This window comes from Ammospiza nelsoni, chromosome 7 (genome assembly GCF_027579445.1).
Source record: "Ammospiza nelsoni isolate bAmmNel1 chromosome 7, bAmmNel1.pri, whole genome shotgun sequence".
Taxonomy (NCBI): Eukaryota; Metazoa; Chordata; class Aves; order Passeriformes; family Passerellidae; genus Ammospiza; species Ammospiza nelsoni.
The window spans coordinates 4,979,653-5,439,271 of NC_080639.1; the positions used below are offsets into that span (position 1 = coordinate 4,979,653).

A 459,619-nucleotide genomic window follows, 5' to 3' on the forward strand; every position below is an offset into this window, starting at 1 on the left:
GCAGAGAAACTCAGAAAATTGCCATGAACTTTTTGGGTTTTTCCAAACCATGCTCTGAACCTCAGCCTTGTTCCCTTGAATACAGGTGTGTTAGCAAGCAGTGCTTCTCTCCAGTCACATTAAGAATCACCCCATGTCACACTGAGGAGAGCCCCTTACCCCAGATTAACTCTGGCCCATCTGCTTCAGGTCTCTGCAGGAATTCAGAGTGATCAGCTCATGTACAGGTAGCCCTGAGGAGCCTCACAGGAGACTTTGATGCCAGAGCTACAGCAGGTGCCAAACACTACTGAATGAAGCACTGCAAGTACACAACCTTTAAGGTCAGTGACACAGTAATTACACAGCAATTTGCTCTTTCTCATTGTTGGAAACAAACGTATAGCACTTGATAGAAGAGCCCTGTGGTAAGCATAGATCAAATCCCTTCATCCATTGGATGGAGATTGGCTCCTGAAAGCAAAGCTCTAAACTCCTGAAGTGAGGTAAGGAGTGTGTAGGGATCATTTCTCACTGTATCTTCTCGTCTAAAACCCAGGGTGCACTAAAGGAAGGCAAGCTGAAAATGGAAAAGGGATTTTAGGAAGTGTGAGAGACTTGTGGTCCTGATGGCCATGGGGGCTTGGCTTAGAAGCAGTGAGTAATATCAAAGAAAATCTATATTAGAGGTTAATGAAGAACTTAAGCTGTAGCATCAATTTATATTAGTTAATGTTCTCCTGCTAACCTGCATATATTTAATGTGCACTCATGATTGGGGCATTTCACAGGAACAGAGAATGGGTTGGAAGGGACCTTAAAGATCATCTAGTGATCATTACCTCATGTGAAGAGGTAGAAGTTCAAGGCTTGCATTCAGGATTGTAGATATTTTTATTGATCTTGATCAAAACCACTGCATCACAGGATGGTTTGGGCTGGAAGGGACCCCAGAGCTGATCTCATCCCACCCCCTGCCATGGGCAGGGACTTCCACTGTCCCAGGCTGCTCCAAGCTGGCCTTGGACACTTCCAGGGATCCAGGGGCAGCCACAGCCTCTCTGGGCACCCTGTACCAGGGCATCACCACCCTCACAGGCAAGTTCTTCCTCAGTTAATGATTTTTAAGCATCTTTTCTTGAAAATTATCTGTTTCTCTAAATTAATTAGTTGATCTGGGACACCTGATAACACCTTCAATAGCAGTGTCTGGGGTTCAGTGACAACATCAGTTTAACACCCCTAATAGTTAACAGAAGATAACATTTTAAGTAAATGCTGTGAAATCTTTTTGAGAGGTGTTTCAATATTTCTGCAAATGGTTCAGGGAAACAACAGGCAACCAAGCAGAACCAAACAGCAGTAGCTGCTTTTGCTCTCAAATCAGAAATGGCTTTACCTGGGAGGTTCTGTGACTGTTTCTCACAGCCCTCCTGTAATGATAACAAGCATGGGAGTGTCCAAAGATCTCTGGTAAAAAAGATGTCAGCAAGTGCTTCACCCAGCTGGCACCTGCACAGCCTTTAGGGGGATAAAGCCCCTTTCTTCTGCTCTGTGCTAAGCTGTGAGCTGAGGCTGAACCTGACCCAGCATGGCTATCCCTGATCAGCCTGGGCAAGGCTCACTGGAGGGAATTAATTCAAGGAAGGGAGTAATTCTAGGTAGGGGATTGAAGCTGGTTCTGTTTCCTCCATAGTTCCAGTGTCTCAAGACCAGACTAACTCTGGAGCAGTTATTTTGTGTGGCAGTGTTCCAGGAGAACTGCATCTTGGCTGATGCAATCTCTGCATTCTGCTCAGGACACGGAAGCTGTGGCCTGGTGTAAAGCTGCACGTTGGTGTGGGTTATTTAGGGGAAGTGAATAAACACAGGGATGCTCTGGTGCCCCTGTCTGTGCTTGCTGTGCTGCCTGCAGCTCCTGAAGGCTGCCTTGGCTGCCAGGGTGGCACAGGGCAGGCAAGCAGCAGCTCCTCAGTGCCAGCCCTGCAGTGCTGACAGAGCTGCTGGGCAGGAGCACTTCTGGCCTGGCCTGGCCTGTCCTTTGGCTGAGCTGCCAGCAAAGTCTGGGTAGCAGCATCTTGGCGTCTTGTTGAGGACAAGTCTGTGAAACACAGCAGAACAAAGCTTTCCCCTTTTCCTCTTTAGGCTATTCTGTCCTTCAGTGCTGGAAGATCACCAGCAAATGGGGCAGATGTGATGTCACATTAATTGGTATTTATCAGTTTGGCCCCATGTTCTATTTCTGCCTTTACTTTGATAGAAAGGTTTGAATCTTTGATGTCTAAGGGGACTGCTTTGTGTTTAAAGAGCCAACAAAGCAGGCTTTAATACCAGCTTAAAAACAACAGCAAGGGGTCTTTGGACAGCTGGATAGTACTGGCTTGGGAATGGGCAGCAGTGTCTCAGTGGAACATGAAGATTCAGTTGTTTTTAATAGCAGTGCAGCATGTTCTATCTTTTCAGACTTGTTTGATTTAAATTAATGGTAGTTTAGCTAGTGTTAAATTGCCCTTAAAAGCAGAAGAACATTTTGTGTGCAATCAGATGGAAGAAGGGGAGGAAGCCTCCCCACCTTTATTTGTTTTTTTTCCTACGGAGAAGATGCACTTTGTGTGCTTCAATTGAATTGCCAGCAGGAGGGCTGGGCTGATGAAGGAGCAGAGAGCCGTCAGCTCCCGCTGCCTGTGTGCGACCCCGCTGCCATTCCCTGCTCCGAGATGCCGAGGGCCACGGGGAGGCGGCGTCCCAGGGCTCGTGGTGCGGCAGGGGTCGGGATTTCTGCCTCCAGCGGGGTGGGGACAGCTCTGCTGAACGCCTGGGAGGAGCTACGGGGCATCTCCGCCCTCGGCTGCCTTCCAGAGCCTGCCCTGCGTGTCCCGGGGTGTTCCCGAGGCAGGGATGCTCCTTCCCAGAGAGGTGTGGGCTGCCCTCGCGGCTGTGCCTGCCCGGGGACACTCACTGCAGCAGGGCAGGGCTCCCTTCTCGAGCCCTGCAGCAGAGCAGGTGCACAGTGACAGCAGGGTTAAATAGGGATTAAAAAACAGAATGTGAAGCAGCAGCTAAGCTGGCTGTCTTGCTCAGCTCGCTGGACTGATAAAAATGTACTTATTTCTACAGCTAGTGTGGGGCTGGGTTAATTTCCTGATAGTTTAGGGAACTGCCTCTTCTGGGGGCTCAGTTGCCATAGGAAGGCCTCTGAGCTGAGGTTTTTACATTGCCATCCACAGCTGTGTGCTTCCCAATCCCCTGAGGGGGTCCCAGTCTCTCTGCAGGGTTTGTGCTGGGTGCTGCTGGCAGCCTGGCCAGGGAAATGGTTCTTCCTGCTCAGCTGGAAGTGTCAGCTTTGAACAGCTGGTGCCAGGAGAAACCCAGAGCAGCTATAGTTTGGGTCTAGCTGGAATTCGTGGTCTAGCAAAATTTAATTCTGCAGCACAAAGGATCTCAAGGAACATTTAAAAAAATGGTGAGCCTTTTAATTGAATTAAATATTAATATGGATAATGCAATCAATGCTTTATTGATTGCAATAGCCACAATAATGTTTAATTCAATAAGTCTGCAGTGCTGGATCTTTTTCTTCCCTTGTGCAGCAAGGGAATGCCATATGCTTTGCCTGGCTGTGTCCCCCAGGCTTGTTCAGGAGAGCAGGAGGTGATGGGATTGGGAGAGGGCAAAGGAGCCAGGCTGTGCTGGGGGTTGAACTCCTTCATGTGCCCTCAGGTTGGCTGTGTAATGCCAGGGTCACTGGCATGGCTGGATTCAAACCAGCTGCTCTTAGCAGCATGCATCTTTCCTAAAGCCCTCTTACAAACAATATTGTTATTAATGCCATATTGCCCCTGACCCTGTGTGCTCCTGGAGCCCCTGCCCAGTGCAGTGCCTCATTCCTGCCCTCAGCAGCTGAGCTCCAGCAGCTGTGTCTGTCAGAATGGGAAGATTTTCCACCCTCAGCTCACTAACGTGCTTCTGAAGAGGTGCCAGGTTCTGGTTTTAAACCCAGCCAAGCTTGAACAATTTTATCTGTGGTTGTAGGCAGAAGGCTTTTATTAAATTAAAGTCACAGTTTTGTTTCACTGCAAAATCAGAGGCAGATGTTCTCCTCAGCTCAGTCACTCACACTACAATATTTCTGGCCTCTGCTTCTTTGCTTGCTGTGTACTTGTTGCACAAGGTGTGGTAAAAACATCTGGGAAGAGCCTGGAATAAACATTTGGGGTTTTTTCCAGTGATGTCTTTTAGAGAGTTTGATGAAAGCACCCTTGACTCAGTAAGGAGAGATGTAGGAACTGCCCATAGAGAATTGGCAGCTGCTGCAGTGCCTGGGGCTCAGAGTAGCCTGTCCCTGCCCAGGCTTGGATCCTGGAAGCTGCAGATGTGGTGTCCCTGCCATCAGCAGCACACCAGGCTTGCCCAGGGAGCTGGCTGGGTGTCTGTGCCTACCCTGCACCCTGGGCCAGCCTGGGACACTCAGGCTTTCACCAATCTCTGGGGCCCCTGAGGAGATTCTCACCAACAGGCAGAGGTCAGGATTTGATTTGGTCTTGTTGCATTCCATCTACACTTGTCAAATCCTAGGAAAAGCCCCTAACCTTGCTTTGATTTCCTCCTTACAGGGCCCATGTGTTTCACCACAAAGCCTTATTGGTGTGCAGGGAATCTGGGTGCACAAAGGATGGGCTCAGCTGCAGTCCATCCACCAGGACCAGGTTTGGACACAGGTTCATGTTTTCTCTTGGTTTTGGGAGCATGCAGTCAGGTACTTTGGGCAGGATTTGGACTGAAGGACAGGCTGTGAATGCAAAATGCAGTAGAAGCTCCCAAATTCACACATCAATGAGTGAGTGATCAGGTGCAGCAGCTCCTGCTGTGGTTGTTGCACACTGTGATCCACAAGCTGGAAGGAGCCACAGTTCTGAAGGCCAGGCAAGGCTCTGGATCAGTCTCTGGATGGCACCACAGGGAGCTGTTAAATTGGGGGTGGCACTTGCACTGCAGGCATGAGCAGTAATGTTTGACCATGGCAGGTAACCACACCTGAGTGCAGCAGGGAGAGAGGCTCCAAGCTGGCCTGGGGATGTGCTGCATAGTCCCACACTTAATTAGGGCACATTATTGTAAGTATTGCAGCTTTCTTTGTGTATTATATATTCACTTCTGGTCTCATTCTTTCCCCTTTCTCTTCACATCACTGAAAGAAAAGCACTTTAGTCTTACAATTTCAAAGCAGATCACACAGCAAGTGAAAAACCCCTCAAATAAAGGCATTAGAGGCTGGTCTGTCTCTTCATTGCCACGGTCACTTTCACCTCTTCTGTTCCTTCTTCACTCTGTGTCCAGGCTGCTCCTGGTATTTCTTTCATCTTCAAAGAGATGATATTAAGGATAATTTTGTACCTGCTGGAGGAGGGAAATCATTGTTTTGGTGCTGCCCAGCCCAGCACAAGAACTTGGGAAGGAGCTCATGTTGCACTGCCCATCAGCATTTGTGTGGCAATGGAAGGGGTTTTATGGAAGGCTCTGCTCTTGGCATGAGCAACAAAATTCACCTGCTAAAGGGGCACTGCAAAGCTCACTTTGTGAATCCTCACCTCCCCAGAGCCTGTTCTGCAGGGTTTCTCTGCCCAAAGCAGATGGGAGAGCTCTCTTTGATCATCTTGCACCTGTAACCACCTTTGCGTGGGTTCCTGCTGTGCCCACTCCAGAATTTTGGCCTCATTCCCTGCATCAGAGCAGTTCCACACTCTGCTTCCCAGGTGTTTCCCTCTAATGCATTCTGCATTAGCAGCTAGTATCAGGAAATCTGGTACCAAAAGGTTAATGTTCATCCATTAGTCCTCTTCCCCCCTTCTTCTTTGTGTGCAAGTAGAAGACAACCAGTTTCATTAAATACATTAAGTCTGGAAGCACTTGAAATTCTATATGTGCAGAGCTCTGGGGCTGTTAATATTGTCCTAAGCATGCAGGTAAAATGGGATTTGTGGATGTTGAATGATTCCTTTCAGGTGTTTCCAGCCTCCACAACCTTTTCTTCCTCTTAAAAGGAGTTGGGGGTTTTGGAGACCTGCTCAGGATTACTTGCTTGGCATCTCCTCCTTCTGTGTGGTCTCTCAGCTATGGCAGGGTAAAGGAGGAGGGATTTTAGGGAAGTTGGGATGGTTGTGTGGGCAGCTGAGCTGGCTTTGACAGGCAGACTGTTCCTCCAGCTGCAGCAAGTGGTTTTCTCCTTCCTCTCCCTGAAGCCAACATGACAATTTCTGTCCCACTAATTAGAGAGAAGCTGAACTCTGTGAGTATCTCACTGCATTCTCTGACCTGCATTTTAGACAAGGAACTCTGTGAGTATCTCACTGCATTCTCTGACCTGCATTTTAGACAAGGTCAAGCTGTTTCAGTGAAAAAAAAATCTATTACTCTAACAATCCCAAGTGGCAAGTGGGAGGACTGGAGGGGGCTGGATGTTTGTTTTGCCTCCTGATGTGTTTATGATTTGAGGAATGTGCCACATGCTCTAACTGAACCCTTGTGTTTGGAAAGGCAGTAATGTGGGTGGTGGTGCTGTAAGGCCTCCTGTCTCTGTGTGTGTTGGGATTGCACAGCAAGGTTTGGGCAGCAGCTGGAAGCTCCCACAGGAAGGAGTGGCAGAGACAGCCTGTGATGCTCTGATGCAGCCCCCACTCCCTGTCTCCCTTTGCCTCTGGGGGAGAGGAGGTAGACCAAAAAACATCTGTATTTTTAGGTGAAATGGGGACAGGCAAAGCAGGGTGCATGAGCAGCAAGTTCAAATGCAGCAGAATCGTGGCCAAAAGAAAAGAAGAAAGTTCCCACGGGCTTTAATTTCACTTAATGAGGAACCATTCACAGTGTTCCATTTCTGATCCATATCTTTCCATTCCTATTCTAATGGTAATTACTGTAGCAGTTTATTAACAAAGAAATCATTTGATAGCTTTCACATGATCCCATACTTCAAGTATCTAACAACCTATTGATTCGATAGCTTGGCAGCCTTCCTGATTGAGGGGCTGGAGTTTGATTTTTTAAATCACTTTGATCGTCTCACATGCAAAGGATAATTATTTTTCTGGTTGAAACATGGGCTGGATTGCAGAATGATGGAATTTAAGCATGTCCTTGTGTGGGATCCCTGTTGCACCCACAGTCAGAGTGAGCGGTGTCTGTGCTCTTACAGAGGGCTGAGTTACTGCAGTCAGGTGTGCAACACACCTGCACAGAGGGGATTGCAATATTTGTCACTACTGAGTGTAATTATGCTGCCCAGAGAGCTGTGGATTCCCCTTCCATGGAAGTGTCCAAGGCCAGGTTGCATGAGGCTTGGAGCAACCTGAGACAGGGGAAGGCGTCCCCAAGACAGTCTGTAAGGTCCCTTTCAACCCAAACAATTCTGTGGTGATTCTTTGATCTCTTTATGGAGGGTTTTGTGTTTGCACCTGTGTGCCCTGCTCTGCTGAGCCCCAGGTGTGCAGGGAGCAGGTTTTGCAGTGGCATTTTGGCAGCCCTCCCTTGTGCTGCAGACTCATGGCACTGCTGGGTGATTCTCCTGCCCTGCTCTCTGTTGCTCAAGGTGTTTGGGGAAGTTTCCCTGGACAGCAGCTCCCACTGGGACAGAAGACCAGGAGCTCCTGGAGGGCTGTGAAATTTGTCAGGGGGGACTCTGCCAGAGCACACGAGCCCAGAATTGTGGTCCAGCCCCTCAGAGACAAGCAGCAGCCAGTCTGCAGTGTCCAGGGATGGCTGGTTTGTGTTTCACTGGGAGCAGTGTGTGGCATAGGCTACTTGTGCACGATGCTTTCATACTTTTTGAGAACTTCTAGGAGATTGTTCCCAATTTTATTGGAGGCCAGTGTGGGAATTGTGTTTCTACTGTTCAGTTGGGAAGCTTGGCTAGAATTGAGCAGTTAGACTTGGACCAAACAGCTTTTGTCACATCATGAGCCCTTCTGAAAGGAATGAGGGGAACAAAATGGATGGAAGCAATTTGCTGGAAGTTTTCTCATGCAGGTTTGGAAAGAACAGAAACATCTGGACCTCCATGAGGAGAACCTGCCACCTGTGCTCTCTCAGGGCATTCTGTGCACATGCCCCAGATGGGTCCCTGAACTGGTTGGTTAATAATTTATACACTTCTGGAACAGCCTGGATTGATCATGCAATGCCCAGGTGACCCTACACCCTGTTGGGAATAAGGTGCTGGGAGAACTTGAATTACAGGTTGGTCATTTTCTCATCTCATATATCACAGACTGAAAGCTTTATGACTTCAGAGCTTACTGTATTAATTTTATGCATGAGTGCTTTATTTTTTGCCATATGAGATATATCACTGGCTTACTAGAGCAAAATATCATTAGACCTGGAGAAGGATTTGGTCACTTAAACTTTGTCACCAAGGATCATTGCACACAGATTATGGAGGGCTGTACTGTGCCATTTCTCATGTGTTTATTAAGTGATTATAAATATCGAGCTGTGTGCCTTCAGGGGACACTTGAGATCTGAGGCTGCAGCAACATTTCTTTGAAAAGGTGGCACACACACACACACACACACACACACACACACACACAGTGATTTGTGCCTCAGCAGGGTTTGCCTGGTGGGAAGGCAGAGGTCTGTTCCACCTGAAGGAGCTCTCCACAGGTTTTAGGCATCAGTCACAGGTTGGACTCGATGCTCTCAGAGGTCCTTTCCAACCAGAATGGTTCTGTGGTTCTGTTATTGTGCATTTTCTGACATCCTGCTGGCTGCCATTGAGGTCAGGATCCTGTGGCACCCAGGCTCCAGCCCATGCCTGAGCCCTCAAGTGAATCAAAGCACCCTTCAGCTGCTTTGGTTTCCTCCATCTCAGCTCAGGATGTCAGTCTTGGAAACACCACAAACCTTTCAGAAGTGCTGAGCCTACGGTGTTTATTGTTTCAATAATAACAAATGGAATTTTTATATGAACCCATAAAATGCAGCTGTTCACCCTGAACATTCCAACTCCTCCTGCACAAGCCATTTCCTAGCATCAGGTGATAGGACAAGGGGTGATGGCTTCAGACTGGCAAAGGGCAGGTTTAGATTAGAGTCAGGAAGAAATTCTTCTCTGGTGAGGCCCTGGCACCTCCAGGGTGCCCAGAGAAGCTGTGGCTGCCCCTGGATCCCTGGGGGTTTCCTGGCCAGATTGGACAGGCTTGGAGCAGCCTGGGATAGTGGGAGGTGTCCCTGCCCAGGTGGAATGAGATGGGCTTTAAGTTCCAAGCCAGGCCATTCCATTGCCCAGTCTGAAGCAGTGCAGGACCATGGCTGACCACACCAGAGCTCTTCCACTCCTCAGTCACCAAGACCAAAGAGCAGCCCCCATCTCCAGATTTTCCTTTCCATTTGCTGCCAAGATCCTGCTGCCCAACCTGATCCCTTCAGTCAGGTTTTCCAAAGCACTGTGTTCCTCTTCAGTCACTGCAGTAGGTTTTATTTTCCACAGAAAATTAGCTTGTAAAGCATCTGCAGGAGAGCTGGTAAAGGCTGAGCCTATTCTGGAAATGGATGCTTCTTTAGGTCCCTTCTTTTCAAGTAAAATTTTATATTAAAATCTTTCCTGCTGGATAAAGCACAAGCTGGAATTGTAGCTGTTCTCCATTTCTGGATTTCCACCTATAGCTGAACAACTCAGGCCCACCTTTGACTCAGTGATCCACAGAAGAAAACACAAACCTGCTGTCTGCCTCTTAAAAGTTAATTAATGCTTCTGTGATTCACTAATGAAAAAGACCAAGATGAGAAATAGGTGAGCAGTAAAGAGCTGCATAAATTCACCAACAAAGCTGACAGAAGCCTGCAATTGTGTTCTGAGCCTGAGAATACGAAGAAATGGGGTTAAAATGATTTGTGCCCAGGAGAAGGAAGAATTTCCTTCTGTTACATGACTGCATGTAACTTTTATTAGTTTGATGATGTACACAGGGACTATTTCTCTTGGAAATGGCTTTTTGGTTAACATTTCATTTTCCTCCCCAAAGTTAGCTCTCTTGCAGTGATAGGAAACACAGCTCCCTGCAATTTCCTAGCCCCCAACTTTATTAATGGCACTTGTTGTCATTGCAAATGATCTATTTCAGGCCAGGCCACAAAGCTCTTGTTTTGCAGGTGAGTGAGCCCTCTGCCCTTTATTGCATAGCATCTCCACAGCAGGGCAAGGATGAAAAATTGCTTAATAAAAAATAGCAAGAATAAAGCTCATGATAGGTTGCATTGATAGTTTTATATCAGCTGCTGCTCTTTAGGAATTGGAGTCTGTGCACTAATTTGATGTCATTAAATTATCCTGGGTTTTGGTGTGACCTCTCTCAATATTGCATTTCCAGCCTTTGGTATTGCCCAGTGCATCCAAACAACACCTGCAAAAGTACCAAGGTCACTCCTGCCTGCAAAAGGCACCAGTTTCCAGGGCTTGAGAGGTGATGCAGATGACCTGGCAGTGGATTAGGATACATTTATCACCAAATAGACATGAGAAAATCAGATGGAGTGGCCTCTTGCCATGGGAATAGTTTCCTGTGGGGAATGGAGCTTTTAAGACCATGTCTTGGGAATGGGGAGAGATTCCTGCTCCTGTTGGTGCTGGATCTTCTCATGAGGCCAGTTTTTACCCCTGCATCTTCTCCAGGAGCAGGTTCTGGTCTAAATTTCTGTTTGCTTGAAGGGAATGTGACTCAGTTGTTTTCATGTTTCTTTTTTTTCCCATTTTCTAACCTGCTTGGTTTCTCTTTTCTCTTCATAGGTAACAGAAAGGCTTTAGCTTCAAGGCTTCCCTCCAGCACTGGTGGCCCCTGCACATGGAGGTAGCAGAATCTTTGCTATGTGTTGTGCTCTACAGGTGTTTCTATTCTCAAAAGAGTGGTTTTAGTCTCAAATTTAAGGTCAAATGCCATGGTTGGGTAACAGTACTTGAAGAGTGTGCCTGACAAAATGACAGAACAAGTCTGTGGTGGATGTGGGTGGATTTCTCAAAGCCACTCTGTGCCCTGCTCATGGTTAGAGGTGCAACAGGCCGAGCCTGGGTGGTGACACTTCCCCTGCTGGGGTAATTCCTCCAGAGGATGCTTTAGTGGTCAGGAATTCAGGTGTGTGTCCACCTAAACTTCTATTTCTACACTGACCTAACCTGCAGCATCTTGTCTCCTATCTGGGAATTTCTTATTTCTGCCCTTAACATGATTTCACAGAAGCAAATTCCTGTATTTCTGCCAGAAGGCATCACACTCGTGGGTAGCATACAAACACTGGGGGAATTTTGGCCTAGGAAATGATGGCTTTGGTTTGGGATCCACTTTCTCAAATCCAGAAGTGTAGGGGGATAGAATATAAGAAAATAAAGATGGTGTAGAGAGTAATCTTACCCCTAAGGAGTTGTAGCTGGGCCAATTATCAAAGATTAGGAGCAGGCCTGACTTTAACAGGCCACAGATGAGAAGAAAATGCTATAAAAGAGTGGGGTGGCTGGGTGAGAAGGGAACTGGGGTCAGTTGGCTGCTTTGGGAAGAAGAAACAGTCAGTGCTCTGAGGAGCTGTCCATGAGAAACACCAAGGTATGAAACCTTTGTGATAAGGAAACAACAATATGGAACCCTGCAATAGGATGACAACACAGAAGGATGCAGAGAGGTGGGACTGCAAATGATGATTTGGTCCCCAGGCTCCAGCTGGATGGAAATCAGCCTTGGATCTTCTCAGAAGCACCCAAGAGGAGCAGGCAGGGAACCCCCATGGTCTCATGGCAATGTGGTATGATTTTAGGGCTTGTCTTTCCCATCCCCCTGCTGTCTTGCCTGAGGCACCTGCACGTCCTTCTATTTATTGTTTTTCATGCTGCTGACAAAAGCCAGTGGGATTTAGGATGCCTTTTAGGAGGGCTTAAATATCCCAGGAGCTTCCCAGCAGGATAACAACCACACTTTATTATCCAGGCACGTCTCCCTTTGCTTTCCCTTCAGCTGGGGGGCAGGGAGGGGCAGTGCTGTTTGTTTGGGAATGCAATTAGCCCAAGTGCTCGGGCCCATGGCCAGCCAGGAGGATAACCTTGAATCCAGGGAAGTTAGGGGAAATGTAAAGCCATCTGCAGCTGCAATGGGTCCCCACACACCCCTTTGGCTCTCAGCTTCTATTCCTGACAATAAAGTGCCAGAAGATTCACACTGCAATGGGAAATTGCTTCTTTGGATATCACAGTATCTTGACTTAGCAGTGCTTTAACCTTGGCCTCATGCTTCCTGTGGGGCCTGTTTGCTGGGCTGCACAAGTGCCCACAGCAGCCAGCAATGTATAGGATTTTCCATCTGAGGAAAATTAAACCCCAGAACCTTTACCATCCTCTCGTTGCCAGACATGCTCTACCTGCATTAACTTGAGCTTAATGGACTGCAAAATGAGCCTTTCAGCCTGTATGGGAGTGGGTTATTTGCAGCAGAGCAAGTGCCTCACATTTTTATCTCTTCCCTTTCCCAAAGCTTTTGTCCTTTGGAAAAAAAAAAAAAAAAAAAAAAAAAAAAAAAAAAAAAAAAAAAAAAAAAGAGAGAAAAGGCAAACACAGCCAAGTTGTAGGAAGAGAGTTGGGCCCTAGGAAGTCCAGAGAACTGTGTGGGCAAGGCAGAGGGTGCAGCCACAAGTCAGGTAAGTAATGAAAAGAGCAGTGACCATTGCTCCCTGTCTCTTAAAACCAAACTGATGTTTATTAGCCAAGATCTTGGTGGCAGTGTTGGGGATGGTACAAACACTCCAGGCCAGACTTTTCAGCACACCAGCTGAACTCCTCACCCTGGGCCTTATTTCAGCCATCCCCAAAGTCCTCCAGGTAGGACCTGAGGCTGCAAAAGACAGAGCCTGGTGCTGGTGGGCTGCTCCTGTCTGCAGGGTGCACTCATCAGCTCCCCTGTTGCACAAGGGGTGATGGTTTTACACTTTAGACTGGCTGTAAGGAAGATGGTTTCTGCAGTGAGGGTGTTAGGCCCTGGCACAGGCTGCCCAGAGGTGGTGGCTGCTCCATCCCTGGAAACATTCAAGGCCACGTTGGATGGAGCTGTGAGCAGCTTGGGCTGATGGGAGGTGTCCCTGCTCATTGCAGGGGGTTGGATTAGATGGACTTTAAAGGTCCCTTCCAACCCAAACTATTCTGTGAGTCTGTGATCATCACACATTATTTGGAAAGGCAATTTAAAGCCTGGTGAGCCCCCTTTTTCACCTGCTTCCTTGGAGTTTTGCCTTCCAGATTTCCAAATCACAAGATTTTTTCCCAAACTCCCTAGGCTTGGATTTGGCTGTTTCTCCAGACACAGAGCCAAGGCACCACTGAATCCCTGCAGAGACAATCCATATGTGTAACAGGATAATCCCTGTGCAGCCTGGGAGGGACAATGGGCTGCTGGTTGCTCTTCAAGCTCTCATGGGTTATCATTGTCAAGACAAGCAGCATGGAACATTGTGTGTGTTTAATGACCAAAAGTACCTTCAGTGTGTCCTTCCAGTGCCAGATGCCTTACAGTCTAAATGAGGATCTTTAATAGAGGCATTAATTATTACTGAGACCCTGCTTTGTCCCACTGAAACAAGTCTGATAGCTCACACTTGCTCTGCCTCTCTCCTCCTTTCCCCAGATCCCCATCTCCTGTGTCTGATGCCAACACCAGAAAGGCTCCTGTCACCTGGCTGCTTGGGCCACCAGCATGGGGTGCTGTGCAGAAAAGGTCAGGCACAGCTCCAGGGCTGCTCCATGAGCTGAGGATTGGGAAGATAGCCCTGAAACTGTCAGAGGGCATCACTTGGGGCTGCCATACCCACACCATCGCCTTCTTTTGTGGGAAGCCCAGTGCCAAGAAAATATCAGCTCCCAGCTCACAGGGATGCAGGTAACTAATTGAAATAATTAATTAAATGCAGATATCTCTTCTCTGTGAGGGTGGTGAGGCCCTGGCACAGGGTGTCCATGGAAGCTGTGGCTGCCCCTGGGTCCCTGGAAGTGCCCAAGGCCAGGTTGGTCAGGTCTTGGAGCAGCTTGGGATAGTGGAAGGTGTCCCTGCCCATGGCAGGGGGTGGAATGGGATGATTTCTGAGGTCCCTTCCAACCCACACCATTCCTGATTCTGTGAAATAGTGGCTCCAGGGGAGCCAACACAGTCAGAGGATGTGAACTGCTGAGAAAGGAGAGGCTTTGTGTGGAGCAGCCACGGATAAGACCCAGCTGTCTGTCTGTCCAAAAGATGAGGCCATCTCTGCAGATGGGTGCAACCATCACCTGCCCTCAGGGACAGGACCAGTCAGTGCTGGCAGGGGTGGGGGGAAAGGATGTAAGAGAACAGTGCAGAAGGTAATCCCCCCCTGAGGAGCTGCAGCTGTACTGATCACCAGAGATCAGGAACAGGCCACAGCTGTGCCCAATAATGATGAGTGCTATAGAAGGGTGGGTGAGCTGGGTGAGGAGGGCATGGAGTTTGTTGGCTGAGCTGTGGAGAAGGAATCAGTGCTGTGAGGAACTGTCCATGAGAAATCACCAAGAAGGTATGGGAGTTTTGCAATAAGATGACAACAGGCAGGGGCACCATCTTGTTCTGTGCCATCCCAAAGGAGCCTGACTTAGCTTTTGTGTTGGGTTCTGTCTTTCCTTCCAATTTCCTAGTGTGTAATTATCCCTTCGTCTGTGTGGGGCTGAGCAAGCTGGCATCTTCTGAGAGCAGAGCTTTTTTAGGTACTGGACTTAGTCATGTAAAAAGATAATTTCTCTTAAAAAAATAAAAAAGGTAATCTATCTGCAAGTACAAATGGTATGTTATTGTATATAATTTACCATATGGTCTATATACCATTTAATAGTCCATGTGGTATGTTAGATGGCTCTTGAAAGGTTCCAACCCAACTCATTCTATGATCCTAAATATATAAATACAGGCAATTCCTTTCCATGCCTTCCATCTCCTGTGTTTTAAAAGCTGAGCTTCCACACCACAAGGAAGCTGGATTCTTGATAAATTTTTCATTTTCTCTATTGACCTGCTGTTGCAAACCCATGTCCTTTTGCTGTGTAAAGGGCATTCATTTGCCCTGTATCCACATGGGCCCTCTTTCCCCTTTACCAAGCACCAAAGAGAAACACTTTATTGCTCTTGCTGTGCTGGAATGTGGGATTTGCTCTTTGCTTTTACCTCCAGCAGAGCTGTGGCTGCACAGGGGTTGCTGCAGTGGGTCTGTTCTCCAGGGATGGTCACCAGGGCACTCAGCTCAGTGTGTGCCACTGGAGCCATGGTGTGCTGCTGCCTCAGGAGCCCTGGTAGGGTGGAGAGTACCCAAAGGTGGGGATTTTCCCAGGCTCAGCCTGGTTTGGAGTGTGCTTTGCAGCTTCCTGGGGGAGAAGGACATTGCCCTGCTCTGCTCCAGAGCTGAGTCACTCCCCCTGGGGTGTGCAGGAAATAATTCTGTAATTATAAAACAATCTTGACTAATGGCATATTAATGAGGACAGGGAAAGGTGATGCTCCTGGGATGGGCTTCCCCACTGCTAGGAGAAGGAGGAGGGAACTGTACACAGCTGCTGCATTTGGGGGGCAAAAATGGCATCACATCAGCAAGATGTGTGAGAACCCTAAGGTAGGACTTTTCCTGACTCTGGGTCTGTTTCTTCTGCAAAATTCTTCTGCAAAATTCACTGTTGTTAAAATTCACACAGCTCCTGCTGCAGGTGTTGCCTCTGAGCTGTCCACTCTCTGACCTGCTCTCTTGCTCCAGTTTGAGTCCTTTTGGCTCCCTGTTCCAGCCACATCTGCTAGGCTGTACCATTGCTATCTCCCCTCATTTTTCCAACCCATCACCTCTACCTTCCCCTACTTTCTGCCCTACCAAGCCCTCCTGCTCTTCACCCCTCAGTATCTTCCCTCACCTTTATCCACCTTCTCTCCTCCATCTCCCACAAACACCTGATGTATTTTCAGGAGTGTCAGCCTGGGGGCATGGGCAGGATGGTGCCCACAGAGGGGGTTGTGCTCTCCCATCTGATAACACATGTACCAGGCACCTTTCCCTTCAGCTGGCGGCCTCTGGAAGCCCAAGATGAACCTTTCAACAAGATTAAAGAGATGGTATTAATTGCTATCGATCACGGGTCAACAAATTAAATTGCATCTGCAACTGCATCTCTGAAAGGTTTAAATGAGAAGAGTAGTTAATGGCTCTGGCTGGCCCAGAGCTGTGATTAATTAAAGAAAGAAATTAACTACAACACTAAAAAAAAAAAAAAAAAAAAAAAAAAAAAAAAAAAAAAGGAGGAGATTGGGATGAGAATGACATTCTGTGGTGTATCTGGAGAGTGCCTGATGGGCATTCAGTTCTGGTTCCACCCTGGCAATGGTTTTTGGGGCTACTGGCACCCCAGTGCTGTGGGGACACTGCCCACCTGTGACTGGCAACTCTTCCACATAAACAGTGGAAGGTTTCCTAGAAAATGATCAGTGCTTTTCCCTTCTCCCTGTGGGATCCCTCAGTGGGACTGTCTGACACTGCTGGATTTGGAAAATCAGTTTCCCTTCTACAGCCTGAGCCACAGAGCCCTTGCAGACACTCTCATGATGGATCTGCAGGGCTTTCCCTCCTGTGACCCAGAGCATGCTCCTGCTCCCTGTGAGGGGTCCTTGGGGCAAGGGGTCCCCCTCCATCTGCTGCCTCTTCCCATGTTTTTCCACAGAGTGAAGGGCAAAATCCTGAGCATTCCCCTGTTCCTTAGCAATGCCCCTGCTCTTCCCATGCCAACCCAGCAGTGCAGCATCCCCCTGGCAGCTGGGACCAAAGTACTCCTGGGTGGGAACAAGGGTGCTACTGTGACTCCTTGGGAAATAATGAAGTAGCACAGCATGGAATGGAGATGGTGCTTAATTAATAATGAAGAAAATAATAATATGTGGCACGTATAGTGCTGTACTTGTTCCAAGCACTGTACAAACATTAACTACAGTAATTAAGCTGTAATTAATTAGAGTAACTACTAATCAGTGTAAATAATGATGCATCTGGAGGTACCAAAAGGAGTTTGTGAACTGAAAGCAAATTTCCATGTTCAGGAAATGGTATCAAATATAAAATGGCACCAGTAAAAGTAATAAAAAAGCAGATGGAGGTTGAAGTGAGAAGCCTGGGAGCCGTGTTGGTCCATGGCAGCTCCACAAATGGGAATCCTGGTTTGGCAAAGCAAAACTTTTAGTGAGTTACTGCTGAGACACCCCCTGAGCAACCCATCCCATCCATGGCATTCTCATGGCTACTTCCAGGCTTCTCATGTGCTCTTCCCACCCCAGCTGCACTCACCAACACTGTGAAGAGGCAGGGACTGGAGCAAGGGGTGAGATGGGGAATTGGGAGCTTGAGGAGCTGATGATCAGCTGAGTAAAATACACCACAAATATGTAATTTTGGGGTTGTTTTGCTGGTTCACACACTTTATATTTAACAAAATAATTTTTTAATAATATAGTATTTTACACATCAAATATTGTTTCTAGGACCCCTCCCTCCCATTTGTACAGATTTTTTTTTTTCTCACTAGTTTCAGGCACACTATTGTTTGTAAGTTTTGAAACTGGATAGTCATTGACAGGCAACAGCTTACAGAGAGATGTGGTGATGATGTCTGGAATGGTACCAGCTGGGCCTGCAGGGAGCCAGTGCTCAGCCACAGGACAGCACTGCTGTGCTGAGAGCTCCTCTCACCCCTGCCCTCCAGGGAAACACCAAAATGGGGGAGAAATGGAAGTATAAAGGCATTAATTAGTGTGTATGAAGTGAGCCTGATGTGCTGATCTGCTTGGGTGAGGATGCTGTGGGGAGGATTTGCTGCCATCACTGGGAGCAGTTGCTGTACTGGAGCCTGAACTGAACAAAATGAGCACCACCCCCATGGATGGCACTGACCAAAAAGCAGGGAACCGAGCGTGGACAGAGATGGGAAAGGCCCCTGTGCTCGCCTGGCCAGGCAGGCAGGGAGGTGACATTGGTGGCCTTTCTTTCACAGTATTGCCTGGGAGCTGCAGCCTGAGAAAGGAGGAGGTACCAGTGCTGGAATCCCTTGGCTGCTGGGGAGCTGTGCTCCTGGCAGGCAGGCACAGAAAGCAGCTGCTTTGGAGGGACAGCCCTCCCAGGAGCCCAGGCCTGCCCTGCTGCTCCATGGCTGGCTCTGTCCCCAGCTGTGTGGGTGCTCCCAGGGAGTGCCAGGGCAGCTCCCTCCCTCTGCAGCAAAGGGTCTCACCTGCCAGTGAGCCAGTTTAGTGCTGCCACAGCCATGGGACATTCCTGGGCACCTCCAGAGTGGGGTGATCCCATATTTTAATTGTCACCTGCTCTCACTGAAGGCAATGGAACTCTGCCCTTGGCTCCAGTGAGAGCAGCCTGGGGATGGGACAAGGCAGGTGAGCACGTGCTCAGCTCAGGAACCAGGGACAGACTGGGCCCTCTTCCCTCTGCTCCACCACTGATGCCCGAGCCAAGAATCACACATACAAGCCACGTAAGATTTTGCTTTCATGGAGCACTTGGATGGCTGCCCCAGCCTGCCCATGCAGCTGCTGTGGGCCCTGCTCCCATCAAGGTCACATTGACTGTGTAGGTGTCTTCAACTTTATTGTCCCCACTCAGTGGAGAAAGTGTTACACAGATACAGCTTTGTGTCATGGCTGTCCAGTCTATACCTGTGCATCTACCTCAGTCCTGCTGCAGGTTACATTCCAGTTGGGATTTTTTTAAACCCCCCATCCTTTGTAATTTCTACCTCCCTGCTGTCCTTAGTGCCCCCTGCACTTACAGACACAATCCAAATGCTCCACCTCTTGCTCCACTCGTAGCTGTATTGTCCCGATGATCCCAGCTTAGGAAGAGACTTAAAAAAAAAATCACAATAGCAAAAAAACCTTCAAATAAATAACTGTGAAAAACCCCAGGATCCACACTGCAGGAAGTGAGAGCAGTGACTCCATCGGTGCCTTGCCAGGCCAGGAACATGTGTGGGCTGTTTTCCTGCTGTCCTCCCCTGCCAGCTCCAGTGACTCCCACAGCAGAGCAGACACCTGGGAACAGAGTGTGTACAGAAGGACAGGAGCTGCAGGGGACACGGGGACACTCTGCCCCACAGGGACCCAGCTCTGTTCATGTGGCACCCGCACAGGGCTTGCAGCTGGCAGGAGGTCGGACACGTGGGCAGCATCGAGGCCATTCCTTCATCATCACCATCATCACCATCACTGTGAGCAGGCTGTTGGCCAGGGGCTGCTACAGAACCTGCTTGCCCTGGCACTCGCGCTTGGAGCACTGTGCTGGCTTCCACCAGTCCCCGTTGTGGCAGTGGCAGATGTTGCAGTCGTCCACCTTCACCTCGATGCCCGCGGGAATGATGGTGGTGCCCGCAAAGCAGTTGGGACCTGTGGAAACAAACGGGGGACAGGATAAATACTCTGTGTTTGCATGGGAGCAGGACTGCCCTAAGCCTGGGACAGGCAGGGATCCACAGGGGAACAGGATAAATACTCTGTGTTTGCATGGGAGCAGGACTGCCCTAAGCCTGGCACAGGCAGGGATCCACAGGGGAACAGGATAAATACTCTGTGTTTGCATGGGGCAGTGCTCTGCCCTGAGCCTGGCACAGGCAGGGACCCAGTGCCAGCCCCTTGCTGTGCTCTGGCCATGCCACCAGCACTGCTGATGTCTGCAGCAATGCTCTCACCTTGCTCAGTGCCCAGCCCTGGACCCACAGCAATTCCTTCTCATTTTTTGGTTGCACTCAGGCACTAAAGGGGAAAATGAAGGCCTCAAAACTTTCCTCTCTGTTTCTAGAGCAAATGGCATTGGCAATCAGCTTTTTCTACTTGGCTGACCACTAATTTAGTACCTCTTTCTCAAATTTTGTCTGCAGGATGGACAAGACCATGAGGACACAGCCCAGCCTTCCCTGCTCCAGTCTGGTAAAGCTGCAAGGAGCTGCAGGGACCAGAGCCAATCCATCCCCTAAGGCCATTGGCAGCCATGCTCCAACACCAGGTAACCCCAAGGACCTCCACCAGCTTGGAGCTATTAACCAAAAATTATGTCTTACATCACCTCTCCAATTAGCTTTCTGATAAAATCTTGGTTATTCTCCTCAAGAGTAATTCCTTTAATCTGCTTATTATTGCTTTGGGATTTTTTAATTTATTTTTTATTCTTTATAACACAATATCAAAGCTGAGCAGCAAGTCAGCAAGGATCTTATTTCCCAGTCATAGAATGGTTGGGTAGGAAGGAATCTTAAAGCCCTTTCCAGGAGGGCTTTCATAAAAGCCCACAAATATCCTTTCATAAAAGCCCCACAAATATCCCCTGCCCATTGTCCCCCTGCAAGCTCTCTCCTCTTCACTGCTTAGTGCCAGGAATTAATGTCAGAGCCACACAGAAAATTCAAGGCAGTCACACTGGTGGCATGGAGGAAGCATAAAGACATTTGAAAAGTGTTTTGTGGCTCGAGTGCTGCTCTGAAATGTCACCCTTTGACTGGCCACCAGTTTTAATCCATGTCTCCAGTGCATGAGGTGCATTCCAAAGGTGAGAGCATGTACAGACATGGAGTTATGGGCAAGTTGTTCCTTAAGGCTTAGGCTTAAGGCTGGGAAAGGGCACTGGGGTCCCTTACAAGGCTGGAAACAGGCTGAGCTGCAGCCAGCCCAGTGCCAGGGTGCCAGAGAGCTGTTCATGAGTGCCCTGGGTCAGTGAGGTGCTCCTCAGGGCCCTTTGTTGAACAGGCCACGAGTCTGGCAGGGCTGGGCTTAGCCAGACAGTTCAGGGTGCCTGAGTGTCTTTCAACACCCTCCTGCCTTCATTAAAGGCCCCTTCAAACATGGCCTGCTCTCACTTTCACAGCAAAAAACCCCTCCTTTTCATTGTAATATAAACAAAAAAGCTCCTGGAGATTCAGGTGGCAAGGAAAGGGGAAGATCATCTTCCCTCTTGTTGCCCTGTCTGCTAAGCAACTCATTTGAGAGGCCAGTGCTGCCTCCATACCCACACATGCCTCCAGACACAGCTTTGTCTGGGTTTACAGCCCTGCCAGCCCATTCTGGGGAAGCTGGCACTGAGGGAGCCAGCAGGGTTTGCTCACTCAGGTGAGCCAGCTTTGCCTCCCAGACAGGCTTTGGGGACCCAACACCTCCCTCAAGGGACTTTGGCACCTCAGTGGTGCAGGGACCATGGTCAGCCAAGGGTGATGGGGTTGGGACTGGCTGATGGGTGCTGCCAACTGGGAAAAGGTTATTTTTCCTTCATCCTGCTTATCTGTCCATTCCTTGGCTGCCCTTTCTCCTCCCAGCAGCCCCAGGTCTCTTCTCCCTGCTGAGCTTCCCCAGCAGGTCATATGGAAATAAAATAATTAATAAATACCATTCATTAATGCCCCAGGACAGGGAGGAGCAGAAAGCAGACACTGAAGCAAAGAGGAGATGGATGAGGGGGATGTGCTAAAACATCACCTGCACCTCTGAGGTCCCCACTGGAGAGGGGATCCCTTACTCTGGGGACATGGGGCAACTCTGCAAATCTGTAATTGAACACTAATGATCTGCTCCTCAGTAATTAAACACTAATGATCTGCCCCTCTGTAATTGAACACTAATGATCTGCCCCTCTGATCCCTGTTGTGCCTGGAAGGACCTGCCAAACATCTCTCTGTCTCACAGAAGATCCTTGGGATACTGCCCCCATCCCAAAGGGGGAGAATGACAGCTGTGGTGGGTAAATCCCAGGCACTGCCAAACCAGCCCCACTGCAGCAGCACTGAGCACCCCTGGGCTGCCCAGGGAGCTGCAGCCAGAGGCTGAACTGAGGGGAAAATCACAGCAATTGGGTTTGTTTTCTTCTTGGCTTTTGGCAAAATGGAGGAAAACATGACCCAGGGCTCTGCTGACATCTGTCCTCCTGTGGGAAGTTCTGCCTCTCCCCAGACAGACTTTAGTACTTTTAATTTGGGCCAGCACTGCCACTGCTCTGGGCCTTTTCTTTCCCAGCACTCCCAAAATAGCCCCTTCTGCATTGCCTGAGTGAAATGGTTTCTTTTGCTCACCCAGTGAGCTGGACAGAGCTTTATTGCATCCTCCCTCTGCCACTGCTATCCCCCATCCCTACAGAAACATGGATTTCTAACAGAAGGCAAAATTTCCACACTGCATGTGTGATAACTGAACTTCAATTCCCACTGCCTGAAATCCAGTTTTCCAGCACAATCACTACCAACCAGCCTCTCCCCCTCTGCTTGTTTTTTCTCCCCCATTTAACTTCTCCCACCTTCCCATGGAAAACTGGGTCCTGTTTGTCCAAACTGGGATGCAGTGAGCATTGCACCTGCAGTGAAGGTGTGAGGAAGAGGCACTCAGAGAGGGAGCACTGCTGGAATTCAGGTGCAAATGTGCCATGGCACAGCAAATGCTGCTTGGCAGGAGCATAAGTCACCAGGGAGTTTTCCAGAAACGTTGGGATTTATAGAGCTGGCAGCTACTGGTGGAGATAACCTCCAGCACCTGGGGATCTGCATGGCTGTGCCATAGTTGTTTTTTTTTTTTTTTTTTTCTTTTTTGTGCAGTAGAGCTCAACAGACTGTTTTAAATTCTCTAATATTCTTTTTCCCTCCCAACATTTCCAAAGCTCAGGGCCCCAACCCAGCACTGCTGAGGACTGGCCTGAGCTTTTCCCACCGTGGCTGCTTGGAGGAGCTGGATGAGAGCAGCGTCCGCCAAACCCCCAAGGAATGACACAGAACAGCAGCATGGGTTTTTTAATTATCATTCAGAGGAGGACACTGCTCAGAAATATTTGATGACATGTCAAGAACATCAGGTTACTTAGGATAATAGCAGCAGGAACAAGAAGCTGCTTGGGGCAAGGGCTCTTGTCCTGCTCTCAGCAAAAGCATCTTAAACCACGACTGTGATGATAACAGGACACTAATCACCCTTTTCCTTGCTCAGGGAGACTGATGGGAGAGGTTTGCTGCTCCCACAGACAGTGTAATAGTGAGATTTGCTTTGCTTAACATGGTTAATACTCATAAAAGCCAGCAGCACTCCAGGCTGTTTGCTAGAACAGCTGTGAAGATTTTTATGGAGATGTATTAGGGACATTCAGATGCTGGTTTGATGGGAGAGATGTAAAAAAAATCGTATTTGGTTTGTGGTTTGGGGAGAATGATGGAAAATTCTGCAACCATCTGCTGAAGACCAGTACTTGGGTGATGACCCTGCTCCACTGCAGCCCTGTTCCAGAGGGAATTCAGGGGCCAGGCTCTCTCCAACACCACGAGCTGGTGCCTTGGAGCCACTCTGTGAGATCAGCAGGGTCCCCCCAGCTCCCTGGGACTCCTCAGATGGGTTTTACTGAACTCAGCAGCTCTGCCTGTGGCTCTCAGCAGCTCTGATTTAGCTCTGTGTGTGCAGAGAAGCAATAAAAGGAAATCAAATGTTAATCAAACAGCAAGCACGGATCACTTCAGGCCAACTGTGATATTCAGATGTGCCCTGAATAGCATCTTGCCCCAGACACAGCTCACAGTCTCCACCAGAACATCTCATTGTGCAGCCTCTGATTCCAGCAAGAGCAGAGGCTTCCCCTCAATAAAACATGTCTCCTGCCACTCTGAGAGCCTCCCCATGCCTTTAGGAAATATTAAAGCTGACTCCAGGAGAATTTAGCTCATTCAGTCAATGGATTCCATCAAGGAGGGAGAGAGGTGCTGATGGCTATGCTTATCTGCCCAGTTAAGACAGCTGCTAAACAGCAGCTCAATTCAGCAGCCATCCCTCAGGCTCCCAAGTGGTGTGCCCCACTATTGAAGCTGCAAGGGATAAGTGCAAAGCTGTGCTGTTTCCTGACAGTGTTCAGGAATGGAGACATCCTGGAACATCCCCCTGGACGCTCACTCAGCTGAATGAGGCTCAGTGATTTTGCTTTTGGAGCTCCACCATGAACACAACTGGGAATGGGGCTTTGCTGCTGGCAGTGAGTTCTGCCTGGGGAGATGTTTCTGCTGAGCATAGCCAAGTGTCTTCCCAGTGGGAAGGCAGATTTTCCTCTGCATGTTTCCATAAAAACAGGCCTCTCCCAGGCTTCACCATGACCACCCCACACCACAAACCATGCAGTCTCCAGCACTGGTGTCTGGGACTGAAACAGGGACCAAATGAGGATGCCACTTGGAATCCACACAAGGATGCTCGTGGATCCCCAACAGAAAAAGAGGAAAAACACAACAGAATCCCCAGGCTCTGTCACAGAGACAAGAAATTGCCTGTGCCTGCATCCTGGGACTTTTCCATGTCTGGGCTGAACTCTGTGCTCAGAAGGAAAAGAAAACCATCATCTTGTTTTTAATGATGGCTGCCATTTCTGGAGGATAACACCACTCCTCTCTGCTGATCCTGCAGGATCTTTTCAAATGTTCATGTAGCTCTGGCAATGCTATTTATGCGATCACTTCAGATTGCAAGAAAAGAGCTCAATTTGTGGCTTTAATTAAGGAGCTGGGGAGGGAAGAAGTCCTGTTTTCACTCTGCTATGCAGAGTGCCAGGCCCATCTCCCTGGGGAAAGGAGGCAGCAGGAGAAGCAGGAGGTGAGACATAAAGAAATCAGCTGGTGATGCTGAGCTCTGCCCTGCTGAAAATTAAATTTGGTGACACTCTGCAGGGGCAGCTGAGAGCCCCACCCATAGAAAACAACCCTTGAGCTTTCTTGTGTTAGAAGGAGGCCAGAGCTGGAGATCTGGCTGGGAGCATGGCTGAAGCCTGAGGCTGCCATGATCCCAGGATGTGGGGCAGTGAGTTCCCACCCCAGGAACCCCTGGCTCTGACCCACATCTGCCACTCCTCAGTGGTGGCAGGAGGGACAGCACCGTGCTGTGGCAGGTGTGTCCATGTTCCCCAGTCTGCAAAGGACACAGCTCCTCCCAGTACAAACACCAGGAGAAAAGAACCCCCTGGACTCAAAGTCCATCATCACCCAACCACCCAACCACCACAGAGACTCCTGCAGGGCTGCCAACGGGACTGCTTCAGGTGAGTGTCCCCATCAAGTCTGGAAGCTGCTTCTCAGGCAGCAGTGAGCTCTCCTGTGGTGCACAGACTGCATCACTGCATCAGCTGCCCCCTCAATAAAATCTGTATGCTGCTCCATTTGCAGGAGGCACTAAGAACTGAATCTGCCAATCCATGCCAGCCTGAGTGCCACAAATTAAACCTCCTTCCCTCCAGTGGCCAGTGGTGGCTCCAGCACCCTTCCAAAAGCTCAGGAATTGCTCTGTTCCCCTTTTTTTGGCTTGCTGTTGATATTTTCAAGTACCAAAACAAAGCCTTGGCCTCTGTCAGTTTAACCCCATTCCCCCTTGTCCTGTGTGGCTCCCATCTGTAGTAACAAGTGTCTCTTCCTTGAGGTGACCCCAGCATGGGAGGTTCACTCTTCCCCTGCCACCCTGCCCAGCCACCCAGGGAGAGCTGGCTCTGGCTGACAGCTCCTGGAGTCATCTGCTGGTGCCTTCTAGATGTCCAGGAGCTTTCAGTCATGTGCACCACTGCCCCAAAGAATTCCACTCCTCTGAAGCTCATCTGCAGCTCTTCTCCATCCTGCCTGCATTTTTCACTGCTCAGAAGTCAACGTTAACAGCCCTTCTCAAGTACTGCATATTTACAGGAGAGATTTTTCCAGCCATAATTCACATTACTGGATGCCTGAAGATGCCTAAAAGTTATTTAATCTCTGCATTAATATATATATATATATCTCTGCAGCATCCTTGTCCAAATGAAATCCAAGTTGCTCAGTCCAAGCAACCCTCCATCTTTAGAAGGAATGCATTAAGAAGGCGAGGGGGAGGTGAAAAGCTCAGTTCAGGTCAATGGGAGCTGTTCCACTGACTTTTGCCAGCCATGCAGCCACACAATAAGGAAAATACAACACAGCAGCAGCTCCCAGCCAGCCCAGTGGGACAGGGACCTCATTCCCTCCTGGCTCTCTGCACACTGAGAGGGTCACATCATCCAGGCTGTGCTCAGACAATCCCAGGTCTCTGCTGCCTTGCAGTCTAATGGATGCAGGGCCTTACTCGAGTTCCCTAAATTGTGAGCTGGCACCAGTGACAGAGACTGATTTAGGCCTTTGCACTGCAGTTAGAGAAATACTGATGGCTCCTTATCCGTCTTAATCAGCAGCAGCAAACATGAGGGACAGGGACACATCCAGAAGGGAACACACGGCATTACTCCTCCTTATTGATAGCACAGTTACTTAATTTGATGTGGAGACATAACTTCAGGCATCACTAAGTAGTGCAGCAGGGCTGGTTTGGTGCAGGGAAGATCTATGGGTGCAATTTAAAATCCCTCTGTCTGGCAGCGGTGACGTCCATGGGCGCCCACACGGATGCCAGCTCTGCGGACAGCTGGACACCATCCCTCACCAAGACAGATGGGACAGTGTCCCTTCCACAGACAAACACAGCAGCTGAAAATGGTGGAGCCTCACCCCACTCTTCACTTTCTGTGCTTGTGGGGTGGGCTGGACAACAGGGGACCAAGCCAAGACTGAGCACAGAATCCCAGAATGGTTTGGGTAGAAAAGGACCTTAAAGCTCGTCCACCTCCACCCTCTGCCCTGGGCAGGGAGACCTTCTGCTGGACCAGGCTGCTCCAAGCCCCATCCAACCTGTCCTTGACACTTCCAGGGATGGAGCAGCCACACTTCCAGTGTCTGATGGCTTCTGGTCATGTCCAACCCTCCCTTCCCTGGGCAGCAGAGCTCTGGGTCAGACCTTTGGAACAGCTCACTCGGGGAAGGCAGCATGGAGATGGTGGAGCAAAGCTCATATCTGGGCACACCAAAGAAAATAATGCATGCTGTACATTTCCCACGGCTTTAGGTAATGGTATCTGCCTCCCCATATGGACATTTCCCCCAGCCCTGTGCACCCAGCCCCTCTGTTTCTGATCCCAAGGGCACCAAAATCAGAGCTGGGAGCATATATCCAAGTGCACTTTGAGCTCCCTGCAGCCCCAGGCTGCCCATTTGCCTGGGTTTCTAACCCAGCTGTGGGTTAGGGACTGCTGGCCAGCAGGGTTAGGCATTGCTGCAGTGGGAATTAACAGGTATCAAACTCATAACCCTTTATTCACTCTGCTCACTCATACAACCTTGAAGTGACCTGGCTGGAGGAGCCAGCACGTGGATCAGCTCCCAGACAGCACAAGAGCAACTCCCAGTGTTTCAGACCCATCTGTAAATCCAGGGCTTTCCCCCCTCCTTTTAGTGTAAAAATGCAGGTTGGTATTTTCAAAGCCACCTATGGGATTTACATACCAAATTCCTCTTCATTTTAAAAGGATCTGTGTGTGCAAATACCTTGATCAGCACTGAAAAATTGTAAAAAAACTGCAAAGGCAAAGGGCCCAGCATTGCATAGGGACAAACTGTGCATCCAAAGCAGATTTTCTGCACCAGGTTTTACTGTGCCCACTCTGGGCTGGAGGAGGAAAACTGTAACACCTCAAAGGCAGCAGTAACCACCTATTAAAGGAGAAATCTGTGTTCAGCATTTACCTGAGCAAACAAACAGCATTAGCTCTTAAAAATCTTTTTGCAGACAGCATAAAGTTTTGGGAAAATAGCATAGATTTCTTTTTAAAATACAGGTAGATTGCAGCTGTAAAAGCTACTCTGAGGTAATTTTAACCTTTCAGGTAAGTAGCAGGCTTTCAAAAATTTGTCTAAATGAGTACTTCCCAAAATGAATTCCAGCAGCACTGAAGGTACATTCATTCTTTTAATGCTTCAAATGTTAAAAGGTGAGGTGAGTTTTTTGAGCTGGTATCAAATAGATTAATTGAAAAGAAATTAATTAATAGAACTACCATTAAACTATTGCATCAGGTGAAGAAAAAAATATATAAAAGCATGCATAATGTGCTGTAGTGTTTGTGCTTCCTTCACCTCCCTGGCTCAGGTGCCAGGAGCAGCCACAGAACAATGTGTGCCATGGAACAGGCTCAGGCCCAGGACTGTGCCCTTGCAGCCAGTATTGCCCAAGGAAGGAACTGGGATGCAGAGAAGCAAACTCATCCAAGGATGCATGCTCACCCTGCAGTGCTCTGGGACACTGGGACACTGTCAGCTCCCACAGGCAGCTGCAGCTCTTGGTCCCTGCAGGCATGGGAGGACATCCTGGTGTAGGGAAATAAGGGCCCAGATAGCCCCTGGATGGCAAAGCACCAGGCCTGTGGAACCCTGCCCAGACATGTCCACTCAAAGGCAAAGGTTAACAACAAAAGAATAACAAGCAGGACTTTTTCCCTGGGTCTTGTGAGATTTTAGCCAACTTATTCGCCTCTTGGTTGCGCTTTGTGTGAAAATATAATGATTTTTATGGGCCACTTTAACATTTTTATGTCTTTTTTTCTTCAGAAAAAAAATATCCCACATTTGGTGTAAGAATTAAAACAGTATTTCATGCTTAACTGCAATCACAGATGATGTATGGAAGAGAGCTGGCTTCATGTCAACTCAATATAAAGCCAGAATTGAATCTAACTTGGTCACTACAGCTGTGCGATGTTTTATGGGGTGAGGGGATTTTTTCAGATTAGTCATAAATGAAATGGAAACTTTGACTGTGCTCATTTTGTATCAAATGGGAGCAAAAAAAATGTAGGGCAGAACCAAGACTGCTACACATTCACCTGAGTTGTTCCTTTAGAGGTGGAGCGTGCTGCAAAGCCAGCCCAGCACCAGGCCCTGCTGCAGTGGCCATCGGTGCCTGTGGGCACAAGGGCCCTGCCAGGGCAATGGGGCTTTCCTGAGCTCTGGGGAACCACATGTAGGGATCAGCCTCCAGCTCCTGTCTGGAAACAGCAGCACTGCAGCCCAGATCCCTGTGGGATGGGCTCAACTGATGGAAGAATGCCCTCAGGCCTTTCTGCCACCATGGCATGGGTGTGATGCCTTGAGGGCACCAGCACGGTCCCACCTGCATTCCCTACCTGGTTTTTTGGATGGTTTTAAATGTGGGGTTGTGTTAGAAATGGGAGTTCAGAGCAAAGATAAAACTTTCCATGTAAGGGAGGAGCTCCTGTGGAAACCATTTCTTCCTGCTCTTGGCTCATGTTTGAGTTGTTGAGTTTTCTGCTGCTGACTTTGAGCAGAACCCATCTCCTGCTGCCTTCACCACCACGCCCATCTCCCTGGCCTCCACTATTCCCAGCCTCCTGGCCTCTGTGATGATGGACACAGAAATGATGGCCACAGCCAGGTAAGACCCACATGAAAGGGGAATTTAACGGTAAAAGTTAAAGTCAGTCAGCAAAGGTTCCCCTTCCAGTCAAAGGATGGATCTCCTGGGGGGTGTTTAACAGCATCAGCCTTTGGATCTGCCTGTTTTCATCCCTATAAATTTAGGATGGGCTGCAGTGGCAAAGCTCCATTTCTATGCAAATCCATACAAATGATTGATTACTTGTAGAAACAGAATAACCACAATGGCAGAAACAGTATTTCTTCGTTTATGTGGGGAAGTTAATTACTTGCCTGTGGCACAGGAAAAGAAAATCAGGAGAACATCTTCCCTGACCCCACCCCAGCCATTAAGGCTGGTGGTAGAGAGACAGGAATTGGCACTGCTGTGCCAAAATCTGCATCTCCTGAGGAAACAGGAGGAGCAGGGAATGGAAGGGGCAGGGCAGGATTGGTGGATGGATCTTGAGGACTCACATGGGGAGACCAAAGCACTGCAAGGACGGGCACACCTTGGTCTGATGGACAGAAGACACAAACAGAGGTTGGTGCTTCTGGAATAAACAGGCCCCTAAACACTTCTGCTGGCACCTGCCCTGCTTTCTCCAGCAGCTGCAGAAGAGCTGTAATCCATGTTTTGTCCCAGGTTTTGCCCTTCCCATGCTGTTCCATGCCCTGAATTGAATGGTGTCCATGGCATTTCCAGGGTGCTTTCTGGTGGTTCAGAAAGAGTCTGGCTGGTGACAGAAATTAAATGAGCAGTGCTGGTTTTGCATGGGAACAGCTGCATTTAATGACATCACCCAGTGAAAGAAGGAAGGTCCTTTGCTCATAACCCTGGGTATCCCCACAGAACACCACAGTGCACGAGGGCCTTTGTACCCTGCAGGGTGAGGCTGTGCTGATGTGCTGGGACAGGACAGTTCTGTGAGGTACCAGCTGGCAATGATGAAAGGCTGTGGGAAAATGATGCTGCCTACACGTGGTTCTGCATCCCTCCTGCCCAAACCTCCCAAATGCTTTGTTGCCCTTCTCTGTAGTCTGTTTTTATTCATTCCCAGAAGAAATTCTTGCTCACCCTCTGGTCTCAGTGGCACCACAGGATCTGAATGGCTCACAACCTCTCTCCTCCCACCTTCCCCTGGCACAGGGAAGTGCACTGGGCAAACTGAGGCACAGAGGCAGTGGGGGCTCATGAGGGGATGCAGGTTATTCAAACTACATCCAGCAGGAAAATGGATTTGACTTGCAGCAACAGGAAGGCTTGAGGCTGCAAACTGCCTTCTCAAGTGTGAAGGGAACTGGTTCACCTTATTGGCAGAGGGAAGGAACTGTGGGACAGGCTGGCAAAGTGAGGGACAATGACACCCAAAAATTCCCCAAATGGGGAGTATTCCCACACTCTTCAGCTAGTATTCCCTGCCTTGTTTTTCCTGCGTTCATTCTGTGCCTTAGAAATTTTTTTTAAAGCCAGAAGAGGGATTTAGACATTAGAACAGCTCCTGACCTGATATGAGTTAATGATTTTATAAAACCCCTGAAAAATGCTTTACTTTAAAAGATTGATGTTTCCTATTGTATTTTTTCAATGCCAATTAATTACTTAATTCATTAGCAATGTAACACAGGAATAGTCTTTGAAAATCTGCTGCTTTGTGTAGATGCCTTTAATTATGGATAATTAAATACTGTGGAAGGACCTGATTATACCTCTGAGCATTTTCTAATCTGGAAAATGAAACACACTCCTGTACTCCTGAACACATAAAACAAAAGCTGAGCTCAACAGCCACAAGAAGTAAAAAAAGATGGGAAAACAAACACCCCAAAAGCCAGAACCACTCCAAACCCTGCAACTACAAGAGGGTGGGAGTTCCTGGGGAGGCTGGAAGGCTTTGTGATGCCCTGACACAGGGTAGGACCCAGATCCTGCCTTCTTGGGGTACAAGGGGGAGCCCAAGTGTGCTCAAGGTGGAGCTGCTGCAGGCAGCTAACAAACATGGGCCCAGTGAACACAACTGGAATCATACAAACTGGTCCCTGTTAGCACTTGCTAAAGCTGGGAGCAGATTTCCAGATGTTCCCTGTACATATGGCAGCAGTAGCCAAAACTGCCCCAAAGAGCAAAGCAAAGCACTCTGCAAACATAGCCATTGGAAGAGAAGAACCTGCCAATGGCAGAAGTTATGCTGTGGTTTCTTTCTGTCTCAGTTTTAGCCCCAGAAGAAAGCCAGGAAAATGCTTGTCTTGAAGACAGCATTGCCCCAGGGCCACTGAGACAGATCCCCTCCCTGACTCTTCCTTTGCATCCTTCCTCCCTGGGCCATGAAGTGCCAAACTCAGAGAACAAACTCTCTTGTCTTTATTTATTTTTCAGCTGGCAAATTTTTGGAGAAAACTTAGGACAGGTCTTGTGAAACATTAGGGGCAGGATGACATGAGGGGCACAAATACATGTCTGGCACAGATGGAGACACTAAAAGAAGGAAAATGTCATCCCTAACACAGGGACTGCCTGCCTGCTGTAATTCAAAGCAGCAGTGTGGATGGAACTGGATGATCTTCAAGGCCCTTTCTTACCCAAACTCTTCTGTGATGATTTCTGGGTGCTGATGTCCAAGTGTGCGATGTTCCTCTGCCCCAGAGATCCCCTCCTGGGTGCGCTGCCAAACTCCTCAATGCAGCAGCTGATTTCAGCTGAGAGATGCAGAAACTCAGCCACCATGGGGTGAACTGCACAAGGAGACACTGCAGCACATGGGACACACTGCTGGGGGGCAGTGCCCATGGCATTTGTCAGGATTCCTACTGTGTGCTGCCAGGTGCCAGGCCTGCCAGCAGTGCCAGCCCCACTGCTGCTCCCACCTCACCCCCTGGTGAAGTTTGAGACATGATGCGCTTATGTGGGGGATTGTATTTAATTATTTTTGCCCAACAGATTAGTGGAAAAGAGAAAGTCAATGCTGTCTTGCTGACCCCCACAGCTGTGCCCTATGAATGCACACAGTGATGAGAACCTTTGGGTTGGCCCCACCTTGGAGCCAACATTGAATGAGCCCATGACTTCCCTGTGCCAACACTTCCTGTGCCAGGGCACATTGTGTCTAGAAAGCCCAGACCTCAGTCAGGCACACATCTTCGTGATGCACCTTGAGCCTCACCATCACATCTGGCAAGCCCTGTTCCAGCAAGGAGAAGCTTTCACACCACCTCCCTCTTCAACTGAGCCTTAGCAACAGGATAATTTAATGTGCACATTTGGCCTGTGGCATGCACAAGGTAAAACCTTTCATGTTGACCAGGCTCATGTTTGCTTTGGAAGGCTGGTGCATCCATGGGTGGAAGAGCACGGCTTGTTGGGCACAGCTTGTCCTGGCAGTCATGGTGCCTGTCAGCATCCCACAGGAACCTGTCAAGCACTGCTCTTAATTAGCTGATGCTCTCCTCTCATCTTCTCTCATCTGTGGCTACTTTAACCCTTGGTTACAAGAGGAGCTTGGGCACATGAAGAGGGAGAGAACAGGCAGCACTCCCCTGAGAGGGAGAAAACAAGCACAGGAGAAGGGGCAGTGCAAGCTACAAAACCACTGTGCACACAATAGGGGAGCAAGGAAAGTCCTGGGTGTTCCTTGCTGGGGGCTTGTAATGCCTTCTGTGGAGGCCACTCCTGTCTCAGCAGCTCCCCTCTAGCCTTTGGATCCATAGATAGGAGTTAGGCTAAATCTGTAAAGAAAAGCAGGCACCTTTATTTCAGGGGTTGACCCAACTAGGAAACCCAGATAACCATTTGGGCAGGGGTGTCTCTCAAGTGTGGGTGAAGCTGTCCAAGGAGGGGCCTATGCAGACCCAGGAACTGGCCCTGATTATTTTTCTGCATGTGAAACCTTCACTATCCAGCTGCTAGTATGAATGAGAGTGGGGGCAGATCCCCAGCACACAAAACCTGGATGTTTCCCTTGGAGCAAGGCAGCCAGGCTGGTTTACAGCAGCCTCAGGGACTGGATCACAGCATATTTACTCTCTGGGGGGGCTTGATGTGGCCAAGACAAAAAGTGGCTTCTGTACAAAACCAGCAAATGTATCTGATCGTTACAGTTGTGGGCAGGTTTTCATTCTTTAACACAGTTCCCCATTTAATTTCCAATTTAATAATTACAGTTTGAGGTTGCCTGTAATAAAACATTTCTTTTTTGTTTGGCACAGCTTGAAAAGTAACCAGAAATTCCCTCTTGCTGCTTTCCTTGTAGCACAGGCAGTTGTTAAGGGGGAGCAGTGACTGCCTGGGTGTTGTAGCCCTTTCTGTACCTGGTGAGAGCTTCCAGGAATGCAGGGGCAGCCACAGCTTCTCTGGGCACTCTGTGCCAGGGCCTCACCACCCTCAGGGAAGAATTCCTCCCAGTTGTCTAAACTCTGTCAGTGGGAAGCCATTCCCCCTTGTCCTGTCACTCCAGCCCTTTGTAAATTGTCCCTTTCCATTTTCCTTGTCAGTTCCCATCGATCCTGGACCTGGTTACTTACCCAGATGAGAGGGAGAGCCAAGCAGGAAGGACATTTCCCATCAGACAGAGTTTTTCTCCTATTCCTCTCCCACTCACCTGGGGAGGGAAAGTCAAAGGTGCAAACACTTTCTGCTTTCAGTAAAAACCAGAGCAGGCTGTCTGAAATAATAGGACAAAACGTCCCTTTGTCTTTTCCATTGAAATATTCCAAAGTATAAAACAAAGATCTACATCTGAAACCATATCACCCCTTTTATCCTCCCAGGTTTGAGGGAGTTTGTTCTGAAAGCATTAAATGAGGCATCTCATCACTTCCAGTTTTTTTCCCAAACCTTTCTGAGGTACAAACAGCGAGTTTGCTGTAATTGGCCCTTTTCCCAGGGAGGTTTCAGTGAGTCAGCATTTTCTGACCAACATATTCCCATCTTCTTCAAATACTCTCAGGCAGCTGCAGTGAAAATGTCAGAACTTTGACAGCCTGGGGAGAACTCTGTGTGCTCTTCTTCATGCAAATCCACTGCTCCCAACAGATCCTTGGGCAGGACACCAGCACTCCTCTCTTTGGAGCATCAGCTCCTGCTCCATTTATTCTAACAAACTGCTTCCCTACCAGCACTACCTGGCACAAAACATTTGTAACTGGGACAGATTGTGCTTAGTTGGTGTAAAATGAGTTACACCAGTCTGCATCAATGGTGGTACTGGTCTGTAATGACTCCTTTGAACTCCTCAGTGAGTTCCTTGAGGGGATTCTGATTCCAGAAGTGGGCACAAGTGGAATATGGACATCCTGGAGTTCACCTCCCATTACAAATGCTCATAGGGTCCCATGGGTGACTCCTCCGTCCTTGAGCTGCATCAACACGGCCAGAGCTGCAAAGAACTGACCCAGGCCAACCCCACCAGCCACAGCAAAGAAAGCAACATCCTCTCCTCATTCCCACCAGGATTTTATTTGCTCATGACCAAGCCTAAGCTCTTCAGTCTTGGGCAGCAATTCAGACCAACACTGCAGAAAACACGAACAAGGAGAGCAAGAAAGGAAGCCCTGCGCCAGCCAAGCTCTTTTGCAGCCATTGCTGCAGTTGCAGTGCCCTGGTGCTGGGCTTGCATTGACACTGAAGGCACCTGTGCAAAGGCAAGCAAGGCAGCTGGGAGCGAGGGCGGGGCCAAGGGGGGGAAGTGATGGATGCTGATGTTTGTGGGCAGCAGAGCACCCTGTGCAACAGGAGTTATGTGATGGCTGGCACTGTCCCAGCCCCTCCCTGTCCTACAGGAACCTCCCTCAGGCAGCACAGCGCCACCCCTGTCACACAGCAGCGCCACTGCCACCCACACACGGTGTCCTTGCACCCTCACCTGGCTGTGCTGCAAATTGAGGGTCCCTCTGGCAAAATGCTCTCCTTTTTGTTCTGTTCAGGTGAGGCACTTCACCAGCAAATCAGGGAGAGAGATGAAGAGAAACACACCTTCAACCCCCTTTTAGTCTCTCCAGCCAAAGGGATGGGTGAGTTGGCAAGTGACAGGCTGGGGTCGTGTATGACCACACAGTAACAGCCAGGTTGAAATTACTGCCCTGCTGTCCTTCACCCAGCTGTGCCCTGTGGGAGGGACAGAAGGCTGCCCTGGAATGCAGCACCCTGCCAAAGGAGAGGGGATGGAGATGTAGGAAAGGTGGAGGGAAGAAAAGGAAGCAGGAGGAGAAAACTTGTAAGCGCCTTTCTTAATTCCAAGTGTTCTCAGACTTGCTTAGCTCTAATCTTTAATTTATATTTTCATTTCAGTCTCTTTGCTCTGTAAAGTCTGCATTTCATCTAAAAGGAGCAGCTCAGACATAAATTATTTGAAATAAGTCAACCCCTTCTTAAAGACCTCTACTCTACATATGTGTAGGCTCCAATAAAGAAGCATTAAACATTCATCAAATGAGAAATACATGAAGACAGTGTCTGCCACTCTTCTCACACAGACATGCCTCACAACCCCAACCTTCTGGAGCAGCCAAAGCAAAGCCTCTCTAATCCTTTCACAACCCTGACCATGCTAAACACCCCAGCCTCCTGCAGTGTGCCTCTGAGCCACCCAGAGGTACCAGCAGGTCAGATCCTCAGCTGGAGTAAATCAGAGTAAAAAATGCTGTTTTACACCAAGTGACACCGACACAGGATTTGGCTTTCAGCTTCTCTTGCAGCAAAGTTGTTTACAGCAGTGTCATTGGATCATAAAGTCACTTCTGGTATTTTAAAGTCACACCAAGAACCAGGTGAGGAACAGCAATACAGTGCCTGCTTGAATTTCAGCACTGCCCAGGCTCCTTGTGTTCTGCAAAGGAACCTGGCTTCCCAGCTGGAATGTAGGAACTCCTCCCTCCCCTCCAACACCCCCTAACCCAGCCCTTCTCTACAAGACACAATCATGATGATAGTGAACCTTGAACTAGCACTCTCACAGGCCAGTGCACACAAACTTCAGCACATCTCCCCAAGGGAGAACAACCATGATGAGCAAAAGCTTCTTCATAAATATTTCTGAGTTTGAGGAGTAATGCAGAGCAGGTAACGTGTTTCCCACATCTCTGAGAGCTGAAAGAGGGCTTTGGAGCTGCTCCTGTCCCACAAATGGCTCCTCATGATCCTCCCTGACCCTTCCATGATCCTCCCTTCAGGGTGCCTGTTACATTCATCTGCACTCTGCTGTGGTGGAAGCACAGGAGCATGGTTAGGACCTGGGGTACCAATTCAGGCCAGCAGGTACCAATTTCAGCTCCTGCCTGGCCTGCAGCAGTCAGGCAGAGCCTTTTCCTCCTGTTTAACTGGTGAATGATCCCTTTCTTGCTTGCAGGGCAGAGAGGACAGAGGCTTGGGAAGCAGCAGGTGACCCGTGCGGGTGAACACACCAGGTTCAGGGGCCGCTGTCCTGCTGGCTCCAGGCTGCAGCTCCCTGGGAATGGAGCTCTGCAGCAGCATCCCTGCCACTGCACAGCCCAGCAGCCTGGCTTTGTGCGAGCACTGAGCTGTGGGAGGGGTTTCATCACATTAAGTGCAGCTCAGTTCAGGGCTTTTTTGTTCTCTAAAGGCTTTTCCTCTCCCTCGTCGCTCTCAGTCTCACTTCCTCTGAAACTTCACAAGGTGGCAGATCAGCTCAGCCCTCCCTGATGCTGTCTAACATCAGCATGGCTAATTTTGGAGGTTTCAACTTTTCCAAAGCTTTTCACTGTTATTGAGGCCTCTTCCAAAAGCTGTGACCCATCTTGAGTCAGCAGGGCATTTGAGCAGCTGGAGAATCCAAGTGCTGGAGATTTCCAAAGCAGTGGAGGATCTAGGTCTTGACAGATGCTTTTGTGTCAAGTTCAGCACCTACATGCTTTTAACCCCTTGGCCTGAAGTGATCAGATGGACGAGCTCCACTGGAAATCAGTTTCAGGGAAATGACTTCTTAAGGAACAGTAAAGCAAGCACTGGAGTATTTTGTCAGGTTGGTGTCTGCCTGGCTCAAATACACCTCTTCATTTTCAGTCTTGATCTTCTACCAGCTTTCAAATCAATCCTTTTCTTCTGTTGGTAAGGAAATCACTGCTTCAGTTGAGCTCAGAGGGCTACACAGTTCACACTCCTGGTGGCCATCCCAGAGAGCATCATCCAGTCCTTCCTGTGGCCCCTCAGGATGACACCTGAAGGGGGTGGTGGCCGTGGGGGTGACCAAGTGCCCCAAAGGTTGGCTGCCATCAGTAATTCCCAACCATGCAGGGTGATGGGGCTATGCTATGCTACTGCCTTCAGCTGCCAGGACCTGGGGAGAGGATGGTGGAGTCCAGCAAAATCCGGTGTGGGGAGCACTTCTTCTCCTTGGCTGGGCACATTCCCTGGCATCTGCACAACCAACCAGCACATTGCATAGACTGGGACTGAAGGGGGTTTAAGTGCAATCTTAAAATCTGGCCATTTCAGGAATTTCTGAAATAAATTAGAAGAGGAATTTTATTTAGTTGTTGTTGTTTTTATTTTTCTTTAAAGGGATCTCCCCATGGCTCCAAATCACTGTTTTCCACAAAGCAAATGAACATGAAGTCTTCTCTCATCCTCTTGCCACAATTTCTGTGTCGCCTTTATCCTCCAACAGTTGTATTTAATCAAATGGCAGACAAAACATCCTGTCCCCAAATCCTTCCCTCTTTTTTCCTCAAATTTTAGTAATTTTTTTCCATGCTTCCTTGATTGTTTTTTTTTGTCACTGATCAAGTTGGAAGCAGAAGCTTTCCAAAACAATGACCTGGAGCTTCAGCGATCCACATCTTGCAGATAAGTAACAAGCTACATTTATGCACTGGATTATTCCATATTAAAACCCTGGCACTTTTCAAGCAGTGATAATTTGGAACAACAGAGACCATGTGGGGAAGGGTTTTTGTCAGTACTGCTTACCAATATGCACTGTTAATCCATCACCTACAAGAATTGAGATGGGGCCTTTTGTCCTGCCAAATCCCAAAGGGTTTTGCAAAGAGGACAGCTCCCATTGCCCTGCCAGGGCAATCCCTGAGCAGGGGTTTGGCTGTCCTGGTTGGGAAGGAAGAGCCCTGCTCCCTGCCTGCACTGCCAGTGCCTCTTCCTGTGGCATTCCTGCCCTGCTTACTTTGGGAATGGAAATGAAGCTCATGAACCACCTCTGAACTGGCCGGGCAGGACAGGAACAGCCTGGCCCATGCCCATTCACCAAGTGCCCCAGTGCCCACAGCCCAGCTTTTCCAAAGGGACACCCCCTGGGCACTCCCAAACATCTCCCACTCAGAAAAAATGCATTTCTGCATAGCTCTTGCTAAGAAAAGGCGGCATCAAAGGTCTGCCCCCAGGTGTTATTGCACACAGAGACATGCCAAGCTCACTCAGGGACACATGGAACACGGATTTGTTTGCCAAAGGAGAGGCTTCAACAGGCTGGGAAAATCCCTGGGGGGTTCCTGAGCAAGACACACTGTGTTACAGCAGGATCAGGCTGGGGTGCAGAATGCTTATTTCAAATTAACTCCAACAGAGAAATAATGAGCACTGAGTTTATATTTCAATAAATTAAGACAGAAGCTTAGGTGAAATGTGGGTTTATATGCACAGAAATAAATTATTATTTACTCACATTTGTGCTCATGCCCTCAAATATGAAGATATTTGTAGGGATTAATTAATATTTATACCACATTATAATAAATACCCACAAGAGCTTTGCATGAAGACATGCTATTTTACCAATGTAAAATCTGTTGAAGGTCAAAGGGATCTTTTACTTGTGTGTGGATGGCAGGATCAGCCTCTTTACTTGGAAATCTGTATCAAGTGTGATAATTTAAAACTTTAATTAAAGACTCAGTGACACATTATCTACAAAATGTCTTCCTGCTGCCCAGTATTCCATCACAAATGTCTTCAGAAGCCCAGGCTGAGTAAGCACACTTGCCAGGAAATATTCCACTGTGGACATGTTAGCTTTTATCTGGCTCCTTGGGCAACAAATTCTTTTGTTGAGGATTGGTGACAATAAACTTAAATTGGAGGCAAAACCAGACCCAACCCAAAAATGTATAATATTTGTTTTGTTCATCCCTCAAGAAAATGAAGCACAGGGAATTTCTCCCTTTGTGCAGCGCAGCAGGTGAGAGTTGCTTGAAGCTGGCAAAGCAGAGGAACCCATTTAATCTGGAGCACAGATTAAACCAAATGAAAGGATGTGAGGGATGATACAGTGGGGATGCCCCCATCCCCTGCTCCCAGACCTCATCCAAAGGGTTGAAGGAAATGGGAAGAGCAACCTCCAAGTGATGCACAGAAAGGGAGCTAAAACACACACAGCCCAATAGCAGGGCTCACCCCACAGCAGTGGATGGGTTTATGTGGAGGGACAAGCAGAGCTCTGGGAATGAAGGGCACAGGGTGAGCAGAGAAGGGCCCAGAACACCTCACAGGCACCTCTGCAGCCCTGGCCATGCAGACCTGGCTGGGAATTTTGGCTCTGGCAGAGTGGGGGGATGTTCTCACAGAACTGCAGCAGGACCTGGGGCAGGAGGGACAGAGGTGGGGGCACCACGAGCTGCACTCTCACAGTGCCAGGCACTTGGAGGCTCCACACAGCAGAGAGTTAACAGCGGTGACACACTTTTGTCTGGAGGAGTCACAGGGACTGGAAAGAACAACTCGAGGCCATAATTCTGCGGTCTGTCACTACCAGGAAACGTGAAATCCAGTGACCTTTCATCTCTGTGACAGAAATGCTGCACAGCACCTGGAGCCATCGCCCTCAAAATCCACTCTGACAAATTGGATGATAGGACATGAAGGAGAAAACGTCCTCTGCCTCCTTCACCCCCAGATTGGAGCCTCCCAGTGAAGTCTGCATGCTCAGTGTGGAATGTGGGATCCCTTGCCAGGAACAGCCAGCCTTGAAGGAGCTGCTGTGGTTAGTGAGGCACGAGATAACAATTTCATTTCTTTGGCCAAGAAGGAGCAAATCTCCCAAGCCGTTTGTTCAGACTGCTCTTAAATGATGGGAGAGAAATCAGTATTGGCTTTCTATGAAAGGCCAGGAATGTTAGAATCAACAGATTTTTGCATTATCACAGAATCACAGAATTCCAGACTGGTTTGGGTCAGAAGGGATTTCAAAGATCATCCCTTCCATCCCCTGCCATGGGCAGGACACCTTCACTATCCCTGGCTGCTCCAAGCCCTGTCCAAGCTGGCCTTGGACACTGCCTGGGATGGGGCAGTCACAGCTTCTGTGGGCAGCCTGTGCCAGTGCTCACTGAATCACAGCACTTCTGCCCTTGGCAGAACATAATTAATAAGGTTATGAAAATCTACCTGACTGCACGGAAAGAGAATTATTCTCTCATTAATAGCAGCAACAGCTAAACAAGCAGGCAAGTCATGCTCCTAGCATAGTGCAGCAAATGATGCAGGGCTGTGCTTAACCTAAAATAAGGATTTTCCCTACCAAAACTTTAAGGGGTAGCTTTTGAATTGAGGATTTGCACCACAGAGAATACTCCCCGCCCCAACAACTGTATCCCTTGTGCTCTTCTGTTTGTCAGCCTGACATTACAACCACAGGGACTAAAATCTTTTCATCACACCAGAACATGGCACTGTGTCTTCACCACCTTGGTAGAAGACAAAAGCTACCCAATGGAAGGAAAAAAATAAATTTAAAAAGGGTGTTTCAGTCATTAAGTGGGTCTGTCAGTTTGTGTTATCTTCATGCATTTGTGAAACTGAGCTTTAATTGGGTGGCTGAAGCAGAGAGCTGCAAGACAAGATGTTGGTCTCAAGATGAGCACAGAGCTGAAGACACTGTGCTCCTCATTCATTAGGATGTGTCAGAGGGATTCAGATGGGAAGGGACACAGGAATGGCTGCTACACTTCCATTTTAATCTCTCAGACTGTAAGAGAAAGGTGAACACTGTGTGCCACACTCAGCCACATCCAGGAGCAGTGACAAACTCTGGTATCAGATTTCCCACGACATAGGAACTGCCTTGGTGCCTACCAATTTCTGTCATGTGGGAATCACTGCATTACATTGTGAAGGACACAGCCAAAACTGCCAGCTTGGGCCAGCTATAAGCCAGCCAGCCCCAGCAGCAGCAGCAGGAGCAGACAGCCCTTCCAGCTGAGGGGTGTCCCTCCCTACAGCCAGGCTGGAACACCAGCAGGGGTGCAGCTCCCCCACAGCACCCCATGCAGACATGCTCCTCCATCCCAAGGAACGGCCAGGACCTCCACTGGCTGAGCTGTGCTGCAGCCCCAGAGACCAGCATTCCCAAGGCATCCAGGATGCTCTGAAGGGGGTGGTGGGAAATACATCCCTGCCTAAAACAGGTCTCAGATGTAGAGCTTTATGTGTATCCCCAAGAGATGAGCAAAGAGAGCAGTGGAGAGATTGGCTAAAACCATGGATGAAGCCTCCTGGTTTCCCTGTGAGGGTTCCAATCACTTCACCGTGTCCCACAGTCCCTTCAGCACGCAGCCAATCTTCCTCCTGCCCTCCTGTCCTTGTGCCACCAGCAGGAGCTGCTCTTTCCCTTTCCCCCTGGCTGTTGTGGGAAGAAAGATGCTTCTCAGCCCTGGTCACCAGCACAGAAAGCCACCAACCCCCAAAGGGGTCCTGGGGGGAATGGCCATGGTGGGAAACGCAGCAGGGGGCTGTGAGAGCCCCTGTGAGCCTGCACTCCTGGGAAGCCCAGGGATGCTCACAGGTGGCATTGATGTGACACAGGCTGGGTGGGATGTGCTGCCACTGGAAATGAGGGGATTTGGGATGGTGCCCTACCTGAGACAGGAACAGAGGCCACACAAGCTGCAGAGGTGTTTGTTGGGGTGTCAGTGGGTCTGAGCTCAGTGACAGGCCTGGGGACAGCCTGAGTCACCAACCCAGGACACCAATCTTGGTGAGTGTGATGAGAAACCTCACAGCCAAACACAGCTGTACACAAAGGTGGTGCACAGAGCCGGGTAACAAACCTCTCCTCTGCACTTCAGCAATAAAAGCAAACCAATGAGATTTCCTACAAACATTTTCTGCTTTCCAACAGAAACACAAAACTCAATGAAAATCTGACAAAATATTCTGGAACAAAAATACAGATACAAACCTCAGGATTTCAAGTAATATTTATGGTGTAATTTTCCAAACATTTTAAATTTTTCAAGTTCCTTCAGTAAAAGTATTTTATGTTTCAACTCTTTGCCTTTACTCTGTCTGACAGAGCAGAAAATGTGTTGAAAATGTTATTTCTTCACCAACATTTTCATTTAGGTACAAAAGCAGCCATTACTCTTATCCAGCAGCAGTGATGTATGTAAGAGCAAATATATACGGATAGTGAATTCTAAACACAAGGAGATGAATCCAAGGAGCCATTTCTTACATGTTTAGAAAGCTGTGAAAAAGTTTATGTGCAGCTGCCTTACCTTTTCATCTGTCTTCACATCTACATTAGGAGAAAGGTGCTGTTTCAGAGATGTATGTGAGTACAGGCTGTGGTACAAGACCCGGGAGACCTTTTTGGAAACAGGTTTATTTTCCAAAGAGGTACTTCCAGTCATTCCAGAACATTTCTTGAAAGTATTGATGAATCTAATTCATGGAATCACTTCAGCAGGACAAGGGGGGGCCAGTGCTACACAGAGACTCCAGCACACAGCCAACAATGGGTTCTTCTGGGGTTGGGGGGTGTCTTACTGGCCACAGGAAAAGTTCTGCCACTGATTTTGGTGAGTTTTCCCTTGGCCTTAAGCAATAACCAGTGGTTTGTTAATGCAGGGACAAAGGCCCTCTCTTTTCTCATGTACTTGATTCTCCATTAGACTAATTTTGAGAAAATAACAAAGAAATGAAACAACAATCACTGACATCAGGACTCAATCCCATAAAACCTTTGTCAAGCCAGCCATTCCATCTGCTCCAAGGAGAAGCCACAGGCCAGGAAGGGCAGCTTAAATGTTCACCCCATAAGCAAAACATTAGGAGAAGGACCAGCCCGTGCCAATGGAAGCAAACCCAGTAACAGCACTTCAATCAAAAGTTCCCTTTGTGTCTCTGTTAAAGCCAACACGGTTCTTTCTTACCATTTTTGCAGACAGGACAGCACTGCTCTGGCTCATAGACCGGGTTGACACACTCGGGGACTGCGCAGTCTGCTACAACACAGTGAACTTCATTGCTGGGCTCGCAGCGACACCATTCGCATGGCGAGGGCTAGGAACAAATGTCAGATTAGCCCGTGGCCTCCCGCAGCTCACAAGTTTGCAACATTCCCATCTTGCCACAAGATAAACACATCAGCGCTCAATGCCCCTTGACTGAGTCATTCATCATGGCTGATACAAGTTAACCTCTGGCACAACAGAGCAACAGCTGAAAGAGGAAACCACAACATCAGAAAAACCAGCGGGCCCTGTTTTCCCATGCAGAGTGCCGGGTCTTTTAGGATTTTAGGTCCCTTTGCCAAAAAACCTGAGCTGCAGCCTCTAGGTTGTACCTTGCTGTACCCATCTGTTATCCTACATGTGTGGCCAGAAGAAGAGCAGGATTTGTGGAAGGTTCATTCCAGGAAGGGAGGACAGGTTGATTTTCCAGGCCATACCCATCTCTCACACAGACCACCATTGCCAGCCCCCCCAAGCTGTTGGAAGGGTGCTGCTGGCATGGCCTGTCCATCCCCCAGCCTCCTGGGCTGTTTTCATTCCCACTTTTCAGAGCAGAGGCAAACAGTGTTGCTCTTGGAGGGACAAACCCATTTTATTCTGTGTTTGTGCAGCACCTGCCTCAGGGGTCTGTGAGCACTCCTGTAGCACAACCATGAGATCTCAGCCTGGCCCCTCTCCTGCTTGCTTCAACAAGGGTTGTGAGCAACAGTCCCACATAAAATACATAAATAATTAAGAGACTGAGTAATTCTGCTGAGTCAGGGAATTCAGGATTAAAGCACCCAGCGAAATGGTTTTGTTTCAGCACCACCAATTTGGCCTGGAAGCTCTACCCACCTCCAAATTGTTACTGTCTCGACCTTTAAAAAGCTGTGAAAATCTGCTGCAAACATAGAAAGGTCAGTGTTTTAAGGTTTCCAGTGCCTTATGTGTGTGCTGGTGTCATGAAAGCATGGCAGCAGAGCTAAGGAAGGAGAATAAAAGGAGAATTGAAAGGAAAATAACTTCCTTTCAGTTCCAGTAGGTTTGATATGTAACTCCCAGTTTCTCAGCATCCATCACTAACATTTCAGTGAGTAAATGTGGGTATTGGGAAAAATTCTGCTTTATGTCCATTTGCAGCTGTGGGAATTCCTCAGTATTAAAAAATATTACTCAATATTAGAAAATAAAGTGGGATGCAAAGAAAGAAGGATTCATCCTGATGTATTTCAGACCTCAGTGCTGGGTCACTAATTTCTACAAGATAGATATAACCTGTGAGCCCTGTTTGTGGCTTGTAAGAAGCTCTTCAGTTCACCTCTAAGAAGCTTCATGTGTCTTGAGTCGAATAATTTATTCCCAGAAAATTTATTTCTACCTTCAAATGCACTAATTAAAGCTTCCCTTGCTTTGTCTCAGCATCTGCAGTCTATAATTCCCATCACCTCTCATTTGCTCATGGCTTTGGCAATTTAGATAAAATCAGCACTCCTTGAGCAAGGGAAGAAGTGTGTGGAGGTGGAATTCCTCTCTCTAATTATCGCTCCTCTTTCAATCCTGCTTTGATTTCTGTCTGAAGCACCAGGAATCTAAATTCATTTGACTGACATTTCTTATTCAAGGCTATTTAATAGGAAGAAACAATACAGAAGCAAACAGACAGAGCTATTTGCTGAGGGATCAATAAGAAAATTGCTGCTTTGTTTTTACTCATTTTAATCACTAATTATATGGAGCAGTAGAACTAGATCTTGTGATTTGTGGAAGCTTTCACCGACATCTCCTCCAGGGCTTGTACCCATCCTCACAACTCCAGTGGCTGCAATGCTGAGGAATAAGTGATGCTTTTCCAGGGCTGCAGCCCAATGCAGGGCTCAAAGGGGATCAGCACAAGCAGAAGCTGCCCCTGGACGACTCTGCAGCTGAGCAGATGAGACATGACACACACATCTTCTGCTCAGCCTTGGTGGTGCAGCCTGAAAATGACACTGTGACAAAGCAGGATGTTGCCTGATGCTCAGAGCAGCTTTCCAAGCAGGAAGAGCTGCACACAATTAGAGAAGGAAAGCACACCCTGGCAGAACACAGTGAACTGATGCTTTGAGAAGGCTGACCTAGAACAGAGTTACAGAGTAAAGCAGGGATTTATTAAAAGGCCTCAATGGTTACACCTTGGGCAGCACAAGAGCCCAGCCAGGGTTGCACCCAAGATGAACCAAAAGGGTCACAAAATGGATGACCAGTCACAAGGTCTCACACTTTTATAAGTTCTGCTCCATTTGCATATTGGAGTTAATGGTCCAATTACAGCTTTAGGCTATGAAGTCCCATCCTCCTTGTTTTTCTCTCTTCAGTCCACTGTTTATACTTTTTGGGCCTGGAGTTGTAACAGTTGTCCTTGGACAAGCTGGAAAAGGACTGTTGTTCACCTACCCTGTGAAGAGAGCTTGCTAACACTTAGTATGAAGCTCAGAGTTACACAATAAAGCAGCACAGAATCTGAGAAATATAAAAGCCAAAACTTAAGGCATCATTCTCCCCTTTAGAGGCTCGACCTAAGCCACCAGATGAAAAGGCAGCTTTGGCATGAACCAGACCCTTCCCTGCCACCTCCTCCTCCTCACTGTGTTAAGGTCAAGCCACTTGGTCTTGTCACCAGGATCTTCCTCTATCTGAGCACTTAGGTCACTTGTCAGTGCCACTCACCACGGGGGACTCCTGCCCTCCTGTCCTCTTGGTTTATGAGAGCCTGGGCACTTTCTTCCATGGGACGTGCTTTGGGATGTGATCTGCAAATCCCTGCCCGTTCAGAAAGGACTTTGCCCCAGGCACACTGGCTGAGCATTTGAAACTGTTGTCTGCAGGCTCTGTATCCAAGCTATTACTTTCCCTGGTGCTACCCTTCTTGTGGAACAATTCTGGGACACTGGCCAAAAAGTCCTCTGTCTGTTGGTACAGGCAGCAGGAAGCCCAAGCAGCAAAAGGACAAACTGGGAACCAGTGAAGAACAGGGAACCAGCAGAAGATGTCCTTAATTTTGGTTTCCTATTTCCCAATTTAAAGATTTATCCCTCATGACAGAGGGGTGGTTTACACTTTTGCAGCCACCAAAGTTCAAAGAACAGTTCCAGAAAAGGAGCTCTCATCCCTGCTGAAGGATACTGAAAAAACACAGGGGGTTTTCTGGAGTATGAGGGAGAGAGGACACTGTCCCACATGAACAGTGCAAATGCGTTATCTGTGTCCCTTTAACTGGTCTTCTGGAAAGAGTGTTAAGATTAAAGGATCACAAAAGGTGGTAATTTACTCACTCCTGTGTCCAAGGCAGGATAATCTCTTAGAGACCTCTCTAGGGAAGGATTTATTAGGCAGGATTTCAAGAGCTGTTGGTGAAGAAACATTCTGACCACTGCCCAAAAGGAAAGGGTGCTCCTGATGCCCAGCCACAACATGGACACATATCCACACCATTCCATGGTCCTGCCCTGCTCAATATGATTCCAGAAATGGCTCTATCAGGAGCAAGCTGAGCCCTTCTGTAGAAGGTATCAGTCAGTAGAGCAGCCTGACTTGGCCAAACCAGTGCAGCACTGAAATTCTTTTTACCCCCTCTCCACTCCTCATGGGGGTGAGAGCAGTGACCCTCAGAGCCAGTGGGGTAACAATTCTTGGATGCTGTTGTCAGGGCAGGGGCCAAGTCAAGCCAAGCTGGTGGGAAGCAGACGTGGCCAACATCTATCCACCATCCATGGGCTTTTAACAGCAGCTGAAATGGGGCACAGAGCACAAGGGGCCTTCTCAGCCTCTGCACTGACCCTAATCTCTCCTTCAGCCAGTCGCTTCAAAAAGACTGGAGCTGCACAACCCATTCATAACCACCCCTGAGATCACAGCCCCATTTCTATTTCTCTTCTGTTCTACTGATCTCAAAGAGGACTGTGAGCCCAGGTTTGGCTGGGAGGGCAGGTTCAGTCCCTGGGCAATCCTCTGTGGGACAGCCCCATCACACCTCAGGATGGCCGGAGGAAGGAGCCAGCACTCCCTCTATTGTGTGCCTGGAAAACCTGAGTCTCAGGTGCTGTCAAATGGGAAACATCTGCAATCAGCAGAGTTTGTTAACAATGCAAGAAGGAAGGGAAATTAGAACAGAGAATAGAAAATACACACGGCTAATAAAGATTTTATGTGCATGGGCACATAATGATAAACTTGATAGACGACATAAACAAACACATGGAAAAGGCAGCAAAGGCAACAGAATGAAAAACAAGATACACCCTGAGCAGGGGAAATGGGGAAACCAACCAGGATATGGGTGCTCCACCTCCTGATCTTCACTCCTGCACCCACACACACCAGCTCCCCACTGATTTCACCCTCTTTTTGGAAGCAAATGCCAGCAGATGGAGGAATTATGACTGCTAACATCATCCAGCTACTCCTCTCTTACAATGCTGGGCACCACCTGGGTCCTTCTTTAGTCTGCTACAAGGTTTCAAAAATTTTTTTACCTCTGAGGTGTCTATTTTGTGAGCAGGCCCTCTAAAAGTCCTCTAAAAGGTGGGCACCCATAGAGATCACACAATCAAACAATTCTTTAAGCAATACTCTACAAAACTGATTATTTCCAAATATAAGGGAGAGGTAGAGAGAAGAACATGGAAATCTGGATTCAGAACTCAGAATGGTTAAATCTACTCCTTTATGTTTTTCTACAGCTGAAGAGATCTGAATTAAACTGGTACAATCACACCAATAACTGACACACAAAACTTCAAGATTTTAGGCAAGACCTTGCAAGAAGCACCTCAGTCATCTCATTTAGTCATAGGAATTCTCCTGTTGCAAGTACTTACTGAACCTCATCTCTGTATTTCTCCCTTAGCTCATGTCTTGGCCATAGCTACAGCACCTGAGCCACCCCTCTGCTGTCCCAAACATGGGAAAGGCTTTTCTATGTCCTCACCACGTAGGGAATATTCTCCTTGAGTGAAAGGAGGAAGCACATCTGTATCTGTGAAATATCATTTTGCAGCCCTCTTCTTGCCTGCCTGCAATCAGGATTTCTCTGTCTTTCTGTCTGCTTGTCCATCACTCTTAGCTGCTTCTACAACAGCTCTGGAGAGGTGGAGAGGGAGTGATTTACCTAAGACAAACTAAAACCCCTGCAGATGACATCTGACTGATACTTTTTGTTCACCTGCTTGTTCTGTCAGTCAATGAGAAACCATTTCCCTCACTTTCTGCTCTGCTGCCACATTCACCAGGCTAACTGGTTTCCAAGCCAGGAGATGTCTCAGACCAAGTTTGCAGTTCTCTGTGATCAGTTGGGATTCTTCCAGCTGGCTTTGCTCAGACTTGGGGTTTGAGGCTCACACCCCTCCAGGAGCTGGGAAAATGCTGCTTATTTTCCAAGCAGCCTTCCAAGACTAAAGTGCTGTTTGGTACCTGAGGATTTCAAGAGCCAGTAGATCTTGTATCATTAAAACTCTTACTCCTGGAGACCTTCCACTCCATGAATTTAGACACCAGCTCCTCCAGGCATGTTTAGCTCAGCCATTTCCCAACACTTAGGACCTCTCCTCACTTTTCCAAGAAAAGGCCTTGAATTGTGTGGCATTTTCTTTGTACTTGGGTTTTCTGCCTCATGGAAGAAGATTTACATCTTTGCTGAAGTCAGGCTGCTCAAAGCCTGAGATACAGTAATCAGGATTCGTTGTGCTGCTCTCTTCCCCTTCCTCCTACAGCTCAGCCTGAAGAGTTTTTGTACAAGGATGTGCCCAAATCCCATCCTGGAAGCTTCACCTCATTGCCAAGGTCCCATGAAGTGGTGCAGAAGGACCAGGTTCTTGTGCTGCCTGACACACAACAGCCCTTCACCAAGCAGACACAGCTCCTACCAGACTGTGCAGAGCAATACAGACTTCACAGCTATTGTATCAGGAATACTTCACTTTTCTTTTGGGGAACAAAATAAGTGCTCACAACCACCTAATCATGTTACAATGCACCCACTGATCATCATGCAGAGGCTGTATTGGAAGACAATCCAAGTATTTTCACTGGATACTGTTATTGAGGGCTGTGGTGTTCTTCAGTCAAAAAGGTGAATTTATAACATGGCCTGAATGACTGGAGCAATCTGCTTGGTTGACTGGAACACAAAGAGGGGTATAAGCACAAAACTAAGCCAGTGGGCTTGACTCTGAGCTCTGGGGAAACCCAAGGAGTCATCACCTCAGAGCAAAGGCAGGGGAGATACCAGGACTCTCAGTACCACTGCAAACCAAAATCAGGCATTTCAGCTCCCAGCTCCTTCAAACACCAAAAAGGACGTGGTGTCTAAGGATGTTCCTCTTCTGGGTGATACTGCAAAGGGAAAAAATGCTTTTCTTGGCAGTTTTACTGATTATGGAGTTGAAATACTTTCTCCCCCTTCAAGAACACTTTAGAAGAAGAAGTGCCAACCCCTTAAAAAGGAAGTGCCATCCTCTGCATTTCTGCTGATGCCAAGGTGGTTTGGGATGCAATGGATGTCAGCTGGCAGCTCTGCACACTTAAGGCATCACTGCCATAGATTCAGATCCATGAACTGTATCCACACTCACCTCCTGCCCACACTCTGGATGTGTCCCACCCCTTGCAAGTGCTGGGCTCCAAGAAAAGGAAGACTGAAAGCCATGGCTGCTGTCAATCCCTCTCTCTTTTAGTTTTCAAGAGACTCCCAGAGAGAATCCCTCAGACAGGCTGGACTGAAGGCATCCTGCTCGATGCAGACAAAACAGCAGGAACAGCAGAGTGATGCAGAGTGACGTCTGTCAAATTGGGCACTTCATCTTAAGAGGAGCTGTAACTTTTAATGACACTATGGACAATGGCAATTCTGATGGAAATTATCCCTGTAGCTATAGTTTCAGGTGGGGAATTTATTGGCAGGAAGCAAGAAAGGGAAGAAAGTTTGAAAGGACCAGATGAGTAAATTTGGAGGCAAAAATGGCTTCCATATTATGGCTGAGGTGGGAAGTCATAAACCAGGGGAGAGGAATAAAAGAGGAACTGGGATAGCACTCATCAGAGATACTCCTGGAGGAGAAATTAGAATCATTTTCATTGTTATTGAAATTGCCTGTGATCTCAGACAGATTAGGAGAAGATTGCAGGAAAATTCAGAGAGCTTTCAGCTGAGAAATTTTGCAGGTGCCAAACTTGTGGACAAGGAGCTGGTGAACAAGTTCCACCTGAAGGTGGGACTGAAACCTGCCTACTTCTCTTCTGAGCTGCTCACTTGGCTTCACTATAAGCAGTGTATAAATAACAATCTAATTTGTGTTAAATATTTAGTAAATGGCTCTTTTGTATGTGCCAATACAAAACCCCTCAAAGTGCAAAAATTTCTCTCATTTTTGCCACTTAATTAATAAAATAAAAAGCATCCAGCCAGCTAGTGGATACAATATAAATTATACTAAAAAACCTGTAACCACCTGGATTTTCCATAGGTGGAAAGTTGCTCAAATCAACAATATGTTGAGTAATTATAGACAAGCACACTCACTGAAAACACCATCAGGTTGCAAATGACTTTGCAACAGGAAAAAACTATTAAGTCATTAGATAATTTATCTGCAGTGAAAAAATTGGAGCTCTATCCTACTTATGTGGAGCCCTAGCAATACAAATCAACTTTGCCATCCAAAAACTGAAAAATGCTTGCACCACACTGCAGATTGGCTAAACCAAGCACCTGGCATCCAAGAAGCAGCAGAAGCAGATGCTGAGATCCTGTTTTTAAGGGAGCCCTCAACACACACACAGACATTGCTAACACAAGAGTCTTTCCAGGGTGCTGGTGACCAGGCTTGGACTCTGGAGCTGGAAAAGCACAAGGATGCTCTAATCCCTCCAGCTGTGTATTCCTCTCATTCCTCATTGCCATGCCTGTCCATGATCACAAACATTTTCCTTGCCATTCTTTGTACACATTCCTGGGGAGCCCTATAGATCAGCAAAGGCAGATGAGGGGCACAGAAGATGCACCTCATCCTGGCTATCCTGGGCCCACATCTGATGAGTCAGGGCTCTGATGGCTTTAGGAGCTTTGCACTCAGAGATTAGCTCTGTGCCACACAATCTGATGAGTTTAAAAGGCTCCTGGAACCCTGTCTGGATCTGAAGAGTGACTCCTCCATTAGCTGATGAGAGAGACAGCCTTGAGCTCAGTCCTGGCCCCTTTTCCACCAGAGCTGTGTGTCTGCAGTCTCGTGGTCGCTTTTCCCTCCCGAGAGCAGCAGCAAAGCTTTCTGTAAAAACATGACTTTGCATTTCCTCCGTGAGAACACTCTCTTTGCTTTGATCTATGTCTCATTTTATTCCTTACAATAGTTGCACCTCACCTACCCTGGGGCTCTGGCACTTTGCTGATAATTTTTATGACTCGATGACAATGGTGTTTTAGTTCAGACATGGCCAGTGCCCAGGAAGGGGACTCCTGAAAGGTTACAGACATGACAGATGGCTCCAACGTGTGATGTGCAGCCCTGTTCGGACACACACAAAATGTCTGCGTGTGCTTCACCTTTGTTAAGCTGCTTTTAATGTCAGCAAGGGAAGTGAGCCCAGCTGGCAGCTTTCTGCTCTCCATTCCCTCCTGGCTGGCTTTTGCAATGAAGGAGCCAGATGCAGGAGAAAGCCTCCTGGAGCAGGGAGAAAGGAATGGAGGCCCTGGTCAGAAAGGTGATCCCTTTTACACATGTTTTCCTTATACCTGTGCCTGCTGTTTCCTCCTTTGTGCACACTGAGATGGGAGAAGGTGGCGAGATCAGCTCCATGTACTGATAAAACACTGAGTTTCCATTATAAAGGAAGGTATAATACAACCAGACATCACTGGGGAGGAGATGTGGACCTTGGTCCTGTTCCTTCTGCAGCTGCCAGGGAGGTTCCTGTCCCTCAGGGGATGTCATCCTTTGGTTATGAGCACAGGCTGGGAAGGATGTGAGCTGAAATCAGGTTTCAATGGGTTACCTGTGATGAGAGAACACACTGGGCTCTGCTTACACAGGAGCACACTGGGCTAACCCTCAGTCACAAAGTTTTGCTGACTGGGATGACCACAGCTAACAGACTGAGAGATTCCCTGCTTTCAGGAGCTGTTTCAAACCCTACTGCTTCTCCAAGCATACTGATTTCACTGCAATTCCCAAAGAATTACCTCTGATATTACCACAGAACAGAGTAAGGAAGCCTCACACATCCTTATTTTGCAACTAGACTGAGCATTGTCACTACACAACTTATCTAATTACAGCTTTTAAAACAGTAACTAGAATAATTGGCTGATTGAGCACTTTTTTAATGAATGCAATTCTGCATAGAGCACATTCCAGTGGCAACAAACACATACCTGCACTTCCCCTCCCTCTGGCAGGAAATAGTTTCCTAAAAAACCTTCTCACCAATGAGCTCTGGATGTTTGTAAGGATGACATCCTTCTTCCTAAGCTGATGACCTGAGGACCTCCTCCTGCTCAGCAGCCCCACAGAAACACCCTGGGTGACAGAGACAAACAGCTTGGGAGAGCCAAGGATGAGCAGGTCTCTCCTTGGCACAACAATAAAGCCTCAGACTTGATTTTACCACTCTTGGTAACACCTGCAGGTACTACATATTCCATTTTCTTAACAGCAAGGCTCCAGCAGCCATGGAGGGAGGGCAGGAAGGTGCCAGAGCTTCTCCACTGGCTGTGCAGAGATATCCCCTCTCCTTCAGCAGCTCCCTGGACAGCCCCTTTCTGGAAGCCAGCAGAGCTGATGGGCTTTTTCCTGCAGTGAATCACTGAAAGCCCAGCCCCAGCTCTGGCAGTACCAATGCTGGGCACACATTAATTCCTGTGTCATATTTACTGGGGAAATACCAATCCCTTGGGATTGCATGTGCAGGCTGAGCTCTGCACTGTGACTAAAACCAGGGGCCTGTGCTCAATTCCTGCTGATTCTGAATAGTGGGGATTCAGGTTTTGGGTCTCATCCATTTCAGTGGAGAGCTCTGAGACAGTTTGTGTGTGGCACAGCCAGCATCACTGAGCTCTGAGCTTTTTAGGCCTCCCATGTATTACTGTGCTCTATTTTCTTTCATGGATTTTTTTAGCCAAATTCTGAATAAAGCCCACCTTCTTCCACCTATTGGAACAATATATTTGTGCATAATGTGATATATATGTTACAGAATCAGTAGCTAAATTCATAGCATAATTTTAAAAATAGGTTTCACTATAGATCAATATGACAGGCCTATCTATTTTAGTATGTTTTCTTGGTACAAATTATGACAGAAATACAGTAAGTCAGTAATTTTAGATTCCTTTGCATAGACATTGTCACTGTAATTTTGCCAGGAGGGAGATAATAAATCATACTTTTCCATCTGACTGATGTTCTGTTTCCCCTGTCTGATTTCAATGGCTGTGTGCTATCTTCAGAGCTGGCATTGTTCATGGCTCCTTTTATTAAAGCACAGGCACGTTATTGAAATTTCTTTTGTATTATGATTTTCTAGCCATATGTGAAACTGCAGAACACACAAGAAGGGAAAAAAAAAAGCCCCACTTGTTTGAGTCATAGTAGAAAAAAAAAGCCTGCTGCACACATCTTGGAGAGAAAAATGCCAATATTACAATGGGGGACCCATGCTGGCCCTCTCCACCCAGGGCTGGCACACTCTGGTTTCTCAGAGAAATGTTCTCTAAGAGCACCACCCCAAGTGCTCCATTCATATTTGATGAGCTTGCACTCCAAGGCTGGGTACCTGGTGGTCAGAGCCAGGCTGTTGTTTACACCACTTAAATTCTATTTCTGTTCAGAAATTTCTATTTCTGGCACACTTCTGGGGGGTGGGGAATCCCTTTTTGGTTTCACTGCCTCCTTTTCTCCAGCATCAGGATGGACACACTGTGTTTCAGGGGCTGAGAGCTGCATACCTGCCTGCACGTGCCTTTTGATGAGAGGCCTTGCTTTGCTCAGTTAAATTCAGGTAATTGCATTAATAAAACATTTTAAAGAGAATTACCAAAGGAGAAGGAGGTGCCACTATTCTGAAGTAAAGGTTTCCATAATGATCTGAGAAGCAGTGGATGATAATGCTATGCTTACACAGTCCCTCATGTATTTTGGGTTCTGATTACACCCTGAAGAACCCTGCTAGAGCTGTGTCCCTGCTGTGCAAAGCACTGTTCAAGAAGACATAAAATCAGCAAGATACAAAAACCTTCACTGAAGGGTTACAGGTGATTTGTGGACAAAACAAAGCAATGAACTTAAGATATAGTGGCAGGGAACAGGGGAGAGAAAAATAAAGTAGAATTTTTGCAATGAAATCCTGCCTCTTTTCAAGTCAGCAAAAACTTTGCCCTGGAAGGAAAAATGTCACCTTTGCTGCTTTTTTTAATTTTTTTTTTTTTTAACAGTGTGGAGGAAAAAGGCATGAGCAGGGTTTGTTTTCTCACCTCTCCCCACTTGTGCTGATGCAAGGGACTAACACTTGGGCATTACATTTTTCAGTGAGGATAGGTCTGGGAGGAGGCAAGGTGGAAGGGGAGAGGACAAGGAAGTGGAGAACTCATTGGGAAGGGCAGGCAAATAAAGGCAGCAGCAGAGGATAAGCACTGGCAGAGCCAATGGCTAGAAGAAATTCCAGCTCTGTGCTTGGCAGAAAGGAGGACAGCCACTGAAGAGCATCCAAAAAATGTCCAGAGTGTTTTCCAAACTCAAGTTCACAACTGCAGGTTGAAGCTGCCCTTCTCACTTGAACATCATCAGGAAGGCCAAAACCTCTGGTGTTGCCACCCAAAGGGTAACTCACCCAAGGTTCTGCCAGGCTAACACAGATATTTCAATGTCTGTGCTTAGGAAATTCCTGCCACTGCCCTGGAGGAGGATGGCACCGTGCCCACCCTCCTGCAGGGACAGGGAGCAGTCCCTGCCTGTCACTCTAAAACGGAGAGAATATTTCAAGATGTCAGCTTGACAATCTCTTGTGAACTGACCATTTATCTCCCAGCACTGGCATTTTGCTACACATCCAGAGGTCTGCAAGAGGTTATTGTGGATGTGCCTCTGCTGGGTGATGAGAGAGCCAGGAAGTTCAGAGCTGATAGTGGACTTTCCAACCTGACAACCCAACCCTCTTCCAGTGGCTCCTCACTGTGGCTACAAATACACTGCATCCATGCCATAACTGCATTTCTCAGAGGTGTTTGCTTTCCTGCCAGTAAGTCATGCAAGAGAGCAAACACTAATCAGCACTTGGGGACACTGCTGCCTCAGTGACATTTGCAGAGCTCTCCATCAGCTGCCAATGAACATCCATCACACTGCAGAACACTGTCTGCTCAGCTTCCCATCAGTGCTGGCTGGGGACATTCATCCCAAACACAGCCATGGGGACCTGCAATAACCAACACCAATCCCCATTTGCTTCTTTCCTGGCTCTGAAAGATGTCTGCTCCTACAGGTGAGCACAGAGCACCTGGGCTCAGAGCTTAACCTCCAGGACTGAAATCAAGGCAAGGATGATGTGGGAGAGAAAATGCAGCTGCAAAGTCACCCTGAGAGCCCCTGCCAGATCCCTCTGGAGAAAAGAGCCTGGGACTTCCAGCATCCTTCACCCCTTCCCTGTAGCCACCACAGCTGCCTTCAGCCCTGCTCTGAGAGGGGGCATTGGGGACCTGAGATACCACATTGCAGTCCAGCAAAGAGAAAAGCAGAGAACAAGATGGGAAATAGAGAGAGGGATCCCAGAACAACCCACCAGACCTGCCCTCTCTCCTGCCTCACAGGTATCAGAATCATGACCTCCAGGCATCAATCTGCATTTTAATCTGCACATTTGAATCAGATCATGGCTAACACTACAGAGATTGTGCTGGCCTTTTCTGCAGGTGGAACCCTAGCCTCAGCCAAAGCTGGGAGTAAATCCCACTGAAACTAGGGAATGAGGCAGGCCCCAAACCCACCAACATCTCCCAGGACCCATAAGAGATAAAGATGCTACAAAGATGCTGCCTGGGGTTACTAAGCCATCTGTCAAAGACACAACATTTTACAAAAGGATACAAGAAAAATTCTCAATGGGTTTGGATTTATAATTGAACTTCAGCATTTCAGTTGTACATGTTAATGATTGAGGGGCACAAGCATAAATATTTGGACAGCTGTCTAAGCTACATGGCTTGTTGGCATGTTTGTATTTTGTGCTTATGGGTGTTGTGACTCAAAAAATCAGATGTACAAGATCTGTTCACTAGAAGAAAGCTAAATATTCAAGAAATGGGTCTTTGCAACTACTCCTTTACCCTGACAGCATTGCAGTTACTGCCAGTGGTAAGAAAAAAAGATTGAATCACATTTGGATTTCTCACCCCAAAGCTGAGAAAAAAAAAATAAATCTAGAAACAATTCACCCAACTGGAAACCTCTCATAGATATTGATATCCTAGGAAAAAAAAATCCAAGAGAAAAAAATTAATCCCAATTTGTGAAAGATCAGGCAGCTGAAATTTCTACAAGATGAGTCAGTCCTGGCACACATACACAGACACACACTTGCAAAAGATTTTTAAATAGAGGCTAATTTCAGCTGAAACTCAGCAGTGACAAGCACTTCTATAGATGACTATTTGAAATCTACATACCAGCAAGAGTAAATCAAGTGGGTGAAAGGGTTCTGAGACCACATAAAACAGTGCCTCTGTGTCCACTGAAAGCAGCCTGGGCCTGAGTCAGAACAGCCTCTCGTCTTTGACTTCAGTGTGTGTGCAATGGATGGGAGAAAGTTTGCAGACATTATAAATTCAACAGGATGAGGGAAGAGCAGAGCTCAGAGCCTGTAAAACCTATGAACTGCTCCAGATTTCATCTGCAGAGATAGCAGGTATAATCTTTCTTCTGCTGAAATAAACAACAAAATGCTTGGATGCCTCATAAAGTCAAGACTTCAGAGCAGCAGCTTCCTGAATCTCAAAGTTCTGCCTTTCCTATAGAATTTATAAAGTCATAGTTCACAGGTGCTTCTTTATTCCCCACAAAACAGTGATCTTCCATTGTCTGACTCTCCTACAGAACTTTGAGGGGAAAAAAGCAACCCACTGTTTATTCTAGGTAAACACAGAGGTTTCCAAAACATTGGTTTCTGCCCTATCCCACAACATATTGGGCTTTCAGCAAAACACAGGTCCAGGTCAAAAGTTTGACTGCCAGCTAAATAAAGTGTGAAGGATCTGCCATTAGCTCTGGACAGAAGGTTACTGTGTGTCACAGTGGTGTGACACTGTCTACTTGGTGCTTCCCAGAGGGTGCTGCAACTTTGCTTTCCACACAGCACCCCAAGTGCTTGAATACAGGGAACCAGATGGCTCCTAACTCTCTCCAACAGCTTTTCTCTCCTCTATTCTGTTTTCCTAGAGTTTAAGCTGTTATCAGGATGAAATTATTTCTTTCAGGAAAAGAGATCACTACTTTTCCACTTAATTCACACACAAGAGATATTTTTATGACAAGATCTATCTCTCCCACTGAAATCTCCTCAGAGTCCTTACAAATTTCTGCTTCCTAAAAATGAGACCTTATAGCTCTCACATGTAAACCTGATCACCTAGGTGGGATATCTCACCACTTGACAACAGAGCTGTCAAAATAGGACCACTGAAGTGTGATCATGGGATGAACTTGGGCCTTCCCAGGGCAAGAAGGATCTGAGCAGTTATATCAAGATCAGCATCTTCACATCCCTCAGCAAAGCAAAGCAGGTTGATCAGGGTGGCCCTCAAGGAGATGCCCCTCATACATCTGCTTTATCCTGTGTTTGTGACATTAAACTGTCTTGGGCAGACTCAGTGACTGCAGTTCCAGATGGACAGAGAAAGATAAACACAGCACACATGATAGAAAAAAGGAACTACTGACTGCTACCTTCCCTGAAAATGCCCATTTCTGTGAAAAACAGAACTGCCATCTATGTTACTGAGAATTGTGAAGTACTCAGACCTGTATGAAATTATTTTCCTTGCAGGAAAGACAACAAACTGGCCAAGTGTATAATAAAATCTGGCACTCAGCCAGGAGGAGTTACAGGCTGTTGTTAATTATGGAGGTTCAACTCTCAAAGCCACATGACCTGAACAACAAACTTGTGTACCTGCAGCTTTTACAGCCCCTGTTCTTCACTGGGAAATGCTGTTTTCAGAATTGAATAGCACAATTGAAAGCTCGTGATCAAACTCATTAGAATGAGAACTGCAGGTTGTGTAGTGGTTTTGGAAAACACTGACTTGTTTTTAAGATCTATTTCAGGATTTCTTTATGACATTCCTTACAATAACTCAACCATTACAATGAATCCCCATGCTTCTCATTGCTTGAGATGCTCATCTACCCAGGATTTCATCTTCTCCATTCTAGACAGCTTCATCACAGTTGAAGTGAAAAAAATAAATAGAGTTTACCATCTACTTATTTGCATGCTCATACAGTTATGAGTAACAGCTCTCAGTACCATGCCATCAATTTTTTGCTATCCAAATTGCAAAAGGGGTTCTTAAAAAGCACTCAGTAGTGGGTTACACAGCCTTGGCAGTCCAGCATGAGCCATGCTATGAGCAAAGCAGGCTGATGCAGAGGGCTGGCAATTCCCTCAGAGGCTTTGACTGACCACTGGCCCTCAGGGATGCACATAAAGGGGAGGTGACAGCTTTTACTTGAGCCAGATCTGCATCACAGCTAAAAATGACTTCAACTTCAGCATTCATCAGTGGCAGTAAGCAAATACTGAGTGCCTTTGAGAGCTCCCACCAAACATACAATTCCTAAAGCATACTAGTAGGAAATACTGAAGAAAGTGTTCCATACCTTAAATTCCTCCAAGATTTTGTAATTTTTCCCATGATATTCACAAAAGTTTTTCACTTCTTTGCATTCTGGACAGCATCCATTGTGTTCCACTTTTGTGCACTTTGGGTGGATTTTAGGGCATTCTGGTTGATCACAAACAGGTCCATCCTCAGTACAGATACAGGGACAGTTGGAATGTCCTGGGAAAAAACGTTCTCCCAGTTTGTACACAAAGCCACTGTCATCCACACAGCCCTTCCCCCGGTAATCATCAAAGATCAGATTGTCATTACTGGAGGTCTGGTCCCCTTCATCAGCGGGGTAATCTTCATGGTTGATGGCAGCTGGAGTGACCAAACCAGGGAGCACAAACAGAAGTATCCAGGCTTCATGGATGTGAAGAGCCATCCCCCTCCTCAGCTTCTCCATGGGACCTCAAAGCCAGATACAAACAGCTGCTTCCATAGGGAGACCAGTGTTGTGGTCTGAAAACAAACAGTTTCAAGTGAGAAAAAACTCAAAATTCAAGGAATACTGACTTACAGAAGTCATTGTTTCAACCAGTACCAAAGAATAAATCAAAGTTTTTAACTATCACTGTTTCATTTGAATTAAACCTCTTCTTAACTATTGGCAAAGAGAACAAAGCATGTGAAATACCTAAAATTAGACACACATGCCTGGAAGCATATGACCATAAAATATCTCTGAAGGAATGGTGGTTCACAGAATCATCTAATTTTTACTTTCCTCATTTTTGCAGTTGAGTTTTTGGATGCACCAGAAATTAAACCAGCTGCCTGAAATCTCATGGTGATGGGCAGCTCGGAGGGTTTTGAAGCCAAGTTTAAGGATGGTCTAAACCTCCTGTGAGGGCCACTGTCCCTTGGTGCTACGGATGGAGCACAGCCCACTTCATTAAACCGAGGTGGGAAACCCGAGCTGAAAAAGGAGTTAAACATAATCTGCTGTCAGATCTGTGCCTGATCTGAAAGATGGTGCTGGGTTAACTTGGGCTGTGAGAGATGGAATAGTACAGAATCTTATTTACAGCATTTCTGAAGAGGGACTTTTGAGCTACCAACACAGCCCAGCCTGCAGCAGGTACGTTTAACCCTGCCAGAGGCAAAGATGCAATTCACCATCCCCATTATTCAGCATTTCAGTGATTCCCAGCAAAACCGCCGAGTGCAGGACGTTAAATGCCTGCATAATGCATGGAGCCGCTGAAACGTGTCGGCCTGATTAAGCTGGAGCCTTTCTAAAACTTCGGGAGCGACCTGCGGTGAGCTGTGCTGGAGCGGAGGAGTGAGCACGGAGCCCGGCAGGGAGAGAGAGGGGCTCTCAGTGACCCCCGGAAAGGCTCCGTGCCGGTGCCTCGGGAACACCTCTGGCTGCCCACAGTGCCACATCACCGCCACCAACCTGCCCACACACCGGTGCAACCCCGGCAGCAAACTGGTTTCTGACCCCTCTTAAAAAAGTATTACAGGAAACTTTTAAATGAGATGAAATATCAGCATTACACGGACTGCAGAACTACGGAGGCAGATGCTGGCACAAACCAAAACAAGAAGGGTTGTTGGGGCGTGTGTGTGTCATCATCCCTTCTCTTCCTCCATTCCCAGAGCATGCACACCCAGGCTCACGGAGTCTACACAAACATGCATTATCCCCCACACACGTACTGCCCCCACCCCTCAGGGTGACATTTTTATATACTGGCTTTTTTGGTGGACTGCAGATGTTCAGCAGTTAATTCTCCCCTAATTGAAGCAAAAAAAGGAGCAGCAGGAGGAGAAAGCTTTAATCCCAGAGAAGCAGCTAAAGGATCCTGTTGACCAAGCAGTTTTTCCGAAGCCACAACAGAGGGAGACACCGGATATTACACAAGATTTATCAAATTCGAAAAGATATCTTCTTAATTGAAGTACTAGCTGTGTTTCCATCACAAGGACTGTGCACCCTCTTGTTATTCCTATCAGCAATATCTCGTGTAACATGCTGTTTGGAAATCCAGCGATTCATGCAGATACGGCTGCTTTACATATCTACAGAGGAGAGCATCTCCCCACCTAACGCTACAGGTAGGTTGCAACACTGCAGATTTGTGGGCATTTAGGGGAAAAAAAAGAGCAGCAAACAGAGTCATTAATATCTGAGGAAATGTGAAACACTTGTGAGAATTTGCTGGAGTTTCATGAGGAAGCTCTCAAAACAAATGCGTGTGTATACATATATGTATATAAAAGTTCTCCCCAGATATTTTGCTACAGCAGCTGAGATGTCCCACAGCAACTCACAGGCACTCGGCTCGATCCTGGAAACCAGACAGACTGCAGACGTCTTGCACGGACACATTTCAACAAGTAAACAAATGCTGCTTGGCTCAGAATTAGTTTACAGCTTGAACTTTCTCACCATTTCTCATCCTGAGAGGGGCCAGGATCATAGGTAAGTCTCTGAAACGTTTTCATCCGCCTTCCCTCACCCCAAGTAAATAATTCACACCTACCTGATCGGGCTGGATGTGAAAGCTGAGAGGGGTCACAGGCCAACATGGACTGAAAGGTTAGAAACAGATTAGTGAAAGCAGTTCTTCCTAATCACGTTTTCGGTGTTGACTCATGGACAATCCCTTTTCCTCCACCTCCCATCGCAAAACGGGAGCGCGGCAGCCCAGCAACCACAACATGAGAACTGAGCTTTAACCCGGCGCCGACGATTCAGAGGGAGCAGGATTCAGGCGGTCCGGAGGCTGCGATGCCGCGGAGAAGCCCCGGTGCCAGCAGCAGAGTCATCGCGGCGAACTTGGGCTGCATCTCCTCAGGTCTCGGGGCGGGCGGGGGAGAGAAAACAACCCATCCCTGTCCCCTCCCTGTGCCCGGCGGATCTCCTGCGGCTCCAGCTTCGCCTCGGCGGGGGAAGGGGGGGAGCGATCGCGGGTTAGGCGGGAGGCAGGCGGGGGAGGGCGGGCGCAGGAGCCCCGCGCCCGGCGGGCGGGCGGCCCCCGCGCCCCTCCGGGGACTCCCCGGCCCGGGCGCCGGCCATGCCCGCGCCGCGCAGCTCCGCGCTCCCTGCCTGCCCCTATCACGATTAATTTTGCTTTTAGCGGGGTGGTGGTTAAAAAAAAAAAAAAAAAAGAAAAAGAAGAGAGAAGAGCCGGGGGGGTAAAACCCAAAAAATAATGCAGGGGCGGGGCGCCTCCGCCCCGGCCGCTGCTCCGCCTGCCGCCGGCTGGGGCGACAGCTCTGCCCAGACCTGCCGGTCCCCCTCAGATCCACCGGCTGGAGCTCCTGTCAGCCCGGCTCTCTTCAGCCCAGTTCCCCTCAGATGCACCGGCTGGAGCTCCCCTCAGCCCGGCTCCCCTCAGATGCACCGGCTGGAGCTCCCCTCAGCCCGGCTCCCCTCAGATGCACCGGCTGGAGCTCCCCTCAGCCCGGCTCCCCTCAGATGCACCGGCTGGAGCTCCCCTCAGCCCGGCTCCCCTCAGATGCACCGGCTGGAGCTCCCCTCAGCCCGGTTCCCCTCAGATGCACCGGCTAGAGCTCCCCTCAGCCCGCTTCCCCTCAGCCCAGCTCCTCTCGGCCCCGCAGCCCCCTCAGATCCACCGGCTGGGGCTCCCCTCAGCCCGGCTGCCCTCGGATCCGTGGGCTGGGGGTTCTCTCAGCCCCTCCGCTCTCTCCAGCTCCGGCTCATCGCCGCTGCCCCGGCGCTGTCCGGGAAAACATCCCCCATGGCCGCATTGTGGAAACTTCGCCTCATCTTCCCACAGGCGGCTGCGCCGGGGAAGGGGCGCCCCGGCTCCTGTGGCTCGCGCTGCGCTACATTAAAAATCAATCTCCTTGCAATTCGGCTGCGCCGGCATTAGGCGTCATTGTAAAGCTGTTTCTCCAGAAACCGCCAAAAGAGAGATTCTTGGCGTTGGGGAAAACGCGGTGACAGCAGGAAGAGGGAGAACTAGAGGGGTTTATTTGGATAAAACGCTAAATAATGCTCCGTTTGGGCGAACATTCCCCGAATAGCGCAAAGACGAGCTAAGCTATAAGCGCGCAGTGCTGCTGTCAGACCGCTCTCGTGGAAGGCGATGTCACTGTGTGTCACTGTGCCCAGCTCCAGAGGCAAACCCTGCCATCGGCACCCGCGGACAGCAGCGAATCCTGGCTGTGGAAGCGCACGCAGCGCACCTCGACCCCGGGGCCGCGCAGGATGGAGAGCTGGCCCACGGCCAGGGACAGCACCTTCACGGAGCCCTCGCTGCTGGCCAGAGCCACCAGGTCACCTGAAACACACGGCAAAGGCATCATCGAGGTTGGCAAAGGCTGCACAAGAGAGCGGCACGGGAAGTTTTGAGATGTTGGCTTTAAAGAGACTCGCGTGTACTCCTGTTTTCTGAGATAAATTAACAGAAAGTTGGACGGATCAATAACAATGAGATTGGATTTTGGAGTAATTAGGCCAGTCTGGAGACCTCATGTTCTCCTCACAAGGAGCCTGGCTACTTAGACAGAATGACAGAATCTGCTCAGTTGGAAGGGTCCCACACGGATCATGGAGTCCAACTCCTGGCCCGGCACAGGACACCACGAGGGTCACACCATGTGCCCAAGAGCGTTGTCCAAACCTTTTTTGAACTGTCAGGTTTGGAGCCGTGACCATCCCTGGGGAGCCTGTGCCAGTGCCCAACCACCCTGTGGAAGAAGAACCTTTCCCTAATATCCAACTAAACCTCTCCTGACACAGCTTCAGGCCATTCCATGGGGTCCTGTCACTGGTCCCCACAGAGCACAGATTAGTGTCTGCCCCTCCACTCCCCCTCACAAAGGATTGGCAAACCCTGGAGAGTCTCCCCTCAGTCTCCTCCAGCTGAACAGACCAAGTGCCCTCCGTCATTCCTCACACAGCTTCCCCTCAAGGCCCTTCACCATCTTTGCTGCCCTTTGGATGCTGTCTAATAGCTTAATCATTTTTTTATGTTACAGTGATGAGAAGTGCACACAATACTCAAGGTGGAGCAGACCAGAGCAGGACAATCACTTATATTTAAATACAGTTGTTCAGGGACAGATTCTGAAACACAGACGGAGCACCAGAGGAGTAGATGCTCTCCTAATACCTGTAGGTATCAATATCAGACCATGCTTTTGACACTCCTTTTCTTGTACCACTCTAAGACATGAGGATATGAGTTTTCAGCTGAATTTCCAGAAAGTCAGGCATCTAACTGTACTGAGTGCTTGCTCCCTTATATCCTTATGGAAAAAATGATAATTAAATCCTTAGTATAGAACAGGGATTAACAGCAGAAAAAATAAAAGAAAATATAAAAAAGGTTCTAAGGAGTTCTCAGTTTCCATGTGCTTTTTTGCAAATCAAATGGACTCACTTTTGAACACTTTTAAGGAAGCAGAATGTGTTTATTATCTCCCTGCTTAAATAAAAGCAGAGGTAATAGTTGGTAAGTGATATGTTTGAAGTGCCTCTTATCCAGCCTCCAGATAAAGATTCTCCTTTAGAAATTAACTATAATGATCATGAGTTTCACGTACAAAAAATAAAGATCAATACATTCATTTCAAATCTGATGTGGCCCTAACAACAATGGGATCACTGTAGTGTCAGTCATGATCTTGGTCAAACGCTTTTTGCTATTTAGAGCAAGTTCAATACACCCTGTGAGTGATTACAGCTCTTCTTATGTATTGAGATTTTCTCTCTGAAAGCAAAGACATCACCAGCAGAAGAATAATTGAAATTAACACAGACCAAGTCCACTTGGCACCAAGGTCATAACTTTTGGGAAGATTATGAAAAACAGGAGATTTTTCTATTTTTAGTAACTCAGGTTATTTACCAAATAGCCAATGGGAACATACTATCCAACAGACATGAGCATGGAGGAATTTATCCCAGTTTTAACACTTCAGGGCCCTGGGTGTGCCTATATGATGTACAGTTTATGCAGGGAATATAGTGTCCCTCTGTTCAAACTAGTCATAACAATGATGCTGTCTGTTCTGCTCATGAAGATCTGATGGCTTCATTTCACCATTTATCAAAAGAGACATGTAGCCTCAAACAGCTTACAAATGCACTGAGAATATCTAACCACAACTTATGCTCAGTGTGGTCATGGATATTTGTGCAAGAAAGGGAACTAGCAAGTAGAGCTAACCATGATAAATATGCCCTATTTGCAAACCTTTACAACTACCCGGCTTCTTCATCTAGAACAAAGCCTGACACAGCAAAGATCTGTAGGATGGATTAGAGTGTCCAAAGCAGCAGATGTGAATATTTATTATAAACTCTCCTCCAGCAAGTCTTTGCTGACAGAAGCATTGCATATGGATTGCACTTGCAGCGAGACTCTCCAGGCAATCGCTGGATGACTTCTCCAGGAGCCAAACAAATGCCATTCTGCCTGCAGCCCTGACACCACAACAGCTGGGCAGGGGGTTAATGTCACTTCCAGCTTCTCAAAACCACTAATGAACCCAGTTGTTACAGACAGGGACAGGCAGGAGAAAAGATCTGGACAGCTGCTGTCCACTCCAGAAAGCAAGGGCAGCACAGAATGACAACTGAGACAAAGCTTCAGCTCATTCACTCCTTGGGCTGAGCAGGGCAGGGGCAGGCCCCAACCCTGCATTTTTCTGCATGCTTTGCTAGGTAAGCCACATGCCTGAAGCAAAACCATAGCACTCATCCTGTCAGTCCATGCCAGAATTCTGACCGTCCTGGGAAACGACAAAGCCAAGAGGAAAACAGAGAGGGTCAGTAAGAAGCAGCCAGCTCGGAGGTGCAGCAGTACCTGCACTGCCTCCATCACTGGCACTCACTGGGGGAAGGATGGAGCTCACCTGGCAGCCCTGGTGAAGGATGATCCATTCCACAGGAGTTTTCCCTGAGTTAGGGTGTGTTAGTATCACTGCCCACGACACAGCCACCTGCTGGCTCAGCAGCAGCAGGATGCACAGGCAGATGTGTGCGAGGGGGAATGCACAAAATGACAACATCTCATTTCCCTCACCCTTTATATCAACACTGATCTACAGGCTCATAACCATTTACTCATTATAATGTAATTTACTCCCTCCTTCCTTCCGAAAGGAGATGTTTCAATTTGGGAAGAGGGAACAAATTGTGTTTTATTGCTCTTTCAAAATTTTTTCCAATTAGGAAAGCAAACAAAAACTACTACATAATTGTGATGCAAAGCTGTATTTTAATGAAGGATACTTACTCGTCACTAACAAAGGCACTTTGATAGAACACCGGAGGAAGATAAAAGCCTGAAGAGAGGTAGTTCTTCTTACCTCTGACCCAACTGTCAGGTGGGGCTGGTCTATGCAAACTCACTGAGCTGAGCAGTTAGGCTGATTTGCATTGAAATGAATAGAGTCTGCTTAGAAGATGCAAAGTCTTCAAGACTCTGACCTCTAGATCTCACAGCCTCTAGATCTCCAGCTCACAAGGCTTCCAGAACCTGCTCTGGATCTCTTGGTGCACTTGGCAACATGGGGAGATAAAGTGAAGCTTTGCTCTGGCTGGCCCCATGCCAATCCTGAGCTCAGCCTTCTTCCTCAACCTGGCACACAAGGAGTGATGACAAAGCACATTGCCACCACAAAGAGACCCACAAAGAGCAGCAGCCTTTGTGCTAGTCACAGCTGATTTGTTCTTGCCCAGTGCTAAACACAAGTACTAGTTTTTCTGATGTACCCCTATTATGTCCTTAGAATAACATAAGCTCTGACCATCTGGACACTTGCTTCAAGAGGGATGCAGTGAGTTGGAAAAGGTAAAGAAAGGTAGCAAAGCCAATTAAAGGTACAAACAACTTCTGTGCAAGGGATCCTTGAGGGGATGACAGCTTAGCCAAGAAAATGGCTAAGCTGTGCATTAAAATGTACTTGGCTGATGGTGCTTCCTCCATATGTAAACCTCAGGCTTTATTCCTTCCTTGGGGATCCACAGAGAAATGTGGAGCCAAGCCAGACCCAGATCAGCCCCCAGGGAAGGTGAAACACAGGGTTTCCATGAAAAATGTCTGTATCTCACCTCACCTAGGAGCTGCAGGGCAGCCAGAATCTGGAATCTCTGGACAGTCACCTTTCTGCTTGGACCAGACTGAGTTTTCTCTGGGGAATCACTGCAATTTCAGCTCTCTTTTTTGCCCAGTACTGCTGTAGGTTTCCGGTCCCAGTGTCCTACAGAGAACTGCTCTGTTCTTGTCTCTGGACTGGCAATGCTCTTCGGTTTAGGCATTGATTAATTACAATGCAGTGCTGTTGTTTGGGCTGGAAATACATTTGTACTTAAAACAATAAAAATCATCCATGCCCTTCTAGAAGAACTATTCCTGCTACTAAAACTGTATATCTACATTGTTTTGAGACAAGAGCTGAACCCTAAAATCATTTAGTACCTCAGAGAAAGTAGTATTTTAGTAATTTTTTTTTTTTTTTTACTTATAGGATACATACCCCACTCTGAAAAAGGGGGTAGTTAAGATTAATTATGTTGTATGCAAATCTGTTCTTGTACATTTTCCAAATGTACAGAAAGTTATGGGTTTGATAAAGACCATAGCCATAAAGTGCCAAAAGCAGGAATCTGGCAAAACTCCCACCAAATTTACTGGAGTGTCCATACTGACCTAAACATGTAAACTTAAAAGCAAAGTTACTGCATTCAGCGAGGCTCAGTTGTGTTAGATATAAGTAAGCAACCTGCTTTTCCTCATCTGCAAGGAACTGTGCATACCTAAGGAAAGGAATCCTAAGGAACCAAAGCCCCTCCTGTGAAATCAGTATGAAATCCATCTCCTAATTTGAACTGGTGGATAAATTTAAAATAGGGCAGGCGTGTTGAAGCAACCTAATTTGTTACTGCATTTCTTCAGAAGACAGAACTAGACAAGATTAATTTGCTAGGTTGATGGTTCCAAATTACTTGGTTTGGTAAAAGGAACAAAACCTGTATTTGTCAAAAGACAGTTTGACAATTTATATTTCAGGAGAGCCTAACAGAAATCACAGCCACGATAACTGTGTTCTTTGTACAGTGAATTTTGAGTGAAACCTCGCCAGGACCACACTACACACTGCTTTACATGTCCAAAAAGCTGCAAACTGTGACAGGTTTGGAGCAAACCATCACCACTGCTCACTGGTGAGCCTTTTTATATGCCCATTAAACATTTAACTTTTCTTTGGGCAAATTAATTTACTCATTCTGTAACATCCCATTATCAAATAGTCTGAAAGGTTCTGTTTTAGCCCACCAAGTACTTCATGTTTCTGGAGCAGTCTCACAGCTTCAATGCTAATAAAATAGTGTTGCAACGAAAGTCACAAAGTCTACAGGTCCCCAGGCACATTCCTCGTGATGACTGGCGCTATTTGCTCGCTCCCAGTCTATTTTCCATAGACTCAGCAGCTCAGGTGAAGTCCTCTGCTCAAAAATGGGACACAGCAAGGACAGTGACAGATCAAACCCTCTCCTCCTCTCAGAGACAACAGAGCATTCGAGGAGCAGGAATTGGGCAGTTGTTTCTAGTAAAAGTACAGCAGTTACTTTAGATTTCCTAGCAAATAATTCTGATGCGATAACTTCCCCAATTTAAAAATTACTTGCACTGCCTAACTATAAGCAAAACATCCACCTTCAAAGACAAACCCAGCTATTTCTGGGTTTAAATTAAAAATAAAAAATCTTGCATGGATTGAAGAAATCCTGTTTATCATAACTGCATACAGAAGCCTGAGACCATTCCTGATGGCAGAGATGAAATAACATATCAAAGAAAGAAAGCAAGAAAAGCTTTGATCAATAGGGAAATGGTTTTTATACACATCAGAACCAATTTAAAGAATTCTCTAGGATCAATTTAGATAGACAGAAATGCTTCTCAGCATTTATTACCTGTGGAGGGAATATTGATCCCATCCATTGATTTCTCCTGTGCATGTAGAGCAGCATCTGGTTTTGTTGTGTGGGTTTTTTCCCAAAGAAAGATGACCCAAAGTGGAAGGTATCAAGAAACTACTTATATTTTAAGGATTTACATTAATGGTTCAACCAATGTCATCACTCAGAACTTTTAAACTCTGTTCAAGAATAGTCAGAATGGAATTTTGCTTAGTTTTGGCACGTGATTGTTAGTCAATGGAATATATTTTAAGATAAGTGGAGTTTTTTGAACCTTACTTACCAAAGGCTACCACTTCCTTACATTACACATTGCATCAAACATATTTTCTTTCCTGTTCCCTTTTTAAAAGGAATGTCTCTTCACAATAATGGTACAAATTGCACAGCCCTAATGGATTATATTCCCTCTGAATTTAGGTCTTTTATCATTATTGGAGCTGCAAGTATTCGCATCTTCAGCAGGATCCCTCAGCCTGGAGTCTCCTAGGAATTGGGCACCTCTCAAGTGAGGTGTGAAAGGTAAAAATACCCAGTCCCTCCCTTTAGCAATCTGCCTAACAGTTAATGTGCTTGCCTACATAAAAGTAAATGGAATATTTACAAGGGCTGCAAACTATGATTGCAGTGGCTGTAGATAAAATTCTTCATTACTGTCACACTAAGCAGAATGTTATTTACCAGGCAACTGATTTCAACATATGATAGATGGTGGACAATTTTTTTTGTTCTATAAACAGCTTTCAACAAATATAACAACTATTTCTTGTATGCTATGTTTTGCTTAGGAATGCACTTTTTAGACATTATTATAAGTCCTCCATTCTCAAATGTGAGTAAAACCTCATAAATATTCTTGTGGAAATAATCATGACTTCCTTCCTCCCTTTGTATTTACACTCTATTTAGATCTTTCAAGGGTCAGGGCATAGAAGAATAATCTTGAGCAGTTTGTAATTCACTTGCAGCAATTAACTAAATATTCTCAGTAATGAAGACCAAAAGGCAAGCTGGGAAAGAGAGAAGACATCCAAGAATCTGCTGATACAGGTGTTTAATACACTGGTACCAAAATAAAATCCTTTTGTCATTCTCTCCAGAGACCTTTTTTCCCCCTTTCTCAGAAGTATTTAAATAGCCATAGATTTGGCAAAGCATATTAGGGAAAATTAGCTCATCTCAGAGTGCACTTAGGCTTGTGACTCACAGTGTGCATGTGAAGTCACTCACATCAGTGCAATCACGTTCCCAAACGAGGCAGGATCAGCACACCACAAACACAGCCAGTACTGCAACAAGGACTCACAGCACTCTAAGGTCTCAGAGTGAGCAAACTCATTGCTTGTCTGGCTTTCAGCAGGACAGCAACAGTCAGGCCTCCCAAACAGAAAGGCAGCTTTTTATGCTGAGTAAGGCCATATGGTGCAGGTGTCCTAGACCAAGGATCATAGAAAGGTAATAACAGGAAAGTCAGCACAGAGAAGTTTCTCAGACAAATTATTCAGTAGAAATTTACAAAGGTAGAAAGGGATTCCCCTGGAACACAGAAAGACTTCAAATTACCCAAGCAGTGTGTTAGCAGAAATTCAATTCACATCTTTAAAAATCTGCATGTGGAGATTTGGCCTGGCTGATAAATGACTGTGGAGTGGGATGATGTGGCCTGATGCATTTCCCTCCAAAGAGCAAAGGCCTGGAGTGATGTTTGGCTGATGGAAAAAGGGGACTTCTCTTAACTTCTTACTCTGTGGAACTGTGACCTAGATGAAGGGGCATTATTCCTGGAGCTTAAACAGATCTCAGAACTTGACAAATCTTTTTCAAGCAAGAAATCACTAGAAAGTTACTCAGAGCAAAGAAAGCATTTATCTGATAGAAGAAAATCCTTTACATAAAAGAACTTAAAGCCTTTTTATAAGGATTTCTAGACCCAGGCCGTTACTGTAAAGCTCCCTTTCAGCTGGACTTGAGCTTGTTTATATTACATTTTAGTTGGCCTTTTTGATAGCATTTTGTATTTTTAAAGTAGCTTCAAAACACAGCAAAAAGTATTAAAGCAGAAACTTTTGAAGCAGAGTCTTCAAGATGTCAAAACCTTTTTGGATGTGTTAACGAGGCATGTTGAATATATTAAAAAGAAAATCTTGGGAATAAAAGGAAAATACCTTCTTGTCTAGGATTGGGTATTTTTAAATGAAAATGTCTGTCAGAACAGAATATTTTTATGCATATAATAGAAAGGCACTTGTCTAGCTTTCAGCGTTACCTAGAATACCTGTATGTGGGCACATGTGTAGGTCTGTGTTTCCAGGGGAATCTACCTTGAGGGAAAAAACCAATGAGGGAGGACCAAGCCATCCTGGCAAAAATCCTTGGATTGCTACCAAGTGCGGGACCTCAGGCCCACCAAGCTGCTCTGAAATCAAAAATCCCCAAAGGCAGCATCTGGTTTTTTAGTCACCACTAAAGGGGAGGTGTTGAGTGATACTGCATCCATGGGGAGCTGCAGTAACAGGCTGGCTGAGAAACTCCTGAGAAGGTGACATCAGTCCTGGTGCTGCTGCAGTTGTGCTTGTGCTGCTCAGGGCAACAACATGACAAAAATGTCACATTTTAAGAAAGCAACAGAGGAAAAGAGGATAGATCAGTATCATCTGATGCTCTTCAAAAAGGAATAAATCACCATAAAATTATCTGCAGGAGTTGCCAAGCTGAACCTCTGCTTGCAAAGAAACTTTTTATGTGATAGCAAATGCTCCAGAGCATGGTTACAGTTCACATTCAGATCTTGTTCTGAAGAATAAGCTTTTCTCTTCTGTTAAACTTATGTATTGGAAGCAGCATGCCAAGTACTGTACTGCAAGTAACACTATCTCCAGAACACATTAGCTGTTTTCTTGGTGTTTCAAGAGTTGCACTTATATTAACTAAAAACTTTCATTAAGAAAAATAATACTTACTGATGAGCTAACTGAGAAAAATTAAGTCACAGCAAAATTTCTGTTACCACAAATTGAAAATTATTCTAGTTTCTGCTACAAGTGAGGTCCCTGAATATAGATTTGGATGCACAAAACCAAACTTCTTACTTGGCTGCAGCTGTATGTGTTTTAGGCACTGGTCTGTCTCACTTTTAAGAATTCAGTGAAGTTGAGTGGTGTATAAAGAGATGAAAAATTCCAGGTGTGTAGGAACATAGCTCTGCCTAATGGAAACACTGCTTTACAAGCACTCAGAGAATAGAAGATAACCTTTGTATTAATCCTCTGCTCCTTCTCCTTCCCCTGCTTTGAGATGCCTGCAGTCATTCAGGGAAAGCCTCCCTGATCCTCCTTCCCTTCTCAAGTGATAAGATGGATATGCTTGTGTTACAGGAGATGAGACTGGGATATGAACACTGATTTATTTTTCCCTTGGACAGCATATGCATCATCCTTTCCATTAACTGCAAGGGAATGATCAGATGTGTAATCTCTTTCTGGATTCATCTCATCTAACCTTGCCATCCCACAGTGGGCTCAGTTCACCCAGGCTCCCTCTGCAGCTACCAGAGAGGAAAATTCCCTTTTCCCAGGAGCTCCCTGTCTCTCTGGGACAGCAGGTGGCTGCCTCTGTGTGCTGACTACAGAAGGACCTCCACAGCTCCTCCTCAGATGCCTCAGGCAGGGTGACACTAAATCCCATGCAGGAGTTCCAAACAGGCAACTCAAAGGAATTTTAAAAGAATTCCCTAACTTGCACTGCTGGCAGATGTGTAACCCAGAGCAAATGTACCTAGACACATGTATCTATCCAGGGGTTTAAATACCATTGAAAGCCAGATTTCCATAGGCAATGACCTCAATTAAACACAAGTCTTAATCATTTGGTGCAACTCTCATGCTGTGGCAACAATCCATAATTTCAGTAGCATTTGATAGCAAAGCAGATCATGTGCATTGTAACATTTTGTAACCCTATTAACTCTGAGATAATGGACTTGTCTCTGCTATATTTCTAAGCTTATTGGATGGACTGTAATTAGCACTTCCTTTTTTTTATACAAATCTCTTGACCCCCAGAGCCAGTTCCTACACCACAGCTAATAACCACTGCAGGTGAGCAAAGCCTGAGATGGAGGTGGGACACAGACCTAGAAGTCAAACTTCAGTTTACTTCCAGAGTTTAAGCAAGTCATGAAAACTACTACTTCAGAGAAAAAGTGCTCTTAAGGGATGGTAATATTTATTTTGATTTGCCTCCAAATTATCTGCTTAAGTGTTTTACCTCTGAATATGCTCCTTAAAGAGAGGTTCAGTGTCTTTATGAGCCCAGACCTGAGCAGCTCTGGATAAACATTGTGGATTCCTAAAGCTTTTTGCACTCATCAGTATTTCCTAGCAAATAAACAGGAAACACTTCTGTTTTGTCCTTAAACTAGTTATCATTATTATTTCAAGCTTAGAGGATGATCTAATGTATGTGGATTCTGATTTCTGTCAAGCCAAGTCCTTTGTTACACGATGCTCCTGGAACATGGAGGCTCATGTGGGGAAGGTTAAAGCCCTGCTGAGGTGGCTGGGAAAGCCAGGCTTGGTTTGTGCCTCCAGCTTAGCCTGAGGTTCCCCTCCTGACTGTGCAGTGTCCCATCTGTTGGAGCTCTCTGGGCATCTTCTCTGGTGACTGGAGAGAGATGAGTGGCATAAAATGTGCTCTGCACACCTGCACTCTCCATTCACCCATGGCTAGCTCGAGCAAATGATCTCATTTTCAGGTGGTCAGATAGATGGGGCTCAATGCCACTCTTCATCTCAAACTTCAGCTCTCCCAAATCAAGTTGGGTTTTTTGTTCATTTGTAAAACTTGCCAGAGGAAAAAAAATTGGAGATTTTAAATCTTAATCAGTGCAGCCTTCAGATGTTGCCTACGCTATGACAATGATACAGGTGAAGCAGCGCTGCAGAGTGGCTTTTATCTTTCTTCCACAGTACAACCAAATAGTATTTCACTATGGTAGTAAAACCAGACAGACAAACACACAGGAAGACTGAAAACAAAACAAAAACCCCGAAGTAGAAAACTGGGCTTAATAATAACTTCTCCAATACAAGCTCCAAGAGTCTCCCTTTAACTTAAATGTTATTGTCAACAGTGGCATCTTTGCTCAGCTGTTCCCTTAAAAACATTCCTATTACTGTCATTCCTCAGGTTGTCATATTCACTGCCTTGACAGCACAAACACTGTGCTGTAAAATCTGTCAGAGAGGCCACTTGATTTCCTACGTCTTCTGACACTTGCAGGTCTTTAATATCAGGCTGTCAGAACACCTGTGAGAGAGGTGGGTGCTCCCCTGTTCAGGCTGTTCCTGTGATTACCTTCACACACACTTTCATCATTAGCCTCACACTACTGGGAGATCCTGAGCTTTTATGGCCTCAGAGTTCCATGCCAGAAAATGCTGCTGGCATAAATCTATGGCAGAGGTTAGCTGCCTCACTAACCATGGAGTTCTACACCAAGTAAAACGAAGCCTTTATGTCTTTATATTTTACAAAGCTTATATAGTGTTTTCTTAAACTTTCTTCTGTGACTTTTTTTCTTTTTTTTTTTTTCTTTTTCCCAGAGGGGAGCTGTAGTAGGTGTAACAATTACTCAGTGACAGGCGTAGGTGAAAGTCATCCGCTTAAAATAAACCCCTCTGTGCCAGGACCCTTTTGTCTTTGGGTATACTCATGGAGCAGATGAGCTTGGTGGGCAGTGAGTTTTCTGTAATGCAAAACTCCTTAGATTCAATATTAAAATGAAACTGAGAGAAGCAGAATAAGAGTAAATCAGACCAGAACAGTCCCTGGTCTTTAACTGTTTATGGCACTCCCTTTACAGAGATGAGAGCATCTGTAATCCTGCTCCTGCTTGGCTGTTGTCCCATAAGTGACAGTGAAGTGTTCCTGGGGCAAATAATTACCCTGGGATACTTGGATACAGAGAAAAATAAATGAAGAGCTGTTAAAAAAGGTTTTATAGCCCCCAGATCTGGGTGCTGCTACTACCAACAGCCCAACAGTTGATCTCATGGTGTGACACAGTGCCACATGGGTGATGGATTTAGGAAATCCCATTCCAAAAACAAAGTGTGATAAGCAAAGTATGTACTTCCGTGAGTCAGATAAGGCACCAGGAATGATGGATGAATGTTGTGTAGCTTTAAGTGACTGTATTGATGCTCCAAGAGTTTCTGCTCACAGAGAGGAGAACAAAAATTTAGGTCTTTAGTGCTTTAATTGCTAAAGAACATGTGCTGCAGGAACCTAATAACTTTTTTTTGTGTGAATCCACGAACACCCCACAAGGACATTACTGGAGAATCAACAGAGCTGTGGCTGAGGCAGAGGTAGGACAAGTTTGGAGATCAGTTCCAATAAGAGCCTTGCAGCCCAACAGCACAGTTTGTTTAATTTCCCTAGGCCTCAGCTCTCCATGTGCATCAGAAACCTGAATCACCACTTTGTTCAGCCATCTCTTTAGGCTGACTGGAGTGGGAACTCCTACAGCTTGTCCAGTGGAGCCTCTGGGCATTCTTGAAAAACATCATAAATAATCACAGAATGGGTTGGAAGGGACTTTAGAAGTGGTGTAAGGCAGCAGCAGATCCCCTGGCTCTGTGTGCACACAAGGGATTGAATGAACCTTGGGGGATAACACACAGTGTCCCCCCTTGGGCTGCCAAACGCCCCTGACCTGTCCTCAGGGCACGGCCAAGGCTGGGCAGGGAGCGTGGGCTGGCTGCTCCTGCCTGCAATGGTGCTGCTGTGGGGGTAACAAATGCTGTCACCACGGCATTTATGGCACTGATGCTGAACTGCTGGACAGCATCCACAAAAACCTGTGCTGAGGAAATGGGACACAGCTAGAGAGTGCTGAAAAGGAATCCTCAGCTAACACAGCTCTGATGGTTTTGAGTGTACACAGAATATCTTGTAATACTACAGCTAAGTGATAGTTAAATAAACAACAAAGGTACTTGCAGGGTACTTCAGTCCCTTTGCAGATTTATGGTGCTTTGAAGGCAGCTCCTTGCCAAGGTTTTCAGCAGGGTTAACGCTTTTGACTCCTATGTTTTAGTGTCTGAAAGATATGAATTGTGTTTCACTCGCTGGCCTAGACTGACTGGAACATTTCTACTTTTATTCACAGCCAAAAAATATTTCTAATTCTTTATGGATTATTCATCCCTTGCCTGAGAAGGCAGCATAGGTCAAGTATGAATGAGTTTGTCTCAGACCCTGCAGACCAGCTGCTCTTTCAAGCCTAAGTCCATGACGTGCACTAGTTTCCAAAATTAAAATGTCCTGCTAGACCCAAGTAGTTTCTGATATATTAGATTAAGATATAAAACCTAACTGTGAACCCCTTGAACTGTATTCCTTTTCCTTGAACTTGCCATTTGCAATCCTACTGATTGCTTGGAGATGTTAGTTGCTCTTTCCTGTGCTCACAGAGCCAGTTGCACACAAAAATTGTGGTGCTAGGGATTTTTAACTCCAATCCATCCCCTTCCTAGGACTGCATAGGCATGAGTAGTTTAAATTATTTTCTTTGAAATCCAGGTTACCAAAGCAATCCTGTCAGATAGAGGCATTCACCCTTCTCATCTGCTGGATGACTCTGGCTAATACTTAGGCTGTCATGGTCTCCAAAAGAAGGAAGACTGCAATTCTGCTCCACCACCATATTATTTTTTCTCATTGCTTTTATATTTTGGCAAACCTGCAATGATAGGAGGTAATTCTAGCTTGTAAGGTCTGAGAAGAATTGAATGCAAATCCCAATGCATAGCTTTCATATCTAAATATGCAATTTTCTGCAACCTCCCTGTCTCCTCCTGATTTACCCAAAAAGCTGGTGAATGCTTTGCTATTTTCCCTTTCTTTTGAAACACAGGCTTTGTTCTAATAGCTCTTTTCCCTTTCCAGCAATAATTTTCCTTCCTCTTGTACTGAAGCTCAGCACCTACCTGCAGATGTTCTCAGTCTAGCCTGGTTCTTCTATGTTCTCTTCTACACCCATCCAGCTCTTTACTCCACACTCCTTATTCTTCCACACTTGTGCCTCAGGTGGTCCCATGGCCATCCATCCATCCATCCATCCATCCATCCATCCATCCATCCATCCATCCATCCATCCATCCATCCATCCATCCATCCATCCCATCCTTTCCCCACTAAACCTGCTCTTCTCCTGACACATTTCCAACTTGAAGCACTGGTTTGAACTTTTTTTTTTTGTGATTTACATGTTCTTTTGACCATTTCCAAATAAAATCTTTGTAATTTAGCTTTCTAACCAGCATACCAACACAGCCAGGCTCCTGGAACTCCTGGATTACTAAATCATCTACATGACTATCCTGATGAGTCAAAAAATGATGTTATGGAAAATCACTTAGAAATTCCATCCTCCACAAAATTTTAAATGCCTTCTGTATTATTCTTAATTAGTAAGTTGCTTAATAATACTGTCCTGACATAGTCCTGTGAGGAATTATAGGAATTAACCTGAGCTGTTACTAGGCACAATTTTCCTTGTCAGAACATGAGTCTTACTCTCACAGTGCCACGTGTTTTGGGCCAGCACAGACCCAGGCCCTGGCCAAGAAAAGCTTTGGCCCCATGGTAGGACAGAGTAGTTGTCTCACCAAAGAAACATCAGCTTTGTCTTTCTTCTTCATTTATACACAAAGAATTCAAACAATGATGTTAGGGCAGAATCCCAGATCTTATTTTGTGTACAGGGAAAGCTGGAGTTAGGTTGTGTTGCTCTACATTGGGAGAGCTTTTTCTCGAAGTATTACCTTGTACTCCTGTGATTCTATCCCTATGGATACAGATCTCTTTCATCTGTACACTCCTAACATTGTTAGGTGTGTTCCCTAACATTGTTAATGTTTTTAACTTCTAATAACCCCCACAATTAAATTAATTTGAAATTTCCATTAGACAATTGTGTCTGTTCTTTCTTTCCACTGTGAGTGAGTCAGATATTTGAGTTAAAGCTGCAAATGGATGCAGCTTCAATAAATGGTATTTGTTTTAAAATGGGGCTCCTGTCTGGTCCTAGAGTTTCTCAAAAGCTGGAAATGCTGCACTGAATTTCTGATTGCAGCAACTACAGAAGGGAAAAGCCAGGCTCCACTTTCATTTCCAGCCTCTCTCTGAGTCTCATTATCCATCTATCTGTCTGTCTGTCCATGTAAATGGATCTCCACAAGTTGATTCAGACTCAGTCCCTGATTTCTTTATGTAATACATTTGCCAGGGAGTTGGTCTGGTTTCACAACAGCTTTAGCCACATAACGAAAAACCATGCCAGGCTGCATAAATGGAGTTTCAGCAAGTACTTCTGAACAGAACCTCTTCACCAAATTGTTTTTCTGTAATTGAAAAATGTCTTTCAAATGGAACCCCTTAGCATAGCTCTGAACTCCATCCAGGATGGTCATAAACTGCTGCTCACTGGCTAAAGCCCAAGGTTTTAACATCAGATACAAATGCAGTAGCAGATGCCCATTCTGCCAACACCGAAATCTGGCCTGATGAGCTCCATTTTAAAGGGTTTGTTTCTTTGTTCTCATTTCTGCTTGTAAAATCAAGGAATGCATGAAAGCAGAGCTCAAATGAAATATTCTCTGGGAAAACCAGCATGAAAACTCTCTCCAAGCCAGGCTTCTGGTCTGCCTCAGTCTTATCCCAAATAACCCAAATAGCTTGTGATGGAGCCTTCTCCAGAACTCCATATTCATATATGAGCAATAAAAGAAATATATACTGAGGTCAAGATACTGAGGTGAAAAACCTCAGTATCAGCTTCAATTATTTTCTTATCAAAGCATCCCAGATAAACATAATTTCAGCACTTCTTCCCTGTTGTCTGTAGTGAATCACTTTTAGCTTCTCACTGCACCCCTTTCAAAGGTCTCCGTTCTCCAGTCACACCAATTCAAAATTCTTTCTCCCAATACATCTTATTCCTTTAGGTATTTCATCCTCTCCATTCCACCTGTTTGGCTTTCAACGTCTCATTTCCTGATTCACCCAGCAGCTTTTACACCCAAAAGCTCAACAACCCAAATATTGATGCTTTCTGCAGAACACAAAGACTTGAATGGGATCAATTGAAACCACTGATGTCAAATATAATGTTAAATGTTCTTCATGCTCTTGGTAATGGCTGTTGAGAGAACAGCCTTTCATGGGACTTGCTGCAAATTCAGACATTTGAACAGCACAGACACTGCAGTGAAGTCACAGGTAGAGATGTGTCAGCAATGAGTCAGAAGGCAAGAGAGAGGGGGAAAACGCCTCTTGTATCAAACTGATTGTTCTTGTTTTAGCCCAACACCTCTGTAGGCAGCTGCTGTGCCACCACCTTTACCTTCACTCCAAGCTCATTCCTGGAGTACAACTCAGGCTTTCAGAATTACTTGGGGAACCAAGGTTCTGCTGAAAGCTCTTTGCATTTGGCATCCAGCCCTCAATTATATTTCTAGTTAATACCCATAGGGAACTAAAATTGCCCCAGTCCCATCCCATGAGCAATGCTGCCTTGGAAAGATGAACCACTGGCCTGTCCTAGACCACAAACAAACAAACAAAGGACTTTGCTGCCTTGAAGCTGGAAATCAAGTAGGAAAGAAACAGAAGTTCCAAGAAGGGATCCAGCCTAAGGAAAATCCTAGTTCCTGTATTTACTGCAGCTATTCCTGAGCTAGTATGTCTGGGATAACAAGGATGAGAATTCCAACAGACAGATGATAATGACTAGAAATAATTTGATATTATCTGTTTCTCTATCCCTACTGTTGGAGTAGTTTGTTTCTTACAATTTTGGTTTTGCATCACAATAGATCATGGGAAAATAATGATTAAATCTGAGGTCTTACAGATGAACTATTTGTAATAGCTAGTATGAGAAAATAATTTAACTCTTAGAATCTACTGATTAACATATAATTCATGTGATTCCTTTTACTGTTAGAAATACAGTTTAATTTAAAGATAATCTTCTAATCCACTGTATTAAAAAGCAATTATGGCAAGAGTGCATTAACTAACAATCAGTTGCCAGAGACAAAACAGCTCCAGGACTTTATTAAAACACACTCATGTGGAGGTGACTGAACAACTGGGGAGGGCATCCCTTAATTCACTTAATTATTTAATGCAACAGGATTTAATTTGCTAATGAAATTAATGAAATTGTCGGATACTGAACACAGGCTGGTTTAAGCACGCCCACCATGGCATCACAGATACTCCTCCCTCTGTTTGCAGGCACTGGGGCTGAGGGGGCTGTGAGCAGCATCAATACTGGGAAAAGCTTCCCAGAAACCTTTGAAATGGAATTTAGAAACTGAGATACAGGAGGAAGAAGCATTTGTAATCAAGCCATCCTGTGCACAACACCACAGAACTTCTGCACATGCCTCTGGCCTGTATGGGATGCACTGATACATTTAAGGGAAGATGGAATCCTTAAGTGTAAAGTTTTAGACAGAAGGGTAGAATCTCTCCTCAATTAAGGAAACCAGGGGGAAAAAAACCAAAAGAGAAGCCCACACAGACTGAACTCCATTGTTTAGGATGCTAAAGAGAGATTCTACTTAAAAATTAAAATCACATTTTCCCTTAGTACCAAATATCAATAATTCAAATACTTAAGTCAGCAAAAACGATAGAGTATTGGATCTGCATGAACAGAAGAAGTCAATGGCACATTCAGGATTAGAACTTGAATCTGTTTCTCAGAACATCTCCTTTTGAAATTCTCTTTGTGCTACATGGATCAGTTCCCATCACTCCAGCTGCCTCAACAGGATGTGTAGAGTAAGACTTTAATTCCCCTGAAAGACCCAGGCATATTACAAATTATTAGCATCCTCCACTGCCTGTATATGAAACTCATATACCTATTTGTCTTCTGCACAATTGGATTTCAATCTTGATTTCATTGGTAACTTGCTCTGTGTTTGGATTAATTATTTAGTGAAAATGAACATCACTATGTGTGGCAAAGATGAAAAGCTTACCAATGGAGAAGTAGAATTCCCTTTTAGAGGTAATTGTACTCACTGCCTCTCTGAGTGTATCATGAATGCACACATGATTAACTGAAGTTTTTCACTTCTCTCTGAAGGAAACCAATGTCCCCTTTTTGCTGTCCTCAAGTTGCAAGCTTTAGGTGCTCTGAAAACAGATTATGGCCCCTGCAGCTTTATATTATTTATTGATATTAGCTGCATCTTGCTAATCTGCCCCACACAAAGAGAGAAGATTCCTTGTTTCAAAGTCAGATTTATCTGAGAACTGATTCCAGACTGTTTAAAAGTCTTGCTAAGTTTGAAATTTGAATATTTCTATAATTAACAGAAATGCAGCCTGAGTAGAGATTTGTTCATCTACAGCAATGATTGTTTCTTAAACTTCAGCTCACTGTGGTTTTATAGCAAAGGCAAGCATACAAACCTGAAACCATCTCATATGAATCTGGGTGTAATTGGGCTTGCTCTCTCACTAGTGAAAAAAACCAAAATACAGGCAATATTAAAAAAATAAACCATGATTAAGTGAGTTGAGGCTACCTGGGGCTGAGCAGGACACAGCAAGAAGAGAGGCAGGACTGCAAAGGGAGAAATCCCTTACTGGATGGAACCAGCTATTTTTTTCTTGGTGGATGCCCCACAACATTGTGGCTGTGAACACCTAACACCTAAGGATGTAAAAAAATTTTAAGCAATTAAACAGAAAAAAAGAGAAAGAGTAGTTGATAAGTGTTTGTAGGAGGAAGAACTGACTGGTTCAAAACAACCAGGTGGAAAGTGGAGGGGGAACAGGGCAAGCTCTGTGGAGGTGGACCCAAAATGGACCCCAAATTCTTGGTGTAATTTCTTTTGCTGCCTGTGGGACTCACTGGGTAGGGAGCAGTGAAAATAGGAATGTCATTGCTCACTGCTTTTGTATTTTGAATGGTGTAGCTGCTGTCCATGGTGTGATCACCTACCCCATCTCTTCCCTCTTTTCTCCCTCTATCTGCTGTGTGAAAATCACCAGCATGGAAGAAGATTTGGAGTGAGCAGCAGCAGCAGAGGAATTATGGAATCTGTGAGCTATGGGTGGTATCAGACTGAGATGTTACAGGTTCAGGGCTCACACCATCAGCCACTTGCAGAAGCAGAGAGTGCTCTGCTGACCCTGTGCCTGGGAACAGCCCAGGGAATGTGCCACAGGGAAAGGGAGAAGAAAGAGCCAAATGACAGTCCCTGGAATCACCCATGGATGACAGAGCACTGGGAATCCTCCAGAGACAATGGGTAATTCCCACTGCCTTGCATTTCTGGGGTGGAATGAGAAACTGCATTTCTGCTGACAGGTACTAAGCATTAGAAAAGCAGCTAAGCAGAATTTCCAGAACTGGGAAAAGCAGCTTTCTAAGTAAGCACAATGATACCCTGAGATGAACTGTGCATGGATTTGCCATATGCTCTTGCCATCACTTCACGTGCCAGCATTCCATTTCCCTCCCATCTCTTCTGTGACTTCAAGACAAAACAAAGCCAAGGCAATGCTGCGAACACATCCAACTAGTTTAAAGAATAGTGAATAGTGACTTTCTCATCCTGTCTGTGTGTGACTGAATTTGAGCTGCATTTCTGTTGCCTGGTTTGCAGAGTCTGCAGCCTGGGAAGTCAGCAATACTTCCAAGGAGGAGTTACTCATTTAGCAGAACAGAGCACCGCCAAGCTAACTGCTCAGGCAAATTCCCTGCACTAGGCAAGCTTTTGCTTCTTATATGCTTATGCAGCTTATCTGTTACTCTCTGAAATCCACACATGAATCTTTCCCTGCATTCTCACCTAGGGCTGCATTCCAAAATTTTGACATCAGAGGCAAATACCAAAATCAAGTCCTCCAAGTCAGCTCTCTCTGTTCCCACTACTGTTGAGCTCCAGATTTCTGATCTTAGAACCTGAAGGAGAATAAATATAGGGCTCCTATTTGATTTATTTCTATGTTATTAAATCTTGCTTGAGCTTCACCCAGGTACAAGCAACAGTGTGAACTTATTTCATGCCACAATGGATCATGTCATCAAAAGTCATCATTCCCACTGGAAATACTGCAGTTGCTTGCAGCCTTGGGAGCATATGATACTCCTGACTCCAGATTCTGTGATGGGAATGAAATTCATTGTAAGCTGGTAATTACATCTGGTCCTATCTGTGAAGATACAGGTGCTTAGAGACAAGCATGCCAATACTCTGTGTTTATATTTCTGCAAGATAGGAGAAATTCAATTTTATTCAGCTGCTTCCCAGTTTCTGCAACTATGTATCAGCAGAACTTTTTCCACTTTTTATTTTAAAGATAAATTGCTTGGTGTACTATCAAGGATACTTATAATTTAAGAATAGAACCTATTAGGCTGTCACTCTTCCAGAGACACAGACCTTCAAGAGTCTGAAGGAGCAGTCTTCATGTGACAGTATAATAAGGATGTCAGGCCCCCTCCCTCCTCCCCCAGTCTTCCTGAATGACACTTTCCCCAGCAGGGAAAATTAATACACTTCAAAAGTTACAACAGGCCAGGAAACACACATCAGCCATCAGCATGATTTTCTAAAATGAAGCAGTGGAGAAACCACATTCTTAATCAACTTTCATAAACCAGCTCTCTTCCTTCTGCTAAAAAAAAGTAAAATAAAAAAAAAAATTTGCTTCATAATGCTTTCAGTGTGTAGCATTAGATTTGCTAGTAAAGTGTGGAATATTTTTCTTCTTATGTTATTAAATTTCAAAGCCACACTCCTCAGGGCTTGTCTTAAGTCTGTCATCTGTGCTGCAAGTTAAGACTCTTAACAGCTGGACAGCCCCATCCTCCCCTTGGATCCCAGCAGCAAATCCATCCAAATGGCAGCTCCTGTCCTGCATGCAGGCTTTCAGCAGCCTGCCAGGACTGCTCCCATTCCATCTCACTCAGCTGGCCCCTGTCACCCCTGGGAGGTGTCACTGTCACACAAGGGTCCCTCCGTGGGGCTGGGTCACAGCCAGGAGTGGCTGGTGCCTCACAAAGGGAGGAAAACAGAAGAAAAGCCAGGGAATTGAACTATGGCAAAATAATCAGAGGAAGGGAAAGAGAACAAATACAGAGAAAAGGGAGATGAATATAAATAAGAGGAAGATGACAAAGGATTAAGGAATATGAATCAAGAAAATATTAGTCAACTGGAAAAGCAAACATGCTATAAAAATAAATTCAGATAAGAGGAAACAATATGAAACAAACCCAGCAGATTCAACTACAAAATAAGAAGTGAGGTATCATCATTGACGTTCTCCTCCCTGCCAGAACCTTTTGTACCTTTTGCCTAAGGCTGTGCAGAGAGTTTTACAGGCAGTGCTGCCTATCAGGGGGGAACAAGACAAACATGAGTTCAGGGACAAAAGAGTATCACTGTGAAGGTGGGCAGCTTCCCTTGCTGGTACTTCCTACAACCTCAATAGTTCAAGGTACAGGGCAAGCTGAAAACATTGGCAAGTCCTTGCCAATGATTCATGGAAACAAAAAGGGAACATATGCAAAGCCCCTTGATGGTCTCACTGACCTGCCTGTGATCAGGGAAATATTAAAGCTTTACCTGGCAAACCATTTCCCCCATTAGCATCAGGCATGTGACAGAGAATAAAAAATGAGTCAGGAAATCCATGAACAATCCAAGAGTCCAGAACTATATCCAGGACATGCCATGTGTTCCAGGTTGCAAGGCAAGATGTTTTCCATTCCCATCTGTATGGCAGTTGTCTTTTGTCAAGTGGGCAGTTTGCCTTATCTCTCTCTTTGAGTGACCACATTCACACCTGGGAGGGGACATTGCTGATAACAGACTATTGAATGTCACTGCATGGCTGATAAGAACTAGAACATCCCACTGGGAGATGTGAGCCCAGAGGGAGGAGCCAAGCATTGCTACCCGGATATAGTCTGGAGATTCTGGAATAACTGCATGGCTTCTGCACTGGATTCCCCAGAGGAACACCTGCTTCTTCTTCTTCCCCTGGATCTTCAAAGGAACACTTCACCTTTCTACAGGATCCCTGCTCCAGCAGAACCACCCCTGACACTGCAGGAGGGCTGCAGCCACAATTCCAGTGAGATTGCTCCCAACACCCTGACCCACAGGGTGTCAGGCTGGGTTCTGACTCTGTCAGTGTTGCTCTAGTGTATTGCACTGTTTATTTTATCCTTTTATTTTTCTTCCCTATTAAAGAACTGTTATTTCCTACTCCCATATTTTTTGCCTGAGAGCCCCTTAATTTAAAATTTATAGCAATTGGGAGGGGTGGGGAGGGTTCACATTCTCCATTTCAGGGAAGGCTCCTGCCTTCCTTAGCAGACTCCTGTCTTTTGAAACCAAGACACCACGCAAGAGCTGAAGCCACACTGTGAGTCTGGCAAGTGAAATGGGAAGGTCTATGTCACATTCATATTTTCTGAAAAATCCCTTTGCCAGGATTTCTCTCCTGGGAAGCTGAGAAGCCTCAGAGAGAAATGAAAACAATATTATCTCATTTGCTTCTCCTGTGTTTTGCTGCTTTGGAATGTGGTTGGAGATTGTTTATCCAACATGTGAATTGTTTTTACTCAATGACCAATCACAGCCAGCTGTGTCAGGACTCTGGAAGAGGTCATGAATTTTTCATTAGTATCTTGTTAAGCCTTCTGTATCTTTTCTCTATTCTTTAGTATAGTTTTAGTATAGTATTCTTTAATATAATATCATAAAATAATAAATTAACCTTTTAAGAACATGGAGTCAGATTCATCATTTCCTTCCTGCCACGGGAGACCCCAAAAATACCACAGGTCTAGAATGGTGTTCAAATAAATAAACCTGAGTTACAACATCCCAGAGCCATCCCTGTGGAACAGGACAACTGCAGCATCCTCTAAGGGCTTGAAAATCCCTCTGACTGAAGCAGGGCTGTCACTTGCAGGCGTTTCAGAGGAACTGATCAGTCACAGGGAAAACAAATACTGGCTCTGCACCGTGTTTGCCTCTGAGGAGGCAACTGGTGGTCAGTGGCAGTTTACAGCACTGCCAATTTCCTGATTAGCTCCCTTAGAAACAAAACAAGCAGAGATGACAGATGATGATGTCCCTATCACTGAGCAATAGTTTTTGCTACACAAATCATGTTATTTTCTGTTTAGAGGAGGCAGTGTGGTTATATCATTAAAGGAATTGCTGACAGCTTCTGCTATTAATGGTCCCAAATGTGCCTCCTGCCATCTGTGATGGGCAAACCACAGAAGCAGGCAATGATTGGCTTCCTGAACTACACTTAATGAAAAAGCAGATTTTTTTGGAAGCACAGATCTGTTTCTTAGTGGCCCTTAAGAAAGCTCTTAATCTGAGTCATCTGCTTTGTAAAATGAGGTAATTTCACAGGGAAGTGCCACAAATTTGAGGAGTACCTAAGTTTGCACTTATGAATGGATTTTCATTATAAACAAGGTGGGAATTACCTTTGCTGTCAAGACAGTAAACCAGAACCAGGGGGGTTTGGCAACCTGACTCTGAGGCAAGACTCTGTCAATTTGTGATGGGGTACAGGCTCTGTTCATTTTGCTTTAACTGCAGCTATGGGTGTTAAACACTGCTGGGGTTAAATATTTTCCTGCACTGCTGGGGTTAAACATTTTGATTAATTTTCTTTTCTTTTGCAATTTCAGTGTGCTATTCTTTTTTCCTAGAAGGGTATGTTAGTCAACCAAGTTGGGGCCACAATGGCAGTCCCATATTTCTCACATCAGATGTTCAAAAACTTCAAAGAATCATCTTGAAAAACAGAGCAAACTGAAAAATGGCTTGGTTGGTTTGTGCCTTTTTTAAATAAATCAACAGAAACCAACTGACTTAGTGCTTGATGATTGCTCTGAGTGTTTCTGCAAGCACAATGGAAGGGAAAAAGCCATACAGGACTGAATTTCACCAACTGGTCAAGTGCCAGCAAAGGTGGCTTTGCTGGCAGGCAAGTTAGATCTCCAATTTATCCATCATAATGAACACATATTCCCTTTTATTTTAAACTGAAATTATAATCATTTCTGAATAGAAATGTTTCTCAGCCCTCTAATATACAGTCCACTAAATGCACACACCTTATAAAGCTGTAAAAAGGCTGTAATGAGGTTCTAGTCATGCTAAAAATTGTGTCTTTATTGAAATTTTCAGGTGCAGCAATGCAGGATGGATTTGCATCTGCTTTGACTGTCCTCAGAGCAAGCATTAAAGAAACTTGCTCTAGAATAGAAACAGATGAATGCCAAACTTTTCTTAAAGAAGAAGAAAGGGAGTCTTTGAAAGCAAAAATGAAGAAAGTTGTCCATTTTTCCCCCTCTCAAGCAAACAATGGAAATAGAAATATTTTTCTCTGCTTATGATGGAAAGATAAAAACATCCCTTTAGGGTCAAGTACAGGACACAAAAGTGCAGTGCTGATGTTGCAGGAAGTCCTGCCATCAGTTGGAGCAGCCAGCACACAAAAGACAGACCTTTTCTTGAATTACATTATGCTATTCATTTTTCAAAGAAAAGTTATGGGGGCAAGATTTGCTATGAAAAAAACCCATAAACTGTAAACAGTTTTGTACTGATACACTCTGACCCAGGAAAGAGCAGCAAACAAGGTGGGTGAGGGGCAGGAAAGGCAGCAAAGCTGTAAATGTTGTCTGAAAGAAGCTCAAGCTACACTTCTACCACAGCACTTGCATACCATGTTATTTTCATCGTGAGTAATTAGTGAGAAACAAAAGCTACTCATGGCAGGATAAGAACTGTCATAAAGAAATCAGTAAAACCATCAGGTGATGTCTATTAAGACCAGATTTAAGAGGGTCATTATTTTAATTTTAATATTGCCAGCATAAAACATAATTTAATGCAACAGAACCCAGCTTTTATTTAGGCAGTTACCCCACTGGATTAATATCATAGTAAAAAGAAAAAAAAAAGGTCAATATCTGTATTAAACATTTCTAGTGCTGTATTAATTTAAGAGCACTCATGCTCAGCCCATCCTGGACGGGGAGAGGAATCTTTGGGGTGGATCTTTGATTTGAGGATTGAGTCATAGGGTCCGAGAAGGGGTTGGAAAAGACTTTAAAGAACATTTCATCCTGCCTGCTGCCATTGCCAAGGACACTTCACCCTGTACCAGGCTGCTCCAAACCCTGTCCAAGCTGGCAGCAGATAAAATGTCCTGCGCTGTCCCAGAAGGATCCCTGGGCTTGGAACTTCATCCCAGGGACTCAGTGATGAGCAGATGTGATCCCACCCCATGTCCATGTGCAGGGACTCAGTTATCCATCAGCACACTGGTCTTCAGCAGGGTCACACAGGGGAATGAAGAGGAGAATCCATCCCTGATCCCTCTCTCATGGGTCTCAGCTCTCATCTGGAGCCTCACAGACATGGATGAGAAAGCCAAGGCTTTCCTGCCAAGGGAAAAGGCCAAGTGCTGCTGCACAGCCAGTGCTTTGCCATGAGACCCTCCTTACAAGCACCACAAGTGGCAGAGCACCACTATATGCTGGATTTTGGCTGCTTTTTAAACTTCTGTTAAGATTAGGATTGAAGGTACTTGAGATGGTATTTCACATTTAGGTTTAGATGTTTATTTTTTCTTAGCTATGTTACAGTCTTACAGTAGTGAGTTCTGCAGTATTTCACTAATAAGATACAAAATGGTTAACTATCTTTTTTACAAGGTTTTTAAGGTTAAACTATCTAATTAAGAAATGGCACTTAAATTATTTTTATTTTTAACTCAATAACTAATCACTCAAAGTCCACAATGTGGACTTGTCTGCCTAATTACAAAATACCACCCAAACCCATGAAGAAGGAGGAAGAAGGTGAAGAAGAAGGACGAAGGTGAAGAAGAAGGACTAGCTTCTGTCTTAAAACTTCCATCTTGTTTTATATATATTACTATATTTTAAAACTTTAAGTTTTCTATCTTGTGATATACATTTCTAATCAACTAGTAATCTTAGTTCTATCAATCAATTTTGGAAGCCTATTCTATGGCTTCAGGTCAAATGTGGTGTTTTTTTGGGGTCAGAGTCTGTCAGCACAGAAAGTCTAGAATTTTTAGCACCTAGAACTCTAACTGCAGAGGAGATAAGGGAGAGATCAAGTTTGTGCATATTCTCCTTCATTTTCATAAAGTAACTTTGTATCTGAGGAGAAAGCTGGCTGCAGAATACTTGGGGGAAAAAAAACCACTGAAAGGCAGATTTGCTCACGGTTGTCATCTTGGTGTCCTTTTGCAAACAAAATTCCCACTAATTTGTGTATTTGAAACAGGATACTGCACAAATTTGCCCAGCATCCTTAATTATATTTATTTAGATACCAGAATAAAAAGCAGTGAGTCACTGCATACTGCTCTGTGAAGACACCTCAAAAACAGAACCCAAATTGTCTTTTGATATTTGAAATTTTGTGTCCACACTGGGAGAGTGGGAGGTTTCACAGGGAATTGTAAACTATTACTACTTCCAGGTAGATAGGGGGTGGGTCTATGTGAAAAATGTGTATTTTATGATTGGCTTTTCGCAAATATTGAAATGAATATTATATACGTGTTGTGTTAGAAAGTGATGCTGTATTAATTCTCTAAAGTACTGTGTTAAATATAGTTTTAGATTATAAAAATGTTAAAATAGAAACTATGCTATGTTAGGATACTTTTTTTAAAGAAAGGACTCGCATCGAGGTAGCAGCCACAGGACACCTGAATCTTTCAGAGAAAGAGAATTTATTGCCTTCTTATCAGAAGAAACAAACTTCTTCCCACCTCAAAGGTGCTGTTAGGATTCAGAGGAAGAAGTTGACACTGACCAGACAGAATGCTGTGTTTGAATGGAATTTATGCATCATGTATGAGGTGTATGAATATGCAACAGGCTGTGGCTGTTAAGGGTTAATCCTCTGTTAACGTGGGTCCTTTTTCGGGCTCTTGCTGCCCAGAAAAAGGTACCTGGCACTGTCCATAACTCCTTGTATTTGTTGTCTCATATTGTCCTAATTCAAATTGTCCAAATTATTATTACTCTAATTTTATTACTATTTTTATAACCATTTTATTACTATTAAATTTTAAACATTTTAAAAACAAGTGATTGGTGTTTTTCACAGTCTAGATGATGGTTAAGGTCCCTTCCAACTCAAACCATTCTGTGATCCAGCTATCTACTCAAATATTACAGGGAAGAGCTGGGTCTGGGATAGCTGCAGATCACAGAGGCTGTGCAAGAGCTGTCATTTCCAAGGGATTTATGTCCTGTAGTGTCCTGGCAGCAGCTGCTGTGGTTGCTGACAGGAGCTACTGCGGAGGGATGTGAGTGCCTTTCCCTTCTGGGCACTGCAGAGCCTTGTCAGGTGCTCCAAAGCCTCTGCAGGAAGCTGCCAGACAGGAGATTCTTATTCAAATGGGCATGAACCCCACGTGGAGACAGAGAGAAAAACAAAGCCAGGGAAGACATGTACGGGGTAAATAACAAAGAAAGCACAATGCTGAGAAAATGAGGGATCAGAGAAAGCAGCAGAAATCTGTGTGCTCATTGGAATGAGAAGTGTGACATTTAAATGACCCAGCAAGTTTGTAGGAGCAGTCAATCAGGCGTGCTGTTACAGCATTTAAGGGATTTCAGGCCATAAGGCAGTGGCACCTGCCTGAGGTTGGCCAGAACCACGCTCCCCCCCTGCCACATTATTGCTGAATTGTCCATTATAGGGGTTTTAAACCATTTTCTGAAGCATCTGCTCTTGGCTCCTGTCAGAGGCAAGGCACCTTTGCAGCTCCAGATGAACCATTGCTCTGATGTGTTATGACAATTCCTCTGTTCCTACAAATGTCTAGATTAAACTCCATTTTCATTTCAGCTAAATGGTCCACTTTACAAAAATAGCTCCTGGAAATACTTGCTGGGGAAAAAAGAGAGGACAGTAACCTGAATATCTTGCCACTACAATAATTAAAATATCATATCAGGGGCTTTCCCTAGAAATTATTTTAATTGGAATTGTATTATCCTGCACAGTGTAATGGCAGGCCACAGGTATTCCCAGTCAATTGACAACCCACACACCAGATGCAGGAGATTAGTTTGATGCCTGTTTAGTTACTCTGGTGGCTGCTGTGACAAACCCTCTGAAAGGTGAACCCGGATTGCAGCAGTCCTTGAAAGTAAAGAAAACATTAACTCAGAAGCTGGGACAAATTTAGCAAGGCTGACAGTGCCAAAAGAGCTCCTTGCAAGAACAATGAAAAATTATCCCAGGGGTTTAAGCTAAAGAATGGCACTGAATGATTTCAGAAAAAGTGGAAACTCTTTTGATTTTAAATCCTTGTAAAGCAAAGTCAAGTTGAAGCTGTCACTGTAATCTGAATGGAAGTTTCATTTCAAATCCCTCACAGCCTATAATGTTCTGATTTTAAAGGTTAAACAAGCAGCAGAAACACAAGTTTATTAACCCTTATCTTCTCCTCTCCCAAACCCCAAACCATCTAAACATAAACCAGCTAAATTAGCTGGAGGCCAAATTTAACTTTGTAGCTGACAGCTGGTTGAAACAGTGATGGAGGAGAAGGAAGAGCAAGAAAACAGGAGCTCTACCAAAGTGAAAAATGATGTCTTAGAAGATTTTGTTAATCTTAAACTCCTGGCTTCATAAAGGAGAGAGAAGGAGAAGGAAAAGTTCTCCTTGGAGCACTTTAACAGACACAAACATAAGGAAAATGTCTTGCTCCTCTTTGCCAGTCTGATCTGTCAGAATGAACAATTCCCAGTTCAAATCAATCCCCTCCTCCTACTTTATCAAAATTCTTTGTTTTGCAACATGCTGCCCAAGATCATTTACAGCTCTCCTGAGTCCTTTTTTCCCCCCTGCAAAACCTGGGAGATACATCTCTCTTCCCCCCCAGAAGAGGGAGGACTTATGCTAATTAAATTGATTTCCCTTTAGGAAGGGGGAATGTTCTTCTCTACTGGTGTTTCCATTACAGTATTACAAGCTCTCCTCTTCTACAGAAAGCAAGAAACACAAATGACCTTTTCCACCAACGAGAGAATTGCCAGGCAGCAGGAATAAAGATCCACAGGGCTGGAAAGACACACACAACATACAGAGAGGGAGGAGGAAATATTTCACTATAAATAAGAGTATAAAAATTCTCAGAGCATGGATGTTTTTATGGACTCCCCGTGAAGGAATGGCTTCCAAGAAGCTATCCATAAGTGAAAAATCAAGCATCACCACGTTGAGATAGATCTGTTATCGCTGTGGGTTTATTATTTACTTCCCTGACAGCTGCCACTCTCTCTTTTGTCAAGGCAGCCACTCACTGGCATGCAGCCTGTGTCTTGATTTGCATCTCTAAATCTGTCACAAGAAGCTGAATGACTGCATGGCAAAGTCCTGGAGATCTGATGGCTTCACATCTCTTATCAACCTGACCCATTTCCCTCTTCTGCAGAGGAACACCACAAACCCACTGCTCTTCAGCCCTGAGAAAGGAAAGAAGCTTTTCTCAGAGAGCTGAGGGTCAACAGGCCATCCATCTCAAATCTCCTGCTCAGGGAGACTCATGGGTTTGCCATCAATAAAGAAAGACAAATTGACTTGCTCTGGTCACAATCTTTCCCCCAGGTGCTCTCCCTCAGGAATGCACCAGGAATCACTGCATAAAGAGGAATGGCCTCTGCAAGGTACCTCAGTTTTGGGTAAGAAAATGCTGGGTGGTTCTGCATGACCCAGTTTGCTCAAGTTCTTATCTAAAGCTCTGAGCACCTTCAGCATCCCAGTCTAAATAACCAGAAACCACAGCCACAACAGAAGGGCCAACAGCACAGAAATACTTCCCAGAAGACTTCAACACCCTTCATTCCAGCTGAGAACTCTGAGAAATATGCTGGTTTAAGCTGGCTAACATCAGCAAATCAAATCCTAAGGAATAAAATGTTGATATATGATGTCTCAGGAAGGTTTCAGGTTCAAAACTAAACTTTTGAGTGGATTTGTGCCGGGACAGGAAACAGGGTGATCCATGGGAGTGTCTGCACTCTTGTTAAGATGTGTAGCAAGAGGCAGAAGACAGAATTATCAACACCACCTTGCAAAGGGGATCCCCAGTGCTTTAAGCTCCACTAAGAATATGTTGAAATCTGATCTCAGCAAGCCTTTAAGAGCCTCTAATATACCCATAGTTAAACTCCATGTTTGCCACTGGGAAAGCACAGCTCCAGCACTGAGGGTTCCTGTGTCTGTAACCATTTGTAATTAGGCAGTTTTTGTACAGAACAGAGGTTTTCTGGATTTTGTAACCAAGCTGACCAGAACAGCAGTGAGGGTAAGAGAAGGGAGTACAACTTTCATGAAGTGATGAAAAGTGAAGCCAACAGTCATAACTTGACCTAAAGGAGCAATCACAGGGCTCTGGAAGCAAGAGAGAAGCCTCAGGATGTGTCAGGGGGCTGGAGCCAACTGCTCTGGGAGCAGGTGCCCTGGCATCTCTCCAATGCACTCCCCTCCTGTGAATCTGCCCCAAAATGTCCTCCAGATGCAGTAACTTATCTGTCACTGAGGATACCCCTTCACTCTCACTGCTGAAAAAAACACTTCTATTAGAAATGCAAAGCCAACAATCCAATGTCAGAAAAGGATTATTTACATCACAAGAAGCAATTCCATATAATTTGAAATTTTTTGTCTGCCTTTTGTCTTATGTCCTGGAATTGGAGCTGTTAAATTAGGTCAGAATCCTGTCCATTGACTGCAGAACTACTCATAATTTAATCTCCCTAATAACATTAAGAGTGCAGTAGCATCATTCCAAACTAAGGGTAGGATGATCTATTAGCATTTCAAGTGTATTTTCATGCAGGATGACTGATACTAATATAAACAAATTCTGTAAAATATGAGTAGTTTCAATACATTATTTACTGAAACCTGAAAATAGAACCCCTGCTTCACCAAAGGTACAGTTTAGGCTTTTTAGGAGACTCCTACACGATTTATTAGAGATTAAATTAAAAATATTATATGAGGAAATAGAAACTCTTGGGAACACACTCTTCTGAAATAGAAGGATACAATTCTTCCAAAGGATGTCTGAAGTGCCTTTTTTGGTGCACTGTTTGTAAGGCTCTTGCATAAGTAATAAAAACAGAAGAACTTTTTCTGCCTTTTAAGATGTTTCTATGCCAGACTAACCCCACAGGTGAAGCCATGTGCCTTTAAAATGCAGCTGTGTGTTGGAATCAATGTGCACTAGTAAATATTAAAGAACAGTGAAAATGAGTCAGGAGTTAACATGAGATATAGGTAGAAGGTTTTAAATTAGTTGGTTCCAGGAGATGGCCCATCAAGAAAAAAATAAGGAGAATAATTAGATTAGTAAGAAATAATTAGATTTAGGATGAGGACTAAAGCACAGGTTTTACTTTACATGTGGTTTCAAACAGTGATATCTAAAGTACAAGAAAAAAAATCTGCCCAGAACACAAAATCCACAGCTCTGCTTCACAATGGAAATTACCTATGTGAAAATGTATTTTTCCATAAATGAGTCCTGAAATGTTTTCAACTATAAATCATCTCCTTTTTTCAGCCATTTCCACCTCCTTTTAATGCCTTAGCTGGTTATCTCAGCAATAGCTGGGTTTCTCTAGCCCAGGCTAGGAGAGAGGCCAGGATTGATGAATTTCTGAAGTGTTTGTGGCTCTGCTGGCAGCCCTCAGCCCCACTCAGGGCAGAAGGGGATGAGCAGGCAGTCAGGAGTGATAGCCCTTCTCCTATGACCTCCAGTTCTCCTGACAGGCAAAACACCTCACAGAGCTGTAAGATGAAGGTCTGGGATGATTTTTGAGGCCACAAAGACTCTGAAAGTCATTTTTATATTCTTTATAATGGTATAAAAAAGGGACAGTAGCAATACTAGTGCTATAAAATGACTTTGTGAAGAATCTCCCCTGATCTTCACACTCCAGACTCTCTGTCACAAGCCCAAGTCTAATGTTTTCATTCATCATCTCAGCCTAGATAAAAATGATCCATTTTTTGAGGAGCTTATTGTCTTTGGATTACTTCTTCTAAACACAGAGCCTTATCTATTCAAGGTGGATGCCTGGTTCAACCATGACCTTGTCAATCTCATTAAGTCTTGAATGAATTTTCTCAAATTTTCTTATCAATCAAGGTAATTGCTTCTTGCAGGAAATCCAATCTTCTGTTAACCACATCATTACCTGGTGATCGAAGTCCTCAAACTCGGGGTAAACTGGAATTACTCAAATTACCCAAGAGAACAGAGGAGCCTAAATTCATAAAAATCCCCACAGGTCATTTCTATTTCAGCAACTATTCCAAAGTTTGTCAAGTACCTTGAAATATTTCTCAAAATTAAAAATACTTCCACATCACAGTTTTACATGAGGCTTTGCAGTCATAAAAGATGACAGCATCCTTGCAAAGGCTGTGTAAGATGAGAAAGGAAAAGAAGGAATTACAAAAACCTCTAGAAGAAAGGGGATTTTTAGCAGGGATCTGAAGACTACAGTAGATAAGAGCTTAAGAATATAAGAGAAGTCACAGAGATGGGGCAAAAGGTCCTTTCAAGCTAAAGCCTCCCCAGCTGGGAGTGTGAAACAGGAGTGCAGTCATCCCTGCTCAGGGCAGCTCCCTGACCAGCAGCAGCTTTCCTGGGCCAGGGCAGCCCTGCTGTATTTCACAGCCCACACTGGATTTCCCTGCTGTGATCCCACCCAGCTGATCTGAACCTACAGAAGCTTTTAGCGCATGCATTATCTCCCTATTTTGGCCACGAGTGGCGTGGATGCCATGCTAATTCAGGCCACAGATAACTTAACTTTGAAATTATTTAATTAATTACAAGAATGTAATTAAGAAGGGTTTGGGGAGGGCTGGAAACAAGTAAGGAAACTTGCTCTTCTGTTGATACAGACCAAGACAGATTTACCAAGAGGTGCCCTACTTTCAGAGAGACTGCATGAGTTTTTCTCCCACCAATACAACAGCAAGTGCTGGGGAGAATGGTGCTATGTGCTAATAGTTCTAAGCTATTATAAATCAAAAATATTTATTTCACAGGCAAAAATGAATTAGTCCTTCAGTACTAATTATTTTTTTTCATTTACAGCTCTGATCTTTATATTAATATATTTTCTTTTCAAATACTGAAAATAGACATTTGTCTTGTCCTCTCTCCTCAGGCTCTAGGCAGGCATCCTTGACCTGTTAAGTTGCTGGGAATGCCATCATTGCCTTCAGCCAATGTAGGCAAGGTATCTGCTCATGGTGTGTGAATCTGTTTCAGGTCCCTGAACAAAATCAGTAAATTCCTCCTCATTTACCAATCTCATGTGATTAAGCACACAAACAAACATATGCTATAAGTAAATTCCATAACTGAGGAGCTTTATGTATATACAGACTTTCTACAAGCTTTAATGGAAGAAAGTATGGAATCCAGACAGGCTTCTGAATGCCTCCCAGTTCACCCAGTAAACACTGACACAAATGCTGGGGGCACTGATGTTCTCTGTGATGCCTTGTGCAGGCTGACTTAGAACAGAGGCCAGACAGTTAAATAATAAAGTAGGGGTTTATTAGAAGGCCTCAATGGATCCACCTTGGGCAGCACAAGAGCTCAGCCAGGGCTGCACCCAAGATGAACCAAGATGGTCACAAAATGGACACTGGTCACGGGGTCTCTCACTTTTATGTGTTCTGGTCCATTTGCATCTTGGAGTTAATTGTCCAGTTGTGGAGAGAGTCCCTGTAAGATCTATGTGTTAGATAAGTGGGTCCCAGCTATTCTAAATGAGCTACAGCTGCAAAGTCCTTAGTTGGGCAGCAGCTGTAGCTTGTGAAGGCAACTGGGATAAAAGGGGTGGGCTGAGAGCCCAGGATGAGCTCCTGTGGAAGCCATGAGGAACTGTGCTGCAGAGAGGAGCTGCATAATAGGACCAGCAAGAAGGTATGGACTTTAAGATGGGACTCCAGAAATATGAAATACAATAAGATGACAACAATCATTGGTGACCCCGACGTGATGGAGGTATGCAGCCTGAAGAGCTGTGGAGAATAGGACAGCCTGAGAGCTGTAGCAGCCTGAAGAGCTGTGGAAGATAGGTGTAGCAGCCTGAAGAGCTGTGGACTGTGAGAAGGGCAGCCTAGAACTGCAGAAAGAACATAGCTATTGGATCAAGGAGCTGTGGCAGCCAGGAGCTGTGAGAAATATGGCCTTTGAGTCAAGAAGCTGTGTGTTGTACATGACCTTTGAGTCATGGGGGAATGTGTGTATTGTATTTGTGTGGTGTGTGAGGCCATTGAGTCTCGGGATAAAACATGTATTGTAAGGAAATGCATATATTGTACTTGAATATCTATACTGTATTTGACTATATTTGTTAGTAATAGAAAAAGGGGGAAATGTGGAGAGAGTCCCTGTAAGATCTATGTGTTAGATAAGTGGGTCCCAACTATTCTAAATGAGCTACAGCTGCAAAGTCCTTAGTTGGGCAGCAGCTGTAGCTTGTGAAGGCAACTGGGATAAAAGGGGTGGGCCGAGAGCCCAGGATGAGCCCCTGTGGAAGCCATGAGGAACTGTGCTGCAGAGAGGAGCTGCATAATAGGACCAGCAAGAAGGTATGGACTTTAAGATGGGACTCCAGAAATATGAAATACAATAAGATGACAACAATATCCAGTTACAGCTTTAGATTATGAAGTCTTGTCCTTCTTGGTTTTCTCTCCTCATTCCACCATTGTTTATGCTCTTGGGCCTGAGATTTGGATAATTTGTCTTTGGTCCCCATCTAGAAAAGGAATCGTTTTGTCTCCCTACTCTGTGAAGAGAGCTCACCATCCCCTAATATGAAACCCAGACCCACACACTAAAGCAGCACAGAATCTGAGATATATAAAAGCTGAAACCTGAGGCATCAGTGTGGAGGAGCAATTCACACTCATCCATAAAACTGGCTGGGCAGTACTGAGTTACAACCCAGAGCTGCCACACTACCAGAGGACATGTGTGAATCCACTCCTGGAGCCATCTGGGCGTCCAGGAGGACCAGGCATTCATATGCTGAGCAGAAGTGCCCACAGCCTGGACACAATGTGGGATTTCCCTGCTTTGGGACAATTACAGCTTTAAGCTTCTGGAAAAAGGCTCAGAACAGACCTGAGGCAGACCTGGGAGCTGGAGCAGACCCTGCTTGGCGTGAAGGGGGAAGGTATTTTCCCCTTGCGTTGCCCATCTGGACCTGCACTTGTCCAGGGCCACTCCACACCACCTGGGGGATCCTGGCACATCCAAATGCAGAGCCCAGCTCCACTCTGGCAAGCTGTGCACTGGGATTACAGTCTGAGTTGTGGTATTTCCTCCCCCTACCCCCAGCAGTAACCCCAGGCTGTGGCTGAAACAGAATGATGACTTTGAGGGAGGCTTGTGCAGACAGAACACTGAGGAGAGCAGGAGCTCTGCTTCACCAGAGAATTGCAGCTCTGTGTTTGAGGAGGCAGCAACAAGAAAATGACTGTGATTGTACCTTACAGTTCACCTCAGATAAACACCAGGAACACAAGGGACCCAAGGACACAGCAGGAGACACAGGAGTGAGTGACACAAAGTCACCAGCCACTTTATTTTCCCTTTCACCTGACCTAAATCCTTCCCTTTTATATCTCTTGCTCTGGTCTCATAAGGAAAATAAATGCTGGATTTCCAGATTGCCTGCACTTGCACAATGACTATATTTAAGCCTGAAAAACATTTTGGTCTGACTGAAAAATTTCAAGACATGTTTTGCATTAAAAATAAGACAAAGGCAACCACAAGATTTTCAGCTTTTCAGAGGCAGAATTCAGTGCCTGTCTCAGGAAGGGAAGCCTTTCCACTTGCAAACTCCAGGGCAGCTCTGCAGAACCTGAGGAGTCCTTACAGGATTCATTTCAAGACAATTAACTATGAGGAACCAATCACTGGCAATAAACTAAACGTGAGATAAACAGCAGATGGAAAAATCCCAATAAAGATCCCAAAATGCAACAAAGCAGCAGCTTCTCTTGTAAGTGAAAGGAAAAGATGCTGTGGGTGCATGAGTGCCCTGAAGAAGGCTGCAGAAATAAGCATGGCCAGACTTCAAGCTGTGTGTTCAGAGAAAGATTCCCAAATTACAGTTACAAAGAAGATACTCACAGAAGGAGCTTCATCCTTCCCTGTCCCCTCGGGCTGGGCCTCTCCTGAGCACACAGCTCTGAGCTTGAGGCTTGGGATGGCATCCAGCAAAATCCATCTCCCTCCACCAGCCTGAGAGGGACTGAAGAGAGCCTGGCCTCCCAAACCCAGCCTAGCTCATGGAGTGGAAGCCTATAAAAGCTCCTTCTGGGGATGCCTAATCCAGTCTGACAGGCATCTCACACGCCTGCAATAATGACAGGATCTCAAGAAATTACATTATTATACAGTGAGAGCTTTATTTTATCAGGTTTTATTAGCCCAGACTAATGGCTGGTATCCTCCCCAGGGACCTCAATCAATGATCAGGTTTTGTTCAGCACCAAAGTGTATTTTTACATAGCTGAGAGTAGGATCCTGATAACCTGTCACACCATTTCTATGTGCTAAGAATATACTGCTGACATTTAAGATTGGTTTAGTAATATCTTAATTTTTAAAATTCCTATAGCAATGTGTTTGCAGGTGCAGAAGTCAACCTTTGCTTTAATTATTTATGAACACAGTTGCTACTTTTGTGTCCCATATTTTTGGATGATAGACAGAAGTCAAGCATTAAAAACATTCACTTGAAATTTCATTTTTCTAATAATTAATGTTCTTTGTTGGTAGGTATGGAATTACCTGTAAAGCTAATTCCAAAGTAAAACTAATTATAAAATTATTGCTAAATAAATGATTGCTTCTTTGTTGCTCGTGCGTCATATAATTAATACCATGATGTGATCTAACATATCAAGGAAATAAGAATTTGCCATCAGCAGGCTGAAAGAAATTTGTTTATTAGTTTACTGTGATTCAATTTATGAGAATGTGCTTCAGTGATCTTTGCAAAAGAACTTTAATTGGAAATGAATATCACAATCTATTTACCACACCACTAAACCCAGTCTGCTACAGTTCATTTAAACTACACCTGCTACTTAATTTTCCAGTAAGAGAAAAACTTTGAATTAATACAATAAGGAGCAGTTAGAAAGCAGGCCCAGCACACTGCTGCTGCAATCAGGCTGTTCCTTGCATGTCCTTATGGAATTCTGTGAGGAGCTGTGTGCAGAATTTATCTCAGCCTGCACTCAGCACTTTGCTGCTTTCAACACACACAGTCTTGGCCTGCAAGATCTAAAATCCACACCCAGCATGCACATTCAGGGAAAACGTTTCCATACTTGGGACCAGAGATGCTCCTAAAGCAAGGGCAAAAAACCCAAACCAGACTTTTCCATCTCTGTGCTCTCTGGAGAGTTAAACTGGGGAGAAGCCCCATGTGCTCCTGGAGAGGAGAATCAATGAAGGAGACAGAGTGTAACACCCTCATGGCCTAATCCCTGCTTTTGAGCAAGAGTCACAACAGTCCTGAAGGTCTTGGAGCCACTGGAAACTGTTAGTTGGAATCTTTTCCCAAGGACAGAAAGCATATGTGCCACCTTTGGTGGGCAAGGGGTCCCTTATAGGAGTCTGCCAGGGATGAAGAATGACCTGGGTCTGTGTATTGTGATAACACTGCCAGGGAACTCAGGACAGCAGCTCCTCCTGCCAACAGATGGGGGGGAAATACCCTGCCAGGTTCACCTGAATTTACAGAATCACAAAATGACCAGGTTGGAAGTGACCTTAGAGATCATCCAGTCCAACCCAGCCCCAACACCTCAAACAAACCCTGGCACTCAGCGTCACATCCAGAGATGGTGACTCCACCACCTCCCCAGGCAGCCATTCCAGAATTTTATCACCCTTTCTGTAAAAAACCTTTTCCTAATATCCAGCCTCTATTTCCCTTGGTGCAGCTTGAGACTGTGTCCTCTGGCTCAAGGCAGGTGTGAGCCAAAGCACAAACCCCCCACCTGGGCTAGGACTGGGAGATTTTCCCCCCAAATAATCATCACCAAGCAGCCCCCCAACTCCATTTCCCCACCTGTCAGTTATTTCTGTGCAGCACTCTTATTTACTCTTCATTTAGTGAAGTTCCTCAACAGTGAGCATGCAAAAAATACATCTATATCCTGATGTAATATGTTTATCTTAATTAAAGAATAGGACTGCAGTGCAACACTCATCTCCTTCATAAAGCCTTTTCCAGTTTAACACAACAACTAATTAATAGGGTTCTTTTAACATGATTACTCTTTGTGTAATACTTTAAGAGATTCTGAAAAATTAATTCTTTCACAGGTTACACTCATATAATTATAATTTTTTATTAAAGATGTTTTGTAGGGTCAGCTTCTGACCCTGCATTTTGGAAAAATGGAAAGCATTAACTACTGCAGAGTTATTACAGATTTATCACATCTAAAAAAGCTGGTATTGCACAGCCTCAGTGGGAGCTTTGCCCTCTGGCTAGTCACACTGCCTCTGACACAATTATTTTTTCCCCTCTAGAAACACTGATTTGTCAAAATTGAAACTGCTCTCCCAAAGGAAGAGATTTCAGGTGATTTTCCAGACCCAGAAAAATAGTAGAAAAAAATTAGGAATGACGAGAACATTCCCTCTGATTTCTTTGGGATGAGAAATCTTAAAGGGAGGGCTGCATAAAACCACTTTCCATTTTAAAATTTAATTCAGGTCTCTTTCCCAAAAGGTGAACTATAAAATGAAAAAGAGTACATATTGTAAGGAGATGTTACAGTTGAGATTTGCCACAATGCACAGAGCATCACCACACAATTTCAGAAGGCTTTAAGCATTTGCCCACACACAGTAACACCTCACCTCTTCAGAAGGCTGCAAGCATCTGCCCTCCTTGTCCTTCAGCCCAGCCTTTTATCCCCTGCTGTTGATGCCCTGCACCTGTGTGCCCTCTGTTCCCTTTGGGGGTTGGTCAGTGCCCCTGGGCACTCCATGGCTCGTTCCCTTCAACAGCATTCACCTGTCCTGCACAGCTGTGCCCACTGGGGATGAGGCTGGGCCAGTCCCAATCACCACAAACTCTGTGCCTACAAGGAGATATTCTGAAAATATCAAAAAGGAAATACTTACACTGGCCACGTGATTTTTTCTCCTACTCTCTGAGAATGTATGAAGACTGTCACTTTTTATCTCAAGTGGGGATGCCCTGGAAGGGTCCAAGGCCAGGCTGGATCTGACTTGGAGCAGCCTGGGATAGTGGAAGGTGTCCCTGCCCACAGCAGGGGTGGCACTGGATGGGCTTTAAGGTCCCCCCCAACCCCAGCCATCCTGTGACTGTGCTATTATCACAGGAAGGGGTGGATGGTTTGTTCTGAGTCTCACCTCTACCCTGGGGCTTTTCAGAGAGTGCAGGAAAGGCAGGAGTGCTGCCAGCAGAGCCAGGCCCTCGGGAGGGCTGGGATGTGCTCCGTGATGAGTGGTGCTGATGCTCCCCTGCATCAGAGATGAAGGAGAGCCCTTTGCCAAGGCCCATTTCTCCCTGACTTTCTGCATGGGCCTAGGAGTTGGACCGTTACATTACTTTTCCTGCTCCCAAATTGTTCCCTGCTGCCTTGTGAAAGTATGATTAATATTCTTCAGGACTTTGTTATTAATTCTTCATTACAGCGTAGTCGCACAAAAGGCAAGGGGAATATTATGTCTGGCTTGTTGCACCTCACCAACCATTTCAATAAATATCTTAAAGAACAGAGGGTGTGCAGAGAATGAAGAGTACCAGGGACTGCTTACATTTTGCACTGCAGAATAGATCACTAATCTGTCTGATTTAATAAAAAAATTGTACAGAGCAGAGTTAAATCATAGAGCTGCATGTTGGAAGTAGAGTACTGTGAATGTGCCTTAATATATTCAGCACTGAGATGGATATGTATTATATATGTTATTTATTTTAGCTGCACAAAGGCAAAAAGGTGGCTTTTACATGCTATACTGTTCTAATAAATATGGTGGTTCCAAAACTAAATTATGAACGGCATTAAAAATGAAGTGCTTCCCAAACATGCAACCTGTACATAAAGAATATCCTATGGGGAGAAAAAGAGCTAAAAGAAATCACCAGTGAATAAATACAGCACAGCATAATTACAGGCTCCTGTGTTTTTCAGCCAGGGTACAATCATACAGTTTACTCAAAAGTCTTCTAATAGCCTCTGGGTACGTACTGCATTTAGGAGAAAGCTTTCTATAGTGAGCTCTCTCCCCTCCCTGCCTGGCCCTCCACACTCTTTAAATGTACTTTTGGGAAAAAGTCTGCACTTGAAAGGGGATGGAGCAGATTCTGGCAGAAATAATTGGCTTTTCTGAAGTTCTAATTCTGACCATTCTCCCTTTCTCAGATCCTTCCCAAGTCCAAATTCTGCTGATGCTCATAGCTACTTTTCACTTGACTCTGGCTGACCTTGGACCGCATATGTTTTTGCTAGGTCCAAAATTTATTTATTCATTATCCTTCCCTGGCTATTAAAAAGAGGAATATATTAATAATTAATTTATTCTAAGCTGTCACCCTCCCATGTTTAGTTAAGGCAATTTAGCAAATCAGTCACTTTATAGAGATTGCACTACCATGGTAATCCAGCATGTGTGATCACACATATTTAGTGCCACGTGTGCCCCCTTTCCCCCATTTTCCATCTCCTGGCAACATGGGAAGAGCAAGAATATAAAGGACCAATTCTGCAAAGTTCTAATTGTTGTTCCAAACTTTTAGGGAGGAGTAATTCTGAAGTAATGTGACATTATGAGTGCAGCTCCATCTGTTAGTGCCAATTAATTAGGGTTTCAGCTATTCCACCACCAAGCCCAATGAGAGCTGGTTCTGCTAATATTTCCCCTGCAGGTCACAGATACTCACAAAAACACTGTCAGTTTTGGGAGATTTATAAACATTTATATACAGTACTTTGACTCTTTATTTTGAGACTTCCACACCACAGGAAAAATCTTATTGGAAATCCAGTCAGAAAGATCTTTTATAGAGATTACTGACTTTAAAAGGACCCAAATAGAGTATCTTAAATCCATTTGTCATTGATACAAATGGATTTACCTTTTTCTTGCTTTGATCAATGGGAATTTGGTAGTTTGTGAGGGAGTTAAGCTTTCCAAAGCTCTCCAAAGGAAAAAAAAATAAAATGCTGCTACAGGTTGTGTTTGTGGAAGCACCAACTGGCAAGAATGATAAAATGTGACTGATTTCCTAAAGCATGAAATCAAAGCTTGCTTTGTTCAGAGCATTAGTACATTTTCTTTTGACTGTGTATTTATTATAGAAGGTGCACTTTAAAAAAGGAGAGCTAGAATAAAGCTATTGGGATTGATATCATGGGGATATTGAATCAAACCCAGGTTCACCCAGTTAACCACTAACAGAGGTTTGTATTAAAATACATTTTAGAGCAGTCCCGGGATCCAAAAATAAACTGCCTAGATAAGAATCTGAATGGCCTCAAGAATCCTGTTCTTTTTTATGAATGCAGGCAGAGAGGCTAATTCCAAGTGCAGGACAGGTCATGGATAAAGGCAGTTTGCTCCCCCAACACAAGTGGCTTACAGAGGACACACATTCTAATGAGAAGTGCTGCAGATGAACACTCCTGAGGTGACAATGAGACAAGAGCTTCCTCTCCAAACCCCACTCTTCCTACCAACCCCTCTCCCTCCCTGTGCCTTGGCACTCCTAAGAGCTCTCAATCACTCCTTTCTGTGAAGTACTTGCTGTCTCATTTCCCTCCTGCTCATCCTTCCCCTGCCTCAGCTCCTCTTTGTTCCTCTAGCAGCAGATTAGACATTATTCCCTCTCCCTCAACAACCAACCTCATCTCCAGACATGAGCAGCCTCTGCCATCCCTGCTTTATCTCCAGACATGAGCAGCCTCTGCCATCCCTGCTTCATCTCCCTGCAGCCTTTGCCATCCCTGCCTCATCTCCAAACATCCCTGCAGCCTCTGCAATCCCTGCTTCATCTCCCTGCAGCCTCTGCCATCCCTGCCTCATCTCCAAACATCCCTGCAGCCTCTGCCATCCCTGCAGCCTTTGCCATCCCTGCCTCATCTCCAAACATCCCTGCAGCCTCTGCAATCCCTGCTTCATCTCCCTGCAGCCTCTGCCATCCCTGTCTCATCTCCAAACACCATGAGCAGCCTCTGCCATCCCTGTCTCATCTCCAAACACCATGAGCAGCCTCTGCCATCCCTGCCTCATCTCCAGACATCCCTGCAGCCTCTGCCATCCCTGCTGTGGCATCCTGGCAGCTCTGAGTGCTGCCTCTGGAGGAGGAGCATTACTGCCATGTTTATGGATGCACAATTCCCAGTGCCCAGGGAAGCAGCATGGCCAGGCTGAACCAGGACAAGGTGAAAGAGTCCTTCCAGAAGGAACCTCCTGACTTCTCCTTCCAGGCTCTTGCCATCATATCCATTTGCCATGGAAGGTAACAGTTCAGGATTTAACTCTGCAAACATGAACAATGACCATGGACCTCTCCAGAACAGACAAATATCTGCATATTTCATCTTAAATAAACCTTTAATCTTTATGAGAACATGTGATAACTCCAGTCCCACATCTCAAAGGTGAGGTACATCTCACCCCACATGACCTACAGGGTATACTTGTTTTTTATTTAAAACAATTTTGGGATGAGATGAATCATTATTCAGAAAATACCTCTTGATCTCTCCAGAGACCACATGGGGAGGAACTTCCAGATGATTAGAGTCAGCTGAGATGGAATCTTTCACAGAGAGATGAACAAAGTGTACAAAGCAGAAAGATTTAATGGAATATTTTGCCTGATTCTCAACTGAAATGTTAATTGGCTACTATTTGCAAACCACAGAATTGTTTAAATGTAGTTAAACAATAGAATGTAGTTAGAGAAGCAACTTCTATTTTACTTTGTAGCACTGATGCTCATTTGATAAATTTTGGAAAAGTCAGACATAAGTTGGAATTGCCTCTTAACATAAAGATACATCTTTAATACTATTCTTTCTTGCAAGATGCATGATTCACAGGAAAAATTTCTTTTGTAAGCAATAACCAGTTCAGTCTTAAATGACTGATCTTCATACCACAAAATAATCTCTTCATATTCAATGTAACAGCCAAACTTGGCAGAGAAAAATACTGAGGAAATGTACTTACAGCTGACATGAAAATATAAAAGAGATCCAACAATATAAAATAAGCAATAGAGCTTTGATAAAGGAGTGTGGGGAATGCAATTCAGAAATATTCATTCATCAGATAGGTCTGAAGAAGTCTGCAGTGACAATCTGAATTTGGATTAACTGCACAGGTTTTGATCTGTCTCATGCTACTTCACCCAGGATATGTAGCAGAGAAGGTTTTCATAGAACCCAAATGAGCATACAGGATAGAGAAAGAGTAAGGAAATGCTGTTCCAAAAAATCAAATGTGAGCAGATACACAGACTATGAAGGTTTGGATTCATATTGCATATCCTGAAAAGATGTAACTTAGAGAATCAAAGCAACTCCACTTACAGCTCATCTGCAGGAATGTGCTAAACCTGCTACTTCTACTGAGTTAGCAATCTCAGAAAGGTTCCTCTTAAATCAATGAGTCTGCTCTTGAGGTGACAGCATCACACCCAGGGCTCCTCCTGAGGGACACTAACACAGCACAGATGGCTGGGACAGATAATCCCAAACATCTGCAGTGCACAGTGGGGAGCACTGGTCATCCTAATGTTGACTCTTGGTTAGATGACAGATGCATGACAGTGACAGATTCATGACAATGACAGATTCCCAGAACATGCCAAAGTGGAATTAGCATTCTCATGAAATCAAAGTAGCTAAAAGAGAAAACATTTTTTGCTTGGATTAAACCTTAATATGCCTTGACATCTTAAAGATTTACTGCACATTTTTTGCAATCAAACTCCCCATACAAACAGAGGTAAGGTCTGGATGAGGGAACAACCTCTCCTCCAGCAGGCCAGCCAGAAACACTTCACCTTCAGGAGTATGAGAACACTACTGCAGAGTGTTTCCTGAACTCTGAACTCATTCATTCTGAATTGACCATTAGAATTCCCCACTCACGAACATGTTGGAAAGATCAGCTCTTGTCCCCGTTTTGTGAGGGAAAACCTTAAACACTGAAGAAATTCTCTGTAGAATGGCTCATCAGGGATTTCAGAGCAACCCACTGCACTGATCACAGACAGGCTGCCCTGATCATGATCTTCCTCTCCTGCTTCCAACATGTCAGGCTGTAGTAGGAGTCCTTGTAAAATCTATGTATTGTGTAAGGGGCTGTGCCCCAATCCTAGTTGTTCTAAATGAGCTACAGCTGTGAAGTCCTTAATTGGGCAGCAGCTGTGGCTCGTGAAGGCAACTGGGATAAAAGGGGGTGGGCTTTCTGGTCAGGAAGGGCCTTGATGAAGCAGCATGAACAACACTGCTGAGAAGAACTGCTCATGAGAAAACCAGCCAGAAGGTATGGGACTCTAGAAATAGTATAACAGCAATATGAATACAATAAGTGGTGACCCCGATGTGATGGTTGGCAGAGATAAAACAGCCAAGAGCTGTGGATGGCCTTTGAGTCAGGAACTGTGGATAAGGCAGCCAAGAGCTGTAGAAGAACATGGCCTTTGAGTCAAGGTACTGTGTGTGTTGTATGAGGCCTTTGAGTCTTGGGGTAAAACATGTCTTGTGGGGAAATGTACATATTGTATTTAAATATCTATATTGTGTTTGAATATCTGTCAGTAAAAGAAAAGGGGGAAATGTAGTAGGAGTCCTTGTAAAACCTATGTATTGTATAAGTGGCTGTGCCCTGATCCTAGTTGTTCTAAATGGGCTACAGCTTAATTGGACAGCAGCTGTGGCTAATGAGGATAACTAGGATAAAAGAGGGAGGGTTGGCCAGAGAGCCTTGGAGGAGCCCTGATGAAGCAGCAGGAACAACACTGCTGAGAGCTGCTCATAAGGTACGGGACTAGAAATAATATAACAGCAATATGAATGCAATATATAATAGCAATATGAATAAAACATTAGGCCTGAGAGAAATTCCTTTGATCACAAAACAGTTTGGGTAGGAAGGGACTCTAAAGCCCACCTTGTTCCACCCCTTGCCATGATTCCCACTATCCTGGGTTGCTCCAAGCCCTGCCCAACCTAGCTTTGAACACTTCCAGGGATGGACAATCCACAGCTTTTTTGGGCAGGCTGTGCCAGGGCCTCACCAACCTCTACTTCACACCCACAAGTGAAGAAGTATCAGTGCTCCTTTCAAAGTTCCTTTGCAACTTCATCTGGAATACTGTAAACTCTAGTTTAACAGCTCAGTCTAAGTGGAAAAGCAGGCAAATCCAAGAGGAAGACCTAGGAAATGAGGAGCCTGGAAGATGTAATGTAGCAGATCAAAACTAGTGTCTGAGTGAGGATGAGTCTGATATTACAATAAAAGCTGCATGAAAAAGTTGATGTTTTAAGAGAAAGAATTTAAGTGAAAGTATGAATTGACTAATTATGAATAAATGTAACCTAGAAATGAAAAGCATTAGACTCATGAAGGCTTCAAACAGCCTTCCAGTAGAAATAGTGGGAAGCAAAAAGAAGAAAAAAAAAAAGCAGCTATCTTTTTTTAAACGGAGCTTGAAACTTTACTCTTGAGGAATAAAATCCTCTGTGATTGCTACCTTGAGAATGACACTACAATATCTGGTTTAGGACATCAATTGATTTTCAGTGGGAGTCAAGGTAAAACCACTGCACTAAACAAACCTCTGAAGAGCAGAGAATGATGGAGCACAGGAAAGGTCAGTCTGTTCCAAGAGGGTGGGAAGCTTTCCAGCCTCTGTCACAGCCCATCTGAACCCAGTGGTTTTGCAGTCCTTTCAGTGGAATATGAAACTCTCAATATGGCATTCAGCTTTTCACTCACACACATGTGTTCAGGCAGCTTTCAGTGCCTGAGAATTGCCAGGCACACCAACAGTCACTTGCCACCCAACCTTTCTAAAGGTCACTAAGTTAATGGATCTAACATTTAGAGACGTGTTTTACCCTTTGTACATTCCTGTTAACTTCCACAGGGTAGCAAGGGGCAAGATTGCTGCAAACTTCTCTCCTTTGGTTAATTTATCTGTAGAAAGACTTAGAAAAACTTGCAATACAAAAAGCATTTCATTTGAGAGGGAGAGCAATGGACACAGACATTATATGCAGAGAAGATGGAAAGGCAAATAGGAAGGGAAAGACATGAAAGAGAAATGTTTTGGTAATAAATGCCAGCCTACCTGAATTTGAAGGCAATGAAAAGAAAAAGCAGATTAAAAAAAGATGCAAATAACAATATTTTGAATTGCTAAAGATATTGTTTTCTCTTTGGAATAACTGTTTTATCATACACGTTAAAATGTGTGATTTGCTTCATTAATCACACTCATTTCCCACCCAGAGGTAGGCATATGATCACAACCTGTTTCACAGGACTGAGATAAAAAGGTTGAGCTTTTATTTTCTTTCATTTGAATGTTCAGTCTGATTACTGTGAAAAACATTTCCACCCCAAAAAGTTGAAATGCTTTGTATCTGAATGCACAGGCTGCAATAGCCAGCAGCATCTTTTGCCTGTCTGTAGTTGCAATTCCAAATTCCCTTTCTGACTTGGGAAAGAGATCAGTGATTTATTACTCTACAGGTTACCAAGAATAAAGGCTTTGATTCTAGATTTTTCAGCTTGGGGACAGCAAACCCAGCTGCAGCATGAGTTCAAAGGGGAAGAAGAAGAGCTAAACCCAAGCCACAGAAATGCTTTGACTTAAAACAACATTTAATAATGGAGGGAATAATGAGGACTTAAAAAACCCCATTCTGGACAAACTGAATGGAGCCCAATATTAAGGGTAGAAATCACAGGGAAATTACTTACTGAATGATCAAAAGAAAGGAATGGCAGGTCATTCTAACAAAGCAACTGAGAAAGGTAAAGTTCAGCAATTCTACAGCCTAAATGCTTCTCCCTAAGATGCATTAAGTGAAATTCATTCAATATGAAGAAAGCTTCTGAATTTACAGGCAGAATTTGTCTTTGTGCAGGTCCCAAGGAGAACAGGCAGGTGAGATTGCATTGAATAACAATCACGAGGAGAAGGGGAACATTTTCAAAGACAAAAGAAGCCAGTGCAGGACTGCCTGGAAAAGGGCATTATTCTCTCTGCAAAAAAGAACTCTGGATGAACAACAGGCAGAGCTTCAAAATATTTTTTAGTCAATATGTTGGTCAATCCAGCCAGAGCTGCTTTTACAAAGGCAAATGAGTTCCCTGGTATTTATCACCAAAAGTAATGCATGGGTATGAAATTACAGAGGATTCATTAAAACTGTGCTCTTGGGCAGGTGGTTTTCCTGGAACTAAAAGCAGAAAAGATCAATCTTTAATAAAAAAAAAAAAAAAAAAGAAGAAAAAGAAATTATACTAAAGTAGGAAACAGAAGTCAGATTGGAAACTGGTATAACCTGGAAGGGATTCTTTGCCTTCCCATTGAGGACACACTTGTGTGAAGCAGCTGCCCAATGAAAGCAGTGTCCTTCTTTTTCTCACCTATTCATCATTTTTTACTTTCCTCCAGTCCTTGTTTCATTCCACTGCAGCAGTTAGCAGAAGAGAAAGGGAGAAAAAGGTACTTGTTTCTCTTGAATTTTCCCACTGCTCCCTGCCCATCATCTGCAAAGCAAATGCTACTGGATTTTTCTTGGGTTTTACTTTTTTTCCACAGATGATATCCCAGTAGCAAATCCCTGCTTTCCACATGAAGAATGGTTGTGACAAGCCCCTGGCAGAGCTGCAGCTGGGCCATGGCTCCTGGCTCAGCACCTTTCCACAGCAGCCATGGGTCATGGCTCAGCTCTGCACTGAGCAGGACCTGCCTGCTGAGGCAAGGGCTCTGTCTTGGTGTGCTCAAAAAATCCTGGCCTGCATCTCCAGCCCTTGTACAACAGTGGATGTGCTGTGGAGTTACACAAATGTCAACTCTCCAGGGAGGAAAATGGCACAGAAAAACAGGACACAGCTTTTCAGCATGAGAAAACTGAAATTCACATCTCCAAGTTACGTGACCTCAGCTGATGTTCTTGTTTATTGCTTTAAATGTTTTTCTTGGAAAGGTCAAGCCTGCATCTACCTGATTTCTTCAGTGTCTTTGGTACTGCAAAGCAGAGGTGACACCTTCTTTGCCACTTGTTTCCAGAAGTTAGATGAGCTCCAAGCTCAGAGGGTGAGCTCTAGAGCTCCTAAACCAAGAGGAAATGTTATCAACACTGGGTCTAATGAACCTGCATTTCAGTAAATTCCAGCTAAGCCTAATTGTCATTTTACCTTACTAAATTTGTTCTCTTCTCTCTGATAATTTGTGTGTGTGCCTGCTTCCCTAAAAGCTCCAGGTATAACAATTTTATTTATATTAAATTGTTGCTTAAAGGAACAGGATAGGATTGGCATGTTCACAAATGGGAACAGATTTCTCAAATCTTCTCAATCTCCAACCCTTGTGTGCCAGAAGGGATTGTGTGCACTTAGAGCATTTTCCTCATTAAACACCAAGTGTTGGGGCAATATAAAATTGCTGACATTTTTCTAATGTACCATTGCTTTGGAATACAGCTCTTTATTCCATTGGAGTTCAAGTGGCTGGGTTGCATGTGAATAATTAAAAAATGTACCAGCAAAACAAATTTACCTATGGTTGCTGGGCGAATAAAGAATCCTGCAATTTAGTTGGCCAAGAGTGAAGAGAAACATGGCCACCCCAACTCAAGGAAACTCCAAGGCAGTAACTGGATCACAACAACAACAACAGATCATATTTGATTACATATGACCTGGTTTGGGAGAGCTCCATCTGCATTTATAAACATGTAATGGTACTGATCTTCACCAGCATCCCTTCATTCCCTTTGCTGAGTTTTCATCCCTTCTGCACACATGGGAGCCCCTCAGTTCCAAGGAGTGTCATGGACATATCTTATGAAAAATCTTTTAATTGGATTTTTCCCCAGAGAAGTTGAGAGGCCTCAGAAATGAAATGTAACCAATGATTATCTGCTGCTGTGGAATGCAACAGGTGGATCTGTGATTGGTCTCATGTGGTTGTTTTTACTTGATGCCCAATGACAGCCACCTGTGTTGAGGCTGAGCAGTCACAAGATTTTATCATTCCTTTCTATTCCTTGCTGGCCTTCTGATGAAATCCTTTCTTCTGTTCTTTTAGTATAGTTTTAATGTAATATATATCATAAAATAATAAATCAGCCTTCTGAAACATGGAGTCAAGATTCTCATCTCTTCCCTCATCCTGGGACCCCTTTGAACACCACCACATTTGGTGACCTCGAGTGAGGAACAGCCACAAAGGAGAGCTGCTCCCTTTTCCACAGAGAGTGTTTCTCTGCCCAGTAGCTGTTACATGATATATCAAGATGAAAGACAGAAAACCTGCCTCGGTCCTTCACCTCCCTCTCAAAAGCTGCCATGTTCTCTCTACCTTTCTCTGGAACTAAATTTAAGTTCTTAAAATAGCTCAGGAATGTCTCCTGTGTAACAACAGAAAACTTTTAAGTCCCTATGTAACACGAACAATACCCAGTAATCCAGGGGTAGAGCAAATAATCCAAGACTTTTAATGTAATAATCTGAAGAGCTTTCCAGAATTCATTTTGGTGAAAAAAATGCTGTTTGTTATCGAGGAATGGCCTTATTTTTCTAGTTCTAATGATCAGCAGATATGAAAAGCAGTGCAAAGTGCACAGGATCCAGCCATTCAGGGGCATTCCTGCCAGAAACAGCTGCTTGTGTTGATCCAGCTGTATTCCCTGAGCACTGGGATCAGTCACACTCCGTTCAAACCCACCCCTTCCCAGGTTTCTCTTTCCTGAGGCACACATGTGACAGGGGAGCAATGAAGCTCTGAGCCCAGAAGGAGAGTGTGGAAGATAATAGATATTCTCAGAGCAGCAGCCTCACTAAATGCAGATGATATGCACTATATGATCCCATTTATGGGCTGTGCCTGCTCGGTGGCACGCTGCATTTGCTCCTCTCGATGGTTGGACACGGATTATCCTCATTGCCGCTTCTTTTAGGGCCCACAAATGGTGAGCTAAGCCCTTCAGAGGAGTGCAAAGATACAGGCCCCTTATCCCAGGAGCTGTGTTAATTCATGCAATAAAACCTGGGGCTTAGGAACTCGCCTTACTCTCCTGCACACTGACCGAGTTCAGCTCTTGCTGTTTCGAAACTGGAGAACTGAAGGGGAATATGAGAGAATAATTCAGATTGTTACAGCGTGAAGGCCTAAGGCAATTAATGCTTCAATCGACAAAGTACTGCGTGCATTTCCCTAACAACCAGAGATATGCTAATTCAGGGAAGGGAAAAAAAACCCCACAAACACAATGACTTCTAAAATTTGAACCTGAGAAGTTCAGACACAAAAAATATTAAAACTTTTAAATGGCACATTTATATGCAGGCATGCCGAGGTGTTTGTCTCCTTCATTTGCATGCACACGTCTGGCAGAGACAGGCACAGCCTCCCCACTGAGCCTGGCTCGAGGACACAGCTCACCCTCCCGGAATCTGGTTCCTCCCCACAGAAACAGAGGTGCACAATAATTTCCTACTGCCCCTCAGAGGCCAAATCCTCACTCTGACAAGAGTGGCTCTTGATTCCAACAGGAATAGTAGAATGTAGTGTGTTTATCCCTTTCCACAAAGGATTTAACATCATGATCAGCAGATCTTCCTGGAGAATTGCAGAAGGCATCTGGGATAACTTATGTTCACCTGCCCCTGTTACTGGCTTTAAGTACCAACCTACCCATCTCCTAGTATGTCTGAGTAAACATAGTTTGGTTTTTTGCCCAGAAATAAATTTAGTTATCGTGTGTCTAGTTATTCAGGAAGGACTTCCCACACCTGCAACTGCTTGGCAGCCCAAGTGTAGCTACACATTTAAAATTCCCTCTAGGAAAGAATACATGGGGAGAGCACTAAGTTAACTGGTGTCTGTAGTTACCTGGGATCTCTCAATCCCAGTTCCTGCTCCCAGCAGCTCTGAAGCTGCACACAGCAGCAGGCTCCTGTGCACAGTGGCCCCAAGCACAGGCTGTCAGTGCTGGCAGAACAACAGCCAGTGCAGATATTCATATTTCCAGATTGATTGTGCATCACACACATACCTGCAAGGCTGCAACATGGGAGCAGTACTCAGACAGCACAAGGCTGACAGTATTACCTTGACAGAAAGTCCTTTTTCATTTGTTCAGCAGACACAGCCTTTGTACTGCCAAGGGGGAGCATCTGAGGGACTTTACAATGCTACCCCACAAATGTGCTCCAAACCCTGTCCCTTCACTGGTCAGTGTCACCGATGGGGCAACTGTCCAGGGAAACAGCAATGAGCAGAGCACCACACGGATATTCAGCGCACGTCAGGGAATGCAGACAAAGTGACAGGGCTGAGGGGGGTTTGCTGCTGCAGACAGCTTGTACTATTACATTATTATTCTCTTTAGCTGTCACAGAGCAGACAGAGGGCTGCCTTGACTGGCCTGAATTTCCCAGTGTCCTCTGTAACATCATGGGAGCTCATCAGCTCCCCACACAAACATCTTTGATCCTCCTCCCTTGCAGTCTGCACACGTGGCACAGCCATCCTCAATTACTTTGTGAAACACTACATTGGCTTTTTTCATCCTTCTCCTAGACCTACCTCTTCCAAAATTACTGCAAGAAAATTATTAATAATAACATTTGCAATATCAGACAAAAAACTTGATATATTTGCATGATTTTTTTTATATAGACAGACATTTAACAGCTGCTTTTCTGAAGAAACAGCAGGAACACAACAGGATTTAATTCACTTGCAGTGTAAAGCTGCCTGCAATAATCACAAAATAAAGACCTGCCAATGGAGAAATCATTTAAGGCATCTTGAAGAAACATAAAATATAAGACACTAACAACAATATCCTGCACATATGGTTTTCTTGAGTTTTATTCCTGTGCACAGGTTATAGATGGCTTTTCAAAATTAAAAGCAATAACAGAGCTTCTCAATAAATCACAATCCCGAAGTTACTGGTGAACACATTATGGCAAAATCTGCCTTGATTCCAGCAAATAACTTCTCCTAGGAGTTCTTGCACTGAGCCTCTCTCTTCTAGATATATAAAAATATACTTTCTATACTATATCCCAGTGGTATATATTAGATTGTACTTCTTCCACTCCCATACTCACAATCTCCTGTTTATGCTTATATAAATCCTGGGGCTTACATAAGTTCTTGTGAAGAAAGAAGAGGCCTGTGTGGATCTCAGCAGCACAATGCCAGTTCCAACTGCAGCCTGTGACACAGACACCACCTGGCTGCTCCTGGGGCAGGGATGCAGCTGCTCTTCAGAAGATGCTTCCAGCTCTTACACTGGACTTTGTTTTGCATTAACCTGCAGGATATTAAAATTTCAGCTCTTTCTTGTCAGATCCCCTTTGAGTCAATACAAATTCAAGGTTCGACTTTCTCAAACTGTGTCATTCTTCCTGAAAAACTGCTTGACAGTGACCCTAGGAAGAAAAATGTATTTTCCACCATGAAGTGCCACATTTCTCTTTTTACTAATCACTTCTTGATCTTAATAATACAAGAAGTAGCGTCAGAATAGCTGACAACTTCCACAGCTTTGGCACTGATGCTACTCAGATGATGAAAGGCCTGTCCACTGGCAACACCTGAGAGATTCAATATATTGTATTTCCACAAATCCTGCAGACTTTCTGAAAAACCCACTGTCCACAGTGTAACCAGAACTCCTGCTAGCCCTCACAGATTCTTCTGATTCCTCTCTTTCAGGAACTGTAATTTTCAGAAGTTGTCATATGTGTTTCAAAGTTTGACAGAGAATATACTGGCCCGAATGCTTGTTTTGCTATTTTAATTAAAGCCAAGCTTCAAATGCTTACATTTAAAAGTGCATAAAACTATGAACTAAAGATATGCATTATTACTCATCAAATTGTTTATTCCTGTACTGATTTTATATATATACACACAGGTTAAATATTCATGTGTTCCTTCTCCCTTTCAGACTATCATAACTCTCAGTTCCCTATTCTCCTGCACTGGTGTTTCAATGTGCACTGTAGAAGTTGAAGATGATTTAGGTAAAAGCATCCTTAGGGACCTCTCTCTAAAAATTCCAAATTAAGTGGGTTTTTTTCCTATATTAGTAGTGGAGAGCTGTCCATATGCTTATTTTAAGCCTGACAGATCTTTGATTACCCCTTAGCTTGTAGTTATGCAGCTCTAATGCAGTTTAGATACATTCCATAGTTGTTAATGGCTCAACATACTGAGACCTTGAAGAATAACAAGCAAGGTTATTTAGTAATGTAACACAGTAAAATAAAATAGACTTCACCATGTGTGCAAAAGTAGTAAATGCTTTGCTGATTTTAAGGCATATGTTTCTTTAAAGTTCTCAGAACATAAATGATTTAACTGCTACAAACACAAAATCACAAGCCAAATTCACTGCAAACCTCACAAGCTGCAACAAATAGGTGAAGGCATAAATTGCTGGCAATTAGGAGTTTGCTGAGGAGGGCATTTAGGGGAATTGCGCTGATTCAGAGAGATGAAATGCAAATCTCAGGCGCTGCATGCCCAGGGCACTGCACCTGAGCCTGAGCTGAAGCACAGCATCAGCAAGTCCTGCCCAGCACAGGGACCCGAGGGTGCTGGAGCACAGCAGGGAGCCTGGAAGTGAGCAGGAGCTGGGCCCCTGTGCCACCTCTGAGGTCCTCCTACACTGCAGTCAGAAAGCAAAACTGCGCAAGCCAGCACCGATTGCACCAGTCCTGCTTCACGTGCAGACCTGAGGCACTGGCAAACTGTAGTGAGAGTCCTATGTATTGGATAAGTGGGTCTTAGCTATTCTAAATGAGCTACAACTGCGAAGTCCTTAGCTGGGCAGCAGCTGTGGCTCGTAAAGATAGCTGGAATAAAAAGGGGTGGGTCAAGAGGATAGGAGGAGCATCTGTGGAAGTCATGAGGAACTGCGCTGCAGAGAGGAACTGCATGGTAGAAAACTAGCCAAGAAGGTGTGGACTTTAAGAATATAATAACAACAGTATGGGACTTGAGAAATATGAAATACAACAAGATATCATTAATTGGTGACCCCGATGTGATGGAGGTATGCAGCCTGAGAGCGTTAGCAGCCTGAAGAGCTGTGGAAGATAGGTGTAGCAGCCTGAGAGCTGTAGGACTCTGGGAAAGGCAGCCTAGAGCTGCAGAAGAACATAAAAAGGGGGAAATATAGTGAGAGCCCCTGTAAAATCTATGTATTGGATAAGTGGGTCCTAGCTATTCCAAATGAGCTACAGCTGTGAAGTCCTTAGTTGGGCAGCAGCTGTAGCTCGTAAAGATAACTGGGATAAAAGGGGTGGGCTGAGAGCCCTGGCGGAGCCCCTGTGAAGTCATGAGGAACTGTATGGCAGAAAGCCAGCTAGAAGGTATGGACTTTAAGAATATAATAACAACAGTATAGGACTCTAGAAATATGGAATACAACAAGATAACAACAGCAAACTGGGGATGGCAGCTTCACCCAAAGAGTGTCCCACTGCCCCCATGTGTCCTGTGTCTTTGTGGCACTGCAGGATGGCAGTGGTTACCCTAAGGAAAGCCCAGACCACAGCTGAATGAGCACTGGCAGGAGCATCATTTCACCTCCTGGAGATGAACATGGCCCAGTGAGGATGTTCAGGGATGGGCATGGACCAAAAGGTCCTGTGAGTTAGGAAACCTCCATCTGCTGAGTTCCTTCTCTGCCAATGTATTCAGGCTGTAGCAAATCCTTGTGGAGTAGTCTAAGCTGTGGGCTGGGGGCTTTGGTGAGGTACCTCTGCCAGGACACAGTGCCACTTCTGTAGGGGCAGGCTGGAACTGGAGGGTGATGAATTACAAGCCAAAGGGAATCCCAGAATTCAAGAATTGTTAGAGTTGGAAGGGACCCCTGGAAATCATCTAGTCCTATCCAAAGTACAATATAAGAGGGAAGGAGCACAGTTGAAGGTCTACAATGCACCACACACAGGAATCCTACACAGACTCAGTGGAGCCAAGACACAAATGGTACACAATAGCTGTCCCAGCCTTGGCAGGCAGGAATGCCAACTCCTTACCCTGCCAGCCCTGTTAGCAATCCTGGTCTCAGGACAGGCACACGTCAAATCCCAAACTGCTGTGCAAGTGGCAGAAACTTCCTTACAGAGTCACACAACCTCCTGGGTTGGGAGGGACACACAAGGATGAGTGTGTCCTGGCCCTGCTCAGACACTCCAGGAGTCTGTGCCTGACACCATTGTCCAAATGCTCCTGGAGCTCTGACACCCTTGGGGCTCTGACCATTCCCTATTCAGTGCCCAACCACCCTGGGGGGGAAGAACCTTTCCCTAGTATCCAACCTAAACATTCCCTGACACAGCTTCAGGACATTCCCACAGGTCCTGTCACTGGTCCCCACAGTGAAGAGATCAGGTCTGTCCTCCTCTATACCTCATTAGGAAGCCGTAACTGTGATGAGTTTCCCCTCAGTCTCCTCCAGCTGAACAGACCAGGTGCCCTCAGCTATTCCTCTCATGGCTTCCCCTCAAAGCCCTTCCCCATCCTCATGGCCTCCTTTGGATGCTCTCTGATAACTTAATAATCTTTCTTATGTAGCAGTGACCAGAACTGCACACAATACTCAAGGTGAGCCAGCCCAGGGCAGAGCAGGACATTGCCCTCCCTCACCTGGCCATGCTGATACATCCTAGAAGTTGCCTTTAGCAAGACCTAATCCATGAGAAGTCTGTCTTTCCACTGCAGAATAAGCCAGGACTGCACTTAGCATTCAGTTGTTGGTGTTCATGACTGCTTGAGCCTCTGTGCTGTGCGTGCAACGTCCCCTGCCCTCAGATCAAGAGGGGTTCACTGGCAGGAGGAATAATTTTGTTGAGATTCAGTCTACAGCTAAAATAAGCTGTAACACAAGCCAGGCTCAAGGGAAATCCATTCAATGAGCAGCTTGAACAAATCTGTGTTCAATTAATGTAGCTTTTCAAACAGTGTGACAGTGTTTGTGCTCTGAGAAGATGGTTAAGACATTGCTGCCACCAATCATTACGGCTGCTCTCCTTCCTCTCGGGAAGCAGTGTCAGTCCAGGAAGGGAGCACAATTAGCACAAGAGAGTATGTGGGGGAGTGCAGGATGAAAGGCAAAACTGAAATTGCTGTTGAGGCATTCCTTTGGAGAAAAGGAACTTATGAAGAGAGGATGAGGACACAGAGGTGAAAGATGGAAAAAGGGGGAAAAGATAAAACCTTCTGAAAGGAGAGAAGGTAGAGAAGGGAAACATATGGAGGGAATTCAAACAGAACCTGGAGCTTGAAGAAGGAAAAACATTATTCTGCAATGCATTGTATTCAGGTTGCCTCATTTTAGGTAAATTGTGTCTCCTGTTGCCTTGCCCTGCCCTCCTTGCCACAACTTCCCACTTGTCCCATTCAGTTGGCAAAGATGAGAAATAGCACCAAGGCACAGAATGGATATTAGTGAACAGCTTTTTTCTGCCAGATATAATGTCCAGGGCTGAACTCTGCCCCATTTTCCTCAATTCACTACTCACGCTCTCTGTCCTGTCCCCAAACACTTGTTTTCACAAAACCTTAGGGAGTTTGCCCTCTCAAACTGTGCTGCCCCTCCCTCTGCTTTAGCTGCAATTAGCAAACAGGTTCCAGGTTATTAAAGAAGGATTGACAAACACACAGAGGGCCTGACAGATGGACTAATTATATAAACCTTATTTCCTCAGGCATCCAGGCTGAAAAGAGGACGAGCCATGAGCAACACGAATCATGCTGGGAGTAAAGAGAAAGTGTGTGGGTAGGTGGCTGAAGGGATGTGGGAGCAAGGGAATACAAGAGGAAAGAAATTGCTGTAAGGGAGTTGAAAGGGACAGGAATGAGCAATAGAAAGTGGTGATGTTACTGGAAGGGGTCTGGAGTTACGTGTCAGGAAAGGCAGCTGGTTTTGAAAGGAGAGTGTGTTACCTGGAACTGTAAAGATGCTCTGTAACAGGAGAGCCCTGGGAGAAAGAGTTTGCTGGGAACGTGATCCAGGAAGTAATAAAGGGAGCACAAGAAGTTGGAGGATGAGGTTAAGGACAGAGAAGCTGTAAATAACTGCTGAAGTCTTCAAGGGATGAAGAAAAAATGAAGAATAGAATAGATTTCTCCGTAGTGCAAAGTGAGATTCACCAAATTTGATGTTGCTATGGTGATTTAGACCACCTGAGGACCCAGGTTCAACTGTTTAAGGCAATGCATACAATTATTCTTTTTATTTTCACAAATAGTTATTTCAGCCTCTTGCTTATATATAATGTGTTTTATTATTCAGAACTCTGCCACAGTTCAACAGCTGGCTGAGGTATTTGCAATAGCAAAAGCAGTAGCAGCCTTGACTGGAAAGGTGCAAATAACAAATGTGTTATGAAACAAAGGCCCTTTACAACTTAAATGGCATCTGAAAAAAATGTGGTAATTTAACAGGTAAGTATAAAAGAGGAGAGAAGTAAAATCCAGTCTTTAGAAGATTGGTTTCATTTGAAAATTAAAGAAAGGACAATAACAAAGGATAGATAGTTTTGTTATCCAGCATAGACAGCAGGGATCCAAGAATCCAGCATTACTAGAAACTTCTACAACTTCTGATAAGTTATTTAAACCCCTGTGCTTCTGTTTCACAACTTGCATAATTGCTGGAACTAAACTTACCCGAAGGATGCATTTTGAGACTTCAGTAATAATTTCTAAGTGCTTTCAAAAGCACTACATCATGTAAGTGAAGAATGTCATTATTAAAATTGCGCTTCAGAAATCATCACTAACAAGGGTTTGTTCTACAGCTAGAACTGCACCAAAGACATTATTAGCTTGCAAATCACAAAGCTCCCATTGACTCAGGAGAGCAGCAGTGACAGAGCAGTGCTGCAAGGGGAGGGCAGGGACACCCAGCATGAGAGCAGAGGAGCCATTGCTGGGCTGGGCAGGGGCAGTGTGGCCATGCTGAGGTGCCATGAGCTTGTTGCCACAACTGAGACCCCACAGTCACAGTTATTCTGTTCTCAGGTGGTATTTTTAGAAGAGGAATTTGTATGAGTTTAGAGTTCTGGGACGCCTTCCTATGCATGGATGTTGGTTTGGTACAGTCAGTGGCTTCACGTGATTGAAAAAATATGATGTGATGTTCACATGATTGAGAAAACCTGTCAAGATGCATTTCAGAAGACAGCCAGAGACAATATAGAGAGGGAGCTTTATTTAGGAGCAACGAGGAGTGTATGTAAAATTTAGCAGAAACATTATGTGAAAAGCAAGCCTGCCTCCATCCCACTTTGCAGAGAAAGGAATTAAGCTAAGGCTATTAGAAAAGGACTATTCTCTAAGAGAACACAGTTTTCCTGTAAACTCTAATACTCTGAAATCCTAGGAAAGCTGCTTGTGAGTTGGAACAGCTCTACACAAGTTGTTACCTCCCTCTAACATGCTTGTCCCACATGCAGGACAAATGTTCCTGTAACCTGCTGCCAGCTTTATGTAAACACTGAGGTGAGTGATTGTGTAATTCGAGGTCACTGGATGCCACAAGTGCCTCCTAATGTGAAAAGCTTGTTAGCTGTCTAGTTGTCTGGCATTGTTTAACCAGCTTTGTCTATCAACTCAGACAGAAAAATCATCACCTTCCTAAAGACAATCTGAGAAGAGGCATTGTCTTCTGCAATAGATATGTAATGTTTGTCTTCCAAGATTTTATTAAAAATCCCAGTATTGCAAAGCATCCAAAGTATGTTATGCAAAGATTAAGCTTTGTACTTAGTTCAGTCTTTTCTAAACTTCTCTCATAGCCAAGTAGGGCAAAAAGAGTATTTTGGAAAATAATATTGAAAAGATTTAAAATCCTTCCTCTGGTCTGCAAGTTTCATCAACAAAGACATAAGCAACTAAGCCTGAGTTGTATTTGTAGGGCACATATTACATATGCATGAACTGAAAATCTCACCAAGACACATAACAGTGCTGAGCCAGCTGAAGGGTAAAAGTTGATTTTGAATCTAGACACAGTTAAAAATCTAAGTATTCCCACCTTCTATGTTAGGTGTTAGGAGCATTCTTCAACTCAAAAGCTGAAGTTGTTGGTTCAGCACTCTGTCTGCAGTGCAGGTACGTGCCAAACCTTCACAGCCAGCATGGCTCCTGAGAGAGATGCATCACTCTGCCTAAGAACCACATATTCCTGCAGACAGCATGGTTATATCCTTGATTTACCTCTTCCAGGACAGCTTTCTGGAGCAAATGACAAATGCTTGCCCTGTGCTCATAAATCTTATCTAATTTTACTCCAGTTGGTCACAATGGAAGTACATAAACTGCTTCCTTTAACCCTGATGCATTGAACACAGCCAGGATCCAAAGCCAGTTTGGTGTTCTTTTACAAACTATTTATTTACTTGTGGTAGAGATAAAAATAGGACACTACAGGGACTCACTGCTGCTGTTGGGGCCCTTCATCCCCTTCAAGAAAAAGCCTACTTGTGAAGGTGAAACAAACTACAGAGGAGATACCAAAGGGACTGTAAACAGAATGACTGCAATTAGGCTGAAGTTTTACTTTCATACAATCATAGAGCATCTTGAGTTGCAAGAAACCTACAAGGATCATGGACTCCAACCCCTGGTCCTGCACAGGCAACCCAACAATCCCACCCTATGCCTAAGGGCATTGTCCAAACACTCCTGGAGCTCTGACAGCTTTGAGGCCATGACCATTTGCTGTAAATCAAGACCTGGAATGCTTCCTGTCTCAAACAAGCCAGCATCCACTCCTCATCACTGCTTCTTTTTGGCAGTCATGTCCCTTACAAAACCATAAAGATTCATAGAGAATCCTCTATTTGTCCATGCAGAGAAAAGTCTTGAGGGTTAGTCAGAAGAAACAAAAGCTGTTTTCAGGGTGTATTTCAGATAAAATATATCACTGTTTAACTTAGAACAGCTCCTCTTGCCTCAGCCTGGGCCACAGAGTCACTGATGAGGCTGCGCCCTGGTCTAATGGGCTCTGTGCCTCCCTTTAGACCTCCTCCCACCTCCCTGTCCCTTCCCTCTTGCCCCAGCTGCTGCCCCTCAGCCCTGCCAGGCACTGCACAGCACACCAGGGCATCAGAGCATTGCTGCTCTAATATTTAATAATGCCAGAACACTTCTAAGGAAGGTGCATAAATACTGGGTGGGTTTGGCCAAAGGCTCTCCCCCAGTGCCCCTTCACAGAATCTTTCAGGGTTTGGTGAGACACCTTTAAAGCTAGAAAGTTAAGCTTGAAATAAAAAGTGTTCATTGTGTTCTGGAGAAAACAAGGCATAGGAAAGTCACTGCAATCAATCCAAACTTCTTCCTGTTAAAATCTAACCCTGTCTTACAGCTTTGTTTTGTTATTTTTCTCAGATCTCCAGATTCATCTTGCAATAATGTGCTCTCTCCCCAGAGAGCGAGCCAGTGCCTTTCATCAGCAACAGCCCTCCAGAAGTTCCACTTAGCTCACAAAGCAAACACAATGTTTGGCATAATATTTCAGAAAGGTCATACTGTGCTTCCTAACTTAATGGCCATTTATATTGCTTTAAAACATTCAGATTCACACTCTGCTATCAAGTGGAGCCATGCCATCTAAAAATAAATGCTTAAAAGCTAAATAAAAAAAAAAAAAGCCCTAGATACCTGGGTTTGGAAATGTTTTCTGCTTATCTGAATGCAAGTTTTGACGCCCTTCTGGAGTCCTTTAACTCCAGGGCAGGTCCACTGAAAACAGCAGGGCTGATGCTGGGGCTGTTACTCACAGATAGTGCCACAGGTTCCAAAATACCCATAGTCACCCTCACATGATCCCCAGCAGAGCATCTATGTACACATCTTGAATTGAGTTTTTACTTTCCCAGCTCCCCATTGGAAGTTGCAAGGGTATCAATGGCACAGGACAGTGAGGCACAGAGAAATCCATAGCACACCTGTGTCATATCCCAGACAGGAACTTGTGCCAATCCATGGATCTGGAGACCACACCACTTCCATACAGGCTCTAAAGCTAGCACAGGTACCTGGGCACAAACAGCTAAAACTCTGACATATCCCACCTGAGTGTTACCTTACCTGTAGTATTTGCAGTGACTCCCTGTCCTTAGGGAGGGAATCTCTCCAAATGCCACTGATCCAATGCTGGCTTCCTAATTTGCATTGCTTTTACATATTTCACTTTATGCCTTTCAACCACTGCCAAATCTTTGAAAATTGCAGTGTGCCAAAACTGTAGGCAATCCACACTGACAATTTCATAGGTCTGGGAATCCTCCCTTCCTCATTTGTTCCACTTATTCAAACTACAGGTTTTCACTCACTTGCATATGAAGAGAAAGCAAACCAATTATTTTCAAATATGCACATTCACCATTAGGCTTTCCAGGGGATGTTAAAAACCCCCTCTGCTTTATGAAGAAGTATGATATAAAGCTGGGAATTGGCACATCAATACCACAGTAGATCAGAAAAGGGTACCCAAAATGAAAAAGCATAATTTTTCTCTTTTTACATTACTTTTACATAGCTATGCTATGTAATTATCTGTTATTTTAAAAATCTCCATTTCCTACCAAAAGATGATAAAGGTTAGATTAAATGCAAAAGTGCTATTGTAAGTCCATATTTTAATTAGCAAGGCCCAAATTTACTCTGCCATGCAGTTACTTCTGTATTTCTTATCCTATGAAACCTGAATTTTGGTTTTGCTGATATCACAGTGGATTCTGTATGAAATGTCTTAAATTTTACACTAATTTCAAGTCTCCATTTTTCCCTTACCATAATTATGGAATGGTGATTAAGGAATGCACAAAAAAGCTATGAGAACATTTATCCCAAATCCAGAAGCAGCAAGGGCCATGTGGAATTTTTCTGCTGGAGTTGCACTCATGATCATGAGACACATCTTGGGCAGCTCCACTCAGCATTTTTCCCTCTGCACCGCTGTTCAGACTTCGAAATTTCTGACTCTTTGATCTTGCCTAAAATAGTGACAGCCAAATATGCCAAGGGCTTTTTCAGGTGGTGGCTCCTTCCAAGGGCTTTTTCACTGACTTCCAAGGGCTTTTCCAGGTGGTGGCTCCTTCCTCACACTACATCAAGAGCCATTCCATTAACTTGGTCTGCACAGCACTGGGGGTGGAAGATAAAACTGGAACTGTTTCTCCTCTTTGCACTAGACAGCACAAATTTCTCCAAGGGTTGTCCTTCCAGAGAGAAAAGTGACAGCAGCTGCCCCACCACTGGCTGTGCAGTGACTGGGTGATGCTCTACTTAAAGCAGAGTCTGCCCTGACACAGAATAAATAAATATTTTCAAATAAAAGAACCTTTTCTCTGCTATGAATAAGAGACAAACACTGCAACATTCCCAAGTTAGCTGCACAAATCAGGGAAGTAACAGTTGTGTTAAATTATTTCATCCCATAAATTCTCTTCCTTTGGGCACAAACTACTTTCAGTATTTACTGTTTAAATAACTACATCATATTCTTCCATGAACAGTGAGAATAAACCAGAAATCAGATGCATGGCCATTCCCTGTCACATTTTTGTGGATCCATAATGAAACATTTGAGAAACTGTATTTGCTGCCTCTGATCACAGTTGTTATGTTCATTAGTAGACACATTCCCAAGTAAACTTTCAGCCACACTGCCAGTTAAATCGACTTATTTGTGTTTGGGAGCTAATTAATAGTAAATTAACATTCTGAATTCCATGCATATTTCTTATCCATACATTAAATTTATCTCATGGCTGGCATTTCAGAGGAATTTTTTGTGAAATTATTTTCATCTAACAAAAGAAGCTACTAAAATGGCCTTTGTGCTTTGTTTTGTGGTGGCACTGAAAGGCATCTTTCAGGATAATTTACCAAATATTTTCAAAGAACACTTTTCCCCTCCTCTTGTTTGTAGTAGCTGTCAACACTGCATTAACATCAATAGAAGTGTTGTAAAAAACTGGAAAAATAACCCCTTCAAGCTCCTAACTAATTTCACCCTTGCCTGTTGCCACTCCTGGGCTGGTATTTATTCTTTCTACCTCCCAGGCCATCAGATGTGATAAAAGGAAGCCAAATGAAATCATACATCTATCAGAGAAATAGCTGCACCTAAGACAGATTTTTCCTTTGCCCTATTAAAACATTTACATGGTAAAAATGAATTAAAACACTTACTCCTGACATGCAAGAGTAAAAAAGAAGTTGAAGAACAGCTCCAAAAAACCAGAAAAGAGTCATGATTGTGTCAGGCATTCATGCTAATTCATGGATAGACCTCTGTTCCCTAAGCTTTCTGCTGGCCAGTATTTTTCCATATTTTTCACAGATTTAGCCAGTTCCTTCATCAGCTTGGTTCTATATTTGCTGAGGACCATTTCCAGGTCCAGACTGAGTCCAGGTCCCAGGTGGCTGCGGGTCCCTGAGACATCTCATGAAGGAGCACGTGGCGAATCACTTTTGTGAGAAGAAATTCTGCAGTGGGGCCAAGTTAAATGTGCTGCTTTCTTTGCTCAAGAAAAGCAAGGAACCAGCAGGAATCAGCTGGAAACAGGGAGAATCCAAATTTGGGGCCTGATAAAAATACAGTGGTGAAAGGTACTTTCTTGACTTGTGCTGAATTGCACATGGGTGCAGTGATTGGGCTACAGACTGTCCTAGGCTGGAAAGATGTGCCTGGGGCTGTGTATTCTATTCTGTATCTGTCAGAGGTGGGGCAGTTCTCTTCTGTTCTTTGGGCAGTTTTCTTTATCTCTTCCACACCCATCCTCCCTCCAGGAGATCTCTGCTGTCCATGGCCAGTGAGTGTCCCTGCATGGCTGATAAAATTCCATCATCCCATGGGGAGATGCTCTGCCCAGGGGAGGAGCCAAGCATTCCTACCTGGATAAAATCTGAGATTTGGAACAGCACAGCAGCCTTTGCCCACTGCATTCCCAGAGGAGCAGCTTTCTGCTCCACTGCATTCCCAGAGGAGCAGCTTTCTTCTGCCCTGCATTCCCAGAGGAGCAGCTTTCTGCTCCCCTGCATTCCCAGAGGGAGCCCAGGCCCATCTCCAGCAGCCCTGGAGCTTCAGAGGAAAACTCCCCCCTTGTGCAGGATCCCTGCTCCAGCAGAACCACAGCTGGCACTGCAGGAGGGCTGAGCCACCATGGAATGGGACTGTGCCACCACCCTGACACACAGGGGGGCAGCTCCTGCTCTGACTCTGGCAGTGTTGGGTTTTTTTGTTTCTATTTATTGCATTAATATTTTTAATTTTCCTAGTAAAGAACTGTTATTACTACTCCCCTATCTTTGCCAGAGAGCCTCTTAATTTCAAAACCATAATAATTCATGAGAAATAATTAATTTTCCTTTTAAGGGGAAGCTCCTGCCTTCCTTAACAGACACCTGTCTTTGCAAACCAAGACACAGACCCAAACCATAACGATGGCAGAGCAGCCTAATTAGGTTGATTAGTGCTGGGACTTCCTCAGGGACAGAGCCAAAGTTCACACAGTTATTTCTGTGGCAGCAGCACACAAGGAAGGAGGACTGCCATCCTCCAGATCAAACCAGTGCCCCTGCAGGGCTCTGGGTGCATTTCCCTCCTTGTACATCTTGAGCAGATCAGGAGTCAACAGCCCAGAGCTGCCTCACTGAACCTCCAGGGCCATGGACTTCAGATCAGCTGGAGGAGATATGAGACCTCCAGTGACCACAATATCAGATTCAAGATTGCAAATTGCTTGTTCAGGAGCCCATCATGATTTCAGAAGTCAGCCACTAGAAATGGAACATAATCAATTCTTTTTGATAACAGCTATTTTAAAGAATGGTTGAGGTCAGCTGTAAAATATAACTGCAATTGTACAGCTGAGCCTGTAAAATTACCCTTTGCTAATACAGCTATGGCAACTTACACTGAGCAGTCTGTGCCACAGAGCTTATGGAAACATTAGATTTGCTTAAAATTCCACTCTGTTTCCAGAGGATGACACTCAGAAGGATGTCTGGAGGGAGTGTCTATATGTACTGCATGGTTCTGAGTCACCAGGCAGCTCTGTGATATAATTGTCCATGGAACTCTAATGGTGACCTGCTGAATAGAGGCTAAAATCAGACAGGAACCACTGAATTACTAGCAGTTCTGAAATAAAGCCTGTTTGAAGTGGGTTTGTGGTGACCAGATCCTTTAGGAATGCTCCCCTGCATGTAAGCACGTCAGAAGACACGACAAATAAAGAGATCACAAATCTGTGAAAAAAAATCTCTGTAGTTTCCTCCACTATCACTTTAAAATAATGCTTCATCTGATCTTCCAACTATATTTAAATTAATTAAAACCCATTTATCACCACAAGTTCTCTGAAGTACTTGTGGATTGGAAGTCAGTTTTTCTTGCTCTATCAAATATCCTAGTTTTCTAAGTGGGTAGGATGTGACCTATAAATTACCATGATTAATAACTTCATGAACAAGAACGTGGGTCACTTTTTCATTAAAATTAAAAGGTCCTCATTCTCTGTTGTCAGATTCTCAAGTGCTGCAGCAAAGGGAAACAAAGAGCTGTCAAACAGAGTGATTATATTTTACACACAGTTTGCCCTGCTGTAAGGAACACGTCATGTTACAGGACACTGCGTAGGCACAACCATTACACTCTGATTTCAAGGACAGCAAGTAAATTCTGATTTATTCATAGAGAAGAAATTTCTTGCTGGTTGAAACTTGCTTCCACGAACACACAGGGTCAATGTACCACTTAATTCCTATATAAATCTTCTGAAGATGAACAAATTTCAAGCAGTACAATATTGTATCATTTCTGCCAGTCTGAAGGAAAACCAGCATTACTGGAAAATCCTTCTCCTCATCCAAGGGTTTTGAAAGTCAGAGGAATGTGAGCAGGTTGTCAAGTTATGGAGACTGCAGGTGAAAGACAGATTTTAGGGTATTCTTTAAAATGCAGCAATGAAGCCTCCTGGCATTACTGTGCATTTTACACAGACAAAAACTACCAAGAGTAAAAGATGCAGCTGAGAGTCATTAAAAAAATTTGAAGGTACCCTGAAAAGAAGCCCAAAAGCAGCTTGAATACTCTCAGCTCACAAGTTCACAACTTCAAATTGTTACTTTTCAGCATGGGGACAGCTGTTCCCAAAAGAAGTACTGGTGGATGCCATGTAAGAAGAGAGAAAGTGCTTACAAAGCAAAAATCAAGTGCCCCAAGGAACTTGCATGGGAACAGAAATACATTTCTCTAAAATATGGACATGGGCATTTGTAAGAACCATGAAGGAGTGAAGCTCAACTGGAGATGTGCTATTTTCCCATTTGTAGTGACACCTCTCTGGTTTGCACATGCCCTGACTCCTGGAGAGCAGGACGCACTGGAGGGAACTCTGTCCTGCCAAGGGGCTGCTTTAACACTCAGAGACTGAAAGGTGCTGCCAGGGACAGCAGGGCTCTTCTCTTCTGTCCTTGTCACAGACAGGAGGCACCTCTGCATCTCCAGCCAAGCTGCCTCTTCTCCAAAGCAGTCAGCTCCTGAAGGAATGAGGGAATGGATCTGACAGGGCTGACATTTTCCATCCAAGCCAGTTTTCTGATGAGAAAGGAAGGGGGGGATCAACAGAGGAACAGCAAACTCTTGTCCTAGAAAGAGAGATGTCACACAGTGGCTCCCAAACTCTGTGAGGCCAGGAGGGAACCACAGGTGAGGCTCTGCAGTTGGCTCTGTCAGCAGATACTTTTTGAATTTGGTGGTTTATTTACTGATTTGTAGCAGTGCTCTTCACAGAGATTTGCAGGATTGTATAAAGCAGAACAAAGAAATGCTCCAAGTGTCTCATGTCGAATAGATAGAAGGAATATTTAATGTTTGACCTTAAACATATTGAAAGCATAATATGGTTTCATCTGTTTTCTTAAATGCGCAAAACATCTATACCAAGAAACTGCAGAGAACATAAACAGAACATGAAGTGAATTACCTGACGTGAAAAATAAGGCTTTGGGCAAAGAAGTGAACATTAATCAGCATACAAAGATAAGGAATGAGCCAACAAATGAGGGGTTTTCACTAGAAATAATGACAATTTGCCTTCTAATCCTGCTTTTGTGTTAAAAGGGAGCTAAGGAAGTTTCTTGAATAAAGATGTGAGAAAGGTGGATGGCAGAGAATTATAATAGATATGTTACTGAACTCTGAACAGGTCAATATAGGTAATGAACAACACAAACATAATACAGACAAACTGTAAATAATAAAGAAATTCACACCTACAATAATATAGAATGATTAATGAGAAGTTAATATAGAACTACAAAAAGCACACTGGGACAAAAATCATAATCAGATATGTGAAGACAAAAAAAGTGAACCAGTTTATTGCGAGTTGAACTCACACAGCTTTGAAGAGTAAATCACTTAGAAGCACCTTATAATGATTTTATGTTCTCCCTGAAAGCACAGGTTAGTTCAGCCCCACACCAGCCAGAAGAGTGAAGCAGAATATTCAGTATCAGAACCCAGGAAATTCCTCTGGATGTCCTGGATTGCCTGAGCCCCTGCCAGGGGGCTCAGAGACCCTGGCACAGAGCCCAAGACCCCTGTGCCTTTGATTATGACCCATGGAAAAAATTACCAACCTTATATGAGGATCTGCAAACCACGAAAGTTTAAGTAGAAGGATAGTGAATTTATCACAGGGTGAAAATGCAGAATTTCGGGGTTTCTAGAATGGGGGTTCAGGAGGCAAGATGGAGGAATCTGAGTGTGCCCAGTCTTTCTCCTTCTTCTTCCTGGCCTCCATTTTTTGCTGTGATGGTGGCACTTTTGGGTTGGTTTAAGGTGGAAGCTCACTGTCTAACATAGGTGATGGTAAATAATGTTCACGTAGTTTTTAGTATAAAAGGTTAACACTGCCTCTGAGGGTGTTAGAGTGCCTCCATCCGACCTTCTGAACGGACCTTGGCAGGAATTTTATAGATAGGAAACAATAAACAACCTTGAGAAGGAGAACTGCAGAGTTCTGACTCCTTCTCTGACAGCTGGGCTGGAAAAAGTGACTTTCTAACGCATCTTGGGGTCACTCTGAGCAGAAGTCCTGAGAGTTCAGAACAGCTTTGACACCCTACAGGATTTACACATTTACACAAGTGTATTCCCTGTGCAAAGGTGAGATCCAATTGCCCCAGCCATACCCACTTGTCTCTGCAAACCCACACAAGGTCCATGGTACAGCATCCCTGTCCCCCTTGGGAGAGGAACTCGAGTGTACCTGGTGGGAGCTTTGGAGAGGCTGTAGAGAAGGGGAGCTGAACACAGACTCTGATTTAGTCAAGATGGCTGAGGTGTTCCTGCAGATGGGGGTTGAAGGTGTTTCCCCAGGGCAGCCCAGGACCCATCCTGATCTGTCGGAAGTCAGAGCTGGGCAGTGCCAGGAGGTTGGCAAACAAACACAAGTGAACAAGGTGCTGTCTCTTTTATCCTTTAAAGAAAAAAGGGAACAGCCTCCCTCCTCAAGGGCAAGCACCATCCCCCCAAGCACATGAATTTCAGCTCTGTGGATTTCAGTCACCTGAAATACAAGTTCTCAGAGACACAATGTGACTCTTTTGAACCTACATGCTCCATCTTACTACAAAGATATGTTTTTAAAGAGAAGATTTTATAGTGAGCAGCAAAGCATAATAATGATTAATCCCCTGATTGCCAGCAAGTGCCCTGAACAACTCTTACTCCGCAGACAGTGACATTCTCTTGCTCAAGTGAAAACACAGTGGCATTTCAAGTTAAAAAAAAAAAAAATGTTCATTGAAATAGAAAAAGCATTAGCTGGCACTGAGAGTAACAAATGAGAAGGTCAGCTGAACAGACACAAACAGCACAGAACATAGATGCAACATACCCTGTGCAGGATTCCTTCCAGCAGCATTGATAAAGCTTACATTAGTTCAACAAAAAGAAAAATGTATTACACTGCATTTGTTACCCTTTTTGATTAAATGCAAATAACTCCTAATCAGCACCTTCTAGCAGGGTTGCTAATGGAAATGCATTAATTAATGCTGGACACCTATTATTTTATTCTGGTTTGAAGAGTAACTGTTATTTGCAGCTCTGTTATCCAGAAGAACACCTGTAATTTTCAGAAAACCCAATCAAAGCTTCACAATAGAGTTTTAAACTGTGATTCAGCAAAGGCTCATATGCTTAAAGTCCTATCAGAATAATATCCTAAGTAAGCACCTATCAAATCTTTTTGTGAGGATGAAACAAAGTACTCCTCCTTTTCCTTTACCTGATGGATCCACCTGAAATCAAGGAGAGCCAGTGCTCCCTCTGTGCACTTCCAGAGGCTTTATGGCACTCCTGACAGGTAGGTCAAGTTCAGGCTGGATTTAAGGCAGCTCTCAAGCTTTGCTCAGCCTGCATGTATTGCTTTGTGCCAGGAGGTTTGGAGATAAGGCAATACTGGCCCTAAAGGCCAAATTCAGGTCAAAATGGATAACCAACATCTGGAGCAAAAAGGCTGTGGAGGAGCAAAAACTACACCCATGCAAAATCTGTGTACACAGAGTGTGCTGGAGTCTAAAGTGATCAAAACGAGAGAAAGAATCCACAAATTAAAGATTTTCTGTAGTCTGAGTTAGCAACCCACAGCTACAATTGTTTTCTGATAATAAACAGATACCAGTTCAATTTGTATCAAAACAGTAGCTACCTGAAGGGAACTGGAATGTATCTGGATTAAAGAGGTGAAATAAGCTGGTTAAACACCTTTGAAATTGTATTTGGAACAGAAAGTTTGTTATAAGGTCAGTATTATCACACAATGAGGGGCTCTGCCATTCTGCTGCAGGAACCACAACAAACAAAATATTTTCCATTAGGGATTTGTGTTTTGTTTTTAAAAGCACAGACCTTATAAATAACATTTTCACTCATACACTTGACATTACCTGAAATAAAAATGGAACAGGAGTGAATCAGCCCCTATCACACACTGATGAGTTAAAAAAAGCACTGAAAACCTGGGGTGCAGGGAAAACTGAACACAACAAGAGAGACTTTTTAAAATTTTTTTGGACCAAAAAAAATCTTTGACTGAAGATAAACTTTATTTGTATTCCTGTAGGACACCAAATTAACTGCTACAGGGGAAATTATTAAGCTCAAAAGTATTGGAATTAGCACCAAAACATACTTAAAAAAAAAAAAACAACCAAACAAAAACCCAAACAAACTGGCTGATGGGGATGAAATAAGATGTGGTAAAAGAGAAATGATCATATGGGGAGAAGCTTATTAATGCAAAACCTCCAGTACTGGTCCCAAGACTCATTTTATTTAGCATTTTCATCAGTTATCTTGGCACAAAATACAAGAACCAAACTAATTAAACATTAATGGCACAAAGTTAGAAGGCAGTGACCATCCTAATGAGGATCCCAATCAAATACAAGAGGAGCTGGATGGCATTAAAGACTGGGGAAACAAAAATTACATAAATCACAACAGTAAGAAGTGCAAGGTCTTGTCCTGGAGATTAATACAAATTACTCTATAATCTGAGGACAGGAGAGGTGTGCTGGACATGGCAGTGTGATGGAAGCCAAGGAGATATTGCAGGAAAATGGGTTCTTTAGCATGGGGAGCATCAGAGAACTGGAGAGAAGATCTTATGAGTGGGATTTCAACACCGTCATTATCCATGCCCACAGAGCAAAGCTGGCACAGGGTACCACTGCTCAGTGAAATTCTGCTGAACATTCAACACCAATGAGGAGAGAAAGGCCATACACACAGGAGAAGAAGAGGTGCTTCAGGGTTGGAACTCAGAATAAAGTTTTCAGCTTCTCAGAGAATAAAGTTCCAAACCAGTCTTTTAAAAGTTAACAATTTTTAGGGCCAGTTTTATAAAAAAAGGATTAGCTGCCACATTTGCCTGCAGTTAGAGAGCAGTAAACATGGTCACCCAGGAGAGCTGCCTTTTGCTTCTACATTCCCTGTTCCTAATGGCCAAAAGCAGCTCAGTGACACAGATGGAGCTTCAGTTCTCCTGCCAAGCCTTGGTCTGAACTTCCAGATCTCAGTCAGGGACAAAGGCAATGCAGCCCAGACCCTGCCCCACTGTGCCCTGTTTGGTCTCCAGTAGCACTGTGGGTTGGAACTCCCTCAGGAGATCCCTGTGACCCCTCAAACTGGTTAAAATAAGGCAAGCATTTCCTAGTTTCCTATTTTCTGAGTATTTTGGCAGTTGCTTTCATGTGATTTCCCACAATATTTGAGTGAAGGTTTTTTGAAGCCTTCATAAAATCCAAGCATGCATTACAAGAAATGACTTAAGTTTACGACCTGACATTATGTCATGTAATTACATATTAATGTCATTTTTAAAAAGACAATTTTTCTTCTGATTGCAGCAGAAATGCTGCCACACATATAAATCCAGCAAAGCTGTGTCCTGCCCTGGAATATATTACTGTTCAAAAGTGGATTTTTTTGGTGTGACTTTGAGAAGTGAGCCCTTGCTGTTCTCACAGAGGCTGCTCTGCATTCTGGGCAGGGGAGAGGGTTAGCCATGTCACCAGAAAATGTTCCACAGCAGCCTCTGAGACATTCCCAGCTCCACAGGTTCACTGATGCTTTAGTGACTGGAATCCAACTGCACTTTTGTTGTATGACATGGAAACAAACTCACCCGTGTGTGGAGCTTTTCAAAAAAGATTTCAGATGCAGAGTTTCAAATAAACATTTTGGTGGTGTAACCATGAGTCTTAAGTGGTCTAGTTTTAGCTTCTCTCTACTAAAACTCTTAAGGACAACTTAGCTTTCATCATTCATTCTTGTCAATTGCTGGTGCTCATAATCAAAATGAAAGACATTAATAGTGTTTCATAATAATTAAACATTGTCAATTTAGCTTCTCCATTGATTTATCAAGGATTTTTGCCTTATTTGCCACTAAGCACCAAATGTTCACTGATCTGTTACAGAGACAGAGTTATTAAAATTATTAAAAAAATATTAAAACCTTATTTTCCTAGTTCTGAATGGAAATTCCTTAAAATAACACTAAAATACTCCAAACTTGGCTTTCATCTATCAGAAGCCTTAGAGAGCAAGGAAAATCTTCAAAATGCTGAGTAATGCCTTTACTCCACCAGTCTTTTACTCTGTCAAAATATTAACTTTTTACTGCACCCCATTTCCATGCCATGCACAGTAATTATGAGGTGACAGAGAGGGAGCCTGGCAGGTTGGGATCCTGCGCAGGCTCCAGATTTTAATGGGGCTGATGAACCTCAAGGACTCTTTTGCTGCAATGGGGGTGTTGTTCTGCAAGTATTTCCATATATTGCTTAACAAAAGGAAAGCAGCAGCAAGGGGAAAAGGCAGAAAGCTGTAGAGAGGTTAAAAGCAAGGTATAAATCTCACTGGATATTCGCCAGTGTTTCTTTATTTGAACTGGCACATGCAGAATTGTCTAGTCCTTTCTTATCTATGCAAGGAAACAAAATCTGAACTCTCTGGCCACTGCAGGTACAGAAGGGGCTGGCAGTGGTACAGGCCCAGCATGGTCAGTGACACTTTGAGCCCTGTCTCACTGCAGGATGCCCCAGTTCACCTCTCACTGGAGTTCCTGCCATGACTCTGTTATCTGACCAAGGAAAATGGACTGCAAAAGGCTCAGACAAAAGCACTGTTACAGCTACTCATTGATAGGGATGTGGCAGGCAAACCTCTGCTTCTGTTAGCTCCTCATTTGGAATCTTTCCATTCCCCTTCTTCTCCTCAAGTGCTGCAGCTCCCAGAGAGACCTGGGAGTATCCAGTGGTGACTGGTGGTACAGCTCAGAGAGCAGCAGCTCTGAACACATCTGCAGCACCTCCTTCAGTGCTCAGCTTTCAGAAAGTGCTGGCCTGGGAGTGCTGTGCTCCCAATCCTCTCCTGAGTAAATAGCATCACCCTGCAGTGCAGTCACGACTCACCCTGAGCATTTTGCTTTTCTGTACTTTCAGGGAAGACGATGTGACCACAAACCCCTCATCTCACTGGGCTCCTTTGTCATCTCTTTTTGCAGACAGAGAACTAACACAGCATGTTCCATCTGCTGCCATGAATCATGAGCTTCCACTGGCTGCAGATCCATCTGGGGCCAGGCAGAATTAACACAAGGCAGCAGCCCTCCAGCCACAGCTCTGGGAGCTGAAGTGATCTGGCCACTCAAGATGTCTTTTCAGCAGCTCCTGGAAAGCTAGCAGGCATGGCAGATCCCCAGAATGGTGGAGGAATGATTGAGAGGTCATGTCTCTTTCTGCCATCTCAAGGCAAGATCAACTTTACTGCAACTCTTCATGACAGATCTTTGTTCTTGGAGCTGTAAAAGGCTGGAGCTCCATCCCACAGCTCTCCTCAGCATTGTTTTTCAGCAATAGTTAAGAAATTCTCAGAAATTCACCAACATGAAGAACCTTGCACCTCTGAAGACTGAAGAAGTAGGAAAAGACACAAATGCTTAATTCACAACACAAATGCTGCAGACAAAGCTGATGAGGGGAAGTTGAGCTTGAGATACTATCCTAACCCTCACAGCTCTAATTCTACTCTTTCTGATGGTAAAAAGCCCCAAGTGAATTTTTCTTTCATGGCCTCCCTTCTTAAACTGTTAAAAAGAGAGATCTTTTATCACAGACATTTTATGAAAAATCCTTTTGTTAAGATCTTTTCTCCTGAGAAGCTTCAGCTTCTCCATGTTTGCTGCTTTGGAATGTGATTTGAAGACTTGTTTACCCAGCATGTGAAATTGGTTTTACTTGATGACCAATGACAGCCACCTGTGTTGAGGCTGTGAGCAGTCACAAGATTTTATCATTCTTTCCTTTCATTGCTAACCTTTTGACTAAATACTTTTTTCTATCTTCTGTAGTTCTAAAATATAATTTTCTTTCAATATAATATATATCATAAAATAATAAATCAGCCTTCTGAAACATGGAGTCAAGCTTCTCATCTCTTTGCTCATCCTGGGACCCCAGTGAACACCACCACAATCTTTCTCTGATAAAGTCAAATCAATACCTAACAGAAGAATGGCTGGAAACATATTGTTTTTGGCAAGGAGGGTTAGAATGCAGACTGGAATAATTTCCATGACAATTACCTGCCCTGTTGCTGTAGAGAAGAGCTGCAGAAAGCACTCTTAGAAAATAGAGAAAGCACTCAATAGAAAAGAGTGCAGGGAAACATCAGTCCCGTGGCTGAGTGGGAGCAATCAGTAAGGAGTTATCCAGGAATGGCCAGGAGTGCCCAGCTGCTGCAGCTTTGGAATGGGGGAAGCAGCAACACAGCAACCAAAATTCACACCCACATTTGTCCTTTTTCTGTCTTACCCAAAAAGGTAACCTGCACAAACAAACAAGAAGGTGTGATCTCATGCCCTCGGGCCCTGCCAACCTGGGAGGGACACCCAGCTGGTGTTGCTGCATAGCCTTGGCCAAGTCACCTCTATCTGTTTCTCTGACCACTGTTCCTTTGTATTCCTTACTTAGATGGTACAGTTTAGGTTCCTAAAGGCACTTGGGCACCTCATGCCTCTGTAGACACATTGTGAAGCCCACCAAGTCAGGTACTGTCTCTCACACCCTGCACAGCCCAGCCTTGATCTTACCTGCCACACCTCACTACTGATCCCAAAATTATCATCACAGCTCAGCTCTGAGCTCTGCTGTTCTACACATGAATATCAACCACAGGGACTGCAGGAGGCAACAAGGGAATTCACTTTTATACAGTCACAAACATCAGGATGAGGATTCACACAGAAGGAAGAGCAGATTCAGGATCCATGTCACGAAACCACTATATGAAATCCTCTTCACAACAATGACAGCTTGTCTTTAACTGTAAATTTCATACAGAAGAAAATGTAGGGAAGCATCACTTTATTCTGAGACCAGAAACCTCCCCCAGTGTTTGCTGCTCAGCAGAGTGGGCTCAGGACACCTTAACTTTCCTGAGCTTTAGCAGCCTCATGTGGCCACTTCCAGAGCAAGGGGACCACAGAAAATTCTGGACAGTGGAAAGGATGCTCCAACTTGGACCAGGAGCTGGGCAGCTGCAAACACACTCAGAGTCACAAATTGTAATTCTTCCTTAAAAAAACAAAGGCTGAAATGTGACCTTAGTGCCCATGTGAGCTTACAGCAGCCAAGGGAGCTGCTCAGCCTTATTAGATAAAGGTATCATCAACCCCATGCTCTGGTAGCTGGAGAAACTCAGTTCTGTAAAAGCTGCACTCTCATGGTGGTGTGTCCTTAAATGCTGCTGGTGCACCACCTGAATTTTTTAGATGTTTTGCAGAACTACTGGGAAGAACCCTTGAATCTGTAATACACAGATCTGGTCACAGGCTGGCTACAGGATCATCTATGATCTATCTCCTGATACCTCAAGACCTCTTAAAAATGTTAATACTTTTTGTTATTTCTATGTTTCTACAGGGGCTCTTCTGGCCTCAGAAGATGGAATCTGCCCTAGCTAAGCGCTGCTGCTGTGTCCTTATCCCATCCCTGAATAGAGGCCAATAAATAGCATGCCCCATTTGGCAGGTGCTTTCTCAAGTGTAAACAAGTGCGTTTTTAAAATGCCCCTCCCTACTCCTTCTTACAAAAATAAACCAAACTCACCATATTAACAGTTAAACTGTGTACTAAAGTACTGACAAAACCCAGCAATAAATAATAAAAGCACAGCTCTGCATTTCAAAAGAAGCCTTGGAACAGAAGGAGAGGTTATCTCCTTAGCTCCCAGGAAGGACAAGGATAAAACAGCAGTAACATTGTGCACTATGGTTTAAAACCTTGCTGAGATCAGGAGAGGCACTGTAAGATTTCAAATTATTACATTGCATAGTATAAATTCTATAGGGATTGAAATGCTCATGTCTTTTTAAGCACTTATATCCTTCAGGTAATTTTTCTATTACATGTAGTAAAGAAAAAGCTACCCAGACACATTTTCATTGCTCACCTGAAGGAATTTCAGGAAAAAATTCAAAACCTGCGTACTTGGTTTTTTTTATACATGTTTTACATTTAGGAAAAGAGACCAAATAAAATGAACGGTAAATGCAGCAATTAAAAGCAGATATTTGAAATAAAATATATTGATAATCTGCAGTGAGTTCAGTGGAAGGTCACCATGTTGGTCCAGGGGTTTGGGTTGCTCTGGGAGGTGCTGGATGATGGATGGGAGACAGAAGAACAACAGACATAAATTGAAGCTAAAGAGCTTTACACTGGATAACAGGAAATTTTTGCACAATGAGGAGAGCTGAGCAGTGGAAGTGGCTGTCCAGAGAGGCTGGAGGTTTCCAGGAGCGAGCTGGATAAAGCCCCCAGTGGTCTGATGTCACATCTGGCCTGCTTTGGGCAGGAGGGTGACTAGAGACATCCTGCAGTTCCTCCCAGCCTGATTTGCTTTACTTTCCCCACAATGCTCAAGACAAGGGAATTCTGAGGAAAATGGGAAAGCAACCAGATATATGAGATAATAGAGAAGAAAGTGATGAGAATTCTTTCCCTGTCATTCTTCAAGATGACTCTTACACAGTTATATATGTAAGATTCTGGACACTGTCTACTATGAAAGCAGAACAATTTACAGTGTAATCAGGGGCAAAAAGGATGTGTTAAAAATGTTTTCCCAAAGCAAACACCTCATTCACATAGAACCAGGTGCTATAGTTGAAAGGGACATAGCAAGAGGTGGATATGAAACTTTAGATCTCTAAGCATCAGGTAAAACAGCAAACATTCTCTGGTGTTGGTCTTGGAGTGTTGAGTTCTTTAAACAAGAAGTTCCAAAACCTCAGGCACTGCATCCCAAGAGCTGTTCCAGTGGGTCTCTAATCCCTTCCTGAACAGAATTAAATGAAAAAACAAAACTTCAAGCATTTTAAAGTGTGTTTATAGTCAATCACTGCTCAGTCAGATGTGTGCCTTTCCAATGGTGAAGGTACAGTTCCAAAAACTTATTTGAGACTATCCTCAAGGAGCTCAATTTTAGGAGGAGTTAATTCATGTTTAATTCAGAGAACTAAGAGGCACAGAGAAACTTGGCCAATACATAGAGGTTTTTAAAAAATTCTCTGTATTCCTTGATGTAGAGACAATTTATGATTCTGTTAGGGCTGTCTTGAGAGCAGGAAAAACATTGCATTGAAATAAGACTTCAGATTCAGGGAAAAAAACCAAACCAAACATTTGGAGAGATCATTTTAAATGAAGGCATCTCCAGTGTTAAAGCAGCTTCACATCTTGTACAAACCCACACCAATAACACAAACCATCAGAGACCCTGACATCAAACAGGCCCAGCAACATATTCAATTGATGGAACTACTCCTGCAGCCTTGAAATGATGCTGTGGCTGGATGCTCTAATCACTGCAAGCTGATTGTTGCAATCCTCATAGCAAAACTTCAGTTTCTCTCTCACTTCAGAAGTTTCCAGAATCCACAGGAGCTTATGCAGTGTCCTACTATAGAAAGGGCCTTCACTAGGAGGCAATCTCAGTTTCACAGGCACAGAGATTTCAAAGTAAATGGAAGTTTAAAGGAACTGTGTGCCCATCCCTGCAGGCCCACAGGCTGTTTGGAGAAATAGTTTTTTGGGGGATACATCAAGCTGCAGGAAGGCTACTTCATTCTGGGAAGATAGAGAGCAAAGGCCTGTGATTAAGTCAGGTTTTCAGAGAAGAAAAAAGAGTTTAAAACAGTGGAAAGACAGAAACTTCAGTGTCACAACTGGAGAGTTTCCATCCCTGATGTGTCCCATAATCTGTGTCTGCACAATGTCTCTAAGAAAACCTAACCTAGAAAAGTGCTAGCATAGAGGAAAAACCTCTTAACATATAAACCCCTCTGTCCTCTGCACTCAGTGCAGAGATATTTAATACTAGTGAGTGTGGAAAGGGGAAGTCAGCTGGCAGAACAAAATCTATCTGTATTAATAAATACCTGAATAGAATTCTGCCTTCAGGCTTGTTATACAGATTTGAGGATGAAAAGGCTTATTCACAGTTCTTGAGATAATTTACCACTTTTCTTTCTATTAAGGTACACATTTACTGTGTATAAAATTATGGTTATGAAAGAATATTAGGGGAACTCAAAATAAATTCTAGTTTAAATATGGAAAAATTGTTAATGGAGCATTTAAGAACAAGGCTTGCATCGTATTGCACAGATTAGGATTCACCAATATCTCCTGACAAATTACAGAAAGAACCATCATTTCTGCCAGAAAGAAGTTCCAGAAACTATTTGCCTTTGGAGACTGATTCTGGTGCTTTTCTTATCTTAAAGTCAGGTTCCTATTAAGTCCTTGGATTTACTGTGAATATATTTTAAATCTTGGAAAATGCCAATATTTCCTCCCTTTCTTTCCCATTTATTGCAGCATACTTCTGCTTTCTGTCAACCTCCATAATTGGCAGAAAATAAGAGAAAAGCCTGGCACAGTGCTGAATCAATCTAACAGCAAGTTACAACTACTGGAGGATCCAAACTCAGCAAGGAATGGGCTGGATTTTCCCAAAAGGGAGGAACCTCTTATTTTGCCTTCAGGGGCTTGGGAGGAACCTGTGGGCCAAGGGAAGGGGTGACACCAAGCACAGCTCAGCGCAGGACACCAGGTGTCTGTAGCATACAAAGTAGGCAGGTGGTTTTGAGGGATTTCCACCACTTCTTCCTTTTCTTTATACACCAGACCTTTTAATTCCATGCTTTTAGCCAGCTAACTTCCATCTTTCCTGACTAAGGAATTAGAGGGAGGTAACCTGCCCAGGATAAGCTTCTACTGTGTACTATTAATAGAGCAGAGGAACCACTTAGAGCTGCAAGTTCAGAGCCCAAATCCACTCTGACCCCACAACTGCTTAGAGAATATGTAAAATTTGCAGGGCACAGCCATGCATTAACACCAGGGCTAACAAAAAAGAAGCCACCTGAAAGGTCTCCATTTGAAGTTACTGTTCACTTATCAGTAAGTGCAAGTTCCTTTCTTGGGGCTCTTTTTCACACTTTTTAAATAGCATTTCTCTGGTTTGCTACCTTTTGTCATCCATTCCTATTGCAGAAAAAAAACTAAGCAAATCAGAGTGAAGCAAAAAAAACCCCAACAAACTATAAAAGCTTGGGATTTCTAGCAAGGAAGGACGTAATTCCATCTAGTAAGATGCACTTAAAATTTAAAAGCAAGCCAAACAAATGTATAGCTGTACAGATACACATCATCTAAATAAAAAATAGCGGTTCAGTTATTCTTGCTGAAATTCAATCACACTAAGACTCCACTCATTTTAAAAATAGCATGAAACAATGCTTATTAAGCCATCTAAAACGTATCTTTGGATGACTATTTAAACTTCTGAAGCAATTTATATAAAATTCAGATTTTGGCTCCTTTAGGAAAACACATTAATGAATTTTATGCTCATTTAAGACAGAGATTCTTCCTGATAGATTCAAGTGCTAAACAGAAAACTGTTTAAATTATTTCAAGCATTATTGCTCTCTAATATTTATGCAGCAGCAAATGAATAAAAGGAAGTAAATTCTTCCTAGGAATTTACTTATAGAGCAATATTCTGAAGTTATCCTGAATTCTACTTAAAAAGCAAGGTGGAGTTTTAAATTTCTTTTAGAAGAAAAGCAAAAGCTACTTACCAAATCAATCAGGAAGCTCTGCCTGCGTCTCTATTTATTTTATGAGCTGTTGCATGAACATAAGGAATCACAGAATCCTTTAGGTTGTAAAAGCCCTCTCGAGATCATTGAATCCAGCTCTTAAACCTAACACTGCCCAGCCCACCACTAAGCCACTTCCTTAAGCACCTGCCTTGGGTTGAAAGATGTGCCTGGGGCTGTATATTCTATTCTGTATCTGTCAGAGGTGGGGAAGTTATCTTCTGTTCATTGGGCAGTTTTCTTTATCTCTTCCACACCAATCCTCCCTCCAGATCTCTTCTGTTCATGGCCAGTGTGTTCTTCTTCTGTTCTGAGTGTCCCTGCATGGCTGATAAAATTCCATCATCCCATTGGGAGATGCTCTGCCCAGGGGAGGAGCCAAGCATTCCTACCTGGATACAATCTGAGGTTTGGAACAGCACAGCAGCCTTTGCCCACTGCATTCCCAGAGGAGCAGCTTTCTGCTCCCCTGCATTCCCAGAGGGATCCCAGGCCCATGTACACATTTTTCCTGGGCAGCCTGTCCAGCTGTTTGACCACCCTTTCAGTGAAGGAATTTTTCCTGATATCCAATCTGTATCACAGCAGAGTTGCTCCTCATGCTGACAGGCCAGCCTTTGTTTGGATTCCACACCATCTCAGTGTTTGTCAAAGCAAAGGGAGGATGGAGCCCCAGTCCACCAGGGAACGCACAGAATGCCCTGCCACAGAAGCTAGGGAGCAAGCAGCTCCCCATGAACCCTATTCATTGAGCGTCCAGTGATCCAACTTGGCCACTCCTGCCTAAATAACACCAGGCTTTCCTTTTTCTAAGCATAACTGTCTATTTTGCTCTAGTCACTTCTACTCCCCAGACTTGGGCAACCCAAGGAAAGTGTATTCCATCTGAAGCCCCTTTGTCAGCTCATCTATAATTCTCCCTTTCAGCAGAGAACTATGAATATAAACAGCCATTAATGCAAAAGTCTCCCATTCGACCCAACACACAAACCCATACAAGCTCATTACTTTTAGCATAAAATAAATCTATTCCCTCCACCTGGAATTGGAGAGCCTCCCGCGCACGCTTTGAGAACAAAATATGACAGGGAGGGAAGTAAAGAGCTGATGTATTGCACTTTGCTCAGTCCAAACTGAAAGCCTACACGCCCTAGTGGCATTTTGGTTTCCCAATGAGTTCATGGAATAATATTCCCTTCCCCTCTTTCTGTTAGAATATCCAGAAATTAATAATTTAGTCTAGTTATACTGTAGGCCACATGAGTGGTAACTTCTGAATAAAACAATAACCATTCATACCCACACTTAAATTGCTGGAAGGCTTTTGAGACTCAGTGCCAAATAACTCACCCATCTTGAGCATTTGGAGTATCTGGGACTTAGGAAAAGCAGCTGAAGCCCAGTCAGCATTAAGTTCAGTTTAGGAGTTTGGGTTTAATTTGTTATGTTGACTTGTGGGAGACTGTATATGCACAAGAAAAGGGATGTCCAGAGAAAGAACAGAGCCATGGCTTGTAGAGCTTAGTGGAGCTGCCCTGGGACTTTTCCTACTGCTAGGTCACACAAAGTCTCTGGGCTCTGCCCCTCTGTCAGCCTGTTAGGAAGATCTATGATCATCATGCTCCTGTCAGCAACACAGTATCCAGGCAGGATCACCATGTCTGGGACTTCTGCATTGAAGAGATTCATCCAAGTCTGTACCAGGACCCAACATTTACAGGGGTCACCACTATGTCTTGTAAGTGCAATCAGAATATACAGTAGATGAAAGAAAAAAAAAAAAGAAAGACAAAATGTTTCTGTAGGGCACATCAGTGTAGAAAACACAAGCTCTATATTGGTGATCCATATATTGCCAGGTCAATTTCCTACGAATTGCAGCTCAAAGGTTGCAGACTGCTGTGTTTTATTACACAGGGGCACAAGGACAATTGTGGAGGCTCAACCTGTGCACCTCAGAGGTTTAACCCTCTGTGGTGAAGGTTTCACACCTCAGTGGTGAAGGTTTCACACCTCAGGAGCCAGGGAAATCTGCTTAGCCCTGACGGCCTCACCCCTGCCAGCAGCTTCCCTCTGCTGTCGCCTCTGGCTTGATGTTAATTAAATTCTCCACTTTAGCACGCTGGTTGGAATAGAGGCAGGGTTTAGTGACTGTAATTCCAGACTCCAGCTGTGACATTAGCACTGAGACATGCACAGAGCACATCCAGAATTAATAAAAGCAGGTTCCCCCTCGTTTACATGATGAGATGAGAAGGATTCAGCCGCCTCAGACATGAGTGTACCAGAAGCAGCGGCTTTTGGCACTGAGGAGGAGGAGGATGTTACATGCCTGTTTTCTGCTTCCAGCTTCTCAAAAGCATTACTTCAGTTTGCCACTTATTCCATTATTCTCTTCCTACTTATTCCCAAAGCCAATTAAAATGCAAACAGGAGATTTTAAAGGCTTCAGTTTGATAACAGGCAGCAAGACAAGCGAGGCATGGGACAGCACTGAAATATGGCTTTTTAATGCAAGCATATTAATAGAAATAATTGGATACCTAAAGGCTCACAATTGAAAGCCTTACCTCTTGTTGTCCATTAAACCAATTGACATCCTGCATTTGTTATTGCAAAAGTGTGATTCTGATTTCATGAAGAGTGCTAAACACTCAGTTTGCTCTACTGAAAGCTGTGGAGTTTTCTTCTGAAATACATCTGAGCCTCATAGCATGCAAGAGATCCAAAGGATTCCCCAAAGCCAGCATGGTAAATGCCACCCTTGGAGAAATTAAACTCTCAGTTTCGCCTTTAGGATGCCCAGAGTTTCATGCCAAAAACATAATGTGCTATTAAGCTTTTAGCAGTTATAATAAAGGAGTTAACTTAATTTCAACTTTTCAAAAGAGCCTATGGGAAGAAGATGCCAGAGCTCATCAGAAGCTTCACTGATGAGAAATTAGAATTACACACCAGTCATGTATGGTTATAGATCCAATTCCAAATTTTAAAACATAAATTAATATTAAAAAATAGAAACCAAATAAGTATAAAAATGTGTATTAATAATATAATAATGTATATTTTATAATTGTTATACTTACTAAGTTTCTATTTCTTACTCCAACATGAATATTTCCATATCTATAGCCTGATAAATATTCATCTTTTTAATTCTTCCTACAAGCAAGACATCAGTTTTCTATTCAGCTGCTTCAGATAGTGCCTTCTAGTGCCATGTTTTTACTACCACTAAATGCAGAATAAGTAATTCTTCCAGTTGACATAATGATAACTATATCACAAACAGAAGTAAGAGCAAACATGTTTATGTTACTTATGGTTAAAAAAGGAAAAAAAATACCACTTTTCTTGCATTTCCTGGAAGGAAGAGTTAAAGAGCACTTAACATACACCTCATAGTCTTGAGCACTAATAACTTCAAAAAAGGGCTGATAGTGAAATAGCTTTTTGTGCTTTTACTCTAAGGTGAAAAGCAATGTAGGGGATTGAGGATTTACCCAACAGAAAACTAAGTATCTCAATTGAAAATTAGAATTACTTTTTGAAGGAGAAAATGAAAGGAGAAAATAGCGACAGAGTTCAATTCTAGTTCTATCCTTAGTTCTGGAGCTCTTAATTCATATACTTAAATCTATTGCATTGAGTATTTTGGGCTCAAACATGGACAAAGTAATGAAATGTAAAGGTTAAGAGATGGAAATCAGCATTATAAATGATCAGCACTCAAATGGTGAGCAAAGAAAACTTGCAGAGACCCAATTCAGCATTGTAATCCCTCTGCTCTGGACCATTCCTGTCAAGTCCTGAATGCAGCCTGAGCACCTCACTTCCTTCACTGAAGTAGCATCACATAGAGGAAAAAAATACTCTTTAAAAATTCCACTAATTCGAGGCTACAAACAGGAAAATGTCTTAATTGTTATTTTACAGCAGAATTTTATGCCAGTACATATTTTTTTAGATGCCTTAAACTGCTAATTTCCACAACTTAACATGCCTGGGTCTCTTTTAATAGTAAACATAACTTTGCATTTCCTGCTTGCAATGCCAGGCTTTAGCATAATTATAGCATGTTCCTTGTTTTCAGCCCCATAAGGATCCCTCTCACTGCTCTCTCCCCAGCCACACTCTGCTCACCAGAGTTTTGTATCAGTAGAGGCACAAAATGAACCTGCAAGATTTACTCAGATTTGCTGCATGCAGAACACTTACATGTGTATATGCAAACTCACATTTGCATACTCTAAATGCCTGCTGTTGCCTGCAAATGAGAGTTATTTTGGCATGCAAAATTCCCTTCTTCCAGCACCAATTACCTACTCCCCCACAACCAATACACCCCCTTTCAGACCCTATGTCACTTTGCTTTCCTATAAGTCAATAAATACTGCCATGTCCCCCTACAGAAATGTCTTTGCCCAATTGTTTTTATGGATTTTGTTGATTCTCTGCTGGTACCTGTTTTCTTTCCTAAATCTCCAGCTCCCTCTCCCTTTGCCCAGACCCTGCTTTTGCTCTCACCATGAAGAGAAAGAGCAGCAGCTCTGCTTGTTCTGCTCCCTCTGACACAGAGGCACCTACTGCTCCCTTTGCTAAAGAAACAGCATCCCCAAAAGGTTTCAAAATGATTCAGTAGGATCCAGGTAAGGGACTGTGACTAGGGCTTGACAGGCTAAATTTACTTTTAATTTTCCCCACTGTATAAAGCCTATTTGCTTAATTTAATGTTTTACAGCTATCTTTAATGTGCAAATACTTTCCATAGTGAATATGCAATACATAAAAACAATCAGAAACTCTCACTCTGAAGTTGGGCTATTTATTTCCTTCCCAAAAACTCAGCTGAGTGAAGTCAGGTTAATTGCCTTTAAGTCACTATGAATAATGCTGCAGAGCCTTGCACTGACAGTCACACCATTCTTCTGCTGCTTGTGTATCCCAGAGCTATTTCAATGGATAACTGTAATTCATTTTGGCTGCTAGATCTGCATGTAAAGATAAAAGCTGAGAGCAAAATTCTTGAGTCTACCTCAACTTTCTACCCAATAGGGGTAATTCCGGACATCTTACATGCTCCAGAACAAAGGAAGTCTTTGCTGCCCTTACAGTATTCCCTGCATGTGTCCATCACTTATGGCAGCAGCAGCTGTCCCATAGCTCATCAGGTTGAGCTGATCTTGCTACCTGATATTCTTTTCACCAATCAATCTGTTGGTTACAGCCTGTTTAAATTGTAGCCATAAACATGATTCTGAGATTTTTCAAAAGACAATGGAATCTGAATTAATTAGCATGCAGCAGAGGAAAACCAAAATCCTCCTACAAATAGAACTGAGAAACCTCAGAGCCCACAAGGACACTGTTTATGGAGCAGTGGATGAGTTCTCACACACTTGTAGAGCAGGAGAGCGTGGCATCCTCAGCTCCCAGACACCTCTCAGGCTATGGAGCAGCTAATTCCCACACAGGAATTTATTAATTACACCTTGAAACTTCACCAAGTTAGCTTGCATTGACGCCAGCACTCCGACTGTGCTCATGCATAACTCATCTTTACAACCTGTAAGCATGAAGATTTGAAGCTTCTGTCAGAAGTAATTCCAGGTTACACTTCCTAGGCTATCACACATACCTCACAGAGCCAAAAGCTCTCCCAGCCTGACATGTACATGGATAACTGTCACAGCACATGTCACAGCTGAGGCAGCCACACTGCACAGAGCATCACCACACAATTTCAGAAGGCTTTAAGCATTTGCCCACACACAGTAACACCTCACCTCTTCAGAGGGCCTCAGGCACTGCCCACACACAGTAACACCAGGGCACCTCAGCAGGCTGCAAGCATCTGCCCTTCTTGTCCTTCAGCCCAGCCTTTTATCCCCTGCTGTTGCTGCCCTGCACCTGTGTGCCCTCTGTTCCCTTTGGGGGTTGGTCAGTGCCCCTGGGCACTCCATGGCTCGTTCCCTTCAACAGCATTCACCTGTCCTGCACAGCTGTGCCCACTGGGGATGAGGCTGGGCCAGCCCCACTCCCAACCACCACAAACTCTGTGCCTACAGAAAATCAGGGGAGGAAAAAAATACCTGTTTTTTTCAAACTCTCTTTACAATATGTTCCATAGTTGACAACATAGCAGGAGAGGAGGTGTAGATTGGATGTTGGGAAGGAATCCTTCCCTGTGGTGGCACAGGCTACCCAGAGAAGCTGTGGCTGCCCCATCCCTGGAAGTGTCCATGCCAGGTTGGACAGGGCGTGGAGCAATCTTGGATAGTGGAAGGTGGCCCTGCCCATGGCAGAGTGTGGAGCTGGGTGATCTTCAAGGTCACTTCCAATCCCAACCATCCTGTGATACTATGATTAACCAGTTCTCACAAAGGACATTTGCTTTTCAAAGGACATTAATATACATTGCCTTTGAAAAAGAGTTAAAAACCTAAAAGACATTATTTACGTGGCTGGCATTTATAGAAATAACAATAATAATTCTCACTTTTATGGACAACAGTAACATTTGCAATCCAAGAAACCATAAATGTCCTGTAACAGATGATGATCACCTTGCTGACATGATAAATAAGAGGCATTTAGTTTTTAATGGCTTTCGTAATTTCTTTTTTCCTTGTGAGAGCACCACTCGGTGTAAATGTAAGGCTAAAATGTATTTTAGTCTTCAGTAGTTGGAAGCAAATTCACACATTATTATTCTACATTTGCTTCATTTGTCAATTTGATGACTAAAGACCTACTGGCCAGATGCAAATGCTGCTTCCTAATCTGGATCCATCACACACAGCAGCCGTGGGATGCCATTCCCCACAGAGGAGGATGAATCAGGAGAGCTGTTCCATAAGGGAAGGTGCAGAGATAAACCAGATGCATTCATTACCTGGAGGAAGTTCTGGTTTCCTCCTGAGAACATTTAGTTCCAGTGAAAAACCCCAATCAAAGTGGCCCAGGTGTAAGATAAGCCCTGTGAGAAGTGCAGGTTTCCCAGTCAGGAGGTGCTGGCACTGGCCTTGGCTCTGTGTGCTGAGGAGCTCTTTGCCCTTCACCAGCCACATGTGAATAGTCTGGAGAAGTCAACATGAATTTTGATGTTTTACTGGATCCAGGCCAGGAAATCTAATATACCTTATTTCTCATTTCCATCATGTGTGCATAAGGTGATATCCTCGAATTCAGGCACACATAAAATAATTAACTTATTTTTCTTCAAGTAAGCATCAGGAAAAAATAGTAAGATGTGTTAAGGGTTTGCTAATTGATGATATATTGCCCTAAATTAATTTTCTACTATTAATGTTACTTAATGGAATTTCATATTTCTTATTTGAAAAATGAGGGTCAAAGGAAGCAATGATGAGAGACAATTACAATTACCACTTAGGACCATTAATATGTAAATATATGTGTAAGTTAAGATTATTAATTAAAGTTGCATAATTGCTGGGTATTTTTGAAGTTAGAGCCTAATGGGTTCTGCTGTTATTCGTGCCTGCTTTATGCATACAATGTCAATGATTCTTACTCTTAACATACCATGAATAACAGCATGGCATTTATTTTATTAACTGATACGGCCATTAATGTCTCATTATGCCATTAAAACATTTTATTCCTTTCTAAAAATACAACTGGTTAAAAAATTATATCCCTTATACACCTGCATGCATCAGCTCATTAGTCAACCCCAAAAATATCCAGTGGGAAGATCTCTCCATAACCACCCAGTGAGCTTTTTCCTACCTTCCCTTGCAGCACTGATCTTACCAACTTTAAAGCACAGATATTTTGAAAAGGTCAAGGTAGAGAATGGACTTGATCCAAGGATACCCAACTACAGCAACCCAAAAGTCAAGAGAACTCTACCAAATGTCAAGAGAAGCTGGAAAAGACTTTGAGAAATCATTTCTGCAATACTTCTCATTTCTGCCATGTGTGCACAAGAGAAATACTTTAATCAGTTCTAATTCAATAATATTTCACAAATTTCATCTTATTTCAAACAAGTAAAGTATAAAGAATGAGAATTTCCTCAGTTGTGGTATTATTTTTTCATGAATTTTACACTGTACCGAAAACTTTTAAAGAAAAACTGTCCTTCAAAAAATATAATGCTAAGTTACAGCCTGTATTACACAGACCATGAAAATAAAACAGAAATAATACACTGCAGGACAGTTATAATCCCAGTGCATTATTCACTTTAATTTAAAATAAAATATGTGTTCTCAGAAGAATGCTATGCATCCTTCTCACAGAAGTGTGAAAAAAAATGATGGCTGTAGGAATTTTTGTTATATATGAGTTCAAGAAAACTTTGAAAATATGGAGGTTTTTTTCCTTAAGGTATATATCTAGTGCAAATATTCAGTGTCTCACAGTAAAATAAAAGTTTTCAATTTCCAAAAGTACAAGGAATTTTCTAAGCATATTTGCTAAGATATAACCAAGCTAAAATCATTACGATCTTCCTTCTCCTTGCCTTGCATGATTTAAATTAATGCTTGGTTTAAATTAATGCTTGATAGTTCTAGGAAGGCATCAAATAAAATCAAACACTATTATCAGATGAAACAATTTTCTTTGGCATGTCCAAAGACATTTATGTAAACTCTCTTCAAGCACACCAAAGCATAAATAACTGTGTTGATAAGTTGTTGCAACAACTTAAAGAGAATCTCTTTTTATTTCTGAATCTCTGTTCTGCTGCAAATGAAAGAAATGTTTTGGACCCATGAAGAAGCAACTCCCTCTCCAATATGCCCTTTAGTCTGTAATAAGTATGATGTGGCCTTTCTGTAGACAATTCACTCATGTCACCGCAGAAGATATAAAAAATAAATCAAGCCTAATATCTAAGCCATCTGTAATAAAGTTTTAACTACTGATCCCAGAGATATTTTCCCTATAAATTGACTCACTGTACAATTGGGATTGCTCCAAGCCTTTAAGGCTTTATCTACTAACTGTTTGGAAATAGAGATGATAACTCCCCACAGCTGATAGAGCCAAGCAGTTAAAAAGTGTTTTAGACAGTATCTTCAAAGGTCTTGACAGAGAATCCCATAATACTCTGAATTTCTTTAGCTGTGATCTATTCTTAAATATAAACCTCTCCTTTAATCCATGCTTTGGACTGCTGGAATCACTGGATGGGGTGGGAAAGGTATTTTGTTACAACTGAACAGCTGAAGACTACTATGCCTACAGAGATATGGAGAAATCTGTGTAAAATCCCAGAATCCAAGAATCATTAAGATTGGAAAAGGCCTCCAAGGTCATTGAGTCCAACCTGTGACTGATCCCCACCTTGTCACCCAGCCCAGAGCACTGAGTGCTACATCCAGGAGATCCTTGAGCACCACCAGGGATGGGGACTCCAACACTTCTTTGGCAGCCCCTTCCAATGCCTGGCAACCCAGTCTGGGAAGAAATTCTTACCTAAAACACAACCAGTCACTGTTTGCAACAAAGAGAGTAAAAATTAGGTAAAACATTCATCCTTTGGAGTGACAGAAAAATTCTAATTTTACCTTGGCAATGAAGGCTGGAACTTCATGGAAAGTCTCCACTAGGAAATGCTGTGGTGGGAAGCTCGAAGAGTAAGGAAGGTTTTGGTGGTCAGAATGGAATTACCTGCCTGGGAAGAGAGCAGCAGTCTTCCAAACACCTGAACCACTAAAGCTGGGTGGGAGGTCACTGCTGAAAGTGAGATGAAGTCACAAATTTTGGTTCCAAAGAAACTGACAAGGAGAAAACCCATCCTCATTCTAAATCTGTAATTCAAAACTTGCAATCAAGTCCATATTTCTTTGAAGGGGCTAATTTAATTTGCGCCTTTTTTGACTTGGCCTCATTTTATTTTTTATTTGCCATGTCACTATAGTTTATGTAAAGAATTTACACTTTGATAATTAAATCAGAAGTTAGAACTCTTTAGAGGTTTTTATTTGTTCTAAGAATTCTAAAGCAATTTTACCAAAGTTCAATAGAGTAGGAAGAAGATTAGGCCACCAAATGAAAGAAATGCAAATGATCTTCAAAGGCTGGCATCCTTCCATCTTATCTTTGAGAGTGGATAAATCCACTTTGATACCAGGATTTAATAAAAAGATCAAACAAGTCCACATCCTTGTATCTGATATTATTCAGGCAATATTGTTGTTGAAGTAGTTCTAAGGATGGAACCTCAGGCAGGGAATGTACAGCATTAGCTCTGCATTTGTAGAAGTCCTGGGACTGGGGCACACAGGGAAACACAAAGTTTGGAGCTCCCCAATTCCTCTTTCTCTTTTAAAAAGAAGTTTTACAATAAAAGAAGTTGACACCCCACAAGAAGACTTTCCACATGACCAATTAGATACAAAATAATCTATACCTTAGGTTTGACAAGAGATGGTCTGAAGGCCTCCAGTTGAAAATAAAAAAGTGGAAGGGGAAAGAAAAACAGGAGACCAGACTTTGAGCCACTGTAGGTATGTGCACATGGTTTGCAACTGTTTGTATTCATTATGAAACCAGAAGAGAATAAACTCTTTTAATTTTAATGCTAAGTCCATAATTTGTCTTGCAAATGTTCTATGAGACCACACTAAAACCATTAATTGTATAGTTTCTTATGAAGAGAGAGAGAGAACAAACAGGAAGAGCATTCTTGTATGATGAAATGTCTGAGGGATCTGGTGGGAATTCTTCACATAAGATGTATTCTTCTTTAGGGAACAGCTGTAGATCTAAACAGATGGGCTTATATAAGTAGAATTGGCAGCTCCACAGATAGCTGCTTTCTCTTCTATATGATTTTTCAGACTTGCCAGGGTATTCAGGACCACTCTGCTTAATTATTCTTAACATTTTGCCCATTTCATATGTTCACAATATAATGGGCAAATATAAAAATAATTTAAGCAAACTGCAGTTTAAATCTCAATAAAAACAATCCATTTTATTCCAACAAAACCCTTAAAGAGGGAACTGCCTATTTTATTAATGTTAGTCCATCTGTTTGCAATAGCTCCTTTGGAAGTATTTGTTTTGCTTAGAAATACCCAAACTGATTATGTATGTGGCAGTAGATGGGCTGAGCTATGTTCAGTGATTTTAAATCACTGAGCATATGAAGGTGCTTTTACTTTAGTTGGGCCAGGACTACAGAAGACACTAAATGATTGAATCCCAGACTAGAGCATGTCCTCTGTGAAATCAGGCTGAGAAATTTGGGATTATTCAGAAGAGAAGGTTGTGTGGAGACCTCAGAGCCCCTTTCAGTATCTAAAGGGGCACAGGGAAGCTGGAGAAAGACTCTGTCAGGAAATCACAGTACAAGGAGGGAAGGGTTCAAACTGACAGAGGGTAGGTTTAGATGTGATATTAGCAAGAAATTCTTCCCTGTGAGGGTGGTGAGGCCCTGGCACAGGGTGCCCAGAGAAGCTGTGGCTGCCCCATCCTTGGAAGTGTCCAAGGCCAGGCTGGATGGGCTTGGAGCAACCTGGGATGGTGGAAGGTCCCATGGCAGGCAATGGAATGAGATGACCCTTAAGGTCCTTACCCAAACCAGTCTGTGACTTGGTGATTCTGTGCTCCTCTTCTGGGGAGGCTGCACCCACCAGCATGTTTCCATGGTGATGGCCACGCTGTACTGGGGTTCAGCTCTCTCCTCCACCAATGGCAGGAGAAGAACATATCAGATCACACAAGAGAGGAGTCCAGTGCAGGACACTGAATTCATGCCCACATGGTACAACAGTGCCCCACAGCACAGCTGACAGAATCACACAGCTAATTCAATTGGGAGCATGGGATCTACCATTTCCTAATGACCACTCTGCCAAATCTTTACCAAGACAAGCCCCACACACCTATGAACTAATTTCTGGAAGTAAAATTTCTGGAAATAAAACCTCCTCATCCAGCCTTTAGTACATCATTCCAAAGAGCCCAAACAGACTGTGAAGATGGATGTTAAGAGCAAAACTGTGCAGAGCCATAGGACCATAATCCACATGTACTTGTACACAAGGTGGATGTCAGCTCTGTGTTATGGGTGTGATTGTGCTCCCAGCTATGGAGCAACCCAGTCTGTGTCATTTTGGATCTGCTGAATTATTAATTCACCTCAGTACTACTCAAACTTATAATCGCAGAGAACATCAGGACAAATCACAGAAGTGAACATCAAATGTAAGAACAGAAGAGCTTTTGTAGCAGCAAAAGAGAAGTAACAACAGAAAACAAATGAGCAAGGAATTAAAAGGAATTATCATAAAACATGTACCAGAGACCTGGTTAGTGTAAGAGTTTGAAACAGGCAGCCCCAGGAGCCCTCAGGCCAGCAGCAGGCACATGCAGAGATTTAAATTCCCATGGCTCTCACTGAAGCTGTGTTTGGAAAACTTCTCAGAGCTGGGATGAGTGAGCTAACCAACCACTAGAGACAGGCAGAGGAGCCTGCTGCAGGTTCAGCCTGCACCATCCCAGCTGGGTGCCCTGCAGTGTGGGGGATGCCCTACACACAGCATGGTGGCACTGGCAGGGGCTGGCTTGGCTGATTACAGAACAGCCACCCAGAGCATGCTGCAGTTTCACAGAAGCCAAGAAGGGGAGGTCACAGGCTCAGACTTCTCTTCCCTTTAAAGAAGCAACACTGAGACTCAAGGCAGCCTCCACCTTGGCCCAAGAAGCCCAAGGCTGCCACAGAGAACCTGCTGCACAAGGTACACAACGCCATGAGGATGCTCAGCACTTCCCAGCAAACATCATTGGCCTCTCCAAACACTGTGTGTATCTACCAGATTAGGCTCTGGGTAATATTTCAGGAGAGCACCTTTTTTCATTAGCTGAGGGGTTCTGAAGGAGGTGATCCTTAATAATTTCTATGGGCTTGGTTCTTCTTATTGATTTCCTTTCCCGTTTCCTTTCCCTATGTCTTGCTCTGATGCCAGAGAAGTGGTGTTCATTATACTCAATAACCTTGTGTTTACTATGCCTGCAATATCCCATCAAGCATCAGAACTGCCTACTAATTTACTTAAATAAATGTGTTAATTAATGAAAAAAAATCAGCAGCACATTACATCACTCACAATACCTGCACCATAAGGCTCAGCAGTCCCAGATTCAAGCACTCCACATCAGATGCAGGAGCTGGAACAGGAGGGCTGTGAGTTTCTCAAGCCAGGTTGTTCACTCATTCCTGGCACTTGGAGGAAGGTGGAGGAGCCCCCTCAGCCCCAGTGCTGAGCAAGGCCAGCACTGGCACAGATCTGCCCTGCTTGGGGTCTGACTCAGAGGCTTCATCTGCTTAAATGAAGCCCATTATTTTGCTGGTCCATCAGCCAATGACTCCTAATCGTGCCAGTGCCTAAAGTCAGCTTGCAAGCACAGCTAAAATACTAATCATTAATTTCAGTCACTTATAAATGCCTGTTATGCTATCAGGTACATTCCAAGTGCCACTCAGGATGACTGGCTGGGGCATGGAAATTGAAGGAAAAAGAATACACAATAGAAAATAAACCCCCTCAATACTGGGCACAAAATGGAGATGTTAATAATGCCACTGATGCAAGGAAAGACCTGTTTGGCCAAATGCACATAACTGTGTACCAGAGTTTTAAGGAGACAGCTGGGACTGCAGTCTGGAACACAAAAAGGGATGATCCTCAATAAAAGGTTGTTATCAACTACTACTACAGCTCTACCAGGCAGTAGAAGGCAATGGATTTAACAGACTGTGTTTTAAGTTACTCTTTTTTTTTCATGGACTGCAGAGTAAAATGCTCAAATTCAGTGAACCTTGCACTCCCAGGACAGTGTTAACAATTTAACTCCTAATTTTAACACCCAACTTCAGATGCACATCAGCTGAGCAACCAAAACACTTTCTATTATATAGATAGATGTCTTTGTTTGAAGGAATTGCTGACTCATTCCTTTAGTGGGAATAGTCATCCATTCCTTTGAAGATGAGGTCATGCAAAGGAAGCCAGGTGACCCACATAGCAATAGCTTAAATCCCTCTCCTCTGTGAGGGATTCCAAAGGCACCTGTGCATTATTCCAGCCATCCTCAAGCAGCTGCAATCCCACCAGGCAGAGCCGTGCAGAGAGCTGACTGCTTTTGTAACTCCTCAGACAGACTGGTTTGGCTACTTAACAGGAAACACAAGTCCAAAATCTTAGAATGAGGTGATTAAATACTTGCCAGAAGCAGAAAGTATTCAAACAGGAACATTAAATGTGAAATTAACTGAAATTGCTCCTGAAGCAACTGCTTAGCCTGGCCCAAGGAGCAGAGGAATGGAAGGTGGTAAATGTGACAGCAACTTCTGAAAAGAGCCTGAGAAAGTGCCAGCTGGTACCTGGGATTTATTTACAGGTCCAATGAACTCAGTTGAATAATAAGGAGCAGATTGAGCTGATGCATGAGGAAATACAATACCACAATGAGGAGTTATCATATCTTTTACAGCACAAAAATTGGTCAGAAATTGGCCGAGAAGCACAGGAATAAGGGTGAACAGGCTGACATTAGATACTTAATTTCCCAACAGTTTTGATGACCAAAATTGGGAGGGAAAAAATGGACTCTTTCCAATAGGACAGACAAGTGAGAAAAATACAGATTACCAGAAGAATGTGACATTTATTTTGGGACCTGTGCTAGTCAGCACATCAAAAATTTCTTCTTCTTAAAGGATGTGAAGATTAACACTGAAAAAATAAAATTATTCATATTTTTCAAGACAACAGCACATTTCACAGAGTGATTGAAGAATCCCAAGATGCTGGATTAAAGAATAGAAAGGCAGATGGAATCGAAATAAAAGATGGAACTGAATTCTGAGAAACATTAAATGATTCAAATAAACAAAAGTATTCTTAATTATACAAATCCAGTGACAGACAGTAAACTGTCCTTTGTCATTCAGGACAGAGATCTCCCAGCCACCATGGATACTTCTTTGAAAACATCACCTTGTTATAATGTCAAGAATTAAGACTGGGGGGAAAAACCCAAAAGCTAGAGAAGAAACTAAAAAACCCTTATTAGGCCTCTATTTAAAACCCTGATTTAAGCACATCTTGAAAACATCATATCAGACTCACCCCTCTTCTCCCTTTTTATAGGAAGTACCCAAAATAAGATTTACAGAAGGGCAACAAATGAACAAAGAGGAGGAATAGCTTATGTATTTAGGAGATTAAATAGACACAGAGTCTTCAGCTCCACAAAGAGAGCAGGGAAGATGTGCCAGCAGGAAGAGGTTGAACAAGGAACAATTATCCAATAATTCCCACAGTATGAGAATCAGAATGTATCATTAAGAGATTTAGAGCACAGGCAGGGAGGTACTTCCACATGGCTAAGGGCTCTGCTGGAAATACAAAGTGCCAAACCAAAAGTTTCACAGACCCAGGAACACTGAAGTGCATGAGGAGCCAGTTCTGGGAGCCCTGACCCACAGGAGAGATCCATGAACATGGAAGTGCATGAGGAGCCAGTTCTGGGAGCCCTGACCCACAGGAGAGGGCCAGGGAAACCACAGCATTTCCTGAGTTTATCTGTTGCCCTCAGCATTTCCTCCTGCCCAGCTGGACACTGCCACCACAGACCAGAAACGCTCTGCTTTTCTTTCTTTTCTGTGTTTTCAGGCAGGTCACTGAGGTATTGCACACATATTCACTTGCAATATAAAATGTCAAAGGAGGAAATGATGTTTGACATAAACCCAACATTAAAGAATTCACTGTCATCACGACCTCTTTGTTGTTCTAGAAGGGGGGAAAAAGGATTAAGATATTTCCTTTTTACACTCAATTTAGTTTAGGAAGACTGAAAGGAAGTAGATTTTACCCTACTCCCCAAGAGCATGTGATACTCAGAGAGATAACAGCTCTTCATAAATGAGTTGAAAAACAGGAAGTCATTCCAGAGGAAAAAACCCCAAACAAACAGCTCAAATATTCAAGTCAGGAGTTGGAGGCTGTTTATAGAGCTTCTTTCCTTGCTTATTTTCCCATTCATCATTATGTATAATATTTTGCCACAGCAAAAGAAAGGGAAATAAAATACTTTATTTAGTTGCCCAACAGTTTCAATGCAAAACCTCTTTTCTGCCCAGGAAATGACCATGGGCTTGCTGGTGGGAGCCTTTACAAAAGGACAGGCAATATTTATGAGCAGTTTGAAGGTTTCCTAGTGAATATCCATCTGGACAAAGTGGATATGCAAGCTTTGCACTCTCTCTCCCTCTCTTTCTCATTCCTAGGTCAGTTACCTAATCCTAAAATTACATCCAATTTTCTCTGAGGAATAGCTCTGCATAAGTCTAAGTTAAATGCCTCAAAGGCATCTAAATCAGGATTTTCTTAGTAGTGGAACAGCCTTAAAAACAAATTAAAATCATGCTTTCATGACAAAGAGGATTTTGTCTCAGGCTTTGAATTCCTTTCATGGAAATGGGTTTACTTTGTACCCATGCAAGCTTGACAAAAGGAGGCTGCACATTCTGTGGTGGGAGCAACTGGTGGCATTTTTCCCCTTTCACCAAAGATGCTGCCAGGCAACTGCAGAGATGCCCTGAACTTTGTCTCACTCACCTTTCTGTAGCTGCCCCTTGAAATGCAAGCAGGACTCCCAGATTAGCCCATAAAAAATAACAAGCACTCCTAGGACATCTGTATGGAGATTACATTGTTAATCAATAGATTTTGCATAGCCCCATGGATCACTTGTTATTGATGATTACACACTTTAGCTCCTGTGACAATTTGTCAATAAAATAAAAATAAAAAAAGGCTAAAGACAGCATACTTTTAATTCAAAGATGATCTCTTTCTTGAAAAGAAGTGCCACTTTCCAAGCTCTGAAAAGACCTAGTTCATTAATATATTCCATTTACCAAGTGGAGGAGCTGTTCAAGGATTCAAAACTTTCTTGGTAATCACAATACAGGTATTTCTTTTGGACTTTGGTTACTTTAAAAATGAATATTGAAAAAAGAGGACATTTGAGTTTTGAGTTACTGAACGTGTGTTATTCAAACTCAGCATAGACTGGCATAGTTTTTACCCCCACAAAGGAGAAAGAAAAATGCTGGTTATGGACAGTTTATCTTTTTTTTTTATGGAACTGACATTTCATCTCTAAGTTTTAATCTACAATATTAAATACTTTGCTTTCTAAGAGGGAAAAGAATAGTGGGTGAACAGACCAAATTCCCTAAATTATCCTTATGTTTGAAACAGCATACTTGAGTTACTTAGGCAGTCACAAGGATTACTTTTCTATCCACAGCATCCCAGCCCCTCTGGACTCTTTCTCCTCTCTCAGGGTTTGCTTCCCTTAAACAAAACTACCAGGTTCTCTGTTTTCCTAAATGTGTTTTCTCCACTCCCAGCACAAGCCTGGGTCAGCCCACAAAGCTCCCAGCTAACTAATGACTCTCGATTACTGATGACTTTATGTTTAATTTTGGCAGTGACAAAGATGCAAACGGCTGTCCCCTTGCAGATTGCCTGACCTATCCAGTCCTTGGCAGAGATTGCCATGGTCATTCCACCTTCCATATTTAACACACAGAAAGGACCCACAAATACTAACCCAATATTTCAGAAATCCCTTTCCTTTATTACAGGATATGAATGATGAATGCACTATTGATCCTCTCTTTACATACAGATGCTGTACTCAAAACACAGGACCTGGGGAGCTGTCGATATTTAAGAGGAGCTTTCATGGAAGAAAGGCTGTGCTGACTTTCAGAGGTCCTTCATCCCTGACTGTCTGCAGGAGTAAGTTAATCAGGAGATGAAGCTCTTGTATCTAAGCCAGGCTTGGGATAGAGCTGTGCAGTCTGAGTGAAAGTAAGGAGTTCTCTTTTATCACTGTAAATACATTCAAAGTGGGAATGGGCTAATTGCAGCACTCTGTGAGCTGGAATTAATATAAACAATACATATAAAATGGAATCCATGAACCTGGTAAAGTTACAAAAGCAGTAAATGTTAGAGATGAGAGGTTGAATACATTATTATTTTAAGACTTGTGCCTAGTTAAAATAAGATTAGAAAAAAACCCAACTTCTTGCAAGCCATTTTAATTCAGTTTGTGGATAGCTGCTGGAGAATCAAAATTTTGATCAGTTATGCCCCACTTGGGATGAATAAAGCTCCAATTTTCAGCTTCTGTTAGTTTAATACAAGGATGGCAAAATTCATGTGGACATTCCCTTCATTTACTCTTGGAACAAACAATTTGCTCATCCCCATGTTTTGGCTGTCTGCCTGAACTGCTGGAACTGTTGCTTCTCCTTGAAGAATAACATTTAACCAGACAGATGATAACCCAGTCACCCTGAGGTCCTCCAAACCCCCCCTATCAGGTCAATATATTGCTCTAATGAGGAACAACCCTGGCTTCCAGAACATTGTTTTTCTGTGGGAAATCTGCAGGTAGGGGAGATGGGGATATTCAGGAGTACAGCCTGTACTTGAAAAAGGCTGGCTCTATTAAATAGCTGTCCATCTCCTGGCACTCCAGGGAAGGAAGCATGCCCCTCTAACAAAGATGAAGGGAATATCAATGGGGCTAATCTCTTCAAAGTGCTCAGTGCTCAAAGCAATCGCCTGCAGTAGCACAGTCCCCACCCTCATTAGCTCAGCAAACACAGCCAGACACAAAACACTATCTGCAATCAGGGCAAAAAATGTAAAATACAGGAGTTCCAAGCCACCTCCCTCTCCTTTCCAAAGGACAAATATTTCATACATTTTAAATTATGTCTGCACTGAAAATAAAGCCGTATATTTTAAGAATCCCTTTTCTTTCCCTTGCACCATATTTAAATATTGTGGCGTTTGCTTGTATTGAAAAATGGCCATGACACAACAGAAATACTGCACAGCACAACTCTCCCCCTGATCAACAAAGGGGGAAAATTCATTGCCAGCCTTTTCCCTTTGGCAAACTGCAACAGTCAGAAATAAGGAGAGTGATAGTTTCCTACCCCATGAAACAAGGAGACAAAATGATCTGTCAATCAGCTCTTATTTGTGTAAGTCCAATCTACCCATTGCCTCCCAATTAAAGCATTTTTACGGTCAGGAAAACAGATGTTGTGAATGAGAAAAGATGGCATAGAGCAGCAGAGAGGGAAGGAGTGAGAATTATGAGACAAGGGATTATTGTTGAATAATTCAGTCTTGCATACATCCTTTTATTCCCATGCTGACCATAGGAGTAATTAAGGATGGCCAACAGATGCTGTAAGCACTCCTCAGGGAAAGGGGCTGACAGGGACATCTTGTTGATCTCACTTCCCAGGCAAAGCAGCATGATCAGGGCTGGAAAATAGGCCATGGCTTGTATAAACCCACTCCCACCACGCTGGAATCTCCCCAGGGAGCCCACTAATGGATTCACCAGTGCAAACACGTGGGCTGGGAGGGCTACCTAGGGACAAAACATCAATACTGGGGCAGTGACAAACAGCACACAGCTGGGGCAATGGCATCTGCTCTGCCAAAGCAGGGATTTCACCTGGAGGCACAAAGGACTAAACATTTTTCCCAGTGTGGCTGAGGTGAACCACCCCACCAGTACTCCTTCTATCCAAGGAATCACTTTTGAAAATCTTTGGCTTGTATACAAACAGCTTGGTCAATGAATGGACCTGAAAGTTTATCTCCCACCCATCAGTTTAAAGTAGGGCTCCATATTCAAACACGGACCAAACACATATCACATGCTTTAAAGGGGAGTTTTATAAAGGTATATTCAAGTTTAGACTGAAGAATCAGAGAGGGACGGACAAGACAAAGGAGAAATGGAGAGCCATCACTGCTTGAAACTTGCCAGCATAAAGCAAAAGGCCTGACTTTGGTGTTCAGCCCTATCCCCTCCTGGAAGGAAAGAAAAGGAGTTTTCCCTGACTACTGCTTGGCCAGAGGAGGCAGACACAGATCAGACACACAGCCCTGACACAGCACTTGCACATGAGCTGAAGCCAAGAGGAAAGTGAAGATGACCTAAAAGTGCTGATTATCAAATAATAAATGGCAAACTAAGATATGCAGGTGGCTGCATTTGTGCTCATTAAGCAAGATCTGTGAGAATGTGGATCAATTATATACAAAAGAAACAGACCATGTGAATGCTTAGTTAGTACAGAAATGGGTGTACAGGGATGCAGGGAAAACCCACAGATCTTGTAATGCTGACCACAGAAAAACAAATGGTTCTGAAGGGACAGACATGAAGCAATTCCTGATGGGAACAAGGAGAGGAAAAAATGATGTAAAATAACAAATGGACTTGGAAAAGGCCTGAATGAAAATCAAAGCAGGCAGCAAAATAAGACTCAATTCTCTATGTAAAGAGCAAATCTTTCAAAGATTTAAAAGATGTGCTCCAAAACCACAGCTTGGTCCCTTTGCTGTCCTGTCAGGAGGAGTTACAGCACTGGGGCAAGTCTGAACTGAGTAGTAACCAGAACTGGGAGTTGTCTGAGTGAAAGGGCAAGTGCCAGCACAAATCCAAAGAATTACACTCCTCCTGCATCCCCTGTTGCTGCACCAAAGGAATTGGGATGATGGAGCACAGCCCACAGCAAAAACAAGGCAAGAAGAAAGCAGGAAGAGGGAAGGAGAGATGTTTGGCTCATGGTGAGACTGGGGAAGGGGGAGAAAAAACACTTAACTTTAACAATTGTTTAATCCTTCATGGTTTGTTTTTTCTCAATACCCAGAATCAGTGATCAGAAGGTCGTGTTAATTGTCAAGAACTTCAATCAAGTAAAGATTACCCAAGCTGAGGCTGTATTGCCTGTGACAGCTTATACATAGTCAGAATTGAGGCAGGAATTCAGGCATTGAACCACAAGGGGAAAAGCACCCTAAGGAATCAATTGATGTTATCAAGTAATCTGCCTTGGAGATTAAAGAACACAGAGCAATAAAGTGTTGCAATGAAAAAAGCTTTTGAGTCAGAAATGGGAGGCATAGGAAAAAACACACATTAATGTCAGCACATAATTGCTCTATGTGGACAAAATCAGATGCCTCTAAAGAGATTACTGCTAAATTCTGTGCTAGAGGATTCTTCTCCCATCAAGTGTGACTTTTACTGTAATCAAAAGGAGACAAATACAGAAAGTAAGTTCCAGAAACTGCAAAACAAGCAAAGGGTGAAGATCTTGTCCTGCTCCAGTTCTGTTTATATGTGCACACAGTGAGTCACCTCCTGAGATCTGCAAGTTGCAGGTGCATCCACTGCTGATTCAGCCTCTGACTCCAAAATCCACTGTTGGCTTCCCAGCAAAGGAGAGCTTCTTCCAGCCTAGAAAACTCTCCACTCTCCACCCTACCAAGATGAAGCTTTATCTCCTCACTGCCACTTAAAGAGTATCAATTTATTAAAAATGTGAAGGAAAGGAGGAAAGAAGGAGCAAAGACAGACACCTGGCTCTGTCACCTTAACACCAACTTGTCTTTGCAGTCAATACACCAACCAAAATTGAGGAAATCAAAGAGAAAATTGAGAGGGCACCTCACTGCAAGATTGATTTGCAAGGACTACATCTTGCAAATCTGAGCACACAGATTGTTACCAGATTAGGGATACAGTGAAAACTGTAATTTTGGAACTTTACCTGATGTCTCAGTATCAGTGGAAACCATCTGAGCTCTAACCTCCATGCCCCCCTCCATGAGGGGATTGCTTGTGGCTTTAGCATTATCAGTAATAGCCCAAATAATATCAAATGCAAATATTGAAAATGCTCCAGCAATAACATCCCAGAAATCTTGTCAATAATTCTGTGTTGTGTAAAAGGGTGGGTAAAACAGAGATGAAAATTTGTCTCTGCGATTTGACACCAAGAACAACTGCAGAGGAACAGCAAACAATTGCCAGCCATTGGAGCAATGTTTGCCTTGTGGTTATGGTGCTGGGTGATGTCATGTGATGTGTAATTAAATAAATGAAGCTTGCTTTCAGAGAGCAACTCTGAGCAGTTACCCTGACCCCACCATGGCTGACAGTGGTACCATCTGTTCACTGTCAATGTGTCTCCTGCATCCCTAGAAATGTTGTCTCCTAAAATAAAAGGTTTGTATCACAAGAGAATCTTGATCCTGCCATTTCTCAACTTTCACATTCATTTACAGCTTTTACATTCTTTTAATCTACTTTTCCTCAGGATAAGACATGCACCTATGGCCCTTGGGAATAGTGAGAAGCATGGAGAGGTTATTTGCTCATGCTGAGAGCAGCACAGCCCAGCCTGGATGGAGGCAGGTTAAATGTTAACACCTCACTGTATCTCCAGAGCTCAAAATAAAGCAGTGCATTTTTCCAAATATTATTTGCTTGCCCTCAGCCTTACTGTAACTGCTCTTGATTTTGGATTGTTGCTGTGAAGTGGGGCTTGTTTGGTTTGCTTGTTTTAATGTGCTGTGATAATTAATAAATACCTCATAGCACACAACCTTCTGCACCTTCTCTTACATATGCAATGCTGAGCTGTGATTAATCTCATTTACATTTTCTAAACAGCAAATGGAAAAAATAAAGGTGGTGACAAGAGGGTGCTCCAGGAATGCATGAATGCTACACAAGAATATGTGCATGTGGAGATGCTGCTGACTTGCACATAAAAAAGTAAAAGTGAATTTAGTTTAAAAATCAGTTATGCTGGGGGTCCATCTTGCACAGTAACTCTGGTCAGCCATTCACAGCATGCAGAATTCAAAGGATATGTTAATTGTGTATGACATCAGAAAAATTTCTGATACTAGACACAGTATTGAAGAGCAATACCACCAGCAGGCTGAGTTCCAGGCAGCTCCATCACCACTTCTCACTGAAAGACCATGAGTTTGTTGCAGAAAGTGCAGGACAAAGCAGAAAATCCCCATGAAGTGCAGTGGTAATGAATAATATAATTATTTTCTGTTAATTCACAAGTATGGAAAAGTCCACTTTAAGCTGGGCTAAAGAAAAGCTGAGGCAGAGTGCAGCTGAAGCAGAAAGATTTATACACAGCTGTTGTCATTAATTTATCTAAGATCTGAGTGTGGCTCTGGTCAAGCAGGAAGTGGCTTTAGGCTGCTGTTTAACTAACAGTGCTGCTCAGGCATTTAGGCCTGGACCAGCATTGGATCACTGGAGCCAGCAAGGCTCATCCCCAAAAATGCCATTGGGAGAACCCCAGTAACTCACAAACTCCTCCCACCTGGAGCATGTCATACCCACAAAGGTAACACCACTTAAAAACAAAAGGCAAGATGTGCTTGTCTACACTGCATTTGCAAAGATAATTACTTGAAAACAATACAAAGGAAAGCAGAACAAATTCTTCCATTAGCTGGGGCCTTCCTATCTCCACCCTCAATCTTGTTTGCTGATACTGCCAAACTTTTCATAAACCTCTTCTATCATTAACTTTCATTTAAATAATTATTGGGCAGAAGAAAAAAAACCTGCTCAACCATGGCTCTCTAATCTGGTAATTAAATCCACCTGTAAGAGCTGAACAATGTGTGCCTCTGACTATTAATGCAGTCAGGCATTTTACACTGGGTGGTGTAACATCAGCTGGAGAGACTGAGGGACACAGCTGGAAACTGAGCCATGTTTTGATAAGGAAAATCAACACAAGCTGCTCCACAGGCAGAGGTCCTGACTGAGGCAGATGTCCCATTCCCAACAGGCTGTTAAACACAGGATATATTTTATCTACTCTGCCCCTCTTGCAGCAGGTACAGCGTGTCTCAGCCAGGTATTTGCCTATCTTCAGCCAGCTGGAATTCCATCCTTTTGCATTCTGCCTCTCTGTGATCATCCACCCCAATTTGATATCTCTGTTGTGTGGTTACCTCTGCAGAGATAATTTTGGATTTTGTCCAAATGATGGAAAAACATGCCCATTTAGATTACCTGAAGCTGATGACATTTCTAAAAGAAAAGTTCCCATCTGGCAGAACTATTACAACTGCATTTTTCAGGGGTGTGGTTCTGCTGCAAATGACCCAATATTATATACCATAAACAAAGATGCAAAACTTCTTCAAATCCTCCTGAACAAAAAATGATGTCTTATTCCAAATCACACACATAAATACCATAGTGGTTAAACGTGTCTTTGGGAAGCTGCCCAAAACTGGACACTGCCAATGAATTTTTTATCCCCTGGAAAATGCAAGCACCTTATTCAATGATACAGCAGAGAGATCCATGAAATTACTACACATATAATATGGAATTTGATGTCAAAGTTTCCTGCCAAGGGACTCAATATATTGATAATATGCATTCCATAGTATGTGGGTCATTATGACAAAACATCATCCTATTATTTTTCTTTAATGATTCCTTATCATGCCTCAAATTCTATCAAAGCTTTATGTTTTATGAACACATAATACAAATGTGTACTTATTTTTCATGTGCCTATATATATTATGTTATATATTGTTGTATTATATCATGTTGCACTAGCTTTGAGTAAAACCATTTCCTAAGCCAGGATCTAATTCTGTGTTGCAACAGGAATGCTTGTCTGTGCTTTGGAACTGAAGATTGTTTTAAAACAAAAATGTTTTAGAATGGCTCCTCTTCAAATGAAAATGCAATGTGCACTCACAGTACTGCTGACATGGTAATACATGGTTGATGATGAAAAAATAACTGCTTAATTCAATTCCTGTGCCTAGTAAGCAGCCCTGTCAGCACGATGAAGTTCTGAGGCACTTCTAAGAGGACTTTGTAAGAGCGTTATGAAATGCAACTCCAGAATTAGCAAATAAAAGAACAAACAGTAATGGGGAATAAACACCACTGGAACATAGGTAATCTCACAATGATTTTTACCTCCATTGATCAATTCTGTATTTTATATAATACTGTTGCAATTAATTGTACTCTTTGTTATCGTGCATTTTTCATTTTATATAAATGGAGCAGCAATCCAATTTGGCAGTTCAGCCCATAGAAAACAAACATATTGATCATTGCCACAATCAGGCATTTCTTCTTCAAAATTACCACATCTGTGCTGCCTCACACATGTTATCTGCCTCCAGAACTAGAGAGAGATTAGAGAGACTGGAAAACAAACCATGTTTTAGGGAGGAAAGCTGTTTTAGAAGCCTACCAGAGCGATGAAAGGCCACCTGGTTGGCAGGGTGGGGACCTGCGTCGATGGAGAGAACGGGGAGCAGCATCCGCATGTCCCAGAGCTTCAGCACGCCCGAGGAGTCACAGGAAGCAATGCTGTCCCCCTGCCAGGGATGGAAACAGAGTCAAGGCATTGCTGCTGTCCCCTGCCAGCAGCAAGGCCTCTGGCACAGGGCTGCCACACACAGCAACTGTAGCTAAACAAAAGAAATAAATAAACTATTTTAGATGTGAGGTTATCACAGCCTCTTATCAGCTCTGTTGGCTTGAATAGCAATGGAGACAATGAGACTAGTTCTAAAGAGACCAGTTCAGGAGAAACTGGAAGTACAAAGGAGAAAAAGTTCATCCTGTATTCTGACACCAGTGTCCACTAAGAACAGGTCTTGTGGTTCTTTTCTTCCCACACAGACACAGGGTTGGCCTTTTAGCCCTGATTTTCACGTTTTCCATGTGAAGAGTAAGATGAGAGCAGAACAGACACTCCGTCCCTGCTGTGTGTTCCACACTAAGGGACAACTCCCCATCCACTTCAGGGCTGCACTGGATGATCCTTCTGGGTCCCTTGCAGCTCAGAATATTCTGTGATTCTGTGAGAAACTCCCTTCTTTCAATGAGCCAGAAGCATGCAGGGACTATGCAAGGAAAGAGAGCAGGACCATGTGTCCCATGCCTCTGTTCAATATTAACTAAAACCAAACCAACCAAACAAACAAACAAGACCCCCACAAACAAATAAAAAACTCAAACAAAAAACACCCAAACAAACAAAACCACCCTATCCTGCCCTCAAAAAAACCAAAACAACCCACCCTCCCCACAAGAAACAAAAAAACCCAAACCTCTACCCTACAAAGAGTTTTTTGACTATGTAGCATATAAATAAATGCAAAAATCTAAGAAGGCAGAGTAAAGGATGCCAAACTATAACTTTGTTTAGCTAATTGCTCCCTCTAGAAGAGAAAGAGCTGCCCAGCTATCCATGCAGAAACATTTACTTTTCATTTGAACCTTCTAAATATGGATTCAAATCCCTAAGGCAGCTCAGCTGGTGTGCACTCACACTTATCAATGTCTCTTATAATTCATGTAAATATAAGAATATATTAAAGAATATTGTTTAGAAGGGGAATCATTATGGTATGGAGGTAAAAATCAGCTGAAACAGGGGTCAGATACTGCAGCCATGATTTTAAAAAACAAAATATTTTTTACATCTTCCACATAAATAGTACCTGCAATAAGATTTGTGGTGTTTTCTAGCAAATAGAGGATTTAAGATCTTAAAATATCCATCAGCCACTCAACTAGAAACTAATGGCTTGCAAAACACTACCCTGGTGTAAGTAAAATGAAATCTTTAGGTTCATTTGGAGGAGATCTAAATGTCAAAACTCCATTCTGGCTTGTTACAGGGACTAATGCAGACTTAACACCAAGCAACAAAGTAATCATCGCTTGGAGAATTCAGCAGCCAGGCTCTCAGCACCTGCTGTTTTGCAAAAAATATATCAGTAACCACAACTATACCCCACCCAACACAGTGCCATGGGCATCATGGCTCTTTGAACTGTCTCACCATCTGTGCCCACTGAATTCTCCTTCATTTCATCTGGATCCTTCCAGCAAATTCAGCCTGTACAAAGGATGAGGGCAAGCAGGCTGGCTGGGAAACAAAAAACAAAAATCTCCAAAATGCAACAACTACACTCCAAACTGTTGTATGGCTTGAACTGGAACTCAGGAAAGCAAATTCTTAATGTGGGGGAGAAAAACCCCATCATTGTGGATATGAGACTTGAAGAGTCATCAAACTCAGTCCCTTCCTCTTACAAGCAGTGTTTTCATACATTTGCTGTGTTAGAAGTGTTAAATTCCACATCAGCTGTAATTCCCCATCCACCTCATGCTGCTGATCCAAAGCAGCCCATGAGTATAACAGGAGTGTAAAAGTGCTTGTTCACATGCAAACTGTGTCTTTTAGGTTAAATAAAAGTGGGGTTTTGCAGCAAAACTCCCTTCTTGCTCCCTGATGCATTTCAGTTACTGTGTTATCCACATCCTACTTGGACACTATTTTCTTAGACTATAAATAATTAGCCCTTCCTTCTCTCCTTCCCACCCTTCCCAATAGCATTGAGCCTGGATTAATTATGCATACACCCACTGCTGATGTTTATAAAGCAACTCCTGCCAAACTGATCACCAATTTTGAAATGCTCTCACATTCAGAGGGGCTAGAGATGCACATCTCAGCTGATCAGAGGTGTTACACAGGAATAACTACAGAGTGGGATGTCTCCTTCCCTTAGGTCATCACCCATCAGTCCAGTAAAGGGAAGAGGAAATGATTATGTGTGTACAAAGATCCCTCCATTTCCCAGCATAAATTCTTGACCTCTGGACCAGCTCTTCACACTTCACCAGCCCCTCATTTCCACCTTCTTCTGCAAAGATTATATCCATCTCTATCAATGGCCCACTTTGGAAATCACCAGTATCCTTTACACCTGCTATTTCATATCCTTTAATACGACTGTGACATAAATTGCATTTTACTCTGTTTTTTTTTTAACCAGAGAGACATTTTAACAAAAAATTACTTTGGGAGTGTGTGTGTGAGTAGCAGTTTTGGTTTGGTTTAGAAATGCGTGCCTTCCCACTTGTTTTGCATGTGTGCAATAAATGAGTTCAATAAATGCTGCTTAATTACAGCTTTGGTAGCTCAGCAGCTCTGACCCAGATCAATGGGCAGCCCACCTGGGCGAGACTGCACATAATCCACTCGGGGTAGTTACAGGAGACACTCCAGTGGCTGCTCTGTGACTCCTCCTCGTGTCAGCCACAGTTGCACCCATGGATTTTCAATATGACATTTCTCCTGTAGGTAACAGCACTGCCCAGCTGATGGATCATAGCAGCACTGACAATGTGGCCCTGGAACAGATATTATGCAAACATTGATCAGAGACAGTCCCTGCTGCAAAGTGACTGAGAATGGAGAGCTGACTTTGACCTTCTCACTGGTCCTGATGTCAGCATCGTTACTAGTGGCATAATTATGAGGAAAACACTCTAATTTACTTGTATTGCATGTTTTCCCTTTTAGTCATTAATTTTGCTACAGTAGCTGGCTTATCACAAGAGAAGAGCCATTCCCCCCTTTCTCACAATGCTGCCATCCCATTCTCTGCCATGTTTACTTTGCTCCATTGCTACTACAGACCCCTTGGGGAAACAAAGCTCCTCTCTGGCAGGGATTTACACAGTCCAGCTGTCTGTAGGTGCCAGATGCACTGCACTGCCCTCACTCATTCTGGACTCACTTGCTCAGGGCCTGCTGTTAATAGGACTCAGTCCCTGCAGAGGCTACTCACTGAAAAGCTGGACTTGATGATCCTTGGGGGTCCCTTCCAACTCATATTATTCTGTGATTCTGGGATGTGTGGCCACACCAGAAAGGATGAACCCCCTGATCCCTGAATAGCAGCAGTGCTGGAGAAACCTACCCTGGGATCATCCCACTGTGCTGTGCGCTGGGTGACCTAGACAAGATGGTCCTGCTCCAAAGGGTTCACACACTGCCTCAGTGGCAAAGATAACTAGCTCTTGCTGTCACAAGGCTGCAGACATTTTAGCAATTTCCTCCCAGAGGCCTGCTATAAACAAAGTGTGTGTAAAATGTAACAGCCAGCAGTGTATTTGGCCTGATTTCTGTGATTAGACAGCACACCTCATCAGGAAACAGAAGCAAGAAAACAGACTTCTGGTGGCAACATATCAATGTACACAAACAGGTGTTTGATCAGCCTTGACACACTCTGCCCACAGACTTATTACTAAATGCATTAATTATCCCTGATCCCGAGGCAGCTGTTCACTGAGAACATCACATAATGATTTTGTTAGTGAGCTGGCTATTACACTTCAGCACTCCTTCTCTCTATTCCACACCTTATCCAAATCAACTGAGCTGGAGATGGGGGATAACAACTTTTCAATAGGAAGAAATAAACCAGGACTGTAACCAAGCTGAAAAATTATTTGGAGTTATACACCATTCAAAGAAAAAGAAAAGGATAAGTCATATGTTAAATGAACTCATTTCCATCTGGCCATGGGCCATTTTCAGAAGCTTTTAAGGCAGAATCACTTTAAATTCTCCTGCGAGCTTCTGGCTTTTTCATCCCTGCTACAGTTATTATTTTAGTCATTCATGGAAGAACCCCCTGCCTTGCTCATGGTTTTCTTCTTGTTGTTTCTTGCCACACTGAAGTCTTTTTTATGACGTATTTTGGATGCTGTATTTTACTGAACAGCATGGTAGACTATCAGGGCTTGACTGATTTTCTACATGTAAAAGGAGAAGACAATGAGTTCCAAGGAGAAGAGGTGCAAGAGCAGATTCCCCTTGTTCTGATTTCCATTCACACTACATTTGCTGCTGCTCAGCCCAGCTGCATCAGCTCCTTTAATCAGAGAGCATGTAGAATGATTCTATAAAACTGGTCAGACTTGCTGCCTAGTCTATAGAATCAAGCTGGTACTGTTTCGTGTGTGCACGCTGGAGTAATTAAAGAATTTATACAAGGATTCAATTAGTTTGCATTCACACACTGGCTCTGTTCCAGGCTCCACTTAAAGGACTTTGCAAGTCCTTTAATTGCCTTCACAGTTACATGCTCCACTCTTTACCTTCCTGCCAACTCAATGAACATCTTTATATTCCAGAATACCTCCCATTAAAATGGACATGCTCAACTCCATATACATCACAATCCCAATCTCAACTGACACTTGCAACAAACCAAATAATTGTTACATAGGGAATGAAAAGATTTATTTAGTTTCCATGAAGTTTTTAAAAAAGCAACTTCCTTCTTCCCTTTTCTTAAAAAATGCATTTTTCCCTTCTGAATATTAATGGTTAGCAATGGGAATAATCACCAGGTACACTTTAGGTAAATATTCCCTGAAAACTGCTGTTTCACACCCCTGAGAAGAATAAAAATCTGCATAATTATGTCTCTTGCTTATAAACACACCTCTGGATTTATTGCTGAAAGATCAATAATACATGAAGCACATCAGGCTGCTTTATCTCATTTAGACTGCCGTGGCATCCTCCCAGGAGCATCCTCTTTAAATTGAAGGCAGGTCAGTAGTTGTTCCATCACCTTTTGCCCATATTTTTAAAAAGGCAAAACAGCGGCTGAACAGCAACTCATTTCACTATGACAAGTCCACTGCTTTGCAGCCCTTTGTTTCCAGGACAGATGCAGCTGGATGAGCTGTGTTTTAAGGGACTCCTGCAATGACTTTGACATTTTCATCAACCCCAGTGGCAACAGATCTATGGTAGGCCCCTTCCCTGCCAGAGAGAAGCTTGATAATTACTGCCCCTTTCCATTACTCCTGGGAATCTCTTGAGCTCGGCCATGACAAAGGGCTGTTGAGTTTCTTACTGCTCCTGCCAGCCTTGTTCTCAGTCTCTGAACCCAGCAAAAGGAGTTTTGCTCTGTGTGCACAGTCTGGTGGGAGCTCTTGGCCATGAAGCACCAGTAGGCAAGGTGGCCACATGAGGAACAGCTGTCTCTAAAGGAGAGGCTCCAATAATCTGCATTTCTAAGGCTCCCTGTGGGACACATCCTAAATCACTTAACTGTACCCCCATTTCATACACCTTCAAGGGAATGTTTTTAAGAGAAGGAGTCATTACCTCCTACATTTACAGCATGAGCACATCAGAACCTGAGGAGAGTTATTACCTTGTGGCAATGCATAAACTAAATACTCTCCATAAAAATAATGAGAAACACAGGCAGTGCATCCAAAGCCCTGTCCCTGTGCCACCCCATCCCACTGTGGAGCAAGGGCACAGTGATCCCAAGAGAATCCAGGCAGAGGTGGGTGAATCTGCTGTAGTGGTTACAAGGAAAAAGATTTTCATGTCCAATTAATCCAAATGAATTATGTAAAATATGATAAAGATGGAGGAAAAAATGTAGATGCAGTCCATTATTAGACTAATGAGTAATCAATCACCACCCATTTTTGAAATATCATGCTTAAAACATCACAGTTTCAAATGAAAATAGCATCTTTTTAGAAAGCCATGGAATTACCTAGCCTGGCAAAAGTACAGAGCCACACTGATTACACTTTCAAAGTGTGGTGGTGCATTTTTAACAATTATGAGCATCCAGAGTGGGGGAAAACAGTGATCAAGGGTTTTTAACAGGCACTTTTAACAGGCCAGGATTTTCCCATCTGCTTTTTTCCTATCTTTGTCCTTTCATAGTTTTGAGTTCTGCATTGTGATCAAAGTTGCAGAGCATCAATTATACTTCAAATCAACTGAAAACCCAGAGCTCATGAAACTGGGGTTTTCACTCCCAGTGGATTTTTTTTACAGCTTTGAATAGCCAGGAACTGGTGAGACACCAGCTCTTGTGGGGGTGAGGAGAATCCAAGATATTGATGCAAAACCAATAATCTCAAAGCTTCACTGTTGGTTCCTACAGAAGATTCCTCCAACTTGGCAGCTGTCAATGAACAACTCCTGATTTTGCACTAAGTAGAACCAGGAGAAGCTGACCCAAGAAAGTAGCCATTGTTGCTTCCAGAGCATATGTGATGCCTCAGGTTTTAGCTTTGATATTTTTCAGATTCTGTGCTGCTTTAGTGTGTACTTCTGAGTTTCATATTAGGGGATGGTGAGCTCTCTTCACAGAGTAGGGAGACAAAACAATTCCTTCTCTAGCTGGGGACCAAGGACAAATGATTCAAATTTCAGAGCATAAACAATGGTGCAGTGAAGAGAGAAAAACAAGCAGGATGGGACTTCACCATCTAAAGCTGTAATTGCACAATTAACTCCAAGATGCAAATGGACCAGAACTTATAAAAGTGAGAGACCCTGTGACCAGTTGTCCATTTTGTGACCATTTTGGTTCATCTTGGGTGCAGCCCTGGCTGGGCTCTTGTGCTGCCCAAGGTGGATCCACTGAGGCCTTTTAATGAAGGGATTATTAAATGGATCCCTGCTTTATTCTTTAACTCTGGCCTCTGTTCTAGGTCATCCTTGACAAGGCATCATATGGAGACTCAGAACACTCCTTGTGTCCTCCAAAGGAGGAGCTCCACTAAAAGTAATCCATGGCAATGGCAGAACTTTGCTGCAGCAGAATTTCCAATTCTACTGACTTTCAAAAATAACCATGGATCACGGGTCTCTAGTTTGTGTACATGCACTCTGCAGGCTTTTCCCTTGCTGTGTGAAACCTGGGGAGTCTCTCCTCCCTTTGTCACATCAAGTAGCAGGAAGTGCCTGGTGGTGTGTTTGAGGAGCACAACACATGCTAGGATTGCAGAAACCCTTTGCATAAATTTACATAAGAAACCACTGCACTCCCTGCAGAGTTGCTGCTCACAGTAGTTGACATTGCACTTGAAACAGTGCTGCAAAGGGAGCAACAGCTTTTGCAGGGAGGTTTAAAATAATCAGTTTTGTTTTTCCTTTTCTAACCATCAAAGAAGGGTCTGAATGCTGGGAGCTGTGCAGTGAGAGGAGATGAATGATAATTGCCATTACTGGCTTTTCTCTGCATTTTTGAGGGATACCATGACTAAAGTAAAGTTAGGTGCCATCATTACCTGATTAGCCACTGCTGAGAGCAACAAGCATAAAAATTCCTGAGCTACACCATGTTTGTGCGCAAGGATTTTTTTGGCATTCAGTTCCAAATGTGAAAAACTGGGTACTATTCACTGTAGCAATGTTAAAACACAGATATAATACATATTTTATAAAGTTCATAAATTAGAGGCAAGAGATCTATTGCTGAAATGCAAAATTGTTCATTTTAAAACGCAGAAGATCTAAGTCACTGAAAAAAATGAATGTCAGTAAAGTACATGTGATTTTTTTAAAAAGAAACCACCAAAGAACACATAAAATCATGGAATCCTTTAGGTTGAAATAAACCTCTAAGATCATTGAGTCCAACATAATATTTGGCTCCTTAATGTGTCGTTGGGTATTTAGTAAGGGGAACTAAAAGCATAAAGAAAATTAGAAATGTATTCACACAAGCTTACCCAATTCTGAACTCAAATAAATGTATGAATCTCTCTCACAGTTTAAATGTATTTCAGGTGAAAGAATGATCAGTTCAACAAATCTCATCCCATTATTTTGAGAACAACTTAACAAAAAAACCAGCTAAATATCTATGGTGGGATGACACTGCTGTGTCCCAGCTGTCCCTCAAACCTACTCTATGATTCCCTGCCTCAGCTAGACAGGACGGAGAGAAACAGAACAAAAGTTTTGTGGGTTGGATTAAAGACAGGGTGATATCACTCACCAAGCACTATTATGGACAAAACAGACTTGACTGGGGAAAGGAATAATTTAATTTGTGTAGGAGACTGGAGGAATGGTTAACAGGCTCAAAACAACCAGGTAGGAAGTGGGGTGGAAACAGGATGACCTCTGTCTCTTTTTTTTCCTTCTTAAGATATACTGTAAACCTGACTGAAAAATTCCAGTCAATGCCTTCTTACCTGCCTTGTTGTGTCTGGTAAATTGAAGTTCCTGAAGTGCCTTATTCAGTCTGGATGTTGTTTTACATTTTGCCAAGTACCTTATTTTAACTTAATATTCTAAAGTTTGCAAGTCAAAGTTTGTTATTCAACTACCTGAGAATTTAGTTGTTTCTCCCATTCACTGCCCAGATTAAACCAAACCACCCTCTCCTGAGCCCACTGAGTGGGACAGGACATTCCATCCTCATGGACCTCACTGTCCCCATGGCCCTCAAAGCCCTCATGGTCGCCATTTCTCTAACAGCTCCCAAGCCCCCAAAGCCCTCATGGTCCTCATTGCTCTAACAGATCCCCCACAGCCCCCAAAGCCCTCATGGTCCCCATTGCTCTAACAGCTCCCACAGCCCCCAAAGCCCTCATGGTCCCCATTGCTCTAACAGCTCCCACAGCCCCCAAAGCCCTCATGGTCCCCATTGCTCTAACAGCCCCCCACAGCCTTCACTGCCCCCACAGACCCCACAGCCTCCAAAGCCCTCACGGTCACCATTGCTCTAACAGCTCCCACAGCCCCCAAAGCCCTCACGGCCCTCACAGCCCTCACGGTCCTCATTGCTCTAACAGCCCCCCACAGCCTTCACTGCCCCCACAGACCCCACAGCCCCCAAAGCCCTCACGGTCGCCATTGCTCTAACAGCTCCCACAGCCCCCAAAGCCCTCACAGCCCTCACGGTCCTCATTGCTCTAACAGCCCCCCACAGCCTTCACTGCCCGCCCAGCCCTCACAGCCCCCATAGCCCTCATGGTCCCCATTGCTCTAACAGCACCCACAGCTCTCACTGCCCCACAGCCCCCATGGCCTTCAGAGTCCCCATTGCTCTCACTGCCTTCACTGCCCCCACAGCCCCCAAAGCACCATTGCTCTCACTGCCCCCACAGACCCCACAGCGCCCAAAGCCCCCACAGTCTCCATTGCTCTCACTGCCCCCAGTGACCCCACAGCCCCCACATGCCTTCACTCCCGCCCTACCTGGTCCCCATTGCTCTAACAGCCCCGACAGCCTCCATTGCCCCCACAGACCCCACAGCCTCCACAGCCCTCAAAGCCCTCACAGTCCTCAAAACCCTAACAGCCCCCTCAGCTTTCATGGCCCCCAAAGACCCCACATGTCTCACAGCCCTCACAGCTCCCACACCCACGACAACCCTCAGAGCCCTCACAGAGCCCACAGCCCTCACAGCCCCCATGGCCCTCACTAACCTGAGAGTTCCACACACCCCACAGACCTCTGCAGGAGACCAGAGAAATGGCTGACTGGCTCAAAACCACCAGGATGGCCACTGCTCCTTCCCCCTGTCTTCTTGAGTCTTAGTCAACCTCTGGGTCACACTGAAATAGTGGTGGCTAACCTATGGCCTGTCCCAAATGGCAGCGACTGAGCCATGGCCTGCCCCGAAATGGCGGCAGGTGATCCAGAGCCTGCTGAGGGCTCTGACACAGCCATGACTGAGCCATGGCCTGCCCTGAAATGGCGGCCGCTGATTCAGAACCTGCTGAGGGCCCTGACATGGCCATGACTGAGCCATGGCCTGCCCTGAAATGGCGGCAGCTGGTCCAGAACCTGCTGAGGGCTCTGACACAGCCATGACTGAGCCATGGCCTGCCCTGAAATGGCGGCAGCTGGTCCAGAACCTGCTGAGGGCTCTGACACAGCCATGACTGAGCCATGGCCTGCCCTGAAATGGTGCTGTCTGCATGGCAAACCTTGCCCTGCAAACCCAACATAGCACCAAAACAATATGTATTCCTAGCCCTGATGGACTTCAACTGTGCCTTCTCAATTATTTTCAGATTAAATCAATCTGATATTCAAGTACTTTCTAACAACGATATTTATTCAACCACAGATTAATTGCATTATCATAACAGAGAAGCTTTTCCAAAGTAGGTCCTACTTTCATGCTTGCATAAATTCCTTTTAAATCCATCTTGATATTCTGCAAAGCCACATCCTTTGCACCACAGATCCAGCACTGTTCTAGGCACTCTGCTTCCCTTCAGGCATGATTTGAGAAGTGCAAAATGTATTCTTACCAAATACAAACCTCTGGTTTAAACTAATCCCATTTTTCTACCTTACCTTTAGCTTAAGCCCTTTTGAAGACAGCTTTGCACAAACATTGCTGGAAGAGCTGTTCCTTGTCCATAACCAAAGAAAATCCAATAGCACCTATATCAAGAGGTGGCTCTGCCTCACAACTCCCAGTCCAGGCAGTGACAGCAACAGCAGAGCAGGTAGAACTTCCACAATTTGCCAAAAATGTGACTGTCACATGAAAGAGAAACAGGGTAGAAGGTGGGGATGCTGTGCTGCCTTCTCATGTGTTTTAGAACATAATCTCCCATGAAATGCCACAAGGAGAGGCAGGTTGGACCATACTGCATATGGGAAGTTGAATTTTGAAGAATCCAGGTGGATCTTTGCATTCTGGTTTTGTTTGTTTTGCAAAAGGAGGGGTTTAAGAAACAGCTGGTAAAAAATGAATTATGCAGGGGTCTGGACCCATGGTGTACATCTGCCACAGGAAAGGCTGGCGTGCTGGGCCAGGAGATGCAATTTAGAAAAAATCCTTATTCCTTAGGATACACAAATTAATTCTTCTCCTCTAAGAAAGAAGGGCAAAGTTTTACACAGTGCTTGTGGTTCTGCATGCTAAACAGTACTTGCTTCATGTACTGTATACACAGAGGGTCACATTCACTGCAGAACACAGAAACAAGCAAACAAAATCACATTAAAGGAGATAATCTCTGTTTCATTTAGTTAGCAGCAAACAGACATAACAGTATGTTTATATTTGTAAATATAAAGTCCGAAAACATAAAAGAAAATACTCTATAGTCAATTATTATCAGTTTCTGCTGAGGGTCTTTCAAGGGCCAATCTGACCTAGAATATACAATTCTTTGAAGTTTTTTTTAAAGTCTTTAAAGTTACTCAAACCCAAGTTATGTCAAAGCCATCTAAACATGATGCCACATTTTTTCTTCCCTGTACAGGGCTGTACAGAGCTGTCTGAACCCAAATGTCAGTGCATTACTCCAAATTTTTATCATGAAGTGTTGAGGCAAAACTTAATCATGTGCAAATATTTACACGAGAGCAAAATCTGATTAAAAGCTTCAATTAGAAAAGCTCAATATTTAAGTATTTCATTTACTGCTGGTTCAAAACAAATTAATGAGACAGCGTAATGGCAGACACCTGCCTTGCTTCCTATCCCACATTCCTCATCTACACCATCATCATGTGGATTTCTTCCCAATATCCAGTCTAACCCTACTCTCTGTCAGTTTGAAGCCCTTCCCCCTTGTCCTGTCACTCCAAGCCTTTGTCTCCATCTTTCCTGTAGGCTCCCTTCAGGCACTGAATTTCTTGATGGGTACTGAATTAATTCCTTGATTGGTTTGAAGTACTCTCCTAGAGCCAGCCATGAAGAAGAGCAAAAGAAGGTCTTCTAAAATCTAACCTTCCCCAGTTTGTTTGGGTGAATTTTACAAGATAGTTTGGGCTTTACTGTGAGTCCCTGCATGGTGACATCAAAGAGCACCAGAAGGGGTTGTAAAAACAGAACTAAAAAACCAACTCTGTGCTAAATCATAGAATCACAGAATATCCTGGCTTGGAAGGGACCCACAAGGCAAATCAAAGTCCAACCCCTGGCCTGCACAGGACAGCCCCAAATCCCACCCTGTGCCTGAGAGGATTGTCCAAACAAAAGGGGGATGCAAACCCTGAGCATGGAGGAGAGAGGTCCTGAGGCAGAATGAGCTCATCTCACATCTCATAATGCAAAAGCTTGAAACAAAAGAAGGCAGATTTCCTTGAGCTGTGGTTATTTTTAGAGTTAGTAAACTTGACAGGACTGAGTTTAGAATCTTCAAACAGGTATATGTTTATTTATATATAATGTATTTATATATGTTAGAGAGAATAGAGAAAACAGGTAGTGCCATGTTTTCAAAGGCAACTTGTGCCTTGATGAAGCAAGCTGCAAGGCTAAGAGATTTTTAATGACTTTTTCCCCAGAAAAAATTATAACTGGGATTTTGATCCAAAAACAACCCAGTGAGACAAAACAAGCAGAGTGGAGGAACTGCATTTTGTGTGATTTTGGAGTGCAGAAACAAACTCCAGCAGCAGCCAGTGAATTTACTGACACTGAAGGTTTGTTTCTCAGTGCCCATCAGCTGCTGCATGTGGCTTTTCTCTGCCCTTGGCATATCGAGGTGTGTGACACCTATTACTGAGTTTTTCTTTGCAAATCATCTCTGATGAGAAACCTGAAATGGTGATGGGAAACTGAATGACACAAACAAGATGTGACATTTCAAAATCAATCCTGGATTTGTGGGCTTTTTAATCCCACTGAAGGGCCTTGGCTTTGAGACTGTCTCTTTTCTCAAGGACACAGGGATAGAGCAACTCAGGAGAGCCACTCCCTTCCAACCAATGCATCATGAATTTCCTTGGTCTTTAACACTTAAATAAATCTCTACAGTTTTCTCACAGTAAGATCCAGAAGAATATGTTTACTTCTAGGCTATCTGCTAGACATATTTATCAATACTTCTACATCGAGTATCAGAGCTGGAGAGCAAAAATATTCAAACTGATCAAAAGAAAGATGAACCTTTTCTATTCTATTCTATTCTATTCTATTCTATTCTATTCTATTCTATTCTATTCTATTCCATTCCATTCCATTCCATTCCATTCCATTCCATTCCAAATTTTTCTACCCCGTTCTACTCAAGTGGCCTCAGAACATGTTATCAGGTCTGCACATAATGTGTAAAGCAGGCCCAGTGCTAACTGCAGGCTCTGTGGGTAAAACAGAGAGGATGGCCAAGGGAAAGGAGCACTCCAGCAAACTTACTTCCAAAATTAGGGAATAACATGAATATGTCAGATAATGGATGTAGAAGTGAATTCCAGAACAATTTTCAGAGTGATACCCTAATATCAGAAAGAGCTGCTTGCCACCAAATGAAATGGGGGTGTTTTGACACAGATTTTGTTCCTTGCCATGACAGAGAAATGGAATAGATTTGTTTTCACTTCTAGGAGTGTTTGATAGCCTGAAAATGGTTAACTAATGATAATAAAAATCTGTACTTAAAATGTAATTCAGTTCTGTAATTATATTTCTTATGCATGGAGACAGAAATAAACTAGAGGAAGAACCTATTAGCCCTTTTGCATGTATAATTGAACATGTTTGATATTACTGGGTAACCTTTGTAAGCAACTGGCTTTGAGTTTATGCAAAGAGGTGAACACTTTGAATACATAAATAACAATAGGACCAGAGAGGTTTTTGGTTTTGTATTCTGTTCTTTGCTTGTTTGTGTCTGTTAGATGCAGTCAGACATCCCTGGCTTTATCTGGCTATCCATAGAAACATCTGAGAGATCTGACTTTTGCATCATTTGGGTGCAGTAATGAATAAGAACTGACATCAAATATCAATATTATTGGCCCAGCTAAATGGTAGCTGACATCTAACTGGACTGCTGAGGAGGTAAACAAAATTGAAATTTTTTTTTGTTTAAAAACTGTCTGACATTATTTGCCCTACAGTAAATCAATGGAGGAATGACCTAGATGCTGTTTGCATTTTGGCTTGGGGAGGTAAAATTGGACAGTTGTTCTCAAGCATATTTTTTATAGTTTTTTAGGTTTTCCTAATATTACCTGTAATTCTAAAAATACTCTTTTTTTTTTTTTTTTTTTTTTAGGGAAACTTGGTAACCACTGTAATGATTCCTAAACCTGCAGATACAACACAAACACAGCATGGCATACTTCTATTTGGACACAAACACATATATACACACACATGAGGGAGCAAACCTTGTTCTACTTTAAATTCATGACTCAACCAAGCATCTATAGTCTTTATACTTCATTAGCAGAGGTGATTTACCATTGTAAAGAAGGAACAGAGCTTACCCGAAATGCTGCTTGGGTCATATCCTAGTGCAAAATAAATATCTGAAACATTTTTCTCTACAAAGTTACTGTGTTCTGGAAACATGGTACTAAAAGGGATAGTAACAGTAACTTTTAGGAGGAAAGGTGCATTTTTCTATGTCCTCAATTCAAAAGCAGCTGTGTGAAGTTTGCTCAAAAGTTCCACAGACAGAGAATCAACTTGGACAAGTGCAGGATTTAAATGCTGCTGGAAGTGTTAAGTGCTGACATAACCACAAGAGCAGAGGTTTGTGCAGGGCATGGTGACTCCTGTGTCCCAGCAAGGCAGGACCCAACAAATGGGCACATTCCAGGTGCCAAGCTGGCAGTTCTGTTCCATAGAGAACAGGCCAATTAGGGAATCTCACCACTAATAAGAGTACTGGCTGCAAACCTTGCCCACTTAACCAAAAAACTATTAACTGCAGTTTCAGAAGCATGGTGTAGTAAATAACTCTGATTTAATCAGTTTCACAAAGCTTAATGAGGATTTATTTAATTTGTATAAATGCATTATTCTCTTTTATCCTCTTCTTCACACAATACTCTTCCCTTTAATATTTGGACATACTGCCTGAATGCCATCCTGATCTAACTAGAAAATTATTCCTTGTTCTTGTGCAATTAGAATTTCATAATTTTTTAAACTTCTTTTGGCATCAAGCAGCCTGAGACAGGATTACCACAAGCCCACTGGAGTGATGTAGGAGCCCACTCAAGCTGACCTATGTCCAAGCACAAAAAGGAGTGAATCCCTTGGGATCTCTCGCCATTACAGCTCTGCACCCACAGAGTGTGACCATGCAGGCAACACTTCTGGCAAAGCATGGGATGTGCAGACCCATGACATTGGGGTACAAGAAAATATAACAACAACAACAACAACAATCTAAGCAGGGTTTTTTCAGCAATCAGCCTTCAGTTTTGTCATTTTAGACTTCCTGGGCCAGGTACGAACATTAGGTTGGACATTCTGAAAGTAATGTTGCACTTTGTCCAAATAGTCAATGATCAATGTCCAAAATCTTTTCTATGAAAGTATTGTTGAAAATATGACTATTTCTACAAAAACATTTTTCCTCATAAAATATGCATTTTAAAACAAAAATATTGACACCCAAAACACCTTAATCAGCTTGCTTAGGATGGGGTATTTTAATTTTTTGATGAGCAAGCACTAGAGGGTAAGAAAATAGTTGTCAAGTGCTGTATTTGGCTGAAATATAGCACTTGCTTTGCTAGCCAGCTGTGAGACAACTCTTATTTGTTCAACTCAGGGCCACTACCTAATTTTTCAGTGGCAGAATTTATGCTTACAATTGCAATCACAGCTTCTGGAATTATATTCCTCACTCTGACCAGTGCTGCACCAAGTATTTCCATTTTTACTAATTCAATCACTGAGAATGTCAACCATTGATTTCAGTCTAGAGGTAATGCCAACTGTAATATTCCTTACCATAACTCCATGCTTATCTGAAAGGTTATCAACATGTGGTCTTTCAGCTTCCTGTTAATCATTGTAGGTCTCATGAGGCCCTTTGTGAATTAACACCCACATTAAGGACAGTGCTGTGGTATCTCTACAGGATTTCCCTCATCATGCTTGCTCCTGTGTTGTAAGATGTGTCTATTCTATTTGCCATCTGTTAGAGGTGGGGCAGTTCTCTTAATTGGGCAGTTTTCTTTATCTCTTTCTTTATCTCTCAGCCAACCCTCCCTCCAGGAGATCTCTGCTGTTCATGGCCAGTGAGTGTCCCTGCATGGCTGATAAAATTCCATCATCCCATGGGGAGATGCTCTGCCCAGGGGAGGAGCCAAGCATTCCTACCTTGATAAAATCTGAGATTTGGGATATCAGAGCAGCCTTTGCCCACTGCATTCCCAGAGGGAGCCCAGGCCCATCTCCAGCACCCCTGGACCCTCAGAGGAAAACTCCCCCCTTGTGCAGGATCCCTGCTCCAGCAGAACCACAGCTGGCACTGCAGGAGGGCTGAGCCACCATGGGATGGGACTGTGCCACCACCCTGACACACAGGGGGGCAGCTCCTGATCTGACTCTGGCAGTGCTGTTTTGTGTTATTGCATTGTTTATTTTATTTTTATTTTCTTCCCTAATAAAGAACTGTTATTCCTACTCCCTTATCTTTGCCTGAGAGCCTCTTAATTTCAAAACCATAATAATTTGGAGGGAAGGGGTTTACATTCTCTAATTCAGGGGAGGCTCCTGCCTTCCTTAGCAGACACCTGGCTTTTCAAACTGAGACATCCTGTTAAACACTCTCTGTTCCCCACCTCTCAGTGTCTCAGGGCACTGAGAGGCAGGTTGTGCCTGTCAAATACAGATAGATGCACACAGCCAAGAAAGAATTAAGATGCCTTGGGAATTCCTATTCCCCTCCCTGAAATTATTTTGTCCCACACCTTCTGCTGTGCCAGCCCCTGGGGTTTGCCCTACAAACACACAGGGCTGGCAGAGCAGTTGGCAAAGCAGCAGCTGATACTGAGCAAGAGGAGAATATTCAGGATCTCCAGCAGGAAAAATTAGTACCTTGCCCTGCCTGTAATGAAGGTGCCAGTGGGAGCACAGGAAGCAGGAACACCACAAAGTTATTTTTCAGGAAAGACGGTCTCTGAGAAAAAGGCTGCAGATACCAACACATGCCTCAGCACTTCCACACCAGCTTTAAAGAGCAGCGTGGCCAGGAGAGCTGCAGGAATCATACATCACAAATGTTTGGGTCAGAGTATTTCATACAGCCTCTTAGAGCCATTCAGAAGAAATTCCTCCCCTTCCAAAGTTATCAGTCTTTCAAACAGCAGTCTGTCACCAATCCCAGTCAAAAAGGTTCTTCTCAGACAACAACTATAAATTAACCAGCCAGGGGAAAAAGCCCAACAAAAAATTCATTTAAATAAAGTAATCAATGATCCCAAGAGAGGGGAATGGCTTAGACATCATGCACTGATCTAAGGAGGAAGGAGGGAGCAGCAAGGAGTGGGCAGCTCTATTCTAACAGGCACTGGGGGTCTGCTCTGGCTGGCAGCTGGGGCCACTCTGAGCCACCACTGATTCTGAATCCAGCCCCAGAGGTCTCTGTGTCACCAAGGAGCAGGACAGTGTGGGCCAAAACAAGGAACATGATGGTTAAAGGGGAAAAAATAAAAGGAAATTTGCATGCAGAACTTACCTTCCTGTTGAATGTAGCGTGATTACAGGAATGCACGTGACCCTGGAATGTGTAAACACGGAGACCCTAGGAAAGAAACAAACATTTAAATCAGTTACTGCAATGTAAGTTATTCTACAGCCCTGATGTAAACAGAAAGACCTTGTTTTTATGGCTGTGTGAACATCAGGACACACTGTGTGATACAGAGCCAGCTCCTGGTTGCTGGAACAGGAACACGTTTTGCACCATTGCTAAGGATGTATCTCCTCACTTCCCATGGCAGCCAGCAGCAAAGGTGCATTCAAATATCCCCAGGTAAAGCCATGCCCTGGCTGCAGGGCTGCAGTTAGAAGGTGGAATTGCTCCTGTCAAAACACTCAGGCACTGAGTCACTACATGCTTCTTGGTATTCCACACACACCAACTAAGGCTTCCTTAAGGAATCACAGGCATGAAATCAAAATTAATTATCTTTTGTCATCTCCCACATTAGGCCATAGGTGACCTACATAGTGCAGTAACATATGTCAGATGTCATCTTTGATATTGTTCTCCCAGTACAGGAGCCATCCAACCACAGTATCTCCTGCTAAAAACCCTGAAATCTTCACAATGGCAAGACACAGGCATTGAAAAGAGATATCCTTCTCTGTTTTCATAGAAACCACTGGCTTCATGGGTTAAAAAATACTTCCTGTTAAAAGTGAAGCCCAGGTCGGAGCAATGCAATCATATGCTGAAGAACAGATTTTCCTCTAAGAAAAGCATTTTATTAACCTGCAATTGAAAGACAGTTTGCTGCATTTTTCTGGAGAGTTCAAAAAACCCAAACACAAGATCTGAAACTCCACTACTCATCCTGGTCTTGAATAAATCTCACAGGAGCAGGGGTAACATAGGTTAATCATATGTCTGTCATGCTTTTGGAGTTTATATCATCAGCTTAATCCCATTTTATTTCCCTGATTAAAAAAAATAAATCAATCCTACTCTGACATAAGAAATTTGAATTCTCTTTTTCACTGATAAAACCTCCTACATTTTATCACCAGCATGTCTAGCAGCATATTCTCACTGTTTGCAACAAGCCCTTTCAGAAAGCAGTTAATGAGCTTTGACCACAAAGTAATTCTAGAGGGACACTCCCCAATAATGCTCTGTGGTTCATATTATATCTCTGAACCACTTAGGAGAACTCAGCCCAACCAAGCAGCAGTTGAAGAGGATTACATTGTTGTTGTAAATATCTCAGGGGTTAAGAGCAAAGAGGGGAAGGAGCTATTGAGGCTGAAGAGCACTGTTGATGCAGGAACATATGGGGATTCATTATCTGCAGAAAAATTCCAGTGGAAAATTAGAAGACAGTTCTTGAACAGAGAGATACAAAAACTTACTCCACTCCAAGTAGTGGGGATAAAAAAAAATCTCATTACTATAAGAAGCTGCTTGAAAAGCCTGGAAATAAATGACCTTCTCCTGTATGTGATCTTTTGCCTGGACTTGGAGACCAAGGAGGCTCTTTCCAGTCTCGCTCATATGGCATTAGAATACAAATCTCTGATAAAGCCCAGCATTTAATGCTGCACAGATCTCCTTTTGTTTAAAAAAATGTCACCCAAAGGAGGGAGCATGCTACTTTGGCAAGTGCCATTTTGTATCTCATTGTATTTTTCATTTACCTCTCTGTGTTCAAGTAGTTTCTGTCCAAGGCCACATGGCTATTGTGATCATACTAGGAAATTGGTATTCCCATAAAAGGATTGCAAGGCAACAAGAGAAAAAGGCTCTGAACTATTAAAATCTCTGTATTTAAAGAGCACACCATCCACCTTGAGCATAAAAAGGTTATCTGAGAACAGTTCTTGAGTCCTCCATGGTTTTCAACAGAGTTACAAGAGGAAATAGTGCTAAAAAACTCATTCCAAAACCCCTGCATATTTATAAGTTAGATATTAGATATAGGCTGGATATCAGGAAGAGATTCTTCCCCCAGAGGGTGTGTGGCACTGAACAGACTCCCCTGAGAATATGGGCACAGCCCCACGGTTGCCAGACAGGGTGGGATTGTTGGGGTGTCTGTGCACGACCAGGAGCTGGATTGATGATCCCACTGGATCCCTTCCAGCCCAGCAGATTCTGTGATTCTGTGATTTCTAAGTAATAAAACATGAACCAATAAATGCTGGTACAAGGAAAATTTTAATAATTACAAATTCACTGCTGGAATAGAAATGCGATTATACAAAATTCCCTAAGACTGACAGGCAACTTAATTTGATAAAGTTAAAAGGATAGGAGACAAAGATAACCAAACATAAGCAGTCTAGTGAGAAAAAATGTCAAGGACATGAGCTGTACCTTGTGGCCCAGCAGCAATATCGATTGCACCCAGCCCATGGTAACAAACCAAGTGTTGGTGCATGTTTTGCATGTAAAAAGTAGCCCTTGTAAAGTAACTGCTGCTGCTCAGCAGGCTGTAGTATTTACCCTCAGACACTCTCAAATACCAATACACACACAGCAACCTTTCCACAAACACAGAAAAAGCATGCTGTCACAAACCAGTGGGAAAAAAGAAAACCACACAGATGCTGCACAAAATGGATGTGAACTTTCAGCTTTCCCTCCTTAAGTCAATTCAGTACAAGCCCTCTGAAAAGGATTTTAATAAAAGTAATAATAATGATAATAAAAGTGAGACAAAGGCAATGGTTCTGCAAAGTGTTTCTCAATACTATCAAAACTTAATTTCCAAATTGCCACTTTGTTTTATTCAGTGCACAGCTCAGGTTTTCTTTACCCGCACTGGGAAATCTGAGTTTTGCAAACATAAAAACAAATCTGGAAAGCTACTACTTGGCTGTAATACCAAATAGTAATAGATATTCTGTGGACCAGAATTCAAGTTAGCACTGAGCTTTCAGCAGCAAGAGCTCAGCAGCAGGTTAATGAAATCCCTTTTGCACATGCATTCTGCTTTTTAGGCTTTAATTATAAAATAAGCCACTATAGCATCACCAGTGCTTCATGCAGTGTGGAACTGAACAGGGTTCAGTTGCAACCCGGGTGCATCTGCCATTTCAATGAGTTTCTTTAAGGCTCAAGTTGAGCAAGAACAAACATTTGGGACTTCACAAGGAAAAGAGCAGGGAAAAAGAAGGAGATTGACATTAGGACAGTTCTTAGTTAGGGGAAAATTATGGTCCTTTGCTGTAGCCTGAAGGTCTCACTGACCATCACCCCCTACAGAAGGAACAATCACAAACAGAGCAGGAGCGGCAACAAAACAGCAGAGCAGAACTCTGAAACTGGAAAAAGGCCCATTTCCCCCACCTTGGTCTGGACCAAGGGTCTATCCAGTTCATTGAATTGGACATGCCAGCAGTATAAACCATGGAAAATACATTATTATTGTCAACTGAGTCTTGACTGAAACATTAATGGAGGAAGTGTGAGTTCTATTCCCTCCTTGAGCTATTGTCAATTACATTAATAACCATCCAGTCTTCCTCTGCAGAAAATACATTGACAACAGCATCATTCAAAGAAAACAAAATATGAAGTGCTCTCCATTGTTGAGATTTTGGAGGTTTTTACTTATTATTCCCACATGCACACACACATATAATTTTCGAGTCTGAAATCCAGAAATTAACATTAGAATCAGTGGTTAGAAACACTCTGGCATTATGCTGTGGAGCCTATCAACCCTTCAGCTTCCACTGAACACAGGCATTAATTGCCTGCCTTGGACTGGAGCTACCTAAAAGACTCCTGAGAGAGAAAACATTCCTTTGTTAGAATGAAATCTGGTATTGTGGAAAAGCAACCTGATCTTTGGAGCCAGGCATCTGTGAGTAGTAATCCTGCTGAAAAGTAGTTAAACAAGGTTTCGAAATTCAAATTATTTTTTTGTTCCTACTTTCAAAGGATAAAAGCCCAAGATTTGGGAATCAATAGTAAAAGTCTGCTGTAAATCCTCCCTATTGTGTATCCACACAGATATAAGAATACCAGGGTAAGACAAGACAGGCTAGAGACAATCATAATTAATTTGCTTCTTTGCATTGCAATAATTAAGTTCCACCTTTAACTATGTAACACAGCAGCTGAATCTTCCTGTACTTGTTTTAATTACCATTTCAACAGCAACAAACTAAAATTCCCAAACTTAACAAGCCATACTGCATGCACCTCTGGAGTAAACAGCTAAAACTAGTAGGGTGTCATTTGAAAGCTATTAATGTTTCTCAAAGTCTGCTCTTTTGGTTTTCTTTCTGGATTTTGAATGATTTGCTGTACATGAACATCTGACACAAACAAACTCACTTTGCAGGTCCAGAATCAAGATAACAAATGCATTAGATCAAGCTGGGTGTAATATTGTAGTCACAATAGGTAATTATCTTTATGAGTTTGATATGAGCTTTTAGATAACATTTGAGATTTATCTAAACAGTGTTCAGATAGGAGATTTATTTGTAATTTCTTGGTTCATTTAGAAATTAACTCAAAGAAATAATGTTCATTCAGAAGGACTAAACTGAGAAAAGTGTTCAAACCATGAAGCACTCAGCTGTGGAAATGTTCACCACATTCTCTTTATTAAAAACAAACAAAACCTCCCATAAGTTCTTCATGAAAAGGTTTAATTGTGTTTGGGGGAAAATGAAAGTTCTGAGCTTACACAGGTAAAATTTTTCCAGTAAATCAAATATTGTAATGCTTTGGAAGCTCCCTCGGCTGGACCTGAACTTTTCCTAAAGCAGGAATATTCAGTGTCCTGTGATTTCTGGCTAACGACTCATTTGGAAGTTCTAACTCTCCTCCTTCCTTGTTGGATTATATATCATTACATATCATAGCAAAATGCAAAATTAAAACGGTGCATCCTCCTCATTCCCATGCCTTACTCACAACATGGCCTGGCTGCCTCAGGCAGCACTGGGGAGCTCCGCAGGGAATGGGGCAGATCCAGCAGAACTGTGGTTCCACCATCCCCCTTGCCATGAAGTGGGAGACATCAAAAGGGACTTGGATCTCTTCACGAGGGCAAAAGATCATTTTTAGGAGAGAGAAAATTCATTTCCATGGGAATAATGGGTAAGCACAAAAACTGGAAGAAAGAGCCCAAGTCCTTTCGAGCTCTGCAAGACAGCTCCTTTCTTTCCCAGCCCATCCCAACCATATGGGGTTCAACAAGGGAAAGTGCATTTGGGATGAGGCAACCCTGGGTGTATGGACACACTGGGACATGAGATGCTGGAAAGAGGCACCGCAGAAAGGGACCTGGAGATCCTGGCCAGTTGGATCTGAGCCAGCAGTGCCTGGAACCAGGAGGGACATCCCTGTCCTGGGGGATCACCCCAGCAGTGCCAGCCAGGCCAGGGAGGGCATTGTCCTGTCTGCCCTGGGCTGGGTTCCTCAATGTAAGAAAGATATTATGATACCAGAAAGCCTCCAAAGGGCAACAAAGATGGTGATGAAGGGCCTTGAGGGGAAGCTGAATGAGGAATAGCTGAGGGCACTTGGTCTGTTCAGCTCAAGGAGACTGAGGGGAGACTCACTGGGGCCTGAAACTTCCTTCTGAGGAGAAGAGCAGGGGCAGACACTGATCTCTGCTCTGTGGGGAACAGTGACAGGACCCAATGGAATGGCCTGAAGTTGTGTCAGGGGAGATTAGGGTTGGATATTTGGGGAAGGTGCTTTCCCCACAGGGTGCTGGGCACTGCCCAGGCTCCCCAGGGAATGGGCACGGCCCTGAGGCTGCCAGAGCTCCAGGAGTGTCTGGACAATGCTCCCAAGAATGCACAGGGTGGGAGTTTTAGGGTGTCTGTGCAGGGTCAGGGGCTGGATTGATGATCCTTGTGAGTCCCTTCCAGCTCAGGCTATTGTGTGTCAGTAACTCATTCCAGCAGCCCCCTGCACACTCCAGCCTCTGTGTGTGTCCCCCCAGGCCAGTCCTGCTGGCAGCCAGACCACTGTCCATCTGTCCCATCCTGTCCCACTCCCAGCAGGCAGAACTCCATCCATCTCCCAGTTACACCAGAGGCCTCACAGGCACATCAGTGTAGTGCCTGAGCAATGAGCACTGAGCAAATCTGGAGAACAGTTCTGCCATCTGTCACCACAGAATTTACTGCATGAACAGGAGCACAGAACCTTCAGTGCAAAGTTTGCTTCTGTTCTCATCACTTGGAATAGACCCTGGGTGAAAAAGAATCACACAAGAAGGTTTCTGGATGTTAGAGCAGGGGTAAGGCCAGGGCATTACTCTGATGTTTTGTAATCCCTTCTTTGGGAGTAAAATTAACTTGCCACTATTTGTGTGCTCTGTTACATGAGGATTCACAGAGAATCAAAACCAAAAACGTTTTGTGAACCAAAAATGAAGTGCATCAGCTGATGGAGGCTTTTTTTTTTAAAAAAAAAAAAGTTATTCACTTCATCTTCCTAAAGAAATGGAAAACAATTCTGAATCTCTTTAAAATGTATGAACTTCTATAACAACTTTCCTACAGTGAAACATTAAAAACTTGAGAAGCAGCATTTTTCTAAATCTGGTAGGTAATAGAAACTAGAAAGAGAGCTCTGCCTGCCAGCTAAGCCCAACATCATGCTCTTCATCACAGAGCAGCCTTCCTTTCACTTCACAGTTAGTAACACCTGCTATTAAATAAATCAAAAAACTTAATTAACCTTGCTCTGGAATACCCCTGAATTACCTCATTTGTGTAGGTCTGAACTTTCACCTGAATGTAGTATTAATATACCTTTTACACTGATGATGCAGACATATTAATCTTTCATAATTGGGATGAGAAGTATGTTTCTAGGCCAAGACCTTGTATGCTAAATCTGTTCAAAGTGAACCTCTAAGGCTCTCCTAAAAAACCTTAAAACCAGAAGTTTATAGTAGAAATGCTGACAGATTATATTCTTGCCAGCATAATACAACCTGACTCAAAGATAAATGTTTCATGAATTAAAAAAGTTGAAAAAAGCTCCTCTGTTTAGCTTTGTTCTCAAGATGAAAGTGAATTATCTTTTTGTCTTCTACTGACACTTGGATTTTTGTACTGCAGTCTGCAGAAAACTGTAACCACAGGCAATATTTAAACAGACATGACCGTGTGGGATTCTCTGCACACTCAACTCCTGTAAGAGATATCAAACTTCCAGCTGCATAAGGAGGAACAAAGGTTTGATGGGAAGCAGATCCTTTCTTGTCCCTGCTTCTGTGAAGAGAGAGAAATGTCACCTCCAGCTGAAGAGATCACACAGGAGCACAGTCCCACCTGCAGGGCCCCGACAGGACAGGCAGGGAGGGCACACAGAAATGCCTTTGCTGGACCCATCATTCCTCTGCAGAAAATAAACAGCATAAAGGAATCCCTCCAAGTATTGGAATCCTTTCAGTGAGAGCAGAGCTGTATTACTGCCCTGGCTGGGGCTGGGTTCATTAGCAGAAGCTGCTGCATCTTCCTAAGGATCCATAAAGCAGCTGAACAGAAATCACCCTGCCAGCAGCAGGAAAGCCAAATTCCAGAAATGCATTCCTCCTGCCCAGCGTGACTTGGAGTTTCACAGTTCCAGGGAGGGAAGGATCAGCAGTGCAGGGGTAAGGATGCCAGGGAAATTCTGCTGTGGTAACATGAGTTGCAGATTAACCCAGAAACTTTGCAGCACTTTCAATTAACTTGGCATTCCATTGCTTTGCAAAACAGTGCAGCCATTTCCAGGAGGGCAATGCCTGAATGACAGGAACCCGCTAGGGCTGCCTGAAATTAAACACCATGAGCTCTATTACTTTAATGTAAAAAAATCAAAAAGATGAATTATAAATGAGCAGAAGCTTCTGGTGGAATAGAACTGGAAAAGTTACAAGTGCAGTGCAAGCATAGAAAAAATACAAAATCATTTCTGTTGGCCTTGAAAATTAAATTATATGAAGGCAGAATAAAACAATGAATATATAATTTAATTATATGTAAGAAAAAGTGAGAGCACTACATGTGGGAAATAATTTTCTCCTTACATGACTATGAGAAGTTGCATATGAGTCTGAAGGGCTTTAGTGCTTTTAAAAACTGAAGCTAAATTTTGGCCAAAATGCCAAATTGTTGCCTTCTGTGAATTCCTATCAGAACAATGATTTTTTTGTAGCAGGAGAAAGGAAAAGCTAAGTGGCTTTAACCACAAAAGTCAGTACAGAGATAAAAGCAGGTAGATGCACAACCATGTTTATTAAGTAAGACAAGGGAGGTGGCCCAAACATTTAAAAAAAAAGAAAGGGAAAAAAAAAGCTAAAGAATTTCTTCCCTTCAAAGAGTCTGCATAAATCAAGAGTAAGCCAGTAAGATCAAAGTTCTTATTTGTCTGACAGCCACGGGGAGAGGGTTTACTTCTATTGGAATAAAGAAATTTGTAAGCCTGCTGCATTCACAGTGTGAATTTTGTTCTGGCAGTCACCATGCATCGAATGCATCTCAGTCAGGTTTCAAATGGCAGATGCACAGCAAAAAATACCAATAAAAGCACAACAACAAAGGGCAAACCTCACAGAATATGGCTGCAGTTCTCCTCCACCAACCAGCACAGCTGAACAGTTTTGCAAAGGTAAACTCTTCTTTGATCCCTATTTCTCCATTAACCAAGAGGAAGGGAAGTGACTTCCCAAAGAGGGCTTGGCAAAGAATCCAGGACCTGAATGGAAGGGGAAAGCACACCTCTTGCTCACCATGATCTGCTTTCCCAACTACTGCTGCTGCTTTGGGAATAACAGCATTGCTGACCTGAGTGACCAGGATCAGAGAATAATCCAGATTATTTTGCTACAAACACTGAAGAAGTTATTAATTGAAAAAGAAGTCCCTGCAAGAAAAAATCAAAATAAGAAAAAAAGTGACTGTGTAGTTAAAAAAAAGTCTTTAGATATCAAAATTAAAATGAAAAAAACAGCTCTAGAAGAGGAGAAAACATTGCAGTTTGCTCTTACAAACACACTGTCCACAGATTGTCTATAGCAGATCCTGCTTACATCATCCACAGATTCTAAGTGAAAGGAAAAAAAATGTTTGTAAAAGCCCATCAAAACTATTCCTAACCTCAAATTTCAAATTCTGAATTCTATAAGCATTTGAAATCAAATTCACACCAACATTTTCAGCAGTCAAATTTTCTAGAGAAAAAAGAAAGTATTACAAGAAGGTCTGGGTAGTGATGGGAGTAGCTCTGTTTTTCTAAGCCTGCTGGATATTTAAGCTTTATTTTTTGTCATAGCACTGCTACTGCAAATAAAAATCTGATACAAATGGAATTAGGCAAAACACCAATTTTGAAATTCCTACCTGCTTTTAAGAGTTTATTGATCACTCCACAGCATAATTATTTTAATAATTAAAATTATACTCTAGTGGCTTAGCTTTGTTAAGTTTATTAATGTTCCCCAATAAACTTAATGATGAAAAGACATAGGAAGAAATATAGTTTTCAATCCATCAGAACTGGTGACTGAACTTTTGGGATCAGAGCATGCTGCTATTTATGTCACCTTCAAAGAAGCAAGAGTAGAGAGGTAAACTAAAAAATCTTTACCCCACAACAAACCAGATGTCATTAAAAAGTCATACATATGTACATAAATACATAAATCCTTCCTGTGCAAGAAGCTGTCAAATAATAAAAAAGCACTGAACAACATAATTCCAAAGCAGCATGGGATTTTCCTAGAATGTTTTTGTCAGGGGTGATAACAACATTTAGCAGCTGGGAGCAACAGCTCTTCACCTGTTTTAGCACCATTTTTCCAAGACATTCACATCCTGGCAAAATATTGCAGCGACACTGAAGAGAAACAAAACTCCTAGCAGCCTTTTCAGAGGCCTCTAGTAAAATTACAGCATGATTGCATTACCTCTTAAATTAAAAAAAGTTTCTCACACAGTTCAGCCTGTCAGAGTTGCCAGGATTAGATCTGGGACCAAATGTATTATGACTGAGCTCAGTGCTGTATAAATATTAGATCCATTATTCAAACAGCTCACAGGGCACCACCAGCTTGATTTTACAGTCACAAAATCTCCTTGTGAAATCTCTGCCCTGGGATTTTTCCCCAGGAAAGGAAGCGCTGTGGCATGGGCCCTTGTCTGAGCAGCAAGGAGTTGTAAACAGCAGGGTCCCACTAAAGGAGCCTCAGACAAAAGAATTGCAGCCTTGGGCTTGGTGAGTTATTAGCAGCAGCCGGCTCTGTAATTGTCAGTGAAATAATCTCATTGACACATACAAGTTAGGAAATGGAGGGCTCATTAACAAAGCCTCCAGCCTTTATTAGATCATATAAATAACCAAGAGCGCCTGCAAAAGATCGATTACGGCCTTTAAACGTTTACTGAATCAGTGTTTAATTAAGACAATTTTAATATGCAAATCAAGCCTAATTATCATCATTTGTTAATGTTAGTCTGCCTGAGCTCTAAACAACTACAGCTGCAAATAGGGTAACAGCATCATATTTCTCCTGCTTTTCCCTCCCTACAAAGACCTGCAGAGCACAGATCGAGGTGCACTCTCCATGTGTATGAATGCTTTCAACACCACATTTCCATCCACTGTTTGAAGGTCAAAAAAGTGCTCAGTCTAGCATAAAATGGAGTGGAAATGTTATGCATTTTTTCACCCACTATTTTGCAGAGTGCTTTAATTAATGTATTTCCTACTCCAACCCCTCTGGGAGCTTCTTTTCATGAATATCTGCCCTTGTTCCTTGCAGTGATTAAACAGGTGGGTTTCTAACACAGACTTTTGTCATTCAGAAGCTGATATTTGGACTTTTTTCTCTTCCTATTTCCTCTGGCCTGGGAATGGTAACCTTCCCATGCTGAGAAACCACAGCACTATGGCAAAGCCCCTGGAAATGAAAGTGTGAAGCAACCAAGAGAACAATGCAGCCTTCAGCATTGTGATGGGAGGAGCAGCTGGGGAAAAAACAAATGTCTGTGTTCTGATTCTAGAAGTAAAATTAAAGCCTCAAACCTCCAGGAATTTGTTTTGGGAAAGAGGGTGGGGCAGCTGCAATACAATCCTGGTAGAAATCATTCCCTTTTCCTGGCACTGCTGCTCTCCTGATGCCACGATGAGCTGCACAGATTAAAATGAAGGAAGGGAAGCACTGCCTGCTGATCACTACTGATTTGTTGTTGATGCTTACACTGACAGTGAGGGAAATATGAAATGTTCCTGTTGGCAACGTTTCACAATATATAAAGTCACTTCTTTGTTTTTCTTCGCCATTAAGTTTTCTTTTCTCACATTCCCACCAATTTGGAGCCTGTAGCTGCCAAGCCCTCAGCTGGCTGAGGGCAAAACAAGAGCTTTCTACTTTTACTTTCTATAATACATTTGGTATTTCTAAGGAAAACAAATCCTCATGGAAGGAATAAAAGGACATGCAGTTACAAAAGGCCAGGAGTCTCTTAAGACAGAATGAATAAAAAATGTAACAATCAGAGGAGAAAAGAAACACAAGAGACAACTTGAAAAGCCCCCAGTTCAAATGGGAGCAGAGTGGCTTTCACTGGCATCTGGACAGGCTGGTGGATGAAAGGGCTCCCTACAGGAACCACATTTGGATTCATCTGGGTAGAGATCTGTCAGGATCTCCCAACTTCTTTTTGAAAGGTCTTCTCTGCAGACAGCCTTGGAGAACAGGGCAAATCCAATAAAACCTGGCCATGTAATTGCCCACACAGCAAGTTCACACTGAAGCTGGGCCAGGCTAGAGCACAGATTTGGGCTGGGGGACAAACCCTTGGGTAGGAGGAGCCCCTGGCCCGTGTGAACTGCAGGCAGTGAAGAGCCAAGGCTGGAGATGGGGCTCAGCACAGGCAGGTACCAATTTCCTGCAGTCCCCATATGTTCTTGGGGACCTGTGAAGGGGCACAGGGCTCCCACAGGGACTGATAACAGCTTTGGGAGCTGTGGGTGCTTCTGGTGAATACCTGAACCTGAGGAAAGTACAGGAGTTTGAACTGAATCATGTGAGGGAGAGCCTGCAAAGTTCAGTCTTCTAAAGTTCTCCAGTAGCTGTGATGAAAGATGTTGACACTCTCTTACTTATCCTTCATTAGAGAAAATGGCCAGGATTTTCAGAGCTGGAATTGCAGTGGAACTGTGTATAATGAGTGAAACAAGTACACTTTCAGGAAATACCTGTGTCACTGTGATATTTTATGAAAAATCTCTTTGCCAGGATTTCTTTTCCTGGGAAGCTTCAGCTTCTCTCTGTGTTGCTCTTCTGGAATGTGATTTGGAGAACTGTTTACCCAGCATGTGAATTGTTTTTAATTCATGACCAATCACAGCCAGCTGTGGTGGACTCTCTGAGTCTGTCACAGGTTTTTATTATCATTCTTGTCTAACCTTCTGATGTCTTTTTTCTCTTTTTTTAGTATAGTTTTAGTATATAATTTTCTTTTAATATAATAGAATATAATATAGTAAAATAATAAATCAGCCTTCTGAGAACTTAGAGAGTCAATTCTCATCTCTCACCTCATCCTGGGGACCCTCACAGCAAAGCAACATACCTGCAAATCCAAAAGGCAGGGAAGAGAGACTGGAAATCAAATGCAAGTAGACTTAGTGGAGAAGTTCCATGCTCAGACATGGGAAAAAAACACTTGAACCTTGGAACTATTCCACCAGGACTAGGGCAGGGAAAACCAGAGGAGCACTTCCCAAGTACAGTTCATCCAGACCTTCCTTCAGCACTGCCTTGGCTGGTTTTGCCCAGGGGAAGTTTCCCTAAGAGTCAGCTTGTGACTTCAAACACACAGGAACTGATGGGAGAATTCATGGCTGGGAATTCTCATTTTCCTGGTCACCTTCAGGCTACTCAAATAACACTGGAAAAGAGACCTTCTTTTCTGTTCCAGTTGCAACTTCCCACCATGCAAAGGGCTGTTTCAGTTACATACAAAACCTGCACTGAACAGTGACTCTGCTGTCCCCACCATTATTTCATGTTCTCCAGTTTAAACTTGTTATTCATATCACAAATACACAAAATGCATTTTGACATCTTCTATGGTCCCATTATATGAGTCAGATGCCCATTCACTTTGTATCCTGCTAAAGGTGATGGAAAGTTACCAACATTCCCAAACCCCCTCCTGTCTCAGCAAGATTCCTGAGTCAGACATGGATCTGACAACTCCCTAAGATACACAGACATATCTCGAAGCAGATATTACTGTCAAAACCCACAGGGTTTTAAAAATTAATTCAGAAGAAAAATGATCTGCATAAGACATGCATATCAACAACTCTGCTCCATAGCAATGTTCAGGCATCCTCCAAATTCAGAGGTACTTCTCATGCAGAGATCTTCTCTGGGCTCAGCCATCTGAACACCAACGTTCAAGAACATTGTTAAAAGAATTTTGCACATGAACATTTTCAACACATGATTTTGATTAGCAAAGAATGAAGTACAAGCTAAGCTTTGTCTTTTCAGAAGGCAAAGGCAAAAAATTATATATAATTTTAAAATGAGAGGTGCCTTCTTTGATAAAATGCTTTCATTTGGGTTTGATTAGTACCCCCCAACATACTATTTTCCTTTTTGCTCATTCTCCTTTCCTGTCTCCCTCATCACTAGGGTCAGCATACTCAGACATCTCTTGATCTAAGAAGTAAAGCTCTTTCATTAGTTTTATTGGTTTTGTACTTTTCAATTTAAGCCAGAGCTTTACTGATTACTCAAAGACAGACAAGCATTTTTTCTTAAATTAGAAAAAATTTAACATAACAAAAGTATTTCAACAACAACAAAAAAAAAGCTCAAAAGGAAATCACACAAAGCCCTTTCAAATGCACATGCATTTTAACTTGCATTCCAGTTCTGCAAACTTTCAAATAAAATTCTAAAATCTCACGAACAAGACAAGATGGCACAAGAAGCTTTCCACTACAAGACACCACATTCTGTTCATTTTCTCTCCAGTGAACTGAACTGCAGATAAATGACCCAGAAACCAGCAGGAAATGAGGACATATCACCAACAGGGTTTTATGAATATTATTTGTTAGCAGACGTAGCTCTCTTAACAATACCTGACCCGTGACTAATTTCAGGGGGTCAGGGTGATCTTTGCCCTCCCCTGTGTAGGGCATTATTCTTCTCTAGAGAAGTTCAGAGGTTAATGAATAAAGTGCCAGCAAAGAAGAAATGAGACTGAGCAAGAAAATGCTCCTTCTTGGTCTCTGCTATAAATAATGCTCTCATTAAAATTCTGCCTTGGAAGAAAGGCAAGTCCATTAGTCTAGGAGCTAATTTTTACTGGCTCCTTAGATGTATGCATATTAAAAATTCAGCGTTTATAATTGCCAGCCATCAACCACCTAGTCAGTGCTGTTCTTGGAGTTTTTAATTATTTACTTCATTTGCATAGACACTCCAATTTATGATCAACCATTTGGTTATCAAGGGACAGTTTTAGCAATTCCTCTTTTGTGTTTTTATTTATTCCTTCTATATCCCCAGCAGGAGGGCTGAGAGGACCTTTGCCAAGGTAAGCAGCAGTGGGATGGGTTCATCCCCAGCCTCCCACTCTACCTCATGGCCAGGTTCCATGGACACCTGCTGAACACCACCTTGGAGCATCACAATGGGGTACAAAACCAGCCCGCCTACCCAATGCTCTTGCTGAAGGCCCTAGCCTGGTTCCATGGCCCCAGAAGAGGAGGGAGGAGCTCACACCTGGCAATGTGCTCCCTCTTTTGCTGAAGGTTGTTCCAAAGCTGTTCTCCTTTGGGATTTCAGTCTGGGGCTGTGCTCTCCCCCTCCCACAACCTCACTCTGCTCCCTGAGGATACAAATGCTGCGAAACCGCCTCCAGTCCCGTCCTCCCTGGAGAACAGCAGCCTCTGCTCTTCCTGCTCCTAGGCAGACACTCCATTTTCTCCTCACAATGCTGTCTGCCCAGTGCTTGGGCACATGAGAAAGAGAGAAAACTTTGGGAGCTCTGCAGTGGCACAGGAGCCTGCCCCAAGATGTGCCCTAGGCAGCCTGAGTGCATCTCCTGCTACCAACACACCCTCCAGCTGGACATCATCCCCCAGGGAGCACCAGCCCAGGGGGACACTGACTCCTGAAAAGCCACTCAATCTTTGGCTCATCCTGAAAAACAACCAAATTACCAAAGTCAAGGCATGCTGTCTGTCCTCAGTGCTCCTGGTGAGCTCAGCAGCCATGGCAGTGATTGATTTGCCATCCTGGTACCCTTGTGTCCTCCCTGGACACATAGCCAGTGACTTTTTGCAGCAAAGGGGATGGGAGGGAGCAGCCCTGGCTGGCAGGAAGGGAGTTGATTACCAATCCCTCTTTTTGCCAGGAACCATTTCTTTGCTGCAATTCATACTTTTCAACAGCCAGCCTCCAGAAGGCTTTGGGGTAAATGAGGGCAATGACACCAGAGATTACAAATCAATCACTACTAGAGAGCCTTTTTATCTGGTAGAAGCTTCTGAGCAGAAAACAGATACCAAAAATATATAATATATCCTGATTTTCTGTTAGCTGTTTCCTTTCCTTAAGCTCTTTTATATCCTGTTTTTCTCTTGACACCACTGCTTACTCTGCTTTCACATCGATCTCTCTTACTACTTATTTTTCATTTATCCTTGATTTTATCTTTCTGTCATCTTTCTCTCTCTTAACCTACACCATGCACAGTTATCTGGGAGGGAAGTATAACATGGTCTATCTACTCTACACTGTCATCTTCCCCTTATTCCATCCTCAAAAATGAGACAGTAACACTGACAGAGGATGGAGCAAGGTCTACCTGATTTATATTGTCCTGAAGTCATCACTTAGATCATTCTGCCTGCTTTTGGTCATGGCATTTTGTGGGGTTTGGCACAGTAGGATCCATGCAATAAGGAAAAATTTCAGGCATGGAATGGGACATTCCTCATTTATGGGACACGTCTCATAAGGGCAGGATTGTTGAAGGGCCACCATGGGTGCAGCCAGAAGAAATCAGAGCTGGGAACAGTGCTGAGCAGCCAGCCCTGATGGTACTCACATTTATGCTTTCTCTCATCATCTAATTTGCATCCTGTTATTAACAGAAATGCAGTCAGCAGGAATTGACAAAGTGGGAAATAGCCCTCTTCTAACAATAGACCTGGTCAAGGAACCGGTCAGTTTAAATAACACAGCTGACATGAATTTGGTAAAATAATATCAGCAGTGCTGAAAAACACCTTTTATAAAGTTTAGGCTAACTGAATCAAAGCAACTTCCTGTTCTAAAATATTACTAAGTTCAGGTTTAAGTATATTGTTAGAAACTGAAAAATAGATCAAAAATGTCAAAGGGGAATATCCAAAATTATGTACACACTACAGTCTGGTTCTGCAGAACAGAGGTTTCCTCCATGAATTGATACACAGAAAGTTTTCAACCTCTTGACTTTTCCTGCTAATCCCAATGATCCCATTCTGCAGACAGCAGGACACAGCTCACGGGGAGTACGGGAGCTGTGACCCATTCCACACATCCTGATACAAGATATGGGATCCAAGTGCTATTTCTCCATCTATTCCAGGATGAAACTGTTGACAGAAGCAGCTCCATCAGACATCCCTGGGCTGCCCAGGCCCTTGGCAGCAGAGCAGCTCCTTTGCCAGGCACTGCACACCCCGAGCTCTGAGCTCTGCCCACCTCAGGAATCTGCACTGAGCTCTCCCTGCTCCCCCTGGGGATGGAGAAAATTCCCACTGGGATGTTACCCAGCACGTGAGAGAAGCCTGCAAAATAAAGATGTTTCCACAGAAATAATTGGATCAATCAGTTCTTATGATTAAATTCTCTTTCATCAGATAATATTCTAACCAGGCTAAGAGTGATTTTGTGTTTAGGTCTCTAACATATCCTTAGCCTCTGTAATTATCTGGAAAACTATACTGTGTTTACTGTATTGATTCAACTATTGGAAATCTTGAGATTGCCACGAAATATTTCTTTTTATTATGCCATTTCTGAAGTTGAATATTGCTGAAAATAAATAGCAGGCAATTATTTTAATACCCTCTTACTGCACATTACTTATGAAGATTGTTCTAAATTGCTAAAGACAGAACCAATTTATCTAAACAGAGTTATTTAACACCAGTATGGATTAACTTTATTTAGTCAGGTAGGCAGAAACTATGGAACTCTTTCCTAGTCTTAAATTAAGGAAAAGAGTGCTGCTCCAGAACAAGTCCAAGCATTGACTTTTATACCAGAAAGATAAGATGTCCTCTATCAAAATCTCTGCTACTTTGGTAATGCTTATAGAGCAATTTGGTGTTACTGAGGAAGTTTGTATTTTATATATATATATTTGTGCATATATATATATATGTACATATATATATATATGTGCATATATATATATATGTATATATATATAGATATAGACAGATATAGATAGATAGATAGATAGCTAGATAGATAGATAGATAGATAGATAAAAGCCCCATTTGCAATCCATGTTACCTGTACCTAATGAATTGATAAATTCCTCTAAGCTCATATACACAAGGCACAAGGGAAGAAGATTTACAGAAATGGAAAACAATTTTTGGTGGCTTTTTTTTGGCTGTGAATGCTGGCAGAAAGCCACTGCTTTTCTGAATCTGTAATTTTATGCCCCGGTGTTCAGCAGATGTTTATCTAAATCATTTAAATCTGTCTTTTCTGTTTCAGACACATTTAGTATTAAGGAATGATCCTCGAGTAACAGCATACATTAAAAGTTGATTAAGAGGAAGTTAAAGAAGAAAGAATTACTTTTTTCATACCCCCAGCAGACATTTATTTCATTTTGGCAGGTTAAAAAATGAGAAAATTTGGAGTAAGGTGTGAGAACTGGCAATGCATATTTTTTGGCAAAAGCTTTATTATCCATTTCCTTACATGCTAATTAGGGAATGCAATCCACTTGCTAATGCTGAGTGAGTAAGAAATGTAAATTGCTCCATTAATTTGTTTAATAACCAAACTCTCAAAAGTGGTAAGTCAGACAGCAGATGGGGGCTGTCACCACAAACCCAGCCCAATTTTGAACATTACACCAGTACACACAATTTACTGCCTTCTCAGTTGTCATCGGTGCCAAGTAATGTCTTCATTGTTTTAGATTTAATACAAAAATTTGCTCTTGACTACTCATAAGTGTTTCTGGGGTAGAAAAATGGATCCAGAAAAGGTGTGCAGCCCCATCCTCATAAACACACACTTTTACAGGTGTGTGGCAGCTGTCTAACTCTCCTTTACAGCAAGTCATACTCCACTGGAAACACCAGGGTCTAAATTAAAAGCAATATGTGCATTGTCCTCCAAACTTTTTGGATTTAAATAAAGAAAAAAAAAAGAATATTCTGCAAGTTCATAGCAGTTCTTGCAAACTCAATTTTCTACATTAGGAAAAGAAAGGTTATAGAGGGACCCAATTTCACCAAAAAATTAGCCCCTAAACCAAAATTATTCAAATATGTTACACATTTTCTCCCAGAATAAAACTGCTTAACTTTTTCCCCCTCGCAGCATCTCGCATTGCCAATCCCATTTCCTATGAACCTTTTTATAAACTCCAATTACACCATAAAAATACAACTGACACTTATTTGCACTTTAACTGGGTCAAATAAATTCTACCTGCATTTCCTAATGCAGTGAGTTTCAAACTCAGCTTTCCATCTCAACAAAACCAGTTGCATGGCACCACTGGATGGAGCTGGGGAGTGGGACAGCCTTGGCACAGGTCCTGACCATTCCACTTCCATAACTTTTTGCTCAAGCAACTCTTTGTTGCTTTTGCATGAATGTCATACAAACCAGGTAAGATTTAAATCAAAAGTAGGCCTTGGCACAGTTGTATCAATTTCCAGCACTGAGTAAGCTCCTTTCCTGTGTTTGTTCACAGTGCAGAATTGGCCCATTGATGCTGGACTATTGTCACCAGCACAGGGAGATCACAGACAAAGGTTTGAATTGCTGAATTCTGCTTCTTGCCTACCAGCTTTGTCCCAGTGCCTCCAATCTGAGTGTGATGTCTCATTTCTGAAAGATTATTGCTTCTCTATAAAACATTTTCTGAGGGGAAAGAAACAATCAGCTGAGTAAGGGACTGGCATGTAAAATACTATCATTTGCAAAACACTGGCCTGAAACCCCCTTGGAGGCACAGAAGCTGGGCTTGAGCCACAGAAGAGGGAAAACAGGAAAGCCATAATCACATATTTATTTTTAGAGAAAATGAGAAGCTAAATAAACTGTAAACCCAGTCTTTACTGGTAAATCCATTCTGTCCTGACAACCACACTGAGCAGAGTGGGAACTGCCAGTTCCCAGGGGATCAATTGGTGGTACCTTTTTGGCAGTGCCTCATTCCTCCTGTGTTGGTGCCAGGACACTTTGAGTCCTGAAACAATTAATTTCAGCGGTGCCACAGAGAACCACTGCCAGAAATCTGAACTTGAGAGACAATGGTGCTGCTGCTGAAGATGGTTTTTCTGCTCCAGGTCTGAAATCACCTCGCAATCAAGAGGGGCTTTGGGACTGCTCTCCTGGAAAGAAGCTCCCAGACCTCAGCCTGCCAGGAAAGCAGGACACAAAACATCCAAACATAACATTTATGAGGGGATTAATGCACTCACAGTTGGATTTGTCATGGGATGGTGTGGGACACTGGGATTTATGGCAGGGATGAGCAATTGCATGCTGACTGCCTTGATAAATGTGTGCCTTTGAGGTATGTCTAATTATTCCAAGAAAATAAAGGAGATGCCAGTATACAGAGGAGGAGAAAACAGGCAGAGGAAATTCTGTGAGCAATCCCAGGGCACTCAGAGGACAAGCCTGTCATCAGCTGAAGAGCCTGGCAAATGTCACAGTGCAAGAAAACCTGGCTGTCAACTGCAATGACACAGCAAGTCACACCTCTGACTGGAACACTGTCTCCTTGATGGGAAATTCCAGATGGGCCCAGTGATGGAGACAGATGTCTTTCCACTGCCTCACATTAATTTCACATGCAATTAGCAGTGGATTCTCTGCTGCTGAATGAGGGACACTCAGGGTGCTCAGGTTACCAGAAAGGACAATTCTCCACAGAGTCACTTGTGGTTCTGACAATCTCACAATTCCAGTGCCATGACACCACCTCATCTGCAAGGCACCAAATGGACACGTGCTCCCATTTCTATGGCAGATGTGAAATCCCACCAAGATTATCTCCTGGAGCACTTTTAAATACAACTGTACACACAAATGCTCCTTGTTGGGTCTTCTCCCCCAGCAGCCCATGCCAATGTCTCCCAACCCACACTGACACTGTTCAACACCTGAAGCTCCTTCTCAGGAGCTTCTGTCATAGTCTTCATCCCACCTCCACCATTTTAGCAATCAGCTCTGTCTCTCATCTGCATCAAATCAATCCTTTCTACAGAACAACCTAAAAACACAAGTGGAGAAAAAGATCCCTGCAAGAGAGAACTGAATATGTTGTATTTTAGAATATCAGTTGAAACACCTCGATGCTTCTTGGAGGTCCCTTCCAGCTCAGCATATTCTGGGATCTGTAGGTCGTTAGTACAGGGTAGTGGGATAGAATATAAGATAGTGTAGAAAATAATCTTACCCCTAAGGAGTTGCAGCTGGGCCAATTATCAAAGATTAGGAGCAGGCCTGACTTTACCAGGCCACAGCTGCAACCAGTGAGAAGAAGATGCTATAAAAGAGTGGGGTGGCTGGGTGAGAAGGGAACTGGAGTCGGTTACTTTGTGAAGAAGAAAGAGTCAGTGGTCTGAGAACTGCCCATAAGAAACACCAAGAAGATGTGAAACTTTTGACATAAGGAAACAAGAGTATGGAACCCCTACAATAGGATGACAACAGTACAGCACACTGACAGGGCAAGACTCTCACTTTTTGATGTGCTTTTCTCATGCCTTATTGTAAACTGCAGGGCAACCCTGATGTCTGGGAGGAATGATGCATCTGACTCCATGATATCAGAAGGCTAATTAATATCTTTATTTATATTACACAACATCTAAACTGAAACTGCACAAGCACTCAACCCAACTCAGCTGCCCAGAATCTCGTGGCTGTCAGCTGGCAGTCCCGACACACACACATGGATTCAATTGGCCAGTGAATCAAAACACTCACACCAGAATCCAATCCCCAATTGCATTCAGGTAAACAGCCTTCCACAATGCATTCCACTTGCTCCAAAACACAGGCACAGCAAATGAGATAAGAATTGTTTTTTCTTTCTCTGAGGTTCAGAGAATGCAAACCCCAGAAAATCCTTGGGAAGTTGTGCCTTGCTTTTCTATGTGAAATGTGGCCACAGTGCCCAACCCTGCAGCCCAAGGGTGCAAGGGGAGATGGAAGAGAGGTGAAGGGATATGGTGAAGTGATGTGCCTACCACTCACATGCAAATCGCTGGGGCTGTGAAGAAGCCAAGAACCACCTCCTAAGTTCCACATCTATTGCAACAGACCAACCCCACTGCCTCTTAGCACAAAACATCCTCACTGCTAATCATGCTTCTAAATGTGGCAGAGGAATTCAGCTGTAGGCAGAGGGCTGCATTTTGGCCTTGGACTACAGCATGTGAACAGCACCTCCCTGTCTGCTGCCTTCAGGGTGTCAGAGCACAGAACTGTTTCACACCCCCGAGTGCCTGGCAGCTCCCATACATTAAATGCGCACCACCACAATTCCATCCTTTGGGCAACATTTGAAGTGTGAATTCCCAATGCACACCTTCACCATCCATCAGTGCTCCATGGAGTGCTCTACCCAAAACCAAGTTGACAGCCTACAGCTTTTCCTGCAAAACCAGGGCCCTCAGCTATTCTGCACAGGATCAAACTGACCACTTAAGCTTTCTTGAAGCAACAAGAAAATATTTTTATGCAAATACCTTACAAGGTCTGAAATTCCATTTGTCTGAACACAACATAGCTGAAGTCACTGCTTCTCAGTTTAAGCCATTTCCCAGGCAATATCTGGTTGCTCCTATGAAAAGGACTTGAAGTCCAAAGCAGCCATTCCCTGAGGCTGTGGGGAGCCAGAATGGGAATAAATGTATCCACTAGCACTTAAAAGGGAGTAATCTACATAAACACATCAAGTCATCACCAATATTTTGATCCAGTTTTTTACCAAGCTGAAAACCTAATAATTGAAAATGTATTACTTCATGTTATTGTTAGAAGAAAAGAAAATGATTTGTGAGGTTTGGAGTTTGTTTGGGTTTTAATAGATCTTTTTGAGAATGTGTAGCCACAGTCACCATAGCATTCACCTTCACTGACTAACAGATTTATCTAGTTCTCTCACCACCTGAGCTGCACAGGAATTCCCTCCCTCTCCCCCTCCACCACTGCCTCATCCAGAAGAAGATTTGGTTTGGAGCAAGTCCATTGAAGCAGAATCCATCTGCAGCAAGCACAGCAATCACTATCCAACAGTGTTAAGTGGTCTTCTGGAATTTTTTCTGGAAACATCTTTATGCTCCCCTCCCTGCCACCTTTCCCACCTGTAAAAATCCATGGACCAATCTGACTGGCATCTATAAACCCTTACTTCTCACACCTATAAAAAAATAATAATTAAAAAAATAAATGCTCCGTGTAGTACAAAGCATTGTTTATGACATTAAACAATAACATAATAGTTCCAGCGAAATTCTGTGCTCTTTGGCTGAAGTTTCTGGCTTCTGCCTGGGGCTCTCAGCTGTCCAGAGCAGAAACATGCTACAGTTCCCTATCTCCTACTGCACTTCACACACCAGAGGCCTGGTCTGGAAGAGATGTGTTAATATAACATCAACTAAGTAAATTTAGCCATTATTTTAAATTAATTTAGGTATTGTGTGGTCAGTGGTCATCTGGTAGACACATTATTACACACATGCACACACCAAATTGCTTTTTTGCTAATGACTCATTTGTTTTATTCCTGCCTGTTTCAAAAAAGCAATTAAGTTGAAAATGACCTTTTGAAGATTGTACTTGTGGACCAATCTTTTCATTTTTAATTACTTACTTTGGTTTAATTGTTACATTAGGAACTATTAAGAAAGCAGCCAGCTTCATAATCAATAATTTAATTAGAGTTTTAGGACCAAGAAGTCAATGCAAATGTTATTCTGCAGCCAGGCCTTTCCCAAAGCCTTTGAAAGAACTTTACTCCCATTTTGTTTCAAAGTGACATTGGCCACATGGAAATCAAACTCATTCTTACCGTAATATATCCTGCCCACACATTATGGATGGACACAGGCAGCTGGTAAGAAGTTCACATTCAGGTCAATCTTCTCTCTGCCCAGGCAGGAGCACAACCTGCTTCCCTCACTCCATTTCCCTCATTCTCATTTCACCCACCCCATGCTCCCCAGACCCCTTGCCAGGAGCCACACACTGCTTACTGGAACCCATGGCCAGACTTCCAATATGTTACATTTATCTATTTATAGCTCTCTAATTACTACTAATATTCAAAGATAAGCAGCAACAGATGAAATCTGCCTCAATGGGTGGTGAATTAACGCCCCCTTTCCCTCCAGCGCCTCTCTCTGCCTGCCCTTGCATGTTTGTAACCCAGCAGTGCAGGGAGCTGCCAGTGCAGTGGGAATTGCAGGGCCTGAGGTGTCCCTTTGTGATGGCAGAGCTGTGGATCACAGGGCTCCATCATTGCACACTGCCTTGCCCAGCAGCAGCTCCCACCAGCCATCAACCACCACCCATCACCCATTGTCACAGACATATATTATGAAAAATCCTTTTGCTGGGATTTTTCTCCTGAGAAGCTGAGAGGCCTCAGGAACAAAATGTAAACAATGATTATCTGCTGCTGTGGAATGCAACAGGTGGATCTGTGATTGGTCTCATGTGGTTGTTTTTAATTAATGGCCAATCACAATCAGCTGGCTCAGACTGTCTGGTCAGTCACAAGCCTTTGCTATCATTCTTTTCTATTCTTAGCCAGCCTTCTGATGAAATCCTTTCTTCTTTTCTTTTAGTATAGCTTTAATATAATATATATCATAAAATAATAAATCAGCCTTCTGAAACATGCCGTCAAGATTCTCGTCTCTTCTCTCGTCCTGAGACCCCTGTGAACACCACTACAACCCATCACCCACCATCCACCATCACCCACCACCCATCCTGGGCAGAGGAAAGCAGCACAGGAACGAGAGGGAGCCTTGAGCCACAGCAGAAGCTTTGCTAGAATGCCCTGAGCCCTGCAGGCTGCAGCAATGGAGGCAATCCATGTGCTGGGAGCTTTGGGATTGGGGCAGCAAACAGGGATTGCAGGACAGGCACTGCTATACCTTGCTAGGGATGGATCACAGGGCTGCTCACATCCTGGGAAAGGCAGGCATGTGAGAAGGAGCTCCAAGACCGCAAGTCTTTGACACTAAGTCAGAGCCAGGCTGGGCTGCACTGCAAGAAGCTCTGGAGGGTGCAGACTTTGGAGGAAACTCCTGCAGAGCTCCTGGGGAAACCATGACTGCACAGGAAGGAAAGCATCTGGCTGCAGAGGATCCTGGGGCTCTTGGAACTGGCTCACCACAGAATGGTCACAGCCTCAGGGCTGCCAGAGCTCAAGGAGCATTTGGATAATGCTTCAGGGACAGGGGGGATTGCTGGGGATGGTGCTGTGCAGGGCCAGGAGCTGGACTGGATGCTCCTTGTGGGTCCCTTCCAGCTCAGCAGATCCTGTGATTCTCCAGCAGCAGCTTAAATGACTGTGAATGTCATGATGGAAAGTGTTACTTTAATCTAACCTCACTGCCATTTATACATTTCACATGAATTGCAAGCCAACCTGGAGATTTAAGCTTTAACACACAGAACTGTCTTGTCCCCTCAAAGACTTCCCTTTGAAATTAAATATGCAGCTTTTCTGTGTTTTGGCAAAAAGGCAGAGGAAGGCAACTCATTAATGGCCTGAATTCCCACTGGCAACAGGACTCAGACATCCACTGGACAGAACTGGGCATATCAGTGAAAAGGAAAAGCTTAATAAAACAATTATAACCTTTTAAGGGCCACTAATTCACCTGGAGCTTTAGAATCATGGAATCACTTTGCTTGGAAAAGACCTTTAAGATCATCAAGTCCAGCTGTTGAGCTCTGCAGAAAAACCTGATTGATTCTAAAAGGTTTAGCCTGGTTTAAACATAGTCTAACAGGGAAAAAGCCTATGGGATGAGCTGATTATACAGTTTGTTAAACTGTTGATTAAATGGTATGATGTGGAAGAAAAGGTAAGGAAGGAAGGAAGAGGTAAGAAAGACATAGTTCCAGTGTGAGGGTGATCCTGGGGACAGCAGCCACACACAGTTTGAAGTGGTTTTCCTGCCTCCCAAAAAGAAAAAAAAACCTCACAGCAAATCCAGAATATTGGATATTTTCTTGCTTACATCTGGGTCAACTGATCAGAATTGCACTTATATGTTCATTATTGGAAATATTTTATTGCAATCTGCCTTTTTCAATGAAGCTGTTTTGAGATAAAGTCAAAATGAAGCATTTTAAAAACTACATTGACCAAATCAAACTTTTTTTCCCCAATTGTTTTTCATTATTGGAAAGAAATTTTGATTTTTTTTCCTCAGCCATACTTCTGGTTTTTAAAAAACTGGCACTAAGTCTCTAGGAAAGCATCCCAAACAGATTTAACATAAACCTTTTCAAGTTTTACTTTTGTCTTTTGTGATACTACTTCTGGGAGCAAACATAATCCGTATTCATAACTATTTGTTCTTGATTTCATATTTCACTGTGACTCAAATTCCTTTTCATGTGAAGACAGGGAGTTTTAAAATATGAACCCATTATTTACAAATGCACAGAATGAAGAACACAGAATTTTTTACACTTCATGCCGGGAACTGGACTTATCCTTGCACATCCCTTATTTACAGCAGCATAATTCAATTGCACTGGGAGATTTGGAGTTTGCATGGAAGAGCTCTTTGTCTCCAACACTGACAACTTCAATCTTTGACCTACTTTTGAAGAGGATTGATTTGGACCTTAAACTGCCTGTCAAAGGTTTTTTAAATGACCCATCCTGTCTATCCACTCAGCTCATGAATTCATTCCTCGGGAGTTCAAAAGGGTTCAAATAAAACTGACAAATCCAATACTCTGAGGAGATTCTGACTGATAATTTTGTGTCTAAGGTGTTTACTTGGGGATAAATCAACTGAAATAGGCTAAAAATTATAAAGACAACCAGATTGCTTTTCAAAATCACTCCCTTTTGCCTGCTTAATGCTTCTCTTGTACACTTGATCCTTAAATTCATTTTTCCTGAGGTTGCCTTGTGAATGACCATTTCAAAGGGACACAGCCAAAGAACCCCCCACCACAGATGGGCACAATCCCTGAAAAGATCTGGGTGTTCCTATATGTTTTAAGTCTACTGACAAAAATGTTCTGACAAAATCCATATGGAAAAGCAAAACATCTACAAACTAATTTATATTGCACTGGAAGAGAAAAAACTAAAATAGGATATGTAGGGGAATTACTAATTTGGAAATTGCTAAATAGTGATAAATAAACACTGGAAAGTAAGTGGTCTAAAAGATCATTTAATTAGAATAAAATAAATTTAAAAGGTTATCTAAGGAAATTAGAAGTTTGGAACAATTTCCCAGTTTAACCAAAAGTTAACCAGCTTTGAGCTGCCACAGGAACCCCAGCAAGGATGTCCCAGGCCAAAGACATCCCAGGATGGGAGAGGATGGGCAGTATTGGGAAGGAGAAGATTGCAAGGCTGCAGCTTAGATCAGCATCCTGTAATTATTCTACATCCACATGAAACACACAGGCAGCCAAGTGCTCACCATTAAAATGCTGCAGCACAGCTGGAAACCTCAGCCAACAGCTCAGAAACTGCCCTGTGCATGGATTTATTTATTCTCTGGTAGGACACAGAGTGAAAAGCCCTTAGAAATGGCCACTGTCCTCAAATGACCCACGTGCCTTCACCCAGAGCCCTTTTACCAAGGAAAAAATGCAAATGACCACTCCCAGATTCTTGGGGTTCATTCTACACAGATTTTGAGATCTCTGTGGGGCAAAATGCAAAGCCAGGGATGAACAGAACAGGACCTGGACTGTGACACTCCTCAGAACGTGCTGCTGGGGTTGCTGAGTGCTGCTGCTTGCCCTCCCAGGTGGGACATTCATTTGGGTTTCCCTGCTTTTTCCCACAGAGCTAATTATGTGGGAACTCAATCAAACTCAGCCAATGCTCAAGAGCCATTAGCACACCATGATAAGCAGACACTGGAGCACAGAAGCTGCAATTTATTAACTACTGCTCTAAAAAGGGCTGTGCCTAAGAAGTTCTTTTATTTTAGAGTATTACCCTAGAGAAGCCCCCAGCAGCCTCTTGCTCTTTGCCCTGACTATTCCTTCCCAATGAACTCCTGTGGGTGTGGTGCAGCCCCAGAGCCCCAGCCTGCCCTGCTGGATGAAGTGTGGTGCACCAACTCAGGAACTATTCCCAGGGGCTCAGAGATCCAATTTCTCCACAGCCATGCACAGATATCCCTGCAGGAGCCCAAAGGAGGTTCTGCCTGCATTCCCAGGAGGGGAAACTGCAGGAGCCTCTGAGGAGGAGAATAGCCTGAGCTGCGTTTTTATTGGGAAATTCTTGCTGCTGTTCAGGCATGATTTTTGGGCAATTTCATTCTGTTTTTGTTTTTTTTTCTTTTTCCTATGAGATTGGTGCCTGCATTATTCATCAAGGACCACACTACCTTGCAACTTCTAACTTTTGGTTCTGCTGTTCAGCCCACAAATTACTGACAAGGACACAATTTGATGTGCAGAGCCAGAACTGGCATCTGGTCACTGTGCTGCCTTAGTCATCTTTGACACAAATAGAAAAAAGTTGACATCCTTGATGTCTTCCTCCCTGAGTATCAGAGGTATTAGCTTGATAGTGGGGTAGGAATGGGATCCTTTTATTTGTGTTATGCAGCAATTTTCTGCAAACAGAATGCAGATAAACCACTGAGCTGCACCGCATAAAGGAATATATCCTGGGTAACTAAAATATTAAACTTGAGTACCAGTGAGCAGTAGAGACCAAAATGGACACGAATTATCAAACAATATCTCAAATGCTTGTTATTTCATAAAATGGAATAGAAATAGAGCATTGTATGAGTGTGACTTTTTACAGAGCTCTGTGTGTGCTGAACTTTGTTCCCAAGAACAGTGTCACTGATGTAAATGGGCCTCTGTCCTGCTAAGGACACACAGAATTCTTCCCAAATCCTCATTGGACACATTCCTCAGGGCATTACTACTGAAAGCTGCCTTTTAAATGACAGTCTCTCCACAATGTTTTCAAAATTGAAATATCCAGTTATAAAACCTGACATTTCAAAAATCAGAAAGCACATGAGATAGTTACTAAATCAATAAGTTTCAAACATGTAGAATGAAAAATGAGTATGTTTTTTCTTCCCTTCTATTTAATTATTTAAGTGTATAAATATTTGGTATCTCATCTGTCTGAGAAAAGGCTCAAATGGTGTTGGGACAAATGTGAGTGGTCCCACGAAATGGCTCCTGAGGCTGTGGGAGATGCAGAGGAGTGGCAGGAATTAACCCAGGCAGGGGACCTTGGACTCAGGGGAGGTCAGGGGCTCTTCTGCACCTCTCCCATTCATCACTGGACACACTTAGCAATTCATGAGTGGAGATGCCTTCCCTGATGTGTCAGCGAGGAATTGTTCTGGTGAAAAGCCAGACCACGCTTGTCTTTCTATGAAACTGGCACCAAGAGGAATAAATTCTGCAGCTTATCTTGGCATCAGAGCCATCAGCTTCTCTGGCAAGAAATTCCCACCAGAGAGCTGCAGCCTGGGTCTCCACATCTGATCTACTGCCTGTCTGGCACAGCACAAGCGTGGTTGCTGCCCAAATCCAACACCAAAGCTGTAATTCTCCCTCAGTGTCTGGAAAGAGCCACAAGTGCAATTCATCTTCCTCTGTTCTCACTTTCCTATAGGCAACATAGCCCTTAGGTTTAAAATTAGAGTCAATGTGATGAAGATTTTTTTAAACCACTGGATGGATCTTACTTTGTTATCCAGAAAAAGAAAAAAAAAGAGGAAAAGTAACACCCTGCATTTCCAAAGTCTGCAGGCTTTAGTATCTTAGTAATTACAAAGATTTATGTTCCACCCTGCCCCAAATCCAGAGCTCATTGTCCATTCAACTTACACTGCTCTGACTTACAGCTCTCTGTATCCATTATCTTTAATAATAAAGAGCTGACTGCACTTAATGATGGGAGAGCAAGATGTGATTAGCAATAGGAATCTGATTTATGAGCAAACAAACCCGAGCGTGGTTTTCATGTTTCATTAAAAGTATCTTAAATGTACTCCTTACTGCTAATTGAGCTCACAGAGATGAGAAAATACTCTATTCCCAATTAATGGGACAAAATAATTCATCTTCTTTCTGGAGGGAACATTTAATGTCATTCAGCATTTAGAGGGAGGTGGCATCTTGACAGGGATTTTACCACCTCAAGTGAGGTTTCACTGTGAGCGTTTATCCTAAACTTGCAAGATTTCCCACTGGACATGAAAAAAATTAAACAGCATAAATACACCACAAAATGCCATATACAGCATTTTCTTTTCACAAAAGTCTTTCCTATCTTAGCTAAATTACCCGAAGCTGAAAAACAATATTGGTGAGCAAATAGAGAGCCTTTTTCCTTATGTTTGTCAAAGGAAAACTCCTTGATGACTCTGTTAATTTGCTACAAGCAGGAGATTACTGAGATATTTGCAAGATAAAGTTCCTTGCAGGATTTATTGAAAACAAAACAAAGCAGAAATCTATTTTTCCATTAAGCATTTCACTTTTGTTTGTATTGCAGTAATTTTTTCCTCTTTTTGAATTATTCATATTTGGATATCAAATATTCCTACAAACCAATGCATTTAGGAATAATGAGTCCTGACTAGTTTCATTTTAACTCATTGTGCTTTCTGACCAGGATTATTATTATTATTATTATTATTAAATGACCTTCTATTCAGTCTGTTTCTATAATCCATAAATAGAAATTGCCTAATGAGCATCTCAAGTATTCCAGTGTCATTTCCACGGTAGTTTTTCCTACCCTGTGTTTGTATAGCTCTGATGACAACACCATTTAATCCACAGCAACAGCTCTGCCTGCTTCCTCTCAAATCCCTTCCATGAATATAACCTTCTGCATTTGAGGCTGGAATCTTGTACCTTTACACTGAGTGGCTGTAACATCGACTGAAGAATTAATTTGAGAACTTCAAAAGTTACTCCATACCACAGAAACAGCAATAATTATTAGATTTTTCTGATGAAAGAGGAAAAAAATTTCTTTTGCCTTGTTCTCATGCTCTACTTGAACAGGATTTGCATATTTGGTTTGCAAAGCAGCAGGGACAAATACACTCTCTAGTGTATTCAACCCATTTTTACCACCCTTTCCAAAGAAAGAAGATAGAGAAGAACAAAGGAGGACATGCAGAGTTTCTCTCACCACCTGCAGTGATATAATATGGAGAAAACAGTGTATGTTCCATAAGGAATCAGCAGAGTTCTGGAGGAGGAGAGGCAGATTCCTTCTAGAGGAAGTGTTACATGGGGACATTTTTGGTCAGAAGATAACAAGTGTATTAGTGAATATTTTACTGGCACATTGCCCTCACTTTCTATTTTGATTTCACACTGGGTATTATTTTTCTCATGTCACACACATCATGACATCCTGAATTCAGGGAAGACCAAGGCAAAGCCTGCCTACCTTTCTGACATCCCAGAGAGACAAGGTCTTGTCAGCAGAGCTGGTGACAACGGTGCTGGAGAAGGGCAGGAACTCGATGCTGTTGACTGAGTCCTTGTGGCCACGCAGGGTGTACCTGCACCTCTCACTGCAAGAGAAGAAAACAGGAATGCAGCACCCTCCCCTCATGGTAATATCATCAACAGACAGCTTTAGGTGAATGAAGAATACATTTTGTGCATCTCTGGAAAAATGAGCACGGACAATGATTCCTCACCCAAACACTGCACCACAGAGACAGCTACAAACCCCAACCCACTGGTGTTTGTTTCCCAGTAAGGAAGGCTGGAGCAGGAAGGCATAAAGAAATGAGAAGTGGGTTTGAAAAGATTGAATCCTAAGGAGGAACAATGAAAGCATGACTTTGTGTTCCCTGGGTGGATCCTCAAAAAACCTTGTTGATGCAGAATTGAAAGGGAATGTGGATGAAAAGGCAGGGTGGAGACAGCAGAGTTTCCTTTATACAGACATGAAATTCCTTGTTTTCAAAAGGTCTGAGAGATCTATTGGACTGTGCCCACATGCCCTCTGAAGAAAGCCAGTGAGTACTGGCAACCTGGTTTTCCTCTCAAGGTCTGCACAAAGGCTTAGAAAAAGCAAGTGGTGCCTGGGAGCTCTTTACTGAGGGTAAAGTCTTGTCCCTGTGGACACCCCAAACCCCTTTTCCCTGAAGGAGAAGTCTCTGGCTATGGATGAACCACTCCAGTGGCCACTGTAAGCTCCAAGTTCTTAAGGCAAAGGTGAGGGAACAGATGTGCACCCCAAGAATTGAGGTGTCCATCATGAACTGACAGCTCAGATGGAATTAGCTGTGAAGTGGTTCTGAAAGTTCTTTCAAGGCTGAAGACACCCAGTCACTGCACCTTCTCCCAGCTGAGCAGTAACACCCTAGAGCTTTTGGGCTGCCTTTCTTACCTCCTTGCTTGGTTTTCTTTGAATGAATTGATTTCTGGGACAACACTGCTGGTCCTTCTCAACTGAGGGGATGGACCTGATACAGATGGAACCCCAGACAGGAAGCTTTTCCCATTGTAGGAAACATTGTGGACACAACCACAATGACACTGCTGTGGAGAATCAGTTCTCTCACCAAACAGCCTGACCTTGGGTGCACAGCTGTAATCCCATGAAAGCTTTTTGGGTTTTGCTTTGCCTTCTGTATGTACACCAGAGCAGAACATTCCTTAAACTGGAGGTGTGGAGAGCCTGGTTCAAACATGGCTTAAGGAAAGAGGCCATGAAGGTATACAGCTGATGGAAAAGTAAAAGGCAGCTGTAAAGCAGCAGTTCCCAGGCCTGATTTTGTAAATAACTAGGTTCTCAGGCACCTTTTCTATAAACAGCAGGATTCTCAGACAGTCTTCTCATAACAGTCCTTGGCTGCTCGGGGAGCAGATATGAAGGTTTTGAGAACTTTTCATATCACAGTGAGAACACTAATTTTGGTTTCAATAAACAACCACGGGTATTGTAAACAAAAGGAGGGGTTAGAGTTTTCTCTGTAACCTATCGTGAGCTCGGATTTTGCAATATGCATGAAGTTAATTAACACTATTATAAAGGGTGACTGATTTGATCAATAAATCAGAGTCGATGCTGATCAACAACAAGATGGGTCGTCTCCCTTCGCTTTCAACATGGAGGTGAAGACAAGAGAAGGAAGAGCCCAAGGGTGCCCCATCCAGACAACACAGAAGGTGACAGACAAATCTGGGATTACTTAAACTCAGCAGACTGGCAAAGGTTTAACTCCTTCAGGAGAGTGTCAAGAGGGGGGATGATTGAAATAATCCAGGATCCATCACTCATTATTAAACAAGGGCATCACTCTGTGATTTCTTCAGATATATGTAAAACTTAAATGTGCAGTATTTGTATTGTTATATCCTGTGAAAACACACAGGTAGGGGAGCATAGTGTAGAAAAAACTAATCAATGTAAACTCAGTAGCAGCTCTATCCTCTTTGTTCAGCTGAGTAAAAAATAGTATGAAAAAATAAAAGCCAACAACTCATCATAAATTACTGCAGCTTTCAGCAAGAGCTCAGAATTTTATTCCCTGCTCATGTGATTCTGACAGTAGAAACACACCTCCCTGGAACTGGCTGCTGAATATATCACTGAGGCTTGCAAATTAGATTTCTGGGTGGCTCCTAACAGAGAAATTTCTTACAATATTTATTAAGGAAGCTGTCAGCAGGGGGGAATTAAAGATGTGATTTTTCTGCCTTTATTTTTCCCTGCCTGTGTGTCCCCAGAAGGCTTTCAGAGCTCTTGCCAGTTCTGTACCACCAGCACAGGAGATCAGTGTCTGCAGTGAGAGCCAGGAGAGTTGCAAGGTTGGGACGGACACTGCCCTGAGCACTGATCTAACCCAGGGACTCCTCTGATCTGTTTAGTGCTTTTCCATGTGCCACTCTGGAATGATATCCTGTGCTGAACACCAAGCCTGTCCCCACAAAGGCAGAGCAGAAGGGAAATAAGTAGCTTCTGAGGAGAAATATTATCCAGGAAATAGATTTCAAAGAAATATTAGATTCCACTGGTATCATTTTACAGAATCTATGTTTTTCTATTATTGATAATACATTATATCACCCAGTGTTATCTGTTATATAGACTACATGTATTATTTTGTCACAAGGACTCATTTTAAACTAGACATAAAGTGCTTGGCTGTTAGAACTCAGTGCACAAGGTATCTGATATTCATGATCACTTGATATACGACAGTAAAATAACTTCAGTAAAATAATTCTTTTGTTTCACAGTCTCGTGGCAATGTTTTACACCACAGATATGCCTTTTCCTTCTCAGATCTTACACTTTATTTGTGCCTAAGAATGCCATTTTTTAAAGGTGTCCAATCATTTCCAACTAGCACGTTCCAATGTAAAGGCTCTGAGCTGCTGAACAGTTTCTGACAAGGAAAATCCTGCTGCATTTTTTTTGTGGGCACTTTGCATTTTTGAAAACACAGACAGCTTTCCATACCACAGTGTGAGAGTGGTTCCATTAGAAGAAAGGGAACTACTTCCAATTTTCCTGTAATAACAAGGTGTGTCTATGCTCTCCTCAAAGGCTGGAGAAGAATAACTCCAACCTGCTTGACTGGGCTTGGGATGAAAGAATACAGGAAAGGGAGGCATTTAAAGGAAAAATAAGATATTTTTTCAGGCACTGATGTAAGATCTGGACTGTCCCAGGCAGACAGGCTGCAAGAACAGGCTTGTGAGCGATTAATTAGGTGCCAAAGCAGGAAGGCCCATTCAGAATCCCTTAGCAAGGTGAAAATGGACTGGTGATGTGATGGACCATGACAGCAGCAGAAGGGAAGGAAATGATTTGCACTTTTCCATCAGGAACACAAACACCCAGCCCTGATGCAGCCTCTCACCTTCCCACTTCCCTATCACTGCACTCTGATGAGCTCTGGCTCTTGAGATCTCATTTACCACTCTGATAACTGACTTACTGAATATTTTTGAGAACCTTTCCCCAATGCTATATAAAATAAATTCATCTTTCATATGTCCAGCTGAGACATAATTTCAGCAAGATTGTCTTGTACCAGCTATCTTCTGGTCAGAAAGGGCAACAATTTATCTAGATGTTCTTTTTCCACAAAAAAAAAGAGAAGTTGATATGAAGGTTAGAGCACCACCCCATTTTTTCCTGGAAGCTCATGTTTCTATTCAATGGAACAAGTTTATCTACATTACAATAAATCTGCAGTGTTTTTTCATGGAAGCTCATGTTTCTATCCAAAGGAACAAGTTTATCCACATTAGAATAAACCTGTAGTGTTTTTTTCATGGAAGCTCATGTTTCTATCCAAAGGAACAAATTTATCCACATTAGAATAAACCTGTAGTGTTTCTTTCATGGAAGCTCATGTTTCTATCCAATGGAATATTAGAATAAACCTGTAGTGTTTTTTCATGGAAGCTCATGTTTCTATCCAATAGTTTATCCACATTAGAATAAATCTGTAGTGTTTTTTCATGGAAGCTCATGTTTCTATCCAATAGTTTATCCACATTAGAATAAATCTGTAGTGTTTTTTCATGGAAGCTCATGTTTCTATCCAATGGCACAAATTTATCTACTTTAAAATAAACCTGTAGCTACTTGCACTGGGTATTTTTCTCATTGTGAACACAGAGCCTCATGGATATAAGCCTCACAACCTCTGAACATCCTTGTTCAGAAGGCAGAGGGGATCATGTATGAACAGAAGGTTAAACACTTGCACAAATCTTGATGCCTCAAGAGGTTCCCAATAAATGATGTCACAAGATAAATGCTGCTCAGTAGTTTAGTATTTTGCAGATTGCATGCTAAAACATCACTCAGACACCACTCCAACCTTCATCCTTCCCCTGCGTTAGTACAGGACTAATTATGTTCAATGTTTTCTTTTTATCTGCAGCCAATTCCTCTCCCTTAAATCCAGGTGAGATAATAATGTCCATCAATAAATCAGCCCTCATTCTACCTCACCAGGTTTGGATATTTTTTAAGAGTTTCAAAAAAACATGGACAGATACTAATCCAGAAGCACATCTATGCCAGGAATGTTGGCTTCAATTAACCATACCAATATTGATATAATTAACTCAACACATTGGAAAGATTTCATTTCTAGAGACTTCTCTTCTGAAAATCACATTCCAGAATGGTTCATTCAAATTCCAAAGGGCTTTCAGTACAAACTGCATTGAAAACAGAAGATATGAAAGATTTTCACTTACATAAGACTTCAGTGAATATTCCCAGGCTCTGCACAAATGTAAAACAGCCAAAAAATGCACCAGTCAGATATTCCAGAGACTGTGCAGTAATTGAAAGGGAAGACAGGCAGTGGGTAGATTCCTCTTGCCCTGCATAGTTTCCCAGTAAAATTCAGGAAGAACAAAGCAGTGCCCAGCCTGCCCTGACTGCCAGCCATGCAGCAAACCCCAGCCATGAGGCACACAATGTGTGGCCAACTCTTCTGCTACTTTAGTGTTTAAAAAACACCCCATGCATGCTGTCATTCCTACAGAATTAGGATTTTTTCCCTGTTTCTTGGCTTTTTTTCTTTTTTTTTTAAGGTTTCTATGCTCAGCTCTATTTGGAAAAATTGGGGGAGTGGAAGGTGATACCATTTCAGTGAGTACTTAGGAAGTCATCATTACTTATTTTATTTCTGTGCCATATTGAGCCTCAGTTCAAGCATGGTAATTAAAACTACCTATACAGCCAATGAAAATTAATGAGATTTTGAGCTTGTTCTTTGGAGTCAGTGCCTCTCCCACACACCTTTTTCCATGCCTTCAGAAGAATTCATTAAATAACGAATTCCCAAACGGGAACTCCCAAACTGTACTATCTTTCCCTAAAACTGCTGTCCCAAATGGAGCAAACACTAACCTAAACTCTCTCTCATGTCTATTGAGAAACATTTTTCTGTGTGAGCTGCAATCACAATTTTCAGGGCAAGTTACACCAGAAAGTCTCCTGCTGTGAAGGTGGACACAGCATTTCTGTGGTGGGTAAAAACACACCACAACCAGCCTCCAGTGCTCCTACTGGGCTGTAATTGGAACAGTCAAAAGGAGAATCTTTCTAACAAAACCTAACCCTATCACTTTCTCATAGTATGGCTCTATCTCCAAAATTTGTTTACATTTGGCATAGAACTTTCCCAGCCAAGATCAATGGCCAAGGATAGCAAATGGGCTGGCTTAAGACATTAAAATGCCAGTTTGGTTTATGCTGTTATAAATGCATCCTATCATGTCTTTACATTTTATGACCTCTATTTTATTTCTAGGTAGCTTCACATATGACACATCCAATTATTCATGTCAAGAATGTAAAACTACCAGTATTTCAGTAAAAAGTGCCTGCCATCATTTATGACAGTGATTTTTTTTTTTTTTTACCCATTATTTCACTAAATGTAACACATTTTCTGAGACATTGACATGTGAGGACACTTACTCTAGAAAGTACATTTGTCTCTGAAAAAATACATAAAAGTAGGATGCTGTCAATATGAAACACTTTGTTTGATTATTACTTCTATTGAAGAAAATGGAACTCTCTTCCAATTGTGAACATTCATTTGTGCTCTCTCTCAAACCAGCGTTTGACACTTGGAAAATGCAGTGCTAAAGGAGACATTACTGCAGCTTCTGTGACAATGCAAACATTTCTCCTCCAGTATTTAGAAACATTTAGAAAGAAAATACAAATTTAAATCTTCTCTGTGTAATTTATTTTAATATTTAGCACCTGTGGAACGTTTTAATCTCTGAGTGCTTTGCAAAACAAGGAGCAATCCCCTGATTTAAACAAAGCTCCGAGTCAGGCTTTCCCTGGTAAGGATCAGTTTGAAGCGCTACTCCTGAGTTTCTCAATCTGGTGAAATCTGGTGTCAGATAATTTTAATTTTTGCACTTTTTAGGTTCACATTGAGCAGAAGCAGGATTCAGCATTAAACCCATCAGGGGCTGAACCACACAGGCACTGTGAGCTGTCCCAGTCCCGCTGGAAGCAGCACAAGCTCTGCCACTGATGGCAGGAGGAGCAGGATGAGATCCAGCTCTGTCACCACAGGAGCCTGACAGCTCACACTTTGCTCTGGTGCACAGGAAATTGAGCATGTAAAAGGAAACTGATCTCTGAAGGGGGATGGACTTCACTGGTTAGTGCAAGGGTGTGATTCTCCCCCTTCCTCTGTCCTTATCTTCCTCCTTCTACCAAAAGCAAAGAAAAGTTCCCCAGCTGGGAAGGCTTAGCCAAGGAAGAAAGAACCCCAGACATGACACATATGTTTCATTAGTGTCTTCTAGGCATATAAACAAACATTCCTCATCTGACTCAGCACCTTTCTAAGTCCGCTGTAAAATCCTGTAACATCCTTTTCTCAGACCTCCTTGTGAACAGTTGTACTGTTAAAACACAGAGCCTCTGAACTGGATCAAATTGTGTCCTTCCACTGACAGGACATAAGTCAATGTCAACAGTTACATTTTTCACTTGTTTGGTAAGTTTTGAAAACCTGCAGCAGTTTATTTTTGAGAGTGCAGATTTCCTCTCTGAGATCAAGCAAGACTCTTTTCCCCTCCCTTTTCAGGAGCTGAACCGAGCACGGCAGCTTTCCTTAAACACCAGTTAGCAAAGACTCAACTCTGACCAGCTCTGCTGCAGCTCCTGCTGAAAACTGCAATAAAAGCACCAGGATTTAGTAGCTGAAGAGATTCCACCTGCTGCAAGAGGGAACTGCAGTCCCAACCTTCCTCTGGCCCTGCTGGGGGAAGGAACACGCTGGGCTTTGTGCTCACACAGGATGCACCTACACCTCCAGGTACCCTCCAGTCTGCTTCAAAATTGTCTCACACTTATTGGGAGCCCCCACTTTTAGCAAAACTCCAAGAGAAGGCTGAAGGGAAGTGCCTGAACATGATGGTCCTTAAATGTGGGTATCATTGAGCACACCTTGTGCTCCCAGCCCAGCCCCACGCACTTTGGGGCTCACTCTTGTGAGCACCTCCAGAGGGTTAAAGCCTTCCCACAGCAGGGAGGTGACCAAAATCTTGTCTAATCCCTCCCTTCCCACTCCACACCCTCCCATTCCTTGGTGCTCCCTCATTTGTGTGCTGTTAACAAGATACTCTGTCAACAGCAACACCCAAACAGGACAGGAAAGCTATTTTATTGTGTTGGAAATTCATTTCGTCTCCAGGGACCTTGCCTCCTTACATATTTTGCTGTTCTAAAAATGACTTTGTCCCATTTCTATAACTTGAAAGAGCCTCTTTGGCAAATAATACACAGAAAGGGAAAATTGAATGTACCTGAGAACAAAAAAATAACAAAAAGCCACATGCAGAACAGAAAAAGAGGGCAATGCATTACGTTAAATGAAGTCTGATAGCTTGAACTTCAGATTCAGTGAGGTCTAATAGGGAGGGACATTTGGCAAAATTCCCCTAATAAATTTATAATTAACCAGCAGAAAGCAAGGCTCCAGTCAGATTTCTATTCTGCAGTGAAATTAGATAACAGCCAAATAATCACAGTCCTTGAAAGAGAGTGCTGTGAATGCAGGAGAAAAAGGCTGCAAAACTTCATGCCTTACCTTTGGGATTGAAGTGCTTATTTGCCTCAATTCCTGGTAATTTATGTAACACACTATGTATTACTGGAAAAGTAGCCAATTATAACACTGTATTTATTTTTCTGGCAGAGCTCTACTGTGTGTATTTAAGTAGAAGCTGTGTGTTTATTGAGCGTGTGGAAACTTCCTTTACCAGGCAGACACCAAGATGCAGCACTGAGTTTAAAAACACTCTCAGACAAAAAAAGCACAAAGTTTTGAGGCCACCACTGCTTGCTGTGGTGTTGGACATGGGCCTGGCTGCATGATGCCAGCCTGGGAAATATTAAAAACCTTATTTTTTACCATGTTTCTGTATGAAGTGCACATAGATGGTGGTAGGGTGAGCTTTACAGAATGAAGACTCTCCCTGTGCCATGGTGGGTTAGAACTCTCTGGCACAAATAGGCAAAAAAGAAATATAATCAATTACGTTTTGGTGCTTGATTGAGTCCAATACTACCCAAACTCAGGATCTCTTTTGATAAAAATTGAGAATACTAAATATGATTGACAAGAGCTTTATATGTTTTTGTGAGTGGAAAGCCCAAGTTATTGAATTAATAATATTCTGCTTAGGCTTTCATTAGAAGGTGTGAAAACTTTGCCAATAATCTATCTCCTTTTTTATTGGCTTGAAACATGAATAATGAATCTGTTCATTATTACACTGAAGATTTAGTCTCTTAATGTCTTGCATTTCTTTGAACAAATGAAGTGTTCCATGAGAAGTATTATTATTTGTATTTTCTGATTCTAGATGAAGGGGTTTTGCTGTGAAGGTCTTTTTTTTTTAAAGGAAAGAAAATAATAAGACTGAAGGACTTAAAATCTCTACTTAAATGGTCTATGGTCTTTCTGTAAGATTGTAATATATTCTTCAGACCCTTTTTCTATCTAGGCTTGGCTGTAGCTCATAAAGGTATCTTTAAAATCTCACTGCTCAACACTTGATTGTTGGCAGCACAGGGCACGTTTCAGCTCATGGCAACAGCTGTTGCACAAGCTCACTTTACTGAAATTGGGCTCCAAATAAATTTTGGTAACTTATTTCTGCAATTTTAGTTTGAACAGAAGCCTGTTACTTACAATCCAAATTTTTCAGAAGTGAGATGAATTTTTATAAGTTTCAAATTTGGATTATGTTTCCTTTGAGAAGGACTGTACTTCCCCAAGGTTAGAGTTAGGTCAACAAAAATGACTTTGGAAGTCATGGGACAGAAGATGATTTAGGCTTTTATATCCAAAATGTAGATTTTAAGTGCCCTTTTCATCAGCTTGGTCAAAACAGACCAAGTCAATTACAAGGTCTTGCTTGAAAATGTGCCTAACAGAGTGATACCAGGGAATGATCTAAAGTAATCCTGGTTGAATTAGCAATTCTCACCCCAGCTGCCAGTCAGAAATGACACATTTGTTAATACTACTCTAATGGGAATGTTCTGTGCATTCCCAGAACATCTGTAACACAGCAGTGGGATCTGGTCCCACATTGGTACCCACTCTGAGCACCATGCAGGAGCACACACTTCTATATTTCAAAATCCAGGTTTAGCTCTTTCCTCTGCCTCTGGAAAATCAACACCCACGTACCAAACCATCCATTTGTGGCTATGGCTTCTAACTTTTCCATCAAGTCTGTCTGCATGCAGAAAATAAATTCCATCAGCCAAAGGGAAAGCTTTGTGCAGCTCGGTGCTCCCAGCACCGACACGATCTGCAGCGGTTCCCCTGCAGGGTCAGCTCTTGTATTTCACAGTGATGGAATAAAATGCTGTTTCAATCCTTCAGTCAGGAACCAGAACACAAACTCCTCCTTGGAAATGCCTGTGCCTCCCTTGCAACATACAAAAAAACAAGCCACCAGAATCCCAAACCTCAGTCCAGGAGCAAGGGACACTCAGGTTCAAAAAGGTACATGGTAATTCTTAGATTATTTTTTGACTCTGACCCTTGCTCAGCACTTTCTGCAAATCAAGTTTCCTCAGGGGATTATTTTGTTGGACAGGTGAAGACAGGAGCATCAGAAATCACTTATTGAAACGCAGAGCCTTGTTTCATGAAACAATTATCTCCTCCCCCCTCCAGGCTCAGGGGTCTGAGCTAATCAGATCAGCCCAGGCTCAGTAATAATGAAATAGCTGTAACCCATTTAAGCAGGGCAGGACAAGCAGCGTGTTTGCTGCTCAGCAATTCTGCCACTGAACAAGCAAAGCCTCTCCCCTGTGACAGTGGGCTCTCCTTAATTACCACATCAGCTGACATCAGTGCTGAGCTCATGGCCTGCTCCACACTCCATATGAAGCTGTCATCATCTTATTATTTGTGTCTTCTTTTTCCTTTTACTACAACGACTTTACCTCTAAAACTACTGTCTTTTCAGCTAACCCTGAACAAGTAAATGCAGATGTCTGAACAAGTAAATGCAGATGTCTCAATCCCTCCTTGCTTTTCAAAGACAACAGCACACGTTTCGATGGATCACTGTCAAGTGATTTCATTTTTTGTGTCCTTACATTAAGGCTTATGTGAGAGCTATTTGAACAGGTTATTTTGCAGTTTTAGGTTTTTGCTGTTCAAATAAAATATTGTGGAGAAGATGAGCCATCTGCACTCCACATTAAGATCCCCTTTATGGTGCATTCCAACCATCCTGAACAATTTGTTATTTTTTTCCTTCTCTTCCTTGTCATCATTTATTTTATTCTTCTACACGATCATGTTAATAAATAAAGAATATGGCATTATATGCACAACTTTTGACTGGTGAGACATAACACAGAAAATAACAAATATGACAAGGAAAAACATAATTTGAAATATATTTTCACCAGAAGACCAGATAAACTTACTACATTATGCTGGAACACACATTTTCTTTGTGAGGCTAATCTGATCTATTGCTTCTGAAAACTCCCAGGCAATGTAGGAAAGAATTGTTTTCAACAAGAGTTTAAGTCTGTAACAGTGGATAACTGCACACTTTTAAAAAATGTCACTCCTGTAGCACTAAAGCCTAAAATACCTCACCAAAGCCTACTATGTTCATCCCATTAAGCTCTACCATGTCATGTTCCCTATAAATTTACATATTTAGGATGAGATTTCCAAGTTGCCTAGACAGTGCAGAGTCTGAGATGCTTGCAGCTGTTGGGTGCCCAAATAATGGGATTTTCTCACAAGACAATGTGGCTGCACCAACATATTTTCAATTAACCCCTTGGGCTCTTTGAAAACTCCAACTCTGGGTGAATTAAATGAAGGGTTGGGGTGAGGCAGCTGCTGAGGGAGAACTTGTTTAGAACTTGTTCTGTGCTGTCACCAGAATCAGGGAGCAGCTGATGAGGAGAACAAGTGGCTCTCTTCTGTTTGCTGCATTAAATTGCACGATGGGTGACCCAGGTCTGCACTAGCACAAAATTCTTGCCTTTCTTCAAAAAAGCCACCACTTTTGGAAAACTACCAACAAAAGGGAAAAACTGAAACAGGAACTGTACAGGAGGCCAGCAGAATAAATCTAGAGAACTCAACTAGGTCCACACAGTTGCCATAAAACTGACTCAAACCAGCTTTTAGCTCTCAAAAAAACAACCAAACCCAAGTCCAGCCATAATTTCATTTCACTACTTTTTAATATTTTTTTTGTGTATTTAGTATTTTTAATTTATTTTTAATATATTTCTTTTATGTCTTTAATACCAACCCATGTACATAAAAAGCACTGTGACTCTTGTCGGATGTTAGTTTATTTTCCTCCACATTTTAAATTTACTGAAACTTCCTTAGACGTATTAAACAAGCAAATTCTTTTTGAAAACAGTACAACAAGGCTGAGATGCAATAAATATAAGCACTTCAATACTTAAGTGAGGAAAATGAATTTCAGTGTGCTTTCAAATTGGTTTTTTTCAGTGTAGAGTTTCTTTATTTGTCCAAATAAAATGGATTTGAGTGGGTGGCAGCTTTAAGGAGTTATGCAGCACTATTCAATAGATTTGTGAACTTGGGAAGGGATTATGAATAATGGATTTGCTGTGCTCTTAGACATGGAGCCACAACAAAACCAGTGCCATTGGAAGCTCTCTAATGGGCATCTGCTGGAGTAAAGAATAAAGAGCCTGGTCCACCCACTGAAGCTACAGGTGCAGGAATGTTTGTTTAGATCAGTGCCTGAACACAGAATGGGAAGAGCTGAATTCCCAGGGATACCTCCTACCACTCCCCAAAAAGGGAAAGAAGGGCTGGATTTCCCTTTGCCAACAGCTGGAGGAAGGAAAAGATTGACTTGGAACACAAGCACAAAATACAAGAGTGATTTCATCTCCTCCTCACCTAGATGTGAACAGTTTGGTTTACTTTCCTTTTTGTTCCAACTTTCCCTGTTAACAGCATGATTTTCCATCAATATATTTATATTATAACATATATATTACACCTGTCTGATCCCAGTGTGCACACAAAATAAGTGCCACTGGATGAGAAGAGTCTCCACTGTTCTCCAGGGAAAGAGAGGCCTTTCCAAGTCCCTACTGAAATCTTCAGCTGCACACAGCAAAGCTCAGTTTACAACTGAATATGTAATCAAAGTACTGTCAAACCATGAGTGATAACCAGATATGGATCACTTAGAAGGCTGACACACTTAGAATTAGGTTTTCATCAGCCCACAGTGCCAGCTGCTAACTTCACACCTTGTATCTCAGTGTTCCCAAGCCCTCATTTCAATCTTAACCTTCCAAAGTCAGCGAAGATCTGTATAACTATGAAACAAACCCTGATATTAAAAAAAAAAATCTACAAGGGGCTTTTAAAGGAGCAGAAGATCACACACAGTATTTTTACCTTTTCCTTTGAATTTCAGAGCAGGGATATGAGTGTGACTACAGCTGTGTTCCCAGTGTGCAGCAAACTCCTGTGCCCTTTATGCCACAGAAACACTCTGTGACCGTCTGCTCTGCATTAAATAATTCACAAATTTTGTTGACATTTTACTGCAGTCTCCATATTAAGATTCCATTATCTAGATTGTTTGCGTTGGTGACAGAAATATGCTTGAAAAAGACACTAAAATATAAAGAAATTCATTGGGTTTGCATCAAGTGGATAATTCCAATACATATTTAATAGGTTTCCCACAGACACATGCCTTTGCAGGCTCTGAGTTCAGTAAATAGATGCATAAAAATTGTCTTGCAGATGGTGAATTGATTCCTAGCTGGGAATGATATTGGTCAACCTAAAACAAGATTCTTCTGTGATGATGTGTCTCAATTCACATCAGAAAACCTACAAATATTGAAGTGCAGAAGGGAAATTGCCAACATTTTAATTTGCTTCATCCTGATCTTCACCTCCACCAAGGCAAAATCCCTCTTATTTTCCTGGGAAGTGTCAGAGGGGTCATGTCTGCTGAATTCACAGGCTTAACCACTTGGATCATGTGGGAACAGACCTTACAGCTCTCAGCCTGCTTGAGGATTTGGAGATATGTCTCAAAGAATAACCCACACCAGAGAAGCTGTGTTACTTGTATGAGGTCCAACAACTTAGGCAAGTGTAAGGAGTGAGGACAGAAATGAGCCCCAAGCTTTTGAAAACTGCCCCAGAGAAATGAAATCACTATTGGGCTGGGAACAGTATTTATTCATATTTTAAGGAAGTACAAACACAATTCAGTGTCTTCCAACATCAATTAAAAACCCAGGACACTTTTTTTGTATGCAAGAATTAATTGTTAAAGGACTAAGATGCGACTTGTGTTCATTTTCCAGCTGAGGCTAATCAAAGATGAATAGAGTTTGCTCTAACAGGATGCACAACCAGAGTTCCACCACTTTGGAGAGAAAATAATCTTGTGTAATATCTGAACACTTAAAAGGAAACAATAAAAAGGAAGAAAAATAAAACCCAAAAGCATCACACACAGATATGTCTGAAGACTGCCTGGAGCCAGAGGACAAGAACTCAGAAAATTACAAGAGGAATTTACATGCATTAAGGCACCCACTACAGCAGACTTTTACTTTGAAATCAAATGACCAACGCATCTGATTTCAAACCAGGAGACATGAGCAGCTCAAAATAGCTCACATTCAGGTGGATATGTGGATATTTCTGTCAGAGTATTGTTGCTTATGAATAGTAAGATGTATTCCTGCTCTTTTTTAGTTCACTGGGAGACAAGAAGAGAAATAACCTACAATTACCTGTGCTGCAGACACGGAGATTTTGGGTGACAGTGCTCCACTTGATTGTGGAGCACAGACTGTGTGTGTATTATTTGCACTAACTGGTACTGACAGGACGTGGGAGTGATGATGGAGACACATAATTTTAATGAGCTGTTGTCTTCCCTGAGTTCTGTAATAATATCTGACACTTTTCACTGCTCTGTGAATGACTCTGTTGGTACAATTAATTTCTGGTTTGGTGGAGATACTGTAAGTCAGTATTTCTAGGAAAACAGCTTAGGTAAAGAAAAGCCTGCCAGTAATGAGTGACTGTAACGTGAGGGAGAAAGAAAACATCTGGATAATGAGCCTGGATGTGGAGTGGAAAACTATAATCTGACTTCAGTTGTGCTGAGTGCCTGCAGTGCTGATCCTCTGCATTTCAGTTCTGAATCTAGGACAGTGGAAACACCCTGTCAAGATCTGACTAACATTATGCAGGCTATAATATCTGCACACTTGCAAATAGGACAAAGAGAGAAAAAAGCAGTGCCTGAGCTTCCTCCAGTGCACACAGTCCCAGCAGACTCAGCTTTTTGGACCTGCCAGCTGCTCTGGTTAGGATTTGGTGGAAGGAAGCCTCAGTTTCACCTCCCTCATTCCTCCTGCTCCTGAAGTAGCTTGCAGGGAATTGAGGAGGTGTTTGGACAAATGAGGGACACCAAGCAAAAGGTGTTCAACTTCCAGAGAAGCACATTTCCTCACCAGCTCAAATAAAGCTCCTGCTGTCCAACAGGAGCCTCTCAGCCAACTACACATAATTTAGGAAATCTGGCCTGAAGGAGGACAACTAGAACATAAAAAAAACCCTAACAGCTGCACCTAGTATGTTTTTACCAAGCCATACTGAATGCTGAAACAACAGAAGCAAGGAAACTTCTGAGATCAGAAAATTACACATCCTTTAATGTAAATCAAGAGCAACTTTCTCATCTATCTCTTCATAAAAGAAATACTATGTAGCTAACTATGGTAGAGTTCAGGTAGGCCTACTCAGAAATCTCTGCAGCACTCAGACATTTTAGAACCAGCTCTATTTTCAGCTTAAGAAAAAAAAAAAAAGTAGTAACTTGATTTTTTCCCCCCTCCATTAATCAAAAACTCCCCTGTGCATCTCAAGACCAGTAGCAGAAATCAGAAAGCAAAGCACTTACATTTCTGTGTATTTAATGCTTTATGAAAAAAAGTCAAGATATTCTTAACTAAAAGAAAAATTATCACTTTAACTACTAAGATCTTCAAATATGCTTCTTGTGCACAGGCTAAATTGCCACAGATGGTTCCAGTAAAAGCCAGAGAGAAAATGGATTTATCTAGACCAGTAGCCAGCAGTCACCACTACAAATATTTCAGAAGTTACACTCCTGTCATTTTTTACAGAGTAATTAATAATCACATAAACATCTATCTCTCATGGATCTATATTATTACTGAAAATCCAATACTGATTTTCTTTCTTCCCACCCAGTAGGAAGATTTGAAGACAACTAATCTTGACATATTTTCATCATCCCCAAGGAATGGAAAGGCAGGGTTTTAATGATGACTTCAGTTGTTGACCTTGAGTAAAGCCCTTCACCTCTTTGTTTATTCACCAGATGTAAATAATGGTGTGGCTTGCCCAGCTCAGGCATTCCATGGGCATCAGCTAAGATTTTTCTGGCCTTTGGGACCTGCAAATATGTGACCATAATAAACATTTCTCATTGTTGATGCATGTTGCCTTATACTAAATTCCCTATGTGATTTAAGTTTACAACATTGAGTTCAAGCTACACTTCCTGTAAAGTTTTGTACTTCAAGCTTCATCTTATCCAGTATTATGAAGATTTAGCAATATCTTCCCCTTAACTGAATAGCTCTGCTTTGAATATAATCTTTTCCTTGATAATTCGCATTTGCAAATTGATTTTTTACAATTGGCTCTCTGGGAATTATATCAATGAAATTTTAGACATTCCTGATCCTGAAAAATGTGTTATGGAATTGTAGCATAATTATAAATTTGGAGGCTTGGGCATAGGCTTGGATTTGATTTGAAGGATTAATAGCAGCTTGTCTCTCCAGTGCTCCTTGGGGGATTCCAAAGGGAATTCTCCTTTATCAAAATGGCAAGCACTTCCTGCTCTGCTGTCAGGAGAGACATTACAAACTACCCAAAAATGGTCCTTCCACATTTCCTCTGAGTTCTTCTACCTGCCTTCTAATTTCCTGGAGGACATTTGTCTTCCTTGAAAATAGATTAGCTCCACTCTTACTGGAATCAATTAAATGTGGGATCTGGCCAGAGGAGCCTGTGGCTTGTGTCCCACTGAGCAGCCATTCAGATACCTCAAATGGGGTATCTGGACAAGGACTGGCTACACACACTCACCCTGATTCAAAAAGTGAAAATACAGCTCCATTTTGAAACTGGGAAATCTTTGGTTTCCTTCTGAGGTGATTTTTCGGGATCCTGATACGGATGCATTTGGTGTGGTGAAAAAACCCTACAAATCTGTGAATAAATAATGCAATTCAAAGCTGTCCATTGCCTAAGGGAAAAGGAAGAAAAAGAAACAGAATATGAATGTCAAGGATGGCAGGAGAAGCCAGGCCAAACCCTGGGCTCTGATAGCACAAAGCAAAGAGTGTGACCAGTCCACTTGGCTACTCCAGCTACATTAAATCATTACTTTAGTGAAACTAGAGAAAAAACCCACCCCAAAGTGTAGCAGCAGTTTAAAAGTGTAGTTTAAAATCAACTTAACCATGTCTTGCACAGCACACTCAAGATGTGTATTAATAAAACACAGGCAGTGCCATCATTGCATGATATCATATAATGGTATCATTCCAAGAAAACTGTAGCTGACAAGGGGCTTCTAATTAAACAAATTCCATCCCTGCTTCATTTCTTTAAATACTAACCCTAAATTTTCCAAAATTAAATGCTTCTCATGAAAAGAAACAAAACTATAAACAGCAGTTACCAAGGGGAGAGAAATCACAACAGGAGATAATTTTAATAGGGGCATTGGAGCAAAAGAAGGAATTATTTATATAAACTAGTAATTAATGTCAGATACATCTGACACTTGGGCAAAGAAGTGAGAATGTCCAGTCTTGTTGCAGAGAAGCAAAAAGTGTCAACAACGTTTTTTTGTATATCTGGAAATAAGTAAAAGAAATATTAACACCTCAGTAACAGGATGCTATCCTGGAGGTTTTACAGGAGAATCAACAATAATCACTATTAGTCACTTCTAACATTTGCACCTGAACAAATGCACCAAAGGATAGAAATGACTGAAGACTCAGGTAAACACGCATTTTAAAATTATAAAATGAAATTTGATTATGGGAGAAATTTCCATGAGTAGACAAAAATTGCCAGGTTAATGGAAAAGGAAAACAAATGAGTGATGGATTAAGGAAGCAGAAGTAGCTCCAATTCACAAACACTTCCTCACCCTGGGCTCTGCTGCAGGACAGCACAATTGCATTTCTTCCTGGCCTAATTCCACATAGTTTGAAAGGAAGTAGAGAAAAATGGAGAACTGGTCTAATGAGTGCAGAATGGATCAACTGGAGAAAACCAATTCTGGCTGTTCTGACTGCTGCAAACCATTTCTCAAGCTCAAAGCATAAATAACAATGTTCACATTTAACATTCGGTGTGGAGCATATGTCTGCAAAGCGAAACAACCGCCTGTGTTTACATGAGATATATGATGCTCAGCTTGATTTGCATATCACAGATCAGGCTGTAAATCTCTGATGTTATTTACCACTGGATAATTGAAATTAATCCTGCCAAAATGACTTTGACAGTGTTGAATTTATGGTCTGAGAAAACACCCCTGGAGCTGGCTGCTGTGCTAGAACATAACTGGCTGCATATTTTCAACCTGAGCTATGCTGCTGCATAAAATCCTGGCCACAAATGAGAAACCTCTCCCTTTCTTCTCCAACTTCCTATTTCCATAATCATTAAGAAGTGGGGATAATTTTGAAGGTAGCAGATATGTCCCTGTTTTGCTGTTTTGTTTTGGTTGCATTTTTTTCTAGCCATGGCAGGCACACAAGTTACCTTTCTTCCCTGCACTCCCCATCCCAATGTTACAACATTTTCTTTTTAATTCTCTTTAAAAGCAACCAATTATCCCAGCAGAAAGCATCAGGAAGTTCCAGCAGCAGAACTCAGACTCCCTTGAGTCCTTCAGTAACTCAGATCATGGCTGTGTCTCAGCCTGTGTCTGTATTTCCAGAGAAAAAGGAAGGGGCTTGGATTTTTGTTTCTTTGCTTTCTGTTTTATTTCTTAAACTCAGCTTGTATCTTTACATAGAAGGCACATAAGTTGTCTAGAACACAGTTTTATACAAAGCTACCTCACATTATCCTCCTGGTAGGAATGTCATTTGTGGCTTGATATATGATTGAAACTTTCATTATACAGACAAGAAAAACATTTGTGAATAATAAAAACCCCCAAAAAACCAAAAACCCCAGCAGTAATTTTACATTCTAAGAAAATAAAATTCAAATATTTAGTAGGCAGAGCTTTCTCATCATTGGCAAAGAATTATAATTTATTAAATTGTAATTTATTAAAACTACTGGCAACCTTTTCCTATTCAAGAGATGTTGCAACTTGAATTCTTTAAACTCCAATAAGGGCTTTGATGATTGTGCAAGTTGCACCTTGGATTTCAGTGCTAAAAGATAGCAAATAGCCTCCCCAGTTTCTTACACCAAGTGTGCAACTACAGAGAATGCTGTATATTTTCCAAAAGCAACACTTACAGAAAAGTATGTACCTAATGTATAAAAGTGGCTTTTTTGAAACTCAGGAAATGAAAAACAACTGTCACCCACTACAGAAATGGATGTATTTTTATTTGTAGCATTTTTTAAAAATATACCTCTTTCAGAGAGGCGCCAGTGATAACTCTGACATCCTTCTTGCTTTTCTTCCCCTACAATCTGCTGCTTTCCAGGCCCATTCAATTTGAAAGCAGGCATCCATCCAAATATGTAATATTAAGGAAGAAAGACAGCTCTCATTTATAACATCTTAATTCCTTGTTAGTGGAAAGAATAAAACCACCAGATTAACTGTGATCACTGATTATTATCCTCCCACAAGAATGTTATCTTGGGCTCTGTCCCCTGCTCAGAGCTTGTGGCACCTGTGATGCCTTGTCAAGGCTGGCACAGAACAGAGGCTAGATGGAGTTAAAGAAGGGATTTATTAAAAAATTATGAAGTAGGGATTTATTAAAAGGCCTCAATGGATGCACCCTGGGCAGCACAAGAGCCCAGCCAGGGCTGCACCCAAGATGGACCAAAATGGTCACAAAATGGTCAACTGGTCACGGGGTCTGTCACTTTTATAAGTTCTGATCCATTTGCATATTGGAGTTAATTGTCCAGTTACAGCTTTAGATTATGAAGTCTTGTCCTTCTTGGTTTTCTCTCTTCCTTCCACCATTGTTTATGCTCTTAGGCTGAGACTTGGATCATTTGTCCTTGGTCCCCAGCTAGAGAAGGAATTGTTTTGTCTCCCTGCTCTGTGAAGAGAGCTCACCATCCCTTAATATAAAGGTCAGAATTACACACTAAAGCAGTACAGAATGTGAAAAATATAAAAGCTAAACCTGAGGCATCACTTGGACAGAGAGAATGCTGATGATGGCACCGGGATGAGCACCTGTTGTGTGGGGATGGGGAGACAAGTAACATTCCAAGCATCATAAACCATGGAAGGCCTGCTCCTTGTCCCTCCCAAGGCTGCCAGGGAGGCTGAAGGAGGGCACACATTGCTGTGGTGGCCAGCCCAGCTGGCTGTGCTCACACCAGAGAGCTCCAGGCTCGTGGCACATTCCAGAGGACACCCTGGGACAGCTGGGATTAGTGCTGCACACTTGGCCAGATAGCTCAGCAAGCAGCACTGCCAAGCCCAAACTCACTGCAGGCTCTTCTGTAGAGCAGCTCCAAATCCAACAGCAGCAATTTAACAAGCCAATGGAAACCATCAGCTCATTAATCTGTCCATAGCCTTCCCTAATTTCCAAATCTTGCTATACATCCTGCACAGGCTGATTTGTCACTTGAATGAGCCAACATGGGCATAAGGCCCAGCTGCAGCTGAGTGTTCTGCAGAACCAGGATGGCTTAAGCCTGAAACAGCCACATTGTCATCAAACCCCTTGTAGAGAAGCTCTTCCAAAGTGTGTCATTTCTGCACAGCCCTCATTTCATATTAAGTGCCTACACCACCTACAGCTCTACAAACTCACTTGAACCGACCAGCAGAACTCACCTGTTTTGCACTGAGGCAATGCAACAGCACCCAGCACATGGCTTTTACTGGGAACACACCAAAACCCCAAAACCCCAGCAGTGAGGACTCCCACAGCATAGGGGCTTTGTTTTTTTTCATACTCTGAATACACCTTATTTTAATCAGACTATGTCACATCTTTATACCACTTCCTGCTGCCTGTAGCCACTGAGATTTTGCATCATTTTTGGTGTTTCAGTGACTCTGCACGGATAGTGAGCCTTTCACATCATGGCTGGGATGTTACTCTCTTATTTTCACAAGCAAAGCACAGCTCAGATAGACTGGAGGCAGAAATGGGAGGTGGTGATGAGTGTGAGTGGGAGGCACCATGGGCTGGTGGTGAAGGTTTGCTTTGATTCCTCTGACTACAAAAGCTTCCTCAGTAGAGAAAGCATTTTCAACTGTCTAAACAAAACCTTTGTCTATGCAAATTCAAACCCATTCTGACATAAAATTAAAGCTATTGTTAGTATTATTTTTAAAGGTCATGAATATGCCATAAAGGATGATCAAACCATTAGAAATATACAACAGGTTAAGAAAAGAGGTTACAATACATTAGATTTTTGCTCTTTCCATTTCTAAGGAAAACACTGACCATTAATGCTTATTACAGATAGCAGTGGTGGAACATCATCTGTTCTCAGGACTTGCTGACCATTCATGTTATAAAAGCCACCTCTCAGCTGGCTTGAACTTTGCCAAACCTTAACTAGTTGGGGTTTTTTTTCCAAAATAATTTGGAATAATTCATGAAAGGATGGGTAGTTATCCCATTTTGAAAACAATATTTTTAATATCATTTAATGCTTCTTCAATTCATGGTTTGAAAGCAAGACTGGAAATCTGATACTGACAGAGTTTTAATTAACTCTCAATGGAATCTGGATGAATTGCAACAGTTTGAAAAATCTCCAATAGGAGCTCACTGCAGCTGCAGAAGACTGGGAGGGATTTAGGAAAAAGGAACAGAAAAAGAAATTCTCTCTTGCTTTTTCCGTGAAGCTTCTTCCCCTGCATTGGCCAACAATCATGAAGGGGTATTTTACCTCATTCAAATGCAAAGGAAGTAAAAGACCAATAGGAAATGGAAAAATCCATTAGGACAGGATAACAAAGAACCAGGGAAAAGGCCTATAGGATTGGAAACTTCTCTGTGGACTGATGGCATTCAGCTGTTAATGATCAGACGTAGCACAGTACAGTACAGGAGTCTAGTTTATAGAGAGAGAGTTTGGAAAGAGATAAATCCATCCCATGTCTTTAAGGGGTAAGTAAATCAAAACTGAAGACAACTGGGGAGAGTTAAGGAACTAATAATTAATTGGTAAGCACAAATACACTGATATTTTAAAAGCACCTTCATAAAAATGCATTTGCCTGGATAACAAAGAAGGTATATGTTGATTTATTAATCAAGAGTCACCTTGCTGAAACATAGATAATGACTAAAATAAATTTCCACTTGACTAACCTTAGAGTGTGTTGTGTACTTATGAGGTTGAAACAGCATATACAAAACTTACTGAGAGTTTTATGCAGTTACTTATTCAAATTACACATTGAAGTTCCACTAAGCTCTTCCCTTAAAAAACCCGCAGCAGTGAAGAATAATGGATACCAAGTGAAAGCCTGTAAAAGCAAACACTTTCTTTTTGACACTATTTTAATTTAAGTCCTTCCCAGCTCCCTTTATCTAGTAAATCCCACCAGAGGCTGATTTTTCCAGCGCTGCCTTTGATTCCCTCTGCTCTCCGAGTGAACTCCACCCATCGATGGGGAGCTAAACCCCACCCCTGGTTAATGAAGGTATCAATTAGCGAGCACAGAGCCCCGTACCTGTTCACATCCCAGATCTTGCTGGTGCAGTCGGCGGAGGCAGAGGCCACGAAGTCCCCGCAGGAGTGCCAGGTGCAGCCGCGCACGGCGCGGGAATGGCCCCGCAGGGTCAGGATGCAGCCGCTCCGCGACAGGTCCCAGAGCCGCACCGTGGTGTCACCGCTCGATGTCACCAGCTGGGTGCCACTGCCAGAGGAAAAAAACACGTCTGAGCCAGGAGACAGATGAGAAATGGTCAAGCAAAATAATTTAGCTCTGTTTGGAAAGACAGGTTAAGTTACAATTGTTGATTTTACCTTAAATATAAACATAAACGAACAATATGAACATATGAACAAAAATGATCTTTGGAAATGTTCGTATTTTACTGTGCACAGTTTTCTGACATGCTATGGATGAAGTGGCCACATGTGGGAACCCAGGACAGCCAGGACCCCTACCAGGGGGCTCAGAAGCCCTGGCACAGAGCCCAAAACACCTGTGGGTTTGATTATGACCCGTGGAGCAAATTACCAACCTGATATGGAGATCAGCAAGCCACGACAGTTTAGGTAGAATAATAGTGAAGTTATCATGAAGTGAAAAAGTAGATTTTGGGGTTTTTGGTATGGGGGTTCAGGAGGCAAGATGGAGGGATCTGGGCGTGTCCAGCCTTTCTTCTTCTTCTTCTTCTTCTCTACCTCCATCTTCTGCTGTTGGCACTTTTAGATTGGTTTAGAGTAGAAGCTCACTGTCTAACATAGGTGATAGGTATTGGAAAGTGATTGTAAACATGTTATACATAGTTTGTAGTATAAAGAGATAACAGCGCCCCGGGGGCAGGCAGAGTGTCTCTGGCTGTACTGCTGAGTGGACCTTGGCTGGACAGGAGAAAAATTTTTATAGATAAGATACAATAAACAACTCTGAGACTGAAAACTGAAGAGCTCCGACTCATTCTTTGGACGTGCGGGCCGAAACAGAGACTTTTCACGTATCTCGGGGCTGCAATTAACAATTAAACTCTGAGAATACAGAGCCCAAAACACCTGTGGGTTTGATGATGACCTGTGGAGCAAATTACCAACCTTAGATGGAGATCAGCAAGCCACAACAGTTTAAGTGCAATACTACTGAAGTTATCACAGGGTAGAAAAGTAGATTTTGGGGTTTTTGGTATGGGGGTTCAGGAGGCAAGACGGAGGGAAGTGGGCATGTCCAGCCTTCCTCCTTCTTCTTCTTGGCCTCCATCTGCTGCTGTGATGGTGGCACTTACAGATTGGTTTAGAGTAGAAGCTCACTGTCTAACAAAGGTGATAGGCATTGGGAAGTAACTGTAAACATTGTACAGGTAGTTTTTTGTATAAAGACATAACACCACCCCAGGGACAGTCACTGTGCCTTGGACTGTCTTGCTGAGCGGACCTCAGTAGGGCAGGAGAAAATTTTTTACATATAAAATACAATAAACAACCTTGAGACTGAGAAATGAAGAGCTCCGACTCATTCTTCAAGTGCTCGGGCTGAGAAAAGAGACTTTGAACATTCTTGGGGTCACAGCAACCCAGAAAGACCCCGAGAGCCACATATTAATAAATACACTATCAAAAGAAAGGGAGATAGGAAGTGGCTATCCCTACAGGAAAGTAAGTATGGCTTTCAAATAAATTCCTACTTTTTGCAGTTCATTTATGAGTTAACCAGACCTTTCAAAATACAATAAGATAGATTCAAGGAAGAATATTTTGTTATTTTCCAAATTCATACAATTTTCAAGATCTATTTATTTGTTAAAAGCATTTTAATTTTGTTTTTTCTAAGTTTGTATAAACACTTCAACACATTCACCATCTCTTGGGGTCATAGATATGTTACATAAATGAAAAATACAGGGTTCATCTCAGATTTTTTTTTTGGCCAAATCTCAGATATAAACTAGTATAATTCTATTTCCTTAAAGCACGGACATATGGCTTCAAACTAAGAGTCCATCTGTAACATTTTATATAACTAGTAGGAGATTCTTAATAAAATAATTAGAAAAAGTATGTAGAGTGTTTCTCTTATTAAACCCTCCCAGACCTACCCTGTGGCTCAGGATTTCTTTGTGCTTAAGAAGAATCCATGGATTTTTTTTTTCCCCTATGAGTAATTGATTTTTGAACATATGCAAACCTTTGGCAACTGCAATCTCTTATGTCAATGAATTCCAAAATTTAATTATGCCTTGTGTGAAAAGCTCTTCTGGGGTCTTAAACACCTTACTTCATTTTGTTTCATGCTTCTAATTCTACTGCTGTGATGAAAAGCAAACACTGAGTGCACCTTCACCATGTCTGAGTGTGCCACCAGCTGTGGTGGGACAGGGCCTGTCCTGTTCCCCTCCAGGATGGAGACTCTGACTCATTCCTTGCGCCCTTGGAGCACATTTCTCATCCCTCTCAGCACCCTGCCAGCTGAAAGGGAAGGAACAGGTACCCAAGGAAGGTACACAAGGGCACTGTTTCCTGCTTTATTCTGTCTTCTTTCCATTTAGTTACTATTTTTGGCACTACTGAAGAGAAATTTTCAGCAAACTGACCACAGTGGCTCTGAGATCTCCGTCCTGAGTGCTGATAATTAGACACACGCTTACCTATTATCTATTCTTATCTTAGGACTGTTTCTTCCTGTGTGTATTCCTTTGTCATCACCTGCACTGATTTTCAGCTGCTGCTTCACCATCAAATCAACTGTAGAGACAGGAATTTTTCCTGTAATTCTTCACATGCTCCTTTTCATTTCCCTGGCTAATAAGCAAGCTCATCCTCATTCCCTTCCCGAGTTTCCAAGATCATCTTAACAACTTAGGTCCCAGCACACATCCCTGTGGGACTCAGAAATTAATTTCTCTGTTCTGAAAGTGACATTTGATTCCTATCCTTTCACCAGTTTTTAAACTTGTGAAATAAATTTCCTTTTTATTCAGGACAGTTCTGCTTCCATGAGAGTTTCTGTCAAATGACCTCAAGAAGAATTTGCTGAAAATCCAAGTACAGGAAATTCATGAACCTCCCTTGATCAAGTGCTCAATAAACCCTTCAGAGAATTCCCAACTGATTTCTGAGGCTTAATTTCCAAAGCCATGCTCACAGCTCCCAGGGCTTCACTGTCATAAATGTATCCATGGATCCTGTAATTTGCCTCTTTAATATAATTCCTATCAAGATATGAAAATTAGATCAATCCATCTAGAATGCCTTCATCTCAAAATCTTTTAAAATATTGAAAAAAGTTAACACAGCCCTCCCAGGAATAACAGAGGTTTTTACTTTCTAAGCAAAAATCTATTTCTATTGTTTTCATACTACACAAAAACAAGAAACAGGAAAAATGTTTGGGGATAATACACAAAAGTACAGGTCAGAAATAGTTAAGCTGTAGGTTTTCAGACCAATTTCTGCCGTTATCTGAACAACATCAATAAGATGACCTTGCCCTTAGGATCCAATAAACTCTTTTATTTGAATAATGGCAAAGGTCCTATCTCAGGCAGTAGAAATCCTTCTTCCACATCTCTGAATATAAAATTGTGGGAACTGAAAACAGCTCAAGGGTTGATCCTAAGCACTATTGTAAAACTCTGAGTAAGAATACACTCAGAGATATGTAATTCAGTGCTGCAGTTAATTTAAAAATAAAGGTCTGGGACCTGTGGTGTCAACCCTTTTATGTTATATTCTCCCTCTCCTCCTTTTCCAATAGATGTCCACTGAATCACTTGGTAAAAGTAGCCAAGTGACAGCTTGAAATATGTGCATCATTTACCTGATAGATCTTAGGGGAGAACTTGCCACTATGAAAGATCACCCAGCCAAGATTTTGCCTATTTTTAACACTTGCAGTTTAGGTTGCTATTTTTTGTGAAAATATCATTATAATATTCATTAATGCAGTTACACCCCCATGCCTCAGACAAAGCCTGGAGAGATTAATCTCTCAACATTTTTTTATAACGTTGCACAAGAATAGTCCTGAAGCTTTTGTCACATATATCAGAGCATAAAGGCTTGAAGTCTGAGTAGGGGTTCTGAGGAGACCCTAATTTTGTCAAGCTGTCAGGAATAAATGTGCTTTTGTTAACGAAACACTTTCAGTTTTAATAAGCCAGATCTCAGTTCTGGAGATAGATAAAATTAGAGAAATGACAAATTATCATAGCCCTTAGACATTTATAAAATAGGAGCTTAAAACAAATTCAGAGTCAGGTATAAAGTGGGACTGATGAAATCTGCAATTGATTCAGAGGGAAACATGCACTGCCACTGTTGTGAATCACAAAAAGAGATATATGGTTTATGCATTTTTTAATACATAATCCCCAAAATGCTACACAAAGAACAGGTTCCTTGGGCTGAATTTCAAAAATACACCATCCAGGCAGTGATGAAAATCTTTCAGAAAACAGATGTGAGCAGGAAGGTAGTTCAAATGGATTCAATTTGGCAATCTGCAGCAGGGGAAGGAGTTACAAGTGAGGTTTAGCACTCCTTACAGATCAAAGGAGAAAAAATAGTGGAGATTGGAAACAAAAGTGCAGCAGGAAGCAGTTTTGAGGGACAGACTGACAGTGGAAGTAAGGGCAAAAATACTCAGGAATACAGGAACCCAGTGCCCCAGCCCCTTGCAAGATAAGTTCCCAAATATTCCCTGTGCACAAAAAAAGCATCAGGTCATTAAAGGATGGGGACCTGTGATTATCCATGTAGGAACTTAACACCAGCATTTTTGGGAAGCACAAAGGGAATGGTGGCTGTCAGGGCTGCTTCACACAAGGGCTGCACCCCCTGCTCAGGAAACCCTCCTGGTCAGGATTCACACCAGACACACACATAATGAACAGCAAAGTGCTGTGTCAAGCCAAGTCAGACACCTAAATCAAGATGCTGCTATTAGGAAAAAGCCCTATCTACTTAAAAGCTGATCAATAATGACACACTTTCTCTGATTTGCAGCATTTTTCAGTCCTGGGAGATAAAAAGAAATGCTCCAAAATCTGAGGGAATGTTTTGTTACCCATGGCTGCAAGGTTTTTTGTACAGTGCTATTTTTCCTTATAAGAGCATGTGGGGGGAAGAAACAAATGTATCAGGGAAAGCAGCTGTTTTTAATGTTTAGCCTGTCAGTTTTACCCAGGTATGGTAGTCACACAGTCCTTTATCATATGACTGATTTTAAAAAAAATAAAGCTTATTTTGATATTAAAACATATGAAAATATGACCTCAGCCTTAATTCTCAGCAGCAATACATAAACTCCATTTGAATTTCAGACTGCTCACTAACAGGGAAAGCTCCAAAAAATCCTGTGCACTGTGCATATATCTAACTCAGAGGAGAATAAAACACTTTGTTTTTTAACAAATACATCAAAGAACTAGGCAAGATATTAGGAGACAAGAAAAAGGTAAATCCTATCTTGTTCTGTCACTTCAAACACATTCACATTTATGCAAATTACTTTGCCAGCTGTCAGAAATGTGGTGTTTTTGTAAAGAAGCAGCACCTTTGTGCATGGTGCTCTGTGGATCCCAAACAGTTGGGTTTGTAGGGTCTTGTGTGGCTTGGTTTTGGGGGTTTTCTGTTTGTACTTTCTAGCAGACCAAAGGACTATATGGATGAAACATGCTTGTATTGAATAAAATATTTGTCTAGAAGAATCTTTCCAAAACTCTAGGCAATGGAGAGCCCATGGCACCCATAACCCCTGTCTTGCCTCCATAGATAGACCATTTTTAAAACCACGAAATGCACATAAAGTTCTACCTTTCTGGTATTTCTGGTATTCCTAACTGATACTGTAAACCTGCTCTTCCAGAAACAATTAGAGTGGAAACAACTTTGGAAACATTAATTCCACCTTCCACAAAAAGGGGTGGAACATTAACTTCTCAAGCCTTAAATTTTTCCTCCCCATATATTCTAAACACACATTTCTTTTCATTACACATTCCTGCTCCTTCCAGCTTCACTGTTCTCACTACAAAGACACCTCTCCATTAACACTTCCCAAGTTGTAGACACATTAATAATTAAAACTCATATTCAGCAACAACATGAGCCTTTGGCACAGAGTCACTTTACAGCATTTCAGGAGGGTGAGTGCCTCTGTGGAGTGCCAGTCAGATGAAGGCAACAGCTACACCAACAGTGCTCCCCTGTAAATGTGTCACTCCTAACACCAACAGCCAAAGTGCAAATATTGCTCCTGCTTCAAATATTTCTGGACAAGGGACTGAGGTCTGGATCTCAGGCTGCTCCAGGGATAGTTCATGTTCCCTCTGAAGACCCTGTGGCCAACAACAGTTCTCAAAGCAAAACTAAGTCAAACACAACCTGGGTTCAAGATTTTTGTCCTAAAAAAGCTGCAGCGAGAGGCAGCATCTGACTGGAGCTTAAACAATGCAAGTGATGCCTCAGGTTTAGCTTTTATATTTTTCACATTCTGTGCTGCTTTAGTATGTGGGTCTCAGCTTCATATAAGGAGATGGTGAGCTCTCTTCCCAGAGCAGGGAGACAAAACAATTCCTTCTCTAGCTGGGGACCAAGGACAAATGATCCAAATCTCAGGCCCAAGAGCATAAACAACGTGGGATGAAGAGAGAAAAGCAAGAAGGATGGAACTTCATAACCTAAAGCTGTAATTAGACAATTAAACTCCAGTATGCAAATGGACCAGAAATTATAAAAGTGTGAGACTCTGTGACCAGTTGTCCATTTTGTGACCATTTTGGGTTCAGCCCAGCTCAGCCCTGGCTGGGCTGTTGTGCTGCCCAAGGTGGATCCATTGAGGCCTTTTAATAAATCCCTGCTTTATTCTTTAGCTCTGTCCAGCCTGTGTTCTAGGCCAGCCTTCACAAGGCATCAGAAGCCTCAGCAACACAACAGCAAATCTTAAACATACAGTCCAAAACATCACAGGGGTAAGGGTCTTTCACCATGACATTGAAAAACACTTCAAAATCAATATTCCAATCAGTTAATTGGAAAAATGATGTCTCTTATTTACCTCTGTTCATGCAATTATTCTAAAGCAAAATTCTAAAAGCCTCTATGTTATTTGCAATATCAGCACAGGTTGACAGTAGGCACGGTAAAGTACAAGGGAAGAACTGCAAATGCTGCTAAAGTTTACTTGAATTTTGGTGACATTTTCTGCCAGGTCGGAGAGGGAAGATAAAGAAAGAAAATGCCTAGGAAAAAAAGTTATTCCATGAAGCACAGAACTAATCAACACTGAGTGCCTATGGAAGCATCTTTTGCCTACTTCCTTCATCATCTTAGCTATTGATGAAATAAATATATCAAGAATTGATTGATTCTTTAGAGTTCTGTCATTGAATTTTGGCCAGAATTACCCTGTGAGTTAAAAGTTACCAGAGAGAGTGCAAGAGACCATAAGGAACATGTGCAAGGGGGTTGGGGGAAATACATCCTTGTAAACCTAATTTACTTGGAAACAGGGTAAAATCAGGAATCCAGACAAGTACACGTAGGAAAGCAGACATCTACTAATGGAGTCCCACCTTGGGATACAACAGCTGTATTTAAAAATTCCATTTTCCAGTTGGTGCTGAAAACAATGTAAGGGATGGAAATGCCAAACATCAGTTTAGCTCTGCAGCTGTTGCAACTCTTCTTTATTCTCCTGCTTTGTCACTGCCCTGCATTTTCCTCTCACCAGAGAAGGTGGAAATTGGGCTGAATTTAAAAAATGTTGGAGTCAATTTACAACTTAAGAAGTTCCCATTAAAATGATTGGAAAGACAATGGGTGATTTTGTGCCTCACCAGACAGGATGCTTGCACACTTCCTCTATAAAGGGTGATGTGGATTCAACTCTCTGTGGGTCCAAAGAAAGATGGGACAAAGACATGGAAGAGGAATTCACCAGGGATTACATGGAAACAGCATCTGGCTCAAAGTACTTTGAAACAAGAAGGAGAGTCCAGGGGAGTACTAAGACCAAACCTCACCAATGCCTTTCCTATTCTTAGCTATTCTGAGGCATGCCCTGATACTTACTGCTGGGAACTGGATGATGGTCCAGAAAATTCTGGCATGGAGAGCCATCCTTATGGTCTTCGTCTGTGTTTGAACAAAACACTCAGCAGCAAAGATTTTGTTTCTAAGATTTTCTGACCTTGAAACAGACTTCAGATATAGTTCACTTTTCTGTTGCTGGAGTTCTAAGACTCATTAATTATTTACAGTGACACTTCTTATTAAGAACCCCTAGGTTTTTTTTGGATCCGTGGTTCGTTTTGGGTGTTGCTTTAATTATCCTGGTGGTCTATGTGTCTAAGACACATTTTATGTAGTAATTGTAATATGTTTCATCCTTCAGAATATTCTTAAGCCAAATTTTCCTCACTTTATTAATAGATATGAAATGTCATTTTTACAGAAGGTGAATGCTAGAATACTCAGCAGCAGAAATACAAAAATACCTTTTCTTTTCTCATTTATCATCGAAGGTGAGGAGGAAAAAAATTAAATTTCAAAAACACAAAATCAATTATAAACTGCCATTCTACAAGCCAAGGAAAGCCTTCCAAAGGCAGGAAGCAGAGCAGTACCCAGCAGATGGTGGATGGCACATGGACACATGGCTTTTTGTAAGGGAAGGAAAACACAACCATCCTGCAAAATCTTTTGCCATGAGGCTATTGGCTGGAAATCCCCAGAATCCTGTCAAAGTGTACCGTGCCAAGTGCAAAACTTGAGGCAATTTTTCACTCCACTTTACCTAATTGGGAGATCTTTCTGTGCCATTTCCTGCTCATACGCTGACCTGTGCCAGGAGAAGCGTTTCCCCTCGTGCTGCCTGGCTGGCAGCTGGCTGTGACAGCAAGGGCAAACAGCAAAGCAAGGTATTGGCACCAAACTGCTTCTGGACAGACTGACACCGGGACTAGGCATCACACGAGCAGCAAACTTCTGTTTGAATGAAGTTCATCTTCTCCATGTAAACTTCCTCAAGGCTACTTCCACTTGAAGAGTGACAGGTTCACCTCTGCAAACTTTTAAATACAATGTGCTCCTAACTACCAGGAAGAGTCCTGGTATGGGATGGGTGAACTCCAAGGTAACAAATTCATGCCATTTATCAACAAATTTCAATTTAGCAAGTCCTCCATACTTAAAACCATCTTTCCTTTCTGACCTGAGTACTGGTACCAAAGCTGCTGTGTGAGCAATCCTGTTTCACCTGAGGCCTTTCCCACTGCTCTTACCTGCACATCTTCCTGTGCCCAAGTATCCCTTTTTCCCCAAGTGCTAGCCCACTCTAAACACAGCCTATAGTTCTACATTCATAGGATCATTATAGATTTTTAATAATTTTTTTTAACATGACTTTTTGTTACAATAATTTGGTGTAAGTTAAAGTCTTTCTGTACACTGTTAAATTTTTAAAATAATGTATTTAGCCCACATAAAATCATGCATAGTACCAATCAATATCCATGACATACATTAAACAGTGAGCCATTACAGTGTGATACTTCATCTCAACACCCATCCCATCCAGTCTGGTCATTTTTCCTCCACTGGAATGACTCCAAATCCTCAAATTGTAATGAAGGGCTGATGAAGTAGGGAAAAATGTAGTTTGGAAGGAGTTCAGATCCATGAATTCCATGTACAGAACAGATTTATGACCTATATTAACAGTGATAATCCTGTGTCTCGGTTCCTCTGAAATGCAAAGTTGTGACTCAGTCGTTTTAAATCCATTATCATCCCCCTGTGGTGGTCCAGGGATGTCTAATCACAATCAATAGCCACTAATGAACCACAGTCATTAATCCCATTTGCATGTTTGTATAAAGCATCATTTTTAAGCTGCATATTCATATGCAGAGAGAGTTCAGTGAGTGCACAGAGATTTTGCAGCCAGTGGAAAGTTCTGCACTGGGATTTGAACATTCCCAGCCCCCTGGAAGGATATTTAACTCACTCTGTGTAACGATCCTGGCAGTGAAGGCCAAGAAAACACACAGGACAGTGCATGAGCCCAGTGTTTGTACTTGGGGCAGGTGATGAGCTCACTGAGTCATGCCCTGGGGATACAGGGACACAGCTTGAGGATGGGGAGTGAGTTAATGGAGACAGTGATCAATAAAAATCTAACTGCAAGAGTGGAGGAGGAATGGAAATGCTGAACATGAGCAGAATCCTGGGCTGATACAAGAGAAAGCAGAATAGCAAAGTGAATATAAATTTCTACCCTTTCTCTGAAAGGCTTTGTATGAAAACTGAGCTTTCATCCACGAGGCCTTGCAGCCTAAACACTGACTGCTCAAGAGAGGGGACACCAGAAATCCCTTCAAACACAACAACTCGCACAGGTAATCTAAACCACAGACACAAACACCGTGGCCTTCTCCCTCTGATCCCCACTTGTTTTATATACACTACCCAGACACAAAGACAGTAATTACCACAAAATAAGAACTTGGTTCCACATCCACATTTCTCAACAGTCAAACAAGTCCTGATGCTCATTCCCAGCTGGGCAACTCCTCCTGCTTCCTGTGCTACTGCAACTGTTTTTGAATCTGGAATTTCCCAAATTACTGCAGCCACACAGCTTGAGGGGAAGCACAGAAACACAATAAATGACTGTGCAATTCATACCTGGAGTTTGTGCTCCAGACAAAATCTTGTAAACACTCTAAATATTTGGGGGTTATTTCCAATTCAAATATCTTAGATATTGCCTCAATTGAATTGCCATTCTCTAGTCAACTCTAACACTAATGTTTGTTATTTTAACAGCTGCACTTTAGGAAAGGCTCATTTTAACAATATAACAAACACAGATATCTCCTTCGCCACTCCACTAGAACCCTTGCAGCAGACCTGAGGGAAAATACAATTGCCTTTATTGCACAGAAGAAAGCAATAATGAACCGAGGATGTTAAAGGCATCAAGATTCTAATTGCACTCAGAGAAACATAACACAAGAGATTCTATTAAGAGAGATGTTTTGATGTGTATAACAACCCTGAACAGAGTCAGAGCAACATGGCCAGGGTCAGAGCAGTGAACTGAGACTCCCCAGCCCCAGAGAGATGGCAGCTCCCTCTGCATCTCCAGCTCTCCAGCACAAAATGCTGATGAGGCCAGAAGAAAAGCTAAACTACTCAAAATCTGAACCACCAAATTGAACAAGAGGTTTCTTTCTCACAGCCTTAATAAATGATCAGCAAAACTCAACTGCTTCTGGTGACTCACAGGCAGCAAGAGCTGCAGGAACTGAAAATCAGACAGATGTACAGAAAAAGAAACCAAGAGCTCCTTGAAGAGCAGGCAAATTTCTGCAAAACTTTCAGAGAACACACTCGTGGCTTCAGTGAAGCTGAACTAATAGGTTTAGAAATATCCCATTTTACTGATACTCTATAAAGAGATTTCAACTGCCTATTCCTCCACTCTTTCTCTATCAAAGTGGTTATCATATAGAAATTACTTTTTTTCTTTCAAGTAAACACCAAATCTAATTACCTCACAGTTGATCAGAAAGTTTCCTTGCAATTTCTAAGTCAAAACAATTACATCCAAATGGTGATTCTTAATAACTAAATGATGTTTTTTCAGAAAGAGAAATTTTAAAGAGAATGATTAAACTTCACACCTCTTTTGTGAAATTGATAATCACAGTATCTTTTCAACCTAATATCAGATTGCTTTAAAGCCCTCCAAATTAAATATGTCTGTTTTCAGGTGTAAAATTCAGATAATGGCAGAATGTAGCACATGAGGTCATCACTTAAGCAAAATAATACCATTTCTGTGTAAGGTAAGCATTCAGAACAATTGAAAACTATTACCTTATGGGCAAGCATAGATGATGAAGATAAGGTAATTAAATAAGAAATTAAATAATACTACACAAAGACCAGCTAACTTTCTATCCCCATTAGGATTTCTAATGCACCCAAGGTCACACATTGTGGGTATGAAGATTGAGGTTTTGTAAAGAGCCTTTACAGAGATATTCTGCATCTGTGATGGAGGGGCTGCAAATTCATCAGTAGAAATGGCTTTAGTTTATCAAGAGGATGCAATCACTGGTGTTGAAGTTCAGTGTGTTTAAAGCCACCTGTGAAAGCAACTGCAGAGTTCTTTCAGCAAAGGGCAGCATTTATGACAAAGGGTTTTCTTCCTGTAGTTATTTCAAATATACATCTGAATTGCTCAGTGGGAGGACTGCTGCTTCTGCCAAACCTTTCCTCCTTCTCCTGTCTCCAGCTGTCCTCAGCACTTCTCTCTCCTGCCACTCACTGAATTATTGTAATGGAGATATTATTAGTGAATCACTACCTTGGAGTGGTCACTGTTTTCATTCCTTGTATAAGAAACACAAGCCAAAGGTAGTTTTTCATGGATGAAAAGTGAATCCTATTCAGTAACCACACTATGGAATTGCACACTGTTTGCTTTCTAAAATCAATATAATGAAAGACTCTCCAGGTTCCATGCAATAGGAACATTCTTTGGTCCTTTTATTGATGGGGAAAACTACTTCTGTAGAGCAGAGGTAAGAGGTAACAGCCTTGGAGAACATGAATGGCCTAATTATGAATGTATCTGGAGGCAAACCTTCCAGATGGCATGTGGGCTGCCACTACAACCACCTCAGAGACAGAAGATGAGAAGCACTGGGGTAAAGCAGGCAACTGAGGATTTGGCAACAAAGAAAATCTCCAGAAGTTTGGACATCTGCTGGGAGCCCTAGCCTGTGTGAGGAAATTCTCCTCAGAAAAAAGCCAAATACTGAACAACAAATCAGGATCTAAATCTGTAGCAAAGTTCCAATTGTCATCAGCCCATGTTTTCATGCTTTTCAGCACTGCAGAACTGAGCTCTCCAAAGAAACTAAAAATGAGATACAAATGAGATTCAGTTTTTTCTTGAAATAGATACTCACCAATAGTTAACAGAGCTCTTTGAAATGAAAACATACTTTATGTATATATTTACATCTCAAAACTCCACAGAGAATAACCAACAGTGCCACATGCCAGAAGAGATTAGAATGGGTAGAAACATTTGGCTTTTGGGAGTGGGTGGAAGGGGAAAAATTTTAATCAAATCCATTACCTGGTTATTGATTTCTCTTTGCCAGACTGATCCTGTAGAATACTTATAAAGCCTTTGACATTGAGACGTTTGGCCAAAAATATTGGATTAGACTAAGCAAAAGCTGAGCTTCTCATGTAATCTCTCATATTTCATTTATATGTGATTTATTCCTTTGTCCAGCAGAGGCTTTTTATTGATAAAAATAATGAGATTGAGAATCCCAAAGGAAATCTAATGCCCACCCACACATGTTTGTGAGGTAAAAATAGCAGGCTTTGTAAGCTTGAGAGAGAATGATGTTATGTTGAAATTGTTTCCTTGTATAAAACGTATGAAGCTTATAAAAGATTTTGAAATAAATAAAGCTACTTTTGAAATTAAAATTTTGCTATACTTGAAAACACCAAGCACACAGTGAATACTGTACTCTGGGGAACTGAATGAAAGATTTCTGAAATAGTTTTTTTTCCTTGCAGAATAAATGAATACAACTTTTTTTTTTCTTTTGGCTCCTGTATTAGCTCAGTTTGATAAAACACTTTAACAGATGTCTTGACTGCTAAATATGATGTGTTACATAAAGCCAGTTAGATGACTGAAAATTAATCGTACCACTCAAAAGAAGTTTCTTACCACTGGCAAATTTAGTATGTAATCTGGTAACTAAAGGCTTTATTGAACTATACAGGAATTCAACGTCCTCTAAAAAATTAAATCATTATGCCTTTTCATGAAATAAGTGTTCAAAAGTCCTAAGTAGAACATACAGACTATCTCACGTTTCTTTCATAGCTATCAATAGTAGTAAAAGGATAAATAAAACCCATCTGTTTCTGCAGTGAGACCTGAATGAGGTTTTAAAGACTATTTCAAAGCACAAATCAAAATAATTCTATTCCACAGATAGCCAACAGAGACCTTTGTGATTAACCTGAGCCTTACAACTCTTTTTTAACTTAATGCTTAGAGGGGAGTTGGTGGCTTTCAAGTCTCAGCCTTGTTTAATGTATAGTGTGAAACTCAGCATTCACAACCCCAAAGCCAGCAGAGGAAGTGTTCTGTAGCTCACTGTCCATGGACCTTTTATTATCAGTAATCTCCAAATCTCTTCCCTGGGAGGACTGTTGCTCTGGCTGGCTCAGTGGCCAGGCAGGAGGGTGAAGCTGACATTCCCTTCCTCCTCCTCCTCCTCCTCGTCCTCCCTGGCTCCCAGGTGTGCACAGCAGCTCCTGAGCAGCCTCTCCCACCAGGGCCAGTCCTGCCTTGCTTCAGTTCCTCACTCTCCAGCTAAAAGGTGCAATTAATGGAACCCTGTAATGTAAACTCTGCTCATGAAACCACTTCCAAGATTTCTGTGCTGTCCATCATGAATCCAGCAGCTCCCTGAGAGTGCAGACAGAACCTATCCCTGGGATGTGCTGCACATCTCCTGCCCACTCGGGCAGCTCATGCTCAGAACTCAACCCCTCCAAAGGGCATTGCAGAGCCACACAGTGCCTGCCCAGGGAATTACCTGTGAGGTCCAGGGGTTGTGGAAATGGTGTGGGATTGGGCAGTAATCCCATAAAGGTGCACAAACTCTTAACACCACTGGAAAAGCAATGTGGAGCACAACAAACAGGATGGTCCCTGAGCACATCACTGCAGAAACTATTTCATAACAGGGTTTGAAATGGTCCCTGAATTTCCAGCCTGCTCATCTCCAGGAGCTTCTTTTGGTTCTGCTGGCTTACATGTACAGTGTCACCTTGGTGTGACTGCTGACCCAGCCTGGGCAGTGCCTCTGAAGGAAGGGTGATAAAAACCAACACTTGAAAATCACTGGCTCCAAACCTCTCTTAATTTCTTCCTGGGGACAGATTTTTTGCAGACCCCAAAAGAATATGTGAAGGTCTCTTCTAAGAGAGAGCCTGCAGTAGCATAGTCAAATCCCACTGCTTAATGCTAAATTACAGTTTCCATGCAGACAAATGCTGCTGCATTTCACTAAAACAAACAAACATTAGATTGTAGCAACATCCTGTAGATCCTGGAATCATAACTTCAGCAGTGACTGTTTGTTCTCTAAGTCCCCCTAGTTCCACCAAACAACTACAGCATCAAATCTTGGAAGCCAAAACATTAAACAAAATGGCATCATAGATAATTCCTGCTTCTTTTCATAGAAATAAAAATGAATCGAAGAATGGCATTAGGAATTTTTCAAGTACAAGGAGAAATACATTTGATGTTAGTGGAATGTTTTAAATTATCTTGCTACTGTGACTAAAGAACCTACTCTTCTCTGTATGTCATTAAGTGCTTTTCATTTGCTGAGGCTTTGTGGGTCCTGTACCATCTTAGCTATTTAAATGATATTATTTGTAATTTGTAACTAAGAAAGCAGTAATTTATCTTTAGTACCAGATTTTGTGTGATTCTCTTCATACCCTGCAGATGTTTCTCACCACACACTGCTAGCAGAGGACATTATGACTGTCAAGAAGATTGGTGTGGATTGATGCTTCAGCAGCTCCCAGGACTGGGACACTCCTGAGCAGCACAGTCTGTGGGGAGCCAAGAGCAGCAGGGGTGGGGGATGAATAAAGCAGCACACCTTGTAATTCACCTTGATAATCAAAGCACTTGGGGCTCCCAAACTACAAAGGCACGTCCACTGAGAAATTCACAAGTGGTGCCTGGACCTGCCAAGCTGTCAAGCCTGATTTTTGCTCCTCAGTGTTTCCCTCCAAGCACAGAGTCCTGTGAGATGCAGTGAGCAAGGAGCAGTGTCAGCCTGTGCCTGCTGCCTCAGAACATCTGAGCCTGCCTGGATCAAACCCAGCTGCCTCTCCTTTCTGGGACTGCCCTCCCTCCCATCACTCCTCAGAGGTTTCTCCATTCCTGTTCTGCTGGGCTTTTCAGTGCCTTCCTCCATTCCTGTTCTGCTGGGCTTTTCAATCTCTCCTTTTTCCACACAAAGTCATCTCTGGAGAGCTTCTTCACAAATGATACAATCAAAAAAGAAATTAAAATAATGTAAAAAAAATTAAAATTAGGGGCTTACCCGAGTAAGAATTAATTTCACTTTCAAAGTTTATTCTGACTTCAATTCTGCTCAGGAATTTACTTTTTAAGAGGATTTTATAAAAAAAAAAATTCTGAGAATTTTTGTATGATGAGAAAATAACTTCCACTATGATAGAGTCTTACATATACAATTTTGTATTTATCAGACACTGCTCTTGAAAACTTTGAGCAAATATCATTATTCTGGTTCTTTTTCCCCACTCTGGATTGTCAGCAACATTTTGGACTTGGTCTTGAGCACTTGAACAGAGCTCAGTTACCCAGAGCCTGCTACAGAAATGCCCTAAAATCTTGAGTGAATTCAAGCCCACCTGGAGCTGCATTCCCTCCACAGCTCATTCAATCTCTCTCCAATTCCTCACATCCTTCTTCCACAGATTCTGCTAATTCTCTCTCTACAGGGTTGTCTTTCTCCTATATCCATGTACAGGTTTCATCTGAGTAACATAAGCTCCTCCAGCTTTGAGAAATACCACCCAGACATATATAAATACTTATGCTCTGGAGAACATGGATTTTTATTTCATCTTTCCCTTGCTTCCCCTCATTGGCAACTTCTTCAAGGGTATCAAACATTACATGCCTTTATCTGCATGTTTGGTGCATGAACATACTTATTCTACCTTTCCTTTTGTTTTTTCTACTAATTACTAACTGCCTACATGTTTCCCAACAGCAACAGGACTTACTTTTACCTGTGTGGATTCTCTCTAAGTGCTGTGGCAATTTTTATATAATAATAATAAATCGATAACAGTTTTGATTTCTTTCCTCAGGAACTTAGGAACACCAGAAACTCTTCTTCTTTTTTAGGAGAACAGGACATTACAAAGGAGTTGACAATCTGACAACTTTCAATGCAAGTTTTAAATAGCTTCAAGAACCTACAGTTTGTACTTCAATTCAGAAATTCATTTTATTCCACAGAACCAGACAATATTTGCATTAAAAGGGCTACAAACATTTTAGAAGAGTTGACTTGATTAATATTTATGAATATATTAAGGACATTACATATTATACTAGCCCACATGCAGGGCAAGAATATAATATTTTACTGTTCACTGGGATTTATCAGACATTAACACACACTTCTGCTATGCTGCAGAGCTTAATTCTTTAGCCACCCAGGAAGGTTAGCAACAAAGATAAATAAATCTAGTACCTGCCATGAAATACCTTTGTGTAATTAGAGTATGGTCCTTAGAGGTACAGCATTAACATCCTCAACTTATCCTGGAAATTGGCAGAAGATGGAGATTTTTGTTTGCTATTTCAAATATCTGAGTCACCTGGCACACACAGGTGCATGACACAGCTCTTCCCCAGCTCTCCAGATTCCAACCACAAAACCTCTGCGTGTCTGTGACAGCAGTCATTCTCATTCCCTCATTCCTTCACATCTAGGAAAGCCACACTGAAAAACAATAAATTTTTCAACAGTGACAGGAGCTTGAAACAGCTAATTCATCTGCAAAGCAGTGTTCAGCCAGACCAGAGTAAAAACACTGGTTTTTTTTGAAGTTTGACCAGGTGTCACCTGAGTTTCAAAGAAGGAAGCACTGTTCTCCTCCCTCCTCCCAGCTGCAGATGACAGGAGCTGTTTGAAGTTTTACTTTTATTTTAAAAGCTCAAGGCAATGCTTTACTGTCAGATCAGCAGGGAGCTGCTCTGCTCTCCTCACATGCACAAAGCCAGGCTGCTGCCCTTCATCCCCTGTCCTGGGAGCCACTGCAGGGAGAACACACGGGGCACCCAAAGCCTTTGTGCTGCCCCAGGAGCGACACAGCAGCAGCCTTGGAGCCTCAGCACAGTGTCACCTCACCCTGCTTTGATCACAAAGGTGAAAAAGAGGTAGTTTTCAGCATAAAATCACTGTGGAATGAAGCACACTGTCAGTGGGGGCATGAGGGGAGAGACTCCTCCACCCAACAACTCTTTGCCCCTAAGGCTCTGTGATGATGCTTAAGCACACAGTCCTGGCAAAGCTCCTAAGGACAATCCTCATTTCTCTAATCCAGAGCCTAAACCACACCTTTACCTTGGTATTGCTACTTCCTGGAGACACTGAGGATATATAAACCCAACTTTGAAGCACTTTAGCTTCAAGTCTCTAGATCTTGCCAGCCACCTGGCAGCTTTACCCCTGTTTACACAGTGGTGGCACAGAGACAACCATGAGAAAGCCCCTTGCTCAAGTAATACTCTGTGAGCACATAAACCCCCAGATTTCTGGGATTTTAAGTCATTTGTATGTTCAGAAGCATCAGTGAAATGCCCATCACAGCTCCCCTCAAATCATTAGATTTTGGGTTATTATTGCAGGATGCTGTAGCAGGTGATCTGAGAGCAGACTCGTGTGCCTGCACACAGAACACTTCCCACACCAGAGGTGGAGGTTGTTCTAAACCTGATTTTACAGAGAGAGAAGAAACTCAGAGAAGTGATCTCACAGAGAACAAACAGGAAAGACTATACAACTATGGAAGTTCTACACAGGTCACCATTTAATAGCCCAGTGGCACAAAAATATTTTTCTTTTTCACTTCTGGGGTGAACATCACTGCAAATCTTTAAACAAGATTTGCAATGGAACAAAACTAGAAGTTATCTACATTTGATTCCAGAAAAAGAAAAAAAAAATCTATTAGAACTGTTCATTTTTACTTAATTGGTTTTCCTTCCGAGAAAAACAGATATATAAAAGTTTCTTATCTAAAAAAAAATTTAAAAAATTAAAGTATGATTAAATGTATTCTGCCACATTATGTATTTTATGCAGTAACAGAAGACAATATTTTAACAGCACTGCTTTTGAATCACTCCAGAGCATTCAGCAGGAGTCAATTTATACTGCAAGAGAATAATGATGTACCTCAACTCATTTTAATTTCAATAATTGAATGAGAAATAGGAAAGCCTATTGAAAGGACTGTATTCTGGTCAAAGACTAAAGAGAAAATAGTTCTGAGTCTCTGAGTCAGCGGGTGTCATGGTAACAATGCATTATCGAAATCTGATTAGTATGGCCAGCAGCTTTATAAATGATAACATGCTCTTCTAATTGTATTTCCCTTTCTTCCCCTGTGCTAAGTTTTACATTCACAACAGGTAAGAGGAAAAGGCAGCATTTTGTTTATCTGCAAGTTTAAACCATGTCCAGCACTAACAAACTCTGAAATCTGTCATGCAGCAATAGATAAATTTTCCTACCACCTTAAAACAAGCTTCCATTTCTCTCCTCCTGTATTATATGTAATTATTTAAGTTAAATATTGTCCTCTTCTTTTAAATGTAATCATTTCTAAGGATATACAAATGAAAAAGAGAACACAGTGAAAATACAAGCATCTTAAGAAAAAGTCTATTTTTCTTAGGAGAAAGTGATGCAAGAGAAGAGTAAATGCATGTTTAATTCATCCCAGAAAGCGTGACTCCTGCTCCTTGAGGTTTTGAAAAGAAGGAGGGGATTTTCTTGTGTTTAGAGGACTATGTCTGCCTTTGGTAGCTCATTACAAACTCAGAAATCAGGAGGAACCATGAAATTAAATAGGATACATTTCCTCCTCGTGAAGAAGAGAGCTAATATTGCTCAATAAAATAAACACAATGAAAATACAAGGTTGAAGGCTTAATAATGCTCCTTTTATAACCAAGCCTCAGGTGAATAGCCTGGCAGACCTTTATTATACTAACAGTAAAGAACTCTATTTAAAATGCTGCCTCACAAATCTGATGCAAAGTAATTTCAACATATAGAAGCTCAGCCTTATCAAATGCATTTTAGTTTTGAGAGTAAAATGGTGTCCTATTTTTCAACAGAAAGGTGAAAAAATCTACTTTGTGTTTGCCCTATTTCCATGACCCTTGTAACTTAAATATTTAATTTGTATTTTCCATGTTCACCTTCATTTATTAATTCAGCTTCAAATCCATAAGATGAAAGGGCAGGAAAGCTCATATTCTCTAGGTAAACCCAAATATTCTTAATCATATGACAAATAATGCATAATACAAGAAATCAACTTTTCAGTATTATTAATAATGGGGCTGTGTTTGCCATAGTGCATAAACAGGGAAAAAAATGAATACAGCAAGGCCTGAAAAGCTTATTACTCCTTGTTACATGCACTGCTATAGGGACAGAGTTTAAGATGTACAAAATACTAAAAGCCATCAGTCTTAAGTCAACATTGTGAGAGGCAGAGGAACATTTTATCTACATGTTTGGGAATTCAGCAGAGTGCAGGGGGAGAACACAGAGGCAGCAAAGCAGGGCAGTGGATGGAGGAGCTCCAGGAGGGAGCAGGGCCTGTAAAAGGACTTGTGGGAACCCAGAACATCCCTCTGGCTGTCCAGAACAGCCAAGACCCCTGCCAGGGGGCACAGAAGCCCTGGCACAGAGCCCAAAATGCCCCTGTGGTTTTGATTATGACCTGTGGAGCAAATTACCAACCTTAGATGAAGATGAGCAAGCCACAACAGTTTAAGCCGAATACTACTGAAGTTATCACAGGGTGAAAAAGTAGATTTTGGGGTTTTTGGTATGGGGGTTCAGGAGGCAAGATGGAGGAATCTGGGCATGTCCAGCCTTTCTCCTTCTCCTTCTTGGCCTCCATCTTCTGCTGTGATATTGGCACTTTTAGACTGGTTTAGAGTAGAAGCTCACTGTCTAACATAGGTGATATGTATTGGAAAGTAATTGTAAACATTGTACACATAGTTTTTAGTATAAAGACATAACACAGCCCTGGGGGCAGGCAGAGTGCCTGGAACTGTCTTGCTGAGCTGACCTTGGCAGGGCAGGAGAAAATTTTTTACATATAAGATACAATAAACAACCTTGAGACCTAGAAATGAAGAGCTCTGACTCATTCTTCAGGCACTCGGGCTGGGAAAAGAGACTTTGAACATTTCTGGGGTTCACTCTGAGCAGCAAAAGATGCTGAGAGGCACTGACCTGGGCCTGAAGCAGCAGCCTGAGAGCCAGTCCGTGTGTCCCTCCCCTGTCAGGAGGATGTTCCCATCGGGGAAGCCCCACGTCTTCCAGAGGTGGTCATCGCCGCCCGTCAGCACGATGTTCTTCCGGGGGTGTAAAGCCAAGCTGCAGGAGAAGAGAAAGGCAGGTCATGTTCTGTACCAGCTCCATTTCATAGGAAACACATGAGATCCATTTAACTCAGGGCAATAGCCCCAGGAGTCTGATTCTGGATGGACTGAGCAAATGGCAATGCTTTCTAAGCTCATGAGAATTCAAAATACACGGTGTGGAGATGAGCTGCTGCTGCTGGTGCTAAAGACAAAAGAACAGAACTGATTTCTATGAAACCAAAATTGTTTTCACACTCTCTTCAAGTTCCACTTAACACTCAAACAATGCTTTGAAATACTTTGGTTATGTTCTGACAAACATGCAGAGGGTAACAAGCTGCACCAACATCATTAACATTCCCACTTATCCAAAATAATTCCAAAAAGCACCGATGTCAGCCCATCCCCACTCGTGCCCACAGGTGTAAAGTCTGCTACCACTGTGAAACAACTGAAATGATAATTACAGTCCAGGAGCTACAGGCATTGCCAGCACTTTAGAGCCCATTCACTGGGACTAGGTCAGAAAATTCATTTCAATTCTGTACTCAAAATGTGTTCCATGTTTTCATTTTTAATATATGGCACGCTGCGATGTAATGGAAATCATACACTTAACACGCCCGTAGACTGAAAACTCAGTTTATTTTTGATTTAGCAACTGCAGTGCAGCTCAGAATGGATCCAGGGAAAAAAATCAATCTGTTGGAAAGATAACAAGAAGAGTATTTCATATGGATTTGGTTATTTGATTTAAATCATTGTAATGCCTTACTATTTTGTTGAACATCAAAAAGTTCTAGTAGTTGATTTTAGTCCCAGGAGTGGCTTATTTAGGCAGATTAAATCTGGAGTTCAGACTCAAACTGCAGTAATGGGGAGAAGAATCACAACCTGTGTGTGCACCTATTTCAGCTGTGCATTGGGGCTGACAGGTCGGAGAGAAAAAAGCTTATTAAAGCAGAATGAGAGGAGAGAGACAGACAATGCTAAGCACCCAGATGGGGAGAAAAGGGAGGACTTAGAAGGCACAATGTCATAAAAACTTCTTTTTTATTAGCACCTTTCTCCTGCACTCAATTTTGTTTCATAAAATTCCTAAACCAGAACCACAGCATCTACTATAGTGGGAAAAATAATTCCCTCTATCAAACCCATGCTAAAAATACATTTATGTCAACTAGAATTTCATCAGAAAACATCTTTTCTTGCAGTTTAATGCCCAGCCTAGGAAGATTCCTACAGACTCATCAGTTGAATCCATCTGCTCGAGCGAGGAGCCTGGGATTTACTCATTCTCCAGTTTCTTAGAAAAAAATGCTTTCTATCTTCTCCTAAAGAGGATAAACTTCCTCTGCATTTATAGGAAAAAAGAGAAGGAGGCAATGATGCTATTTAAATTCTCCAGAGATGCACAGAGAGCAGTTGTATCACTCAGATTGGCCACAGCAGATATCTAGAAGAGCAAGGGGGGAATAGAGATAAAAGGAGAGAATTAAAGGCTGAGGGAAGGCACCAGTGGCCTGCAAATTACAGGATGAGAAGAGCTGTCCCAGAATCCCTCTGCTACAGAGACCTCTGAAGCACCAACAACCCCACTGCTGCCATCTGCATGTGCACACAGCTGACATTTTTCTCTTAACCTGCTTCAGACACTTCAGATCCCCTCCAGTTTTCCCCTCCAGATATTTCTGCTCTCAGTGGGGGCTGTTGTGAAGCCTTTCCATCAGCTCTCTTACATTCCTCCTAAAGATCTTCCTTCTCAGTTTCCAAGCTGCGTTATACAGCCTTAGATCACCTTCAGGTCACCTTCCATGCAGAGAAAATTTTACCTGGTGTGTTCCTCTAGACCCTGACTCCTCCTGAACAATCCTTACGTCCTGGCCAGGCTGCAGCTGTGCTCTCATCCATCCTCAGCTGCCAGGAACATTCTGCCTACCCTCAACCCTCCCAGTCCAGCTTCTGCAATGCCCAAACTTCTGCAGTGACCAGACATCCCTGTGGAGCTTTGGGAAAACCTATAAAGTGAATTTCATACAGAAGAAAATATCTTGCTGTCTGTATGAAGGCTGCAAATTTGTTTTTCACAGTCTTCCCTTTAAATTGCAGAGCTTTTGCAAAATGCTGCTGCTGTCCAATGTTTTTCTTCCTCCATGCCATTTTTACAGGCACACAGTGAACACCATTTAATTAACAGCAAATTTGTGACACAACTGCTGTTGAGCTGCTTCTGAGAAAGGGAAGCCCATTCATCCAAAAGGCATTCTATATGCAGCATTAATTAGGCACCCTTGTCTTCGTTTCTGGCAATCCAGCCTTGTATAGATTTTTGCTTCATCTCTGTTCACAGGGTCTAATTATTTCCAGCACAGAAGACTTTGGGTGGATTGGAATGGAAATCAATAATGGAACATGTGTGATAGGAACATTAGTTTTCTCCTCCTCCTCCTTGGGGATAAAGTGGGATCAGTGGAGACTCAGCCAAGAAAAAAAAACAAACCCAACAAAAAAAACCCTCTGGGAGATTTGCTGCTGTTGAGTATATAAATACCCTTGTTTACACAACTCACTCTGGCATTATAAGACATTCTCATCTCTTCAGCACTTGCCATGGTAGATATATAGTACTCCCAGTAATTTGCTTTCAAAACAATCATCGATTATTTTAATTTATTATGACCGAGCCATAAATAAAAATACAGTTTCTTCAGATGCAAAATACTTTCAGTCTCAGGGCTTTCCACACTTGACCACATCACACAAAATCAACCTTCAGGTCAGAAAGTGGTGCCCCCAGAGGGGCCTGGGGAACATCAGCTGGGGGTTTAATACAGCCTCTCACTTGAGGGAGGGCAGAGCTCAGATCCATGTGGAGGAGAATTTCCTGGCACCAGGGTTACTGAAACACTGGAACCAATGTGCCATGAGAAGCCTGCTCTCCCAGCACACCCTCAGGTATTAGACAGGGAGATGGGTTCCATCATGGTTAGGAGAGGGACTGGGCATTCCACACACAAAACTGACACTGCTTGGATGTGAAATAAAAACATAAATTGTCTCAAAATTAGGCACTGAGAGAATGAAAACCACAAAATTAATGACCAGTTTAGTACTCCTAAGTGACTTATCCAGCCTCACCCAGTTTCTCTGTGGCAGAAACAAGGACAAAATCCAATTTTGTATAGTTTCACACCCAGGATTTATACAGAAAATATGTTCTCAATATAGACAGCATTCAGCTGCCAAATTCTGATACAGCATTGTACTGGATGCTGCTTGTGATACGTAATTTTTAGAACTTCATGACTTGATCAAATTTATTTGCATTCCTGGGTACTGGCAAAGAGGTTTCTTGTTAATGCCAGTAGCTGCTTTCAGACCAGAAAGCTCTTCTGCTGCATTTCTTACTCCAAAATATGAGAGCAGGAAAGTTCCTGCAAGATTAAAAAAAAGCTCTCAAATGCATTTTTCCTAGTGACAAAAAGATTGCAGCCACCATTTTCTTACATAAAAAAATCAGCCTTGCTCGCCATACCTAGCACAGGAAATTTTGGGCTGAGCAGTTATAGTTGGGTGAAGTTACATCTGGCTGAAAACCTTGGTTTTATAGTGGAAACTGTTGGGAAATTGCTGATATTTCTTTCTCTGTCATCAAGGTGGGTTTTGGAGGTGAGGATTTGACATGCACTGAATTCCAGAGGATGGATACTGGTTACAGCCTCAGAGGAGAACAAATATATAAATAAATTATATATATATATATAAGAGGGCATTAACAGTCCTACTGAAATCAGTGATATTGTTCACATGCACATAGTGTTGTATTGCTGGGCTGTGACCTAAAAATCTACAGAGTTTGTAAAATCTGAAATGTTATTCTGGCCTGATTTTGCTGGACATGAACCAGTTGTGCTGAGACAAAGGACACATTAATCAGAGCATTAGGAACAGTTCCTGTGGCAATGCATGTGTAAAATGCACAACCTAACCATGTTTTCCCACCCATGAGCTGCCACTAAGGTGCTCCCACTCACTTTTGAGGTGCCACCCAGCCAATGCCACCCAGCTTGGGCCCAGGAACAGCTGCTGTGGGGTTGATGCTTTAAGTTCTAGCTTTCATATTTTTCAGATTTTGTACTGCATTAGTGTATAACTCTGAACTTCATATGAAGTGTTAGCAAGTTCCCCTCACAGTTTAGTCACACAAAACAATCCAGCCTGAGAACCAAGGACACCATTGCAGCTTCAGGCCCAAAAAGTAAAAATTAAAAAAAACCAACATATTGAGGAGAGCAAACTGAGAGGCTGGGACTTAGCCTAGAGCTGTAACTGGACCATTAACCCCAATATGGAAATGGACCAAAACTTATAAAAGTGTGAAAACTCGTGACTTGGGGTCCATCTTGCACGGCCAGGCTCTTGTACTGCCCAAGGTGCATCTATTGAAGGCCTTTTAATAAATACCTGTTTTTTTCTTTAACTCTGCCTAGCCTCTGTTCCAGACAGCCTCTTTAGGCATGAGGGAGGTCACTATTCCCTCACACTCATGCTCCAAGGATCTCACTACAAACAAATTTAGCCCACATAGACCAGATCCAGGCAAGGCCCATTTTCCCCTCATGGCCGGCTGAGGGGTGCCAGCGGCGCCATGGAAATTCCCTCCCTGCCAAAGGGGAAAGGGAGTGCCAGAAAACACAGAGACCACCCTTTTGCTGCAGCACATGCCTTATTTCCCTCCTTACCTACCTGATGGTGGCTGGGGATGAGGAAAAGCAAAGTAAAAACCAAGGTGAGCAGCAGCACTGTGAGGGCAGCGGGAGCAGCTCCGTCCGCTGCCCCACAGAGCCCCTCAGCCACACCGGCCAAGGAAAGGGGACAAACTGCCAGAGAAATGCTCTCAGCTGAGATTAACCTGCCAAAAAATTCAAACTAAACACTGCACAACAACCTAATCAATCATTTTGCCTGTTGCAACTCATCCTCTCTCTAATATAGTCATTTCTGCCACCTTTTTTATCTTGGCTTGAGTTACCTGATCTCACCTGACAGCGTTCTTCAGTAATAATTGCAACACTGACATTTAATTCAGGGTTTTATTATGCAACCGTAGCATAACTGAATAGCTTGCATTGCTGTTTGAGGTCTTAGAATTTATCTAAGAAAAATGCTTTCAATAGAGAAAATAAGAGCTAAAAACAGACAAAAAATGGATAAAGAAAAAAACCCCTACCAAACCATTAAAGAACATAAGAAGGGGGAAATACTCAGAGCACAAAACTCCTATCTTTTGTTTCATTTATATAAATGCCCATCTGGAAGTCAGTGATAGATCTCAGTCACAGCAATGCTTAAGAAACCCTATCCTGTCTGGTGAAATTCCTGGATGCTTCCCAAGCTCCTATGACTCAGGTTTGGGAGGCAGAAAACTTGCTAAAATCCTGATACACCTGACGTTAACCTTCTAAACTGGCCAGCAGACCTTGGTACACCCTAGAAAATAATGAGAAAACAGTCTTCCAGAGACTTGAACTTGTATCTCTAGAGGCCAAGCAACCTCCTAACTCACAGTCCAGTCGAGTTTATGTGCTTGTTCTAGTCTCCATGCACAGAGAATCTTCACTCCCAGCTGTAGAGCAGCAGCAAACATATTTATTCCTGTGAAGTGGAATAAACGCACACACTTTCTAACTTGGTAAACCCAGTTCTCCTCTCAAAAAGAAACAATTTCAGGAACTGGACTCTCCCTACAATATAAAGTGCCTCCAAAAAGAATTGTATTAAACACATCACTCTAAGTCCCTGATAGAGACACAGTTGTGATAAATTCAGAACATCCATTTTGTGGTGTTCTCTGATCACTTTCTGTTTATCCACTCCATGTGCAATTATGAAAATGCATCAATTTAACTGAGTGTTGTAACCTACCCAGGTTTTACTGCATTAGATCTGACCATGTGCCAATATAAAATCATCTCCTTCTTAAGAACAAAGTTTGGCCCTGGATCAAATCTGAGAAAAAGTCAAAACTATGCTGTTGATCCACGTGTGTTTTCAGAGGTCTCATCCTTTAAAGACACATGCATATTCTTGAGTTATGCACTACCAGGAATAGTGCAAATTTCACAGCATAGCAACTTAAAAACATCCATAATCTGGTTTAAGATTGTCTCCTTAATCACATCAGGGCAAAAGGATTTTTCTAGAAGCTTTGTAATAACATACAAAGTGTTTATGTCATTATAGTCTTGTGTATTGCAAACCTCTGCACCCTAACATGAAGCTTTTTATCTAAAATGTCTGTAAAATAACAACAGGCATGAATCTAAATTACTTCTTAAGAGAATCTTTAGTTATTAATTCCTTTGATTGTGCTTACAAGGTTGTTGATAATTACTGCAGGCCACAGGAGGAAAAAAAGAATAAAAATCACTTAGTCTGCAGCATCAGCTGTTACCCATTTCAGAAACAACTCCCTCCTAACCTGCTTTAAACCAGAGCAGCAGGCAAGGAACAAATCACTTTTCTCCACACAGAAAACCACTGTTTATTTTCAGTGCAAAATCTAGGGGTGGGGCTTGGCTCGATTTTTAGATTTATTCAAATTGTCATAACGTTTAGATGCTGACAAAGCTGTGAACAGAAAAAGAGATCAAGTGGTTGGGGTATTTTTGGTAAGACTGAGGGTGCTATTAAAGAAACCAACTAACTCAGGAGCTGCTTGCTGTAAAGCAGCTCACAAGCTCTTATTTAATATCTATTTGAATCAATTTTTCAAGCTTAGTCAACTTATTAGGTAAGCAGCATACTTTAGGGAGAAATAATTAAGCCAAAAGCAAAAAGAATGAGAGTAGCAACAAACAAGTAAATGCAATTAAAAAGTTAAAACATTGACATCCTTTCCTAATAGCTTTCCTCTGGAGTGAAAGCTGCACGTCCATGCCTGAAATGATTTATGCCATGATTCACACTGCCCATCACTCACCTTTTACTATCCCTTCATGAAAAATGCTACATCACTCTTTTAGGGAAAGGCAGCCCCCTAGGAGTGTTAAATCTCAACATCCAAAAGAGCACTGGAAGGAGAGGAGCTGGGATCTGCAGCCTCTGGAAGGGATCACAGCTCTCAGGGCAACTCCAGAGCAGAGGGGAGAGACAGGAAACAGGGACAAAGCTTGGCAAAGGAAGTGCCTCTGTGGGTTTTCACACTGCACCTCTGCTTCTGAACCACTTCATGGGCAGAGAAGCAAAGGGAAAGGCAATGTTGGCAAACTTGGCAAAAACTTTCCCTCCTCAATACATCCCTGTTGCCTCTTTTTTTGCCATTCTTGTTGGGTAGAGAGATAATGGCTGGGCTCCCTTTGGAATGAAAGAGACTGCTTTTCTAAAAGGCTGTTCTAGCTTGACCAGCTTGAAAAGATGCAGATTGCTTTCCCAAAAGCTTCTACCTGTGGCCTGGTTTGAATTAGTTTCCATCATTACTGTTAGCAATTCCCAGCCTTCTGTTGCATGGCAGCTTTCTCACAGATGATTAGGAGCAGTGCTGTGGTATAAAAGAGTTTGGAAGAAAAAGTACTTGAGACTTGCCAGTTGGTAAATTCTGTTAAATTATCAAGGTTGATAAAGGAAAATATCTAAAAATATAATTTGCAATTAGAGCATCAAATTAACTCAGATTTCTAAATTACTAAGAAACCAAAGCATTACCTTTTCAAGGTCAGTTTCCTGCCTGTGTTTCTTTCTCACTTTTGGAGGCAGAGAAGAATTTAATGCTCTGTGCTTTAGTTCACTATTGTAATGCTGAAAAATGCTTCCATCAACAGAATTAATGGAAACTCTTGTGGGAAGAAAGTTACATAAATAAATAGTTTCTTCACAGTTAGGACTAAGAGGCAAAGTCAGCAGCTGTGAATTGTGTTTTTCCTCTGGTGATCTCCATAACCAGGTGTATGTGTATGAGAGAGAAATGGATTTTGGCTTCAGAAATTCCCTAGTCCCATGATCCCAAGCAGCTGCAGCCCCACAAGGCTGTGCTGAGCCTGCCCCACAGGGTAGGAAGCTTTCCCCACTAAAAGCAGCCATTCCACTTTTCCAGGACATTTCAAGAGAAGAACTTTTCAAGCTGTTCATTCTATTTTCATCTCCTGCACAGAGTTACAGACACATGCTGAAAGGCATCACCTCATCCACCTTGGGCTCAGGAAGGTACACCCAGCACAGATTTTATAATTTCTCCTTGAATAGCTTCTACAACAGCTCTAGGTGGCTTTTTCTGGGGCTCAGGCTTCAAAAAGTGTTTTATAGAACACAACCTTCATCACTGTGAGTGCAAATAGCAAAAAATTTCCCTTAATTTTTCCCTCAGGAATATGGAGAAAGTTTCTCTCTTCCTTTTGTCTTAAAATCTTTAGATATCAGATGGTTGTTACCAACATTGTCTTAAATTAGGCAGTTTTCCAGAGGCTTTTTAGAAGTCATAACCAAACATGGATACAGCATGCCAACTCAGACCTCACCAGCCCTAATTTGGAGTAATTACCCAGCATTAGAGACACAGCATCCCCCTTCACACATTCCAGAATTAATTTCCTTACTTTGCAACAGCAGTGTACTGTTCACTTTGTTACTTGTTTTTCCTCTTAACTGAGGAAAACCTTTTCCTACCTTGAATTTGTGTATCTAAATTCTTTTCCCTAAATATATCATGTGGCACTTCACTTAATTCCAGTTCTTCTTGCTGATTTCAGACCATCTCTGCAATTTGCCAAGTTTATTTTGAATTCTGATCTGATACAGAAAAGCATTTTCAGATCCTCACAGCTTGGTGTCATCTGCATACTTTATAAGCTACTCTGTATTCCATCCTCCTCTCTGCTAATGAAAACACTGAACAGAACTGATTTCCTAAGCAAATTCCCAAACTGAAATGCAGCCTGTGGAGTTCAACCAAGAAGTTCCTGGCCCAAGCCACTACATTGGTTTGTATTAAACCCCACCCTTTAGAAAGGAATACAATACATTTTAAAACCCTAAATATAGGAAAAGCCTTTTCCTCTGCTAAATTGTTGTGATAGTTAATTATCCTGGTTTATTTTTGTAGAATTTTACTTTAACATCAGGCCAGCTGCATATTAAACTCTAATTACTACACCAGAGAAAAAAATCCATAGAAAACACTGACTTAAGAGAATTACAGCCTGACTCTTCCATATTCTGCCATGTCATTCCTCAGAATTCCTGGAAGAAATCCTGTGAAGATTAATCCATGGATTAATCTTCACAGGCAGTATGAGTTAAGGATTTCTGAATATTTGGTGAGAGAATCAAGTCATATTCCTGTTTGTTCCTGGCTCTGCTATGGAATTGTGTACAATCACTCACAGAAAATTATTACACTCTTGGGCAAAGCCATGCCCTTGGAAACTATGGAACTTCTAGAATGTTTGCTACACAATATTTGGTGTATTTGGCAAATTTTCTTCCCATCTTTCCTCCCCATTTCTTTCACTGTCCATAGGGAAGAAAGTAGAAAGCAAAGCTCTTCAAAACTGGAAAACAACCTTAGAGAGGCCCAGATGCACATAACTTTTTGAAAACTACAAACAGGTCTCAGAATTTCCTTCAACTTCCAGCATGCACAGAGAAAAAGAAGAAATAAGATACTAATTTTGGGGGGCACTTCCAGAGGGAGGAAAAAAACCTGAAGATATATTCCAAGTGTTGTTACTTAGAGATTTACATTTTGACAAAGCCCTGAAAATATTCCTTGTAATGTACATTAGCCACAAAAAACAATCTTCAAGGTTGACTCTGCCAGTTGCTACATATTTTTTTACCTATTCCTAGACCCAAAAATTATAACATGGAAATGCTTAAGTAAGGGAGTTCTAGCATTTATAAAGATGCATTCAAGAACCCTGACAGAAGAGTTTGGAATAATAAAAACACATATAAAAATGACTGCTGGTACTCATGAGTTTCTCTGACACCTATGGGAGCCTTACAGGCAAGCTGCAGGACTTTTCTGAAAGGAGTTATCTGAAAGGTGTCTACATTCTGTTTAAATTGTAATGTTTTTCATGACTTACTGATATCTACAAAACAAACACCTGAAGACTCAAAGTCATGCAAGCTACAAATTTTCAATTCAAAGCGTATTTGGAATAAAACACCTTTTCCAGAGTCACATCCAAATTAAAATCATGGGATTCCAGATTTCAGTTTTTAGTCTTTGTTAGCACTTTCACCCTCTGCTGCCACTGGCACCACCTCCTTCCATTTACAGACCTCAGATTCATGTTCCAAAGTGGTTCTAAATCTTAGGATGGTCCCAACAACCTAACTGCCCTGCTGTGTCATGGATTCAGCCTATTAAGCAGTTGGCTGGTTTTAAAAAAGTCACAAATAATTATGTCCACTTGACAGAAACATTGAGTTTTAGGGAGCCACTCTGTAAAGCTGTAGTCATCTAAAGGAGCCTTGTCTACTCCCCTGCCATGTGGAGTTAGGTAAGAATCAGAGAGTATCCAGATCTGGAACCCACCAGAACCACAGAATGAACCCCTGGCCCTGCCCAGGACGCCCCAACAATCCCACCTGAACCTGACAGCATTTTCCAGATGTTCCTGGAGCTCTGGCAGCTGTGGGGCTATGATCATTCCCTGGGGAACCCTTCCAGTGCCTGACCACCTGTCCCTTCCCAACATCCAGCCTAAACCTCCCCTGGCAAAGCTTCTAAACCTCCTGGAACACATTATCACATGTACCAAGACTTTCCAACCCTCCATGACCATTTTTTGGGTGGTGTTGTCTCTGCTGAACATCAGAACTTCTGAAATGATGTATATGAAAACCACAGAACCATGCCCACAACTGAGAAGCTACAGCAGCATTAACCTCAAGGGCTGCCATTTATCCTGCTTCCAAAAATTAGTGTTCATTCCCTTCACAGTAGGCTATAGTGAGGGATGAAGAGGAGTTTCAACAAATACAGACTTTTAGGGCAAAGTACAGTCTGGCTTCCAGAGCAGGAAAAAGAGGGACAAAATTGCTGAGAGACTTCAAGTCATCATTCCCATGGAAAGAAACGCAGAGTCTATTTATAAATAGATTTGTGGTTTTCTCATATTCTGTGTGAGACTCAAAAAAGCTGTGAACACCTCAGTTTCATTTTGCCATGACCACTTTGTGTCCCACTGTGTGTGCATCACATGCCTGTTCATGAAAAATAAAAAGCCCATATTTCTACACTGTGGCCTGGAGACAAATACTAGTCCACAGAAAATGAAGGACCTTTGAGAATTTGACCAAATACTACCAAAACCAAGCCCTTGGAGACCATGGAATTTCTAGAATGTTTGCTACACAATATTTGGTGTATTTGGCAAATTCTCTTCCCATCTTTCCTCCCCATTCACTGTCCATAGGCATTGCAGGGAAGAAAGTAGAAAGCAAAGCTCTTCAAAACTGGAAAACAACCTTAGAGAAGCCCAGATCCACATAACTTTATGAAAACTAGAAATAGGTCTCAGAATTTCCTTCAACTTCCAGCATGCACAGAGAAAAAGAAGTTGGAATAGAAGAAATAGAGACTACCAAAACCCCAGAGATTAACATGTCTAAAATAATTTTTTTACACATTTAAACATCAGTGCTTCATTTTAGAAGCCAGAGAGCTATGAATGAGAAGGGTGCCTGCTTACTTTTGACATGAGACTCACAGGAAATGTTGTTACCATGCCATCTATTTTGTAAAAAGCTAATGGTGTCTTAGAGGAAGTGGTGAATGAACTGGGGCACCACAGCTTGCACCAATCACCCAGCAAAGCCTCACAGACAGACCTGCAAGATTTGCTTCTGATGAGGCACAGGCATGAAGCACAACTCAAATTAGTTTCCCTTGGAGAGTAAGCACATCTGCATTGCTGCATGTCTCTGCCAAGGCAGTGGCCATGTAGTGACCAGGATCTGGCATGCTGGGGATGGAAGGGCACCAACAGCTGCTGCAGAGATGAAATCTCTGGATGAAATGTTGGGATACTCACTGAGTACCTGCACAGGTGATGTCTAAGCTGTGAACTCTCCACCAGTACCTCTGTGTGTGACACCAGCTTAATAGCACCAAAAAGACCATACAAGTTGTTTGTGGTTTTTTTTTTTTCTCTTTAAGTAAAAGCTCAAGTTCCTCTAAACTCAAAACACTGGAATATTTTGTACCACTAAAAATAACCCCTTTGTACTCACTAAAACCCAGCAACCTGAAAGCCAAGACTTAATCAGCTTTACCAAAACAGCTGATCAAGTGTAGCTGCACATGGCTCTCTCACACATTCTAATTTTAACATCTGTAGAATACCATTTACATTTGACACATATACACTGCACGCCAACCCCCCTCACATGCCTCACAGAGCTCACTATTGCTGCAAATTTAAGAACCACTAGGAAGTCAAGAGTGCAACAGAACTCCATAGTCTATTTGTCATAGGAAAAACAATCATCAATATGGTAATTGCAGAAGTGCAAAATGCACTTTAAAGACCAATGCTGGTAATTTTTTATTCCATGGAGTAGGAAAACTAATGAGGCACATCTTAAATTAGTTTAGGGTAATCCTAAAAGCAGTAAATAATGCTTACTATATAAGTAGTTTAAAGTAGATTGCTTAAAGTGAAAAACAGACAAGATTCCACTCTAATGTTACAGATACAGAAACAGAGGAATTTAAATCACCATTAAATGGACTATTTTTATTACCATCAATTATTCAAATTCTGCAAAATACTTCACATCACATTAACTCCAATTTTAATATGATCCATTTTCAAATTGAAAAAAAAATATACATGGCTTTGGGTTTCTTTAAAAAAGGTACAAATAATAATGTCCACTTGACAAATACAGAGTTTTGGGGAGCCACTCTATAAAGCTGTAGTCATCTAAAAGGAGCCTTGTCTGTTCCCCTGCCATGTGGAGTTGAAAAGGCAGCAATCTCAGCATGAACAGCTTAAGCTCTGTATCCTGAAGTGGCCACAGCACAGATAAAAATCCCCAGAGAGCTGAAGCAGAGTCTGGGCCAGTCCTTGGAGTAGCAGGGTTCTCCTGCTCAGCTTCCAAAGTGCAGGGAGAGGCATCTGAGCTCTCCCTGCAATTCATTACACCACAAAGGACACACTGAAATCCTTCTTCCACAGGGCATACGTCACAGACATATTTTATGAAAAATCCTTTTCTAGGATTTTTTCTCCTGATAAGCTGAGAGGCCTCAGAAACGAAATGTAAACAATAATTATCTGTTGTGGAATGCAACAGGTGGATCTGTGATTGCTCTCATGTGGTTGTTTTTAATTAATGGCCAATCACAGTCCAGCTGTCTCAGACTCTCTGGTCAGTCACAAGATTTTATTATCATTCCATTCCTTTCAAGCCTTCTGATGAAACCATTTCTTCTATTCTTTTAGTATAGTTTTAGTATATAATTTTCTTTTAATATAATATATATGATAAAATAATAAATCAGCCTTCTGAAACATGGAGTCAAGATTCTCATCTCTTCCCTCATCCTGGGACCCCTGTGAACACCATCACAGCCACACCAAAACCATACAAAGGAACATCCAGAGCAACTCCAGGGTTCAGTTCTGCAAAATTACATGGCTTGGCCAAAGAACCAGTTCCTGTGGTGCTGTGCTGTCACATAGGCACACCTTTAACGTGCAGCACCTGCTCCAGAACTGGCTCCAACACTCATTTTTACCCACCACAATCATTTACTAATGATCTTCAAGGTCCCCTCCAACCCTAACCTTTCTCTGACTCTCTGATTCCAGCTCCAAAGTGGCACGCTTTCAAAGGGCTGTTTGGGATTTCTCCACATCCCAACATATTATTTTCCGTTGCATGTAACAGGGACAGAGTTTAGCAGTGTTCACACTTGAATCCTCCCAGCCAGGTGTTAAAGTAAACGTAATCAATAGAAATTCTTTCTTCATTTAATGAGGCTTGTACAGAGAATTGCTTAGAAGAAAAAAAAATACCATTAAAGTTCATGGGAATTTGGACTGACTTAGTATTTCAGCATACAGTTCTGTGCAAACAGTTGCTTAATGTGCTTGGTTCTCCCTCTGTAAATGCCACTGATCAGCTCTGTGTGTCCTCCAGCAGGGAGAAAGGAAACAATACCCCATGTCCTATGCCATGAAATAGCTGCACTTCCAGTAATAAAATAGGGATTTATAGAAACATCTACTTTAAACTGTTTGTAAAGCTTCTGAAATATATTTGGTCTGGTTTATTTCACTTCTGCAAACCTGTACAAATAAATGCACTCTGGCTGTTAAGGCTTTACAAGTAAGAAAATGCAGAAAGCAGCTGTACCAAAATATGTCAGTCTGTTAAACCACACCAAAAATTTCTCTTAAAAATCATAAATAAAGCAGATATTATGTTTGTACATGTGTATAAAACAGCAGAGCTTTATAATGCTCTATGTAATACTTAATCCTGCACATATAACAAGCAGAATAGAAGTATTTGGGCTCTTTCTGCAAATGCCAGTGTTCCAAATAAGAGCAAATATAGAAGAACATGGATAATTGAGGGGGACACAGAAATGGAGCACCCCTATGCTGCTTTAAAACATGCTCCTGAATTGTGCTTTAAGTTCGGGCTGTAAAGAAGTCAAAAGCTTCAGTTACATGCAGAACTTCATGCACACAATTAGCCCCACAAAGCAGAGCTGGACATCAAACTGCACCAATTTATTTTGGTGTCAGCAGGATTAATTGATTAATTACATCCTTCAGCTTCACTACTGCCATTTGTGCAGAGAGCAGCTGATACCAACCCCAGCAGCCAAGAGCCCCCATTCCCAGCTCCCTCCTATCCCGTGAGGATATTCCAGGTGTTGTCCACGTTGTACGTGGTGAAGAAAAAAAAAAAGAGACATTTTATGAACCTGGAAAATCATTCATCTTGCCCTTGTTATTGTGTGTGTTTATATATTAGCAGAGCTTGCTACTGCAGCTGGCCTTCATATTTCTATATAATAAAGTAGAATATTGAGAACAAGTATCTGTGTAATTAGCACATCAATCATGTCACTCTTTAATATAAACCAAGTATTAATTCACATCTCCACAGATCCCCTCACCATAACTAACACAAATTATTAATTAGCTAACCACAATCCAAAAAAAAAAAAAAAGGAAACCACTAGAGGTACAGAAATTCCAGCAGTTAGAGCTCAGGAAGCACCCACAGGAGTGCCCCATTTGCCTAGCATTTCTCAGACTTAAAAATTTAAATCTCTTTGTTGACATCCACACTGCACACAAACTGTATAAATGTATTTCTCATAATACTTATAGCCAGAGACAGCAAGAGAAGACCATCCTTCCAGTTTTCCCCACACTATGCAGTGACCTTGTTTAGAGGCCACAAGGACCTCAGGAGATTATTACAGAACTGAAAAGTGGATCCCATGCTGAGACATATCCCTCTGAACAATACAGCACAGATATCTCTCCCCTAAGGGATATTACAATTTTAAATGTCATTTTCTCACTTTTGTTTCTGAAAAGAACCATCTTCCTCTTTCTGTATCCATTTCAGCAAATCAAAATTTGAATTTCAAGGAAACTGAGGAGCCAGCTCATGAGAAACTATGCAACTTTTCCCCCTGGATCAGAGTAATATCAACTCAGCCAATGTCGCTGTCACATGGTGGTGACATAGCTCATCCTACAGGATACCAGTAAGTTTATTGACCCATTCCCCTCTGTATTTTTGAAGGAGATTTCTATTCCATTCAACTTTTAACTCTAAATAAAACCCTTTCTAAAATTTTCCCCAGGTTTTTAGCTCTTGGAAAATTTTATGCCTATATCTAACTCAAAGGACACACTGGACATGTCTTTATTTTCTTTCTATACCTGCTACCATCCCCTGGTCACTAAGCAATGGAAATATATTTTTTTTTCCACAAAATATGTTGTAAACCAGACCAAAAATCCAGAGCCATGCAGTCAGCTATACAGACAAATAAATGAAAAAATTCTAAGAAAAGCAACAGCATAAACACATCTTTGAGGGAAGGAAGGTGAAATAATTTCTATTGATTTAGCCAGCATGATTTAGCCTAATATTCTTCCAAAACCTATTTATACTAGGAAGATGACAAGTGGTAAAACTCTTCCCTTTGAAGCATTTATCTTCAATGGCCATTAAAGCTCAGTGGCTGAGTCCACAGGCACAGAATCCTTCCCCCCTTCCATGTGCTATGGCAAAGCCCAGGAGCTGGCTGTGGCCCTGGCATGTGCAGGTGAATTTGGGACTCCAGGACTTCTCCAAGGTTTGGTTCACTCCACAGGGGAAAGCCAGGATCATTTTTACCTTTTTGTTCCATCACCCTTGATGTTTAATTAAGCAGTCACTTCTCTGCCTGAGAGATGCTGAAACCATCCTGGGGTTCAAGGAAAGTGATTTCAGCTTGCCTGGGCTTCCTGCTTCTTGTGCCATTTCCCAAAACCAAACAGAACAAATGAGTGCAGCTGAGCACACTGAGCACTTCCAGGGGCTCTGGAGACATCAGCCATCCCTGTTGGCTCTCTGGGCTTAACTCAGCCTTCCAGAGCCCTACCTAGCACACACAGGCAGGAGCAGGAATACAGGTGCAGAAGCAGTGGGAAAAGGGTTGGCTTAAGGGTTCCTTATCTACCATTGTACAGGGAAAAAATAGTATTGATTTGCATTCATCAGGAATCCTCCCTGGATCAAACATTCCTTACAGTCAGGAGCAGCTGACTGACATCAGCCATCCCTGCTGCCTCTCTGGGCTTAACTCAGCCTCCCACAGCCCTACCTGGCACACAGAAGGACAGGGAGACAGACAAGGAGAAGCAGGAATACAGGTGCAGAAACAGTAGAAAAAGGGCTGGCTTAAAGGATCCTTATCTACCATTGTACAGGGAAAAAATAGTATTGATTTGCATTCATCAGGAATCCTCCCTGGATCAAACATCCCTGCCAGTCAGGAGCAGCTGCAGTGCAGCTCCCATGCCAGTGAAATCTAAAGGAGCTGCCTGAGGACAAGGAGAGGTGCCCACAGCAGGAGGGGCACCAAGAGGACACCAGCAGTGGCATTTGTGTGGGCACAGGAGAGAGAAACTGTGATTGTGTGGACAGAGAAAAAGGAACCAGGGAGGGGAATGATGAGGTGGGGCAGCAAGTTGTCACTGTAATGAGACCCCAAGGCTGTGAGTCCAGGGGCTCCAGCTCACAGACACCACAAACACTCACTGGGAGCAAAGGATGGGCTGTAAGGACCTGGCAGGGCTCATCCCTGTCTTTGCAGGGGTTGAGGTTGCCAGAGGCATGAGGTGCCTTCACCAGCCTCCTCAAGGAAGTGTCTAAAAGCAAATCAGTAATGCAGGATAATGTACAAAGAAGGCCCTTGCACAGAGAAAAGGAGCAGTAGGAAATTCCCTTCCAAAGGGCCAAATTCCACCCAAGCAACAAAACCCAGGTGCATGAACAATCACCAGAGGGCAGGAATTGCCTACTAAACTCAGAACCAGTCCCACACCTCCCAAAAGCAGCAGGGGAGAGGGTAACAACCAGCTTGCTCACAGTTAATAGGCAGAGACAGAGGGGAGGCCAGAAAGGAAGGAACCAGAGATGAGCCTGTGCTCCCATGGCTGCTAACACAACTCCAGCTCAGTAACTTCTGACTATTGCTCTTCATTTCTCTCCTCCCTGAGGGCTTCCAGATCAGGCTTCCACAGAGAGTGAAACAGAAATATATATAACACAAATCAATTTCCAAAATATTTGTAATTTTTATCCTTTTCAGATGTGCAAAGAAATCAGTAGTGGAATATTTTATATTTTTACCTCAGATTGGTTGTTAGGGATTCTAAAAAGCCTCCTAATGCAGTTTTGCAAGCCAAGTATTTTCTGCTGTTTGCCTTCAAATTATTGAATGATAAATGATCAAATGATGAAGGGGTTGGTTGGTTTACAATTCCCTTTGAAGTGAAAAAGCCCAGCATAAAGAATCCTATGAATAACAAATGTTGCTGTTTCCCTCTGCCATTTTAGGGTGTGGATAGCACATTTTTCACATTTTCCCACATCCCAATGGCTAAGCCTGGAAGAAACATTGGAGAGTGAAAGTTTTCTACACCATAGCCCAAAGGGTGAGAGAATAAGAGTGGTAAAACATTCTTTTTCCAATGATTCCATGATGCAGAAGTGGCAGCTACAACACACAGACCAGGGCAGAGAAGACAAAGCACATTTCAAATCCAGAAGGAAATCTGCGTGCAATCAATGCAGAAAGAACACACTGACAGATGCCCAAGCACAGAGTCTCTGTAAGATAAGGAATGTGAAAAGGGAATTTTTTCAAATAAACAAAACAAGGACAGCTTTTTTTTTCTTTTTTCTTTTTTTTTTTTTTTTTTTTTTGCCTTACAAGAAAGAATTGAGGAAAAGGCAGAGAAAAACATTGGAAAGATGGAATCATGTTTCACAGCAATTGACATGGGTGATAAATGAGCCCAGGAGGGAAAGACCTCAGAATGAGAGATGCAACAGGGCTCTGTCTGCTGTGCTTTAGCACCTCTTAACTCTGATTAAACACTCTGGTAGGTATATGCATATATACACACCATACACAAGGAACAATCTGTTTTCCAGCAAGCCTTGCCTGAATTGAGGCAAAACACAGCACCACTGCTCAGCTCAGCCATCAACACCAGCCTCAGCAATCCCAGAGAGCTGCCCTCCTCTTGTCTCAGCTCTACACTTGTTCTGATATGTCCTTCAGGGAAAAGAAGTAAAAAATGTTCGTTGTGCACACAGTGCAGGTTGTTAGAATCTCATCATTCTAAACACATGGATGCTCTTAAAATTGACATGTATTTGCCACAGACAGAGATAGAAATGTGAAGTTTTGGGTTCTGCAAGGAATTTATTTTTTGGCTAGGTGCATACACACATCTGGGTCATTTCTAGCCCCTGAAAGGTCTCTTGGGCATTTTCTCCTCATTATTTATTGATTCCTGACACCTGATCACTGACAAACTTAGGGCAGAGCTTGACAAAAGTGCCACAAAAATCCTGACACACAAACTCCCTCAATACTACTTAGAGGAAACAGTTTGACTGCCCATGACATGCTGGGAGAGTATTCCCTGCAGGCTGGGGATGAGGAAGAGGAGGCAGAAGATTTTGTAAGCACACACAACAGTGGCACAGAACTCTGCAGGGCAAGAAACCTGCTGTGTAAAGAAGAAAAAAATGTTAGTTGTGCACACAGTGCAGGTAGTTAGAATCTCATCATTCTAAACACATGGATATCTTTAAAATTGAAATGTTTCTGCCAAAGAGATAGAAATGTGAAGTTTGGGATTCTGCAAGGAATTTTGTTTTAGCTAGGTGCATACACACATCTGGGTTATTTCCAGCCCCTGAACGGCCTCTTGGGCATTTTCTCCTCATTATTTATTGATTCCTGACACCTGATCACTGACACACTTAAGGCAGAGCTTGACAATGGTGTCACAGAGATCCTGACACACAAACTCCCTCAATACTGCTTAGAGGAAACAATTTGACTCCACATGACATGCTGAGGAGGCAGAAGGTTTTATAACCACAGAACAGTGGCACAGAACTGCAGGGCAAGAAACCTGCTGTGTCTCTAAATCTGCTCCCCTGGAGAGGGCTGACTGGAGAACATCCTTGTATCTCACACCAGTTAGACCCAGTTCCTTCTTCCCAGTGCTTGGAGATTTCCAGTGACAGGCTTCCTGCAACTGGCTATAGCAGAAGACAACAAACACTCCCAACAGCACTTCCAATTTCTTGTCCATCTGTAAACTTTCAAAAAAAATTCAATGGCAAGTTGGACAGCAAATGTTTAACATAGAGAAATTTGTGTTTTCACGCTATTCCCCAGTGCCTACAGCTATGGGTTGGTGTCCTAAATATTCAATAAATATATAAAAAAAAACCTCAAATGCTTAATTTCCAGAAAACTTATTTCTCAGCTTAACACAGTAAATTTTCATTAATTTCTTCCCCTAGGTTAATAGGAAACAAATTACATATCTGAAAATGTTAATGGAATTTCTCTGCAGTTTCTCTCTTAAGTACTTATACCTGCAAATGTTTAAATATTATAAAAATATAGAAGTAGGGCAAGACAATGGACAATTTATTCTATTGTAAGCACAGTACTGCATTGGATGAATTGAAAACATGAGAGGGAAAAAAATCTCTATCTGAAAGGTCTGGCTGCAACAGTCTGTTCTGTCCTTAAAAGAATCCTGAGAGTAATAAAAGCATCAGATGATGTCCTGTAGCCCCAGGGAACAAATGGGTGGGGATGCAAGGTTCAGTGGAGAGGAACAAGTGGTATCAGGCAGAGAGATCAGGTCAGGAAGACAAGAGAAATGAAGTTTGGGGTGATTCATCTGTAGCAGGGCTGGCAGAGAATGTCACTGACAGCAAATCAAGAAGCCCAGCTGACATCCAGTGCCATAGAGGGGTAACAGTAAAGGATTTCCCATGACACAGGATCTGCTGCTGTTCTCCCAAACATCAGGATAAACACCACTGAGTCATGGCAGCACCCTGCCAAATCAGCTCTGTGTGTTGGGAGCGTGCTGTGATGCATTTGGAAATGTTTCTGTTTTGACATATCCACCCACAAGGCCCATTTCTAATAGACAGTTTAAATGAAATAGTAACACAACTATTGCCAAATGCACGTTGTATTCCTTCCTGACACTGCTCCCAACAGGTAAAAGCTTCCATGGTGATTCCCACAGGGCTGCCAGCAGCAGAACTGCCTCAGCCATTCCCCCAATCCACCTCTCCAGCGCAAAGTTGAAAATCAAATTCTCACTGCTGTCAGGCTTCCAGGAGCATTCTGCTGCCCTGCATGCATCAATGGCAGAGCATCCAGCAGCACTGCACATGGCCAGGGTGTGGAGTCCCCTGCATGTGAAATTCCCAAGGGAACATCTGGAATTCTGCTGTAAATGGCACCTGCTCTCCCAGGTGTTCCAAGAGGCAGAATTTCCTGTAAGGATCCCTAAGGGGCAGCACAGCTCCATGAAAGTGCAACCCAGGTTTTACAGGGATCACACACCTTTCACTCTGAACCTTCAAGTGCCAGGCAATTCCTAGAAAGCTGCTGCTGTGGTTCCCATAGATAAAGGAAGTTTTGAGAACCTCCACATGTTTCCACACTCAGAGAGGGAGGAGTTTGTAAATTCAGGGTCAGCCTAGGCTTTTACAAGTAAGTGACAATCATTTTATCCATCTGAGCCTCTGTAGGTCAGAGCAAACCTCCTGTATTTGTACAGGCAGAAGTGAGAGCTATGGTCAATAAAGCAGGATGAGAAATTACATGGTCCAAGGGTTCTCCTGAGTTCCAGGGGTGGGATCAGCAGGACCAATCCAGCTGGCACTGAGTTAAAGGGCTCTCCCAGGCTCAGTCCTAGGGCTGAGGCTGTTTACCATCTTTTAGGAAAGGAAATCATATGATTAATATCTAACCTGGAAAAAACAGTACTAAGACTAAACTAGAACATTCCTGTAAGTTTTCTCCTAACTAAAATGAGAGTTCTGAAAATCCAGTTCTCACTTTAATGCAGAGCAGAAGCCACTGCACTGGTTTTACAAGTGTTCTGATGCCAGTACTCATAAAAGGAAAGCTCCATCAACTCAATAATTGTCACCTTCCAGAAACACAGAGCTTCTAAGAACTTTCTCAGGGTGTACAGTGTGAGGATGACTCCAGTGCTTCCCTGATGGCCAAACTGCAGTCTCTCTTAGGAAACATTTGAGACCATTTCCTCAAGCTCACTTAGAGCAACATTTAGGGCAGGACATGGTTTTCCCAGCTCCTCACTTTCCCTGGCACCCCATATCCCCTCCTGCTGGTGTACTGTTAATAACTCGGGCAAAGGAATGACTGCAGCCATTCCCTGAGTAAAAAGAGCATTTCTAGCTCACTTAGAAACCACCCTATTGCTCTAAAACATGGGTTTCATTTGGCTAATGGTTGCTTGATAGGTGGTTTGTCTTAACTAAAACCTAAGTCCTTCCTGCTCCCAGTTTTACTCAGAGTAGGAAGTTTTTGGTCCCCCAGACCTCACTGAGGGTGGGTTTCTCACTGCAAAGTGATGCACAAAGTGCAGAACTGCCCAGGGCTGTTGGTGGATCAGTTCCTGATGTTTGCACACACAGCCACATTCACTGCTTTCAAAACCAGGACTGGTCCTGTCCAACAACAAAACCAAACCAGACTCAGAATGCAGAATTCTCCCTGGAGCTTTATTTTCAGTTCTGATATTCTGGTTCCCCCTACAAGCACCTGCATTTCAATAGTCAATGAAATGCAGGCAGAACACATTTCACACTTCAAAGAGGTGGGCCTGGAACCTGTTTCCATTTCAAAGAAAAAAGGCACAAGTCAATTGATTGTCACTCAAAATCATTTTTGCTGCTGTAGAAAACAATACTTTAAATTGTATTTCCTTTTTGTATGATCTGTAAAGAGAATCCATAGAAGAGGAAGGTATTTTAAGAGAGAATGAATTAGCATAGTTTACAAAAGCCAATTAAACTATTGAAAAACACTCAGCATGCCACATTTTAAAGAAAGTGTATTGATTAATTAAGAGAAAACTACTGGCTTATTTACAGTTAAATTCCCTTCCTTTTATACGGAAGTATTTTCTCTCTTTCTTAATAGTGACACATAAATGACATGAGGGTTTTTTCAGATCTAAAATAATATAACTCAAGTACAACACTGCACTTTTGTGTGGCAGAAAACAAAAGCATGTATATTCAGAAATTTCACTCATGCAAATGTTAACACTTACTCCAACTTCTTCAAACAAAATTATCGATTACAAATGCTACAGTCTGTTCCATTAATATTAAAGCTCAGCTAAATTCATCAGACTTTCTGAGCTATCTCAAAATTGTAAATAAAAACTATATTCCATCCTAATGGAAATAACTTGCAAGGTATATTTATACAGGACAAATTGCAGGAACAGAAGGGATGGAGTATGGAAACACACCATGCCATTGGCAGGGATGCCACTCAGTGATGAGGATTAGGATGACTTTGTGCTGCTTTCAACCACCACCCTTACAAGGTGGCTAAATCTAAATAAAAAGTATCTGGACATAATTTTGTGAGTCTTCTCAAATGACTGTAAAGAAACACAGGGTGTGAAATTGTGCCCCAGCTCCCACTGACTCCACTGCAATCAGAATTTCCCTCCAATGCATCTGGTTAGGGACTGGGTAGTTCTGATTTTTTAAAACTTTGAATTAAAGCCTAATCCTTTAAGAACCTGATCCATACAGGTGATGATTTTGTTCTTTCAAATATTTATTAGCAGAAATCTTCCTGCTCACACAGATAATCCTCTCAGGTTCAACACCAGAAACAAATATGCTGCACTAAGGGAAAAAGAGGCGGAAAGTCTGCAAAAAGGAGGAACAGAGGATGGTCAAAAATACTGACAGAAGGAATGGGAACAGAGCAGAGTCTGGAGACAACAAAACAGTAGAACACTGAAGTGCTGGGGGAGGAGATAAAGGCCTGGAATCCCTGATGGACAGGTGACAGAGGCTCAGGAGTGGGACAGAAGGACACCTCTGACAGCAGTAATGTCCTGAGACAAACTGTGAGGGGGTGAATGAGATGAAGGGAAACCAGGAAAGGGAATGGTTTAAATCTGGGCAAGTCTGAGCACTGGAGATCTCTAAACATTGAAAACCATCAGCAGCCCTTTGTCAATAAAGAACAAAGAGGACAGAGGGAAACAAACAGAATATGAAATACAAGATACCAAATTCAGAAGCAAAAGTAGAAAAGTAATGTAAGATTAACTAAAATAAAGACAAAACCAAGCTTATATTTAATATCATGAAAGAACCTGAACAGTTTCTGGTGTTTCCTACAGGCTCTTTATCTGAGTCTGTGAAAGCTGAAACAATTCACATCAGAATTCAAGTACCACAAGGAGCAATCTTAAACTGGGATGAGCAAAGCCATACACTGTCATTTCCACCTCTAATTACTCTGTTTTCCAACACAGTTTTACACTGGAAACTTATATAACTTTTTTATACCCCTGAAACACTACTTAGGTTCTGGCCATATGCATGACAAAGCACAAAATAGATGTGAATCCTGTTCTGAGGTCCTGCATTTCCACCAGGCAGGTATCAAACAGACATACATGGAAGAATGTAGATGTTTTAAGTTAATTATGTCTTATGGATGGTATTTCAGAAGAAATCTCAGTAACAAAAATACATAATAAATAAATAAATAAATAAAAAGGGATGGGCTTGGTAAGACTTGGAATACTTGGTTATCAAGAGAAATTCAAGATTATGAGTTACAGTTCACACACACTTCAAGGAAAACATGAATATTACCAAAAGACAACCAAATTCTACAGAATAGGGTAGCTATATTTCAATCCTTGTCTGATATAGATTGAAGACAACAAGAAAATTAAGACTTCCCAGTCATGTTTAAGTGTTTCAGTCAATCAGGTTAAAATTGGAGTCTTGTTTTTCTCCCCTGTGACTCCTAAGCGTCTTGTTAGATGCCATTACCAGCTAGTTAATAGCAGCAGCTTAAGTGGACAACAGAATTAATCCTTGGTAGAATGAATCATGGCAGCTATTTCATTATAAAATGCACAAGCAGTGCCACAGCCAAGTATGAGCTCTCTGGATGATCAGGATGTTCAGATCCTGACCCACCTCTGGGTGGCTGGATCAGTTAATAATGATAATTATTATATCAGATAATGATCCCTGCCCTGCCAGCAGCACAACACACAGGGCACAAATCAGTGCCTGGGGGTAACAAGGTTTGCAGCCACTAAACCAAATATTCTGTAACTAAACAGGGTGGTCACTGTGCGGTGTTCAGCACATCCAGCTGTGTGTTCAGCACATCCAGCTGTGTCCTGCCCTGTTCCAACCATTCCTGCTATTCCCAGTCAAGCATCTCCCAGGGAGTGTCCTATGAACATGCATAAACCATCTAAATATGTTTTTATTTTGAAGAGAATGCCAGAAATTTAAACATTTCTGTTCAAATCTGTCTTCTAGAAGTGCCAGGGCAAAGAGAGATGCAGATCTATCACAGACATTGTGGAGGGCACCTTGCTGTGGTGGGCATGGAGCTCATAAGTAGAAAAGGGTGATAATGAGGGATGGGGAGCAGAAATGGGAACTGGTTCCTTAAAAAGCACAAAGTATGAGCTGCCCATGTTCCTGTGACACCCAATTAAATTCCTGTTAATTAAAACAGGGGCACAGAGTTAGTACTGGGACATGCAGCTTCTCCAGTGGAGCTCCAGCTCAACTGTGAGCTCCAGCTTGATTGCACAGATTTTGATTTCACAGCTTAGTCTGAGCTGGAAGGGACCCACAGGGACCATCAAATTCCCATCAGGGATAAACCCATGGCCCATCCAGGGACTGCAGCCACAACCCTGGTGTTATCAGCACCAGGAGCCAACCTCAGTTTCTCCACCTGGAAAATAGTCATCAGAACTGTCTCTAGTTTTTCAAGTCCCATGAACTCCATGCTGGGGGCTAAGAAAGTTCAGTGAGATGTAGGTCTCAAACAAGTTATTCTGAAAAATATATATACATATATTAAATCTTACAGTGGTTGTATCTCCTCCTTCAGAGTGCAAAGTTATTGTTGAAATCTTGTTATTCCAAATTGACTTTGCAAGTACAAAATTTGACAATTCTTCCTTGTATATCCACGGGGCACAAGAGATAATCTCAAAGCAAAACCTTTGAAGAAGTTTTATCAAGATTGTACTTATTCCAATTGCTAATGAGCTAATGAGGAAAAAAAAATCAAAAATATTTTTTATGTAGCAGAAATTAGTGATAAAAATGCCTGAAGGAACATCATCACATTCATCACCATGCAACAACAGCCACACACTGAGATGAACAAGGCTTGGAGGCTGCAGTGTTTCTAGGGCTCGATTGAGGAAGGGCTCCTGAATGCAATCTCCTTCCCACAACACAGGCAGAGTTATAGCTTTGCTTAGAGCCAAACTGTCATAAAATAGCTCATCCTAACTCACAACCATTTGGCAACAGAATTACAGCTTGTTCCAGACCACAGCATAACAAAAGAACTTCAGCTTCTCACCGGGACACTGCTGAATCAATCTCACATTTTACACCTGAGCTGTCTGGGTTTAATTCGAGCCTTGCAGTATCTCAACATTGCTCCTAATAGCAGGCTCACTAGCAAATAGATATTGATATTACAGGGCCTGCAGAAACCCCACTATTTACTCATCCTAACTCATCCTGATGCAGGACATACACACGTGGTTTAATCAGCGTAGAAGAGACAATTTTCACTGAGAAGCAGCAATCAGTTACTGCTCACTCAGACACACAATGTCACAAGCCTGAGGTTGTTCCCAACTTTTTATTCTTCCCTGGAAGAGGTCTGTGCTTTTCAAAGCAATGTTCATCATTTCCTTATAAAATAATTACAAACAACTCCTTATAGGTTAATTACCATCTCAGTTATCTCCTCAGTGCTTTCAGCAATACTTATTTTCTGAAATACTCATTCTAAAGGTGACTGGAGTTGAAGGGTGACATTTCTGAGGGGCCCATCCTCAAATACCTTCGACGGTTTAATTTGCAAAATCATGGCTTTGAAATCCTCTCCCAGCTGTCACTACCTCAAACCTGATATTAATCACCAGCTTTAAAAGGAAAACATGCCATTCATCTAAATAAAGCAGCATTTTGTACATAATTAATAAGGAAATTAATAGCAGAGTGCTAACAGTAGCAGAGAACTTCCTGACTTATTTTCCTTCCAACCCATCCACCTTTCAAGCAACACCTAAGTAACAATGCCATGCTATTAGCTTAAGAATACTTGGGTTAATATTTGCACTAAGCCTCAGAATCTGCCACTGTAAACATGGCTGTGCCAAAGCTGCAACAAATTCATAAACTCCTCTTGATAAACCTGACTCCTATATACTATATATATATAGTATATTTACTGTACCCAAAGTATAATATAGTATATTTACTATAAATAAAGTACATTTATTTTTAGTATATAAAAATATATATACTATATATAAAAATATATACTATAAATATATACTATATATAATATTAAAAAGTATGTTTATTTATAGTAGATATAAATACTGTAACTTATAACTAATATCTTTCATATTATTAGAGTTATTATATGTTAATATATATTACATATATTAATATAAATTATTACTATATATACGCTATATAACACTATATATATTATTATGTAACACTATAACGTAACAAATCTATAATATATTTGATTACTTTGCCTACTCAAAAAAATCCAGCTCCAATCTCCCCTTTCTCCAAGTATTTTTTGTGTAAATAGTTAATGCAAAGGAACCAGCATCATTTACTGATAATTCTGAACAGGGCCTGATTAACTTTACCACAGCTGACACCCTTCATCTGTCAATAACAGAATATTAACAAGGTTGGAAGCCATGTAATTAAAAGGAAAAGAAGCACACCTGCTGTAACACCCAAATATTGCTGGCTACACATTAGAATTTCAATGTACTCATACTCCAAGTCTGTAAGGTCAATTTTATATAAGATGGGCTTCAAGTTCCTTTGCCACTCATGACAAGCAAAATTAAATATTCACACCAAACACTCCTTAAGTTTCTCTAGGTTTATGGTCAAAGCAGGTCAATCACATCCATGTTTTGTAGAAAAGTTCTTCTCCTGAATAACCATTAATTTTTGAATATTAAAAATGAAGTTTTCTTCTTTTTGTGTTTTTCTGCCATAAGAGAACCAAAACCAGAAGTCTCAATCACACACCTGGATGCCATTCTGCATTTTTTACACAAAAATGCTGCTGTAAAGGTGGTCCCACTGGTGCTGGCTTTGGGCTGAGCCACAGCAAAGCCCTTCTTGTAAGGAAAAGCTGCTTTTTGTCTCCTTCCACAAAGAGGAACAGCACAAGGAATTCTTGTCTCAAGCAGGAATGATGACAGAACAGAAAGAAAAATCTTTTTCTTTTTTTAAGGTTTTTCAGGAAAAACCTGGGAACATGGTGGAGGAAAGTTCCTTGGACTTGTACACAGGTGTAAAAAAAAATACTTTTTTTTGTGGAAACTGAACACAGTCCATTCATCTTGACAGCTCATTCCAGCCCACATCTACAACAGCATCAGGCTGCAGGTAGCAAGCACTCAGGGAAATGAAAATTTAAATGAGTGGGATCCAGGAAAGGGCTAAAGACAAACTAGGGAAATAATGTTGTTGTTCTTGAGCATAAAACTCACACTTTTTTTGCCAGACTCAAAACATGCACTCCTGCAGGAAAGAGATACATAAACAGTGAGACAATGTGGAAATATTCTGAATTAATGTTTCACTTGGCTCTCACTCTTACTTGCCAGATTTTTAAAGGATGTCAAATTAAAAAAGTCACAGGTAAAAATCATTCCACTCATATTTCAATATACCAGGAGAAATTCAGACTTTTTGTTGTTTAGAGAACATTCTGGATTTCTCAGGGATAATGGCTGACTAATTTTAGTTAGGCAACATGCAGTAAACTTTCAGGAAGAACTACAATTTGCTCAGCAAAAACAAAAAAAAAAACCCACCAAACCCAAACCAACAATCTAAATTTTGCTCCTTTAGGTTTTAAGCAATAATAATTATAATGATTTATTGCTGAATATGAAACCTTTGTACCTCTTGTGCTGCAACTTAAATTATTATGAAACCTGCCTGTACCTTTCCCTACTTCTGCCCTTCCCATTTAAAAAGCAAAGATAGTGTTGGGAATCCATCCTAATAAAGACATGTTAATTACCATATCAAGAATCCTATTTTGGCCCCAGTATCACTGATTTTGTGCAGATCACAAACTAACACTCCCAGATTGCAATTTCTCACCTACCAGCCTGTTCCTGTGTATTTATAATTTTAAATCAAGACAAAATTCCACTGTGTAACTTTTGCCACAAAGGAATATGGGAACAGAAGGAGATGGAAACAACTCACTGCCACTTAGCAGCCAACAATTCGCCAGCTGAATAGTCTGGTTTGCAAATGAGCAAAAAACAGCACATAAAAACCAGAGGAAGCTTTTGGGTTGAGAGACAGTTGCCTTCATCCTTTCTGATACAAATGAAGGGAATCCTGGAATGGTTTTGGCTGGAAGGGAACTTAAAGCCCATCCAGTGCCACCCCCTACCATGGCAGGGGCACCTTCCACTGTCCCAGATTGCTCCAAGCCCTGTCCAACCTGGCCTTGGGGCATGGGATGGGATGGGGCAGCCACAGCTGCTCTGGGAAACTTGAGCCAGGGCATCACTGCCCTCACAGGGAAGAATTCCATCTTTATATCCCACCTATCCCTGCCCTCTGGCAGTGGGAGCCATTCCCTGTGTCCTGTCCCTCCATCCCTTGTCCCCAGTCCCTCTCCAGCTCTCCTGGAGCCCCTTAAAGCACAGGAAAGGGCTCTGAGGTGTCCCTGGAGCTTTCTCTCCTCCAGGTGAGCACCCCCAGCTCTCCAGCCTGGCTCCAGAGCAGAGAGGCTCCGGCCCACTGATAAATTCTGCATCCCAATGCTGGGAGCCCCAGGGCTGAGGCAGCTCTGCAGGTGGGCTCTCACCTGAGGGGACAGAGGAACAGAATCCCCCCTCCCCTGCTGCTGGGGGATGAGCCCAGGACAGGTTTGGTGTCTGGGCAGTGAGTGCACATGGCCAGCTCATGCCCAGCCTCTCACCCTGCACACCCCAAAGGCCTTTTCAGATACAAACACCATTGATGGGACAGGCCAAAGTCAGTCCTCAATCAAATCAACTAATAATTTGCTTATATTCTACAAGTTATATTTACAATTTTTAATAGTATATGGTAGTCATACTATTATACTAATATATATACTTATATATATAACTAATATATAATATATATATAACTAATACATATACACTAAGTAATACTATTAATTCTACTAATATTCTCACATGTGAGAAAATATTTGGAACATAATACTACTAATATAATAACAATAGTATTATTACAGTAATAAGTAATATAATATAATATTATAAATAATAAAATAAATAATATAATAATAAAATATATTAAATAATATAATACAATAATATAACTAATATATTATTATAAAATAAAATAGTAATAATTTTGTTATTACTGGCAGCTAGCAATTCTGAATTGCTAGTTGCCAGTAATAACAAAATTATTCCAGGAGGAGCAAATCCATTTTTGGAATAAGTCCTTGGATTGTGTACAGCCCAAAGCTAGATCTCCTTGATTGAATTATAAAAACACCAGCAGCACTTCTCAGGTACAAACACTATTTATGGGACAGGGCAAAGTCAGTCCTCAATCAAATCAACTAATAGTTTGCTTATATTCTATCAGTAATATTTACAATTGTTAGTAGAATATGGTAGCAATACTATTATTATACTAACACTATTATTATACTAATACTAATATATATATACACTAACTAATATATATAACTAATATAAATATATATATATATCTAATATATATATACTAACTAATACTATTATTACACTAATATTCTCACACATGAGAAAATATTTGGAATATAATACTACTAATATAATAATAATACTATTATTATACTAATATTCTGAATTGCTAGTTGCAAGTAATAAAATTATTCCAGGAGGAGCAACTCTATTCTTGTCAAGTCCTTGGCTTGGGTACAGCCCAAAGCTGGATCTCATTGACTGAATTCTAAAAACACCAGCAGCACTTCACAGATACCAACACTATGGGACAGGCCAACGTCAGTCCTCAAACAAATCAACTAATAATTTGCTCATATTCTACAAGTTATATTTACAACTAATAATAGAATATGATAGCAATATTATTATTATTATACTAATACTAATATATATAATAACTAATATATATATATACAATATATATATACTAATACTATTATTATACTAATATTCTCACATGTGAGAAAATGTTTGGAATATAATACTACTAATAGAATAATACTATTATTATACTAATATTCGGAATTGCTAGTTGCAAGCAATAACAATATTATTCCAGGAGGAACAACTCTTATTGTTGAAGTCCTTGGTTATGTACAGCCCAAAGCTGGCTCTCCTTGACTGAATTATAAGAACAGCAGCAGCCCTGTGCAGCCCTCAGAGGTGCTCTCCTGCTGCTGAGGGAATGCTCCATCAGAGGCTCCGAGGCATACAAACTGCTACAGGCTGCAGCAAATGGACCTTGCTCAAAACCTGCCCCTGAAAGAGTCACTCCAGAGCAGAATGGGAAAATTTAGCTTTGATCAAAGCCTTTAGCAGACATCATCTGTAATGTGGTCACTCAGGTGAGCAGAGCTTGCCCTGCTGCTCATCCCATGATGTATTTGTGCACACCCTGCACACACCTGTGACCCCTGGGGGTTTGACACTTCTCTTTCTCCCCTTGCCATTTCAGTCGTAACTTCCTGATCTCCCTCTTTTTTAAAGAGCACACAAACTGCTTCCTATTATGTTTTTCCCTTTATTAGAGGGGTATGATTCTTTCATTATTTTTAGAGGTATTATTATTATTCTCTCCAGAAAGGATCACAGACATTATCTAGTGTGGATCTCTCCCCAGTGTACAGCCTACAACAGTACTAAGAGTGTAAATAGAAATATTTGACTTCTCACACTGAGAGGAGCCAGCAATCTTCTGGTTTGTCCTGTTTTATTTGAAAAAGAAAACATTATTGCTTAGAAGTCCAGCTCCTTGCTTACTGTAATGGCTCTCAGTTCCTACCTGTGCTGGATCCCATCAAACAAGCAACACTCCTGGGCATCCTTTTACACATCTTTATTTCTTCTTCTTTTCTAACTCTGTATTGCACTGTGCCTTTTTCATTAAGTTTCAGAAAACACATAATTTCTATTCTGACATTTTTAGGGGAACAAAACAAATGTAACCACATATTTTTAATGACACCAAAAGTAATCTAAAATCCTCAGTGAAAAATCTTTCTAGCCAGGACTAGAAGAAGCCTGTTATGTGCTGACCTTCACTGATATCCTTTTGAAATCTCCAAATGGTTGCAGCTGCCAAGGTTTCTTTTATGAGACAACAACCTTGTCTGATTAAGTGTTAAAAGAACCCTTCTCATTACTGTTGGAAAGCAGGATTTCTCCAAGAGTTGTTAATTTAAATGAACATTCAAGTCTCTGTCTTTTAAAGGCTGTTATTTGCTACATCCATTTTCTGAACTCAGAACAGAAGATCCCTTTAACTCCTTTAATCTCCTTGTTAGCCATACCCATCTGTCCTTGCAAGAATCTCACAGGGCATCAAGGCACACAGTTGGCAATTGGAAACCAACGTGTCATCATTAGTTTCAAAGTCACATTTTAGCATCCTCAGCTTGAGAGAAAACAGCTTTTCACTGGGGACTTCTGAAACTTTAAGTCTGACAACACTGGAAACTGTGATTATACTAAAAAGTGTCTAAAACCTTGAAATTAATTTTCAGGCATGTTTTAACAGGGGTGAGAATCCCCGATTGGAAGTGAGTTTTGAAATTAATTTGCAGGTATGTATTAACAGGAGTGCTAGCCCAAAGAGAATCCCCAAATAGAAGGGAGTTTCTGAAGGGAACACAGCCTTGGGTGGACAAAATGAGGCAGGAGCCTCACCTTACACAGGCAAACTCAAAACAGCAGCAGTTTTCCTGGTATTCATCTTACTGCAAAGAAGGAAAAAAGAAAGTGATACAACACCCACTACCTAATTTAGCAACATCAGCACCTTCAGATTCATTACCATTGACCCACAAAACTTGCTAATATAGACGCAGGCACCAAAACTGAGCTGACTTTGCTTGCTTGCAGTTCAGAGTATCCTCACCTGCACTAGAGCTTTTCTTTTTAAAACAGAAAATGTTTTGTTTCATCAGGCCACAGCAGTCATGAGCAGTGAGCAAGCTCCATGCTGGTAAAAAGCAGCAGAATGACAGAACAGCACAGAATCCTCTGCATTTGTGACACTCAGGGCTCTGACAGTGCTCAGCCACCGAGGGGTAGGGATTGAATAACATGTGAGAAAATGGGACTAACATGTGAGAAAACAGGAATGCACATGTAAGAAAAACAGGAATACACATGTGAGGAAACAGGAATGCTCATGTGATAAAAACACGAAGAGCGCGCAGGCAGGTACAGCGCAAGTTCCTGCACCACACACTTGAGTTTGTATTTGTGGCAGGTTTGGGTCTAAGAATCTGCACCTTAAGGATTTTTATACGAAAACAAGGAACTTGTGATGTTTTGTCTTGATGTTTTCTTAATAAACTCATAACTAGGTGAAGCACTCCACTGTTCCAACACAGCAGCAACTTCACTGTAAACTGATGAATCCCCAATAATGGAGGAAGTTTGCCTCCATTGCCTCACAAGAATCAAGCTGTCAAACAAATCTCCTCAAGATGTGAAGTTTCCAAGTCAGTCAGGCAGCTAGTTGTATTTTGGCTTAGGACAAGCCAGCACAAACTCTGGGATGGTTTACAAAAACACACAATATATGAACATGTGGGGAAAACTATTTAACATCATGCTTATCTAGCAATTACTTCTTTTCCAACCTTGAAATGAAAGGGATAGTAAAACTAAAGTATCTTCAGTGCTCCTTTTCCTTCCCCAGGATTACTCAAAAAGCTGTTGAGTACATTTTATGAACTCTACAGAATTTAATTTGACTAAACAATGAAATAAAACAAGATGTGAAGTAAAAAACAGGCACAGAGACACAAAAGAAGTAGTAATGTACACAGGTGAAGAAATTACACAGAAAGTGCTATGGGCTCGCTAGTGGGACACTTGGCTTGCACTAGAACATCCCAAATGTGATGGTGCAGACACTGACAGATCTAAGTTATGATAGTCAAAGATCTGAATGATGATGGTGCTACTTCAAACCCACCTACAGACAAACAATTCTAAAAAGAGAAATACTGATAGCAGTTGTACTTGGAGAAACCCACTGAAGCCAAACAGCTGTTCTCCTTGACAAAGATTCTCCCTTCACTGAGATACACAGAAATATTCAGAACTGAACAAATTAAATTACAAAATTAATTGAAGTACAAATGCAAATGAAGGAATCATATGCTGATACAGTTACCAGCAATTTGCAAAGCCTCAGCTGTGAGCTGTGTATGTAGAGATGTTCTTTGCCTTGTTTTTCTGCTGATGCTCTTAATGAGATTTGTCCTTATATACACATTGTTAAATTTGATCAGTTGCTAAGTAATAAAATAAATTTCTCCTTTTTTTTTTTTTTTTTTTTTTCTTCTTAGCATCACAGATAGGTTTTAGAAACACAACTTGTAACAGCACCATTGTGGCCAGCAGGAGCAGGGCAGTGCCCATGCTCCCATGGTGTGCCCAGCTCAGGGGGAGGACATTGAGGGACTGGAGTGTGTCCAGGGAAGGAGCTGTGGAAGGGGCTGGAGCACCAGGAGTAGCTGGGAGGGCTCAGAAAAGGAGGCTCAGAGGGGCCCTTCTCACTCTCTCCAACTCCCTGACAGGAGGGTGCAGCCAGCTGGGGTCTGCTCCCAAATAACAATTTGGGGTCCGCTCCCCAATAACAAGCAACAGGATGAGAAGAAATGACCTCTTTGCTACAGTAGGGAAAAATTCTTTACTGAAAGGTGCCAGGCAAGGGGTGGATTTGCCATTCCTGGAAGTCCTTAAAAGATAAGCAGATGTGTCTTGGGTTTCTGCAGTTGACATGACCCCCAGAGTATTAGAAAACCTTTTTTTTTCCCAGCCCTGCAACTGAAGAAGTCAAGATTTGTCAGTTCTGCTTTTCACGGTTGTTTATTTTCTCTTATCTATTCCATTCCTTCTCTGACCTGCTGAGGTCTGTCCTGCAGGTCGGGTTGTGGCACAGTCCCTGCCCTTGGGCTGGTGTTAACTTTTCATACTAAAAACTATATGTACATTATTTACAATAATTTTCCAATACCTATCACCTATGTTAGACAGTCTGTCTCTACCCTAAACCAATCCAGAAGTGTCACCATCAAAGCACAAGATGGAGGCCAAGAAGAAGGAGGACAGGACACGCCCAGATTCCTCCATCTTACTTCTTGAACCCCCATTCCAAAACCCCAAAATCCTACTTTTTCATCCTCTGAAAAATTCAGTATCATTCTACTCAAACCCTAGTGGCTTGTAAACCTTCACACAAAGTTGGTAATTGTTTCTATGGGTTAAAATCAAAGGCACGGGTGTTTTTGAGTCTGTGCCAAAATCTTGAGTCCTCCAGGGCAGTCAGAGGAATGTCCTGGGTCCTGATGTACAGCTCCCCTGTCCCATGCCATTCCATCACAAGTTATTTTCAACAGCCTCCACCAGAAATTCACAGCTGAGCAACTCTGTACACCCAGAAAGATGCTGGAAATGCATCAAGCCAGGAGAGGAATTCATTTGTGGCTTCAAGTGTCTCTGAACACTGGAATTCCTGACTCCATGAAAGGGAGAGTTGGTGTGCATTCATCATACAAGTTACCTGGAAACTGTCACTGATCATTTCAGGAGCTTGTTCCACCTGCCCAAGCCAGCACTGAAACACTGACTGATGGGCCAGTGAATGCTTTTTATTGACGACTGCTATTGTACATTCTTCCCCCGACCCTGAGCTCCATAGTAACTCTATGGAATATAAAACAGTGCATTTTGTCACTATTTCAATTTATTAAAGGCATGTCTTCATGAAAAATAAAAAATAAAAAAGCCCCAAAAATCCAAACCAGATAGCTAGAAGAATATTTAGGATAACAAGGCAGAAATCTAAAAATAGGATATTTTAAAAAAAGGAAAAAATAATTCTATATTTCTTACTCCACCAGTTTTTGGACTTTTCATTTCAGGATCCAAAATCAATAGTCCAATAAACAGCACAAAATCTATGAGACCAAAGTCATCATTCTATGGCCTGAGCATAGATTTTGTTTTGTAATTTCATAGATGCTTTGCAACTTGATAAGAAGTTGATGTTCTTATCATGGAAGAAATAAATTCATCCGGCTAGCTGAATTTCCATCCCAGTATCTGGATGAAGTGCTGTTAAATCTGAGCTCAAGAGAAAGGTAATGATTATTTGTAAGACACTAGGGCAGTGATCACCTTCACTAAGCAAAGCAGATATGTCCTGAAATAAGGGGGGGCAAGGCAGATGATGTATCTAAGCTGCAATTTACCCTCAGCACAGACTCATCACTCTGAGATAAGGCACTGGAGCTCTGTGATGCCGAGCAGGTTCCAGTACCCAGGTGCCTTTACTGATGGCCTTCATGGCTGTCCATCACTGGAGCTGTCTGACACTGATGCTGCACATGGAATGGCCTCCACTGATGAGCTTTTGCAAGAATAATTATACCTCACTGGTATTTCCATGTTGGAACTTTCGTTGATTTCATTTCCCCAGTTTCTTTTGATGTCTTGTGAAGGCTGACCTAGAGCAGAGGCCAGACAGAGTTAAACAATAAAGTAGGGATTTATTAAAAAGCCTCAATGGATCCACCTTGGGCAGCACAAGAACCCAGCCAGGGCTACACCCTAGATGAACCCAAAATGGTCACAAAATGGACACCTGGTCATGGAGTCTCTCACTTTTATAAGTTCTGGTCCATTTGCATATTGGAGTTAATTGTCCATGAAGTCCCACCGTTGTTTTTCTGTCTTCAGTCCATGTTGTTTGTGCTCTTGGGCCTGAGATTTGGATCATTTGTCCTTGGTCTCCAGCTAGAGAAGGAATTGTTTTGTCTCCCTACTCTGTGCAGAGAGCTCACCATGCCCTAATATGAAGCCCAGACCCACACACGAAAGCAGCACAGAATCTGAAAGATATAAAAACTAAAACCTGAGGCATCACTTTAGTGCTTCTGCTTCCTGCAGTGTTAGGAAATGTATCCTCCTTTCTCTCCCAGACTACAGAGACAACACTTCTCACAGAATCATGGAATGGGTCAGGCTGGAAGGGACCACAGGGGCTCCTCTGGTCCAGCCTCCCAGGGCCATCCCTGGGCACAGGATTGTGTCTGGACAGGTCTGGAATATGCCCAGTGAGGGACTCCACAGCCTCTCTGTTCCCTGCTCAGTCCCTGCACACAAAGAAGCTGTGTCTCATGTTCAGCTGGAACTCCTTGGCATCAATTCTCACATGGCAGAGCTGAGAAAGTGCTGCCCTCTCCAGAGGAAAGGGTTCTGAAGGAAAGGCATCAAAGATTCCTATAATGCCTTTTGCATGTGAAGACTCCCTGGGATAAATGATGCTGCTTTATAGCACAGAGTAGAAGTCTGGAGAAAGCACAACTAACCAAAATGCCCAGAGAGTCTAGAAATCTCATTTAACTAAGATACCTCAATTTATTGTACAACTATTTTAAGCATCACTGGGACAATTTAATAACATCTTACAGTAAACCAACAGAAACCCAGACATTTTGAACATTAAACTGTCTGCAACATTCACTTGATGATTTTGACATTACAATTAAGAAGGAAAATACTCCAGTTTTTGTTTAGCACTTTGGAGGGTGAGAACACAAACACCACAAAAGGAAGATCCAGTGAGAATTCAATTTCCATACACAATTTGCTGCAGTGAGATCACCAAAGTCCAACAATTCCATTAAAAACTGAAAGCTATTCCTGCATAACCAAAGACAGAACTTTCACCATGGGAATCACCTGGAACATCTGCAAGGGTTTGAAGCAGGACACCTCGCAGACAAGAGCCACAATTTGCATTTACAAGAAGAAAAGGCTCTTTCCCTTACTTTGAAGTGCTAAGTGAGAAGTTAACAAGGCAGTCACTTCAAAGATACCTGATTTCTCTGAAGGACCTTCAATTATCCTCTCCACTGGCCAAGGATTCCTCATCCCAGCATCCTCAAGTTCTTGGGTGGCACAACTTGAAAGCCATCTGTGCTCAGAAAAAGCACAGAGAACAAAAAAAAAACCCCAACCCAACTATGGAAAGCATTTTGCCCATGGAATATATCCTGTAATACATGTTCTTCCTCCTCTATTTAATGAATTCTTCTGGATGTGGAGGCTTCTGTAGAGAATAGGGCACTTCTTTTCCTACTGCTGTTGCAGTTTATTTCATGGTTATTTAAAAGTGGTGGATGTGGCACATGGGGATAAGGTTTGGTGGAAGCCTTGGCAGTGCTGTGGTAAGGGTTGGAGTGATGATCCTTAAGACCTTTTGGAACCTAAAATATTAGATAATTCTATTTAAAACTTCTAAGATACAGTTAATTTTATCCCTGCAGACTGAGTAGAGCATAGAAACCATATGCTACATGTTTCACACCATTTCTTCTCTCCTCTGGTCAGGGAAGCCAAGGGAACCCATGGTCCAGTTCTAAGGAGTCACAAGAAAAGTCTGAAAATGACAGTTTTGGGAAAGGGAAAGTGAAAGAACTGCACCCTATGGCATAAACACTAAGAAGTGACATAAATCTCATTTCTTAATTTGTAAAGAACACAAAATGTAAAAAGTAGCCTCTGAAAGGTCTTAAAAAAAAAAAACAAAAAAACAAAAAACCTGCCCAAATGTCATGTTTGCTGTGGTGAATTCTGTTACACACTACACCCATAATTCACATATCTCACAAGTAAACATCTTGGCTCTTTACCTAAAACAGCCTCTTTTTTTCACCCAAATAGAAGTTCTGCAATCATTCATTCAGACTGAAATGTAGGTTTTCAGAGGGAATTTTTTTGAAGAAGAAGTAAGACTCTAAGTTAGAATCACAAAATCATTAAGGTTGGAGATATATCAAAATATCGGATATCATATATTATATTTAATATTATCAAGCCTAACCACCAAGCCAGCATCACCACTAAATGGTTCATCACTAAACCACATCCCCAGATGCCACATTCACTTGTTTTTGACCCCTTCTAGGTATGGTGACTCCACCACAGCCCTGGCAGCCTCTTCCAACACTTTACAAACCTTTCCATGAAAATTCTTTTCCCTAATATCAAAAATAAACGAGCTTACAGCTCACCTAATAATTATTCACAAAGTTAACAGAAGAAAAAAAATATTTAAGCAAATGTTAAAATAAAATGACTGAATTTTGATTGAAAAAGGCTGTATTATTAATTGCTGCTTTGGCTTTTACTCACACAAGTAAGTAAATGCAAGAACAGGAGATAATTTGTTCTTCTGAAACAAAAGGGGATTTGTTATCATCTTCTCAGGATTCTTTTACATCCCAGACTTCCTTAAAAACAAAATCCAAGAGACTAAGCCTGATCTTTACAGTAACACATTTTTCCTGGAAGCAATTTCTGTATTCTTAGATACTATAATGAGAAAGGTAAGAATGTTCTCTGTGTCTTTTTTAAAAACCTCCCATTTTTCATTCAGCATGTATTTCTTTTACTCCAAAAAGGGAGGGAAACTTGTAACAAAGTTGGTAAGAAAACCAGTTGTAAAAATAAAACAAATCTCACCTGCTCTGCAATGAGCTATTTTTCATTTTCAGCACTATGTACTAATATAAGTCTACATGCTGTAATTTAACTAGCAACAAGTTTTACATCAATCTGACAGCCTTATTGGCCTCTGTGGAAAAGGGAAACAAAGAGGAGGTAGCTAATATGATGATGGATTCAAGCTTTCTGCATCTCTCCCCTGTCTTTTCAAACTTCATATTTAAAGGCCCTTGGGACTTGTAAAGAAAACTAGTTAACTCTTTATAGCTCATTAATTGTGTCCATTCAAAAGCCATTTTTAAAATTAGTCAAGCTCTTAATCAAATGCTCTGGTTTTTAAAAACTAATAGAATAATCAGGTTAACAAGTTCTGCTCCTCATGTAATCTCATTTTGCTTTGTTCTGTTAGTAATAAAGCAAGTATAAACTTGATAAAAGCAAAAGGACAAGGGAACTTGCTGATCATTCGTGGAATGAACTTTCTTTGTTCATTTGTATAAAACAGACAACAGCTGCTTCATTGGCTTTTACAGGCCAGCTTAGATTTAATGCTGCCGGTTGTTTTCTGCTGTGGTTACTAACTAAGAAAAGGCTTTTCAATTGCCAAGAAAAAGAACCTCAGCACTGGGTCACTGTAAAGTGCAAGCCTCACAGTGAAAACCCGTATGAATTCAGAGTCTTGGGATGAGCTACCAGGAAAAAAGGTAAATTCATTTACCACCTCCACCCAATAGTCTTTAAACAGCAACAGTTTACTGAGAGTTGCTAAAGCAAGGAGTTTTAAATATGAAAAATTACAAATATAGCAATTTTCAATATTCTCAGCAGATTGTTTCCCTAGTTTTGTCTCTCAGTTCAGTCAGCCTGCCAAGTCTCTGGGATGTATTACGACTTTCAGGGATATTATGTCAGACACTGGGATAGCACAGAGCAGCCAAGGCCAGATTAAATTCCCAGCCCACCTCTGGAATGATGAGGATCTCCACAGCTGTTCATCACCAGATAGATTTTCATGGCCTCAACTCATTCAGGAGTTATAACATTTATTTTTATTTTACTTCCAAAGAAACAGACCCCATTACTTACACATTCAAGAGGAGGAAAATTATGTCTAAAATATGACAATCCCAGAAATGAAAACAAAGAGCTATTTTCAGGCTAATAGTAATAGATGCTCTGAAATCACGTTCACAAAAGCTAAAGATGAGAGACAAAATACAACCTTAATTCCTTTAACTGAGAGCTGCAGGAAAACAAACTATAAACACAAATATAAGAGTTGTTGTGAATTGTCATAGCTCCATTAATTTTCACTTTCCACCTGTTCTTATCCTGATGCTTAGATATGAATATCTGCTTTGTCTCTCTTCTACTGAATTTCAAGTAGCTTTGCTGCTAGTTCAGGCATTAATGTAAATTTACTTATTCTCATTTGATATGTGAAAAATGAGTGTAAGCTTCTATACTACAATGCCAATCTATTTGGGGCTTGTTTGCTTTTTAAAAAATGTAACTATAATGCAACACTGCAAATTCCTGAGCTCTCCTTTCCTCTCACAAATACAAGAAGCATCACCACTTAAATACTCCACTGGAAAACCCTGATGTCTGTTAAAACATAGGGAATATATAGCTTTCAATTGGTGGGTTATGGAGATAATTAAGCAAAAATGGTGAACCTTCAAGTTCATCATTAAGAAAGCCTCAGATTATTTACTAAAGCAGATTATGTCAGACAAACAAGTAAGATGATCAACATTAATTTTATTATTAGGATCTTGTTATTTAGAAAAAAATGTGAAACAGACACAAAGCCTGTAACAGATTGATGAAAAACACAAAAAGCTGAGTGTTACTGCTTTAAAGAAAACCTGTTTGAGTGAAAAATGGTCCCATCACTCTACTCTTGCAGAGGAAAATAAAATACATGTTCCCCTTCTTCACCACAGTGCAAATGAAAACGTGCCACCTATGCAGTGTCCAAACAATAAAAAAGAGATTTTTAAAAATTAAAACTCATTGCTGATCATAACCAAGTGTCCAAGTTACCAAAGCCATGGGCACAGTCTGCCTACAAAAGCAAGGTTTGCACTTGCTTCCCATTCACAGATCTCTGTGCAATTTAAATTGCAGCAGGTGTATTTTATTTCTAGTATATTATCATCTTCATTTTAACAATTACGCCTAAAACCCATTAAACTGTATTTGAGAAGAGAAAAGAAAACCTATGAGGTATTACTGATAATGGTTTAAATATCTACAGTGCCTTAATAGCATTAAAAATCCCAATAAAAGAGGACAGTAAAAAGTAAGTTCTTGGCCTTATCTTATTAAAAAGATTAGACAAATGCTGCAAAGATGGAAAACTAAAGAGATATTTATGCAAGGATATGTGAAAAAGTCTCACAGCCACAAGATTAAGAAATTAAATTTGAAGGGAGAGAGTAGGGGGGGGTTTGAGAAAGCATGAAAGTGTAAAGAAAGAAATACTGGGAACAGAACAGTTAGGGAAACTTTGTAGAGAACTAGAGGAAATTAAGGTTGTAAGAGTGGTCTCAACAGCTTTATAGATGAAAAGAGCATGAACCCAGGCACTGATAACTTGAAGCAAACAGAAATTCTACTCCAGAGAGCCCAGTGGAGCCAGATAAAGATGATGCCAGCAGCAGTAGAGCAGCTCCTTCCAGGTGATTGCAAAGAAGGCAATGAAATAATCCAAGTGCAACTTGGAAAGTGCAGGGTGCCTTTCTGTGCACTGCTGAAAGCAGTGAGAGCGAGGAAGAACTCAGATTTCACTTCTGAGTGGAAGGGAGGGGAAAAATGACACAGGGGACAAGCATTGTAGATGATGGGGGAGATAATGGTGACACTAGAGCTGGAGAATTCATAACTGAACACATCCTGATAACAAACATCACTGACTGGGGATGCAATATGCTGCAGGTGGGATAAGAAGTGAGGGACACCAGAGAGTTTTCCAGGGCAGATACAGAACTCTGCTTTGCCTCTGTTATCACAAGCTGTCAGGCCATGAGTGCTGGAGATGGGAGATGAAATACACGCCTGAACAGAGGCAAACAAACCCCGGGCTGACAAACTGATTTGCAAGTCATCTGCATAAAAATAGCACCTGAGCATGTCTGAGGAGAGGAGGTCACCCAGTGATCTGATTCACAGAGAGAAGGCAGTCAAAAACAACCCAGCATTCTTACAAACAACAGGAAGGAGCAAGGAAAATATCCACAAAAAAATGATGATGCAAGGAGCTGGGATGGGAACTGCAGAGACAGGGAACTGCAGTAACAAGGGAATACAAAATATGATAGAAGGGTGAAAGACTGATCAGTGTTAACTATGAGAAAGCACGTGGCAAAGGCTGCAATATTTGATCAAAAAATCATATTTTAGGCTTACTGAGGCAGTTTTCTCTTGTTAAATAAAGAAGGAAACCAGACTACGGTGCACTTTTGAGGAACACAATATATTTTTAGACCATATTAATATGGAGGGGAAGTCAACAAAAAAGGATAAATGTGGACTAAGAGTAAGTCACAGTGAGAAAAGAAAGTAGCTGGACAGGATGAGGAGATGGATCTGGGCAGTGAGTGGCTAAACCCTAAAGAAAACAAGCAGCAGTGGCTGTGCCTGAGAAGAGACAGGAGAAAGAAATCTCCTCCAGTGAGCTGTAAAAGAAAATAGATGCAGAGGGAGACCCTGGCACTCAGCTGGGTTTGGCAGGCTGATGGAAAGACATAAAGCATAAATGAAGTACTTGACTGTGAAGGAAGAATAACAAAAACTGAAATGAAGGCATTAGGGAGTCTGGATGGCAGGAATACAAACTCACCTGTACAAGGAAAACAGTGGTGCTGGAATAACAGTGCCAGTCTGGGGGGAAAGCAGGAGGAAAAATAGAATCACAAAAGGCACCAGGCAAGGCGAGGCAGAAGGAACTATGGGACATCCTGAAAATCAAAAAGATTGGTGAGTCACTAGAAGATACTCTATACATTATAAATTAGGCAGAGGAATAATTCTGAAAAATGTGAATCATGAAGAGAAATAAAAGTCTCTCAGTGCAAGCAGGTGAAACCACCAAAGAATCTGCTGCATGTAAAAAATCCAAATTGTAATGTGAAACAAGGAAGGTTGGAGCAAAGGGCTCAGTAGTCAAGGAACCAAGATGAGGGACTAAAGACTCAGACTGAATCCAAAAACTGGGTGGGTCCTCAGATGATGTCTGAGGTGCCCTCTGGAGATGTAAATCAAGATCTGTACATCAGATAGTGGGGAGAGCCCAAGAACAGCCCCAAGTCAGAGTGGCTCTCACTTCATCAGTCTAGAAGAGGCAAGATCACCAAAGAGTCTTTCTTGTCTTTAAGAATATGCAAGAACTAGTGTGTTACTCATGGTGTGTTACACTGGTGTGTTACTCATGGCATGGGTGATGAAATTAGGGAAGCTGTGCAGTTTACATGAGGCAATGTCCAGTTCTTTGTCCCCAAACTCACCACTCCATTGTTCAGTCATTTACCTCCTGCTCAAATCCCATGTCCTGGACCACAAAATGAGCTTTCTTCCTTCTCCAGAGTGAAATGGACTGTTGGTCTCAAACTGTAGTGGATATTTTTGCCCCTGACAAGGGGAGAGAATGATGCATCTGACTCCATGATATCAGAAGGCTAATTAATTACTTTATTATACCATATTATTCTATATTATATTACATCACATCTAAACTCAATCTGCCAAGCACTCAACTCCACAGAATCTCGTGACTGTCAGCTGACAGTCCCCACACACACTTGGTCCTGACAGGCCAAGGAAACAAAACACCATCACTCTGGGTAAACAATCTCCATATTGCATTCTACTTTTGCACAAACACAGGCACAGCAACTGGGATACGAATTGTTTTTTTCTTTCTCTGAGGTTCAGAGAATGTGAAACCCAGAAATATTCTTGGGAAGAATTGTGCCTTGCTTTTCTCTGCAAAGAGAAATGTGGCTACATCAAACTCATTCTGCTAGGAATAATGAACCTGAAACTTTACAGGTATTTTCCAATCCCAGAATGGTTTGGGTTGGAAGGGATCTTAAAGTCCACCCCACTTCACACCCTGAGACAGGCAGGGACACATTCCACTGTCCCAGGTTGGTCCAAGCCCCATCCAGCCTGGCCTTGGACACTTCCAGGGATGCAGTCACAGCTTCTCTGGGCACCGTGTGCCAGGGCCTCAGCACCCTCAGAGTCAGGAATTCCATCCCAATATCCCACCTAACCCTGCCCTCTCCCAGTTGGAAGCTGTTACCCCTTGTTCTGACACTACAGTCCCTGCAGTGAATGTATTTCCTCATTACCAAAGCAAGGTTTATTACAACAGCAACTTCAAGTCTTAGAAAAGAAATGCACCATTGCAGAGCAGAAAGCCCTAAGCTCAAGATCCTTCAGCATTCCCTTGAATGTCTTTTGTGATTTACTAGTCCAAATTCCCAAACTACACCAGGCCGCACCACATCCTTACTGAGGTACCTACAAATTTTCTTGAGGAATAGCCCCATAAGAATCAATAATCCCTAGGAAGTAAGATCCTAGTCAGCCTGAAAAGGAGCCAAATAATATTGCAATACCTGAATTAGTGTCCCACTGCATTCCCTTCACACCAATGGGATATCAAATAAAGTTGAAGAACAAGCATGGTTTTAAACACCTGCCTGCTTGTAATTCCAACCTGAAACCCATCAGGTTAGTGACAGCTCTTGTGGAGCAATTCAGGGAAAAGTTTCTATTACTGGTTCTAAAATGAATCCAAATTCACACTGGTATTGAAAGAGAACTTCTCTATCACACTTTGCTTACTTAATAACAGACAATCTCTCTTACCATTATCTTTTTAAGTTTTTTTAATTAGCCTCTTGGAACATTTGCTGTAAGCTGATACACTATTTTTATTTGCTCCAAGAATAAAATCTAATAAAATTTCTTGGCTTTTTCTCCCATTTCACTAAATGGATAAAGATAATCCCTGAGTTCCTCAAACAGCAGCATTTAAAAGAAGTGATGAATAGCTTGATACACAAAAATTTAATCAGAAAACAGAAGCTGCAGATTTCCACTGGTGTAAATGAACCTCATCAGTTGCTCCCAGAATTATTGTTTAAATCACTTAGCTTTAAAGCAAGACCACACTAATCTACATGAACAAGTAGGAGAATAATTGAGGTCTTGGTGGCTGTTTAAACTGTATTTACAGATGTTCTGCATGACTAGAGGAGTACAAAACAACTGGTGCATGCCAGCTAATCTGCCTTGTTCATTCCTTCTGTATTTTGACCAGTGTAATTTGTTTCCCAACATTTGTGCTTTAACATAATTCTGTAGTGAATGGGATATAGAATGTGATATGGAATGTGATACAGACTGTGATACAGAATGCTCCACTGAGTCAATGAAGTCATCAGGAATCTGAGCCCCTGTTAGAACAACCTGCTGGGGAGCAGTGGGAGGGCATGTTTCCTCTATGGAATTTTGTGTCATTACAGCACACAAGGATTAGTGAGGGACAGACACTCAAAGATCAGCAGCTCATTGAGGTTTCTTCCAACTTCTAAAGGTTTCACTCCTTCAAGTCAAGCTGCTTTCCCTCCAGCATCCTGCTTTTCTACACTGCTTGTGGTCTGCTCACTTAGAATAAAAACTGCTGGGAATCTACCAGACATTCTGGTTTTCTCCCCTTTTTTCCCCTCTGTTTAAAATCAGTTAAGTGCTGCCTGCCTTCTGTTCACCAGCAGGGTTTCTCCTCTGAGACTACAATTAAACTCACTCAGAAAAGTGGTTGGTTCCAGGAACATATGGGGCAGCTGGGGGGGTCCAGCCTGGAAAAGAGAAGGCTATGGGAAGACCTCAGAGCCCCTCCAGTGCCTAAAGAGGCTCCAGGAGAGCTGGAGAGGGACTTTGGACAAGGGATGGACAGATAGGACACAGGGAATGGCTCCCACTGCCAGAGGGCAGGGATGGATGGGATATTGGGAAGGAATTCTCCCTTGTGGGGGTGCTGAGCCCTGGCACAGGTTTCCCAGAGAAGCTGTGGCTGTCCCTGGATCCCTGGAAGTGTTCCAGGCCAGGCTGGATGGGGCTTGGAGCAGCCTGGGACAGTGCAAGGTGTCCCTGCCCAGGGCAGGTCCCTCTAAGGTCCCTTCCATGACCTCACCATTGTTTTCTGCTCAGTATCCACTGCCCTGCAAGGGCCTTCTCATTGCAGCACCAGAGCAAGGAAGGACATGATTGTTACACCTAACCAAGCCAAGGCTTCTTTCTTATTCCTGTAACAGCAAAAGTCATAAGACTTACCTGGATATTGTTTTCTTGCAGACTCAGATCCCCTTTTATAGGTGGCAAAGCAATTCCCATCACATTTAAACTCTTGGAGGTGAAAAATGGAAATGTATCACTATGAAAAAAGAATCCTTCCATAATGCTTTGGGTATTAAGTGATCAAGCACATTCAGATCAAATTACTTCCATCTCTTACAAAAATTTGTATAGACAACTGATGCTTTCCCTGCCCAAATACACACTACAGCTCTGTAAGGAAACACAGGGAAATCAGAGGGAAGCTGCAAAATTAAATAAGCAAAATGACAAACAAAATGACATATTACAATTAACCTTGTTGAAAGTTATCACACACCTTGTCAAAAAATCCGTCTGGTTTTAATTTCAAAGATTTGCAAATTGTTTTGTTGAAATACCAATGCTCCATTTAACAATAAATTACTGACTTATTTGAGAAGCAGCTAGAGATTTTTTCAAAGCAGGCTTTATTATTGATTAATGGAAAGTTCTGCTCACAATAATACAGTCCTGAGACTCAGCCACTGGCAAACTGCTGTGCGAGGACAAACACTGCATCCTAATGGCTTCAAAAAGGAGTGCTCTCATAGATGTGATTACTGAATTAGGGCCCACAACATCACCAGTTGCTTTCAGTGAAATTGTACAGCACTCTCATGGCTGCATGATGTATCATGGCATTCTATATTTATATTGCAATAAAGTTATATGTTAATTAATCATTAATTTTTTCCTTCCTTTTCCTCCTCTACCTCTCTTTAAAAATATAAAATTATGCCTTTATTCTTCACATATTCTACGCAGCTCTGCAGTCAAAGTTTCATAATTATTACCAAGCAGTTATGAGGGATATCTTCTCATTTAAGTACAGCATAAAGCCAGGCAATTTCAGATACTATCTTATGGCAAACTGAATAAAAAAAACCCAAAAAACAAAACAAAAACAAAAAACAAAACAAAAAAACAAAACCAAAACCCAACAATAACAACAAAAAATAAAAAAAAAAAAAAAAAACACCAAAAAAACCCCCCAAAAAGCCAAAAAAGACTTTTAAATACACAGTGGTATATATAAATGGAAATTCTGGGGAGTTCAAAGCTCCTGGGTCAGTGTCCTGCATGAGAAGCACACTCTGTATCAGAGATGCACATCCTGTGCCACAGCTGTGCTACTCTGGCAGTTTTCAAGAGCAACTCCATAGCAGAAATTAAACCCCAAAGGTCTTTAGAGGCATCTATGGACACAACCTGGCAGACTGGCAGTGGCAGTACCCACATGGATCCCCATGGATCTGGCAGGATCAGCTTCTCCCACACTAACATCACCCATCCCCAGCTCTGCACCAAACAAGGATTACAAAATCCCTGCATGGGGAACGTGACTTATACTCATCCAGAAATCTCTGGGGTTTTTCACACTCCCCTCTTGTGCCAAGCAGTGGAGGGAGCACAGTGAGCCCAGCTTAGCCCTGACCACTTGAAACACCAAGTGTAATTTGTTTTGGTGCCTGCTGGAAAAGAAGTGATTTCTCATCTTCTTTTGTTCCAGAGACCTTTACAGCAGGCCAGTAATTTCTTCCAACTTTAGTTTAATTGTAACTGGAGCTAAAGGTAATTGAGAATCTAATCCACAGGCTTTAATAAAACTGGGGTCTTGGAGGTTGTGCTGCTGGTAAAGCACTACCTAACCAATTTAAAAACACGTCCCACATGGAGGTGATAAATCGGAATTTTGTGGGCTAGACTATCACTTGACAGCTGCAAAGATTTCACTTTCAAAATATAATCATTTAGATGTGACACCATGTAACATATGTTTCCTGGTAACTAAGCAAGAATTATGAGGAGATGAGTCAAAAATGCTGCACAATTAAATAACTCACCTCTCCAACAGAAGAGACAGGGAGGTGGAAAGAAAAAAAAACATTTTTAATAGTTGTTGTAGGTACATCGGAATAGCAAGCAGAAATTGCTGAGCCATTTTAAGTCTGCAAATGAAAAGAAACTAAATTAAAAAAATCAATGATAACTCTCAGGTTATCATTTTGCCAACTCTCCTGTAGGTTGCTGAAGACGAGCAAGAAGCCACTGCCAAAGCATTTCAGTAAAGTTTAAAGTCTAAACTGTAACAGCCATGCTGAACATCCACATGGACATATTTAACTAAGGATGCCTTTTGCCCCACCTTCACTTTCGGTCCATTGAGATGTCCAAGTCCTGGCAGACACTTCAGATATATCCCATTAACTGTTCAGACAATGACATATTGCAATAATAATAATTCTCTGTCTTCCCCCCAACATCCCTGCTGCCATTTCAGTGAGTTCTTCTGAAAAATGCACTAATCTTTTCTTCTCTCTTTTCTAATTGCTTTCAAAAATGTGAAGTGGTTTAATTTTAAGCACACACACAATAGAAAATATTATCTAGATGTCAAGGTGAAACCACAGCTTCCAGAGAGGAATAATGGAGAAATATCATCCAAGACTGGAACAGATGAGTCCATTCTCCCTGGTACCCGGAGCTCCATTTCACCTGTTGCTTCCAATGGCAGAAGATCAACTTTCCAGCAAAGAAATTGCACAGTTTCTTAGCACTTTTGACATTTCTTGCCTATTTTCTCCAGCCTGGAGTTGCTGACCACTGTGCCCATGGAATGCATCCATGGTGACTCTGCTGTGTTGGCAAGATCAGCATGGAGTCACAGACAGGGCTTTTACTGCCTCAAACAAACAAAAAAGGAAAAATAGCCCACAGAGTTATAGTGCCTTTGACCTGTAACTTGTTCCATCTTTACTCTAACCACTCAAGACTTAACCCAGATGAGTGTTGAAAACTTTGAAGGACAGGGACTGACAGGTTCTCCAGACATTCTGTCCAAGTGCTTGGCTGCCCTAGAGGGTAGAAAATGTCTCTCCTTGTAACCAGCCCTTGATTTCATGACTTGCATTATGGAATCCTTTCACACAAAACCATGATTTTTTCCCCTCAGTTCACTAGTCAAAATATACTCTGTTGGCTGGGACCTCAAGACCCAGGTTCCAGTTATGTCTATACATGTTTCAAAGGGAAAAAAGTCATGCTCAAGAGCAGAATATGCCAGGAAATTGCTAACTCTATTTGACATTAACATCACAATTACAGTTCATGCACTGGAGCTAGTCAATTCTCTCAGCTAAATTACTTCATCTTATTTACTAATCATCTGGAGTAGGATTCAGGATTTTATGATGATGGCAAAATGGAGCTACAAGTGCGTCATTAACTCTGCCTCCATTTACACATGCTTTTGATGAAGCGTGCTCAGACATGGAGGAAAAAAAATGAACTTGGCAACAGACTTGATTAAAAAAAAACCTAGGCATTAAATTACTAAGTGACTACAAAAAAAAAAAAAAGGTGGATTTTAGACTAAACACTTTCATGGTTCATGATATTATGATGTTACACTTTTGTGGATGCGTTATTTTCTGTACTTCACAGAAAAGTTTGAATATTTTACATTAAACACACATAGTGCAGACAACAGCTAAGAAAGAAGCCCAAAAGAGGAAAAGGTGGTACTGCCTGAATTGGAAAAGTCAAGGCTGTGCTGACATGCATTTCTCTAAGATGGCCCCTCCCAGAATGTCTCACTGCTCCACGTAAGCAGCACCCATTGTCTGGCGCTCCCTACTGAGCACAAGCTCTGCCCTTTTAATTTCCCTGTGACACATCACCACCACCCTGCCTTTGTATTGCTCACAATTGTAACTATGACAGGCTTTCACCCACTTGGAAAAAAATACGAAGAAAATTAGTTAAGAACATCAATACAAATTTATGGAGGTGGCACTGCAGTGTCAAATCAAGAATATGGTATCAAGATGAAATACAACAGAGTCAGGATAAATGTACCAAGCTGACAGCACAAAGTCACAATGGAGCAGTGTCACTGCAGATCTACTGAAACAACGTTCAGCTGTCAAAACAAAATCATGTCATTAAACATTAAAGAATAGCTTAAATATACTGAAATGCCTAACTAAATCATGTCATTAAACATTAAAGAATAGCTTAAATATACTGAAATGCCTAACTACTTGTTCAGATTAGCAAATTCCACCCACACTATCTTCCCAGCAGGGAAAAAAATACAAGTGTTTGGCAGATATGGGCAAGTAAATACTGTAAAAATGGGATGTAATACTACAAACCCAGTTAGACAAGGAGCAGAAAAGCCTGAGAGTGCAAGGAAACTTCCAGGTGAATGTGGTGGTGTTCTCAGGGGTCCCAGGATGAGGGAATCTCATCCCAGGATGAGAATCTTGACTCCATGTTTCAGAAGGCTGATTTATTATTTTATGATATATATTACATTAAAACTATACTAAAAGAACAGAAGAAAGGATTTCATCAGAAGGCCAGCAAGCAATAGAAAAAAAATGGAATGAATAATAAAATCTGGTGATTGACCAGAGCATCCAAGACAGCTGGACTGTGATTGGCCATTAATTAAAAACAGCCACATGAGACCAATCACAGATCCACCTGTTGCATTCCACAGCAGCAAATAATCATTGTTTACATTTCATTTCTGAGGCCTCTCAGCTTCTCAGGAGAAAAGATCCTGGCAAAGGGACTTTTCATAAAACATGTGTGTGACAAGTGAGGAGCAACAACCAGAGGTCAAAGACTTAAAGTGACCATCAAGGAATGACCCCAGCAGGAACAGGGACTACTCATACAGGAGCAAGTTCAGCCACCAACTCATTTTCAGCTCTTCACTTTCATACAACTGAGGCAGAGGAAAGGCTGGGAGAATTGGGATTGTTCAGCCTGGAAAAGAGGAGCTTTGGGGTGACCTAACTGTGGCCTTCCAGCACCTCAAGGGAGCCTGCAAGAAAGGGGAGGAGAGACTTTGGAAAGGGCCTGGAGTCACAGGACAAGGGAAAATGGTTTCAAACTAACAGAGGATGGAGATATATGGGATGTTAGGAAGAAATTCTTCCCTGTGAAGGTGGTGATGCCCTGGCACAGGGTGCCCAGAGAAGCTGTGGCTGCCCCATCCCTGGCAGTGCCCGAAGCCAGGTTGGATGGGGCTTGGGGCACCCTGGGCTAGTGGAAGGTGTCCCTGCTCCTGACAAGGGGTGAAACACAATGAGTTTTAAGGTCTTTTCCAACCCAGGCCATTCCCTATATACTTCCTGACCTGCTACAGTCCAGTCCCAAACATTCCATACCTTTCCTTCTTTTCCTGAACAGCATTACCCCTCATGCTCACTCACTATGAAGTGAGCACCATGTAGCCCTCAATAAAATGCTTTAAGAAAGCACTCATAGCTGCAGACTTGCACTAATCCTACTGCTGGCAATAAGATCATCATTACACAAAATGTCAATCACTATTTTAAAGTTGTCTCTTGAACTCAGAGACTGCTAATTTTAAACTGCACACAGCTAAATACACAGCAGTTTGTGGGAATTAATAGATTATTTGATGCAACAAGAACAGATACAAAAAACCACTTCTGAAGTAGTTTTCCCAATGCTAACAGCTGTATCCATCAACCCATCTTCAAAAGTGGAGATGAAATTATTGACATTAGGAGCATATGTGCAGAAACAAATGCATTAATCAAATTCTTTGAAAGGGATGATTTTGTGTCTGGGTGTGTCTGTTCCTAGTAAATTAGAAAAGAAAATAATGGAAATGTGAAAAATGCATTTTCTCTGCACTTCCATAGCTTTAGTATAGAAGGGAACTATGGATCAGTGAAAAACTGTAAATAAAATAATCACACTTAAGGAAAAGATTTCTTATCACTAAGAGGAGAAAAATAGATAAAGAAAATATCACATATCATTAAAGAATGCCTAACATTTATGCTTATGCCAGTATTCAGGAAACCAGTGCAAACATCCATGCATGTTTCTAACCAGGAAAAGCTTGTACTGCAAAACATTCTCTCCACAGCACTAGAGATTAGCACTCATTCTACTTCCTTTCCTCAAAATTTCAGAGATTTGAAGTGGAATCCAAGTCTGATTTGGATTCTCTCTTTGGAGGGGTTGCTTTCTCAAGCAGCATTGATATGAATCACCCTACATTTCTTTAATAATTATTCTTTCCTCCCTCCATTCAAAAGGATTAAGTTAATAGAAAATTCATTAACATATTCTAACAGAGAATAGTTAAAACTACCTGCTGAGGGAAGAAAAGGTGTACAAATGGAATATTTTGCAAGCAAAAATCCATACATCCTCTGTCAACTGAACCATGAACACAAAGGCAAACAAGAAGGTTCTTTTGAAGCTGACTTTTCCTTTGATTATTTTGATGATGAAACATCACAGGGGATAATTTATTATGTGAATTCCTTCAGACAAAAATTGACCAACTGCTACACATAACCAAAGGCAAGGTAACTTATTTTATAAAACATGGGGGGTTTTTCTTCTTCCTTTATAACCCTTTCTTTTCAAATAACAATATTCACCTCTCACCCTACTTGTTACCTGATGCTGAGACCAACAGGAACCAGCAGGAGAGCTTGTTAAATAGAGACAAAGTTTTCACCACAAAAGCACAGAAAACACCTCCCTGATACAGAAATAGGAAAAATTCAGATACACAACCAGAAATCCTGTTTCCACATGCCCTTTCTGACAGAGAGAAGAGCAAAGCCACAAGCTTGGCTCCAAATACATTCCTTTGCTTTGGCTGGAGTCAGGGTTATTATCCAGCCTGTCCCTCCTACAAATCCCAACTTAGCTCCTAGGGCATGTCATGTCCTAGGCCTGCTCACTGGGCTGGATCTCCAGATCCCAGGGAAATCTTCATTACAATCACCCCTTGGAGCAGAGCATGACTAGACTTCAGTGACTCTGTAAGACACCGGGCCAGAAGCTTCTCCCAGCTGGTACCAATCCTCAAACCCCAAAATCTTTCCTGAGAGCAAAGTGCAGTTCCTCCTACCATGGTCTGCATCTTCTAGGGCTGGATTTTGGTGCATAGCATTCCTGGTAGCTCTTATGAAGAATGGTAATAATAAGTTTCCAGAATTGTTGGCTCTCAAAGCTAAAACTGCCCATAAATTTTAGTGCTGCACCAGATGCTAACACATACATTCACTTTATCTAAACCACTACTTATTAAATTCTCTGGCTGGAAAGATTTCTCTGTTTGCCAGTTCAAGGATGCAGGATGTCAGACTAATCAAGCAGCTCTGATTCATGCACAGCCTTTGCAGTCTGCCTTGATATGACACTGTGAAACAGCTATTTAATATCTAAAGTTACATATTAGTTAAATATTTCCCATGTGGAGCAAGCCCAAAAGGAAAGAGGCGGCTACTAAGACTCAGGAAGATATTTGTAATTAGGTTCTAATTAAGATGAATTAAAACTCAAGGAGCCATGTCTGCTTTTTTATTTCTGTGGATGGCCCAGTTATAACAGGCAGCCCAGTTTACAAGGGGCTGTGGAAACAAGTAAGAAAGAGCCCCCATCTTCAGGTTTTGAAAAGACACAAAAGAGTTTGTGCAGAGAGAAGGAAGAGACAGCAGCAAGACAAACATTGTGTGCATAATAAGCAATTCCCCCAGTGCTACCAACACAGCCACTGAGAAGAATGATGATGAGCTCTTCCACACATGCCAAGAGCTAAGCACTGAAAGAAAATGCTTCTTCTTCAAAAGGGAATGCTCACATTGGCTGAGAACAAATTGTATTTTTTTCATTTTATCCCAGCATCTCCAAGTCCAAACACACCATGGAAGCAATATCAGTTCAGCAAAGTGCTGATGAAAGAGAGGAAAAGCCCTTCAGGGATTTTCAGCTGTTTCTCTCTACCTTGCCCTACAGGGTTCCTCAGCACCCTGCTCACCTGCTGAATCACCCTGGAGTCAGCCTGCCTTCCCACAGCCACTCAGCCAGCTTTTACTTCACACTGAATTCCATGAACTTGGATTCCTTCTAGAAAGAGTTTGTCTAAAATCCTGAAATACGGACATCCTTCACAGATCATAATTTCACTTTATTTCTTCACTCCAAACTGCATGTTAATGGTGTCACCACACAAATCATAACTACCACAACTCCACTTGAGAAACAGGGAAGAGCACTGAATTTCAATTCCTGTATTGCAAATCATTCCAACAGTTTAACTCCAGATCCATCAGTGGTAGGCTCTCCTTTCCAGTGTTAAAGGGAAAGGTATGATTTTGAAATTTAAAGAGATTTTTTTCTGAGATAATGGCCACTCTAAGATTTATAATGGTTTGTACAATAAATATATGTTCATATGAACATCTCCACTGACCCAAGTCAAACTGTCACTTCCCAAATTCATTTACCAATGTGCCCAACCCAAATTCACAACATTCAGCTGACTTTGAATGTAGATGTTTGTACATAACCTCCCTCTTCAGGCAGATGTGCTGTTGAAACAAGTCTGAGCTTCTGGATTACCCCATGGGTTGGCAAGGAAGGAGGAGAGGACGCTGCAGGGAGGGCCTCAGCCATGCCTGGACCTGCCCCAGGGATGCCAAGTGCTGGAAGGACTCCCAGGCCATGGAGATGGCCAGTGGGGTGGCACCAAGAGGCTTGCATGCTGTTGCCAGTTGATAAACCAACTGCAAATTCAGTATTTCCAAAGAAGGCAGACAGCTAACTGAATAGATCACTACACCAAAACTGCACTGCAAGAACTTTATATTCATATTGGATACTGAAAAATGCTGCTTCATCTGCCTCACTGCAATGCCTTGGGTTGGAAGGGACCTTAGAGACCATCCCACCCCCTGCCATGGGCAGGGACACCTTCCTCTAGTCCAGGTTGCTCCAAGCCCTGTCCAACTTGGCCTTGGATATCAAGCATTATTTATTTAAATCCTGGGATTCCGCCTGAACAATTAATACAGGGGCAATAGAGGACTGGTCAGCCACAAGGTCTCCTGGATAGCTCACAAACAAGTCAAAAATATCTTTAGGGAGGTTTATATCACAATAAGCCACCTGCTAAATAGCCCATAAAACAAAATAACTGACTTCAGCTATTGATACCATGGTATTAAAAAGGCTTAAACTACAGCAGGTTTTTTCACTTGTACTTGATTCAAGAAAAACAATTAAATTACTCTGCTCTTAATAAAGAACATCTGCACATTTTGTTATCATGACTGATAGGAGCCTTTCATTTTAAGTGTTACTGCTTCTCCTCTCATTAAGATCAAGTTCAGACTCTGCAGAACTGCCAGCTCTGTAAAATGCTTTACACAAGGGAGGAAACAAAACAGGAGAGGCCAACTGTTCATAAGATAATGTCTTCACATTGTGCTGTAGCTGTCTACAATAATTAGAAGAGCTTTCATAGGTATCTCACATTTGGGTGACTTGCTTTCAGTTCTGCAGTGCTGTGAACGACTACATAAGATATGAAAAGAGCAAGTCAGTTGTGATCATTCAAAAATGTGTTAACTGCTGTGGTTTATTTCTGACATGAAGTGTTGGGGTGTTGATGTTTAAAATTACAGCCTGAAGTTATCAAAGTCCAGCTGAAACCATTTTCTTGACTGGGAGATTTATCCTGGACTATATAAAAATTATTCTGGACTAAGTTTAGTGACCCTAGGCTAACACACAGTTTAAAAACTGCAATGCAATACAGGAGTTACCATCACTTCAATCACATCATCTGTATTGAAATGCCTTCTTCAGCAAACCATAGAAAGGTTCCTGAGAAATGCCTCAAGTCCCTGCAAACAGGTCAGGGTTATTCTCTCCTGGGTGTGCAGGAAGAATGGAAGTTGGAATCAGTACTGGTTGGGTTCCAGTCTGACCTGAGCCCAAGCACCACTTAAGAGATGTCAGATATCCAGGAGCACTGGTAGGAATCCATGTACTCCATTATCTGCCACGTGTGGTTATCACAGAGCAACTCTGGCCAAAATCTGACACAGCAACACAAAACACACAGTCTGACATCAGCTGTACCCCATTTATGTTTATTCTCCATGTTTCAACTGTACACTCAACCCAGAAGAGCACACTAAGACTGTCCATGCTCAGAGGGGTTAACAGGCACTCAGCAATTCAGCTGAAATGCCAATATTTGAGAGGAAGAATTGAAACAATGGAAATATAAGATGGTTGGGTGGGACTTGGAGCAAACTGGTGTAATGGAAGTCCCTGCCCTTGTTGAAACAAGGTAATCTTTGAGGTCCCTTCCAACCCAAACCAGTCTGTCACGGACATGTTTTATGAAAAATCCTTTCATTAGGATCCTTTCTCCTGAGAAGCTGAGAGGCCTCAGGAACAAAATGTAAACATTGATTATCTGCTGCTGTGGAATGCAACAGGTGGATCTGTGATTGGTCTCATGTGGTTGTTTTTAATTAACGGCCAGTCACAGTCCAGCTGTCTCTGACTCTCTGGTCAGCCACAAGATTTTATTATCATTCCTTTCAAGCCTTCTGATGAAATCCTGTCTTCTATTCTTTAGTATAGTTTTTATATATAATTTTCTTTTAATAAAATATAAATAATAAAATAATAAATCAGCCTTCTGAAACATGGAGTCAAGATTCTCATCTCTCCCCTCGTCCTGGGACCCCTGTGAACACCACCACACCAGTCTGTGATAGCACATACTGGAAGTAGGTAGAGTTTTGAAAGAAATGAAATGCCAAATACATTTTAAAGCCAACATCCTAGTGTTAAAGGAGACTTTCTTATTTTATTACTTGCACTGAAGAAATGGGACCCAAGTGAGTAAAGCACAGTGGGTCTGGGAGATGCTGCTCCAAAGAGCTCAGGGTTTTAGGCACTGAAATCTCTGTGCCTGCTAGAAACCCTGGCACGCATTAAATGATGTTTACATATTCCACTGGAAGATAATGCCAATACAGAACTGAGACACCTTTCAAAGATCAAGCAAATAATCATGAAACTCATTAATAATCTCCTAAAGTCTATTCAAAGTCTCTATATTTTAAGTGATTAAAAAATGAGCAAGAACTTGGTTTTGCAACACCTCAGAAATCAATTAGCTTGCAAGGAGATTATGTCAATGATGAATATTGTTAAAATATTAAATTCAGCCTACATATTATCTCTGTGTATCCATATGTAAAAATGACCACAAAAAGGAACCCAAACACTGTGAGAAACGTACCCACATGTACCAGACATTATTCTGGACATTGAAACCTGCAAACCTGGACCTGAAAAAGTACAGTGGCAGAGGCACAGTTATGTCAGAGTAAATTATGCCCTCAGAGTGAAGGCACTGGGAGGTCACAGGACTGACAGACAGCATGTTGGCAGCAGGGTCAGGAACAGCGAGCAGAAACATGAATCCTTGCTGTAGACATCAACCCCTGCAACACCATCACTGCACAACACTGAACAAGAGCCTTTTAAGGAACAATTTTACACTGAATTAGCAGAGTAATTAGAAGCAAAAATGTATCAAAATTTAACATTTTGATTTTGTTTTTAAGTTGTCCTTCATGCCTGCACTGCCTGTTGCCACTCTCTGCTCTCCTTAGCTGTACTTTGCCAGCTCTTTGTGGTTTAAGCAATAAGTTAAAAAGGGAGAGACTGAACAACTAAGACAGCAATATCCTAAGAACAGCCAGGAGAGCTTACAAAAAAAGAGGCAGAGCTAGAAATAAACCATTGAAGGAAAGCCTACATCCCTTGTGCCGGCAGCAGAACAATGCCCAGACAGCTTCTACAAACATTTCTGGGTCTCAGCATCACAGTTGGTTTGAAATACTCAGATTATTACTTCTCTTGTAAGCTAAGTCTTTGTGTGCACACAGAGACAACCACATGGGCTTAATGAGCTCAACAAACCTGGTTTACAGGAAAGCTCCAGGCCAGCACAGGCTTAGGGCTCTCCCTGTCAGGATTGCAAAGGGAACTTGTCTTCTTGCTTTACTACCTGCTTTAATGGGGCAATAGTACCACCAGGGTCTTGTCAGGCCTCATAACACAAAGATTATTCCCTTACTAAATCATGCTGTCATGGCATTAGAGTCCTGGTTACACCACTGAAGAGCACCTTCATCCTTTCAACTCAGAGAAACAACCCATCAACACACCCATTGGGTGTTAGATACTGCACACAGGCTACATACCAACAGACACACTTTCATGAGCTGTTAAATAGGAAATAAAATGAAAATAAAAGAGTAACAGTGCCCGAGACAGAGTGTGGCACATAACAAAAGATCCCTCCTGTTATTTTACAACTTTAACCCACTGAACCCACATTCTTGCTCTTGCAAACCTGCTCCTCTCCTGTCCTGCTCTCTGCCCAAGCACAACCACCAAGCTCAGCCTTGAGAGGCTCCCTTTTCCTCAGCAGGGGCTTGGAGCAACCTGGTTGAGTGGACTCAGACTGTTCTGAGTATTCCAAGCCCCACAATGTACCACAAAAGCAGCTGGTGAAAATACTGAATAAAGAGGCATTCTCTTTGACATATTAAAACAGGTGGGAAAACAGCAAAGCCCTCAGAGGTAATACAGATACACAGCTGATGGATCCATGGTTTCAGCATAACTTTGGGTTTTCAGCATAATTCAGGGCTTTCCAGCATGCTCTCCCACATGTTTCTACATACACCTCATGCCAGAATCAGCCACTGCTTTGTGGGAACACTGCAGCCTCATTTCTGCTTTTCCACCCCAACTCCTCCTTGTGTATAAACTGTGTTTGGTGTAAGACCTGTACAGGAAACCAGGGTCAGAGAACTCTCCTGTGTTAAAACAAATGAACTGCATTGGACTGAGATAATGTTCAGCTCACAGCACAGCCATATGAAACAAGTGTGAGGGCAGTGAACAGGCTGGAAAAAGGGACTGAGAAAGGAGGAAAAGGTTTGTTCCTTTTGGCAGAAACACCAGTTAAGATGCCCCCATGCACTGGGATCCTTGTATTTTGCCCAAGGTTTTTGCTTGTTTGTATTTTTTGTTTTTAACTGCCTTGGATTTTTGAAAGATCACTGGCTTAATTTTTTTCCCCCCAAAGCTTTTCCTTTTGTCACTCTGCCTTTGAACAATGAAATAGGCAGAGAAGAAAGAAGAAGAAGAAGAGAAAGAAGAAGAAGAAGAGAAAGAAGAAGAAGAAGAGAAAGAAGAAGAAGAGAAAGAAGAAGAAGAAGAGAAAGAAGAAGAAGAAGAGAAAGAAGAAGAAGAAGAGAAAGAAGAAGAAGAAGAGAAAGAAGAAGAAGAAGAGAAAGAAGAAGAAGAAGAGAAAGAAGAAGAAGAAGAGAAAGAAGAAGAAGAAGAGAAAGAAGAAGAAGAAGAGAAAGAAGAAGAAGAAGAGAAAGAAGAAGAAGAAGAGAAAGAAGAAGAAGAAGAGAAAGAAGAAGAAGAAGAGAAAGAAGAAGAAGAAGAGAAAGAAGAAGAAGAAGAGAAAGAAGAAGAAGAAGAGAAAGAAGAAGAAGAAGAGAAAGAAGAAGAAGAAGAGAAAGAAGAAGAAGAAGAGAAAGAAGAAGAAGAAGAGAAAGAAGAAGAAGAAGAGAAAGAAGAAGAAGAAGAGAAAGAAGAAGAAGAAGAGAAAGAAGAAGAAGAAGAGAAACTCTTCAAAAATGGAAATATTTGCAGTCCATCATTACAACAATGAACTTGAGGCCATTTAATTCACCCCACCTGCTTTGAGATGTTCATTTCTGTAAGGAGGAGAATTTGGACAGATAACAGGCTTTCAGAAGATTTCTTTCTACAGTAATAATTCTAAAATTTCTTCAAAGAGAAAATTTGATGCTCATGTTTCATGGAACATAGAGATGCTCTTCAGATGCTGTCTTCCAGAAATAAAAATGAATAAAAGCACTGAGAAAATAGCTGAGAGACCTGAGAGTGAGGGACAAAAAACACCCAGACACTGAACACTCAATCCAACATCAAACCACTGTATCTGATGTTGTCCTATCACAACAACACAGAAGGGTAAATAGATTATTGCTGTTCTATCTGTTTTCTGAAAATTACTTGCCTCCACAGATGTTGTACTATCTTTTAGCAGCACAGTTTTTAGGGGTCTGCTGTCACAAGAAAACTGTGTCTTCTAAAGTTTCTTGGATTTTTGCAGCAGAGCATTTCAGAAACAGAAAGCTGGAAGGGGCACCTGGATCTGCAGATGTCCTGGCCTCACCCACCACCACCAAAGAATCATCTGTGGGACAGAAATCACTCACTTCACATGAGAGGTGGACATGACTTTGTCCTGCTAAAAAGCAGATTCCATACAGCCAGCACGATGCTGCCAAATTACTACGAGTAAATCAACTGCAAGTAAATGTCTTTGCAGTCCTTCCAGTTGAAGTGTGCACCAAACCACGTTACGGTATTAAAATGTAAGATAAATTCACCAGTACAGAGAAAGAAATAAAACACTTTCTATTCTCAAGTGTGATCCTGCAGAAAGCTGCTGCTTGGAAAGCGGCTTTTCAGTAAATCAACCTGTCAAAATTCAGAACTGAAGTGAATTTATTTCTTTCAGAGAACAGTTCTGCACCAAGACACCCATATTTCCCTTCCAGTATAAAGATACTTTCTGAAATATTCCATGCATGCAAGATACCAGGAATTATGGAGCAGTAAAGGAATTATCAGCAGTAAAGCTGATTGATAAACTCTTACCATAGGTGTGGTTTGGACTTGGATGGCTCTGGGCAAAGCCAATCTACCAAAAACAAAAACAAACCCATGATTTCTAAAACAGGATGCTTTTAGCAGATAGAGATTGAGCTCAGCAAAGTGCCCACATGTGGACAGCAAAAATACCAAGTTACCTAGAGCACCTTAGCCTGCTAGGAGCATTCCAGGCTCCTCTCCCCACATGTAAAGGCCCAGAGCAGGGAGCTGAGGAACAAGCACCCATCCAGTGCAGCAGGCTGGGCTCTGATTTGGCTTTTGCTCATTTTCCTACTCTGCAGGAGGACAGCAGCTAATTGCTGTCTGCATAATAATTAACAAAGCCACTCTTTCCTGTTCTTCATCAGTACAGAGAAGGAGCCAGTGGCAGCCCCAAGGACATACAACTCCTGGGACAGCCACAGCAGGTGACACTTTAGTTATTGGTGGCACCAAGGAGGATGAAATCCCTGACAGGCTGGATTATTCCTCTCCTTCCCACACCTTTCTCAGCCCAGCCTAACCCAGTGGGTTCTTTGGATGGATCTGTTTGGAGATACTTCCCTCTCTCCCAGCCCTAGCAGCAATGGGAATTGCACAAAACTCACTTATTGAGCTTTATTCCTGCAGCCCTGCCTCATTTCTCCAGAATTCTCCTCCTAGCAACCAACACCACCACAAGGATTTTACCTGCACCCCTTTTGGAGCGCTCATGAATTTCTATTTCATATTTCAGTTGAACAATTGCCCTCTCACACCCTTCCTGCCAGTCCCAGATATAGAGACTGCATATCTCACATATGTAACTGGGGAAAGTGGGGTTTGGGGCATTACATACAAATAAACACTTTGCATCAAAGTCCTTCCTGTAACTGTGGAGCTGCTTTATGGATATAAAAGATAACATGTCAGATTCCAAAAATTCTGGCTGTGCGATGTCTCATCATCATGTAGCTACAGCTCCTGATAAAAATATTTTTTTGCCTAGGAGATTTTAAGTTATAATAATATTTGGTACTTATATACTACTTTAGATCTTGAAAGCACTATCCAAACATGTACCTAGTTAGTCTTCCCAATTTCTCCATGAAAAAAAATCTAGAAGGAATTAAGATATCAATAATTATCACCCTATTGATTTGATAAATCCTGATGGCCTACTTGGCCCCAAGCATGAAGAAAAATATTTCTGCCTTAAGGACTTCACACTCTGATCTGTGAAGAACTTGCTGAAGAACTGCCAAAAGCACACATTATGCTGAGAGCAGAATTCAGTCCTCCCTGTTTCAAAATTCAAATGAAATCAAAGTCAATTTTCTGATGGAAAAATCAAGTGATTTCCACACTAAACCAAAAAAAAAAAAAAAAAAAGTAACTCGGAAACCTGAAAGTTTGTAGTGGAAACAAGAAAAGCAGCACCACTGGGTGCTTTATTTCACATACACACGTGACATACAGCCATTCAGGGAACAGAGTAAAAGCATAAATTCAATTAAAAAAAAAAACCTAACAAAGAAGAAAAGCCCTATCCAAGGTCCTGGTCCCAAAGCCTGAACAATCAGGCTTTTAAATAACCAAGGCTCTCTGACAGTTTTATTTACAAATTCGGTGATTGTTTTTATTTTATTTTTCTAACAAACGCTGATGCAACCTGGAGGGTGTTTTATTAGTACTATCACAGGACCTTCTCCTGGGGTTGGATGAGAAACAAATACTGCACCTCTCAGCAACCTTTAATGCAGCTGCTGCATGCTCACTAAATTACACACCACAGTCTCAGGAATCCATTCAAAACCAGGTAAATAAATCTCAGGCTTGCAGGCATCATGTGAGACATTTATGTGTCAGTTAAAATTCATACTCTATGTTTTGTTTGCTAAACCTTATAAATTAAACAGATTTTTGCTGTTCACATAAGCAGCATGATGTGTCAGACCTCCCCTCTGTAGGAGGATTGTAACACCAGAGGAAAAAGAATGGGATATCCTTCCTGGAAAAGTCAATATTCCAGCCTCAGGTGGGAACAGGAGGAGAAATATCATTTCCAGGCAGATGAGATGCAGAGCTGCACTTCAGGGTGGGATTGTCCCACTCCATGGAGTCAGTGAATGATCTCTTTGGGGCACATCCCTGCAGCTGTTCAGCTGAACATTTCAGAACAGATTCTCAGAGCTCAGATAAACAAAATTTACAGGAGCTAACTCCTAACAAAAACACAAATCCAGATTTATTACTGTTATCTTCTCCCTTCTGCTGATATTTGAATCTTAGTGATTTCAAGCGAAAGCAAATCTGAAGACACAAAGTCATCTGAATGGCACACAGCTGAGTATCCCACACCCTTCCTGGGATGATTTGCCAACAAAATGGGATATTAATTTATGAATTGCAGCCTGTGCTGCTCCAACACCTATCCCTATCAGTGGGACAAATGCATCCCAACATATCACTTTAATATCTAGTGTGAACACAGCCTTGGGAGAGTAAGAAAATTGAGAGAGGATTATGTGGACCAAGGAGGTCAGCCAGGACCACAGTAAACACCAGAAGTGGGTATTCTGAATCACCTATTTTTAGGTGACTATCCTAGGGATGGACATCTCCTATCCCTGGGAGGGATTTTAAAGATTTGCAGACCTCAGAGATTTGGTTTAGTGCTAGGCTTGGCAGCACTGGGTTAGCAGTTGGACTTGATCTTAAGGGTCTTTTCCAAGCCAAATGATCCTATGTTTCTTGAAAGTAAAAAACTCCAAGTCATCAGAAAAAACTGCAAAATAATGGAAACTTCCAAAGGAGATATAGTAGCCTCCTAGGGCACAGAGTCCTCACAGGCACACAGGTTTTATCTAAAGGCAAATTTCCCAACAACTATCACCATTCACCATCTCTTGCAAACACCTTTGTATATTTTTCTCCTATGTTAAAAATCTTGAGAGATGTAACAGATTGAAATAGCTTCAGCTAATATGTAAAAAATTATTATTAAATATTTCTTAATGAAATCACTAAGCTTTTAAATTTGTTCTGCTCTGCCTCTTCCAAAGCACATTGAAAACAAAACAGCACCATCTAAAACACCCAGCTAGCTTAAAACAGCAATTGACACTTTCCTTCATATGACAGATTCACTTAGGCAAAAACAACTTATGTGTTCTCAAAGTAAAACAGCACTTAAGAAAATAGCAGGATTACCCTTGTACACAGAAAGTAATTTGAGCTAAGCACAGGCAACTCTTGAGAAGAAAATGGTAACTATTTAATAAATATTCTTTTCAGATTAATGGTTTCCTATTTCTTTTCATTTTGTAGCTTGAATATGGTGATTCACTACTAAAAAAATGTAATTTAAACATTACTACTGGATTCATTCAAAAGAACCAACCCTAGAATTACTTGTGAAGAGAGTTAATACAAAAGTTCAAGGGATACCAGTTCTTTTGTTGTGTGTGAATCATCACACAAGCTGAGCTAAATTGAAAATACTACTTCAAGTAGTTTGACTTTGATCTCAGTTAAACCAGCTTGGGCTCAGACATGGAATTTCATTGAGAAAAAACTTCCACTTGCAATACCAAGTTCAATGGACCTCTGGGATGTAGGGGGTTGATCCCATTATGTCCTTATGTGATCTGCAGAGAGGGTTTTGCAGGCACTATTTTAATTACTGAAACTTGGAAGCCATAGAGAATTTCCTGTGGAAGCCAACAAAGAGGAAAAATTTGCTTTTCTCACAGTCTAGGAAAGGGATTGTAGGAGACAAAGAGGCCACCCCTCCACAGGAGAGATTTAGGAAGAAAATAACCAGAGAATTGGCCTAGCTTCAGGTTTATCACCTGATCAGTGACCTTCCAAAGGACACAGCAGGGAGGGTGGGTTGGCAGCTCTTTCCTGCTCCTGCCATTCCCTTTCCCACACTGCTTGGCTGCAGTTCTACAATGCCAGCGCAACATCTTGACAGCCATAAGGAACTTCAGTAAATAGGAGCTTTCATCTGGAGACACACATCCTTTCTCACTTAATCCACAGCGGTGGTTAAACTGGATCCCAAGGTGATGCCATGGACATAACTCCATAGAAAGGGTAAAATAAAATAATTTTGTCTTCAGAAAAGGGTACTAAGTCTGTGGTGGTGTTCACAGGGGTCCCAAGATGAGGGAAGAGATGAGAATCTTGACTCTGTGTTTCAGAAGGCTGATTTATTATTTTATGATACATATAATATTAAAAGAAAATTATATATTAAAACAATACTAAAAGAATAGAAGAAAAGTTTTCATCAGAAGGCTAGCAAGGAATGGAATGATAATAAAATCTTGTGACTGCTCACAGCCTCAACACAGGTGGCTGTCATTGGTCATCAAGTAAAAACAATTTCACATGCTGGGTAAACAATTGTCTAAATCACATTCCAAAGCAGCAAAACATGGAGAAGCTGAAGCTTCTCAGGAGAAAAGATCCTAATGAAATGATTTTTCATAAAATATGTCTGTGACACTAAGTCCACCCCTCTCTCCTCCACTGGTGAAAAGCCAGTATTTCCAACCCCATGGAGCATATCAAGCTTCCAGTTTGGGGTGCAAGGCAGCAGCAGAGGATTCTCATCCTCCTTATCATCCCAACTCCTTCTGCTCACTACAACTTAACACAGCACTGCATGGCAGGTGTCTGGAATTCTTTATTGTGTTTTTAATCCAGGCCACCACAACAGACCTTGATTTAGAAGCCTTCCTAAGTCTCATCATAGCCTGTCTGATAACTGAACAGGAAATCTCAGGCACCACAGACTAAGCCAGCACTGAAAACCAGTGTTTGGTACTGCAGAGTGCCAGAGACCCCTCTCTTCCACTTCGTAACTATCCTCTCCAACTCCACATTGTAGAGCAGTAACTGGTATTTCAAACTTGGTTATTTTCTGCACTGTAGCTTTTAACATCACTAATGCCACATGGTGCAGGGAATGACAGAAGAATGGAAAGATTTGAGAAGGAAAAAAAAAAAAAAAGTGGTGGTGGCATCACAAAGTCCTTGGGGTGTTTGTGGCCCTTGTAAGGTCAGGTCCCCACTGACACCCAGCTCCATAGGAAAACTCCGTGTCAGCTGGACAACCACTCCTCTTCAAAAGGATCCATTTCCCTTGAGAGTTCCTCAAGACATGGCTCAGGCAGGTCCACACAGGTGTGGAAACCAGACCTTCTGCTGGAAGGGTTAACTCTGCCTTCAGCAGAAAGAAGTGTGCTGATTTACATCAGCTTTGAACCTGCAGTCTCAGTTAAGGGCTGTTTTTCCTCTTTGTTACAAAAAAATAAAAAACAGAGAGAGAAAGAAAATCAGATCCTGCTTCTTAAAATTCAGTATGCAATACATCTGCTTGGACACAGACTCAAGCTTTTATTTCCCCAAACAATAATAGTTTAAAATATCCCAGCTATACCAAGCAGATACATTGGCACATACTGTTCTTAACTTGCAGTTCTTCCTCAGTATGTTCTTTTGCTATTGCTTGTTTCTCCTAACTCATTATCTGAAATAATGTTGGAAACCCTTCTGAACATAGAAAGCACCCTTTGGTGTATCTATACAGCAGAAGATACTTTAAATAATAATAACACACACTTTTGTTAGACACAAATAAATCCTCAGTTCAGAAGAAGAGATGAATCAATTGATTGAGGAAGCAGAGGAGTTAGCAAAGCCAGCTGGGTCTAAAAGGAATTTAATTGGATTTCTTTAGTTCTACCATTTCCTGCATATAGACTATGCAGACTACACAGAAACATTTAGACTTAAGGCTAAATGTGTGAACATATGGCTGGGGGAATCTAAAATTCAGGCTGGCACCTCAGCTTCATCCCAGGGAGGCACTTCCATGCACAAACTGGTTTTTCAAGGCAGTCTGAGAAGGGAAGCAAAGGATATTTCTGGTGCTGCTATACTTGGAACCACTACCACATTCAGAGAAACAGCAAAGGACATGGCATTCCCATTTCCTGGGCAGCAGCCTACCTCTCCTAGACATTTTCCAAGCATTAACACATGCCCTTGGGAGTGTGGGGACAGGCACATAAAAATATAACTCCTATGACATTAAGAAATAAACTGAAAAATGGTCCCAGCTTTTATTTAGTGCATAACACACATTACTTGAGGGTATATCTGGGAGACAGAGCTAAGAAAATAGCTCATTCATTATTTAAATTGAGGAATGGACTCAGAAAGGTTTTATTAATGTTCAAAGAAGTGAAAAAGCCAGAATCTTCTTATGCAGACTATATCTGTCTAAATCCTGTTTACAGCATAGACATTTGACAACACTTTTGAAGTTCTAAATTATTTCCATAGTGTAGCAGTACTTTGGGTAATTTTTTTTACCCTTATGTATTAAAAACAATCATGAAAATATCCTTCCAAGGTCACTTTACCCAATTCCTCATATAAGATAAAATGACAAGTCCATTAATCATTGTAACAGTGAAGTATTGTAAAGTATATCTTGAGTTCAGTACCACAACTTGCAGTAAATCATCTTCAATCAATTAACAGATTACCTTAATTCAACAAAATCCAATACCTGCATTTTCCTGATTAATGTCTTTTATGCATCTAGAGTTCTGGTAATTATATACAGAAATTAAAGATGGATTGTACATTTGTGGATACAGAATGGGAAGGCCCGTGAGACTGGCAGAAATCTCCCTTAAAGTGAGAGTTTTCACGGCCTGAGCTGTGAATATTATTAAAATTAGGGTTCCTGATTTACCTGTATTCATTGTGGCCTAAATGCTGTCAGAATAAAAGGTTTGGCATCAAGATTTCTAAAATGCACACATGTTGAGGCATTTATTAGCATGTCCTCACAGGTTTCTGTCTGGGGTTGAGCATTCCAGTGCTAACATCCCTGCATCTCTGCTGATCTTCCCAGTGGGATTCATTCGGGGGCACCAATTTTAGCAGGAACCTCTAAAATTTAACCCAGTGGGCAGCTCAGGACAGATGATGGGTTCTGCCAAAAAAACTGAACACTCACAAACATCTTGGGGTGAGAAAGAGCTGCAGTGAGGGCTGCCCTATCCAAAGCAAGTGCTGAGGATGAGCCTGACTGCTGCCCAGGAAAGGAAACAAGGGCTGTGCATTCCCCAAGGAAATGCTGATTAGCCCAGTCTGGAGATGGCATGATGAAAGCTGAAAGCATTCAGGGCAGGAGAGCCAGAAGCAAGATGAACACATGGAAATGGAAACTCCAGGCAGCAGGAGGGGAGCACTCAGAGCTGCCCATGCCAGAGGATGGAGACATGCACAGATGAGCCTGCAGCAACAGAGCCCTGACTCCAAATGAGAGGATTTCCTTCTGTGGATTGTGATTAAATTCCAGTGAAATTCAGGGGAATTCAGCACTCAGAGAATGACCCAGCAGACTGGAAATGATAGTTCTGCCTGACCTGACTCTTTCAGTTCTGGGCAGCAGCAGGAGCTGGGACACTGCACAGCTATGATGGCAGTGCTCAGTGTCAAGGCTGGGGCCAGTTTTAAACTTGATTGTACAATCAGGGACTGTGCTTTGGGAGTTCAGAGCCCAGAACAGCTGCAGTGTAAAGGGTTCACAGCAGGCTGCCCAACAAAATGGGCACAAATCAAACACTTATCCTGCTTTAAAGTTCACACTGCTGGTATCCAAACCACCCTCTCCCACCCAGGCTTCCTTCAGTGTGCCCAATGCAGCAATCCCTGCAGACACATTTCTAGGTCTCTCTGACTTTTAGCCAGACATTTAACTGGTGAAAGCATGGCTGTTTGAAACTACACCCCAAAATACACAATAATTGCTACAGAGTGAACACAAGCAGGGCTAAACAGAAGTGGGGAAACTCCAGCCTGTGCACCTCAGGTATTTCACTGTAAAATACCTTCAGTGTTACTAAGATTCAGAACAGAAGCCAGCCTTAAGATAATGTTAACATGGACAGCAGTTTGAATTTACCAGAAAAAAAATGAAGTAGAGATTCAGACAACAAACTTCAGTGAAACTCTGAGGTTAACAAGAAGGACAAAATCAAGGTTGTACTTGATGTACAGTGTATTACAGAAACTATTTTCTTCACTCTCATGCATGCAAATGTTTTTCTTGGGCAAGTAACTGACTTCCAAGTAAACACAGTCTACCAAAATAAACAGAATTTTTCTAATTGATTAGACTTTCGGATTTTCCACATTTTCCTACCCCAACAAAACTCACATTAACAAGGCAATGTACAATCAAAAGAGCCATATCAATATTAATAACATAGAAATGAAAAGGAAATTTAACATTCTAAACTCTTAGAATTATCTAATCAGTAAGTAAAATTCTATTATCCTGCTTTAATGAAGATATTATACACTCATTTTCCTTGGATGCACACAATCCTAATTACTGCATGCGTGGGTGAGCCCTGGAATTATTTTTAATAGACATTAGTATATGTATTGGTTCTCCACAGGCAATAGCATATTAATAAAAAACCCATCTCCCATCAGCAAAAAAAGAAAAAAGTAGAGATAGAAGTTATTGCAACAAAACAAAGCAACTCTGAATACAGAATTTAACAGAACTTAAATCTAATTATTTTTTCTAAGCCCCTTGGGACTATTGCGTCACAATAGTCACTATTTCTAATTTAGCTACCAAAGTGTCTAAACTCCACTCTTGGAAAATTCTACTCATATGACAGTCTCAAGTCTTTTGAGCCACTCCTCATGCTTGGAAATACATAATTTTTTCAGTTTCTGAGTAGCTTTAGATACTTACAAACCCAGACAACTGCAAGGCAGTTGGTAAAACCTGACATCAGTTTCTTTAACACCTGCAAAGCGACTCTGACAGGATCTTACAGGAACACTTCATGCCTTTAAGTCTTCTGCTGAAACAGTTGCCAAGAGGAGTAGGTGATTAAAGAGCCATTATTCACATTATTACTATTTAAAGGAAAGCCAGCAGGAATTACAGCAGTGCCCCCTGAGCAGTGTATATTTAATAGACTGCTATCACTGCATACGTGGGATGTGGCAGTAAGTCAATTGCATATTGAGCAGGATACAGAATATACATTCACACACATATGGAAGCACAGAGGTGCAAACAGGGCCAGCACAAGTCTCCCAGCTCTGCCCCAGGTGAGGAATTCTGCTGCCTTTAAAGGTACAGGAGCAGCAGGCAAGATCAACCTCATACCAGAGCTGAAAGGGGATGTAAGAACAAAAAAAAACCACCAAAGCAAGTGCCAGGCTGTCTTTCCTTCCCATGTTCCCTCTGGTTTCCAAAGGAACTCCCCACACAGATCTGAGAGGGGATGTTTTTTCAAAGGCAGCTAGCAATGTGGAGTGTCAGCTGTGCAGGCAGGCTCACAGATCAAAGCCATCAAAGGTTTCAGTCCCAGTGACATCTGCACAGCTCTTCCACCTCTTCTGCCCTGAGTTGTGCCAGCTCACACTGTGTGTGCTGAGCTGGGTATTCCAGTGCCTTGCTGGTCTCTAAAACCAGCTTTAATACTTATCCATCACACTTTTAACATCCTCTAGAACTTCTTTAAGGAGCTCAGATATTTCACTCTCTGCATCCCAATTTTCAAGTCATGAAGTACAGCTTAGACCTAGTTTATTCTCACATTAAAGCAAAACCAATCAGTATTAAAGAAGCTTAATAGTTCCAACATAGAAAAACTTAAAGAATAAACAACATTGACTTTAAATACTGCACTTGTACAACATCTGACATGGGACACAGGAGCTCTGGAACACATTCAGTGTCTCCAGTCCACAGGAGGCCACCAAGCTGATCAAGGGGATGGAGCTCCTCTCCTGGTGAGAGAATTGGGACTGTCCTGACTGGGGCAGAAAAGGCATTGGGATGAACTGATTGGGACCTCCCAGGGCTTAAAAGGAACCCACGGGAAAAATGGAGGAGATTATTTACAAAGGCCTGGAGTGACAGGACAAGGGGGAATAGTGGGAAGAAATTCTTCCCTGTGAGTATGGGCAGGCCCTGGCACAGGGTGCCCAGAGAAGTTGTGGCTGTCCCTGGATCCCTGGAAGTGTCCAAGGCCAGGTTAGACAGAGCTTGGAGAAACCTGAGATAGTGGAGAGTGTCCTTGTGAGATTCAACCCAAACCATTCCAGGATTCTATATCCTTGTAATTATATAACAGCTGGATAATAAGATGAAAATTTTTTTAAAAGCCAGTAAGTCAAGCATAATTTTTGATATGAACAGCAAATCTGGCTGAGAAATACACAGAGCAGAATCAAATCTCAAAATCTCCCTGCTCCTCACTTTCCAAGTAAACTGTACCCCACATTTTGGACTATGCTTGTGAGTTAGAATTCTTTTAACATCAGCCCCCGCTTAACTTGTCTGGTACCACATTACAAAAGCCTTGCAATATTAGGGACTGTTTTGTTAGATGCAGATTAGTTTACATGTGGGTAGTTTATCATTTAATTACTCAGTAATAATTGGAAAAAGATCAAATGATTTCTCCCTTTATAGATCAGATAATTAATGGTTATTTCTATGGTAATTTGTCAAGGCACAGCTGGAAGAATTAGACAACTATTCAGCTAAAGTGCACATAATCATTTTAGCATTAACATAATCTGAGTGATACAAGTATTTCTGCAATTATACACAGCTCCAGGAGCTCTCACCCCTCATCTACACGGACCTGAGTGAGTACACAGTTTTTAAGCTGTCCCAGTGGGCACCTGCAGGGAGGGGAGGGATTAGCAGTTTAACAACATAGAAAATAAGTACAACTAATCCTGTAACAGTGATATATGAATGCATTTGAAAATTGAAACTGCAGTTCTGCAGAAAGGGAAGAAGGTCAGACTGCAGAACTGGGGAGCTGTGGGGGCTCAAGGGCACCTCAGGCTCCAACATGGGATCAGTAGATCCTGCCCAGTGGGAGGGTTTTTCTTCTACCACACCTAATTCTTGACAGGAAAGCTTTCTGACTATTCATATTTGTGACAAATGGATTTGGCAGAAAGATACATTCTACAAGCTCCTCCCTTGGTTCATTTTATCTTCAAATTTTTCTTTGTTTTTAACTGCACTGTCTACTTAGCAGAATAGATTTTTAAAAAGCTTTTGTTTTCTCTGCTGTGGCAAAACCAAGTATTTTCAGACAACAAGAAGTTACCTTCAGATAACTTAAAAAAATAAGACAGACAACATCCAAATCATGAAAACTATAAATACAAACTGCATGCAAGATTCCAACCTAGTCACATAAACCCAGTAAAGTCAGCTCAGTTCTGCCCAGGCCACAAACACACAGGTCAAAAACCATGAAAACCATATTGTCAAATCTACTATCACATTTCTCCATACATTCACCCATAATAAATGGCTTTTATAGTCACAGGTTCAATTCATTTTGAAACTACTTTCTAGGAAGCTGGAGATTATTATTCATGTTTCTTATGCAACAAGACTCACAGTATTCCATTAAGAACAGAGGAGCTGCATATTCAAATTCAGTTTTACAGGAGTGAACTTACAGCACCAACCCTGGGACTTTGCACTTGCAGAGGATTCAGTAAAATCCTGCAAAAGTCAGACTTTGGACTCATAACTCTGTCCTGGACTGCAGATGCATTCAAACTCCACCTAAATATGTTATTTACAGCTTTTTACTACTGTAAGCAGTGAGATGCAGAATTCACCAGGAATATCATCATCTGTGAACTGCACTTCAGTAATGAACCTCTACCTTTCTTGCTTTATTATCAGTTCTCTTTATTGAAAATCTTGCATTAGATATAATTAACAGTTTGTGTGTAAACCAGACAATGCACCAGAAAAAGCTGAGTAAAACAATGTTGCCTTTTTACTTCTACAGAGACACACATAAATGGCTGTAATTTGATCTTCAAAATGAGCAACATGTTTTTAAAAAGGGAAGAGTTATAATAACCTAATTTGTTCTGCATGGACAGCAATTCATACTGGCACCATATTAGTACAAACTGGGCACCAATATCTTAAATCTAGACATGTTCCTATAATGGTATCCATTCATTATAAGAATTTAGAATAATAATTCTAAATAATAACAGTAATAATAATTCTAATGATTTAGAACACACTTGCACTTTTGAGGTATACAACAAAAAACCTGTCAAGAAAAAATACCAAGTTAAAAAACAAAGCCACTAACATTATGCCATTCCTTAGGCCCTTGACAAGTAAAGGCATTTTATGTAAGAAAAAACCACTATACTGCTCTTCCACACACATTTGCAGCACAACTACACAGGAAAGCCCTCCTGAGTGCTGAATGCCAGCTGCTGGATTTGAGGCAATCCAAGGGCCACTTGGATACCAGAGCTGTCCTGAGGTCCCCATCCCATTTTCATTTCACTGGGATTAGAGGCATTGAGTGAATACAATTAAATAGACATGGAAAGATTTTATGAAAGAACTGCTGAATGTTCTTGAATGCCACACTACACAAAAAACTTAAACCAGCACCTGCTAGTCAGAGAAATTTGAAAGGAACTGGATGAGGGAAGACAGACACTGGGTTGTACATGTAATTCATCTCATAAATAGAAAATACCACCCTAAGAATAATTTTTCCTTCTTTCCTGTAGCCCCAACTCTATAAATTCTCATTCAGAGTAGAGTGTGGCTGATAAAGAAAAACAAGACTGAGGAGATGTGCCACAGAATCACAGACCCCTGGAGGCTGGACAGGAACTACTGGAGGTCACCAACCCCATCCTGCTCAAGCAGGGCCAGCTGCCCAGGACCATCTCCAGACAGCTTTGGAAAAATCCCTAAGGATGGCAACTACACAATCTCTGTGGGCAACCAAGCACTGGTCACACTCACAATGAAAAAATATTGTCTTAGGTGTTTATCCCTTGTGCTGGGTTAGCCCACTGAACAACCCCAAAAAACAGGATCAATGAGGGGTAAACAGAAGACAAGTAGGACCTTCCTCTGTCACCAGCAGAGCTGCTAAATTGCTTCTTATCCTCTGTGAAAATAAAGCCTGAAAATGGATCAGATGAGAGAGGAAAGCATCGCTTATGTAGCACTAAAATCTCTAAAAATGGATATAAAATACCAGCTAAAGAAATCTGAGGAGGAATCCAAATTCAACAGGGTAGAAAGGAAAAAATGGTAAAATGCACTGCACAATGGGTAGCTAAAGTCACAAAAGAAGACTGACTTATTTAGCTAGATAAACCAAATGAAGAAGATATGAATGCTTGCAATGCCATGTGGATTAAATTATAAAAGCAAGACAACAACGCTGCAAAAACAACCATGGCTATCTCTCATGATTAAACCTGAAATCTGACGACTAACAAATAATGGGCATGAAAGGTTTTACAAATTAGACTTAAAATTGAAGAGACAAACCTCTGTGTTTGGAAGGAAATTAACTGCTCAGGTGCAACAGAAGAGTACCAAACTCTGTGGGTGCCTGAGCTTATATAGAGACCAACAGAAACACCTTTTCTTCATTCCTAAGCCTGGCAGCATCACTCTGCTAGAAAACAAATATAATGTTCAATAAAATTACCAACAGAACACGAGCTAACTCACACATCTTTGCAAAAGACACTTTCCAGGGACTGCTATAAACTTGCAGGATTTATTGTAAGAGCTCCTGCTATCTACTGAAGCAGCTGTTTGCTCTCTATAGACAAAGATCTGGGTCGTCTGTTCACGACCTCAGCAGTTTGGGGAGGTTTTCCCCCCGCTCTGCTTTTGCTGCTTTCTCTCCCTCTACTGTTCCCCACCATAAAACAGCATTTTGAATGTGATTGCCATTCCACAGCAGGGCTGCTCACTCAATGTTTCACTTTGGGGTTTCAGGTATTCAGGAATGAATTCCTGAAACCTGTAAGTGAAACATAGAGCAGTGGATCTCACTCATTCTCTCCTTGATGAATAATGTGCTCTCTGTGTGCTGTGAGCAGGTGAGATCAGACACTCCTTCAGCACCCAATTACCAAAAAGAACAAAGACTGGAGCCCAGGCTTCTCTCCAACATATTAATCTCTAGAGATAAGAGCAGCTGTAGGAAATACAACAGGGGAAAACGTGGGGCTCTGAGCAGCTTCTGTTCACACAGGAGAGAGCTGGAATTTCTTTGAGGTTGTGAACCTCAAGGCTCAGTGTATCTTTCCTAAATGGGTGTATTCTGCAGTGGAACTGCAGACCCGATGCACTGTAAAGCATGCTAAGGTCTTTGGGGAACAGAACTGTACAAATACAAAACTTTTCCACTAGCAAGGCTGGCCTGGGTATTGTTGGCATGTTTGGCTGAAGCCATCAGATTGCTGAAGGGGTACTGGGGATAGTTAAAGGTGATACAGAGACTTTACTATCAGAAGGCAGGAAAAGACACTTCATTATTAGAAATCTACAGTTCTTATAGAAACAATGGTGGACCTAAGACTTGATTGGCCTTTAGAAATCTTCTCTCACACTATAGGTGAACTATGGCTAACACACTCTGGACAACCATGTCTATAAACAAGGATTACAGAAAGAGAGATAATAATTGTTCAATTCTTTCCTCTAAGATTCCCACAGCTTCCCAGGATTTTCTGGGAAAACCATGTCTCCCTCTGTTCAGAAGATATGTAGTCATCGCCATCAGATTTAGGAGATGGGAACATGAACATAGAATCATGAAGGTTCACCAACATCATCTCCTAAAAAAGCTCAACTAGCAGACACAGAAATAACTCCATAGCATTCCTGCACTTTTCCTAAATAAACAAACACACAACTGACATCAAATCCAAGTTCATTTTATTTATTATCACTGAACATAAAAGAAATTTATTCCTTTTGTAAGCCAAGCCTCCAGCAATTGCTGAGCAATTCTAGAGAGCTCAGTCTTACGAGTGTGTACCTAAGTAATTATTTAGACAATATTTAAGCATTATATGACACACAGTTAATGAGGTTATTTTTCCACTGAAAACTCATCAAATTTTATTTAGCTTGCAAATCCTTCTTTTTTAAAGAAAAAGAGTCAACAAATCAAGAAATTGAGCACTCACTTGCAAACTTTTTGTGGTTCCTTTTATTGTAAAAGGAGAGTAAATTCCTAGAGTTTAGATACCAGTATCACATTAATTTTGTGGGGTCAGAGATTTGTACCAAACTTCCACAAATCTTCCAGACACTTGATCAACACAAGGCAGGCACCCAGAAGAACTCTCTCATCAACAAACTGGTGAGATAAAGGACCTGGTCAAGCAGAACTGATGCATCTTGAGAGCCTTATTTAATCCCAGCTCTACCAGAGTTGGACATTCAACAGCTCAAACAGCTCCTGGCTGAGGCTACAGTTTTGCACAGCTGGCTTCCACCTCCTTGCCTCATCTTTCAGATGAAATATGAAGTCCTGACACATGAGAATGGTGAGAAAACCTGACTCCAGCCTGGCTGAGAGAAGTCAGGTTCAACACATCAGTATGTGGATCTGCCTGCTGAAACAGAACTGGAACACTTTTGGAAGGTAAAAGTGGAACTATCACAGAATTTATGGCTGATGTGATAAACCAATCAGCACAAAATTCTGATCTCAGTCACCTCATCCTCCCAAAGTTAAAAAATAATAATGATTACATATAATGCAAGTGAAATGCTTCTCAAACTGTGGTAACTTGACAGGAAATGAGCATTTCCCATTCCACAAGAAAAGGCTGGATGCCTCAGTCCCAGTTAGAGAAAACATGCCCTCATAGAAATATTAAGCAGTTCTTTGGACCCATTTAAGCCCCTAATTGATTTTCCTTGCTTGGTGAGAGCTGTAAAAGAGATCTGTTCATCCACGCCTGAACTTGCTGAGAGTGTCACACACAGAATAGCTCTTGCCTTGCAGGGAGACCTCCAGAGTTCAGCAATCCTTCTCAAAGCCTGCCTTAGCCAGGAGGGACTGATTCTGTGGGTCTTAACCTGAACTCAGCCCAGCCCTGAACAGCAGAATACCTAATTTTTCTGTATCTGAAGCAAAACCATCCCCTGGGAGCTCCACTTCTGTAGCCAGTTAACTGACAAATGTCTTTTTCATTATAATAACCCATCATTAAATGTGAGATGGGATATTTCACACAGTATTTTGTATCCAAAATGCAGAGCTAACCAGATGCCCCCTCACCCTAAGTTAAATATCCATTTTTCTCCACACTAAATCATAGCAACAAACTCAAAGACTGACAAAGGTTTGCCTTTTTCATGCTAAACAAGGCAAAAGAATCAGAAATTGAATCCTAATAAAAGATTTGTTCACTAAATTCCACTTGCAGGATAACTTGTATTTAACTTCAAATAAAGCTGTTACTGCAGATAGCTTAATGACTTCATCTGCACAGCACTTCCAATGCAAAAAAAATAAAATTTCCTCCTTCATTTGCAGCTCTTGCAATTTGGGTATTTTAGGGTGAATGCTTCCCCTTGAAGAAGTATTTTGTGAATCCTATTTCCTGACATGGAAAGATTTCTTAGCTTTATTTACAGGCTAACTGTGAGGACTCAGGAAGATTACCAAGTTCGTTAAGCTCGCACACTTTCTGGCTGTTAATTAGCTTTTCCGCTTGGTTTGAGGATTTCAAACACGAGCATGTTCCACAGCAAAAACACAGTGTCAAATTAGTGTGTTTAAGACTTGCAGTCACTTTCAATTATAGGATATGAGAATTAACAACATCTTTATTAATATATTAATGCACTCTGATGCATTAATGTATTTTGATGGAAAACTATCAAAGGCCTGAACTGACTCATGTAGCTTTCAAATACAGCCTCGAGCTCACTTTCAAATTTGAATAAAGATCTTGTAGCAGGCTTCCTGGACTGATGAATGGTAATTTTTTTATTTTTATGGTCAAGTTCAGGGGGACCTGTTGTTCCCAGAATAACTGACAATAATAAGTGAGGTTGGAAGGGGACTCTGGAGAAGATCCAGCCCAAGCCTCTGCTCACAGCGGGGTCACCCAGTACAGGATGCTCAGGACACTTCCAGTCATACTGAGTACCCCTTAAACCCATGGGGGCTCTGCAGCCTCTCTGGGCCACCACCTCAACATGAAAAGGTTTTTTCTGATGTTTCAATTGATTGCCCTGTACTTCCATTTGCAGCCAGGTTCCCAAGTAATTCAATCCAGCTGCCTTTTTTAGCAGTTTCTGCCACAACTCCTTTCACATCTTATTGCTGATTTTCAGTGCAATAAGGTAAATCTGGTCAAAATTTCTTCTGCAGTGTTTGTGAAACTAGAGTATTTTGGGCTTCTATTGATAACTCCTAGATATGTGTTCAGCCTCAGAACCATGGTATTTATCGTCAGTCACAGCCTAGAAACTTCCACAACTTGGAAACAGCAGTTAATTAGCAAAAGACTCCACACAGTAACCCTGAGCATTTCAATATAGCTATGAACCAAAGTGAAAGGTTTTAAAGGCCTGCTGACCCTCAGGGCTGCCATTTTCCCCTTCTCCATGTTAACACCCTAATGATAGAAATCTCTTTCTTTTGCACTTTCACAATTAAGCAATAAAACAGGAACTTACACAAATAAAAGCAGTATGCATTCCTATTAATGCCATCTCTAAGCCCCAGTCAGTTAAAATGGTTCTTCAAAGGAATTTAAGATTTTCTGCCCTTCCTCCAGATCTGCAGGTTGAAAACCAAGCCAAAAGTTTAAAAATCCCAATTTTTCAATCATCTTTAATAATTAAAGCATCTGGAGATTTTTCTGTACCTATTACCAGCATCTGGACCCTACTGAAGTCCTCCTTCAGCTTCTGAACTGCAAAGCATTCAATGAAATCTCTTGGTTCACTATTAAATGCTCTTACAAGTTTCCCTTGGGAACATCAAGTTCTCCAGTTCACACAGAATATTTTGATAGTCTCTATGAAGCATAAGGAATTGGACAAGTAGCTCCAATTTTCATAAAAATCTAGATAACTTGGTCAAAACAGTTCCAAGGCAGTAACTAATAAAGAAGCTGAAAGCCTAATTTGTAATATGCTTTCAGTGCACATTAAAAAAGTCAGTCTGTCAAACAAAACACTTTTTCTTATAAATCATACTTTCAAACATTCAGAATGTTTTATATAGCAGTGCAAACATCCCATGGTAATATTGCATTCCTGTAGAAAGCTAAGTATTTCATCAATAAAAATCACAGAACTTTATCTCAAATTTCATTACACTTAAACATCTCAACATATTGAATTTGTCTACAGAAATATTCCTCCAATCTCCACTCCTTGCATTTAGCTAGAAGCACTGTCCTTCAAGTGCTGACTTTCCTGCAATAAAAAGAGATTTTATTTCTCCTCTACTTAGTTTCCTTGCAGTACATCAGGGAAGGAGACAATAGGTATGCTGCTATAATTTGATTTTTGTTTGATTCACAGCATACTTTGGTCAGATGTTGAAAGCTGCAAAGTAAGGACACATTACAAAGTTGACAATCCTATTTTTAAACATCTCCTGTGAGCCATGGATTTCTCCCTAGACATACTGCAGCCTGCATTAAAAATAAATGTATTTGGACTACAAAGACAACAAACCCAGCTTGGCAGAAAACTCCTTGGTATGAGTCTTTCCTTCCTGACAGGTAAATGCCTTCAAACTTTCATTAGCAAATGAAGCAAGAGTGCTGCAAAGCCTCCCATTTGTGCAGAGAACATTTCAGCCTCTTCATTCTGTTTGCTCACATGTTTTGTAAAGACATCTCTATTATATCTCTATAATAAACAAAATTTGTAACTCTATCTGGAGAGAGCTGCTTTTATTACACAGCCACATGCTAGGGAAAACAAAAGGCATTGTATTCCAGTTGCAAATAAAAATGCTGGGAAAGGGGAAAGGGATCTGAGTACCACAAAAACCCCAAAACAAAACACCTAAACCTCAACCACCATCTACCACCCCCAGATAAAAAGATGACAGCCAGACAGAACGATGATTAGTTTTATCTGCAAGCAGCTAAATTAAAAAGCTAAAAATTAAAATTATTTTTATGCAACTGTTTTGCAAAGCTTTATATGGTCACACACCAACACACACCAGCTACTCTGTGGCACAGATCACTCAATACTGGACACTGAGCAGTATTTGATCATAACACACAGTTTAATTACACAGAACCCTGTAGAACTCAATCACACCAGCCACAGGTGTACAAACCACACTTGGACTTCAAGAAAAAGACAAAACAATGTTTCTCATGAGACACAAGCCATTATTTTGCTCTTTTTTTAAAAAAGTAGTGATTTGGAATTAAACACAGACTTAAGCATGAACCTTCCCACCTCAAGACAGTGATGACAATATTTAGATTAAAATGATATTTTTGAACACTTTGCCTCAATTAATGAAGCAGAAACCTTAGACCTTTATGCAGAACAGAAAAAATCCTAACCACCTTTTTCAGGGATCCCCATGAACCTGTGTTCTGTGTCTCTCAGATTCTCCAAATTCCAAAAGGAAAAGCAGTCACATTTCAGAGATCCTGATTTAAGTTGTAGCAAATACTTTGCATTACAGCAAAGCATTCCAAGCACTTTCTGAACTCTTAGCTCCTAATTCTCAACAAAAGTGCTGCTGTAAAACTACAAACGAAGAAAAGTAAAATATTAAGACAAGAGGGAATGGAAGAAGCTTCCTGTTCTGCATTCTTTCCTATCCAGCAGACTTTAGGAATTACATGAAGGAGAAGAGCAAATGAAGCAAGTAATGCAATAAAAAGTGCAAAGTCCTGTGGCAATTCACAGAAAATTCTTCTGGTTCTGCCATTTAAAAGTTATTTTATCGACTCCTTCAGCATTCTGTGTTAAATGTAAAGGAAATCTCAAATCACTCAGACCATTCAGGCTCTAAAAAAGCACAACAAAACCACAACAAAACGACTGAGGAGTGATCAGGGCAGCTGCCTGCAACCTTGTACACACAATAGATGAACACAGGCAACAATGACAATCTCTCCTTGCCTGGAGGATTTCCAGGCACACACCTCACTTATTTGCTAAGTTGTACTGGGAAATGAGACCCCTCTGAGACAATTATTCCCTGCAGAGAGTTATTGAAACAGAACAGAGTTTGAGAAGCTCAGTTATAAAGCAACAGCAGTTATATTTGTATTGCACACATTGATTACTTTGCAAACCAATGAACTTGGACTGCTGATAAGCACCACCACTGAAGCCATACAAAATAATACAACAAAGCCCAAAATACTGTATATTCCTCATTCTGACTACACAGAAGCACAAAGAACAGTTATAAAATTAAAAGCAGGAAGTGATCCTGTTTTTAAATCACTGATACAACACTAACATCAGACATACACAGCAACTGTATCCCAATTAGCCAAGATACTCAGACACAGGTGAGGGAATAATACCCAATTACTTAAAAACCCCCCAAACTCGAAGGGGTGAGAGGATTTAATCAGGTGAAGCACAAAGCAGCACTACAAACCATGGATAAAAATGAGCCTCAATGGTCAGAGGTACTTAATGAAAACACCTTTTCCCTGGCATGCCCTAAGTGGATCACAGGAAAGAGGACAGTGCCTGTCTGAACACAGCCTGGAAAAAGGCCAGAGGATCAAACAGCTCCCAGTGATCCTGAGAAATTCAGCTCACTTCTGAAGGCACAGCTATGCAACTGAACTTGAAAGAATATTGTTCTCATCACTGAGCCTTTTGGGCTGGGTTTGTTTCCCCCTTTGCTTCCATAGCCAAAGGAAGAGCTGGGTTTTGTAGCAGGTGAAAGTGGCACTGAAGTTTATGATCTCAAATAGACAGAACAAGGCTGAAAAAGAAAAAGGGTGAAAGATTTTCTTTATGCTACCATTTTAAAGAGATCCTACTCCTGCTGTAAGCACTCTGGCATTTTCTTTCTAATTTAAAGAAATAACCATTGCTAATTTAGTACTTCTTCATTTCAGAACCAGCCAATTAAAATAACACAAGTCCTAAAGTTTACATTACAGTGAGCAGCTGTGTGCACTTAGAGGTCTTAAAAACACTCCACACAGGTATTAATAGCAGAAGTTTCCATTAGGTTAATCTCAGACCCCCCCAGTCACACAGAGAATTACTAAATGCACCAGGAAATTCCTAACCACTTGTATTTTTGCAGACATTAATAGCATAAAAAGTGACATTTTATCTTGAACCACCTTAGCACTCTCAGAACTCTCAGCAGAAAGTTCATTTCAATCAAAAGCCCTGAGATATAAATTCTGAAACACTAAGTACAGGAATTTTGTATTTGAAATCCCATTCCAGCCATGTAGAATGACTGAAATATTTACTGCAGAACAGTTCCAGCACTATGGCTACTCCACTTTGTCCAATGTGTTCCAAAAACAAAGGGACCCCAGCCCTTCAATACTGATATTGTTTAAGTGCTCAATTCTAAACATGCACCAGTATGAATATCTGCAAATAAAAGGTGACTAAGGAATAACTACAGTGACCAGTTTTGGACAAGGGGTTGGCAAAAATATTGGATGAACAGAGTCTATTATTAATTATGAAAAAAACCTAAAAAACCCCACCACATTAATTAAGGTTGTTAAGAATAAGTGACTAAACACTATACATAATATAAAAAGTAATGCATCTAAATAAAGATATTCAAAGTTTGAAAAGAAAAAGCCTTTTGGCAATGTTCTGGGGTCTAGGACACCAGAGGTACTTTCCTGGGGAGGGTGGGTGGACACAGTAAAACAAAATCAGTTTTATTCCCAATGTATATACAAACTTTAAAATTGAACTTATTAATTGGGAATTTTTTCTCTCTAAAAAAAAAAAGTGGAAACTCATTCTGAAGATCTATGAAAGAAATCATGACAAAGTTACCAGATGGTTGCAAAAATATACATGTATACATTATGATAGATTTCTATATCTGGGTCCAAACTAAGCAATCATTTTGTAGCCTGAAAATGAAACACTGGCACCTTAGCTTGTTAAATGCAAAAAAGCTGTTGTATTCACTATATTTCTTCTAGCAAAGCCTGTCACATTTCATTAAACAATATCATACTGTGATAAGCTTAGTAATAAAAAAGCAATAAAACTTCATAGCTTAATTTCTTCTGGGGAAGACACTCCTGATTTATGTAGCCTTCCCTATAAAAAGTGCCACCTAATGGAGCACACAATTGACGTACATCAAGATGGCCAAATTGTTTGGTTTTAAGAGCTTATTTGTGTTAGGCTGTATCTTAAAATCAGTAGTTTGCTTAAGACCAAGAGTTCCAGAAGGCTAAAAAGCAATATTTTTTTTTTCTTTGTGTAGATAAACTCTATCATGCATCTTAAATATTAATCTTGTGGTGGGATTTTGTTAGTAGTTCAAGCTTTTTTTTTAAATAACAGTCCATTGAACAGCTTAATAGACATGTGAAAAGTTGAATCCACAAATATGTTCTGAATCTTTTTATATATAGCCAAAATAGAAATGCACAAGGTCCACAACAAACCCTACTGATCAGCAACATCTGAATTATTTCTTTCATACTTCTCTGCATAACAATTAGCATTTTATTACCATTTTTAAAATACTGGATTTCTCAACTATAATCCCAAATATGGAGCTCAGTCTGAAAAAAACTTCCATAGAAAATCCTTTCTAAAGGTCAAAGTGGACTTAAAATCCACCTAATTAAATACAACTGAGTAATTTCAGAATGAAAATCTGCTACTGGTTTTCCTTTTCTTTTGTAAGAACAAGCATTTCTTTTTCTGTTGAAAAATCCCAGTGAAATGGGAAAATCCAACACAAAGGAAAACAGGCAAATTCATCCCTTTTTTCCTTGACAAAGAATCATGAAGTGTCTTGGGCTGGAAGGAACCTTAAAACTCATCTCATTCCACTCCCTGCCATGGGCAGGGACACCTTCCACTATCCCAGGGTGCTCCAAGCCCCATCCAACCTGGCCTTGGACACTTCCAGGGATCCAGGGACAGCCACAGCTTCTCTGGGCACCCTGTGCCAGGGCCTCAGCACCCTCAAAGAGGAGGATCTCTTCCCAATATCCAATATTCCACTAATATCTAATCTTTTAGTGTCTAATCTTGTCCCCTTATCATGTCCAGTCCCATCAGGATTTGTGGGACACAGCAGAGAAGCAGACCATGGATTTCTGGAACCTGACAGCCTGTGAGCTCAGGAGAGGAACTTTTTGGTGTGTTGTTCTTGGGGTCAATCACTTTTTCTGAGCAAAATTTCAGTGTGCCTTTCAAATCCAGCTGGAAACTGCCAAATCCAGTGGTTGTGGGAAGAGGGGGAGAACAGACAATATGGATGAGGGACAGCATCCACTAAGCCTTGTTCCCAAAGGCTGCAGATCTGTCATCTCATATGTGATTTTTCTTAATGATCTGGAAAAGAAGCAAACTGGGATTTCATGTTTACACTGAAGGTCTGATTCTGCTTTAAGTGGAAAACAATACTGTGCAACTTTAGAAGAGGAAGATCTGCTGCAATTCCATAAGTGAAAGCCTAATGTGAAAGCCTAATGCAGCACTTAGTGTTCTCTCCTGAGGTATTTCAAAAAGCCTACACCCCAACTAAGGCTTTTTGCTTTAAAATGTGATGAAAATATTATTGAGGATTTCACCAAAAAATGGAAAATATCAAAAGCATGAAAAAGTTGCCATTAAGTAACTTGCATGTATTTTAGACTGTATTGCTGTTATGGTCTCACCATATCAGCTTTCTGGATAGTTTTGAGCACACTGAGCACCTGATTACAGGAGATAGAGATGTTCTCTATTTCAAAGGCCTTTCAGGGAAGTTAACAACAACATTTACAACTCTTTCAGAAAGACAGATGTATTTTTTTCCAATGTCCCCCCTCAATTTGAAAAGAGCAAAATGTTAACAAAGACATTAGAGAAAGAAAGAACTGCACTTGCGATAAACTTGCTTTATTCTTAACACAGATCTGGTATTTCAGTCTGTATTGATTTTAATGAAATTCTCAGTTTTTAAGGTGTCAGAAACAATAATGTGAAACACTGATGAGTTCAGATTATAGATTATCTATACAAGGGAATGTTCATCTTCCCTGAATGTTTCTTAATCTGTGTAGGAAAATTCTAGCAGTATTTCACTTATTACCACAGGGGCTGTATAGAGAGATAGTTAAAATGTACATAACTACAAAGTACATTGCAAAAATAAAGAGTTTAATCAAAAGTGAAACACTGAAGTTCCTTCTACTTTTGCTGTAGAAATTCTTTTTTCCAAGTTCTCCCACAAAAAAAAAAAAAAGCCAATCATGTTTAGTGAAAAGCTCTCAGTTCAGATTGGGTGATGCATCACCCAGAGTCATTGATACAAGATAATCTGAAAATACATCAATAAATGGCATAGATCAAAAGCTACAATTACAAAAACTACTTTAAGCAGCTCACTGCACCTCTGGACCAGTGACTATAGTCTTTAAATAATTTGTAAACGTGTCTAGAACATTTAGAACTAAATCAGTTTGGCCATGCATGCAATATGTGGGTATTTTTGCTTAGAAGGGTGTTCTGGTATCACTACAAGCTCAGATTGATACCCACCACACTTGTCCTGCAGCTGTAAGATCCTGCTGTCTGGATACTGCACTTCACAAGAGAATTTTGGAAATAGATACCTCAGGCACACTGAGTGCCAGAGAATGAAAGCATGGCTGCAGCAATACTTCTAAACTTCATTTTCTAACATCTTGTCATTGTGTGGTGAATGGAGTAGAATGAGTTTCATATTCCACAGTGCAAATAAAAGAAAAACTGAACTCAAAACAACCCTGAACTGAAATTACTGAAGTGACAAAATTGAGCATCAAAACCTAAATGTGCCCACAACTGCCTTTCAAGTTTCAGGCATATAACAACAGTTTTCAAGAACAGAACCACTTGGTTCTTCCAGGTGGACTCTGCTGAATCATCAAGTGTTTAATGAGTATTTAATCTGCATACTGAAAGGAATGCAAGTTACTCCTATTATTATTATTATTAGTTATGTTAATAAACTCCAGCAGCATCCCACAGTGAAGACAAAATTAATGCCCTCAGTTATGGGTCTTTTGGGGTGTTCTCACAGCACTTTTACTGACAGCATTTAAATCTTTCAAAACCAGTAAGTAATTCTCTCAGCCCCAATATCTTCTGAACAAAACTGCCAACATTTTAAAGCAGTCATAAGAAGAGTCAAAAGTACGAAAGTGAGGAGCTGCAGGAGCCAACCTGGCCAAACCCTCCCTGTCACAGATATTCACACCCAGCTCCAGGGACACCCACTCCCACCAAGGGCTCACCCTGGAACTGGGCATCTCCTAAACCCAAAGTGTGCAGTTTGGAGCAAGGGAAATAGTCAACACTGCACCACAATAAGCAAATTCCTGCAGAAGTGACATGCATGGACCATCTTTGCTGCTGTTTCCAATACTCCTAACAGATGAATCACAAATATTTTCATTTCTGTGCATTCATGTGTGGTATTTGCTGGGGTCCCCAGGACGAAGGAGGAATTGAGAATCTGATTCTAAGAATTCCATGTTCTTAGAAGGCTAATTGATTATTATATTAACTTAAAGAATGCCATACTAAACTATACTAAAGAATAGAGAAAGGATACAGACAGAAGGCTTAACAAGACACTAATTAAAAACTCGTGACTGATTCCTCAGAGTCCTGACACAGCTGAACAGTGATTGGTCATTAAGCAAAAACAATTCACCTGTTGGACAAACAATCTCCAACCACATTCCAAAGCAGCAACACAGGAGGAGCAATCAGATAATTATTGTTTTCCTTTTTCTCTGAAGCTTCCCAGCCTCCCAGGAGAAGAAATCCTGGCAAAGGGATTTTTCCAGAAAATATGACAGTGACATTCATGCAATGCTTTTGTAAGCAAGTATCAAAGGAAAACTTTGATGACTGAGGTGTTCTTAATAATTTTAAGAACATTATTATCATGGTGACTTTTAAAAAAAATATTATTTTCACTGTTTTTCTCAGAAGCAGTACTAGTTAACAAGGATAAATGTCCATACTGCCAAGTGTAATCTTTACTTGTTATTTGCCTATTCAGATTAAAGAGAGGGATTTTCCAAGATTCTGGATACTACAGAACTGTCAGAACTCACAATATATTCCTTACCTTTAGCAAAACACAGAGTATAGGTATTTTGTTTCACAAAACTTGGTCACATCATGTTACTTTTAAAAGCAAATTTCTGCTTACCCTAGGCAAGATACCATATGAAAAACCCAAACTGATGCCAAGCCAAAGGCACATCTACCCTTGTGTTCTCCTGCAGTTGAGGCATCCTTCCCTTAGTGCAACTCTGAAGATATATAATGTTTAGAAAAATAAAAACCCGTATCAAGAGGGACATCAGCTTCAGCAGTTCTTGCAGATTTTCTCTCTGCTGCACACCTGGGCTGGGTCAAACACAGCCACTTGTTTCAAGTTCCTCCCACTGCAAATGAATCCAAGACAGGCAGCAGCTCATACTGCAGTGAAGTCAACATCTCACAGTCCCTACTGCTTCCCATCCTAGTCAGTGCCATTTCCCCTGACAAGCTATTAAACATTAATTTCATTACTAAAAAGCATCTGAATACTATTGAGTGAACAAGAAAAAAAATGTTGTCAGCCTTACTGTGCCCTTTTGCAAAGTGCTATTTGATGGCGATTATTTGCATATTTTGAACTGAGAATTTCCTCTCCTTGGGGATAACAGAGTGACAGTTCCCACAGCTCCATACAGACAAGGATCTGTGGGGGTTTTTACTCTACACACACTCAAACCAAGTAAATTATGGGGCAAAGAAAAGCTCCTGAGGACAAAACTTATATCAGTAGGAGCATAATGGCACGAAGGAAGGAGTAGCCACAATTCAGGCTGATGCCTAAGAATGAAAACAACAAGGCAGGCAGGAATTCTGCCCAGGCACTGCAGAACTATCAAATGATGAAAAGGAAACTTGGTCAGTTCTTAACTGCACAGAACATCTGCCCATGAGGCAAGTGACAACCAAGCTGCATGATTCCTGGCTGCTCTGTATCCTGCACACTCAGGAACAACTTGAGATCATCCCAGGTCGGATGGGGTTTGGAGCAATCTGGGATAATGGGAGGTGTCCCTGTCCATGGCAGGGGCTGGAACTGGATGGGCTTTAAGGTCCCTTCCAACCCAAAACATTCTGTGGTTCTGTGATTTCAGTTCATGGTTCCCTTTGTGGTGTTTATGAGGGTCCCCAGGACAAGGTGAGAGATGAGAATCTGACTCCAAGGTCTCAGAAGGCTGATTTATCATTTTATGATATTATATTAAAGAATGCTACACTGAAACTACACTAAACAAAGAAAAAGGATACATCAGAAGGCTTAGCAAGAATGATAAAGAAAAACCCATGACTCCTCAGAGCCTCAACACAGTTGGACAATGATTTGTCATTAAATTAAAACAATTCACATGCTGGATAAACAATCTCCAAGTCACATTCACATTCCAAAGCAGCAAAACAGGGAGAAGCTGAAGCTTCCCAGCTTTCCAGGAGAAGAAATCCTGGTGAAGAGATTTTTCAGAAAATATCATGGTGACAACCCTTGATACTCATTCGACTGCTTTACCACAAAATAATTGGGTTCCGTCAGTGTGTGGATCTCCATCACTGTTGAAAACATGAGCATTAATTCTCACCATACACCATTATGATTACTCAGATCACTGGGATTTACCTCCCCTTTGTGCCCATGACTGCTGCTGAGAAACTGCACCAAACAAGCTCACACTTCGTAGGTTAAACCCTCTTTTAAAAGGCTTCTTCCAAGAACCTTCTGTCCCTTTGAAGAGCTAAAATTGCCCAGCACCACCACCCAAGATGCGTTACCTGTCCCACACACAAAATGCCGAATATCAGGGAACAGAACTGCAGCCACCACAAGTGCCATTCACATTCTCTGAAAAAAAAATCCCTTCACCCAGGATTTTTCTCCTGGGAAGCTGAAGAGCCTCAGAGAAAAGGAAAACCATTCTTATCTCATTTGCTTCTCCTGTGTTGTGCTCATGAGTTTGGAAATTGTTTACCCACAGGTGATCGTTCCATTGGATTCTGCTGTGAATTGTTTTCACTCTTTGGCCAATCAGGGCCAAGCTGTGTCAGGGCTCTGGAAATAGTCACAAGTTTTCATTATTATATTTTTAGCATTCTCTAAGCATCCTTTCTGTATTCTTTAGTACAGTATAGTATTCTTTGATATAATATAGTATAATAAAGTCATAAATTAGCCTTCTGAGAACATGGAGTCAGATGCATCATCCCTGCAAATACAAGAACCACAGTGGAGCAAAAGCAATCCCTCCCTTGCTCCATTCCAGGCTGTAACCAAACACTGCTATTAAAGAGCTGTCATTTCACTTAATCAGAACACTGTAAGCCAAAAGAATGAGGAAACAATGAAAATAATTTCCAATCACTTCCTAATCTGGCAGTGAAGAGCAAACTGATGCATCTTTGTGGGGACTGACACCTGATGATCATTTGCTTCCAGGCAATTACTATTTAATGAAGCACAAAACCACAATGATGGAACACACCCGGGTGATTGCAAAGTACCTTCTCAATATCATTACTGAATAATTAACGCTAAGATGACTTACAGAACAATTTCAGCCTGGGGAAACAAAGGGAACCAAGACTTCCAATAACACAATGCCTGCTTATGGCATAATAATGATGGATTGGCTTTGCTCCAGTGATCAGCATTTAACCAACACTCCTCATCCCCCAGTAACTCTCCAAAACACTTCCCTGGGAAGCTCTGCTTGCCAAGGGATGCACTGACATGCATGCTGACATTATTTATCACCTCACAGTTAGGAAATTAAAATTATACTAACACCCAATTAACAGCATGGCATTAAAGTCCTGTTGTAGATATAAATTTTACAGAACCATTAATCCACGAAAAGAATACAATGCTTGCTTAAACTTTTTTTGCCAAATATTAAATGTGATCTCAATTTCCCGTTCCAATCTCTCTCTTTTAGGTTGCCAAGATATTTATCTTTAGAGCAAGATAAAACCCCAAACCAGTAGCTCCCATTAAGTGACATCTGTGGTCCTCCAGAACTACCTTTTCATTCCATTAGCCAAACTTCTGACAGCATGCACATAGAGTTTGAAAAGCGAACCCAAAAAGTGAATAAAATGTCAGGTTTGATATATTTTAAAAAGCAAACCTGCATTTCTTTTAAAAGTCAATTGACAGTACACAGACTTGCCTGTCTATCTGTCTTTGTCTAAGTTTTTCCAGCTGGATAAACCCAGTTGCTATTAAAGTTGACAAAAGACAATGATATTATTAATGAAAACAGCTACATGATGTTAGACTTTTCATTACAGGCTCCTAGTGAACTCCAATTAATTGCATGGCTGCTATGCCTGAAAAGGCTGCTGAGGGAAAGGAGGCTTGGGGGGAAGGAGAAAGGAGGTATTTTTAACTTCTCGCTCTGAGGTGCTCAATCCATCATTTTGCTCCTCAATTCTAAATAAAATATTGCTTCAGAAAAGCCCTCTTTAGATTAGCTCTATGGGTTTTTTTCTCTAAGCACAGCCTAGATTAAACTACACATCTGTGTTTACCTTTGTAGACAGCTCCTGATAGAACACAGCTTTATATGGTGTCTCCAGCAGCGTGGTGTTTGGCTAACAGGTTTCATTTTAGCTGAACAGAACACAGAAACAGCACTGCCAGCACAGCCCTGGCCTGGCACCCTTTGTCCTGCCCTGCTGTCCCCACCCTCCCTCCATCCAAATGCAGCTGAGGGAAATGTCTCCAAGGTCTCCCAAGGATTCCACTCCCTCCCTGCCCACTTTGGCTTGATCTGAAACTACAAATACCTTGTTAGCAAGAGAGATGCAAATGAGAGCTGTGCTTGACTGAGCTGTTCATAAACTATTAATAATTCACACTATGTCCTCTCTCTCACCCAGGGAGGCAGCAGGGATACCTCCCTGTGAATGCTTTCCAAACTCTGAGCTCCTTTGAACCCCCTACATGCAGGCATGTAAATGTAATTAACTGCTACTTCATCAGAGATTCTTCATTACTGCCACACCCAAACCCAGCTATCACTGTCATATTTTCTGGAAAAATCCCTTTGCCAGGATTTTCTCCTGGGAAGCTGAGAAGCCTCAGCTTCTCCTGTGTTTGCTGCTCTCAAATGTGGTCTAGAAATTGTTTATCTAACATGTGACTTGTTTTAATTTAATGGCCAATCCCAGCCAGCTGTGTCAAAGCTTTGAGGAGTCACAAATTTCAATTATTCATTCTTGTTAAACCTTCTGTCTGTATCCTGTTTTCTTTAGTATAGTTTTAGTATAGTATTCCTCAATATAATATCATAAAATAATGAATCAGCCTTCTAAGAACACAGAGTCACTCATCTCCCACTTTGTCCTGGGGACCCCTCACAAACTCAACACCCCTTCTGTCCCAGCTTTGAGACCCAGCAGCAGACCCCAGGACAAATCCAGCTTTGCCCAGCACTATGCCTTTATCAGCAGTTCATCTCCTGACACACACAAGCCTTCTCTCCATCAGCACAAATTTAAGTAAAGGCTGAAGAAAGTTCAGGGTTTTTTTTGGTCATCCTTTCTAAAAAGTGCTTCAATTATTCTACCCTACTCCTAATAGGTTTAACTCCAATTTTCTCTTAATTACAAAAAAGCAGGGAAGCTTCAGTCACTTCCAAAAGCATAATTTCCTCCTTCATCTCATGAGTAGGTTTTGCTGATTCAGAAAACGTTGGGTGAATTTTGCCTTTTCTGCCACTATGTTATCATTCCTCATGATCCTGTCATCTCCATCCCTTCTCTTCCATCCCTCTACACCATCTTCTTTGTTGTACTATTTGATTGAGTGTTTCAGGCCCTGACAAATTTATTGATAGAAATACAAGTTCTGTCCCAAAGCAAGAAAAAGAAAGCCAGAGTTAATTACTATCTCTTTTAATATTCATTCATATTCAATCACTTTTCTCCCTCACAGTATTTTCATGATGGTCCTGCTGAAAGGAGTATGGAAAGATATTACAACTACCTTCAAATACAAAATTCTGCTGTCTCTTGGGCTCCCTGCTTGACTTGTTGGTACTCTGTCCTCTGTACCTTTCATTTGAATTGATTTCTCTATTTTTAGGAGCAGGTAAGAAGCAGCAGTCCAGAGTTCTGTATAAGTCTTTGCCATCATATACATTTATGCAGCTGTATTATTTTCTGTGCCTGGGCTATACATCTCTAATTAGCTTTAGTTATTCTTGCAAAAAAGTCCCAAAACATCAACTAAACATTGCAGTGTATAATCCTCAAACAGGCAACTCAAACTGCAAGTCAGCAGCAGGTTGGTCCTGCATTGGGGTCAAGACATTTCAGACTGCAGCTTCCAAGAGTTCATAAGAAAACATTTTAAAAAATGCCTTAGAAATGCATTGAAATATTTAAACTGTGGGTGAAGTCTAGAAAAAGAAAGGTCTCTGTACATTTGACAGCCAACAGCTTTCAAATTTTCATTTATCTCTGCTTTCAGGAGCACTCACAGCACACACTGACATAAGCAGCTAATTTTTTTTTTTTTTTTCAAATACAGTGTTTTCCTCATTTCCTCTTGACTCTCCCATTTAAGCCAGAAACGCTGTTCCAGTCAGACAGAAAACACAAAACCCAAGGCACCTAACAAGGACAGCTCTCCTGTCTTATTGATTTTATTATTCACTGCAAACCCTGCTGGAAATAGCAAAGTTATTGACATGTTCCAGGAGGAGCTTCTGCACACACACCCTCAACATCACAATTCCCAGAATTTCCATTTTTTCTTATATTTTTCAGTTAAAAATCACTAGTAAATTGCAATGTTGTCATGCAAGCAGGGAATATTTAGCAAAAATGCCAAGATAAAAACATTTGTTTTCATGTTTTTAACTGGTATTTTGAACTTCTGGTTCCATGAAGGTTTGCTCACTTAATTTTGCAATCCTAGGACTTCACAGAGAATGAGAGATCTAATTTTCAGACAGTTTGAGCCAACACATTTCACCCTGAGCATCTTTAAGTTTAAGAAGTCAGTACTGGAAATGGAACAAGCAGTTGATTTAACTGGCTTTCATTACTGACTAACATTAAATACTCCCATATTTACACTTCCTATCACAAACTTATTTCCAGCCCATCCTACAGAACACCCAACAAGGTGCCTCACCATAGCTAGAACAGGCATGAGAAATTCAATCTGGATTCCACAAGCCATGGAATATAAAACTTCCAATAATCTATAGTCAGGACAGGTTGCAGCCTATCCACTGGATGTGACTTTGATATTTCAGAGCCAATTTTTAAGGGCATTTTTTTACTTTTTTTGAAGAAGGAGCCTGAGCAACATGATTTAACTTCAAAACTGCATCTTCTAGAACAGCTTGGACTGAACAACCTCTTTGGTCATTTCTAGACTAATTTATTCTGTCATTCAATAACACCACCATGGCCACAACACAGGGCCTTTGGATAGCAATAACCACATCTGTTACATAAACTGGATGAAACAGAACATTATAAACATGGTTATCTTCCTACACAGGTAACCTTTATTAATTTTATTGCATGCACAGCTGCTCTTTATTATTTCTCTGTGCTTTCTTAAAACAGACTATCTACTTAATGGACTAAAAACAACATTAAAAGCACCTGAAATAAAATACTTCATTCTACTAATTGAGAAAAACAAAATCTTTCCAAGCCACAATTTGCAGTTATTACACCTTAAAATTCACACACACATTACATGATGAATTTCACCCTCTTCTTTACAAAGCTGCAATACCAAGAACACTTAAATAGGGTATCACATTTGGTCCTCCAATTTCATTAGCTGCAGGAAATGTGAATTTCACAAACTATATATCACATATATCACTACCAGCATCCCTTGCACAGTAAAAGTAGCTTTGTGATGAGTGATTCTGTAGGCTGAGCTGTCCCAATGGAATGCAAGGAGAACAGAAAGCATCACCACAAAGTATCTTTGTGAACTTCTACATTTGATTATATAAAGTCTGCATGACTGTTGGATGAAGACAGCACAACACTGCAAAAATATCATTAAAAGTTTTGAAATTGTTCAAATTGCAGAGTTAATAAATGTTAGCAAAGGTCTACATTTGGGTGGGCTACATTCAATTTCTTGTTAGACAAGCATTAAATTACTGTGAGGAAGGCATCCCCTTGATAATAAGTAGTGGAAGACACATCAACTGTCTATTAAAGGATAAAAAGAGGAAATGAATAACTGAAGGTCTTTTAAATCACTTGTGTGCCATTTTGATGCATTCAGTGTGGTACTTACTTTAAATTCTTCATTTCATAAAGTATATGAAGTTCATGATTTAAAACAAATTTCCTAAGAGACTGCTTTACCCCTTTCCCTCTGACCCATTTCATGATTAAAAGCAGCAAAGCTGTAGGATCATAAAAGGATGTGTTATTGGAAACGTGGTACCTTTGCATGTCCTTTACATTAAATGAATTCATTAGTGAAATTTCTATTCACAATCACAAATATACTTTGCTTAACAGTTGTAATGATTGCAGGACTGAATGAATGGATTTTAAAAATTGGCACTTAATAAAAATTCCAAGTGATCCCTAAGGTCCACAACATTACTGAACACAGACTGACTCAGTAAAAACTTATTAGGAAATATTATATATTCTATAGGCAATTTGGTAACCCACTAACAATTGCACACATATGTAGGTATCAGTTTCCCAAAAATCCCTCTTTCCACCTTGCTTTGTGGAGTTTCATTTTCAGAAAAGACAGAAATAGGCATTTCTTTCCTGCCAGTATAGCACTTGAACTAACGATTAGTGGAAATCAAACTTATGCAAGAATACTTTAAAAACTAATTTATTGAGCTGTAAAAGAATTTTACCTATCTCAGACTGCAATTTCATTATTTCAGATTTCATAAAATTACAATCAGAACACCATCCTTCTCAAAGGTGGCCACAGTGATGTCTAACAATAAACTCCTGCATTAACCCTCCATAAAACTTTGAAATATACTTTTAATGAAAGGGCAGATACTTTTTTATTTGATTCAGTTATTGAAGCAGTTACTAACACAGACTGAAAATGTGCTAAGCTCCAACAGCCTATTCAGAGGTAATTCCAAGGGGAAACCTAGAGAAGCTGCCTTACTTCTCCCTTTTTAGCCACACACCTTGAAATGAGCTGGAATTTAAAATATAACATAGCTCCATACTGGTATTGCATCAGTCAGCTTTCATGTTCCATTCATCAGAAAACCCCCACAAAATTTAAAAAAAAAAAATTAAAAGATTAAAAAAAATACAATATCCATCAGGATCCATGGGGAGAAACAAATGAAAAAACAATCTCCAGGAGGTACAGTAAGGGAAAACCTCAACCTTTGACCCAGCAAAGAATTTTGATTGTTCATCTCCTCAATAGTATTTTCTGCTTTTTTATTACCCTCAAATTCATATAAGCAGTATGAATTATTACTGCCATTCCTCTGTTTCCATTATGTTTTTCTTAATTGCTTTTTTTGGACAGATATACAAAAACACTTGAAAAAAAGAAGAAACCTATTTTTACCATGTATATATTTATTCTCTCAAAATTTACTGTACATCCTAATTTATTGTACTTTCTATAGAAAATCTGGGGGGTTTCAAAGAAATACTGGAGTTGGCCACTGCAAAACAGGAGAAAATACTGAATCCTGGAGTGTAAATTAAATTTAGAGCCTCCAACAGATTGAAGTCTAGTAGCAAAGCAGCTCCAATGTTCAAAGGAGAATTCCAACTCCAGCTTGTGCTCCAAAGGCCAAACCATTGCAGAGGAATGTTTGCTGGTTTGTCTACAACTCACTACTGGAAAGTTCATAATATCATCATAAAATTATTACCAAATAACCAATGCTAACTTGGTGCTAATAACGACAGCTTGCTGACAGCTACACATTATTTACAGAAAGGTAAAATATCTCATTTTTATTATTTTCTTTTTACATATTAAACTCTTGAAAGTTTTCCTATAATTTAAACTAAATATCTCCTCACACAGGAAAAGAATTAATAAGTATGATTAATAAAAGTCAGATACACAACCCTAGCACTCATTTTAATGTAAAAATTATTTAAAGAGGGTGAAGTTAACTATGCATTCTTACATGAAAAATATATCAAATCCTATGCTCCTGCATAAACCAAACTGCTTCTATTTACCTGAAAACATGACAGATTTGGATTTAAACAAAATTAAAACAAAAATATGCACATGAAAGCAAAGACTGATTAACTTTTCAGCATTAACTGAAGTGACATTTCCCAGCTCATTTATCCATAGCCTGCCAAATTAAACCCATAAGTTGTGGTCACTGCAAACACCTGTTATTCAACTACAGCATTTCCCAGCCTTTTTAGCTTTTTCTGTTCTCAACTCAGACACTTGTGCAGAGGCAAATAGGAAATAATTTTATTTTACAGTTTCAGTAACTCCACTCTAATGATACCAAAGTGCAGGTGCATTGAAAACTACCAAGCTTCTGAACTGAGAGAACTGATCCTGACAATTGGAGAACAGTTAGAGCTTCACAAAAAGACGTGCTTGGGACACCACAGAAAATCCACAAGTTCCCTTTAAATATGGTAAAAAATGCATCTTGTAAAACCAAATTAAGTCTACCTTGCCTATCTCCTCAGCGTTACATCTCCTGCTATCTTTAGAGCTGAACTCCTGACTTGGAAGGTGAAAACCGGAAAAACCTGAAGCCTCACTGTGACCATGAAAATTTTGCCAGCATGGATAAAAACATATTTAAAAAAAAATAAAGGTAGACAGATATTGCTAGAAGTGAAACCAGAGGTGCAAAACATAAGCTGTTTTCTTAGCATGTAAGTATAATAAATTCACCTGCCACTGGGTCAGGATGCAGAGCTGGTCAATAAACAATTCAGATTTTGCAAGCCAGTTGTGAGCATGCCCTGCTTTTCCACAGGTGCAAGCTTTGCTGGTTACAGCACTCTACTTGGGAATCAAGGACTACACCTGCTGTAACTTGCTTATCAGATAGAAGAGCAATGAAAATTAAAAAGGAACTGGCCTGATGGCATAAAGCACAAGAAAACTGAAAATACAATACCACTGGTTGCAGAATTTAAGAGAATTCCACTCACATGGGGTCATTCCACCCTGAAAAGAGGAGCTACAGAATAGAGGACAGAGTAGATATAGATAGCAATTAAAGCAGGACAAAGATGCCATTTTTAGGTCTGTGGGGCACTATCACCAATGACACCACAAACATTTGAAATGAGCTCTGCCATTTTCAAAAATTATCCCCCTGGGCCCAATTCTGAGGTAAGACAAATACCAGACAAATTCTGAGGTAAGAAAAGGTGCAGCTATACTACTATAAAGAAAGAAAACCTATTCTTGAAAGTCTAGTTCCCAAGGAGAAACACTGCTTTATACCCCAATTCTTCTCTCATGAGAAAGCAATGAAGTCCCATAGAGAATAATAAGCAAAAAAAAAAAAAAAATTAACATTAAAGTCTTACCATATTTCCATAAACAAGCTGTGGAAATTACAGGAACAGATTAGTGTAGTGCTACTAGTTTGTTGTTCCAGAACAGATAAAGCCAGGACATGAGTTTGTCCAACTCTTTTACCATTGCCACGAAGGTATCATTCTACTACACACCCACATCATCACATTTATTCACACATCGTCATTCAAAAGCTGCACAAAAATAATTAAAGACTCTAATTGATTTTCTGTCAATAGAGAACAGCCTAAATGTTCCGTACTGAGTTAAGGTCATCATTCTTTTGTCAAAAATTACTCTGAAGAACAGTGATTTGCTCATAATCATTACACACATGGAGTTATGGAACTGAATTTAGAGTACTGGCATGTTCAACACACAGTTCAACTCTCATCATGCCTTTTTTTTTTCCTTAAAACAAGTGCTCTCTAGTCAAATACGCCTTTAAAGCACACTCCAAGTGAACTAAACAAGGCTAATTTAGGACTCCAGGAATGACTACACAGTTCTACACATAAAACTTCCAGACAACATTTTAAGGTACACACATCAGCATGAAAAACAGGAAATACTTTCAGCCTGGGACAGAAAGTTACATTTCTCAAGTCATGTTCCTCAAGATCAAGGTTTAGGCTGGCATTTTACACCTTGTGGTAATTTTGCAGCACCCAGGCTTTTTTAACTATAACCAAGCCAGCTCAGCAAAAATACTCCTCACTTCCACTACAAACAGAAACTCTCTGACTGGGGCTCAGAACTTGGGCTCTGGGTCACCAGCATCTCCCAAGTTCCCTCAGTTAGGCTGCACTGAAGGCGTGCCCACATGTCACATCCCTGGTTCTCATTTCTAAAGGAGCAACAGAAAAAACAACTTGGAGTTGAAATGAAATTGTTGACACCTTGTGCAAAAGGATTTCTGTTGCAGCATATGTCATAGTAAAGACAACCACAATGCACAGAGCATCCCCACACAATTTCAGAAGGCTTTAAGCATTTGCCCACACACAGTAACACCTCACCTCTTCAGAAGGCTTCAGGCACTGCCCACACACAGTAACACCAGGGCACCTCAGCAGGCTGCAAGCATCTGCCCTTCTTGTCCTTCAGCCCAGCCTTTTATCCCCTGCTGTTGCTGCCCTGCACCTGTGTGCCCTCTGTTCCCTTTGGGGGTTGGTCAGTGCCCCTGGGCACTCCATGGCTCGTTCCCTTCAACAGCATTCACCTGTCCTGCACAGCTGTGCCCACTGGGGATGAGGCTGGGCCAGCCCCACTCCCAACCACCACAAACTGTCTGCCTACAAAAAGTAGCACAAGAATATCTGTTTGTCTTCAGTTCCAGAAGCTCCACACCCTGCACTGTCCTACAAGGTGCTATTAACCCAAGCCAAACTTATGAAATCACTAAGCTAATGACTTAATGATCAGTCTGAGCACATCTACTCCAGCCCCAAGACCTGGAAGATATTTTTCAGTGAACTGTGGCTTCAATCACAGGCACAGCCTAACAAAGCCACTCCAAAATCCATGGAGCAGTAGGGACTTTCAATCCTTGGGGATCAGGCTCAACTGCAGCCCCACTCCCAATTATCACAAACTGTGTGCCTACACATTTCCACTGTAATCCTGATGAGCGGAACAACTTCAAAAGTGGTACCTGGAAATCTTCTTCAAGACAAACATTAAAGCATAAATGCATCTTTTGCTACATTTAGTAAGGATCACTTTTCCAAAAGTTGGCCTTTAGTCTGGAAGGAACATTTGTACACGATGCCAGGTTCACAATTGTCCTTGTGTCTGATCTACAGAGCTGTAGCACAGCCTAACATTTGGATCTAATTCAGCTAGATCTCACAGATACAAGAGGAGCAACACTAAGATTTTCATATCTGAAAGATTAGACAGCCTAGACATATTATTATAAGCAAGAAAGAAAGGCTGCCTTAAAAATACATAGAAAGCAACCTGAAATATAGCAGGAAATACAGCCAAGCATCCCACCCCTCTGAACCTCAGCAGCCATACAAAAAGTGAAAAGAGGGAGGATAGAAACTTGTTCCCCCAACTCCTTGGAAAACTAAGTTTGAGTCTGAGAACAAAATCGGCTTAAAGGTGCTTTTTTAAACCAGCCTTCACCAAGTTTTTTATTATTCAACATCACACACCAGATTTTGCCACCTTTATTCCTCAGAGACACTGAAATGCCTCAGACACAGAACTGGGGCTGGAGTAAGATCAGTGACTTTTGCTGAGTTATTAGTGATTAATATGCCTGCTTCTAAGGAATGTTCATATTCCCTTCCCTCTTTAATTGGTGTCTTTTTGGTCAGAACATTTAATCTCTGGCCCTTCAGAGTGGTTGTACATGGCTTTATCATTCACTGTTAAGTAATTCCATTCCATGCACCTTCCACTGTCTGGATTGTTCAAAACCAGAAATTTCATCTTTTATGTCACATTAGCAGATGTTCTTTGGTCATTATTCCCTTAAGCCTTTGAATGCAAAGCACACTCAGGCTCATTTTCATCACTCATCTTTGCAGCAGCTGAAGTGACGGGCTGCTCTTTTAATCCCACAAAAGGCCTTTTTTCATGTTTTTTATAGACAAAGTCCATGGCACTGAACAAGAAACAAGACTGAGGAAGAAACAGGGTTGTAGATGCCCCTGATGGGGTTTCTGTGTTCTGCTCTGATGGCTGGGGCTCCTAGCAGGAAATCCCTGCAGTTCTGAATGATATTTCATTGATATTACATGCCACGGGCCTCCTGCACCATCAGTTTTAGTGTACAACTTTTTTTTCCTCTGACTCACTGCTGCCAAAAGATTGTTAAAGGCTAACAGCTTGAGGCATGACTCAGCTTAACTTTTTTATTTTTAATTTAAAACAAAATCAAGTAGTTTAAGCCACCTCAAGGCAGGTGAAAATAATTACATTTAGCAGCTGATAAAACCCACATGGTAATTGAATCCAATTTTCAAGAAAATATTAGTGCCACAGATGCTGTATTTATGTTGTAACACCAAAACCTTCAAATAAATCTTTAAAAGTTTCACTTTATAGAGTTCCTGCGGTTTTTACTTACTGCATAAAATTTAAAGAATGTTACATGATGAGAAGGCATGGAAAGGAAACAACATCACTTCTGCAAGTGAATGCCCATAATTTCAAAATACCCATTTCAACAGTTAGGATATATCAAATGCAAACTTTGAAAATTCCAGCTCCAGTCCCTGAAGGAACTGGAATTTAGATGCACTGGTACTGAAATGCAGAGTTTCTCAGATTTTTTCCTTGTTTGCACATTTTTTTAAAAGCCATCATTTCATTTTTTGAAAAACCATCATTTCATTTTTGAAAAACCATCATCATGTCTTCATGTAAGCTCTGAAGACATCCAAGATACAGCCACATACCCTGCAGATTTTGAGCCTGCAACTCTGATTACTTCTCAATCCTAGACACAAGACAGCAGAGGGAATCATAAGGAAATTATTTTCAAAACTAAACTTCCACAAGGTATCACCTGACTTCACTAGAACAGCAACACAATTTTTACTACAGCACAAGAAACAGAAATACCTGATTTTTTTAAAGAAATAACCCAGAGTGGGTCAACATGGCATGTTCTGCCAAAAATCTAAAAAGCCAACATGACCTGCTTTTCATCAAAATGCATCAATAGAAGCATTCACAGGCACAGGGCAGACACTGCTAAAGTTCTTGAAGGGAGGTCACCTTTACTTGCTGTATTTTAGTAAATTGTTTCCTTTCTTTCACTTTACAGTTCTGCCTTAGAAAGAAATCTTATAAAAATTCCAGTATTTGAAAAATAGAGATACCATTACTGATATACTTCAGTAAGAATATGGAACATGAGAAAACAGAAGCACTTCCAGGAGCAGAGGAATATACAAAGCCTCATTCTCTATACAGACCCATCTTGTCACTGACTGAACGCTGACTCCAGTTCCTTCCCATGTTTCTGACAGCAATAAAAATAACTTCATCCCATGGATCCTCCAGCATCAATAAATGTGGGATTCACAGACCAGCTGCTCCCTATTTGTGCACTTGATATCATCTCTCTTTTCTCACTATTCTCATTTTTATGTGGCCATTGATTTATCAAGTGAGTGCAGTAAATGCATAAATACCGCACACATCAAATAATTTCCTAAGTCTCTGTTTCTCCAGGATATAAAAGTAGCAAACATGAATACTGCCAACAGAATCCTATTACTCATCATGAACAAGTTTCTTGCACATTCCCTCCCAATTTCCTTCCTTCCCTGTTTGCCTGAGGGGGGTAGAAGCTCCTCCTAAGGTAAGGCCACACTGCAGAGCAGTGGAAGATCTATTCAAGATTTCCATTCCCCAAGAGCAAGAGAAACACAGAAGGCCCCACTTCAGCTGTAAGAAATGTATTGTGGATTAAGACAGGACTGTGACTTTAATTTAATGCAATTACTTGTTAATTTAATATCCCTCAATCATTATTGCTCTGGGGCCTTTGCCTGTGACTCCATTAATTCTTCTCATCCCACTCCACTTGCAGCAAAGTGAGCAAGGCCATGCTAATGGAGAAGCTGCAATTATTTATTTTCTGCTTTTCCTGCTGACTGAGGTTATTGCACCATGCAAGAAATGTCAGTGGGTTTGAATAAAATACTAATAATGGCACGATATAAAGCAAGAGGTGACTGCAGTGCCATCATCTGTCATTGAGTTTTTGCCTTTGGGGTGAGCAGAAAGGCATTGAGTTGTTAAGTGAAAGCTTGGCATAACTGAAACGTGTATTTTTACAAATTTTCAATAAGAACTGCATGATTTTTCCATTAGTGAAGTATTCCAAATCCCATTTAATTTACTTAACTATGAAATGTTTACAGTCAAATTCCTACTGTTAAATCCAGCAACAGCTGTTGAAAAAGGTTATTATACACATGTTTAAAAACTCAAATGCATAGAGGTTTACATAAGAAATGAAAAATTAGGTGATTTCTATATAAAAAACCTAAATTAGATTGTATTATTTTTGTATGACTGCATTATTTAAACATCAGCCCTACAAAGAATAATTAAGGAAGGAAAGGGTCACACTGCCAAGCTCTACAGGACCTTTATCCATGTTCTATATAACAGTATGAAGAATTAAAATTAAAAGATTAAAAACAGGAGTTAAAGGGTAAATAGATTTTCACATATCCACTTCCTAGCATATGAAATTCATCACCTGCAGCCTCAGGTACCAGTGCTGCAATGGAGTCATGGGACTGGGTCACTGTCTGGGAAGTCACGGGGTTTACAGCACACCAATGTCCTGGCACTCTGCTCCAAACTGCAATTACACTGATTTCTGAGTGCCAGGGAACACTGCTGGGCTTTATTCAGCTGCCTTTATGAAACACATCAATACACCAACACAGCCTTCTAAAACTGACCCAGAAAAGGTATAAAAACCACCCCAACACCTCCACAGATTAAAATGCAACCTGAATTCATAAGAAACTAAAGAATGTTTACACACATGGAGGGAAAAGAAGAAAAAAAAATACATCAAGTGCTTAAAGGAATCAATAGAACAAAAAAGCAAAAGCCAGAGGAGATGTCATCTGAACATAAAAGACTGCTAAAGTGACAAATGCAGGTCTGAATATCAAACACTGTGAAGAGTCCTTAGCTAAAGTGAATTGCTGGCAGAAGTGCTGTCTGGTTCTACAATCATAAAGTCATATTAAAATAATAGATTTTAAAAGCAAACAGGGGAAATAAAAAATCCTGAACATTCTCCTGGTTTTGAATGGCTCTCCACACAGCTTTCTTTCATTAGTTGCTTTTGTTGTTGATTTTTTACCAAAGAAGAGGATTCTCCTGTGTTTGGTCACATATTCAGTCACACAAAGTAAGACTTAAACCAACAAAAAGGGGAAGAACCCAAGCTAACCCCTGAAGCTTGTCACAGCATTATAAGAATCACCAACAGTGGAAGTGGCTTACTGCAAATAATCTCTGATATTTAAAGAGTTTATAGGTCATAAGTGGGAGAGCAATTCCTAGGGGATTGCATCTTCTCTGCTCCTGCTGATTGACAGAACAAACTCTCCTGCTTCCTAAAGCTGCTGTCACCATCTCAAAAGGCACCTGCAAGAGGTCTCCAGGTGCAAAACTTGGAGTTACTTACCTTTTAATGTACTTACATAACAGTAAGTATTATAATGCATTTAACATTATTTTTCTCCTCCAAACAAACACTCCCATTATACAGCCATGAGATTCCTTGTAGAAAGTCTGTATAAATCTTCAGAAAGCAAAAACTAATGTCTGTACAGCCTAAGCCATCTTGTTAACAGGCATTTTATCACCTGAACTTTGTAAGCTTTTCCATTTTCTCAGGACAAGAAGCTGAGATTTCTCATGTACCTTTGGTGCCATTTAATTCACAGAAGCTCCTAAATGCCTTGAACACCCAATTTTTACAATGAAAGAGCTTTCATTTACCATCCAATCACATCCACTAACACTATTCTATTACTTTCAAATGCAACAAGACGACACTCGGTGGGGCTTGTAACAGCATAGAATGAGAACTGTATTAAAGCTGCTGCCTTTTGACCCAGAAAAAAGTATCCCTTGATTGTCCCTTTCACTCGGGGTAAGAACTGTCAGTCAGCCACTCAGCAAAAGAACACATCACTCGGGAAGCAGGAGGTATTTAAGACTTGTAAAAGGGTTGGAAACATGTGAATTTCACAGCAAATTAACATCCTAAATCAAGCTTAAGATTGGGGTCATCATTTTGAAATCCTTCACTCGGCTGAGAGGTTCTGCTGATGGTATGAGTGGGTCACAAAATCAAAGTTAACACACAAATTAAATTCTAAATTTGGTGATAAAAGCTAGACCACAGTTCTAAATTAAAGGAGTAATGAGTGTTACTGACAGCACCCGAGAGGAGCCTCATGTGACTTCAATCCCACAAATGCAGCCTTGGCTGAGCTGGGCTATCTTTTATCTAGAAAGAATAACTTTCAAACTGAAAAGCATCCATCAATGTGTGCTCTAAAGCATAGCAAAAAACTCAATTTCAAAGGCAGAAAGGGTACAGCAAAGAGCAGCTCCTAGTGTAAAATTAATGCTGAGGTCCTGAAAATCCCCTCAAACCTCCCTCTGATTTTAATAAGGTGCTTACACTTGTTACAGGCACCTACAGCCCTGCTCCTTGTCCTTCTCTGAGGAACAGCACCATGCTGTCTCAGAGCTGGTCTGACCTCAGCAACTGAAAGAGAAGCACTTGATCACAAATAAAGGATGAGTAAATTAAACTGTTCAAGTCCCTTTATCTGTTCAATGTGGCTTCCCCCAAATAGGACAGGCCAACAAAAAGAAAACAAACCAACCAACCAATCCCACAAAACCCCTAAGCAAACAAAAAACACCATGGAAAAATGTTTTACCCAACAGAAAAGTTATCAGCAGGTAGAAAGGCAAAAAGAAGAGGGGGTGAGTATCTTCAAACTTCATTCTGAGTTAGACTGGAATGGACTGGAGTGTGTGACACAAATCCCATACAAACACTGGCGTCATCAAGAATGAAAACAAAACCACCTCTGTGGAGTACAAACAGCAAGACTCAGCCAAAAAACTTCCAAATGATACACAAAGTAGAAGACCAGGAGAATTAATATATCAAATTGACAATACACAGCAGAAGTAATGAATATAAGCTTGGAAAGATGTAAGATGTGTAAGATCTGTTGTAAGATGTGCCTCGCAGCATTGCTCAGATATTATCTGTGTGTCAACAAATCCCAGCTTACACTCCACAACAGATTGCTCCAAAGACAACAGAGAGGAACAGCTGGAAGTGATGAGAGCACAGATCAAGGCACAGTTACTGTAATGGGAATCATCATAAAGATCAGATCAACAATTCACCATCTATTTAATCACACAACCCCAGGATGGCTCAGGCTGGAAGGGACCACAGTGGCTCATCTGGTCCCACCTCTTGCTCCAGCAGGATTATCCCAGAGCACAGGGCACAGGATTGTGTCCAGATGGGTCTGGAATATCCCCAGTGAGGGAGACTCCACACCTCTCTGGTCTCTGTTTGAAAAGATCACAGAATCACAGAAATTCTAGGTTGGAAGAGACCTTTAAGGTCATCGAGTCCAGCCCATGTTCTAACACCTCAACTAGATCATGGCACCAAGTGCCACATCCAGTCTTTTTTTAAACTCTTCGAGGGATGGTGACTCTACCACCTCCCTGGGTAGATGATTCCAGTATTTGATCTTCCCCTCCTGTCCAGGTGGAGCTTCCTGAGCATCAGTCCCTGCCCATTCCTGGTGTGCCATTGCTGGGCCCTGCTCTGAGCCCTCCCTGCACGCAGGGACACCCAGGGCTGAGGTTCCTCTCTGCTGGGGCTCCTCTCCAGGATAAACAGCCCCAGCTCCCTCAGCCTCTCCTCACCTGGAGGATGCTCCAGGCCCTTCCTCATCTCTGCAGCCTTCGCTGGCCCTGTTCCAGAAGCTCCATGTCCCTCCTGTCCTGACGATGCCACAGCTGGGCACAGCAGTGCAGAGGTGCCTCCCAGGGCTGAGCAGAGGGGCAGCATCACTCCCTGACCTGCTGGCACTGCTCCTCCTCACACACTGCTGAGTTGATGGCTGGTAAAGAAAGCTAATTCAAGCCATGGTTCAAAACAGGCACCTTCCTGCAAAGATACTGGTGCCACAGAGAGGTCAAAGAAGCCTAGACCATTACATTTCCTAAACATGAGGGGGAGAACCCCACTTCTCCCAAGCTAACACAGGCTCAGGTTCTTGGTCAAAACACCTCCAGTGTCAGTGTGCTCAAAACCAGTGCAGATCCAACTCCTGTGTCTAAGGCATGAAGACTGCCAGATGTATAGGGAGGGGGAAAACAACCCCTAAAGGGATTCATGGAGTGCTTCACTTCTTGGGAATATTGTTCCTCTTTAATTTTTAAATGTTACCCTCATACTTATTTATTTCTTAATCTTCATATTATCAAAAAAATCTATAATTAATATATTTTGCATAGATAAGGAAGGGAAAAAAAGTGGTTTATATTTAGCATGCCTCTTGTGAATTTCTGTCCTTCTCACATCAACAGATAATGTTTAATCTAGTAAACTCTGGCATAATTTAAAATAGCACTCGTCTCCAAAGTCTTGTAGATCTCCAGCATTTGGAAAGTTATTCTGCAGGGAACCCATTAATTTTCACAAAAAGGTCTCAAAGGGCTGTATTAATTAACAGATCCAAGTAATCTACAAAAACTGAAATACTGCCAAAACACTCTGCACGTACTCCCAGCTCATTAAAAATGCCAAAATCCTCAGTTTAACATTAAATAATTGCCACAGGACTTACAAAAAAGCTTTACACAAGTATGGTATTTAAAAATAATTTTAAATGCTAGGGAAATTTACAATGATTTATTATCACAATTACACATAATAAACCTTTCAGAGCTAGAGCTCTAACCTAAGTTATAACTGTTACTGTGTGATAAACTGCTCCATCAATATGTCCTTTCCATATGGACTTTGTGCTCCCATTCTCTCACTCCTGCTTTTTAGAGAGCATTTTGTTCAATCTGTCTAAACTGCTACAGAAACAGAGTTAATCTTACACCACCATTGATCTAAAGAGGATGAAGAGCTCAAGAAGTGATACTGAAGGATGGTAATATCCAACTCTAAAGAGATGAGGAAGCAAACAAGGGCAAGTAGTGCATTGTTTAAACATAAAACCAGGCTGAGAATGCTCATGGATTAGAAATTGTTTGTAAAGACTTGGCACCTACTGTTTAACTCATCAAAAATCACCCTCAGAAAGTTTCAATGACTATCCAAGTTATGCCATCTTTGTTCTACTCAAACTGTACCAACTGACATATTTTATTGTCTTCTCCTCCTTTGTCCTTCTCCCACACCCCTCCAAGCATGACTGTGCACAACCCAGTTCCATTTGTGTCCAAAGTTCCCAACTGCAAGGTCACACAATTCTAAACTCAATGCAAAAATCAGGCCCAAAACCAAGAATTTTTATTTCCCTATGTGTCAAAGATAAAACATGTCTTCTTTTCAAGAAAAAAACAGCCAACCTAACAAAAACAAACCTGAAGACTTTAAAATCCTTGAATACTCCCACAAAATTACATTCCATTTTCTACTCTTTGAACTCTCTTGTGACTTCACTGTTCTATGAATTATTTTCAGTACTTCTTTATCTACATTTGAATAAAAACTCTTTGTGTTGGTCCTTTCCCCAAAGATACACTTCATCTTGCATAATGGAACTATGACTGCAGTATTGCAGACCTTGGCACACATACTCACATGAAAAGCATGTTGAAGCACTTCATTGTCCAGGAAGCTTAAAGTCCACAGAGCATCACATCTGTTAGAGTGCTCCATTATGACAGGAATGGCACACATTGGGATATCTTTAATGCCTGAACTGCCTGAACCATCCACCAGAGTGGTTTTTGCTCTATAACCACATGCAACACAAAATGGGGTTGAAGGACATTTCAGTATCAAAGGCACCAATTTTCATATAAGCCATGCTAGCCTATATGTCATTATTAGCTAGTGAATTAAATTCAGACCCCAAAAACTATTAAACCACACTTTACTGCTTCATTTTTTAAGGCACACTGAGTTTCGTGGATGTTTCCTTGCCACTAGATCAGGTTACAGCATTCAAACAACATCTTTTGTTTCTATTTTTGCCCTGAATGCTCAGAAGTGCAAGGAAGTCAGTTTTAGACAGAAAACTCTCCAAGTGGCCATCAATCTTCCTTCATTTGCTGTTGTCTCATTTGTCCTTCCCCTGCCACTGTCTCACTCCTGAGAGGTAGCTGATCCATTTAAACACTGTTCACAGCACAAAAAGAATTTTCTGGCCTCCCTGCCTCCCCCAAACATCAGCCAGGAAAAATGCAGTTAGTACTGTGAACTGTCAAAAGGATGTACCATCCACAAGATCTAAAATTACCATCTAATCCTCATCCCTGGAAGTGTCTAAGACCAGGTTGGGTGGGGCTTGGAACAATCTGGGACAGTGAAAAGCTCCCTGCCCATGGCAGGAGTTGGAACAACATGAGCTTTAAGGTCCCTTCCAACCCAAACCATCCTGGGATTCTGTGATATGAATCTAGCTTGAAAAACTACAAAACTGCACTAGAGAAATTCCCCATCATGTGAGCAAGTAGTGCTGCTCGTTTCTGGCTGCTGGTACTTTTGCTTTTGAAAGCAGTGATATAAATATGCACATATTTTACTAAACCAGACATTTGTATAAGAAGGCTATGTTAGAATAGCAGTGCTTGGAGAAGCACTAGAGCATTTGGCAGCATCAATTCCTGTGAAGTTTTACTGAACATCCTAAAGTTGTCTTAGAGTTTGATTTATAGTTGGTTAGCAGAATTATGAGGCTTGATTTCCCAGCAGTTTCAATCCATAACTCAAACATATGAAAAAGCAAACAAATACCAAACAGAAGCATGGGGACTTCATTGATTTTAAGTTTAAAACCCCAAACATATTTCAATTGAAAGAAGCTCAAAAAGAAACTGTAACTACTCTACAAAAGAGATCAATAAATAAATCAGAATGGGTTCATTGCTGTGGTTCCATGAGGGATAGCACACACCATTTAATAGCAATTTCATTTTATCAAAATGCAGCAATGCCACAATGAGCAGGAAAACAAGAGGAGCAACACACTGACCCTAACCCACGTTACCCAAACATCAAGAAGGAAGGACAAAATTTCAATTACTGATGAGAAGAAGAAGTTAAAAAATAATCAGCATTCATACACCCAAAAAATTATTTGAATTATGGAATCATTAAGTTTGGAAATGACCTCTCAGATCAAGTCCAACACCAAGGCAGCAATGCCAAGGCCACCATGTGTCCAAGTGCCACATCCACACATCTTTTAAAGGGAGGTAGTGATGGTGTGGGATGCTTACTCCACCAGTTCTCTGTCCAGTGCATGACAACATTTCAATTAAGGAACCTCCCTTTCTAGCAAAGTTCAATCTTGCTCATTTTAACACAAGAAATTATTGGAGAATATTCAAAATAACCTCTATTTATGAATGAATTTTAAAATCAAAGTACAAAAACAAAGCAAGATAAAAAAACACTGTCTGCAGCTATATGGAAAACTATAATCCATAAATTTTAATAAAACAAACTTGTTTTGTTTTGGACACTGTGCCTAAAACATGCCATTTTACACACAGATGGCTTTAGTTTTAAGGGAAAAAACAAACCCAAACAAATAAATATCAACAGAAGTTCAGTCTGGAAATAGCCCTGATAAATGTAAAAACAGTTTCCAGTGTTGCAGTCCATTAACTTCCATGATTATGAGCTCTCAAAAGGAAACAAGGATGATCACAGTCTTAGACAAACATTCACCTGGGTGACATTGTTATTTCAAATGCCAACATTTACATCCCAGGGCCCAGAAACTGAAATCTCCATCAGTTCTGTTTTGGTTATAAGTTAAGAGTTATAAATCTAATTGGTTTGAAACAAGGAAAGAAAGAGATCCAAGAAAAGCTGGCAAGGACCATTCTACCATTTAGTATCAATTAGTGAAAAATCAAAATCAAGACAGTCTTTTGTCTCATTTGACAGAAGCAGTTTGTTACTCACCTCATCTGTCCTACTTTGATGATAGAAAAATGTTAATAGGAATTTAATGATTTAGCTTAAGACTGAACTAAAAACTCCACAGATTTTCAAGTCTTAGCAACATCTACGATTGGAATGAAGTTTTCAGAATGTGCTGAGCATCCCCAGGGAAATGTAATCATTTTGTCTGAGTCTCCATAGGAGAATTGGTCTCTTCTGCAGTATGGATGTTTGTTTATACACCTGCAGAGTAGCTGCTGAAAGCTGGATCTGAATTAGAATTTGGGCACTTACATGATACAGAAAGTTTGTCCCTGAAGTCACAGCCCCTGAAAATCTGAGCATTAGTGAAAATATTCAAGTAAGATTATTGCTGCCATACATCTGCTCCCTTTCACAGCTCCCAAATCCCTAGCTAGGGATCTCTTACTCCTTACCTGATATGCACAGAACAAAAAACCACAAACCAGTGTGATCTAATGATGCTGCTCACCATTCCTAACTAATCATAACAGCAGCAATTAAAGTCTATCCAGTAAATAAACCCATAACCACAACTCACCACTGGCATGCATCTTCCATCAGCTCCTAAGGACTTGTTCCAGCACAAGGACACATCCTCCTCCTGGCATCCAGGGGGAATAGAACAGAAGCACCACTGCAGACAATGCCCAGCCCCTCGATTTTATGGCATCTCCATCAAAACCAAGAGTTAAGAGTCTATCACTGAATTCCTGGTACTGGTAGGCCATCCAAGGTCTGCTGACTGTGGCAAGAAATAGGCATCCTGGCCTAAAATACTTCTAGAAAAATGGGCATCAGCTACAGAAGTGAAGCTGCTGAAAAGTGTTTTTAAAGAAAAGCAGACATTGGCCAAGCACTCAGAATATACAGGATTCTCTACTGCTTGATTTCTTGCCCAATTCTGTTTGGAAGGTTTTTTGTGCTGGAAAATCTCCAGGGAGATCCTTCTGAAAGATTAGGAACTGAAATCACAAGTAGAGAAACATGGAGGGAATTGTGGTGTGCACAGGCCAACAAACCTCTAAAATTCAGCTTCAACATTTCAGGGGAAACCCACAGGAATTCACTCTCTTCCCATGAGGCTTGAACATGCTTTTAAGCATTTTGAAAACTTCACCTTTCAGACTGAGTTCAAGTTTTACTTTTTCTGTCAGTCTTACCAGGTGCATAGCTCCAAGTGTGTCAACAGTGATGTTTTCAGAATTTACCATGAGGGAAATTTTGAAATCAGAATGGAATAAACAGGAAATCATCACTAGGAGAGTTGGTATTATTCTTGTATCTTTCACAGGTATTTCTCCTTATTGCTCTTTTGTACTTAGGAACTTTTATTCAACAACGCAGCAAGTCTGCCCAAAATCTAATAATTCTTTTCCTTCTGGCCAGCTGTGTAGTTACTCACTCAAACAAGAGTAAATACACCTACTTTCTTCTTGAAATTTCTTATATTTTTCTTGCTTTCCTTCAGAGACACTGCAGCTACTATAGTTCAAGTACTATGCTCATTTTAATTATTGAACATCTCACTTAAAAATATTTATATAGAAAAAAATCTACAGAAGATTTAAAAAAAAAAACTACAGCTATTAACATCCTGTAAGATAAAGCACTGATATGAGATTTCCCAAGCCACAGGGATTAGGAAATAGAGGTACACAAATGGAAACTGCCACCTTTATGCATCTCTGTGTTAGTGCTGTATCTCTAAATCTCTGCAACCATAAATACCCTAAACCCTCAGTGATTTTACATTTGGCTTATGGAACTGGTCTACAAATGAGTGGCAGTGATGTCAGGTTCTATTACTCCAGCCAGTACAGAATCATTAGAACAGCAGGTTTGTAATACATGCATAACTTTTCATAGGTCAGACTGAGAATAAGGGAAGACCACAAGCATTAGTAAATCAGTTTACTATTTCTACAGGATAGCATCAAAGAATGAAAAGTGCTTAATGGTATTAATTGCAATGTATTAAATGCTTTGGCAAGTAAAATTCCTCATTAAAGCAAAGCAAGAGCAATCCTACATACTCCCTCTAATGACTTTTGAACATTATGCATTATTCTTGTATTTATGTAAGTTACTTCTATTTAGAATAAATTTTTATTTGGCCTTATATTTTTATTATATTTCCTCTTCCTTTATTTCTACCACAATATATTACTCCTGAACACTCTGATTCTCAGGAAAATCAGTCTACAATGGACTTTCCCAGAAAACAAACCACTCATCCATGGGCTAATTGTACACATATCTTTTTATGACTACAAACTCAAACACTACAAACTCAACTTTTTTAAAAAAATCACTTTTCCCAAAGATATATATTTCTTTACATGAAAAATTCATTACCAAGTACTAGAAAATGTAAAAATTGGTGTATATGAAATCAAAACAAAACTTCTAACCATCCTAAACAAAGTATTTGTTTCTTGACAAATAGTAGTTCTGAATGGGTTTAAAATATGTAATGAAAATGTAAATGGATTTTAAGTTCACAAGAAAAATTCAGTATTGCAACTTCAATGAGGATCTTGTGGATAATTATTTAGAATTGTATCAAAGTGAAAGAAGTGTCATGACACATATTATTCACCTTCTAGAAATCCTAACGTTTAGCATGTCTCTTTTCTAAAGAAAAAAAATCCCATTATATGAATTCCCCCCTGCTAATTAGTATCCTTTTAAAGTTCACAAGTATACTCCATTTCAAGAAAATCTCAACACCTTGTTCACACTTCATGAGATATATTTAAAAGGTGACTTACTTTTAAACTGTCTTTGGTTAGTGTATCAGCCCATGTGACAAGTGTCAAAACGATTTCTTTTATTATTAATATATTACATCTGTTCAATATAGAATTACTGAATTATAGAATATCCTGAGTTGGAAGAGACCCACCAGGAATCCCCAGTCTAGGTCCTGGCCCTGCCCAGGACACCCCAACAGCCTCATCCTGTACCTGAGAGCATTTCTCATGTCCATTAAATATTGAGGTTTTAGTGCATTTGGAGCCCAGAATAGTCAGATCACCACAAGATGATTGCTTTCAGTTAAATACTTATCAGAAAATTACTAACCCAGTCTAATCAGCCCTTTTCTGTCCACAAACTATTGGGAAGAACCAGCAAAAGCCAAACAATTTAGCAGAGTGACAGTTGCCAGGCATCACACCTTTGGCTCTATGGAGAATACACAAGAGCCTCAATAAAGTTATAACCATATCTTTTTACAATCTTTTCTTTTGCAAACAAGCACTTCTTCTGCAAAATCTGCTCAATAACTATGAAGATAGCTAATAAAAAGAAAATATATTATATTCTTTCCCTCTGTTGACCCTGCCTAAAAATAGTCCTTTTTTTCTGGTAAAGATGCTTGTTCACTAATAAAATTACAGAGGTACCCAGCTCTTCTCATGTGTGCACCCTAACTACACAACATGCCTTGAGATTGTCCTTCAGATTATTGCTGCTATGGTTTCCAAGTGCCTGTTCCTGCCAAGGCCTTCCCTCAGGAGCCATCCCTGGTGGCCAGAGCTGCAGTGAGACCTAATGAAAAACAAAAAGGCTTCTAAAGACTCTGATAGCCCAAAGCTATAGAGATGAACAGGAAGGAATGTCACAGACATGTTTCATGAAAAGTCCTTTCCTTAGGAATTTTTCTCCTGAGAAGCTGAGAGGCCTCAGGAACAAAATGTAAACAATGATTATCTGCTGCTGTGGAATGCAACAGGTGCGTCTGTGATTGGTCTCATGTGGTTGTTTCTAATTAATGGCCAATCACAGCCCAGCTGTCCAGACCATCTCGGTCAGTCACAAACCTTTGCTATCATTCTTTTCTATTCTTAGCTGGCCTTCTGATGAAATCCTTTCTTCTATTCCTTTAGTATAGCTTTAATATATCATGAAATAACATATCAGCTTTCTGAAACATGGAGTCAACATTCTCATCTCTTCCCTGGTCTTGGGACCCCTGTGAACACCACCACAAAGGAACATTTAGGAAAGCTGGAGCCAAGGGAACCATTCACTTCCGCTCTGATTGCTGTATTAGATGGGAAAAGCTCCAAAGGAGGGTGAGAGGGTTGGAGCCAGGAGCTCTGCATTCCTCCTGCCAGGGCAGCAAGGCCTCCCAGAGCTTATCCAAGTGTGAGCCACACAGTTCTCACTGATTATTCACGGAGAACTCACTTTTCCTCCCTATTAAACTGCATTACAGGGAGCTAAACTGCTTCTGACATTTTCCTCTTGAGTGCTCCCTCCACATAAACTGTGTCCAAGCTGTTGCAGAGCTGCACAATAAGTCTGTGGAACAATCCCTCCATTACAACATGGGCCTTAATGCAGACAGAAATTAACTTAATTTGTATAGAAAACAGTGCTACTCTGCCATGGAGAGTTAAAGCACTCAAGTGTGACTTGGAAGACATGAATTTAATTTCTGGATCTTCCACTTGGGCAATCTAGCAGGAATGATTCCACAAGAGGATAATGCTGTCTCACAGGACTGCTGGGCACATAAGGACATGCATGAGGCTGGCAGGGCACACACAAATTGTCACCATGATATTTTAGGAAAAATCCCTTTGCCAGGATTTCTTCTCCTGGGAAGCTGAGAAGCCTCAGAAAAGAATGAAAACAATAATTTATCTGATTCCTTGGGAATGTGGTCTGAAGATTCTTTACCAACAGGTGAATGTTTAATTGAATCTATGTGAATTGTTATTAATTAATGACCAATCACCATCAGCTGTGTTGGACTCTGAGGAATCAGTCATGAGCTTTCATTATCATTCTTGTTTAGCCTTCTGATGTATCCTTTCTCTAGAGTTTATACAACTGTAATATAATTGTTATGTAATTGTAATGTAATATAGTATGATGTGATATGATATGATCAATGCAATATAATATAATATGATATATAATATTATCTATAAATATAATATTATATACATAATATGATATAGATATGATATGATATCATATCATATCAGCCTTCTGAGAACTTGGATTCAGATTCTCATCTCTCACCTCATCCTGGCGACCTCACAAACACCACACACAAATATTCTTCCCAAACTCTGTAAGTGATGTGGAGTGTACCCACACTTGCAGGCTTTAGGGTTATTTATCACTTTTTCTTTGCAGAAGGGTGAGAACTTCATGTGCAGTTTAAACACACATTCATGCTACTCATAAAGGCCAGTCATGGGGGGAAAAAAAGGCATTAATTGCAAGAATTTTTCAAAGGAAAGTACTTGAATTTGCTATATGGCAAAGAGAGAGAGATATAAAATTTATTAATAACATTAATTTGATGGTAAAAGACTTGACAGGTTTATCTGGGAAAGTTAAATGTTTAAAACATCATGAAAAACCCTTACTGCAAGTATACAGACTGATCTGTCAAAGTGATCCAAGCTGAGCTGCTGGGTTTTGTCCCTTGTGCCATGGAAAATGCACTAAGTGACTTGTTAATTTTACATTTAACCAGCTCTAACACTACTGTCTTAACTACATTCAAAGGCTGATCAAATGGAGAGATGAAAATAAAACATGAGAATCAGAGATTTCTTGTCATATATAGAAGGAGATAAAGATTAACCCAGGCTTCCACTCATATTGCTTTTGTTTTTGAAAAGACACACAATTTGAATAGTTCAAAAGAGGCTAAATTGAGTCTTTGAATATTTCAGCACACATAAAAATCCAATTCTGCAACTCTACCCTTCTTCAGCAGATGTGAAAATTAACAGCATAAATACACTTGTGAGTATTATTAGACTTAATTGAATTTATACATGCTAATGTGTGTGTTTATGGGCACCTTTTAGCACCCTCCCTTCAATATCTGTGCACACTGATGGATGAGATCTGCCCCTGAGCCCTCTCTTCTCCTGGCTGAGCAGCCCCAGCTCTCTCTGATTTTCCTCATATGAGAGATGCCTGTATGTAATATTCCTTTAAAAGCAGGTATAATTTCTGTAGGAAAATTAGGCAGCAGCTCATGTTGCTAATGCAAATCTCCAATTCACTCTGGCTACTCATGCAAGAAATCAGCATATGATGGCACAATTAAAAAGTTTTACTGTTAATGTAAAAATGTAATTTAATTTTTAAAAAAATCTTTCCTAATGCCCTAGGAGGCAAGAAGAGGGTTTAAATAATTAGTAAGGATTTTTTTTACCTCAGTAAACTCTTCAACAGGAAATTTCCTCATGGATTTTGGACTTTGAACCCTCTTTCCTCTCTTGTGTTACACAAGGACACAAAGATCCATATGACTGATCACCTCTTGGTAGACAGACCCTATTTGGCTTGCCATTGTTCAGAGAGAGAAGAAAATGACATTACTTCCCCAGCTCTAAGGCAACAGAGAGATGGAAACAAATGGGCAGAACACAGGAAAAAAGGAGCCAACATTTGTCAGCCTGACAGGCAGCAGTCTCAGCAAACCATCAGGGTGGCTGTTGTCAGAACTCTGCAGGCATCACAGGGAAGGAAATCAAGGGTAGTGACAAGACAGACCATGGCAAAGCTGCTCTGAGATGTTCATGCAGAGCTCTTGGCAAAGATGGGCGGCAACAAAAAGAACCACCAAGATGTTTGCTTAAAAATCAGCTGTGCTACTTCTGCTACTTTGTTTACACACAACACAATTTCAATGTCCTGCTCTTCCCACAAGTAGATCTTACTTAACTCTAGAACTCTAGGAAAGCTAAAGACTGAGAATAAAAAAGAAAACAGGCAGTTATATCTAGAAAGGACCAAAACATAGTCCAGAGCAAGTGTCAAATCTCACCAACAGAACAAAACACCTTCTTCTTCACACACTGTGTGCGAAAAAAAAAAAACACTTAAAACATATTTAAATTAACACACACACTGTGTGTGAAACTCCCTGTGCCTCCCCACCTTACCAAGTAAATGGAAAACTTCACTTTTATCTAATGCAAGTGGAACTCTCAAAGTCAGCGCACACCAACACCACCCATTCTGCAGCAGAACTTCAGGCTATAATCTAATTCCAACAAATTTCCTCATGCCAACACTCAAAGGATTCTCTGCCCTGCAGAGCTGGCTCCTCTGTGGGATGTGGATGTGCATCTGTGTGCATATATGTGCTCAGCTGTTAAGGAGAAAAAGTGGGAAATATGAACTCTGCTCCTCTGAAAAGGTTCCAGGGTTCTGCAGTGCTTTCCTACCTTCATCTCTTGGCACAAGGCTCTACAAGACTGTACCTTTAATTTCAGTTACACAATTTTATGCCACAAGTCAATTTGCATGGTTCCCAAGGAGATAAGTTTTTAAAATCTTCTCTGGAATCTACTGATAAAAATAGGGGAAACCAGTCTAGTAAGATATAATGATGAATTAGACCCAATTGAAAAGTTATCTTTATTTCCTGGGCCAATCAGGAAATGTGAGATAATCACTAAACATTTTGTATTTGCTTTTCTTTACTGTTATCTCCACCTTCCTATTTTTACTGTGCCTAGGCAGAGCATTAGAGCATTGCTCTAGGAAGCACTGTGCTTACTAGAACAATTTTCTATCTTTTTATTTTACAAAATGTCAAAAAAGGATAAAGGATTTGAGAACATCAGGTTACATGTAAATAAGAACAATATACATTTCCTATTTATGCCTGTACACTAGTAGGTAAAACATCCATTTAAAATATAGAATCACAGAATCTCTAAGGGAAAGGGGAATGGGAAAAGGGGGAAAAAGAAAGGGGAAAAGGAGTAAATGGGAAAAGAAGACCATGACATCTTAAAAAATTACCAAAACAGCCTAGATGATTACTGCTTATTTTTCAGCTTCCTCTTGGGTAATCATCTCTCCACCTTAATTCCTGGCATTTTCCTGGTTTCCAACTGTGCTAAACATTAAAAAATGCCCTGAATACTGTTCTTGTGGGCACCTTTCTTTTCCCAAGTGAAGACAAGATAAGCCATGACAGATGTAGCACTGCATGTGGTGACTGCAGAGGTAATTTTTGTGGGAAGCAATAAAAAAGCTTCAAGCAAAGATGCAGAAAGCCAGTGAGAAGAAAGTGGACAAGTAAGATTAAGGAAGATCCTTACTCACTGTAGATCTTAGTACAGTCCTTGTAGGCACAGTAAGATTCAGCAGGATATTTAAAAGGACACTGGAGCAATGTGGATTTAATGCAGAAAAGGAATGCCTGTGAGATGATTTGAGAAGTGGGAATCATTCAGCTTAGCAGCAAATAAACATGGTTTCCCAAGGGATTTCTCCTCCCCCTTCACTAAGATGCATTTCAATGAATACTGATGAAGGTCTGAAGAATTAATGTATGTGAGCTTGTGCAAAATGTGAATTTGGATTTGCAGGTGCTCCAGTTTCTATGGAAATGTAGAAGAACCCAGTAACACCCATACACAAACCAGATTCTGTTCTGCCCTTTTGATATACTGGTTCTGGTGAGAAAAATCTGGTCTTATAAGTCAAGAGAATGTTTTCCATCTATCCTATAAAGTACAAGAAAAACTTAATTTTCATCTAGTGCATATGAATTTCCCCTTGTGTCTGTAAAATCAGATATACAATTATAATTACTAGAAAAACATTTAGTGAATGTTTGGAATTTCTTTAGATAGGCTATTTTTATTTAATTCCCTACACAAATAATTTAATCTAAGTCATTCTTCTCTGAAAAATATTGATTTATGCATTTAATAACCTCTTGGAAAACTAGATTCAGAACTGAATAACGGCTGTGCCAAACTAAAAACCCAAGCTCTGTGTGCATTACCTGTGTGCCATGGGATTGGATCCTACAGCATCTAATAAGGTATGAGCTCAATTTGCAGCTCTTACCCCATAAATTTGCAATTTCTCTTTTCTCTGAGTTCTCAGTCACCTGCAGCCAACAGGATCCTAAAAGTGACCCTTTCTTCAACAGAGATCTGTTCTCTTGGAACAGTCCTGGAAGCTCAGGACTTGTTGAGTCTGTTATTCCTCTGTCAAATTTGCTTGAAATTGAGGAGGGTGTTCAAAAAATTACTGTAGGAAATGTTGTCAAGAAAAGGCAAAGCAGGCTGCTATAGAGCCTTTAGCAGTACCAAGAAAAAAAAGAGTGTCTCTTTTCCAGCATTTGCAAAGGCTGATTTTAAGTAGCAGTATACATATAGGAAATAATTTTTGTTCATTTAAATGTTTTAAGGGCTTTTTAAAGATATAGATACACATGTAGTAACTACACCCCCTTCAATGTATGCAGAGACTTTTTTAAGCAAATGGAGAAGGTTCAGTTGCTTTGTTTATATTTTTTCAAGCACATCCTACAATTCTTTTGTTCTTTACCTTATTATAAATGATCACATTTTTTAAAAGAAGAATTTCAGTGAATTTCAGAGCATTATCCCAGACTCTCACTTTCTTTAAAGGAACATTATTTACATGAAAGTCAACATCATATTTGCAGTATATAAAAATAAACACACATCCTCTCTGGCAGGTTTCTTTCAGTATAGTTGTTGTTTCTCCAAGCAAGTTCTAAAGTGTTTCCAAATAAGTTTAAGGACATCCAATTTATTTTTACTTTAGAAAATTACTTGCTGAAGTGGCACTGTATCCTTAAGGTGTGATATCCAGTTATGAATTGCAAAGAATACTTACAATTTCTCAGCACATTAAGTATCTCTAGCAATAACAAGAAACACTGCATAGAAAGATCTACAGAAATGATATAAAAATATAATTCAAGAAAGAGAAAGAAAACAAGGAATAGTCTTACATGACCATATTTACCTGCTGCTGTTCAGCTACAAAATAATGGAAAAAATTTGTTTTTTTCCATTAGAAGTCTTCCATTAATTAAGTCTTAGAAGCTCCAGAGCTTCTAAGACTTAATTACATATAAAATACTTCTAGACTCACAAGTAGTTTGTAACAACATTCAGAAGTACTTTGCAACTGAAACCTGGCTTTCTCTACAGATAAAGGCAGACTTTTAACAAGGAAATGATGACTTGAGCCTGTGATACACCAACAGCTTGTGCTGCTGCAGCCTTGGAAGAGTCACAGCTGGATGCTTACCCACCTGATCCACTGAAAATCTTGCCCAGTGTGGAAGTGTCTTCCTTCTCCAGACTGCTTTTCTTTCTGGTTTGTATTTTTTAAACACACACTATTCTTGAACCTGTGTCCTTCAGATAAGCCAAAGAACCCACTGATATTTGGGTGGATTTGCTACAGGCTCCTCTGAGCAGCAGCACAGAGAGACCAGCTGCAAGCTCTCCTTCATGCTTACACCAATATGACAATGTCATTTGGGAGAAACTTATGCAAACCAGACAGAAACCCAAAACTGAGCATCTGGGAGCCCAAGCAGAATGCTGTTGATGGAGGCCAAAGCCCAGAGCAGTGTGGTGGTTATTTACTGCAAAATGTGGGCAGTTACCAAAGCAACTGTAAGTGACCTTTGCATTATAAGTATTAAATGTATAAAGATTTTTTTAATTAATTTAAAAACATATTCACACCTAGTCAATGTAACAGAATTGTCAGAACTTTACTATGAACTTTTACTTTTTTTTTTTAATATTTTAGGTTCATTCTTCCTCAGCTGCAGCTAGCAAGCCCTGAAATGTCATTGCTTACAAACCAATCTAAATTTAAACTCTTCTGATTTTTGACCCAGAGGTATAAACTACAATCAAATACAAATTGCAAAAATATTCAGCACTATAATTCAGTTTTGCGAAACCAGCCATTTCTGGTTTCTGTTTTTTTACCTTCTAACCAAATCCCACTCTTCCTACATAAAAGATAAATCTCAGTCTGTAAAGTTCTGCCCAGGTGTTTTACTGTACTTATACTCCCACTGCATTTCATGATCAGTTTTCCCACTCTATTATCCTTCAGAGAGGAAGTCCCCTGAGTGCTGCCAGTAATTTTTCAGATATTTACTTACACTAAACGTTTCTCAATGACCTGTTGAAAAATAAAACTCCACATGTACATAATAAAATTAATGTACTGCTCAGGGTTCCTACCAGCTCACTGCGAGGTCGTGCACTTTCAAAATGCTGCTCAGCTGATACTGTCCAGATTTCTGGGGCTGAGTCTGTTCTTTAGCATGTTCAAAGGACAGGGTTCCTTCAGCATCAACAGGGAACTCTGAATCCTGCAGAAAAACAAAATTATCAATTCCCAGAAATGCTCTATAACTTCACACAATATATTATTTACATTACTATTTTGAAAAAAATAAATGTATCTTATTTTTCCACTCTTTTTTCTCTTCTATCCAATTTTCATAATTTTTTACATCACTGTTGTCCTGACTTTATTAATTTTGATACATACTGTTAAAGCTGACTGCAAGCAGAATAACTGAACACTAATAATTAGTTCTTTTCAAATTATATTCCTACTATTTACGATAACTGGCCTGACATAAAGTATAGGACAAGAACTTGGAAGGAAGATTTTTATCAAACCCCTCAGTAAGATTACAAGCATGGGTTATTTTCCATTTTTCCATGGCCTATTTGTTTTCTATCCCTGTTTTCCATGGGAGGTTAGCTCCATGAGCTGCATCCAGAGGCAAGGCTGCTGTATTCTTCAAAAGACCTTTCTTATAAATATAATGTCAATAAAAAGTCAAAATATGTGTAGCTAATTTACAGCCTCATTTTCCATTGCTGTGGTTTAAGGTATTTCCTAAGATTAATCAGCAGACTAGGAGATTTACTACTAGCTCTAATTAACCAAGCTAAATAGCTTTATTAAAAATAGATTGTCATTAAAGAATGTAACGAGGGTAACTGTGCACAATATATTTTAAGGACTGCACCAGCCATTACAAAACCACTTTCCAAGACACCACAGTTTGCTGAAGACCTGCAACATTTTAAAACATCCTGCTGTGAGCAGCTTTAAAGGAGACTGAAATCACTGTACTCTTTAAAATGCCCATCAAACACTAAGATTAAGGAGGGAATAAAATCACTGTGTTTTAATCTGAAAGCACACACACACAGCAGGGATAACCACTAAGTCTTTTTAGTATTTGTTTGCACTAAGCTCGATAGCAGCCATCCTGTTTGCTGATAATTTGCAGCAGTGAGCATAAAGCAAATTTCACAACTACAAAGCAGCACAAGAATATCTGTTTGTCTTCAGTTCCAGAAGCTCCACACCCTGTCCTACAAGGGTGTATTAACCCAAGCCAAACTTATAAAAATCACTAAGCTAATGACTTAATGATCAGTCTGAGCACATCTATTCCAGATCCAAGACCTGGAAGATATTTTTCAGTGGACTGTGGCTTCAATCACAGACACAGCCTAACAAAAGCACTCCAAAATCCATGGAGCAGTAGGGATTTTCAATATGGACTAATATCAGACAAGTGTTAATTCTCTGACTGGGGAGAAAGACAGAATCTGGAAATCATGGTGATGCCTTGTGAAGGCTGACCTAGAGCAGAGGCCAGACAGAGTTAAAGAATAAAGCAGGGATTTATAAAAGGCCTCAATGGATCCACCTTGGGCAGCACAAGAGCCCAGCCAGGGCTGCACCCAAGATGAACCAAATTGGTCACAAAATGGACACCTGGTCATGGGGTCTCTCACTTTTATAAGTTCTGGGCCATTTGCATATTGGAGTTAATTGTTCAATTACAGTTCCAGCCCATGCAGTCCCATCCTTCTTGTTTTCCTCTCTTCAGTCCATGTTTTTATGCTCTTGGGCCTGAGATTTGGATCATTTGGCCTTGGTCCCCAGCTAGAGAAGGAATTGTTTTGTCTCCCTGCTCTGTGAGGAGAGCTCACCATCCCCTAATATGAAGCCCAGACCCAAACACTGAAGCAGCACAGAATCTGAAAAATATAAAAGCTAAAACCTGAGGCATCAATGGAGAGCAAATAAGCAGTCATCCTTTGCTTAACACAGATACTAGCAAGATACCTACTTTTGCAAAAAAACCAAAAGTAATAAATCTGCAATGTTCAGAATTAGGAAATAAATGTGTCAAGTACAAGTACATAAAGAATAAAGCAATCTGGCATTGTTAATGCAGCAAGGAATGTGGTTTTGGCTAAAGTTCCACATTTTTATACAACTGCATATCATGTTCTGACTGTGTCTCAGCCATAATATTCTTTAAAATCTCTGAATCTAAGTCAAGAAAAATCTACAGTTTTTTCCAAATTTAGGAATAATTACACTAAGTCTGCTGTATTTATTCTACACACACACTTAACTGAGTTAAGATATTATCTAAAGGTAAGTATAGTCCCATGTGTCAGTGCAACTCTTGGAAGCTTTCTGTAATCCTTGTCTTACAAAGTTCTACCTTTCAAGGTTTACAAATTTGAACAACTCTGATTATAACATAACAAAGGCATAAAATCAGCATGCTTTTTGCAAATTGTTCTCATTCACTTTATGGAACACAAACAATTAGTAAATGCTACCAGACTTCCTCATTTCAGAGTGAAACAAGCCTAGGAAAGGCAAGGCTCTCTGAATAGAAGTGACAGAAAGTCTTGCATTTTTCAGTACAAGAAAATCCCCAGATACTGCTTCAGGAGATAGTGCTGAAAATGATTGCTGTAACATTTAAAAGTACAGTAAAAAGAGAATAATATAAAAATATTAGGGTTTTTGTAACTCCATTGTAAGTATCTGAAATATTTCTGAAACTGGAGCCTTTGCACCCTTTGCAGTGCTAATCCTGTATTCTACTAGAGCAGGAGATTTGCCCTCTGCTGAGATAATTCATACCTATGGTTCCACTGGTATGAACAGTGGGATCACTTGTTATGGCCAGATGAAATGTTGATTTCAGTAGCTCCCCAGCAGGTAAAAGTCAGAGTGTGACTTTTTTCCCCCAGATACAAATATTTCTCACTGTGGAATAAATGGGGTATTTTTATCCTAAAAACTTGCTACAATAGTACTAACTGTTCAATAATGCTTGCATGAAGAGATCTCCTCTAGCCTGATAAATTTTGCCAATCAAGTTTCATTATTTAATCCTTATTCTATTATTTCCAATTGCTAAATTGTAAGGGTAAAAGAGACTCCATTACACAAGTTGAGACTTTGCGTAACAAGGCTTGTGAAACTTTTACAGGCATTAACTGCAAACTCTGATGTTCCTTCAGCATGGGCAAGGGTCATGTGCAAGCCAAAATTCAGGAGAACATCCTGAGTGCTAAGGAGCCAAAGCAACATACTGTGGTTTTGTTCACTCCTTTATCTGCTAGCTACAAGACATTTGTACTGTGACAAAAATAAAAACCTAGCAAGCTTCTCTCTCACATCCATATAAAATAGGAATTAATGCACTTCCTGCCTTGACATTAAACACCCTTTTACAGTCACCAAAGGCAAGGGACAGAACATTTAAAAGAGTGTTCTAGGAAGAATATGAACCAAAACCGTCCTGAATGCCTGTCCTCAGTCACTGACAAGGGTAAATGGTACCTGTCCCTTCCACAGCACACTCTCTCTCTTACCTAAAATCACAGGTGCAACAATCAGCCCCTCACTAAAAGTTGCCATAGCTCTTGGGACATTTACACACAGTATTTCCACAGCTGATTAATTATCAGAAGACAGAAGGCTACAAAAGTCAGGATTGTGTGAAGTCATAAAGGCATTTCATACCTTAGGACCTCACAGGTTCATGTAAAAAAACAAACTAGAAGAGAAGAGCTTGCCTTTCTTTTGTCTGTTTGGGATTTTTTTAGTTGCTTGTTTTTTTCCCCTTTTAGTTTAAGAGCCTGAACCATAAAAGGATTCAGTGATTTACCCCAGATCAAGCTGAAATTCTCTAGGACAGCTAATAAACTGAACTCTCTTCTGAGTCTCAAACCATTCCTTAATTTCCTCTTATAAGATAAAAACCTTGTTTTGATGCAAACTGTCATGAATTAAGAAAATTTACCCTTAAAGCTATTAGAAATATCTCTTTTCTGTCCTGAATTTTTCCAGTAAGACTGCCTTTACTCTTCCAACAGCAGGGCTCTTCAGAGCAAGACTACAGTTTCCTTTTTCCTCCAGAAAGACACAAGAGACTCATTTGTCAAAACATACAGAAGGCAATGAATATATAAGTGGAACTGATCTAAATCATCTCAGAGCTGAGAAAAATGTAGTAGACTTTAATAGAAAACATCCAAATCAGTTTGTCTAAATCACAGCTTGGCCTTGTCTATATCATTATTACAGGTACTGTTGAGTTTCTCCTTACTCAGATGTTAAAAATTGAAGTCAATTGAGGAAGCACCTTCACTCTGTAACCAGGAACAAGCTCAAACCTTGCTACTTCAATTCTGACAGAAAATAGAGTGATCTTAAGTGAGGCAAAGCCCATCAGACGGCAAATTAGTGATCACTGCCTTTCAGTGAGGGAGGAGTAGGTGCAACCTTTTCTTCTTGCAAAAATTAATGACCATTATCATCAGCAGTTCCAATCTGAAAGCTGTCAAGGTCATTCTAAGACTGCAGTTCAGACATGCACTAGGAGCACAGTCACAGGTGCTGCTGGATCCATGCATTCAATTTAAAAAGCAAATAGTATATATCCTTTCAGAAATGTGAAGTAATGAAAATGAAATTCTTCTTAGGGCACAGCTACTGTCTATGTCCAAGACTCAGAAAGACAAGTCTAACTTTAGTTAACACTAAATATTTTCAAGGAAATATTCTATTCTCAATTCTCACCCAAGAATCAGCATTGTCTCTGTTTTTCTGTACTTATAAATGAGTCCTGAACTAACCATTGATAGCTATACTGACATACAACTGAAATTCTCTTTTTATTCAAAGTTACAGAGAATTTTAATAATTGTTCACTTATTTTTCCTGATAAATCTGATAGACATACATTATGGAGAACGTATTTTGTCTATTTTCATTTTAAAACTGAAATTAATTTAAAATTGAAATTTCCATATTTTAGTTTTTTAATACCAAAGCAGTCTCATGGAAACCAGGTGTACTCAGAAGCTACTTATTACATGTATAGTTTTGACAACAGGGCTTGAGTTTTACAGTCATTTTTGGTCCCAACTTTCAAAGCAATTTAAGGATTGCTAAGAATCCATAAATTCAAAATGTGCACATAAACAAAACATTCTTAAAAAAGAAACATATAAATAAGAATGAAAATACTCTTGGCTGCAATTGCTGACAATGAATAAAACTTGCTTCCCTGACCATCAAAAATAAAATATATCAAATAAGCAAAAACACCTTAAGAGCAAACGGGAGTTTGAGATTTTCAAACCCCATTTTACTTTTTGTTGGCTATACTCAAAATTGTTTAAAGTTTCAAAGTAAATGAAATAAGATTCATTTCTGAATGAATGTTCCTGTTTCTCTCTTTCCTGTGAAGAAAACCCTGACAGTCTGTTCTCTGAGGAGCTCAGTTTTGCAGCACTACAGGTAGGCAGATTCAGAAGGAACCAAATGTTAAGCAGGAAAGTGTTAAACTAACATTAAAAAGCTTTGTTGCAAGAGTGACAAAAATTTGACATCTAATATAGTAGCTGCGCATGATTATACTTTGTTTTCATATTTTTGTAATTGAAGGGACAGGGTATCCTTTTCTAGCAAAGTACAAAGAAATGAAAATATTTAGTGCACCCACTGAGCATAATGCAGCAGTGAAATAGTCAGTAGGCACTGTTAAATACTAAAACAACTCAATTTCAAAATGCTCCAGTGTCTATAGCAACCACAATACAACACATTTGCACATTATTTTACTATGCTAATCATGACCACAATTATTTTATAAACATCTGAAATGTAAGGAAAGGAACTTGAAAGCAATAGCAGGAGAGTGTAGTAAAACTTTTACTGCCTGCTCCATCTTGCTTGGCTTGCTAATAAAAACCATAAAACTCAGCTACAAAGGTTGTGGCCACATAATTCCTCCTTATTCAGTTTATAATGCTGACATTTTTTCCTTTTTTAATAAAATAAACATGAAGATACTCTGTAATAGGCAGTAAAAGCCAGATTAATTAAAAAAGCAATGGTGAAACTGGTTCAGTCTTCAAATGCAGGGCTAGCGTAGCTCTTCAGACAGTTTGTGAACTGGTGCTAACAGTAAATTTGCACTTGAAATTGCTCCTGACAATGTCAGTTTTAAGGCTCTGCCATGTCAAGTCAAGGCATTGCCTCTGCAATAAAAAACTAGAAAGCTCCACTACTCAATGTCTAACCATGCCACAGACACTCAATCACTTTTGGACTAGAGCTCTCATTAGCACTCATTGATAAATATACTGCAATTATTTTCTACTATCAAAAGGATAAACTTCAAGCTCCTGCACTTGACTGGTTTTGTTTCTTTTACTGCAGCTATTAAAACCAGATTTGATTAGCCAGATATGATTAATAATCAGAGAGGTTTGAAAAAGTAAGAAGAGAGCAATTATAGAAAGATCCATCACTGAAATGCAATAGCTTTCTTCCAGTCTTCAGCACCAGGGCTTGTTTAACTTTATCACCACTATTTCAGAAAGTAACAGTATAAAATGCAAAATTACTCTGTGCCAAGCATACTGCCCAACACTACAGAAATATAACTACTGTTTTAGCTTCTGCTAAACTTCCTCTCCAATGCCCAAGTAAATCACATTTCTCAGTTGAAAGCCACACAGCTGTGGCTGATGCTGTTAAGGATGAGCAGGACACCCCAGTGTGGAGACTGGAACATGGTCTGTGCACTGGAGGCATCTGCCCAGGGAGCTGGGAGCCACAGGACAAGGCTGGAAGTGTCCAAGGCCAGCCTGGATGGGACTTGGAGCATCCTGGTCTAGGAGAAGGTGTTCCTGACCATGGCAGGGCATGGGATGAGATGAGTTTTAAGGTCCCTTCCAACTCAAACCATTCTGGGACTGACCAGAGAAACACAAAACAGCTCCTTGAGCCTTGCTCAAGACTGACCACAGAACAAGGACTAGGCTTAAGACGCTCTGCACCCACACTGAATGGAAGACTTAAGCTATATAAAGATGAGATTTCTGGATAATTTCTCCAGAGAAGGAAAAATCCTTAAAAAACCTCCAACATTCCTTGAGTATTGTATTTGCGGGTCACCTCAATAAAGACAGGAATGATGGATCTGACTCCATGTTCTCAGAAGGCTAATTACTTCATTATACTATATTATATTAAAGAATACTATACTATGCTATACTAAAGAATACAGAAAGGATACTTACTAAATGCTAAAAAGATAATAATGAAAACTTGTGACTCTTTCCAGAGTCCTGACATAGCTTGGCCCTGACTGGCCATTGAGTGAAAACAATTCATACCAGAATCCAATGAAACAATCTCCAAACACATTCCACATGAGCACAACACAGAAGAAGCAAATGAGATGAGAATTGTTTTCCTTTTCTCTGAGGCTTCTCAGCTTCCCAGGAGAAAAATCCTGGGCGAAGGGATTTTTCAGAGAATGTGAATGCCACACTTGAGGACGTGTTCTGTGTTCAAAAGGAAACCTGTGCTGGACAGAAATACCCCATGCAGCCTTCTTCCAACACCTCTTCCAACACCTCTACCATCCCAGCTACATCATCAAATGTATTTTAACCCCTTCTTTTGATTATTCTTCTCTGTCACAGCAAATTGCATGACCAACAGTCTCTGCAGAGTCAACAAGGTGAGTGAAGAGTCACAGTAAATTATTCCAGAACAGCAATGTACAGTAATTCTAAGTGCTAAGTTGAGTTACAGTCTCAAGAAAGTGATATAATGATCATCCAGCTTTTCACTTACTACTCCCTCATGATGGGATTGAGTTTAATACATGCAATTGAAATTAATTTCTTAGTTTAAAATTATTACAACTCTAAGATACAAAGTCTATACCAGCACTGATATGCCCAGATTTTAAATATCTCCTTCTGCTTACCATTAACAGCAGTTATGAATACAAGTTCATCACATGTGAAAGAATAAATCCAATTCTATTTTACTGGTAGTAATTTCCAGTTTGTCACTCTGATTCTCATCATCATCTCATCACCACAATGCAACAACAGAACGTGCTCCTGTTTGTTTTTCAGAGCACCATTACATGTCTCACAGCTAATTAACCAATATGTTCATACAATAGAGATTCACACACAGCTATGTATATAACTTAATCTAGCATAAACAACTGCAAACACTGCTACAGAACTCAGCTTGATCATTTTGCAAGAAGTAAAAGAACATCTATGAGAATGCTGCAATAAATTATCATGATATAAGGCATGCAATCCATTTTCATGGCAGTTTTCTAAGTCACAAATAATGACGTGCTATTCCCAAAGATGTTCCACATCCCTTCCTTTTAAGGCCTATGTTTGAAAATCAACTACATTTATGATCAATGTTAAAATAAACAACAGTGCAATAAAATATAGACCTCTTACAATTATAATTTTATTTTGTAGATTTAAATTTTGATTATGGTGCAATTAAACGTCAGCAATATTTTAAGCCACACAGCATACAATATTTTAAGCCAGGCTGCACACAATTCATCATGTTAAAGAGGCAATGCCGAGTAAATGATAGACATCAAGTTACTTCAGCTTTCTGACATACTCCAGAATATGTTGCAATATTGTATTTTTTAAAATATATACATATATATTTAATTTTCTTAGAGATTAATGTGAATTTTCTCTACCACAGAAGTATCCTACCATAGAATCAACTAGAAAATCTAGATGCTATCTTGATTTTTTCCAAGAAAACCTCAGTACAAACAATACAAGACTATCCATTAATTTAGAGATGTTCCAGAGGACAGCTCATCTGAATTCATTTTGATTTTATTCCTTATTACAGCGACCTGAGTGGGCCGCTGCTGGTGAGAGAGAGACGGTGAATCTTGTATCTTGATCAGAAGGCTGAATTTATTAATATATGATATAATACATTATAGTTATACTAAAAGAATATAGAGAGAGGTTTGCAGAGCTGCTAGCTAAGCTAAGAAGAGATAGAAAAGAACCCACAACAAAGTTGTGGCCAAGGATTCAGTCCCCTGGCTTGAACTGATGATTGGCCCTTAATTATAAACATAGAAAATGAGCCAATCAAGGTGAATCCTATTGCATTCCACAGCAGCTGATAATAATTGTTTACCTTCTCTTCGGGGGCCTCTGGCTCCCGAAGAGACAGAAATGTGAAATAAAGGATTTCTGTGGAGAAATGTCTGCGACAATTCCTGAAAAAGTACTGTGAAAGCCTGTGGAAAACCTCTTTTATTTAATGATTTCTTTTGACATGATCTCACCTGCACATTTAACAAGAAAAAAATACCTGTTCCCAAAGGTTCTCCTACCACTAGTAATATCCAAACATGAATGCTAGAGGTGCAAATAAGTTCTAAATGTTGCCATTCTTTTATTAATTTTCCAAATATTAACAAACAAATTTTATTTTACCTCAAATTACTATTCTGCTTCTCAGGCAGTGTTGGGAAGCTCAGAAACTGTGTTTATATTCTCAGGAGCCTGGATACACTAATTTCTGCCAGGGCCCAAGTACCCACTGTAATCATCTCAATAACTGTTATAAGGCACCCAGGGTTTGCAGAGGTCCATACATCACTACAATGAACTGGTAAACACATTCAGGGGCCATTAGTTATTGATTTATTTGCAATTATGCCTTTCAGATGCCGTCCATGTTCCCCCCCTTGGCACTTCATCATCCTGACTCCATTTCAGGACAGCCAGTAACCATTATCCCAAGCTCCACATAATGAGAAATAATGAAAACAAAGCTGTAAGAGTACTGTGACATGCAGGTACAAAGCCATCAGCTTGTCAATACTGCAGAGAAATGGATTCTTTATAATAAAGAGCTAATTAATTGATTACTGTACTTGTAAGCAATAAGTACTTTATCAAACAGTGATAAAGCTGGTTATCTATCACTGTTAACCACCAGAAATATTTGCAGCACTGCAGGAAGTGGATACAGCAGAATAGGAAAGAGCTTCTGCCAGGCTGACTGCACAAACATGCCAGTAGTGAAACTGAAACTGCTAAAAGTGCCTGAAGGTGGGATGAAGTCACATTCAGCAAGGCAGAATATGAAACCAGACCCAAAATGTCTGTAGTCTGTCAATGATTTTGGACCACATAAAACCCAGGCCTCTGCACTCCCCTGAACGAAATTTCTACTTGAGCTAGACACAGCTTTAAAAACCCCTATTATTTAGAAATTGTCCATTTTTTCAAGGGTGAAGGATTGGCTGTAACTGCCAGTACATTTGTGAAATGCCTAACTACATTCTCTATTAAAAAGCAACTCTATTTCTAACCCAGAATGTCCTCATGTTCAATTTTCATCTACTAAATTCTATTCTACTTCTGTCTTCTAAGTAAACACTGCTATTAAGAGTACATTTTGTCCCCTTTGTCACAGTCAATGATGAAGAACACCCTAATTAAGCCTCTTCTAGTTGAAGATTACCCTGCTCATTGTAGGGGGAGTTGGACTAAATAGCCTTTAAAGGTCCCTTCAAAGCCAAACTCTTCTATGATTCTGTGAACTTTAAAAACGTAGTCAAAAAAGCGTATTTTTATTTCTCTTTATCAAGTGATCCAGACTTCCCCTCTTCATGGAAAAAGACCTCACCAGTGTGTCATTTCATAAATTTATCAGTAACTCAAACACAAATCAGATTTCTGAGATTCTTTTTTTTCCCCCCAAGTCACATACAAAAATGCTAAATAGTTTATAAGAAAGAAAAAGATCTCTGAATACATTTGATTATTCTCCATTTATGGTTTCATGTCAGACTTGAACATACAAGCAACATTATTTACGTTGATTTTGTACAATTCCACAACTGTATCTTCTACAATCATGGGATAATTTGCATTGATTGTAGCTGATTATTTGTAGTTTTCAGTTCTATTATTTTGTTTCTCCATTTCTTGAAGCACTTTTTCACATTTTAAATGTAGTTTTGAAAGTAACCAAAGATTGCTGGTACAATCTCCCTGCGACAATTTCTTACAACAGAAGGAGACGAAAAACCAGAATAAGTTTATCACCACCTGACTCCCAAGCTACAAAATTGAAACACTGAGCTTTCAAGTGGGATGGCAGGAACTACAAGATTTTATTCAATTCTTGAAACCTAGCCCATGTACTCTCAATAGAAAGGCAATTTTGTTCATATGGGTTAGGACAGATGGCATGGGGACCTAAAATGAATTTTACTCTGACAAACAACAATTGTTTACCCAATGGATCTGTTCTTTTTCTGTATTCAGAATCATCTATCCTTGGAAAAAAATGTAAGTAACAGTTTTTATTGCTTTTTATTACCATTAGCCCCTCAAACCCACACAAGTTTGAGATGGAACTAGGGGCTATTTTGTCTTTTTTTTTGGTGTCTCTCCAAACCTGTTTATATAAAGTTCTCTGTTCCATCCTGTCTGGCCAAGTCAGAGGGAATATCTGAAACCAATTCTCCCCAACTGTTCATCCATGGTGAGATTCAAGACAACTTGCAATTTCATTCTAAATTTAGGCACTTGGGCACTGCCATATCTGCAAAGCTTTTATTGGAGATGTCAAATTTCACTCACCAGCAGCTACAGCACAAGATGAGTGTGAAGAATGTGCTTCACCAATTTTTAAGACTGCTATTAATATTTCTGTGTGGACTCAGAGAGTGATGGTACAGCCAGGATTGAGACACAGGTGGGTAAAACCCCACAGAATTCACTGACCACAGCTTTCAGCCTGATGTTTGCAGAAACACCACCAGAAATCTACAACAGAAAGGGATACAGCCCAACAATACCCAGAAAAATGGACAATTTGTCTGATCACAGGCTGCACCCCCCATTCTAATTCATGGGCCATTCCTAGAGATAAATCTGAATTAAAATAAACCAAAGACAATCTGGAGATAAGAGGAGTGAGATTCTAGTGGGGAAAAAGCAGCCTTCAAACCAAACACTCCAAGGAATTCTGCAGTAGAGCACACAGGGCCCAGTACCATGCAAAATTAGTCTGAAGAAAAATCAAATAAGTAAATGGTGCAAACAGGGAATATGTCCCAGCTTTTTAGGAAAGTACCCTTTCAATTTATTTTAACTATCTTTATATATTAAATTATTACTTTTGTTTTCTCCATCCACTCCTCTAGCAAAGGCTTTTTATTCTAACTTTCCCAATTCTTGAGGATGTACAGGGGTTCAAACCCTCCCTTGAATTAGAATTATGCCTAACTGCTCTTTGAATGTGCCTGAGCAGGGAGGACTCTCCCTTATCCCCTGCAAGAACACAGAAATATAATTAATTCTAAATCTGAATTTCACTCTGACTTGTACTGTATGAAATAACCTTTTTTAGTAAATGTCCAGTTCCTACCTCATCTTCTTGGCAACCTTCTCTGTGACTTCAGTAAAAGTCTTGGGATAACAATTCACCTTAACACATTCCTCTTTAGAGAAAACCCAAGTGGAAAGGAGCAGGCAAACTACATTTCCCTTGCCAATGCTCTCCCTGCATCAGAAATCCTATCATTCTTTCCTGATTTTACAACACACAAATTCCACTACCCTTTTCCACTCACAAATTCATTTGCTTTTTTTCCCCCCTCTACTTTCTGTCCCCTAAAACTCTAAACCATAATCTTCTGTCCCCTTATTTATGATCTAAAAATCTGTCTCATTGCCTCATTCTTTCTTGACTTGCAGTTTACAGTCATCTGAATTAATTTTGAATGAATTCACATCCCCATGTGCTTTGTGCATTGCTCTTCTTGAACTTTCACTCTTATTTCCTCTCCAGCTTTCATGAATTCCTGGGTTCTTCCATGCTACATGGAAAATTCTGTGGAACATAATTATTCCAGTTATGCACAAAGAGAGAACCTGCACTGCCACCTTTCCCAAGTGTTCTGCCTCATCTGTCAGCTCCTTTTATCTTTCATTTCTACCCTCAGCTGTCACATCAACATCTCATTTCTGGTTCTTGTGCTTCTGCCTCCCCTCTGCAGGTATTGAAGGTAATATCTGCCAAGAGTAAATCTGGAAAACCACCATCACATTTTCTACTCCAAGGAACTGCAGTTACTAAAAGCATTAAAATTGTTTTTAAACAACTTTCCTATGTGATCACAGCTATTACTGCACATCAGATACAAGGCCTGTAATGTTTAAGCCATAAACTGCACCATGGACTGCCTTAGTACATGCCCTGAAGGAAATCCCAATAAAGTCTCCAGCTTCCAGCTCCTAACTGATGAAAAATTCAGTAATACTCTGCCTCCAGACCAGATGGAGAATTTGACTGGAATCACACTGGCAATTTCTTAGATATTAAAGATCTTCTTTTTTTGGTTGTGCTATGGAAGAAAATAAAGGGCCCATTCAGCACTGCAATTCAACTATATAAACTAATGCTCACAAACACATCAGACACCATTTCTCTCCATTTATATCATTCCTAGAATTAAAGGCACACATCCTTATTCTGGAGTGGAAAAAAACCTTACACTTAATATATACTGGTAATGAAAAAAGGGATTATGGCATCTCTGATCATTCTCTCAGGATTGTACTCTGACCAGTAGTTTCTTAAAACTATTGTATTTATTCAGAACAAAAACCTTTAAAAGAAAATCCATTTTCAAATTAAGAAGTCTCTCATAAAAACACCTATTCTACATTCAATTACTTACAAACTATCCAAAAAAAGTATCAAGACTAAAAAACTTCTCATTCTTTCCCTCATGCCAAGTCTTGTACTGAAAGTCAGACATGTTACTGCATTGAGGGGGCCCTATAGTGAAATTCAAGTGGTTTGATGCCTCTTGTGAGTCAGAAATCATTAAAAAAAATATAATGTTGCAAGAGCATAATTAATAGAGAATAATTAATCATGTTTGAGAAGTGGGGTCCTAACTCCATATTTCTATGCTTAAATGAAGCTACATTGGATTTTTTCACCCAAACAATACAAACACACTATTTGTGTGTGCCTATAACCTCAATAGTGCTTAGACACATTTTTGGAGGCTTCTATCAAACTGATGGGTACAGTCTCTCCAAAAATTTCCTTTTCTGACTCAGAATCTAAAGAAAATATAAAGAACAAAGCAGAAGATGCATTGCTATAATTACAGAAAAATCAAAATCACTTGAAAATTTCAGGGGTTTTTCTTCTTAATTTCAGTCAGAGCACTGCACAAAGCACATGGGGATGAAAGAGCACAGATTTACCTGGTTATTTCCTCAGAGGGCTGGGGGGAAGAAACAATGACAAAGAGCAAACTTCAAGGTAATAGCTGAGAGCAGCACTTTGAATTTCTACAGAAAAACCACTGCATGGAAGGTGTAGATATATAACCACAATTTTTGCACTGACACCTAATACACACATATATATATATACACACACACACATATATATATATATATACACATATATTTATGTATTTGTACTTGCATGCACACTTGAGCAGAAAGGTAAAATGCAGTAATTCATAGAGCAATGTCTTTATCACAACAACAGAATTACAGCTTTCTCAAACCCAAATCCCCCAAACACTGCCTTACCTGAGCAGGACAGGAGAAATCCCTTCAGCACAATTTTTAGAGAATAACTGTAGAAGAAAGGCACACTATGAAAGTCCTCTGTAGAGGGAGACAAATTCTGACCATTGATCAATAAGCCTACACTTACTGAACTTTGTGAATTCCTCTACAATTCCAGCAGCATTCTGTCTCGCATGTAGACAGGATTCTGTGAGAATTCTGTAAGAATCATCACAAACTTGAAATTCCCCCCAGAAATTGTCATCTACTCTGGAGTAAATGGGAAAAAGTGCCCTGGAACATCCTGATCTAAATCCAGCAGATCCTGTGTCTCACACATCCAGCTTCCCTGGCACTGAAGAGCATGGATCTGAACCCACAGCCATCCTGTCCACCTCATCATTCCAGGAGAAAACAAGTACCACCAGGAAAATGCATTCTTTTCTGCAAAGAATGGAAGAAGAAGGGAGAAAATAGTGGCAGGAAACTGGAGCCTTGTCATTGGCAACATTAGATCTGTTTAACTGATTATTATTATACTAATTACCAGAGAAAATTAATTTACAGTGCAACACTATTTAATGATAGCTGACTCCAAACAGAAGCTGGCTATTTAAGCTTAGAAAATTTATTAGACAGTATTATCTACCCAGTCTTAAGCCCTAAATTCTCAAAAGCATTTAGGCATCTGATGTACCTCCCAGCCCAATCCACTCAATCACTCCATGACCTATTCCTACTAATTTCCATGGCAGGGAACCTGGACACCTTTGCAGAGCTTTAAATACTAATAACTGCTAAATGTATGGACACTATTTTGAGAAAAAAAGTACCTGAAAGGTTAAAATCCCTTGGTAAATGGCATTCAATGATTGGGTGGGCAGCTGTAAGAAGACAATGCAGATGACATCAACCTCTCACAGACACATACTTGTGTAGCTAAAAATAACAGCCAAATTAGTGTTGGTACAGACTCACCAAAAAGAGAGGACAAATAAAGTTAAATCTCAGCTGGAACATGGCTGGAACAATCCAATGACATACTAAAGTGACGCTCAGATACATGTGGCTGCAAAGAGGGGCAAAAGGTTACTCTTTCCTTGTTTCCTCTCATTACCTTCGTTACAGTAACTTACTTCTGACAGTAAATTCACAATTAATTAATTCAATTAGGAAGAAGACCTTTAAAAGCATTGAGAAGGATGAAAGTTTGCCAAGAAAGTCTCACAGATATGTATGCTTAGCAGAAAGATTTTTGAATGTAAAATCTGATGAAGGAATAGAGATGGAAGCAAGTTTTGATATAGAAGAATTGCTGAGCCAGTCTTACTGGATAACCTAGGAGGCAAAGGGTGCGTTAGTTAGAAGGGGTTTTTATGGCTTAGAGCAAAGGATAAACCCACCTCAAACAAGATGATGTTTTGACCAAGCAGAAGGATAGCACAGGCAAGCAAGTCAGCAAATGTGGCAAGTAGAATAAAGGTCTCAGAATTTTCCACTGCAAGAAAACTGAAAAAACAACTTCTAGCTTAAACTGTAATGTACTGACTTACATTGATTGGAGAACAGTGACATGAATATGGTAATTACAGTAGTTATGATAGGCTGTAGATAAAAGTTAAGGTACAGACTGGTTCTACTGTATTAAGGTTCTCAGCAAAGAAAAGTAGCTGGAGCTGACAGCTGTAGGCACAGGCTCTGTCACCCACGACCCTGGACTGCTGTCATGATTTGGATGGAATAAACTGCATTTGGAAGAGCCACCTGGAGTCCCACATCCCTCATTTCAGCTCTTACATAAAAGTAATAAACTCAGGATTTGTAATGTCAAGAACAACACTGACACCTCCAAACCTCTAATTTAAAAGCTTCCCCAATGTTTACAAATTATTTAAAAACCCAAAGTTTTTAATACAAAGAAATAGAAGAGGACCACTTCAAAAGGTCTAAAATGTGAGCCAGTCTGGAGCCTTGCAGAGTAGCTGACACAGCTGATAAGAATAGTCCCCTGCACAGGTGTTGGCATGTTCTGACTAAGCTCCCAGCCACAGCCTTGGCACAGCCAGCCTCTTCTACTGCCACTGAGGCTCTCCACTCACACATGTCACCAGATGGTGGTGGAAGCTTACTCACTGTGTATCCTGACAAAAATGGAAGTAAACTGCAAGAACTGTAAAGAGCTCCTTGCTATGACTCCCAGACCAAAAATCAGTTAACTTACCACCAAGGCTAACAAAATATGTGAGTGTATTAGCTTGTGTGGGTGTGTTCTTAAAAACAATACAGGAGTTATCAAATACAACACAAGACCTCTCCAGTTATCCTTAAACATGCTCCAAATATTGTCAGCCTTCCCCCTCTCATTCTTTTTATAAACTCTGCAATAAAACACTCAATTAGTGCATAATAGAATGTCTTCCATTAAAATAGAACAAAACTCTATAAATAAACAACTATTCCAACAAAGCCCTGTCAGCTTCTCTTCATTGTTATTTCCCAGATTATTTTAGCCTGGGTGGATTTTTGAGATCAAAGCAAGCCTGCACACTCTGCTCTTCACAGCTTTGGTGGCAGGCAGGAATTGGTCATGAACCATGAGTTTGGAGGGGCAGGATAAGAGCAAGGGGAGTTTAGCCAACAACAGAATAGGAGCAGCAGAATAAACAGCTGCCAAAGCCTTCTAGCCTGGAACTCAAGAGAACGACTCTTTCCAATTACCACTGTTTGGATAAAACCAATTGCTCAACAGCTGACTGTACATAAAAAAAAATCCAGGAAAAATATACTCAAAATGAGGATTCCTCTCTCAAAGGATAGCTTTACTTTTAAAAACTATCTCCCATTTCATCTCTATCTTCATTACTAGTTTTTTCTCATTTGCAATATTGAAAAACCAAGGACAGTATCTTCACACTAACCAACCCTGTGATCTATATCAAAATATATTTGGTGCATTCTTAAGTATTACATTACCATGACTCTTTGATTATTTTTCTGCTGAGTTCAAGCCAGGGCATGTACATTTTGTAGCACAGAACAACCAAGTGTGAAGGAGGCCTGTGAATTCCTCTGCTATTGCTAACATCCTTTCCCCACTGACATGTCACAATATGCATTGTTCCTAAATTATCTACAAGAGTTAAGTAATCTAAACATAATTTTAAAAAATTATAATTATTACACACCAGAAGTGTGGAAATATAGTGTAGACATTTTCACATTAACTAGTACCACTGGTAAACTAATCTTTTTAATTGTTATGGATTTTAAAAAGACTATGAACTGTGATTTTACATAGTAATTTTTCTTGTTTATCTCTTTTTTTGTGGGAATAAACTCTTGAGAGATTCACATCACAGCAAATCTCAGTTTTTGTTGTACTGCTTCAAGAGAACAATTTCTTTGAAACATTGGGGAGGTTTGCTTTGTACAGTGAGTGAAGGATTCCTGCAAAAATAGACACAACTTCAGATATCTAGTGAATTATAAATGTCAGATTGGCTGATCTGCTTTGGGTAATTTGCAGTATACCGCACATTATCTGAACTATACATACACAAGGTAAAAACTTGGAAACAATAAATACAGAGCTATGGTGTAAAACGTACAAAAGAAATGCAAACTGAAACTGTGCACTGAGTATCTGGTGTTCTGCTGTCACATCTGCATGGTGTGGCCTTTGTTCTGTCCTGTAACCAGTCTTTCAAACTTGTGTGTTCAAAATTTGTCATTCAGCACCTTAACTGAAAGGATTTAGAGAATTTACAAAGAGCAGAGGTAGGAAAGAGAAGGGGAGCTGCTGCTAGGGAGGAGAGAGTGTTGTGGTGTTGTGAGGGTCCCCAGGACGAGGTGAGAGATGAGAATATGACTTCAAGTTCTCAGAAGGCTGATTTATTATTTTATGATATTATATTAAAAGAAATGATATACTAAAATTATACCAAAGAAAGAGAAAGGAGAGATCAGAAGGCTAGACAAGAATGATAACAAAAACTGGTGACTCCTCAGAGCCTTGAAACAGCTGGACCATGACTGGTCATTAAATTAAAACAATTCACATGTTGGATAAACAATTCTCCAAATCACATTCCAAAGCAGCAAAACAGGGAGAAGCTGAAGCTTCCCAGGAGAAGAAATCTTGGCAAAGGGATTTTTCATAAAATATCACAGTGACAGAGAGAGGATTTCAGAAAGGAAACAGGAGAAAAAGCATTCTTCTCAATGAGCTGTGAAACCACTTGACTCATTTTGCTTTTTAGCCCCCAAGCTCAGAGATCATGGCCAAACTCCACAGCGAGACATTAAACTGCACTTCTGAAAAAACAAATTTGAATATGAGAAGATCCCTAATGTGCTCACAAAATTGTTTAGCAGTTGTGCTTTACAAAGTGGTTCCATGTAGTGGAAACAAATCTGAATTGCCTTCATTGTCTGAGCATCACATGAATGATTTCTGCTCCTCTGGTGTAAAAGCCCACCTGTACAGACATCATTCCAGGCTGGGTTCCAGCACAAATCTGTCCAGCCTCAGCCTCCCTGCTGACAGAGGCTGCCCTTTGCTTACTGCATGTAAGATCAACTGATCCATGATTATACAACAACTAGTTTTAATCATGATCAAACCTGTCAAGCCGGAATTCAAACTGGAAATCCAATTACAAAGAGGCCTGTGACCCTTTAACATTATCCTCAGAGTATGTGACACTCCAATGAAACAGTGTCACATTTTCTGGAGGAAATGCTCTGATTATTAATTCATAAACTGTTTGGAGTAAAGACTTAGTATTTTATTTCATTTCATTGTATTCAAACAGAAACAATTAAGATTTTACTTTCCACTCCCAGAAGTGCTGTTTGAATATACAAGACAAACAACCCTGAACACTGTGAGCAATGCCAGAGCTCTTAGGGTATGTTAGAGATTTGTTACCATGAAAACTAAATGCTAATGTTGAATTTCATTTTCCTTAAAGTAATGTTGACATATGCAAAGGCTTTGTTTAAATATTGGAAAAAAAGATTGAAACACCAAAATCCATAACTTACTGCAGAATAGTTAATTTAAAATATAAATACCACACTCAGCACCTGAGCCTTTCCCTCCAGATTTTGGGGGTCTGAGCACTTACTTCATATTTCAATCACATTTCTCTAATTTGAAAGGGATCTAGTTTTATCCATTAATAACTTTAGTTGAATTACATTAAAATGGGAAAAAAAACCCAAAACAAAAAAACCTAATTAGTATTAAGTTTGGCCTCATTTAATCTACTTTTTTGTTAAGTATATGAAGCAGTAGTTCATATATTGCCTTTTTAGCTACATCCATGAACAAGCTACAGTTAACCACTGAACAACAGACTGCAAATACTTCTGAAAGAATACTTCTTTAAAAACAGTGGTGATTATTTGCCCAGTTCAAATACAATTACCATTCTGAACATTTTGACTTGCACTTGTGTATCAGTTACAACTAATACTTTTATGTGTCCTATCAGTACCCAAAAACACCAAGCAAATCATTGATTTGAAAACTAAAACTTAGTATAAAGAGTTTTCAAACTCTTCCCAACTAACACAAATTTCCCAACTCCTATATCACAAACTTTTCATAGAAACAGACCTCGGGGGAAAAAATAGAGGAATTATAATTGGAAAGAGACCTTTGTGGAATTTAGATTTTTTTTTTTTTTTTTTTTTTTTTTTTTTGGTGTGTCTCACACAAGAAAAAGCATTTCCTAAAAACCATGGACATTTTTCAAGTGAAATGAAATTTGCACCAACATTGTAACTGAGGTACCCAACACTATTTATCTTGGGTAGGGCATTCTACACATTCTGCTAGTTAGTGCCTCTGCATCCTTGAAAGAAATGGGGATCTTGGCAGCAGCTGAATATTCCAAAGAGCACTGGAATTGCACAGTTAGAGACACTGTACTGGCAGAATTCCCTTCAGGGCTGTAAGCACTGAACACCTGTCACTGAACAAACAAGCACAACTAAACCATTCTCCTCCTCTTGCCCCCACAACTCCCACCTGGTTTCCAAGAGAAATGTTAAGGTCTTGACACTTTAATTAAATGGAAAACAAAGTGTTGGTCCTGAGTTAATGAAATTGCTCAATTATGGTCTCAAAGGCCAATGGAGCAGACGTGAGCAGCAGCTGTGCAAGCACCATCCCACCTCCTGCTCTGGGGGTCTGAGGAGCTTCTGGTGCCCCTGCAAAGTTCCCTCTGAACTCAGGCAGAGTCAAATCCCACCTTACAGCTCAGCCTGAATGAAGGAAAGTGCTGCAGGAACTCAGAGATAAAGGAAAACCTCCTTACTCTTTCTGTTTGTCTGTCCTGAGGAAGACAGCAGCAGCTGTTTGTAAAAGCAAAGAAAACCAAACATTTTTAAATCTTTATGGCATTTTTTATATCTGTTCCATCTTCTCTGCAAAGAGAATTCAAAGGCTTTTTCTTCAATTAAATACAATTTCAGCACATCCCTCTTTCTGCACACAAAACCCAATAATTTTATTACTTACCAGCAGTTTTTGCAAGTGACTAGCAAGAGTGAGATTCACAGCCTGTTCTAAAATCTGTCATTATTGATGCTCAAAACCAGAAAGAAAGACATGAATATGCAAAACCTATGTATAATTAGAATCAAATTCATCTTGCTTCCCAACAACTTTCTGTGCTGGTTCTCCATCTTGGGGCCTGTTACTTTATTACTCTGTGGCAGCATGCAGTGATTCAAAACAAGCCTTGTTCTTCAGCACAAAGAAAAGCCTTAGCATGCTCTGTGAGGTATTTTTATCAAGTACCAATGGCTTACAGAATCAATTTTACTACTAAAAATGCAAGGCATTGGATGTCTCCATTTAACAAAGCTGCAAAGGTGGATGGAAAATTCTATAATAAGTTGTCTTTATAATTTGGTCTTGCAACTGAATATTTCCTCTATAGCTTTATTTGTAGCTAACATTCTGAAGCAGTTTCTCATTTTCTCCATGTAGGCCCAACATCTTTAGAGACATTTGAGCAAGCCTTAAAACTAAAGCCATCATTACATTATCTATTACATTACAGAATACAATAGACAAATTTTTTAAAAGCATGAATTTCACCTAAAAAGCAGCTTTCTTTTTACCATTTTCAAGTCCATAGCAAAAGTATTTTTTAAAAAAAACAGACTTGCCTAACAAAACACACAATTCTTTTAAATTAAATTCCATCAAAACCAACTAAAGGACACATTTTAGATTACACCCAGTTAATCTTGGATCATACTCTATACATTTGAGTCACAGAACATTAATTCTGTAAGTAGAAGGAATGAAGCATCATATTCTAAGGATATACATTTTCTTTGCTGCTTAACACCCACTGTACTCTGAATAACTCTTATTGAATTTCTACTTTTTTACTACTTGTTCTAACAAGTTGTTTTGTAATTTTGGATTTATTTTTGGCTTTATTTCTCTTTTTTTTTTAACAGAATTCTGTTTTAAGGATGCATCTTGTCTCCCCTTAGGGTTCTTTTCTGTAGACTACCCAATTTCACTTTACACCCTTTCTTTGACAGTTTCACAGACTTCTAATCATTCTCATTGCTCTGGTATAGATGCTCTACTTGTCTCCTGAAGAGCTGTGATCAGATTACACAGAAAACTGCAGCCAAAGCCACATGCCATGTGAAATTAGTAGGAGGAATTTTCCACATGCTCCAGGCAATATTCCTGATTTACACTGCAGCACAGTGTTGAGCTATTCCACAATATTATGTGTTTTTCAACTCATGTTAAGCCTGTTTTACACATCATACCCTAGAGCCTATTCTAATGAAAAGCCAATGATCAACTCTTTCTAATCTTCTTGATCTCTGTTTGTACATTGGATCATTTTTTAAAAGCAGAGCTTTGTATCTCTTCTTACACTGTCTGTTATTTCTTTGGATCAGTTCTCCAAGAGGAATTCCACTGCTGTCCTCAGCTGCACTCACTGTTCCAGCCCCACCAAACCCAGGCCACTTGGTCTGCAAATTCTGTCAGCTTATTTCCTGTTCCATTTTCCAGATCATTAAGGACAATATATCCCTGCAAAAAAGCCTCTTCAGTATATCTGCATGTTCCTAATCTATTTTCCATTAATTAAAAAAAATTTGTAAAAATTGTCAGGCCAAATTTCCACAGTTGTTCACAGGAATTAATCTGTGAGACAGCATCCAAAGCCTTTTTAAAACCCTAAGTGGACTTGTATGTTATCCATGGTACCTCTTATCCTTCCATGGATGCAATATAGACTGGATTTAAACAATTTTTCCTTGCATACCCATTTTCCCAGTTAATTCTTTCCCAGCTTTCTTGCAGATACTGAGTAAAATTTCAGTTATACACTTCCAGCTTCCTTAGGAATGTAAGTAATAGTGTCTAGTCTATGATTTCTTAGCTTTTAATTTTTATCTCATTTGAAACACAGACATTGTATTTTCTTCTCCTCTCTCTAGGCTGCAGTCCTATATTTGGGTAACAGTGTCTAGTCTATGATTTCTTAGCTTTTAATTTTTATCTCATTTGAAACACAGACATTGTATTTCCTTTTCCTCTCTCTAGGCTGCAGTCCTATATTTGGGTAACTTGTATCAATTTTCTTAGCTCCATGTCTGCAGTTTTATTATCCCAGGGAAGGGCTGTAGAAATAAGGATTCCCTCAGAATGTGTATTGTCTGTCAGTCACCTCCTCTCTTCTGAATATCAAATCAGTGCTTTCTTAGCCACATTATTACAAACACAAAGTGATTGTCTGTTTCATTTATGACCCTTTCTAACTACTGTGGGACCATCTTTCCAATTCTGTCCTCAATACACCTGTGCTAATTTATATTCAGACTCAATAATCTGACTAAGTAATCACTTGGTTTCATCTCCCCTTCTACTTGAGAACACAGGAACAGCAGTTCTTGTAAATTTTGTACTTTTTTTTTCCATAGAACTGAGGAGAAACTACAGTATAACACATGTACCCATTTGATATTTTAACCCAAAGTCCCATTAATTACAAAAGCCATATCTGTATGATCCCTGGATTTTACTTCTCTATTTTTAATATACATAATGGTCATAATTGCAAAATCTGTTCTACAGAAACAGATAATTCCTCAACTCCAGAAATGTCCAACACACCTTTAGATAAAGTTTTACAGCAAGTAAAACTTGAGAAAATTAAACTGGGCTGTAATACATGTAGAAATATAATTTAGTGAACATAAAGAAACTGCAATTGTCCTGCTAAGATTACTTTTTAAAGCAATCAAACATGGAATGTACTTTGAAAGGAACCTGAGAGAATAAAAATAGGAAAGTTTTCAAGAGCATAATGAAATTCACATTATCAGAGGTTCTCTACAATTTTAATGACCTATGAGTGCACTTTAATTAATTTAAATGTTTAAAGTAGTACTCTATGCACATTCTTAATCTACAACTACTTCTACTATTGATACTGGCTTATTAAGGGCCAGATATGTAAATAGTTTAGACTAATTGTCTGTTACTACAATTTAATTCAGTCTCATAACAAGGATTGTAAAATCAGGATAATGCATTCTCCTAGGAAAAAAAAATCCTGTTGCTTTTCCACTTACTGTTTCAGTGATAAACTTCCCATCAAAGGGACTGTGTGTTTTAAATGACATGCCAGCTTTTACAGGATGTTGCAGTAACACAATATATGTCTGTCCTTGAAGTAAATGTTCTAGCCCAGCTATGACTCATATTTGCATCTACTTAAAAGCACAGGCATTTGTTAGATCACTATTTAGCTACCAGACACAGAAGAGATGTTAAATCATTTCCATCACCATAGTTCACTGCAATGTAACAGTACAGTTAATACAAACATTTATAATTTTGTCTCAAGGATGCAATCTCATGACAATATAGTGGCTTTTTACTGGATGGGGTATAATCCAAGTGCCTGAACTTATAAATTGGATAACATGTTCACTCTAAAGTTTTGTAAGCTTTAAAAGTTCACTTAGATTTACTGAAGCAGGCTTGACAATACTAGACAGTGAATTTTACCTAGATTTTCCACATCTTCTGTTCTCTTTTTCTTTATTTTGTTGTAAATATATATGCAGGATTTCAATTGCATTTATTTCTTTATTTATTCCTCACCCACCTCCATGGAAGTGACCAAATTCATGCTCTGACTCCTAGTTCCTTTGTGGTATAAACAGAATTTAAATAAATCATCATCCCAATAAGTATAAGTCAATTTCACTCTTTCAAATAAAACATTTAAATGACTTATGGAACACTTTTCATGTTCATTCACATTGAATCATTTTAAGAAAGAATCTAAGTTACATAACACACAGCAGAACTTAAAAGATTTTTTGATATAGGTCAGAGGAGATGAGACACCACAGAAGCTTGATTCCAAGTATCACAGAAATTCACCTAAGGAAGGGAAGGCTCTCCTTTATACATATTATATACATAATTTATATATTTGTTCCCATCTCTTCCTTTTGATGGGAACAAATATTTAAGACACCTAAACACTTGAATAAGGACACATTATTTTAATTCAATACATTGGATTAGAACTGTAGTTCAATAAATGTGCACTACAGGACAGAGTTCAGTCTCTTTGTTGTAAACACAATTTTAACTCACCTCTTTGCACTCTAGACATTCATCATTCCCTCTGTCATTTATTTCTTACATCCTAAGCAGTTATCCACATGCACTATCCAAGATGGAATCCTTTATTAGGGGAAAGGAAATATTTAGAAATAATAGATCCAGGAAATGTGAGGTGAAAAAGAACTACTGTTCCATTTGGAAGAGATGCTAATCTCACACATAAAGTTTTAGACTATTGCTTAGGCATGGAAAATTCAAACATGCCCATATTTTCTGATGCCTTAATTCTGGAAGTAGCCCAGTTTTCTAATCTATTGATTAAATAAAGACATTAGGGCCTCTGGTGGGACTCCTTTGGGAAACATAAGATCTGTAAAAACACAGATGCTTGCCAGAACCAGTCAACTGACTGTGCTCATGAATTTCAAAGAACAGGAGTCAGACAGGCACACTACCTGTGCAGAGTTTTTCTTTTGGGGGAAGCATAACTCTGCTCAGGTTTTCCATAAAAATCCTGATGACTTCAGTAGAAACAGAAACACAAAAATAATTTCTTCTTGGATTATGCAATTGTATCTGTTTACATGACAGAATGAAGAGAGGAGAAGATTCTAAGAGTCTAGCACTGAAATTTTCCACTGCATGTAAAACAGGGAAAGTAGATATGGACTGAGTAGCACATGCCTCAGATACTAATAGGTGTGGGGACAGTATGGAGAAATATTTGTTATACATGGTGAAAAATGTTTCAGTAAGCAACAGAAGAGGTACAGAGAGATATAGATATTTTTATTTGAGGCTCAGGAGCAGAAAAATGAATGAAAACAGAACTAAAATGGTATGTTTGTCTGTGGAGAGGTGCACTGCCAAAGTGAAACAGATGAAATGCTCTTGCAAAGCCAGACAGAAACCGGCAAAAATTAATTACCATGGACATATTTGTGTGGAGACAGGGGAAGACTGAAGTTGCTTCTGACTACATCATCATCAACTAAAGCTCTTTTCCTCACAGTTTAAACTCTAACTGTAGTTCTCAAACAAAAATAGAGCAGTGTAACAGTTTTGAGAGCTTTTGAAATTTTAAATATTACAATGTTTACCCTAATTTGGAAAAATAAAAAGCATTGTTATGTAGTCCCAAAATGCAACCTCAGTAAATAAAACAATAGGAATAAAGTAAACATTCTTTTCCATAATAAATAAAATATTCAATCAGGAATTAGTTTTGATTTTGCACAACTTCCAAACTGAAGCAGCAACTTACATCTGGCATACTCAGGTTTAGAAGCCCTAACTATTAGGAAATTACCAGTTTTTTGTCCTTAGTCTTGTAAATATCATCCCCTTTAGTCCCAGCTGGAACATTCTGAAATGCTGGAAAAGTTTGCAAGCATCATGGAACACATCAGGATTTCTCAAGTCACAAAAGAAACTCAAGAGAGCAAGAAGCAATTACAGCCCGTGCTCCTCCTCTGCTGGGATTGGATTCTCAAAATGTAGACTGCTAGCTTCAATTAATCAGAGTTCCTGTAATTCCCTGAAAATCTAATTGTGACAGAAACTTGTATTAAAAAAAACCCCTAAACTTGTTACCTACCTGTCCTATTTACTTCAGCTAAGCAGGACTTCTTTTAATCACATTGGACAGGTGTCTTTCACCTGTATAAAGAGGACTGATACAGCTGGAAAGAACACAGTACCTTTAGATCTCTCCTGCTCATCTTCTTCTCTGCCTCTTCACCTGGATCACTAGAAGAGCTTGCAACAACCAGGAATTTTTTCTGCCTGGCTTCCCAAAGACCTTTCTGGGTGGGACCTTCAAACTCTTTCTTCTTTGTACATTCACAGCCTTCTATAAAATAAAACCAACAAAAATATCATCAGAATGCTTTTTATTTACTCTTTCAGACACATGAAATTCTCAAAGAAACGGCACTTGAAATAAGCAGATATTCAGGTTACTGTGCCATCCACATAAAGTATTCCAGGGCTGTGTGTATCTCTGCTCCACAAATAATTTCATCTTATCTAAAGGGTAGCCTAGACTTGGCCCCAAAAATGCAGTAATTTTGCAGTACACAGAGAAGCACAGTGAAATGGATGCATTCTTTCACATCCCTCAGAACCACAGGAAACATCAGCTCACTGCATCCTATCCACCACCAATGCAATATTCTGATTTACAACCCACAATTCTTTTTGTTTCCATGCACTTTCTTGCCAACCTTTCAAACAAGGAATTCCTGATGAATGGGTAACTCAGTAAAGAAATTCTGATGAATAGGTAACACACCTTTTAAATATTAAAGGTTGGAAGGGATAGGATGAAGAGCACAGTACAAGGCATCTGCCATGACCTGGCAGAAAGGACACTGCTGACAGCATTTGCATTGGCAGCTCCCACAAATCCAAACACAGCCCTTTGGGATGCCTGTACCTTGTTGCAGTGCTCTGTTGGATGTACATGTGTACATGGAAAAGGATGTTATACTGATTTCCAACAGGATTTGGGAACATCCCTCCAGTTCTTTGAAAAAAAAACTTTGATTGAAAGAACACATTATACAGCTGAAATCCAGACTGAAACATACTTCTAAATTATTGCTCTTGCAAAATGTTTTTATTAAGACCTTTATAACAAAAGGCAAATCTGATGGCTTAAAGCAGAGAAGAAAAAACCCAAATACTCCCTCCACTCTTGAGGCAAAAAAAGGAGATCAAGCAACACAAAACCTTCCTGTATATCCAGCCTGAGTACAACTGGAACTGGTGGAAAGAAATACACCTGGATTAAAAAAAAACTTTAGTATTTATGTATTCTCAGTGTTTTAAGAGTTGAAGCTACTGTCACAGATACCCTGAATAATAACTTTCTCTGGGGAAAAGTAAAAGGCAAAATTGGTTTGTGTGTCTAACACCTTCTACTCACTTAGTAACTGCTATCCACTAGCATGCTGCTCACAGAGTATTTGGTTTGTGGGTCCTTTTGAGATACACATATCTATAAAGCAACAGTGCTCTGACAGTTCTGGAGCTTTAAAAGTCAATAACCATGAAAAAAAAAGAAAGAATGAGTTCCAAAGAACTGTTGCACTTAGATGTCAACAGCTTAGGTTCAAAGATTTTCTACTCTAATTGCATTGCACATGGAATGGGCACAACCAGGCTAATGTTAAATTTCTTTTTGCATGACCTTCTAACTGCAATTGCATCAGATCAAGGAAAGGAAAAGCACAGTTAACAGTATTAGCAATGAGTTAATTCAACCATGAGCAAAGAAACTCATTGAGTTCCACTTCTGAATATAATTGGGTAATAAATAAGCAGCTGTTGTTTCTAGAAAATACAAGAAGAGTACTGAGCAAGGAGCAGTTTTAGAACATGTTTAGAACCAGCTGCCATAGAAGTGTTCACTTTGGTTTATAAGCAAGCCACAGTCAACACTGCTAAACTCCTGCAGGCAAATGAGTTTGGTTTTTTTTTCAGAGCAACACTTAATGCTGTGTTTTGATCTGTAAGGAAGAGTGCAAGCACTGTAAGTATACACCAATACCCTAAATAAAATACCAGCTTTCTCACTTTGATAATTAGGTTCCTCTATGTATGATCTTGCTACCATATCAGGAAGGACCAGATTTAAAACACAACCAGTTTTTAGTGGAAATCCATTACTTTTTAAAAAGTAAACTGAACTCAAAGTACAATTTCTTTTCAGAGCTGATTTCTGAGAGGGCATCAGAGAGAGAAAACCAGCCCATGGGATGACAAAGTCCTAAAAATAATTGCTAACTAGTTCCTCTCCAACTACTACATGTCCTTTATACCCATTTGAAACAAGCAAGGCAGGAATTAGGTTTCTTTAGGTGTCTTAAAAATTATTAGATGTTCTTCTCTTCTCTGTACAAAGCTGAACAGCAGCCTGACAGTGAGACAGCAAAAACTGCTAGTAAATAAATTACATGCCCTGTATTGGATGCTATCTTCAATTGTTTGAAATGCAGCAGGATGAAAGCTCCCACATCAAATGCCTCAGTAATAAAGTCAAGAATAGTTGCCCTAAAATTAGGTACTGTTAATTTTTTCTACCTAGCTGCCAGATACAAATTTACAATGCAAACTCACTGTGAATACTAAGAGGTTCCCCTTTGTTCTTTATTCTGCACTACATGACTCAAAAAGAAAAAAACCAGCCCCAAATTAAAACCAAACCCACAATCACTGAATGGTTTGGGTTGCAAGGTGCCTTAAAGCTCATCCACTTACATCCCTCTGCCATGGGCTGGGACATTTTCCACCATCCCAGATTCCTCCTGTCCATCCCTTGGACACCTCCAGGGATGGGGCAGCCACAGCTTCTCTGGGCACCCTGTGCCTCACCACCCTCACAGGGAAGAATTTCTTCCTAACATCTCATTTAAACCTATTGTCTCTCAGCATGAAGCCATTCCCCCTTGTCCTGCCACTACATGCCCTTATACAAAGTTCTTCTCCTGCTTTCTCGGAGCAGATGTGCAGAACCTCTCATTCAGCAAATCCAAAATAAATAAAAAGGAACTCTCAGTGCCCTCTAGCCAAGCCAGCATTCCAGGTGTTCCCCAGCCAAGTCAGGCTGTGGGACAAATGCAGCCTGAGGAGCAGTGAAGGGCAATCCCCTGCTTCTGGGCAGAGCTCTCCTCCTTCCCTCGGGCTCTGCACTGCAGTGAAAGCAGAAAGCACCTGCCAGGAGGGGCAGCTCAGCTTGGCCAAGGATCATCTGCCACTCTGAGTGTGCACTGTCCTCTAACTCAAGCATCCCAATGCACACAAGTCAGCCCAGAACACTGAAAAGTGCAGCTGGAATTCTTTTTACATCTCAGATTTCCAACTCCAACAGCAATCTGAATTTTGAGAAAAAATTAAGTAAACATTTCTCCAGTATCCACAAGAAATCCACATTTCTCAGGGTTATACTCTCTCTCAAATAAGAATATGATCACCTTTCAAGAGGCAGCAGAAAGTATTTTAAAGAGGCAATATTACCCACTGAGACAAGAGTATGACCTACAGAGGGCAATAAAAATTATGTAGTATTAGAGGACAAGGCACTGAAACAAAATGAACTGAAATAGTGATTAATTTATGATACCCAAGGTATGAAGCAAATTAAGATTTGTAGAAGAATGTGGGTGGCTGATGAGCTTAATTTGTGTTGGAGACTGACAAAGGATATTTTATATAATTATTTATCAAATGGCTCCCTTGCTTGTTACTTCTTGGTATTACAAAGTGCTCTCAAGATTTCTGGAGAATAAACAAGACTGAACAGCCAGAGTGTGGTTTTTAGAATCCAACAACAAATGGTTTGATATGAAAAGGAGACAGATCCATCCACACTGTAAAAAAAAAAAGCCCAGGTAAGATCCCACACTATGAATCCTCTATAAAGGATCTAGAAAGCCAGAGTATATCTTAATAGGAAATGAAGGCAATGCTTCCTAGCCTCTTCACTCAACTACAAACACACACAAAAAAACCCCAAAATAAATGTGTGTGCCTACTATTCTCTTTCTCACCCTTGTGTTTTCTAGAGGAACTTTACACAATGGCAGGAATTCCATGAACATGGGAACTAATGAAGCTTGATTGTCAAAGGCTGGGGTGACTCAATAGCTTTTCACCTGGGATGTATTGCAAGTGCCAAAGGAGGTTTAGGCTTTAATACACAGGGGAAAAAAAAAAACAACAAACAAACAAAAAAAAACCCCAAACCACTAAAAGAGATACAGAATTAGACATAATTGGAACATATTCTTCAGCTGGAAGTTGTATAGTATTTGTAGGGCTCTCTAATTTCAAGTAAACAGTTCTCTGTGATGGGAGTTCTGCCCATGACTAAGGCAGGTGCCACATCCCCTTCACATGTGAACACTCTGTTGTCAGAGGATAGAGCTCACCACTTCCCTTTGGCACCATCCCACTTATTTTAAGAAGAATTTCAGCAACCTGGTTTCTTTGAAACTTATCTTACTATCCAATGTGGCTGCAATTGAAAAATAGGTTCAAAATTATTAGTGGGATTAATGCTTTAAGAGAATGTGATAGCATGAGCTTCATTTACTTAGAAAAGCAGAGGTGATACAGTTTTCCTGATGGAGTTAGAAAACATAATGTAAAAATTACACAGTATTCCAGCAGGTATTATATCATTTTAGCAATCTTCTGTAAAAATGAGAATCTGGATTTCATAATACCAGGATTTTCAAAATGTTTGTGACCACAGTGTATGCTTTCTGAAGGGTGAGCTGGGAAAGAACACATACACAAAAAAGGCAATATCAGCAAATACAGTAACAAAATCAGTCACAAAATAGATTTCCACAACAAAGTCCTTCCAAGTTACTCATATATTCCATATTGCCTTCAGCAGTCTCACTCTCCTTAGTGAATACACCTCAGAATAAAATATTCAAATGATAAAAATACTGCTGCTCAAACACCAGGTCAGCTCATAAAACATAGTGCAAGTATTTTTGATTTACTGTTACACCATATTTTGAGATGCAACACATCAACAAAAAAAAAAACAAACAACCAAACATAGTCAGTCTGAGCCTGGTGATGGGAATATTTTACCTTTTGCTTCCGAGAGCTGCTTAGCATATCCAGACTCTAAACTGTTTAACGCAGCCTGCAAACCTGTAACCTAATTTTAAAAAGAGATAAGAACAAGAGGAAGAAATATGAAAATATTACTTTTGAAGTGTCTGTTCACAACACACAGAATTTATGCTGGTATACTTCATTAATTCCATCTATATTTTTATATAGTCCATCTATAATTTTTAAATCTTGGTTGTTGTCTCTAAGTTATGAACATAACTCCTAATTCAAGATTTGGAAAGATAATGCAATAGAACACAAGCCATCCAAAATCTCTCAAAACATTTTACAACTCTATTAAACAATGCAGACATACAGAATACCAGGGTTCTGACTACACCAGCAACTTTTAGAACTGCTGTCACTGCACTGAGCTCAAATTTAATGGCACAATAGGACTTACAGCTTTCATCACAACAAAATGTCACAAAATATGGTGTTACGCATTACAAAAAACTCATTGCTCTGGAATGAATACAGTTCATAACTGCAGAGGTCCTAAACTATAAATATAAATATAAATATAATATAAATATAATATAAATATAAATATAAATATAAATATAAATATAAATATAAATATAAATATAAATATAAATATAAATATAAATATAAATATAAATATAAATATAAATATAAATATATATAGATACAAATACAGATATAGATATAAATAAAAATATAAATTGTAAATATAAATATAGATATAAATTGTAAATATAAATATAAATATAAATATAAATATAAATATAAATATAAATATACATATAAATATAAATATAAATATAAATATAAATATAAATATAAATATAAATATAAATATAAATATGGGTGTATGTGTGTATATATGTATATACACATATATGTGTGTGTGTGCATATACATATATGTATATATGTGCCCCCAAAATTACACAGCATTGGAAATGTTCCATGTTTTGTACTCCTGATTCAGCAGAACTCCACATGGGCTATGGGCATAAATTTCCTTTTTCTTTAGGGCATTTTCTTTCCTTATTGAAATTTTAAACCTCTCATCCTCACTGTTTTATACGTAGGCTCTGAGGTGGCTAGAGAAAAACTGGAGGCAGAGGAAAGGAGGGAATGAGAGATGAAGACTCTCAGAAGCAGCTGTGAGCATGGTAAATTTATTTCATTTTACACACATATAATTGATGCTACTGCTCAAACAATTGCAGGAATATAATTGTATAAAATATATTGATATAAAATGTAATTTGGGTATGGTTTTTTCTTCTTTTTTCCCTACTTCTTTCCTTAAACACATGCCCTGTAATTTTCTGTGATTCCCTCCTTCCTGTGCTCATACTGCTTCCTGTCAAAAGGGCAGAATATCTTGTATACATCAGGTAAGATTGGAGAAGAAAAAAATGTTGAAATATTCCACTCAAGACAGAAAAAATGTCTCTGATCTCTTAATGTATTTTTTTAATAAACTAGCAGGTCACTCCTGGGTATATTTAGGAAAATAATAAAATAATTGATAGTAATAAAAGAAGTTAAAATAAGCTTCTTCCAAAGGCATAGATGGAAGCAGGGGAAATGTGTGTGAATATCACACTGCTGCACACTGCTGGCTCACGTAGAGCTGCACTGAGCAAGCACACACAGACATCTATGACTCTGTGGCACCATGTTTCACACACTTTTACTGCTAATATTTCACCAAACCATGAAACTCACAAAATACTCTGCTTCAGAATACTGCATAAGCTTTACCAGAAATATCCTGTGTATTTTACCAAAGTAAAAACCAGAAGTTTCCCTACAGCTGTGCAAGTGGTATTCACTACATTTTTACCTGCCCCATTGCCTTGTCTCTCTCCAAACTGGTTAACATTTTCTGTGTCAGTGAATTCTGGTACTTTTCTGACATCTGCTTCAGCATTGGCTCATAGGATGCATAATGTGCCTTCAGCCTGTGAGCAAGACGAGGAAAAATTATTCCTCACAGATGAGTTAAATCAGAGATTTATATCTGCATAACTTTTCCCCTCCCCAAACAAATGAGCAAAATTACCAAAAGGTCAACACAGAGGAGACAGCAAAGCTGTTTAGTATGGAACTAACCAACTGCAATACCACAACAAAGGAGGAAAAAAAAAAGTTAGATGAATGAATAAGAGGATTCACAGCTTGTTTGGTCACATCTTAAAACAACCCATCCAATTTTGTCCTTTTGTTAATCCTTCATACGCATACTGCACATTAATTTTGGCTAATTTGTTTTCTTACAGATGGATTGTATTTCACTGGAAGAAAGAGAACTACAGCTGTTATCTGACTACCAAATAAAATCCTCATCTGGACAAACCAGTCATAATATAATTCTGATTCTTTCTTCACTGCACATTACACAGTGAATATTTATGTACTTTAATTCTCAGACAAACTAAGATTCAGACAAAAAAATACGTGACACCACCAGCTCCGGAACCACTGCATCCTGCAAAATGCTGAGTCACAGAGGAGAAATCAGTGCAGAGTGCTCCCCTGCATCAGCATGTATGCATTCCAAGGGTGGGGATGTAGAGCACAGAGCTGCTATTACATGCACTGATGGATACCAATACCAGCAAAACTCAGGGAACTGACTGGAGCTGCAGATGTAAGCCTCTCCCCAGTGTTATTTTCAAACATGTGCAAAGAAAAGATTCTAACTCAGCTCCTATTTAGAAATTAAATCACTATAACTCAGTAGCAATGGACTGGTTTGGGCATATCTGCAACCAAAGTAATATAGCAAGTTTCTTATTCAGAGTTCAAGATGACAGAAAAATGCCAGCTATGAGAATCAGGAATGCAAAGGTTCTGAACTTGGTGCGATACCAGTTACCCTTAAAACAGGCAAAAACAGAAATCACCATCTATTTATAGCAAAATATCTGGGCAAAAAAAGCCTTTTTTTTCCCCAACTATTAGAAATACTATATCTTTGTTTTGTTGCAATTAATGCACATTGCATCAGAGAAAATCCACCAAAAATAAATCATTGGAAATTTTTTGATCTGTGTGGCACGATGGTCACATGGAGCTGCTGTTCACCAGGACATACCAAAATGCAGCTAGACTCACCTCAGATTCCTTATTGTTACCTCATTAACAGGCTACAATTCAAAACATATTTAATGCTACATGTATAACAACTAATATTAATTTTGTACCTTTTCAAGTCACAAACCAGCCTGTTTTTCTCCTGGAGCACTCGCTTATGATGCATTCGATGGAAGTCTCGTTCTTTCTCCATTTTTAGGAGAGCCTCTTCTACTTTACTGTGTGCAAAAACATAAAATGCAGGGCAGCACTGTTAGTCTCCTCTTCTGAACTGCATCACGGTATGCTGACTACATATGGAATTAATTTTCAGATCTTGGTAGTACAATTTGTGCTGGAGAACATGTACTTTTGAGGTCTTTTTGCTGCCACCTGAGGCTCAAATTCATGGGTACTTTTCCATTTCTCCCAGATCCTTCACACAGAATCCCTTAGGATTCTTTCATTATAAATCTCAGAGTTGAGGTCAACATTATGTTAAGCACAAGGAGTCTCATGGAGATACAAAAAACAATCCTCTTGTTTAAAATCCTGTGTAAAAGCATATTGATAATACTGATAATAGACTGAAAACACTGATTTTTAAAAAATATTAACATCACATTTGTATTGTTGCCTTGCAGATTAATTTGGAGAGCCTTCTGGAAAAAATTGGGCCAAAAATGTTTTAGGCTCTCTTCAATCATGATTATAACCTGTCCCAAGGTGTTCCCTGGATGTGAGAGCAGGCAGCAAAAGGACTCTGTTTTAAAATTAATTGTAAATAAACTGATAACCTGTTATTCTCTGAGCATATTCTACACACAGCCATGGGACACCCTGAGATGCTCTGCTCCATAAACTTCAAAAGAAAATACTCTACATATATTCAGTACATCTTCTCCTTGTCTTTATTGATATGGATTTGGCAGGAAAGATTAGTAGATGAATTGTTTAATTGCAAAGGAAGCTTGAAATTAACTTGCACTGAAATTAGATATTTGCTTCTTGCAGAAATAAAGCTAATTTCCTCTGCAAACAGAGCTGAAGAATTAGGTAAAACCAAAATGAAAACTGAGTATGCCAAAATCAGAGGTCCAGGACGAAGATCCATAACTGCCAGTGCATTGTATTTAATAATTTAAAATATAAAACATTTACTAATATAAATAATTGATATTTGCTGCACATGCAAGCACTCTGTGTGTTACCTATACAAACTACCACAGTGACACAGGTATATTTCTGTGTGAATTGGTGCTTGTAGCACAGGCTGAAGGAGTGCCCATAGTTACCCTGAGTAACCATAAATTTACTGGATCTTTTTCCTGATATTTACAGAATTCCTCTTGGATATTTCCATATTGCCCCATTCTGCCTCTAGAGGACTGACTGCAAGGAGTAAATAAGCTTTGGGCCTTTGTCTCACCCAGCCAGCCCAGAACTCAAAGGCAGAACCACAGACATCCCAAACTGTAACCTCCAGGACATTTATAATCACCTGGATAGGGAAGTATTGCTATATTTTTAAAGAAAATAACAAGTTACAGCATAGCCAAATTTGACACATGAAAGTCTTTCAAACCTGGCTGTAAGGAAACTGAGATGCTCAGATGTTAGGTTTTAAGAGTATTTCTATTTCACACATCAATAAAACTGCGTGGTGAAATACAAAGTCTCTTCTTCCTCTTCTCCTTTGACATTCTTTCTGTTACATTCTCTGTGACATTCTTTCTGTGTACATTCTTTCTGTTTTCAACATATCTTCCCTTCAACTTGCCAAGTCAAGTGACCATATTTCCTATTTCCTTCCTTTCCAGTGAATTCATGGCAGCAGCTCTGGGTGAAAGCTGCCCTGGCACTGGAGGGCACACACATCCTGCTGTGTGCACACACACCTTGAGCTGTCAAACACAGCAACTCCAGCCCACATTAATGATTCTGCTCAGGCTTCTGCCAGCATTTGAGAGGTAAATGAATCAGTGGTCTCGGGATAGTTCTGGGAAACAACTCCTCATGACACCGGGCTCAAAATCTGACTTGCCTTAAAGTCAGAATGCAAACCCTGCCCCTTAGAGCTCAGCAGATGGTTTGTTCTGAGCACAAAAGGTGTTGTTGCTACAGCCATAGAAAAGCCAATATCCATTTCTTTTAGGGAAGATATATGTCAAAGTCTGCAGGTCTGTCCATTTAAACTTCTCTCAAGCAAGTACTTGTGTTAAAATAGCAGCAGAGGGCAGGGTGCAACAAACCCAAGCAGGGATTTTCAGAGGCAAGTTACGAGCCCTGATCCCTCTGAATTTAAATTGGACTACATTCCCTGAGATGCTGCAAGCTGTAGCCCTAAAATTTTAATTGAAATAAAGACAGTCTTAGAAAGCATATACTTTCAGGCTTTTACTCTATCTAGTTTACATGGCACTTAGCAGCAAAGATGCACAATATTGCATATGTTATGCACCATATTTAAAAGCACCATGTAATTAAACAGCTGCACTTAAATGTCACAGACATGTTTTATGAAAAGTCCTTTCCTTAGGATTTTTTCCTCCTGAGAAGCTGAGAGGCCTCAGAAACAAAATGTAAACAGTGATTATCTGCTGGAATACAAGAGGTGGGTCTGTGATTGGTCTCATGTGGTTGTTTCTAATTAATGGCCAATCACAGCCCAGCTGTCCAGACTGTCTCGGTCAGTCACAAGCCTTTGTTATCACTCTTTTCTATTCTTAGCTAGCCTTCTGATTAAATCCTTTCTTCTATTCTTTTAGTATAGTTTTAATATAATATATATCATAAAATAATAAATCAGCCTTCTGAAACATGGAGCCAACAATCTCATCTCTTCCCTCATCCTAAGACCCCTGCGAACACCACCACATTTAAATATGGTGCATAACACAAAAAGTGTGCACTTTTATTTTTTCCATGGTGTAAGTGGAAAAATGTGTGCAGGAACAGTTAGATTTTGGTACAGAAACAGGAGCTGAACTGAGAATTTTGTTGCTAATGTCACTAACCAAAATAATAAATACGACTTCCAGGATTACTTTGTATATTGACCCTTACTTTGGCTGTAATCTGGGTGTGTATTTGTGAGCATGCTTACAAAAAGGAAAGAAAGGTACCTGAAAATATATACACTTCCTAACTGATGAACTCAACCACATACCTCAGGCAAAAGCTTGATACAACTTTGATTCCATCTACATAAGAAATTCCTAAACTTTTAAAGAACTTATAAATATTAGAGTTCACAGTCCCCATGACCAATACAACCTTACCCTGACACATCTGTCTGACTGCACATGTTCAAATAAACAGGCAACAGACAGGGTCTGGCCAAAGGAAAACACAAAAATATCTGGTATTCAAAAGATTTTATGTCATCAGATAGGCAGAATTTAACATGGCTATGAAACTGCAATCTATTTTCAGTTCAGAAAAATGTTACCAGAATATTAAGCGACCAGACAGCACCTGATGAATTAGAATTAACTAGTCTCATTTTTAACAGTTAACAATTTTCAGTGTTATTTACAAATTTTTCCTGCATATTGGGAGGAAAGCCCATGCTTCCATTAGGGAAATACTCAGCAGATAACAACATCCCTTAGAAAATCAAGATAAAAAAAGGGAGCACATTTGAGGTAATGTCACATGGCAAACCAATGTAAATTCAGTTTTGCTTCCTGTCACCACAGAATGGCCATTTTTAGAAATAATTTTTCAGTAAAGATTAGAAGTGTATCTAAACCTTAAGGTAATAACTATACTAGTTTTGGAGTAAAAGGATTATGCTGATATTTAGTTCTTTTAATGTATGCAGAGAGATCAAGATGCCTTCAGACATTGCACAAGCTATAAAAAATACATGCTCACCATACAGAGGAAATGAAGCTAACTGTAATTTTCTCTTTAAATAATGAAACACCACAGTGAAATCTAACCAACAGCCTGCAATCTACTCAATTTGCCCCCCTGCTTGCAAGCAATCATGTAAATACTGTATTAAAATACCCAAAATACAATTACAGTTAGCTTCTAGACATTAAATGTCTTCCACCAATTGCTAAACAACATTAAAGCAGGAGGTAATTGGTTTAGAGTAATTTATCCTGGGCCCCCATACTGCCTAAGTCCCAAATAACATCTCTTTTCTGCAAGATGGCCGTCAGGACTACCAAGCTCAGAAATACCAGATGTAATTAAAAGCTTTCCTCAAAAACATTTCACAGCACTGCAGCTCTCAATCAGTGTTTTCTGAGTAATCCACAGAGTAAAATACAGGACTTTGCTTGATCACAAATCCTTGGTTTCTAACCAGTCAAATCAGCATTTTTCCTGTGCACTCAGGCACTCTGCTTTCTGAGTCATTCTCTCTGAAAACCTGAAAACCCACGTTGTCCTCCAGGTAATTTTGGCTCCAGCTGGAATATTTACTTCATTCTCTCTGAAAACCTGAAAACCCACGTTGTCCTCCAGGTAATTTTGGCTCCTGCTGGAATATTTACTTTACCACAGCAAAAGCAGTGATTCAAGTTACTGAATGTATGAACAAGAAAAAATGCTGTTAGTAGTCACTACACTAAATGGATTTAGTACAGAGTTTATGAACAGTGTTTATCCAAAAGGCATAAAAGAACACTCTAGCCCAGTACAGCAAAAATGCTCAATTTCACACATTGCAATTATTCCAGAAGCAGTATTGGTTAAATTAATTTATTATTCAGAACAAAGTATATGAAATGAATGTCACAAATACTAAACTTTTAACATTAGTATCAGTGAGATCTTTGAAAGTTATTTGAAATGAAAAGGCTGGAAAGTGCAGTAGTGACAGAGTACTGTTGGCACAAACCAAGTTTTACACCTGTGTCATTCCAGTAACAGCTGACAGACCATGGAAATAAAGCTCTCCCTGCAACTGGACAAAGGAGGGGTCTGGTTTCAGCAGTGTTTTCACAAAGCACATGCAGAATACCTGCAGGGTGTACCAGCAAACACCAGTGAACAGCTGTGCTCACACAGAATCTGTGTCTCAGAACTGCCCTGAATCTCAGAGCCCTCTGTGCAACACCAAACCAGTGATGTGACCCATTTGTTTGCCACCACAGTGTTGCTGCTTTAGGTTCCAACAAACAACAGAATGGGAAAAAGTAGGGCCCAATTTCAGTTTGTAGATTGAACTTGAGTGTTTGGATTTTATCTAACAGGGAGCCTGGAGCAACCCAATATACCAGCACTCCTTTCCCTCTCCTGCTTGCACATTATCATGTTATCTTTAAGCCTTTTAGCCAGACAGCTGCTGTAAAAACTTTTCTGGCACCCTATGGAGTAACAAGATATTCTTGTGGGAAAAAAATCCCAGTTCATTCAGACTGTGGTGAAATGAGTTTGAGCTTTATATTGTTAAATAATCATGCAGCAATACAACAAACCCAGGAAAACTCTTATCATGTCATAATCCACTCAGGTTATGTTGTTACAGCACATTCTGCTATATAGGAGGGGTGAAGAGGGGGAGGAAGAGAGAAAAAAGGTGGGGGAAAAAAAGGAAAATAAAGCTCTTTGAATTTACTACTGTCAAGGATAAGTTTCATGAGGGCCACATTTTGTCCTTCCTTCTTTTACTCTGCATGACTGCTTCTTACTCTCCCCCACTCATATGAGACACAATCTTTGAGTACCCATTGTCCAAAGAAGCTGCAGATTAAAAAAGGAAATGTTTTCTCTATGGTCTGTCTCCTCATGTATTGTATTTAGACTACACAGATCTGACTTGATTGTTGCCACTGTTTATTAAACTACTTGACTGTGGCCAATTAATTCATTAATTTAAAATGTAATAAATCATTACAATCAGAAAATAATTTAATTACTATTATCAGCAGCAATGATTATTTAACATCTGAATAATTTTGGTTTTTTTCATAGAAAGGAACAACCTAAATGAAAATTAGCAACTTCAGCAATCCTGAGGAAAATCAGAGATGGAATTAAACTTTACAGTTCCATGTCTGGAAACCACACATTGGCAAACCTGAAGTGAGTGCATCATTAGCCCTCAGAGTGCATCCTCAATGAACACACACAAGTGCAAACACACCATTCCCCAGAAAAGGCCATGTGCCATGGGCTCATTACTACATCTCTCCATTTTATAGGCTAAGTGTTTTACTTCTCTTGACTGAAGTACTGCAGACTTGTAGAATAAACTACTACAATGTACCCACCAGTATAATCAATGATGGTAATTTACACTGACACACCATTACCACTAGGCCCAGAGTGATAGATTTTTTGTAATTAAAAAAATGAAGAATAAATATATAGTGATTTTTTCCCCCATGCTGAAGGTTTGTGGTAGCTGTAATTTATAGTACTGTAACACAAAATGCACATAATTTATTTTTTAGTTCTACCTATTAGGCTCTCATGATTCTCTGTAGTAATTTGTTATGATTACTGGATACTGAAAATTATTTTTGGCCTAGTAAATACAAATAAAAGAAATTAAGATTTACATTTCCAACAGAACTCAGAAAAACTTTAACTTTAATTATAAATGTCACCTAGAAGCAAAAGTCTGTGCAGCCAGCATAACAAACAGGAACTTACTATTTTTCACTAAGTACTTGGGTTTATTTTACCTGGCCATCTACTACCATATGTAAAAGTTTCAATGAAATCAAATAACATACTTGACAGTTTGTCTGTAGTTTTCCAGATCTTTCTTCAGACTCAGATTCTCAGTCTCGAGCTGCTCATTGCGAGTGTACACGTCTGGAACCAGCCCAGCCTCATCAGCTCTTAACTCACCTCTCTCTATCAGCTCATACCTGGCAGAAAGAAACAGATTTAATTTCTTTTATTGCATGTTTCCATTTCCTCACTTCACTCATGTTTCCCTTCTCATGCTACCCTTCTCATTTACCTAAACTAGAATCACAGCAATATTTACCATCTTAAAGCACTTAGAAATGCTTTTTGTTTCAACAGCATGATTATTGATAAATGATATTGGTGATTATTCTCTTCAGATTTCAGATCTGCTGCTTATATCCAGGTGTAGGAGATAGTGTTCAGTATGATTTTTATTTCTATTTACTTCTGTTCTTTTCATACTTCCTTATTATGTGGAAACAAAAAAGTGCACAGATTCAAGATATTTTTCACCTGAAAAGGCAAATAATGTTCATGTTGCTCCTTCTAGTGATATCCCACCCAAAACATCTTCCCAGCAGGGGGTTATGGTGTTTGTCTGATTTAGGTTGGTTACAGCTCCAAGCAGCCTCTGGTGAGCTGATGGCATGGCTGAGGTCTCACTCTCCTGTCTGTACTGCATTCCTAAGTTTTACTGACATATCACCAAAAGATGGACAGTCCTAAAATAGGATCCTGAATGAGCAGATGGAGCTGTAGAAATTCTTGGGGTGCTACCCAGCATCCCAGGCTGCTTCAGATACTTTTAATTTTTAAATCCAAGTCAGTCTGTGCAAGTATTGAACTAAAGCAACCTTCAGCCTTCTGCATCATGGAATCAAGTGTTCTCAGGGGCTGGTAAAATAGGTAAATATTGGTAAATATAATTAATAAGGAGAGGGAAAATAAACAGGAAGGAAATAAGACATATCCCTAGGTGAGCTCTGTGTTCCATGTTGAAGATGGCTCAGAATAATTCATCCCTATTATCTGCATCTAGAGTCCTCAAGAAAAAACCCCAAAACAACAATGTATTTATCTCACATGTATTTGAGCATGTGAGATAAAAAGGACGGTGAGTATATACAAATGCTATTTGAACAAGAATATTTGTTCCTGCTTTTTATTTAAGCCATTTAGAAGAAAGGGAGAAAAGAATTGTTTAATGTGAAGTACTGTGTTGTGTGTCCTGACTCTTATGAACAATACACATTTTAGAATGAAAAGCAGCAGAATTTAACAGTGTGGTAGGGTAGTAAATTCACTGCTGTGAATTCTTAATGATGGAAGATGTTCTTGGTGGGACATCATTAAAAGGAGCAACATGAAAATTATTTGCCTTTTCAGGTGAAAAACATCTTGAATCTGTGCATTTTTTTGTTTCCAAGTAATAAGGAAGTATGAAAAGAACAGAAATAAATACAAATAAAAGCATACTGAACACTATCTCCTACACCTGGATATAAGCAGCAGATCTGAAATCTGAAGACAGTAATCCCCAGTATCATTCATCAATAATCATGCTGCTGAAACAAAAAGCATTTCTAAAAAAAAAGCAAACTTTACTTAACATCCTCCAAAAAAATTAAAGTGAATGTAACTATCTCTGTCCAAATGACTTCCTACAGTCAGCTACATATTGGCATTCTGAGGATGCTTCTTGGAATGCTCATCCCTCTGAATTAAGCTGTCACATTCACCACCAGTAGATGAAAAGTTTTTGAAAAATTAATCTGAATATGTCCACAGTAAAATTCATTCTACCATCACTTTATTTTCTTAAGTAAATTAATGTAGGAACAGGCTTTAACACTAAGAAAGAAGCTTGAGGTTTTTTTTCTTTCCATCACACAGTGACTGATGCACAGGTACAATTCCTATCAGAAATACTGCAGATAAGGGCAGCCTCATGGCAGAAATTCACAACTCTAGCTAGAGTTGTACTCCTTCTCTTGCTGGAAATATTTCTCCACTGAATGCCCTAACTACACTTCATGAAAATTACCAAGTCTCTGCACAGACTCATCAAACATGGATAATTGATGCACCTCAACTCCAGCAGAGCTCAAAATTCTGACAGACAATTTACATGAAACACAATTAATACCAATAAATTCACTGTAAGAACAGGACTGAAAGTGAATGTTTTTGTGCATGTAGCAGAAATGGGAAACCACCCACCAAATAGCACTGAGAAATCTCATTATCTTTCATCAGCCTGGTCCTGGAAATCTCACAGACCTCCTCCATACTGAGCTGACTGCCAAACAGCTGCTCTTCCACTTCTTTCATTGCACATGGAAATTAAATTAGTTCCATGCACACACAGGTATTTTACTAAGCTTTTCAGAGCTACTGAGTTATAATTCTTAAATCACTATTAAAAATTAACCAAGAATCTGGAAACCTGAGGAACAGATGGTTAACTGTGACTCTGCCATCAAAGCTCAGTCCAGACTGACTGAAAATAAAACATTATTACTGTATACTTTACATTATAATTCCTAGAACCTGGATTTCAAAGGAATCAAGGTGCACAGAGGCTCTGCAATGAACTGATAGCTCAGGATGACCTGGGCTCTCAGGATTAGGAGGGAGAGATTGGCAGATGCAGGAATTCACAGCTGATCTGCCTCTGCACTTCATACTTAAAAGCTGTCAATCCAGTATTTTCAATAAGCAACACAAGTCTTGTATAACAAATTAATGGAAAATGAGATAGTAAAAAAATAATTTAGCTGTAAAGTTCCTTAAAGTGTAATGGCAATAAAAAGTCTATGTGCAAAACAGCCTACATAATTTAAAAAAAAAAATCACACTGCAACTGTTATAAAATAATTTGTTACTTCATTGAAAATAAGAGTTTTGGCATAAAATAAACCATAATCAAATCATGCCATTTTATACAGCTGGGTAGAGTTATGCTGTTTTCCCAAACCCCAGAATAAACACAGACAATTTGGTCCAATTTAAGTGACCTTTAGATCTCAGACAGACAATCATTTCAAAGGCAGCCTTTTGATAAATTTTCTCTACGTTAATTAATTTCTCATTTTAAATTCCATTAGTACTTGATCACCACAGCATGAGAGCAAGAGTGTCATCCCAATACATAATGAGGAACCTGAGTACACTAATCTGCTCTCACTTTCATTAATATTGTAAATTATCCATTTCAAACCAACATGAAACATTTTGAAATAAGGTATTAATGCAGCAAGACTCTATACAGTAAGATTAGGTACTGACATGCTGAGCTCATTTGTAAAGCTACTGAAATTAAAAGTATTACTTATAGAGGAAAAATATATGTACAGCTAAGAATTTACAAGATAGGGGCCTGTTAAATCCTGCCCTTTCTGTTAAAAAGCTATTTGAATTTTGCCATTGATATAAATTCAGACTCTAAGTGCTTCAAAGAAAGCTGTAAGCTTCATAAAAAGGTCACTATTTATATCTGCCTAGTATTAATTATCTTTTAGCATAAAAACTATTAGAATTCAAACTTGATATCAGTACTCATATCAGTTCTTTTGTTGAGAAAGAAAACAGGAGTATCATGTTCCTTCTCCAAGGAATCATTTAAGTCCATCTTTATGCTATCAAAAAGCAAATCATTATTAATTCTAAAGGCAATGCTTGATTGATGAGTAAGACCAGAGCCTTGCAAATTCCAGAGCACAGATTCCGCACCTGAGAATATTTCTAAGAAAATTTACAAGCTTCAATGCTTTTGTATGAAAAAATAAGATGTTTCTAACTTTTTTCTAGTTTTCAAATTACATCATTTCAAGAGACTTTACCTAAAAAATAACCCTCTGAACTTCTCATGTTTGAAACTGAGAACAAGGTTAATCAGAGAGAGGTGTTTGCAGAATTTCTCCAACATAACCTGGTGGTTCAAAGCAAGTCTGTAACTTCATGTTACTCCAAAGTAATGCAGCTCTCCTCCAAAGCTTTGCAGCATTCCTGACATGTAATTTTTAATCAACAGTAAAAAAATTATACATCCTGCAGGATGTATGAAGAGAGTGGTGTATTTAAACAAGTTGCACCTTTAAACTTGTGTATAAAGTATGGACAAAATCCCTGCAATCTACAAAAGCTCAAGAGTTTATTATTCTTCTTATTGTTGTATAAACTAAATCTTAAAAAATAAAAAAATCATATTTGTTAATTGCTGTACCAAAAATTACCAATTAATAAATATTATGATTATTCTACTTAAACCAGGGTTCTTCATTCTCACCAGGAATACATTTGTTTATTAAAATACTACATTTTTAAGAATGACTTGTACTCAGGAGAGTTTTCTGAAAAAATGTCCTGAAATACCAAAAATATTTGAATCCTGACCATCTAATTCCCAAAGCAACATGGACATTTAAATTATTTTACCATTCAGTCTGAAAGCAGTCAAGGGTTCTAGACATTCCCAATCTGACCAGGAAATTGCAGAAGAAGTCATCCATTGCTTGAGGTATGTCTGATATCAATTTCTCAGAATTCAGAACCGACAGAAATTCCTGAAATTAAATTTTGACAACTGTTAAAAGAGAAGTGTCATGATCATACTTTCTGGTTTTGAAGTTATCTGAAGTAACAGATTTACTGGAGTACAACTTGAATGTTCTCCTTGCCTTTACAGATCAGAACTGTAATCAGTGATCCTTCTAATGGCATGGTTTGTGAAAAGTTATAAAGAAATAATTCAAACACCCCTTATTTAAGCAGGTATTCCAAACCTGACATCATCTGGCAGAGCCTTGAAAGTATTAAAACTGATCTTTTGTCCCTGACCAGAGGAAAAGGCAGTCCTTATCTAATGAAGAATGTAGCTGTCCAAGGTGCCAGCAGAACAGCTTGTATGCTTTTTGTAATGGTGCATGCAGTGGAGGGACAGACAGAACTTCATTTCCATCCCCTGATCCCTTAGGAATAATCACAAAGATTAGGGGATGTTCCTCTCAGCATGCACTGCAGGAAGCTGCCAGACAGCACTGCTACAAGTGTTAGCAGAAGGTACACCAGGGCTTCATGTGCAGCTCCCCAGTGCCACCCAGACAGACAGACAGACAGCTCTGCAGACAGGGTCAGCTCGTGGGGCAAGCACATTGCCAAAAGCACAACCAACACAGAGCAGAGCAGTCCTGCTACAGAGAAAAATAGAAAAAAAACCCTTTCACAGCTTTCTGATGTGATGCAAATCTCCTCCCTTCACCCAACCCCACTCAGCACACAGCCTAGGAGAACTCAACATGCAAGGAGGTATGGGAAAAAAGGAAAATGTGACCCATTTGAGACTACTCTCCCACAAAAAGCATTTAAAGGCAATGAGATGAGACTGCCACAACTCAGCAGCCAAAGAGGCGGCCTTATTTCACTCAGATATCAAATGGATTGCAGTGATTTGACATTCCTAAATATGAGGGAATTGGCTTCTGGGAACTCCACGTGGGCACAGTGCCAAAATGGAGCTCAGCACACAGCTTAGTGTTTCTCTCCCATAGAGAATTCAACATGCAAGGAGGTATGCAAAATAAGGAATTACAACCCAGTCTGACACTACTTCTCCACAAAAAACATTTAAAGACAATATGAGAGAGACTGCCACAACTCAGCAGCTAAAGAGGTGGCCTTATTTCACTCAGATATCAAATGGATTGCAGTGACTTGACATTCCTAAATATGAGGGTCTTGGCTTTTGGGAACTCCACGTGGGCACAGTGCCAAAATGGAGCTGCTCCACAATGTATGACAAGCTACTGCACTGCACATGCTTCCTGGTGAGAGATTATAAAAAATATCACAAAACTGAGAAAACCCCACTGAGAGATTTATCAAGAGATGCTAAAGGCCATGACTGCAAATCATTTCCTCCACCATTTATAAAAGAATCTGTAAGGCCAGGCATTTCTGATAACTCCATTCATTTATGGCTTATTCATGCCCTTAGTGGCATCTCTCTCACCACGAGTGCATAAATTACCTGGAGATAAAGGCATTTCTCTTGATAAAATAAAAACACCGGAAAAATCTCTTGGCTATTTTGTATAACAGAGAAAATGTTGTCTTCAATCCAACCTACCTACCTAACATAAGCCAAAAAGACTGTACATCTCTGATGGAGGCCTCATGACTAGTACAATATGCCAAGTGCAATGTAATATTTAGTATATTTTCATTACTAGAGCTCCAGTACATCAGGCAGGTCTAGTTTTTAATTGTGGCAATACAAGAAGCAAAGAGTACATGGGCAGACATGCAGCTGCATCCCTTGGCTTGCTTCTTTCTTCACTCCAAGTGAGGCAAATGTGCAATATTGTTGCTTGCAGTTTTCCAAACACATCTATAAAGGCAGGCTTTGGAAGAAGTGACACAGCTTGATTCTCTTAATAAATGGAAATTTGATAGGAATTCATTTCATCCATGCAGAAGAGAATTTATTAGTGAGATCCCAGCACTGAGCACCATGGATGCAAAGCTCAAGCAGGGAACAATACAGGGGGAAATTAATCCAGTCTAACAGGCACAGAATCACAACAGGACCTCAGGAAACCAGAACTGAATTTCCAGCACTTTGCCAGACTTTGGGAGTGATATCAAGCCAAACACTTCCTTCAGTTTCATTGTAATCTGTTGGCTGACTACCAACAGAAGAGCATAATGAGAATTTTACTGTATATATTTGCTTGTTTGGAAATGAGGAAAATACAATCAATTAACATCATGCAGACAGACATCCTATAGCAGTTGTATGAACAAAACCATCTTATTAAAAGAGCCTGACCATGGAGTCAAAATAAATTACATATTTGAGTTGTTAAGTATTTCTTTGTGTTAATTAAAATATTTTTAAAATTGTGGGTGTAAAGGTATTTACTATGACCAATGAAATAAATTAATTTCTAAGAGCTTAACTTTAGGAACTTCCATAGCACTTCTAAGAATTTCCATCCATTGAAGAAATACAACCACCAAATAAATTTATAAATTCTCTGGAAAACAAGGTAAGATGTTCTCAAAAATGCACTAAATTTAAGAAGAATATGAAAAGGGAATTCAAGGATTTTAACATGTTCAAACAAACTGAAAGTCAAGCATATATAAATTGCAACATTAATGAATGTCAATGCTACTTCACATTATCATTGTAGGCATTAGGACAAAAAACTTGGAAGGAAAGTCTAAAAGCTGTTACTACTGAAGAAAGTTTTTCAGCCAGCTTTCATTTCTGTGTGGCTTTCCAGAAGTTTGGCCTCCTTTTCCTACAGTCCTATCAGCTGGATATTTTCTTTTATATGCAGAATATTTTTTGCATGTGTTGAAAAATAATTTATATTACTTTAAAATGTCTCAAAAAAAAAAAAAAGAAAATACAAAAAAAAGAAGTGCTTAAGGACAAATGATGTTACTCAGCTTAGAAACTCTGGATAGTTTTAGTGCCTGCAATTGGAAAATATCCAATTTTTAATATTTTTGGATGATCACTGATCTGTGCACCTAGCACTGAACTCTAATATGGGATTACATACACAAGTAAAAAACAAGTTAAGCAGTAAATACACACAAGCACTTAAAGCAAACATCCAGGTTATGGTTATTACAAAATTTATTTTAGCAAAAATTACAAATTATTAAAAATAGGCCAATTATTTATCATGTAAAGAAGACAGCCTTCTACTTTGCTTCCTAGCTCAGAGTTGGGATGTTGAGTCAATATTAATCCACAGCAAACAGTGCTTCTAACTTGGGTCACCAGAAGCACTTGGCTTTTCCAGGGAATTAATATCAAACCATCAAGTCAGTGAGCCTCACAAAATGTACAGTAAATCATTATGAAAGCTGTCAGGGAACTAGCCAGTGTATTAGAACATTTCTCTACTCATGTCTTTCTGTCCAAAGGCTGAAAACATTACTTCAGTTTCAAAATTATGAAAAAAATGAAGCCTACAAACAAAAAATCAAGCAGGAAGAAGGCAGACAACTCTTAGCATAAGCTTAAAATCAAAGCGAATTTAAGTTTAAGCACAAATTATCTGCTGGTTTTAAGGAAAAGTAAAAGTTTCTTCAGTTTGATTAACTGGGATAGACAGCATACTGTTCTTACCACTCTAAGTTCAACAAATCAATGAAGAGGTAAAAGATTATTTAAATACAGCAGTGTGAAAAGATCAATAGGTTAAAAGTGTTCTCTCTTTTTTCACTTCCTATTTTAACATAACTCACACAGTAAAACAATCATAACCTCAGCTGTCTCTAAGGGACAAGAAGAATTTCCAATACTTCCTTAGCATTAAGCAATTGCCATCTCAAACACTTCTGCAATCTTTCCCTTAATTTCTATATTCAGGCATATTCAGTTTTAATACTCATAAAACTCTGTTATTTTCAGTTTCCACTCAGAGTTTGAGCTAAAGTACAGAACTGATCTGTTGATTAGCACAAGTGCTAAAGAAAACACACATTTTACCTCCATTTTGAGTTTAGGTATCATTCACTTAATTTCATCTTTTCACTATTAATTATTTACTTTTGCAAAACAAAGACTATGACTTTGTGAGGCTACAAAATAGGGGTGATATTGGAAACACAGCAGGGAAAACCACTTTTCCATTAGATTGTTAAAAACAAGTAAATTCAGGTAGATCTTATTTTGAAAAATGCAATACAACAATCCCATTGTGTAACTCTGAACTATTACATAACTGCTTTGAAATCAAACTGTAAATGTAAGGAATGTCAAAACTAATGGTGTGGAATGATTGATAATTTCATTAATATTTGGATTCAACATAATATAACAGCCCATTCTTTATTTTCAATATATGAATAATCTCTTCTAGCAAACAGTTCAAGTACAACCTTTTGTTTCTTTCCTGTGCCAGGGATCACATTCTCATTTAATCTGCTCAGAAAAAGAACAAACTTTAAAATACTGATGTAGTACAATAATATTAATATATTTTAAATAGCTAAAGATTTGGCTACGTGTACTTGAAATATCAGGTTGTTTACAGAACAGAAAATGAACACAAGTTAAAGATTCCTGAAACCCAGGAAATGTAAGTTGTCTTTTCCACTATGGCATATGTTTACTCCTGTAAGCTTGTAAGAAACTAAGAGACAATCTTTCCCACACAAACATTTCATGATTACTATGCACTGTGTGTAAATTTCATGATTACTACAAACATCTGTGTGTAAATTTCATGATTACTATGAACTGTCTGTGTGTAAATCTCATGATTACTATAAACATCTGTGTGTAAATTTCATGATTACTACAAACATCTGTGTGTAAATTTCATGATTACTACAAACATCTGTGTGTAAATTTCATGATTACTATGAACTGCCTGTGTGTAAATTTCATGATTACTACAAACATCTGTGTGTAAATTTCATGATTACTACAAACATCTGTGTGTAAATTTCATGATTACTATGAACTGTCTGTGTGTAAATTTCATGATTACTACAAATATCTGTGTGTAAATTTCATGATTACTACAAACATCTGTGTGTAAATTTCATGATTACTACAAACATCTGTGTGTAAATTTCATGATTACTATGAACTGCCTGTGTGTAAATCTCATGATTACTATAAACATCTGTGTGTAAATTTCAGGATTACTATGAACTGTGTGTAAATTTCATGATTACTATGAACTGTCTCTGTGTAAATTTCATGATTACTACAAACATCTGTGTGTAAATTTCATGATTACTATGAACTGTCTGTGTGTAAATTTCATGATTACTATGAACTACCTGTGTGTAAATTTCATGATTACTACAAACATCTGTGTGTAAATTTCATGATTACTATAAACATATGTGTGTAAATTTCAGGATTACTATGAACTGTCTGTGTGTAAATTTCATGATTACTATGAACTGTCTGTGTGTAAATTTCATGATTACTATAAACATCTGTGTGTAAATTTCATGATTACTATGAACTGTCTGTGTGTAAATTTCAAGCCACTAATGTTAACTGAATTAGAGACTCTTAGATTTTTTAGGAAGCTCTTACCATAAGTTTGGCATCTTCAGCCTGCTCTTCAATAGTCTGCAAAGCTTTGGACAGATCCTCATCATCTTCAGGAAGACTGAAGTCATCATCTGCTGAGACCTAAATGAAATGATGTAGAGTTTGGTATCAACACATTTCACACAGCTTTTTTCACACTAAAACTGCTCCCACTCCCATTACAACTGCTGAAAATAATCTCCTCCTCATTAAAACACCATTTTTCTATATGTAAATAGAAATCCTATTACTGAAATATTTTTACAAATAAGCTAAATTATCTAAAGACATGTTTGATCTGAATAGAAATTCTTATATCTTTAAAAAAGTATTTATTGTTCAAATAAAGGTAATACACAACAATTCAACTAACACTGAATCTTCTCTTGAAAAACAGATATGCACTCTTTCATCACTTTATAAAAGGAGATTTGTGTAATTTCTCCCAGGATGTCTATATGACTGATGAAGTAAAAAGAATGAAATATGAACACTCTACCAAAATATATCAGAATATTATCAGTTTAGTAAGTTACCTCTTCATACTGATAATCATCTTTGGAGTCATCTGTTATGGTAATCTCTGCAGGTGTAGTTAAGTCTAGAACAGCTGGTGCATGTGAGGAGTTCCAATTTAAATTTTAAAATAAAATCATAAAATAACCATCTATAAATCTGCTATCACCACCCCCACCCTTTTCTTCTCAACACAAGACTTTCAACTTCCAAGGTTTCCTCCAGCCTCAAGGTGAGCAAGCCCAGTTCTGTGCACAGAGACAGAATTTAGGTTTGAGTTTTCACAGCAGGTTTGAACACCATTAAACATTGACTCATCACATCTCAGAAGCCAAGCACTATTCCAAAATAAAACAGCAGCTCAATTGTGCTCTCAGCCCATCATCACTTTTGAGAGGGGTCTTTTTGCACCACAATTTCCACAGCCTTCTAAGCAGAAATAGCTTCATGCTCTCAGAAAATACCATTTTTTAGCAAATTTAGATGTGTGAGTTCAAACAGCAACACCTGAGGTCAAACCCTGAACACCACAGGGCCACTTAAAAGAGCTGATGCAAATGCCTTAATAATCACAAGATTGTTACAATGAAAAGATGAGGAACTTTCAAAACTCAAAAATTCATTTGGAAATTATCTACAGTTCCTTGAAGGGCTTTAGAGTCAAACTTTTGATTAAACATAACTACAAATAGTCTAAAATAAAAGCCAAATAAACATCTTTTCATCCACTAGCCTCACAGCCCATGAAAGAACAATGAAATGTTTTTAGCAGATGCTGTTGACAGCTTCCCTAGAAAATGAGTTAGCCTACAAGTGACCCATGTAAATAAACCAGGAATTAACTTCCAAAGAAAAGAAAAGCTGGCAATTCAATACTTCAAACACAGAAAACAAGAAAAAAAAAAAAAACAACATGATTTTCCAGCTTTGCACTGTGGTGCCCAAATCTGAATTATTCCTCCTAAAAACAGGCTTTTTGCCGATTTTCACAGTATATATGTAAAAGCACAAGACATAGGTGAAAGTATCATCTGCATTCAAGACTGTAGCATCACAGCACCAGGAAAACTCTGATAAATTGTATCCATCTGGAAGGCTAACAGCTGAACACCATAACCCCCTGATAAGTAATAAACTTTCAAAAACTGGGGATCTTTTTTCCTCAGTTTTCTATTGACCTGACTGTCCTTGTGATCCACTATCGTCAAAACAAATGTATCATTGCAAACAATTTGTCCAGACTAAAATATTACTTGAAAATCCTGGTGTTTTCCTCCTTTTTTTTTTTTCCCTTCCAAAAATCACAGCTAGGTGCACTATAAAACAGAGAAATTAATTTTTAAAAAAGAAATTAATTTTAAAAATTTCTCCACACTGTTAAATCTGCTGAGGCAGTGCTTTTTAAGCACACAATGGTGAAACAGCTGTGCAGATTCACTAAAGTAGAAATTGAGGCACAAGCTGCAAAAGGACACTCTTCCACTTTTTAGAATCGGCTTTATATTGGCTTACAACTTAATTCTAGCAAGGCAGGAAAAACTAAGGTATGGTGGGGGGTAAAGTATGATTATTTAGCCTGTAAAAGCATTAGACCTTCTTGATTTGCAGCTCACAGCTGCAAGAGAGCAGGTGCACCTCATCTGGCCTAGTGACAATAGCAGAATTTGGGTGATGTGACCAAAAAATTACACATTTAAAAGCCATAAGCTTCCAAAATAATTTGCTAAAATGTGGAAAGAATTGGGTGGGGTTTTTTTGCTCTAAAAGCCATGGCAAAGTTATGCCTAGGTTATGTATCACAACCTCAGTACTCATACTCAGTACGAACCACAAATCATGAATATCCCAGCAGTTCTTCTGCAGTGGGAAATTAAAGGAGCAACTTTTCCAGCAGCACATTGGGACTGGGAGTCTTAATAACAAATTTTGTGCTCCCTCCATAGGGATTTTGCATTTAGTGCTCACTAGCTAACACAGGAGAGGTGACAAGAGCTTTTCATGCCAGTGAGAGGAATAGTGGATTTGTCTTTACAAACAAGCTGTGGGTTCTGCTGGTAGATAAAACCAGCACTGGGAGATAAAAGAAACAATGAGAAGGATTCCACTGACTGATAAATGGAAAAAAGAGATTTGCTCTTATAAATAAACTTTAGGTTTGCTGATAAATGAAATTAGGTATTGAAAGATGAAAGAAACTATGGGGAAAAAAACCCTAAATTCTGTAAGAATTAAAAATTAGAAGGGAGGTTTATACATTAGAGAGAAATCTTTGAGAAATCTTCGATATCAGGTATATCAGGGAGTCTGTACCTCCCAAGTACCTCAGCCAATGGAGAAAGAGAGAAGGGAAACACATCTAAGAAATTAAGATAAATAGGAGGCTGCATCCTCCAAAAATTTGAGAGATCCTAGGGGAATGCCCCATGGCCTCTCCCTTTATTAAAAAAAAAGCCAGAGAGGACTCCTCTGTCTCCTTTTTAGACATAAACCTCTGGTGTTTGTAGATTAATATTCCTAACACTGGGATTGTAACTCCTGCTCAAGCACTGGAGGATTCAATTCCCCCACTTTTCCAAGGGGCATTCAGGAACCCCAACCTTCAGCCAGGAGAGCAAACACCACCTTAGAGTGAGAGCAAGCCCTCACTGCCTCTGCAGGGCCAAAACCCCACAGATTCATAGAATTGCTTAAGTTGAAAAAGACCTCTGAGACCAAACTGTTAGCACAGCACCGCGTTCACCGCTAAACCATGTCCCCAAGTGCCACATCCACACAGGGCTGTTTAACCCTTCCAGGGATGCTGTGGCCACTGCTTCCCTCGGCAGCTCGTTAAAGGAAGAAATTTTTCCTGGTACCTAAACATCCCCTGGCACGGATTGAGGCCGTTTTTCCCCTTGTCCCATCCCCGTTCCCTGGAGCACAGCCCGATCCCCCGGCTGTCCCCTCCTGTCAGGGCCCCCCTGAGCCCTTTTCCAGTTCCCTCAGCCGCTCCCGGCGCTCCAGCCCCTTCCCCAGCTCCGCCACCCTTCTCTGGACAGCCTTCAGCCGCTTCTCAGCCTCCAGGAACAACAACCCACAAAAATAACCAACGAGCTGGGAAGATTTTTAACTTTCCCCCCATACTCTCAAACACTGCCCTCGCCCCACCAATGAATCCCCCCGCCCCCAGCAGGTGCAGGGGCCTGCCCGGCTGAGGCGGGAGGAGCGCTGAAGAGACGGAGCCCTGAGGCGGGGAACCGGCACCCGCAGGGGAGCAGGAGGATGAGGATGGAGGGGGAAAGGCTGGGGAGGAAGAAGGATACTCTGCAAGCTGTAGGCCGCCTCGGAGACCTTCGCCTCCTCCGCCATGGCTGCGGCGTTGCCGGGGGCGACCTCTCGCGAGGAGAGGCGCCCGCGCCGCGGCGGGAAGAGACCCGGGTTTAATTGAATTTAAATTAATTCCGTTTAATTCAATTCACTTTAATGTAATTCAGCGCTTTGTAACTCCAGGCGAAGCTCCTCGCCCGTGTGGGAGCGGCGCTGTGAGGAGCGGGGGGTGAGGGCGAGGAGTCTCCCGAGGCTTCCCCTCAGGGCGTCCCCTCAGGGCGGCCCCTCCGGCAGACACACACCGACCTTCCTCCAGTGGAAGGAAAAACAGCAGAAAATGAGGGGGAAAACTGCTTCAAACTCTTAAAAGAGGATTAATTTGTTCTGCAGATGAACATTTTTATAGCTGGAAGCTAAGTCCCGTGGGACCGATTGCTTAAGTGCCTTAAGGACCCAATGAGGGCGTCCCCTCAGGGCGGCCCCTCCGGCAGACACACACAGACCTTCCTCAGGTGGAAGGAAAAACAGCAGAAAATGAGGGGGGAATCCGCTTCAAACTCCTAACAGAGAACTAATTTCTTCTGCAGATGGAACTTCTTATAGCTGCAAGCTGAGCTAAGTCCTGTGGGACCAATTGCTTAGGTGCCTTCAGGACCCAAACTCTCCTGTGATTCTATATTCACAATTAAAAGTGGGAGTTTTCCCAGGAAAAAGTTTGGGAGAGCAACATTTATTCGTGGAGAACACACGTCATGGCTCCTAGGAGTTTGAAATCAAGTTGAAAAAAAAATTCTGTCGCTTTTTCTGATTTTAAGATAAGCTTAGAGGTACCAGTACTAAATTCACATTGAGTTAAGGGGCTTTACATGCAACAAGAACTCAGAATCATGCTTGAATTAATGTAAAGTAACAGAAATAAGTGCCCAAATTATCTAGGAGGAAAAAAATAATTGCAAAAATCGAAAAAAAATTGCTGATGGCTGGGTTGAAAGGAGAGGCACCAGTTTTACTTGCAGGGTTAACAAAAAACCAAAAAAAACAAACCAAAACAAAAACCAAAAAACCTCAAAACAAAACAAAAAACCCCACCAAACCCCAAAAACATAAACAAAGCAAAAAAGGTAAGCATTGACACATTGACAAACAGCCTGAAGATCAGAGCAGATGCAAGTGGAGGAAACTGAATTATATAATTTAGTTTAAATTTTAGCCTGAAAAGATACAGTCCTGCAAGAGGACCTGCTGCCTGTGAAACTATTGTTTTGGCACTATGCAGTGATTGTCACACAGCAATGCCATTCCTCTCCCATGGCAGACACTTTCTTGAGAAATCACAAGTACTTTGGCACTGTCAGAGTCTCCAAATTGTAATAATTGTGTTTTGGCACAAGATTGTCACAACACTGCAAAGACGACAAGAACTCTTGTATTCCCTCAAACTCTCTCAAACACTGTTGTTGAGTTTAATACATGTCAGAACTTGAACTCAGCTGGTTTCAAAAGGTAGAGGGCAAATGGTGACGTATCTTTCTTGATCTTTCATGGTTGGGGGACATCACTGTCACACTAAACCATGGAAATGTGTGGTATCCACAACTGAAGAAGAGTGATGAAAGCTTTAAAAGGGCTCAGAAAGGTGCTTCAGGGAAGATTATGATTAGAAAACAATTAAGAGTGGCTGACAAAAGGCTCTCAGTCTTCTTGGTTTATTTAAGGAATCGTTAAAGATCAATGTCAATGGGTAATGGATTTGGTAAGGAAGATAGAACCATATCAAGAGAGTAGATCTAGGTTACATATTAGGAATAAATTCTTCCCTGTGAGGGAGTGAGGCCCTGGCACAGGGTGCCCAGAGAAGCTGTAGCTGCCCCTGGATCCCTGGAAGTGTCCAAGGCCAGGCTGGACTGGACTTGGAACAACCTGGGATAGTGAAAGGCATCCCTGCCCATGGAAGGGGTGGTATTGGATGAGCTTTAAGGTCTCTTCCAACCTAAACCATTTTGGGATTCTATACTACCCAGTAATACAGAGAATTTGCTAAAAACAAGTCATAACTAAAAACAAAGAGCAAATTTTTTAGCAAATCCAAGTGATTTTCAAGTATCCAGAAGGATTTTAAGAACCACATGGTTCTTTTTTAAAGTTGTATTCTCCCTTCAGACACCAGCTAGTTCAGGACATCCTATCCATTTTCAGAAGTCAGATATAGTCAGTGCACTTGCTATGAAAAAAACTTGAAGCAAAAAAATAACCAATTCCATCATACATGGACGTTTGCCAGTACTGTAAAGGACCCATAGAGTTTATTTGATTACTTTTAAATAAAAGTCAGTTGGTCAAAGATTGTTATTTCCCAAAGATTTAAAGCTTTGTTTAGAAACAGTATTTGGTTGGCAACTTCCAAACCCTTTATGTCACCCCACTGTGACTGTATAAATGGCCTCATCGTACTGACATTTTCCTTCCAAAGGCATAACAAGCCAACTAGTTTCTCTCTTACCTCGTTCAGAGCCACCTGCCATAAATACTTTGTATTTGATTATTGCTAAGCTGAATTCCAAGCACCCAATTCACCCCGGTTTATGGCCTCATAACAGTCTGGGTTATAAATGATTATCATCTCCCAAATGGCAGCAACCAGTGCTGTTACTGTATCCCATAACTTCTCGTGAGAAAGACATGGGAGCAGCATCTGAGCATTTCATTAGGCAGGCTGTTTGCTTTTCTCACAGAGTGAGGTGTGTATCTCCACCAGATCTGCCTGATCGATCAGCCAGACAAGGCAGAGGATTTAAAGGAGATCATTTATGACAACTGGACAAACTGGAATGCTCCAGAAGCATTGCCTGTGCTCCCAATCCCTAAGGGCCAGCTACTTTTACCTTTATACCACCACCTGAAAGACTGAGAGACTCTCCTTGCATTCAGAGCCAAATATCCCCTCCTGCTGAATTCAACAATCAAACCAGCTACAATTTTGACAAATTCAGTTTAAAAAACCAGAGCAAGCACGTGAGCTACTTTCAGTGACTTTCCCTCCTCTGCGGGAACACATCCAAAAGTTTCAGTATATGCACTTCATCACAGCAGACAAGCAGCCAACAAAGAATTATCTGCCCCACTGACTTCCACACACCCATTTCTAATTGTTCTTCGGGGAGGAAGGACGAGGCAATGTCAGCAATTCAGCTTTCTGAACAGCACAAAGAGTGGCTCTAACAGCACCATCACGGTGACAGTCAAGGGGCCATTGTCCACACGGTCATGGTGGAGCAGGGGACCACAGCTGGGAGCCAGAATGAGTTGGCAAACATCTTGTTCCAGCTTCTGCTGTGCCATCTGGCTTCCAGAGAGGTGACTGACGTTAAATGTATTTTCTCTGTATTGCCATCTGGCAGCTGCTTGTACAACAACAGAGTAACATGCAGAATTTGGCTAAGGCTTATCCCAAGAATCACATCAAGGATACTTGTAACACACGCTCTGAAATGGAAGGAAAGTTTACAAGGGAAGTTTTGTCAGCTGCAGGCATTACAGGCACAGAGTATTGCAGGTAGGTAAGAGGCAGTGGGAAATTATGTATCCCTACGTTTTAGGGATATTATATATCCCTATGTTTTTGTGTGTTTATTTTACAGAGTTCCCATAAAAGTTTCTACAGGGAAGGAAGGGACACGCAGGTTTCCAAAGGACACAAATATTGTATCCAGTGAAATGTCTTGTTCTTGTCTTTGGCACATTGGCCATGCTGTGGAAGCACGATCACTTTCCCAACTTTAGAAAAGCAGGACTTTCTTTTCCTGCTGTAATGTTGTATGCCAAAGGTACTTCTGATAAAGGAAGGAGATTGAAGGAATTGATTAGTACAAACACAGTCTCAAAAAGAGAGAGACTGCTACTTTAACAGAAATTTCATCTAAAAATGTCAGAGTTGCCACAAGCAGTGTAACTATAGTGTAATATTACCTGTAATGCCAGGTCATTTTTATAAAGGTCACATTTGCAAAGCCACAGTAACCTTGCTGAGCTTTAAATGTAACAGAACAGGGTGCTTCCAAAAAACAGAGTAGGATTTCTAACAAATATGATCCCATAACAGCTTAAATCAATGAGCTTTCTACTCTACCTCCTGCTGGGGCACTCCTGCTTTTTTCCTTGTTCCTGTGTTGGTGCTCATATGATTCACAAATAATTTAAACCTTAAAAACCGAATCCAGATGATTTTTTTAAAAAAAAGGAGGTGGGGGAGTGTTAACCTTTTTTTGTTTGGTTACTATTTTACTATTTATTTTTTAATGAGGAAAAATAACAAATGCTAGAGGTTCAGAATTCAGAGTTAAGCTGAAGTGACTAAATATATATTTTATCTCTACTCTGTAAGAAGAACATCAAATATATAAGGGTCTGCTTAATTTCTGGGTATTTCTATAGATTAGATGTAGGATACACTAAATCTCTTTTAAAAAGGGTTTGAGTGGAGATCATATGAAAACAAAAATGTCTATTTTCCAACACATTAGCAGTTCTGCTGATGATCGTTCTCCTAAACATTTCATTGAAGCACAATAAGCATTAGGTGGAATACTAGTTACACTACTTAATCACCAAGCACAAAACATTGCTTTGTTTAGTAAATTTCTAAAATCCAGTCTGATTTCTGGCTTCAATGTCACACAGCTCTTTCACAGGAAAGAAAGAGACAATAATCTGCTCCAAACCCAACCATATAAGTGAAAACAGAAGTATGAGGAGTTTTGACTGCACTTAGAGAAAAATGTGGGAGTCAACAGCCAAGGATTTTGTCAATAATACAGCAAAGACATCAGTACAACATGAGCCCAGGGCAGGGCTCTGAGGAGTGCAGGTGTCCCACTGCAGACCTGGAGAGGTAATGTACACAGTCCTGAAATTTCAGTCCAGTCTGTACACTGCAATGTATAACAGAAGAGTCATTCCATCCACACTGGTGCTGCTCTTGCCAAGAACTGCAGCCTCCACACCTCTGGCTCGTGGTGCCCTTGACAATTAGCAGGAGCATTACGTTCGCTCTGCCTGTTCTAAATTTGGGAGCATTTCTGCATCACAGGGAGAATAAATAGTGCTAAGAGATAAGAGAGGTGCCACATAGTAACTTTTTATTTTACAAGTGGGTGGAGTGAGCCGTGTTCTCTCTAAACTCCAGTTTTGTGAACACAAGTGTTTATGCAGCTTATAGGGACTAATGATCATTGGTTCCTGATAATTAGAGGCTTTTCACTTAATATGTTCTCCTCCCCTTTGAAATTAAGTTTAGTTAATGTGCTCTTCAAGGCAGCTGTGACCACAAAGCAGCTAATGCACTCCTACTACAAGCTAAGGAAAAAAATAACTCCATGTGGCTGTAGTAAAAGAAAAACCACCAGCCTTAGCACAAAAGATGAGAGAAAACAAAGTGCTATATTTTTTCCTAGTCTGTACTTAGCAAGAATTGAGACACCACCACGTCAGAAAACATGAAATAAAGGACAAGCAATACAAAAGCTTACAAAAACTGTTCCTTTTTCTGATTTTACCATGCTTCCAAGGGCTTCACTGCTTGTTACCCAGGTGATGCATCTTCCCATTGTAAGTCTTAAGTCTCATGCTAATAATTAGTACATGCCAGAATCATTTTAGGTGGTTTTCTGCTCTTTTTTTTGTTGTTGTTGTTTTTGTTTTTGGAGGTCATGTATGTACATGTTTGCATTAAAACCAGACATGGCAAAGTTTTCTTTGTCAAAATCAGATTTAAAATTGACATAAAGGAATTGTTATGAACAAAAATTCAGTTAATATTTTTTTTCTGTGAGAAAAAGTTACCACTACTGCTGGGCTGCTGCCTTTGTTATTGTAATCACGGGTCGTTGTCGTTAATGGTTGTTTTTGTATTAGTAAAAGCCCTGGCTGGGGTGAGTTAATGGCCCTTCTCCTTAGACTGTAACGGGTGGGGACCTTCCCAAGGCTAAGTTGTACCTTTCCCAGAATAGTGAAGACACCTGAGAGGGTGGGGGGGGGTTATGCAAAGTGACTCCCAAGACCAGAATGCTTTGTGGAACCCCCGACTCCAAACCCACGGAGAAACCCCAAAAACAACGAGCCACCTAAGAGTTGAGAGACTGGAGTGATGTCTGGATGTGAGGAGCCGAGTGCTGAGCCTGCAGAGACGCGGAACACCTTCGGACCCTCTCGCCCTGACCATGGGAGTTGACCCCGGCGGTGAGACCAAGCTGACGGAATGGGAAGGGTACCATCTAATGGGATCAAGCCCTAAAGGCTCCCAAGAGGATCTGATCCCCAGCTCTGCCCCTGGTGGACACAGCTGTGCATATCCTCCTCCTCTGAGTCACCCTGGGAGAGACGACGGGAGACTGCAGCCCCACCGAGCTACCCAATCCTGAGCTGATCGCTTTTAATAAACGCATTAAACAGGAGAAGAAGTCTCCTGGCCCTTGTTTATTTCAGGAATACATCTACCAAAACCGTAAATTATTAAAAAGGATTGGGTGCTTCAACAACGTTTTCTCCCTGCACCCAATCCTGTCTTTTATCATTAGTAAGGTAGAGTGCAATCTCCTTCACTTTCTTCCTTCTTGTTGCCCCAAAACACTTGCCTGCTCTTTGGTGCTTTCCTTGCTTTGTCTCACTCCTCCCTTTTTTTTTTTTGCTCTAGCTTTCCCTATTCTGACCAACCATTTACATTTCTGTTTTTTAGCAACTTTCACCATCCTGTGCTATTTCTTCAACCTGTTTACAGAGATAGACCTAGAATAAATGGTTTATTCTTATTCTAAAAAATTATAAATTAAAATTATATCCAAAAAAATGGTTCAAGAGGTCACAGAATTTGATGCAAAATGGGCAAAGAGTAGCAGGAGATTTGTAGCCAAAAGCAACATTTGCTAGCAGAGCTTTTAGCCAAGCCTTTCCTCACCTGCTTAAAGCTTCTTGCCTTGATGGAGACCAAGCATGGAATTTTAAATTCCTCAATCATTTTCTTTGGTTTTGTTGCAGTGTCTTTTTTTTCACATACAGAATATGAAAATATAAGTAATTTCAAAGTGTCTACCTCTAATCCGTTTTAGCTGAGCTGAGGGTGGCAGTGCATACTGGTTTCTCTAGATTAATACACAATGAGGACTGCACTGGCTTTATGTCCATCTCTTTGCTTTGTTAGTATTAACAGAACTATAGAACTCTGGGCAACAATTCTATTAAAATGCACCATTTTGAATAGATTTTTTAGAAAAACCAGAACTCTTCTGTGTCCAAATACTGATTGTCATTTGTGATGTGAATGAAGCATTTCAAGGCTTTCATTTTCACATGCCTCTGATGAAAGCAGTAGTACAATATTGGCACCCTGTACCTAAATGTCAAAGCATTGCTTTGTGGGGCTTTTAATATTTTGTTTAAATATTGAAGTGCCACAAAAGTGAAACCTGGAAATGCTATGTTTAAGTTCTTTCCTTTTACCTTCATACTACTTATAGCACAGCCATAACTTTTGCTGTCAAGCCATTTGCTCATTTTTGTAAAGAACAGAATGAGCAAATGTTGGTAATTCAGCTTCTCAAACTAGACCTAAATCTTGGGCACCCTGTGTTGCATTTGAAGATGCCCAAAGGGGTTTGAAATGGACTAGCTCACACATTGGAAGTTTACCTTAATATAAATTCTTCTCATAATTATACTTCAGATATGTTCCCAGTAACTTAGAGCCAAATGTTTAACATAAGGTGAAAATCTAAAGAGGCCCTACAGGGACACAGGAACCCAAGAGGCTTTCACTGGCTCCAAACCTTACAATTGGCTCTGCCAGCTTGTTCCCTTTTTGGAAATGTGGAAATGGCAATTGCAGTGCCTGTGTCCAAGAGAGACTTGCTGCCTCTGGGCCCCCAGTGGTGTCCAGTCCTTCTCCTGGATCCCAGCCCCCAAGCAGGATGTCCTTTCAGATAAACCCTTTCCAGGGCTGCTTTGACCAGAGCAGGCATCTCCTTGCTCTGTGTTGATTTCTATCCTCCCCTCCAGAGGCTGTGAGCTGCCCAAAACAGGCATTTACAAGGCAGTCTGATGGCTGCTGGTTCCTCTCCACTGCTCAGGCACAGAAAGAAATGTAGCTTTACTTTTAACAGCAGCTTACTCCACTGGAAGTTGGATACGAAGATAAAGATGGAAGATGATATAGCTATTTAAGAAATGCAAAATTTATCTCTTTAAATTAACCCCACTTTAAAACAAACACGTCCCTGTAAAGGCATTTCTGACCTTTCAAAATATACAGCTGAGTTCAGAAGAGAAAATTCAGAATTTCCTCACATAAATTCACCTTTAAACTTCTGAACACATATTCAAACTTTACTGGGACATAATGTGAGTATCTTGACAGGCTGGCATGTCCATCAATGCTTCACACAAGAGCCTCACCTCACTTTGCTGGGCCTTGTAGGGCTCATGACTCTAGAAATGGTTCTGTTCAATGCCAGCTGGGTAAGGTGTGGTTCCCTAGGTATTGCCCTTCCCCAGTTCAAACCCCACATCAAAGTGTGGCTCCTTATAGTCCATTCTTTTGGCAGTGAGAAAGTCTAAAACAAAACATTCAAAAGAAAAACAAAGTATGTGGAGTAACCCATCCATATCCCTTTTGACGTTTCCATCAGAGATGTGCAATTTTCACCTCACATTTTTCACCAAGTTTTTTTAAAGCACAGCCAACATTAAGCCTTTACAAGCTAGGGACTACAAATCAGTTATGTCTGAACACATGACAAGTGGCTACAGTTGCAATTCCCACCCTTGCAGAAGGCAAGATCTCTTGCTTAAAAAAAAAAAAAAAAAAAAAAAAAAACCAAACAAACAAAAAACCCCCCAATAACAAAAAACCAAACCAACCTTGTGGACAAAAGCATCTTTACACATGGAGCTGGGGTTCTGAGTGAGCCAGAACAGAATTTTTGAAGGAGTACCTATGTGTCCAGACCCCCATTCCTTCTCCCTCTCTCCTGTTCAGGAGGGAGCATGCCTGTATGGCACAATGCAAAGTACCTGTGTGTCTTCAGCTGTCCTGGGAGACTTCACACAATGTCAAACCCTTGGTGGCCATCAGCTGGAGCACTTGTGAGCCTGGACAGCCTTCCTTTTGCCACCTTGCCAAGTCTTCACCCTCCTTAGCCCATGCCGGGTGATTTCACAGTGAGCCAGCAATTAGTCTGACTGGCATGTTGTCAGGTCATGTGTCAGATACATTTATCTCATTTACAAGCAGAAGATTCTCCAATGAATAATTCAGAAAGAAATAATCACCTTCATGGTCCATTTTCCCAACCCCAGGCTAAGTCTCTAACAAGCACCCACTGAACCTGGCGAGACATGTTGCCTGCAGAAGGAGCAATTTAAAAATCAGTGTGTGCACACGCAGATGTCCCCCCATGATTTTACTTTCTGCTAAGAGCAAACAGCAATCTGTTGGCCCAACCCTCAGTGAAATCATGTGAGGTTTTCCTATCAACTTAAAATGGAGCTGGACTGAATGTTATAATCTGAACCCATAAAGTTCATCGTTCACAGGCTCTCATCATCACACGTAAAATGATCTGTCTTTTGGAAGCTACTTGTTATTTTCTACTCACTAGCCTCAGGGAACATGGGTTTCCACAAAGCATATAAAAATAGCAATAGCTACACTATGATACTGCCCAGCAAATCTAAGGCTAACAGAGATAAAGTTGCATCAGCAATGTTTCCTTGAGCCTTCTTTGTAGGGGGATACAATATAAGAAAGTGAAGGTAGTATAGAAAATAATTTTACCCCATTAAGGAGTTGCAGCTGAGATAATTATTAGAGATTAGGAGCAGGCCTGATTTTAACAGGCCACAGCTGTAGCCAATAAGAAGAAGAGTGTTATAAAAGAGTGGATTGGTTGGTTGAGGAGAGCTGGAGCCAGCTGGCTGCTGTGAGGATGAGTCAGTGGCTGGAGGAGCTGCCTCTGAGAAACATCAAGGAGGTAGGGAACTCTAGCAATTAGGAATTCTTGCAATGTAGTGACAACGCTTTCTTTTCTAAGTTATATTTGCCATACTTTGTAAATCCATAGCTACATCTGTTTTCTCCTCATTGGTGCATGAATCTCAGTTGTAAAGTTATTTAAGATGGTGCAGAGAACCTATTTTGTCATCTGTATGCTATCCCGTGGGTTACCTTACTTTGTTCAAGAAAAACAGTAGGAATTTTGGTAATTAGATTATATGGGATAATTTGTGCTAAGTAGCAACTCTGATGAAAGTGTTAAAATATAACCCATTCCCCCAGCCTGTATTTTCATGCTGAGAATGTCTGGCCAGATCTGTGTGGTTGGGACATCCAGCCCAAATCCCAATATCTGAAGGAAGATGTGGAGGAGCAACCACTAGTCCATTTTTTTTCCTAACTATACCAGCTACTCCAATTCAAAATTATTATGATTTCTCCCAAACTGTGCTTGAAGAACAACAATTTTAATCACAGGAGGAATGCAGGAATAACCTCTAAACTTTACACACTAAATTATGTCACAGACATAATAGACCTGTAGATTTTGCCTTTATGGCAAGAGGCATAACAGAGGATTGGTTTTCTGTTTGACTCTAAGCTGTGTAACTGGACATTTTCAGACTTGACATCTCACTTGCTTCAATTTCCAGAGTCCACCATGAGACTTCCTGAAGGAAATTGGGCTCAGAGCAGGATGGCACCTGAACTGGACAAAATCTGCTGGCATGTCCAGCTGCATCCCTGTCCATACTGTCATTCACCTGTGAGATTAAGGTGAGTGCCCTCCAGCCAAGTGGAGCTATTCCCAATAAGCCCAAGTGAGGACTTCAGTCTGTATATGAAAAGTCTTGTGACCATTAAACACCTTGCCTATCCCATCATTACACAGAACACAATGCCTAATTAGCTTTTGATTATTACTCCCATTAGTGTAAATTAATATTAACAAGTAGCAATGATTCTTAGCATTGATGAAATGGGTCCCCTTTTCTGGATTTGATAACTGTACCCAGACACACAGATGAAAAGCCACACTGAAAATCCAGAGTGCACTGACACTGGGAGCTGGAAACCAGCTCTGGTTTCAGGTGCATGGATGAATTTTCTGGGTGCTTATTCTTGCACATGTATGTAAATGTAGATCTCAGTTCTGCAGTTTTAGTCCACCTTGGAGTTACTAAGCATGATGGCATTTCATTGCCAATATCATTTTATAGAGGCACTGGTTGTTAGGATGCAGCTTTGTTCACCACAGTTAACCATGCTGTCTCAATTCATCATGCACCCACCAGACCATAAATCTGCTAATTAAAGAGAGACACAACTCCAGCTACAGTATTTGGACAGTGCCTTCCTCCCAGGCATGGATTCAGTGATGCTTCTCTCACAGCACTGTGTCAGCTTGATGCTTTCACTGGTCACAGCTAATTAGGACTGAGTGAGCTGTGCTATTGCAGCTCTAAAATGCTGATGTTATAAGCAGCTCATACCCATCACAGGAGGCTGAGAGGAGCCTCCTGAAGGCACAGCAGTCTCCATAGCAGCCTCCCTGCTTCCCTGACCATAGTCACTACTTTTTACGTTTTTTATTATGGTCAGGGAAGCTGTTATGGAGACTTCTGTGCCTTGGAGTTGTCCAGGAGCAAAGACAAAGCACAACTTGGACCAGGCTCAGTTGGTTTCAATTCTAAGACTCATACCCTTCTGCTGCAAATTGGAGTGGGTCAGGTATGAAAGTTTGGTAGGACAGGAGGTCTCTATCTGAACCTTACAGAAGGGACCATTTGACCTGGTCACTGTTAAGCCACGTGCTATTATCAGTGCTGAAAGCCTGTGTGAGCACTGCCAGCTTTGCCCATAAAAGTTCCCTGCTTTTCTGTAATTATATCAGGGATAATAAGAGCCCTTAATGGGGGTAGTTATAATCTTTGTCTGATCCATCCTCTTTACTCCTTAGCCAGTACTACATAAAGATCCCTACTACTTCACAGGGAATTTATAGTCCAGCCATGTCAACTCCTCTAACAGTGCATTGTCTGATCCTTTCTTACAGGGAAGATTCCAGATCTGTTTAAAATCAAGGAAAAGATCCTATGGGTGTCAATGGTCTTTGTGTTAGGACCCCATGAAAACTTTTTCCTCCTGACAAAGCAGAGTAAATTTCCACAGACCAAGTGTTGTTGAGGAAACCTGTTAATATTGAAAAATCAAACGTTACAATTCCTTTCCTTTGCATCTTCTCAGCTGTTGCCACATCTACTTGTCCTCTGTGGCAGTGATAAACCCTGGCACCAAGAGCATATGCATGTTGTCCACAGCCAAAGGAGAGACAGTGATCCTCTTAGAAAAGTCAGGTCATTTCAAAGCTTCTCCAGGAATCCCAGAAAGTCCTCTTAGTGAGCAATTAAAATTATTCATTTTTAATATGTGAAAACTTTTAAACTAAAAAGCCCTTTTAAATTATCAGGTATTTTGGCCATAAGTGTGAGCACACACCTTGCATTCATTGTGGTGTTTCTCCAAGGATGTGTTGTGCTACCCAGTTTCTCTCAGCCAGCAGGTTCACAAATTGACAAACCATAAGAAGGGCCTTTTTTATAGAATGAAGAATCAATAGCTGTCTACTTGGATAGCCTCAAAAAGTGCTTAACTTTTAATTGAATGCTGGAAAAGAAAATGCAAAGCACAAGAGCTCAAAACAGCATGAAGCCTGCATAATTATCTTTCTCCTTGCAGTTCCTCATGTGGGCTGGAGACTAATTAAACACATGTGCAGGCTACAAAATGATTTGCAAGGATATATCTTTTGTCAGTTTGCAAGGGGACCTAAGCAGAAGGAAAGTACCAGCAAGGAACAGGAGCCACAGCCAGCTGTCTGATACTGTCATTTTCACTGGTACCTTTGCTTTAACTTCAACCATCTAGAGCAAAGACAAATTAGATTTTGCATCTGCTTTGCAATGAGACAAAGTTCAAGGCAACGGTGAACTCGGGCTTCTAGAGTGGTATAAACACACACAGAGGAGTTTTGAAGCACTTTGGTGCTGACTTCATGCCCTATACAGATATATTTATCATTATAAAGCTACCTAGCCTAACATGAGCTATTACATAACACAGAAATAAATTAAAATTAGCATTTTTCTTCCTTCTGGTGCAGAAACACAAAACCAAGTAAAGCTTTTAATCTTAAAATCCCTTCTTTATAATTTATCATGTTAACAAACATGATAAAACAGCCATTAAAAAACATATCTGTTTTTAAATGTAATACTTTTGTGAAGTATTTCTCCAGCATACAAGCCCTACCCTCCCTCTTCTCCCTCCTTTCCAGAAGAAAAAAGATTTCAGCCTGCTCACCAGGGCCTTAAATCATGTCTCTTTTCACATCCAAAGTAAAAGCACCTGCCCAGTCTGGCAGGATTGAATTAGAGCCCAGCAACTGTTGCCCTAATAGGAGGAAATATTATTAACTTTAATTCATTCACATCAGCATTGATCAGAAGCAGTTACTGAGTACCAGGAAGATACTGGGATGTCAGTACCTGACACTCAAGGCCAGTGCAATTACCACAGAAATGAAGGATGCTGTGATCAGTCCAAACAATTGTGTGCAATTATAATGGAAAGTTCTGATCTGTGGATTTCACCCTGCATGCACTGTAGGAAGGCTCTCACATCCAAAGGCTTCTGTGAGTCTGCAGTCCCCAAAAAATTGTCAGCTACTTCATAAACTGTAGGGTTTTTTTTAAAAACTACATTTTAATGTGATGATGAAAATCTTCAAATGATATTTCCCACCAGTGAAGCACTGCTCATAAATGGTGCTGCTCCAGGGTGTGCAAATTAAATGAAACTTTCAGATGTGGCAGAGTGTGGCTCTGGCAGAATAGTTCAATGCCACTCCAGAATCCCAAGAGCTCTGGTGGAGCAAGACTGGAAGACTTTGGATGTGTTGTCAGTCTCTCAAAAAGCCATCAAACTTTTAGATACCCAAAATGCTGAAATCCCCCAAGCAGAGGGATGCCTTCCTGAAAACATTTGCTCTGAGAGGGGCTGTGGTAGAAGTTGGGATGGGTAAAATCTTCCAAGATAAATGATCCTTTCTCATCTTTACCAGCATTTGCACTCCATCATCACTATAAAACCTCCAATGTAAATAAATGCACCACTGAATCCTGCCTCTGATTCTCTTCCATTTCATCACTCTTCTTCTGCCCAGCATTCCCATTCTCTCTCCAGGCCTGGGGACGCACAGGAGGGGTTGTGGGGACACAGCATAGGTGGATGACTGCTTTCTTTTGCTCTCACTCAAATGCTCTCTGGAGGAAGCTCCTTTCATCAGCATCATTGCCCCACACTCCAGCAGGAACTTTCTGTCGCCAAATTTCTTCTCTCCCCTTTCCAAACCACTGGAAGCAGGAGGGGACAGCGGTGACAACAGGGCTGCCTGCTCACGTGTGTCCTCACCACGCTCAGGTTCAGCACAGTGAGTACCAGCTGAATATGTGTGAGCTGCCTGGGGCCACCTCAGGCCATCGCCTATCCCAGAGCTGTCCGGGAGTGGTTCTGATTTCAGGTGTCCCCAGGCTGCCCCCGAGCAGTCCCCTGCTTGCCCAGCCCGTGTAGCTCGGCTCCCATGGGATGCACAGCTCCTGGCCGCCGCCAGTCCCCATAGCGCGGCCAATGCTGCCACCCTAATGCGAAGCAAAGAATTATCTGCGCCCGGCAGGAGGAGAGAGCCTCTGTCCCTGCACTGAGTGACCTCAGGGAACCAGGCTGAGGGCGCGCCTGGAGGGGATTTTGTCCACTCGTTTGCAGAGATTTAAGAATAAGCATCAGCATCCTCCTGAAAGGCGCGGGAGTTTCTAGGAAAGGCATCCCAGGCTGGGAAAAGGGATGAGCAGTGCTAAAGAGATACGGCCCTGGCTGATGGGGAGCAAGGAGAAGAGAGGCAACTCACCCTTCACAGCCCCTGAGCAGTCAAACAAAGAATTAAGAATTTCTTATATGTTCCTTCTCACAGTCATGTGGTGTTGAGCTCTTTAGCTTGTCAGAGTGACCCCAAGAAATGTTAGAAAGTCTCTTTTCCCAGCCCGGTGCTTGAACAAGGAGTCAGGGCTCTTCATTTCTCAGTCTCAAAGTTGTTTATTGTATCTTATCTATAAAATTCTTTCTCTTGCCCTGGTGAGGTCCACTCAGCACGACAGTCAGAGGCATTCTGCCTGCCCCCAAGGCTGTGTTATGTCTTTATACTAAAAACTACAATGTATACAATGTTTACAATTACTTTCCAATGCCTATCACCTATGTCAGACAGCGAGCTTCTACTCTAAACCAATCTGTAAGTGCCACCATCACAGCAGCAGATGGAGGCCAAGAAGAAGAAAGGCTGGACATGCCCAGATCCCTCCATCTTGCCCCCCTGAACCCCCATTCTAAAACCCTCAAAATCTACTTTTTCACTTTGTTATAAATTTATTATTATTCCACTTAATATTTTGTGGCTTGCAGGTCTTCATCTAAGGTTGGTAACTTGCTCCACGGGTCATAATGAAAACCACAGGCATTTTGGGCTCTGTGCCAGGGTCTCTGAGCCCCCTGGCAGGGGTTCTGGCTGCTCAGGACAGCCAGAGGGATGTCCTGGATCCTGACAATATGGTGTGAAAAATCCTTGAAGAGAAAACTTCAAAGCATATCTTGCAGAGCATTTAACTGATGGGAAAAGACCATTGTCACTTTTATCCATCCTAAAAAAAAAAAAAAAAAAAGGCGCCTAGGAATATGCAGAACAGCTGAAACAAATGAAACAAATGCTGTTGCCTATTAGCTGAATATTTTGTCTCCGTGAACACCTCGGTAGCTGTGCCGGAGCAGCGGGGAGGCGCAAGGCAATGCTGACATCTACTGTCGGCAGCGCCGAACCGCCCGCACCCCGCAGCGCCCGGGGATCCCGGCTGCGGCTGGGGCCGGGCACACGCACCGATAAACCGAGGAAATATAACCCGGCCGTGATGTTACAGCCCCAGAGAACGAGTGAGCCCAAGCGCAAATATTTATGGAAGGGTCTGTTGCACTGCTCTCAATTTTGTTGCTGGGCTAAGGCACCTTCAAAGTACATATTCTCAGAGCAGGTAAACATTTGCTTTCTTTAGGACACCCAGAGGATTTTGGTGCATTAATTTCTTCCCCCTTCTGGATTTATTTTCTCTATTAAATTTTACACCGTTCCTTTCATCCAATTAGTACTAAAATCTTCCCCTTTTTTTTTTTCAACAGATAGAAAACATGTTTTATTCCCTGCAGCAAGAAAGTATAAACTGCCAAAAAAAGCCCTGAAGATTACAAATGAAACTTATAAAGGTGTTTGTGCTTCTGCTGCAGTGCTTGAACGCTGTGTCTGTCATAAAAGCTAGTGACATCCAGGAATCCCTTGTATTTGCACCTTACAGGAGCCACCAATGGGGGGAGGAATAAACCTTGGAACTGCAAACCAACTGCAATACTGAGAGGCACTGGGAATTATTAGAAGCAGAGAAATTGTGTATGGCTGTGCATCTGTTAGGGAGAATAAGCAGCACCCACCCCTTCCATGCACAGCAAAGCAGGCAAAGTGGCTTTCAGGTGTGTGTGAGAAAAGGTTGTAAAAGTTCATTGCAAGATGAGCTATTCCTGCTTAGTGGAGGAGTCTAATTAGAAGCAATTAATTTGCTTATAAAGTGGTATTACAACCATTCCTGCTGGCATCTCCTCGGCTCACTGTGCACAACAAGCAGCTATTGTTGCAAAGTAGGACAGACATTGGAAAAGATCCTGCTATTTCTGACATATCTCATCAAAAGTCACTTGAAAATAAAAGAGGCTTTGGGCTTGTCTTTCCTCTCCCACCCTTATCTATATTCTGTGCTGGTATGCATGAGGCCCAGCTGGGGAGCACTGGCACAAAACTCTGTAAGATTAACACCCTACAAGCATTTTAACTCAAATCCAAGGTGTACTAGGATAGGGATGGTGGCTTTGCTGTGATTCTGGGGAGGACAGCAGTAGCTGGGCTGGTCAGAATTTTTCTGATGGAACAGTTCATCAAGAGAAACTCCTCAGACAGGCTGGTAATGGTGATGGGGCTCTCCAGTATGCTGGAAAACTTGAGCTAATGCCCTTCTGTTGCTCAATTTGGGCTCAAATCTCTTTCCTACTTCCTCTTGTGTTGGTTAATTTAGAGAAGAAGCAGAAAGCATTTTATCCCTGTTTCAACAATTTTGTGTTCCCTTGAATAAGAAAGAGGTGAACCTTGGGAAAAAGCTCCCCTTTTTCAAGCTAGAAAAGTGGTATCTAGCCAGAATCTTCTCTTTCCTCGTGTTTATATTCTAACACCATCTGCCTCTCGCAATGTGTTTACTGTACACATGTACCATAAAGAGTTGTTTGTTTGTTGCATGAGTGGGGTCATGGTGCTCTCAGCATCCCAGCTTTATCCTCCTGGTTGCTTCTGACTGTCTCCTTGCAGGAGCTCACAGGTTCCCTCTGCACAGGAGGTAAAATGGCTTCTGTGTTGATGCTTGTTTTTATTAAGAGAACGTTTGTAGAGCCTCAGTAGGGTGGAGAGCTTTGTTTTGTGGGTACTGAGCATAAATCATTTCCATGTGGGTGGGAAGGAGGAGGAGGAAGGATGAATGAGACAGCAAGGTGGGGGACAGGAGTGTGTGGGGTCCTGGTGGCCACAGACCACCCTCTGCCCCCCCTCAGCAATGGGGACCTGAGGTGACACCTTGTCACCTTGGCTAGAAGCACTTTGGGGGATAAAAGGGGTCTGGATGGTCCCCAGGAAGCTCCAGCCCTTTTCCTGCAGCACAGGAGGTCCCACCTGCAACCCCTGAGTTGGGAGAGGCTATAGCCTGTCTGGAAAAGCTATTTTGAGGGAGGTGCTATGCTTTCTAATACAGTAACAAAATAAAACATCTCTGTGTCCAAAGGCAAAGAGGAAAGCACTGTTCTTGTTCCCTGGCTCAGAGCATTCAGCCCTACCTGCGTGCCAGGGCACTAAAAGCAGCATAGCAGACCAGGGCTGGCTGCTCTGGGGCAAGGATTCCCTTGGGGTTTGGGGGGTGCCCACAGCTGGCACCTTCCAGCTTAAGGAGAGGTGAAGGGAGCTATTTTGAAGCAACAATATAATCCCACTCTATTTTTTTTCAGTGTATGAGGTAATGAACATCTTTAGTGCTTAAAGGTGCTGTGAGAAGCTGCAGGGCATGTGTGAACGCCAACATTTTATAGAAGGGGTGGTTTTACTGCCAGCAGACTTTAAAAAAATCCCTGCAGTTTATATTAATAAGAGTGGATGTTATTGCATGTCAGGAGTTATTGTGATTTATAAAGTACTTCTTAGGTGGTGTGTAATGAAAACCCTTGGCTTTCAGTCCCAGTCACTAACAGGAGATGATAGCAGCTTTATCTGCAATAGCCAACTTGACCTGGAACCTTCTGTCACTTTTAATGATGCTTCAGTGCTGCCTCCTGCTTTCACCTGAGTTTGGGGTAGAGTCAACTTTCATAAAGGGAAAAACTAGCAGAATCCTTTTAGGGAAAAAAAAAAAAAAAAAACCAAAAAAAAAACAAAAAACAAAAACCAACAAACCACAACCTGTTAAGGGGGAGAGCTGCACTGCTTGGTAATAATGTCCCAAACAGCTCTGCTCTCTAAGTGCAGTGCTGCAGAGTTAGTCCTTTAATAACATGTTCTGTCTGCTCTTCCCAAGCCTCTCATTCAGGACTATTACTCTTCTCTTGAGAACTTCACACGTCTTAGAAATGACAAAAACATAACAGGGGGAGAGAAGGGTGGAGATGGATGTAAGTAGATGGGTGGGTCCACAGCTAGGACATTGTTTCCAAGTGTGCTTCTTGAAAAGAAATTTTTAAAACCAAGCTATATTAAGACCCCCACCAACCTATATTTAATACCCAAAGTGTTTTGCTGTGAGTGGAGAAGAGGCTTTCAGAAGGGGATTCCAAGCTGTATTGTTCTTTGTCCCAAAATCATTTTTATATATAAATTTAAAGAAGCAACAGGCACAGGGCTTCTTTGTCGCTTCTCTGTTGTTCTTTAAAGGATTAGGTAAGGTGTGGGTACAAGCTGATATAACTGTGCATCACCATCCTGCCAGAACACAGCCCAGCACAGAACTTCTGACCTGTTCATCACCTTTGCAACATGAGCTGTTTATTTATAGTCCTATGGCATCCCCAGTGCTGGAGCAAGTGGGAATTCCTGGAAAGGCAGAGCTTGGCAAACTCCCTGGGTCAGGAAAGGCATCAGAAATGGCTCCAGCCTGAACAAAGCCCAGGACACACTCACACTGTTCTGGCTCCACAGAGCAGCAGGAGGTGGTTTCATTAATAATTTAATTAATCCAAAGCAATTAATGTATCCTGCTGGGTTAAATGCAGCAGAGTTGCTGGCAATCTCCCTGCAGAGCTGCATTTTTTCTCTCCGCATGCTGCATGGGGCTGTAGGGCTGCAGGCACAGCACAATCCCCACCCTGGCCTCTCCCAAGTCCACTGGGGCAGCCTGGGAGCCAGCAGCTGGAAACAAGTGCAATAGCACTCTTTTCCAGAGGTAAGGGAAAGAGCTTCCCTCCTAGGGGGCTGAAAAAAATCTCATAAATACCCAGAAATGGGGTCATTTTTGGCAGTGAAGGTGGGTGATGTCACTTGATCTGGTTTGGACCTTTTGTCACCAAGCAGGGCTGGCCCCATCCTGCCTCACTGGACACAGAGAAAGCTCCTCTCAGGTTCCTGCAGGATTTTCACACCTATAAAAGCCCATGAGCTATTTTACTGGCAGCTGGGACATGTGGGAAGGCTGGAAAAACCTGTCTGAATGGAATTGCTACTGGATAAATTGTAATTGTACTTGGCAATCCAGTTTTTTAGGTTGTGTTTTCTTTATAACTAAACACAATACTAGGTTCAAGGCAGAAATATGATGTAAAAGGAAAATAAACATAAAATGCACTTAACTTTGGGTGATGACTGCCATCCTCCTTTGAGAGGCAAAGGCACATCAGGCAAATGGTAAGGAATTCTATAGAATCAGCACAGCAGGCACCAGAGCCAAGTACAAGCGTGGGTACAATTGCCTTAGAGAATGGCAAATATTTCACAGAGAGCCTCCCTCTGAAATGCAGGTGGAGAGTGACCACAGATGCTTCCAGGAGACTTAATTGTCCTTGCCAGCAAGGCTCATTATCCATACATAAACATATGTGCTGCCTCTCAACAGCAAAGTGCAGTTTTTTTCAAGAGAGTATTTTAAATCTGAGCTGCTTGAGTGTCAAATTGGTTCAGTCTGGCTTCATTTTAATTACAGCAGCCATTGGATTGTGCTGGTGGGTGAGGGAAGATGTGCTGCTGCTTCTGTAGGCAAAGGAAGGTGTGTTTGTAAAATTACTGCCTATAAAACACTGCTTTGTCTTCCAGCATCACCACAAGAGTGAGACTGGAGGTCAGCAATGAGCCTTAGTGCCTGTTCCCCTGGGGTTTTCTTCAGCCAGGGTTACCTTCTTAAGAGAATGCTGCCTTTTATTGATGGAAACTATGAAAAGTGAGAGCTGCACCTTGGGTTTGTTGCCCCACAGCACCTGCAGCCCCTTTTACCAGAGCAGGCACATGGAAAACACAGCCTGGTTAGACCAATAATGAGTTTAATCCTCACTCTGCATTTGTGTGAGGCACTGGGGAGCAGAGCCCTAGGGAAGCAGGCAATTTCCTGCAGGTATTTAACAAGGTGTGGCAGGAAAATGAGGAGAGGGCAGCA

The 459,619-nt window shown here is 41.4% G+C and overlaps 2 protein-coding genes and 2 long non-coding RNA genes across 6 annotated transcripts; 2 read left to right on the forward strand and 2 right to left on the reverse strand.

Annotated features, from left to right (window-relative positions):
- Nucleotides 1–18,476: 18,476 nt before the first annotated feature.
- On the reverse strand, nucleotides 18,477–61,899 carry VWC2L (von Willebrand factor C domain containing 2 like). Its single transcript, XM_059476232.1, has 4 exons — nucleotides 61,862–61,899; nucleotides 59,365–59,831; nucleotides 43,403–43,532; nucleotides 18,477–19,421 (listed from the first exon to the last, which is right to left on the reverse strand). Exons 2-4 carry the CDS (start codon nucleotides 59,773–59,775, stop codon nucleotides 19,273–19,275), a joined length of 690 nt encoding a protein of 229 aa, XP_059332215.1. The 5' UTR covers nucleotides 59,776–59,831; nucleotides 61,862–61,899; the 3' UTR covers nucleotides 18,477–19,272.
- Nucleotides 61,900–63,306: 1,407 nt separating this feature from the next.
- SPAG16 (sperm associated antigen 16) lies at nucleotides 63,307–438,984 on the reverse strand. Of its 2 annotated transcripts, none has more exons than XM_059476201.1 (16): nucleotides 438,754–438,984; nucleotides 435,472–435,518; nucleotides 434,939–435,037; nucleotides 429,295–429,422; nucleotides 424,896–425,033; nucleotides 418,326–418,433; nucleotides 416,963–417,080; nucleotides 415,115–415,184; nucleotides 410,203–410,351; nucleotides 383,317–383,447; nucleotides 261,133–261,276; nucleotides 239,994–240,179; nucleotides 217,408–217,534; nucleotides 186,506–186,571; nucleotides 168,707–168,833; nucleotides 63,307–63,628 (listed from the first exon to the last, which is right to left on the reverse strand). In XM_059476201.1, the coding sequence occupies exons 1-16, from the start codon at nucleotides 438,797–438,799 to the stop codon at nucleotides 63,447–63,449; spliced, it is 1,866 nt and encodes a 621-aa protein (XP_059332184.1). In that variant the 5' UTR covers nucleotides 438,800–438,984; the 3' UTR covers nucleotides 63,307–63,446. The 2 variants fall into 2 exon arrangements, with proteins under 2 accessions (XP_059332184.1, XP_059332183.1); XM_059476200.1 differs by having other exon boundaries at nucleotides 410,203–410,354.
- On the forward strand, nucleotides 107,974–112,537 carry LOC132075651 (uncharacterized). 2 transcript variants are annotated; one of them, XR_009418799.1, is made up of 4 exons: nucleotides 107,976–108,036; nucleotides 110,649–110,668; nucleotides 111,182–111,232; nucleotides 111,329–112,537. It is a non-coding gene; the product is annotated as an uncharacterized LOC132075651 (long non-coding RNA). The 2 variants fall into 2 exon arrangements; XR_009418798.1 differs by lacking the exon at nucleotides 110,649–110,668 and having other exon boundaries at nucleotides 107,974–108,036.
- A 9,741-nt stretch (nucleotides 438,985–448,725) lies between the features above and the next one.
- Nucleotides 448,726–455,143, forward strand: LOC132075796 (uncharacterized). The gene is made up of 3 exons (XR_009418826.1): nucleotides 448,726–448,776; nucleotides 449,453–449,576; nucleotides 455,082–455,143. It is a non-coding gene; the product is annotated as an uncharacterized LOC132075796 (long non-coding RNA).
- The last annotated feature ends 4,476 nt before the right edge of the window (nucleotides 455,144–459,619 follow it).

Bases quoted from the DNA above. Each gene is read 5' to 3' on its own strand.
- VWC2L (XM_059476232.1), bottom strand. From the start codon at position 59,775: ATGGAGAAGCTGAGGAGGGGGATGGCTCTTCACATCCATGAAGCCTGG. The intron at 43,533-59,364 runs GTATGGAACACT...ATTTGTTCCTAG, and splicing joins AAATCTTGGAGGAATTTAAG to CCCTCGCCATGCGAATGGTG. The intron at 19,422-43,402 runs GTAAGAAAGAAC...TTGTTTCCACAG, and splicing joins CTGTCCTGTCTGCAAAAATG to GTCCCAACTGCTTTGCGGGC.
- SPAG16 (XM_059476200.1), bottom strand. From the start codon at position 438,799: ATGGCGGAGGAGGCGAAGGTCTCCGAGGCGGCCTACAGCTTGCAGA. The intron at 429,423-434,938 runs GTAAGAGCTTCC...ATTTAATTTCAG, and splicing joins CTGAAGATGCCAAACTTATG to GAATTTCTGTCGGTTCTGAA. The intron at 261,277-383,316 runs GTAGGAACCCTG...CTTCTCCTGCAG, and splicing joins CACGACCTCGCAGTGAGCTG to CTTGGCTTTACACCCCCGGA.